Here is a 576,716-nt window from a genome sequence, read left to right as displayed (position 1 = left end):
CGGCCTGTCCTGTACAGGAAGACAGACAAAATGATCACAATGGTCCCTTCTGGCCTTGGAATCTTTGCAGCCATGAAAAAAAAGAATGCTGCTGCAGAACAGAGACAGAACGTAGTAAGTCGACACAGGATGCTGAACAGCATGATACAACTCAGAGGCTAAATCATCAACTGATGCAAATCTTTGGAACTGTGGCAATTTACTCCTGCTGAGGACCTAGTTTTGGAAAGAGCTCAGTGTTTTGACTAGAGAAACTGACACCCAGGCATAGGTAACAATAGGAACACGGTTATTGTCAAGGTTCCTTCCCCACTCGGAACTTTAGGGTACAGATGTGGGGACCTGCATGGACACTTCTAAGCTTAATTACTAGCTTAGATCTGGTATCACTGCCACCATCCAGAATTTTCAGTGTCTGGATCACTCCCTTTCCCCCCAAAACCTTCCCCTCCCTGGGTAGCCTTGAGAGACTCCTTCACCAATACCCTGGAGAGTCCAGATCCAATCACTTGGATCTTAAAACAAGGAGAAATTAACCATCCCTCCTCCTTTCTCCCACCAATCCCTGGTGAGTCCAGTTCCAATCCCCTTGGATCTAAAAACAAGGAAAAATCAATCAGGTATTAAGAAAAAGACTTTTAATTAAATAAAAGAAAGGTAACAGAAAACCCTCTGGGAGAGAGTAGCATACCAGCTACTCTCACAGACAGATTCAAAACACAGAGGATGTTCCCCAGGGCACAAATTTAGTTACACAAAAAAATATCCAATTTGATTCTACCTCTAATTGAATAAGACAGGTTACAAAGAAATAAACATAAACCTATTTATTCCTTTCTAAAATGTACTACTCTGATAAGAGGCTGGTTCCTTGATCTTTTTCACTCCGGCTGGAACTGAAACTCTAAACAAAGGAAAAACTTCCCCTCTTCCTTTTGAAACATCTTATTCCCCCATTCGTTCCTCTGGTCAGGTGTTAGCTAGGCTAGGTGAACTTTTTAACCCTTTACAGGTAAAAGAGGCATTAACCCTTAACCATCTGTTTATGACAGTTATTAAGGTAAATAACTCACTGCCTAGTTCACAACTGCCCAGATGGAACTGCCTGTACTCACAGAGCCAGAGGAAAGCACACAGGAAGTTCACGGAGGAGGTCAGGTTCTAAAAGAGACATAATGGTACACAAAGACTTTCACTGTAACCTCCAAGCCCAAATGAAATATCTCAGCTGACAACTGCGCGTAGTATTTTATGCTGTTTAGTAGAAACAGGCCTGAATGAACCAAACCCCTGAATATGAACAACTCAAACTTGGAAAAATTCAGATTTGGAACTTTACTTTGCAGCTTGGGCCAATCTCTACATAGTTCCAAGTTACCTAGGCAGGGTATGGGCTTTTTTATGCTTTCAAAACTCCCATTGCAGAATCAGCCCATAGACCATTAAAAGAATGCTAAGAATAATGGAAAGGAACTATGGTGGAAAAATATATAAAAGCAATCCTCAAAACCAGGACAGGGAAAGAACAGACAAGTTCAAAAATAATTGTGTCAAATATTTCTTAACTTCTCCAAACCAGAAAAGAAACCTGCCCATTAATTCTGAGAATCTGAGTTGGGCAGGAAAGCACAGCTAAACTTGACATAATATATTTTTTAAAAAATGTACAACTAGAGTGGATTGAAAATTGGAATTTCCACCCTCCCTCAGAAATTCCCATGTCTCAAAATTTGTTTCTCTCTTGAATTGGGTCATAAAGATGAAATATCGAGATTTTTCCTAGAACAAATGGTACTGAACAATTTCAATTCTGAAATGTCAAAACATTTTGACTCAATATTTCCAATTGGGATGAGGTGTTTCGACATTCCCAACTAGAAACGTTTCATTTTAAAATCTGTTTCACATGGATCTGTGTCTGCCTGAGCTTCTGCAGTACTTGTAGCTCAGGGGACTCAGGCCCCCATTTCCCCCTATGCCCCCACTCTTCCTCCTCTCCCAAACTGGACTGATTCTCCCAGGATGCATTGCTGTCATGAAACTTCCATAATGTACAGGGTCAGCTCAGCCAGAGGGAAGACTGCAGTGCATGATGGGAGATGAACTCTGGCCAGAAGCCCAGCCCATTGATGAAAATAAGCACATGAACTATAACTACCGCAGCAGTTGAGCCAAAGCAAAAATGTTTTGGTTCAGTTTAATAAACCCAACATTTTGAATCAGGTTAACCTGACCTGAAGCATTTCTTTTAGATTTTTACAATGGAAAATTCAAAACCTTCAGCAAACACTAACATTTTCCATGGACATCTTCAATTTTACAGAAATCACATTTTCTCTGGAAGAAAAAACAACATGTCAACAGAAAATTCCCAGCCAGCTCTATACACAGCCAAAGAGGCCAGCTCAGCAAAGACTATTTTAAGTGAAGTGACTGATTTTCCAAGTTGGGACAGAGACCACATTAAAGGTCTGCCCACTTACACCCATATGCTTCTTGTACCATTAGTCATGAGAGCTCACGGAGAGATTTTCTGGAATCCTTACATACCAAATCTGATCAGCACCAACACACTTTGATGGCAGTGGAAGCACACTGAAGGAATCCTGGTGACAAACACTGAAAAATTATTCAGTCTTATTAGTGCAGAGAACAAATGTAGGCCTGGTTCAGGCACCATCCCTATTCAGGAGGGCATTAAGCATGTGGTTATGTCCCACTGAAGAAGGGGCATTAAATGGAAGTTTCAGTCAACCCCATAAAGAAAGAAATTACTCTAACTGCTGTCTAGGAGAAAGAAGCCAAACAAATCCTCAGCTGCATTAGCTCTCCACTAAGTGAACCTGTGGAGAGAGGTGGCCAAGGTGAGTATTGGCCACTTTTGTGCTTCCCCCAACCCCTGGGTTGCAGGAGATTGGTTTAACCCCCACTATGCGTTACAGCAACCTCAGGGCCACTCTAATGTACACCAGCTAGTAATGTGGGCACCTCGAGGCGGGTTACAGCAAGGTGTGCTCTATTATTGATTTTAAAAATGAAATTGCTGGGGACCAGCACACAAACCCTCCGAATTGCAATGTAATTTCTAGGGGCACTTGTGATGAAGAAATCCTTTAGTAGAGTCCTGCTACACCATTGTTTTGACAGAGTCTGATCCCAGAGATCTGGAGACAACACAAAACACAGTCAAACCCCTATGATACACATTTAATTGAAAATATGCCACACCTAGAGAAGGCTTCATACAAATGTCCTCCAAGAAAATTATAATAGTCTGCACAGTTCAATTACAACATTTTACATCTGAACAAGAGCAATATGTTTCAGAAAACAGAGAATTATATATATGAAAAATTATACAAACTGCATGCAATTAAAAGAACATAAAAATGGCCATATGGGGTCAGACCAATGGTCCATCTAGCCCAGTATCCTGTCTTCCCACTGTGGCCAATGCCAGGTGCCCCAAAGGAAATTAACAGAACAGGGCAATTAAGGGCAATCAAGTGGTCCATCCCCTGTCATACAGTCCCAGCTTTCGGCAATCAGAGGCTAGGGACACCCAGAGCATGAGGTTGCATCTCTAACCATCTTGGCTAATAGCCATCTATGGATCTATCCCCTAAAAACATATCTGATTCTTATTTTTAAATCTGGGAGCACACATTTTAGCCTTCACAACATCCCCTGGCAACAAGTTCCACAGGTTGAATGTGTTTTGTGTTTTGAAAGTGCTGGCTATTAATTTCATTGGGTTACCTCTGGTTTGTTTGTTATATGAAGGGGTACACAACATTTCCTTATTCACTTTCTCCACACCATTCCTGGTTTTATAGCCCTCTGTCATATCCCTCCTCACTCATCTCTTTTCTAAGATGAACAGTCCCAGTCTTTTTAATTTCTCCTCAGCTGTTCCATGCCCCTAATCATTTTTTTGCCTAATCACCCAGTTTTGTGAGTTCTCGTTGTTAAGTCCAAAACAGACTGTGAAGACTTAACTATCTTGAGTAATTTTGTGTCATCTGCAAACTTTGCCAACTCACTGTTTACCCTTTTTTCCAGATCATTTATGAATATGTTGAACAGCACTGGTCCCAGGACAAATCCCCGGAGGACCCCCCTCTTTACTTCGCTCCACTGTGAAAACTGACAGTTTATTCCTAATATTAATTGTGGTATACTTTTGATTGTCATTCAGTCTGCAATAGATGCTATCAGCATACTGAGTTAATACTGCTGAAATGTTAACTAAGATTGATAGTGCACTGTATTTAGTCTATTATAATCTCTACCTATCAATTGCAGAGTTCATAATAGCTAGCAATAAAATAGTTTTCATCCATATTACTAGACAAAGAAGATAACCATTGCATGTAAACCTTGCCCAAATATAACTGATAGCTTAAAATTTCTAACTGTATAATACTTGCCCCAGCTAATGTTGCGCTAGTGTTTCATAAAGAGTTCCTTCTGCTGGCCTTTTAGTTATAAATTATATTTTTTCAAGGACAAATTAATACAGAGTCATTTAAATTGCTGGCATTTATATCTTTAATAAGCTATAAGCAGATAATAGTGGGCTGTAAAGGATTATTTTTTCTCTTATGTTATCAAAGAGCAGCCATAAAAGTACAAAATCCATGGTTAAACCTGTGTACACACTTCTGATGACAAACATGGAGCCCTATCCTGCAGACCTGGGCAAGAACCACGGGACTGGGCCTTTTAAAAGTAGAGCACAGCAAAGGTTCCCTTTTAGTATTTATTCATTATCTTCCCGCTTTCTCAGCTCTAATGCCTAGTTCCCACAGTGCAGTAGCTGCCTTTCCCTTTGTTCTGTTGCGTTGCCTTTGGTTGTATTTTGAATCTATTCTTATTTACTAAACACCGGAAAACTTCTAACCCAGATTTTAAAGGTTGTCACACGCACAATTTTATAGATTTTTTTTTACATTGTGAGGAATTTGAGGAAGTGTTTTATTGATTTTACTGAAGGGGATTAGGCACCTACATGTACATCTGGGAAGCTGTCATTTTATTTCACCCTTAAGATGTATTTCAGTTACCCATTTATCTTGTTTTCACCTTAAAGTGGGATGAACATTTTAGTCAGAGTCATTTTAAACACAAGTTCATGGACAGTGAAGGTATTTGGAATCACAGGGACACCGGAATTGCCAGACCAGTAATCCATCTAATCCAGAATTGTGTCTCCCACCGAATACTGGGCTATCTGCTGCAGGTGAAGGTGCAAAAAAGCCTGCAGTAGGCATTCCACTTTCACTCCACAACCCCCCTTTCTCCAGAAGGCTCCATCCCCTTGACGGCTCTTCCTCTTCCCCTCTGCCTTATCAGGCAACCACTGCAACTAACCTCGTCTCATTTCAAGCCATGAAATGCAGTTATAAGAATAGTGAGACATTAGGAAAAAACTTGGACTGGAAAAAAAGAAATCAGGACAAGTTTCTTAACAATGGGCCAGAGTAACACCCTTAAGCATCTTGGGTAGCACAGGTAGTCCCATTCACTGCAGTGCTGCTCATTGTGGAGACTTTCATAGGGACAATCGGTCCCAGAGGTCCGACTGGCTGTGAAACAATCTCCCAAGGGAAAGCTCCACCCCCTTCCTATCAGGCTCTCTCTCTGTGTGTCCCCGAGTGTGCACACCTGTGTAGCCTACCGAATATCTCATGTACAATCAATATAAATAGACCCAAACAAAACACACTTTTTAATAGGCTGTGTTTACAAAAAGCCCAATCCTTAGTAATAATGAACTTCAGTTATAGACAGGCTTCAATTCCATCACTCTTGTGGTCAATAGTTTATTTTTAATGTTCAGTGGGTGCCTGTTGCAGTTCAGGAATAATTGGATTCCCTTTGTAGAGCTTATTTAATACCTGTCATATCCAATGGGTAGTACCTACAGACTAGCTTGGGGCAGCAGTTCTCAGACTGTGGTCCATAGGCCATCAGCAGCCCATGGAGCCCCTCCAGGTGGCTGGCAGAATGAAATGTTTTGGGAACCAATCTAGGGGATTGGGTTGTTGGAGTGGATGTGGGTCCCTGATGTCTCCTTTATGAAGCACTCTGCAGAATGAAGAGGATGAAGAATCCTTGACCTAATGTATTTCATATTTCAAAACGTGCCAGCTCAATTTCAAGCCATTATATTTACAGCTACTTATTGCACCTTCCATCACCATTTTCCCATTCAGGTGACTGGAGATCGGTTTTTACCACTTGTCTAAAACAAAACCTATGAGCCTGATTCTGCTCACTCTTGCACTGGCTTTACACCAGTATAACTCCCTTCACTCCCGATTTACACTAGTGAGGAGATCCAAGCCTAATGGGTCCGATTCTCCATGCCCTGTACCTTGTGCAGTCATTTACACCAGCGCCAAGTGAGCAAACGTTACCAGATCAGAATGACAGTTCAGTGCACCCACTTGCACCAGTGTACAGTGACTTCACAAGGTGCCGGGCAATAGAAATTCAAGCTAATCTCTTTAAAGATGCAGCTCTCCCCATGCCGGGGACTATTACAGACTCAGCAAGGTGTGCTTCTTGAAACTTGGAGGGAACCAGGTCTCCATTAAAGGCTTATGGGATGTAAGGCATTCTGCACTGTCCCACAAATTAAATTTCTGTAATAAGGTTATATAGCCCATCCTTGCCAACTATTTAAGAGGAGTGATGTTTAGAGATTGTAAGACTGATTCTCCTCCACCAGGAGTTATACAAACCATCATAAGTAAGAGCAGAATCAGAGTCTGCTTTATCTTAAAATTCTTCACTGAACTGCTAACTGAGTGTGTATAAATTCTGTCAGCAGCAAAACAACAATTACATCCACCTTACTCAGGTAAGGTTCAGGGAAATGGAAACCAGGAGTCAAGAACAACCAATCATGTTAATTAGTCAGAGTTTAGGAATACACATACTTGTCAGATCCTTTTAAGTATAAAGTTATATTTAAGAATAAAAAAAGACAGGCTTGCAGCTGAGAAAACACATTTCACTTAAAGACTATGACTAATTAGTGAATATTTCCCTATCTCCACATTCTCTCTGAGAAAAACATTTACAAAGTGGAATGTTTTTGTGAAATACTATTAAACTCAATCACTTTTTAAGTTTTTGACCTGTGGAGCATTCTCTTCCTGTGAGTGTATGCTTGGTGTGAAATGTCATTTATAAAAAAAAAAATTAAAAAAAATCACAATTCACTCGCAAAAAGCTGCATGTTGAAAGGCTCTCCTTTCAAGCAAATATCAGCAAGACTCACCATGCTTGCAGATTTAACTCAGCCAAATACTTTGCAGTGAACCTCTCCTCACTGACAAGACCTTTCCAATTCCTATTAAGGACTGACCCAACTAAAACCTCAGATCTGCACAACTTCAAGCTTTGAGACAATGCACAGTCAACCTGTGGAACTCTTTGCCAGAGGATGTTGTGAAGGCCAACACTATAATGGGTTCAAAAAAGAACTAGATAAATGCAGGGAGGATAGGTCCATCAATGGCTATCAGCCAGGATGGGCAGGGATGGTGTCCCTAGCCTCTGTTTGCCAGAACAGACAACAGGGGATGGATCACTTGATGAATACCTCAGGGCACCTGGCATGGGCCACTGTCAGAAGACACGATACTGGGCTAGATGGACCTTTAGTCTGACCCAGCATGGCTGTTCTTTGTTCTTATGAGATGGTTGAAATCCACATCTGGCCTTTTCACCTTGGCCCATTTGTATGCACTCTGTTCATTCTGGCCCTGCTCCAAAGCCCACTGAAGTCAGTTAAGAAGCTTTCCATTTATTTCAATCGGCATTGTATCCAGTCCTTATTTTCTTCCATTCGTTTTGAGGAAACTTGGGCCAAATTTTTGAGAAACTGGTGCCTCAAATTAAAACATGTAAATCCACATTGAGGGACCTAAAATAACCGGCCTGATTTTTAGGCTCAACAACTCTGAAAAAATCAAGACAACTATTTAGCCACCTACATTTCAGGTCTGCTTTGGTTTCATTGGTATCAAAGTATGCTAGTGAAGACTCACCTTCACCATGTGATCTGAACCAATTATCTCTGGGGTTCCCTAGGCAGAGATTCACAATGTTCAGCTTGCTCAAATCGATGAAAGGGCTTCCAATAGCCCCTTCACTATGAGCCATATTTGTAGACTTTTATCAAATATTCCACCTGGGCACCATACGACAGCAGCACCATACAGTACATACATATACTGCAGTGTCAAGAAACTGGGCTGGTTCCTTTGAGACCAAAATATGCTCCTGCATTTCAGGGCCTTACTTCTTTTTGTTTCACTATAACCTCTTGGTCTCTGCCGCTCAGATTCTGCTCTCCCTTATATCAAGGGTTCTCAACCTTTTTCATTCTGAGCCCACCCCCCCCCCCAAACACGCTAAAAATATTTCTACAGCCCACCTGTGCCGCCACAACTGTTTTTCTGCATATCCAGTAGATTAAAAGCCAGGGCCGGTGTTAGGTGGCAACAAGCAGGACAATTGCACAGGACTCCACATCACAGGGGACCCCGTGAAGCTAAGTTGCTCTGGCTTCAACTTTCAGCCCTTGGTGGGGCTTGGGCTTTGGCTTTTTGTCCTAGGCCACAGCAAGTCTAAGTCTGGCCCTGCTTTCTGGTTTATTTTGGCAGACCCCCTGAAACCTGCTTGCAGCCCCCCAGTGGGCCCAGGACCCCTGGTTGAGAGCTACTGCCTTATATCACTGTAAAACTCCAATCAGTGTAAAACTAGTGACAGGGAGAATCTACCCACAGCCTAGTGTGTGAAACTGTTTTGATCAGTCTTTCTGTCCTCACAGTTTTGTAATTTTCAAGTCTGGCCTCAAGGGGGAGATGCCAGTGTTAAGGATCTTGGTTGAGCAGCATGTACACATTTTCATAGTTTTAAAATTCTGCTAATCCCAGATTATATTACTAAGAAAACCCTGTCCATACACACTGGTTTGCCTGATGCCCATCCTCACAGGTAGTTGATAGTGAGCTCATGCCCAACTGAAATTTGATCTTCAATCCTGCAAACTCTGACATAAGAGTAGCTTTATAACCATGAGTAGCCCCATTGAACTCATCATGTCTGACCCAAAACTAATTCAAGTCAATGCGAGTCTTTCGGTTCGGCTGAATGGGTTTTGGATCATCCCCAACTAGGCCACTCAAATGTGTAATTTTTTGCAAGATCAAGTCCTTACTTTGCATCATGTTACATATTTTCACACACAGCTATGGAAGAAAATTTTTCACTGATCTTCATAGTTCCCAGCATGGATGCAAAGTCTGAACCGTCTCAGCTGAATCAGTTCAATGAATCCTAACATCCACTTCTCTGTGCAGCTGGCCATCCCACACAGCTTTGGACTTCCTGTTACAGGCAAAGTTGTGTCTGATACATTCTATGCTACATATTCCACAGGGTAATTGATCTACATTATTTACATCAGATCAAGTATAAGAGTGATGGACTCGATTGCTATCCATGTCAGTAAGTGATCACTCAGCTTTTCAGCACAAGGCCAAAGTGAAGACACTGATATTGACAGGAGCGAAAATTTTGATCCAGGATCAGTTTAACTGCATTGTCAAAAAACAGGGAGTTTACAAGCAGACATCAGACAAACTCACCAAAGCAGGGTTCACAGCAAGAACTGAACAATGCTTGGAGAAGATTATAACAGTGAAATTATGGTACTGAAAGTGCAAAGGAGTTCAGCATCACGACTGTGGCTTCAGAGCAGAAAGGAAGACATGCCAGTTTGATGATGAAGTGGACTTAATTTACAGATATAAACAATGAAGCAAACCCTCACGCATACTCAGGAACTCCAGTCTTTGACTTACAGAGAGCACCGGGGCAGTTACTGCAGAGATACAGATGAGAATGCCTGAGAGACTAAGGAGGTAGGACTCCAGCAAGATCTGTAAAGATGGGGGGTGGGGGCTTTACTTTTCAGTACCTTGGCCTATCTTGTGAGACGGAATTCAGAAGCAGGCATGAAAATTCCAAAAGTTTAAATTCAGTTTGGTTTGAGTTTTACCTCCCCTTATTTGTCACCCACTCTAAGAAATCAGGGTTGATACTGTGTGTGTGTGCGCTAAAGCATAACCCACCCCCTCAAGCCAGTGGCCAAATTCCACCCTCAATGCATGTGCAAGACCCTCATTGAAAGGAATGGGAGACCCCCTCATGCATCTGAAAGCAAGACTTGGCCCTGTAGATTTTCACGTACCTGAAGTTCCCTTCACTACCACTATATGGTTGTATAATACACCTGTATTGCCTCTCTACATTGTCTCTCCTGGTATCTAACTCTTGTTGCAGAATTAAAAACATAGGATGATGACGGCTGTAAGTAACACAGCCCCACCCATGAAAAGTTCTTGCGGGAACTTAGCCCTGTTGCTTGTGCATCCAAGCACACACTGACTTTTAATCCATGCGCATTTTAGGTGAACAAAGGAATAAGGGATTGGGCCTTTCATGGGCGTGATCCAGCTCCCACCAAAGTCAATAGAAAGCCGTCCATTGACCCCAGTTGGAGCTCCATGAGACAGTGTACAAGTACTGAAGGCTGCAAGGGTAGAGGACACCAGCAAAGCAATGGCTGATTCGGTTTGAACAAAGCTGTCACTACAACAAATACAGAACTCTGCAAAACCCTAAACTCGCCTAAAGGCACAGAGAATTCACTTGAGAAAGTATCTCAAGTTATACTAGGAAACAGAGAAAATAAAATAAATTCCCCTAATGTGCCACAAATATCAACCACCACACACTACCTACAAACCATATGTTTTTCCCATCTGTTCTGTTATCTTCAACTAAATTTATAGTATTTGGGCTATCAGAAGAATTGTCAAGCCTGAGATGGGAGCATTATAAAGCCTAGGTGTTATTACACTTTAAAAGAAATTATCCCCTCATCTCCTCACCATGTACAAGACAGTTGTTTCTTTTTCTGTTTCTTTGATTTGGTACTAACATAGAATACCACTACTATTTCTAGTACTGGAAGGTGATAGGACATCCCCAACACTACAGCAGAGCACTGCACTCTATCACATGGATTCTTCTCTCTATCCATTTCCTCTTTAATTTTTTTCCACCCTTCTCTATACACGGGTCAAAGAGAACCGAGCTGTAGGACCAGATCCCCAGATGTCAATTGACAGAGCTCCACTGAAGTGAGCGAAGCACTTTCAATTTCCACCAGCCAAGGACTGGGCCTACCTTTCCACAGTCTCCATAGGGGTACTACAGTAGCTCAGGTTGAATTTCTCCAGCCTGAATGTCCAGTTCAACATCAGCCAGTACTGAATGGGTCTGATTTTCAAATGTAGAGAACGTGAACCTGTACAAAAAGTGAACACAAAGACGTGCATTCACAAGTGGAGGCTAAGCTGAGGTGCCATCAAGAATCAGGCCCCATAAACAACAGTCATCATGATAGTGAGGTTGATGGCTTTTGTATGAACACACCCTTCTTTCCCCACTAGGCAATATCTTAGGCAGGGCTGGCTTTAGGCCAATTCCACCAATTCCCCTGAATAGGGCCCCGCGCCTAAGAGGGCCCCACGCCCAGTGAGAATCTCTTCCCTGGCTAGAGGCGCCTTTTTAACTTTTACTAACCTGGTGGCGCTCCTGGTCTTGGGCGGCACCTTGCAGGGGGTCCTTCGCTTGCTCTGGGTCTTCAGCGGCATTTCGGCGGTGGGTCTTCAGTGCCACAGAAGACCTGGAATGAGTAAAGGACCCACTGCTGAAGTGCCACCGAAGACTCGGAGCACCGCCCGGTGAGTACAAGCCCCATGTATTTTTTACATTTTTTCTTTATAGTCATCCCTGCCAGGGCCCCGTCGAAATTGTTTGAATTGGGCCCCGCACTTCCTAAAGCCGGCCCTGATCTTAGGGGTGCTTACCTAGCATTCCAGTGAGTACAAGGATTGCTCTTGGCATTTGCCAACATTGGGCATCCATGCAGGGGAAGGCTGCAACCTATTCTTCTGGGTGTGGACTTGAACAGCTCCGATATTCTCCTTCCTCTCACATTTAAATACAGCCTGGACAGCTGCAGTTCTCTCTTTACTAGTACTTTTGGGGCTGGATTTTCAACAGAGCTCAGCATGTTTGGTACTGAGCTCAGGTACACAAAAATTTACAGATGAACCTTTTTGGCAAAAAACACACACACACACACACACACACACACACACACACACACACACACACACACACACACACACACACACACACACACACACACACACACACACACAGTTTTGGTGATACCAAAATGTTGTGTCCATTTGTGACAGATTCATCAAATTGGTTGTGTAAAAAGAAAAAAAAATTAAGAGGAAACTTTTTTTGTTTTGAAAATGTCAAAATGAAAAGTTTTGATTTCTCAATTTGAAACAAATTTTCCTTTAATTTGATTTTTAATATATTTTTTAAAAGTTGTACAAAGCTCAATCAAAATGAAACATTTGGTTTAACTCAAAACAAGGGTTTTTGTTTGTTTTTTTAACATGTCAGAACTGCCAGTGAACTGAAAACTCAGTTCTTCACCTTGCTGTAGTAGTGAGTTCTTCTGCAAACCTAGCCCTTGATCCGCTGTGTGCCAAATTTTCAAAATGTGTCTGTGCAGAACTAATACCTGCATATGCATGACACAAAAGGTCACCTGAGTACACAGTGCCTGAAACACATTCATGGACAAATGGAGGTCACTTTGAAAACCTGGTCCTGACTAAGTCAAGTCATATAACACCACTGCACAATGAACACTGCTCCCTCTGTGGACAGGACTTTCCCTAGTATCTCCTGCAATACTTTTCTGCCTATAGACAACTTCGTCCTAGAAGCTCTGTAGCTCTGTGACTTGGAAATCCTCCAGGCAAGTACGAAAATAACACTGCTTGGAAACCTCCGGTTTGGTTTGTCATTTACGAAGGTATTTGCAGGCTGATGGTAAATGTAACACTTTTCGGCACAGAAGGCCTTTGAAGAGTGTGCAGGATTCCAATAGTTGTCTAATTAATGTCAAGTCACAGAGAAAATGGTGATGCTTTCCTGCTGCTTCGCCCACCTGCTCACTGCCAAGTGGTGTTGTCCAGCGCACTGCCAACCTGCTGACTGCCAGGAGATGCTCTCCTGCCGGGTAGCTGGGGCTGCCTTCAGCCTGTTCTCTACTAGTTCAAAGAGTGGATTCTGGAAATGCACTACATTTCAATATTGAATAGAGGGCAAGTCCTGCTCCTTCTTCACCCTTAGACACATGTGCCTATAGGACATGCTGGCATCATGCCATTTCCCTCCTGCTTTCCGGGGTGAAGGGCAGATTAGGATGTGATGTTGCTGCCAGTCCATCAAAAATCACAAGTTTCACCTGTATTAATCAACAGTCATTTGAAACCGGCTAGCATCACAGAGAAAGTAGAATAGTTCAGCGAGGTGCTGCTCTGTTCTGAAAAGTGACGTTGGACAAATGGCACCGCGGGGTTTCAGGTTTAATGTGTCTCTGTGGCTCCATATCAAAGGTGCTCACTGTACAAAGAATTCTTTTCTTGTAGCTGCAAGGCCAGCTAGCTCATCCTAGGCTGTGAGGGTCAATCTGGGTTCTTTCCTTCTTGTGCATTGTTACCCATAATAGAGAGCTGTCCAGCCATATTGTGTTTTCAGTACACCTGGACAATGGTAGGAATGAGGGCAGGCTTGCCCTCTCACCTCTTCAGTGCAGGTGATGATATGCAAGAAGGGAAGCACTCATTCTGACTTTTTGATCCCAGGGTAAGTTTGCAGGGCTGTCAGATAGAAAGTGCATCATAACATTTGTAAAATGAGCCAGTCTAATATGGAATTGGAGAGACTGAATCTTGGAACCTTACAACGCCAGTTTCAGAGTCACTGGCAGAACAGCCCTTTAAAGCTGCCTGTGCTGGGAGGAATCAAAGCTTTTATTTGATGGCTAATCTAGGATTTTTAAAGGTTTTTTTTTTAATGTACGACATAAAAGAATAAATGAAAACATAGGTCTTACACATTGAAAAAGAACCGGCCTGCAACAGCAGGGCTCACAAGTGAGTTGTTAGATCTACAACTACTTTCATTCACATATACACCCTTCATTCTAAATCATCCTATGGCCAAGATAACTCTCCTTGTGTAAATCAGTAGAGTGCTGGTACAGCGAGACAAGATAGTGACTGTTTGTGATCAGCCAGCATGAACAATATCTGTGTAGGTGTGCAGTCCTACCTTTCCCACATAAAATGGGGCATTAATTTCAAAGTCTCTGATCCCTTAAATCTTTAACAATAATTAATAGGAGAAAGACAACTAATATTTGTGTTTGCTCTCTAACTATAACGTAAAAACAAAAACAACCAAAGAAAGTGGCAAAGTCAACAGCATTAGTATTCCTGAATTTGTTTGAGATAACTTAGATGTTAATGCTTTACTTAGACCTTGTGCTCCCAAATGGATTACATTTATTCCTAGATCATGAGATGACTCTGCACAGACATGGTCCTATGGAGCTAATTAGAGCAGCCTGATGGCTGCTCTAATTTATGTTAGCAGATAATGGTCATTAGGGCCACCAGGAATTGCCACAATACAGGAAAACCCTGTCCTTGAACCATTTCCCCAAATCACACCTTCTGTGCCAGCTGTCTCGCCAAGCAGGGGGTGTTCTTCCTGCTATAGGGCTGCTTAGCACTGCAGAGAGGTGCAAAGGCCCTTAAGATAAAGAAAAAGCTGGCCCTTTACCTCTAGAATGTGTAACCCAAAACCCTGGAAGTAAAATCCTGCCTCTGTTGAAGTCAATGGTAAAACTTAAATAGGTCAGGATTTCAACTCAGATCTAGAGATGTTTCGCTTTTCCCTATGCAGGAAAAGCAAAAAGGTTCTTTCAGCCCTGATTTAACTTGTGAATCTGTAAAATGGCCTTATGGGACTCCATGTTCATCATGTCTCCGTGATTCTAACATGCTCAGTTTAGAAGTAAAACTACGTGCTTCTCACTGCCAGTCCAGCTAAGGCAACCCAGGTCTGATGGTGAATATGGATTCCTTCCACCTTGTGCGTCACCAGCCGCAACAATGGCCCACTACCGTCCAGGGGCTTGCACGGGACTAACAGATTGGGGCTGAGCAAACAATTCTGTTGAGGCATAGAGAAGAACAGAATCCAGCACACACTTGAGTGCTAGCTGTGTTGTGCTCTGCAAGGCTATTCGGAGTAAAAAAGTAAAAATGGATTGTTTTCACTAAACTGAGCAGCTGTCCCTGCAAATACACACAAAGAAAAGATCAGTTGGGCAAGAAGGTGCCATTTCTACATAGTAATTTTTCTATTTTAGGTATTTATATGGCGCCACATTACCACAGTGTCCAAGCACCTCGCAGTCTTTAATGTATTTATCCTCACAACACGTCAGGAAGGTAGGGAAGAGCTGATATTGACATTTTCCACATGAGGACCTGAGGCACAGACAAAACAACTGGCCCAAGGTCATGCAGGAAGACTAATGCAGAGAAGGGAGTTGAATCCAAGTCTCCCAAATCCTGAACTAGAGCTCTAACCACTGGGCAATCCTTCCTCTTTTCAGAGTAGAACTTCACTTTTAGGGGAAAGCAGACAATATAAGAGGTCTCTGAGAAAGTGCACTCACCCTGTAACAGGCGTATCTGCCTCATAAGCATTGCTCCAATACACAGGTTTGCTTTAACCTTTAAGGTGCAATCCCATAGGATTAGACAGGTACCCAGAAAACAGCCTTACAGTTATGCGGCCAAGTGCGTCAGAGAACACTCAGAAACGTGGGGCAAATCCAGATCGGCATCTGAACTTTGGTGCTCATATTTTGCTTATTATAGGGAAAGATTCAAGCTGTAAACTTAAATCCAAACCTGGGCCTTTTCACAGACCTCTCTCTGGCCACAAATATCTTTTGGAAAACATTTTATTTAGGACACCTAATTCAAGAAACAAGGATATTTTTCTAATGGACTTTCTAGCTCACCTATGTCAAGACACACAAAATCAACACAATGAGGACATCTACCTGTTTAAAGGACATTGGTGCTTTCCTGCCTATTCTTCTTAGGGACCTCAAACCTGCAAGTTCATATGCAGCACACAGCAGGAAGCACCCCCAACGCAAGTGTGGCTGGAGTTTCCACATGAGCACACAGGTTAGCACCAGGTACGATCCTGTGCACAAATGGAGTACAGGCATGGCTGCAGCAGGAGCGGCGGGGAGGGGGTGCGGGGGGAGATGCACCAGTTTAGCTAAACTGATTTAGTTACACAACTGCAAAACCAGGGTAAGTCACATGGGCACAGGCCCTGCTTGACCTTGCTGCAGCAATGCTACTGCAGCGCAGACACTTCCTATGTTGACAGAAGCGGTTTTGTCATTGATGTAGTTAATCCACCTTTCCGAGAGGTGGCAGCAAAGTCAGCCTAGCCACATCTACAGGGGAGGGGAGGTCGACCTAACGACCATCCTCAGGGAGCAAAGCTTCTCACAGCACTGACACACTGGTAGGTCAATCTAACTTTTAAGTGTAGATCAGGCTACAGTGTCAAGTTCTTTGCACACCGAGCCCCAGGCTCCCAAGAAGGCAAGAGGTGTGTGTGCGCGCGCGCAGGAATGGACATATTTGAGGAAACGTGGGTCAAGGGCAGTTCTCAGCATACGTCTGTGCACTCCCCTCTTCGGACTGACCTCTGCTACCAGACCAGAGATATGCCACAGCCTGGCAGCAGCACTCCCATTAATGCAGGACTGGCTTTCCCTGTGCTTCTTATCCTCCTCATTCCTTTTCCCTTGAGCTGATTTGGGCAATACTCCCCATCTGCACTGTGCAGGGGCAAATGTGGGAGACTCAGTCCTCTTGCCACACCAGTGTCTTTTTTTCCCCTCCCTCTTCAACCTTCCTTCCTGCTCATATTAAACTGGTCCCAGCGGTCACGGTGCAGCACGTCTATATCACTGCTCAGCTGCATGGAGAACCTGATCCAAAACCTATTGAAGTTTATTCTAAACTGGTCTCCGTTTGTGGGTGCAGAACTACGTCCTGGATTTGCCAGGAAGTGTCCTATTGTCTGTCCCGCCCTCGAGATCTGATCCCAGTGTCTCGGACTTCAGTAAGTCTGCTACATTTTAATCCTGCTGGCCAACACAGCTCTAGGACAGTGAACTGGATTTGATGCTTAACGGGTAGTTAAGTTTCAATTACAAACTCTTCATTGCTGGTGATGTCGGTGCTAGCTGCAGGACGGATTGGCTGTTTTCAAAGTTGTCAATTAGAAAAAAAAATATCCTTGTAAATATGATATCAAGAGACAACAAACAGACCATCGCAAGGTCCAGAAGGGGTTTGTGTCCCTATATCTACCTTGCCCTGGCTCCTTGCTTGTTCATCAGTACTGCACTTCTTCTGGTGGTTTGCATCCCCAGTACAGAGGATGGGCCTGGAGTCCTGGCCTCTTTTCTGCAGTACTTCCCTGTAGCCTAAACGCTGACTCCCTGCACTGACATGGACTTTCTGCCAGTGATTCCTGTCACGGCCCCCAGGAGCCACGGTGTTCTCCTCATGCTTGGGTTTCACTGCAGCTTCACCTCTGCTTTGCGGCTCACATTGTGTATCATTACTGTGGTCAGAATGAGGCTGCCTCCCGTCTTCCGGTTAGCTGCAGCAGACACAAGTGAGGATTAGGCAATTGCTTTAGCATGAAGGTTTATTTTGCCCAAATATTTACCCCAGAAGTACGTGTGGTTCATTATTTTCTAGTCACCATTCGTTGGCATTTTGAGTCTGAGCAGGTAGGGCTGTATATGAAGGTGGCTTTAAATTCATTTTGTGCTCTCCCCTTTCCCAAAATCCTGGTGCTTATCTGTGCCATGCCAATACCCTAGCACAGGTTACTGAAGCCTGAAGGCTGCTCTAATGTGTGTCAGATGCCTATGACCCTAAGGTATTACAACAGCTGGGGCTCAGGGACATCTGGGCCACATGCCTTTTTTTCCTCACCCATGTCCTCTGCCACAGGGAAATAGGGTGGTGTGGGAACTATCAAGGCCACGTTACACCTACTAAAGCAACCCCAAAACAGTAGAGAATCTGAGCCAAACTCTGGGGCTCTGGATTAGACCACACCATGTCCTGTTCATTAGAACAGTCTGCCATTGGACCATGCAACAAGGGTGAATAGGGTGGGGTATGCCCCAGGGCACAGAAAACAGCAGATCAGGAGATCAGCATCAGGCCTGAATCTCAAAGATTTCAATGGCCTTTCAAATTCTAGAGCCCAGGACTTTCTTTGTTAGGCTCTTCTTGTTTAAAGAGGGAGCTAGTTAAGGCTGGAATTAAGAATTATTGACATAAATTGAGGGAAAGAAGAACCCCAGAAGATTTTGACTACTGACTACTTTAGATTCTTAAAAATCTCAATAATACAACAAAATGGATTTTAAAAAGTATGCCCCTTATTTCTAACAAAATTCACAGTCTGTTAGGGCCTGACCCAAAACCCTCTGGAGCCTTCAGTGGGCTTTGGATCTGGTCATTAATGCCTAACAAGATGCCTAGTCATTTTCATCTGTAGAAATGGGTGTGAGCTTCAACATTTAGATGGAGATCTGCACTTCCAAAACCCTGGATCTGAACACTCCAGGACATTGCAGGTGAGTGGTGGTGGAGACGTGAACTGCAGGTTCCTGAGGTTCTGTGCTATACTTCACAAGTAAAAAGGTAAAAAAAAAAAATGTTTTGTTTGCAAGAGATGGTCTGTACACTCTACCGCTGGTTCTGAGCAAAACCCACGGTGCAATCACGCTCTATAGATCAGAATATAAGAACGGCCATACTGGGTCAGATCAATGGTCCATCTAGGCCAGTGTCTTGTTTTCCAACAGTGGCCAGTGCCAGGTGCTTCAGAGGGAATGAACAGAACAGGGCAATTATCGAGTGATCTATCCCCTGTTGCCCATTCCAAGCTTCTGGCAGTCAGAGGTTTAAGGACACCTAGAGAATGAGGCTGGCACCCCTGACCATCTTGGCCCACAGCTAGGGCCCTACCAAATTCCCAGCCAGCAAAAATGCGTCATGGACCGTGAAATCAGATCTCCCCTGTGAAATCTAGCTTTGTAGGAGAGTCAGAGGGGTAGGGCTGGGGGCACCCACCATTCACCAGGCTCCAGCCGCTAGTCCCAGTGGGGCTGGGAAGGAACAGGACTTCCTCTTCCCCTGCACAGCCACTCTTGGGGGATGGGGGAAATCAGACCCACCTCTGGGAACTCCCTTGGCTGCAGGAAGCTCCACAGCCCACAAATGTGGGTGGCAATTACACGACCCTCCCCTACAACACCTTTGTAAATCTCTCGCCCCACACACATTCCCCTTTTGGGTCAGGACCCCTCACAGTTACTCCACCATACAATTTCAGACGTAAATATCTGAAAAAGTGAAATTGACCATTTTTAAAATCCGATGACCGCAAAATTGACCATGAATTTGGTAGGGCCCTACTAATAGCTACTGATGGGCCTATCCTCCAGGAACGAATCTAATTCTTTAGTGACTCCAGCTATAATTTTGGTCTTCACAACATCCTCGGGCAAAGAGTTCCATAGCTTGACTCTGTTGTGTGAAGTAGTACTTCCTTCCATTTGTTTTAAGCCTACTGTATTAATTTCATTGGGTGAGCCATAGTTCTTGTGTTATGTTAAGTGGTAAACACTTCCTTATTCATTTTCTCCACACCATCCATGATTTGATAGACTTCTGTCATATCCCTCCTCACTCACCTCTTTTCTAAAATGAATAGTCCCAGTCTTTTTAATCTCTCTTCAGATGGAAGCTGGTCCATATCCCTAATAATTTTTGTTGCCCTTCTATGTACTTTTCCCAATACTAATATTTCTTTTTTGAGATGAGGTGACCAGAATTGCATGCAGTATTCAAGGTGTGGGCATACCATGGACTTATACAGTGGCATTATGATATTTACGGTCTTATCTTTCTTAATTGGTCCTAATATTCCATTAGCTTTTTTGACTGCACGATAATTCCAAGATCTCTTTCCTGAGTGCTAACAGCTCATTTAGACCCTGTCCTTTTGTATGTATAGTTGGGATTATGTTTTCCAGTGTGCATTACTTTGTATTCATCAACAATGAATTTCATCTGCCATTTTTTGCCCAATCACAGAGTTTTGTGAGATCCCTTTGTAGATGCTGACTCAGACTTAGCACTACTATATCACAGGAATAATCTAGGTCTAAATTTTAGACCTGGCCCAAACATTGATGTGCAGGAGAACAGACACTCTTGCCAACAAGGGGATGGTTTTTAGAGCCTGGGTATTTAGGAGCTTCCCTTGGCAAACTAAACTATGAAGAAGCCAACAAACAAAAAAAAAAAGCAAGCAACATTTTACTACAACAAGTCCCTGAGAGATCTGCCAGCGCTTCAAAATTCTCTTTGGGCCTGTCTCATGATACTTTTAGACCTGACTTGCCAGGATTTATGTTTCTTTCCAAGTACAGTATGGACACAATGCATCTTAGGAGAATCCTGAACCAGAGCCTTTGTATCATCTGACAACTTTGCCACCTTGCTGTTTACCCCTTTTCCAGATCATTTATGAATATGTTGAGCAGTACTGGTCCCAGTACAGATCACTGGGGACCCTCCTATTTCTCTCCACTGTGAAAACTGACCATTTATTCCTATCTTTTAATCAGGTTCTGATCCACGAGAGGACCTTCCTTCTTATCCCACAACTATCTACTTGGCTTACGATTCTTTGTTGGGGGCCTAGTCAATGGTTTTCTGAAAGTCCAAGTACACGGTGACCACTGAATCATCCTTGTCTACATGCTTGTTGACTCCCCTCAAAGAATTCTAATAGATTTGTAAAGGGAAATCACGTCTCAAAGTTGCTTCTTTACTCCAACATATATTTATCTGATAATTCTGTTCTTTATCATAGTTTCAACCAATTTGCCCAGTACTGAACTTTTGCTTGCTAGGATCACCTCTGGAGACTTTTTTTTGGTTTTTTTTAAATCAACATCACATTAGCTATCCTCCATGCATCTGGTACAGAGGCTGATTTGAGCAATAGGCTACATGCCACAGTTAGTAGTTCTTCAGTTTCATATCTGAGTTCCTGCAGAACTCTCGGGTGATACCATCTGGTCCTGGGGAACTTATCACTGTTTAATTTTACCAGTTTGTTTCAAAACCTCCTCTACCGACAGCTCAATCTGGGAGAGTTCCTCAGATCTGTTACCATGCTCAAGTGTGGGAACCTCCCTCACATCTTCTGAAGTGAAGTCCAATGCAAAGCATTTATTTAGACCAGGGGTTCTCAAACTGGGGGTCAGGACCCCTCAGGGGGTTGTGAGGTTATTATTGGTGGGGGGTTGTGAGCTGTCAGTTTTCACCTCAAACCCTGCTTTGCCTGGAGCATTTATAATGGTGTTAAATATATAAAAAGTGTTTTTAATTCATAAAGGGGGGGGTCGCACTCAGAATCTTGCTATGTAAAAGGGGTCACCAGTACAAAAGTTTGAGAATCACTGATTAAGCCTCTCCGCAAAGACTGTCTTCCTTGAGTGCTCCTTTAGCACCTCAAACATCTAGTGACCCCACTGATTGTTTGGTAGGCTTCCTGCTTCTCATGTACTTAAAAATGGCTTTGCTGTTAGTTTTTGTGTCTGTTGCTAGTTGTTCTTCCAATTCTTTTTTGGCCTGCCTAATTATACTATACCACAAAGAGAGGAGCCAAACTACTGGAATTTAATAGCTGGCTTCCTGGCTCATGGATATGCATTATTTTCTCATTTGGTGCTAATTTACTTTAACAAAAATCTTATTGTGACTAGTATTGCCACAAAGAGGTTTCTGTTTGGGGAGGGGAAGGAGAAGGGGGTGCTTTTCTCTCTATATAAAACAAAGATACAGTAAGGAGGAGGGGAGAGAAAGCTCAGTAATTAACCTCCACAGGGTCTATGGCTAGAGAACAGGAATGCCTCAAATTATTTGCAGACTGTTTGATGTATTATCTGATAACTGGTCATATACAAATGGGATTAGTGCATCACAAGTGAAGTCAGGAGCTAAAGACAATGCAAGCAGCCCCAATGGCCAAAGCCTGGTCCTCAGCAAACTTCCATTTGCGCATGGAATCCTCATGGGGTCCCCAAGGAATTAAATCCTATCCCACTGCACCACAGAGAACCAGGAAATTGCCACTACACCAGAAGCAGCATAATGGCAACTGCTGGCTGTTGGGCAATGACCAACTGATCTGCATAGTTAGGGACTGCCTCCACAGGCCATGCTTGTGCCCTCAGCTGGCCAGTCCCTCCCTGCAAATCCCTCAGTGCAAAGCGTACAGAAGTTCTGGGTTCCACTGCTGGTCTCTCAAAACCTAGTCCTCCTTGTGCTGCCAATATGTTTCAGGCCTTGTATACCTGCAGATTTTCTTCTAAATTGCAGTCTTATTAGTAAGAAGCCTGAATTACCTCATCATCAGGACTACAGATGATTCATAGATTCATAGACTCTAGGACTGGAAGGGACCTCAAGAGGTCATCGAGTGAAGTCCCCTGCCCTCATGGCAGGACCAAATACTGTCTAGACCATCCCTGATAGACATTTATCTAACCTACTCTCAAATATCTCCAGAGATGGAGATTCCACAACCTCCCTAGGCAATCTATTCCAGTGTTTAACTACCCTGACAGTTAGGAACTTTTTCCTAATGTCCAACCTAAATCTCCCTTGCTGCAGTTTAAGCCCATTGCTTCTTGTTCTATCATTAGAGCCTACGGTGAACAAGTTTTCTCCCTCCTCCTGATGACACCCTTTTAGATACCTGAAAACTGCTATCATGTCCTCTCTCAGTCTTCTCTTTTCCAAACTAAATAAACCCAATTCTTTCAGCCTTCCTTCATAGGTCATGTTCTCAAGACCTTTAATCATTCTTCTTGCTCCTCTCTGGACCCTCTCCAATTTCTCAACATCTTTCTTGAAATGTGGTGCCCAGAACTGGACACAATATTCCAGTTGAGGCCTAACCAGCACAGAGTAGAGTGGAAGAATGACTTCTCGTGTCTTGTTTACAACACACCTATTAATGCATCCCAGAATCACCCTTGCTTTTTTTGCAACAGTATCACACTGTTGACTCATATTTAGCTTGTGGTCCACTATGACCCCTAGATCTCTTTCTGCCATACTCCTTCGTAGACAGTCTCTTCCCATTCCGTATGTGTGAAACTGATTGTTCCTTCCTAAGTGGAGCACTTTGCATTTGTCTTTATTAAACTTCATCAGGTTTACTTCAGACCATTTCTCCAATTTGTCCAGATCATTTTGAATTTTGACCCTGTCCTCCAGAGCAGTTGCAGTCCCTCCCAGTTTGGTATCGTCTGCAAACTTAATAAGCGTACTTTCTATGCCAACATCTAAGTCGTTGATGAAGATATTGAACAGAGCTGGTCCCAAAACAGACCTCTGCGGAACCCCACTTGTTATACCTTTCCAGCAGGATTGGGAGCCATTAATAACTACTCTCTGAGTACGGTTATCTAGCCAGTTATGCACTCACCTTATAGTAGCCCCATCTAAATTGTATTTGCCTAGTTTATCGATAAGGATATCATGCAAGACTGTATCAAATGCCTTACTAAAGTCTAGGTATACCACATCCACCGCTTCTCCCTTATCCAGAAGACTAGTAGTTATCCTATCAAAGAAAGCTATCAGATTGGTTTGACACAATTTGTTCTTTACAAATCCATGCTGGCTATTTCCTATCACCTTACCACCTTCCAAGTGTTTGCAGATGATTTCTTTAATTACTTGCTCCATTATCTTCCCTGGCACAGAAGTTAAACTAACTGGTCTGTAGTTTCCTGGGTTGTTTTTATTTCCCTTTTTATAGATGGGCACTATATTTGCCCTTTTCCAGTCTTCTGGAATCTCTCCTGTCTCCCGTGACTTTCCAAAGATAATAGCAAGAGGCTCAGATACCTCCTCTATTAACTCCTTGAGTATTCTAGGATGCATTTCATCCGGCCCTGGTGACTTGCAGGCATCTAACTTTTCTAAGTGATTTTTAACTTGCTCTTTTTTTATTTTATCTTCTAAACCTACCCTCTTCCCATAAGCATTCACTATGTTAGACATTCCTTCAAACTTCTCAGTGAAGACCGAAACAAAGAAGTCATTAAGCATCTCTGCCATTTCCAAGTTTCCTGTTACTGTTTCTCCCGCCTCACTGAGCAATGGGCCTACCCTGTCCTTGGTCTTCCTCTTGCTTCTAATGTATTGATAAAAAGTCTTCTTGTTTCCCTTTATTCCCATAGCTAGTTTGAGCTCATTTTGTGCCTTTGCCTTTCTAATCTTGCCCCTGCATTCCTGTGTTATTTGCCTATATTCATCCTTTGTAATCTGACCTAGTTTCCATTTTTATATGACTCCTTTTTATTTTGTAGGTCATGCAAGATCTCGTGGTTAAGCCAAGGTGGTCTTTTGCCACATTTTCTATCTTTCCTACCCATCGGAATAGCTTGCTTTCGGGCCCTTAATAGTGTCCCTTTGAAAAACTGCCAACTCTCCTCAGTTGTTTTTCCCCTGTCTTGATTCCCATGGGACCTTACCTATCAGCTCTCTGAGCTTACCAAAATCCGCCTTCCTGAAATCCATTGTCTCTATTTTGCTGTATTCCCTTCTACCCTTCCTTAGAATTGCAAACTCTATGATTTCATGATCACTTTCACTCAAGCTTCCTTCTACTTTCAAATTCTCAACGAGTTCCTCTATTTGTTAAAATCAAGTCTAGAACAGCTTCCCTCCTAGTAGCTTTTTCAACCTTCTGAAATAAAAAGTTGTCTGCAATGCAGTCCAGGAATTTATTGGATAATCTGTGCCCCGCGGTGTTATTTTCCCAACATATATCTGGATAATTGAAGTCCCCCATCACCACCAAATCTTGGGCTTTGGATTATTTTGTTAGTTGTTTAAAAAAAGCCTCATCCACCTGGTTAGGTGGCCTGTAGTAGACTCCTAGCACGACATCACCCTTGTTTTTTACCCCTTTTATCCTAACCCAGAGACTCTCAACACTTCCGTCTCCTATGTCCATCTCTACCTCAGTCCAAGTGTGTACATTTTTAATATATAAGGCAACACCTCCTCCCTTTTTCCCCTGTCTATCCTTCCTGAGCAAACTATACCTATCCACACCAACATTCCAGTCGTGTGTATTATCCCACCAAGTTTTAGTGATGCCAACAATGTCATAGTTGTATTTATTTATTAGCACTTCCAGTTCTTCCTGCTTATTACCCATACTTCTCACATTTGTATATAAGCATCTAAGATACTGGTTTGATCTTGCCTCTCAGTGTTGCCCTGACCCTCCTTTCTCTCTGCCATTATAGCCCACGCTTCCTCTTGTTTCCGACTCATCTCCCAGGTCTTCATGTTCCCCACTTACCTGTGGGCTTTGCTCACCTGTCCCCGTCGAACCTAGTTTAAAGCCCTCCTCACTAGGTTAGCCAGTCTGTGTGCAAATAGGGTCTTTCCCCTCCTCGAAAGGTGAACGCCATCTCTGCCTAGCAGTCCTTCCTCGAATAGCATCCCGTGATCGAGGAAGCCAAAGCCCTCCTGGCGACACCATGTTCGCAGCCAGGCATTCACCTCCATGATGCATCTATCTCTGCCCGGGCCCCTACCTTTGACAGGAAGAATCGAAGAGAATATCACCTGCGCTCCAAACTCCTTCACCCGTACTCCCAGAGCCCTGTAGTCACTCTTGATCCGCTCAGCGTCACACCTCGCAGTATCATTTGTGCCCACATGAATAAGTAGCATGGGGTAGTAGTCAGAAGGCCGGATAATCCTCGACAATGCCTTTGTAACATTTTGGATACGGGCCCCCGGCAGGCAGCATACCTCCCGAGATGAAATGTCAGGGCAACAGATGGGTGCCTCCGTCCCCCTCAGCAGAGAGTCTCCGACCACCACTACCCTACATTTCCTATTTTCAGTGGTGGCAGCAGCCCTCCCAGCCTTAGGGGTACGAGGCTTCTCCTCCTTTACTGTAGGGGGTGATTCCTTCTCTTCTGTATCAAGAAGAGCATAACGGTTACCTATTACCACGGCGGGAGGGTTCGCAGCAGGGGTGGAGCACTGCCTGATGCCAGAAGTAACCAGCTGCCAGTGTCCACCCTGAGCCATCTCCTCCTCCACCAGTGGTGTGTCAGCAGTTCTGTGAACTGGGACAGCTACCTCAGCTGTCTCCACATGGACACTGTCCAGGAATTGCTCGTGGATACGGATGCTCCTCAATCTAGCCACCTCCTCCTGTAGCTCTCCCACCTGCTGCCTGAAAGATTCCACCAGTAGGCACCTTTCACATTGGATGCCCCCTCCAGCCTGGATATCAGTAAGTGGAAATTGCAAGTTACAGTCTTTGCAAAACCACACCAGAATCTGGGTAGAAGCATCCATTATCTGGTGCTCTGTCTGGCTACAGGCGCAGGTGGAGGAGACAGAAGCATTTGATCCAAGGAGGAATAGTGGAGTAGAAACCAGAGTAACGGGTGATGCTGGTGGTAGAAAGTTTGTGCACGACGGGGGAAAGAATGTCACTGACGCCAAACGCCGAAAATTAAAAGGTCTGTACACTAATGCGAGGAGCCTAGGTAACAAGATGGAGGAACTGGAGTTACTCGTGCAGGAACTGAAGCCGGATATTATAGGGATTACCGAAACCTGGTGGAATAGTACTCATGACTGGAGCACGGGTATTGAAGGCTATGTGCTGTTTAGAAAAGACAGGAAGAAAGGCAAAGGTGGTGGAGTAGCCTTGTACATCAATGATGAAATTAAATGTAGCGAAATAAGAAGCGATGGAATGGATAAGACAGAGTCTGTCTGGGCAAAAATCACGCTGGGTAAAAAAGCAACTAGAGCTTCCCCTGAGATAGTGCTTGGGGTGTGCTACAGACAGCCGGGATCGGATTGGGATATGGATAGAGACCTCTTTAATGTCTTTAATGAAGTAAACACAAAGGGGAAATGTGTGATTATGGGGGACTTCAACTTCCCAGATATAGACTGGAGGACGAGTACTTGCACGAATAATAGGGGTCAGATTTTTCTGGATGTGATAGCAGATGGATTTCTTCATCAAGTAGTTGAAGCACCTACAAGAGGGGATGCCATTTTAGATTTGGTGTTGGTGAGCAGTGCGGACCTCGTAGAAGAAATGGTGGTAGGGGACAACCTTGGTTCGAGTGATCATGAGCTGATTCAGTTCAAACTAGATGGAAGGATAAACAAATGTAGATCTGCGATTAGGGTTTTTGACTTCTCGAGGGCTAATTTTAAAGAGTTAAGGAAATTAGTTAGGGAAGTGGATTGGACGGAGGAATTAGTGGATTTAAATGTGGAGGAGGCCTGGAATTACTTTAAGTCACAGCTGCGGAGACTGTCGGAAGCCTGCATCCCGAGAAAGGGGAAAAAAACCATGGGCAGGAGTTGTAGGCCAAACTGGATGAGCAAGCAACTCAGAGGGGATTAGACAAAAGCAGAAAGCTTACAGTGAGTGGAAGGAAGGCAGGATCAGTAAGGAAAGCTACCTTGCGGAGGTCAGAACATGTAGGGATAAAGTGAGGAAGGCTAAAAGCCGCATTGAACTGGAACTTGCAAAGGGAATCAAAACCAACAGTAAAAGGTTCTACAGCCACATAAATAAGAAGAAAACAAAGAAAGAAGAAGTGGGGCCGCTATACACTGAGGATGGAATGGAGGTTAAGGATAACCTAGGCATGGCCCAACATCTAAACAAGTACTTTGCCTCAGTTTTTAATAAGACTAGTGAGGAATCTTGCTATGATGGAGGGATGATAAACGGGAATGTGGATATGGAAGTGGATATTACGGCAACTGAGGTAGAGGCCGTACTTGAACAGCTCGATGGGACAAAGTCGGAGGGCCCGGACAATCTCCATCCGAGGATATTAAAGGAACTGGCGCGTGAAATTGCAAGCCCGTTAGCGATAATTTTTAAGCAATCGATAAACTCGGGGGTTGTGCCGTATGACTGGAGGATTGCTAATGTAGTTCCTATTTTTAAGAAAGGGAATATGAGCGATCCGGGTAATTATAGGCCTGTTAGCTTGACGTCTGTAGTATGTAAGGTCTTGGAAAAAATTTTAAGGGAGAAAGTAGTTAAGGACATAGAGGTCAATGGTAATTGTGACGAATTGCAACACGGATTTACTAAAGGTAGATCGTGCCAAACCAATCTGATCTCCTTCTTTGAGAAGGTGACGGATTACTTAGATAAAGGAAATGCGGTAGATATAATTTACCTAGATTTCAGTAAGGCGTTCGACACGGTTCCGCACGGGGAGCTGTTAGTTAAATTGGAAAAGATGGGAGTGAATATGAAAGTTGTAAGGTGGATAAGGAACTGGTTAAAGGGGAGACTCCAGAGGGTCGTATTGAAAGGTGAACTGTTGGGCTGGAAGGAGGTCACCAGTGGAGTCCCTCAAGGATCGGTTTTGGGACCGATCTTATTTAACCTTTTTATTACTGACCTTGGCACAAAGAGCGGGAATGTGCTACTAAAGTTTGCGGATGACACGAAGCTGGGGGGTATTGCTAACACGGAGAAGGACAGGGATACTATTCAGGAAGATCTGAACCACCTTGTAAACTGGAGTAATAGAAATAGGATGAAATACAACAGTGAAAAGTGCAAGGTCATGCATTTAGGAATTAATAATAAGAATTTTGAATATACGTTGGGGGCGCATCAGTTGGAAGCGACGGAGGAGGAGAAGGACCTTGGGGTACTGGTTGATAGCAGGATGACTATGAGTCGCCAATGTGATACGGCTGTTAAAAAAGCAAATGCGATTTTGGGATGCATCAGGCGGGGTATTTCCTGCAAGGACAAGGAGGTGTTAGTACCGTTATATAAGGCGTTGGTGAGACCCCATCTGGAATACTGTGTGCAGTTCTGGTGTCCCATGTTCAAGAAGGATGAATTCAAACTGGAACAGGTTCAGAGACGGGCTACGAGGATGATCCGAGGAATGGAAAAACTGCCTTATGAAAGGAGACTCAAAGAGCTTGGCTTGTTTAGCCTGGCCAAAAGAAGGCTGAGGGGGGATATGCTCGCTCTATATAAATATATCAAGGGGGTTAACGTTAGGGAGGGAGAGGAATTATTTAAGTTTAGTACTAATGTAGGCACGAGGACGAATGGGTATAAACTGGATATTAGGAAGTTTAGACTTGAAATTAGACGAAGGTTTCTGACCATTAGGGGAGTGAAGTTCTGGAATAGCCTTCCGAGGGAAGTAGTAGGGGCAAAAGACTTTCCTGGCTTTAAGACAAAGCTTGATAAGTATATGGAGGGGATGTTATGATAGGATCGTTAATTTGGGCAATTGATCTTGAATTACCACCAGACAGGTCTGCTCAATGGTCTGCGGGGAGATGTTGGATGTGATGGGTACTGAGTTGCTGCGGAGAATTCCTTCTTGGGTGCTGGCTGGTGACTCTTGCCCACATGCTCAGGGTTTAGCTGATCGCCATATTTGGGGTCGGGAAGGAATTTTCCTCCAGGGCGGATTGGCAGGTGCCCTGGAGGTTTTTCGCCTTTCCCTGCAGCGTGGGGCACGGGTCGCTTGCTGGTGGTTTCCCTGCAGCTTGAGGTCTTCAAACCATTTTTGAGGATTTCAATAACTCAGTCCTGGGATAGGGGTTGTTATAAAATTGGATGGGTGGGGTTCTGTGGCCTGCCTTGTGCAGGAGGTCAGACTAGATGATCAGATTGGTCCCTTCTGACCTATGAGTCTATGAGTCTATGAGAAGCAGTGCTGCCACAGGTGTTGCAGGTCTTCCTAACCATCGTAAGCCTCCCTCTGCCAAACTCCCTCTCAAACTCCTCTGTCTGCAGCTCCCTGTCCGCTCTGCTCTGCTTTAAAGAGAAAGGATTTGGATGTAGTTTGGTTTATAGGTTTTCAAGGAACTAACGGGTCATGGATAGGACTGACAAGGGACCCCCGCTCCCTTCCTACTCCCCTTCCAAACTCCTTTGCGAAACTCCCTGTTAGCAGCCCCTGTTGTCTCAGCAGATGATCTTGCAGGTCAGGAATGGGACGGGGACACAGGAATCTTGTAGTGCTGCTCTTGTTCTGTAGCTAGTGGGCCCAAACCTGCACTCGTGAGATGAGAAAACTCCTTCTGTGTACCAGATTTACACTCATGTTGCACAGCAGAAGTTGGCCCACAAAGAAACAGTGGCAGACACCATTGCTGTCTGGTACCTTTCATGAGCACTACATTCATTTAAATATACATATCCACTTTCCTCACTTAGCTCAGGGAGCCACTTCAGGGTATGATGTTTATTCATTTTTTATATCTGTTTTTCAGCCTTAATGGCAGATGTACCATCAAAGGTCTTTTGATCAGTGACAATAGCTCAGAAGTACTAAAAGCCTGTAGAGGAAACATTTGAAAGGTGGGCAGCAGGAGATATTCCACAGCATTTATCTTAAGTGTCTGCCACACCTCCTTCCCCTTTACCTTCCAGTAGACCTGAGGCACACACTGCTACACATCGCAGTTGGGAGCATCCACAGTTCAAGTCTTTTGTCCCTGCAGCCTCTCCTGATACCTTCCACCAGAGCACAGTCTGGGAGCCAGTCCCACAGTAACTGTTTCGAGGGTGCAGATGAATGGGATACATGGGAAGGAAGCTGGTAGTGAAACACAATCAGTTTCTCTGTACATAGCATTTAAGGTCATTGTAAGACAGGGTGCAAAAACTGTAGCACATGAACCAACTCCCCATCCTTGATGGAGGGGAGGGATAGCTCAGTGGTTTGAGCATTGGCCTGATAAACCCACAGTTGTGAGTTCAATCCTTGAGGGGGCCACTGAGGGATCTGAGGTTAACAACAACAAACATTGTTTGGGGATTGATCCTGCTTTAAGCAGGGGGTTGGACTAGATGATCTCCTGAGGTCCCTTCCAACCCTGATATTCTATAGAGCATGTGCATGTCCTATTCTCCCCATTAACAACGGAGTTAGGCTGCAAGGACTGACTTCATCTGAACATCTTCACCACAACACAGGATTTCTGAATGCTCAGGCAGTGTGTTGTCTGCCAAGATTCACTTCTGGGGACAGGAAATCTGCTTCTTGCCCAAATGGATTAAAGAGGAAACATTGATCAGCAGTTCATATTCATTTCAAAATGTTCTCAAAGCCTGAGACGCTGCAGCTTTAAGAATTCCACACAGATGGCAAAATAGATTCAGCTGAAGTTGCAGATTACCAAAAGCCTGCTGTCTCAACAAGAGTCAAAGGCACGGCCAGAATTTTGTCCGGGGTGTGTTTTTTGATTGAAAATGTCACCCCTTTCAAACAGCGCTGAGAGAAGTCAGTGCGCCATATGGTGGGCACATAGACCCAACAGCTCTTCTTCCCTTGAACACTGCTGTCCCTTGGGCAGTCCCTGCAGCCAGTCAATGGGATACCCCTTCCTTTCATGCTCCTAGTTTCTCCAGTGTCCTGTATGGTTCCTGCACTCAACCTGCCTGAATTGCAGGTGCTGACGTCTACTTCACACTGCACAGATGTTTCTCCCACGCTACTGCATGGTTACTTTTCAAGTGACTTCTTAGAGCAGATGTTCCTGCGTGCATCCTCCTTCCCCTACCACACGAGCGCCAGGCTGCATTGCGGCTCTCCTTTGGATTAAAAGAGAAATAAATTCCCACACCATGAAGGTTTTGCTTTTCCGTCTTCTTGGCAAGAGTGCACAGGGCTGCTCTGTCATCGTCCTCCCTCCCCTCAAAAACAGTGCTGCAGACAAGGCTCCCTCTGGGCCCTTGCACTTCCTTAGTCACTGCGCTTCCCTCTGCGATTTAATTCCTGCCACTGTGCTTTTGAACTTTCGTTTGTTGAGCCTCTGGAGCATCTGCCTGCTGTGACTGCAGCCATTACCCACACAACAGCTTCGTCATCTATTTCCTCCAGTGCCTGACAGCTGTTAGCTTAGGCAGAGGTGTGGATGCCATTATGCAAAAAGCCTTTAGTGCAGGTGACTGCTCTCTCTTCGCCCCCCGCTCTGTGGTCAGCCTGTACCTGTTAAGTAGGGTGACCAAAGAGCAAGTGTGAAAAAATCAGGACACGGTGGGGGTTGGGGGGGTGTAATAGGAGTCTATATAAGAAAAAGCCCCAAATATCAGGACTGGCCCCATAAAATCAGGACATCTGGTCAGCCTACTGTTAAGCCTTTTTCATCACACTATGGCAGTTCACTGCAGCACTGCCACTCATTTGCACCTTGATTCCTTTGGTTGGTTTTGACCACAGTTTTATTCCTGTGGCAATATGGTTGGCTAGTCTAGAGCGGAGAGAAAAGAGCAGATCCCCATCTGGCAAATGATCCTGATGGGCTCAGCCCTTCTAATTGTTTCTTTTACAAAGGGAAATTTAGAGGCTTATTATTTTACCGTCCTTTTTCTAGTCATTCACCTTTTTTTTAAAAATGAAAGGATTGTATTGCCTTTCCCTGTTCATTTTGCAAGATCATTCTCTCTCCTTTTCTTAGCATTCCCTGCCCACTCTTGCTCACTCTACAAGATAGAACTTTTAAATGTTGAAGGGTGGAGGTTGTTATAACTAGTAACCCCTATGTGCAGGAGTGTAGAGGGAAGCAAATGGAGAATCAGTTCACTTCTCTCCTTTGACATAGTTCTCTTGTTTGGACAGGAATCATGCCAATTGTCAGCCACATTCTGAGCCTGTTACTCACACTGAACAGTGCCTTGCTCTAGAAGTGAAAACAATGGGATCGTGTAGTTAGGTGTTATTCAGCAGAGTAAAGGAATGAGAACCTAGCCACCATCTAACTGACCTCAAACTACATTAGTGAGGCCTGGTCTACACTACACGTTTAAACCGAATTTAGCAGTGTTAAACCGATTTAACCCTGCACCCGTCCACACAACGAGGCCCCTTATATCGCTATAAAGGGCTCTTTAAACCAGTTTCTGTACTCCTCCCCGACGAGAGGAGTAGCGCTGAAATCGGTATTGCCATGTCGGATTAGGGTTAGTGTGGCCGCAAATCGACGCTATTGGCCTCCAGGCGGTATCCCACAGTGCACCATTGTGACCGCTCTGGAAAGCAATCTGAACTCGGATGCACTGGTCAGGTAGACAGGAAAAGCCCCGCGAACTTTTGAATTTCATTTCCTGTTTGCCCAGCGTGGAGCTCCGATCAGCATGGGTGGCGATGCAGTCCCAAATCCAAAAAGAGCTCCAGCATGGACCGTACGGGAGATACTGGATCTCATCGCTGTATGGGGAGACAAATCTGTTCTATCAGAGTTCCGTTACAGAAGACAAAATGACAAAACATTTGAAAAAAATCTCCTGGCTATGATAGACAGAGGCCACACCACAGTGCTGTGTGACAAGCATAACGGAAAGCCAAAGAATCAAATGGACGCTCATGGAGGGAGAGAGGGGGTACTGAAGACTCCAGCTATCCCACAGTCCCCACAGTCTCCGAAAAGCATTTGCATTCCTGGCTGAGCTCCCAATGCCTGAAGGGTCAAAAACATTTTCCCGGGTGTTTCAGGGTATATGTTGTCAATTTACACCCTTCCCCCCCACCGAAAGAAAAGGGGAAAAAAAAGTTTCTCACCTTTTTTCAGTGTCACCCTATGTCTACTGCATGCTGCTGGTAGATGGGGTGCTGCAGTGCTGAACACCAGCATCCCCTTCCCGATGGCAGACGGCACAATATGACTGCTATCCATCGTCATCATCAGCCCGTGAGTGCTCCCTGGCTGGCCTCGGTGAGGTCGGCCGGGGACGCCTGGGTAAAAATGGGAATGACTCCCGGTCATCCCCGGCAGATGGTACAGAACAGCTGGTAACTGTCCTCATCATAGCAACTGGAGGCTGAGATCTATCAGCCTCCCCTTTTCATGTCTAAAGAAAAGATTCTGTACTGCCTGGACTATCATAGCAGCGGGAGGCTGGGCTCCTCTCCCTCGCCACCCTTTAATGTCCTGCCTGGACTATCATAGCAGCTGGAGGCTTCCTCCCCCTCATTTTATCTCACTAGAAAGTCAGTGTTTCTTATTCCTGCATTCTTTATTACTTCATCACACAAATGGGGGGACACTGCCATGGTAGCCCAGGAGGGTTGGGGGAGGAGGGAAGCAATGGGTGGGGTTGTTGCAGGGGCACCCTCTAGAAAGGCATGCAGCTCATCATTTCTGCGGGATCTCTGGGGCTCTGACCCGGAGCAGCTGTGCTCTCTGGTTCTCTAGTAGACTTGCCCCATATTCTAGGCAGGACTGACTCTATTTTTAGACAAAACATAAAGAAGGGAATGACCCCGGGAGTCATTCCCATTTTTGTCCATGCGCCCCCGGCCGACCTCAGCAAGGCCAGCCAGGAGCATCCATGACTGCAGCAGACGGTACAGAACGACTGATAACCGTCATCTCATTGCCAATTTACAATGGCATGGCAGACGGTGCAATAGGGATGGTAACCGTCTCTGCTACCTTGCAAAGGCAAATGAATGCTGCTGTGCAGCACTGCAGTACCGCGTCTGTCAGCAGCATCCAGTACACATACGGTGACAGTGACAAAAGGCAAAACAGGCTCCATGGTTGCCATGCTATGGCGTCTGCCAGGGCAATCCAGTGAAAAAGGCGCAAAATGATTGTCTGCCGTTGCTTTCACGGAGGAAGGATTGAGTGACGACATTTACTCAGAATCACCCGCGACACTGTTTTTGCATTGGGATCTCAACCCAGAATTCCAATGGAAGGGGGAGACTGCGGGAACTATGGGATAGCTACAGGATAGCTACCCACAGTGCAACGCTCCGCAAATCAACACTAGCCTCAGTACATGGACACACACCGCCAAATTAATGCGCTTAGTGTGGCCGCGTGCACTCAACTTTATACAATCTGTTTTACAAAACAGGTTTATGTAAAATCGGAATAATCCCATAGCGTAGACATACCCTGAATTTCAGCCACCTCAACCAGTCCCAGTGCCACTCCAGACAACTTTTGTTGCCATTGACTGATGTTTTTCACCCTTTCAGAAAATATGTCCAGTCACATTTTGCAGCTTTCCCTTGATGTATGAAGTTTCACACCCACACTTGAGATGGTTGGATTGTCCATCTGCTCACTGATATTTCTAACTCCCACTGGATCCAAAATCCAGTGCTAATAGTGGGTCCACTCCAACCCCCATTCAGTGAAGGAGAAACTTTTCTTTAAGAATTTCATTCAGTTTCAGTGAAGGAAAGTTTCCCCAGTGCTGCTATCAACAGTGGTCAGAGACTGCTTTGATGTATATCAGTCTGCAAAAGTTGGAGGAGTGAAAGCCTCAGATCACCCAAAGTTTGAAGACGCAGTTCCCCCCTGATGTTTGCATCTTGCCTCCTTGTCTGAGAGATGCAACCTTGCATTTCACTACATTTTTGTAGCTGCTCTGACCTGGGTTGGAGTGGACCAGTGATTCAAATGCTAGCTGGAGAGCTGGGTGCCATTCCCTTACTCCTCCACAGACTTCCTGTATGACCTTTGGTAAGTCGCTTCGCCTTTCTGTGGGTCAGTTCCCTATGGGTAAAGATTCCCATATGATAGCCGATCTTCCCTATCTCAAGGGGTGCAGAGGATAAGTACACTGAAGATCGTGAGGTCATGGGGGTCATGTAAGTACCACAGACAGAATTAACTTTTGTTGAAAGCTAACAATTGAGGCCACTGTTCTTATTTATAGGAGCACAACACTCACGTTGTGTAACTCTTATTTAACTGCCTATGCTATGCCAAATGGGAGTTCTTGTCAGGACAGATTTGATAGCAAAGTAAAATTGAGTCTTGGGCCATTTAATTATCTGTTGGGGAGGCAGATAATTATTTTACAATTATGTGAATACTCATGTGTTAGATTTTTAAATCAAGGCACTGTATTAAGAGGCAGCTTGACCTACCTGGCTATTCCACAGCAAGTACAAAACGTTCTAATTAATTAGTCACTTAATACCACAAAAAGAATCACTGAAGCTTCTTGGAAGCGTCGCCATTTACATTCACGCAGAAAGCGAAGAGTCAATAGTAGTTAAGGGTGGTTTTACATCAAATGTGAAATGTGTTGCAGACCAAGCCAGAGACGCTGGGCCACACTGGAATGGTTCCTTGACGCTGTTTATTTTTAATCTCGACATACATTTGCTTCCTCCCTCTGTGTTCTAGAATTCCATCAAACTAACCCTGCATCTAGGAACTAATACCACTCACATCAGAACAGCAGGTTATGATAAAACTCAGTGGCATCCCCCTAAACACTTCAACGTTCACTGTATGTGCGTTGGCTTTCAAAAATCCATTAGGATTGGACAATATTTCTCCTCGTTTTTTGGAATAGGATATTGCTGGAGCCAGGGAGCTCGTAGGGTTATATTAATGTGAGATAGAAGGTGAGTTAGCCAGGATGCAACGCAGGATTCCTTTGGATCAAAGGGCAATTAGTTGGCACTACAAAGAGCTTGGATGGACTTTAACATTTTTGGAGTATTTCAAAGATTGAAAATTAACTTTCATGTTAATTTTCCTTCAGGTTGCTTAAGTCTATTCAATGGGAGTATGCAGTAAGTGAAACGGTTCTCTGTGGATGGCACACAGCATTAGCATCTTAATGTTAGATAAGGGACCGACAAACCCACAGCTGTAGCATGAAGGTTCTGATTTCTTTTATATATTGTGTTAAATTGGAGAATACACTTTTTTTAAAAAAACAACACATCCCCATTAAAAATCAGCTCACATAATATTAAATTGCACAGATAGCCTAGTAATAAATGAATGAGAAATTTGGCCAATATATGGAGCGAATATTGTTCATGCATTTATTGTTTTATCCAAAAAGGCACTATTAGCTTAAATAAGCATCTTACATGAAGTATCTCAAGGATATGCAAGGCAGACCAAAAGTAATTGACCAAATAACAAACCAAGTACTGGAGTGGTTTTAGTGCAGTAGCTGTGGAGAAGTTTTCCCAGACAATAGTGACCAAAATAAATGCATTTAGACATACAAAGGACTAACAGTATCCTTTAAAAAATATTTCATCAGACTGCACCCTCTGATTGAATTTTTATAGTTATTGTATTGTGTGTAAAGCACATTACATAGTATATATTCTTAGACACAGTTAGATGGCATGTACACACACACACACTAATACATGTTAAATAATTATTTGGTGACTATATGGGGAGTTTAAATATGGGAACCACTCCATTCAATAGTAATCTCTTTCCCATGGAAAGTTTCTATGGCTTGGTCTACCCAGTTTTTGTACTGCTATAACTATATTGGTTGGCAACACTTTTAAACCAAAATAGTTATACCAGTACAAGCCCCAGTATTGATGCAGTTGTACTGGTATAAAGGTGACTTATACTGGGAGAGCTTATTCCCCTTTCCATATGAGGATAAGCTACAGTGATAAGCACCTTTATGCCAGTATAACAGTATAAAGATAAGCACCTTTATGCCAGTATAAAGTGAGGGTTATACTATTTTATCTAAGCCTGCTGAAATGGTTCCAAAGATAAAATCCTACCTGGAGCATTATTACAGCTCACTCAGCTGTTTGGGACAAGTGGAGGCTCAGACTTGGGTGAATGTCATTGTGTCTGCATAGATCACATTCTGCCGTAGGGAGTGAAAAAGGAGCCATCAATAGTGGGCAATTGTTTTCAATTCACGCCGTATTACTACTAAAACTAAAACTGGCGTTGGATGAATCAAAGTGCTAGCCCACTTCGGGGGGGGGGGAAGTTTATGGAACCTATTCACATGAGGAACAATGTAATGTTAACGAACGTTTAATAATGCACTCTTCAGTCGAGCAGAGAAAGATATAACGCAATCCAACGACTGGAAGCTGAAGTGGACAAATTCAGAGTGGAAATAAGGTGTACATTTTGACAGCGAGGGGAACAATTTACCGAGGGTTGTGGTGGATTCTCCACCACTAACAATGTTTCAAATCAAGATTGGCTGTTTCTCTAAAAGCTCTGCTCTAGGAATTATTGTGGAGTAGTTCTATGGCCTGTGTTAGACAGGCAGTCACACTACATGACCACAATGGTCCCTTCTGGCCTGGGAATCTATGAATCTTACTCAGACCTGTTCCCTGATAATGAAATTCACCCTACTGCAGAGACGCAGCAAAAGGTATATGCCACACTTACATCCCTTTTGAGCCCAGTTTGGTTTGTGTTGGCTATCTGGACAGGGATGAATTTCACCCTTTCTAGTTTAGTGAAAAAAGTCTTTGTATTCCTCTTAGCCCTGTGGAGACAGCACAGCTAAGAGCGTGAGCCGGATTCGGTTTCGTTTTGTAGATTAGCAACCAGTTTTGTTGACAAACTCCAGTTACAGGGGTAATCTGTTACCATTGGCAAATCCATTTGAGGCAATGGGTTTGAGCAGATGCCAATAAGGGCTTCATTTGAATATGAGGTGGCTGCCCAGGTGTAACTGACAGCAGAATTAGGTCTGGAGAACCTTAGTACCTGTGATGACGCTGCAAGAAAAGAACCGGGTTGATATGACGCCCCCAGTCTGAGTTTCCCAGATTGATCGTTGGAAAGAAAAAATATTTTTTTACTTCTAAAGTTCTTGCATTTAATCTGGAAGTTATTATTATTTAGAGACAATAAACATGAAACCCCACAATGCCATTTTTGCAGAGTCCCTTTTCAGAGCCAAACCACACTTTAATGTATACTCCATCGGTATTAAATCTGACACCACTCATTAGAAGTAAAATAAACTCCAGCACTGATGGCAAATGTGTTGATTAAATCTCTTTGCATGCTCATAATTGCAAATAAAACATTGACATATTCACGGACCTGATTCTTCTTCCATCACTGTAAATCAGGATTAATTCCATGGAAATCAATGACAAGAGGAGAATCAGGCCTGTAACTTTAAATTTGATGCATGGGGATTGCAGACAAGCATCAAAAAGGGCTAAGGAAGCAACCAGGGGATACTAGAGAGGCCCTTGATCAGTGATGGGTGAACATACTGGGCCAGATCCATGCAGTTATGTTGATTAACATCAGCTGAATATTTGGCCCATTTATTTTTGTTTTGTAAATTCTCCCCTATAGTGACTGATGATTTTATGGAGAATTCAAGTATTTACTCAAATCTCATTGTTTAGACCATAGAAGAATTCCTCCTCCACCTCCCACCAAAGTAATTGTCTTGGGCGGAATTAGATCTGAACACATTTGCCCCAAATGAAGAGTCACAGAACTAGGACGATCTCTGTGACAACAAGCAGAGAGAGCATCATGTGTCCAAGTTTGCAAGGATTCTGAACATCTACAATGTTTGGGGTTGTTCAGATCAGAGGTTTTGGTTCAGGCTCCTATTTATATCACCTGAGGGAAAAAATTGACTCTACTTGTGAAAAACAAGCAGCAAAAAACAAAACACCACACCTGATCTTTCTCAGTCCAAATGTTTTCACATAGCCCTGTCAGGGAGGAAGCATTATAAATGTTTGGGTTATTGCCTACAAGAGTATGTCAGTGCTTGAACTGGGGAAGAAGGGAGAGGGGTCACTAGATTATAGCCCTGCTTCTCACCATAGCTTGTTTATAAAAGGGGGGAAAGGCAACAGATCATCACTTCTGGGGGACCCACTGGTACCTTCAGGGTTTTTTTCCTTCCTTCAATTCTGCACTAAAGGAAGGAACTGAAAGGAGAATTAAGAGGGCAATGGTGCATCAGAAAATAAAATATTCCCCAAATGCACAGAAAGCCCAACCACAAATATTTCAACTTTGGACTTATCCAGCTTTTGCGAGTCCCCATGCAGCATTTTAAACACCTTCCTTCCGCTTACCACTGTTTTCGGCTGAGATGAGCAAACCTCTGTGAACGGTCTAGACACAAGTGAATAATGGGTTCTGAGCTGAATGGAAGGCCCTTTTCTGACCAGGGGCAGCTCTAGCTTTTTTGCTGCCCCAAGCACAGCAGTCAGGCAGCCTTCGGAGGCACGCCTGCGGGAGGTCTGCCGGTCCTGTGGTTTCAGCATACTCGCCGCTGAATTGCCGCCGAATCCGTGGGACCGGCAGACCTCCTGCAGCTGCACCGCCGAAGGCAGCCTGACTGCCACCCTCACAGGGACCGGCAGGGCACCTCCCGTGGCTTGCCGCCCCAGGCACGCACTTGGAGCACTGGTGCCTGGAGCCACCGCTGTTTCTGACAGCATGTATGGACAGTCTACGCTGCTCTGGCTGAGTGCATGCTCCACAATGGCCTCTGGGTCTGCTCCTCAGATGTGTGGGGCACCCACAACTTCCACGCATTACAATGGAAAAGGCAGGTGGGTTTTTGTTTAAGCGTATTCGTTATTATTGTTGTTTAACATTTATATTACTAGAGCACTTAGAAGCCACAACCAAGATCAGGCCACTACTGAGAGACAGTTCTTGCCCCAAGGAATACGGAAAATAAGATGCTCTGTCATTTTCAGCATAATGTAGAATTATTTAATACCTGAATGGATTATTCCAAATGAAGTCACCTTGTTTTAGAGGAGACCTTTTAGCATTCAAGCCAGATTGAAATCAACAGGAGTTAGGCACAAAAGTACCTTTGAGGATCTGGACCAAGGTCAATAAAACTTATTTAGAGAGCCAGATGTTCCCATCTGCTCAGAGACCCCTCAGATTTTTCTTTAGACCAAAAACTTTTAAACACTTATCCAGATCAGCATCAGGTAAATTCCATAGGAGCATCTGTCTCAGAAGTAGAAACCATTACAAATTCACTCATCCCTGGCTGAAATATCATACAGCTTGGTTTCTATTGGGACAAGTCACATTTTAGTGCTCTGATAAAACCACACCCTTTATTTATGTTACTGTTTTTGCCAAGTCTCTCCCTAAAAATCTTTAGATAATGCTGCAATATTCCTCGGCCCCCAGCTATTATGTAATTTAGTCTGATTTCACTGGTTAATCAGTGGAGCATTTACTTTCTTACATTCATTTCTTTTCAAATATTCCCTTAAGAAGGATTAAAGGTTGGAGGTATTTTGTTTATATTTCCCCTCCACTACCACAGAATTTGTAAGCTCTTTGGGACAGGAACGGTCTCTTACTATGTGTCTGTACAGCACCTGGCACAATGAGGCCCGATCTCAGCTGGGGCTCTTGTGCAAATAATTTGTATCATTTTAACAGTTCTTAAATTTCATTTTGTTTCATGTATCAGAGGGGTAGCCATGTTAGTCTGGATCTGTAAAAGGAGCAAAGAGTCCTATGGCACCTTATAGACCAACAGACGTTTTGGAGCACAAGCTTTCGTGGGTGAATACCCACTTCGTCGGATGCATGTAGTGGAAATTTCCAGGGGCAGGTATATATATGCAAGCAAGACGCAGGCTAGAGATAACGAGGTTAGTTCAATCAGGGAGGATGAGGCCCTCATCTAGCAGCTGAGGTGTGAAAACCAAGGGAGGAGAAACTGGTTTTGTAGTTGGCAAGCCATTCACATTTTGTTTCATGATAGGAGTTTTTTTCCTTTGTTTAATGGTTCCTAACTACTTTTTATAAAGCACTGAAAGGCTCTGTTAAAACCATGTCTGTGGGACAGCTTGGCTTGGCTTATCTCTTCCCATGGAACGGGAAATGTCCCCTCACACCTGCTACTGCTTCCCAGAATATGCTCACAAGCTTTTTAAGAGAAGCAAATCATACATGTTTTACCTGAAAGTAGACTGTGGTTGGCAGTCCAGTATCCAAGCCCAATAGGTAAGCTCCATAGAATTTAATTTGAAATGAATGGGGGGCTGAAAGAGCACCAAAGGAGGAAATGGTTTGTTATCCCTTAAAATGAAGTGTTTTCCCTCAGCCCATTCACTGCCATCACTGAGAAGTATGGTGGGCCTGTGTGGAAAAAGGACAGGAATTTATAGCCCTTCTGGCAGCCACCCAAACACATGCTTCATCTGAGAATTACCAGTCAGGTTGCAGAATCCCTGAAGTGACTTTAGAAGCTGAAATAAGCAGCTTCATTTTTGCTTGGGGGCGGGGAGGAGAAAAAAAAAAAACTTTTCTGAAACTTTAAGCACAAGTTGATCATGTAAAGCTTGTGAAGGGGCCCGGGCTGCCCAGAGGATTCAGGTGGCCTGGGGTCTTCGGCGGCAGGTCCCAGGGCAGAAAGACCCCCCACCGTGGGTCTTCGGGGCACTTTGGCAGCGGGTCCTGGAGCTGAAGCACCCCCCGCCTCCGAATTGCCACTGAAGACCCGGAGCGGGAGAAGCTCTGGGGGGCCAGGCCCTGTGAGAGTTTTTCGGGGCCCCTGGAGCGAGTGAAGAACCCCACTCCAGGGGCCCCGAAAAACTCTCATGGAGGCCCCTGCAGGGCCCGGGACAAATTGCCCCACTTCCCCGCCCTCTGAGTGGCCCTGAAAGGGGCGGCATGGAATCTCTCCTTGAAGCTAAGATGGAAGTTGCATGGAGGACAAGCAGGACTTGTCGAAGCTGGAATGCCAGCATCCCATTGGCAGGATAGTATCTAAAGTGCTTTCTATACCCTTCAGTATCTTTTAAACCTGGGGCTAGATCCTCAGCATTATTCTGGGTGCTTTGCTGTGCCAAGACAGCACAAAGCTGAGGATATATAAAGTTCTGTGTCACTCATTCTCTTTACCCCAGAGCTGCACAGAGAGTGTAGAGGAGTCAAGGCAATGCGGCTGATCCTGGGATAAGACAGTTCCTAGGCAACTGCTCCAGCTAGCAACAACAGAATAGCCCTCCAAGGAGCAAAGGTGCCTTTCCCTACTTCAGTGCAGACGTGGACTAGGCCATTAAATTTTAACTCTTTACTTTCATGAATCTTTACATATTTATTCTAACTGACTTCAGTATTTGAAAAGCTGCCAGTAAGAGAGACAAATCTAGAACCAGGGCCCCAAGTTTAACTTGGCTTGTTGTTCACTGTTAAAACAATACAGTTGCTACACCCAATTCTAATCATATTTTCACTGTTCCTTATTCCATTACACCTGTGTCATCCTAGCAGTCCAACTGCAGTATGGGAGACTTGGTTGGGATTTTTAAAGGAAAGAGGGAGTTAGGAAACCAACTAATTGAAATGCAATGGGAGTTGGGCACCTAATTATCTTGGGTCCCAATTCAGGAAAGCCCTTAAGTGCATGGTAAACTAAGTTTAAGTCAATGGGACTTAAGCTTGTGCTTACGTGTTCTCTTGAATAGGGATGTATTCAGCATGTGTTTCCCTGATCAGGTCCTTAAACTCCCAGCCTCAGGACCAGAACATCTAACATATGACTCAGTAAAATAATCCAATACAAAAAATACAAATTCGTTTAGATGGATGTAGATTCAAATAATTCTATTCAGCTTTTCACTATGTCCTAAGAGCAACAAATGAGTTAAAAAAAAAAGAGAGACACAGATGACAACTTATAGCTTAATTTAAGACAGCTATGACAACATAGAATTTAACTGCAATTCAGTTAATGATTCCAATAAAACAATCCCACTAGTTGTTCACATGTTGGTTGGTTTTCAGATTTTTTCCAGCCTCCTTTAGAGGTCTACATGATTGGTCAAGTTAACACTTAATAAGAACAGATTAATATATAACAATGAGTTGGTGCATTACAGACTCTTGCTTTATTTAGCAAGTTCTTTTAATTTCTGCCTTTCCCTAAGAGGGTCTAAAAAGGCCAAAATAAATAAATCACCTTTTAAACATGAACATCTTAAGTGCAAGTTAATGGGAGCACATCACTGGTGTATACTTTTCCTTAATTTATTGGAACTTAATTCAGAACTACACACATTAGGGCCAATGCACTCTATCAAATGGGAGATCAGAGTTTTCCCTCCTGAAGGAGCCAATAGGGGTTGGAAGCCCAGTGGTACATACAGTCTGGCCATAATGCTCTCCTAGCCAATAAACTTCTGAGCTAGCCTAGGGAAGGCATTAGAAAGTTGGTCTCACCCTGGTGAAAGAAAATCTAACACATATTGAAAATGTACAGTTGATATTTGGAGCTTCTTTTTGGAAATCTTAGTTTTTTGAAGAACGTGGATATATGAGCTCATTTACATAAGGCACTGTTTATTTTGTGGAATCTCCATCTCTGGAGATATTTAAGAGTAGGTTAGATAAATGTCTATCAGGGATGGTCTAGACAGTATTTGGTCCTGCCATGAGGGCAGGGGACTGGACTCTATGACCTCTTGAGGTCCCTTCCAGTCCTAGAATCTATGAATATGAACCTATATTATAACTAAAACCAGGTCCCATGGATTGGGTTATAAAAGGACTATAGGCTGGGATATGGATGGGACCTAATCAGACTAAAGGCTTCAGCTGTCGATGGTTTTAACCTAACCACTTCCATGTAATCTGGTTATGTTCTCCACTACATCTTTGAACCATCTAAGTTCCTTACAGGGCCCCCATTACCAGACCATCTGAGCACCTCACAATCACTAGTATATTGCTCCTCAACCCACCTACGAGGTGAGAGTATCTGGTTATCACCATTTTCCAAATGGGGACCTGAGGCACAGAGAAACCAGATAACTTGTTTAAGGTTGCATAGAAAATCTGTGTCAGAGCAAGGAACTGCACTAAGGTCTGCCATGTTCCAGGCAACCACTGGACCACCCAGCCTGTCTTTAGGCATGTTGTAGCCAGGTAGAACGACAACCTTGTTCTACTTGAGTTAGGCTATTGCCATAGGTCAGCAGACACATTGGGCCAAATTTCTAGGGTCTCTAACTTTGGGTGCCTGGACTTTGGGTACTCAGATTTATACACCTAGGGGCAGATTTTCAGAGCTGCTAAGAACCCAGCAACCACAATGGAAGTCCACTGAGAGCTGTTTTTCCACAATCAAATTGCTACATGCTACACTAGTTTACCAGTTAAACTCATTTTCCAACCCGCTGTATGCAATTTATACCATTATTTTAATCACAGCTGAACTTGACCCACAGACTTCCAAGGAAATTGTGTCCCATAAGCCAAATTGCATCTCTTTTCAATATATGCAAGTCTTTTGGCTCCATGCTGTCTTTTGATTTTTGCTTCTCTTTGTCACTTCCTAGCTGTTTTTATTATATCTTGTCACAAGTTGTATTCACACTTTACTGCATTGAAAACTAGTATTTTTAAATCAACCAGCCATAACCCAAGATGAGTCCATGAACACAAAGGAGAGGGATCCAGTGAAATGCTTCAATATCTAGATACAAAAAGATGCAATATATATTGTCCTATTTTGAATAAAGTATAGAAAATTCTACAAGATAGTCATAAAAAAGTCATATGCACATCTCTTAAGTGCTTCTAACCATGGATAAAACAAGAGTTGGCAAGAGCCAAAAGGTCTCACGCTGACTTTAAAAGAAAACCCACAACATTAAAAATGCCCTGGATACAGATCAACTTTCTTGTGCTCAATATTTATTATTGTTTCACCTGCCTTGAAGTGGGGACTGACAGCACTTTGATAAATGGACTGAAAGCTTGTCTAGTTTCACTAAGTACCTTCACATCCTTTATTTAAATGCAGAGTTGTGAATCTGCAGCAAATCATAAGACATATCCCTACACCTCATAGGAGGCCTAATTTAATATATAATTGGGAGAAACCACTGTCCATGCTACAGTCAGGCTTCAGCCCTTTTTTAAAAGGGATGCTAATAGATTCAGCACAGAGTACAACCTTAACAAGCACTCCCAGCCTTTCACTATATTGGGAAATTCCCAAAATAAGTTTTTCTCAAACCTGCACTTTCAAAGAACAGAGTTATGGTGAGCACTGTGGTGAAAGAGAGACACAGACAGACAGACACCGTATGGTGGTGTTGATCTCAGATCGTGTCGATTTTAACTGGAATACACAGTCACAGGGATGGCTCTAGACATTTCGCCACCCCAAGCAGGGCGGCAGGCGGCTCCGGTGGACCTCCTGCAGGTGTACCAGAGCCGTGGGACCAGCGGACCCTCCGCAGGGACGCCTGCAGGAGGTCCACCAGAGCTGCGGGAAGTCCACCAGAGCTGCCTGCCGCCCTCCCAGCGACCGGCAGAGTGCCCCCCGCGGCACACAGCCCCAAGCACATGCTTGGCATGCTGGGGCCTGGAGCCACCCCTGCATAGTCACAGTGGGTGGCTCTTAGCACTGACCACTGAAGTTGAAGAGTGTTATACCATTGACTTAAATCGGACCATACTCCTTGGCCTTAAGAGGAGCAGAGTCAGGTCATTACTGAGCACCTCTGAAACTCTTCCTCATCTAGGAACCCGTATAACTCCCTTGGATGCAATGGGTGCGATTTGCACAGGCAAAAAGGGCCATTAGGTGCCAATAATGGGATTTAGATACTTAAGCTTGATTTGTGCCTAAAAAAAACAACAAAACAAATACACAACGTTATCACATCCCCATCTACTCTGTGATAGGAGGCTCAGGTGGCCTAGTAATTAGTGCACCAAATCTCCAACTGTGTCTCACTGTCAGGGAAGGGGTAGGTCTGTCATGTCCCTGCCTCCAGGCCAGGAGCATTTGGGCCTCCTCCCCACTGTGTATGGAGTCTTTGCCCTTAAGGAGGGGTGGTGTCCCAGCCCAGGGCCCTGCGGAAAGTAACACTGGCAGGTTCCTCCCCAGAAAGCCTAAGTCTGCCACCCTGGACTACTCCCTACTTATGTGCCCCTTCAGTATGGGGCATGGCTCCTGTAGTCCAAACAGTCAATAGCTTCACAAAGTCCCAGATTAGCAAGGCCCTGCAAGACCTGCTGGGCGCCTGCTGGGCACCCTGCAGGGCGCCTTACCTGCTATGTGGTCCTTTCAGGTTTCACCATCAGTCTGGCTTCCTTGGAGAAGGAGTCTTCTCTCCTGCAGCCAGTCCACTACCCTTTGCCTGAGTTTCTGAGCTCCTTTTAACCTGCTCCGTCAGGTGGAGCATGCTCAGCAGGCCTGAAGAGGCAGGACTCTCTGGTCCCAGCATTCCCTTTTAGTCCCTTCAAGACCAGAGCGAGATTTGTATATCCCATCACAACCGTGTACATGCCACATATCTTTACAGGGAAAAAATATTATATAAATGTCTTAGAGACCATTAGTTGTGTTCAACTATTTTTCTTATCAGTCCGGATTTAAAAATATCCCAAAATGTGTTTACAGTATTGCTATTATTTTTTAAAAGCATGAAACAAACCTAATCATAGGTTTAAAAATCTGTTTCACAAACAATCATAATTGTAACCAAAAAAACAGCAAGCAAGAGAGAGGAAGAGGCTAGTGGTTCTCGGTAATAGCTTGCATTATCCCTGAAATAAAAATACAGGAGAACTGTGAAGAATGAAGAAGTTACAAATATGTCAGGGTTCCAATCAGAGTAGAAACTATTTGAATTTCAAGGAATTCTGGTGACATTGTGGTAATCTCAAGTGACGAGCTAGCCTCATCGCTTATAGTCACTTTCATAGTGTTACAGAGTTGGGCCCACAAAGCATAGCTTGGATCCAAACTCCTTCAAAGATTAGGGATGTTCAGAACTGGGGGGGATTGAGGTGGTGATTGCCTTTAGCTCTTCTTTCTGTAGTAAAGTTCAGTAGTAAAGTTCAGGTCCAGATCCAAATGTCCACAATATTTAGGCATATTCAACATAGGATTTTAGTTCAGGTTTGTCTCAAAATATACAAATACATTTTTACCAGTTGTTCAAAGTATAATGTAATAAATTACAGCAATTCAGCTGCAATTGAGCATGCATTTATACACAATTCCTAATAAACTCAAATGAAAGAGAGAATTTCCTGAAGCCTCTTTTCTTTCTAAATCTGTAGCATATTCCAAATACATTTTAAATGCAATGTATTATTGCAGTTTAAATATTGCTAGGAGGTTTCTCTTCATGAGGTCCAACAGTGTTCATAGAATTATTATAAAATATCAAGTGCATTTAAAGGTGTTCCAATACAAGCTACACAGATTACAATAGCACAGCAGACAGTGAGCCTGATTCTCCATTGCCTTGTATACTCATTTATACCCATGCAAAATGATAACATGGTATTCTAATTTGTTAGGATATTACCTGTAAACCCAGTCTGCACAAGATACAGCGCAGTACAGAATCAGGTCCTATGCTTTTCTGTTGTTGTGTGATTATGTGTTGTACCCTGTGTTGGTTCCATTTGGTGGACTGCAAAAAGAAATAGATCAACTAAGTATCACTAAAAGAAATGGCTAAAGGATCATGCTTCTCTCTCCGGGGTGGGGGGGAGGGGAAGGAATCTTGTATCATCTTATTCAATATTCACATGCCATCAAAGTCAATGGGGAAAAAAGACCCCCTTAATTTCACTGGGAACTGGATCAAGCAATTTAAATAATCTGAAGAAAAAGGAAATTCAGGAGTTTTGACAAAGATTCAAGGAGTCTTGATTTGGTGTTTCACCTGCCAGATCACATTTACAAAGAGAACAATAAGCCAGATTCACTCCTGCTGGTGCAGCGAGGCACAAATTGCATATTTTTGCCAGCCTGGCCAACTGCCCCCTATGGAGGGCAGGTGGCAATACTGCCGCTGGTACCTTGTGCCACCACTGCTCACCACTGGGTAGCCTCCTTACCCTAGGAGTCCCCTGCTACAAGGTTACGTGCCAGCTTGTGCAATATGGCAGCAGCTGCCACCCTCCGAAAACCCCTTCCAGAAAACAGATTCAACACTTTGACAATTGAAAAAGAGCAGCAACAACTTTTTGACGACCACGTCCTGCTATTAGAGCGGGAAGAGACATGCCTTGGAAGCGTGAGGCCTTCCCCCTAGCCCCAGGGCCAACTTCTGCTCTCAGGGACATCAGAATAAACCCACTGATGTCAGAGAGAAATTTCAGTTTACACTGGTGAAAACAAAGGCATAATTTGGCCTAAAATAGTAGATTAGAACTGTGTGCCTGTTGGTCACTCTCACACTTGGTTGTAATCATTACGGCTGCTCCAAAATTTGGTTGTTTTGCTTCCCTTCCCACCAGGAACATTTTCAGAAGAAAAACCTCATTTCATTCATAAATTCACTTCTCCCCTCCCCCCCTTTTGGGGGCAAAAAAACAAAAACAAAACAAAACAAAAAACACTCATGATCATCTACTCTGACCTCCTGTAGAACACAGGCCACAGAACTTAACCTCCATGAACAATTTTAGGGAAGTCCATTAATGGCTATTAGCCAGGATGGGTAAGGAATGGAGTCCTTAGCCTCTGTTTGTCAGAGGGTGGTGATGGATGGCAGGAGAGAGGTCACTTGATCATTGCATGTTGAGCTCATTCCCCTGGGGGCACCTGGCATTGACCATTGTTGGCAGACAGGATACTGGGCTGGATGGACCTTTGATCTGACCCAGGATGGCCATTCTTACATTCTTATTTTTCCAGCAGTGGGTGGAGAAGGGAATTCTTTCTTAAAGAGGCGGCAAAATGGGAATTTCCCCACGAGTTTGAAATGAAGGATTTTAAGAATTTAATGAAACGTAAAATTAAAAAAAAAATGGTTTGGTGAAGACAAAGTTGTTTTGACAATACCCCACTTTTCAGTAAAAACATTTTGTTGGGAAAATGTCAATGTAGTGAGGCGGTCTGGCTCCCAGTCACCCCGGAGGATGAAGAGCCCAGCCAGAGGCCGGACTGGGTGGAGCTACAGAGCTCTAAGCCCGCCCCGCAAAGGGTCAAGCGCCAACCCGGAAGTATAAAGGTGGGCCCTCCGAGCTCAGTGAGGCCTCATCAGCCGGAGCGAGTGGACGTCTCTCCGGGAGCTCAGGACTGGGAGACTCCTGCAACCCAGGGTAGCCGCCCAAAGCGGCCTGAACTTCCCCGTGCTCATTATCCAGAGGAGCCGCCGGAGCCCCCCCCGTGCTCGTTATCCAGAGGAGCCGCCGGAGCCCCCCCCGTGCTCGTTATCCAGAGGAGCCGCCGGACCTACCCTCCAGCCCCGGCCGGGATGAACCCATGCACCTGGACCCTGTGGAAGATGACCCCAGGATCCAGGTAAGCCCCGAGGGGGAATCTGGAAGTAGCCCGGGGGCAGTTGACTCTAGTCTGGCTGCAGCCAAACCAGAGCCAATGTCAGTGTGTTGCGGCCAGGATCCCCACTGACACAGACGCAGGTTGCCTGCTGCTGTTAGGGCCCTGGGCTGGGACGCAGAAGAGTGGGTGGGCCTGCGTCCCCTCTGCCAGCCCACTCACAGGTGGCAGTCTCCCCCTCGCCCCAACGCTCAGGCCCAGGAGCCTGGGCCTCTTACCTTGTATAAACTGAACTGTTTGCTCAGTCCCTGCCTGAGGGTCTGAGCCCTGCACTATTGTTTGTTGCCCAGACCGAGGGCCTGGGCTTACTAGACTGAACTGTTGGCTCAGCCCCTGTCTGAGGGTCTGAGCCCTGAACTGTCATTGTTGCCCCAGGTAGTGAGGCAGCCTGGCCCCTAGCCGCCCCAGAGAAGGGTGAATCTCAATAGAGGACCCCTACAGTCAACCACAGTAATTACATTACGTTGACTCAGTGGAATTACATGCGATTCATACAGGTGAGAGGCAGAATCTGGTTCCATGGGAACACTGCTCTCTCTCTAGTATGGCAAATATTTTCTAGCACGGCAAATATTTTCTAGCACACATTTAAAAAACCTATGACTGACTCAAACTGTGATCCCTTCCAAAGTGGCTAAGGGCCAGGTGCCATTCAGTTCTCCAAGTTCACTGCACATCAAAAGAATCCTCTGTCTGAGTGGCTGCTCTGACGTCCCCATTTGGAGTTTAAAGATCCCTTCTCTCCTTTCAGAAGATGGCAGTACAAACCACCTACACTCCCTCCAGGAGTGGGGATTTGGGAGGGGGGCCGCAAGGCTTAGACCTTGCAAAGCCATTATGCATGTCAGTAACATTTTAAATAGCAGCACTGCATATTTAATAAGAACAAATATATCTGTCTATAATATTTGACGCAGTGTGTATCATGTGGCTGTTAAACCACAAGGGCATTTCATAATCCATCGGTATTCCATATTATACTAGCCGTCTTAGAAAAATATCCGTCAAATGACTAATTGGGAACTTGAGTTCCATAAAACTGGAAGGACAAAGGGCTTGCTTCATCTGTAAAGAGCGGTGTATCACCTTATTACCCACCGATATGTGGACAAGCAGCTGTCAGATGTTAATTACAGATCTTGTGCAACAGCACACTGGCCGATTTTCCAAACTGATATTTCCACCCCAAGCAGAGCCAACACACAGCATATCAGAATACTATCTATTAACCTCTTCACTGCTAGAGACACTGCCACACCTAAGAAGTAATAAGTTCAGGGGTTGGGGCTATGATATTTTAAACTACAAGTTACTAGATAAGCCAAAGTTAAGAAATCTCAATGAAGTGATCTGTTCCTCCTAGATACAAGTGTACAAATCTTGTTCTTTCTGTGCAACAGAAGGTGAGAGCAACGTGCCTCCATAGTATCCTTAGATAACCCACACATACCATCTCCATTCTCAGACCCCTGGAGAGATAGCTACAGGTCATCACATGGGAAGTTTGAAACTGAAAGTCATCATCTTTGGTGGCATAGCCTTGGGGAGGCACTTCAGCTCCCCCTGCCTCTCAGCCATAAAGCCACTAAAAAGTTAGTGCAGCTGAAGGTTTGCAGTGCATGGCAGATGCATCAGGGGAGGAGAAGAAACGGGATCTTGGAGTGGCTGCAGCACCCAATGATTGGAGCAGCCACCACATTTCCTTACATTTCCTACAGGGCTATGGATGTGAAGATCCAGATATGAATGATTCCTCCCAACCCACCCACCCTTCTTCCCCTGGTCCCCTTCTGGCTCACACACGGTCATGGGGAAGACCCTGATCAACTATGGTTCCAAAGTGGGCATAGGTTGGACATCCACCGTGCCCCTGTAAAACACTCTACTTCCCATCCCATAGCAGTTCCACTCCCTTGGTACCCTCTGGGTCCATACAGGATGGAAGAGGGTTGGGATTTACCCATTAGATTTAATTATAGATTTTCCCTGCACTTGCTGTCAGTTTTGCTATACTTTCATGATGGATAATTTAATTTCTCCTCTACCCTTGATTTCTCTGGGACACCAAAGACCAAGCTCTGGTTGGGCTATGTCTCCTTACATGAATCGCTGCCGTTCAACCACATTTTCCCATCAAAACTGCCACTTAAAGCTACCCATCCACCAGCACAGCTGCTATTTAAGGACAGCCAGGGGCTGTCTGGGGCCATAATGCTCCACTTTGTGGCAAGCGCCCACTATGGCTCCTTCTGAAACATCTAGTATTGGTAACTGATGGAGAGACAGGACACTGGACTAGCCTGGCCACTGCTCTGATCCAATATGGCAGGTCCTACGTTCTATAAGCATGAACTTTTGCTTTGTATTTTATGTGCATTCTTACACATCTTTAGACTATTTTCCCTGGACTTTGAGTTAGTCAGGCACCCAATGTGAAGCAGGTACAATTTTCCTATCCCTCCCACCCCGCCACACACACACACACACACTTTATTTTTTGCCATGTTATTCTGATTTAACACCTAAACTGGGGTGCATGAAGTTGTTTCTAGCAGCTGCTGATTCTCTAGCGCTGAAGCAAGGCAACAGGACAGTGAATAAATTCACAAGTTGTGCATTGGCTCCGCACCCAAACACACTGTGCACTCCACCTCTGGGTCAGCTGATCAATTACCAGCTTATCTGGATGGGTCTGTGCCCTGTTTTGAACCCTGATTCTTTTGAGCTCTAGGTTTTGTATTTGGGGATTTCACAAATGGTCTTTTTTCAGGAGTTCAGCTCAGCCAAAGTTATTCGGATTTGGCATTACAGGTTGTGAAACAGACTTCATCCTGACCTGTGAGACAAGTTACATGTCTACTGTACATTACTTTGACAGTGGAACTTTGGCCTGGTCTACATTGGGGGGTGTGTCAATGTAAGCTACGGGAATGGCGTAGCTGAAGTTGAAGTATCTTATTCCAACTTACCTCGTGTCCTCACGGCGTGGGATCAACATCCGCAGCTTCCCCGTCAACTCCACTACCACCACTCGCTCCGGTGGAGTTCTGGAGTCGATGGGGAGTGCGTTCGGGGATCGATATATCACATCTAGATGAGACGTGATATATCGATCCCCGATAAATCGATCGCTACCCGCCGATACAGCGGTTAGTCTGGACGTACCCTTTTATATACCTATCAGTACCCAGCGATGCACTTTACCTGAATCCAACACATCTCTGCTGACAATGAAGGAAGCTGTGATTTGCTAACAAAAGCTCTGACTCATGGTCCTTATGCATCCCAAAAACTCATCATTACTATATGGAAGCACTGCAAGGCCCAAGGGAGATCCTATGGCACGAGGAACTGTACAAACACATGTGAAGCCACTGAATTTATTTGAAGACATAAGTTATGTGGTATTGGGATCCAACCAGTTGCTGAATACAGTTACTCACAATCTGGTGCTAGAAAATGAATAGAAAAGGCACCAAGTTTACATGAGAAATTCTTCACATGACTAGATTACTATTAGATGAGTCTTCCCAGAATATTTTCTAGCATAAATATGTATCACAATAAAAGTACTGGTGTCTTTGTTCACTGAAACATCAATTTAAGCATGAAAGGCTAGCAATGCAGCCATATCCCAGAATATATTCCATGACCCAGACAAATATGAAGTGGTACAAACCAACAGTGGGAGGATCATTTATACTTAGTGACTAGCTTGTCAGTGTGAAAACCTCAAGTGGGTTGTAAGTGTAGGGTTGACTGTCTTTGGTTTTTTATATTTGCTGATTCAGCTCTGACAATCAAGGGATTTTTGTTGTTGTTCAATTTGACTAAGCAGACTAAATCAAATGATTTCATGTTTATTCTCAGTTTTGTTTGCCTTATCGCAGCTCAACTCCATTAAATGCTCAATTTTGGCTGGTAACTGGGCTTGGTAAGAAACTTTGGCATTTGCTTTAAATGCCAGCTTCTTTGAAGATGTTCCCATTGCCCTTTAACGGCCCCAAAGCCAGACATTTACATAGCAACAAGCAAACAATAAAAACCTATTCTGTCCCTAAAAAAAACAAAAACTCTGTCATGAAAAGCCAGCACTGGCGTCCATCTGAGGGGTTCGTAATTCTGGCAACGCATCTTTCTGATTAATGCTAACAGATCATCTTCTTAAAATTGCCCATTAAATGACCAAAAATACCTTACATCTAAAACCATGTTTTCCCTCAACCCTTGTTGTAATTTGAATGCATCTTTTTCATGGTCCTTAATCATTACTCAAAGGAGGCAATGCCACACACACAGCTGCTAAATGTTACTTGTGCAGTTTTAAACAGGTCCATCAGAAAAATGCTACCTTCAAAGTTTATAAGCAACTAATAATGACACTCACACACTCTCTCTCTCTGTCACACACACACTCTACATAAGTTTCTATGCACAAATGGTGGGATTTTCAAAAGTGGTAAAACTTCCATTGACTTCAGTGGGAACTGAATTTGGGATTTTCAAAAGAGTTCAAATTCAGTTCCCACCAAAGTCAATGGAAGTTTTACCATTTTTGAAAATCCCAACCAGAGGAGCATAGTTAACTAATCAGACCAAAACGGAGAAGCCTTTTGTGTTTCAGAATTAAAAGCAAACTGATCTCTCAGAAGTATTTCTCTCCATATTAATTGCCAGCATTTCTTAGCCAACATAGATGGTATCTGCTTTCTAGTAACAATCAATAGCTTTCTACCCTAAGACTATCTCCCAGGCTGACAAACACCCCATCTCAGCCCTCAAGCATTCTTTGTGCTCCCTCACCTTCCGATACCATATGAAAAAAAATAATAAGGCCCTGTTTTGATAGGGACAAAATAGTTGTTCAAATAGTTCTGCTAATTTCATAAAGATGCATGATAATGTTTTACATATGGTCCTATGCTTTTTAACAAAAAAAATTGAACACACATTTTGAGACAAGTTTGGTTGATATGCTGCTGATAGCACAGGATAACCGAACGCCTTTTGGTTTAAATTATAAAGACAGCCTAGGGATCATTTACCAGAGCTAATGGGTTTATGGGTTCTTTAAAGAGCCAGATAAGCCCACAGCTGTGACAGTGAACAGCATGTAGGTCAGAGCTACTGCAGGGGCTTGAATTCTGGGGGACTGAGGTCATTTATGCCACAACCTGAGTCCTGACACCATTAGTCTGTGTTCTTTAGTGCAACTAAGATGTGTGTGTGTTCACATTATGGTGGAATATGCTACACACTGAGGAACGTTCCATCTTATGAGGCCATAGCAGGCCAGCCCCTCAGCTGGTGTAAAGGGGTGTCTCTTTACTGAAGAGAATGAAGCACTGCTCATTTTCACTAGCTGTGGGTCCGGCCCAGTTCATTTAGGTTCACTAACCAAAAATGTCCCACTTAGCCAGGTGAGAAATTTGTGAATATTCCTGAAGACTAAGGGGATATGAAGAGGAGGAGGGAGGAAACGTGCTCATCGCTAGTCCACATGGCTAAATTGGCAACACTCACCTTTAAGCCAATAGGTGTAAGGTCCCGTACCAGGATTCGGACTCAGATAGTGACAAAACCTGCACTGCCAGCAAAACTGGTTGGTTATGTGCTGAGCACCAAGACCACAGACAGGAGAGAGAGTCCTTACACCCCAGGGAGCTGACAGTCTAGTTCAAATACAATCTATTCTAATCTGCTTTTGCTTGTATCAAACTCTTGGTTTTAAAAGCACTTTTGGGTGCTTTAAGACCAACTCTGATCTCACCTAGGCTGATGTAGCACAAGTGGATGGCGTTATTACAGATTTATATTGGTATAGGGCTGATCAGAGTCAGGATCCTTGAGTACAAGAGTTAAGGTATATTAAAAAAACATTCTATTCTACAATATATCTATCGATCTCTCTATTGATTTATTCAGACACAACTGTTAGGTAGATTATGCTAAAGATTGGAAATCTTTTAATGATGGAATATAAACCCCCTACAAACCGTGCTCTGGAGAAAGAAAATTGTGTCAGGGGTATGCCAAAGAAAGGCAGAGAACCCTAGTGAACCTTGGAAGCATTATGGGGACAGAGGTGACAGTGTATTACATTTCAGAGAGTTATAATTAAGATTTGCCAGTCAGATTTCCCCCAAGTGGATCCAGAAGGTTAAAATGCAAGGCTTAATTCTGCTTGCACTGGTGAAAAAGTCAGGGCACATGAGGGGAGAATCAGGCCTACTGACCTCAAAGGCGTTACTTGTGATTTACATGGGTGGGAAGCGCGAGGGAATCGGGCCCACAGAGTTCCAGCTCCCTACATTAGAAGTTTTTCTTCTGGGCAAGAGACACTATCAATTTTGCAGAGGTTTTCAGCCTATTATCACACAACAGGTAGACAGTTGTCATAAAGCATTAGCTCTAAACGAGGTTGACAGCATAACTGCGAGCTAGCCCCAGGCTTGGCAGTCTGTGCAGCACCTGCAGCTCGCGGCACTGCAGCCATAGGGCAAGACAGTGTTCCATCAAGAGACAGGCTGGCAGCATCTGCTGTGAATTACTTTGAATTGTTGCCCTTAATTGACAGTATACTCAAGACCAGCCTGCCTTTAAAACACAACACACGGGCCGCTGCCAGGAGCCTGCTTGGCCCCACATGGCAACAGTTTCAACCCCAGCATTTTTGTCAAGAGTGGTGTTCCACCTTTCGATCCCATCGTTCATTAGTGCTGATTCCCCCCAGCAATAGTGATCAGAAACAAAAAAAAAAAGTTTCTCCTTAGGTTTGTTCAAGACACCATGTTCCCTGGGAGGCCTGCTCAGCACAGTCATTAGACAGTAGAAAGAGAGAAGGGAGTTCTGTCTATACAATGCTGAAAAGGTCATTGAAATCACCAGCCCTAGAGAACTAGGGGGCATTAGAAAAACATGTGAGCGTTGTCAGGTGGCTACCGGTTCCCACTTGATTCCCCAAGAAATGGCAGTGTGGTGATCAACTTACCCAGCAATGGCTTCCAGGATCACACTGCTAATTTTAGTTCCCTCAGCACTGAGCCCCTGCTGCCGGAGAAAAAAGATGAAAGACCACATGGAAAAGATACAAATAGGAAAGATTTTAAAAAGCAGTGATCATGTTCATCTCACTTGCTTGCTCCAGCTCCCACTGAGAGACTCCAGAGTGAGTGAGCATAGTGAGTGATTTTAACAGGACCATGTGGAGAAGATGCTGGGTGTTTCTGTGTTGAGAGGTGGATCAAGGCAGAGGGTTCTCTAAGTAGGAAGTGTAAATTGGTCTAGGCGAAGCTTGAAGATGGACAGGAATTTGAGAGAGAGTCTGAGGGGACATTATTCTGTTTGCTTATTTGGCTTACATCCTGTGTCTGTATGATGCCCATGTAGACTGTAAGCTCTTTGGGACTGTGCCCAGTTCAACCATTGTCTGTAAAGCAAGCAGAACAATTTTGGGTGCTATGTTCATAACGATACTATTTTGCCTTTGCGGATTATCCAATACATTTTCTGTGTTCTGCTATATTATTCTGAGGAACTTGGAAGCTTTTGTGTGAGTTGCTTATAAATGAAATGGGTTCTTTAAATCTATTGCATCTTTTTGAAGGGCAGTCACAAGGAAACACTATAAAACCTGAAGAATATTACACTATATATTGTAATCTATGTACAAATACAGTGTTATTAATAGCTTAGAAAAACCCCTACGATAATTGATAGAGAAGGTTGAGATGGTGGTGAAGGTGGGAGGATGCCTGGATGACAGCTACGTACAAAGGGCCTGATGCTGAACACTTCACAAAAAGTGCTGAGTGGTCTCAAGCTCCAGAGGAAGTCTGTGGAGCTGAACGTCATGACCGTTACACTGAGCACCCATGACTTCCACTGACTGCCTGAAAATCTCATTTAAAACACCTGAGAGGTCTATATAAGCACCTTCTGAATGGCTCTCTGCACAGCAGTGCAGGAAAGTGCTTGTCTGTTCTCCCATTCGGTAGAAGGAAAGCTACAGGTGGCTAACGCACTGGACTGGAACTCAGGAAACCTGGCTTCTATTCCTGGCTCTGACACTAGTCTGCTGGGCAATTTCAGACAAGTTACTTCACTCCTCTCTGCACCTCAATTTCCCCATATGTAAAATGGGGATCATTCTACTGGCCTCCTTTGTAAAGTGTTTTGCACGCTACTGGTGAAAAGTGCAAGAGCGAGGTCCTACTATTAGCTGTCCCTAAAGCAGGCAGAAAGAGTTGAGGGCCAGACGGCTTCTGAGTCAGATATCCCAGCACAGAAAAATTCCATGCTCCTATGAATGAGAGAGGCCTAGCCCTATAGAATAGGAATAATATTGCCTTTAGGGCAGGCCCTGTTTCTTTGCTACAGATTTTACAGCACCAAGCTTAACGGGGCCCTTAGCTGTCGGTACTATCATAATATAGATAATTAGCTATGAGGGATGTACGCCTTCTAAGCATATCCACAACATGCCTGAAGTGGCATGTGACCAGAATTAATCACCAAATTGGGTCTGCTGGTTGCATCATTCGCTTCTCTAGCCTAAGCCAGGTACTGACGGGGAGCATGGCATGAACACTGATCCATGCCCCTCTGGGATTTACTGGCTGATCTAGTCAGGCTTTTTTCTAGCTCTCATTTCTTTTGTATACTTGTAAAAGTAAAATGCATTAAAATGGTAAACTCAATTGGGTTGCAAACCAAGGTATAATGTACCTTAGGGTCCAACATTTCTGTGTAATACTATCGACAGCACCACCTTCAAATAAGGAAAGACATCCAGACACAACTGGGCCCAGGTCTGCATGGTTAATCCAACGTAAAGCTGAAGTAATTCCACTAACTGACTTTGGATTCATAATGGTGTCAATGAATGCAGAATCTCGTCCAATGTGTCTACAGTAAACAAACCTACATCCCTCCTTCTGTCCTCCAAAAGCAGCCTCCTAGGGAGAGCTTGCAACATGAATGACCTTTCTTCTGTCCCTGTCCCCCACCATGTACAAATCTTCATCCCAAAAACTAAGTGCCTGATTTTCATTCACAGTGACCCTTTTACACTGTTTTGGTAGTGTCAAGAGGCCTTGAAGTGGATGTGAATTAAATTCACAGCCCCTTGACAATCAAAGTGATGTAAAAAGTCCACAGTGTAAATGAGGATCAGGCCCTAATCACTTAGATACATTTATGTGAATTTATAGTGTACACAAGGGTCGGTTTTGTTTATTTTAAATAAAAGCTTTTAAGAAAGATTCAGCGAATTTTTCAAGTACAGAAGGGTTGGTGGGTTATTTTTCCTCACTCCTGCTGGTTTGTTTGATCCCGACTCTGCCACAGATGCAGTATTGTTTGTTTCCTAATGAGAAGCTGTAAAAAGATCATGTGACTGCAGGAGTGGTTTTCCCATGACCAGACAAACCCTTTTCTTTATTCTGTTAATCTCTTCAAGGCCTGGTACAACCAGACAGTCCAAACTACTGTACCTGACCAAGCAATGCATGTCCTACCCATGGGTGAGCAATTAACCCCAATCTTGCGTTCTCCTCACCCCCTCCCCCGCCAACTATCTCCAAACTCTTCAGAGCTTGCTCATCCCACATTTACATTTCAAGAGCTGGTTTGTAAAGGGACCACCAGCAACAAATGTCAGCTCTGGGTTTAGGGTTTGGTTCGAAGGCATTTAGATAGAAGAATAATTGCACAGGGATGTGGTTTGCTCTGAAGAAATAAAGCCTGTGTTTAAATGTCTGAAATTCCTGGTGACGCTAATAATTGCAACCTCTGCCTCAATAAAATGCACCAATAATGTTATTGAAATGTTTCCAATCAAGAGGTATTATTTTTGGTTTAAAACAGATGCAGCAGTCAGTATTTAAAAGGAAGACGTCTGGGTGGGTTTACCTCTATTTCAAGGGAATACAAAACTCTGGAACATTGGTCAAATCCCTCTCTCTCTATTTTTATAGCCTTTGTATTACAATGTGAAAGGCTTAATACAGATCTTGTGCTGACTTTTCTAAACAAACAGGAAAGTTCCACTCTCCGGTCATCCGCTGAAGAGACACATTGAATTAAGACATGTTAGAGAACAGCCTGATACTGGGACCCTGCTGAGCTTCTCTGGAAAAGTACTGAGCACACAACTCCCACTGACCTTAGTGGGAATTGAGGAGTCTGAGCATCTCACAGGATCAGACCTTTAAGCCAGCTGTAGGCACTGATCCTGTAAACACTAAGGGCAATGGTTTCACAAATGCCCATATGATTTAGGAGCCTCAATCTCATTTTCAAATGGGACAGTCATTTGGAACTTAAGTGCCATTGAGGATTTAGGTCCTGATACTCAAAAGATATTTAGGCACCTCACTCCTATTAAGTGTGAAGCTCCTGAATAACTTTGAAAATCTGGATCTTAGGAGCTTAAGTCCCAGAATTTCCAGAGGTATTTAGACACCTAAAGAAATCTTCAAGAATACCCAAGCAGGACCACTAATTCCAGGAGTTAGGCACTCAACCTGCTTAGGTACTTCTGAAAATCTCACTAGGCACCTAACTTCATCTTTTTGTCCCTATACAACCTTTGAAAATATGGCCCCAAGACACTTTTGAAAATGGAACTTAGGAACTTTTAAAATTTTACTCTTTTGCTTCACTTTCTTTATGCAAGTCATCCCATTGAAGTCTATGGCATTACTTTTATGAGTAAAGTTAAGCATGTCCATAAGCGTTGGCAGGTCATAATAATTAGTAGACCTATAGCATAATTATAATGAATGGTATCTTCAAGTAAAACAATAACTATCTCCTATACATGCACTCAATAGATTCAATGTCAACACATATGGAAGACATTTATTGCTATAAATACTCAGGCACTTTTTATTATTATCCAAAAAAAGAATATCGGGCTAATCTTTCTCTTGTACAATCATCTGAGACAGATTTGAACCCAGGTTTTTCTGGCTCAATTTCAGCTTTTATATACATGATCACTTCTGCCAGCTGGCAACCCTAAATTCTTAGAGCATAGTAGTTCTTCTGTAATCAAACATATCTGCACAGTAATGTTACACAACTAAGCTTTTTACATGCAATATATTACAAAAAGATTCTTTCCAATTGTTTAGAACTATGAAAAATTAGATAGTATAGGTAAAAATTGCTTCTCTTTTTTAAGTTAATCATTAACATTACTCCAGGAAATAACTGAGACTATTGTCTTATTTCCAAAGGTTGTCCTGGGGCAAGCAAAAAAGCTAATTTCATTAGACATCATACATATTACAAGGGTAGCTATGCAATCACTGCATGCATATGTATACAATCATTTTAAAAAACCCTCTGAAACGGAAGTCTTAAAGAATACTACAAGAGGCCCAACAGAATGAAGGTATAGAAAAATAAACACACTGGGTCGTATTGTACCACTGGGATCTAAGTAAAAGTTCTCAGTGATGTCAATGGGAGTTCTGCATAAAGCTCAGTAGGACAACCTGGTCTCCCGCCACTATATATGGAGATAATGCATGAAAACTTTCTTGTGCTGATTAAAGGTGAGTGACTAGCCATTTTACAATCCACGTGTCCCGTGTATCAGAGGAGAAAAGACATGCTATGCAATTGGCAAGTCTCATCTGTTTGACTTGAGATTGCAATCCTGGGCCTTAGACCTTTGGATGACAAGGCTATTAACACATTTTGTACCTGACTCTGCACTGTGGAAGTGAATGGACACTATACTATTGCCTTCAACAGAAAGAGGATCAAGACCTTTGACAATGACAATAAGTACAGGGCTGTTCTCAGTTACATCGTTGACTTCAGTGGAGTTCATCTGCATTGGCACCGGTGTCAATGAGTGCCACGCACCACCCGTAGAGTACAGGCAGATTAGCGTTCAAGTAACTAGGAAGCTAATGATAGCTGAATAAAAAGGCGACTGCAGAAATGGACAGCAACCAGTAGTTAAAAATGAAATAGAACAACTTGTATGTACCTCTGGGAGCTGGATGAAATGCCACAGGGCCATGAAGAGTAGCCTGAGTGTTGTGTTTGTTTCTAAAGTGAATTTAATGCTTTTATGGAGAACTGCTGGATCCACAGCACTGGCACAGCATGGGTCAACTCCCCCATACCTGAGACACATTCACACTTAATGTAAGGCTTGAGGTTAAATGGAACTCCAGCCTCAACTCCTGCTCAGTAACGTATGAAATCCCCCCTTACACAGAAGGCCAGCACAAAGCCCATGCACCACTTAAGAGGGTCTTGTGAAGCCTCTCCACATGGGGGAGGAATTTGACCAAATACAAGCTGAGAATGTATTTGCAGACCGACAAAGTTCCTGCAATCTGCTCGCCCCTTCTTCCCCCACTGCCATAACCTCCCTCCCAAAGCAGCCCCACGAAGCACTAAGATACTGCTTACCACAGCTGTCTTCAGGATGGGTGTATTGCCTACTCCCCTCTTTCCACTCTGTCCTGTAGTTCTTCTCTCTGGGCCTCCAAGAGGTGTTGTAGAGCCATTTTCTCCCCTCCTACGGCCTGCCCAGTATACGCCACCATCTGCCTGACAAGCTATAACATTTCTTATCTGTGAGTCTAGCATAAGCCAATCCTTCTATTCAACCACACATTGCAAAGAGAGCAGGGAAAACACTTCTTCTCTCTCAAATAGAGGTCTCTCTTGGAGCTTTGCTAGCACCCACATGCTAGGCATTGTTCAGATAGAGGTCCCCAAGCATCACCTACATACAATTTGTCCCCTGATGCTGAAATGGCTCCTGTGTATTTAAGTAGATGGCCACACCTCAGGCCCACGCGCTGAGCGTTGCCTTTGTTTGGGCATGCAATGAGTCTTGTGCCCCTTTCACCACTGAAAATATAGTTACATGATTATTCATTGTTGAACATTTTCAACGGGTGGCCCCGCAACACTTTTGCTCCTCTGAAAAAGAGTTACCTCAGCCACGTTACAGTATTTTCCTTTCCTCCTTCCCTTGCTAAGTACAAACCTTAGCACCTTACTCTGCTATGAGTGTACACCATAAGCTAGACAACATGCATAACACTAGCAAGTTAGCATGCCAAGACACTAAATTTCCTGACTTTGGAGGGCTTTGAGCTTACCATCTTAATGCTGCATTGCTAGATTTTTTGGGGGGAGTGGGGGGGTGTATTTCATTGTGAATCTGTTTTTACAATGCAATACATTTTATTTGTCTATGGAACTTTAATACCCTCTGCAAAGTGTTTTATGATGCAATGTGTGAGTGTTGGTTAATCATAAGCTAAAGGGGAAAGGAAAATGTAAGTGAGATATAAAGGGTGGAAGTGAGTGACTCAGTAGGTTGGAGGGAAGGGACAAGAGTTCCAGACAGATGGGACATGAATAACTTTTCCATCTCTTTTCTCTCTCAAGTCATGCAGGAACTGTTGTGTTTAAATAGTCAGTCATTAACTTTTTGATGGGGGTTTTAAAGCCTGAATTGAATTCTCTGAACATGACCAACTATCATTACAGGGTCTGCATCACTGCACTGCAGTGTTAGAACCCTTTAGCAAGCGAGAGCCTTGAATGCAATATTGAGAGCTTGCTGTTCCACATCATGAAAAGCCACCAAACCAAGTCAGTTCAGTTTCAGATCCATCTAGGACTGGATGATGCTTCAAGAATCACAGTGGCAATGGTTAGCAGTTGGGCAGAGGATTTGCTACCAGGCAACGCTTTATTTTGACCAGGGGCGTAGAAAGCAATAGAAGTTAAATGGGGTTAGGCTTACAGGGAGTGGCAACTGATCCGTCTGGTTGCGAAATAGACTCCAATGTGAGTACAGCTAAGGTTCTGCTGAACTAATATGCCAGTGGTTTTGTCTAAGGAACTGACTGTGATCCACCTCAAAATCCCTCACTTTGGCTCCTCGAATGGATGGACCCTTCCATTCTTACAATATCCTACTAACTTCAGTAGGACTCTTCACAGATGCCAGGGTCCACCTGACCAAATCAGATTGCAGGATTCAGGCTTTAAAAAAAAAAAAAAAAAACAGCACTGACCGACCAGCAGAACTCAAAGCACAGCATGGGGAACAGTCCTGCAGCCCTTACACATAAACAATAAATTCAGAATTTCCTTTCTTAGACACCAATGGCTAATTGACCAGAAGAGGGGATGCTGAACTTGACAGAACGAGGTGGATATAATCACTCAATAGAGCCAATAAGCAATTAACTGAATGGATTCAACTGTTTAGAGGTCTCTGTTTATTAACTATACCATTAGAGGTCAATTTCTTAATATCCATTATTCCTTCCTTGGATTATTGTTTAGAATGGCATCAGTATTTTACACAATGCAAGAGTCAGAAGAGAGCAGAAATTGCACATCTGGAGGTAGGGAACATGAATGGACAAAGTCTGAAGCCAAAGAAAACTATAAGAAAACAAGAAGGATGTTCTTGTTCTTACGGCACTGGAGGCAGGGATGGGGGAAAATCGGAAGAGTTGGGCTCTGTCGCAGACTTCCCATGTGTGGACCTTGGCAAAGTGGCTTAGGTGCCCAGATGTGTGTGAGGATCTGAGCCTAACTCCCAGCCATGTCAAAGGAAGTTAGGAACCTAAACACTGTTGAGGGTCTGTGCCTCTGAGCTTCAAATTCCCTTTCTCCAGAACAGTGGTTCTCAACCAGGGATCTGGGGGGCCTCTAAGGGGATGCCAGCAGGTTTCAGGGGGTCCACCAAGCAGGGTTGGCATTAGACTTGCTGGGGCTCTGGACACAAAGCCAAAGCCCCACTACCCTGTGGCTGAAGCCCAAGGCTCCAAACCCTGCCACTCGGGGCTGAAGCCAAAGCAACTTAGCTTCGCAGGGCCCTGCTTACTACTCCCTAATGCTGGGCCTGGCTTTTATATGCAGAAAAAAATTGTTGTGGCATATGTGGGCTGTGGAGTTTTTATAGCATGTTGGGGGTGGGGAGACACAAAGAAAAAGCTTGAGAACCCCTACTTTAGAAGTTAATCCTGTACCTCCTTTTCCCTATCCTTTTCCTTTTGTCTATTCAGTTCTATGGGACAGAGACTGTCTCTAACTATGTATTTGTCAAACACCTACCACAATGAGATCCAAAAGTCTCTAGATGGGGCATCCTGGTGCTACTGTAATGCAAATATTCTACAAGAAAAACTGGAATCTAGTTAAAAATCCGTGATCTTTGAGGTACCATTACTTTGAGTAATTCTTCCTGATCCCCTAAAAGGGCCACCAACAATATGCTCAACAGAACCATCTTGTAGGATGACCAGACAGCAAGTGTGAAAAATCGGGACAGGAGGTTGAGGGTAATAGAAGCTTCTATAAGAAAGAGACCAAAAATCAAGACTGTCCCTATAAAATCAGGACATCTGGTCACCCTACCATCTTGTCACACAGCATGGCCCCATTTTTCATGTCTCGCTATACAATGGCTCATGCAGAATTTAACATATTATTTCTGTCTCTTGCATTTTGTGGTGCAGGTTGCACACAAGGTGCAGTATGATGGGAATCACATTGTATATTATATCAATCATTATTTAAGAAGGCAGTATCATAGAATCACAGACTTTAAGGTCAGAGGGGACCATTATGATCATCTAGTCTGACCTCCTGCACAATGCAGGCCACAGAATCTCACCCATCCACTCCTGTATCAAACTTGTGTCTGAGCCACTGAAGTCCTCAAATCATGATTTAAAGACTTCAAGGTGCAGAGAACCTTCCAGCAAGTGACTCGTGCCCCACACTACAGGGGAAGGCGAAAAACCCACAGGACTTCTGCCAGTCTGCCCTGGAGGAAAATTCCTTCCTGACCCCAAATATGGCCATCAGTTAAACCCAGAGCATGTGGGCAAGACTCGCCAGCCAGACACCCAGGAAAGAATTATCTGTAGTAACTCAGATCTCACCCCATCTAACATCCCATCACAAACCATTGGGCATATTTACCGCTAGTAGTCAAAGACGAATTAATTGCCAAAATTAGGCTATCACATTATACCATCCCCTCCATAAACTTATCAAGTTTAGTCTTGAAGCCAGATATGTCTTTTGCCCCCACTATTCCCTTTGAAAGGCTGTTCCAGAACTTCACTTCTCTGATAGTTAGAAACCTTCATCTAATTTCAAGTCTAAATTTCCTGATAGCCAGTTTATATCCATTTGTTCTTGTGTCCACATTGGTACTGAGCTTAAATAAATCCTCTTCCTCCCTGGTATATATTCCTCTGATATATTTATAGAAAGCAATCATATCTCCCCTCAGCCTTCTTTTGGTTAGGCTAAACAAGCCAAGCTCTTTGAGTCTCCTTTCATGTGACAGGTTTTCCATTCCTCGGGTCAGCCTAGTAGCCCTTCTCTGAACCTGTTCCAGTTTGAATTCATCCTTCTTAAACATGGGAGACCAGAACTGCACACAGTATTCCAGATGAGGTCTCACCAGTGCCTTGTAGAACGGTACTAACACCTCCTTATCTCTACTGGAAATACCTCACCTGATGCATCCGAAGACCACATTAGCTTTTTTCACAGCCATATCACATTGGCGGCTCATTGTCATCCTGTGATCAACCAATACTCTGAGGTCCTTCTCCTCCTCTATTACTTCCAACTGATGCCTCCCCAGCTTATAACAATAGTTCTTCTTATTAATCACTAAATGCATAACCTTGAACTTTTCACTAATAAATTTCATCCTCTTACTATTACTCCAGTTTACAAGGTCATCCAGATCTTCCTGTATAATATCCCAGTCCTTCCCTGTATTAGCAATATCTCCTAGCTTTGTGTCATCCACGAATTTATTAGCACATTCCCACTTTTTGTGCCAAGGTCAGTAATAAAAAGGTTAAATAAGATTGGTCCCAAAACCGATCCTTGAGGAACTCCACTAGTAACCTCCTTCCAGCCTGACAGTTCACCCTTCAGTACAACCCGTTGGAGTCTCCCCTTTAACCAGTTCCTTATCCAACTTTCAATTTTCATATTGATCCCCATCTTTTCCAATTTAGCTAATAATTCCCCATGTGGAACCATATCAAATGCCTTACTGAAATCGAGGTAAATTAGATCCACTGCATTTCCTTTGTCTAAAAAAATCTGTTACCTTCTCAAAGAAGGAGATCAGGTTGGTTTGGCACGATCTACCTTTAGTAAAACCATGTTGTATTTTGTCTCAATTACCATTGACCTCAATGTCCTTAACTACTTTCTCCTTCAAATTTTTTTCCAAGACCTTACATACTACATATGTCAAACTAACAGGCCTATAGTTACTCGGATCACTTTTTCCCCCTTTCTTAAAGATAGGAACTATGTTAGCAATTCTCCAGTCATACGGTACAACCCCTGAGTTTACAGATTCATTAAAAATTCTTGCTAATGGGCTTGCAATTTCATGTGCCAGTTCCTTTAATATTCTTGGCTGAAGATTATCTGGGGCCCCTGATTTAGTCCCATTAAGCTGTTCAAGTTTGGCTTCTACCTCAGATGTGGTAATATCTACCTCCATATCCTCATTCCCATTTGTCATCCTTCCATTATCCCTAAGCTCCTCATTAGCCTCATTAAAGACTGAGGCAAAGTATTTGTTTAGATATTGGGCCATGCCTAGATTATCCTTAACATCCACTCCATCCTCAGTGTTTAGCAGTCCCACCTCTCTCTTTGTTTTCTTCTTATTTATATGGCTATAGAACCTTTTACTATTGGTTTTAATTCCCCTTGCAAGGTCCAACTCTACATGGCTTTTGGCCTTTCTAACTTTATCCCTACATGTTCTGACTTCAATAAGGTAGCTTTCCTTGATGATCACTCCCATCTTCCAGTCCTTGTAGGCTTTCTGCTTTTTCTTAAACACCCCTCTGAGATGCTTGCTCATCCAGCTTGATCTACAACTCCTGCCTATGAATTTTTTCCCCTTTCTTGGGATGCAGGCTTCTAATAGTTTCTGCAACTTTGACTTGAAGTAATTCCAATCTTCCTCCTCCTTTAGATCCCCAAGTTCTTCAGTCCAATCCACTTCCGTAACTAATTTCCTTAATTCTTTAAAATTAACCCTCGAGAAGTCAAAAACCCTAGTCCCAGATCTATTTTTGTTTATCCTTCCATTTAGTTTAAACTGAATTAGCTCATGATCGCTCGAACCAAGGTTGTCCCCTTCAACCATTTCTTCTATGAGGTCCTCACTACTCACCAAAACCAAATCTAAAATGGCATCCCCTCGTGTTGGTTCAGCAACTATTTGGTGAAGGAATTCATCAGCTATCACATCTAGGAAATCTGAGCCTATTATTATTATTAGCACTTGTCCTCCAGTCTATATCTGGGAAGTTAAAGTCTTCCATGATCACACAATTCCCATTAGTATTTACTTCATTAAAAACATTGAAAAGGTCTCTGTCCATATCCAAATCAGATCCCAGCAGTTAGAGCACACCCCAAGCACTAGCTCAGGGGAGGTTCTAGTAGCTTTCTTCCCCAATACGACTTTTGCCCAGACAGACTCTGTCTTATCCATTCCATCCCTTCTTATTTCTTTACAGTTAACCTCATCATTGATACACAATGCTACTCCACCACCTTTGCCTTTATGTCTGTCTTTCCTAAACAGCACATACCCTTCAATAGAATTACAGCAGGACTGCAAATTTGGTTTCTGCAGCCTAACTGCACAGGAGCATTAGGGGGTAATGTCAAAATGAGCAGAGGAAAGATTCAATCTGAGCTGATTGAAAACTATTTCTGAGGCAACGGTGCTGGAGATATTGCAAAGGGTAGTACACCCAATGAGAGCTGGTTTGCAGGGCTGGAGACCCCCTCCAAGCGCTGCACCAGTGTGTCGCTATTCAGGGGACCATGCCCTCCATGTGCAGTCAGTGGGAGCAGGGCTGAGCCTCCCCGTGCATGGAGCTGCATGGACTCCGAGCCATGAGAAAATGGTCTGGGAACTTCAGAAGCAGTCAGGAGCATGCACATTTGGGACTATGCTGTTGATTCACACAGCTGGTGCAATGGTCCTAGCATGACAAGACACAAGCCATTGTTTAGATGGCTGTAAAATGCTATGTGCATCTATGGAGCTATGCAAGAAGACAAGCCCTTTCCCAACATTTTATAATCTGCATCAAACGAATTATACGCAAACAGATGACCAGATGTAAAAGTGAGAGTCACCAGCACCAGAGGGGAGATCAGTTCTGGAAAGATGAGCAAAGAAAGAGGTTTTAGTAGAGAGGTTGCTCAGCATATAGGACAGAGCATTGTGGGCAGCCTAGAAAGAGGCATAAGAGTGAGAGGCTGAGCATCAGAAAAGCAGCTGTTGGTTAGAAGGTGAACATGTGCACATGCCTTCCCAAAGGGGAAAGAGAGCTCTGTGGCTAGGCACAGGACCATGGTGAGACCCCAGCCTCACCGAGGTCAATGGCAAAACTCTACTTATTTCACCCCATCTTCTAGTCCTGGCTTTGCCACCTTAGACAAGTTTGGCCTTACACAAGTCATGCATTTTTTAAAAGTACCTGAGGGATTTAGGAGCACAAGTCCATTTCTTTCACTTTCGATGGTGACTGAGCTCCTAAATCCTTCTGGAAAAATCAATTCCTTAATGTCTCTGTGACTCAGTCTCCCCGTTTGTAAATAGGGATGATAGTAATCCATCAGAAGTGAGTCTTGAAACTTGTGTTTGGGTCACATGCAGAAAGTGCTGTGTGGTTCCTTCCATTGAGGGCCTCAAAAATGTACAGGATTGTTACAGAGAGAGTATATATCCCTATGCACATTTAATACACAGCATACAATTGAGTGGGAATTGAAAGGCAGGTATCCAAATGGCATGGAAGCTTGACAAACAATGCTACAGTAGGTCCAGCATCTGATCCTGATTATAAATATACACAAACATGAATGAAAGAAGAATTAAAAAACCAGCAAAAACCTCATTCTTAGATGGTACTTTTCATCCACAGTTCTCAGTGTGTTTTATAATTAGGGCCTGACCAGATTCAAAGCCATGAAAAATGCATCACGGACCCTGAAATCTGGTCTAACCCTGTGAAATCTGGTCTTTTGTTTGCTTTTACCCTATACTATACAGATTTCACAGGGGAGACTAGTGTTTTTCAAATTGGGGGTCCTGAACCAAAAAGGAATTGCAGGGGGGTCACTGGGTTTTTTGAGGGAGGGGGGCAGGAATCATGGTATTGCCACCCCTATTTCAGCACTGCCTTTAGAGCTGGGTGGCCGGAGAGTGGCCGTTGCTGACTGACAGCTCAGCTGTGTAGGCAGAAGCCCGGAAGTAAGGGTGGCAATACCATACCATGCCATCCTTACTCTGCGCTGCTGCTGGCAGCGGTTCTGCCTTCAGAGCTAGGATCCTGGCCAGCAGCCGCCGCTCTCCAGCTGCCCAGCTCTGAAGGCAGCTGCCGCCTGCAGCAGAGCAGAAGTAAGGGTAGCAGTATGACACCCCCCCAACTCTTTTTGAATCAGGACCCCTTGTAATAACCTTAAGTCCCAGATTTGGACCTTAGCGTCCAAAATATGGGGGTTAGCATGAAAACCTCCAAGCTTAGTTACCAGCTTGGACCTGGTACCTGCTGCCACCACCCAAAAAATTAGAGTGTTTTGGGGCACTCTGGTCCCTCTGAAAAACCTTCCCTGGGGACCCCAAGACCCAAATCCCTTGAGTCTCACAACAAAGGGAAATAATCCTTTTTCCCTTCCCCCCTCCAGGTGCTCCTGGAGAGATACACAGACACAAGCTCTGTGAATCCAAACAGAGTGAATCTCCCTCTCTGTTCCCAATCCTGGAAACAAAAAGTACTTTCCTATTCCCCCAGAGGGAATGCAAAGTCAGGCTAGCAATCCAACACACAAATCTCCCCGATTCCTTCCTCCCACCAATTCCCTGGTGAGTACAGACTCAATTTCCCTGAAGTAAAGAAAAACTCCAACAGGTCTTAAAAGAAAGCTTTATATAAAAAGAAAGAAAAATAAGTACAAATGTTCTCTCTGTATTAGCTGATACAACACAGGGTCGATTGCTTAAAAGAATATTGAATAAACAGCCTTATTCAAAAAGAATACAAATCAAAGCACTCCAGCACTTATATTCATGCAAATACCAAAGAAAAGAAACCATAGAACTTACTATCTGATCTCTTAGTCCTTACACTTAGAAACAGAAGACTAGAAAGTAGAACTACTTCTCCAAAGCTCAGAGAAAAGCAGGCAGCCAGAAAACAAAGACTCAGAGACTAAATTCCTTCCACCCAAAATTGAAAAAATCCGGTTTCCTGATTGGTCCTCTGGTCAGGTGCTTCAGGTGAAAGAGACATTAACCCTTAGCTATCTGTTTATGACACGCCCCCCAAATTGCAGACAGTGGGGAAGCTCACTGGCGGCGATTTCCTTCTAGAACTTGAAAATAAACAGATTAATACAACACATAGACCTTTACATATACTCCTAAGTATATAACTAACAGACTTCTACATTTTAAGAACACTTTTTAACTACTGAATTCTGGGAAACTCTCACGGGAGAGTGCATCAGCTACTTTGTTAGAAGCTCCTGTGATGTGTTGAATTTCAAAATCAAAATCTTGGAGAGCTAAACTCCAACGAAGAAGTTTCTTGTTGTTCCCCTTGGCAGTATGAAGCCACTTTAGTGCAGCATGGTCAGTTTGTAGTTGGAACCGCCGTCCCCAAACATATGGGCGTAGCTTTTCCAGGGCGTACACAATGGCATAGCATTCCTTTTCACTGACTGACCAGTGACTTTCCCTCTCAGACAGTTTCTTGCTGAGAAACACGACAGGATGGAAGTTGTGATCTGTTGCTTCCTGCATGAGCACCGCTCCTATACCACGCTCAGATGCATCTGTGGTTACTAGGAATGGCTTGTCAAAGTCCGGGGCCCTGAGCACAGGGTCAGACATGAGCGTTGCCTTAAGTTGGGTAAAGGCCGTTTGACACTCATCAGTCCACTTAACTGCATTTGGCTGGGTCTTTTTGGTCAGGTCGGTCAGTGGGGCAGCGATTTGGCTGTAGTGTGGTACAAATCGCCTGTAGTATCCGGCCAAGCCTAAGAAGGATTGGACCTGCTTCTTGGACTTTGGGACAGGCCACTTTTGGATAGCATCCACCTTGGCCTGTAGGGGGTTTATGGTTCCTCGACCCACCTGGTGCCCCAGGTAAGTCACTTTGTTTTGGCCTATTTGACACTTTTTGGCCTTAACAGTTAGTCCGGCCTGCCTGATGCGCTCAAAGACCTTTTCCAGGTGTAGTAGGTGTTCGGGCCAGGAGTCTGAAAAAATGGCCACATCATCGAGGTAGGCAACTGCAAATTCTCCCAGTCCAGCTAGTAGACCATCTACCAGCCTCTGGAAGGTGGCGGGTGCATTTCGAAGGCCGAAAGGAAGGACATTGAATTCATACACCCCCGCATGGGTGACGAATGCTGACCTCTCCTTGGCAGGTTCATCTAGCGGTACTTGCCAGTACCCCTTGGTTAAGTCTATTGTAGAGATGAACTGGGCCCGTCCCAACTTCTCCAATAGCTCATCGGTGCGTGGCATTGGATAGTTGTCCGGACGAGTTACAGCATTTAGCTTACGGTAGTCCATGCAAAAGCGTATTTCCCCATCTGGTTTGGGTACCAGAACCACTGGAGATGCCCATGCACTGGTAGATGGGCGGATTATACCCATCTGTAGCATGTTCTGGATCTCCCGTTCTATAGCAGCTTGGGCATGAGGAGACACTCGGTAGGGTGGGGTTCTGATTGGGTGAGCATTACCTGTATCAATGGAGTGGTATGCCCGTTCAGTCCGTCCTGGGGTGGCTGAGAACAATGGGGCGAAGCTGGTGCACAGCTCCTTGATTTGCTGCCGCTGCAGACGTTCCAGAGTGGTTGAGAGGTTTACCTCTTCCACGCCACCGTCTTTTTTTCCCGTCGTAGTAGACACCGTCAGGCCACTCAGCATCCTCTCCCTGGACTGTAAACTGACAAACCTGTAAGTCTCTGGAATAGAAAGGCTTGAGAGAATTAACATGGTACACTTTAGGCTGTAGTGAGGAATTGGGAAATGCTATGAGGTAGTTTACAGCTCCCAGGCGCTCTTGGACCGTGAAGGGCCCTTCCCATGATGCTTCCATCTTATGGGCCTGTTGCGCCTTTAAGACCATAACCTGGTCTCCTACCTTGAAGGACCGATCTCTGGCATGTCTGTCATACCAGGCCTTTTGCTCTTCTTGAGCATCCTTTAGGTTCTCTTTAGCAAGGGCTAAAGATTGTCGGAGGGTGCTTTGTAGGTTGCTTACAAAGTCCAGAATGTTAGTTCCTGGAGAAGGCGTAAACCCCTCCCATTGCTGCTTCACCAACTGTAATGGCCCCTTAACCTCGTGACCATACACAAGTTCAAATGGTGAAAACCCTAAACTGGGATGTGGTACAGCCCTGTAGGCAAACAGCAACTGCTGCAACACTAGGTCCCAATTATTGGAGAATTCGTTGATGAATTTTCGTATCATGGCCCCCAAAGTTCCATTGAACCTTTCAACCAGGCCATTGGTTTGATGGTGGTACGGGGTGGCAACCAAGTGATTCACCCCATGAGTTTCCCACAGTTTTTCCATGGTCCCTGCCAGGAAATTAGACCCTGAATCTGTAAGGATGTCAGAGGGCCAACCTACCCTGGCAAAGATGTCTGTTAGGGCCAGGCACACAGTGTTAGCCCTGGTGTTGCCTAGAGCTACTGCTTCTGGCCATCGGGTAGCAAAGTCCACTAAAGTCAGTACGTACTGCTTTCCTCTGGGCGTCTTTTTTGGGAAAGGGCCCAGAATATCCACAGCTACTCGCTGAAATGGGACCTCAATTATGGGGAGTGGCTGGAGAGGGGCCTTGACCTGGTCTTGAGGCTTTCCCACTCTTTGGCATACCTCACAAGACCGGACATACTTGGCAACATCCTTGCCCATCCCCTCCCAGTGGAAGGACTTCCCCAACCGGTCCTTGGTTCTGTTCACCCCAGCATGGCCACTGGGATGATCATGGGCTAAGCTTAAGAGCTTCTCCCGGTACTTAGTTGGAACCACCAACTGTTTTTGCGGCTGCCATTCTTCCCGGTGTCCACCAGAAAGAATTTCCTTGTATAAAAGTCCTTGGTCTATAACAAACCGGGATCGATTAGAAGAGCTGAGAGGCGGTGGGGTGCTCCGTGCCGCCGTCCAAGCTTTCTGAAGGCTGTCATCTGCTTCCTGCTCAGTCTGGAACTGTTCCCTTGAGGCTGGGGTCACCAGTTCTTCCTCAGACTGTGGACTTGGGCTTGTTCCCTCTGGAAGCGATGTAGGTGATGGGGTTGTTTCCAGTGCTGGTGAACCGCTCTCCGCTGGTGCACCTGAGGGTATTTCAGGCTCTGGCTGAGCCTTTTGGGTATGGCTGTCTGTTGTTTCTGCCAGTTTTGGCTCGCTGGCGCCCTCTGGCGTTGAGTTTGAAGATGTAGTTGCACTTGCTGGTGCTGGTTGCTGTTCCAGTTCCGGGCCTGGGACTGGAGATGCTGTGGCTGTTTCAGTGGTAGGCATGGAATCCGGGTCCACTACCTCTGTCTGGGTCTCTGGTAACACAGACGGGGCCTCTGTGGACGGTTCAGGAACAGGAATGGGTCTGGAAGCTTGCCTGGTTTGGCTACGTGTAACCATTCCCACTCTTTTGGCCCGCCTCACCTGGTTGGCCAAGTCTTCCCCCAGTAGCATGGGGATAGGATAATTGTCATAGACTGCAAAAGTCCACATTCCTGACCAGCCTTTGTACTGGACAGGCAGTTGAGCTGTAGGCAAGTCTACAGCTTGTGACATGAAGGGGTAAATTGTCACTTTGGCCTTTGGGTTGATGAATTTGGGGTCAACGAAGGATTGGTGGATAGCTGACACTTGTGCCCCCGTGTCTCTCCACGCAGTAACCTTCTTTCCGCCCACTCTCAAATTTTCCCTTCGCTCCAAGGGTATTTGAGAGGCATCCGGGCCTGGGGATCTTTGGTGTGATGGTGGTGTAATGAATTGCACTCGCATGGTGTTCTTGGGACAGTTGGCCTTGATATGTCCCAGTTCATTACACTTAAAGCATCTTCCATCTGATGGGTCACTGGGCCGAGGAGAGTTACTGGAGACTGGTGAGGTTGAAGGGTAGGGTATCTGTGGCTTTACTTGGATGGTATGTGGGGTCTTTGGCTGTCCTCGGTTGTAGGGTTTATGGTCTGTGTGCCCCCTGGGGTAATCGTTCCCCTTGACAGTAGCTTTCTTGCTTTCTGCCAGTTCCATCCATTTGGCTCCAATCTCCCCCGCCTCAGCGATATTCTTGGGGTTTCCATCTTGTATGTACCGTGTGATGTCTTCAGGAACACCATCCAAGAACTGCTCCATTTGTATGAGGAGGTTCAGTTCTTCCAAGGTTTGAATGTTGTTTCCTGTTAGCCAGGCCTCATAGTTTTTTGCAATGTAGTAGGCGTGTTTGGGAAATGACTCCTCTGGTTTCCACTTTTGGTTTCTGAAACGCCGACGGGCATGATCTGGGGTTATCCCCATCCTGTATCTGGCCTTGGTTAGAAAAAGTTTATAGTCATTCATTTGGTGCTTAGGCATTTCAGCTGCCACCTCTGCTAAAGGTCCACTGAGCTGTGACCTCAATTCTACCATGTACTGGTCTTCGGGAATGCTGTACCCAAGACAGGCTCTTTCAAAATTTTCCAAGAAGGCCTCGGTGTCATCACCTGCCTTGTAGGTGGGAAATTTCCTGTGCTGTGGAGCAATATTTGGCGCCGGGTTGTTAGGGTTGGCTGGCACAGGCAGCCCAGCTTTTGCCAACTCCAGTTCATGTTTTCTCTGTTTTTCCTTCTCTTCATTCTCTTTTTGTTGTTTTTCCATTTCTCGGTGGTGGTTTTCCATTTCTCGGCGGTGGGCCACCTCTTCTTCTTCTAGTTTTCTTTTGTGTGCTGCCTCTTGGGCTGCCTGTTCTCTTTGGAAGGCTGCCTCTTTGATCTGTTCTTCTCTTTCTTTCATCTCCATCTCTTTTTGTTTTATTTCCAGTTGTCGCCTGTGTTCAGCTTCTTTGATTTGTTCTTCGGCGTCAATTTTTGCCTTAGAAGTCATGGTTCCTGTTTTCTTGTGTTGGGGTGCCCTCCGGTGTTTATCTTCTGAACTGCAGGTTCTCTGTTGCCTCCTGAAGTCTGCCTAGCAACAGTGCCTTTAGCTAATTTTCCTTTTCTCTTTCTAGCTAATGTTCAATGAAGGGAAACCAGAAAAACCACTTTATTTGCATGCCTATAAGTGCTGGTACTTGACTCCTAATGGGAGGGCTATTGCATGACAAAAGACCCTTAACATGCAAGCCACAAACTGCGAGAGAGAGCAGAAAAAAAAAATTCTCTCTGGTTCCCTTTTAAAACCAACTGCTTCTCTCTGCTAAAAAGCCCTTAGCAGAGAAAAGAAAAATATAATATTTCTACTGGCTTCTGGGTTCTGTCTATCTCCCACCAGCTGCCACTCATGTAATAACCTTAGTCCCAGATTTGGACCTTAGCGTCCAAAATATGGGGGTTAGCATGAAAACCTCCAAGCTTAGTTACCAGCTTGGACCTGGTACCTGCTGCCACCACCCAAAAAATTAGAGTGTTTTGGGGCACTCTGGTCCCTCTGAAAAACCTTCCCTGGGGACCCCAAGACCCAAATCCCTTGAGTCTCACAACAAAGGGAAATAATCCTTTTTCCCTTCCCCCCTCCAGGTGCTCCTGGAGAGATACACAGACACAAGCTCTGTGAATCCAAACAGAGTGAATCTCCCTCTCTGTTCCCAATCCTGGAAACAAAAAGTACTTTCCTATTCCCCCAGAGGGAATGCAAAGTCAGGCTAGCAATCCAACACACAAATCTCCCCGATTCCTTCCTCCCACCAATTCCCTGGTGAGTACAGACTCAATTTCCCTGAAGTAAAGAAAAACTCCAACAGGTCTTAAAAGAAAGCTTTATATAAAAAGAAAGAAAAATAAGTACAAATGTTCTCTCTGTATTAGCTGATACAACACAGGGTCGATTGCTTAAAAGAATATTGAATAAACAGCCTTATTCAAAAAGAATACAAATCAAAGCACTCCAGCACTTATATTCATGCAAATACCAAAGAAAAGAAACCATAGAACTTACTATCTGATCTCTTAGTCCTTACACTTAGAAACAGAAGACTAGAAAGTAGAACTACTTCTCCAAAGCTCAGAGAAAAGCAGGCAGCCAGAAAACAAAGACTCAGAGACTAAATTCCTTCCACCCAAAATTGAAAAAAATCCGGTTTCCTGATTGGTCCTCTGGTCAGGTGCTTCAGGTGAAAGAGACATTAACCCTTAGCTATCTGTTTATGACACCCCTACAATCACAACACCATGAAGTTTCAGATTTAAATAGCTGAAATCATGAAATTTACTATTTTAAAAATCCTCTGACTGTGAAATTAACCAAAATGGACCTTGAATTTGGTAGGGCCCTATTTATAATGCTACCCACTTCCTTTGTAAAGGATACAGGACAGGACTGGATGTTATTTGACACCTGAAAACACTTTTCAGTGTTTGGAGAGTTTTGACAAAGGACATTTTTGAAATGTGCTGGGATTTAGAGGCACTAGGTTTCAGAGAGGGGATGGAGCTTTGCATACATTCTGTTAAGTTTTAAGCATATGTAGCACTGTACAACCCATAACTAGATTGTCCCAAGCCCTCCAAAGTAGGTAAATGTTATTGACATTTTTACAGATGCTATATACACAGCAGCGGTCAAAGCAGTGCTTTACTAGCTATTAGGAAAGGGATGGAAAAGAAGAGAATATCATAATGCTACCTTATTAATTCATGATATGCCCACCTCTTGAATACTTGTGCAGTTCTGGTCACCCTATTGCAAAAAAAGATAGTGGAATTGGAAAAGGTTCCGAGAAGGTCAACCAGAGATAGTCAAGAGCACGGAACAGCTTCTCCACAAGGAGAGACTAAAAAGATTAGGGTTGTTCAGCTTAGAAAAGAGATGACAAGGTGGGATATGCTAGAGATCTATAAAATCATGAACAATGTGGAGAAAAAAGGGTTATTTTCCCTTTCCCACAATACAAAAGTCAGGGGTCACCCAATAAATTAATAGGCAACAAGTTTAATAGAAACAAGGGGATGTACTTCTTCCCACAATGTACAGGTAACCAGTGGAACTCATCACTGGGGGATGGCCAAAAATATAACTGGATTAAAAATAGAATTAGATAAGTTCATGCAGGATAGGCCTGTTAGCGGCTATTAGCCAAGACAATCAGGGACAGAGCCTCATGAGCAGAGCGACCCTGAACCTCTGAGTACCAGAAGCAGGAGTGGAAGACCGGGGTGGATCACTCCATCATTGTCTGTTATGTACACTCCCCCTGAAACTCCGGAACAGCTCACTGTCAGAGACAGTATACTGGGCAAGATGGACCCTGGGCTGACCCAGTGTAGATGCAGAGGAGTGAAGGCCCCAACGTTCAAGTGAGGGTGTATAAAGTTAAACACACCCTTCTCCTGGATTAAAGCACCCAGGTTTAGGCCACCAATTTTGAGAACTTTTGTTCTAGTGAGGGGGTGTCAGGGAGCTGTCAGCAGCCATAGCTTGGGCACTGCCCCATACAGTTATCATCCGTCTGCTTCCTTAAATTCAAGAGGTCCCAGGCCATTGCTATTCCTAGCCCCAGAGCCCAGGCCTGGTGGCTGCTCTCTTTAGGGGAAGATCAGCAGGGAGCTCCAGCCCCAATGATCACTTACCGTGGGTCCATATTCCCAAGAGCTAGACGTGTACTCTTTCTAGTCACTGAAAGCAGAGATTTCCCTTCACTTTTCCTACAAACAGGGGGGTTAGGGCCACAGCCATGGGCTGTGTAGGGCTGCCTATCTCTGTCCAGATGGACCAAGAACTTACTCCTTTTAGTCCTGGTGGTGTGATGCCATGCAAGAGCCGCCAATTCCCCTAGCGTGCTCTCTCTTCCACCTCACAGCCTGTCTCTCTTCAGATACGTGCTTTGTCCAAATGAAAAGTCCATTCCCCTTGTCAAAAAGTTACGAAAGGTCCCTTGCTGTCCAGTATTGCAAGAAATTAAGAGGTTAAGGAACAAGGCACTGTACAACTCTCCCCCACTCCCCGAACCACTTTGTTTCTTCATGGGTGAGATCATTATCTCAAACCATGCAATCCACATTTTTCATCTGTTCCCACATATAGACGGTCATGTGCTATCAGGCAGCCTTCTGGGGAAAGTAGAGGTTTCCCTTTTGGAAACATGACCCTGAACAGAACTTGAAATACCCCTTCCATTCCAGCAATGTTATGATTTTGCTCATTTCTGTCTCGTGTGCTTCAGTAGAAGGCGTTCTGTCAGCGTACCCAGCAAGTGGGACGCTGCAAAGGAGCTCTTTGAAGGAGGAACTGAAGAGCGTGTGGAAGGGGATGATATTTTCAAATAGTTTGTAGGAGTTATAGCTGAAAATTGGCTGAGGCATAGGCTGCATTGTTGACTATCTTACAGCAAAATGCAGAGATTTGTCTAATGGATTTTAGCCTGTAACTAAACATTTACTTCTTTCAGTATGATGAACAGCAACGCAAGAATAGTCATCTCCTAATGTAAATTGATCCAGCACAGAGGAGTGTTTAGATCAATGTGTGATGCCTCGACTGGAATTAAGGCTATTTCCATAAAGACAACAAGCACAGAGATTATTTATATGACAAAATGTCATTTTAAAAGACTGAGTCCATCAAATAGGAATCCACCCTTCCCCAAATGCCAGCTTCCTGCTTCTAAAGGCATCCAGTATCCTGGCAAGGAGAAAAGGGCCTCGAGTTTTGGAAATAAAACACACAAAGCTCAGTGAGAGGACCAAATCCAGGTGCTATTGAAGACAATGTGTTTTGTAATTGCTTCAGTGGTATCAGGATTCAGCCCTGGGATTTTGAAGAGATGGTAGAGCAACCCACCTGAAAAAATCTAAGGGCCAAACTCTCCGCAGCTATGAATTGATTTTGCTTAATTGAAGTCACTGGAGTACCACTAAACTACACAAGCCGGAAAATACGTTCCTTGATTTCTAATGCTGCCACTAGGGAGAGACTGAGGGGCCAATCTCAGAGGTGATGTGAAAGCTGGGGTAAACTGCGTAGAATTAGAAACCCATAGACCAGTTTACAGAGTCATTGATGTGCTCTTGTAAGAGAATCTACGTTAGTGTAACACACTCACTGCACACACTGGGATGGGATGCTGAGGAACTAAAGCTGGAAGGCAGCAGGGTCCCAAAAATTAGGGCATTGGACTGGGATTTAGGAGACTTACATTCTAATCCCATCTTGCCACTGACCGTCTGCCAGCCCCTTTGCCTCTTTGAGCTTCTGTTTCTCCCTCCAACCTGTTACCTGTCTTGTCTACTTACACTGCCAGCTCTGCAGTGCTGAGCCAGTAACAGCACCAGGCATGATGGGACCCTCATTTCTGTTGGAGCCATGACCATACAAAAAACCTAAATCACTTTCTCCATGTTAGCCTCCCATTTGAACGTGGCTCATGGGGGTTGGTTCTTTTTTCTTTGAGAGGAGTTATCATGCCTTAGAAATTTAATGTCACATTCAGTGAGTTGCCATCTTAGTCCTTGCTATAGTGCTTCTATCCTTGGAGGGATTCAGCTGGTCACATGGCAGAGTTTAAATGTCACTCACCCCTGGAGATTCGCACTCAGCTCCTCAGGGCTCTCTCCAGACTGAGTCCGTGCCGAGTTTAGGGAGGATGGTGTGGAGCACTTTGATTTGGTTTGCCCTCAGTCACCTTGTTCAGCGTTCCTTGTTTGGTGACATGTGAGGCACCGTGTTGTATGAAGACTATTGTTGATTTGTTTGATCTAGAGCGCTGAATGTGGTGGCACTAGAGGCCACCCTCTGGCCTTCCAGCTGAGGTATTTGGTGCCAGCGGCAAAGCAGGCCCCAAGAATGCTGCTTATCCACCCACAAAATATTGAGTTTGTTGGACTTGGTAAAAAAATTCTCTCATACAGCAGGCTGCTTTCCATGTGTCCTGTCTATTGACAACCCATGTTTTTTCATCTCTATGCATTAAGTTAATAACGCCAGCTACCTTTCAAGTTAGTCATGATTAAAATGGGTGTTTCCTGTTACTCACTGTGAGCTTTCAATACCTCACTTCCAGGGTGCAGTTTGTTTTCTTCCTTCCATGCTGAAAAGGCTCTTTAAGGGCTACAGCATGAGATGGCCCTTGCACTGTTTGGCATTACAACCAAAGGAGCTGCTGAATGCACATATATTCCCTAATGTTGTGGGAAGGGGCAGCTACTTGAAGTGCGGCTCCTGCTGCATTCAGAATGGAAGTTTCTCATATTGAATATGGAAAGTCAATAGAGAAAGAAACAATACACCAGGAGTCCAACCTACAGAATCAAGGTGAAGGATGTAAATCCACAAAAGCAAGGAAAGGTAGAACGAATGCTATGAGCACAGGTCCCCCTTTGGCCTTTAAACAGGCTGCAGCGTGCTGCAGCGTACAGCAGCGCGAGTTGAGGATATGACTGCTGGGCTGGATTTACAGCCTTAAATCTGACTTTGCATGGGATTAATTGAGACCCTTAGGGCTCACGTTTTAATAATTCATCAGTTGTGCTGAGCTCAGGGCTCCATGGAGCTAGCCCCATAACACATGCATAGCATGGGAGACTCCGCCCCAAAAGAGCTTCCTGTTAGACAGGACAGAAAAAGGGTGGGAGAAAAGGAAGATGCTATTATCCCCATTTTACAGATTGGGAACTGAGGCACAGAGAGACTGACTTGCCTGAGGTCAGACAGGAAGTCTGCAGCAGGCAGGGAATTAAACCTATATTTCCCAGAGTCCTGTCCAGTGCTTTAATCCCAGACCATTCAGCCACTGTGCTATAGGGGATTGTGTAGGCACTGCACATTTGAATACTGCTGGCAAGCTCATACAGAACTAGCTTCTACACTTCCTACTTGGAGGTGCAATGTGAGCACAGAGCTTAGACTGGGCCTACCACCATACCTTTGGGGTCATTGGCAGTGCTATGGCTCCCCCAGTGGGCTTTCAGAAAGCACAGAGCACCCAAAGTCTGGCTGCCTGCTGGCAGGTTGAACAAAGGAGAGTAGGTTGCGCCTTCCACCCTCTCCTCAACGCTCACATCTGTGTGGAAGGGGAGCCAGAATGGAGCCCTTGGAACAAAAACAACCACCAGTGTGGACTGCTGATCTTATGCATCCTTCAAATTAAAAGGCACCACTCACTTGAAATGCTAAAGCCTGATGCCATTGAAATATATGGCCAAACTCCCTTTGATTTCTGTGGGACTTGGCCCAGAGCACATCAATAAAACCAGACTCTACATGCGAAGTTAGGCGAGTAATTCCCTTCTCATACACAGTCCAAGGAAATCTTGGTTATAGACAGTTCTGAAAGTGCCCTTTTTAATGTATACTTCATAATGCTAGCACCTAGCAATGATTCTTACTCTGGGTGAAGGGTGTCCCCTTTGACAGAAATGGAACATAGTAGTGAACTAAATCATTGAAAGCAAGAGAGTCTTACCAAAAACCAGCCACACAAACCTAAATATCAGACATTAAAAGCAGTACAGCCTAGGTTAGCTAACTGTTGTGGTCACACTGAATTTAGATACTTGAGGTTTCAGGTAATCAAGAGAATTTTAGATGGAAATAAGAGCTATCCAGGAACATGTTCTGGCTAACCAGAAGTTCTGGATAACAGAAGCTATACTATACATGGACAGCATTTCTTTAGCTTCCCAGAAATTTTTATTTCTAAGATCTGGAGTAAGGGGACACTTTCTCCATTCTAACTAAGGTCTTAAAGGAATGTCTCAAGAACACAAATCTAGCTATATCTTGGCAATGAGATATTGGACTTCTCAACTCTAAGTGTTAATTTAAAATGCAATCCAAGTGAGTAGAAGTTGAAAGTTCAGATCCGATGGCTGTTGGGTCGCCTATTGCAAATGAGTTTGATGGACTTTCAATCCAATTCCCCAAGGGACAATGTCCACATCTCAAAAGCCACCACCAACCCAATTGACTAACTGGTGGTAATAAATAAATAGTAGTAGTAGTAATAATAATAATAATATCTAGCTCTTCTATAGCTGCTTTAATCAGTATATTTCAAATACTTTACAAAGATGATGTATCATTATCCCCCTTTTACAAATAGGGAAACTGAGGCACAGAGTGGGGAAGTTACTTGCCCCAGGTCACCCAGCAGGTCAGTGGCTGAACTGGATACAGATCTACCAAGTCCCAGTCCAGTGCTCTATCCACTAGAGCTGGTCAAAAGTTTTCTGACAGAACAGTTTTCTTTTCAGAAAATGCTGATTCCACAAAATTGAAACGTTTTACAGGAACTCTCCCCCTCCCCCATACAGACACACACACACATTTTTGCAGGATGTCATAATTTCAATAAGGTCAAAATGTTTCATTTGGACTTTAGTTTCAGCTTATGCTGTATTATAGTATAAAAGTCAAAACAGAAGGGTCAAAACAAAATACCTTTGAAATGTTTCATTTTCCAACATTCTCAGATTTGAAATTTTTGTCTTGTGTCAGAACTAAACCAAATTTCAGAATTTCCCATGGGACGGAAATTCCAGATTTCAACCAGCTCTGCTATTGATAACCTTGCCAGCAGTCTCGGCAGATTCCAGTGATCACATAGACATGGCGACTGAATTACCCTCTCCCTCCTACTGGTGCTCCCTGTAAGTGAGGGCTGAGACACACTGTGAAAGCAGTGGAGAGGGAGCAGATATGACACTGCTCAGGCACTATGTATTCTACTGTCTGGTAGAGGATTTCACTCCCCAAAGCCAACAGTCGGGCACCTTTGGTGAGCCCTGAATTCACACACAACTTTTTTAGAAGTTGATTTAAAAAGCTAAATATTTTCCTAGTAGCCCTTAGAGGGAAAATTAGTCCTTCCTCACTAGCACATGACTGCACAATCACTCCACAGCCCTGCTGTGGTACCTCAAAAATGAGGGTTGAATGGAACCAACTCTGCTAGTGTAGGGCAATTTATTTGCCACGGCCAATCGCTGCATAGCCTCTGGGGAGAGCCTGCTAACCATGAGGCCAGCCAGTGCCATGGGGTGGCAGTACTGAATAGAACAGATTTCAAAAACAGCCTATGCCCCTCAATAGCACAATTGGGCACACCATGCCAATGTTTTCTCACCAAATCTTCAGCTTATCAAATTCAGCCTTATTTTAAAATGACAACGGTGCCTTTGCTTTGCATAATGGAGAGGTGTAACATAAAAAGCAACAACAATAAGCAAACAACACAAGGCATAGCCTACTTTAACACATACCCTCTTGAGAGCTGCTTTTCCTGCTAGCCCTCAGGGCCACCTCTAGCCCCATGCTGGGGGAGTTACAGACCAGTCTGGCCACATGTTTCCCTTTCAAAGCCCCAGGAAGCAGTTCCACTCACCGCCACAGTATCCCTGGTGGCATGGCAAAAGCGTTGCAGGGATTCTTCTCTCGAGTGCCTCCTTTTCTCAGCCAACGTGCTTCATCCACAGTCGTCTTCTTGGTGACTTAGTGCTCCAGCCAGCTCATGTTTAAATATCAGTCTCCATCCTGGGTAATAAAAGTCCAGTTTAAACCCCCAAAACAAAATATCTAAAATCTACCCAAAGTTGGTTCTCACTTTCTTGGGCCTCAAGTTCTCCCCATCTTGCCTCCCCTCAGGAACTCCAGCAGCTTCACTCAGGGACCTCCCTATTTCTTAAAGGTCCCATCTCAGAGTTTCCTACAGGAGTGTACACTACCCCCTGTGGTCCCTATCACAGTGTCTTCTTACTGCTGTCTCTTAAGCCTTTACATCTTGAGGCCCAGGAGTTTGCCATAGTAACAAAAGACCCCTTAGTCCCACCCCCCTCAGACTGAGAGGCAGTTAATTACTGCACAGGTGGGGCTGGCTGAATAGGGCTGGGCTAGCCACTCTGGGCAGGCCAGCCTGTTAGAGTCCCCCACCTATAAAGCTGTGGTATGAGAAAGGCAGCACTTATTTTCATCTCTTTGGCTAAGTGGAACCCCATAGAGAATTAAAGACACCCGTCCTTGTGAGCCCTGGGGAACTCCTTGCCAAGATGTAAAGCCAAAAAAGGACCCTGTTCTGCTCCCACTGGTGTCCAGGGCAAAACCAGAGACAGTTTGTAACTTAAGTCTCCATTTGTAAAGAATGTGTGGGTGGAATTTTGCCTAGGTTATCTACTGCAGATTCATTTCAATATAACTCTCTGGTTTTCTGAGCGTTCCTCTTATTGTAACACTACGACAATTGTTATTTTTACTTCTTTATTAAAAAAAAAAACCTGAAGTGGCACACTGCACTTTTATTTCCTGTTTGCAACTGTTGCTTATTTTGTGCAAAGACAGGTCAGATCAGTTTCATGCGTGAAGTGAGAGGGAGAGGCATTGATTATAGCACTATTTCAAGCTATTTCAGCAGCATAAAGAGAAGTATGATCTATGAAAAAGAGCGAGCACGGGAGATCAAAGGGATTGAAATAGGAAACAGCTTTTACCAAAGCTCTTACAGGTCTTTTTGGCCCTTTAGTATAATGTCAGCATTTAGCTTTATACTTAACAGTCCTGCCATACCAATCCTCCCAACATTATGCATGTCTATTAAAATGTCAGTTTCCTAGACAAGCAGCACACATGTTAAAGCAAAAAGCAGCCGCAGACATGCTGACAGCAGTTTAACAGAGTTGAGACTAATGTATTCCTTTTAAGGATTTCACACAGGGAACAGTATGTTTTGCCGCTTGTTTCGTCCCTGATGATTTGTTTGCTGTGTGTGGTAATAGACTATTCTACATTTGTATAAGCCCTTTCATCCTGAAGGAACCCACGGAGTTGTACAAAGCAGGGTGCAGGCTCACAGGCAAACAGGCCCCAGTGCCCCACAGTGCAGAGACGTGGAATTAGTTTGCAGGAAAGAAGGGTAAAAGTTGGCGAAGGACCGATTCAAACTGTCGTCATTATAGAAATTGGCATGGAACTTTTACTGACCACACACACAACAGACATGACCCCACTTTGTAAGGTCTCTTGTGAAAGATCGGTACCAGGTCTTGGATTCAATGGGCCAAATTCATTCATTCATAATTTCACTGGACCAGATTTTGCTCTCACACTGGCATGTGAGAAGTCAGTGGAATTAAACCCAGGATAAGAAAGATCAGAAGCAGACCTGTGGATTCCATAGTTAAATTACCCAAATGCATTGTGAATGTATCTACTGTAGAAGGCTGATTCAATTCTGCTGGAATTTGAACCATGGGTCTAGGAAGCTTAGGTGCCCAATTCTGATCTCTCATTAATTTTACCCTAATGTAATTTCCACTGACCTCGTCAGAGCTACTCCTGATTTACACCACAGTCATAAGATCAGAATCAGGCCCTAGCTGTTTCACATCTGAAGTAGCGACCCCTGAGGCACTCCAACAAGATAGCATTCCACTGACTGCAGTGGGCTCCCTGACAATGCAGGGGGTCTGCCCACCCAGAGCTCATTACAGGACTGGGGCTCAAATTACCCAACAGCCACGAAACTTCAGTTTATGTCTCCCATCATTTATAAGCACACCACCTGCCGCTGGCTAGCCACTTACATTTAGATTATAATCTCTGCTAATTTTTAATGGGTTTGTATGATGCTTAGTACAATGGGACCCCACTTAGGACCATAGGGCATTACCATAATAATATATACAATTAAGCTAATAATTAAATAGTCAGATATCACCAACATGTTTTGTTTGCAGAACGTATTTGGCATCTGCCTTTATCAATAAAATTCCAACACTGCTAAACATTGTCAGACATTGCCCAAGAAATGAAAATGCTTTTCTATTACTTTTTATTGGATATGAACAGTTAGTGCAAGAAACAGAGGGGAAATAGCCTCCTCGGATCTGCTTTCTCCAATAGCTTACCTGGCTCTGGGTCTCTATAAATACTCCACTCCACGCTGAGGATCAGAGAAGATCATTTTATCTCTATAGGAATAGATACAGAGAAAATTTCCACCTCAATACTGTCTTTTCATATGTATTCTGCCAATTCTGGCACCCAGCACATTTGATGCTGATGTATTCTGGTGCTACAACCTCAGTCCAGTCCTAGGATACAGAATGAGTTATCTGTCTTCCACAGTTCTCCCTCTATGTCTGCATCTACCATGAGTTCTCTAGATACCCCCACATACCTTTCTTACTCTTCTATATGAAACTATTAGTTATGGCTGGTCAAAAAATGGGAAATCTTTTCTAAACATTTCAAAGGAAATGGAATATCTTTGTTTCATTCAAAGTCTCCCTCTTTCCCTCCCTCTCCCCCGCCCCCCCAAAAAAAATTTCTGGGTTTTTTTTTAAATGAAATGATTTGAAACAAAAATGTCATTTCAGATATATTCTTTTTAAAAAGCCATATGAATAATAGGAAATAGCCAAGAACACCTTACCGTTCTCATGGGCCAGAATCTTAAAAAATACCTTGTCCACACGCTTCCCCTAAAAATATTTACAGAAAAATCTCGTATCTCCATTATGACCCTGAAACATTACCCAGGGAGGAGAAGGCCTGGCTCATAAGTAAAGAAAAAATGAATTTTCCTTAAAATAGCAACAAAAAATTTGAGTTGTTCATGAAGGCCCCAGTTCAGGGCAGCATCTCTGTTCAGGACTGTACCTTCATGGGTTGAAAATATCAGGTACAGAAGGACTCTGTAATCTAGCAAAGAAAAGTGTAACAAGAACTAATAGATTAAGGTTAAAGCCAGACAAATTCAAATTTGAAATATAACAAATTGTTAGCTGTGAGAGTGACTAACCTTTCAAACAAACTATCAAGGGAAGGGGTGGATTTTCCATCTCTTGATGTCTTCAGATCTAGAATGGATGCCTTTCTAAAAGACATGCTTCAGTTAAACACAAGTGATTTGGTTCAATGCAGGAGTTACGATCAAACTCTATAGCCTCTGATATAGAGGTTGGATTGGATGATTTAATGGTCTGTTCTGGCCTTAAAATGTATATGCACTTAAGTATCTGTCTTGAATATGGATGCACTTAAGCATGTGTTTAAGTGTTTTCCAGAAACGAGGCCTCTGGGCCACATCCTGCATAGGAGTAACGTGTGCATAAGATCTACAAGACTGGAAAAAAGGCAGACATACCTAGGTTCAGCAGGGATTGTCTTTTTGTTCTGTTTATATGGTGCCTAGTGCAATGGGATCCTGGTCTGTGATTAGGGCCCATATGTACTATGGTAACATGAATACGACTGCTACTGGCTACCTGGTATGAGAGAAGCTGTTCAACAGCATACGCACGGGAAGCCTTTTCTATGGCCAAAGCCAGACAGGAGACGGACAACCAGCAGAGCAATTGGCCCTTCATTTTATAGATGCAGGGCCTGATTCTGACCTCACATGCTGTTTAACCCCACTTCCTTCAACAAGCTGCTTCCTTCTGATTACATCTATGTAACCGAGATCAGAATCTGGCCACCAATGAGCAAAGAATTCAAAAGCAATCAAGGAGAAAAGCTATTTAAATCATTATTTGGACCAATGCCTTCCTCCTCCTCTACCCCCTTACAATCCTTCACACATACCGTGTCTGGCAAGTTTCCTGAGATCTGCACCACAGCCAAGGAGCGAGAATGCATGCTTCATGTAAATTGAATGAGAATGAGCTGCAACACCTTTCATGCTGTTTGTGGATAAATAAGAGAAAGATCTCACAGATAGGGAGCACAAAAAGTCAGCGCTCCCACACTCCTAATGTGCCATGTCAATTGCACCTCTCCTCATGGTGCATTGTTTATTACTAGCTTCCAGTGATGTTGCTAAAGGTTTCAAGGATTTACGGTTTCTAAATGTTCTGCCTCACACTGGCCTTGTTTCACTTCCTATTCTCTAATATTCAGCCCGCCAGCACTTCTCCTTTGGTTGACTTAGTTTGTGTTAAAACAGGTATGTTTTTTTAATGGGTATAAATAAATTAAAGCTGCATCTTTAATTAATCAGTGCACTTTATACTGTAAATGGAGATTTTTTTTTGTAATGACTTCTTTATCATTTTAAGAGGACATTTTACACATTTTCCAACTTATCGTGGGTGCTGTAGCTTTTACTCCTGCATGTCCAACAGGTCCAGCTTGTCAAGAGAACATTGATCAATTAGGGATGCTAATCAATCTAACCTAAGGAGATCCATTGGTTTCTGGATACAAGGAGGAGATGGGGCATATACTTATACTTGAATGATGATGAATTGTAGGGAATAGACAGTATGTTGTACACAATTTTAAAAAATCTTAAATGTTTATTTTTTCAGTTACATAGGTTTTTAAATGGAAATACATATGTCTGGAAGACTAAAACATGCCTAACAGACAGCAGCAGCAGGTAAAGTGTGGAAAAATAGAAGCATTATTAATAGAAATATTTCTACCATAGCAGCTATTAAATGATTGTTTTTAAGGGTTTGGAAGAAGTATCCATATGTTTGTAAGATTTTTTTTTTCAAATTAAAAAAAAGACTGTGCGTATAAAGAGGTCTAGAGGATAGACGGAAACATTAATGCTGCTATTTCTTTGATTGCCTGCTACAAGGTGCTAAGCACCTATTGGTTTAAATGGGGATCAAAGCACTCAGCACCTGGCAGGATCTTCAAAACTGCCCTACTCAGGAAATGGGGGGAAATTATGAAATATTTTCTGTATTTTGTTGACGTTTTATTTCAATGGAAAATTTAAAACCAGCTCTAAGAACTTCATTACCTTGGACCACCAAGTTCCCACTTCGGCAAAGAACTCAAGCACGTGCTTAAATCCCATTGATCCTTTGCTGAATAAGGATACACTTCAGTACGCATTTAAGTGCTTTGCTGAATCAGGTCCAAAAGGCCACTGAAGTCAGCAGAAGCCCCAGGGCCTGGTCCAGCAGCTGCTATGCATGAGGCCTTCACTGGTAGTTCAGAGCAGTGATCAGTCCCTAATGCTGGGCTGAAGACTGCCGGACTGAGGCATCTTTTCAGGTACTAGGTAAGCTGTGGCTTTGACATGAAAGAGGCTTGGTTAGTGGTGGTGTTGTCTGTCAATAGGTACAGTATTGCTGTGCACTTATTACTTCCATTGTAGAGAGAAAAAGCCCCCAGGGTTCATTCAAAGGTAAGTGGCGTAAAGTGAAAAGTAGCAATTGTGTGTGCCAGAAAAACAAAACATAACCAAATGGCGCTTGTGTGAGTAGCTGTCAAGTGCAGCAGCATTAATTTAACATACAGTTATTTTTACTTGGTCTCTGGTGAAATTCCAAAATTCAACTGACAAGCAGGTGGTTGGGTACCGTAAGACACAGTTATCTATTGTCTTTTTTTAAACAAGGAATTCTGCCGATGTTTCGTGTGCAATGTAAATAAGTCATTAAGGGAAGAACTGCTGCATCCAAGCCATAGAATTAAGATGGGGGTGGGAAAAATGACAATACCTAAAGCAAGCGAGGACTGTTAAGTCTGGAGTTCAATATAAATTCTGTCTGCTAGGACAGAACCCAGACACTCACTACTTTGTTAGCTTAAGAATTTTGAGCAATTTTTTCCATTTATCTGCATTCTCTCAAAAAAAATTATTTTCACACATTTCCACAGATACATCAATCCTTGAGGCATTCCCCTAGACACTCAGTAGGATGCCCTGCCATAAATATAATAAAAGCCTTTTTTTATGTCCATTAACCATGGACATGTGTGTTCCAAAAGTTTCATGACACGCAGTCATTTGTGGCTTTTTAATTATAAACAGAAATATCCATCAGTGAAATACGGGAGCGGGCTAACAAATATCTTTATACATTTGAGTTCATTTTGCATACCGTGATCCAATTGGTTGAAAGGCAATGCATCTATGCCCCTCCCTTCCCATCCTGTCACAAATGATGTGTGTGCGCGTACACATACAAAGTAAAAATCCAGTAACATAATGCATCAGATTCTCAGCTGCTCTAATCCACTAAAGCTCCACTGACTTCAATCGCCTATATGGATTTAGCAAACATCTGTAATGACCAGTAATGCTGTTCTGATCAAATCTTATTTCCAAAATAAGAACACTTATTTTTCCTTCATTTCATAGGCCTGGCTCACTTAATCTCAGAGAGAAAGAAAATAAGGCCCAGTGAATTACTTGACAAATGAAGTCATATTTATTGAATGCGTTTTATTTCAACAACCAAAAAATTCTAACAGCCTAACAATGCACATAAGTTAAAAATTAATTATCACTTAGTGATAACAAAGATAAAGTTGATTTACATGGAAAAAAGAACATTTACAATATGTTAATCCTTATTCACATTGTTGATACCGCAATAAAACACAATTTGTTTTTTGATTTTTTTTATTTTTTATTTCACAAAAAAGGCGGAAAATTGTGCTTTGTTAAGAGGCACTACAAGAAAAGTTTCTTTTTCCAAATAGATATTATATGATGGATACTGAATAAATAGACATATATGCATTGTAATTCGCAAAGTTCTGGCAAGACCACAGGCTAAAATGCCCACAGATTCACTTCGAACCACTGCAAAATTGGCAGTGAAATTAAAAATAAAAGGCAAGACTCAGCATTGAAAAAATACCTAATAAAATTTTTGGTTGAAGTGTAAAAGATACCAAATGTTGATGCCATCAACCGATGAACAATCTTGCAAGGGCAAAAATCAGTTTCCTTTTACACAGATGGAGTTATTTCAGTAACAGCAAAAGAAGACAGTTTTGAAAGAGTAACTCTTCAAAGAACATAAAGCAGCAACCATTGAACTTCGGATTACAGCTGCAGCATACTACAGAAATAAAGAAAGAGGAGCAAGAAGGGCTTAATTAAGCAAACCACCATCATTTTGCAAAGGTACATAAAATTAATGCAGAGCTACTGTTATGTTTCAAAACATTATTTGAAAAAGTCCCTTTAAAAACTCCAGAGGTTACTGAGCAGCTAGAATTAGCTTGTATTGCAACATGTCTTCTCCCTGTATATTGTACGTTCTGAGTAAATATCAACACAGAGGTTTGTTTTTTGTTTTTACTCCTACTTTTTATACCTTTCAAATATATAAATAGTATTAACAGTTATATTACAATGCCTGGTGTGGTAAACAGAAAATAACTTTCAAAGCGATATTGCATGAGGTCTTTGTCAAGGTTACATAAAAGCACAACACGTACAAAAAAGAAACCCTGCAGATACGGTTCTGACTGCAGTTTAGAAGGAATCTGCAACAGGTCCAGCTGCAATAGTAGCTTGGAAATCATTACATGGAAGTGAGAAGTAATGCTACCTGGTGTTGCTCCCAACAAGATGCCTCAAACTGTTGATAACTATAGTAGATTGCAGCTTTAGTGCTCATACCATTGAAGAGTCAGCCAGTATAAGTTCTGCCTTATGCAATGTAATTGCTAGGTTAGGTGTCTGGGAAAATGTTTCAATTTATGACAAGAAGGTGACTACACAGATATCGCCGCTCATTCTTATTACCTAGAGCTGCTAGGCTGCAGGAAGATTGAAAAATGTGTTCGCGTCAGGGCTGCCATGCACTGAATGTGGGCTGCAGCTTGTGAGGCCAGTGGCTGAGCACTTAGTACCACTGAAATAATGTGCATGAAACGAAGGAAGCCCAAGTTTAATAGACATAAAAGGGGAAAGGAAAAGGGAAGCCAAGAGTGGGAGACCCCCTTTATCAATCCATTTAACTGGACAGTTTTCTACCCATGTGGGTTTTGACGTTCTAGTTTCCTAACTTGACTTTATGTTGAATCAAAAAATAAGAATAAAAACTAAAAGCAACAAAAAATAAAAAGGTATAAATGTCTAAATTTTAAGAACTGAAACAGAGAACAAGTAAATAAACTCCACAGTAAAACGTGGTTCATAGTATGAATTCCATACATCAAATCCCCAAATACTACTTTTTAATCAAGACCTCATTAACGGACAAGTCTTCTATGCACTGAATTTCAGTTTTACTCATTTTGAATTCCATGAAAATTCATCTGTTCGCTACAGAAAGGGCAGTCTGAATAATGGAACGTGCAGTATCACTTTACGTATGCACTGTGGTTTAAAGTACTTTAACATAGTAGTTGTTTTTAAGGTGCCCTGATTTTTTTCCCCCCATTTTCTCTCTTTTCTTTTTTTGGCAGTGTTGATTTATGTCTTTAAATACATACCTCAAAAATTACCCATCAAGTTGCCAGATAGGAAGCCATATAATAACAATAATAAAAAAATCAGGGATAAACATAGAAAATAAATAGGAATTCAAAAATAGTCACCACACCCTGAGAGCAGGCGGCAGTTATCAAAAAGCCAAAGCAACTCATTGTGAAGTGGTTTTAATACATAAACAAGTTTCATCTTTAAAGAACTCATTTCACAGTCTATACTTTCGGATTGTAAAGTTCTGTCCCATGCAATTTTTATATATATAAAATTTTATGTGTGTATATATATATCTATATATCTATACACACACACACACACACACACACACACACGCACACACACACAGAGAGCTGTAAATTTTCCTTCATTGATTTCATAGGTCTTTTTCTTCCTGTTTACTTGCTAGATGTCCCTTTCATAAGTGCAAGATTAAAACAGGCATAATCCTATGTGATCACAACTATTATCTCAGTTAAACATAAAAGTGTAACACTCAAGTGTCTGTGTCAAGGCGATGTTTTAATTGGACAATGCTGAATTCATTCAGTTTTCACACGGATCGTGTGCAACAGAAACAACAACAACAACAACAACAAATGCAAAAAGAGGAAAAAACAAATTAATAAAAACAAACAGAAAATCCTTGGATCAAATGTATTGCTTTCTGTATCATGGGCTCACATTATCTCTGATCAATTTCTGAAGGAGTTGCCTTGCTTTTGTCAGGATTCTCCTCTTCGGGTTCCACTTTGTACATTTCCTCGGAGCCTTCTTCACTGTCATTCTCCTCCGATTCAGTCAGCAGCTCCTCATCCTTGTACTCTGCCACATCAACCACTGTTCCCAAATGCTCTTTTAGCTTCCCATGGTGCTTTACGTGGTAACGCTGGTTCTGGAAGAATTTGATGATCGTGTGTTTGGGCAGATCCAGCTGAGCAGACAGAGTGTGAATGGCCTCCTGGTCAGGATACAGGCCTACATCATGGATAAAACTTTGAAGGATGCCTAAAGCTTCCAAAGATATCTTGGTACGGGATCTTGGCTTTTTGGCACAACTGTCCTCAGCAGGTGTAGGTGGGGCCTCTTCTCTTGGAGGTGTGTTTTCCTTTGCAGGCTGGGACTGCTGTCTATGCAGGACCTATATAATTAAACATATACACATATTCAATGTACTTTCTGCACAATTCGAAAATGTGGCCAGCCCTCTGGTTAAACAGGGCACGTGAGATATGCAGCAGTTGGACAGAATTTAGACAAGGTTTTATTTCACCCTTTAGTACACAGATGTATTTGTGAATTTTTATTCTCCAATCCCTTTCTTCTCCACAAAGCAACTGCACCATAAATGCAGATTCAGAAGGACAAAATATGAAAGGCCAAGTAAAATGGCCAGAGCTAGATATTATGTTGGGGGACATTGTAGACCAGTGGACATGGGAGTCAACTGGGATTTAGGATAGCTTGGTTCTATCCCAAGCAGATACCTCTGCCACAGATGGTCTGTGTGACCTTGGGCAAGTCATTTCACCCCTTTGTATCTCTGGGACAGGGACTGTCTCTCAGTGTGTTTGTACAGTGCCTGTCACAAGGGGATCAGATCTTGGTTTACATGCTATCGCATCACAAACAATATGATTTGGTTTAATACCTATGAGACCTGCTTTTAGACAAAGACTTATATAATGACATTTTTCAGACAGACGTGGCAGTATTTTCCTTTTTTAAATATAGTGAAACTTGTCTTAACCCAGTGATGCTCAGACTGAGGCTCATGAGCCGCAAGTGACGCTTTAATGGATCTCCTGCGGCTCTTTGCAGCACATGATATTAAAACACTGATTTCATTATTAACCAGTCTAAGTTATTAACCAATCAGGATGCTTTTACTATGTTCTTATTTTATCAACTACAGATGGTTAATAATACTTGGTCAGTCATTTTGCTGGGAGAATTTTATATTTTGATATCGATAGCTCCATATGGATATATATACAGAGAGAGAGAGAGAGAGAAAATGAAACAGTGAATTCACTCTACTGTGACTCTTTGGGGTAATAACGATCGCTAATTTGGCTCCTGAACCACTGAGGTCTGAGTAACACTGTCTTAAACAATCACTCAAGGGACAGACAAACTTCAGCTGCTTAAAAGAGATGGCCTTGTAGTGAAGGAGGCATAGGCGCCGACTCCGTGGGTGCTCCAGGGCATGCTCTGCACCCAATGGCAGCCAAGCTCCCCTCCTCCCCTTCCCCTGAGTGTGCCGCCTCATCACTCTTCCGCCTACCTCCCAGCATTTCCCGCTGCCAAACAGCCATTTGGCAGCACTCAGGATTTTCCAGGAGGGAGCGGGGAGAAGCGGGGACGCGGCACATTCAGGGGAGGAGGTGGTGAAGAGGTGAGGCAGGGGCAGGGACTTGGAGGAAGGGGGTGGAATGAGGCAGGAAGGGGTAGAATGAGGGCAGGGCGAGGGTGGTGCAGGGACGAGGTCAAGCACCCACCGGGAACAGTGGAAGTTGGTGCCTATGGAAGGAGAGGTAGTGTTGTAACCAGAATGGCTAGGGCAGAAGTTCTCAAACTGTGGTCCGCAAGCTCCATTCAGGTGGTTCGCGGATAGTTCTCTCTAAGGTGCACACCTGCTGGCCATACACAAGAAAATAGGGGTCACCCACCTAATTAGTGCAGCTGCACAGGTGTGGCTCCCCTAATTAGGTGTCTGGACCCTAGAGAAGACGCACATGTACGATGAGGTGGTGGCCTTGGGGAGAATAGAGGGTAGGTAGGTGAGAGAGGGCAGTGGGGTGAGAAGAGGCGTGGGAGGAATTTGGGACATGCAGGGCTGCAGCGGCCAGAGAAAGAGGTGACTTTCCCCAGCTCCAGGGCTGCACTGCTGGGGAGAGATGGCCCTCCTTCCCAGCCTCATCAGGGCTGCTGCAGTGGGGTAGAGAGAGCACATCCATCAGATTAGAAAGGTAAGACTACTGATATTAAAATATGAGTTGTGTGCTTTTATTTGTAGAACAAAAAAATGTTAATTATTATTGAAGTTTTTTTATATAGCGCTTTTATCCAAAGCTCTTTACAATACTTAGCTAATGGTACAAACAACATTTGGAAAGATCATTAAGTGGTCTGCTGAGACCCTCAGCAATTTTCAAGTGGTCTGTGGAAAAAAAAAGTTTGAGAACCACTGGGTATGGGGATACTTTGGGAACGTCTCTGAAGATAAGAACCTGCCTTATGAAGGGTGTCCTTTGAACAGGTTTCACTGCACTACGTCTGTATTCATTTTGTTAACTTAGTAGCCTTGAGTTCAAATAATTAATTTTCCTGCATTCTAAGGAAGCCTCTGGACAAACACAGATTTCAGAGAAGCAGCTGTGTTAGTCTGTATCTGCAAAAAGAACAGGAGTACTTGTGGGACCTTAGAGACTAACAAATTTATTTCAGCATGAGCTTTCGTGAGCTACAGCTCACTTCTTCACTTCTTCGGTCTTTGACCCTCTAAAGAGTTTTCACTACTACTATATCATCTACTTTTTGGAGGCAGGTTTAAAGAAAGCATCTGTAATTCCTATAGAGTCCTAACAGCCATTTATAATCACTCAGAAAGTGCCTTACTCAGCCATTACCTCAGGTGAAACTTCCATTGAATTGTTAGAACTATATCGGAGTTACCGATGCTTTCTTTAAAGCAAAGTCCATAAAGCAGATATTACTGGCACACACAAAAAAATCCCACAGGATTGAAGGCTGCCTTTGTCCAGAGGTTTCTTCAGAATGCAGGGAAAAACTGATCAGAACTCAAAGCTACCGAGCTAACAAAATCAATACGGACCTGATATTTCACAAAAAAAGGAAGAAATCTTGTTTCCTCACTTGAAAAGTATCCTTCAAGTCTTTGCTTTAAATATTCAAACATCTTGCATGTAAATTATTGTTAAAATCAACCCTACATTAAAATTGTTTAAAAGAACTAAAACAGGAGTAGGCAACCTATGGTACACATGCCGAAGGCAGCATGCGAGCTGATTTTCAGTGGCACTCACACTGCTCTGATTCTGGCCTCCAATCCAGGGAGCTCTGCATTTTAAATAAGCTTCTTAAACATTTTTAAAACCTTATTTACTTTACATACAACAATAGTTTAATTATATATTATAGACTTATAGAAAAAGACCTTCTAAAAACATTAAAATGTATTACCGGCACGCAAAACCTTAAATTAGAGTTTATAAATGAAGACTCGGCACATCACTTCTGAAAGGTTGCTGACCCCTGAACTAAAATGATAGAAATTTGTTGAGGGCTCAGACTGAATTTTATATAAAGGCAGCTATTCTCCCCGAGAAAGCCAAGATATAACACATACACACACACTGAGCAGAACCTTGCTAATTCAAACTAATACTGGAAGAGACGGCTCCATTGTGGATTGCCAAATTGAGCATACAAGAAAACAAATATTAAGGTATCTGCATCAGAGTGACCTTTATTTGTTATGTATCCATGCCAGAAGAAAGACAGGAGGCCATGGATATGGTTTAATTAGGCTACAACTTTATTCATGTATAATATCTGGGAATACTCGGCAACAAATTGTACAATGCAGGAAGGAGCGGGCTCCCTGCTGTTCAGGATGTAGGTGCCCTAAACCCTCTTCCTCAGCCCCACTTAAAGGGACCAGGAGAAGGAAATGGGGTAAGCTCCCCATTGACAAGACATAGGAGCCTCAAGCTCCCCTGCTCAACTCCCATAAAGGATGATTTCCTTTAAATCCTTTTCCAATCCATTTTATCAGATAACTGTATCCCTTCCATACTGAGTACCTGCACTGGACATGCACCACATATATGCCTACATAGAAGAATCACAGAAGATTATGGTTGGAAGGGACCTCAGGAGGTTATCTAGTCCAACCCCCTGCTCAAAGCAGGACCAATACCAACTAAATCATCCCAGCCAGGGCTTTGTCAAGCCTGACCTTAAAAACCTCTAAGGATGGAGATTTCACCACCTCCCTAGGAAACCCATTCCAGTGCTTCACCACCCTCCTAGTGAAACAATATTTCCTAATATCCAACGTAGTCCTCCCTCACTGCAACTAGACCTCCCTCATTGCTCCTTGTTCTGTCATCTGCCTTCACGTAGTTGAAGGCTGCTATCAAATTCCCCTTCATTCTTCTCTTCTGCAGACTAAACAAGCCCAGTTCCCTCAGCCGCTCCTTGTAAGTCATGTGCCTCAGCCCCCTGATCATTTTCGTTGCCCTCCGCTGGACTCTCTCCAATCCGTCCACATGCTTTCTGTACTGGGGGGTCCAAAACTGGATGTAACAGTCCAGATGTGGCCTCACCAGTGCTGAATAGAGGGGAATAATCACTTCCCTCAATCTGCTGGCAATGCTCCTACTAATGCAGCCCAATATGCCATGAGCCTTCTTGGCAATAAAGGCACACTGCTGACTCATATCCAGCTTCTCATCCACAGTAATCCCCAGGTCCTTTTCTGCAGAACTGCTGCTTAGCAAGTTGCTTCCCAGCCTGTAGTGGTGCATGGGATTCTTCCGCCCTAAGTGCAGGACTCTGCACTTGTTCTTGTTGAACCTCATAAGATTTCTTTTGGCCCAATTCTCCAATTTGTCTAGGTCACTCTGGACCCTATTCCTACCCTCCAGCATATCTACTTCTCCCCCCACTCCTCCCAAGCTTAGTGTCATCTGCAAACTTGCTGAGGGTGCAATCTATCCCATCATCCAGATTGTTAAATATGTTGAACAAAACCGGCCCCATGACAGACCCCTGGGGCATTCCACTTGATACCAGCTAGACATGGAGCCATTGATCACTACCAGTTGAGCCCGACAATCTAGCCAGCATTCTATCCACCTTATAGAAGGCCATATCAAAAGTTTTGCTAAAGTCAAGATATATCACGTCCATTGCTTTCCCCAGATCCACAGAGCCAGTTATCTCATCACAGAAGGCAATCAGGTTAGTCAGGCATGACTTGCCCTTGGTGAATCTATGTTGACTGTTCCTGATCATCTTCCTCTCCTCCAAGTGTTTTAAAATGGTTTCCTTGAGGACCTGCTCCATGATTTTTCCAGGAACTGTGGTGAGGCTGACTGGTCTGTAGTTCCCTGGGTTCTCCATCTTCCCTTTTTTAAAGATTGGCACTATATTTTCCTTTTTCCGGTCGTCCAGGATCTCCCTAGATTGCCATGAGTTTTCAAAGATAATGGCCAATGGCGCTGCAATCACATCAGCCAATTCCCTCAGCACCCTCAGATGTATTAGATATGGACCCCTAGACTTGTGCATGTCCAGCTTTTCTAAACAGTCCTTAACCTGTTTTTTCACCACTGAGGGCTGCTCACCTTCTCCCCATACTGTATTGCCCAGGACAGCAGTGTGAGAGCTGACCTGGTCAGTGAAGACAAAGGCAAAAAAAGCATTGAGTAGATCAGCTTTTTCCACATCATCTGTCACTAGGTTGTCTCCCCCCTTCATTAAAGGTTCCACGCTTTCCCTGAAAGTAGTAACATTATGATCCCCCTACTGCCAGCTCAATCCAGGTAAAGAGGGTCTTTACAAGGCTACATGGGGATAAATACACCCCACTCTTCTGGTCAGCAGGAAGGGCAACACAGTGTTCTTGTTCTAACCTGGCCTCAACTGCTTCCTGCCCATCCCTGTAAACTTTTCCCCTTCTTCTCATTTGCTGTAAGGGAGACCTTTAAGGGGTAATGCCCCTTTTCTTCCAGCTAGCTGGACAAAGACCCACTCTCATAAAAGGTTTCCATGGGCATATTTATTTGGCCAAATGTCATTTTATCTACCATAACTCTTCACATTATACTAATAAATGTACTGTAACACATTTTGTAAAAGTAATGCAGTCTCAGTAATAAGACACCTCACAGAAATGTGCTGTTATTAAACTATTGCTGAAAAGTGAGTTGAGATTGACACTTTCACATTTAGGGAAAGATTATGTTACCTTTACTCATGTTACTCCATGAGTTGTCCCACTGAAATCAGCTGGGCTACTCGACAACTAAGGTACTACTCACTGTGACTCAAGGAGGCAGAATCTGGTGCTGAATTAGATTGGTTCTACTCTACCCACACACTCATGTGCGTGTTTGTTTGAACAGACAGACAATCTGTACAGAGATTAAAAATCCATACGATACCAACAATCAGCCCAGAAGATGCAAAAATCACATCTGTAATGATACAGTAACTGCTGGTGATGGAGAACTCTAATGCACTGAGCAATAAAATAGCGGTAAGGCCTAAATAAATTTGACCAATTAAAATGAATGTTCCTGGCACACTCGCTTCACCACTTTCAAACAACAGAAAGTTTGTGTGGTCCACTGTGGCATGCGAGCATCAGCAGAAAAGTGAGAACTACAATACTTCAACATCCTAATTGCATTAGGCAAAAAATCACTAGCCTTGCCCATGGCAGGGCTGCCCTCCGCAGTTAAAAGGCAGATGTCAGCACTGGTGAAATGCAGGTTGGTACAATTCTGACAGGACCCACCTACAGGGAAGGGTGTTCATTGAATGAACACAGTCAATGTCAGTGGATCAGAGCTCCATTTCTGTACATACAAACACAGGGGGTATCAGAGAAGTTGCACTAGTTAAAAAAAAAAAAAAAAAAAGATAAAACCAAAATGAAAAGCTGTGTTTTCTGTTATGCTGTCTCCTGCAATAAAATAAGCATAATGTTCCAGCTAACTGAATAATTAGAAAATTATCTGGAGATTTTATTGTGTCCATGGATTTGTTTCTAAGAGATTTTCAGTCATATTTTTAGATAATAATGATCTGGCCCAGTGTATGTCATCTCACAGACCATTCCTGAACAGTCTCCAATGGTTGTGTACCTTGGCATTCTAAAACACAGAGCCATCAATAACAAGAAATTTAAACTACATGAACAAACTGACAGTATGAACTTCAGAAAGCTGCATACTAGAAGCCTCAAGAAATACTGCTTATCACAACTTGGGCAGCAGCTATTATAGGTATGAAAGCATCCAGAAAGAGTATGAGTTACTCCGTTTGTTCGCGCTGGAATTGGAAGTGACTTTTTTTTTCATTCAATAAACAGCATGAGAAGTGATCCATCTGAAAAATGTTACAAGACTTCCAATCAAATATAATGATGAAAAAACCCCAACAATACAGGATCAGCAGCAGTAAAAGGTTTAATCTGAAGGAAATGAAGGGATGCCTACAGCATCTTCAAAGCAATCAAATCAAAGAGAGGGCTGTGCAAAAAAAAGATAAATACATTGTAATTTTTTTTAATCCTTTCTGAGATGGAGCAACCTTCCTACGCTTCCCAGAAGGGAATATGCTGACCATGGCTGCTTAGTACAATATATTAGAAAAAGGTTGGGTTTTGTCTGAATTAATATCTTCTTAAAAAAGAGTCTTAATTTACTTTCAGTTACACCAATGTAAATCTACAATAACCCCAATGACTTCAGTGGCACTACTCTGAATTTAGACTGGTGTTAACAGCAAATTGTAGTGGTATTATATGGATGTATAAATACAGATACATATGGACAGAAACACACACTCTGCAATTCCTCCAAAAACAAATAATAAACAAACAGTTTTGTATCTCCTGATTTCATAGGTGATTAACCTATTTTGAATTAGTCAGACGTTTGTATTTCTCTGGGAAGTAGATCAATGGTCTATTTCTCTTATTTAAGTGAGAATTAAACTTCATGTTTTGTAAACAACTCCTTTGGACAAGCTTCATAAAATGCACTAGTTGATTTCTGCTGTTCGATTATTACATTTACCGTTCTGCACACTACACCGTCACAAAGGAAACTATATAGTTTATTGTAGTTCCAGTTCTAGAATTTAGGGTCATCATTTTTCTGATATCTCTGCAAAATTCCTATGGACGTTAATGGGTGTTCTGCACACCACATTATGTACTCTTGGATTTTTGTTAATGTTGTTCTGGCTCACTTACAGAATAGAAGCATTGCTGCAGATTCTCTTTATAGCTAAAGGATGGGGTATGTGCATGTGTGTCTGCTCTATACACAAGTACAGATAGCAAGTTATAATCGATGACCGGTCAAAGAAGAATATGCATGAAGTGTCTGCTGGACTGTGGAGGGAGGGTACAGAGAAGAAAGACATATGCAATAAACACATTTTTCCAAAATAAAACTGGTTATCTGCTTGATGGCAAGAGACACACACGTACTATACAGAGTCTGTTCCCACACACCTCTCTTCCCTGTCCCAGGAGCATGACCATGCCTCCCCACTACTTAGACATCTCCGTGGCCCCCTAATGACTGAAGGATTCAGTTCAAATTTGCCCCCTTTGTTTCTAAAACTCTCCACTGACTTGCTCTATATGCTTGTCTCACAGGTCTCCTTTCCCCACTCTCCTCCTTTCCCCACTCTCCTTCTGCTCCTCTAGCACGGCTCTCTTCTGTCCCTACACACCAATGGTGCATGACGTTGTTTAAGAGCCTCCTTCTCTGCATCTTCTGGCCTCTGGAGTGGACTTCCTGTCTCCTTGCCTCACTACTTCTCCACTACTTTCAAATCTAATTTGAAGATATCTCTCACCCCTTACCCATACGACTTACTTTTCTGTCCGTCCAATAGATTTAATTTTCGAGCTGTAGAAGCAGTATTACACTCTAAGCCATTTTAGAAGGGATGTTGTCCAAAGATGCCATATGAAATAGAGCTTTATTCCCATGTACTCTAAACACACACAAACATTCACTTTTCACATGAGCCACCGCCGACAGAAAACGTACAAAAACCTAATACGATGGAAGTTGACTTAAAAAGACAGAGTGACTAGTCTTAAATCGCACAGTATTGAAATATGTTTTGAAGGCCACAATGAAAACCAGCTGGGAGCCATGTGTAAAATATAATGGTACATGCCTGCAGGGAAGGAAGTAAGATATTGAATGATTAAGTTTAGGAAAGTATATAATATAGTATATCATTATGGGAGTGAGCTGGATTACTTGTCATAAGCTAAGGTTTCGTGGTCTTTTTCAAATCTAAAGCAAAGAAATATTGGGGTGGGGGAAGGGGCCACTGCTCCGTTTTACAGGTAGCTGCTCCCCATCTCCATTAAGATGATTTTGGATGAGAAAAAAGGCTTCAGGTGAAGATTACCAGATGTAGGTCCCATAGCAACAAACCAAACTGGACAAACACCATTGATCTACAGTTCTTCATCAGCACAGTATTCAATTTTGTCTAGATTCATTAACATTCGTTTCCACCCCACTCTCTCCCCATCTAGAACTAAAGATGACAACATGGCCAGTCATTAAGGGAACATGTACTCTCCCACCCCCCCAATAAGACAATCGAATAAATATATGTATGTGTAGCATTGTGCATTGAATGTCTGCCAGCTAGCTAAAGGTTAACAAAGCTTACTTTGTGAAAAACAGGTTTTGTTGCCTATATAACTGTCACAACTGATTAGAAACAGGAACCATATTTCTACATGATTTGTGTCATCAAAACCCCAAATTCTTTGTTTTACAATGCGGTTCAATTGTTTCCTTCTTAGCAAAGAGAATTAGTCTGTGAGATCATTACTTCTAACACATTCTCTCAGAAATGGTTGAAGTTATTATGTGTCCCCCCCCCTCATCCTCATAGCCATCCCTGTCACTGGGTCATAAGATTACCTTCCCAAAGGAGAATACAGTAAATTTTCTAAGTACAGGCTCTCTCTCTGCAGGGATTATATTGCCAGAAATGACTCAGAACAGCTGGAGGCTCTGAGGATGGCTTACCCTGGGCAGTATCAGTTCCCATAAAGCTACTGTAACATGAAGTCAGAGGCAGCAAAGATTCAGTAGATCTTGCTTTCTCTTTTTTGAGAGGAAAGAATGTCCCCTACACTCCCTGGGCCAGAAAACAACCCACACCCGGAATTTATAATATTATCCTAGACAACCAAAAATTGTAGTTGCAACAAGAACTCTTACGATGCCGATTATGGGGAGTTTTAGTCTACTTGGGCCCATGAAACCCTAATGCTAGAGAGATACAAGAGATTACCAGAGCTTTACAAAACAGTGGTACACACACACTTAGACCAGTTACATTCCACATCCATTACAGACATTTGGTCCCAATCCTACTTCCATTAAAGTCAGTGGGATTTGTCACCAACTTTACTGAGAAAAGGACCAGGTCCTTCATGGGACTTTCAATTCACAATTTAACACATTCAACATCCACTTCAGAACAGTTACTTTCCTTGGCCCTAATTCAAAGGTCACTGAAGTCAATGGAAAGACTCCCATTGAGTTCTGTGGGATTTGGATTAGACTCATAATCACCATTTGCAAGACTGAATTTTGCAATCAAAGGGTTCCCATGCTGCTCTGTCAGTGGCGACATACACCTCACAAGCAGGGTATCCCACTCTCCAAGGCTTGGATTAACCCTTAGCACGCTATCATTTACTATAACCAGCCAGCCAATTGTCATGCCTAGGAAGATGTACTACCTAGCTATATTATATTAATCCACTGGAGACATATACAGATGTACACACACACAGAGAGCTCTGTATTTACGTATCTTGCCCACAGACTGCAAAGAGTTAGCTTAATACATTGTATTGTACAAGAATAGACCAGAACAAGACACTGCAGTAAACAAACCTACACACAAACAGGATTTCCAGTCTGGGTCACACTGGCAAAAAGCATTAATTAGACAGAATTCCTGTGCTGAGACACTTTACAGGCTTTTAGGAATGTCTGCATGAGAAACTGTAATAGAAGTTACAATTTGCACCTGTGCTCATTTTTCCTTTTGAAGAAGTGGTGTGAGACTTTTTTTTTTTTTGCACCTTGCAAAGTATACTCATTTAGATAAATATTGCAGCACAAGTTACAGCCCCAAATGAAGTATTTTCTTTAGGTTCATTCACATGTCTGTGATTTTACATCTTGACACCATAAAGCTGTGTTAAAGACTGTGGTTTAGTTCCATTGCTTTTCTTGGATTATACAGTATCCTAAGGTCAAAAGTCAGGAAAATCCAAACTGTTATTAAAAAAGAAAAAGTATCTATGAAGTGATGACAAATTGCAGACTATAGGTGTTAGATTACATTTTGACTTCAGGCAGGTTTAATATACTTTGGTTTCCTTTTACAATTGCTCCTAGCAGGTACTGTTATGGGTAAGGGATTTAAAAAAAATGTGGTGTTCAATAAAAGAAGACCATGTCAAAAGAAATCAATATGAGCGTGCAAAATGGTAGGAAGTCTGACATGGATATATATGTTCACTTTCATCTAGTTTTAGTCTGAGCTTCCTTTAATATTGTAACCCAAATGCTAGTGGCATTTCTCGTGTATTGTTTTTTTTTTAAATGCAGTTTAATAATTGCTTCACAAGAGTAAACACCAGCACCAAAGATAATCACACAATTTGTGATATATAATGCAACTCCTTTTATCAGGGCCCAAATAAATCTTTATGGGTTAGTTGGTTAAAATTATCTTTAAACCAACAGCCCTAATTCTTCTTTGTAGTTGCAAAGAGACAGCAGCTAATTTGAAAAATAAATAAATAACATAGCCACACAAGCGAGATAGAAGGGCTTTCATCTGCAACATATTAATTCTCTGAGCTAGGTGGATAGGGAAAAAGGTTCCACAAGGAACCCAAACTCAAGTACAAGCCCAGTTTCTAAATGGGAATGAGGAACTAGTTGAGTGCAATTCACTTCAACAGCTTCCCAGCAAACATTCCATACCCTTCCTTTTGCTTTATGGCAGTCATGTTGCTTAAGGGCAAGAAATAAACAGTGATAAAAAAAATGGCAAGAGACAGAACAAACAAAGAGCTTCTGAAACAAGGGATCGATCCTGCATTCATTGTGCACCCAACAGTTTGCAGAGGACTAGAAATGAAGGACTGAGCTATTGTGGTATTCTTTTTTTTTTTTTATTAGAGCAGCAACAAACTAATCGCATTTCTAGATAAGGGAGACAAAGGAGTGAACTGTTCCATTCTCCTTAAAAAAATATGAGCTGGAAAAAAGTCCAGTAGTATACTGCATTTGCCATCACATCAGAAGTGATAAGTGTAAAGTGTTAGCAAAATTCAATTAATCTCATTGACTTAAAAAAAAAAAAAAAAAAGGTGTACTCTCCCCTCCTAGCACACATTGCTCCCATTAATGCTAATAGGGGCTTAGCATGCATCATAGAGCAAATATACCACAAAACATTTTTAAAAGCTATCATCACTGGAGATAAAATATAAATTACAGCCTGATTACACTGTGCTGCTAAGAGGCTACATGTGTGATATGACTCACAGCGACAACTGGGGATGACCAGATAACATTTGGACAGGTCTATGGTTACTATAAAAAACATCTGGGCATGGGAATTTTTTTAAAACATAGAATTACGGTCTTCACAGTTGTTTGAAGAATGTTTACAAATCAGTCTTAAAAAAAGAGAAAAGTTTCTTCCATTACTTTACCACAATCATGACCTTATTTTCCAGTAATGCGTGGCTTATTTCCCCTTCCTGATCTAGGTTAATAGACAGCACGTGGCTGCACAAGAGTTACTATTTTGCCAGTATAATGTTTAAAAAATTTATAACCCTGAACATGCAAAGTAATTCATGGGTGTCTGGATGGGGTGACTTTTCCTAACACTAACTAAACACTAACTAAACTCTTCACACAAAAACACAGAGAAAACTTTCATCGTCGTGCAGTGCATGGGAAGTACCTGATTTTATAGTAGAACGTAAATGAGCTCAAGCCAACGATCACTGGATTAGCTCTGAATTTCCCATCTCTTTCTGGTTTAAGCCAGATCCTTAGGTTTATTGTATCGTAGTTTTATGTGAAAGAGAATACACTCCTCTCCAATATCTATCTGCACTATGAGAATTTTATAAACAACATTATTTACCCAACAGGTGGAGCCATCACATACCTACTATGTGGATACGTACTATGTGGAAAACAGGCCAGATTCACTCCAGCTTCTGCTGGTGAAAACCAGGCTGCAGGGTCTCTGATGGCAGACAGGCCTTATTATAGATGTGGGTTGTAGCACAGGGTGGCTGCAATCTCTCATTTTAAAGACGGGGAAGCAATCAGCCCAAAAAGTGGGCAGCACAGGCAGGGGATTTGGTATGGCCATTGCAGCTGGTGGATGCGCTTTGTTCTCTGCACATGTCTCAGCCAGCAGGGCTCTAATGGCTCCCTGGTGCAGCAAAGGCAGTCCTCACCCTATTGTAACTCGTGAAGGGATTTAAAGGTGAAAACTCTGCCTTACTCAGCCATCAGTAATGAGTCATCCTCAAAGTGCAGTGGCCACCACCAGCACATGGAGATACACATGGTCATTTGCCACAAGCTGGAGCAGGGATCGGCAACCTTTCAGAAGTGGTGTGCCGAGTCTTCATTTATTCACTCTAATTTAAGGTTTCGTGTGCCAGTAATACATTTTAACATTTTTAGAAGGTCTCTTTCTATAAGTCTATAATATATAACTAAATATTGTTGTATGTAAAGTAAAAAAGGTTTTTAAAATGTTTAAGAAGCTTCATTTAAATTAAATTAAAATACAGAGCCCCCAGGACTGGTGGCCAGGACTGGGCAGTATGAGTGCCACTGGAAATCAGCTCACATGACGCCTTCGGCACACGTGCCATAGGCTGCCTACCCCTGAGCTGGAGTGACAGGCCCAAGAGACAAGCACTCTAAATACCTAAGCCTCTTGAGTCTGAGAACTTGACCTGGAAACCTCTGAGGTGACAGCTTTCTATCAAGATTTCTGGCATTTCCTGCTTCAGATTAGATTGCAAATATTGTGAGAACAGCCTGGCAGAGCCTACACGTAAAGTGGTGAGAAGAACTGAGCAGCAATTGGTGGAGGAAGGCATCACTGCTCTCTTTTCTCCATCTCAAGGTATCTCTGGGGTGCTCATCATCGCAGCATCTAAACTGCCACCAGTGTCAGGCTTGGATTCCTTCTGATCTCTGGTACAGCAGGACTTCCACAATAAAGGGCCTTTTGCTGAGAATGGCCCATCTCTAGCTCTTGGGGACTGCATACTGGGCACTATAGACTACCAACTAATGCAAGAGGAGGTGTCAAATGAAGAGGCTGCCTCAGAGGCATCCAGACACCATCTCATTGAGGGCCATAACAATTCTAGACAAAGCTTCTGGAGCCTGCTCAAGGCCTAACAGGAAGTCACTAGAGAATGCAAAACATGCATAGGGTGGTTCTGGGTATGTCTTCCTGCTCAAGAGGCAAGCTGCTGCATTCTGTATATGCTGTAGCATCTGTGCCGACCCACCCTCAGACACAGAGAGAGGGAGCTGCAACAGTCGAGTCTGAAGGTGAGAAATGCTTGGATTGCTGGAGCCAGAACCTCCTTCGAGAGGAAGGATCAATGTGTCCTGCATAGCTGGAGGTGGGCGATGGCATTTTGAGGCACTACTGTACTTAGAGTCCTTCCATCTGACTTTGGTTAGGGTGCGGTTCAAGATTTTGGTGAAGACTTGGGTTGGTTCTTATTTTATCCAGAGCAATTCACCCATCCCTAATTGAAAGCTGGCAAAACCACCATATTGAATAATAGAGCCACTTTTTCAGTCAAAGTCATCCAAAAATGAATCTCAACTTTTGACATATTTTTGGTACTTTGTGTATCTCAAAAAGTTACCACTCCATGCATTTTCTTCTTTTTTCCACACACCATAAAGGATTTGCCTTTAGCCTGCGGGAGACATGTCCTGCCAAATTCCAGCCTAGAGCAAAGTTTAAGGTCAAGTTATAAACCCCATAACTATGGTGGCACAAATGGCGCCACTATAATCATGCAGTTTTCCAGCTACTTAGATTAAGAAGAGGGTTTTGAATTATTTAAAGGGAGGATATGTTTGGATTAGACATTTTATTCTGGCGGGTAATTATTTGTCCCATCAAACTGTTTTAGTCCTCACACATGGCTATTTGGGGTTCGAAGAATATCCAACTGTTCTGTTAATTTTTACAATAGGGACACTCAGAAGTCAGAAGAACCTGCCTGTTATGGTTAGTGAAAATAGTACATTTGTGCTGATAAAACGCTATTCAGCATGTTTTTTGCTTTCTGGACGTAACCACCAGTGCACTTAATAACAGGACTTGAGCAAACTGTACTGTGTGAATCAAACACATAAAAGTATAAATATTCCTTTTTTTAGAACGCAAGTCTTAAACACCGCATTATAATCAACTGCCATGGTAAAAGGCAAAATAGCCAGCATTACCACACACACAACTGGCATAATACGCTTTATTATACCCTTAGCTTAAAATTGGGTAAATAAAGTCAAATGATCAAAGTGCTGAGGTCTCCAGGGACTATGAGACAGAAGACAGTAGATTTTGGGGAATTATAACCAAGATCCTTTGTCTTTGCGTTTCACTCTTGAAAAGGTATGGAAGTCTTGAAAACACTGGACGATTATCTCATTTTGCTAGTCTTGTGTCAATTGCCATTTTTCACTAGACACTAATTATGACCAGTACCAGTTTTCCTATATTAGATGACGGATGTTGTAACTTGCAGGCTGTAAGGAAAGGTTTCCTACATTGTTTGCACTTGTGCAATACTGGCAATACATATGTTTTCTGTTCAGAAAACTAGGCAAAAATGCAACTGAAAAATAAAATGTACTTCGTTCTTTTTGATTAAAAAATGGAAACAATTCAGTGTAGACGTGGATGGCTGATACAAAGGCATGGAAAGTATTCAAAGGCAGTGTAAGTATAATGACAACAGTCTTGTGGTTAAAGCACTGAACTGGGACTCCTGAAATTTAGATTCACTTTCCAGAATTCCCAAAGACTTCCCTGGACAAGTCACTTAGTCTGTGGGCTTCTGTTCCCAATGGAGCTACTAATTCCTTCAAACAGGAATTAATTCAGGGAAGGCCTGTGTCATGCAGCAGGTCAGACTAGATTATCACAATGCTCCCTTCTGGCCCCATAATCTAAGAAATTTCTAGCGGTTTGAACAAGTGACTGGGAGTCGTGACTTCCGAGTTCTAGTCCAGCTCTGTCACTGACTCGTTTGGAAAAGACGACTGACCATTTTGTGCCCCAGTTTACTTACTACGTGTGATCTTACCTACATTACAGGGATACAGCGAGGCTTAAAGGAGGTTTGTAGAGATCCCTGTAAGAGGAGCCTTAGATTTGCACTATAAGTGCAAGATCTTTTATTTACATAATTCTGTACCACCAAGAAATGGAAGACTAGATCCTCTTGCTATAAACTTCCACTGTGCTACTCCTGTAACTCCTGTTGGCATGTATAAGGGCTGTGTGCCTGCACAAATGGAAGAACTGACCCAAAAAAATAAGAAGCAATGTAGTTTATAAAAGGAACTTAAATATATACGTCTTCCATGTAGGAGTCCTTCAGTCCATGCAGCACCGATAATCAGTTTGCTGAGAAGTAATGATGAAACTAGGAAGTTACTTAAAACATCTTCAGACCAGCAACTTCTCAGAGTTAAATGCATACATGTTGCTATTACTTGCCCAAGGGCAAGGCATGTATCTTGGAACCTGTACGCTGACTCTGTGGCATTTCACCATGATTTTGTTCCATCTCCCACTAAAATTGGTTAGAGCATAAATCAAAACTACTATAATCAGTTGCAACACTCCAGGAAAGGGGTCATCTTCTTCCATTATTTTCCCTTACTCCTCCTATAAGCCTGAAACCAGGAAAGTTACAACCTTTTACAACCCACACACTTATAGGCAGCACCCAAGAGAACCTTTCCATAGAGAGAGATGGGTCCTAATTCTGATCTCACTTACACCAGGGTAAATCAGGAGTAATTCCTCTTAAGTCAGTGGTGTTTCACTAGTGTAAAGCTCCCCAGAGGATTCAGGGGGCCTGGGGAAAACAATTTCGGGGGCCCCTTCCATAAGAAAAAATTGCAATACTATAAAATACTATATTCTGGTGAGGGCCCCTGCAGGGCCCGGGGAAAATTGCCCCACGCCTCCCCCCCCGGGCGGCCCTGATGTAAAGCCAGTGTGAGAACAGAATCCAGCTTCTAGAGTGGCATCAAGAGGTTTTCTCTAAGCAAATGGGCAAAGAAGCCAGCCAAAGGAATGAATCAAAACTAAGGGAAAATTATAGTTTAAAAACAATAGTACTTCTTTCAGCAAAGGAAAAGCTTGAAGTGCACGATAAGTGGCTAAAGACACAATCATAGCAAGATCTAGAGACAAAAAAAAAAATCTCTTGACTGAATGAAATGTAAATTAACCTGGCCCTGCTACAAAAGCTTCCAGGGGAGACTAGAGTAGTCATTGTCATGAAGAGACCCAAACCAATTTGCCTCAAACCAGGACTGCAGCCGTTCACTTACAAGCGATCACACACGAGGAACACACACACTTTGGAAGTTGAAAGTTGGAGAAAAAAACACTGCAGAGTTTCCAACCGAGTTTTCCATGCAGCCTTCCTCCCCAAATGAGCAGATGGTTTACAGTTCGTCAGGGTCAGAAATGCCCTTGTGGCTTGCTTCCTGCCTGCCTGCCTTTGTAGCTTATCTAGATCTTATCAAGATACACAGTTGAAAAAAATTAGAGAAGCTAAGTACAGAAATTAGAGAAACTAAATACAAACCAAGACCTGTTTTGCACTTGTAAAGACCAGCACACACATGAGTGTTGAATGCTCACCTGTAAAACACATGGAGTATGATTCTGAGAGGTGCTGAGTGACCTTCTATTGAAATCATTGGGAGCTGTGTTGCTTAGCACCTAGGGAAGGCAGGCCAATTATTTTTAATATGCTCATGTACAGAGGTACCAGAACAATGCCTAATTTATGTAATGTGCTTTGAAGAAATCTGACCCTGGTTAGACTCTGTTTTCTTTAACTCTCTTGACCCCAAACGGCTACTTTACCTTGCTTATCAAATAAACAAAAGGCCGAATTCTGTAGTCCATACTCCTTATTAACTCATGAAACGCTTCTACTGAAGTCAATGGGAGTTTTACCTGAGTAAGGAATGCAGGATCTAGCCCTAAGCCCCTTAATGACCAATCTTGTAATAATAGAACCTTTTTCACATCTGCAATACCCGGCTACAGAAGAGCGCACTTAAAAGGGTCCCAAGTGTGCAAAATATTGCTCAAAAAGCTTCAGGTGAAAGAAAATTATTAGTATAGTTCCAATGCCCCATAGTGGAGCAATGCAAAAAACCATTGTCCAAGCCAACATAAGAAAAAGGATCATGAGATTAAAATCTGAAAACCATATTGGTTCTTCTAGTTCTAAAGAAAAGACAGTACTTCCTACAGGAAATCTCTGAGGTCAACCAGCAATTAACTGAAAGGTTCTGATTGAATATGCTATTGACTGCTCTCACATCAGACAGCTTCCTGTTTATTATACCTTATGGGCTGTCTAGGTGCCAAGACATTAAACTGTCAATAATCTATTAATACTGAACTACTCCCTCCCTTCTCCTCCCATGCAAATGCTCTCAGGCTAAAGAACTGTCCTAAAAATATGCACATTTTAAAACTGTAATGAAAATTAGTTCTTTAGGTTATTTCTTTATTTTGTTCCGGCTTAAATGTATAGCAATGATCATAAACAATATGAAATACAGTCTATAGCTACACAGAAAAATGTATTAAAAAAAATCATAGACATGATTGGGACCATATCCTGAAATCTGGCTTTCCTTTCCCAGCCATCTTAAACAGTCTAAGTTAAATTTAATTAACAATTTACAATGAGGAGACAGAAGTTATTTAAAGAGAGGCCTACAGGTCCTTAACATTCAGTGTCTGGGAAACAGTTGTATGCAAAAAAAGTTTTAATGAATTTAATAGAGAAAAGCACTTTAATTAAATGCTGTCAAAGAGGATTGTATTAATGACTGCACACAAAGGAATTTAAAGCAAGCCAAGTATATTTAGCAAATAGGAACTGGGCTTTTGAAGGCTGTAACTATTTATGTTTCTGCAGTTGCAATGCATCTAGAAGATCGCAGTGCCAAGTGAAACCAGTTATGTTATTATATATGATTTTATTTATTATGGATTATTAAAATTTCAAATGCCACAGGGAAAACATTTATTTCACTTCCAAAATGAAACACCAGAAATATTTCCTGTTTCTGCAGTCTGAGGAAAATAGGCGAGGAAGTAAATAATAAATAGTAATAATAACTTAGCACTTAACTATGAAGGGCTGTCCATACACATCTTTTAAGGGATGCATTAAATCTTGGAATTTGAGCATGTCAGCTTCTTTCTTATACAATTGGATAGATTCACAGTTCTTCTAACTGTAGTATCTCAAAATGCAAAGGAAGTAGAGTAACTAATTCATACCCCTTTACAGCCATGTTGCCATTATATCAACAAAGTGGATTTTTGTAATATGTTTAATATCTTGAAGCCAAAAGCAGTAGCAAATAGGTACCAGGTTTTCCTGAAAGCACGAAGGCAACCAGGCTGCCATATTTTTCTACATCTGAAACAAGGTCAGGAAGGTTGAAATTTTCAATCCCAACTAGGAGATTTAGCCACTCAACTCCAAATACAATCAATGACAGCTGTGGTTAAATCACCTATTTAAGTTAGTTCAATTTCAGACTAGTTCTGCAGAATGCCCCCCAGTGTGGATGAAATTTGGGGCATGGATGAAGGAGTTCTGTCCCCTCCTACTAGCCCCTTAAATGCTGGATGCAAGAGAAAAACATAATATGGGCAAGTCTTAATTAAGCAGACACACAAGAAAAAGCAGAGCCCCAGTGCAGAAAACAGAGACAGACACAACCAGAAACCCCAATGGGTGTCAAAATGATTTTCTACCATGTTGGTACAAAGGTAATTATCAAAGATACAGTCCTGGGGTTATTTACAATAAACCATTGGAAATTGGGGGTTGTCTTTTGGTCTTAATTATGTCTATGAAACCCAACCAAATGTGATGATTTTCTACATCTTTCTTGCCAAATGAGAGAGAGAGAGAGAGACAGTGTGTTGTTTCTGGTTTTCCCAGAAATGGCAAGTGATTTTGGATACTACATTTTTGGGTGCCCAACCCGAGACACCTTGTACAGGTTTGGGATTTTTTTAGAAGGTGGGTGTTCAGCTTTTCCTGACTGTCACGAGGTGTCTTGAAACCCAAAAACCTGGGCACTCCAAATCGAGCCACTTTCAAAAATGTAGGCCACATAATATTTCTACACACACACACACACAGAGGCCAAATTATATGTATACACACACACAAGCTTATAATTCAAAACATGAGGAAGGCAGGGGGAAGCATTTGAAAAGAGGTAGAAGCTGGGCACCTACTTCCTTTCAGGACGATAAGAATGATCAGAAATGGAGACTTTCAGCTTTCTAAATAAATTAACTAATTATTTTTAAAGTCTTTGATTAAAGTCATGTGTTTGATCTGAGTTTATAATGTAGCCTTTGTTGTTCTGCAACTAGGGATCCAGCAGGCAGCTTCACTTTCCTGTTTGTGCTAATATATTTTGGAATATTCTTTGAAATACTGCAAGTGTAGATGAATGTGAGAAAAAAAATATGTGCTACATACTTCCATAGGTAGCCTATGTAAGAATTGTGTATGTACAAAAAACAGTTCCTATTTTGATATGTACATATACAAAAACAAGCTATACAAACACATTGTATACACCAGCAGAAAGTCTCCCCCTGCAATGTGTGTATATTTGTGTATGAGCCACTATCAAGGAAGTAGGAGCCTTAATCAATGGAGAGGAAGAATGGCCCAGTGGTGGCTCTGGAAACCTAGGTTTAATTCTCTGCTGCACCACAGACTTACTATGTGATCTTAATCATCTCACTGTGCCTCAGTTCCCCATCTGCAAAATTTGGATGATAGCACTTCCCTACCTCCCCAGGTGGTGCTGTGAGGAGAAATACTGTGAGATGCTCAGATACTGGATACCCAGCATTAGACAGATACTCGTACAAGAGTGAGGCGTCTGTGGCTGCATGAGGAGGCTGGGCAAAGCTGCAGTTGTTAGCAGAGTGCAGGGCAGCCAGACATCTGACCACACTTCAGAAATTCTGCTAACCAGCAGCTGGCTGATGAAGTTCAATATGGACCTGCCTCAATTAAATGGATCTGTTTCGTATCAGTAGAGGTGATGGGTGTCCTTTTTTTCTCTTTCCCAATGTCTATAATTTCTCTGCCCACACTAATTTGCATATCTTTACATTGCAGAAGAGGCCAATTGCACTGGGATTGACAAAGGGAACCTTACTCTCAAGAGGGGTCCCCACTTGAAAGGTCAGGTTAATAAGGCCAGTGTCCTGGAAGTATCCACCATACAGATCTGCCTGGCTCTAAAGCCAGCTATTTTATAACTTCTGGGAGAGGGTGAGAGAGACCACTTAGGGAACACTAATATGAAATGAAAAAAGAGATTTTTTTAAAACTACTACTAGAATTTTAGGAGTTTAAGTGGGGCAGCAGGTCCAACAGCTCTTCCCCCTCACAACTTGTGTCTTGTCCTGCTGAGTAAGTTCACAAGCTAAGAATGAACTTAATGGTCATGCTTTGTGGCCATGTTCACACATCCTCCAACCACTGCATCATTCAGAATAAAGTGACCATCTGAGTTTATGGAAGCCCCAGGACTGGGAAAAAGAAGGTTAAAGGTAGTTCAGATGGAAGTGTATTGGCCAAGTTGCGTAAGGGCGGGGTCTATGGCTGAGATGGTGCAGTGTAGAACAGACATGAACTGAGCAGAGCAGTTTTCAGGGAACATGCCCTTTGGACCAGTGCTGTCAATCTCTTGTCTCTCTGAGTATTAAATTAATCTACAAACAGGTTTTAATTGTGCTTATTTTGCTTGTATCCTGTATATTGTTTAGCAGCATAACCATGAAGACCAGGTGATATAAAATGCTGACACTGACCTCCCAGCTTCCTCCCCTGCTTACAAGTGCCACCTCAATTCACCTACACTGGCCCCCGTTCTCCTATACTGCTGTGCAACTGACAAACTCCCACCCCTCAGCTGCCATAGAGCTGGCTTTACAATTTAAGTAGATCAATTAGAAATCTAAAAGTACAAGGTAATTTGGCTAGGTGAACACTGCTTCTAGGGACACCACTTGGAAGAGACTGAACTTGCAACCTCAGAAATGACAAAACTATCCAGCCTCGTTGCTCTCTCCCTTCTAGGGTTAAATAAAATAAATTAATTTCAGAACGAAGGCAGTTTCCCTTTAATTGCAAGTGTGCTTTTACTATCATTATAAGGGTAGCTGCAGACTTCAACTTAATAAAAATCAGCAGCACTTTTCAGCCACATTAGATATCCACACTAAACAGAAACAGCTGAGAAGGCGCAGTAGGTAGGTTTGGCTAGAACAGTAAAAACTCAGTGGCTTTCCACTGCAATTGTAATAACTATCAATCATAGGAAATTCTATCGGATACCTCAGAGTCTAATATAAGGGGCTCATTGTCTGTTATGTGTTGCTTGTTGGCTTTGTTAAAATGCATGCAAGCCTCGCTGGGGCAATGTTTCTGAGCTACTGTAGACTGTCAGAAAAATGTTCTAATGGTACTCATCAAAAGGTGAAGTGGTCAAACATTCATTAAGATGTAAAACCACAGTGCACAGCCACAATTCTTTTCCAAGTAGGGAGGTTGTGATTCCTGAAGAGTTGAATAACAGAGCTGCATAAGAACTCCAGGGAGAATGCAGTAAAGAGCTCCAAGCCTTCCAACCAGCCTTTTTACTTACTTATATACACACACACACACACACACACACACACACACACACACACACACACACACACACACACACACACACACACACACACACACACACACACACACACACACACACACACACACACCACTTTCCATGTCAACAAGGCCAAAACATCTAAAGCAGTCACCTCATTTTCAGGGCAAACAGTTTTACATGCCAAGGTGCCCAAAAACATAGATTTGGGTGTTGCAGGAACAGAGATTTTTGTTGCACTGCTGCCTCTTGCCACAAGGGGCCATTGTGCAGAACGGGTGGCAGACCTGCCCAGTCTCTGGAAAACTTGAGTTCAAACCTCACTGGCTTTCGCCAGAATTTTTTGAAACTTCTGTGCTGCTGAGACGGATCCCAGGGGAGTTACTGTATACAGAGGGTACAGTCTAGGGGATACACGGCCGGCTCCCTCTCCCCACAACATGGCGTTTAGCCAGAATGAAAAGAAGCCAAGATGATGGTGCAATCTCCTACTTTCGCACTGCAGCAGCAGCTCTTCTAAAGCAGCTAGGTATTGCCAATATGAGGAAAGCAGCAGTTATTTTGTTCTGTATTCACTTTGATGGAGGATTTGGTTTCATTCCAGAAGGAAGAAATGAACCAATTTCTCAAAGATACCACACACGCTGGGGCAGAGGGAACAAAGGGGGCTCAGTAGTGCATGGGGACACACACAGGGGGATGCTACAGGTTGGAGAAAACCCTATCCCTCCCCAACTGTCAGGGGAGAAACAAACATATTAAGATATATTAGCATTTTCAAATGGTAATTGGCTGATTTTCTGATTTTAACTGTATCATTTTAACACTGCAGTGATGCAAACTTGTCTTTATCTACCATATAGTTTGATATTTTTCAAGTGTTTTTCAATGTTTTAGGTTGAAAGGTAATACAGAAATGGAAGACAGCGCATGTGCGCGCGCACACACACACACACACGCACGCAACTCCAGCTACCATTCAGTGGTTAGGTACTCTGTTTCCAAACCTGACAGATTAAGATTTGACACATTTCTTCCCCAAAGCTCAAGTTCAAACAGCACATAAATACACCAAGTACTCAACATAAATGTGCCAGCTCAAATAAAGGTTCTAAGCTTTCTGAGACGGGTTCAAATACAGCTACACTGCAGACACAGTACAACCTGCTCAAGTACACCCAGGCTTCCAGAGTCTGTTTTATCTGTCTGGTCTCATTCCCATTTTGAGCAAGGATTGACAGGGATTAGAGGGTGACGTTTCTGGTATGTTTTGAGGAGCTATGATGAAGGAAGAGGCTGAAGCGAACACGGGAACAAAAGGGTATAATCATGCAGAAGAGAGGAGTAGAACTGGAGTGTGACCCAAAATGTCTGGGGAAATTCATAAGCACAAGTCACACAAAAAGTTAGTTTGGGATGGGAAAGTGGCTTTTGTCTACGTTGTCAAGTATGTGAAGACCGCTGCCCTTCCCAGATCCATCTGTGGACAAAATTAGTGTGTAGATCATGGTGCAGCGTACTCAGCATGCTCTTTTCCTTGAAGGAACAATATTGCCATGGTTTTCCTCCTACTTACTGTTAGCTAAGAGTTACTAATTAGTATTATTTTTAAGTGGAGGAATTTTACAGCAGTTACTCCTTTTTCTTCTAATCTGCATATCGTATGTATTGATTGACCTGTGTATTCTAGTGTTAGTGTCATTTCAAATCCATTATTTCATTAGGCTGCATTATTGTAGTGCTCATTCCCTTCTTTATTATTTCTATAAAGAGAATACGAGATTAGGGTTTCAGGAACTGCCACCTCCCCTGCCTTGGCCCACTTTTACAGGTGACTCATGTCCTGATGTTTTATATTCTATTGTAATTTCCAAAGCATTTGTCCTGTTGCATCTCCCACAAAATGGTAAAATGATCTCCTTTATTTTTGTGATGCATTTTTCCTGGGTCTTTAAAAAGACACTAACGTTTTCAGTGCTCCAAACAGACCAATACAAAAAGACCTTCCTGAAGGACAGCTTTCCACTATTTACTAACATTCCCCCAAGAGGTATGATCTGAAATATTATAAATTGCCAGATTTGTCTGAATCAAAGCTCCTGGAGAAAAGAAGAGATCTCCTTAGACAAAATAATTTGACAAAAGTAGCAACGTATCAGGAAGCACGTGATGTACATTCCTGTTTCTTCCTTAAAGTCAATGTTTGACTACACTTAAAGCAATATGTATCTGAGCTTGAGCAGATCTGTCTGACAGCTTATACAAACAATGAAATGCAAGGTTGCTTTGCTCTTTGAAAAGCAGGTGCTTTGCTGCAGCAGTGGCTCATTACTCTAGAGAACTAGCTTCTCCATTCTGACACCCTAGAGACAACCGCTTGATTCATCAGTCTCCCAACTGAATCAGGTTTCTCAAGCAGAACACCTAGGCAGCCACTACATGGCCCTGATAATTGCAGTGATCAGTCACAAAAATGGTCACTATGCATGTAATTTATCCAGTAGATCTATGTAGTTATGGTCTTCCTGGCCTTTTCCATGAACTCTATGCTGCCAGAGAATGCAGCCATAGCGCAGGGCTCCACGGGGCCTAGGGTTTATCGGCTCTTTGGTATAAAAATGCTTCCTACTACATCAAGCTTGTTAGTGAAAATTTCTTCAGCAGTAAATTCCACCCTTGAACAGTTCACTCAAGGAATAGGAAAGCACTCCATTATATGCCTTAATATATAGGTGTCAGGGAGAATCCAATCGAAGAGAGAAAAGGAGGAATAAAACAAAGTTACACATACATAGCATGCAGAATAGAAATGTCAGCTGTCTCCTTGATGGTCAGGGACTGCTGCAGCCTCCCCAAAGGAGCTAATGTATCTAACTGCAGCAATAATCCTTTTAAACTATCAAGAACCAAACTCTCCTCTCAGTTTCTTCACTGTAGAGCTGGAGTAACACAATCCAGTGGATTTAAATTGATACTGCAGAGCAGAAGTCAGCCCCCAGTGATCGCTGGCATTCAATCCCTGACATCTGACAAAGTGGGTATTCACCCACGAAAGTTCATGCTCCAATATGTCTGTTAGTCTATAAGGTGCCACAGGACTCTTTGCCGCTTTTACAGATCCAGACTAGCATGGCTACCCCTCTGATACTTGAATCCCTGAACTGCAGAGAAGTTTCAAAATTATGAACTCAACATGTAAACGAGACATAACCCAGTGCAAAGGAACCTTCACAGTCTCCAATTTACTCCCAAGTAGCCAAGTAACTGAATGTAAAGAGTTGCTTTTTCAAAAGAATTTCTCTGTTTATTGACTTCAGCCCTGATTTCTGTACCCTAGCAGGGTTGCACTGCATAGAGGCACAAACTCCATGAAGAGAAACTTCACCCTATTTAATCAGAGGAGGTGTAGTTTGCCCTCACCCTGCTATCCCAAGAAAGCAGTAAAGGGATCAATCCAGAAGCCACAGATGCTGAGGGATCTGCTGGAAGCCAGAAGGCATGAAGGCCCTATTACTGAGTGGAAGGGAAATGCTGGCCAATGCCAGGAGGCATTTCTTCCTCAGGCTCCTTTTAGTTCGGCTCTCAGCTTGGGAAGCAAGGGACCAAGCCCAATCTCAAATGCCGATTGCCACGTGGCAATGCTATTGCTAGAACAATTGCACCGTATCTCAATTCTTGATCATGAATGACTGAGACATGCAAACCCCCCCTTTTTTTTTTAAAAGGAAGATGGAAGAAAAATGAAACAAATTAGAGATGCAAGAATGACTACCTACCACCTTCCTTTGGGAGCCTTGTAAGCACTTATGGTTTTTATCATTTTGCATGTCTTACATTTACAACACTGTCACTTGTTCTGGCCTTTAATGACCATCACCTTGGCATCAAGGCTGAGTGGTAACTACATACATTTACATAGCACCTTTTACCTCGAAGACCTGCAAAGCAGAGTAATTCTGTGGCAGTAGATATAGGATTGTTTCACCCACTGCTAAAATGCAGCCAGCTCAGAACTGAAATGTAGCAGGCATTCTGCACCAGAAACTGCTTCTAGGAGGAAGTGAGACTACTTTTCCAGCTGACACCAAAGAGGGAATTTTAGATAGGCAGAATGTAATTACTCCAGCTGGAGTCTGGCCAGGATTCCTGGGCCTAGGACCCCTACCCTTATGTAAAGTGTCACAGAATTTCCAATGACTGCAAGTGTGAGGATCTCAGCTTTACATCTCGGATACTAGCCGTCATTGATTCTTCAAAGCTAATTGCCTATGAACGACCAACACAGCAAAGTCAAAATCAAACCTGGCTGTTGAAAATAACTTCAGTTGCAGAGACTGAAAATATGATTTAAAATAAACCAAAAAATCACTCTGTCCAGAGTTTCTTTTGACACTAGGGGACAGGTGGAGGTCTGTGTCTTGTACTGGTACCATGCCATTCAAAAAACAACCGGGAATTTCAGATAGGCAAACAAAGTCCTTTAAAATGCAGCACCCTCAAAACACAAACCTAATGTATCAACCATATCCCAGTCTCTCCAGGGTTTTGCTCTATGCAGTTGCCAGCTGGTTCCATTTATTTTTCTTCATTTTTCATATTTTGACTAATAAATAATTAATCCATGGCTTTGTAACTTGCTGACAATACAAACACATCGTATTGCAATGCAGTGTAGCAAGTCGCTCAGATGAGACACCAGGCACTATGCAAAAAAAGTGATGTGCAGAAGAGTTCTGAAAGTAGGCTAAATTATCAAGGTCACTGATTAAAGCTAGAGCCAATTCAGGGAAAAATTATCTTGAACTGTCCCTTTCAGGTCCTTAAATATGGTGTTAGTTCCAGGGCTGGGTTTCTCCAATTCTAACAGTTTCCTTTGTGTGTCTAAAACAGTTAAGAGCTACAAGAAGCTGGTAGCCTTCTGGCACAGCTGGTTTTTTTTTTTTGGGGGGGGAGGGTTAAATAGAGAATACTCTGCTAAATACAAATGCATCTAGCTTTGCTGAGTACTGTTATTTATACAGTGCCAGAAGTGAACCTGGTCCTTTACAAATATGTAAGAAGACAGTTCATTGCCCCAGACAGTTTACAATCTGAGAGGAATGGGGTGCCAATGAACCCTGGCCCTCTGATGCTGGGCATGTAGGGTACTTTGTGCAAATGTGAGATTGGAGAACTTGAATTCTGGCTGGTAAAACATTTTTCCCTTTTATTCTTATCTATATTTTGAGAAGAAAGTCAAAAGTTGAAAAGCTATACATGGCTGGATAGGGCAAAAACTGACCAGGGAGAAGTGAAATTGTCTGGAAAGAAAGGGAGCAGAATTCAAAGAAGAGAGAATGAACTGAGAGGAGGGACAGTGTCAGAACTGCCTGCAGAGATGCTCAAAAGCACAGGAACAGGAAAAGAAGCAGAGAACACGGACTGAGTGGAGAGGCAGGGGATTAGAATGATGAACAAAGCAGTTTTAGAAAAGAGCAGAGAATCCAGTAACAGAACAGAGGGTAAAGCTGAAAGTAGAAACCATGAAGCTGAAAGTCAGGAGCAAAGTCAGGGAAAGGAACATCAGAAAAACAAGAGCATTTAATAGACTGGAAATCAGAAAAGGAATTACAAGGTGGACTTGAATGAATGATGAACTCTTAATAATCAGCAGTCAGAGAGGAAATTCAGAGATTAAAAAAAAACAGTAAACTCTTCGGTGATGACTAGACCTAGAAAGTGACCAAGATGGTGTGCAGGAAATCAAGCAAAAGAAGTAAATGAGATGACTCAAGAGGCAGCAGAATCAGAAAAACTGAAGCGGAAATTCAAGTTGCCCAGGATAAAAAGTAACAGACTGGGTTGAGAAGAAGAAAGAGCAAACCATCAACATCAGGTAAAATGGGGGAAGGGGAGGCTGCAACAATAGACTATTCCACTTAGAGGGAGATGAAGCAAAGAGCTGGATGGAGTAGACTTCAATGGAGGCAAAGGAACAGCAAGTGAAGGGCTGCAACCCACCAGAGGTTGAAAGGTTTTGGTTGACAATACCACCTCCTCCCTTTCACACACACTCATGACCTGGTGGTTATCTTGGACTCTGCCTGGTTCCCTCACATTCAGACTAGGCCAAAGCTTGTCACTTCTTCCTCCACAATTTCTAAGATGCGATCCTTCCTTTTGGTACAATCAGTAAGAATTCACAGCCAAGCCGCACCTTGGCCATTGTAACCACCTCCTCTCTGGTTCACCTGAACATGCACGTTGCCCTCCTCTAATCCACCCAAAAGGCAGGTGCCAAGATCATCTTCCTAACTTGTTGATCTGCACAACATCACCTACTCTTTCAATCTTCCCATTGGACCTCCTTGCATCAAGTCCAAGCTTCTTCTCATCAGCTTCAGGGGTTTTGGCAAATCTGACCCTCCCTACTTAACTGCTTCTTGTTAGTCTCTAAGGTGCCACAAGTACTCCTTGTTCTTCTTGCTGATACAGACTAACACAGCTACTGCTCTGAAACATTTCACTAGTATAATTCACACCTCACTTGATATCCTTAGCCAACAATAATACTAGCTTTGAATGGCCATTGTCCACTACCCCGCAAAAACTGACTCCAAACTAATCTGTAAGGCCTCTCTTCTTTTGATGACTTCCTCAAGATTTACTTCTGCTTTGACCCCCAAAAGAATGAAGGCTAGATTGAGAGGTGATGTGGAGAAATGATCGTTATTGTTAAAAAAACAAAAAAAACTTTCAACATGATTTGGAGTCATCAAGCTGTGCACATAGGTAGCCTCTATGATTCTTTCTACTGTTCCTCCCTCCACCAACAACCTACACTCTCTCCTAGCATTTTAGCCTCATTTGCAACATCATATCTTAAATCAGATTTAAGATTGCTGGGGTGGGAGGGAATATTATTTTTCCTGTTTGTTTTTTTTTTTAAATAAAACAGCACCTAGTACAATGGTCCCTGATACTCACTGGTCCTGCTGGGCTTTGGACACAACTGAAGTACAAATAATACCACCTCCCTCCCCCAGTGTTGGCTCATACCATAGGACAGTAAAGCACTGGTTTGAATTTACCTGTGCTAATGGTGCGCATGAGGAGTGCAGGGTGGGAAAGTACTCTACAATTCTTTCCAGTTCTCAGTTCCCATTAATCCTGATCTGCTACATGTTGCTGTCTCAGTTTTGAGCCTCTCTTGACGGCCAGATGACTCTTGGTTTTGTGATGTGTATAAATATCTGCTACTCATTTTCATCTATGTTTTGAAGCAAGGACCTCAGTCCCCTTCTTTTTCTGTTCATGTGTGAGTCTATTTACCAGTAGAACAACTGAGACAAGGCTAATATAAAGTTGCAAAGAATCAAAATCTAGAGCATGAGTCAGGAATGGAGCCTACAAACATGCAGATATCACTGAGGACGGTTCTGAAATGAAGTTCTGCTTTCAAGGAAATGTTCACCCTGCTCAGTTTTAGAACACATCAAGTTTCAGTGAACACACATGCAGCAGATATTTCCAAAGCAGAGCTTCTCCAAATGTTTTACTTTTTAGACCATTTCACACGGGACACACTCACTCATGGACCACCTCTCCTCCCAATACTCCCTATTTTCTGTGGTATTATCTGTCTCTTTCTAATGATGGATGCTACAAGCATTTTTGGCTAGTGGAGCATAGTTCGAGAATCCCTGTCAGAAGCTGTGAGAACTTTGTGGGTTGAGTTTATCTACTCAAGTTCCTGGTTCACTTTCCAGCTACATATACACACACACACACACAAATTTGTTTTCAATTTCTGGAGGAACATACTTCGGATTATAACTCAGAGCCATAATACTAAATCACAACCATTTGGATTAGGTAGGCCCCCAAATATCACCAGCTCTTCCTCCTGTTGAGTCTTACCCTCACTTATTGCCAGCGTAAGTAGTTTGTTTTGAACTCTTCTTTGGTAATCTAACAAACACACACATACACAGACTCAACCTGCAAGCCTCACAGAAGCTGGAACCAGTTGCTGTTTTCTACCTCGGCCAGCTGCTGCAACACAAAGAACCATTGCAAGGGAGGTTAGTGCTCTGACCTGCACAGGCTCAGGAGTGAGCTGGACAACGTGCTGCATGCGCTCGCTGTGGTGATGCCTGGACTCTTCCTCATAGATCACATCCCTCTCGTGCTGGGGAAGGTTCAGGAAGCGGCGGATAGTACAGAGGTTTTCCCAGAGGGTGCGGTTTTCCGGGCTTGGGTTCTCTTTCCAGCGGAGCAGCTCACACAGCCATCCCTGCACCAAAAGGGTCAGAGTAGTTAACTTGCCAAGCACTGATGAAGCAGATGTGAAATGAACTTCAGCTATATTGCAGGCTTTGCTGATGCACTGTCAAGTTCTGCTGCCTTGATCTGACATGGAAGCCCCTCTGATTTCCACAGATCTAACTGGATTTAACTGTGGCAAACCAGTGCTGCAATAAATCAGTGGTTCTCAACCTTTTCCAGACCACAGCACCCCTCCCACTTAGCAATACACAGCAAGAGGAGTGGTATCGTGGTCTGGAAAAGGTTGAGAACCACTGATTTATTGCAACACTTAGCAATACAGCAAGGGGAAGGTGGTTGTGGCCCCTGACATCTGCTAGTGACCAACTCAGAAATTTTGTCCCCACACAATAAATGAAAACTTTTGATAAAAAATACCAACAGGTAAAAAGCCTTTGATTTAGCTCTTCTTATGTAACATCCACTCCTCCAATTCAAATCCCAAAATAAAACTTGACCAGGTGTAAATAATCAAATGTCTGTTTTATAAAGGAAGATTAAGCCTTATGGAAAAATCCTACCAAATTTAATAAGAATGAGACAAATAGGGCTCTGTAGGAATTACTCTAAAAATCTATAGACAATGATATCTGTGGAAGAGATTTCTAAACCAACCCAGAGTGTAATACTGAATAATGATATCCCTGCTACATACTTCTATAGGTTAGCTTGAAATTCTATAGAAAAGTTGGTGCACTGTTAAATACTATAGGACTTCTCCACAAGGGCCAAGAAGCAAAGGTTCCCAGAGAGTGAGAAGTGTGCACTCCAAGAAAGGAGCTGGCTGTAAAACAAAGAATACTACAGGGCAAAACAACAAGGCCTATTAATGGCATTCACACATCTGGCCCCATGCGTGCATTGAGCATGGCTGTCTGTGACCTTCGGCCCTGCGCAGGTTAACTATAACTGCACCTGCAAGGGTCTGAAAGTTGGCTCAGTTCACACTTGCAGGCAGATGTCTCCTACTTAGCACTGAGGATATGATTTCTTTCTTGTGCCTACGCAAGAGAAGATACAATGCAAATGATGGTGTACGTGAAAATAAAGCCGAGAATGCTGTCAACGCGGCTTACTGACTCTTGTCAAAATATTTTACCTAGTAGCTTTATAACCTAATCATTCCCAAGCTACAACTCGGAATTTAGACACCATTTTGACAGGCACCTTAAAATACCTAAAAGATAGATAGCTAAATCGATGTTAAATGCAGAGAACAGGAAGTAGCCCAAGTTGCATATTTCCAAGCTGTAACCAAAGAAAACTTAATAGGCAGCTTCATTAAAGGCCCATACAAGTCCTTCCTAAAAAAGGAAAGATTTTTATATAACAACTTGTAAGCCAGTGACGACTCGTAATGTGGATTATAAAACCCCCATATAATATTGTAAGTGTTGTTTGTCTAACTCTCCACTGTGTCTTCTGCCTTCACCCTCCCTTCCCAAAAAAGGAAGATTTGATTATCTCCGCTGCATCAGCCAAGACAGCAACACCAGCTGTTCTCATTGTGCAGCCTCTTCCTCACGGCCTACATGTTAATAACCTGATCATTCCATTTTCTCCTTCAACTGCCGGCTGCAACACAGCGAAGAGACAAAAACCCAGGCCCATCTGCAGCAGCTGTAGGCACTGAACTGTGAAGCCACTGGGGATTTATAAACTAATCTGTAACACAACACTGCCTTGTTTTTACAAGTGAGAGGCCACAATTGTGCAGACCTGATCTTTTCTTTCTAAACTGGGGGGAAGGGGGGAATGAAAACAAGATCTCTAATCATTTGCTTAAAAAAAAAAAATTATATATATATATATATATATATTACTTGGTATTCAGCTAAGCTCAAGTCAGGTGATGACTGAATTTCTAATACAGTTCCCCTCCATCCAAAATAACACCCAAAACTTTATGTCTTAAAGAAAAAAAATCTTCCAGACCCAAAGTATTTTCTCAGGGGTTTCTTTGTACAAAGGAAACAACTTTTGAAATGGAAAATAAACCATCTGTGGAAAAACTAAGCTCCTATTTCTCCATCCTTTTTACTGATCTGAATAAGTCTCCAACTGGACTCTTTCAAATGTTTCAAGCAGGTATGTTTAACATCTCCTGTGGGATGCTGTAGCATGAAGACCAGTCATTAAACAGAAAATAAAAACAAAAACCTACATCTGTTAAAAGACAGAGTTCTGAGAGATACAGACCTTAAGGACGAGAACATCTGCTGTTCTGATGGAGGCAGGAGTTGCATTGTGGGAAGCTCCAATTTGAAATGAGACAGGTGACAGCTGAGTGGTACCATCGCCACGGATGAAACTTGGAATGTCTAGCACAACATTCACTGCTGCATTTTGATTTACAGGCACCGTTATAATCTGCGCTCATTACAATCACTTAGAACAATGCTACAGACCTCATTATGGACTGCATGCTCTCTGCCATTAGTCTTTAAGAAGTATAGGGCTCAATTTGCCCAGCAACATGCGAGGTCCTGACCTTGGAGCTATTAGGGAGAGGATTAGACTGCAGTGTGACCATGTGTGCAGACATGAGCAAACCAAATTAATTTCTGGCAAAGGGAGGCACCAGGCAAAGACCCTGTTCTTAGGACACCTGAGAACTTCTCAATTCCCCAATGGAGATACGCTAATGGCGTGTTTAAGGGAGCCCAATTCTGAAGGTAAAACACATTCATGGTATTTAGAGGAATATTAATCCAGTTTCCCACAAAGTATTTGCTTGGCTGATCAGATTAAGGGATCTAGCCTTCAACAGCACCCCCCCACCACAGCAGGCCCCAAGAAATCTGTGATACTTCACAGCCTCAGACATATTGCACCATGTGTACCCAGCTGCTACAATAATTAGCTTATGAATGTATCAGCTGGTTCTGTGATTTTTATAAATAATAACTAACCTACAGAGCAGAAAGATGTTCATGAGCCTAATATTAGCAAGAAATTGCAAGGTGCTCCTAACTCTGAATTGTCATTGTGCTAAATGCCCTGTTTACGCTCATGTTTTATACTACTGGATTTCCCTCTGATGCCATTTATAAATATTTATTTTGCATCAGCAATGGCAATTTATTTGTGTCAGCTTTCTTCACGACAGCCATTATTTCTTCCCCCCCCCTTCACCCTCTATTGCATTTGTACACTTATCTACATCAAAACTATTCTTTCACCCGCTCTTCTTCTATCCCTCTATCTATTTATTTAAGCATTCATTCATTCGCCTATCTACTTGGGGTTATCTGTCCATCAACAGGATCTGTTATTAGGTAGTTGCATGGCTAATGTCAGAAAACACTAAGGCATTACCATACACACATACACACACGCACTCACCCCTTTACCACTGCAAGTAAACCCTCTCTGGGTAAAGATGAGAAGTCTGCACTGGGGTTTTGGATTTTTTTCATTTGAACAATCTTAGCCTGCCATCCAAGGAAGTTTTGCAGTACCAGGCAAAAAGAAAAAAAGAAGTGTAAATGTCAAATAAAACAGTGACAGATGACAGTATTCTCTATTGAATAGCACCGTTTCTTCGTGCATGTTCAATGAGAACTCATGAATTATTAATAAACAAATCTCCTCTTTCTGTTAAAAATCTCAAATTGGGTGTTCGGTGGGTTTTGTCATCGTCGTTTTTTTTGGGGGGAGGTTATGGTGGTTGTGTAGTTCTGTGTATGTTACGTGGAGCTTTCCAGCAGAATTATTTTCATTTAAGAAATGCTGATGCAGGCATTCACAGAGATACAGCAGTTCATGCTGATTTTCATCTGTGGTTTGATTTATTGGGGGTGGGTGACAAAAAATTAGAAAAACCAAAAGGGAGATTCTACCCTATCCTCATTTACCTCACTCACCCAGAATGTCTGAGCTACTTTTCAGTGTGCTTACAAGTGAAGCCAGCTTAAAAGAACCTGCTGAGAGACTGAACAATTACATACTCTTCCCAGAGATTTCTCATCCCCAAGCTCCTGATGCTGCTGCCCATGCACATGTTGAGTGGTACTCTACTATGCAAGCAGACCCACTGATTTCAGTGGTGTTACCAAGAGAGTTTGCTACTAGTCAAGGTGAATAAGGATGGCAGAATCTGGCCTTTCATGTCTGCTTCTGAAGTTCTCAAATAGGGCAATGACTTGCATTAAAAATAAAAGGAGGAAAACCACCACAATTAAAGGATGCGTTTGACTCTAAATTCAGGCACACCCAGTACTTGTGGTTACCAAGGAATTCTGCTAATAACTTCCTTACGTTCACCCCAAAACCTGAACTTGCATTTAGAGCTCTGCCCAATTTATCTTATTGAAAGGAACTAAGAGAAAAGATGGCCTCTATTTTTGCTGTCGTTCCAATCAGAAAGGATGAAGATTTTCTAGGCATTTTATTAGATAAAACAAATAATATCATACTAATGTCCTATTTTTACTCTCTCTCTCCCCTAATCAAATACATTTCCCATAGCAAAACAAAAAAAAACTGCAGGCAGCCAGCCTTTCCCACTGTGTTTTTGTGCTGTTAAAGGAACAGTCCACTTGCTACACTAAAGCATTTAGGCTTGGTGCACTCAGAATCCCCTTGAGGGATGGGTTAGTTGGTTCAACAAATGTAAGCCCTATTCGCTGTCACTTATCATTGATCCCTTTTTAGCGGCTTGACCCTTTTACTTTTGTAATACTTAACATAGCACGGGGGAGGGAGGAGGAGGTTCAGCGAAATGGAAGCCAAAGGGATAAGAGGCAGATAAGACTAAATTTAAAAAGCTTTAAGAGGGTGCACACAAAGACCCCCATGTTCTATGCAGGCGGAGCCCCACTTGTAGTCAATATAAGAGCTAAGAAAGCTTCGGTGAAAAGTCCAGACTTAGACATATTGATCTTGAAGCCAGTTGCTACTCTCATAGAAGTACGTCTGCTGATGTCCACAACAGAAACAGGCAGCCGGCTGCCCACCGTAACTTATTAAGACAAAGCATAGATAAATGCACAGGATATTGACATGCTTTCAGCACTGATAAGGCCTTTTTGCAGGCATGTAATTAAACCGATTCTGTGCTTGTGTTCCGTTAAAATAATAATAATAATAATAATTTTAGAATTTTCTACACTGACATTTTCAAGGGATTCCTGTGAATGCATGAGTAGGCAAATGAAGAGTTTTTAGTGAGAGTGATTCAAGATTCCTCTCAAAATAAATGTAAAAGGCCATTTCCTCACCCACATCATCAGTGCAGAAAATGTCAACATATGTGACAAAAAAAAAAAAAGCAACTTCTGATGCATGTCTTGAAAGATTTTTTTTTTTTTAAGTTACACTATTAGCCACAGAAAGATCACTTTCTACAAGGAAACACATGAAGTCCCTGGAGCAAACTTTCAGAGGCGCAGAAAGCATTCTTCTCTTCTTGGCTAGGACTCTTCCGCAGTGCGAAATGAGCCAGATAATATTCAGCTCTTGTTCCTTAGTCGCCAAACTCTCTTTCCATGAATCCAATAAGTGTCTATTAAAATAAATAAACCCCCTAATGATTGGAGATAACCTAATCAAGAAAGCTGAAATGGATAAAAGACTAACTAGAATGGAGAGTTCTGTCATGGGCTTCAATTAATTCTTGATGAGGAGGTCAACTGAACCTTAAAAACTTTACACAGCGCATTTTGTTACAGTTCAAGGTTAATCATTTTATACCTTGAATTTACTAACGAAGACTGATCAGTATTTTTCCCTCTTCCAACATTTCAGACTAAACACTAAACTTTTGACTTTATGTAGTAACTTCAAATCCAGGCATATTCCTAGATTAACAGAAATGAAGTTTTGTGCAGTTCCTGGTACTATATTCCTGAATAAAAGGGACATTGAAAGATTCTGTGTATTTAGGTTCCCAGAGTTCAAAAGAGCACAACACCGAGGATATCTCCTGTAGGAGCAAGGCTAGACAGTGGTTAAGACAATGGACTGGAACTCACGTGATTTGGGTTCCCACCTTTACCAGAGATTTTTTGAGTGACTTTGGGCAAATCAATTAATCTGTGCACCTCAGTTGTAAAATTGCAATAATATTTCCCTACCGCACAGAGTTGCTGTGAGGATAAATTCACTATGTCTGTGAGGTAGTCAGTTACTATGTGTAATGGGGACCATATAAGTGTGTAAACAGATTGTAGAGAAGACACTGGTGTCTAAGGGCTTGTCTATACTAGGGCTAAATCGGCACTGCTGTGATTGACACAGCAGCGTAGATTTAGCAAGTCTAATGAAGACCTGCTAAGTCAATGGAAGAGCACTCTCCTATCGATGTCCGTACGCCACTTCCCTGAGAGCATCTCCCCTCGACACAGTGCGGTATAGACACTACTGTAAATCAATCTAAGTTACAGTAACTGCGGTCAAGCATCGGAGGGATAGCCGGGTTAGTCTGGATCTGTAAAAACGGCAAAGAGTCCTGTGGCACCTTATAAACTAACAAACGTATTGGAGCATGAGCTTTCGTTGGTGCATTTGACGAAAAGGGTATTCACCCATGAAAGCTTATGCTCCAATACGTTTGTTAGTCTACAAGGTGCCACAGAACTCTTTGCCGTTTTTACAGATCCAGACTAACCCGGCTACCCCTCCGATGCTTGACCGCAGTTACTGTAACTTAGATTGATTTACAGTAGTGTCTATACCGCACTGTGACGAGGGGAGATGCTCTCAGGGAAGTGGCGTACAGACATCAATAGGAGAGTGCTCTTCCATCTTTTGATGTTTGCCATGTGACCTTATGGTACTGTAAAAAGAATAATACCAAACTATGAATCAAATGGGTGTGCATCAGACACAGATTCATAAGCACTATAAAGGTTCTCTGGAACTACAGTGATGGGGATTACATATATACTATATATATTACTACATTTTGTGTGTGTGTGTGTGTGTGTGTGTGTGTATACACACACACATATATATACATATATATACACACACACACACACACACACACACACACACACACACACACACTGTAGTAATTTCCTTGCATTTCATCTCAACGTCACTAGCACAGTTTTTTGTACTTAATTGGTCTGGGTTTATTTATGTTTTTAAAACAGTGTAAGAATATAAACATATTGGGCCTGATTCTGCTCTTGCTACACTGGTGTAAGTAAGAGATGCTCAGCTGCGTTACTCCTGATTTACACAGGTGTGAGTGAAAGCAGGTACTGGTCTCCTACGTCAGAAAATCAGGCCATAAATGCCTGTATTTAATTTGCAAAAGGATTAAACTTTAGATAAAAATATACACATAATGAATATAAATGCTTGTTAAGCAGAAAGTCTGAGATTAATGGTCTCACAACTGAGATCATTACAGGGGTTAAATCCCTTAAAGAAGACTATCACCACATTATCTTTGCACCTTTCCCTTTTTGAAGCCCCTGGGCCTTTCATTTACCCTGATTTCCAACTCCTAAGAACCCTCACTCCTCTAGCTGCTAAAACTAATCTGCAAAGGCATTTAAGAACAGAGATGGATGGGTATTAAATTATAGGCCAATTCATTCCACAAGTGGATAATCCCAATTACAGTAGCCACTTTCATTGGGTACCAACTCTTCCTCCAGGAAGAAGGCAAAAGAAACGGGTCGCACTGGCTCTTGGCTGTGTGAGAGGCAGCTCAACATTAAGGATTTCTTTTAAAATGTCAGAACATCCTTGTCTGATACTTGCCGTCAGTTAACACTGTGAAGATCTCACGGTCATAGGTATTGCTGCTGAAATAACAAGAGCAACTGCCTTACTAGTGAACTGGACTGATCCCAGTGGTCAGAGTTGGAGAAGAGGGAAAACAACAGAGGAAGCTTATGCAACACTACAGAGCAAGCCTGACCTGGGGAGAACAGCAAAGGACTGAACATTGGAGAAGAGTGCAATCAGACTCTCCTTTAATATTCCCTCTTTCTTTCTTCTCTCTTTCAAACATTATTCCCCCTGCAAATATAGGGATTTTCCAGAGCACTGTGAGTGGCATTACTCCCATGGAAAGCAATGGTAACACTCAAGTCATTCAACGGGAGCAGAGTTAGGCTACACAGAGTGAAATCTATTGCTGGTTCTTAAATGAACGAAATGTAAGGTTATGTGCTGAGAGTCCCACAGTGCGTGAGGGGAGGGAACATCCAACTCAAGTGAATCAATAATTTGCTTTCCTTTTTTTCCCTAGTCCCTCGAATTCAGGTCAACTTGTGTTCCATGTCACCCCCACAGCAGGCGCTGACATCACATTAGCTAGGGGATCTTACTGGAGCACACAGCTAGTCTATGGGTGTGGTCAGTAAAGGGTCTTCAGGAAAAGAGGAGGTGCAGCACACTTCTATTTCAGGGACAATCACTTATTTGTCCCCACCATTCAGTGCCCCGCATAAACCAGTTAAACACTCCAGCAGCATGTGATGGTAGCTAGGATCTCTCAGCATGGTGAATGCTCGAGCACTACAGGGAGTCAGCAATGCTGCCCTGGCAGGAGTGTGAAACAAAAACAAACATCAGCTCAGAATCCCTTCTGAACTGACTGCTGTGGGGGACGTTCAACACAACCTTACATTTAGTTCATTCCAGACAAGAGCATTCCTGAGTCCTCTTTTTAACCTTCTGCTTCACGCTTTCTAACTTTAGGTCTTTTTTTTTTTCCCCTTTTTCAAGTGGGTCAGGAATGGGCTTGTTTTTATTTCAGGAGAACGGCTGGTGTTCAGTTCTGCCAGGGGAGGGCTCAGTTGCTGCTCACTTTAAGCATTTGAACTGGCACAGACTGACGCTGGTGAGCCACCCGAATTATTTTTGGGTGGTTCGGTGCCTCTATTTCAAGATTCCTCTCGGTAAAATGACAGGAAGTTTGCAGGCAATTTTGAGCCAAACCTCAGAGAGACTGGCTTTCAGTCTGTGCTAAGAACTCCTTATTAAAAACTGGCCTGTCCGGACTGTGTGCGTAACTTTGATATTTGCATGAATCAAAGAATAAGGGGCACGTTTGCAAAATCAATTGTGCAGTTTTTATATTTACTGCACGTTTACCACATATGTCATTTATTACACAGTGGAAAACCGTTAAATGCACAGTAGTTGTGCCAAGTGGCATTATGCTTTTAACAGCTTTATTCGTTTAACAGCTCCAGTTCTCATTATATTTTGCCATGTGGTATATGAGATTTTTATGCATTTAACAGTTTAAAAGGGTTCCATGGTATTTTCCTTTTATGTATTTCATATTGTGCCTGTTTGTGTGTTGGGTTTTGGGGGGGATTGTGAGCTGTAACCCAAGCACCTCCACATACGAGGGAAATAACAATTAAGAAGGGAAAGAAAAAATGAAGGAAGGGGAAAGGAATCAGCCTATGCCAGGATATAAATACATATAAGAGTAAGGCTCTTAGAATAGTTTCAATGGCTTTTAATGCCTTGTTTAGATGCCTTTCAACATTTTCATCAGATTTATTTTACTTCCGTTTCAATAGTATTGTTTTCTTGCCTGAAGGAAAGGAATATATATAACTACCAGAAAGAGTGTTCATGAGTAACCCCGCCCCCCCACACCTACACACACAGACACACACACAGGTTGATACCATCTCATAACAAAACTGCCCCTTTCACACAGACTTAAACATATCCTTCTTAATGGTCACCAACATACTCACTGCCCGCCCTATGCCAAACTCTATCCCCCGCTGTCTCCATAAAACTGTTCTGGCTGATTTTTTTTTTTTTTTTTTTTTTGGTAAACAGCTGGATAAAATTTCCATTTCATTGATTCCTGCAAGACTTTTAGCCCCTCTTTGAGCTCCCCAGTATGTATTTCTTGCATCCAAGGTGAGAGAGCTAGTCCATGCGAACTAAGCGTTAGCCTTCTCCCCCAACCCCTCCTTGTACAACGGCAAGGATGGACAGTGAATTATTTAAAAGGCAATACTGTACACAGTATATACCACATAGAAAACAAAAAAGATCTGCCTCAGCTGTGGTTTCCCATTGGTTTCCCAGAGTTAAGCAATTAAGAAAAATAAAGAATTTCTCTCCCAAATGAGGCAGAATTTTGGAGGGTCCTTGTTCCACTACCAGAAATTTTAGGTTACATACCACAGTGGGGAGGGAGGTATGAGCATCTGAGTGAGAGGGCCCCAATATGTACAAAACCAAAACCAACTACATGGGATCATGAGCGGGTTTCTTTTCCATCCTATTTTAAAAGGAAAAGGAAACCAGCCGGGAGGCAAGAGACGAAACATGACAGGTTCCCCAGAGATTATTATTATTGCAGGAACAGATGTATTTTTACTGGTGGAAGGGAGGAGGAGAAGGGTCTAATCCCAGTCCCAGAATTTGCTCTTTTAAAAAAACCACTCACCTGACTTTTATTGGCAGCCACTTTGGCAAACAGGGCCTGAGACACCTTGGCCCTTTTCATCTCCTGTTGGATCTCGTCATAAATGGCAGCTGTGATGTTGACGTTGGCGCCATCCACCTTAATGGGGAGGTCTGTTGTCGGTGTTGAGGTTTTGGCCTACCAAGAGACCATGAAAATAATAATTAAAAAAGTGCTGCTTTCAGCCCAGCCATCTGTGCAGAAATTATCAAAGGATTTCAGTCAGCTGATGCCAAACTGCATTAGCTACAGAGGGACACTTCCTGTCCATTATTCTAATCAGGTTAATTGTGATTGGAAATAATTGCAATGCATTCCTATAGGACGTGCAGGGCCCTGTCAACCCTCTCTCTCAGCATGTTTACTGAACAGCTCCAAGTCGAGATAGGTAGCTGGGGCTCTAAGATGCAGGCAGGCAACTAAGTTCGTTCTGCTGGCCTGCAAATGCAGCACATATATGGGGCAATGCCTTTTTCTTTTTTGTTGTTCTAAAAATGGCATACCTTAGAGGAAGAGCCAATTCTCCCAGAAAAAATGAGTAAATGGGTAGAGGTCTCTAAATAATAAATTATTACTCAATTTAATGCACTCCCTCAAGTCTCCCTCATTCTTTATTAAAGCTATACGTATGTCATTTGAGCACGTATGGTTTCCCATCATTATCATCATTATGCTAGCCAGACAGTCACCTAATTTCACCTAGGAAATCAGTGGAAATGAAAAAAAAAATCATTTAATAAAGCCAGGCTTTGGAATGCCTTTGATGTGCCGCCCTCATTCTCCTTAACTCATATTGCGATTTTGTGTATTCTGCTGCACTCCTTTTAATTGAATGATTTCCCATCAGCTTCTGTGACAAATGAAGGACAATAACGGAGGATGCCAGCCCTTCCCCAGGCTGGGCTAACCCTAAAAGGTTTGTACCAATGCAATCCACCAGGCTGCTGCAAGATTTTTATTTTGACCTCCTCAGCAGCACAAGACTTTACTGACGAGTAACAGACCGAGAGCGATGACACACCCTTCCACTGGTGCTTTTACAGTAGGACGCTCAGTAATCTGTGTCAGCAGCATCAGTGTCTCAGAATGCCAGATTTCATTCATTTTCCAGAGGCTAAATAGCAGAGCTATTAGAGCTGATCTAAACTAGGCTTTAACTCTGAAGCAGCTCACCCTGAAATCCCTGCCTCAGAGAGGAATAGCCCTTAACGAAAGGATGAACATCACAAGTATAAATTGTCTGTTTGCAACTGAGGTGCAAAGGGCTTGAGAAATAAATGAGCCCAAGTGGCAAAGCTCACAGCACATTCCAGATCCAAACCTTCCCAAAAGCTCTGAGTGTGTGTTCCGTTCCCAGATTTTGGTTTGGCCCCTTGTAAACCTTTGCAGCCGGTCCCTGCCTTTATACCTGCAATTCCCCAGAGTTTGGGGTAGTTATGATAGGGGTTTGATTCAGGCTCATTTCTAGTGTTAATTCTTAGCTGGACACACATGCCCAAATGTCTGTATGTTAACAGAAAGGTTACCTAGGTCGATCAGAACGTTCTGAGCTCGCTTCCTTCTCTTCCTCCTAGCTCTTCCCACCCCAAATCCTTTCCTCACCATGGAAATCTTAATTGATGGCCCCATTTAAAGCCTACTGAAGTCAAAGATCTAAAGACACCCACTAGTTCCAATGGACTTCTTTGGATGACAACTTAAATCCTGAGGATGTTTGGTGTCTAACTTTCAACCCCCAGGTTTGAAAACTGTCTTGATGCTAACATGAAGTTGGCCATTACTGGAATCTCTCAATGCAAATAATAAGCAAAAGATGATAAGTGGGCAGCAACAATGTAAGAGCTCTTAAATCCTGTCAGTTACTGCTGCATCCCTTACTCTTTTGTAAAACAGCCTGGAGAGAGCTGGCCAAATGTACACAACAACCTCTTAAACTCTCCGAATTAGTTTTCAAAGCACTCAGATCCCTCTGCTGAGTTAATTTGGTACTCTGCTCCTCATGCTGGTCCTGAACAATACCGGAACATACCAAGGAAACAGCCCAGGTGGGGATTTCATCACCAGCGCAGAATTACAGAAGGGTGGTTATCTCCTCATCCCCGTTATATCAACCCCCCACTACCCTTATTCCATATTAATAGTAGCTGATGATACCCTCTCGTTTAACCCTCCACACTGAAAAATCATTCCCAGAACTACTGCCTCAGGAGACTGGTATCTATGGAAACGATGTTTCAGAATGCCATTAAATCAACTTCTCTAGCACTGTAGCATAATTCCTAGAAGGACAGTACAATTTCTCCCATCTAGCTACCTTTGCTATGTCCAAGGCCCCTCTTCTTGCTATTTAAAACATCTCGTCTGGGAAACTGCACTTGCAGGAATCACTGTACAGGAGATCAAGAGGATACTAGCCTCACCCAGGCTAATATGACGTATATGGGAAGCAAAGTAAAATGTGCTGCCTACGGGCTGGTCAGCAGCCTTGTTTTCAGGGGTGCCCAGGTCTTCCCAGCAGTGCCGACAGCATGCCCTGCCATTGACAAGTGCTGAAGTGGGATTTCACTGGTGGCCAGACACTGTGCAGTGAGGAGCTGCTCCCAGTGTGTTCAGCAAAAGACAAGCACTGAGGGCACAAAGCTCTATGTATCACTGTTGCTCATCAATAAAACAAATATGTAAAAAAAAGAAACTGCTGCCTCATTCAAGTCAAAAAGTAAGTGAGCCTGGGGTGCCTCTGACTCACCTTAGGCCTGAAGAAGAGCTACATGCAACCCCCACAGCTCCTCTCTCCCCCACAGAAGTGGGTCCAACAAGAGATATTACCTCCCCCATCTTGTCTCTTTAAACTTTTATAATCAGATTTTCTAACAATGCTGAGCTCTTAAATGGGAAGGTGTTACCCATTAATCCTCATTTTACAGATGGTGGAAAGGAGGAAAAGAGGTGAAGTAGCATCGCCAGCAGGCTGGGGGAAGAGACATGATCAGAACTCTGGTTTTCCAACTCCCGCAATCCACTGAACTGCATTGAACCCTACCCCCAGAGCCAGAGTGCCTCATATGAACTCTAGTTGTGGAATTAATTCTACTTGAACATTTGTGTGAATGAGCAAATCCATTAATATAATAACTAATGCAGAAACATGTGTGGTTATGATGTTTTAAAGTATCAGATAGAACAGTTGTCTTGACAAATCTTTACTTTCATGAAATGGAAACTGGAAAGATAACAGTCAGTTAGGCCATTGACCTGGGTTTGCAACACAAAATTCATTTTTAAATTTGTGTGAGTAGAGTATGCTAGAAAATTACCTGCAATTAACAATTCCTTTACATAATGTGTAAGTATAAAGTGTATTAAAATGACAGGATATATTTGAATGACCTCAATTGTTTCTACAGAAACAAAATCCTGTCTTTATAACTAATCAGTCTGTGCCACGCTATTGCCAATGACAAGATTGAGAGCTACAGATCTCAGATATGAAAAGAACCCAGTAATAAGACTATAAGCACAGATAACGTGTACACAGGAATACAACTCAGATGCTTTACAGACTTCAAAATACTATAGTTACTAAAGCAGGATGATGACACATGCCCATTCACTAGTAAAGTTTTGAATCAAGTAAAATGTTAGAACTGAGCTGGCTTAGCTCTGCGGTGAGGAATTTCAAATTAAAGCTATGCAAATGTTGTGATGACAAAGGTAATTTGCTGTAATCGCAATCTCCTTCTAAGCACACACCCCTTTTCAAAAGCCTGAATGTTTGTGAGGTTATTTTCAGTCAGGGAGCAGGGGAAAATACACTGCAGTCTGTGTGCCCACGTTCTCTTTTTCTAGTGGCAGATGAGCATCTGATATGGGGAGTTAGGAAAGTGAGTGATAAAACAGCAGCGATAAAAGTGTACAGAAATCTGAAGCGACGTCAATCAGACAATAGTTGGTGGCAAATAGCAAGCAGTGATCTTCTGTTTCAACACTCCACCCACCTGACATCTCCATACTTGTGATTACAAATCTATGCCTCTAAAATAAGGACTCTTGACGAGGCAGGCTATTGAGCAAACTTATTTCAATGAGATTCTCATTCACTGGGAGCCATGTATTCTATCAGCCACACACTCTTATTCACTCAAAATCACACAAGAACCCAGGTCCAACTCTTCTCTCTGCCCTACCCACTGAAATAGACACTAACAATGTAAGACGTAAGTTAGAAACATGGCTCTTTCTATAATCCATCATGTAGTAGCTATATAGTGCACATGCACCATTAATCTGTATGCACAGCACAAGTATCCTCTCTCGTGTACTAAAATACCTCTTTGTATTTATGCCATGGGTCATAGCTAAAGTTATGACAGTGCCTTGCTCACAGACAATAAACACCTCTTAACAGCAACTCCAAAACCCTACAGAAAAAATTTCCAAGACACATCTAGGTGCGGGGAACAACAGACAGGAAAATATTGAGAAGCCCCCTCTCCAAGATATGTGCAGGATCTCAAGCCAAAGAAAAACAGTTAAAGAGGGGTTGCACCTTACCTGGGGGGTTCTGGAAGAACTCGGACTGCTGGCTGCCGAAGACACCATGCTCACATTGGGGTTCATACTTCTCTCTCTCTCGTCCTGATATATACGATCCCGCTCTGTGTCAGGCAGGTTGAGGAAATTCTGCATTGCCCTCAAGTTTACCAGGAGGGATTGGGAAGCTGTCCTAGGGTCTTCTTCTTTACGCAGGATCTCTGACAGCAATCCCTGGTTCAAAAAATTAAAAAAAAAAAAGCCAAGTCATGTGTTGATTTTTTTTTTTTAATTTGTTTGGTGTAACCATGCGGGTTGCAATGCTGAGAACCTACATCAGTTTCTTAAGGGTTCTCCAGAAGGGATGCTTGTAGGAAGGTGTTTGTCTTCTGGGAACTCTGGTTTATTTTGGGAATGTCCTATTCTAATGCTCTAATAACAATCTGAGCATAGAGATGCTGGATAGAAAGATAGATGCCTGGGCAGAACAGCAAAACTGCAATTACCACCAGGTGCCTCCTGAAAATATTTTAGGAATGGTTAGATCCTTCCCTCTCCCTGCTTGAAGCTGGGAACACTTGGCAGCCCTGTTCATCTTTACAAATCTGCCAAGTTTGGTAAATTTAGTTCCGACATTTAAACAGCACAGGAGGTTTATTAAAAAAAAACCAAAAAAACAGCATTTGGCTGGGTTTTGATGTTACAGTCCATTCACTTCAGTCTGGACAATTTTTTCTCAGAGGAGAGAATGCAGCAAATATGAAAGCTTTAGAAACTATCTCCAGGGACTGGTTACTTTAACCTTTTATTTGCGGCATCATTTAAATCATCATGGACCTCACAATGCCGATATCTTTTAATAACATTCCTCCAGTGTTTACAAACACTTTCATGCCAGCAGTTAGCCAGTATAGCAGAGGTCCCTCAATTCAGGAGGATTTAGGGACAAAAATGTGTTATTTAATAAGGCCTTAAAATCAACAAGAGCACTTAAGCCCATGTATAACTGTAGGCACTACCTAGAAGTTAATTTCACTATGCACAGATCTAAGTGCATTGCAGGATCAGGGCCTAAGACAAGAGGCAATTTATTAGATCATACAAGATGTACCACTGTCCTCTACAGAGCCATATTATATCTGCCACCGGCTTATTGATGTATGTTTCACTTCCACAAGGTAATACTACGGTAACTTCCTTCAACATCTGTGTTTAAATTTATTCACGTACAAGCAAGAAGCAGAGAAGGATTAGACTCACAGGGAGAAGAGGTATAATTCAGTACTGGGTATGCCAGTCAAGAGGCTCAGAGTTGGAGATTTCAAAGTATTAAAAAGGCTGCTCTGTCCCACAACATTCATACACCCTGCCCACCTAGCAGTCTATCAAACTGAAGCATTACTCCCAGAAATACTGCCGAGAGAAAAACCTTTACTCCTGAGAATTCCATTACATAGCTAATGAAGCTTACCTAAAGCCATCACCGTTAAATGGTCAATATTTACCAACCAAATACTGGGGGAAACTGGAGTACCTCAGAAAAACAACTGTGTCGAAACCGTTGTCAAAAATACACTTTACTGTTACTTTACAGTCACGGCCCAGTGAAATCACATTACAGTTACAGTCAATCTTACTTCAGTGCTCTTGTCATGCAGCCACATACTAGAAAACCTGAAGTATTTACTCTTGGCTTATTTTCTCCCCTCACATCAAATAGTCCCCAATACCCTTGTTGGATATTTCCAAGACAGTTGACCAGTGACCAAAAGCCAATATTTTCCAGTGTTCATTGGCCTTATTCACTACACTTATTGACAAAACCAACAGTCTAGAAAAAAACACTCCTATGTCTGCTTACATCTGTTCACATGTTGCCAGAACATACACATCTCCTTAAAAGAAGCTAAAAATACATTTTCCTAATATTACTTTAGTATGTAAGCCACTGTGGTAGCTGCCACAGAAGTGAAACGGCATTGCAAATGGGAGAGGATTGGGGCCATGCGATGAGAAGTGGAAGATGGTCTGTGAGGCAACCGGTCTGTTGAGATGAGATCCACACTATGGAAAAATTCACAAACCCTTTGGTGTTATGGTAATGGCTCTTGCTTCGGTTACCCGCTGAAATCATTGACAGTATCATGTATCGTGTAGTTGGTATAGCTGTAACAATTGATTAGAGACCGTACAGTTTGGGGACATTCAAAGTGCTTTTCCAGTTTTCCAGACTAACAAGCCCAGGGAGAGATTAACTGAAAGAGGAGTGGATGCCCTAGAGGTCTAAACTGTGAGGTTTGACCTCAGCCCTTTGCCCTTCCAAGGTAGATATATCCAGTACCTGCAGTTTTCCATTAGAGTCAATGAAAAACTCTCCAAATGGGATAAAAAAAAATTAAACAACTGTTTTTACAAGTTCCCTAACTCTTGATTCTCTGGCTCTTCTGAGGATATACCAGAAACAAATTTAAAAAAAACCACCCCAGCTTCCAAAATATTGTGTGATTTGGGGCTTTTTACTTATGCTCCTCTATCTTCTGCTCCCCAGCACCAGGCTGATTTGAAAAAGAAACTTGTGAGCAATGGGAATGTACTCTAAGCCAGGGCTTCTCAACCTTTTTCTTCCTGAGCCCCCACCCCTCCCAACATGCTATAAAAACTCCACAGTGCACGTGTACCACAACAACTGTTTTTCTGCATATAAAAGCCAGGACAAGCATTAGGGGGTAGCAAGCAGGACAACTAGGGGCCCCGTGAAGCTAATTGCTCAGGCTTTGGCTTCAGGCCCATGTGGTGGGGTTTGGCTTTCTATTGTGGGCCCCAGAAAGTCTAATGCCAGCTCTGCTTCGCAGACCCCCAGAAACTCCCAAGGGGCCCCAAACCCTTGGTTGAAAACCTCTGCTCTAAGACAGCTTGCACTGCTTCCTTCTTCCCACTCCCTTCCCCACCCCCAGCATGTCTGAATTTATGGTAGAATTGTAAAAAAATGAAGATCAGACACATACACAAAAGTGCACCAGCAATTCCTTACAAGTGCAGTCACTGACTCCACACTAAATCAGGTATTTGCATATACAAGTAGCTCTCCCGGTGCCTAAACTTTGGAATGCATATTTCCAGACTTGTGCAAGCAATCGAGGTAACTGCACATCATCTGACACAGCTCCAACTTTGAGGAGTTGAGCTCTCTTTATTTACACTGATTCCCAGTCACATTTGTGCATGTGGGAAATTTGGCTGCACAAATGTTATATTGAGACTCAGTCCATCTTGAAAGATGAGGGTGGATGTTTGGTAGCCTTATGAGCTACGTGAATAGCAGGACAGATGAGAAATGACTAACTCAGAGGGAAAGATCTCATTTCCTTCTGAGATTGAAGAGAATTCTGTGATGCAGTGCACCAGTAAACAATGCCAGATAGATCGCAAAGTGACAGAAAAGACAATACAATAAAATATCTTGAGAGCAATAACATTTCCATTAATATAATTCTGAGCTACCAGAGTATACACAAAGTAACCAGCAAGCAACATTATAAAAAATAAAGTGATACTAAATTATCTGTTCAGCCTTTTTGTCACCTGCAAAAAATTAGGCTTTCAGTATGCAAAACATCTTCCTTCCAGAAAAACAAATGATTGTGATTTCACTTAATTGTAATTTAATGAGGCATAATTTATTTTTTAAAATGATATACATCAGGTGTGTGGTGAGGAAAGCAGCCCAGCCAGACAAACCCTAGCGTTTCTATTTTTGAGAAAAGCCTAAAGCTAGCCAAAGACTGTTTTCATTTCTGCAAATTATGTTTCTGCTAGAGGGGGCTACGGAGGGAAACCCACAGCATTCATACATTTGTTATAAAATTCCGATGGCTAAATTAGCTCATTCCAACATACATTTCCCATATAAAATAATACACACACACTTGGCAATTTGCAGAGTAACTAGCTATGCAAACTTAAAGGGACACTCCAAGGCCTGTCTAGTCTATCTAAATTGAACTTACATGAATAAACGGATATTCTTCCAAACAGAATCCTTAAGACACTTTTTAAAAGTGGGTATTTTGACAGGAATTGTGCTTCTTTTTCCATCATAACGCTTATTGGTTTAAAACCATCTCAAGTGATGAGTGATTAAAACAGATGTAACAGTAAATTTAGGCCCTGCTCATAAACACCATTGTACACATTCTCGGAGACCAGGTATCATATGTATGCACAGCTTGGCTTACATTTGGGGCTTATACTGGGCACTGTATTTTATTTTTTAATTACACACTGTGTCAATAACTGACTATAAAAAACAAACACAGAGGTAGAAAAAGCAGCATATTTCCAATCAAAATATAAAACTTTGCAGGTATTTAAGTCCAGAATAATTTTATCATTATCTTTTTATGCTAGTTGAGAATTAGTTCACACAACTTTACTACTGGTGTCAAAAAACGAGGCAGTTAATATTTTGCACAAGTCCTACGGAGTTTTGTTTGTGATTTTACTTTATTTTGGTTTTGCTACCGACAGAAATCTCCACACTGAACAACCGGAGCCTCAAAAGGAAGTCTTGTAATCAACAGTGGACAAGCAATTGGCAAAGTGCTGTGCAGCTCCTAAGAGAGGATGTCTATGGTAGAGGCAACAGCTATGGGTGCTCCACACCTAGGGGACTGGGCCCATGTGAACCAGGGTGGTACTGGAAAGGGTGATGATTTAGGTCTGCCGGGCTGGAGCTTGGGATCAACAACCCGGTGGGACGGGAGGGTCCCAGAGCTTGGGCTCCAGCCCAAGCCAGGAAGTCTATACAGCAATGAAACACCCCAACCACCAGAGCCCCACAAGCCCAAGTCGGCTGGCAAGGGGCCAGGCGAGGGTGGCTAGTTGCTGTGTAGACATATCCTAAAAGACTTGCTGTCATGGCATTTCAAGCTCAGTCAGAACCATGTAATACACCTCTACCCCGATATAACGCTGTCCTCGGGACCCAAAAAATCTTATTGCGTTATTGGTGAAACTGCATTATATCGAACTTGCTTTGATCCACTGGAGTGCGCAACCCTGCCCCCCCAGAGCTCTGCTTTACTGCGTTATATCCGAATTCGCATTATATTAGGTTGCGTTATATCGAGGTAAAGGTGTACCTGGAAATCTCATGAGAAAGCCAGCTCCACTTCCCAGCAGGTCTGGACAAGATTCAGATAAGTATCAGAAGCTTTGGTGCTTATTCAAATTCAGCCTCTGAACCTCACGGATTAGCGACGGTGACACTTCCACACTTGGGAGGAGAAGAGTCTTCACGCAGGAGGGCCGGCACTGAGACATGCCACTCCCATTTTTATGAATGAGAACTCTGAACTCATCCCTAGTGGGTGATACTGAAACTTTATCCCCATAGTATCCAGCAGTGAGATCTAATTTTACCATACTAAAATGACCAATTTTAGATATAAAAAACTATTACTACCTGTAATCAAAAAATAGAAAAGGAATGTTGTAAGGTGCACTGTCCTTCTGTAATCTCTCACAAGTTATTTTTATCAGCCCTCAGGCTTCTAAAGGAATTTCATATTCTGTATACTTCATGTCAAGACAAGTCTTTGCCATGACATTTCTCCAACGGCAACACTTATATTATTGGCAGCTGTGCCAAACAGACCATTAACAAGGGTGTTATATTAATGGTTTTTAAAAGACCATTCCTAGCCTACAAGCATCCAACAAATGACAAAAATATGTGTGCAATAGTGTGTACTGAAGATGTTCCTTATGGATTATCAGGATTCTGAGGACCAAAGGTCATTTTCATTATTTTCCGTTTTTTGGCATCTCTGTACCCTGGCAATTTTTCCAGTTCAATTTTGCAGATCAAAGAAGTTTTGAGCACCTCTGAAAACCAAGCAGCACAAAGGTTCATCCATTCATAGCTGAGAATATGCAATGTTACATTTATACCCTGCCACCTGAACAATTCTTCTAACTTCCAAGGGGACAAATTCTGATCTCACACCGTTGTAAATCCAAATAAACTGAATCCATTGCTGCAATGAAGTTACTCTGGATTTATACCAATATAACTGAGAGCACAGCTGGCCCCTGACCTACCAGAGCAGTGGAATACATCCCATCAGTTCCTCTTTTTTTTTTTAATCTTGATTCCCAGATTCACTACCTATAGTCCTGATGCAAGCTTGATTCTTAGAACTCATTTAACTAATGCTATAAATACATACATCTCGAGAGATATCTGCTTAGGCATGAAGCAAGTCTGATTTGAATAAAACACATTCAGGGTGCAACAATGTCAATTTGATTTTTATTATTAAAAATGAAATGTTTAAATTCTCAAGAAAATGGTGTTATTGTATTAGTTTAATAAAGTCTCTTTTTTATTATGGTATCTCTTTTTATTAGGGAAGACAGTGTGTGCATGTGGATCTGCATGTTGAAGCTGGGGGAAAAAGAGGCTGAAGAAAAAAAGAGAGAGAATACTTGCAAATGCCTTGCCATTTATATGACATACAAGAAAAAAACCCAGAAAGGGAGCAAGACATACAGCACACACGTTGTATATCTATGCATTTGTTTCCAAGGATCAGAAATCCTGTGTATCAGCTGAGTAGCCAGGAGCAGCCTCCTGCAGAACACATTCTGAAAGCCTGACTCACATACTACTTAAAATCCTTTCATCCAGCCTATTGAATACAATTAAGTTAATTGAAACTGAAATTTAGGGTACTGCAAAACCCACTGTTGGAACAAATATCCCATGTACCAAAAATCTGCAATTTATTAATTTAAGCATTTCCCTTACAGACTGCCTTCTTTCCTGTGCATACAACAAAACGCCGCTTGTGCCACATTACACACAAGACTAAAACAAGCAGGCAGCATGAAAAGGTTTCAGGCAATAAGAGAGAGTTTTCTTTGCAAACAAACAAAACCAGACCCTTCCTAATTGGAAGTCTATGTAGAATGGTGCAGACCCCATAGTGATGAATATGGTATGAACATCTAAACAGATAGCAGCGAGAGGATTAAATGCTGCTAGTCTTCTCCCCACTTAAGTCAAGGTGAAAACACTCAAGACGAAGCGGGCAGGATTTGGCTCACAGTCAGATATACACGGAAGTTATTTTGACAAAATGTATTTCAAACCAGAGAACCTAATTCTGCTGCCATTTAAGTCAATGAGAATTTTGCCAATTCAGTCCAATGAGAACAGAATTGGACCCATACTGATGCTATTTTTTCCTTTCAAAGCTCTTCAATATAAATGGAGATTTGGTATAACTGGAACTTTCTTACCTTATGCACCTACCACTGTAGTATCTCAGCTCCTCAGAGACAGGAATAATATAACTTCCTGTGAGGTAGCTTCATTTTCCAGATACGAAAACAAGGCAGAGAGTTTGGGATTTGCCCAAGGTCACACAAGGAGTCTGTTGCAGAGCCAGGAACTGACCCCAGGTCTCTGAGTCTCAACCCAATGCCTTAATCACTTTCCACTCTGCACAATGCAATGCACTGAAACTACCTGGGACTTTTCCTTTTATTTCATTCCAAATGGAATTTCATGACACTCAAGTTCAATTAAATGGAATTCCACTCCCTCTATACACTAGATCCCTTTTGCCCAGAACGATCTTCAGGCAACAGCCAATCAGCTACCAGCAGAGCTAGGCAAGTCAAATCTTCAAACTAGAAAGCTGATTATTCCCATTCATAGCTAAAGAGTTTTAAAAAGAAACAGGGGGTGAGGTTGTTCTTTGGGAAGAGAGTCATAAGTGGCCTCTTCAGCACTGAAGATGCTTGCTTTTTTTTTTTTTTTTTTTTGCCAGCTCTCTTTGTACCTGACACCATGACTGTTTCATTCAAAAAATCTCAGGTTCACTGATATTCCCAGTTTCTGCAGGTGTTCAGTAAAACAAGAACTGGCCCCTCACCCAAAAATTTTACTAGCTTTGGCTACTGTGTCAAAACACTGGCAAAAAAGATGCCTTTAAAAAAAAACAACCACCACCACCACCCAAAACAGAATACATTTGTTTGGTCTATAGGCTTTTCAGTCCATTGGGGGTCCCTTGAGCAAAGAGAACAACAGTTCACTAGTCTACTGATTGAGTCTGCTGGATCCTGTAATATGGAGCTGATCTTTTGTTTACAGCACCAGCAGCTGGAACTCCAGGTTCTCCATCATGCCTTTGCTGCACAGAAAGGGAAACTGAAGAAGGGGGATGTATTGTGTTTAGTCTGCTTATGCTGACCATAGAGATCTCAGTTCTGGAGTCAAGCTGCCTGTTCGTCATTTGGGGCTCCCTCGTCAGTGAAATTCTAACCATTAGGGATCACTGCAGCAAAACTGAAATTGTCAGGAAACTTTCCAGAGAGTGAAAGGATAATTTATTTATCCGAAAGTGTCTGACGAAGTGGGTATTCACCCACGAAAGCTTATGCTCCAATACATCTGTTAGTCTATAAGGTGCCACAGGACTCTGTTGTCTTTTTAAAGGATCTCCCTCTCACAATTGTTACCTTCTGTGCCGGTACATTTCTAAATGCATTATCAGCCTGATAAACCAGGTTCTGGAAAACATTTTGACTGAGATTTGAATACCAAGTTTGCAGAAACTTCAGACTGAGTGAATCTGCACGAATTTGCAATGGGGGCAAAGGAAGAAGGTGCAAGGAACTCCCTGCCCTGAAGAGAGCCAGAATCTAAGCGTGCTCCTTACACACAAGGTATGACGTCACAGCATCACCAATGGGGCTACTCATCTCAAAAGGAGAGTGGCTGGCCATGGCTTAGCCTCACCTTCCACAACAGCTGGCAACCTCAGGCCAGCCCTGAAGGGAGCTCACCCACCTGTTTTAGGGCACATCTCCACCTGACAGCTATTCCAGATAAAGGTAGGATGCAAATTTGAAGTGGCATAGATCTTCTGGAATAACACCTTGTAGATACCCTTATTCTGGAATAAGAATACCTTTGTCTGGGGTTTCTATAGTGCCCATCATCATCCTTTCTAAGTCTTTGCTCTCCCAGCGCATTCCAAGGGGCATTCTGCCCTTCTGTCTTCTGCAGAAAGCCTTTTAAAGCTTCTCGTTCACTCTTCACCCTTTAGAAGGCTATGGCTTTAAAAACCACACACACACACACCCCACAGCTCCAACTATGTGTATGAGTGGCATCTGCCCCACATTTAACAATTTCATTCATGGCAGCAGCTTAACCCAGCGCCCATTTGAACCCAGGTCTCCAAGAAGTAAAGAAATGGTCGATTTGCACCATTTATCAACCCTTCCTTGTTTATTTTCCAAAGGATTTCCATGGCTGTAAATAAACACCAAAATCTGAAATACTGAAGTCTTTTAAAACAAGCAAGGAAAAAATGCAAGAGCTACCACGAATGCCTATTTTTATAGCAACTTTCTACTTACAGTTTGGTTTAACATAAACATGCTTATTCATATGCTTTCCCTATTTTAAAATACAGATATTTGGGATGCCTGCACTGCTTGGGGTTGGCGATGGGACATGGAGAGACTTTCGCCCTTCTGGCACTGATTTGAATGAATTAGTATCTACCACATACACAGCTTCTAAGATGTAAAACACTATAGGCCAGACTGGAACATGTGACTCAAAGCAGTAGTCCCAATGAAGTCCCCAAGACCATTCCTGTGAACAACAGGTAGTGACGACAGTGTCTGCACATTCCTAACTCCCAGGCCTCTGGGCCAGCTAGCCAAGAAGACAGCAGTGCTCTGAAAGGGAACTCAGGCCAGGGATTCCAGGGAGCTGAGTAGAAGGGTGATTATTCCTCACTGAGCTAGCCTGTAGCCCTGTCTCTACCAGGCCTGGCAGAATAGCAAAACAAGGAACAGTACTGCCTTTACCTGGTGGGGATAGCCACACTAAGCAGAATGCTATCTATTTAGATAAATAAGAGGGGCCCCATTTCTGTAGTATCCAAGCAATTAACAACCTGTACTTCACACCCACCTGGTGAAGCAGAGCAGTCCTATTATCCTCATTTTACAGATGGAAAACTTGAGTCACAGAGAGACTAAGTGACCTACCCAGGATGTCTACAGTACAGCCAGGAACTGAACTCATGTCTCCTGAATCACAGTCCAGTGACTTAACAGCAAGAATACCTTTTCTCCACAACTTAGATCCTCCCTCTACTTATCCTGTGTTGCCCCTTGGGCATGTAGATATTTTGCTGAGGGGATAGGAGGCAGGGGGTGGGAGGCGGGGGGAAGGTAGCTAAGTGCAGAAGTATAGGGGCCCGTTATGGTTTCTCATCTCTGTGCATGCCTGAAACTTCCATTCATGCTAATGAGACTTCTTGCATATAGACCCCAACGTCTGCAACCTAAAACAAAGTCATACTATGTACCCACAGTCCTTTGCTAAAATGAATTTCTCAGGGTACATTTATATTGCAAAGGGAGCCCTGCAGCAGCGAGACTTGTGCTATGAGGCTAAATATTACAGTGCAGACGTTCCCACTTGGGCTGGAGCCCAGGCTCTGAGACCCCCCACCATGTTTCAGAGCGGGAGCTCCAGCCCAAGCAGGAACATCTGCACTACTATTTTTAGCACTGTAGCACAAGCCTGAATCAGTTGACCCAGGCTCTAAGATTTCCTGCTGTAGGTGGTTTTTTGCAGCATAAACACACCCTCAACTTTAGTGTGGGTACTGAACAATAAGATCTCATCACAGTCCACACCTGTAGTTATGAATAGGGCCCTACCAAATTCACGGTCCAGTTTGGTCAATTTCGCGGCCAGAGGATTTAAAAAATCATAAATTTCATTATTTCAGCTATTTAAATCTGAAATTTCATGGTGGTGTACTTGTAGAGGGTCCTGACCCAAAAAGGAGTTGTGGCGGCAGGGTCACAAGGTTATTCTAGGGGGGTTGTGGTACTGCTACCCTTATTTCTGCACTGCTGCTAGCAGCAGCGCTGTCTTCAGAGCTGGGCAGCTGGAGAGCAGCGGCAGCTGGCTGGGAGTCCAGTTCTGAAGGCAGAGCCACCACAAGCAGCAGTGCAGAAGTAAGGATGGCCTGGTATGGTATTGCCACCCTTACTTCTCTGCTGCTGCCACCTGCAGAGCTGTGCCCTCAGTCAGCAGTCGCCACTCTCCAGCTGCTCAGCTCTGAAGGCAGCACAGAAGTGAGGGTGGCAATACCGTAACCCCCTAAAATAACCTTGAGACCTCCCTCCAATTCCCTTTTGGGTCAGGACCCCCAATTTGAGAGACACTGGTCTCCCCTCTGATATCTGTGTAGTATAGGGTAAAAGTACACAAAAGACCAAATTTCACAGGGGGAGACCAGATGTCATGGTCCATGACACATTTTTCATGGCCATGAATCTGGTAGGACTCTAGTTATGAACTACAATACCAGCAGCATTCTCAGAGGAGACGACGACTGTGTACATTCTTGGGGTGGGGGGGGAGGGGGAATCTCTTCCCAATGTTCACCCAGAGCTCCCATCACACCTAACTGGTTCTGAGGTAAAAAGGACTTTGAAAAACACTGTTTTGTGCACAACCAAATTAAATATTTTGAAACTTATGCAGGAACTCCCGACTTGCTGGAATTCCAGGCTATAATTAAAACTAGTAATAATCATTATTTTCTCCCTGTGGGCCTCAGAACACCATCCTGGTTCTAGCGCGTACTTGATAATAAGCCTCAGAATGATATAATAAGGTGCGTTCAAACTACTACTCAGATTCAATAAAGATAAAACAAAAGCATACACAATTAGCCCAAGGAATTAACCAGAAATCAGAGCACGTTACACTTTCTGAGGGTATCTGACGCATATTGTTTCAGAATAAACTTGCTAAATACACTAATTTGAGATCTTTCAATCCAATTAAAAATTATTCCCCCTCATGAGCAACGTAGAATGAACAAATTGCCGTTGCTAAATACTCACTGCAGATTTCTTATCCACAGTATGGATAACTATTGCTTATTCTGCACGTCGTCACATGCAAAACTTTCACCGACCTCAGTGGGTGTTTTGGACGCTCAGACAAATGCAGAATTTGCAATAAAGATCTGTGGTGTGGATTGCAGAGGGGTGTTCTGCCTAGTATGCAGATTATAACATAGCCAGAGGCTTGAGCAAATATTGCTGTCTCAAACAAGCTACGAACTTTAAAATTTTAGGAGAAGCCTCAGAAGTTACTTGAATCACGTGACTTTACCTCTGACTTCCTTTTCTGACCTTCTCCCTCCCATACACACATACATGTCAGGCATTTGTTCCAATGGATTTAGCCTAGTTTGGATCAAAGCTTCCTCTACTTCATTTAACAGATTTGCTCAGATGGAAGTCTCAGGGGAGAAATAATGTTAGTAAGAGGGGTTTTTCAGCATTTGAGTATGTAGGTCATTGGACTTTAAAATAAATTGGAGAATGGTTTATCTATTAAAGAAGCTTCACAGTACATATTTTATGAAGCTATCCTTAATTTTAGGTTAATGTACAGCACATAACCACCATGTAGAAAGATTACACACTGGGCCATGATTTGATGATTAATACAGTTATTAGCTAGTTAGTACAAGGATTTTAATGCACACAGAAAAATTGCTACAACAAACCTTTAGTTTTTAAGGGTAAGGGTCCTTGTAAAATGTAACAAATCTGAACACTTCACTGTTTGACATGCCAGTGGACTGAGTCTGCCATCTGCTCTGCCTTAGCACACAAGCCTTGGGAGGTGCAGTGGGGGGCAGGGTGACAGGAGGCGAGGACCCAGCCTCTGTCTTTTCTTTTTGTGATGTTTTTTGAGCCTTTGAGAATGTTCATGGGTGTGTCTTGTGCACCACCAGTGAGTCTGCTCATATCTGAACCCCTCTCCTTCCTTTTCACCTGGTGGCTGAGTATTACTCGAGCCATTGGTTTCTGGCCAATGGGAAAATAAAAGGACAGAGCTAAGAAGTTTTGATTTAGAAATAAAAGCAAAGGACAGAGAGGCATCAAAATGTGGCAAGATACTCCTGTTAAGATAACGTGCCCTAGGGTATGTCTACACAGACTGAGGAAGCCTGTGACCACGAGCCTGTGAGCCCAGGTCAACAGACTCAGGCTTGCAGGGTTCACGCTACCATGCTAAAAAAAGCTGCACAAACAGTGCTTTTAAGCTGTGGCTTGGGCTGGAGCGCAGGCTCCGAAGCCCAGTCCACCCTGCTCCGTCCCCCAGGTGCCAGCGCTCAAGCTGCAACGTCTTCACAACTATTTTTAGGGCCGTAGCATGAGCTCTGTGAACCTGAGTGTGTTGAGCTGGACTGGGAGGTTCACTGCTACAGGCTATGCAGGCGTACCGTAGTGATCTGTTGCACTAATTCCAATGCTTCTTAATGTTAAGGTCCTGCACTCTAACAGACACTCAGGCTGAAATGATATTAGGTTTTTTTATAGATGTTAAAGATTTGCTCTTTTGGGATGGTTGTTATGGATGTGTAACACATGATAGCATCCGGGTGACTAAGTCAAGCATGAAATTTAATTTTTCTTTATGTCAAATGTATAATATCCATTTGTGAGTTCATCTGAGGAAGAAAGACATTTAAAACAAAAAGTCTCAAAATGCTAGTGCGACCTGAAAACAGACTTCAACAGGAGCTGAGCACACGTCTAAGTGTGACAGGGCAGGATATGTCTGCATCAAATTATGAACTCCATTTTATACTATGTGCTAACAACAAACTGAAACTTGCCTGAGGGCAGTATATCATACAACATTCCAGACAGAGCCCTGCCAGGGAAAGGTGGTTGATGCCTCCTTGGAAGAGTATTAATGAGAAGCCATCAAGACTGTAATCTGGAGCCATCAACTCTGATTGTCTCTCATCTGCTGTTATGATCCCATGGAACAGTTTTTTTCTACACAAGAGTCTGCAGGTGGGGCATGCATGAGACTGAATCCCCATGGAGCACATGGCAACAAAACAAACTCCACTTAAGAGTCTCAGACACTGGGGCGCAGGGGGTTGGAAGAGAACGGTGGGTTGAGGGCATCTGGGTGCTAACACCACATCTCCCAAAGAATGGTTCCAGACAAGAGGTCCAAGCCTGGGACCGTGCTCTGTAGAACTCCAGATCTAAGAACAGTGACTAGACTTGGTTGGCTTGGAAGCACATGGGAACCAGCAATTGATCTGCATGCAACAAAATGGTGACCATACCGAATAGCTGTAGGCCAGGTTGTAACCCTGAGAACAAACTGACCCTACCATCAGGCTATTTTTTCATACAGATGCAAAGTGATATATAAGAGGAGAACTGTCATAACGTTATTCTGAGGTGCTCAACATTTAATATCTTTTATCATTAGCTGGATATTTAAAAGGCAAGTATTTTCTTTTCACTAATTACAATAATTTTGGAGATGTTTTCCATAACCCAAGCAAAGGTGTGGCTTTAGCTGATACTTTTTTTTGTTTTGTTTCGTACTGGAATGCAGAGATGCATGGTCAGATTTGAAGGGTGGCATCCTGTGTGAATGATAGACATGCATGGAGACATTGCAGTCACAAGATATTAGTTGTTATGCTTTTTTTTTTTAAATAAAGAAAAAAGTAAAAATGTACTAAGAGAATCCAAAATAACTCAGAAGTCAATGAGACTTGGGGTCCTAAGCTACTCAGATGCTTTAGAAAATGTTAACAGATGTGACTTCCCAAAGTCACACAACAGGTTGGCAATCAAGCTGGGTCTTCAACCCAAGTCTCTCAATTCCCAGTCCAGTGTCTTAAATCCACTGGACCTATCCCAGGTCACCATAAGAAAGTGCAGAAATGTTCTGCAGGTGAATTGCTCCAGATTTCAAATGATCCCACAGGAAACTGTGGTAGGATCTCCACCACGTATGTTAATAGATGATATGGGCCCTTCTGATGCTGTTCTGGATATCTGAAATTGCAGCGCTCCACAGATGACACATATGCATAACTCAGGATTTTGACAATGTCAAAATCTGGTCATTCTTCTCATGATATAGCAAAATGGCCGATTTAATCTAAAAAACTCCCCAAGAGCCTTTATATGTTGGGAATCAGGTTTTGGTTTACAGAGTATTCATTCAGCTTCAACCATCTTGTTAAAACACAGGCTCACATTCAGGGACAGTCGTAGAATCAGCAAAGGTAGTATTACTGCTGACCCCTTGTTCAAGTTCAAAATATGTCATTCTGTCAATAACATCTACCTTAATTATACTGAGCTTTATATACAACAGGTTATGGTCCCAGAACGATGAAAAGCTTTTCCAAATTAAAAGCAGCATTTTGAAAGGGAAATACTCAGACGTTCCTATGTAGTTTTCATTTGATATCCTCAAGGCTAATCCCAGAACTCAAAGTCACGTTGACTGAAAGTGCCTGTTTTGCTGGGTGTAGCCATCTTATGAATTTACTGGCAGAAGGGAAGTAATAAAAACGTGCTCCATACTTTAATTAGTTCCCTCATAACATGGTATTTCCAAAATGGCTGTGCCAAAGAAAATCATTACTCCAGGAGAACAGACAAAGGCACTATGCAGCGTGTGGCACAAACCTCCAAGAGACAGAGGGGTGAATACAAATACACACGCTGGTCCACGTTTTGTCTTGTTGCAAAGCTGAACTAGAGCTTCACACGGGCTACTTGGATAAAGTTTGTGCTGTATTTTTAAACATGAAATCTTTTCATCTCTACACTCCTTCAGTTTTGTTACAAAATAATACAGGTTGAAGATCCATGTTTTGTATGGAAATGGCAATTGGCATGGAATAAATGCACATGGAGGCCCATCATGGACATGTACGTATTCAGGTATTCCAGGTGCTAGCATAAAGGTGAAAAGGTTTTCTGCACTCACGTGATACCATCTTGTCATTATTTGTGCATTAATGGAAGAGACCATTAATGTGATCCTATCAAAGATGGTCTACTGCAAATGGCAGATGGCTCTCCAAAGCCAGCTTTGAGAGTTCCGTCAGAGTCCCCCACTCACCTCTGCTGCTCTGGGGCCCCCCGCAAACACCACAATATCAGCATCAGTGGCAGATGCTACAGCAAGGAAATGAGGTCTGATCCAGCCCAAAGACTCCTCCAGCTCCCAAAACAAGAAGGCTGATGGCAGAAGGGGGTAGGGGGCATAATGTCCCTCTTCCTGCCAGTCAGGCAGGGGCAGCTGTGGAAGGTTTTAACAATGAAGAAGAGTTCATGGAAGAGACAAGGGAGGCAGATTTGAGGGATGACAAATAAGAAGCTAGGGAAGCTCTAGGAGGGACAAAAACAATTAACTGGCAAGGCAGGAACTGAGAACGATCAAAATACAGGGATACTATGCTAAACACTGGCTGGCTGTGGAGGAAACAGCTCTAAAGAATTGCCCCTCAGAGAAAGACTGTTCCCTTTCATTGTACATATGGCCCAAGGCCATGGTCTCAAGCACTTTGTTCCTTGCCTAGAGCAATATTTTACTGATACAATTCCTTTGCAACTAGTCAATATTTGTAATCTATACACACACTGATTACTATAAATACCATGCATATCATGAAATAGCCTATGCGCAGGCACACACACACACACAGACCACATGAGGCAGCTTATAGGGAGGCACAAAGCTTGCCTTTTCAGCCCCGAGTCCTGAATCTCATCTGGATGGGAATCAATCCAGCCCCTCCCCCCCCCCAGTATCATTTGGAGCAGTCTGAAATTTGCAGTAAAAATGAGCAGGCTGCAACTGGCATGAAGGGAGCCAGATGTCAATAGGGTGTGGGATCATCTCAATGATGTGTGCTTTCACCTAGCCATGCTCCCGACACCAGCTACAAGCAGAGACGAGGCATAGGAGCTGCTATGCTGGCCTGACACCACCAGGGGATCCCCTGCACTGGCATGGATTCTTCCTATGGCTGATTAACCTAGCATTGCACCCAGAATTAACAAGAGACACAGTCAAACGTGGTCATATCACCATTGGTGCCCACAGTCGTGCGCACACTATGCACAGTGCATACCATGGGCAGTGGCAATGAGCAGCAACCTTGGCTACCCCACTGCCCACTCAGGTTAGGCCTTGTGGCCCTCTGTCATGACAAGGGTGACAGGGCCAAAACTGAGTGAGTGGCGTTGTGACCTGGTGTACAGGGGTTCCAGCATTGCTCAAGTTAGGCCTCACGACCCCTGTGTCATGATGGACGGGTCACAGGGCCAAAACTGAGTGAGTGGCACTGTGATCTGGTGTGTGAGGGTTACAATGCTGTTCAAGTTAGGTCCCACAGCCCCTCCGTTACAATGAAGGTGCCACGGGATCAAAACTGAAGGAGTGCCATTGTAACCTGATGCATGAGGGCCGCAGCACCACTCAGTGAGGGGCTGTGGGGTCAACCCTAAGCGTCACTGCGACCCCCATGCACCATGTGGTAACATTACTCACTCAGTGGAGGGGCTCCTCCTCACCACTGCTGTGGGGCTGGCTCTGGCATCGGCTTCCCCTCCCACCCAAAAATCTCCACACATATCCCCCTCCTAAGGGCAGGTAGTGATGGGGACAGGTCAGGCTGGAAAGCAGGGCCTGAACATGGCACAGACTAGGTCAGGCAGTGGGGCAAGCAGTTGCAGAGGGGATGGCTCCACCAGGATTGACGGTGAGAACCATGGGAAAAATTTTGGGGGGCACCCCTGCATATAGCAGCAGAGAATCAAGCCCACAGAATTATTTTATCATGAAGTGGTATCCTAGCAGTGAGGGTTGACACTCCCCACCTGCTAGTGAAATTCATATTACTTTACACAGAATATAAGCTGCACCCTGCAATTATTTTAATAGCACCCAAGACTGACCATCTAACCGAGCTTGAAAATTTTGAAAGATTTATAACTGTGATGACAATAAGATGAGATTAGAAAAAGCGAAGCTGATACTTCCTTGGTATGTTTCTTGTCATGACCTGCAACAACCATGCAACCTTGTAAAGTTATGACCTTTTCCCTCCGCTCTTCTTATTTAATAGAAAAAAAATTGATACCTGGGTACGGTTGAATGCCACTCTCGCAAAGACAGCTTGGGACACACTGGCTCTCTTCAGCTCATCCCTGACTTGCTGGTAAATATCTGGAGAGACTTCCACTGATGAATTCGTTGGCTCTGGTTTGACAGCTCTAGGGATGGGTGGATGATTCAAGAACTGTTGGTTGATAGCTTGTGGGTGTTGGTGAGCCAATAGCCGGCTTACAGCAATCTGTTGGTTTATCAGGTGGGCCATTGCTATCTGCTGCCTTACCAGTTGTGGACTGAGCTGAGGCGACAGGAGACCAGGGCTCATGATTGGCTGCAATGTTGGCACTTGATTTCGGATTGGAGTACTGTGGTGAATTTGGCCATGAGGAGATTGTTCATTAGTTTTTCCCAAGGTTGCCAGTTGGTTGATATTTGGTAAGTGCATGGGACGCTGACCCAGAACACAATAGTCTGATAGGTTTTCTCTTTCCACTCTTTCCACTGTTAAAAGATAAAATGAGTTCACTGTGATTTTGATTTGCACTTACAGCAGGATTGTTAATAAAACAGTTATTACAACTGACTGTATTTTTAGTACATATGATAAAAGTCAGTTAATGCTACAGCTAATATATCAGACAGTGAAATTATTAACTCTCACCTCTACAAGCTTTACTTCCAGAAACATTAGGATTCCAGGAAAGACATCCAGGCAAATACACCACCAAAAAGAACAATCACAAAAATAATTTTTTTCCAATGTTTCAAAGTTTCACCCACTGCTTACATTAGCCTCCCTATAAAACTTTCAGCAGCTACCCTTTAAAAATAATAATAATAATAATTTCCAATTATTAAGAAATGAAGGACAGAGTGTCCCACCACAAGGACTCTAGCTGCAAATGAAAGTCTTGTACTACACACAAATAATATGACCAGTGATTATTTGAATTCATATAGACATATGAGGCCATAGTTTTACACTGGCTCAGGGGTAACTAAGTTTTCAATAAACTTAGCAATAGCCAGTCTGGATGCATTTATATATATATGATGTGATTAAAAGTGTTTCGGGATCTAGTATAACATACTGAGAAATTACTGACTCGTCATAGGAATGTTTTCCGCAAACAATGAGCCAAGATTTATCTCATGGATGTCACAATAATATAACTTGTGTAATCAATAATGTTTGCACAATGCTTTAAAGATTTTTTGTTTATCTTATATAAGGCTTTGAAGCTTTAGATAGTTAATATTCAGGTAGACAGATTATTGGGGATCTTGCCTGCTCTTCTCTGAATCAAACATATAACATTATTGATTCTTGGAGAATCAACAATCCCTTCACCCCTGGAGCTAATCCCTCATGAACAGGGTTGTGGTCACACCAGTGAGATAGTGTTGAAAAGTTCTGGGCATACACACAGGATTTCAAACTCTAGAGATCTCAGTTCAGCACCTCTTAGGAGTACTAAATACTAGAGCTGCACGAACAACGTCATTTATTTTTGTGGGAAATGTCTTGCATTTTTATTTAATCTTTCCATGAAAAACCAAAACCTGAAAGATTTTCAAGTTAAAAAAAAATCAGTTTCTGAATAACAAACAAACAATTGTTTTATCAAAAACTAAATAATTTTACTGAAATGTTTTGGGTTTCCAGTGTTTCAAAAAATTCCATTTTAACCAAAGCAAGAATTGTGTGTGAAATTTTCATTGTGGCTGAAAATCAACATGTTTCAATGAAAAAATTTCGACTCACTTCACTCAAAAAAATATATATATATTTTGAAAATAAAATCACAATATTTTTACAGTAATTGTAGCATATTGCACAGACAGTTATTTGATTCTTTTCAATGATCTAGTCTATGGATCTAGTCTATGGAGTAATTTACCTCAGTTTCAAGAGGGCTGAATTCAGCTCTAAGAACACCAAAAACTTAAAGGTAACCAAGTATTTTTGAAAATTTAGTAACAAATAAAATTCACTTTCCTGGGCTGAACCTTAATTGCCAAGTTTCCACCCAGACCTGGTTTAAGTGCTAAGCTATAAACCCCTTTAAAAGTAAAGTTTAACATGAAAATGCTGCCTGGCTGTTAACCTCTGCAGCGCTAGCTGGTATTACAAGAATACAAATATATCATCTGACTCATTTCCTTGGGTATATTTTTCCCCTTATTATCAATTTCCTTTTTCCATCATTTTATGTTGTATAGTAATACACATGTCCCCCATAAACAAACCAGATTCTAGTCACTTTAGCTGCCTTAATAATAAAAAAAAAAGTCACCATTAACAATCACGTTGCATGGAAAAAATGTGGATTACCCAATTCCCTCTACATTGTAGTCTCAGACTCGCTTTGTAACAACACTAACCATATTGTCTGTCCTGTTGCTCTCACAGAGTCATAGACCTAGAAAGGACCACCAGATCATCTAATCTGATCTCCTGTGTATTACAAGCCATCAACACCACCCAGCACCTGTCCACTAAACCCAACTGAAATTAGAGCAAAGTATTACAATGCACAGGAGGTTAGAGTACTATATGCCACAGGCAGAGAATAAGAGGCACCAAGGAGCACCAGTCCTGAGGCCCGTGCAATGGCAGGGAAATGATTAAGGCCTGGTCTACACTAGGGTGGGGGATCGATCTAAGATATGCAACTTCAGCTATGCGAATAATGTAGCTGAAGTCGACGTACTTAGATCTACTTACTGTGGTGTCTTCACAGCGGTAAGTCAATGGCTGACACTCCCCTGTTGACTCCGCCTGTGCTTCTCGCACAGGTGGAGTATCGGAGGCGACGGGAGAGCACTTGGCAGTCGATTTATCGTGTCTAGACGAGATGTGATAAATCGACCCCCGCCAAATCGATCGCTGACCGTCGATCCAGCCAGTAATGTAGACAAGCCCTTAGTGAAATATACACAGATAATCCTGGCAAGTGACCTGCACCCACATGCTGCAGAAGAAGGTGAAAAAAGTCACTGCCAATCTGACCGGAGGGAAATTCCTTGCCATCCCCACGTAGGGTGATGCATTAGATGCTGAATATGTGAGCAATGACCAACCAGTTAAGCACCTGAGAAAGAGAATGCTCGGTCCTACCTCAGAGTCCTTCCTCGCCGCCCAATGCCACATCTCAAGCCGTGGCCAGTAGGGGCACTGCAGGGCCAACCCAGGCAGTGAAATCAATGTGAGAATGCTGAAATGGTGGCATGGCATTACCCTCAGACAAAGAGCATCCCCATGGCAATTTATGAGAAAAAGAAGGCAATATACAGAAAGCGCAACATGTGAGTAATGAAGCTGGATACCCTCGCAGTGCCATATCAATATACAGCCTCATGTTTTTTATAGGTAAGAGGTATCCTCTATTTGCACTGTCTGATTTCCACATGTTCCCCACACAGTCTTACCCTACATGTGTTTGTTCTTTTCATATTGCCTTGTAACTGTGTCCTTTGTCCCCGTATCATATTGGCTAACTATTTAAATAAGCAGGTATGAATATCAGCTATAAAGCTCATTACCCTAAAGAGCCCTTGTAAATAAAAATGCAATACTTTTTGGTCTACACCTTTCCAATTTTATTACACCACTTGGCCAGATTCAAGGTGTCTGCAACCAAGAGGCATAAAGGTGCATTGCCAGAGCTTGGAAAGCAGCTCACATAGCACTCCAGGAAAGTCTTCATTAGAGGTGGTCAGAACACAATGATTCAGTTGCGCGAAAAATGCATTTGACTTTTGTTTTTGTTCTGGAATGGGATGAAATCAAGACTTTTTTTAAAAAATATTATTATTATTGCCACCACAGTGGACTCCTTGCTTCAAATCAAACCTGAACCTGGGTCATCCCAAATGAGTGCCCTGAGCACTGCGTTACTGGCAATTCTGGGGTGCGGAACCTCTCTCTCAATCCTGGACCTGAGGAAAGTTTCATCAAAACAGATAAGTTTTCAAAAAAGTTTCAATTTCAACAAATCAGTATTTTCTGGTGAAAAAAACAGTTGGTCAAAAAACTCCTGACCAACTGTAGTCTCTGTCCCTCGTTTCTTATGACCTAAAAAGTCACCAATACCAAAAACAATCACAGATCAACATGATTCCCTAACTGAGTGCAGCAAACTGTCCATTTTCTATGCTCCTTTCTCCTGTTATAAATGATTGCTGTGTGTGTCAAAGTATTACAGCTTCACTAGGAAGATGCCTGGATGCAGACGATGAGCAAACCAAAACACATCTCTCCGTATAATCGACCTGAATCCATCTTGGATACTCTAAGACAAGGGTTCTCAAACTGGGAGTCGGGACCCCTTGGGGGTTACAAGGTTCTTATATGGGGGTCATGAACTGTGAGCCTCCACCCCAAACTCTGCTTTGCTCCAGCATTTATAATGGTGTTAAATTTATAAAAAGTGTTTTCAATTTATAAGGTGGGGTCACACACAGAGGCTTTCCATGTGAAAGGGGTCACCAGTACAAAAGTTTGAGAACCACTGGTCTAAGAGCTGATGCAGACAATAGCATGAAAAAGGACTTTCCATAAAAAATGAAAAAAGATGAATTGATTTATATCAAACGCTTTTAGGTGGAAGAGCGAGAGGGTTCCCTCTTTTTTCCCCCACTTTATTTTTGTTTGGTTGTCAACAAAAGCATTCTCACAAACAGCCTGCAGTGCATTTAGGGCTTAAGAATGACACTGGAATTGACTGCCAGCTCTAGATACCAAATTCCTCAATTCATTCGCAGTATGGGTACAGTGCAGAGAGCAAGAGGGCAAGTTAACATGCTTCCCCACCAACACACTACAACCTTGACACTGATAAGCCTCCCTTAAGGAGGAAATGGCAGGCCATCTTCCAAGGCCCATTCAATCCTTGGCCTTTCCATTCCAGGGGGCTACAAACTCTTTGTCGGAGAACTTCGACAAACAGCCACTGTAATGGAGAAGGAGGAGGAGGCGGCTGTGAAAAAGCATAGACAGAACTGCTTTATTTCAATTGTGATTTTAACTCACCATCACAGGATAGCAGGTGCCATGTTGCTGTTTTTCAGTGGAACCATTTCAGAGTTTTGGTGGTTTTCTTCTTCACTCTATTTTTTTAATTTAAAACCTGATTCAATTTGATGATCATAAAAGTCAAAAAGATTCTGGCCCTCGTGACAGCCAACTAAAGATTGCACTAGGCCATTTTCCACACACTGCTCTGTTAGTGCTCCACATTAAGCCCTGCAATACTTTTGATCCATAAAGGTCAGTCATGTCATAATTACAGTCACAGTCATGCAGGTTTAGGCATCACCAAACACTGAATCAGGATCTGAACCCATGACTCTACTATTGGGAGGCCAACACATTAAGTCGCAGAACCACTCTCTGTCTAGAGGAGCCAGTGCTGCCGTGGCACATCCAGAGGCTACCCAGCTGCTTTCTCTTCATAATTACAAGCCAACTCTTTGGAAATAACAAAACGATTCCAGAACACAGGAGGTGCCTTTAAAGTGGTAACATATCTTTTCATCTATAATTACTGTAATTTCTTATTTCTTTTAATCGCCGCCCACTTAGCCACTTCAGTATAGGGGACTAGCTTGAGAAGCCTCATTTTCATTCAACATCTAATCTTCAGTGTCTACCAAAGCCCTTCATTTACCATCTGCGTTCTGGCCAGGCCACTTGCTCTTGCAGGATTGGGATAGACAGGCTTGGAGAAAATGCAGATTACCAGAATGACCCAGCCTTCATAATAAGTTTTAACTTTTACAATCTCTCTCTGCCTCCACTCTCATAACATGCAAATGACCCAACAACAGCTATATAACAAATATGTAATAATGGGGGGTGGGGCACAGGGAGAGGTAGAAAGGTTACTCTCAGTCCTAGCCTAATGGAAACACCAAACAGAGAACATGTTTGTCTGTTCTTGACTGTGTAGTGTTTAGTTCTCTCATGCACTCTCACTTCATTATTTGTGTATCTGAATTAACACCAGGCTTCTGTGCAACTAGCATCCAAGGTGAATTGGGCACATGGTGAACTGATGTTATTGACCAACCTTCGTATGGTATTCGTTTCTGAGCTCCACCTACTTGAGCACATTTACAAAAGACGCTGAGACTCTACCTCCTCTCTCTCTCACACTAAGGGCTTGATCCAGCTGGAATAATGGAAAGTCTCCCATAGATTTCACAGTGTATTGGATAAGGCTCTTTGTCTCTTTTAATTCTGTTGAAACATACGAGGCTAAATTTCCACCCTATAATCGTACAACCCAGGGAATCCCACTGGTTATCCCAGAGCGTTTTATTTTTTCAGCTCTCTTTTGCACCATTCTACAAGTTAAATAGGACACACTGCCATTCGAATCCAGCATTTATAACTATGTGCAGTCTAGTTCACAGGCAGGATATGCTAACTAAGTTCATATGATATAGAGAGGAGCTTTACATGCCAGTCAGCCTGAATAAAAATGAAGACGAAGAAAAACAAATATTGTCAGAATAATTTTACAGAAACTGTTAATCTAGATGGACCATTGTTTTTGTCCCATACAGAAATGCCTATGACTGGGTAAATTGTCCTGATAGTTACACATCTTCCCTATAGTTAGGCAGTGATCTACCATGGATGATGCACCTCCCAAACCATACCTGACTAATTGTGCAATGTGTGCTGTGGGTGGAAATCACTTTGAGTCCCATTGCTAGCAGTCACCAGGAAGAATGGCTCACCCATGTAATTTATTAAGAGACACCTCTAAAAACATCAGATGACTGGAATGCTGAATAAATACAATTCAGTGACAGAAATACATTTTGTATAATCTGCAATTCAGATGATCAGGATACACCAGTGCTGCACTTTTTGCCCCAGCAACAGATATGGGTATTTTCAAACTTAGTCTAGAGTTCCTTTCCATTCTCATTTTCACCTGATGCTAACTTTCTCAAAAATTCTCCTTTGGGGCTGAAATTTCCTTAACTGGCCTAAGACTAGAAGTTGGGGTTTGGTTTGGTTGTTAAGTGTGTGAAAAATCCATTCAACCATTTTCTTAATTATTTGTGACCAAAAAAGTTCTACGCTTTTTTTTTTTATTTTAAAGGTGGTGGGGGGAACTGCACATAGTTATAAATACTGGATTTGAATGGTAGTGTGTCCTATTTAACCTGCAGAATGGCGCAAAAGAGATCTGAAAAAATAAGACACTCTGGGATAACCAGTGTTGGGGAGGGGAGGAAGAAAGTTTTTTTACTTTGCTCCCCAATAATTCAAAAATGGCTGAGCAAAACTCCAGTCTTGGCATGTGACTGCTCCACAATGAGAAAGTATCTCTTAGTTAATTTGGAAAATAAAAAGTTTTTAAAACAAAAAAGGTAAAAAATTGACAACTCACTTCTGAGCATGCGTAGTGAGCATCTGTTAACATTTTTAAGCAGACACCTAGCAGTGACAACACACTGGGAGCTGTAAGGACTTCCCATTCTCTTTAGAGCAGTCAAAAAATAGGAATAAAATTCTGCAAAGTTTAAATTCCCACACATGCCTTTTTCATCAAAATTCAAATTTCAAAATAGTTCAGCCAGTTCTACTTCTCTCCATCCTGCTTAACAGCCACAAGGGCCACTGCTTATGGGTTCTGGAATCCAATGCATTGGGCAGGCTGTGTCTCATTGAACCACACACAACAAAGTCCTTAAAAATAAGAAGTGTCATAACATCAGGGACAGGAGAAAAAGAAATGTGGGTTTGAAAAGGTGTAGACAATTTTTAGATATCTATAATGGTTGCTGTATCCTGCCTGTTCTGTCAATTCTATACTCTGATTTAAAAAAAATTAAGACTCTATCTTTTTCCATTGCAAAGATACAGCAGTCTCAATGTAAACCAATGCCCTACTATCCCATCAAAGCAGCATAGCTGAAAATAGTCTACAGCTTAACAGCAGGAATGGCGCCAGGATTTTTGGCGCCCTAGACAGGGGTCCTTCCGCGCTCCCGGTCTTCGGAGCACTTCGGCAGCGGGTCCTGGAGCGAGTGAAGGACCCGCCGCAGAATTGCCGCCGAAGACCCGGAGCGCAGAAGGACCCCCCATCGCCGAACTGCCGAGGGCAGCAAAATGCCACCCCCTCAAATCCTGGTGCCCTAGGCAACCACCTAGGTCGCCTAAATGGAAGCGCCAGCCCTGCTTAACAGCATTAAAGATGTGAACTCATCCCTCAATGAGCTGTGACCTTTCAAAGCCTCTGTGGGCCATTGAAATGCTATCATCATCAAGACCGATAGTTTCTTTATTTTCTTCAAAAAAAGAAAAATGAATGAAAACACCCTATTGAATTCAATTTCAGCATTGAAGGTACAAAAGTAAACAAAAGAAAAGGTTCAGATTTTCATAGCAGGAGGAAGAGCCCTGAGCTGAACTGAAAGGCCTCGTTTTGGCCTAGCTCCAGACCAACAACTAAAGTACAACCAAAAAACCCCCAAGAAACTGCAAATTCTTAAATCAGTTATTTAAGTATCTAAATTGATAATGAGTGTAACTAGCCATCTGAAATGTCGAAGCCCAAAGAAAACATTAGTACATAGGGCAATTTAAAGTAAAAATCTTGGATGGAAAAGAACTGCCATCTTTCTAAGAAGCAACACCTGCTTCAGATGAACAATTCAAAATAGTTCTTAAAGAAAGTAATGGGAATATTCAGTGTTCCCTTGGCAGTTGCTGCCTTGAATGGGAAACTGAGTTCTGTCAGCCTGAGAGCAGGAAAGCCGGAAACTCATGCAAACGTTGCTGCTTCTAAACTCTCTAATCCTGTAACTGCTACTAAGGCCTATGGTCAAAAAACAAATTCTCTGTCCGTCTGTCTGAGGCTGTAAACCAGTTTTCAAAAAATAACAGAGCCTACAACATCTGAAAACCACAGAGGATCCAAAAAAGATAAGACAACATAGATTATCCTCAGTTTAAGGAAGATATGTATCCTCTTTCCTGCAACAGCTAGCTCCTGATGGTCTCTGATCTTAGGGATAAAAATGACTCTTATTACCTGGACCAACAAAAGATGTTTTTAGCTTGTTTTAAGGTCACATCATATTTGTTGCTCCCCTCTCTCCCCCTAGCCTAAGCCCAAATTCTCAAGGAAAGAGAAAATATTCACAGGACTAAAAAAAAAAAAAAAACTTCAGTAGTGAAGGAGTGATTGTCTTTCCTATAAAACTAACCTTGGGAAGGCAATATATCTTTTAAAAACAGATAGCTGAAAGACCATTAGCAAAAATTACCAAAATGACACTGGACAATGAATTATTTCTATGAATTTCATTCCTTGGAAATGCTTTTGATTGCTTTGAAATATTGTTGGCTGTTTACACACACACGGAGTTTTTTATGTATGTATTCTTTAATTTTTACAAACAGAGAATCCAAGTAAGTCTGTGTTAAATGCCGTAGAATCATGCACAAAACAAAGCAAATAATGCAAATGCAATTATTTCTGCTTTAACTCATTGCAGATAATGGCTTTTGCCTTTCAATGTATTTGAACAAATTTTATGTTTTATTTACATATGGACTGGAAAAAAACATTTATGCTGGATCTTGAAACACAAACAGAGAAGACTGAGAGAAGATCTCATCACTTTTGGACCAAAGACTGGGCTTCATTCATATTATATTCTGCTGAGAAATATTAAACTAATTATTCAGATCCTAAATTTCAAAGGGTCTGAACATCCATAGCTTCCATAAACTTCCATAGGAGATGTTTGTGTTCAGTATCTCCGAAGACTAGGTCATCGCTGTCTGATTTACATGCAGTCCTCCTTAAAAACTGTGGGCCTGATTCTCATGTACACGAGACCCTTTTCTTCTGCTCTGGGAATGCAGAGGGCCTTGTGGGGTAATTTTACATCCACTTCAAGGCCTCTTTCCACTATTAGGGTAGTGCAAAGGGTCTCAGTGTAAATGAGGAAGTAGTCCTGTAATCTTAAAAAAGGGAAAATTTAAAATCAAACGTTAAATAAAAGATGCATGTAGTAGCATTAACTCACTCCATCTTGCATATCCTGTGTATAGTTTTGATCGGTAATTAAACTGCCAAATATTATATCTAAATTATTACATATGTGCTGTGTGGCAAAGAGAACATTACTGAGAACCTTAACTTTCTAATTTCCCGACTTTTAAAGTTAGCACTGTATTAATATAAGCCCTCTTCTCCCAATTACATACACCAGAGGTTCTCAACCTTTTTCTTTCTTTCTGAGCATCCTCCCCCCGCCCAACATGCTATAAAAACTCCATGGCCCACCTGTGCCACAACTAGTTTTCTGCATATAAAAGCAAGGACTGGCATCAGGGGTAGCAAGCAGTGTAACTGTCTCCGGCCCAATGCCACAGGGGCCCCCAGGAAGCTAAGTTGCTCAGGCTTCAGCTTCAATCCCAGGTGGAAGTTCTCAGGGCCTCGGGCTTTAGCCCTCTGAAGTGGGACATCAGCTTTCTACCCTGGGCCACAGCAAGTCTAACACTGGTCCTGCTCGGCAGCCCCCCTGAAACCTGCTCACAGCCTCCCAGGGGGCCCCTAACTGAGAACCACTGACATACACAGTATATATCATACTTATACACCAAACAGGTTTAAAAGATTTTTCCTGATCTTTTCCATCCTACTGTTCCATTCACGCATGCCCAAACACACACACAGAGTACTAGACCAACAGCCAGGAAAAGATGGAAAAATCTCCATTCTTACACTAGTAAATTCCAGTTATCAGTATGTATACTAACTCTTGTGCTACTGAGTAAACTGTTAATTTCTTCAAACTTTAAAGGGGCTGGTAGACGGGAGTAGGAGTGTCAAGCCAGAACCTTATTCTATCATGGCCTTGACACAAGAGAAAATTAACATTCTGAGCTGAACTAACTGAAAACTTTTAAAAATTATAAGCATAGATAATTTAGCTGTGTTTTCAGTAAGCTCAACAGAAAACACACTAAGAATGTTTACTTCAAATTTCATACAATTCCATTTGTATATAGTTTTGACATCTGTTGCTAATGATATCAAATTATTGATTGTTTACTTTCTTATATTTATTTATTTAAACATTAACTATATACTCTGCAACGTGATGCTTTTCTTCTTTTTATTCCAGAGGACATTTTTATTTCTGCATTGCTTTAGTCATATTTACTTTGATCTTCCAGAGTGTATAATTATTTTACTGTTTATTTATTTCTACGAGAAAGGAAAAAAGTTTGACCTAGGAGATCTATCTATATGTGGCAATTTGTAACAGAATCACATAGCTTATGTTTAGGAAATCATGGTTTTGATTAAGAAGCAACCATTTAGTTCCCACTGTTTTATTAAAACAGACATTAGCAGATAATAGGAAACATATTTAAATACCATTGACTGCATTTAGTTTGCGACGTCAATAGTAATTTAGAAGCCCCTTTCTATTTTGCATTTACCGCATGCGTGTGATTTTTTTTTTGGCTTGTTTGGTTTTCGTTTTGTTTGGTTTTAAATTCTGTTAACCAAATCTGGGCTTGGATGTGCGTGTACTGGTCCCAATGCCTCACAGTGATATCCAAGGGCAAAACTTGACCCTAAATGCTAACTGTTGCTTATATCCAGTTTTTTAAAAAACAAAACTTTTTATTTTTATTAAAAGGGATGTGTGGAGATTTATATTTACAAACTCACTAATTTCACATATGAAATGAGTTCTACTGTACAAACCACTAACTGTGAAGTAGAAATGAAACCATAACAAAGAAATGGAGATGTGAAATTAAAAGCACCAAACTAAGTGCAGAAATCTTCCCTTTCAGAGAGTGCTAGAGATTATTGCAATGAAGTTACATAGCTATTTATTCTCCATACCCAACTGTACCTGTCATGGATCTTTGTTTTCCCTCCCTCTCGTTTGGTTGATGAATCAACACCACTTCAACTGTTTTACAGCAGCTTGTGTTTACTTCACACATACCTTAACCTTCTCTTTTCTCCTCCTACTAATACACACATATTCTTCCAAACAGCAAGGACTAGCTGAATCTCTTTAAACAGTGCACATACACAGTTATCTGGCAAACTCTTCAGGTTTGGATCCTTGACCTCTTGATTGAAATCAAGGTCTCACTCTGCTTTTACTGCACTTAACGATTTAACTGTGCACTTACTAACTAAAAAAAAAGAAAGAGCTTGAAGAATTGAATGCTCTAAGAAAGGAATAAAGTGGAAGATGCGGTGTGCTAGAAACACTGAGGAGTCTGAAGTGGCAACACTGAGAACCACTACAGTTAAGGGTTTCCAGTGCCTTTGGAGCTGGCATTACACCCTAGCCTGATGAAATAGCAAGCCCATAGCTTTTTTTCTGCAACAGCAAGTAAAAGCGATCTACTAAATGACCTTGAAGCTGTTTGATTCCTTTGATTTGTTTCAGCCAAAAGCACTTAAAAAAAATCTTTTTACTAAGTGTCATTTAGAGAAAAGAAACCACTTCTGAGTCACACGATGGTGATTTAGAGTGAGAAGGAACTATTCAATTCATCCTGCACAATGGTAAATATTAACAACACAGTAAATGTGTAAATCAAAATTTGCAGATCACCCCCGTGTAATTTTACAAGATGAGATGTGTATCTTAATTTTCTTACGTACTTAATTTACACTTTTACTTCAGCTATTGTAATCTCCTTCACAGACATTTTTAACCTAAAACAAAATTGTTCTTGCTAGGGCAAATATAACGGCTGCACACAACTGAGCTCTGATTTTTATAGGTGTGTCTTCCATACTCCATGCACACATGTAACCACACTACAGTTAATGGGAAATAGACACATAGATCCCTCAGTGTTTGCCCTGATATCTTATGCAAGATACAAATATTCTCAATTCTAAAAGAAGCTTCCTTATTACATTACTATGATGGGTTTATATTTTACCTTAAATGAATTAATGAGCAGCCTTCCACATCCTATATGCTCTACTTTTTAAGAGAAAAAAACTGCAGACACTTTTTTAAACATTTTAGTTTTATGAATAAGTGTACATTTGGTATATTCACTTCAAGAAATTATGGGCACTATAATGGAGTCCAAACCCAAGATTTGTGAATCTGACACATGCCCTTATGGCTGGTGAAAAAAAGTCTTGAGCTTCTGGTGCAAGTCATGCCTGAAATAGCCAACGCATTCCAATTCAGGGAAGGAATCTTCTCTTCCAGAGATCGACACTGAAGAAACCCTTCCTCTTCGATACATTGGTTCAAGCCAACTACTGCTCAGTGTCAAACGTTCCGTTTCTGAGAAAGCTCACAGAGAATCTAGCCACAGGTCAATTACAAACATCTAATTTAAAATAATATCCTAGTCCCCAAAATCTGGATTCAGGCCAGGCCATGATCAGAAACAGATTTAGTGCCACCAATGATCTCCTGCAATAAATGGATGGTGAGCAGACATCCATTCTCATCTTCTTTGACCTGTCTGCAACATTTGACACTGTTGACTATGAGTTACTGCTGTCTCGAGAGATGGCAGAGGTCCACTGAAATGTGCTAAAATAGTTAAAGTCCTTCCTGGAGGGACATGTCCAAACCATATTTATGGGAAACTATTCCTTCACCACTACACCCCTCATTTGTTGAGTCCCACAAGGATCAATTCTTTCTCCATCCCTTTTCAACATCTACATGCAGCCAGTAGGTGAAATGAACACATGATACAAACTTAAGCGTGAGAAATATGTAATGACATAGAGCTTCATCTTTCCTATACAAAATATGAACGTAAGAATGACCAATGCATTGGCTGTCAGACTAACGATCCATCAAGCCACATATCCTGTTTTCCAACAGTGACCAGTACCAGATGCTTCAGAGGAAATGAAGAGAACATGATCCATCGAGTGATCTATCCCCTGTCATCCACTCTCAGCTTCTTGCAGATGGAGGTTCAGGGACACACAAAGCATGGAGTTGAGTCATTGACCATCTTGGCTAATAGACATTGGATCTATCCTCCATGCACTTGTCTAATCCTTTTGTGAACCCAGTTATACTTTTGGCCTTCTCAACATCCCTGGCAACATGTCCCACAGATTGACTGTGCATTGTGTGAAGAAGTTCTTATATATTTGTTTGTTTTAAACCTGCTGCCTATTAATTTCATTGGGTGATCCCTAGTTCTTGTGTAAAAGTAAATAACACTTCCTTATTCACTTTTTCCACACCATTCATGATTTTACTCACCTCTAACATATCCCCCCTTAGTCATATCCTTTCTAAATTGAACACTGTTTTTAACCTCTCCTTGTACAGAAGTTGTTCCATAACCCAATCATTTGTGATGTCCTCTGAACCTTTTCCAATTCCAGTGGATATTTTTGAGGTGGGATGACCAGAACTGCATGCCAGTATTCAACGTGTGGGCGTACAATGAATTTATATAGTGGCATTGTGATATTTTCTGTTGTATTACCTATCCCTTCCCAAAGGATTCCTAACATTGTTAGGGTTTTTTTTGACTGCTGCTGCACACTGAATAGATGTTTTTAGAGAACTATCCATGATGACTCTAAGGTCTCTTTCCTGGGTGGTAACAGAACATTTAGATTCCATCATTTTGTATGTATAGTTAGGATGACTTTTTCCCCCAATGTGCAATACTTTGAATTCACCAGCACTGAATTTCATCTGCCATTTTGTCACCCACTCAATTTAGTGAGATTCCTTTGTAACTCTTCACTGTCAGTTTTGGATTTAAACGTCTTGAATAATTCTGTATTGTCTCCAAACTTTGTCACCTCACTATTCGCCCCCTTTTCCAGATCATTTATGAATATGTTGAACAGCACAATTTCTAGTACAGACCCTTGGAGGATCCCATTATTTACCTCTCTCCGTTATGAAAACGGACCATTTATTCCTACCCTTTGCTTCCTATCTTTTAACCAGTTACTGATTCATGAGAGGCCCTCACCCACCATCTGGACTAAAATAATATGATATACCTGGGCAGGAAGCCATCAGTCCTTAAGAAATTCCAACTAAAACAAAACACTGCAATGCATTTTGTTAGCAACCACAAGCTACCATGAGCACGCACATCAAACCAGTCCTCTGCGCTCTCCACTGGCTTCCCAAAGAATATCAAATTAAATTTAAGATCTAAGATCTTATCTTCATGGTGCTCAATGGCCTGAACCCAGCACATCAAAAAGAGACTCAAGTTCTGAGATGAAGACTCTAGCCAACAACTCCACTCTTCAGGTAAAATAGAACTTTCTACCATAACAGCAAAACTCGTCTGTGCAGAAGACAGCGTACTCAGGGTCGGTACGAGACTGCGGAACAAAGAACCATCACAAACCTCACCACCTCCCCCTTCAAATACAAGGCGCACTTCTTCAGCCATACTTTGTCTAAAACAAATACATAGCAGCATGCGTATTTAAAACAGAACTCTACCAAAACAAAACACTGCATTGTACACACAATCCTCCCCTTAAGGAAAGGAAAAGAGAAAGAATAAATTACACATGACAGATGTTAGTAACGTCACTTAACGCACTGCTGGAAGACACTTAGGCATTATGGCAATGAGGGCATTATAAGAACCTACCTAGAACAACATTCCTGTATGAGACATTAGCATTTCACCAACTAACACAATTCCATTCCATATAATAAAAATAATGAGCCATTTTCATTTGGCAACGAGGGCATTATAAGAACCTACCTAGAACAACATTCCTGTATGAGACATTAGCATTTCACCAACTAACACAATTCCATTCCATATAATAAAAATAATGAGCCATTTTCATTTTGGTACAAGTGAGAATAGTTGGGATGAATTTAGCCCAGTGCCTCCAAGCAAGTTGGTCTCAAATGCATTGCTGCTACCTAAATTCCAGATGATCTGACATGGCAGGAATGCCAATACACTTAACCGTATTTAAACAGAAAGCAAGGATATATTTAACTTAGGAAGACAGGTTTTTAGTTTTCATAAATAAAATATGATGAAGGTGATTTACTTAGCAATTTAACTTTTTAATCCAGATCTTCTATAGCAGAATTTTCCCCCCCAAGATGTTTTAGTTTTCTTACACACACAGTTGATCCTTTCAATGCAATAACAATCTAAAATGTGATGTAACTAGCATGTTTTCTTTAAAAATCTTTTCTTTCACACCATCCTTGTTCATAAGGCATTGGATATAATTTCCAGTGTGCTACAACTGTGCCCTCTTTGCAGACAAAATCAGCAATATTATTAAGGCTTATCATCACCCTTACTTAAAACAAAATTTCAAACAGTCAAACACAGTTCATTGGCTTGGAAATTAACAATAACGGAAGTTAATTTACCTTTAATCTTCTTGTACTTTTTATACCATCTCCCAAACTCCTGGCACTTGGTTGCTGATACATTGGCATAGTATGTGCTATTTACAATGGATGAAATCATACTCTGGAAGTAAAGGAAGACAGAAAGTGTGTTAAAAAAATAATGCAAGCTCACATGGATCACCCAAACCTGCCTTCAAAACCTAACGCAGTCACTATGAAGGACTCAAAATTGGCTGTATTTCCTACTCTACATCCCCAGACATGATTACTCTGGTTCACTAATAATGCAAAAAAGATGCTGTGTGAACCAAGACTCTTGTCTCCAGCTCCCACTGACTTGTCACTTTAATTTATGCTTGTGATGTCACAGAATCTTCATACTAAAAGCATAACTGCAGGCAGTGATATGTTGGGGGACACACCCATTAGACGCAAGGGGTAAGAATAACTGTGATTTAGGAACCAGATTCTAAAGGTAATATTAGCATGCATAATCCAAATAATGCTTTTCAGATGCTTCTGATCTGCTTTCAACTGCAACAAGACCACACAGCCAAGAACTGGAGAATATCCGTGCTACTCGCTGCAGAACAACAGTTAGGCAAACAAGTTAAATTAATATAATTTATAGAAACGTGCGATTAGCTCTTATGTGAAAAATCACTCAACAGAAAAATTAACAATACTCTTCAGAGCAGATTAAACTAAATACAGTACAGCTGAAAGATTCAAAGTGCTTCACCACCATCCCCACTCTTTGCAGGTATCCTCTGGCAACTACCGCTACAAAACAACTGGAAGAAGATAGTAGGTAGAGTTGCTCTGCCGCACGTGACACACATAAATATTTTATATTTGGGGTACTTTTGGCCATATGATGGAAAATAGTTTTGTTACTGGTAGTTATCTCAATTTGAGAGAGTAAATAATTGTTGATAACTTTTAAACTCTTCCAGAGTTGAATCTCTGCATTATGTGTATATCTACATTTATATAAATATACATAGTTCTATACCAGGGATCGACAACCTCTGGCATGTGGCTCACCAGGGTAAGGGTGGTCGGCACATCCCTCGGCCCACACCGCTTCCCACAGCCCCCATTGGCCTGGAATGGTGAACCAGAGCCACTGGGAGCCACGATCGGCCGAACCTGCAGACACAGCAGTTAAACAAACCAGCCTGGCCCACCAGGGTGCTTAATCTGGTGAGCCACATGCCAAAGGTTGCTGATCTCTGATCTGTAAACATACATTCACTCTAAAACCCAAGTAGTTTAACAAGATGTGTGAGCCAAAGCATCCTTTCTTGAAATCACATTTTTTATGCCTACAGTCATGCCAGGGTTCAGAGAAACGTTGGCACCTGTTATGACACTTCTGCACAGTAGAAGAGATTAAAGAGATAGCCTGCAATTGCTTTGAGGTCATGCTATTTACCACGGGTTCCAACTCTGGCACATAGGCCCATCTAGGCTCATGTGTGAAATGGGGTCTTATCCATAGCTGTTAAACTACTAACTAGGCTCACTTCTGGCTTACTCCGCTTTTATGGTGCTTTTTAGAAAAAAAAGCCACCTCATTCAAGATCAATTATGCATTTATTCAGCCCAGTCTGCTACTCTGTTGGAACCTCAAAAGACACCAATTTTCCTGACCCCTTGAGTTTTGGGGGTTTTAGGAGGCTGAGAAGAATTTACTTTAGAGAGTCTTAAGGAAGACTGGACTGTACAGATTAGTTTCCGTCTTTGAGGCATGAATTCACTTTAAACACAGAGGTTCCTCCTCCCTTTCACTTTCACATTTCCACGTGAATGCCACTCAGCTGCAGTACCGGAGACTCAAAGTAGCTATGAAATAAGGGCTGGGATTTTTTTTTTTAAATGGATGTTCTAATCACCAAAACTCAGCTCCAATTTTCTAATTAAAATTCATATTTTGAGACCTACACCTAGTACCATAACAGTCAGCAGCACCTCCTTCCCTATGAAGCCTTGCTTGGTCTAAAGTGTGCCCTGAGGAAACAGGAGCATTTTGAAGGCATAACAGAGTGGAAACTTCAAGCTGGAAGAAGCAGCTCTAAAGAGCTTATTTTTCCAGCAGGTTTTTGTTTAAGCTCTCACAGCTCTACAATAAATGGGCATTACTAAGATTATAGCTGTGGTGGTTCTGAGGAAGAAAAATGGGGCAGAAATTAGTCTTCCTACCCCCAGTGGGTGGACAATTTCATCACATCCACATGGAAAGAAAGCTGGCATCTGTCTGATAACGTATCCCAGAACTAGCAGAGGATTCATATAAACAAGATATAATGTCGTAAGTTAAAATAAAAGGCGAAAGCTATTGGACGAAAATAAAAACCACCAACCCGCAACAAGGAAATGAAGTTTATACAAGTATGCAAAATACATGAACAATACTGGAATGATTAGCACAATACACTTGGAAGACAGAGGTCTCAGTGCAAAGATGGAAGTGAAGAAACAATTGGATTTCCTTTCCCACCACCCCCATCCCCAATGCCCTGCCTTAGTTAACTGGGATTTATTTGCTTGAACAGCAGCCTTATGCTAAGGGCGGCTAAGCTGCAGATACATAATACACCTAGCAGGAAAAACAGAACAACTGTAAATCAAAGTGAATGATTACATTGCCCATTAGTGGCAATCAGACTCTCCATCTGGGCTGCAAGAAGAGCTCATGTACCAAGAACAAGAACTGGAGCACAGTCACTGAGAAAAAAGAAAGCTCCCTGTGCTGCCCCTTTCCACTTCTGTACAGAGGGAAACTCGACGCACTGTGAACACATTAATAAACAGCAGGATTTACGCCGCAGTTTGACTCCTAGGAGACAGCTCTGTAATTTGCTGCTGTCAATAATATATTAACCACAAGGGGGTTGTAATGACATTTCACATTTGGTGCAGTATTTTTTAAAAAAACTGGTTTGGGAAAAGGAATTGTATTCAAGGCAAATTCAGATAATGGCAATAGACAGCTCCTATGCAACCTTCTACTGTATCTTTTACATTTTGGGAGCCACGACAACAGAGGTTACAACTTTTTGTGGCTCTAATGCAAGAAGTGCATTCATTGTGGTCCAGCCTCCGGAGTCCATTGCCATTTAGCAAATCACTTAAGCACATGTTTAAAGGTAAGCGTGTGCAAATGCTTTGCTGAATTAGAATCCACAAAAGCGTGCCTCTATACCTTTATTCTCTGCATAATCACCAGGATAGAGATTATTTCTCCTACAGTTCTGCCATCTGTAATCTTGCTAATGTATGTCAGGATGAGTTTATAGAGAGGTCAGCCAACTGCCACATTCCCATACGGAAACTGATGGAAAAGATCCCTAAATAGTGAATGAATGCCACCACGTAACATGGCTCACCATTCAGTTATACCGGATAGTGGTACAGGTCAGGTGCACTGGGACACACAGATTGAAGAATTGCAGGTATCTCATCTAATTTCTCTTCTTGAAATGTAAATTTATATGCTAGTTTTGCTACCATCTGCCAAAGAGCCCCAACCTACATGCTGGAACCCTCATTAGCCAATCAGATTTCTCCTTTTTCAGTTCCCATTCTATATATAAAGGCAAAACACAAAGTGTTGTTCTACTCTGTAAAAGTAATACCTTCTTATTCAACACATCCACTCCTGTATTCAGAGTCACTTCAGTAAGTAATGTGGGTTACACTGCTTTTCTACTCCTGTTAGCTCTGCAGCTATGGGAAGCTGAAAGAAATTCTGTTGTGGACAGTACCAGCTGCAGGACCTAATTCTGACCTGTATAGCTTTTTGGGGTGGCATAGATCTAATGGAGGACCAAATTTGGCTTACAGAATTTCTATCACTAGTTATGCCATATCATCATGAAAGATCCTTGATTTATGAATCCAGGGTTGAGTTTGTGGTGTTCATAGCTAAAAACAATATTTTTTTAAATTTATAAGTTAGCAAATTTGATATGGACACTCTAAAGACCTTATATCTACTTTAATCAGAGATCTCCTGACTTGATATAAAATGCAAAAGCTGGTGTGGGTTACATCATTCTATTATACAACAGAACACCTTCATGTTGGAATGTGTATACTCAAGTTTGTTTTGCTTGGCTGTCTCCAACCTGTAAGTTGAAGGTAGGCAGCAACAAGAGGACAACATTCAGATTGCTGTTAGCAAATGAACTGAGTTTTTAGCATTTAAGGATTGTTCATTTAATTTTTGGAGGGAAGGGGGAAGAGGTTAATTATAAAAAATGTTTTCATATTTTTAAAAGACAATATAAAGCACTATATTAACAGCTCTACTTCTGTTCTAATGAAGTTTTTTGTCAGGTAATATGAATCACTGGATGTTGGCTTTTTTAGTGGTACAGAGGGGTGCTCAGCTAACTTGGCCAACTTTATACAAGTCTTTATGTAAGGAATTTGATCAAGAGCTCAGTTTCATTGGGAGTCTGAACTATGGATGTGTCTTCACTGAAAGTAACAAAGTTATACTGAATAAAGTTTCTCTCTCTATTTACACACACACACACACACACACACACACACACACACACACACACACACACTTTTGTTATATCTTCCTAGAAACTGGCACACACGGATGAGAGTTATATACATTTCTTTGTAATCAGAGATTGATGAAAACTGTGTGTCCCCCTAAAGAATGCTGCAGGCTTCTGCCAGTGAGGATAAGCGGCTGTTGCAATTAGGGTGACAAGATGTCCTGATTTTATAGGGACAATCCCAATTTCGGGGTCTTTTTCTTATATAGGCTCCTATTACCCCCACCCTCATCCCAATTTTTCATACTTGATGTCTGGTCACTCTAGTTGCAATACAGGGTATTGAGTGGTAGTACAAAATTTGGAGATGATATATATGGAGAAATCGGGGTCCCTTTGAAGTTGAGGTCACAAACCAGCTGATCTCCTTCCAACAACACCTTACAAATAGTGCACCACAATTAAAGAGATATTTTCCCAAGTGGATTGGAATTTCTCATTTTTAATTAAAACAAACAAAGATTAAACATTTCTGGAATTTTCTCTTGCAAACACCTTGCTAAACAGTTACTGGCTTTGGATTTTATAAAGCAGATTCCTCTAGGACAGGTAAAAGCACTGACCTGGGAGAGAGGGCATTCTTTGGCTAATGTGCTCTGATTCATCTCTTTAAGCAGTTCCTTTAAGGCATTGCGGACTGTGGCATGGTTCCACTGCTCTGCTGGCAAGTCTTCCAACTTTGAACAACTGTAAAAACAGAAAGCAGAAAAATCAGATGGAAACATCACCAGCAAGCAAACCTGCTCTCTTCATGCAACCATAAATCTTCGTGACGACATCCCCACTTAACTGTCCTGTGCTCAGACCCTTCTTTAAAGTGCATCCTTTTTTTACATCCCCATTCCCCGCAACAAGACATGTGCTGCAACTAAGAGATTACAGCACATGCCAGAAATCCTAACTAAGCCTCCATAAGTGATGTAACATGTGTGCCTAGCCATTTCCTTTGGGGCCTGAAGCAGTGCAAAGTGCTCTGCTTAATGTAGGCCACACAAATGACTGGGAAAGGCAGCCTCTTAGGCACAAATAGATGTTCCTGCTGGAATAGAAAAAAAGATTACACAACACGGTTAAGTAGTGAGAGACACCCTCATTCTGGAGGGCCAAGGCTTTGGTCTAAAACAGAATTCTGTTCTACACTGGTATATATCCTGCCCTCACCGCCATAGTATCTGAGCACCTTCCAGCAGTGCATTACCCAACATGACTAAGGTCTGTCACAGATGGGTCACTCTCACTTTTATTCTCTCCACTTGTGGTGAACTGCATGTGTTTTCCTAGTGTTTCGGGAAGGTTTCGTTTCAGGTGTATTTATTTGTGGTAAGGTTGTTTGATTTTTTTTTAAGTATGCATGCTCTGTGTTTGTATTAGACTAGGCAAGGTCAAAGAAGTGTGCCTTGCAATCAGTGAGGAAGACGGGGAGGTTTGTGACAATTCTTTGTTCCTGGGGGACTTTGTTTCAGTCTCAGACTGATCCATGAAACCGTTCTGTCTCCTGCACAGATCAGCTTTACCTTTATGCTAGAAAGTACTTTTGTGCCTGAGGAGGGGAGCTGCTGACCAGAGTCTCCATCTCAGAATTCGAGGCTCTTTCAGACATGCTGGGCCCAGGCCATTGACCACCCTGGTGATAAGGACCAAGACCTTACATTCAACTTAATAATCTTTGGGAGGCCAGTGCAGAGAGGGGGTATGATGCTCTCACAGTAGCCTGTGTTGCTGAGGAGATGCACTGCAGCATTCTCTACTAGCTGGAGTTTCCCAAGGGCTGATGGCATCCTGCCCAGGTATATCACATTACTGTAGTCCAGGCAAGAGGTGACATAGGTGTGAGTAATTAAGGCCAGGTCTTTATCCACCAGGAGGCAAGAGAGGCAACTGGAGATGACAGAGTGTTATTCATAAAAGCTGCTATGTGAGAGGTTGGTGTTGGCAAAGAACCAAGAGTGCTCCTAAACTACAGACTGAATTGACCAATTGTGGGCACATGACTTCAATCAAGGAGACTTAGTTGGAGACACTTTCCTCTGCCTATCAGCACACCTCTGCCTTGCTCGTTTCAGCCTGCTCTTCTTCATCCGTGAGCTGATCTCCTCCAAGCATTAGGGCATCCTGGTGGTCGTAGTGTGATCGTATGTGGTGAAGGACAGATAGAGCTGTGTCTCATCTGCATACTGTTGGTACCTGAATCCATGCTTGTGACATTATTCACAATGCTGCCTGACCATTTCACCTAGCTGCTGCATGTAGATGTTGAAAAGGACTGGAGAGAGAACTGATCTTTGTGAAACTCCACAGATGAAGGGTTTAGTGGCAGAGGTGCAGTTTCCCATCACTAATCATTGGGTGTGTTGCTCCAGAAAATATTTTAACACATTACCCAGGACTCCTGCCACCTCTCTCAGGAAAGACAGCAGTATCATATGGTCAACAGTGTCAAATTTTGCAGAGAGGTCAAGGAGGAGGAGAACAGATGTTTGCCCCATTGAGAGCAGTGCCATCAGTGGCACTAAAGATGTTTCCATACCATGTCCTGGCCTGAATCTGATTATGCCTGGTCAAGTATATTAGCTTCAATTAGAAGAGTTTGTAGTCAGCCTGTGGCTAGCTTCTCTGTGAGTTTGCTAGGTAACAAAAGATTTTATACTGAGCAATAGTTGGCCAGAACTGAGCTATTAAGAGGCAAGATTTCTTCAGTGTCAGTCTCATTAGTGCATGTTTGAATCAGGAAGAGAAAGTTCCTTCCCTAAATTAAGTTTTGGCTATTTCAGTGGTTTAGTGAACCAGTTGCTCATGGACGTTTTTTTCCTCAGCCAAGAAGGGCATGTGTCAGATTCTTAGTTCTGGGGTGGATATTCATTTAGGGTGTTTAGTGCTTCTTAAGTGGAGAAAAATATCACCATTGATTAAGTAAGCAAGGTGGAAAGTATGCCGTGCCATAAGTTTCGAAGTACTCAGCAGCCCTGGTATAATGCATAGAGTCAACCCAACCATGCAGTGCTGATTTCATACATGCACACAAAGTGCAGTAAGACCCTCTGTTGTTTTGCATGAGATTTTTGCAATGGGATTTAACTGATGGTGCTCGGATACAACAGCCACGAGACTCTTAATTATGATAAAGTTAGAATGAACCTTTTCGTGTGGGCAAGTTATTTCACAATAATCCACTATTTCTTACTCCTTCCTCTAAAGCATCCTGATCACTGGACTATGGCAAATGGGCCAACTGTCTGATCTAGTGAGGTAAGTCCTAGGGTTAAACTGAGTTTCTTAAGAATTAGGTGGGCACTTTGCTTAGGCCATCTGGAGAATTCTCCACCCTTTTCAGTGAACAGCCCAGTAGTCTCCATCTTCTTTAAATGGCCAGGAGGGAGAAAGAGAAAAAATATATAAAATAAAAAGTGTGCGCAGGATTGTCAGACAGCAGCTACCACTCCGCCCATCAGATGTTCTAGAGTAGGAAATAGTTTAAATTACCAGATGGAGCAGTAGAGGCAGGCTCTCCCCACCCTGCTAGGATTGGCCACTGGAGACAAAAGAGAAGGCAACAAGCTCTCTGGGCCATTCTGTCTGAGCCACAGTTAGCAGAAAGTCTAGACCCTCATAACCCGAATCCTGGAAACAGATGAAGTGTTTATTTTTCATATTCAACATGCTAAGCATTTAATCAGGCCTGGAGGACCCATTAAATTAAGAGTTGTGGAAAGTTTCCCTTTAAAGGCTTCGTATCCCTCACGATTGATGGAATCCCCCCACCCACTCCACTCCTGCCCCCACCATACCACCGTCGCTTTACTGCTTCAGAAAATAAAATGTAAAAACAGTTGGAAGGTTCACCGAGAAAGCTGCATCGTGAAGCACCCTTCCTTTCATTTTCCTTTTCATTTCATCAAAAGCCCAGAAATTAATGAAGACAGGATGTGCTAATCTCTGTAGTAATGCTGTGATCAACAGAGCAGCTCAGAGAATAGAGGAGGACAGATGTTCAGAAACACCCACCTTTGTAATTGGATTTTCAATGTCACAACATGATAGACATCTTGTAGCATGTCGGCTACTGTCGCATCTGGTGCATCGGTCACGTAACTGAGGGGGAGAGGGTTCCACCTCCCAAGTTTGATTATTCCTGGAAAGAAAAATATAATACACATCTATCAGCTGTTTATGAAACCTTTTGGTTATTTGGTTGGTCAAGGTGTTCAGAACCCGCCCTGAGATTTATTGCAATTCTGAACACAAAGCTATTTCTTTCTGACAATTGAGCCTAACTAAGTGGAGGGGAAGGAATATATTTTGAATTGTAAACAGAGAGCTGTTTACATCTTCGTGTTTCTTGAATTATGATACAGAAGAAAAGGATGAGTCCCCCCACACAGCATCACCTTTCCTCATCCCACTAAAGCCTGCACTTTCTAAGTTAAGACAAGCTTTAAATACCCTGTGCTCCTGATTTCAAAGCCTGCACAACCCTTAAGTAAATAAAAGATCTGGTTTTGAATTGAACAAGAAAATTCCTGTGTGTGGGCTCAGCACACAGTTACATCCTGACTGTGGTGTGATTCCCAGTACAAATAGCATTTGAAATCGATGAAGTAGTTAGAGTTCACTCCCAGATATGCGTTTTACCAGGCAGATGGTTGCTTTCTTTGGCAAAAAGCAACAGCGCTGTACTTGACCACAGATTGAAAATAGCACAGCTGTCTTCCAGGTCCTGTTTATACCTCTGCTCCTTCAGTAACAGCGGCAACACCCTTTTTAGATAGGCTTGTTGCAAGAGACTGAGTTTGCAAGTGATAGTGTAAACTCTTCAGTGCAGAGACCTTCCCTTCTTTTAAATGTTTATATAGTGCCTAGCACACCCTGGGCACTACCAGAAACAATTACTAAATTATTAGAAAGGATGGACTTCCAGGGAAGCACAGAAAACAGAGAGACTCTAGGAATATCATGAGGCACAGTGCTGCCTTGTATGGGTACACAGCATAGTGGGCAGATGTCTGCTGTTCTGCTTCATTCCATCTCCTCAGCTGTGTTACTGGCTTCCTCTTTGTTTAATCAGCTTATCATCTCTGAACCCAGTCCTTCAAGGTACCAAACACCTTGTTCCCACTTAAATTGACAGTGCTCAGGACCTGGTCTTTGGCCCATTCATACACATTCAAGGCTCCAGAAGAGATCAACAAGGCAGTATGCGAACATTTTCAGAAGCAACACAGAGATGACTGTTCACAGCGCTGTTACCTGGTGACACCACACTATTGCATATCTATCTGTAAGTTCTCATAATAAATCGAGCACCGGTGGTTCTAAATGGAAAGCAGCAGCTCATGACAACCCGGCCTATCAAGAAAACTCATCAGAAATTGGCTGAGGTGATATCATGATGCTAAAATTAACGCAGTTCCCACATGCACCCATTTTACCAACACTGATGATAGCCAAATCTAAACTTTGAGTTGCATCTAGACTTATCAAAGCTTCTGTAAAGGTGGTTATGAGATGGCAAAATGGCTTTGTGAAAATGGTAGCATAATGGTCTCCAATACTGCATGAGATATTTAGCAGAGTGCTAATACTATGATAATATTTTCTCTGTTTCTGCATAACACTGGCGGGATAATATTGGTACAATTACTCTCCCCACTTGTAGCATTTCAATACGTGCATATAGATTTCTTGGGAAATAGATCTTCAGTTGGTTCACAATGTATTCCATTACTATGTACAATCCCTTAGAGGGAAACTGGAGCAGAAGACCATTACCTCTGCTAGTCTGAAGTCTCAATGTGATACTCTGGTATAGACTCGGTAACATTTCAAGAGTAGGTTATGAAGCTTTTGGTAAGGGTAGAATCTCATCCAAGACGAACAAAGTTAATAACTGTTGCTTGACATCCAATGCTTGAAAGTGGGGCATACACAGAACAAAAACATTTAAATGATGCACTGTTTCAGTATTAAGATTTAACAATCTGGTGCTGAATATGCTGCAGTATAAACTGTGCCTGGACTCGAATCCAGTGAAGTAACACACAGCACTCATTCACAGTATCATATGTCTCCAGAGCTGGCTCCTCAAGCCATATTCCACTTGCCAAGAAAAGCTTTTTTCTGAAGGGGATAGTTTACTTAATGTTATCTCTGGTGACAATGAGATGTGCACACAGTACAACATACATTAGTTGTGAAATGAGCATCAAGGGTCCACTGATTGAAACACATGCTAGTGAAACAGTTTAGCTGCCAACTTCCCTTGCCCCTTCTAATACTATGTAATAATATAACACAAAGTCACCTGAAAAATCCAGAAATCTATATCAGCTTCGCAGAACACTGGGCTTCCTATTTTTAATCACTTCAAGTTTCCATATAACTGAAAAAATAAGCATCATATGCGCCCTATAAGTCACATCTACATTGGTCATATTTTACAAGAGGCTTTATTCTTCATTCAGTTATAGGAACCTCTGTGAGAGAACACCGTCTCCAAGTGTTTGGTGCTGACAGCGCTGGAGAGAGACAAAGAGGCAGTAGAGGTCACTGGAGTTAGCAAGTTGTCCCAACCCGGGAAAGTTCAAAGCAAAACCACAGGCCAAAGCATCATGGGAAATACTATAGAAGTTGTTTTACAGGAAATGTCTGCTACTACTGGTAGTTAGGTAGGTTTTCTATCCTTCTCTACAGTTGGAAAGGAAACTGTTCTAGCTGGAATTAGACAAACACAGGTGTTACCATAATGCTTGGGCACGTTAACACCTACTGTGAGTCCTTTACACCTTGTTATAGAACCGCTGATGCAAGCTTTTATTTTTAGCCGGTGTGATGTGACGGGTGAAATTGAAAAAAATAAATCAATTGAGTTAGTCCCTAGGCTAGGCAGAAGCCATGATTTCCATGCTGCGCTTCACCATCCTCCACAGGGGGTTTCATTCATGGCACTGTAGCTGCATTTAAGGCACCTGTTGTGCTGAAGATAGGATGTTGGTGCCGGCTTGTTTAAGCATGCCAGTTCTCTTTCCCCCAAATAACTTTCCATCAGGATTTGAGCAGTACATACAGCCATAGTTTGGCTAGAGGTTCCTCTCTCATTTGTTACCACTCTCAAGGTGCTTTTAATGCAACATTCATGATAGGTGAAAGCCAGAATAACAAGGCATCATCTTCCTAGACACACACATTAATGGCCTAATTTCCAATTTTTAAGGCTGTGGTCTTTAATCATGCAACTCCACTTGTATTGTATAGTGTTTTTATCTTGTATTAAGCCCAAAGGGTATGTCTACCCTGCAATTAAACCCTTGCAGCTGGCCTGGGTCAGCTGACTCCAGCTCATGGGCTCAGGCTCCAAGGCTGTAAAACTGCAGTGTAGATGTTTGGGCGTAGGCTGGAGACCAAGCTCTGGGATCCCACAAAAGAGGAGGGTCCCAGAGCCCGGGCTCCAGCCTGAGCCTGAACGTCTACCCTGCAATTTTACAGTCCCACAGCATGAATCCTGTCAGTTGACAAGGACCAGCCAAGAGTGTGTTTAATTGCAGTGGAGATACCTTACCAGACTTGGAGAGAGTGTGAGAATCAGTGAGGCACTTTATAAATGATTACTGAACAAATACTCTATTTTAAACAGGAAAAACATTCCTCCTTCATTAATACTGTCTGAGGAAGAGATGCAGCAGAATTCTCAAGAAATCTGTAGGCAGATCCTTTTATGACTTCACAACCTTTTTCCATTAACTAATTCAATCACTCATTCACAAACCAATGACCCCTTTTGGGCTCTTTTTGTGGAGACTGGCAAACAGTGCACAAATGCTAATTGCCAGGAGTTTATTCACTAAGTTACTAGGTCAAGCTGAGGCGATTTTGAGGCCTTGTCTACACAGAGGAACCACCTGTGTGTGTTGGAACAGCCTTCAAAAACTGATCTTTAAATGGTTTGATGTGAAACGGCCTGTTAGAGGGGTCAAAAAAAAATCTTTTAAATGGCTTTGTTTGAAGAATATTTTTCAATAACTGTTTTTAAGAAGTTATTCTCCCTCCACTCTGTTTGGCTGAGGGCAGGTCTACACTACGGCAGGGATCGATGCTCTGAGATCTAGTAAAGGACCCACCAAATCAGCTGCAGATCATTCTCCAGTCAATCCTTGTACTTTACCCCTGAAGAGAAGAGTAAGGTAAGTTGACTGGATATTTTTTCCCATTGACCCCCAGCAGTGTAGACCCCGCGGTAACTCGACCTAAGGTATGTCGACTCCAGCTACATTATTCTCATAGCTGAAGTTGTGTTGCGTAGGTTGACTTACTGCGGTAGTGTAGACATAGCCTCAGATGTGTTAGCCAGAGCATTTTCAAGATTAGCTCCTGAAAACCACTGCCCTCTGTAGACAGGCCCTCTCATAAGCTTGATTTTCAAAAAAGTTGCCATCTCTCACTGAACAAGGTTCATTACTGATCAGCATAGCAGACTGAAGAACAGAGGAATAAGGATATGCAGCCTCGTTTTAAATTTGCATATCTCCTTTCACTCAAAAAGATCCCAAAATACTTTAAAACTGCATATATCAAGGACTCCTGAAAATGCAGCCACTTGTAGAGGAAGAGGTGCCAACCAAATGACCTTTTGTGGATGGAGTGGAAATCTTGCCTAGACACTTGGTGCTTGACAAGCATGCTCAGAGAAAAAGCATTACAGGAAGTTTAATGTGCTCAGTTTTTAAGGTCTCATCCAAAAGATTCACACCTGCCTTGAATTTCAACGTATTTAACTCACAAGAAAATGAAAGACTGACTCAATGCTATCAGGATTTGAACTTGTGAATGTGTCCAGATGTTTTAAAACTGCATCTTAAATCACAAAGCCATCTTACTAGCTATGGCTTTTCTAGATCATTTACATAATTAGGGCCAGACCCTGCAACCCTTACTTACATTAATAGTCTTTAGTCACAAAAGTACTATCATTGAAATTAATAGAGTTACTCATGCAAGCAAGGATTACTTAGATAAGAGTTGCAGGATCAAACCTTTAAAACAGGATCACTTCCAAATTTCATTCACAACCAAACAGAATGTACAGGCACCATACAACAGAACATCCCTTGTGCTATTGTTAATAGTTTCCTTCACATCTACCACATTTATTCCCAATTTCCACCTTTCACAGACTGTGTACATACCTGAACAATATTTTTAAAGCATATTTGTAGTAAGTTTGCAAGGAATTAATGTAAACTATTTAAAGCGCTTTACAGAGCTTAAGTCATATGGGTCAAATTAAGAAGATCATATACATTCCCACACACACACAAATTTTACAGGTACACAAAGAAAATTCAACAATATTTTTTAAAAGTGAAGAGGAAAAGAATTCAGTAATCCTTTGTTAAAATAAAATAAAATATTTGCTCAGAAAGAAGAATCCTGGTTAATGAACCCTGTAAAGGAGTGTATTTATCAATACTAACCATGCAGGTCAGCTGGTGCACTATACCAAACTCTTTCATTTTCTTCAGCATAAACAAATGCATCCCATAGAGACACGTAAGGAGTGGAAGTGTTAATAAAGCTAATCACTCCCCTCATGGACTGAGACACTGGATAATCACCAGTTCCTTGCTTATACACTGAATATATCTCACATAGACCTTTATTCTGAGGATGAGAGGTTCAGAGAATAACAACAGCATCACTTGCTGTAGTGCTGTAAGTCTAATCAAATAAATAGTTTCTCTTTTAAACAAGGTACTTCTTAACCACTTTTCTTACAAGCACAATGTAAACTCAAGGGAAACTAGATATTAGCATTAATATAACTCCCAGTCAAAGGCCATGAAACACTGTCAATAAAACCCTGGGTCCTGGAATGATTAAGCCATAGAGTTGTTTGCAGTATTGATGTAGCCATGTTGGTCCCAGGATATGAGAGAGACAAGGTTGGTGAGGTAATATCTTTTATTGGACCAATCTCTGTTGGTGAGAGACAAGCTTTTGAGCTAAATAGAGCTCTCCTTTCCCCAGTCTGAGGAAAAGCACTGTGTAGCTCGAAAGCTTGTCTCTCTCACCAACAGAAGTTGGTCCAATAAAAGATATTACCTCACCCACCTTGTCCTCAACCTATTTACCACTGTGGGCCACATATGCGGCTTTCTATGTGTTATATAGGCCACATCCACACTATATGCTACCTGAGGCTGTCACATGGGCCACAGCTGTGTGCTGATTGAGCTGTAAGTGGACCGTGAGTTGCAGGTTAAGAACCACTGCTCTAAGCCATGGAGTCTCTGTTCACAGCATTACTTCTATTGCTGAAGAGACTGGTAAGTTCTTGTGACACTGAGTGCATCTGTTTACCTGCTTCAAAGCGGCCTTGTCCCTAGGCTATAGCAGGTAATTTACTGTTGTTCAGATGTACTCTCTTAAAGAAATTAGAAACTGCCTGTCCTATATAACAAGTACATAGAATTATTTATCCATAAATTAGTTCACAGGAAATCACTATCCTGCAACATATAATAACCCAGCCTGTCTTTCTAACCCGTGACCTGGTTGTAGTATATCATCAGCGCATAGCTGCATAAAGGCTACTTCAGTTACTATTGTTAAACCATTGCAGGGAATGACTTTTCAAGTAGAAAGCAACAAATGGGGCACATTTTTTTAAACTGATTCTATTGTATTAATTTTTTTACTATATTACTGAGCTGCTTCTTCAAGCTTTTATACCAATTGAACAGATTTTGTACTGCTTTTGGAGTCTATTATATGGGGCCTACATTTTTCTACTGAATTTGAATCAGACACATATTGGGGTGAGACTAGATGGAAAAAACAATCAGCATAATTCTCCTTTGCAGTTCCAAAACACCTTTCAGCTGAGGATCCCAAAGCACTTTATAAAACATTAATTAATTAAACCTCATAAGGCTTAATTGTCCCTATGAGGCAAGCAGCATTATCCCTTTGACATACTGGTGATTTAGTGATTGAAAGCACACAATAAACATAATCCTATGTTTATGCCAATACAAAAGAAAACCCCCTTACTTCAGACCATAATAAATAATTCAGTGAGAGAACAGGAATAAACTCTGCGATTATGTTGTGATGTACACATCCACAAATCAACAGGAACACCCACACCTCTTGAATGATTAACACTCCATCTCAGTTGACTAGACGTGTACAACTTTAGGTTGCGAACAAAAAGGTGACCTTCATTTGAAAGGCATGTGTTTGACACTAGCTTTACCTGCAGCTCTGGGGGTGAGCGTGCTTTTTAAAACTATGCACACAACAATATATATGTGTAAGTGGAATTCTACAGTGAAAATAGCATGCATCATACAGTCAGTCAGTTAAGATGATCATACTGGTCCCTTCCAGCCTTAAGAATCTACACTAATGTGGTTATTTTACATAGACGCAATTATATAAAATGATACATATTTGTAGAAAAGACTGTCAATAGAAGATTACTAGTGTTACACAGTTCAATTATTGAACTTTAGACTGCGTTCAGGGATAAAAAACAGCTTTGCTATATGGTTCTCTGCTAGGACTTTTAATTTTTTGAGTGCTAGTTTTCCTCATTCCCCTCCTCCTGAGTACATTGTATTGAAGTATTTGTCTTGAATAATATATACTGAACAGTCTGATGCCTTGTAATTATACAACATATAAAGCCCATATATAGAGAGGTTTTGTCTCATGTAATAGATGCTGCTTCACATTTGGGAAACGTTATGTTAGAACCCTGACTTTTATTAGATTAATTTAATATAGTCACTAAGTAACTAGACTAAATTAATAAAGTCTCTATTGAAAGAAAGAGAACAGAATTATTCTGCAAATTCAATAAAACTTTCTAAAACTGGTTATTTTAGAAGCCTTTATTTAATTTTCAAAACTCCCATTCTTTTTGAAAAACTGCCAAAATATTGGTCAGGATATGGAAAAAGCATGTCTGATGTTCAGTTATTTATTTCATGAGATTGTTATTTAAACTGTTATACACAGAAACATAACAAATGGTGATGGGGATTGGATTGCTAAAATATCTGTTCAGATTTTTTTGTATGTCAGTTTCTCCTGTTCATAAGAGTACTTGCCTGGCATATTTTCCTTTTAGCATTCCTGAGATAAATTTGCCCTTAGCTTGGACCAAGGTGAAGGACTGCAAGAATGAGAAAGAAATGCCTCTCTCTCTCTCTCTCTCATATTCCTTTTGTGTGACACAGAGAAAACCTTTCCTCTAAAGCATTGTGTCAAAGGCATGGAACTAAGATCTTCTGAATAATCAAAAAGCATGAATTACAATCTATTGTCATCAGATTATACTAATATTAGCAGCTGCCTTTGATAACTCACATTAGCTCAGTGCCTTAACTTCCGTCCCAAGGAAAGGAACTACACTCAATGACAGCCTAAAAAATAGACTTGCCTCTCAGACCTTGCCATGGAACTAGACTTGTTTCCACCAATACTTTTCAGTTCCTCAGTGTCAGGCCCAGATTGCCGCGCTAGTGTAATACCCATTAAGTACAATGTGCTGCATCTTCCTCAGTTTCACAGCTGTCTTTTGGGCACTCTGTTTTCTACATTTAGGGTCTTTCAGGACGGGTCCCAGGATGGGCTTAGTTCCCTTAACTCTGACTAATGGGAGCAACAGACGGACAGCACCTCTTGGAGTCAGGCCCTCACGGGAGCAGTGACCATTAGCATCCAAATTCATCGTATCTTTTGTTCAGGGAACTTTCTTTACAGACTGTCATGTGCAGAGACTCAGGCTGCCGTTTAATAATAGTTCCTAATGGTCTCGCTTTGGAGCATTTCAATCAGTCAACACATTCCTGGGACACTACGTTGGTTTCTTCCCCTTCATATTGTACAAAAGCAGATTATTTAATAGCAACTTGTCAGCTGCATGATGCCCAGAAGGTCCCATGTTATATAGCTCTATATCAGGGGTCGGCAACCTTTCACAAGTGGTGTGCCGAGTCTTTATTTATTCATTCTATTCTAAGGTTTCACGTGCCAGTAATACATTTTAACGTTTTTAGAAGGTCTCTTTCTAGAAGTCTATAATATATAACTAAACTATTGTTGTATGTAAAGTAAATAAGGTTTTTTAAAAGTTTAAGAAGCTTCAGTTAAAATTAAATTAAAATGCAGAGTCCCCCAGACCGGTGGCCAGGACCCAGGCAGTGTTGAGTGCCACTGAAAATCAGCTCACAAGACACCTTTGGCACACATGTCATAGGTTGCCAACCCCTGCTCTACATTCTGCCCTCAATGATAACCAGGCAAACCTAATGACCTGCAAGGAGCTGCCTGGGGGTAAATGAAGGCAGAATTGCCCTGGTCTTTTTATTTTAATCTTCAACTGTTTACTGTCAACAAGATGCAGAATACAGCTAAAACAAAACGTTGCTTCCTCTCCCTCTTACATTCAGGAGAACATGGGATCCTAAATGTACAATCTTTGAGATCTTCACAGGTCCAAGCATTCAAAATCTTGGAAATGTCCTTTTTTAGATTTTACAATTAATTTGTGGTTCCAGAAGGGGAGAGACAGCAGAGAATTTCCCTCCTCTCTTTTTTTTGGGGGGAAGAGGATTGTTTTTCATTGGGAAAGAAGAAATTCTTGATTAAAAAAAATTCTAGATGTTTTTGAAGACCTCCAAACAATTCCCTCATCTGTACTGTCCAATGCAATGTTACACCCAAAAATCTCATGTAGAAAAGAGATCCATTGAGCAATAAAAACGCACGAACATTGCAGCTTAATACTGTTAAACACATTGTTAATGTTATAAATGAGCATTATTAATAGGCATTGTGGAGGATAATAGGTCTAAAACTGACTCCACTGACATTGTTTTGACTCCTTTAAGAGAGCAATACTCCTATGAATCCGAATTGCCTGCCTGTTCACAACAATAGAACTATATGGAGGGAAGAAAGCAAGGCCAAGATTGCAGAGATAAAATATTAGAATGTCTTTCTGTAGAGGCAGCCAGAAGTATAACTAAGAATTCAACCGCCATCAGTTCTTCAGAATAAGATGACATACGGGGTCAGGAAGAAGCAGTGTAAAAGAAAACCTAGTTTTACACACTGGTGAAAGTTTAGGCCAATGTAACTTGATGGAGTCCCTTTAAAGGCAAAATGCAAAGAGCGACCAAAGGAGAGATGTGTGTGGGGCCACCCCTTTTTTTCTGCTTCTTCATGATATAAAAACTTAGTCTAAAGGTTTTTAACAAAAATTACTTTTTTCCCTTGCTTCCTCCCTACCCTGCACTCCCCTCTTTTTAAAAAAAGAAATAAAAAACCACATTAGATATTCAGATCTTGTCTTCCTTGTTTCTTATGGGAAGCGATATGAATGACTGAAGAATTGGTAGGGTGATGTCATAAGCACCAAGGAAGGAATATGAACAACTGAGTGTGAAAGGATGTTGTGGGGTTTTGGTTTTTTGTCTTCACCTGACTGCTTAGAATTATGATGGTTTCCACCTATTTAACTCAAACGCCTGACACACAGCTGGCAAAAAGTTCTCTTGCTAATGATATAATACCTCAACCCCTTCAATTAAGGTCTGAATCCACTATGAGACCTTTCATGAACTTGAGAAAACAACGTACCTAATATTTGCAGTTAAAATCAAAACAAAAACAAGCAGGATTTATTTATTTTTTAAGTCTTCAGGTCTTCCTCAGACCTCGCAGAGTAGCAAAAACAAAGGGCATAGTCCACTTTTCCTTTGCAGATTGATTAGTATTAGAGAAGTACACCGAATTGAACCCTTAAAATATGCAGTATTTCTTTTCAAAATATCATTAAATTGATCCTGTTGCCAGAACTCCAGTTTGCCCCCAATTTGAAAGTATTTTAAGCTTTCAGAAATGTGACAATAAGTTCAATATTGACTCTATGGGCTAATTTTTCTTTCACTAAATCCCACTTTAAAAAGGGCTCATACTCAGATTCCTCCCCTCCCAAATTTTCTTCCAAGGAATTGCAAAATACTTCCAAATTTAGAATAACTGTAAATAAATGTCTCCTGGTTATTGGGCTCAACTACATTGGTTTCATATTAAGCAATAACAAAAAGAGATCATTGCCAGAGGTGATGACTTAATGCAACCAGTAATTGTACCAAGCATCAAAAAAAAGCAGCTCCAGCTATATCGCGGGTGCACTCCCAACACTGGCCCATTTTCTCCCAGCACTACCTTTATCTTCTCGGCAACGTTCATACTGCTAACTCTGTGTTAAAAAATCACGAGTCAGGCCACTAAAAATGATTAATTGACTTTAAAAAAAAATCATGGTTATGGTTTGGGGGTTTTTTACATGATAAATTTGCGGTCATTTTTGTTTACCGTTAGGTCTTTGAGCCTTCATATTACACTCGGGTCACATTTTTTAAGCTTTTCTCCACAACTATGAAGGCTGGAAATTTACTGTTGTGTTTCTTTAAATGAAAGCTCAGAGTCTCATGTAATCACAGGATTCCAGGAGCTGGGGCTTTATGAAAAACAATAAATACTGCAAGACTCCCAATAAGATTAAAAGCTTTGGCAGCACTGCATGTCCCTTGTGCAATGGTGGAGGGCACTATTTCTTCATGAGGATTCAAGGCACCTACCTGAAAACTTTGGAGCTGCCAGCCAGAACAATGGTACTCTCAGGCCCCCTTAGCTTTTGATAACATGGGCACTTTAAGTACCACGTATCATAGGAACCTCAACAGTGGTTCTTTGTGGAGAAGTTTTCCAGGTAAGACAACAATGACAGTATAATTATCATCTTAGAAGGTATATTTGTATAACAGCTTCCCTCCCTCCCTTCCTCTCCCCTTCTGCCCAAACTCAGGGGAAGGAGGGTATCCTCTTGGCATTGACCCTTCTTTCCCACACCAATTCCCACCCCAAATGCACAGAGCCACAAACCCCATGAATACACTTCAGCAAAAAGAGGTAGAGGAGGTCAAATTGCCATTTCCAATCATCTCCCCACATCCCTTCGAATTTTAGCCTATACTTGACCAGTTTCCGGCTCCTCTGTATTTGGAAGGAAACCAGATGGTGTGGCCCAGTATTGGTGGGTTACGCCATGCTAAGATGTCCAGAAGATACCTTACTCAGAAATGTGGCATCATCGCAGTAAAACCCGCGGGATCTAATAAGGATCTCATTTTACTGTGAGGTACAGTGTCTGTTGTTGCAAATGATTCCCATGGCATCCTACACTGGTAATAACTGACTGAGGCCTACAGGTGTTATCAAATTAATAAATACTACTACTAAAGGTGGTGCTACCACAGTATATATAATAAATAGTAAGTCTTTTTGATGGTACCTGTTTCCACAGACCTATTGGGCAGAACGGGGACGACGGCTGTCTAGGCTGCATGTTTCCCAGAAAGAACATACAAACAAGCATAAAGTAGGTTCAGTCACCTAAACAGACCCTTTTTCCTTGACCACATAAGAACCAGAGCAAACCTTTGCACCAATGAAGCACCACACATTAAAAACCAAAATACAAAGAGGAAGGCTCGATTAGTTTGCTAGTGTTCACAGCCTGATCGATTTTAAAGGTCAGTCAGATTTATGCTCACGTTGAGACTTCCGATAGCTATTCTCTGCACTTGGCACCACTGCACTCAGGTGGAGGGCCACATGGTGCACCGGGGGTATGTTAATTTGAGGCTTTATTATATAGTGCCCCAACGTCTCTTGAATGTTAGGTGACTAAATGTTAATGGCTCCTTCACAGCAGAAGAGTCACAAAAGGCAGCTGCAAAGTGCAGACAAGAGATTTTTGAGACGTTCTCACATTGGAAAGATGCCCCACAATACCGCTTGAGACACACAAAATACTTATTCAAAGACTAGGTAGAATCGTTCTTGTATTGTTTCTAAGAAATGTTTCTTCAAGAAAACCAAAAGAAGGGAAAGGCAACAATCTGCATACATAAAGGCTACCCAATAATAATTCCAAAGTCAAGAAGACCTTGAATTATCTCCCGCCTGAGAGATGGTTGCAACAGTTTAGACTGCCTGAGCACCTTTAATGCAAACCCTCCTCCCAGAGATCTTCCAACTTTGCTTCATCTCACTCTCATTTGAGGCAGCTTTTACTCTATCCTGCTTTTGTTTCCTTTTTGATTGGCAGCATGCATCAATGGTAAGTACTAAGCACACACATCTTAATGCCCGGCCACAAATGTAACCAGATCTCATAGAAATTCCACCACTACTTTCCACTTAACAGCTGGTTTTATGGGAGATGAAAATCCAATGAGATTATCGCTGATATGAAACAAAACAACTCTTGTTTTCCACATTGCAAATGTTCTGGAGAAGAGTCATCATCATTTGCTACATTTGTACAAGGCCTCGCACAATGAAGCCCCAGCTTGAGTGGCCTTTTGATACAATGACAATATAAATACAGAAGACCTCCACCCAAAGAGATGGCAAAAGTGCTAACTAAAATGAGTTAGTTACGGGTGAGTCAATAAGAATTAATGGCAAATGCTGCTGTTTTCTAGGTACCACTGGGTTTAGGTGGGCATTTCACAATGAAAACTTCACAAGCTGTTCAATGCAGTTTGTTAAAAAGGCATGTCTACGATGCAACTAAAAATCCACGGCTGGCTCATGTCAACAGGTGCAGGCTCAGGATGCTCAGGCTAAGGGGCTGTTTCATTGTATAGATGTTCAGGCTTGGGCTGGACCCCAGGCTCTAGGACCCTGCAAGGTGGGAGGGTCCCAGAGTTTGAGCTCCAACTCAAGCCCAAATGCCTACACTGCAATTAAACAGCCCCTTAGCCCAAGTCAGCTAGCACAGGCCAATTGCAGGTGTCTAAATGCAGCATAGACATACCCAAAGAAACTGAAGCCCTGTTTAACCTTTACAGTATGGGCAGCAGGCTACTTTCTTCCTCTGTTAGTCTTGGTGGACCAACAATGCTGGCTTATCTTTCATCTCCTTTACTTATTCTGTAGTTAAATTAATTTCATTGCTTGTATAAAAACAACAGATTGACAGTCTGGGAGGCTGAATCCTTTTATTTGTCAGCTAAACTGGTGCAGAATGGGCAATGGCAGGGGAAACTTCTCCACACATGCCTGCCAGTATGTCTCCAATACCTCCTGGGAATACCTCCGCTAGGGCTAAGAGGGTAGCTTGGCCTCTCTGTTGAGAATGCCCATCAAGGTTGCCAGTTAGTGCCAAATGAAGCAGGCCCAGGCCCGACATTTATTAAAATAGAGGATTACGGTAATATATGGCAGACAAAGCCACACAAAGGAACTGGTGAGAGGCGGCTACAAAACAGGATTCCCCTGGACCCTCTTCCGGTACAAAGCAAAAATTTTCTTTCCATATCTAGCTTCTCAGAAATAAATGAACACATTTTTCTGCTCCCAAGATGGCGCACAGAGAAGATACATCAGAGTTTGGACAAACTTTCACAATCCCGGATGAGAACTCACTCTCCTCTTACTGTGGAAGAGTCATTCTGCCACTGGTCAGATCCTATTCACCCATCAATCGTGTGCCGCATAATTTTCAGCTTCCTTTTCCCTTCCCTCCCACCCACACCAAACTTCTTTTGTCTCATAATTCTGGCGAGCCACCTCCAAAAAGCACAACAATAATCCCAAAACCTCAAACCTCTAACACCTCCTCCTCCCACCCCAAAGGCAAAGAATTATACTCTATTAGAGTGAGTCACAACTTTTCTCCCCATCCCGCTTCTGGGCACATTGTCCTGAAAGTAACAATTTAAATCCAGGACAAACCGATGTTGGCCAGACCTCAACGTGTCTAAACTATTGGGATCAGCGAGGGAGCTTTCACTTCACCACAGCTGCCTCTTAAAATAATAGCTGTGATTTATCTGTGACACAGCTGACCAAATTTGCCAAACAGAGGGGTGAAAAGGCAAATTGCCAGGAGCCTGAGGGTGTCACTTAATTTGTGCAAAATAGAGCAGTCTGTATAATAAGGGAATACAGCCCACTGAGACTACCAACCCCAGTATGCAGCAAAGCTGCCCTCTGGGATGAAAGCAGAATATTGCATGCTGGTATATGCAGTCTCCACAGGGCAAATCTGCACATTGAAGTTACATGCCATGTTGGAGAAATCTACAGGCCATATTTAACCTACAGGCTGCACTTGGCCTACCCAAAATTACGAAGTAATGAACAGTTCATTTTTCCATCAACACAATCCATTTTGATTTGCATATCTTTTAAATACAATTTCCCAGGGTCAGATTTTATATATATAATTAACTGTTCAAAGGAATAAATATTTTACATAACATTTGTAATGTCTTTAGTGGCTGCAAATATACACACACGTATATAAAGAGATCAGGAAGGGCTGTTTCACTTACTCATTCTCCAGTATTTGCACAATGATATACTAAGGTAGCAAACACTGTACAGAAGTTGACATATTAAAATAAAAGCTGAATTTAAATTAGGAGGAAAAATAGTACACTTATTTTAAGGTTTTGTAAAACTCTTTTTCCTTCCCCACCAAACCTACATTTTTATCTTACCAACTGGACAGTTTCCCCATTAATATATATTTACATTTTGCAAGATAATGGTATCATTATTCTCTATTTTTATACATAAATAAACCCTTCAATGCCTTTATGCACACAGACAGTGAAACTATACGTGTGTACATCATAAGGATGAGTGACACAAAATGTAAACCAAAAACCTAAATGCTGAAAGTTACATTCCATTTTTTTTCAGTTCTTTCTCCTATAATATTGTATGGTTTCCTTAGTGACACCAATAAGGAATTTTATTCAGACATTTATTTTAACCCTAACAGTCTCCTATTGATGCCGGTTCAGATTAGAAGTATCCTACTGCATGAAGATGATGACCTCATTACTTCTGCTATGGGAAATGATCTTTTATCTCATTCTGAGCCTTCCTCAGGCCATCACCACTGTCCATAAGAATGACACTCTTTCTGGATAGCTCTTTGGTAGTGCAGGTCAGTTCCCTCAAGTGACTAGAAATGCTGAGTCTAAATGGGATGACTAAGATTCCAAATATAATCATCAGCCGCATTGCTAATGAGACACGCAGAGCTCAACACCAGGTTAATTGTAATAAGCAATAATCTAAACTAAACTGTCTGACATTCATTCTATTTGCTCGTTCAGCACGGGATTCAAACTTTTAAAAAAAATCCTGCCTCTTCCCCTCCAAGGAACCAAAAGTAATTATTTTGAATAGAGTGGCATATGTTAGACAAAAATACCGAGGGAGGCGGGGACCTCATTCCACTCAAAGCCCCTGTGCACTTTTTGTTTGTATGATCATACATCTGAGCTTGGATCCTATTACAACTAAATCATGGCTATTAGCTGATGAGAAATCCTTTCCTGGACAAGCTTGAAACAGTAGCAGCACGGGGGAGCGTGCAGCAGAAAGAAGTACAGCTGAAGCGATATTACAAAGAAAAAGTTCACAAGTGCTAGAGAGATGGCTCAAGAGGACTTAAAGATCACTTGGCTTTGGTTCTACTTTGGGGACACAGCAGTCCCAGCGTAGCAAAAGAAATGCAAGCTACTGTCTTCTTCCTGATGCTTGTCCGCACGAAATACTTACTTTCCCCTGCTATGATAATGACCCGTCTGCTGTGATGCGACTAGGGTTCCCATCACAGACTGCCTTAGAAATGATTATTATATCGTTAATTGTGAGAAGAAAAAGAATTTAAGCGGCAACTCAAACTGACATAACCAATAGCTCCAAGGTAATTGTTACTTGCTTTAATTAAAACAGTGCACATTATTTAGAGAAAGGTTTAAAAATACCACCGGGGAGACCAGTTCAGGATATAATTCCACATGGGGGAATCTGTATAATTTTGGTTGTAACCACAGAGGAAAAATGTATAATTTAAGACAGAAATTATTCACTTAGCATGCACAGCTAGTATAAAAAAAAGTGTATTCATTTAATACGAATGAATGCTGTGGGTGTACTTACAGTGTTTTATACGTCTGCTTATCCAAAAAGAAAGAATGCAGCGTTTATGGAAAAACATTTCTCTACTCAATTAACCTTTTTTTATTTTTAAATCATTTTGATTCTTTGTGATTTGTAGGCTAAAGATAAGTCACGTTGTTGGTAAGAGAACAGATAACCACATTTTAAAGCATTCAATCTCCTTTTCAAAGCTCAGTACTAGGGGCCAGATAGAATATGTGGGCACTCAAAACTCCTAAGTTTAACCACGAACATGAGATGTGTTTAACAGAGATGATACAGTGAAAAAATTCTCAACTAAATAATGTTAAATGAAACAAAAAAATATCACTATAGCAAATAATATGAATGCTGATATTGTCAAATAAGAACTAAGAAACAGCAGAAATCTTGGCTCTGCCTTTAATGAGATTCTACAAAAAGTGTTCTTCCATGCGTGATTCAATGAGCGGAAACTAGTGAATAACTATAAATGCCTTAGTCTAAATGGTAACTGGCAAATATTGTACCACAGAAAGCACCTTCAACCAGGGTTGGCCCAGTTGTAGTTGACTATGCTGACCTGACTACTTCTAGTAGACTATGCTGACTAGTCTGAAAAATGTTTTTAATTTTTGAGAACTTCTAATCAGCTCTACTCTACTGATTTTTCAGAGTCAGCGCATAAGGAGTACTGCAAAGCCCTCACATTTGGCCCTGCTAAACTGAATGATGGCACATGCACATGGCTAATGTGGGAAGTAACCCAACTCATGCACAAATGACCATTTGAACATGCTAATATCAGTTTTACAAACCAGCTGGATGAATGGAAATACTTCTGATTTGCAGGCATGACCCTCTGAGCCCAGTTTAGAAAAGCTGGTCCCTAAAAGCCCACAAATTCATCTTTGGAGCTGATGCCAACACACTAAAAATGCCTCGAGATATTCAGAGCAGACACACCAGAAAGGCAGTTCCATTGACCTCCAATGGACTGCAGCATGCACTCTCCTTCCCTTCCCTCTCTTCCCCTGTGACAGCTCAGCTTGCTGCCCAACATGGAAGGAGCAGCAGCCATGGCCTTGTCCTTAACGCTGCTCTATTTACTCTGAGGAGTGTACTGCCTATGGCTGCAGAGAGTGCAAGGACTGGGTCTGTAATTGACCCCAGCACAGAGGAGTGGGGGACCCTTGTGCACCCATAATAGACCAGCAACACTAACTACCGGTGACTTGCCGAAAACACACAGCAAGTCAGAAGCAGAGCTGGGAATGGGACCCAGGTCTCCTGACTACCTGTCTTGTGCTCTAGCCGTTAGACCAGCTATTGCTGTGCTCTTGTTGTGCATTTTTCATTTACAGATGGACAGGAGGAGAATGTTCCATTCCCAACATCGGCAGCATCCAAAGCATGGCTCATCATCAGTCACTGACCAAAAGAAAATGTACATCTAAGGGACTCCAAGGATCTGTCCCACCCAGACTAGGGACTCTACATAGTAAGTCAAACGAGTCAAATGCTATCCTGGGCCATTACTTTTCACTTTAACACCACATCTATCTATACATCATGGCTTTGAGCACTCTCTTTCCATATCTAAGCATCCTCTTCATGTGTAGGAGGAAGGAACTTTAGTCTTCATGCCCTTATATCATAACCTACCATTGCTTTTTTGTAAAGTGATATTATTTTATATAAAACACACACACAGACACATATATATTTAAGCACTTATAGCTCCCCAATTTTGAACATTTAAAAAAAATTGTTCTGAGCAGCTCTTCTTATTGGATTATAAATACACTGTTTAGCCTCTTGCTGGAGACCAGATGGAAGGCTGGATAGCAGTAAGACTATAGCTTCAAGTATAAGTGGTTAAAGTAGGTGTGAAATTGCAGAGTCCCATTAAGACAAGCAATATAAAGGAACTTTGGGTTCACTTTTCTTCTTTAAAGTAACTTAAATCACTAAGGAAGTCCTCTACATACCTAACACTTTGCACCACCACTAGCCAATAAGCAAAACTCGCACCTGATAGCTGACCATACCATTTTTATTTGGGAAAAGCACAATTTTGCTTGAAATAAAGGAACAGTTACTTGGGGAAAATGCATCAAAATCTATAGTCCCAATCAGGCAATTACCGAGAACCTACTCTGCTTGATTCAAATGGGAGTTTAGTTATTTATTTCAATTTATGAGCAAATTCTCTGAGCACTCTAACAATTAAAACTCAGAGCAAGCTCAAGCACCTTGCGGGGTTGAGCTCTTATTGACCTAAACTTTATTACTTAGAAGTAAATACAAGTAGAAAGACAGATGTTGATCATTCACAAAAGCTAAAGCACTTTCAAAGAATCACACTCTTAACACTGTAATAGACTCCCTTAGGAATAGCTATTTCCATGGCAAGACAGTGCAATAATGCTATTATCATCGCTAAATTAATTTATGCTCTCAAACTCTGTCTCCCTCTAATTTCTAAACATCTCGCTTTAACCTCAAAATGGGATTTTCTGCCCCATCCTGCCATAGCAACACCTGCAACAAATCTCAGTGTCTGAACAAAAGGGGGACTCTCTGCTTGAGCATGAACACATTGTTTGATGTCACCTGTCCCAGTGCAATGGTAGCTTTCTATGCCATGGGGTGTAACAGTAAAAAGTTTAACTTCCGGGTTGCCAAACTAATCTTGATAATGTAACGATACTTCTGCTAAATCTGGATTTAATTACAAGTCTGCAAAGAATCTCCGTGAAAGTTAGTTTCATCTTCCTTCCTTAATGGTACATATTTTGTGCCATAGTGCTGTGAGTATCTTGTTTAAGTATTGTACATAAGACTGTTAACGTTGCCTTTAATTTTTTGGGGTCAGTACAGTAGTTACGATGATTTTAAGTGATATTAAGCATTAAACAGTGAGACCTTTATCTGCCTGTGTCGCAGGCAGACTCCCTTTCCTCCCTCCCAAACCCCAAGCAAAAGCTTAACCAAGAATCCTTGACCTTTGGCCGGAAACGGACACTTAGACCTACTAAATGTAATCCAGTCTCCTTGCTCATTCAGTTTCATGATCCATTTGAAGCAATCATTACTGACTCAGCTACATTTTGTGGTCACATTATAAAATGAATCATTATTCAACAGTCCAAGATTGCTAAACTCATTTTCTCTGTGGTTTAGAGCAGTCATTGGTCACTCAGTCTCCCAAGATCTGTATTCTCTCCCATTTAGTCACACCAGGCAAAACCGACTCCAGATTTACACTGGTGTAAACACAGCAGAACTTGGCCTGTAGTATTTGTTCTTACAAGTTCCCCAGAACTAACCGGTATTTCTCAGTCACTCATTTTTGAAGAGATTGTTCAGTTCCAACACAAGGAATTCTGGGAATTTGAATATATATCACTCCCATAGTACAGACTACAATTACAGCTTCAAAAGGGCAGCTTTGCACTACATGTTCCCATACGCCACATTTTCTATTTTAAGAGAGTCCATGGAATATTTTATGCTGCAACTTGGTATGAATGAATGAATGCTCCACTATTCAGCCTGGTGGTACAGGGTGGTCGCTCTGAAGTTTTACAATTCAGTGTATTGCTGTAATGACATCATATGACATCATAAACCCTGCATGACTTCTAAAGCCTATGATTAATTTTCCTACTGTAATCATCCTGTTAATAAATGAAAAATAACTGAATGAAAGAAGCTGATCATTTATGAGCCATTTAAAAACCTACACTCAAGCAATTAACACCTCGAGGTTAAAATAAAATAAATAAAAGCCCAAAACTAAATTTTGGCCCCAAACTACATACTGTCCCTAAAGATGTTTTTGTGATGTGCAGTTTGCCATTCAGGGCCTATCTTCCCATCCGATCCTCTGATCTGCTTCAAGAGCTCTTCAGAACAGCTTTCAGTAAAAGCACTGGGTTTTTTCAAGGTTTTGAGCGCTCTCTCCCACCTAAGCTCTTTCCAGCACCAGCTTCTGTGGATCCCTTAATGGTCACTGACTGAATTGCAAGATATTGTGTGCAACTTCGGGGAAATATCTGCTGTATTACAAGTTCAAATTGCTGATAGGAGTGCAGAGGGTAATGAGCTGTTGGTGCTGAAGTCCTCCTTTTCTAGGCAGGATCACAAAACATGCCAGTTGTCCTGTAATATCAGAGAATTGTTCCGTGGTTTACTGAGTATGCCCATTGGCCAGGCACATGCCAGGGTCTACATAAGCCTTATAACTTAAAAACATGCTGAGGTTTCTACTACTGGGTCTTCAAATCTAGATTTTGTTGGAGATGAAATCCAGACCAGTAAGGGATTGTGTCACTTCTTACCCTGTAACGCTGAGTACTTCACAATGCTTTGCTATTGTAGCTCCCAGCCTGGGAGGCTCAGAGTATGTATTAAACCCATGGCCGGCCCATGCCAGCTGACTTGGGCTAAGGGGCTGTTTAATTGCGGCATAGCCATTCAGGCTCAGGCTGAAGTCCAAGCTCCGTGACCTTTCCACTCACCCTCCAGCCTGAGCCTGAAAGTCTACACCACAATCAAAACAGCCCCTTAATTGGTTAGAATCAGCAACAGGCATGTAGGTCGCGTCCTGGGTCTGTGTGCTATGCAGCCAGCCTTGGTTCAGCAACTCCAACCCCAACAGCCAGTCTACAATCTCACAGCCCCACTGTGGCTTCCACTAGCCTTGGTTACAACCAGCAAGGTGACCTCAACACACTCCCAGTCCCAAATCTGTGTGTTCTGTAATGCCCAGCCCTCCCCCTGGACAGGTCAGGGAAATAATAAGGTTTGTTCCTTTAAAGAGACAAAAGCACATCACAGCTTATCAACTTAACTGGGGTAAATACATCATTCCCTATAAACACAGCACTGAGTTGGGTTGTAGTTAAATAAAACACATTTATTAACAACGGGACATAGGTTAGGTGATGCCAAGTAAAAGGAATAAAGTTAGAATGGATTACAAGCAAAGACCTGCATTTAAACGTCTAAAACTTCTTCTAGCAAGGTATAGGCTTTGTTCACGACTGGTTTCTCTCACCAGTCAGTCATTCTTCTTTCCAGTCATGGCGGACTTTCCCTTAGTCAGGATCTTCTACAGAAGTACAAGATGCTAGTTTCCCTGGTCTCCCTACGTGAAGGATCTTTGCCTAAGGCTTTTGTCTACACTACTAAGTTTTGTGAACTACACTTATATTGACACCCAAAAGTCAACTTAATAAAAATCAGAAAAGCCTGTTCACACTGGCCTGGTCCCTCTGGTGACAGATCACGTCCACACTGTGGGCACCATCATCAACAGCGTAAGCAATGCACTGTGGGTATGTATCCCACAGTGCAGGGCGACACCTTCTGTCGCTAGGTGTTGTGGGAAGGCGAACCCGATCATGGTGTATCTTGGAACCGTGTCAAAGGTCCCGTCATGCATTGCTCTGTGTCCTAGCCCTCCACTTGCTTCCGGCTTTCTTTTGCATCATTTTTTCAATGGTCATTTTTTGCTGTGCACCCCAGCATCTGTAGTGAGAAGGAACAGATCCTGCACTTTACTCCTATGCTCTGTTAAGTGTCATGAGGACATTGCACATGGCAGTGCAGTTAATCATGAAATTATTGATAGAGGAAGACTCGCAGGCACCCGACATTGTGCGTGATATGGATAGCAGCAATTTTACGTTGCTTTTGGCATTCACAGAGCAACTGCATAGGGTAGACCATCGCTTTTGGGCTAGGGAAAACAGCACTGAATGGTGGAGTCACATCATCACGCAGGTCTGGGACGAAGAGCAGTGGCTACAGAACTTTTGAATGCATAAAGCCACCTTCCTGGAACTGTGTGCTGAGCTGGCCCCAGACCTGCGGTGCAAGGACACCAGAATGGGAGCTGCCCTCTCGGTAGAGAAGCGTGTGGCAAACATTGTCTGGAAGCTGGCAACTCCAGACTGCTACCGGTCGCAAATCAATTTGGAGTGGGGAAGTCTACCATTGGTGCTGCATTAATTCAAGTGTGCCGGGCAATAAATCACATCCTGCTATGAAGGACTGTGACTCTGGGAAATGTGCATGAAATAGTGGATGGCTTTGCAGAGATGGGTTTCCCTAACTGTGAAGGGATGACAGATGGCACACACATTCCAATTTTAGCACCAGACCACCTTGCAACAGAGTACATCAATAGGAAGGGGTACTTCTCCATGGTGTTGCAGGCACTTGTGGATCTCCATGGGCATTTCACAGGACATCAGCACAGAGTGGTCTGGAAAGGTGCATGATGCACACATCTTCAGGAACACCGGCCTGTACAGAAAGCTGCAAGCGGGGACTTTCTTTCCAGACCACAAGATTCAAGTGGAGGATGTGGAAATGCCCATAGTGATCCTCGGAGACCCAACTTACCCCTTACAGCCCTGGCTCATGAAACCTTACACGGGACACCTGGACACAGTAAGGTGCATTTCACCAACATGCTGAGTAGATGCCGGATGACAGCTGAATGTGCCTTTGGTAGATTAAAGGCAAGCTGGCATTGCCTTTATGGCAGGTTAAACCTTAATGAGGAGAATATTCCCATGATCATAGCTGCGTGCTGCACTTTATGTAATCTCTGCGAATCTAAGGGTGAAATATTTGCTCAGGGTGGAGCGCTGAGGCGGAGCGCTTGGCTGCTGAATTTGAGTAGCCAGATACTAGGGCTATCAGAGAAGCCCAGATGGTGGCAATTGAAATCAGGGAGGCTTTGAGGAAGCACTTTGACAATGAGCAGCGGCAGCGTATATCCTTAGAGTAGCTTCCATGGTGCATTCCATGTTTTTTTCCTAGGAAGCTATGTTAACATTTGGGACTGCATATCCCAGTAAGAAAATGATTAAAATGCCTGTACATGTACCATTGTCATTGCAATGCGAGTTTGAAGAAAACACAATAAAGATGATTTACCATTATAAAACTTTGCTTTTATTGATCAAGAAAAAGCAGTGACACTCACAAAAAACATAGATGCTTGCTGGAAAAAGGAAGGACTGGGAAAGGGCAGACCCTCACAATTGTATGTAGGTCCAGCTGTCATTGTGAAAGCTGTACGAGTGGGTGGAGTGATAGGGGAAACTGAGGAGTCCCAGACAATGGAAAGGAATGTGCGGACGGAGTGGCAGGGGTGGGCTGGTAAAGAATTGTGCATGTGCTGCAGTGGAGGTCGAGCCTGGACCTGCTCACTCTGCAGCATTATTAAAGACTTGAGCATCTCTGTTTGCTCCTCCATTACTTTAATCATCCGCTCAGTTGCGTCTCTAGCAGACGCTTGATTCTCTTTTCTGTCCTGCCTTTCGACTTCCCAGCAGTCCTTTCGTTCCTTTTTCTCTGTACTGGAGCACTGCAGTACCTCCTGGAACATCTTCTTTGATGCGTCCTGGTATCTTTCATATCTGGCAGAGACAGTTGGGCAGGGGTGCGAGGGGTATTCCTGAAGACCACATCTGGTGAAGCACAGGGGACGATGCACAGAAAACGGGATTGTTAAATTCAAGCACAGCATTGAAACATTTAACTTATATGCACCTTTTGCAACTTATCAATCACTTTCTCACTGATCCTTGCCAGGCACACATCTCTGCAAGCACACAAAACATAGTGAGTTTTAGGAGGAGGGGGGCGCTGCACTTGGACAGAAAAACATAGTGTCTTTGCAGGGGTTGCAGTGCAGCTTTACTGGGAAAAAATTCTAAAATTATCCCACACTTTTCCACAGGCAGGGATCATTCTAGCAGACATCTCACTGCTGAGGGTAAGCAGGGAAACCAGGGTACTGCATGCGTGTGGCTTCTGCCGTGCTCTAAATACAGCTCACTTGGTGACACTTTGGTCCCTACACAAGTGATTGCTGAATGGCACAGTAAAGTTTCCTACAATGGAAGAAGGAACAAAAGCTGCACTGCCATGCAACCTGCGGCAGAGGATTACTGAATACCTCCAGGAAACTTTCCTGAAGATATCTCTGGAGGATTCCCATGAGATCTCGACATGCATCAACAACCTGTTCCGCCATATCAATTAGCTACACGGGGCAATGTCCAGCACACAGAAACCCAGATAGCCTTCCACATTTCTATGCCATGAACCCACCTCCGCGCTACACAAGCCACAACCACTTACCAGGCGTCTCATCTCCTGCTTCTTGCTCACCGGAGAACAACTGCTGAGATTGGCTAGGCACCTCAGGAGTGGAGAAAAGTTCCTGGCTGCCTGCCCCACTGCTGGGAGATCCATATCCTCATCTAGCTCCATCTCTTCATCAATAACTTCATCCTCTGGGTTAGGTCCTCTTTCCACCGCTTCTGTTCTTCTGAAGTATCCACAAGGCTCTTGGCGATGGAGGTGGTCACCACTAAGGATACCGTCCAGCTCCTTATAGGAACGGCAGGTCTTATGTGCAGCACCGGAGCGACGGTTTGCTTCCCTCACCTCAGCTCCTTTATCTTCACTCTGCACTGCAGCATGTCCTGATCATAGCCCTTTTCGCACAAGCCTCAAAAAACATGCCCATGGATATCCTAATTCCTATGGGTCAAACGCAGCTGGGACTGCACAGACTCCTCTCCCACTGTGGCCCAGGCAGGGGAGCATTTGGTGCGATAGCCAGCCATGGTCACCCGGGAAGACGCAATGAGACCTCCCCATGCCGAGCAGCAAGCAGGAAATGGAATTTAAAATTGCTGGGGCTTGCAAGGGGGAGGTGCAGATTGTTATTTACCTGGCTGCAGTGCAGTGGAGTTCTAACTGATGACCAGAGTAGCCAGGATGGGCATTGTGGGACACTTCCTAGAGGCCAAATGAAGTGATTAAAGCATGTGTGGCATCTACATTGGTTCTTTGTCAATAATAAAAGGAAAAGAAAAAAAAAGAAGTCTCTTGTAGGGGTGAAATTATTTTGTCACCAAAACTGGGCATTTTTCCCCAACAAAAGTCACATTGCAGTGTGTACGCACTCACTGTTTTGTCGCCAAAGCCAGTTTTGGGCAACAAAACTTGGTAGTGTAGACAAAGCCTGTGCCACTTTCTCATCTATATTCAGTTTCCAGAGACTTCAACCCCTCGTTGGTTGAAGGACCCATCTTTCTCAGTTTGCAAGTGCTCTGTTCCCTTGTGTCTGTCTAGTGATCGATGCCATAAATGGCATCTGTCTTCACTTATATCTTCCCAAGTTCAATTACTTGCTTTCAAGAGGCAGGATGACCTCATGCTGTTTTTCCCTTTCTGTGGGCTTCCTATCCCCCTTTATATAAATGGGGCTGCCATTGTTTTGACTGCACCATAATTAATTTATATAGCAGAGAGGTAAATCACTGCCTTCTTCCTGTCTGGGAAGGAACCTGTTTCTCCCTGTTTGGCCACAGCCCTTAAAGCATACTATCATTTAGTATTCACATCTCCTCATGTCATGTTAATACGCACATTTCACAATGATATCAATCACCAACGTGTCATTAGCTTTCAGAAAAGACCTCATTCTATGTACTTTCATAATATAGTAATATTGTATACAATCAGTTGATTCAACTGCTTATCACTTGAGGTTCAGGCCCCCATCATTATAGATCAGTAAACCAACGCAATGTATTCTTTGAAAAGTAAAACCCAGACCAAGCTTCTCTCTGCTGCTAGGACACAGACACCATCCTGTCTCCTCCTCCAACTTGTTGGCTTGATAGCTTTGTTTACCTGATATGTAAAACTGGACCTTCATTTTCTTTGCCTGAAGATTGGGCTGCTCAAAAAATCAAACACACATTCCTTTGTATAAGGCAGATTGTGCTTATGCTTTGCTGGCCAAACACATTTTAAGACTATAATTCTAATGCATATAAGTTTTTGTACACATCCTGTGCATACATCATGCAAGGATATTAATGAGTAGTGAGCAATTAGTTTTCCCATTATATATTACATGCCACATTTCAGATACAGATTATAGCAACAGTGAGTTAGGTGTAGCGAATATGTCAGGCCTGACAAGAGCTGCTGACACAGAGCAGTGAATCACAAATGGGCCACCATGTCCACACCCTACTCCTCCAAATTCTCCACCCTCAGTTCTGATGCCCAGAGGTCAAAACAGAACAAAGTGGCAGCAGTGCATTCCCCATGATATTTGGGGCCAATGCAATGAGTTTGCATGCACACACAATTATTAAAAATTATCCATTTCTCTCTTGCACACACACACACACACACACACACACACACACAAGGTACAATATGTTTCAGATACCCAAACTCCTCTTTTCTTCTCTTTTTTAAATTAAAAGCTGAGATCTTTCATCTAGTCACATGTTCTGGGCTTTAAGAAAAACACCAGAAATTGGCAACACGAGTTCTTGCAACACTAATTATTCTTTTAGGTAACATTCTTTTCACGTAAAATACATTACTTACAAACATGGGGATAACGCGGTCTCATACTCCAGGCTGTAAACTCATCACTGCATGCCTCTGGAAGGATTTGGGGCAGGGCAGGGATTGTAATCGGCCTCGTGCTGAAAGCAGGCACTGGCTGCTGCTGGAGGCGCAAGACCTAGCTAAGACGAACCCAATGGTCTGAACTCTAATTAGAGCATGTTAATTGTTTCTACATGTATATCTAGTATTACACACAGCAACTGCTAATATAAATAATTCCATAGTTTCATATAAGGGCAGATGCTTTACAGAAACAGAAGTGATTCAGACATAAGCCAATTACTTTTATATTTAAAATACATGGAATACGGATCGCCTATCTGCTATAGGCAAGCATGTTACAGCTACAGTACTAACAAAGCAAATTTAACTACATATCTTGCCACACATCAGATAAGGTGGTTTTGGTAGAACTGAATACAGTACATATATTGAAAGTTTTCATCTGCATGTTGTTTCTGGACATGCGGACAGACAGAAATTTAGACAAATGCTAAGTGCTCTAAAGGAAAACAAAGCACATACAGTGTATTATTTAGTACAGTGATTATGTAATCCTCAGAGGAAAAAAGGAAATTCCTTTAACAAAAAAAAAAACTATTTATTGCTATCAGTTGGAGCCATTTATTTAAAATAGAGTTGCACAATTTCCAGAGAACTGGATCTGTGAAGTAAGTTTTATGGATTTGTGTCAGTTCTTTCAACATTATCCTGGAGTAAAGGCTAAACTAATTTTATCCTAGTGTTATTCTCGATTGACTAAATATCAAGACAGTGTTTTTGAGTGTGGAACTTCATTCCCTTCCCTTCTGTTCACCACCTCCTCTCGAACTTATGCACCAAAGCAGAATTACAACACATGTTCAGAGGGATGCTTAGGAAGCCATGGAGATCACCCTCTCCAGCCATAAAACTCGCAGAGTGGCCTGCTGCACAGATCCTAGGCTTTAGCAGGCGATACCTTGCACCTGTGCCAGCTCCTAGACCCCTGTCCAAATTTTGGCTTCAGCTGGAAGGACTTTGACTCCCCTTCCCTGGAGCAGCAAAAATTGACATGCATCTGAGCGGCGCGATCTGGACTTTCATTACATTGCCAAAAATCAAACTATCACCTTTACCAGGAGTATAAAATCATTGGCATAGAGGGTTTAAACAAACTGCGCTGGCAGTACATATATATTTTTTTAATATTGCAACATCTTTTTTACTCTGCTTCTCAATACAGAACGCCATCCCCAGAACCCAAGTATTCTCCTGCTTACGTAGTGAGGCATCTATAAAATTAGATTTTACAACAAAGTTAAAAGGACACAGACAAGATTAAAATACCACACTGGGTATTAAAATAAAAACATTGCCTACCCACATTAATCAGAACACTTTAGTTTATTAGGCATGAAAGTATTTTAAAATCTAATTCACGTTTCACCATTCATGCTGCGTTATTATTCTTCTATCACTCAATGTGGACTGTGAACGCACTGTAATTAAAAAAACCACAATTAAACATTTTCTCCTATTAGGCTTTATAAACAGCCTCTACTCCTGCTGAGCCCTCTTTTTAAATAAATAAATAAATAAATCTGGAGGTTTAACCGATCTGACACTTTTTTTTTTTTTTTTTTTTTTTTTTTTTAATATCTGGAGGCAACAATCTGCCTACTAGAAGCAGCTTCACACTGGCAAACCTCTTAACCAAAAAAAAAAAAAAACAAAAAAAAACAAAAAAAAACCACACTTTGTAAGAACAGCACACATGATTATACCAAGTGCCAAATTCATCCCTGAGATAACTTTGTTAGCTTCACTGAAGTTGAATTCACAAAAGGAAGAATTTGACCCTTCATGTAATAATATACTTACGGCAAAATCTGGGAGAATTTAATACAGATTGATCCAACAGGCTTAACTAGAAACTTAATAGTGATCTACAGGAATTACTGTAAACATCTATACAGGTTAACAGAAAACAATAATGTTACTGTACCATATTTTAAACATTCATTTCTATAGCAGGGATAACATTTCCTATAGAACTGTTCAGAGAAAAAAGAAAAGAAAAAAAACTTATATAAAGATAATAATTTCCTATTAAATTCTAAGACGTTGCCATCAGCACTTACAGAATGTAGCACTTTTATCCGTAGACCCCAGAATGCTGTCCAAAGAGGGTAAATACTATTGGCTGTATTTTAGGTGGAGAACAGAAGTAGAAAGCGTTTCAGTGACTTGTCTACCTTAACAAGGCAAATCACTGGCATGGGCAGGGAACAGAGCCCAGGTTTCTGGCCTGGCAACAGCGTCCTTTATACTGGACCTAGCCACCACCCAAGTAAAGCCATGTTTACACTACATCCCTCGAGTGACATAAGTTACACCAACAGAAGCGCCAGTGTGGGCAGCCTTATGTCAGCAGAACAGCGTCTCCCACCAACATAGCTACCACTGCTCATGGAGGTGGTTTTATTATGTTGCTGGGAGAGCTCTCTCCTGTCAGCATAGAGTGGCTACACAAGCGATCATACAGCAGTGTAGCTGCACTGGTACAGCTGTGCAGCTGGAGGCTCGCTTCTCTAGACATGGCCTACATCTAATGAGAAGCACGACTTCTACTGATTCAAATACATTCTCAAATTTAAGCTGTGACATTACTCAGACTTGGGCCTGACCCCACAGTCTTCACTGCCAGGGGAGTGGGGGCAAGGCAGGAAAAATCATACTGAAGTCAACCAGCCTTTTCCAGAACAGAAAGTGCAGAATCAAGCTCCTAATTTGATCCAAAAGGCAGCTTTCACAACTTTTAAGACTGGGTGTAAGACATATTTGTGTTTTAATGGCTTAGCCAGTTCAAGGGGTTTTGCTTTATGGGTTTGTTTTGTGCCTTTTTTTTTTTCCATAATGAGTTGTAAATCACCTTAAGATGCACTGCATGAATGGCTGCACTATAGAAGAGCAGTTTGTATCGTATTGTAAAATTTTCAGACATTCACCACACACAAATGGCGTTTGTAATGAAAATACTGCCATATATCTTAATTTGTACTAGAACAAATCTGTTTTATTTGTTCATTCTGTGACTTAGTGTCATAGGTCTTTTAGAAAAGCTAATTTATAATTCCTTATGCAATTAGATATGAAATTAAGCCATCTCACTTCTTCAGAAGAATTTATAATAGAGCATCAAACTCTTCCAGGTTAAACCAGTTCCACTGATAATATTTTGATAGTGTCAAAAAAAGACGGCATAAAACTCTTTAGTGTAACAAATTAACACATGCCTTTTGGATAAATTACTGTACATGCTGTTAATCTTTTAATTAGGTTCCCAATTTCACATACACATTAATGAGGGGGTGTTAGCGATCGAAAAATGCAAAAAAAAAATGGTGTTGATATGGTCTTTAGTAAGATGTCAGAAAGAAAAAACTGGCATATGTAATTTTTGTTTTAAAAGTTGCCTGATAATATAAAACTGCTGCAAATATTATTCTAAAAAAAAAACACCTCAGTTCTGCATCTTTTTTTTTTTAAATGAATAGTCTTTAAGTCAGAAAAGGAAGAGACTGTTCTCCATGCTCATCGCTCAGAAAAAGATTTGGGGGCTAAAAGAAATACCACCCATATTCACGTTTAATTTATCAGAACAACAATCCTTTGTTTTGCATAGCTATATAACGTTTGTTACGTAAAGAGCTGGTTAGCTTTTTAAAAAGAAGAATATGTATGCAATGCATGTATTGTTTACATCCTGCATATATAAGAGAGATATCTGTTTATATAGTATCAATCTATATTAATAGTGGTAACTGAAACACTTACTATATGGTAATGTTTCACAAAAAGATAGTTTTCTCGTGAAGCTATAATCCTGCCTGAGTATTTCTCTACATCTTAAAATGATTTTTATATACACACACAGTTCATTATTTGATACATTCTCTTCCTCGGTCGTCTGTTCTCAGTCAGTTTTAGCACAAGATAAACATTTTTTCCTCAGTGTTCTCCCCACAGACTCTTCCACAAAATCTTCACACAGTGCTGAAAAGAATAGACTCCGAGAAGCAGACAAACTGCCATTAGTTAACAATCCCTGTGCCAAGGGACATTTTAGCATGGAATTGTCATTGTGAAAGTAGGAACTATCTACTAGCTATCCCACATAATGGGTTTTATTAGAAAAAGGAAGAGGGCCAAAATGTGGCTAAGCAGCAAATATATTATAAAAACAAAGTATGAAAGCAATTTAGCAAAGAATCCTGAATGGCACACACATTCTCTCTTAAGCTTACTCTAATTAAACTCTTATTTGGAAATTTTAGGAATATCCAAGTGAGAATGGGAAACAACTGAAAATAATGTACATACAGAACTGGCCGGGGTTGAGGTGTTGACACTGTTCTCTACAATTAGTATGGCTTTATAATTCAGTTAGCACTTACTTCATTCAAAAAGTGATCATTTTTGTTGGAATAAGCATGCAAGGGATATTGTCCATTAGTATCAAGAAAAGGAAGCCATTGTCTCAAACACTTTCCTGCTCCCATTTAACTGTGATGGAAAAGCTATTAAGGACAAATTCTACCGTAAGATATACCATTATAGAGGGTAGGGATGGAAGGGAACTCAAGAGGTTGTCTAGTCCATCCCACCACACCCCATGGCAGAATTAAGTACACTTTCAGCGAAAAGTGCAAACACACAGAGTTTGGTCTTGTGGCCTCAGGATTACTCATTGGTCTTGTCTATATTGGGAAAATGGAGTGTTTTAACATATTCTAGCTCAGTCCATTTGCTAACACATTGTTAAACACCACTTGGCAACTAGGGTAGACAAAGGATCTATCTAAACTTGGGTTAGCCTTCACTGCAAAAAAGGTGTGTGTTTTCTTGAGCTCACTATGTCAAGTTAGTTAAATTCCTAGAGGAGACAAGGTGCTGTAATTTTTACCTCAATGCACCTGGTTGGGGTAAACACCAGTTGGAGTTTATACGGTTGACCCTAACTAGCTCCATCAAAGTAAAAAACTACTTATGCCTTGCCTCAGCTACCTTGATATGAAACTTGAATGATTTTAATTAAACAACCACCACACACCTTTTTCTGAAACAAAAAGACATAACCTTGGCTATGATATGTTTGGAATAAGCCATGTTTTAACATGTTAGCTGGTCAGGGTGAGCCTTACTGAGAGACTAGGGACCTCCCCTGTCTATGCTAGAATTTTAAAAGAGGTTTGCTTTTTCAGAATGCACCTCTTATCGTAGTCTACACAGACTACTGTTAAAAAATGTGATCAGCCCTGGAGAGGGGAGGAGTTAGGTGTTTCAAACACCATTGTCTTGGCCAACACTACCTGCTAAGTGATGTTTTAAAATGTGTTAACACATTAGCTATCACATCTACTAAACACACCTCATTTTCCTATCCTGGACTGGGGAGGTAACCTAATCTAGCCTATTATGTTCCTTTTTTTAGGAAATACTGCTCCTTTTAAACCAATATTTAGGCCCCCATTAGAGAAATGAAATGATGGCTAAAATAAATGTTCAGTAAAAACTACCATGCACCATTTCCCAACGTTCCTCAAAAATACCAGAGGTTCCTGTGGGCGGGGAAAAGTGGACCAAAAATAATCTGAATTTATTAACAGCTGGTCTGAGCTTTTAATCAAGCACACATAGTCCTTTTGGAGTGAACTTTTGCTTATTTTCCCTCAAATACTGCTGTGAGGGTTACCAGGCCATAGCCTCTTTTCTGTCACAACAACGTCAGTATCTTGTTCATGGGTTTACAGAACGGACCAAAAGAATGTGTGACAATATTTCTCTGAAGAGGGTGAAGCTGTGGGACACAAGTTTTATCTATTTGCATATAGCCTGCAGCACAAAGAGTGGAAAGCTTTAAGGAATACAACCCTGTAAAATAGCAGAGCAGATTTGCTATTATGTTCTGCTGTTATTTCTCAGAAACAGGAGGAAAAAAAAAACAGAGAAATAACTTTAATGTTTTCTCTCAGTGACGTATTCAGAATTTTACCAAATTACTGGTATGGAACAAACAAATGATACACACTCCACTGAAACACAATTCAGGATTCATTAGCGTCCTCAAACCAGTCATCAAAATATGGTGTATTTCAAAGCACTTGGTTTAAAATTCTCATCATGGACATGCAAAAGCTCACAGGCGCACAGGAAACGAAGCAGGGGTATTCTACTGTGACCAAAATGTGCTCTGGCCCTCAGCTCTCTCTTCTTTTCATCCCTGCCTCCTCTTCTGCTTGTGAACGCCATGGTATTTTGCTCAGTCACAAACCGCATAGGAGATGGAAAGCAGCCATCAGAAGTGCTGAGCTATTCAGGGCTCTGTTTGGTTACTCTCCTTTAAGCTGTTCAAACACTAATAAATTACCCATTTACTTATACTACCCAGATGTTTGCCATCTAGAAAAACAGATTATTTGTGGAAGTTTCTGTTCCATCACAAAAATCCTGCAAATAATAAACGGGGAGCAGAGAGCTTATGCCAAAATGAAGAAAAAAACAAAAACAAAAACAAAAAAACCACTTGACCACTGTTTTAAAGCTAAGAATTTCTGTAATGAGCAAAGTAAAGAATGTAGTGGCCAATGTGTTCATAAGGTAGTGACATGGGACGTATTTGCGTAACAGCAAAATGACTCTACCAAAAAAAGGGAACATTCACAGATGAGATTTAAAGGCAACCTGCAACATTTTTTAAAATTGATTTTGGACCCTTCCTGCTTCTTTAGGACATGTAAAGAAATCTTGAAATGTATTTTTTCCCTCAAAAAATAAGGTTCTTCGTGGTTATTGGAAGTCTTAAGTATGGTCTTCCATGATTTTGATGGAAGACTCTCAGTGATATTTGCTGGGAGCATCCATGCCTTATGGGAAAGGCTTTGGATGTTGAATCTTGAACAAAGATGTCACTTCAGCCAAGTGCTCACTAAGTGTTAGAATTAAATACTTGTAAACAAAAAAGCAAAAAACATTTTGAACAGGCTGACTAAAATTCCCTGCCCTTTGCACTTGCTTGATTTTCACTCTCAACTGTTGGGATACAGTTCTGTGCTCCACTTGCCATGAAGCATTCCAAGGTAGACAAGAGATGAACTTTTAAGGTCTCTGTAGCAGAGACCATGATTTTGTTCTGTGATTGTACAGTACCTAGCACAATGGGGTCCTGGTTCGTGACTGGAACCCGTAGGTACTATGGTAATACAAATTATTATTATTATTAATAATAATAAAAATAAATAAAATCAAACACAGGAAAAACCAAAACCTGAGAAAAATCTTTCAGGCCTTCTTTATAGAATATAAGGAAGCAAAAATGGGAACACACCCACAACTACAAAGCCCAGAGAATTTAGGGAGGAGGGAGGCATTCAGAAGGAAACTTTTCTTATGGACCCCTTCAGATCATTGCCAGAATTCAGATCTCTTTACAATTCGTTTCAAGGCTATCATTACTATTACTCTAGAGCTCATTGCAAAATGCCCAGTATAAGTGCATCGGGCAGACACACCACACTGCTGAGTGCTTTAGTCCAGTCCCCCACCATCTTGCCCCCAATATTAGAAAGCATTGAGAAGGGAGTGAGAGAGGAGAGTTAGGGATGAGAACACAGACTCCCCAGGAGAAGTGAGGAAGGCAAAAGGGGGTTACCACTTCTAACTTAACCAGATATAGTTTTCAATCAAAGATCAGGATAAGATTCTGCTGCCGAGAGGAGGCCAGAAAGGAGGGGTATTTTGTTTGTTTATCTTTAAATAAAAGAGACGTGTTACATTATCAGGGCATCCATATTTGGCAACCAGCAAGTTGAGGTTATGGGGACATTACCAATCTGCCTAGAACCTAAGGGCACAAATACAGGAGAACTGCACTGATCACTGGGAGACCCCGTCGCAAATTAATGAACTTCACAAGATTAGGGAGCAACTTAGATTGCAATCTTTTTGGAATTGGGGCCATCTTTTTGTTCTGGGTTTGTACAGCACCTAACATCATGGGATGGTGGTCCATGACCAGGACTCTTGGGCACTACCGCATACAAAGAAGAAGAAGAAGAAAGTGAACAAAATAATGTGAGGGCAAGGAAACCATCAGAAAAAGCATTTTGTTCATTTGATAACTGTCACCGAGTTTCATTTATAGCATCCGAATTTTATCAGTAAATCAAATGTTTATTTTGTAAACACAAAAAGTCTTGGCAGTACAAAACCAGACTAGACCACCCTGTTATTTATTATTACCTGTGCTTTGATCACACGGACTTGGGACTCAGCCCTGCACACACAGCTCTGAGCAGTACTAGCCAATGGTCTTTGCTGAGGAGTAGGAAGAGACAATTTACAGGTGTAGTGATCACACAACTCTTCAAAGTAGACCCCTTTCTCCTCTTGCATCAGCTGTACATGAGTGCTGTTGTTCCTCTTACTTATACTATCTGTAATCAGAAAGAAACCCCTTCTCTTCCTACCGGTCAGTAGTGTACTTAGCACACTATTGCTACTGTACAAGCAGTAACATGCACAGATTACCAGGGTCCTACTATAGTTTCATGATCTTGTTTTCTCTTTCTTGATAAGAGGAATATTAAAATGATTCTTGTGTATGCTCAATGGCAACAAACACCAGCAGCTGATCTGTTTGCCTTCACCCTGCAGTTACACAGTCTACGCTGATGTTACTCCGCAAGCCAACAGATCTCACTGTTGGGAAATGTTTCCTGGTATTTTGCCCAAATTATCTTTCATTCAGTTTCCTCTGATTACCCCTAGCCCTACCCTCTTGGAGATCCTAGGCAATTCCACTCCCTTCTTGGTATTTACACCCTTCAAATATTTGTAGACTGTTATAATCCCACAAATAGCAACAAGGTTGTAATGATCATCACACAATGCAACTAAAGCAGGAGCCAAGTATGCAGGCTGACAGAGGTTCACACATTTGGTGGACTGGGTTTTAGCGGCTGGTTGTTTTCTAAATGGCAAATACCCAAAGTAACTGCATGCTCTCTCTCTCTCTCTCTCTCTCTAGTATTTAAGTGTATCCAGTCCTCATGGAGGGCATTAGGTTAACAGCCTGAGGGCGGTGCAGACTCCAAGTATATTTACATGTTCAGAGACTTCATTTGCCTCTCTTTTTCCAAGTGAAAAGATGATTTGTGGTTAAGACACCAGGAGTTCTGGGTTTCATTCCTGGCTTTGTCACATTTGCTATGGATCCTGGGCAAGTTTTTTAATATATGTGCCTCAGTTTCCCAGCTGTCCAGTTGGGATAATGACATTTTCCTACCTCTCAGTCATGCTGCAAGGACAAAAATCCTCCATGTTTGTGAAGTGCTCAGACTCTAGAGTGCCAGAGGCAAGCCTGAAGTCACCCACTTCTTTCTCTCTCTTAGATCTCCTGTCACTTTCTTGTTTCCTTCCACTCCACCTGGCAGCCTCCTACCCTCTTTCCCCCATTTCACTTTTTTCCTTATCACTGCCTCCCTCTTTCCTGCCCACTCCCATGCAGCTGTCTCCTATCCTCCTGGCTACTTGCTACATGTTTTGCTTCTGGTAATAGGATCCCAGAACAGTTGAACATTTTCTGAATGGGTAACGTCATGCAGCACAACTCCTCCTAAAGCCACCGCAGCCCCTCCTGAAATTTATTGTTCTAATATATGGCTAAACTGCCACTCTGCCCTGGAAACTTTCATTCACAACACAGGTATGAGATAAGCATCAACAGTGGAAGATATTGCACATTGCCCGGCGAACCCATCTTGACCCTGACCTAGCTAAACCATTTTCAAGAAGTGGAAGTGCAGTTCCATCTTCATGGTCCAGTCATTCTTTGGCTTCTCTGCAGAGCCTGTGACCAGAGCTAACTAGCAGAGCTGGTCAAAATACAGAAGAAAAATCTCACTTAATTTTTTCCTCTAGTTTCTCTCAGAATTGTGAAATTTGCCAAAGTTTCCAACTAGCTCTACTAAATTAGTATCCATTGTGGTAAGAAGTCTACTTTCACAGCTAATCCAACAGCTGTATGTTTGCATGCAAAATGGAGCAGATTGTAGCTACTTCTATTTTTAGTATGGAGGGGCTGCCTGTGGAGACCTCTGGTCCCAGCATTCAGTGCTGTATCTTCATGGAGCACTGGCTGCTGAGACACACAGAGACTATGGGCATGGGCTACCTCTTCTTATTACAAAGATCAGGTGCAGGTCAGAATGTAGAACTCTAATAGGCACTCAAAACTAAAGGCTCCAGTTTGGCCACAAATGCTCCAGATGAATTATTCTCTTTTTGGGACCCCACCCCAATAAATAAAATTATTAGAAGCAGAGTGTTTTAGATTTGGGATATTAATGTTATTAAATTCTGCATAGGAAAATATCCTTGTTAAGAAGAGCTCTGTGCTATCACATTCTATTCATAAAGATATTGGCAGCAGGTTTTCTAATTTCAGGTGCAGACACAAATGATGAAAGAAAATACGTAAATGTTTACTAAGCTTTTATGGATTTCACACAACTAACTTCCCCACTTTAGACCTGGTCTACAATACGCGTTTAAACTGATTTTAGCAGCGTTAAACCGATTTAACGCTGCACTCGTTCACACAACGAGGCCCTTTATATTGATATAAAGGGCTCTTTAAACCGGTTTCTGTACTCCTCCCCGACGAGAGGAGTAGCGCTGAAATCGGTATTACCATATCGGATTAGGGTTAGTGTGGCCGCAAATCGATGGTATTGGCCTCCGGGCGGTATCCCACAGTGCACCATTGTGACCGCTCTGGACAGCAATCTGAACTCAGATGCACTGGCCAGGTAGACAGGAAAAGCCCCGCGAACTTTTGAATTGCATTTCCTGTTTGCCCAGCGTGGAGCTCTGATCAGTACGGGGGGCAATGCAGTCCCAAATCCAAAAAGAGCTCCAGCATGGACCGTGCGGGAGATACTGGATCTTACCGCTGTATGGGGAGACAAATCTGTTCTATCAGAGCTCTGTTACAGAAGATGAAATGCCAAAGCATTTGAAAAAAATCTCCAGGCTATGATACAGAGTCCACAGCACAGTGCTGCGTGACAAGCGTAACAGAAAGCCAAAGAATCAAATGGATGCTCATGGAGGGAGGGAGGGGGGACTGAGGACTCCAGCTATCCCACAGTCCCCAGCAGTCTCCGAAAAGTATTTGCATTCTTGGCTGAGCTCCCAATGCCTGTAGGGTCAAACACATTGTCCGGAGTGGTTCAGGGTATAGCTCGTTAATTTACCCCCCTCCCCCCTCGTGAAAGAAAAGGGGGAAAAAATCATTTCTTGACTTTTTTCAATGTCACCGAATGTCTACTGCATGCTGCTGGTAGACACGGTGCAGCGGCAGTGAACAGCAGTATCCTCTCTCCTCCCCTCCCCTGTGGCAGACGGTACAATATGACTGCTATCCATCGTCATCACCATCCCATGAGTGCTCCTGGCTGGCCTCAGGTGAGGTTGGCCAGAGGGGCCTGGGTAAAAATAGGAATGACTCCCAGTCATTCCCAGTAGATGGTACAGAATGGCTGGTAACCGTCTTCATCATAGCAACTGGGGGCTGAGCTCCATCAGCCCGCTCCCTTTCATGTGTAAAGAAAAGATTCTGTACTGCCTGGACTATCATAGCAGCTGGAGGCTGCCTCCCCCTCATTTTATCTCACTAACAAGTCAGTGTTTCTTATTCCTGCATTCTTTATTACTTCATCACACAAATGGGGGGACACTGCAACAGTAACCCAGGAGGGTTGGGGGAGCAGGAAAGCAACGGGTAGGGTTGTTGCTGGGGCACCCCCTAGAATGGCATGTAGCTCATCATTTCTGCGGGATCTGACACGGAGCAGCTGTGCTCTCTGGTTCTCTGGTTCTGTAGTACACTTGCATCATATTCTAGGCCAGACTGACTCTATTTTTAGATACCACAAAGGAGGGATTGACTCGGGGAGTCATTCCCAGTTTTGTCTTTGCGCCCCTGGCTGACCTCACCCAGGGGCACCCATGACAGCAGCAGACAGTACAGAATGACTGATAACCGTCATCTCATCACCAATTTATAATGGCATGGCAGACGGTACAGAACAACTGATAACCGTCTCCGCTGTCTTGCAAAGGCAAATGAATGCTGCTGTGTAGCGCTGCAGTACCTTGTCTGTTAGCAACATCCAGTAGAGATATGGTGACAATAAAAAAAAGCTGAACGGGCTCCATGGTTGCCGTGCTATGGCGTCTGCCAGGGCAATCCAGGGAAAAAGGGTGCGAAATGATTGTCTGCTGTTGCTTTCACGGAGGAAGGACTGAGTGACGACATTTACCCAGAATCACCCGCGACACTATTTTTGCACCATCATGCTTTGGGATCTCAACCCAGAATTCCAATGGAAGGGGGAGACTGCGAGAACTATGGGATAGCTACGGGATAGCTACCCACAGTGCAATGCTCCAGAAATCGATGCTATACTCGGACCATGGACGCACACCACCGAATTAATGTGCATAGTGTGGCCGCGTGCACTCGACTTTATACGATCTGTTTTACAAAACCGGTTTATGTAAAATCGGAACAATCCCATAGTGTAGACATATCCTTAGTGCCAGGCTGGTAATAAGTCCCTATCTGGTTACAGAATATTGTTTGCAGATTTTGTTGAAAAACTGAAGTTTCATGAGGCCAACGTTAGCTGGAAAAGGCTCCATGGAAAATGCTTGTAAGCAACAGCTTACAGGATAAAAATGCTCTCCCCAATTAACTCAGGGCAGACAGGGACGATGAAACAAAAAGCTTTCTTCAATAAGGTATGGTCCACCTTCAGAAATCCTTTATCAGTACATCCTACTGTATATTTGTCTCAAGACTGTTCATTCTACTTCAGTAAGCTACAGGGAAAACAGCAATGGAAACTGATGCAAGCAGTCTCACACTTGTTGTACAAAAACCAGGTGATAATTTTCCCCAATTGGACCTCCAATGACAGACACATACCAAGGGCCAGTGATCCTACTGAGGGTGGCTCTAAAAGCAAGCAGAAGTTTTTGCAAGATCAAATGAAACTTGTCAGTCACACACTGGAACCAGACAGCAACAAGAATAAAGAAAAATTAACAATGTACATTTTTCCACTTAATAGATTACAATATTTGGAGTTCTTATCCCACAGCTGTATTACTAATCAGTGCACAGACTGGTTAAAGCTTCATTATTGTAAAGGCAGTTAATGTCTACTTCGCCACTAGAATGTCTCAGGACAGCTCTTCACATCAGTATCCTAGTCGGTTTTCTACAGCACAAGTTGTTCAAGATTTTATTGCATTTAGAAAAGCATCAGAGAATGCTGAGCTTCTCACGTTGGTCTTAAAAATTAGCGGTTTTCCTGTTCACGGAACACTGGTAAAGAGAACTAAAATGATTGTTTATCAATGCATCATTTAAAAAGAAATCAACGCCAATAATCACAATTGTTGATTAAGTTACTGGCAGCAGGTCGTTATTGGAGGAGGAGAGGCTGGTCTCTCCTGATGCAGAGCAGCCGAGATAGTCTCAGAGAGGGAAAAACAAACAGATGTACTATCATTTTTTATAAGTGAATACTAAAACAAATCTTCCCATCACCACCTTGGAGCCCCCCTTGTTTCAACCCTAATACTGATTACAAACCAAACCAATATCCTGCCGTTTTCATCATGAATCTAAACTGTCTTGGTGATCAACTAGTTCTATGTCCATGCCTCTGTCAAATCTCACAGCTTTCACACAAATCTGTTCAATAGCAGAATTCATACCAAAAAAATCAACCTCAAATGATGGAACACCGAGTGTTCCTTCACTGTTTGTATGGCATGTCTGATACAATTTAAGACTGGCTTTTCAGAGTGAGGTAATAAGAGCAATACATAAATAAGAGATCTAGGAGCTGATCAAGCTTTATGGTAATTTCTTCCACTTCTAAGTACAAAGGAACTGGTGGACACTAATACTTTGTATGAGTAAAAGCAGCAAAGAGTCCTGTGGCACCTTATAGACTAACAGACGTATTGTCAGGCTGCACATGCATCCGACGAAGTGGGCATTCACCCACGAAAGCTCATGCTCCAATACGTCTGTTAGTCTATAAGGTGCCACAGGACTCTTTGCTGCTTTTACAGATCCAGACTAAACATAGCTAACCCTCCGATATGTGACACTTTGTATGAGAAAAGTGCTAACCAAAGAGAGGCCATTTCTTAACTAATGAAATCAATTTGATATGTGAGGTTTGAATACTAGCCCTTTAAAACACAAATACACAAGCCAACAACAGATTATTACTTTAACCTGCTCATTTTCCAAGACAACAGTACAAAAAAAATGCAACAGCCACTGCACAGGGGGAAGTGGCTAATGACCTGTTTGAGTCCCTCACCAGCCCTCAGCAGAAAGGTACTGCAAGAGAGTGGTTTCTCCAAGCAAGGTGCTCAGCTGGTGTGGGTCACTGCATGCAATGGCACACCTCCTTGGAGCGGCTTCCCAGTGAAGCCCTTTCCTCGATAGACGCCAAAAATCAAATCTTGGCTACTTAACACAGCATGTTCCACATGTTAGCTCCCCACATGTTGCGTAATCATGTTAACAGAGATGGATAGTGCTGTCAAGCAGGAAGCTGGCTCACCCGGATGGAAAGAGTGGGATACAGCGACCTTTACATTCAGAGCAAAAAGTGCCCCTGAAATGGCATGAAATGTTTTGAAAGAAACCTAAACTTCTTTGCTTGCTTTTATTGTTGTGTTTTGTAACAAAACTCAGTGTTGCTGTGCTTGAGTTTTGCTTGGACTCAAATCCTGGACCTCTCTCAGAAAGCAGACTAGCTGACAGAGGAAATGAATCATTATCAGACTGCTTTGAAAGAAGTTTTCTTTAGGAGCTCTACATTATATCCTAGTTTCCAGGACACTTAGTTTCAAACACCGCTGCTGCTCACATTGAAGGCAGCCGAAATCTCCTGGCTGCCTTTTATTTCAAATTTTTTAATAAGGAAATACTGACTAAAGCAGCTAAAAAGCCAAATTTCCAAGTAAAACCATTCGTAGATTAGTCTAATTGTGCACTGGTTTTTTAAAAATCATGTCAAGACTGAACTGAAAGTTACGGATTTCGCTTCAAAAAGTAAGCATTACCATCTAGTCAATACAAGCCATTCACTTGAAATGCAGAGCGAATCATTTCAACAGGATCTTGGTTTTCAATCTTTTTCCTCAAGAGGTTTTTTATTTTTTTTTAACCTCTTCTCCACTGCTGAACAATCATCTACATAACTATAGAATGACCTTCAGCTTCCCAAGAGGCTTTGTAGCACTATGGTAGGGATGCCAAAATAGATATTGGTCTAATATTAAATAATCAGAGTGAGCTATCAGTCATAAAGGGAATCCTATATATATTTATTTTAGTGACAAAGTATGGTGCGGCACAAACATTTTTAAATACATAACCTGGTGTTCATGTGTCATGGCCCTGAAATGAGGGGGACAAGATAGCTGGCACATATTGTACAATGTCATGCAGTTATACACACAGGTATACTACATGGCTACTCTGAATAATGTTCTTCGAGGCAGCAAGCTTGGGGCCTTACACTAAAGAACAAAGCAAGACATAATATTTTCTCTAACTGATCAATACCAGTCTTTCATATGTCAGTAGGATTTATCAAATGCTCTCTATACCAGATAGAGAGTCTGGCGCTGTTACAAGCCCAGTGATAAGAAATACTACTGATTTAACTGCTTGCTAGGTTTGCCACTAATCCTCTTGCACAGTGACCTCAGGAGCTATGAAAAGCTGTTTTCTTATGTCAATGAGCATGAAAAAGAATGCAGTGGAATACCTTGTGCCTGAGCTGCAGAACTGTGGGAATACCCCAGAGCCAGGAGCGCCGTCTCCACCAGCTGGCTAAAGAGGACATCTTTGCGAACCAGAACGAACTCCGCATGCTCCTCTCGATTATCATATTCAAGGGAGGTGTCCAACTGCTCCACCACACAAAAGACGGGAATCATCAAACCTAAGTAAGAAAGGTTTTTAAAAGAATCATCAGTAATAGAGGAACAGGAACAAATAAGTAATTCATTTCTGATTGAAAATGTCAGATTAATACACATCCTGGAAGGTTCATGTTAGAGGTCTGCCTTTTTTCCCAGTTTTCATTAGACTGCAGAATAGTCTTTAAAGAGAAATAGTAGGTGCCTCCTCACTTGACTCATTTAAAACCATACTAGATAACAGTCCAGAGAATACAATGCAAGAACCAGGGGGATAAACAGGATGCCCTAATAAGACTTTCCAGCTCTAGTCTGCTAGGATTCCATATATTTCCCTATACACAGCCATACATGAACTCCGCATTTAAATGTTATTCCCTCTCCTCCCCACACAATGAACACTACAGGAGAATTAAAAGACCAAGGCTTTCTCCATGCATGGTTATGTGTTCCAGAGGGATGGGGTGTGCTCATTGATACATGTATAGACTGAAGCCACTCAGCCTTTTGCCATATTAAGAGCTACAGAAACACACAGTAACAGGTTTGCATTGTTCACGGGAAAACCCACCCTGCTAGCTGGTGCTGATCCCGCAGAATCACTGAGGCAGATGGTTCATTAGCTCACCATAATATAAGGCATGAGGAGGGCATGGTCTAGTGTGGATCTAGGTATGGACTAAGCAGTCCTGGGAGAGGAGCTTTAGAAGCAGCCCAGACTTGGGAGAAGATTTGGGCAGGATTGTTTAATTTTGTTTTATTGCAAGTTTCTTTCATGACTGCTGGAAGGTTTACATCTGCTACAAATTGTGTGGCCTGTGTTTGAAACAGACTAGGGAAGCTACCTCTCACATAACACTACCTGTAACAATGTTATCATCCTTCCTTTTCAAACTGCTGATTAGCTCTGCTACTAGACGTTTATTAATTGGCTACGTATACTTGTGAGTCACTGAACATGCTGGAAATCATTATGAGACTGGAGATATATCTCAGCCTAAAATGGTTTAACTAGTTCCTACCTATACAGTCTAATGAAAGGAGTTCCTTCAGGTCTACTGTTGTGGGTGGAAAGCTCACTCTAAAGACCAGCAGTATAGCCCTCTCTCTAATGGCAAAGAAAAGAAAAACAACAGGCTATTTTTAGGCTATGTTAAGGAGAACAAACATTGTGCTACTTTATTGCACATTCAAGCAAAATAAGAGAAACCTGCATTTCAGGAAGTCAACTCTCCTTTCTTAAGAAGTCAATTAAAACCTCTTCGAGGTATCCACCACAGTTCGGTTCAAGCTTTAGTTAAAGATCACTCCTATACATCGACTGAGGTTTGCTGCTTCTTTAGGCATTTGCTTGGGGAAAAGCTGCATTCCATTTTAGAGTCACAGCCCTACATCAGACAGGAGACAGTGAAGTCAATGACAACTATAGGAGGCAAAACTAATGGACTCAAATCCTTATCAGCTGTTGGTGCAAGAGACAAAACTCGTTTAAAAATAAATTGTTAAGTACACAACTCTCAGTCGTTACATTAGACACTGGTCAGATTCCCTTTGACGAGTACAATGGTGTTGTTCGCAATAGTAACATGCATCAGGAATGAACCTCTCAATATCAGATTGCTGCTCTTGGATTCTGGTACATGGCCAAGAGTTCTGCAAATTGAAGTACTACTGTTTAGTCTTAATGTACTCAAGAACATGTACCATAAAGCCATCTGTGGGCTTCTTTGCTGGAAAGATGTTGTGGAGTTGATCCTGCTCCCACTGAAGCCAGTGACAAAATTCCTATTAACTTCTATGACCCCAGGGTTGAATCCTAGTTGCCTGTAAATCACATAACTAGTTCAAACAAAATTCAGTCTCTCTGTAAGTGAAAAATCTTCTGTTTCTATTCAGACATGGTTTGTCACAGTACTTTCAATGCCCAATTTATCATTAGTAATGCCAACAATCTGTGGTGTAACTATTAATATGTTGTGAGACAAGTTTATAACGATTGTAGTAACAAGTGGCCAAATTCAGACGCAATGCTAATGGCTGAATAAATTACACTTTGGTAAATTAGCACAAGTGGGTGAATGCAAGCTTATGAGAGAAAGGGGTGCTGTTGCATCTTTTATCCTGCAACTGGTTGCTTTTCTTGCTACAACCCTGTCTATTCGCCCCCTTGACATATACGTTATATCAATTCCCCATGCAATCTATACTATCATTTATGTCATCTCTGCAGAAGAAGCTCTCAATTGCTGGAAGTAGAATTGTTCATAGTTTAATTTTGGGATCATAGGATGAACCCACATCATTACTGAAGATCCTCTGCCAAATACTGGCTTTTAAAATGGTCCTTTCCCACCACTGCTGGCTGGCAGCTCTGCTACAGAGATGGGGTTTCCAAGGACAGCATCTCTGAGCTTTGTGGCCCCGCAGAAATGACAATAAGCTGCTAACAGTACATTAAAAAGAATGTGGGGTAAAGGGAAAATTATCATATCCTCTGCTGCTAATAGGTTTTGGTGCCTGTGGCTACAACCCCTAGAACTTTAACACCAATCCTACTTTACTAAAGACTGATGGTAAATCCAACTCTCCCCAGAAAATCGCATTCCAAGGAAGTATCACCTGCTTTGCCCTTTATTTAGCATTGGACAGAATAAAGCTATCGTTTCTTCCACAGATTTATTACCTCAGAGTTCCCTATTTCCTGACAGTCAGAGAATAAATTAACATTCTTTACTGTACATTAAAAATGAGAGAAGAAAACATTTTCGGCTGGAAGCCAATGCCACTCTCACAGACTGATATACACAACTTCTCACACCTAGGTACGTATATTACACCTTTCTCATACTCAACCCTAATACAATAGATTTAAAGTATAGCTGTGTAAATTAGTCAATGCTCTCCAACAGCCCCAGTCAGAGAATTTATAGCAATACTTACAAAGCTGAGAGCGTGAGTTTAGATACGAAGCCTTGTAGGTACTGATGGAGTAAGGCAAAATGAGCCTTTAACATTGCTTGGTTCTCTTCCCATTCCTGATCATCCAGAAACCACCACACACAACAGAAAACCTCTGGTCCTAAAATTGTGTGTACTTGGTTTTTCAGATTTACAAAGGCGCTTTAGCGGGTCTTTATAACTCATGGTGCAGGACATAAAACTATATGATTTTCACATACAGAGGTTACAAGAGGTGGACTGGAGGCAAGAGGGAGTATTTTTCTTTCTGAAAAGGATAAATGCAATGCCAGAATGTACAAAGGCATTCATATTAAGCTGCTTCATTTTTTTTTGTTAATTTATTTAAATACAGCAACTTAGTTGCTTTTCTACATAAATTCAGATGGTGCTTTGACCCTGAACACACAGCATCAGTTGAAACAAATAAGGAAAAAACAAGATCCTAGAAAACAGCAAAAGCTTTCATGACAGCATTGGTACATAAATGCCACTCTCCACACTCTGAGGAAGAGGCACAGTCCCATGTATGACAACTGTGCACAAACTGCTTTGACTATGACTGTTTATGCCTGTGTACATTTTCCAAACCTGGGTGGTTTAAACTTCACGATTCCCCTTCCAGTCACAGGGAGTTGTAAAGCTAAGGCTTTGCACATGGTTTTCCTTACTTTTTAGGCAAACTAGTCAAATTCTTTTCTGAGCCTGGCCTAAGGTGCAGAGAGAGACTAGAAAGAAAGCACCACTGAAATCATGTACCTGATATTTGTATTTTACTGTACATTTTCTCCTCCTCGTCATTGTCATTCTGTGTGAACAGAAATAAAACATCCATAAAAATTAGAGAGTGGGCATTAAAAACTGAAGGTATTTGTCAGAGCTGTCTTTGTTCAAGTAGTAGTTTTTGGCTATATCTGTGTACAAACTCATCAGTTTAACTAAAAGTTGAGTCATTTAAAAAAAAGTACTGAACTAAATCAATACAGAGTTCTAAACCAATTTAAGAATGTCTACATGGGTTTCCACCAGTTTTCTTCAAACTGATCTAATTAAACAAATATTTTTAGTTAAACTGGTGCAACTTGTATGTGTATGGACCAGTCCCTTTGTGTTCCTTTCAAATGACAATTTCAAGGCACAGTATGGTGCTGAGTCTTTCACTGTTTTTTTCAATAAGTTTCAAGTGTTATCTAGTCCATTGTGTGCTCAAAGTGAGTAATATGGTAAATTGCACTCTATAGTCACTGGACTCGCACATGTTGTCCATTTGCATGCTAACAACATATGGAGGGTGGGGGGAGAAAGGATATGGAGAGCTGGTGATGATGTTAAATAAAAATGCTATATACACACACATACACTCATCATTCTATCCCCACTGAATGGGAAGCACCATTTATCCTAATAAATATAAAACAGATCAGTCAATAAGAGTAGAATGCAATAAAATGTGTCTTTTCAGATTAAAATTTGTTTTCATCAGGCAAAATGTTGAACTCTGTCTAGGTGTTATTTAATTTAATCTAATTTGAACAATTTCCAAACATCAGCTTGATTAATTTCAACAGCATGATGTTATGGAAAAATTTACTGTACTGGGGTTCTCTAGAAGAGAATTAATAAAGGAGCCAAGTTCTCAACTCTGAGTAACACAAGGTTTTAAGACTTCCCAGATTTCTAGTGGGAATACTTCATAGCACAAGCATGCTTTCTTTTGGGAGTTAAACCCACTAAAATTATTAAAAATTGAGATCAAATGGTGGTGTAAAACCCAAAGGAAATCATACGATAGTGGAGAGATTTTTATCAAATGAAAAAAAAGTAGAAAATAAAGTTTTTACAGCACACGCACACAAGGTAATCTCCCTCACAGACAGACAAAGCTAACATCTATGATTTGATGTTCAGAAACCAGGGCATTTATTGACACTTAATAGACTACAGAAAACCCTCCATTATTGCATAAGAAAGCAGGCTTTGCCTAGTAGAGATTCTAAACAAAGGCCACACAATACGCAAGCCTCTCTCAAACACAGAGTGCCAAACTCCAATGACTTCAATGGAGTGGAGCCTGATTACGCCAGGACTGAATTTGGCCCAGAGTGCGACTACATACCTTTCCTAAATCCAGTGTACAAAAAGAGATAGTATCAGATCTGCAGAGGAAGCCAAAATTAACTACACTCCCCCCACACATACCCTGGTGAGAGACTGCAACTCCATTTTTCAATACAACACGTCTTATGGAGGGACCAATCCTGCAAGCCTTCCAGATGCAGAACTGCCATTGACTTCAATGGGACCTCTGCACAAGATGGTTTTCATGACTCGGCCCCCATTTCAATACAATTCCATCTGCAACACAGTTTATCTGGACAATTCCCTCTGTCGAAGGTCATATAGTATATTTAACAAAAAAAATTGTTCTCCCCTCTGATACTACCATCCTTCTAGATGAGCAAAATGAAAGATTTCTTAAATCTGATTTGGTTTCCACCAATTATGTACTTTTCATGCTAGAGGGGCATTTTGTGTAACATGGACCATGAAGAGGAATTTCACAATCTCAGGCACTAGAAGAAAGCTGAATTTAAACAAAAAAAAAATATTTGTTATCCAATTCCCCCGTACTTTCTTTTAAACAAATGCTAATTCTGACAGCATCCCTTCAAGAACTTCATATCAGAATTCACATAGCAAAGAGAGCTTCTCTTCTGTTCTCTTCCTCATTAAAATCCACTGCCTAGTCCCACTAATTAAAATGGAAGGAACCTCTAGAATTTAACAGTTCCCAGTTCTTTAGAGCTACCTGAATTTCAGCATTGAAGAGCTCCATCTCACATTCCCATGGAAACAAAGTGACAGCCATATTTGCCTAGTCCCCTGTGTAACTGAATAATTTCCACTCTTGAAAATCATACTGTGCAACACCAAACAACAAGATAAGCTCAGCAACAACACTGCCATAGCTCCAAAATGGTATCAGCTGAAGACCCTGCAACAATTCTGAGAAATGAACATCTCACACAAATACTAATAAACAGGAAAGACTTCTATTTAAGCTTCACTAGCTGAACCTGTTCATAATTACGCGCCTATTCTAAAGTGTGACAAACGGCTTTTTGAGAAGAGAGAGGCCATTGAGTATTAGAAAAGACAGTTCACCATTCTTATCTTCACCTCATTTTTACTGAAAGCATTGCTCAGCTCTAGCTGGGAGGTGATGTGAGATCTTACACATAAAATCCTACAGACTCCAATTAAAGATTTAATATTTAGGACACATGATAGACTGAATAGATGCAAAGACACTGTTTCTAAAGTGCAGCATACCTATCACTATTTGAGAGCAATCTCTCTTGAAACAGGCTCAGGTCATGGCAATACAGCACAGTGGAGTGGTTGAAGAAAGCGCTCAAAAACTTCAGCAGGTATTAGTCAGGTTCCCTCAGAATCACTTTCAAGCGATCCATAATCTTAAATATAATTACATTTGACAGAATATAAACTGTTGGCAGTTAGCCTGTTTATTATAAAAGCTTGGTTTAGGTAAATGGACTGTACTTCAGTCTTTTAAATAACAAACACAAACCTACAACAGTCCTGTTATGAGGCAGAAAGTTCTTTCACTGTAAATCTTTTTACTGAGGACCAGGGGAATTACTTTGCAGCTTGTTTTTCACTAACCACTTGGAACCATGTGAAAACCACTACACGTATCCAGGAACAAGGCTAACTGGAATTCTATACATTAGAATTAGAGATTATATTAAGATCATCACAACAGTATGGTGTTGCCTCAATATAAAGATTAGCTCAGCAGGGCAAAAACTTCATCTTTCCACAATCACAACGCTTGCCTACACAGCACTCCAGCTTTTTTAGGTTACTTGTGAGCTAATGGACATTTGTACTAGGACTGGCAGAACTTCACTGGTTAACTCCTGCTCTTTAGGGGTTTATATACTGGTTGCAAAAATTTGCTCCGGATTGAAATTTGGCCTTGAAGAAGATCTCAGTCTCCAGATTTATTTTTTCAAATACTATAGCATGGCTCCCTTTTTGGGAGGGCTGAGGGGACAGAGTACAGACATTACCTTTCTCCACCTTTTTCCCCCCTCCAACTCTCAGTATTCAATACAACCCTAGTCAGGAAATATTCTTCTACATATTGTGTTGTAGCCAATGGTGATGGGAAACCACAGCAAACTGTTTACATCATTTTGCAGCTTCCAATCCTTCTGAGGCATCAGTCTCCCTACCAGCGCCACTCTCCCTGCTCTCTAGAATTTTCACAAATAAATCACCAGCAAAACTGCAAATTTCCCCCAGTTCTGACAGTTTAACCAGCCCAAGAATTCTTTTTCTAAGTGAAACACAGCTACACTGTTTAACAGGAAATGCTCTAGGCCACTGGGCCATGACACGAACCTATTACCAAACTCAGAACACGATTTGATAATACTCCAGTTTTACATAAGACTATATAAATAAAATGCACTTAACTGGGATGTTTAGACTAAAAAGAGACATAAAAATAGGTATAATGCTGAGTCTCCACGCCCCTCTCATCCTACTGCATTCCCAGTAGGAAGTTGTAGCTCATGGGACACATAATCACCCTATATCCCAAATAAGAGAATCTCAGCTGCCTCTGATAACCAAGCACAAAAGGATGGGAATTCAGAGTGTGTCATCTCCTCTGGTTTAAGCAGGCACCCCCCTTCCCCACCCTATGTGTTAGCATAGGAGTTTTGGGTCTGCATTTTCTTCACTGCCTAAGACATGCCCATAGGCTAGTATGTCTCCACTGCTCCATCGTTAAGGCAAGGATGATAACGCATAGCACAAAGTTGTGTTGTGAGGTTCTGAGAGTCTTGGATGACAGGCAGAATACAAATGCAAATGATCATTGCTATTATTCTAACCTAAAACTCTACTTCCCTCGCCCCTCTTCTCTCCTACAAAAAAAGCCAACAGAAAACACTGATGTCCATGAAAGTTGTATGCATGTGTCAAGAGCAGTATATGGCCTTAAAATAGATATTAAAAAGCAAACATGAATCCATTATAGCACCTTCCTAAATAAAACAGCTAAGTTGTTCTCAATTTCCTTTTTAAAAATACCCTGCAGCACTACTTTACAATATGAATTAATGGAAAATGTACTAAGATTTCACTTAAAAATAGTGAAGGAAGCCCTTTTGGAATTAAATTGGTATTTTTAAAAAAAAAGCACCTTAAGCTGTTACGTGATATTTGCTTTTGGTTCCTAGAACTTAAAAAACAGGGCTGGAGTTTTGGAGTTTGTACGTTTTCTTTTAATTAAGCAACTAAAGTTTTTTTTAGGGGCTAAGATTCTCTAACTCTGGGTAGAACTTGGCATAATTTTAGTGACCATGTTATAAAGTCCTTAAAACTAGAACAGACCTGTGACTTTGGCAGTGCTAGTAGGTGCCACCATACTGTATAAATTTTAGAGTAAAAACCCTTCTAGCAGAAGCATTTTAATGAAGGTTCTGTTACATAGTCTCTAAGCAGTGGAATGCATATCTTGGAATGTAACCGCACAACTTTCTTTCTTGTTTTAGATTTCATTTCTGAAGAAGAGTTAAGTAACACACTCCGACTGGTTTTGGCATCTTCACTTGGTCTCACTATTAAAGCTCTCTCCCTCCTTGATCCCCAGCCCTCTGTGCACCATCCCAACAGCAAAGTAAGGGAACAAGAGTAAAGGAGGAATCAGTCCTCACCTTACCTAAGAAGTAGCTGACAGAGGGACTGAGGGGACTGCTACAGTTAGGCTGCTGCGCTCAAGTCCAGTTCCAGACTCCAGCAGCAAAGAAAAGAGGGGACTGATCTGTAATCCTCACCTTTGCGCCCTCTTCCCCATTGCCATTTAGACTATGTCTACACTAGAAAAACTGCTCATTTCTAAGACTGCGTGTCAGCCATGGATGCAGCCAAACTGATGCCAGGCACAGTTTAGCAGGAAACATGGAGAAGAGCAAGCCACAGTCAATCCCTTGTTAACAACTCGGGTCCAAGCACGGTTACTGAAACAGTCCTGAACACAGGATGACTTTGTCTACACTTTCAGCAGCAGTTCCGCTGCTCCCATTGCTGAAATCCATTGTCAGCAAGAGAGAGTTTTTCCAAGCACAGACAGAACCATTGAGACCTTTCTATAGACAACACCGAGCAAATGTGAAGGAAGGAAGGAAGGAATCCACACCCTAGCGAGGAGGGACGCCAATGCGTTCTTTCTGTCCCTTTAGGAAGCAGCTGATCTGCTCCATTCACATTCTCTGTCAGCACACTGCCTGCAAAAAGCCTTCCGGGGGAGTGGGCATGGGGCACGAGCACATCAGAAATTATGACTCAGCATCTTGAACTGAGGGTCCAGCCACAGTCTGGTTTGTCTCGCATGGAGGGTGCCAGTACTTTGATCTGTGTTATCTGAAGGAAGGAAAGCGAGGGCTGCAGAGGAAACCTTATACCTTTGCAGCAGAAGGAGCAGTACCATAGCTCTGTTTAAAATTTAGCCCCCTTTTTAGTAATGCTCTCCTAAGAGCTGGTTCTGTACATTTACCATGTGTTTTTTAGCAGTAGCCATGCCTTTACCAAACAGGTCACAAGGGAAAGGAATTCCATTTAACAGCCACCAGAGCTTCACAACTACATATTTACTTTGTTCAACCAGCGCACTACATTTGGCCACAACCTCCAGAGGGCAAAAGGATCTGCTGGGGCAGACCTACTGTGTGGATTTGGAGGCGTCAACTACCCATGCTTTGGGGACTCTCCAAAAAGGATTGCTACAACATGGTACACACACGACTATATTGGAAGGACTGGCACCTCATCTAGTGCAGAAGGCAACTGCGTGCTCACTTAGAGGCCATTCCTTCTCCCTCTCCCCTAAAATCCCCTAAGTTTACGTGGGTGGCATGTGATAATGATCATCTCTAATCATAATGGAGTAAGAAAAGGGAGAATTAAACAAGTGACAGGAAAAAATATTTTACTATTAAATCAACCATGGTTACAGAGATAACGCCTAACCTTAGCTTTAGCATCTTAGTAGTATCCAGTTACTATGCATTCATCCATATCTGCCCTTGTGAAGAGCCCAAGTCAAAGATCTTCTACCATAATAAATATAAACATCAGCTAACAAACAAGATGAAATAAAACTAAAAAACATTACTGTTCCTCTGCATTTTCTCTAAGTCTAAAAATTGGTAGCGTGTATGACAGGTCCACCTCATTTTTCTTAATGATGTTTTTATTATTCTTTCACTCAATTAAAATAGAAATGGATATTGCATCTTCTGACTGTGTAATTGTTATTGTAATCTGTTTTCGATCACTGCTTGGGAAATGGGTCCAAAACAACATAAACTATCCACAGCCTCAGAATACAAGTCATTTTCTTTTACTACAATACTTAAGAGACATCTATCATGTAGCTCTGCTCACATGTTTGTATTATGGCAACAAAGTTATTTGTAAGTTAGGAAAAGACATTACAAAAAAATCACCTTTTACTCCAAAGTAATGTATAACACATAATTTATAACTTCATTCCTTAGTAGCCATTCACAATATCAAGCCTGAAAACTGTGCACATTTAATTTTTAAATATATAAAGAGAGGAAATTTATATAAACTAAAAATATAGCAGAAAATAGGAATTTATATTATTTTGGCTATATGGTCTAGTTATGGTTTGGAAAATAACTTGCTTCATTTCCAATATATGCCTATCAGTGATATTTATGACAAAAGAACTCTCTATGAGTTTATATTAGTAGGATACATGGTATTTTACGTAAGTTTGCCCACTTATTTGAAGCTTCAGTCCAAATGAGCAGTAAGTGAAATGAACAAATAGTGGGTGATATTCAGGGATAGATGAAGTAGTACATTCGCTTTCATATAAGATGCTAATATAATAAGTAAAGCATCTTGAAAAAGAGTAGCCTTGTGGCTAATGCAAGATGAAAAGCAAGGTTTTGGTATGAAGAATTTCCACAAACAGTCCTTGCCCGATCTAGTTCTTTTGAAAACACTTGCACGTCTTAAAAATAAAAAATAAGAAAGAAAACAAACATACACACAGGCAAAGGAGGACACTGGACTGGGAGCGGTTTATATTTCACTTTGAAAATGCAATGTGCATATGGCCAAAGTGCAGGATGCATCAATTTCATAGGAAAAAGTAGTTGGATGGTAGGGTTGGGTTGGTTTAAGGCTTCCACTTAACCTTCTTACCTTTGCTGGCATTACTGCAGACAAATTTATTACATTATTCTGACTCCTTAATATGACATGTCCTGTAACCAACCCGCTGAAAAAAGAAGTGTTAGTTTGACCTCAGGGACAGCAGCATGACTAACAAGGCACAGACTGGAATCCATGTAAACAAGACATGTACTTAACTCCTGTCCACAACTACCTGTCCCTCTTTTTCATTCTCTCTCTATCCCTCACAGAATTTCATACAGCTGATACACGTTATAGTGCTACTTTTTTTCTTAACAAAATTGAGCACAGCAGCTACTAACAATTTAGCATTTGACACAAGGTTTAAAATCTCTACTGCAGACACGCACTCTCCCCTCCGGCATGCAAATGAAAATAATAGAACTCTCTGGCTCATACTGCACTACTTTTACATTTACAATCATTTGACGCTGCTGTTAAGTCATCCTTGCAGCTTTGTGTCAGGCAGAAAAATTCACCAGTGCATAAGTCTTGATCTATTAGCAACACTGATTTTCACATTTACTCTAAATGTAGACTTAAAAAAAAACAAACAGAAGAATCTTACAAACTTATTGTAAGTTCTTATCACATTAGTGGTCTCTAAAATACCTTGCTCGCTAACAGTTACAACTTTTCATAACTTTTGGGGGGGAGATGGGAATAATGTTATTTTCAGCCAGGTTTAAAATAAGCATATTTATCAACTATTTCAATCTTTAAGGGAAGGTATCTGAACCTTTTCAGATGGTATTATAGTGACAAGCCATTATTAAAACTATCATTCTCTAATCTGAGACAGGTACAATTCTAAATACCTAATTCAATATTTTCCCTCAGTACAAAGACTAAAGAACAATTACTCACAAAGTGTTTGCTTCAAATAATTAGCTTTTATGAGAAGTTACTGTAGCCATAGCCACTTTTAGAGTAGATTTTGTAAGGACTCAATTTCAAATCTGCAACAATGCCAACACGGTTGCCATTTAACGCAAAGAAGGGTTGTTGTTTTTTTTTAATATAATGTATAAATGCAGTAAAAACTTTGTGAATGAACTGAAGAACCTAACAAAGGCAGGCTAATGATAGCATTTTTAATTGTGATGAAAATGTAGTTTCTGCACTTTGTACCACTAACAAATTTAAATTATTTTTTAGGTAACACAGAAAAATATATATGTTTTAACTGACTAGCGTTCAGCAACACACACCAAGCTAAAATACGGCGGGGGGGGGGGGCCGCTAGGAAAGATTAAATTGTTATTGGTTGATAAACATCAATTTCACAATATACACACAAACCAATTAAAAATATTTCCTTCTATAATAGGAAAAATTTACAGATAGGCAAAGTAAGAAAAATGCTGCTTGAGAACTTATTAAGAGTGTGATTTAAGGATATTTACTTTGTATATTTTGACAAATGTAGCTGACAGTTTGTCTTTTAACAATATTAAAGATTTAACTTTTTGAATATCAGCATTAATTGTCATTAAATAATAACTGTCTGCCCCTCCATAATTGCATCCAACTGCGAAATTTTAAATTAATAAAATTGTGGAGTGAGGGTATGAAGAAAACCCATGATTCTGAGCAATTATGAAAACTGAAATAGATAAAAAAGAAGCTTTAAAAATTATCTGTCACAATTATTTAAAAAAAATTGAATTCTCCCAAGCCTAAATAAAGGAGGGAACATTTTTAGCATGGCTAGGGACTATAAAATATTTCTCTCTGCAGCCATCAAATCGTCAACTGGCTTTTGTCTGTTGTGGCTTTAGTTCGTAACTCAGTTTCACTTATACAACAATGTGAAAATGCATCAGTTGCAGTATAGCTGATAAACGATGAACCAAGCTTTGGTTCCTACTCTATCTCTCAAAAACTTTGCATTTTTAACACATTCTGCTATGTTCAAAATGTCTATTTTGTGTTGCCAAAGGAGAACACTCATTTGATAGCTACATATAAAGAGCCTAAATCAGACACTGCTTGAGCTAAGTGCTGAGCAACTTCTGTGTTGTGCAAAGCACCCGCAATTCACATCAATTCAAGAGGAGTTGATAATACTTAATGCCTTGCAGGACTGGGCCTTTAATCTTGAAATACATTAAGTGTTACCAACAGGCAGGAAAAAATCCTGTAAAATGTGAGTTAGCCAAAATAAATTATCCAATTTAAGCTCATTATGCATAGAAAGATAGTAAATGAAGAGCAAACTTGACCAATTATAACTTTTGCAATAGTGAAAAAGCTTTCCTAGTTTCCACTACTTTCAGTCATTTCAAAAGGACTTTCTACTTTAAAAAGACCATAGTGAGTTCAAAACAATCAATTTGTCAATTCTAACACTTTACACTACACATCACCATAAGATTCTTAAATGGCCTGATAACTGTTCATTCACAAAAGTCAAGATTTCTCTTATTTAGGACACACAACAATTTTGCGAATGTGAACTATATACTGCAGCAAATGGTCTCAATTTTATAACAGCATAGATGTCAATTTACATTGCCATTCACTGTGTCATTTTCAATAACAAAACATGTTACATGTGCCAGCTTCCTCTTTCCAGAAGGTCCAAAATATCACTGTGCCCTTTCTTGCTCATGCAGAAGGCATTAAAAATTAGTGGCTTTGCACTTTTGTAAAGTCATAAAAAAGTATTCAAACTATAATGTCAGTTGAAAATAAAGGGTTGTGTATTAAGGTATTGTATAATATGTGAGAGTGTGGAATACAGATTAGAAATATGAAGTGTGACATTTACTGATCACAGAAAGCTTATGACTACTTTATTACAAACAATTACATGAAAAACTAGTTTTCTTCTACTATTAAACCTTGCTAAAATATTTCAGATAGCAAAATAATTTCATTAGGAATAGGAAAACAATTATTTAGCTTCACCTTTAGGAGTTTAATCCATAACAGTAAAGTTTAATATTATTTTCCTTCTTCAAATGATGTCTAAGCTCTTTGTTTAAATTTGGTTGTGAAAATGTAGCTATTTAATTTTCTGCAGCGAAAGTTCCCCGCTGTTCTATACTGCAGCTATTTTGGCATGGACCTACCACCCTCCCATTGGATCAAACCAATTCTATTCTACGGGTCGCTGTCTGTTAGAATCACACTGACAGCACTTCTCTCAAAGAAATGTCCTGTAAATAATTGACAATAAATCTGTTCTGTCCTATAAGTACAGCAAAAGCACTGTTGACAGAGAGAAAGAAGAATTAACATTTAATTCCTCAAAGATGTTGGTCCCTTTTCTTTTCTTTGGTTCATGATGAAGATAATGGCATCAAGCAATTTACTGTGAGGAGGGGAAAAAAAGATGCTTATAGCTACTGCTGAACAGTTGTGGGCGGAGGGGGGGGGAATCTTATTACAGCTAATCTTCAAGTCTCAAATACATAATGGTCAGTGGCTTTCTCTACATGGAACTTAGAGTTCCAAAATTACACGAACCATCAAATTTTGCCTAGGTCACCGAATGGGTGGATACCCTATGTTCTGTTTAATGCATATGTTCAATTGCATATATATTTTAACCAACTGTATCTTTAGTTTAATAACAGACCACGTATTGAAAACACAGAGAAGGGCTATTTTTCTGCCTCAGCAAAAATACAGATGATACACTAGATGAGCCCAGAAGAGTGACTGTTACATTTATCCTCTTAAAGAGATCAGCTATGATCAGGAAAGAAAATTAATCTTTTTCAACACAAAAAGCAGCTCATTTCTAACAATTAATCAGTCTACATCTGCATTACAAGGAGATACCAGTGTCCCCTTTTCCTTATTTAAATTAGATAAGGGTTTTTTTTTCCTAGCAATATACTATTAATGCACAAAACTAAGAATCTGCTTTCTATTTTAATTGATACTGAGTTAAAGCAAGAGAAAATGTAGGGTTTTCCAACTATATTGTATACATGGTATAAAATAGACTACACTGCATTGTCAACTCCTAAGCTAATAAGGCTTTGCGGCTTTCATAACTTCAATCCTAGACATACTCAGCCCTTCCAAATAGCAAAAATACCTTTTTCAGACAGTATTAAAATATTCTTCACCTAGATTTGAACAACATCTAAAACCTGTTACTTTACTTTATCTGATCTATTTATAATGAACGTTCTCTATGCAGACAATTAAAACATGTTAACAGTTATTGTAGGTAAACTTCAGCTCTAAATGATAGCCTAACAATTTAGAATATAATATCAAATGTGATCAATCTGCATGCATGAGTCTGTATAATAATGGATTCCCCCCACCTCCTGTAACAAAGTATATTCTTGAAACAGATATAGGATAGCAAAAATGAACTGGTATTCTTTTGTAAAACTAGCTGTAAGACACTGATTTTGATAGACACTACTTTTACCACACTTGATTGGCATTTCTCTCTGTTGAGAGAGATATTAAAACAGATTTCTGAAATGTACCTATGAAGATCAAAATATGTTTAAGCGTTAATGTTAAAAAGCTGAGAACAATCAGTAGTATAAAACTATCAGGAACGCCCACAGAAGAATGCACGGCATCAAGAAGATTTTTTATATTTGTAGCTTCCTATAAGCATTTAAACCATATGATAGATTTAAGTACTGCTCATGTAAATTAGTTACAACTGCTGGAAAGTTCTCTTTCACACAGATATTATAAAATTAAATTGCATTTTTAACAGTTAAATGAAGAAAAAGATAATTGCTATTAAACTGGTCTCAAACTCATTTAAGAAGCAAATATTACACGATTGCTTCCTGCCTAAAAGTTGATTGTGATATTTGGGTTCTACATTTAATTCTTCTGTACCAAAGCATTAAACAGCACATTTACAATATTCATATTTTAAGTTACACTCTGACTCTGAACTCATTGTCTGTCTTCTTAGAAATAAAATACACAGATACAAATACAGCTCCATTTACAGACAGGTTTGCAAGCTTAATCAACAATTTTGCAAATCTGAATTTCCTAGCTATTAATCATTCTTTTTTCAAAATCCTTATGGAGTGAATTACTAACTGAGAGGGGAAGCCAATTCTAGTAAGTGAATGTTACCCAACAGGAATATAAAGCTGTCAACACCACAGTTCTCCTGCACACTCTAAATTCTCTCCCAGACTTCGTATGTTTTTTAAAGATATATTAGTCTTTTTTCCCAGGGACCCTCTATAAAACCTGCCAGTCAGGAACATCTGAGCACTTGTGTTTTATTACATACATGCTTTAAAACAGACTGGTTAGATAACTGGTGAAACATTTTGGAAAGTGTTGGACTAGCCAGAGCAAAACAAAACTGGACTCTTAACACCTTCAGCTGAAGCGAACACCATTGTAAACAGTACAGAAACTTTAAATTCCCCTATTAAAAACAGCCATGTTTATCTTTTTGTGACCTACATGAGTTTACTACAGCTGCCATAATGGCCCTTTGAATTATGTACATTCAGCTACAAAAGAAGTCAGAAGACAAAATTTCTCTCTAGCAGAGCTGATATACTGTTTGCTGCACTTTATGTAAAATACTCTCACTGAATTTTTCAGTGAGAAAAGTGGAACATCCGTGCACTTAATATTTCTCTGGGAAGTCACTGTAAAAAAAAATGTAATGAACACTAAAAGTTATAAAACTTGTTACCACAGGTCATCAGTCCCGCCATAGCTTTAGATCATTTAAATTAAATTTCTCCATTTTTAATGAAAATGTACAGGAATACTTATTCTTGGGATTTAACTAAATGGGCATAATAGGGGAAAAAAAATCAGCATTTACCTACATAGAACAAATGAAGGGAAAATAAGAGTAATCAAAATGCGACTTGTTAGCATCTTATTGCTCTGGGGTTCAAATCTTAAAATACGTTCTCCGGAACTGAAAAAGATTGTAATAACATTGTCTCTAAATAGAAAAGCATTGAAAATATTTTGCTTTTTGAAAAAGTACAAGTTTTTTCTAAAACGTTTTAAACTTACAAAATAAAAATCAAACTAAGAGTTCATCAACTAAAGTCTTGGAAGTCATTTCACTATGCAACATTTCAATATAGTTTGCTTTTACTGTAGAGTCTTCATCTATGACTAGCACTGGAAAAGGAGTTTATTAATTTATTTTTATAGACACCAAGTTTTGTACATGAAAAAATACTATTTTCTAAAACTCTAATATATTTTAAAAAGGTACTCTTCAAATGCCAACATTTGAGTGTCACAATTAAAGTGACAAAATTATCAGCATTTCAGTGTATATTTGGAGCGATATGAACTTCTGAAACCGACACTCAGTTATTTGCATTCAAAATACACAAAGTAAAAGTCAAAATAATGTGATCATAAACATCAAATCTTAAAAAGAAAATGGGAAACTCTCTCTGAAAAATAGATACGCTAGTTTATCCTGAAAGCTTTTCTAAAAAATAAAAAAAAAAATCTTATACAATGCCATTATCTTATTAAAAAAATCCCCCTTAACTACTTTAGCACTGAATATTATAGATCCTAGATCAGTACTCAGACAAAAATAATTTTATTCTTGCTTTCAATATGAAGAACTAATGAATAAACTGTATTATGGTACTCAAACTATGAGATACTCAGGCAAGCGGTCTAAAAAACACAAGGTGGGGGGGGGGGAAATCACCATGATTCCCCTACATTTTAAATACTCCAGTCTACATTAAGCTTATAACAAACCAGACAGCAGTGAATGAAAATGTAACCTCTTAAAAGTTTGTCTTCAGAAAGGAAAGTCTTCATGTTAAACTGAACGAAATGCTCCGCACTTCAACAGACCAGAGTCAATCTGAACCACCAATATAATCACAGAACCCTGTAAACTTCCTCTGGCAAAGCACAGTTGCAATTAGAAAGCAACATATATATTCCAAAATGTTTGAAGTCATCCTTTTTTTAAGTGCATTTTAATAGATGTCCAAAACTTTAGTTCCAAGTTCTAATCCTTTCTTTAAAATGAAGCCACAGTCCTTCAGTCTTCTAAAAGGCACCTATTGCTATCATACTTACTTTCTAGCATTTTCAGACAGAACTAGTTAGTTGGATCCCACTGTTAGCCAATGAATTATTTTCCTATTAATTTCTAATTGGTATAACACAACAAGCCTTTAACTGTAAAATTATTTCTCCCTTTGCATACTTTAAAAGAACAAAAATAAGAAGAAGTTCAATAAATGGAGATGATTCATCAAAAGCACAAGAAACTGCTGAACTTTTATACCCTTCATTAAGTAAATATACAGATCACTATGATTCAAAAAATACAAGCTGCAGCCTGTCAACAAACTTCAGCAGTTAGAAAGCCTACTGAGAAAAGATGTTTAAATCAACCATATAAATGACAAAACTGTTAAATTAAGTACACAGTCATGTGATGACAATATTAAAGTATCTTTTCCAAATGTCCTTAATACAGACCCTTTCTATTACGAACAGATTAGATTTTTGTATCCATCATGGGCTAGATTTAAAAAACAAAAAAAACCCCACAAACATACATTAAAGCATTAAATAATTACATTTCTTACTAAATATAAAGATGCCCACAGCCTGCTGTGAAATATTTCTCTTACTACCTGATCTGCTACAAAAGTTTAAAGATATTTTTCTAAATGTAATGTTACATTACATCAAATCTTGTCAACAGCAAAATTAAGAGGAAAAAGCAGGACATTTAAGAGGTCATCGGAGAGTTTAGCTTGAGTAAGTAGTTGCTTGAAAAAAAGCAGCCACTTGTGTCACTGAAACATGCCATAAACACAAAATTGAATAGCAACTAGGGAGCAGGGCAACTATGAAATTGAAAGCTCTACAGAGAGTAACTGTGCCAAAGCTACAAAATTAATCTGTAATAATTATGTTAAACAAACTGATCCTAACCATGTGTTTATGTCTTGCTATGTCCTCTGCATAACAGGTTAATTTTATAACTGTTCATATAAGTTCCATAAAGCATATACATTCTACAAGTAACATGTGTTGTAATACAATAGAGCAGGGTTTTTTCCCCCCCATTTAAAAGAATTCATTCATAAAACCATTAGGGTATTATTAATTATTATTATTATTTATAAATGTCCTGATATATTTTAAGTCACTAGTAAGATCATGTTAACTATAGTTAAGTGTTCTCCAACGCTCTCTTTTGCTAATAATTATCTACTGATGCATGAATAAAACTGTATTTTCCCCTCTAAAAATAAGGCTGTCATGCAATACACATTGTAATGTGATCTTTCACGGTCAGTTTATAATTATGTGCATTCAACAAACGAAATCCTGTTTAGAAAGCTTGGTGTACTTGGTCCCAATCCTGTTCCCATTTTTGCTCAGTAGGGGTAGGCTCAGGCCTTTTGTGAGTTGGCGCAGATACAGTGATGGATTAACTGTGGTGCTACAAAGGCCTTTTAATAAATATTTGGTGGAAAGAGTCGACATGAAATGAAGCCCTTACATGCACCCTTTTAGCACTGGGATACAGTTTAACAGCTAAGAGCTTTCCAGTAAAAGCTAGAACCTGCTAGCTGTGACATAAACCTGCCAACACCTCGCACAGAGTGGCAACATGCCCAACAAAATGCCACCTTCTGGATAAACCACTTTTCTATTTAACAGTAAACGAGGCTGGTAGTTACTGATGAGGGGCAAATAGGGTATGGACAATTTGCAATGCACTTCCTGTAATCCTACACCCAGACAGAAAGCTTAATCAGGTGAACCCTGACACTATGCCATTGTAATTCAGCTGCCAGTCTGTTATGTATACATTAATACTACTGGATGGTTACCTCCCACTGATTTGGTCACAGAGCCATTGGGCCTCCCTCGGGTTCCCATAGGACTGCCATTCTGCTCCAGCCTGGCCACCTTCACTGGGGGAGGACCTTTGACATCAGGGCTGCCACTCCCTCTGTCTGGACTATCCCTTAGACAGGGACTCTCACTTCTCCGCTCCATGCTACTTTGACTTGGAGACAAAGTTCCCACAGGCAGATCACAGTAAAATGAACAAGGACCTAGAGAGAAAGAAACATACACAGTTCAGAGGTTTGTAAAGAGAGCATAACCAGGGAGTTCAAGAGATAGTAATCATCATTGTCGGCTCACTTTATCCAAATTAAGCAAACAAAACCCGGCTTTCAGAATGAAATACATTCTCTACAGTATGCAAGCGCTAAACTGCTTGAAACCCAGGTATTTGCACCAGAGTTGTTAATGCATTACCTACATTGATTTAAGAACAGGTAACTAACAAGTACTGACACACAACAGCTCACCAGCGTTGATCGCTCATTTGAAATGTGGCACAAACCATGTTATTACCGGAGACATTTACACCTTACATTTCTGTCTCGTGGGTCAGTTTAGAAAGTTGGGTACTTTGAAAAAGGCAGGTGTTTTAAGTAACTCTTGCACAGAAGTACCCCCAGTCACACGGACACAATTTAATGTGAAGACTCGATTGTGAATTAATACAGCGATATACGGAGACATCATCTCTCTTCGGAAGATCACTCTAAAAACTAATTGTGCGCAAACACCGCAAGAGTAACAACTGGATCTAAAAATACTCTGGGCTCCACGCAAATGTGACCTGGTACGTATGTTAGCAAACGGGCATTAAAGTCGGTACGTTTTTTTCAAAATAACATGCGACAGGTATCTTGATTACACGTCTCCGATCAAAGCGCCGTTAACACATCCCGGGTCAAGCCGCGTCTTAGTTCATTGATACTCTGAGCCACATGAAACTCAAGTTCAATTTCACTCCAAAACCTCCCCCCACCCACCTCCGCTCTCCAGACCTCGCGTTCTAGCGCTAGTGTTTGCAAGGGAGCTCGGCTTTGCAGGTTTGACTACACAGCGCAGTACAAACCAAGCCAGAAACCCCGCAAGAACTGCGTGCCCCGATCCTGCGAGCCGGGTTGCTGGGAATGGCCCCCCGGACACACCGGAACAACGGACAGGGCATTGCTGCAGCCAGGGCTGGTTCTCTCACAATTAACACCGCCGCCGTCATTATTTCCTGGACATCGTACATAATAAAACTAGCTGGCTCCTCCCGACAAAGGCTGCTGCGAGCGGCTCACCCACGCGGGGCTCGTGGGCGCGCTCCTGCTGTACTTACTGCTTATAGTCTGTCTGTAAGTTGGCTGAGTTGGGCTCTGTCCATGGATCAAAAGTAGAGAATCCAGGGTGGAAAGTTTTCTTGTTTCCTCCTTTTACGTTCGTGTTTTCTTCCTTTCTACTTCCTTCCCCCCTCCCCACCCAGCTGACCCCCCTTTTCCTTCTTCTCGAGTCCGAGCTTTAAGGTCCCGGGTCAGGGGGTCTTCTTGGGCAGAGCTGGCTGTCACGAGTCAGAGCCCCTTCCACAGAGGGCAGCCGGGGGAGTGAACAGGGGTGGAGGGGACGAGGTGAGGCGACTGGCTCCGAGGGGGGGAGAGAGAGAGGCCCCACTTACACCTTCGGCGGAGAAAATCAATCGCGGGGGAGAGAGGGGGTGGCGAGGGGGAGGGAGGCCGCGTCTAAAGGGCCCGCTATCCCGGGCAGCGGGAGGAGAAGCGGCAGCAGGAGGAGCCGGGAAGCGGGCGCTTGTGATCGCGGTGAAGAGGCGGCAGCCCCCGATGTGTCACTTTCAATCGCTCCCTCCTCTGCCAGCAGCAGCAGCAGGAGGAGCAGGAGGGACTCGCCACAGCGAGAGGAGAGAAATGATTATTAGTTGCGTTGAGTCATCAAGGCAAAGTGAGTCCTTTTTGGGGTTGTCCTTGGTTTCAGTGTCTGGATGTGTGTGTGTCTGTATGTGTGCGGTTTCCCGTTCTCAGATCTTTGCATCCAAAATAGCAACCACCTCCCGCCCCTGCCTTCCTCCTCCCCCCACTCCCCCAATAAATAAAAGTCTCTGGATAAGCTCAGGTCAGGTACAGCGCGGAGAGAAGCAGCCCACCTGCCCCCCACCCACCCTCCCTCCAAGCCAAGGCTGCCGCTGGTCCAGCCAGCCCCGCTGCCTGCAGAGGGGTGGGGAAGCAGGGAGGGAGGGAGACCCGCCTGGCAGGAAATTAAACACCAATAAATAAATAATGAACGTCCCCCCGGAGCGCGCACACAAGCAGGAGAGCCGGGCGCTGGGCCGGGAGGGTGGGGTGGCAGGGTTAGGAGGCCAGCCCGGGGGAGGCGGAGCCGGAGCCGGGCGCTCTGCCCGTCTGTCCGCGGCTCTGGGCTGCGAGCCAGGGGCTGGGGGGCGAGCGGGGCCCGGCCAGTGACAGCGGGAGCAGCCTGCTCCCGGCGCGTCGCAGCCTGCGCTGGAGGGTGCGCCCTCCGCCCGGTCCAACCTCATCCCCGGGGCAGCTGGACACGTGCAGCCCGGGGGCAGACAGAGGAGCGGCCTCCCCGGCTGCAAGGTGCAGCCGCAGCCCCAAGCGTCCACCAGCTCCGGGGCAGGGGCCAGCGCGCCGGGCCGGGCCCCTCCAGCCCATCCCGGCGGCAGCCCCCCAGGTCCCGGGCGTGCAGGGGATGGGGGAGTCGGCCCGGCCAGCTCAGATCTCCCGGCCTCGCCGCTCCCTGGGATGGGGATGGGGGGGGGCTCTGCCCGCAAACACCGAACCCCGCCGCCAGCTCCCCTGCCCCGCCCGGGAGCAGCTCGGGGCCGCCCCGCAGCAGCCGAGGCGGCAGCAGCACGAGCTCCGCTTTAAGGTGGACCGAAGCAATTCCAGCCCCCTCCAGCTGGGCGTCCCCGCCGCTCGCGGGCCGGGAACCTCATGCCCAGCTCACGCTCCGACAGGAACCAACCGACTCGCCCGCCCGCTCAACGGCTTCTATTGCGGCCGGCCGAGCCCCCTTAAGGGGGCCTGCTTTTACGGTGGCGCCGGAGGGTCAAAAAAGGGGGGTAGAAACGCGTTAAAGGGGGACACATTGGAGACCTGAGGATTGCGGGGAGGGGGCTTTCCGTGGATGCCTGCAGCTGGGAGTGGGAGAGGAAAGGAGCCCAGCTAACTGCGGGGGCAGCGAGAACAGAACACGCACGCTCCCTTGGCACAGACCCTTTGGGGAGAGGGGTTTAGTGACTGCCTGCGGGACAGGGAAGAAGAACCAAGAACAGTAACAGCTCCTGGCTCCTGCCAACCCCCCGTCCACTATGGCCAGCCCTGATGAGGAGAGGGTTGCAGGAAAGAATAAGCAGCAGCTCCTGTTCCCCAATAATATCACCTGGAGCAAAGGAGAGCGCGAGAGCTCAGCTAGCACTAGTAACTCCTTTCCTTCCTCCACCCCGTACACCCTGCACGTGCACAGCACAATCTCGGCGGGCTGTGTAGAAAAAGCAGAAGCAGCAAGAACAGCAGCAACTTCCAACCCCGCCACCAATGTTGCAATCCCTTGTGGGGGCGGGAGGGTCACATTATTTGGCGGTAAGAATAAGAACGAGCAGCACTAATAGCTTCACACCCATCCTATTATCTTGGTAGAAAGAAGCAATAACAGCAGCCCCTACCCCCATCGCCACCATATTTGCAATCCCTGCCGGTAGTCTACGTATTAACACCATTTAGAAGTAGAGCAGCAGCAATTCAGTTTCTTTGGGGATCTGGGCTGCGTGCGTGGAGCTTGCAGCCTGGTGGTGGTAGCTGAGCTGCTGCTGCTATTGCTTCTCCTCCTTTCCTCCAGACGATGTTAATAGGTTGCAGAGTGGTCGTATCTCTCTAAGGGCTTTGGGCCGTACAAGGAAGTAGGGCTGGGAGCCTGTAAGACGCGGCGGAGCTCTGACCAGGGTAAGAGAGAAACTCGCTTCACTCCAGATCAATCCCACTCTCAATCCCGGTGCAGCAGCAGGATTCCGCCACCCCGGAAAAGGCAGCAGCTGCTCGGCTCCCAGAAGGACGGGTTCCTTCCCCATGTAAGGGAGGGGGTGGAACACCGATCTCCCGCCGCGTGGCTACGAGGCGTCTTGACAGGGTGTAATCTCTGCCCCCGGGTCAGGAAGAAATGGAAATTGAAGGGGTGGGGGCAGGGGTCGTAACTCCGGTTGAACTTTGTGGGACCCAGAACTAGAGGCTCCTGCCAGCAAAAGATAGGGAGGGTGGCGTGGGGCGAGAAGGAGCAACGACCCGCTCGGGCAATTTGTATGAGTTGTTTGAGAAGGACTGAAAGAAAGCCAATGCATCTGAAAAATGCAGACTTTGGAGGAGTTTAATGCAAAATAGCAAAGTATGTCAGCCAGATTTTGTGTTCGAAAGAAAAGAAAAAGAAAAGAATCCTGGAAGTTTGAAGAGCAAACTTTTTTTCAATACCCTTAGTGTAACTTGACAAAATAAAATGCGTAAAATGCTGTTGTGGGTTATATATGCAAGTTCGTATTTTCTACCAACTATTGAATAATAAATAATGTTGATTTATTCTTACCTTTGATGTTGAACTACGAATTCCTTCGGATCAATGGCCAGAAAGTTAGAAGAATTGGTGATTTAAGACTTCAGTACTTCTGGAAAAAAATACCAATGATTTAGCCAGGATCTTCCCTGTCTGATTCGTCACTATGATTATATCTGATGATGTGGATGGACAGAGTCAATCCAAGCTCATTAATGAGCTATTTTATAAACACCACTGTCTGCAGATCTTCATTTACATGTTGTCAATGATCCTTTCGTTAACATCAGAGACGTGTGTCAACAGCATGATTACAGGATTCTAGTAAAGCTCCTATAAAAGAGTACAACTGGCTTGTTAATCGATTAATATTTTATTATTTGTAAATATTTTATAACGTTTTTAGGGAAACCATTGATTCTAAATTATTAAACTACTCAGTGGGGGAGCTGAATAATACATCCAATTAAATATACACGTTGCAATTGCTTTATTTTCAATTAATCCATTGCACCTCTTTTCTTCTCTGGGTTTGGGGTTTTGATTGGGGGGGCGGAGGGGCGGTTGGTAGTTTTTTTATTATTATTTATTTTTTGCATGTGTGCGTTAAATGGAGAGCAAGAGTTGCAAACTTGTTTTCTATATTGCATTATTGAGTGGTAATAATTGTGATATGAAAACTGAGATGATTATTAAAGACACGCAAAAGTGAGCCGACTACTTAAATTCTGGTTAGTAATTTCTGTTTCTTAAACTTTATTCAAACAGATTTATAGGAGATTTTGAGATACATGATGTTTATTTTTCTTTTACAGAATATTTCCCAGTAAAGGCCTTTTCTGTTTCAAATTCCATATGCTTTTTCCAGTGCAAAATTTTCATGTCTTTATTTCAACTGGGGGGGAAGCGATTACTTTCCAGCGTATTTTAATATTAAAAACGCTGGTTTATTTTTTATTAATAACCTCTGCTTTTTCGTCATTTGGAACAAATTGAAATGCCAGGGTTTTCTGTTTGGACCTATTCTGATGAATGCAAAATGGATGGGCTTATTAGCGTGTGACAATCTTCCTTATTTCAGTTTTTTAAATCCTCGGGTGGTGTATTGCCAAATAATGTTCTGAATACAAATCTCGGTGGAAAGGTTTGTTTTTAATTAACTGTCATGTTTCCAGCCAACACGCGATTTCAAGTTCCAGCGTTGTCCAACCTTCAAAAAGCGCAAAGAGCCAAAGGCGGCGGTGGTTTTGCAGATTTTCCGGCACAAAGATTGCGCTTCCTTTCGCTGCTGTGCATCTGCTGGGCTCCGTTGCGCGGAGTTTGCGACATTTGAAATGTTGTCTCTGTCTGGGACCAGAGTGGAAAATAGTCTTGCTCTTCACAAATTCGCGGCCCCGCAATCGAATGACAATTTACTCCTAGACAATACGAGTTCCTTCTTTTCCTCTTTCCTCCGGGAGCTGCCTACGTCTCTCGGTATCTAGTGCCTTTCCTCACCTTCCCTATCTTTTTCTTCGTAGAGGCCCCTGCTGCCCTGACCCTGCCTCGTGCCCCCATCTCCCCCCAGGCTTCCCGTGGGTGCTGTGAGCTCGGAGTCCTCTAACGCCTGCTACCGGACTTGGACGGGCCAGGCTGCAAGCAACAGGGGGGGTAGCCCTGCCCTGGACAAGCCGCGGGTATTTCGTTTTCTGTTTACTCCGCCGCTTGAGTGTCGGAAGCCAGGGCCTGTCCCTGCAGCTCAGCGGCGCTCCGGGGGCAAAGGGGCTGTGCAGAAAGGTTGCCAACAGCGCTTGAGACGCACCGGCTGCTGCTGGGGTGGAAAGGGGAGCGGTTAGTTTCTTTCCCGGTGGCTAAATCAGCCGAGGGCAAAAGGCTCGGAGAGGCCCAAACCTCCACCCGCAAAGGGAAACCACTAGCGGAGCGGAGCGCAAGGAAAGGCCACGAAGCCAGCGACGGCTAATCGTGCACATGAACTGCTCATGCTCAGCGCACCTAGGGAGGTCGCTCCGCGTCGCCTTCGGGGCTGAGAGCCTGGGGCGTGGGGGAGAGTCCGGGGCGGCTACATTGGACTCCGCTAGGGGAAACGGCAGGCTGCAAGCCCCAGCCGAAACCTGGCCAGGGGTCGGCCGTGTTTGCTGCAGAACAAAGGGGGGAAGCAAGAAACCACGGAGCGCGCGAGAACGACTGTTCTTAAAACTCATTCGCTGGTGCCAACAGTTAAGGCAAAAATGCGAACCACGCAAGTTAAGGGAAACAAAGCTCGTCTCGTCTCTAGAGCTGTAGGGCGCTTCCCTCTCGCTCCTTTAGCTCAATCTGGAGGCAATTTGGGGACTGGAAAAGTCTGGTGCGGGAATTGGGCAGTGCGGGCCCGGAGCAAGAGGTAGGGAAGCTGGCAAAAGAGAGGGGGATCGGGGAAGGGAGTACCAGACTGGGCCAGGGGAAGGGGGAAGTGCGGGTGGAGGAGGGTGAGAAGGGAAAGACGGGAATAGAAGAGCAGCGGGACGTGGGATAGGAAGTGGGAGTGAGAGAAGTGGGGTGATCAAGGTAAGTGGCCCGGGGAAAAGGAGGTCGGGGCCGAGATGTTGCGGGGCAGGCGCTCAGGTTCTGGGGGTGGGATCTGAGGGAGACCTGCGGTTTGGACTCTAGCTGGGCCCACCTGGCCTGGCGGGGATTTAATGCAGGAAAGCAATGCGGGTGTGATTGACCGGCCTGCAGCCAGGTCCCCTCTGGACCAGAAACAAAACAAGGAAGCTCGGGGCTCCTGGCGCCTCACCTTTTTCTTCTTGCCCCCAGAGGAACAGCTGTGCCAGCATTTGCAGCTGACCCCCCAGAAAGGGGGAGGGGTGGCCTATGGACGGGGAGGGGTGGAGAGGCTGCCTCGGCAGCACAGTTACACAGCTCCCTCTGCCCCAGGCTTCTCCCGCTGCTCCGGCTCTGCAGCAGCCCGCGCCGCAGCCAAGGAGCGCACCGGCCACAGGGAGGCTCCTGCTTCCGTCGCCGGCCCAGCTCAGCACCCGGGACCACCTAGGCCCCGCGCTCAGCGCCGCCGCTCCCGGCCCCCAGGCGGAGCAGCCCCAAGGCTGCTTCAAACAGCGCCACCGCGCGGGCCGCTGCGGGAACTCAAGGCCGGGAGCCGGCCGCCTCGCGCTGCGCAGGGACTGGTGCCCCGGGGGGCGGCCAGCCTCAGCCCCTCTGGGGAATCTGCTGCGGAGACGCCCGGGGGGGGGGCGGCCCCGAGCTCGAGTGAGCCCCTGGCGCGATCGGACCTGCGATCCAGTGAGCCCCCCCCCCCCCGCCGTGTTGCTTGTTTCCCCTCTCCGCCTCGTTCCTCTGGTCCCAAGGGCAGAGTCCATCCAGCGCGCACCCCCGGGGCACCTCTCGGGTAAGAGCGCAGCCAGGGCTGGTGCTGGTGACCCTACCGCCCGCTATAATGACTGGAGATGCATTCAAGTGCACAGCCTCCCTCCCCTTCTTGGAGCGCCGGAGAGAAGGGAAACATTGCCAGAGGTGTAAGGGAGTGGGGGGCGGGGAGAGGAAAGCGGGGGAAGGTAGGAAGGAGCCTGGGGCATGATTGTATTTTTCTCCCCTACCATTCCTTCCTGATTCGGGGGGGAGCCTGCTTCTCAGGAGCAAGCCCTCAACCCGAGAGCCCCTTCAACCTTGCGTTGCCCATTTCCAGAGCTGGTCCCTGGCACTCGGCAATCCCCAGTATTACAAAGCGATCGCTCACACGCCGGCAGGTTTAACCAGTGGAGACGGAACAACACGCACCGCAAGCTAGCATGGCCGGAAGAGGGGTGAATGAATAAAGCCCCAAGGTTTCCCTCCCCCTCGAGTAACTCTTACTCTTCAGTTGTGGGAACTGCTTCGCGCACAGACCATAGCACTGATGGTGGGAGCAGATTGAAAGAGCAACTCTGCCTTCAGCCTCCTTTCACTCCTAGCTGCTCAAGAAGGGACAATCTCACTTGCAGGATTTTCTAGCCAACTATATTCACTGAACCTTTACATTCAATGTACCAGCACCAACCATTAATCCCGCAGTCAGGCGGAACAGAGACAGGCATTGACAGCCGCTTCTGGGAGCACTGAATATGCTTATTTAGCACTAAAGATCAAAACTACAGGGCGTCTTAGACCTGGCTAAAATGCTGGGCAGAAAGGTGATCCTCCGCTTTTGGCCTTGTCCAGCTATATAAACTGGTTGCTGAGACGTTGGCCGGCTGTTCTGCATTACAGAATGCAAATACCAACATTCAAGGCTACTTTCCTATGGACGGGGTTTTGGTTTTGGTTTTGGTGGTGGGGGGGGGGGTAGAATTTGTACCGCGAGGATTTTAAAAAGACCTAAAGACCCTTAAAGGCGTTAGGTCTTTAAACAGATCATTTTCATGAAGGCCGTTTCTCAGCAAATGCTGCCCCTAATCCTCCACATTCCGCCTCCTGAGGACTTTATTATAAAAAAAAATGTGCCGCTAACCTTAATTGCATGGAGCAGGAACTGTGGATTTGTACTTTACAACTGGAACAAATGTATTATACAGCTGGATCTACTGATGCAAATACAATTTTACCCAAAATAAATGCATACGAAAAAACTGGCCGGGGATTTTATAAGTAGAAATAACATAGGTCGTAGCAACGCTCGCTAACATGCTACTTGGGGGGGGGGGGGGAACCGGGATTTTGTAGATAGGCCAACATGCGACTTTCCAGGCCTGAGTCTGCCCCGGTTCAATCAGTCACAAAACTCCCATGATTTCAATTACATCTAAGAATTAGAGAGATCGCCTGACTTTGGCATGTCACTTATTTAAAAAAAAAAAAATCTGTCACAACGTTCACGTGCTGGTGGAGTCTCAGTAACTTAACAGCAAAAGCACAAACGTGTTTGAACAGCCAAGTTTCGTTTCGCTTTAACATATAAATATTATTTAGTAATAAGTGTATCGTATAAGAGTCGAATGGGAAAAAGTAATGATTTACATTTTCTGAAATAGCTATATTTTACATTGTACAAAGATTAAATGTGTTTAAACTGTTTCGCTTTTCATTACTATTAAGAATTATTTTCTATTACTCTATTATATATATTTATATGTTATTTACACTTTTAAATAGCGTGCCTATTTCCGAAATATTAATATTTGCTGTATGACATTTTCATGCTAGTCAATTTTTTTATCAATGATATCTTTAGGAAGCTCGTCTTCATTACTGTGTCATATGTGGCTTCTTTTATAAATGTGTGTGGGTTTAAAATGATAAAAATGGATAATAAAGCAGCGATTTTTCTCATTTAAGGTGACAGATAGTATATATCATTTCATGACAAGTTGCGCTGTTTTTATTTTGTTTAAGGAAAAATCATTTCATGCGATCAAATAAAAGTGATGCAACCAGTACTCGTGACAAATGCAATCGAAACACCACATCTTTTAAACTCCCTGCTGCTATACCACGGGAATTCAAATGAAATTCATCTAGATATAGGAGATGCGAAGAGCTGCCGTTTCGAATGTAAACTACATCGACACAACGAAATGAATATCCTTTCTCTATCACATGACCATGATCTACAGCTAACAGATACCGTAAGGAATCGCAAAACAAAAATACATACATGAACGCAGAAGTGAGCCTCAGACCCGCATTTTGTTACCCCAAACGCGTTTACAAGGGTGATGATTTCACAGTGGAGAATACTGTTCTGTACTAGTTCTCTCACGTGACTGTTATATTTATTCGGCGAGGGGGTTAGACACTAAGGTCTCACCAAGACATTTAAAGCGTTCAGTGCTGAGCCCTTGAACCCCAGAGGCGTTGCTCATTTTAATGGCTGCTCTCTGTATTTTATCTTTCTGTAAAGATCTGCGTACAAAAAGTGAGCGGTTGTTGTTGGTTTTTCTCTCTGTTCCTAAAGTAAAGGGAAGATCATTTTCAACTCACGGGGAAAGCAGCACCTTTCTCAAAGTTTCTCAAATTTGCTGCAGTAGCCGAAGACCAAATTTACATGGAAAACATACAGCGATTGAGAAGACAAGCCCGTCATCAAAACAGCGTCCCCATAACCTTCAAAAATAGCATTAATCTCTCCCACTTCTATCCCCTCCTCCGCACCCAAGCGCGTCCCAGTTCAAAAGCGGCTTCTTGCAGCGGGCGAATTTAATTATCAATTCAAACTATGGAGTAAAAAAAAACCATTCGCCTTTCTGCAGGATGCGGTTTCCGTTTTTAGTCTAGACGCAAGTTTTCCCTTCCCCTACAAACAAACAAACAAACCAAAAACACTCCGATCCTTCCATAAACCCCTCAACAAATATAACAACCAGAAAAGCATCCTCCGAATCCTTCAGTTTTATAACAATCGGCAGCAATTAGACCTGAACTCCCCTTACTTCCCAGCGAGTCCTTCATAAATTCCTCAGACATAACACGGGCAATATTGCTAGAAAACTGAGGAATCTGAACAATAAGGAGATATTAGAAACTTAAAATACAGCTTCAAATGTAGATTTCGACCCCCAAAGATCTCAGTTAAATCCAAAGAGAATTCTGCCTGGGTCAGGCTTGCAGAATTCAACGCAGAGGGAGCTTGGGGTGCCCAGAGACTGAAGGATCCCAGCCGTGTGTTTGTGTATTTCCATGCAAATAGCTAACCTCGCAGACCTGAATATACACAGAAGGCTTGTTAGGGAATTTCAAGTTAAGATAAATATTAGAGGGTTTTATTGAACTGTAAGACTGAAAAACAATCTCCCTTGTTGGTGGATAGCTTAATAGTTCCAGGGAACTGGACTCGATTGCACTTCTGTACAACCCAGACAAGTGTTAGACAACTAAAACTAAAATACCACAACCACACAATAACACAAATCATGGTTCCACTCCATTACCGTGTTGCATGTTTGCCCTTACAGGTACCATACCAGAGAAGTTATAGAAGAAGGGTTAGTTAATGCTCGTTAGTACAAACGTTTAGATACTAAAGATACTGACTGCGGATAACATGCTGATTGTCTGTATTTAACAAGAATGGGCTAACTGCGGCCCTCCTCTGTCCTGCAAAATACACCGCGCTCCAACGTACTGTAGTTTCATTTGGATTTAGACAGGTTTGGGTTCTGGTTATTTTTCTCTTTGTCTCCTAGGTCTCAGGGCTGCCCCTGGCCAGAGAAGGGAGCCCCACCAGAGTCCTGGTTTGTGGTGCGAGATGTGATTTGTCTGTTTACAGCAGGTTCAATTAAAGCAGTTATATCTCCTGCAAGGGTTTGGGCCCAATCAAGGCACTTCCATTTAGAAAGTCAAACAGAGTCAGCGCTTACACACGGCGGGTCCCGGAGACCGACGCTCCCCATTGATAACAAGCCTAATGAGACTTGAAGCGTTGTAGAACCCTTGATTGCTCTGCCATTGAGCTGACCCGGTAAATTGCCCCTTTTAGAGAAGTAGGTGTCTAGCGAAATGAACTTTGCTTTGTGTCACACAAAGAGAGAGGCCTCGAGAGGAAATCTGTTTGGGTGAGAGGATGTGGTAACGCGGAGAAAGCCTGCTTATCCTTTTCAATAAGCCGTGCTTCGGAGAATCGGGCTTTTCATGCGCCTGTCTCCTGGATCAACACTCCACAGTGCAAGAAACATTCAGTTCTTCACACCCAGGGATCGCATTAGATGAGAAATATTCAGCTCTCTCGACAGTTTTTATTTTTCCTTATTCCACCCGGCCCTGCAGTCTGCTTCCCACCTCCGCCCCCCCCCTTTTAAATTATTTTAAACAGAACTGTGTTTCAAATTTGTCATTATAAGAAACCCTAGACAAGTGCAGCGTGAAACGTTCAGGGTTTCCATTCAGCAACGTGACGCCAGGAGCAGGGAGGCACATGCAGGCGAGAAGCTCATCAAATAAACATTCTCATTTGCCCTGCAATTTAATGAATGTCCAAACATTTCCTCGAGCCCCATGGTCGAGTCTCGGGTGTCGCGGTGTATCACGAGAACCCGGACTTTGAAACAGCGCAAAGTTTCCAGGTGAATCTGAAGAAGCGAGGCGTCCAAGTCGCCTTCCAGAGAAGGGGTCAAATCTTGCTGGCATTACTGTAAGCCGCAGTGGGAGTAAAGCCGCCAAGATCTGACCCCGAGGTATTGAAATCTGAAGCTGAGGTGATTACAAACGAGGGCTGGGCACCCTCCTGCAAATCTCCGCGGCTGGACAATGAACTCATGTTCTGCCCGGGCTAGGCATGGCGAAATTGCCTTGTTTTCCCCACTCAGTGGACCTGCCGTAGGGTTTACGGGGAGCAGGAGCGTCCCGGGAGTTCGTTGAGGCCGTTCCAGCTTCCCCTAAGCAGAGTTCACCTTGATCCCTCGATAGTTTGGGGCACTACTCAATGTTATTCAATTGAACCGTAAAGTCTGGGAGCCTAAGGGTCAGTTTCCTTCTCGCCCACTAACCTGAAAGCTCGCGTTGGCTCCTGGTTTGTGGGGTTGCATTGGGGTTTTTATAGATAATAGCTTATGTGTGTGTCCGTATACGCATGCCTTTAGTGTCATGGACTGTGTGCACACACACGGAGAGATACTCCGTAGGATGGTGGAACAGAATCCCCTATCGTACCACACAGACTGTGATCCGGATTAGGCTCCCTTCGGACCCGCCGCCCGTTTTTCATTTTCCTTCTCCTTTGGAGGAAAAGGATCATTCCCAAAACAGCCAGCGAGCTTCAGCCCAATTTCAGATTCTAAAACGTGCCGCGTAGAGATTAGTCACTCGCCGAACACTTCAAGACCCAGGTCAACGGCGGGCTTGGTCTGTTTCATCTCGGGGAATCGATGCCCTCACCCGCTAGCTTGGCTCACTGACATACGCTGGCAGGAACTGTAGCTCTCTCTACACCTCGCTGCTATTCCACGTAGGTTTCTACAGCGCAACTTGCGGCTCAGCCTGTCCATCTCATCCCTGTCTGAGCTGGGCTTCTGCTGGAGCAAAAGGAAAGAATCCATCCTACGCCCGAGCCGCTGTTTGCTGCTCCGCTGCAGCTCTGGGGGCGTCCCGTGCCCAAAGGAGGGGGGGGTCCCATGAAGCTCCAGAGGCGAAACTCTGCAGGATCTCTGCGCTTTGTCAGAAACCGGAGTATTTGACATTCGCAATTATCTGTAAATACTCCGATAGTTCTGTGCATGAAACACTTTTTTAGCCTTAAGGTTGGAATCTGATCAGTTTTATCCAACGGGGGGACTTATTGGAGGAGCTGTGAAAATTAAGTGCTGAGCGCTCAGTTATTAATAACGTCTCATCTCCCCACCCCAGGCTTAGAATTCAGAGAGATGCCCTGTAATGAGCATCTCGACCTTCTCATCTAACGTCTCTAAACAGCCAATACCCAACTGCTTGGGTTTTTAAAAAAAGTACTGAAGTTAATGAACGATTTAATCCTATTAACAGAAAAAGATAGAAGAAAGCGGATGCGGATCGATAGAACTGATTAAAAGAACATTATATCACAGCAACAAATCAATTCACCCCTGGGTAGATTAGGTGACAGCTTTCCAGTCGTCACAGTTGCTAGAATATATCCAGCCACATTTATAAAATTAATGAGATCGTAATTGGTCGTTCGGAGCTAAACTCCGCATTCAGTCGCTCGCTGTTTCCTCCAGCCTTTCAGGCTTCTTAGCTTTCCCTGCCCATCACATCATAACAATTAGCAGCATGGAATTACCTGTCTCCTCCTTTGTGCCTCCTTCAAAGCAAAGAAGGTAAAAGTCACCTCACCTATTAGCTCGTATAAGTGATAAAGAGGTGGTAACTTGGAGCTACCACATTTTGAGATCGTGTGTCACATGCTTTAGCATAAATAAGGATGTTATGGCTCTATTGACTGACTGGATCAATTCATCTGTGCAACAATTTGTGGTTTCTACAGGTCTTTGCATGTACTATTCTCTCCCTGGGAAGATCTTCGCACACACTGAGTCTTGCCAATGCCAGATGTAAACAACAGCTCCCGTATTTTCATAGCGCCTCAGTCACTTCACAAGGAAGATAGACTTCTTTTTGTTTATCAGTTGGTTTGTCCAGAGATGTCAGCCTATTTCTAATCAGATTCACTCTTTCTCTTCGGAGGAATCGGAGCGTATTTTAACGTCTCAATTCTCCAAAAAAGACAACACCCAGGATGTTACACTTCTTAAACTGCTTGCTACACATAGATAGTAACTCCACTTCAATCAACTGGCTGAGATCCTTAGTGAGTGTAGTGGGCAGGTTCAAAAATACACGCAGACAATATTATGTAGGTGATACAACTTTCTTTGTAAAAGTTTTGCAGTGCCTCGTTACACTCTTCGGAGGTTGTCCGGTGTATTGGTTGGAGACTGGAACAACTCCACAAGATTTTTACATAAATGTTTAATTCCGTTTCAACGCATCATGCGTTTGATAACTCCTTATGTCTTATATTAATATAAATTTAATCAAACTAAACATATTAAATGTAACTCGACACAATGGAGACGGTGACACCGAGTGACCAAAAGGCGCTGTTCTAAACTGAAGCTACTGTTTCGTTGCCCCTGCAAAGGTTTAGACGTGTCATTCATTTCCTGGCAGGGGTGCTCCGATCCTGCTCTCCTTATCCAGACCAAACTCCAACCGGAATTCAGGACCTTGTCTGCCCTTGGTCAGTTTGTATCAACGTTCAGGACATGAGCTAATGCTACTATGCTGGAACACAGGAAACGTTGCAGAGCCTGGCTGCGTGCGGAAGGGACTCTGGTGCTAACTTATTCACATGTTCTGCGTTGATACTGAAATCAACACAGACCCACGAAGGACAGCACACGTGCTCCTCTAACAAATCCATACTTCACATATCACTACAGTTACACAGTCAATGAAAGATTTTGCAGCCTATATCATGGGACCCGATCCTGCTCATAAAGTCCGCGCGATGTTTGCCACTGATTTCTATGGGAGTAGGATAGGGGGCAGACATGTCCTGGGACCAATTCTCCTCTCACCGCAGTTTTACCCTGGTGAGACTCTGTTGCCCTCACACCAGGGTGACAGCAGAATCAACTTTAAAAATTCCAGTTTTCCATTCGAAATGTGCAGCCAAGAGCGCCAGGCATGGGTCTGAAAAAAGTACACCCACATCATGGATATCCGGACGCCCCTGGCTTGGCTTCCGGTGCTTCAGCGCAACTCACACCTGGGCCTGACAGCACAGTTGTAAGGGACACATTTTGGTGCGCCAATATCTGCACAGGTCATTAGTCATTGTAAGGGCTCGGAATCTGCCCGCCAAGATAGATGCTGTATCGTAGCGATCGCAACAGAGCAGGGCAGCCTGAACAACAGGGAGAGGCAACAATACTGCGTGTGCCCGTGCTGTGTACTATAATGAATCAGACCCTGGCTGCCTGCGCCCCACGCCCAGAGGCCGTTCGTTTCTATCAGCCCCATCCTGCAGGCTTTGTTCAGGCAAGAGACTGAGTCTTGCTTGAGTGAGTCTGCAGCGGGACGGACCGGGTCTTAGCTATGGATTTTCAGCCATTGATCGTGGGTGAGTTAGCCCAGCTCTCTTTTAGCAGAGTTTCCCAATGCTCAGATTTTAATATTCGGACTTCGTTAAAGGGGCCAGAATCCCGGCGGGCCAGAGGAGCCAGCCTCCAGTTCATGTCACCCGGCCTCGCCTTTGTTATCACTGCTTTTGAACCCAGATGCCTCTCAAAAGGACAGGACTTCGCAGGCGTTCAGGAGTGACAAGCCCGCCGCCCCATCCAGTAAGTCAAAACGCCCTCTCCCTACGGAGGAGCAGGCGCCCAGCCTGTTACAGGGCCATGTCCCCCCGAGTGGTTTCAAGGCCAGTTGCAGAGAATCGTAAAAACAAGTCAGTCAGAACGGCCCGGACAACTAGCGAGTGGCCCAGTTTGACACTTATTCGCCGGGTTTAAAGATACCCCGTCGGTGCAGGTGGCAAACTAATTGTGGCCTGAGGAGTGTCTGGCCGCTGGCACTGGGCTGGCTCGCAGGGCATCAGAGAGACCTGTTCGCCTCGCTGGAGGAAAACAGGTTTGTGCTGAAGTTCGATGCTTTGCTGGGATTTCCACAGCGGCGCCCAGGGCCCAGCGGGGCAGGACTAGGAATGAGGAGGGCCAAGAGCTCTCTGCCAGCCCGCAGCTCCCAGGTCCCAGCTCAGGGACCACTCATGGCAGTCTCAGCTAGGGCTCTGTGCCAGCCCCCTGCGCTAACCGGCGGCCACCTCCTCCTACCTCCCCAGCACAGCTGCCATCCCCACCTCCACTGCCAGGCTCGGAGAGGGGGATCTACCCCCTGCTGCCTATGCCTAGCCGGGTCGGGGGGACCTGCCCCGCTTGCACCCCACTGGGAGGAGGCAGCGGTGCCATCACACAGGGTGTAGATTCCACAGGAGCTCCTGCCTCCCTGGATCAAAGGGGATTTTGCTACCGACTTCAAGGGGAGCGGGAATCTCTCCCCCCACCACAGTTACCCCACTCCCCCCTGCGGGGGCCCACGCTGTTCAATGCCGTTACGTCATTTGTTCACTCACTCAGAGCCTATAGCAAATCCAGCCCGCAGCGGGTCACCTCTGGCGTAGTGCAGCTGCGCGTGTGGAGTGTGCGCTGCGCCCGCCCCCACCCGGAGCAGGTGGTGAGGCCACGAGGGCTACCGAACTGCTAGCCTGGGGCGGGGCAGCTCACCCGTGGGGCTGCAGAAAGCCCCGCGGGCCTGCTACGTTCCGCACCGTGCAGGGCTCCCCACGCCCGGGGTCAGGCAAGGGGGGGGGGACTGGACATCCGTCTCGTGGAGAGCCAGGCGCGTACGTGCGATGCGTTTCCACGTGCCTGGAGCCACCAACCCCACTCCTCGCTGCTCTGACCCATGGCGTTGGCCTCCCACCCGCCTAGACATCAGTGGCCTCATCCCGCTTTTCAGCCTTGGGCCTCTCCGAAGCCCCTGCAGTTTGCCAGCTTTCTCTGGGCCCAGTTTTCTCGAACTAGCCTGTGCAACGTGATCAGATCCTTTAACATCAACACGGGCCCAGCGGCGCTGGCATCTTTCCTAGCCCAGCCCGAGTTCCCCGCCTGCTGCACATTCACACCGCTCCCAGCCGGAGGCGGCTCCTCTCCCCCCGCCAGCGGGGTAGCGCTGTGACTGTGTGTGGGGGGGTACTTGGTATTACGGCGTGTGTTGGTGTCCGGTTTGCTGACGGGCAGACGGGCGGTTTGCATGTGCTCGGAAAGGACTGGCAGCGCCTTCCCCCCGAGGAGGGAATCTGGCAGCTCCCCTGGTCCCTCGCCGTTGCCAGGCCCCTAAAGTCGAGCCGGAGCCCCCCGGCAGTGGAAACTTCTCCCCCTGCCCCTAGCAGGAATTAGCTACGAGCAGACTGCGGTGCAGGGAGCAGGCTGCTAGCGGGTGGTGACCAAGTGCCCAGCGAGCCCGGCAGGCTCGGCCCCCGGCAGCCGAGAGCTGGGCACGCACCAGCGAGCCCACGTGCGGGGGGGAGTCAAGAGATCTCTGAGCTCAGAGCTGCCCGGGCCTGCACCAGCTGCCTTGCGCATTACCGCATACAAATAAATATTTGCAAACCAGTCGCAAGTGTACGGCTAAAAATAGATCGCCGACTTCCTCTCGTTCCCTCCCCAAAGGCTCCATGTGCCTGCACGGGGAGCCAGCCGTCGTGTGACCCCCCTCCGCCCCTCAGCGCTAGCACGGTGTCTGTCCGCTCTGCTGTGCACCCAGGCAGCTCTGGGGCTGCGGGACTCTGCGCTCAGGGCCCGCAGATCCTAGTAGCAGGCAGCTCTGGAGATGCTTGATCTTCTGGCCCCTTGACTGGTGCCCTTCCCAGTTGCCAAGTCTCCACTCCCTCTCAGCACCTCTGTTTGCCCTGGAATCAAACACAGCAGCTCACTGCAATATAGAACCCCAGCTTGGAAAGCTGAGGGGGAGGGGGACAGAGGAAGGAAACCAAATGTGTCATTTGTCAATTTCCCCTCTTGATTATATGGGCCTGCTTTTATGAGCCTGTCCTGCAGCCTGTGCACACACATATTTAAACCGCTTTTGAAATACTCTGACAGTAAAATATCAACGAACTTCCAGCCCCTGTTCACTCCCCTAAAGCAAACACAACGCGTCTCTCCTATTTGAAATAATAGTGTCAGATACATAACACCCGGCAAAGGCCAGCAAACCAGTGGCCCCTGGTGAAGAATACCGGACTGTGCCAAGCTGATTGCCTTATGACACCCTAAAGAGGAAGAGTAAAAAGCCTTGTTCTGTTCTCCCCTCCCCTCCCCATCCTATAAACAGCCCTCGGTTTTATTATGTCCTTGGATCTTTTCAGTTTGGAAAAAGAAAGAAAGGAGAGGAAGTCTGAGGTCTATTTTTATTCATATATTTTCGATTAAGACAATTAAGTAACCCGCATAATGTAGCAGCTACCCCCTTTTAACAGTTTCCTTATTTCTGTAAAGACAGTTTACTAACTGTGACTCAAACAGGCTTCCTGCTCCCTTAAAGAAATCAGAAACAACAGCTAATAAAGAAGCTACATATGAGGTAGGCTGCATGGGAAACTATGTAATTGCCAGCCTCAGATTTCTCTTTCATTTGTTTATGACTCAGGGATAATACACAACTCATTTCCCCAAAATCTGAAGGTTTAGGGCCTGATACCACAGTCCTGACTTAAGCAAAAATGGATGATTAGCTCGGAAAGGCTAGCAGGAAGAAGCCCTTAACTGGCGGCAGTCTAACTACTGTCAGTTCTGGTCCAGAGCCCTTCCTGGAGTGCCTGCAGGAGAGAGGGCCTTCTCATTAAGGTTTTTGGACTGGGACTCATATGGGGGGCTTCCTATACCATTTTGATTGTCTCTTAGGGCATATTTATACTGCAATGGAAGGTGTGATGGCAGCACGGGTTGGCATACCTGCCCTGACTTCAATGTAGCTAGCAATGCTGAAAACAGACTTGGTAGCATGGATATCAGCACTGGCTGTGCAAGTAGATTGTGACCCTGGGTATATTTGCATTGCTAGTCCACGCTGAAGTCTCTGCTGCCACACTTTCACTGGTATTTTTAGCCATGCTAGCTGGATTGGAGCTAGCTTGGATGTGCCAGGCATCATGCTGAATCCCACTTTTCACTGAAGCGTAGACATGACCTTAATCTCTCTGTGCCTTAAATCTCCATCTGTGAAATGGGCAGAGAGTAAATATTAAGTGCCACACTGCTTTGAAATAGTTGGTGAACCACAACTGTATAGCACTTAGGTAATCTATGTAGATATAATACTGGTGAGCCAATGAGCAGCACTTTTCCCCTTTGAGATAATTTAATATCAATGCCACTGAACGGGGTTAGGGGCTAGGGGCCAGGGTGCTGCTGAAGGTGCTCTCCCCCTCCCTTCTCTTTTTCAACACTAAGATGTAAAAGTGAGGCCCTGATAACATGTGATCATAACAGATACCACTGGATTGTCCATAAGTATAATAGTGTTTAATCCAAGTGTCCTAGCTGAATTCCATCCTGGTTAGTTACCATTTTTACATTCTGCATAACTAAATTCCCCATACAGTTTCAGTGGGAAAAGGGTATTCCCTCACTGCAATATGGTGCTACTGGGCATGCTAAACAATTGCCAAATTTCACCTCAACTGCTGCTTGCATTTCAGTGGTAGATGAATTGGCCACTATGTATAATTTGTTTTTCAGTCTCAGGTCACAATTCTGGAGCCATGCTGCACACAGAGTTCCCAGGGAATTCTGTGCATGGAGCAGAAAAGGCAGGGGTCGGCAGCCTTTCAGAAGTGGTGTGCCAAGTCTTCATTTATTCACTCTAATTTAAAGTTTCATGTGCCAGTAATACATTTTAATGTTTTTAGAAGGTCTCTTTCTATAAGTCTATAATATATAACTAAACTATTGTTGTATGTAAATTAAATAAGGTTTTAAAAATGTTTTAAAAGCTTCATTTAAAATTAAATTAAAATGCAGATCCCCCAGGACAGGTGGCCAGGACCCGGGCAGTGTGAGTACCACTGAAAATCAGCTCATGTGCCACCTTTGGCATGTGTGGCAAAGGTTGCCTACCCCTGAGATAAGGATTCATATGCCACCCGTTTGTAAAGCACTTTGGGAGTTAGAGGTGAAAGGTCAAAATAAGATAATTAGTAAGAGACAGTGTACAGTTTAGTCTTGTATATAGGTTAAAAAGATGAGTGATTGCCAACATGGCCTGCTGGTCTCTAGCTAGTCACTTGATGTTACTGTAAGAAATGGTGCCAGTATTTTCCAAAAGTTCTTGGTAGCTAATTCATTTGATACAGCTTCTATTGAGTACTTTCTTTACTCCTGGAAAAGTGGAGTGGTTTTCATTATTGATTTTATAAAGATTTTTTAAAATGACAAATACTTTGTCCTTTAAAGAGAGCATCTTTTCAAACTCCAAAATGAGAAGTGGGGGGGGGGGACTGACTCAAAGAAAAGTGACTTTGGATAAGTTTCAAATTTCAAACACAGTCTTTGTTTACATCTGGCTGACAAAATGCCTCTCACATACTCTCTGAAAGGTGATTACATTAGTCAGTGGGCCATTTTAGCAGTTTCACATTTCATAGCACCATAATAGCACCAAATGTATTCAGGGATATGTGTCTATCCACTTCCCTCACTGTGGTATTAATTTCCAGGGCTTTTATTCTGCTACCATTAGCATTCGTGAATCTCCTTCACCACCACCACCCCAAAAAAAAAAAAAAAAGAAAAGAAAAGCTCCCTATACTATCAAGTGCTTTTCTGGGACTTAAGCTGGGCTGCAGAATCACTTTTTACCTGTAGAAGGTTTTTTTGAGCCCTTACTTAGTAAAGAACTTAAGCACGTGTAAGTGGTTGCATTAACTTCAAAGAAGTCAATAGGAATACGGATGTGCTTAAAGTTATACACATGCTTAAGTACCTTACTGAAGTGGGACATTATTGCTAAGGTTAATGCAGATCTGAGCTGAAGTACCACAGACATTTTCTTTAGGCTCCAAAGCTGTGCTTGAAAGGCTTTAAAAAAAAATACTTGTCTCAACATTTCACTACCTGTAAAAGATGCTGGCTCGACAGCCATGGAATTTGCAGTCCCCTTTTATCCACCGAAACCACATTCAACATGGGCATCAGAAGTGCAAGCTTCCTCGCCTTGCTTCTGGTATTGTCCCTCAACCCTGAATCACAGGCACCACATGAGAAGGCAGTTGCGTTTCTACACTCAGGGCTTGGCTACACTGGAGAGTTGCAGCGCTGGTGGTGGTGGGTTTACAGCGCTGCAACTTATTCACCATCCACACTTGCAAGGCACATACAGCACTGCATCTCCCTGGCTGCAGCTCTGGCTGTACTCCTGCTCTGCCTGGGGTATAGCAATTGCAGCGCTGGTGATGCAGGGCTGCTCCGTCAGTGTGGCCACCAAAAGCGCTGTAATTGGCCTCCAGAGGTATTCGGAGGTATCCCAGAATGCCTGTTCAGCCACTCCCAACAACGCTGCAAATGCTGCAAATGTGGCCACACTGCAGCGCTAGTAGCTGTCAGTGTGGCCACACTGCAGCGCTTTCCCTACACAGCTGTACGAAGACAGCTGTAATTCCCAGTGCTGTATAGCTGCAAGTGTAGCCATACCCTCAGTGACCTTTCTGCAAAAAAACTCACATAGCCCAGATATTCTCAACTGTCTTTAAAGGATCAGACCCACGGTGGTGCCTTACCTCAATGAAAGAGCTCTCTCTGGTGGCAAGCAGACCCAAATTAGGAACATGCAGTTTATTAAAATGCATCATATTCCCTTTGGTGATGGATAGCTTGCTTGACTCTGGTTCCTCAGAACAGGGAGGTACCAATGGAATCAGCAGGATAGTTTCAGTTGTCAATGGTGCTCATGGCTTTTAGGTAGTGGTAGTACAGATGACAGGAGCAGAACTCAGGATAGCATAAAGAATAGTATGAAAAACTTCAGGGTGTTATTTAGCCAAGGACTGCCTTGGATCTCATCCATTGGTCTACCTCAGAGGTAGAAATTCTCTAATAAAGTAATGTTAAGAGCTCACTCTAAGACCTCCCTCGTCTTTGCTATAATATCTGTATTGTGCCTGAGGGGCTTATGGAATTTTGTGATGCTCAGTGGACCAATCAGGGGTGCCCCAAGCATGGCAGCGAGGCACGCCCGCAGTCACACGGATTCGGCAGTGTTTCTCTGGGTGATCTGCTGGTCCCACAGACGTGTCACCAAACGCTGCCTGACTGAATTTAGTTCTGTATTGATTTAGTTCTCCATCTCTGCATAGCATCATCACCTACTGAAGTATAACAAACATGTCAAGATAGGGTCTACATTTTGGTTGTTTTTAAAATATTTTAGGGAAAAGCCTATCTTATAATATTTCCTTAACATTTGATGACCAGTTTCAAACTGATATTGTATACCCAAGAAGATTCCCCTTCCCTCCTGCTGTTAAATGGTGAAATCCTAGCCACAAAATGCCTATTGTCTTTCTTCAATAGTGTCAGGATTTCACTCTAGGTATTTAGGGCCAGATCCTAAGGTACTGTAAACTATTCAAGTCAATGGAGCTGCAGCAATTTGTATGTGCTGATGATCTGGCATTGTGTTATAGAAAATACAGGGCTTGACCCATCTCCCTAACACAGTGCAAATCAGAAGCAAATTCAATTGATTGCAATGGAGTTAAAACATTTTAGAGCGGGTGCAAGTGAGATCAGGACAATAATGAAAAGAAAGGATTGTCAAGGGGGAAAAAAAGAGGTACAAAAAGACTTTGGCATCACCACTGCTATTGAACAGGGAGCTCAGAGCTGGAAATACATCTGACATGACATCTAATTTTGAATCCTGATCATGTTAGCCACACTGAGAGGGGGGCAAAGGAGTCTTGCGTCTTTGCCTCAGCTTTTACTCTGTCTTGTTTTAACTGATCACAGTAAGTCGGTGCATGTACACAGCAGCAGGAAGGAATGAAGAGGGAGGAGGAGAGAGAGTTAGGATGACGTAGTGTGTTAAAGTGTACCAGGGGAAAAAGAAAAATGTGTTGATGACAGGTGACATTTGTGCCGTGAGTGGAAGGCAGAGTTTGCTGATTGCACTTCCAAATGCAAAAATCAAATGAGAGTACAATGAAAAACACACCTTTGTGTGCCTATCCAAGGACTGATCCCAAATGCAGAATGGACTTTGCACTAAGCCATCATCAGATTCTATAAAGTGTCGGTAATCTGTACTCATGAACTCCTCTTCATGTTTACTGGGGCAGCATTGGGAAACTTTTTTATGCTAATTTTTAAAACAAATGTTTAAAAGGAGAGGAAAATGATTTGCAAAGAACTGAACATAAAAAGTAAAGGCAAAGTATTAGTTACAAAAAGTGCCTTTTCTTCAACTGTTGTGAAAGCAAGTAAAACTCACACTGTACATTTACATGTTTACCATGAGCCAGATCCTCAGCTGCTGTACTCCTGCTGAGGAGCTGGCTCTACATTTTCAAGAGGGAACCCAGCCTAAGAGGTAAAGAGTTGTGCCAGTGACACAGACCCTGCTTAGACTCGGTCCAACAATGGGTGTGGACTCAATAGGGTTGCAGCTGTGTAACAGAAAACAGAATTTGGCCTATGGGGTATAGTGTTGACATTTGCTGTTAAACAGTTTCCACATGAGCAGTCATTTATTATAATTAATTAATATCCTGTGGAGTGTGAGAGACTGTATAGTTCATGCCTTAAAGAGACAGAGTGCTCTAATGGTTAGAGCATAGGCCTGCCAAGTGGGAGACCTGGGTCACAGGCAAGCCTCTTGAGTGAGATTTTCAACAGAGCCTAAATGACTTAGGAACACAAGTGTGAATGACTTTCAGTGGGATTTGTGCTTCTAAGTTACTTAGGGACTTTTGAAAACCTTAACTTAACTTCTGTCTCAGTTTCTGCATCTGTCAGAAGAATCCGACCTGACCTCAGAGATGTAAGGGATACACTGTCTATAGCTGTGAAGTGCTTTAACATTAAACTTGCTAAGAATTTATTCTGAAGGGCAGATCCTGTCTCTTCCTCTCTGAGTGAGGAGGGCCATCGAGGCAGTAGAACCAATAGAGTTCCAGTGTGAAGGGGGTCAGAATACAGGCAGATTGCACAAGGGATCCCCCTAGCCCTTACCCATGCAACACCCTTCAGTACATTTCCCCATTTTGCAGATGGGGAAAGTGAGTCTAAAAGCTGAAGTGATTTTCCCAAGGCTACACAGCCAGTCATTGGCAGATTCCCCAGCTATTCCCAATTCCCAGTTCTGTGCATTCTTCCAGACCATGCTGCCCCTCAATCTGGGAAAACATTTCAAAAATGCAAGGCAGAATTCAAGCTCTCAGATATTAATTTGGTTTTGGATTCATCCACAAACTTTCCATATTTAGAATAGTTTTGAATTGTTTAATGGAACACAAATATTTGGATTAGACATATTGTAGGCCTTTTCTGAGTAACACTGAGAAATTTGCTAGGAAAAAAACAGCAATTTGATCTCTCAAATTCAGGGCAGTTGAAAAATTATTTAGCTCGTCACTGGGGTTTGCATTAATAATCAATCATGTCTGCAGATGAAGCTCCAAAAAACAGGGCCCAATCCTGCTTCTGTTGAAGTCAGTGGAAAAACTCCCATTGATTTCAGTAGCTTCAGAATCAGGTTGTTATCTTGTGCTGTGCATTTAATCCTTTGAATTTCAAACATCAGTAAGTACCTTTTAAGGACCAGCTTGCTAAAGCTTTATCCATCATATCCATCTTATTGTTTTTTAAGGGTGTAATGCACGAGCAACTGATATGTTATAGAGTTTCCAACAGTGAATTAAACCTCTGATTATCCCCTACTTTCCTACTCTGATTTCAGAATTGTATTGGCTGTATGCATTCAAATATAAATTAAAAGGCTCTTATTCCACAGTGGAAATTTATTACTCTTCTGGGATTTGGTTTTATTAAAAAATAAACCAATAATGAGATACTGTAAAGTTCAACTCAAATCTTTTCTCCCTATCTGGCTATTTCGAGGGTTCCTCCCTCAGGATTGCTCAGCTCACAACCTGAATCCACTTTCTCTCTCGCTTTTTCCTTCCCCACATTCCCCCCGGAAAGCTACTTCCACTTCCCTTACACCCAGAGGGTTAATATGCTCCAGCCTAAGTGCATCAACAGAACCTTTCCCTGTGGACTGAATTTATATCTACCTATGGTGTTGGAAGAATAGGTTTCAGGTAGACACTGTCAACCAGTTAAGTCTCTCTCACCTTGGTTGCATTTCTTCCCACCTCCTGATCATAAGCTGCAGAAATCACAAATAAGGAGATAACATTGTTGAAATGAAAATTAATTACCATCCTCACTGTATACTGGTCAGACTCAAATAAAAAAATCAGAAAAATATGTGGGCCTAACTAGTGAAGAAACTCAGCCTTGCTCCTCAGAGTATATGGTAACCTGCATACAGTTCAGCTGTGAATACATTTCAGAACATGTCGTCGGGGACAGGTTAAGAGCCAAGACTGATATCCAGTGATTTAGGATAGCTCCAGGCAACTTTTGGTTGAGGAAGAAATAAGACCTACAAAGTGTTGATCCTCTGGAGAATTCTGCAATGCCAAGGCAACCCTAGCGGGGAATAAATGAGACTTCATCCCCAACAACCCATGTTAGAGATGACTGCGTGAGATATCTGTCCTGATGGAATCATCCATTATCATTTATCTGCAGCAGGACAAACATCATTTGCTGTGTTCCCTTTTATGCAGTTTCACCCTGACTGCGTAGAGGCTCTATTGTTTATGGCGTGTTGTTCTTTTGCAAATCCTGCTGCCTTAGGGTGTAGAGACTTTCAGTTTAAACAGGTGGCTATAGTTAATTATTCAAAATGATTGTCAGGAATTTGGATTTTTTTTGTCTTGTTTTACTGACAGTGTACAAGTAATAAGCATTGTACAAAAATAAGACGATTGCATGCTGTTTGGGGTATTTCTGATTAAAAAAACATGGCTTCAGCTTATTGTGGAGTTTCTGCAGGCTGGCATTCTTCGTGAGAACTTCATTTGTTGAAACTGTTTTGGATTCTTGTTGGTTGTGTATTTAAAGAACGATGTCAGCTTAAGTGGTTTCATATGAAAAGTGGAAGCCTCCTTACCTCGAGGAAAGCGAAACCATAAGTGTCTTTAATTTCTAATTTTATACAAATCCATGAACCATTCACCACACTCGTACCTCACACCTCCCCCTCAATCTCTAGGACCCCTGGCCTCAGTGAGACCACAGCCGAGACTTGGCTGCTAGTGGAGAAAGTTCAGATGTTCTCACCCAACAGACTTGTGTCAGTCACCGTAACTCAACGGTGGGCAAAAGATGAGGAACCTGCCAGCTAATGCAGCCACAGGAACAAGCAGGAACAGGATTGGAAAGAAGATACCAGGGAACTATTTCAATAGCTAAGATATACTGGCTTATTTAACTCACAAGCAAGACCAGTGAATGTGAGATTTAGTTAGAAAACAATGATCATGAATTTCCTGACAAATCCAGAATGTGAGCTAGGTTCTGAATGCAAATTGCCAGCAGAAAATTCCTGGTGTGAAGCTGGGGGAAGTGATTCCTGCACCAGCTGTCTGGCCTCTCCCCACTCTTCCCACCCCTTCTGCTCTTTTGGAACAGGGAGTGTTTAGGAGCAAGGGGGAGCAGCACCAGGGCTGGCTCCACCTGCTCAGCCACAGGGAATAATCTGTCCCAGTGTCTGTAGAAAAATGTAAGGAGTAAAATGAAGAATGAGCATACTGTATTCTGCAGGTAACCCCAGTGCCAATGTGTGGCCTTCGTACAGGTGACATCCAGTGTGCACACCCTGAAACAGGAGTTACATAGACTTGCTCAGAAGGAAGGACTGCTATATTACCCAGCCCCATCCAGAATGGGTTATAAATCAACCCCAAATGTACCCTCTGTACTATTCAGAATAGTGACACACACATACTTGTACGACTACAGGGGGAGTGAATCAAGACACCTAGCTAGCCTCACTCTGCCTTTCACTAACACACCCTCATGGTCTTACTGAAAATGTGGGGTGGAATCCTAGCCCCGCTGAAGTCAATGGGAGACAGCAAACTGCAGCCATTACAGTGTATGTTCTTCTATTCCAGAGGCGAAAGCTTACAGGAACAAGACCTGCATGGCAGATGTATTATTATTTATTCATAAATATATATTTACACAGATACTTTAATCTCAAATGGTCTCAGAGCACTGCAACTCTAATAACTCTATTTATAAGGATCTTTCCAAATGCCTCCAAAATTCAGCCCTTTCCTGAGTGAAATGTGTCAGCTAGTTAAAACTAAGCAACCACACTACACAATGGCTTGAAGAGAACCAGAAGAGTGCTACACTCAACTGAAACCGGAGAGTATCCTGTTATTTCACTTTTTGCAATGCCTCTGATACTTGGGTAAAGAACAAGGATGGAGTAACAATGAGAGGTCACGATGACCCTAACAAATATAATCAGGCTAAACATGGAAAGTCTCCGAAGTGCCTGTCAATTATTAAGACTGACAGCTTAGTTATTGCTAATAAGTAGATAAACACATTACACAACCTAGTTTGTGATGTGAAATCTTACATTTGGTCATAGATATTGCTAATTATTATTATGTAATCAACCGAGAAGATGGGTGTTGATAGATAGTAGGGTGTCATCTTGGGTATAAAAGAGTTTATGGAGACTTAAGTCTTTGCCTTTGTTTGCATTCAGCCTTGTCTGTATATACTTAGCCAGATCATTGGCCGGTCATACCTCAGCTGATCACTGGGGTATAGCACTCTGTATCTATGCTGAAATAAACCTGATCCCTGGCTCTGAATTCAGAGTTAGCCGCAGTTTTGTCTGTTACAGTGATCAGTGGTTGTCTACTTTGCTAGGTTCATCAGGTAACCTGTGGGCCTGCTTCATGGTCCCAAAAACATCCTTACACAAAGATGTGTACTAATTTGTCTCTCACAATATTCCTTTACATTAGTAAAGCCACAGAATATTGAAAAGACACCCCCACACAAAGAAAAAGAAAGAAAGAACAAACCAGTAAGGCTGCTGGTGAGATGTTTCTGACAGGATCATAGTTATGACAGGGTAGGTCCATTTTAGCCGTAAAAATCTTGACAGTGTCCTTTAAAAAGTGACCCAAATGCATACCAAGCTACAAATGGTAGAGCATATTCATTGTTATAATACAAACCAAATCCTGCAATTATAAATACCAAGTCTGTACAAGTAACAACTTATTCTCTTTCCCAACAAGTTGTTTATTGGCTTTTTAAAAAAAAGAAACACCCAACATTCTGAAAGACCCAAATAAAAATGTAAGAATACACCATGAGAAGCTGTCCCATCTAATAATGCAGTGTTACGTGACTTAAGAACTATGGGGTAATCATAAAAGCCAAATATGTCAAGGTTACATAGAAATAGTTAATTCACTGTTAAAATTACTTGGAAAACATAACCCAACCTTCATATCCCTTTACGTATGACTTAGTGGACAGTCTGATTGTAGACTTTGTCCCTCAAGGCCTTCAGGACAGTTGACCACTTTTTTAATGGTATTATCAATATCTAAATGAGCACATCTGCCTTTTAAAGAAATATTTTGAACACAGATGGACAATTTGCTTGCTTGCACTTGTATTTCTGAGAAAGAAAATCCAGCTTTTACAGAAGTTCTGAGAGAAGAAAATCCCTCCGCTGAAAAGAACAATTTTGGGAAATGACTGTTATTAATGATTCTAATCATTTTAGAGAGTAGCTGAATTCCCTTTTTTATAGCCATACATGTACCCCACAGTTCGTATATGCAAATTCCATTGACATCCATGTCCTCTAGAGTACAGATATAATCAGAATTAGAAAGCCATAGAAGCAGATGCCTTTTCCAACCTTCTGTTAACATTTTTTTGTTATCATCATCGGTTCTCCCATCCCTACACACACACACACAAATATGCCACTCCTTCTAATGGGAATTATGTGCCCTATTTCTAAGTGGGATAGAGAGAGAGTTGTTGCCCCAGTGCTCTGAGAACCAAGGACTTGTGGCTTCTAGGCCAGATCCTCTGTTGCTCTAAAGCTTCTTTACCCCACGGCAGCAGTGCAAAGCAGATTGACAGCTGGCTTAGCTGGCGACTGCAGGAGGACTCCTTCATAGGTAAAGAGATGGATAGATCATGACAGATCAAAGCCCATAGTTTGAGAAGCACCTTTGGATTCTTCAAAGTTACAATATATCGCATATACTGGAGGGGTGGGGGCGGACTGCATAATGGGAATAATCAGCTTTAAAATGTTAATTAGGAGAAACATCCTGAAGAAGGTAATGCTACCTTTTGTTTTGCAAGAGCTATTTTTAAACACTGTATTAAGTCAACAAGAATTAAGATCCTGGTATTCACAGTTGTGGTTATAATCGTTAGGATGAGTAAAATTAATACAAATCTAGCCTAAGGTTTAGATTTAATAGACACAATAAAAAAAACCCATAGCCATATTCCTGTATTTCACTTCATATGATATTGTGTCTTCTAGTACATTACTTCTGAATCAGAGTTAATTACCAGGCATTATCCTGTTCGCTCCAGGAACTGCATAATGTACAAACAAACGGATTTATCTTTTCATCTCAACTAGACTGGGGCCCCTGCCCACTAGTGATGATATACTGAACAGCAGCGTCTCTGACTGAATTATAAATCTGGGTTTTAGAGCTCACACAACCTTTTGCTCCTGTTGAAATTTGCCATGCAACAAAAATCAGTGGGGCCATTTCTAAGTGGGAAGGATTTGTGTAGACAAAGAGACCCACAAAGCCTGGGGCCTTAAAAACCTCTCAAATACTTTCTATCTGTGAAGGGGGTGTGTGTGTTTTGAAATTCTCCTAGGTATTATAGTGTTGTTGATGAATACCTTTGTATACATTGGAGAGAGAAAACAATGACCATTGTATCCCTTTATTCAACAGCCTGTCACTGTTAGAGTCTTTCATCTCGAAGGGATCTATTCAAATCCAACCTAGTTTTCCAGTGGCCCAAAAGCTGTTACAATGTGATGTCCTATGTGTGAGATGAGTTTGGCAATCTCAGTCCAGTTCCAATCGAAGTTTTTGCATCCAAAACAATGACACTGACATTCACCACCCCCAGTCCCAGCAAAGAGGCCCAGGGTTTAATGGGCCTGGGCCCAGGGGAATGGGCATATCCCTGAAGGCAGTTACTGCCTGCTAGCATAAAGACGCACTGGCGGGGGCAGTGAAGGGGTGCTTGCACAGCTGTATCTGTTCATTGGACAGAGAGGAGTTCATCTTCCAGGGCATTTAAACTAGCCCATTTCACGGGCACGGCATTCAAATATAGATACAATAGCCATTCACTGCACACGCTCATCTTTTTCCAGGACGAGTCTGTAAGGGTTGTTAGCACCTGGATTTAGGGGCTGTTGAACTATCCCTGGAAGCAGAATTAGGTCATGTTGCTACACAGAAGAGTGAGTGCTGGATCTCTGGGGGCTGCATAGGTCATGAATCTACTCTCCTGTGTAATGTGTAGCATGGGCTAGGGGGTCTGTCACTATGTGAATCCTTTGGTCCCCTGGGGTGGGGACAAGAGACATGTTTAGCCACTGGACAGAAGCACTATTTATGGCACAACTATATAATTGCTCTCCATCCTTGGAAGAAAAATTCCATCCCTCTAAAGCCACCGTGGAGATACTAGGTGAAACCTTGGTCCCCAAAATGCCATTGACTTCAGTGAGACTAGGATTTCACCCACTCAATCAGCTGCTTGGACTGTATGCGGTCTCTGAGTCTGGGCCTAATTCCAACATACCCCATAGAATATCAGGGATGCTGGAACAATTTTTATAGTGGGGGTGATGATGATGGAAACCATGCATTTGGTGTTTGTTGTCACTACTTCAAGTCTGGGGGTGCAGCAGTGCCCCCAGCACCTGTAGTTCCAGAACCACTGTATAATATTGGGGATTTTATCGCCCATCAATTAAACAACATTTATTTATAACCCCAACTCCCATAATTCCAGAGAGCTTGTTTTCCTATTAAATGAACATTAAAAAACAAAAACGGATGGTCTCTCACAAACAACATCAAAGACATGCAAAAATAAGGCTAACTCTTTATGCTCTGTTGTGCATGCAGCTTTTCATTTCAGGTCCTCAAGTAAGGGTCTTGTGCTCTGCAGGAGATGCAAGATTGAGGCAAAACACAATGAATTAAGGACCCAGTTTTACCGTAGGGTGTGCATGATGTGTGCAAGAGATTTCACAATGAGGCAAAGGTGTCTAGGAGGCTGGGAGGAGAAGTGCTTTCATGCAAAAAGAAGTGTACCTGGCCAGGATTCTTGCATGTCCCCTTTGCTCTTATTAAAGTGATGTGTTTTATTAACAGCTCAAAGCCTTCAGTTACAGTATCTCATATCCTCCCTATGTAATTCTACAATAAAATCATAATCCAGCATTTACAACACCTGTTACCAAAGAAATGAAAAGGGTGTCATATTCAGGAGCACGTCTTCACTGCAGGATCATACTGAAGTATGAGACGGGCTGGAAAGAAACATGCCCTTTCTTTAAACACCAGTGGCAATCAGCAAACATACAAAGAAAAAATGGTGACAAGTAAGTGAAAGGTAAACAGTTGTGAGTTCTAGTTCTGCTAACCAGAGGAGGAGAACATTTGCCACCCAAGGCCAATCTACACTGGGGAAAGTGCCCTGCAATTGATCACCAGTTTGAAAACTGGTTCAACAAAACCTGTTTTTAAAGTTAGTAAGATTTAAAGCAAACAAACAAAAAAAACCCAATAAGCTTTATAATGTGCTGCAGCAGTGAGTTCCCTGAGTTCATTCCAGTTGCATTAAGGCTATTTTCTACATTTCAAATATGTTTTCAACTCCACTGATTGTTCCCTTGTTCTTATATTATGCAATGGGATAAAGAAGTCACATAAATAGTCTGCATTTTTTTTGGATTCAGTGTTATGAAACTTGGTGTAGGTCAGGGAAAAAACAACCCCACTGAACAATTGTTTTGATTGAAAATACTTCCATGATGGCTGTGATGCAACTTGACATTTTACATGACAATGGAAATAATGTATTCTACAACAAAAGATTCTTTAGAGGCTGCTGTTGACTTTGCCCTGAACAGCTGAGTGTAGCAGAGCAAACAATTGCCCTGAGGGGATTTTCCCACTGCTCATAAAAAATGTCACAGCATAATCTTGTCCCATCTGTACTGTGCTTTCTCAGGGCAACCTGGAGAAGGCTATATTGTAAGTAAAGCTGTTTGAAACATTACACTGAACAGTAGCAAGTTTTTAAGTTTAGAATGTTAAGAAGTGGATACAATTAAAAATATTGTCCAGTTACCTGCAGCAGAGTAGCAGGGATGATACTGTGACATACCCAGGTTTTCATGTTTACATACAATAAACTGGGAAGACTATATGCTCCTTCTCCAATAGTTTAGGGAAATGTTGCATTTCCCAGAAATCTGTGGGGCTATTTAGTGGGAGGTGGTGTCAGGGCCGCCCGGGGGGAGGGGCGGCAAGTGCGGCAATTTGCCCCAGGCCCCACAGGGGCCTCAGAGGATCCTGGAAAACTCTCACGGGGCCTCTGCCCCCAGAGCTTCTTCCACTCCAGGTCTTTGGAGGCAATTTGGCTGCGGAGTGTCCTTCCGCCCCGGGACCTGCTGCCGAAGTGTTGGGTCTTCGGCGGCAATTCGGTGGCGGGGGCTGTCATAAACAGATAGCTAAGGGTTAATGTCTCTTTCACCTAAAGCACCTGACCAGAGGACCAATCAGGAAACCGGATTTTTTCAACTTTGGGTGGAGGGAATTGAGTGTCTGAGTCTTTTGTCTGCCTGCCTGCTTTCTCTGAGCTTTGGAGAAGCAGTTTCTACTTTCTAGTCTTCTGTTTCTAAGTGTAAGGACAAAGAGATCAGATAGTAAGTTCTATGGTTTCTTTTCTTTGGTATTTGCATGAATATAAGTGCTGGAGTGCTTTGATTTGTATTCTTTTTGAATAAGGCTGTTTATTCAATATTCTTTTAAGCAATTGACCCTGTATTATATCATCTAAATACAGAGAGAACATTTGTATGTATTTTTCTTTCTTTTTATATAAAGCTTTCTTTTAAGACCTGTTGGAGTTTTTCTTTACTTCAGGGAAATTGAGTTTGTACTCACCAGGGAATTGGTGGGAGGAAGAAATCGGGGAGATCTGTGTGTTGGATTTGCTAGCCTGATTTTGCATTCCCTCTGGGGGAATAGGAAAGTACTTTTTGTTTCCAGGATTGGAAACAGAGAGGGGGAGTCCCTCTGTGTAGTTTCACAGAGCTTGTGTCTGTGTATCTCTTCAGGAGCACCTGGAGGGGGGAAGGGAAAAAGGATTATTTCCCTTTGTTGTGAGACTCAAGGGATTTGGGTCTTGGGGTCCCCAGGGAAGGTTTTTCAGGGGGACCAGAGTGCCCCAAAACACTCTAATTTTTTGGGTGGTGGCAGCAAGTACCAGGTCCAAGCTGGTAACTAAGCTTGGAGGTTTTCATGCTAACCCCCATATTTTGGACGCTAAGGTCCAAATCTGGGACTAAGGTTATGATATGGTGGTAGCGGTGGGATTTCCATCTTGTATGTACCGTGTGATGTCTTCAGGAACACCATCCAAGAACTGCTCCATTTGTATGAGGAGGTTTAGTTCTTCCAAGGTTTGAATGTTGTTTTATGTTATCCAGGCCTCATAGTTTTTTGCAATGTAGTAGGCGTGTTTGGGAAATGACACCTCGGGTTTCCACTTTTGGGTTTTGAAGCGCCGACGGGCATGATGTGGGGTTATCCCCATTCGGTATCTGGCCTTGGTTTGAAAAAGTTTATAGTTATTGATTTGCAGCTTAGGCATTTCAGCTGCCACCTGTGCTAAAGGTCCACTGAGCTGTGACCTCAATTCTACCATGTACTGGTCTTCGGGAATGCTGTACCCAAGACAGGCTCTTTCAAAATTTTCCAAGAAGGCCTCGGTGTCATCACCTGCCTTGTAGGTGGGAAATTTCCTGTGCTGTGGAGCAATATTTGGCGCCGGGTTGTTAGGGTTGGCTGGCACAGGCAGCCCAGCTTTTGCCAAGTCCAGTTCATGTTTTCTCTGTTTTTCCTTCTGTTCATTTTCTTTTTGTTGTTTTTCCATTTGTTTTTGTTGTTTTTCCATTTCTTTTTGGTGTTTTTCCATGTCTCGGCGGTGGGCCAACTCTTGTTCTGCTGTTGGCCTTGATATGTCCCAGTTCATTACACTTAAAGCATCTTCCATCTGATGGGTCACTGGGCCGAGGTGAGTTACTGGAGACTGGTGAGGTGGAAGGGTAGGGTGTCTGTGGCTTTACTTGGGTGGTATGTGGGGTCTTTGGCTGTCCTCGGTTGTAGGGTTTATGGTCTTGAAGGCGCAACAGGCCCATAAAATGGAAGCATCATGGGAAGGGCCATTCACGGTCCAAGAGCGCCTGGGAGCTGTAAACTACCTCATAGCATTTCCCAATTCCTCCCTAAAGCCTAAAGTGTACCATGTTAATTCTCTCAAGCCTTTTTATTCCAGAGACTTACAGGTTTGTCAGTTTACAGTCCAGGGAGATGATGCTGAGTGGCCTGACGGTGTCTACTACGACGGGAAAAAAGACGGTGGCGTGGAAGAGGTGAACCTCTCAACCACCCTGGAACGTCTGCAGCGGCAACAAATCAAGGAGCTGTGCACTAGCTTCGCCCCATTGTTCTCAGCCACCCCAGGACGGACTGAACGGGCATACCACTCCATTGATACAGGTAATGCTCACCCAATCAGAACCCCACCCTACCGGGTGTCTCCTCATGCCCAAGCTGCTATAGAACGGGAGATCCAGAACATGCTACAGATGGGTATAATCCGCTCATCTACCAGTGCATCGGCATCTCCAGTGGTTCTGGTACCCAAACCAGATGGGGAAATACGCTTTTGCGTGGACTACCGTAAGCTAAATGCTGTAACTCGTCCGGACAACTATCCAATGCCACGTACCGATGAGCTATTGGAAAAGTTGGGACGTGCCCAGTTCATCTCTACAATAGACTTAACCAAGGGGTACTGGCAAGTACCGCTAGATGAACCTGCCAAGGAGAGGTCAGCATTCGTCACCCATGCGGGGGTGTATGAATTCAATGTCCTTCCTTTCGGCCTTCGAAATGCACCCGCCACCTTCCAGAGGCTGGTAGATGGTCTACTAGCTGGACTGGGAGAATTTGCAGTTGCCTACCTCGATAATGTGGCCATTTTTTCAAACTCCTGGCCCGAACACCTACTACACCTGGAAAAGATCTTTGAGCGCATCAGGCAGGCAGGACTAACTGTTAAGGCCAAAAAGTGTCAAATAGGCCAAAACAGAGTGACTTACCTGGGGCACCAGGTGGGTCAAGGAACCATAAACCCCCTACAGGCCAAGGTGGATGCTATCCAAAAGTGGCCTGTCCCACGGTCCAAGAAGCAGGTCCAATCCTTCTTAGGCTTGGCCGGATACTACAGGCGATTTGTACCCCACTACAGCCAAATCGCTGCCCCACTGACCGACCTGACCAAAAAAACCCAGCCAAATGCAGTTAAGTGGACTGATAAGTGTCAAAAGGCCTTTACCCAACTTAAGGCAACGCTCATGTCTGACCCTGTGCTCAGGGCCCCGGATTTTGACAAGCCATTCCTAGTAACCACGAATGCATCTGAGAGTGGTATAGGAGCAGTGCTCATGCAGGAAGCAACAGATCACAACTTCCATCCTGTCGTGTTTCTCAGTAAGAAACTGTCTGAAAGGAAAAGTCACTGGTCAGTCAGTGAAAAGGAATGCTATGCCATTGTGTACGCCCTGGAAAAGCTACGCCCATATGTTTGGGGACGGCGGTTCCAACTACAAACTGACCATGCTGCACTAAAGTGGCTTCATACTGCCAAGGGCAACAACAAGAAACTTCTTCGTTGCAGTTTAGCTCTCCAAGATTTTGATTTTCAAATTCAACACATCACAGGAGCTTCTAATAAAGTTGCTGATGCACTCTCCCGTGAGAGTTTCCCAAAATTCAGTAGTTAAAAAGTGTTCTTAAAATGTAAAAGTCTGTTAGTTATATACTTAGGAGTATATGTAAAGGTGTATGTGTTGTATTAATCTGTTTATTTTCAAGTTCTAGAAGGAAATCGCCGCCAGTGAGCTTCCCCACTGTCTGCAATTTGGGGGGCGTGTCATAAACAGATAGCTAAGGGTTAATGTCTCTTTCACCTGAAGCACCTGACCAGAGGACCAATCAGGAAACCGGATTTTTTCAACTTTGGGTGGAGGGAATTGAGTGTCTGAGTCTTTTGTCTGCCTGCCTGCTTTCTCTGAGCTTTGGAGAAGCAGTTTCTACTTTCTAGTCTTCTGTTTCTAAGTGTAAGGACAAAGAGATCAGATAGTAAGTTCTATGGTTTCTTTTCTTTGGTATTTGCATGAATATAAGTGCTGGAGTGCTTTGATTTGTATTCTTTTTGAATAAGGCTGTTTATTCAATATTCTTTTAAGCAATTGACCCTGTATTATATCATCTAAATACAGAGAGAACATTTGTATGTATTTTTCTTTCTTTTTATATAAAGCTTTCTTTTAAGACCTGTTGGAGTTTTTCTTTACTTCAGGGAAATTGAGTCTGTACTCACCAGGGAATTGGTGGGAGGAAGAAATCGGGGAGATCTGTGTGTTGGATTTGCTAGCCTGATTTTGCATTCCCTCTGGGGGAATAGGAAAGTACTTTTTGTTTCCAGGATTGGAAACAGAGAGGGGGAGTCCCTCTGTGTAGTTTCACAGAGCTTGTGTCTGTGTATCTCTTCAGGAGCACCTGGAGGGGGGAAGGGAAAAAGGATTATTTCCCTTTGTTGTGAGACTCAAGGGATTTGGGTCTTGGGGTCCCCAGGGAAGGTTTTTCAGGGGGACCAGAGTGCCCCAAAACACTCTAATTTTTTGGGTGGTGGCAGCAAGTACCAGGTCCAAGCTGGTAACTAAGCTTGGAGGTTTTCATGCTAACCCCCATATTTTGGACGCTAAGGTCCAAATCTGGGACTAAGGTTATAATAGGGGCCCATCACCACCGAAGACCCCAGGCCTCCTGAATCCTCTGAGCGGCCCTGGGTGGTGTTCCCAAAACTTTTGTTGTTGTTGTTGTTGTTGTAATATGGGGTCACTGTATGGAAGAGGTTGAGGCTATAACACACTAGTTAGGTACAACAGAGGATAAACTTACATGGAGCATAAGCACTTAGTACTGCCATTAGCTTCAGCATGAGGGGTAGAGGCCTGTGCTTTTGTCGCTGAAGACTACATGTTCTATCTCCACTGACAACTCTTGCTGGTGTCATTAGATTAGCAAGATATTTCATCTGAATATGCCATAAACTGAAATGACTGATTTTGCGTCAGTGTGTGGTGAGGAGGGTCTCTCTATTAGCAGTTCTCAAACTGTGGGTTGGGACTCCAAAGTGGGTCATGACCCTGTTTTAATGGGGTTGCCAGAGCTGGCGTTAGACTTGCTGGGGCCTGGGGCTGATGCCGAAGCCAGAGGGCTCAGCCCTGGGTGGTGGGGCTCAGGTTATAGGTCCTCCACCCAAGGCTAAAGCCCTTGGGATTCAGCTTTGGCTCCCCAATCCAGGATGGTGGGGCTCAGGCTTTGACCTCCTCCACTTGGGGCAGTGGGGCTTGAGTGTGCTCAGGCTTCAGTCCCCCAATCCTGGAGTTGTGCAGTAATTTTCATTGTCAGGAGGGGGTTGTGGTGCAATGAAGTTTGAGAACTGCTAAGTCTTTCCCAGAGCATCCTGATGATGCTACTTGTATTGGGATCTGCACCCAGTTGCAAACTTTAATAAAAGTTTTCCAAGTGATAATTATTCAGTTAAGCTGGGAGGCTGCTAGATCCCTAGACAAGGAGTTGTATGTGCACTCAGGTGATTTTTTTAAATGTATTTATCTTCTAACCAACATTAATGATCTAACTATCACAACCACTCCTATTAGATAGGGGATTATTACTATTCCAACTTTACAGACAAGTGAATTAAAGGTGAAAGCTACTTTTGAGGTGTTCTGCTTTTCAGAGGTGCTGAGCACTCACTGCTCCCATTGACTGGTCCAAAGTGTCTCTTTTTGAGCATGGAAAAATTGACCACCCCAGAATCAGAGATCACTTTTGAAAAAAATTGGGCCTTGGAGCAGTTATAACAGAGAGCCAGGGAGTAGTCATGGACCAGAGCTAATGTGGATGGCCAGGGCCTCTGTATGGATCCTTGATCTTCCAAGTTTGTGGACAGACCCTGTGCCTTTTCCCACTGGGCGGGGAAGCACACTCACCCAGTAGGATGACATGGAAGAACCTATGGAGAGTTCTTCCCCAAAGGCCACTGGCCCCACCCCCCATGGCTAGGATAGGTGTGAAGGCTCTGGTCTTTAGGATTTTTAAAAAGATTTTCTTCGTAAAAATCAATCCTTTCAGCTGCAACTCCATTTTAATGTTTCTTCTCTGATTTCCCTCCCATTTGTCAACATCATTCTGCTGTTGATTGTACTCACTATCTCATTGTTAATTTGTTGCCTTTGATTGTCACCATTTTATCTGATTTATTTATTTCAGTTTTTAAAAGACCCCTGACTATCCTTCAGGTGCTTGTACATTTTTCTAAATACACACAAGTTAATTGGATCAAATCTCCACAAGAAGAAAATCTCCCCGCCCGTTACATATAAGATCCCTTTTCAATTCACACATTAGCCTGCCTCAGAGAGAGACTGGGAAACCAGAGGCATTTTATAACAAGCCTTTTAGGTCAAGGCATCTGATCGCTGTAAGACTGACTAAAGCAGGGAGCAGGCTCCAGAGTCAAGGACCCCTTACTGAAGACACCCTGAATACCAGCTCTCGCCCATTTAAATCAGGAGGGTGTGGGTTCAAGAACCTCATTAGATCACAACTGCTGTGAGATCCCATGAGAAGACAGAAGGAGTTTCTGAGAGTAAGATAAACTGGAGTGGCTTGTCTGTACCATTCACTGGTTTATACACCTCTATATCCTACTTCCTTTAACCCTTCCTCTTTCCATACAAAACAATCCTGTCCTACCCACCATCGCACCTCTAATCACATCTGCTGCCCTTCTTCGAACTCTGTCCATTTGGAGAGGAGGTGACTGAAACTGAATGAAGGTGAGGTTGTACTATAGACACCCTGCTCTGTGTTCAGAAGAGAGATCGCGCTCAAATCTCCCTCTGTAATGGGGGCAAGTCTGAACACCTGGAACTTTGGGATGGTCCAGATCCTGATCCAGATTTTGAATTCACAAGTTACAACATTGCAAACCAGCATTTTGTTTTTGTTCATTAGACAGGCACGAAGTCAAGATCTAGGTGACTGCAAATGCCACCACATACACATTATTCCTAAGCCCTATCTTATATAGGCCAACATCTATATTCCTCTGTCATCATCTATAGAACAGGATAACACTCTGTGTAATAAAAGAAAATAGACAAACTGGAAATAATGGACACTGGCAAACAAACTATCATTTTAGGTACATTATGTTCAGGGTACTAAATTGGTAGGAGCCCTTTATTTTTCATTTCTGCTCATCTGTTCATCATTATTAAATGAGCTCACAAATCAGAGGAGATTGAAGAGTGAGGGAGGGTAATTATACACTTTAGGAGAAGATATTTTTCATGATGGTGTTAGAATAGCATCAAGATAACAACCTATTCAAAAGGCAGAGAGAGAGAGAGAGAGAATTAATATCTGTGTATTTCAATATAATTGTGCTGCTGCCCTCAGATAGTAGACTTCATTTAAAAAAAAATCTTTCTGCTTCTCATTTTGTTGTTTAACTAAGAGAAAAACTATACACTTTGCCTTTAATAATAGCAGTCGCTTAACAGTTAATGCCTTTAGATTATGTAACTGATTTTGTCAGTTCCGCATTTAAAAATATTTTGATGCTATCCAATAATCTAAACAACTTAGAACTGTTCTTGTAGGGGATTTTTTATTTGTTTATTTGAAATTTGTAAGTATAAGAATTTGTCTGTGTTCACTATCAGGTTGTCCTGTGTGTTTTAGTGGGATCTAAAACCAAAAAGTTCAGTTGATCATATTTTCCAAGCACTGACTGCAGTATTATATGTATCTAGTACAGGGCTTCTCAGCTGAAAGGCTGCAAAGAGATGTAAGCAGGTTAAAACCAAGCTGCCCTCCCCATATTGCTAAATGGGAGGAGGTTCTGAGTAAATGGGAAGGGTGTTCCAGTCTAGGACAGAATCAGTAACCGCTGATTTAACAGAACATCACCATTCTTGGTCCTGTCCAGTGAAGTCCCTCTAGTGAGCTAGATCTGCTCACCTGCCCACCCAGGTTCAGTTGTATGTTCTCCTTTCACATGCAGAGCAAAGTTCCATTCCTCAGCAGCAATCAAACAATTCCATGCACCTACAGAGGATTAGCATCTAGTTATTGGCTTATCTCAGTCTTTTCTTCGTGGGTTGGATCATAGCTCACCACCACCAGAAAAGCTCTGTGGCTACAGCACCACAAAGCATTTTAAAAAATGTGTCTCATTCTGAGCGTAGAAAAATCCACTCCAGCTGTATAGAATGCCCAGTCCAGGTGCTAATTTTAGTTGATGTCATGAAGCACTGCCCTAGTGCAGAGCCTCTTGGTTCAGACACATCATAGGACTCCATCTTATATCTCAAGACTAAGTAGCTAAGACTTTGTCATTAGCAATAATCTTAAAAGGTACCAGAGACCAGATAAGAAATTGTACATGTCCAGCTTGCAAAAGATATTCACAGAGTCTGACGTCTGGTATTTATCTTCGGTTTCTGTAGGTCTGAAAGTCTAGTGCCATGATTTGGACGATAATATCCATGATGATTTTGTCAGCCATGAGAGCATTTTATGAATTTTCTTAAATTAGATGTGAAAAATTGGAACATTTCCAGATCTGAGAGGGATGTTGACCACTGTGTATGTGTGTGTATATACATTCAGTCAAGCTGTGTAATCCCATTTTTAGAGGAAGGTCAAAAGAATTGTGGTTTTGGTCTTTCCCTTTCTTGCTAGTCGACTGCAAAGAATAGTTCATCTTTTCCTATCACTACATCTTCAGAACTCCATAACCCAACCTGATACTGGTGGCAAACTAATTTAATTAGATGGTACATATGGATTTCTGGCTCAAGATAAAGGAAAACACTAAAAGCATTTATTGTGTTGAAATTTTCAATGCCAATTTTCTGCTAAAAAGGAGGGGTTTGAGAGGTCAAGGCTCTTGCAAGCACAGAGTTAGTGGCAGATTAGTTACAGTAGTTCAGCCTGAAAATTCCAGCAGAAATAAATATAATGGAATGCCATGAATTATCGGAGACCACAGCTTTAATCAGCTCTTGGGAAAAGAAAAACATGTATTTGGTTATTGACAGTTAATAAACTGAATTATGACATTTGGAAAAACTAGAACAAAAGAAGAGTTCTAGGGGTTTTAAAAGTAAACTAACTTTTTTTTCCCTTTATTTTCTTTTCTGGTCATAGGGAATTTTTTTCCTATTTATTATAGCAACATGTTTTTCAAAATTATTACCACTGTTGCTGGCACTTGGGTTTTCCAGATACTCCCTGCACTGTAAGTGTGGACCAGAAAACTGGGAAAAGCATGTCTCTAAAGAATATATTAAAAAGGGGCAGAGATCCTAAAAAGATTGTGATTAACTCTCTTCACATGTAAAAAAAAACAGTGGCAGACACAGCAGGGCTTTTGAATATACTTTAGCAGTCTGACAGAAACCAATAAGAACCAGCATGTTCAGAGTAAAGGGTAAATGTTGTTATAAACCGGCTTATTGTGTCTATTTCTAGGGGTCAGTGTATTCTACAGTTCTGCAGCCCCCATGGAAATAGCTGCAAACTCCACCTCGCCTCTCTTGGTGCAAAATTCCGTTCCAGAATTTAAGATTTTCTTCAAAAGTTGTTTATTGCCCAAAAGGTTCCCCTCTCAACTCCACACCTCCCCCCAAAAAACAACCTTGGGACCATGAATGGTGTATTAGCTGATGCAGGAGTGCCTTTGAGCCTGCAAACAGCTTTAAACAATTGCTTTGAGAGATGTGCAATGCCCCATTTATGTTCATGGATTGTTCACCCTGAAGCCTAAAGATGACCTGTTAATGCTACATTTAATTGTTGCAGATTTTATAAGATACATCCAGCTAAAGTGCTTATCCCACACATTTAAACTGCCTCCTACTTCTCCCAAGTCCAAAAACCTCAACTATCCCTACACAGCTGACCAAACCTCAATGGCAATAAGGCATAACTGCACTGTAGTACTACAGTCTCTGTAGCATATTGAGAAATGAAAATGTGGGATCTCATATCCAAATTAAACACTCCAAGGCTGCCATGCTGATGGTATTATTCATCTTCATGTCTAATTTGTTACCAGTTCTCCATTGTGCAAAGTAAGTCACATTATTACAGAATTCCAAGCGTGTCGCGACAAAGAACTGCAGAGTGCAGCCTGCCTATTTCTATAGGGTCTCTGTGATCTTATGCTGCAGTCCCCTAAAACAACAGATGATGAGTGCAGAGGTACATCATTACATCCGAGTTCCCAAACTGTGATTTTTTTCCGAGTTGGAAACTTAGTGAGAAGAGAACATTGCCTGGGTGTTTAGCCACATGACTCACCTCCAAACTCCTGTGTATGACAGAGTCAACTATCAAAAAGGAGTGATCAACTGCACGAGCAAATTCGGCATTTAGGTGAGCATTGCAAATAGGCATGCAAAAGTGCAACATGGGTAACCGGTGCCTAAATGCCCATGCAAGTGAGCTCCAAAATAGAGCTGTAAGACAGCACCATGGACTCCACATGCAAACAAGTACAAGTAGAAGAGGCAGCTCAGATGCTGCAACATTCACAACCAATACTAACTTTTTGGAAGAGGTTTCAGTGAATTTCCCTTGATATCTCTCTCTCTCTCTCAAACACACACAGGTCCCTCTTCATCGGTTACCACTGGCCCCACGTAGAAAAGCTTCCCCAGTTCCTGCGTGAGAAAGCGCAGGTTCCCAGGATCAACAGACACCCATTGAGAAGTAAGAGGAGCTAATGTCCACGAGCTAAAGCACCTGTTTTCCACACAGCCAGAAACAAGCACTGGAAACCTACATATAACAGCATCATTCTAGCTGTGAGAGCCAGAAAGTGAAACCAGTGAGGGACACTATGAAAACTGACGGATCTAGCTTCTCTCCCCAGTTAAATGCAAAAATTAAGCAAAGAGCACAAATGTTAAAAAAAAATAATTCAGGTTTCACGTGGTCAGTCTGAATAACCTCAGTGGCTGTGTGTAACATGGGGAGGAATTTTTTATTTTAAATATGATTTTTTCCTCAACACTAGCTTGCAAAATATTACAAGCCATGAGCCAGTTTTTATTCTCATAAGTGAAATTACCATGGTTTCTCATCAACAAATTCCCTTCAAAAACAGGTACTAGAATAATAGAGGACAAACACTTTTTGATGTGCTCCAGTAGTGTCAGAGGTTAAAGAAATCAGTGCTCCAGAGACTCAGACATGTCATTGTCATAATATAAAAACTGACTTACTAACTTAAATTATTTGGAGAGTTAAGTGCTTGTGTTATTGCAAATTAAACTAATTAGTATCATTTCCTGACAGCTGCAGTGAGCGATTGGATTTTTCTTCAGCCGCTCAGATGGGATGAAGAGAGTGGAGACAGCTTTGTGATTTAATGGAATGGAATCAGTTTATCATAGTAAGGGCACATCATTCCGTTCTTAGCTCAGCACTGCCGCCTCCTCTGCTCCCTCTCAATTCATCAGCCATTATTGCACTCTTAATGTATTACATACGAAGCCGTGCATAGACAGATGTGAGTTGTCGGTAACTTTACAAATATCTGGAGAAGAAGCCATGCTGAAATATGTGATATGTCCCCCTTTTGGAAATGTTGTGGATTATGCTGTCCAACCTTTTAACCAACATTGTATCTGGCAGTAGAAGATACAGGAACTTATTTCCATACCGCAAATGGTTTAATTGGTGTAAGGCAGCTTTGCAAACTAGCACTGACTGAAATCTCCAGCTTCCATGACTAGATGCACAAAGTGGAAAGTTTCAGTATATAATCCTCAGGCATTTAGGAAACCAGTCACATTTATTGAGTGTGGAAAATGTGTCCCTAGAATGGTGGTAAAACCAAGTTGCTGACTTGTGCTGAGAATTTCCATTAGGTTATATGAAGAGCAACAATAGCAGGCAGTCCGTACATACAGTTTATAAAATGTCATATTGAAAACTTACAGTAATCAGATCACTAGGGAAAAGTCTAGGATTTCTTTAGATGAGCCAGAATGAAATAAAAACTCTTGTCCACCTTCCACATCACAGAAGCCCACACAAATGGATGAAATTACTTGGAATTCAATTATTCTGGAATTCTAATTTTCTAGAGACCATTGGGTGGTGCTTGAACTGTCTTATTAGATGTTCAGTTTGGTCAATTTTTGCTCTGCTTGTATTACTGAACCGGCTCCAAAGGTTTGCTTTATCTTGGAGCCATTGGGATAGATGGTAGTTTTGAGGTCAACAGAATGGATTAATGGTTTTGATTGTAATTAATTGCTGATTGCCAACATCTCTACATGGAAATTGAATTACCTCTAATTGTATTAAAATAATTTTATGCTGCCCTCCTCTGTAGTCACTATGCTTGGAGTAGCCTTGATTGAAAGAAATGTATATTTCTATAGAGCCAAACATATCAGTGCACAGCCTGAGAGTTTGCAAAAAGCTTGGGGAGGAGGAATCCTCTCACAGTTGCCCTGCAGTGGCTTCTGCCTATAAGCCATCCAAGGCATTTAACTAGCCTCCATTACCATAGTATCCAAGCACCTCACTATCTTTAATGGGTCTATCCTCAAAACACCTCGGTAAGATAGGGAATTGCTACGCTTTGTTATTATCTGTAGAATGGAGGGCTGAGGCAGACAGACAGACTCGACTCAGTCTACACTACAAAGGTTTGCCAGCACAGCTACCTGGACTAGCCGTGTGGAAAACAAAAAACAAAAAAACCCTCACCTCCCAGCCGCCATTGTCAGAATGCTTCTGTCGGTATAGCAGTGTCATGTGGCAAGGTGGTTTGGCTAGGCCAGCAGGAGAACTCCTGTTGCAAACACTGCATCTCTAGTAGAGAGCTCTGCCAGCATACCCTTACCAGCAAAGGTTCTGAAGTGCAGACAAGCCAACAGTGACTTGTCCAAGGTAACACAGGAAGTCAGGAGTGGAGCAGGAAATGAAACCTGGGCCTTCCACGTCCCAGCTAGTGCCCTAATTACTAGACTGTCATTAATCTTGGAGCCCTATAATGAAGGATACAGTAGACTTGTCTCTCCATCCTCAGGGGAAAAATAGCCAGTGGATCTGCAGAATCATTGATTCACTATCCCAGTCCCTCCATGCTGATCAGCCCTTATGGGGTACTGCAGAGTGTCTTATGGGGTTTTTCATGCGGTAACAACGGGACGGGGTTAAAATAAGGCAGGACAAAACTGCGTTCCATCTTCCCCTGCACTGAACATGAAGGCTCATACAGGCGTCTGGGATATAGACTGGCCCTATGCAAGCTAATTATTTGATAGTGACAATGAAGCTTGTCTCCAAAAATTAAAAAAATTAAAAGAAAGAATGAATTCAACGAGTAGAGGTTAGTCTTCAGCTAAAGGTTAAATGAATGATCAAAAATTTATATTCCTGTACAGAGAAAGCCTGCCGTATACTTTGCCACCCCTGGCAACCTGATACAATAATCAGCTCCAGGAATCAGCCTCTCGGGAAACCAGAAGTTACTCTTAGAGATGGGTGAACCTCTTAGCATTTGAGATTTTGTGGAGCATTCAGACTATTTTGGGGCTTGCCAGATTAACTAGAATAGGATTATTTTCCTGTAATTTGGGGCATTTTTGGTGCAAAAAATGGATTGCTCTTCAAACTGTGCCTTTTAATAGCAAAATAAAAGTCTGTGCTAGACTAGAACCACCTTCAGAGCTAAGATGACCTTGTGGGTACCCTTCATCCTCTACCTACAGTTAATATCCAGTAGAAAATCTCCCCATCTCTGCTTCTTTTTCCCACACTATTTGTCTCACTCTGCCCCTTCTCTACTCCATTTTACTTTCTCCTTTCACACTGGCATTTTTTCCAGTCTGGTCTCCCTATAGTCTTTGCTTTTATTCAACTATTTTCCACTCTCTGCCCACCCCACCCATCCCCCACCAGTGTCTTCAATGAAATGAAGACTCGAGTACAAGTTGAAATGTTCAAACCAATACTGTCTGAGTGTGTTTGAATTTAAGCCAGACGAGTTTGCTCATCCCTTGTTATGACTGTCCTAGCAATAGTACAGCAGTACTAATGGAATTTGTTTCCAATGGGTGTTTTGTATGATAAAGTTGTATAATTTTATACAAAAACCCTTCCAATGCATATGTGAAATAGAGCAGTATCTAATGATTCCACTCCGTTTTCAGTAGAACATGCACGATTCTTCTTGAGTTTTGTTTGTAGAGAACCTATACTGCGGCTTCAGCTTTCGTCACAGGATCTAGTGCAAGAGGGGGACTTCACTCATCCCTCACTTTAGCAGGAGCTCCGAGAGAGGTACTATTTTACTCTTGAAATTCAGAGCACTATCCATGGGTATAAAGAAGAAATTCTTCAGAGTGGACCCAGGAAACCAAAAGGTCTGCCTACAATAAGGAGAGCATGGCTATGGCTATGGCTATGGAAGTTATTTTTGTCCGGATTGCCTACTGTTGCTTCCACTGCCAGAGGTAGCAGTGCCAGGGTAGTCTGGGCTCCAGGCAGGTGCTAGCATTTTAAGGTCCTTGTCTTCTAACCTTAATCAAGGCAAGCCTACATGACAGAGTGCTTAAAACACTGGCAGCCACCAGTGCTTTGCCTTCACTAGCATGCCCACTGATACCAAGGTGAAATTGGGGTGGCAGTAGCCACAGAGAATTTTAGCAAGAATTTCCTAATGAGTACAGGCAAGGCCCAGTCACCTAAGTATTTTACTCTGTATCTCCTGATGGATTCTTGGGCCTAGCTGTGCACACCTGATCTTTCCCACTGCTATGCTAGTGAAATTCCAGTTGTGGTTATAACAGAGCCATCTTGGGCACCTGTTAGCATGCTTAGTGGATTTCACTCACATGTTTCTGTAGAGAGCAGACTGGAAGTTAACACTGAAGTCAACTGAGTTATACCAGTTTGGCCCAGAAGGTTTAAGATGTGCACCAGAAAATCAGAAGTTTAATTGCAACTTCAATCTGCCCTTTCTGGGAAGGAGAAAAGAGCAGCCAACATATTGTACTGTAGGTTAAAGTCACCTTCGGCCCCAGATCAGCTCTAGCTGGATTTCTTTTCACCCCTCCTTCCCTTGCTATAAAACTAATTCTGACTACACCTCTACAACTGGAGATGTTGGTGCTTGAAAATAAAGAGGAATTGGATCAACAGCTCTCTTGATCTGTCATGAGCTTTCAAAAACAAGGGACACTTCAATTACAGAAGATAAACATGGGTGCCTAGATTTTTCAGAAATGACTAGTGATTTTTGGTGTCCAACCTGCCACATCTTAAAGGTGTCTGGTTTTCAGAAAGTGTTGGGCACCCAACCTCCAAAATCAGGCCTTTTAAGAAGCCTCAAGTTGGGCATCCAAAATCACTAGTTGCTTTGAAAAATTTAATCTTAGAAAACTACTTGGCTTTCTCTAGGAGAGGAGATAGTCTCAAGATGCTTCAAGAAATCACCTCTGGACAAACAAAATGTTTCTTTCCTCAATGGGAAAAATATATAGAATTTAGTTCCTTACCAGAAAAGCGTGACCATTTTTGCATTGTAAGTTAGTTGCTTAAACCAAGGAAGCCAACTCGGACTTCTTGGGTTACAACAGCAACCACAATAATGAACTGATGCTCCCAGTCCTGATCTCTTCCAGAGGTTATAGCCAATTCCGTCTGGAAGAATAGCCACAGCAGGGACTTGCATTTGGGTTCTGCTCTTTATAAGTTATTACTTTTCAGCACTTGCCATGATTAGATGGCAGACATCCCTCAGACAGATATCTCCCTTGTGACAGACATTGTCTAGTATTCAATTAACGCATTCTTAGGCTGAGGAGACAAAAGATGCTCTTGGTAACAGGCTTTTGCATCATGTAGTTAAACAGATAAAATAGCTGCTTTTCTGTCACACAAAAATGCTTAGAGAGTCAGGAAGAAAAGTTCACACATTCCTGCCTGACTAAAGGCTTCTCTGCAATGGGGTTTTAGACACTGCAGTAGCTGCAGCCATGTAACCGCACTGGTGCTGGACCAGGGTAAATGCTTACTGTAGATGCACTGCACAGGTTGGGAAAGCAACTTGCAGTGGCACGGTGTGACTTCTGCAAGCATCTGCTCTGATGCAGATACACCAATGCAAACATCCCAGGGCAGAAAAACCCTAAGAAACATCAAAATACAGATGGCCAGTTACAGGGAAAACCCATCATCTACCCATCATCAGCTTTACAAAGGGCATTATGCTTCACATTTTCAAGGGGGTAAGTGATCTTCTGCCACACAGCTACCATTGACCTGAAGGAAGTTCTGTGCTAAAGCCCAGTAACTCTGACAGGTTTGGAGTTACATTCCTGGTCTTCCCCTTTGAGTCCATATTGGCACAACTTAAGCGAACCTTAATGGATGAGCCTTTGGAGCTACATGCCATCACTATTAGCTTAAAGCCAAGCCAGCCTAAGGCAGACTAAAATGCTTGTGAAAATAAGAAGAAAGGCACAATAGTGAGGCTGTGACCTGTCAGTTGCCCCAGTCAGCAATTTAGAAACAATAAGACCGCACTTGACTGAAGAATTACAGTTGGATTTCTGATGCTCAGCAAGCATCCCATTGCCACAGCTTCTCTTATAGTCAGAGAATTGCTGAATGTCCTCAAAATCCCTCCTAGGATGTGTACATTTCTCTCATGGGCCAGATAAGTCTGTCTCTCTGAAGGAACCTCATTTCACCTCCTTGATCATGTCCTAGTACATGCATTTCTCACCCTTGCCCATCTCTTTTTCTTCTTTTATTTACACTGTCAAAAATGGGACCCATAATTCCTAACTAGCACTGCTTTGCTGGGGGTAGCAACGGCGGAAGCTGTACTGTAGGTAGGACATATATTTTTGCCATGTGGTGTCCAAATTTGCAGATTTGTTTCCCATTTTGTCTGAACAGGGTTACCCATCTCTAATTGTCAAGTTTTTAAAATGAGAGCATTTCATATCTAGCTAACATATGTTTAGTTAACACAAATGGACACGAGTCTGTAAAGTTATACACCCCCTACTACATTTTACATCCACGTGCTTTGATTTGTGCTTGAATCCGAAACAAAGCACTGAGAGTGGAGATCTTGTTTTGTCTTTGTTGCTTTCAATAATCTAGCCAAGGAGATAGATTGACTGGATGTGCAAGAGTGAATGATATTATCCCCTTGCAGGTGGCCCACAGAGAATAAGGAACCTGGCACAGCTCCCTGCTATAGAAATTCTCCTTTAATTCAAGCAGTAGTAGAAGGATGGTTTTAGGGAATGGAGGGAATCACAGTTTCAACCCCAGTTCTCAAGATCAGTAAAGACTGTGTTTGGAAAACAAATTAGGCATACAACCTGACAGGCAGACATCTTATCCGTCTGTGTTAACTAGACATATGTTAGCTAGATATGAAACACTCTCATTTTAAAAACTTGACAATTAGAGGTGGGTAACCCCGTTCAGACAAAATAGGACACAAATCTGCAAATTTGGACACCACATGGTAAAAATATATGTCCCTACCTACAGTACAGCTTCCACTATTGCTACTACCAGCAAAGCATACCACAGCAGATGGCTTTCACTATTATTAAACAGAATCTTTTGCACTATAGCATCACAAAAATGGTTTCCATGTCATTAATCTATAATGTGAGTCCATTGCTTTAACTAGCTTCTAATAAACCCAAAGAGAACAGCTGATACATTTAACCGAACAGTAAAATGTTCAGTAAATTGATTTTTGGAAATAGTGTCCGGAGGTAAAGAGGAATATTCTATATTTTGGGCTTTTTGTAAGTTTGCTGTCATAGACAGAATGGTTGTGCATATACACCACACTGATGAATGATAATTCCCCTAAGCATACACTGACATTCCCTGGGATCATGTCTGGTCAAGAGTCCATAGATTTAGAACTCCTGGATTTCATATAAACTAAATGGATTATAGTCATTCTGAATGAGCAGGGAAAAGAGGCAAAAATCTTAATTTTAAGGGTCTTTCATCTCAAACACTGAGGCACCAGTGATCTCAAGAACAGATTTCTTATTGCACTCTTTCTTCCCCCATATAAAAAGTGATTAACACACAAGCCAGTTCCTAAATGCCTTCCTTCCTCTACACTCACTCCCATTTTATTTTCACACAGGAGGGAGAGAACCCTGTGTGTGTTTGGAGAAGACGGGATGGAAACAGAAAGGTGACGTCAGCTGATGGTAGGGTGACCAGACAGCAAGTGTGAAAAATCGGGACATGGGGTGGGGCGTAATAGGCATCTATATAAGACAATGTCCCAAAGATAGGGACTGTCCCTATAAAATCGGGACATCTGATCACCCTAGCTGATGGACAGGTTTTTCCATTTCCCTTTGCAGGCAAACATGGGTATTGGAGAGTCACTGGCTCTCTGGGACAATATTAAAGTAACGCCCCAGCAGGCTGCTCTTGGGAGTGCTGTCTTTCAGTGGAAATTAAAAAACCGAGAACAAAGACTACGTGTTATTTCTGTGTTTCACAATGCCTTGACTCTAGCACAATGGGGCCCCAAACTTGATCCAGGCTTCTGGGTGCTACTGTAATATAAAGAAAGGTTATGAAACATTCCATGACACATTGCCTCGTGCCACAGGATAAGTTGTTAACTAGAGCTGGTGGAAATGTTCCTGACTGAACAGTTTTCCACAGGAAAATGCTGATGCAATGACATCAAGACGTCTTGTGGGAATGGCTCCATTTCGTCCAAATTTTCAATGAAATATTATTGGAACGTTTTGTTTCAATAGACTCAACAGGCTTTGTTTTTTTATCATTTCAACTTTTTTACTATATAAATATGGAATACAGACAGATTACTCATAAATACAATACATTATATAGATCGCCCAAACAAATATTTTCATACGTTTTGTTTTGTGGAGAATTTCAAAATTTAGATTCTTCATCCCAATTTGTGAGAAAAGGGCATTTCGAAGGGTTGGAATTTCCCATGGAATGAAAATTCTGAGTTTCAGCCAACTCCAGTATTACTGCGGATGGCCTGGGCAAGTTCTAGCTGGCTAGTTACATGCTGCCTTCCTTAATTCCTCCTGCGGCTCATGCTCTCTTTCTGCCCTAAACAGCTGTGTGGTGTATCTAATCTGTACAGCATTTTGGGATGAAAGACACTGTCTATATCTGCTTATTCTAGACTGTAACCCCCCTTGTAGATTGTAAGTTCTTCGAGACAGGGTCTGTCATTTACCATGGATTTAGAGCGTGCCTAGCACAATGCAATTCTAACCTGGTTGAGACATTTAGGTGCTACCATGTCATGAATGGTGTATAATAATTGCATATAATACTATTTAGTAGCTTGGACTGAAAGCATGATCTGATCTGCGGCTTGTCTACACACACACACAGTTAGTCTGGTTCTTTTGGTTTAAACCAGGCTTTGTTTCAGTTTAGTAATAGATTTAAGCTAAACTGAAATGAAGCCACTCAAATCAAAAATAGAGTGTCCACACCGGGGGTCAACTAAACTAATGCCAATGTGTGCAAACAAACCCTTGAAATGCAATGCAATGGAAACTGCACCCTAACCAATCTATTTTTACTTCCTGTAGACCCTTGATGCCTGCCTTATGATTATGTGCTGCATACACATTTTCAGAGTGATTTTCTTTTCTATGTAAATTCCAAATCCTAGAGATTTCTCTGTGACATTATCAAATATGTTCTTCAGAACAGGAAAATAAGTCAGCCATAAAATCAACCTATATCCCGCAAAAAACAAAATCAACCTGTGTTAAAAAAGTTAGTTTCATGGAAATGTTATTAGTGATTAGTTTCAAGGCTGTGTCACTATTTATTTGTATTGTGGTAGCACCTAGAGATGTCAGTCCGAATGTGCTAGGTGCTGTACAAACATGGAACAAAGATATCCCCTGGCCTCAAGAGCTTAGCATTGAAAGACTCTGCTTTCAGTGCCACCAGTCTGCATCTTTACCAGGACCTCTCCCAGTCAGGTGATTATGGTGATTTTTGCTCTTCCTGTTTTTATAACAGCAAAGGCCTTGGAGAGTGGGATGGAGATAGGAGAAGGGGAGCAGGTTTGGTTGTCTTGTGGCACCTCTCACCCTATGCACACCACTATCTTTGGTTAGGCAGCAGTTGTGAGAGCACCCAAGCCAGCAGTGGTTACCTCCACACTGCCTCAGGAGTTTGGGAATAGGAGCAGCGGTTCCTGGGGTGCTCTGGTGGAGGAAAACTAAATTTTATTTGTGAGTGTTAACTAAAAGATACCTTATCTGCACTCACTGCCCTATCTACCTCACTAATGCTTGTATAAAAGTCATGCTGTTAATGAAATAGCTGATTTAAACAAAGGCAGGGTATTTTTAGAACAATAAAAAACCCTATTCATATCTAATTATGCAAACTGTGAACAAGAAGATGCTTGTCTTGCATTAGTTGAGACTGACTCCTGTTGTAATTTGCTCTTTTTTGCTGCAGAAAGCATTTCTTTTTGTAGCTTATTGCTTCAGTACAGCTCTAAGCCATAGAAAAATACACTACAGGTCAGCGAGGAGTGTTTTTGCTGCGGTGGTATGCTGGAGTTAGGTAGTGCAGCAGAATAATGTATTCTAATGCAGATTACTGTGATTTGCTGCTGTGTGATTCACAGATATGATTGCATCCAATTTCAGAAATAAGTGGAACCGTCTGCTCTTTGTATTCATTCAAAAAGCCATTCAGTGACACTCAAAACGATTGCCATCTTTGCCACCTAAAACATGAAAGGAAGCCAGTCCATGTCTCAGCAGTAACTTTCTTCATTGTGCCCTCAAATTCAGTAGCACACCTGCTTTGGGGAGAAGTTGAACAGCAGCCCCTTTATCCTCCCATGGAGGTTGGGAGGTTGTTTTGTTTTTGATAGACACACATATGCTTTCCCATTTGGAGTTGGTCAGTTCTGGATTCTCATTCTCTCCCTCCTACCAGTTCTGTAACAATACACCTCCTGGTAAATTGTAACTACTTATGAGTCAACTTGAAAAACTTCTGAGTTTGTAGTCTAACTTGATATTTTTGGTATGTTAATGATACCTGTGGAATATAATTAGCCTATTATTTATTACTTCTATTACATGATACCTAGATGGTCCAGCAGAGGTCAATATCTCACCCTGCTGGACTCTACATAAATACAGGAAGTCAGAGTCCTTGTCTTGGGGCTTGTCTTCACTACCGGGGTAAGTTGACCTAAGTTATGCTACTCCAGTTATGTGAATAATGTAGCTGGAGTTGACACAGTTTAGGTCTATTTACCATGGTATCTTCACTGCGCTGCGTCGACGGGAGATGCTCTCCGGTCGACTTCCCTTACTCTTCTCAGAGACCTGGAGTCGACCGGAGAGCACGCTGCCATCGATTTAGCGGGTCATCACTAGACCTGCTAAATCAATCCCTGTTGCATCGATTGCAGCAGGGTCAATCTCCCCATAGTGAAGACCAGCCCTTAGAGAGTTTACAATCTGAAGGAGTCAGACAGACAAAGGAATTATTGTTATCCCTGTTTTTCAGAGGGGGAATGAAGAGGTTAAATGATTTACCCAAGATCCCACAGGAATTCTGCAGTAGACCCAACAACCAAACACTGTCTCATTGGTAAGGCACTGAACTGGGACTCAGGAGACCTATCTTTCCTCTCTGGTAAGCTGTGTAAAAAATGGATTTCTTGGTTTGCTGGCAATTCAAAAATATATTTTGTAAATTTGGGGTTGAAACAAAATTGAAAATTTCTAAGTTTTCAGCAAATCAAAAAAGTAAAAATAAATCTGGGGTCAAAAACTATTTTGTTTACATTTTAATAATTTAAAACAACATTTAAATAAAATTAAGGAAAATGTTTAAACAGTCATTTCAAATCAAAGCATAGAAACATCTCATTTTTTCCTGATTCTTTGGGAGGGGAAAGTGTTTACAACTGAAACAATTTGGCAAAAATCAACACAAATCTGCAATACATTTTGGAGTTACCAAATCTGCATTTTGTGCTGGAAAGTTTCAGACCATTTTTTTTTTTTTTGCTAGCTCTATCTGTTTGCAACTGTCCTAGCACTTAAGTCAGCACTTTTTCTTCTAGTTATTATTCAGAGCAGTGGAAATGGTCATATAAATGTGTGGATTTTCTGGCATGACTATGGCTGAAACTGCATTTTTGAATGTTGAAATGGGTAGTCACAGCCTGCTCCCTTGGGCTGAAAACCAGAGTAGGCCCAGGTCTCTCAGAATGCTCCACTGTAGACATTCCATCAGACTGTTCTGAGGAGCGGCAGGATTTGTCTCTCTCTCTGGAATGGCGTGGGGTTCAGCCTCAAGGATACTGATCCACTGAAGGTCAAGTCGTTGGGGTCCTCATGTCGCAGTCCCCTGCAGCTCCCCTCCCACCCCATCAACACTGCCCTAGCGGCAGGGCTGGCTTTAAGCTGATTCCCCCAATTCCCCGGAATCAGGCCCCGTGCCTGTGCCTAAGAGGGCCCCGTGCCTTAGGCATCTTTTAAATTTTTTTTTTAATTATTATTTTTACTCACTTGGCAGCGGGGAGGCGGGGGTCCCACCGCAGGTCTTCGGTGGCATTTCGGTGGCGGGGGAGAGAGTCCACTCCAGGGCTTCAGTGGCATTTTGGCAGCGGGGGATCCTTCAGTGCTGCGGAAGACCCAGAGTGGACCCCTTGCTGCCAAAGTGCCACTGAAGCCCTGGACCGCTGCCGGGTATTCAAATCGGGCCCCACCCTTCATAAAGTCGGTCTTGCCTAGCAGTGTCTCAAGCTCTCTTAGCAGTGGCACCAAACAGCCATGCCCCAACAGCTTTTAAACATTGGCCCTGTATTGAGTCAGGATGGCTGCTGCAGTCTGGTGCATCGCTGCGACTCCAGGGTTGTAACGCCACTGCCATGACCTGACCAGCTTTCCATACAGACAGAGAAGTAGCTGGGCCAAATGTCAGCGTATGGCATCGTGACCTGGAGCACAGTTGTTCAGACACCAGGATTTGGCCCAGCTACCCCTCTGCCCAGATGAAGACGCAGCTGGGCCAAATAGCATTGTGACGTGGCACACGGGGAGTCTATTCCTCTATGGGGGAGCATAGGGGAGTCCGCGGAGAACTCAACTTCTGGAGTCACGAGCTCATGCTTGGTGTGAGTAACCTAGGGTTAGGGTTCATAAAGGTAGGCTCCCCACCCCATGGCTAGGGATCTTATGGGTAGGGCTCCCTTCTCTAGAGTTAAGGTTCCTATGGGTAGAGCTCCATAACCTCAGGTTAGGGTTTCTATGGGTAGGATACTTGCAGCTAGGGTTAGAGATCCTATTGGTAGGACTCCCTGCCCTAGGTTTAGGGTTCTCTGGCAGAGGAAGTACTTTGGGGGAGGGAACGAGCAGGGACTGGAAGGGGAGCCCTCTCCCCCACACCCTCAGAAATATCTGAATTGTCACCACCGCTAACAGATTATTGGAAAGGTGAAGGGGTGCACGGGCCTGCTCACATCTCATATGTAAGTGCCTCACCCACCGCAGACTCTCCATTGGGGTGGAAGGAGAGTCCTCCGGAGTACAGAACAACAGCATAGCCATTCTAATGAACCTATTTAAACACAGCTGCATTTGAAACAATTAAAGCAGGCAGCTGAACAATCGCCACTAGTTTCTTTCTCCCAGAGCACCCTTCCCTGGGGATAACAAGTCAGCTGGAATCACTGGGACAGCTCTGCAGTGTGATGAATAGGCAGTGCTAGCAATTGTCATTGTTCACATGCTACAACAGCTCATCCCTTACATTTGTGACCCTAAGCAGCCCCAGTGGCAACTAGCGAGGGGTTCACTATTCTGTAACAGTAATTCCTGACACGCCTAACAAACTCACTACAGCTAGCGTACTGCTCTCATGCTATTTATCCATAAACGAGGTCATGTAAGATCTTAAATGAAAGCCAGGATCACATTGATCATAGAATCATAGAAATGTAGGGCTGGAAGGGCTGTTAAGAAGTGATCATATCTAGCCCCCTGTGCTGAGGCAGGACCAAGTAAACCTAGACCATCTTTAACAGGTTCTTAAAAACCTCTAGTGAAGGGGATTCCATAATTTCCCTTGAAAGCCTATTCCAGAGCTTAACTACACTTACAGTGAGAAAGTTTTCTCTAATTTCCATTTCTGCAGATTAAGCCCATTACTTCTTGTCCTATCTTCAGTGGGCATGGAGAACAATTGATCACCATCCTCTTTATAAACAGCCCTTAATATGTTTGAAGATTGTTATCAGGCTCCCACTCAGTTTCCTTTTCTCAAGACTGAACAGCCCAGTTTTTCTAACCTTTCCTCACAGGTCAGATTTTCTAAACCTTTTATCACTTTTGTTGCTCTCCTCTGGATTCTCTCTAGTTTGACCATATCTTTCCTAAAGTATGGCACCCAGAATGGGACACATAACTACAGCTAAGGCCTTACCAGTGCCAAATAGAGCAGAAAAGTTACCCTCCTGTGTCTTACGTACAACACTCCTGTTAGTAACCCCAGAACGGTATTAGTCTTTTTTGAAGCTGCAACATATTGTTGGCTCACACTCAATTTGTGATCCCCTATCCTTTTCAGCAGTACTACCACCTAGCCCGTTATTCCCCATTTGTAGTTGAGCATTTGATTTTTTCCTTCTTAAGTGAAGTACTTTGCAGTTGTCTTCATTGAATTTCATCTTGTTAAGGTCATTTGGAATTCTAATCCTGTCCTCCTAAGTGATTGCAACCTCTCTCAGTTTGGTGTGATCTGCACATTTTATATGCATATGCCCCACTCCATTATCCAAGTCATTTGATGAAAATATTGACTAGGACTGGACTCAGGATGGACCTCTGTGGGACCCCACTAGAAACACCCTCCCAGTTTTACAGTGAACCATTGATAATTATTTTTTGAGTATAGTCATTAAATCAGTTGTGCATCTACTTTATAATAATTTAATCTACACCACATTTCCCTATTTTGCTTAGGGAGAATGTCGTGTGGGATTGTGTCAAAAGACTTACTCAACTCAAGATATCTCACATCTACTGCTTCCTCCTAATCCACTAGGCCAGTAACCCTGTCAAAGAAGGAAATTAGACTGGTTGGCATGATTTGTTCTTGACAAATCCATGCCGGCTATTCCTTATAACTAAGGTTAAGATTTTTGTCATGGTTAGTTATAGTACAAGTCATGGACAGGTTATGGGCAATAAACTAAAATTCACAGAAGCCCACAACATGTCCCTGACTTTTACTAAAAGAAACGGGGGGGAGAGATGACTGCTCCAGCCCCCACTGGAGCCACTGCCACGGGGAGCTGAAGCCAAAAGAAGTCAGGGAGGTTCGTTAAAGTCACAGAATCCATGATTAAATTGTATCCTTACTTACAACCATATTATGCTCCAAGGGCTTACAAATTGTTTATTTAATAATTATAATTTGTTCCAGCATCTTTCCAGGTATCACAGTTAGGCTAATGGGTCTCTAACTCCCTGGCTCCTCTTGGTCCCCCTTTTTTAAGAAGGTACTATCCTTGCCCTTCTTCAGTCTTCTGGGACCTACCCCATCCTCCAGGAGTTCTCAAAGATCATTGCTAGCGGTTCCAAGATTGTTTCAGCTAGAGCCTCAAGTACCCTAGGATGAATTTCACCAGGCCTGCCCACTTGAATACATCTAATATCTAAATATTGTTGAATCTTTTCTTTCCCTATTTGGCTTGCATTCCTTCACCCTTGTCACTAATATTAATTGTGTTGAGTAACTGGTCACCATTAGCCTTTTTAGTAATGTCTAATGCAAAATAGGATCTCCTCAGCTTTCTTCATGTCATCAGTTATTAGCATTCTTCCACTAAGTAGAGGATCAACACTTTCCTTTGTCTTTCTCTTGCTCCTAATGTATTTAAGGAACTTCTTATTGCCTTTTATATCCCTTGCTAGATGTAACTCATTTTATACCTTAGCCTTTCTGATTTTGTTCCTACATGCTCGTGTTATCCCTTTGTACTCCTCCTTAGCAATCTGTCCATGTTTCCACTTTTTATACAATTCCTTTTTGATTTTCTGGTCATTAAAGAGCTCCTGATGGATCATTAATATTGCTGTGAAATATATGTGGTGAAAATATGTTCCTAAGTCTGAATCCAGGCAATGTTGACAAACAGGTTTCTGCCAGACAAAGGACGTCTATTTACCTGTCTGCCTCAGTTCATATATAAATTAAGCATTGTTAACCAACACAGTGTGAGCCCCATTTGCTTAGGAAGTCAGCATTCCAGGGAGTAAATCCCAGAGGGTCCTCCTGACTCTGGAGACCAACAATGAGATTTGAGGGATATCACAAGAAGGCATAAGGACACCTCTTTATTCTGCCCCTGAGGAATTAATTGAGCAGTACAATTACGTTCATGAAAACAAGATCCCAAAACACTACAAGACGATTTTGAGTGAGATTAGACTGCTTTTAGTGAGGTAACTAGCCTGTTAGAGTTAAGTTTAATCTCTAGAAAGTGGGTATTGGTTTTGTTTTATATGTAACCTGTTCCCATCATTAACCTTACTGACTATCACTTAAATCTTAATCTTTGAGAATAAACTATTGTTTTCACTATAAAGCTATCTCAGTGCTGTGATGGTTCAACTGAGGATCAGCTCAAACAAGTTGGTGTGTACCCTGTCCCCTTGGTGATAGCAAACCTGGTATTTCTGCGAGAGGCCAGTGACAGGGGCAGGATATCACAGTGAACACCTTAAAGAGGGTCAGGGACTGGGTTGCACCTGTTAACCTACAAACCATAGTGAGGGTTAGCATTGCCCTGGTAGTGTCAGGGAGCTGACACGCAGTTAAGCACAAGCAACTTTCTCTCTATCTGGAGGCAGGGAGGTGGAGGGTAACAAGGTTACTCTCAGTCCTAGGTACTCAATGAAAGCATCACATCATTTTACAATAAACATCCCACCCCAATAACAAACAAACAAACTAGACAGACCAAAGCCATTTCATAATACCTACTGCATGGCATAGAGAAATTTCACCCAAGAAGAAAAGCAGATCCACTCTCTCCCAATTGTCACTAGACCTGCTGCCCAGTGGCATGGACAGCACTCTAGTCCCACTTGGGAAATCCATCCTGTCAAGTATGGGATATGGTCATGGAAAAATTAGCAGAAGGACAATAGCAGAAGGACAACCAGTATAGTATAATTTGATTTCTTAATTTCCAATTGCCGGGGGGCCAGACGTACCCTGGTTTGGATGTTCTGCTCAATTTTCCCTGACATCTTGATCCCTCTGTAATAATTTGATCCTTTGTGCCATGGCTAGGATTACAAACAATTCCATGATAGTGTTTGTGGCTTGTAGTCAGTAAAGCACTTACACATAGCTATAGAATTAAACCCTTACTTAAGTGCTTGCTCAGGGCAGGACTCAAGTTTATGTTTAAAATTTAGCACATACTTATGGGTTTTCCTGGATTGGGCCTATATCTGCAACTATACATCCTACTTTGATTTTTCTACTTGCGATTCTAAGGTCTGTTCCACAATGTAGTGGGGCGGCTGCCCCAATCCTGAGGAACAGGGGTTAAAAGCACCCCTGGAGAGAGCTGCAGCAGTGAAGAAAGCCTCGGCTGATTGGGGAACCAGCCACACTCCAATCAGGGCCCAGCTGGCCCTTATAAGAGGGCAGTGGGCCAGGAGCATACAGAGTGTCTCTCTCTCTCTAGATGTGGAGAGAGATGGGCCTGGCTGCTAGGAGCTAAGCAGGGTACCAAGACTGGAGCAGGGCAGGGGGAAGGCCAGAGGAGCTGGGGAGCTCTGGCTTAGAAACCCCCCCAGGCTTCAGGCCTTTTTAAAGGCCAGAAAGGGTACTGGGGTTGCAGAGGGGCAGCTGAAGGGTAGGCCGAGGCAGCAGGTTCAAACCTCCCTTGCCAGTGATGAGTGGCACTGTCATAAACAGATAGTTAAGGGTTAATGTCTCTTTTACCTGTAAAGGGTTAAGATGCTCAGTAAACCTGGCTGACACCTGATCAGAGGACCAATGAGGGGACAAGATACTTTCAAATCTTGGTGGAGGGAAGTCTTTTGTTTGTGCTCTTTGTTTTGGGGGTTGTTTGCTCTTAGGACTAAGAGGGACCAGACGTCAATCCAGGCTCTCCAAATCTTTCTGAATCAGTCTCTCATGTTTCAAACTTGTAAGTACTAGCCAGACAAAGAGTGTTAGTCTTTGTTTTCTCAACTTGTAAATGTTCCTTTTTTTGCTGAGAGGATTTTACCTCTGTTTGCTGTAACTTTGAACCTAAGGTTAGAGGGGGTTCCTCTGGGCATATGAATCTGATTACCCTGTAAAGTCTTTTCCATCTTGATTTTACAGAGATGATTTTTTACTTTTCTTTCTTTAATTAAAAGCTTTATTTTTTAAGAACCTGATTGATTTTTCCTTGTTTTAAGATCCAAGGGGATTGGATCTGGACTCACCAGGGACTGGTGGGGGGAAAAGGAGGAGGGAATGTTTAATTTCCCCTTGTTTTAAGATCCAAGGGATTTAGATCTGTGTTCACCAGGTAATTGGTGACGTCCCTCAAGGCAACCCAGGGAGGGGAAAGTTTTGGGGGGACAGAAAGTGCTCCAGACACTGAAATTCTGGATGGTGGCAGTGTACCAGATCTAAGCTAGTAATTAAGCTTAGAAGTGTCCATGCAGGTCCCCACATTTGTACCCTAAAGTTCAGAGTGGGGAAGGAACCTTGACAGGCACTTACACTGCAGTCTGACCCAGGGAAAGGAGGCTAGATCGAGACTGGCTGTAGCCATAGTCTGAGGCGAGGTGGGGATAGAGGGTGGGGGTTCCCTGGGGAGGGAAGACCCAGACCTGGGTGGGCGGTGGTACTTCTAGGGGGCAGCACCCTGGCCTGAGAGGGGCACTGGGGTCCAGGAGGGACTTGGGCCCAGTATGAAGCAGGACACCGGCCTGCAGACGGTGCTCTAGAGGCTGGAAATGCTAATTCCCTGGATGACCAGCAGGAGGCGCCACAGGGGTGAGTCCCGTCCCACATACCTAAAATTTAGGTCAACCTACCTACATTACTCAGGGCTGGGGGAAAATTGTGCCCTGTGTGATGTAGTTAGGTCAACTAAACCCCCACTGTGGATGCAGTTAGGTCAACAGAAAAAATTCTTCTAGCAGCCTAGCTTAAAAACTCCTGCATTGATGGAAGGAAGCATCTACACTACAGTGGCACAGCTGACATGCCAGAGCTGTACTGCTGTAGCCATTCTAGTGTAGACCTACTCTAAAATAAAATCTAAAATGTAAATCAAGGTAGAACAGGTCAAGCCAAATGGACTGAATTCTGCCCTCAATTGCTGTGCTGTAATTCATGGGTTCCTATGTGTAACTGGTCCGACAGCTGTAAAAACAGTCACTGTAGAAAATTTATTGGTCCCAGGGTATTAGAGAGACATGGCAGGTGAGGCAATATCTTTTACTGGACCAACTTCTGTTGGTGAGAGAGACAGGCTCAGTGTAAACTCAAAAGCTTGTCTTGCTCACCATCAGAAGTTGGTCCAGTAAAAGCTATTACTGCACTCCCTTGTCAGTGTAGAAAATGGTTAGTCACATTTAACTTGTCATTTAACCACATGTGCAGTGTTGGAGACAGAATTCAACATTATTAACCCCTAAAAGTGCCACTTCAGGACTGGCAGTCTAAATGAACAGCGCCACTAGATAAGGATGATTATTATCACCAGAATTTGTTAAGCACCAACAGAGGGCTAGGTAGTTTGAAGCAGTGGTTCTCCACTAAGGGTATCTGTACCCCTAGGGGTACTCAGAGGTCTTCCAGGGGTACATCAACTCATCTAGATATTTCCTAGTTTTACAATAGGCTACATAAAAAGCACTAGCAAAGTCACTACAAACTAAAAGTTCATAGATAATGACTTATTTATATTGCTCTATATACTATACACTGAAATGTAAGTATAATATTTATATTCCAGTTGATTTATTTTATGATTATATGGTAAAAATGAGAAAGCAAGCGATTTGTCAGTCATAGTGAGCTGTGACACTTTTGTATTTTTATGTCTGATTGTATAAGTTTTTAACTTGGTATGCAAGACAAATCAGACTTCTTAAAAGGGTACAGTCATCTGGAAAGGTTGAGAGCCGCTGGTTTAGAGGAAGGTATGAAGATAAGGTCCCTGCCCCCAAAGAGTTTACAGTTTAGATAATCTAGTAGAAGGAAATGGTAAACACGTGAGCAGGCCCAAAATTCCATCTAGTAGAGTGTGAAAGTAACTCTCTTGCTCTCTCTCACACACACATGAAATAATGTGATGACTACAATTTAAAGATGTATACACTGATTTGTGTCCACTGAATACTGTCCCTCTATCCCAGTAAGCTGGTCGTTAGAACGCTCATTACTTTTTGTCCATTATCAGAAGTCAACAATCCCTAGCTTTTCTAATTAACAGAAAACTAGTTGCCTCTCTACCTCAAGGAGCTATATCATGATAGGCAACAAATTACCTTGGTACTAATTAAAAAAAAAACAAAAAACCCCACCACACTCCATTACACAAGCTGCAGATATTTTGGTCTCACCTGTCAAACAAGTTGAGTTTTGACACAGACTGCTTAAGTTTCCATTGACCTGGCAACCCACAGCCCTTTCTCACAAGCTTCTTAACATCCTAAAAACTTCACAGCGGAGCACTTTGGGAGGATTTGATGGAGGAGGCAGTGGGATTAATTGAGTGGACATCTCTTTTTATGGGAATAAAGGAACTAAAACCATTTTAAGATGAAGGCCTTTGCATGTTTTTGAAAGAATCTTTGCATCAACTGCAATGAATTCAACAGTGTGTCTAAGCAGCTATTCTCTGCCACCAGTGAGGGCTTTGCAGTGTGGCAGTGAATCACATAAAACTTGCGGCAAGCTGTCAGGACCATTTAATGTGAGGCTAAGCATGTTTCCTGCAAAGGAAAGAGACATTTTCAAGGCGTTACAGCTCTTTCAATATCACTGAATTGGTTTTGCTGCAGTGGGCTGCATTTTCCAGAAGGAGGCTGCACAACCTGCAACCAGGGAAACTGATGCAAATTTTTTTGGTGTTTTCCATAGCTCTTGTATTCATCTAATAGCTCCAACACAACCCATTAGCTCAAAGGCACATTAGATGCTAGGAGCGCATTGCCATTCTTCCCAGACTGCAACTGGGGAACTGTGAGGACCGCTAAGGGCAATTTAAAACTTTCCAGAAACCCACAGAAGTTTGTCTTTTTCCTGCAGTCTCTTGGCTGCCTGGGAAGGCGTCTGAAACTCCTCCTTGTGTCAGTTCTAAAACAGTGCTATCCCTGTGCCCTGTGAGGAATGTGCTGAAACCCTGAGAATACCACAACTCACATGCAGGCCATGTGGGCTGGTGGCAGCAGGCTCCGCTCAATTAAGATATTTTAATTTGTCACTCTCAAAGCAGATGTGTTTGAGCTGGAAAACTTGGGAGGTGACCACACTGATCTCCCTGAGGGCCCATGGCACAAGGAACTTGGCGAGTTGATTGTATTTCTGCCAAAGCACAGGACAGATGTTTTCTCACTTCTTCACAGTCACCATATCAGTCACCGGTCAGGTAGCCTCATGTAAGTTGGTTCTGTTTGCTTTTGTAATATGATTAACTGAAGAGGATTCTCTAAGGAATAGGATGATGTTCTTCTGTGGCTTTGGATTCTACCTACAATAACAGTGAGATGGTACTTATAAAAGTAGTGCTAATAAAACTTTGCTCGTCTATTGCATTCTTCATTCCAAAGCACTTAAACAAAGTTCTATATATTTGTGCCCCGATATCATGGTGATGAGAGTATTAAAAATGGCATTACATCCTAGTTTCTAGATTATGCACATATCACATGATTGAAAAGCAGTCACTCCTTGTTCAGGGAGCAGTAGCAAACCAGGCCCCTGATGTCAAAGGACATGTGTCCGTGGGCACTTGGGTAAATACAAGCTCTTACAAGAAGCAACAAGGACAGAGCCTCCATGCAAAGAGACAGGACAAAACCTGGGTACGTTTTTTCAGTTCTCTGGCAATTCTGAAAAAAACAAAAAAAATTAAGAATAGTTTCAGGTCAAACTGAAAACAATGTCTTTTGGAAATTTTTCGGCATGTCAAAAAGTTGGAAAAAGTTCCATTTTGAATCAAACAATGCTTTGTTCAAAACAAAAAAAAGCTTTGTTTCAATGAGCATTGTTTTAACATGGTGAAAAAAAATAACTGGAAGGAAATTTCAAAATGAGAAGCTTTTTCAACCCCAAAAAACCCTCAATGCTTTTTAATTTTTTTCTGGAGTTTTTTTGTTTTGCTTTTAATGAACAATTCTGCCAAACTGACATGAATTCACAAAATGTTGCAGTGTCACCAAATCCGTGTTTTTAGCCAAAAAAGTTTTGGCCAAAAAATTGTGCCCAGCTGTAGACTAGAAAAGAGCCTCCTGTCTCAAGGTCTCATCTTAAAGATCCACACACAGTAAATGAGCTTGGATTGAAGTTTTCTTGCTCAGAAGGATGAAAGGCTGAAATGCTGCTGCTGAGATTCAACCCTCTTGTTTTAGTGAATCTAGGTATTCATAGTTGACACTAACTGTAAGACACATCCCCATAAATATAAAATATTTCATTTTTAGGTCCAAAATAAGTTCATTATGATTTTTTTATTCATTGATTGATTCACTACAATGTTTATAGGCTTCCAAATTACATTTGGGTGCATATGCCTTTAAGAGTTCAGCAGCAGCCAAAATAGCCAGAGGTTAAGACCAAAATAGTCACAGATGGCTTCCAATTTCGGGTGCCCAAGTGATGACATTTGATGTCAGAGGCATGGGAACCCACAGTACAGCTGAAGTCAGGCAGGCTCCATGCGTCTACCCACATGGCTCTTGTATGGGGTGGCAGGAGGGGAGAGAATCAGGACCTTCAATCTATCGTTCTGAAAATGGAGATAATTAAGTGCCACGTTAGTTATGCACCAAGTAGTAAGAGAAATAAGTTATTGAGTTTTTACAAAAATACTGAAAATTCCCAGAGTGAAGAAATCTGTACAGTTGGAATATTAGAGCCACCTAAAAAACAACCAGGAAAAAAAAAAAAGATTGTGACAAAAGCAAGTTTTTGGTCCTCAAATGCATCTTTAAAATCAGAAGAGGATCAGGGTACATCAGGGTTACTTTGGCCGGTCAGGGAATTACAGAAAACTGGGAGTAGGCCCTGATCCTGTACATAATCAACGCACATACTTCACTTTAAATACTGTCAATGGGCCTACTCACGTGCTTAGCTTTAAGCATGTTGGGGCCATTCTTACAAAAATAAATTGTTACGGAGCTATAACAAGATACACCAGCTGAGCATCTGAGCCAGAGAGTCTTTAATACATCGTACTTTATGAAGGGTTAATTAATTCTTAACTTAACAGAATACAGGAATATACACTTAACATTCACAAATACATTTTTAAACGAAAACAGTTCCTCCTTCACTGAGCTGCCAAGACCCAAGTTCAGGATTCTGGGTTTCTCCAGCTAGACAGGGTCCCTAACACATAAATCCACTCCCTGAGCTGTGTTAAGCATGGATCATGTCATGAACGGTAGCAGGAGATACCCAGAGGTATTTGCAGCTGAAAGTCTTTTAGTTCATCTCATCCCCCAGTGTAGGTGGGCCCTCTCTTAATCATTCTTCCCTCTCTTCCTTGCCCCTCCCCACCATGAGGGGTGTCTCAGAGGGGGTCGGTAGGGCTGTGCATGGGCTAATCTGTGCCGGGCTGGGTGGTACTATGGTAACAGGCACTATAGAACTCTGAGATATAAGATGAGTCACTATATTTGTTTTGAATCATTAGGAGCCAGAACTGTCAGCACAGCCTTCCATGATGGTGAAATGTATCCCTGTGCAGAGGGCCAGTGCAGGGTCCATGTCCCCACTTCATCACCAGCCCATCTCCGCAGCATCCTTCTGGGGCTAAGAGACAAAGCTTTGGGTGTAGTGAAAGGAGTTTCCAAGTTTTAAAAGTCTTGCATCATGGTAGCCCTTCTGTGTCCTTTCTAGTGCTGCCACGTCACCTCTAAGAGCCAGAGGATGACAGTTATAACTATGCACACAGGACTGTAAATCCTTTTAGCACTTTAAATGTGTTCAGTATAAATATATGGACCCAAGCACACACAGACTTTTGAACTCCCCCAAAGGACATATTCCTTCATATCTAGAGTTTGGGGTTGGAGCTATCGCTACTGATTATGCAGCCCCAGAAAAAAATAAAGGTGCACATGTGGTGTTCTATATTCTGACAATTTCTCTGTCAGCTTTCTAGGTAGCAATCTGTAGAGTTTATGTATTCCAGTCAGTAATCTCAAGCCCCAGCTCCTGCTCAAATGCTATGCTGATGTTTGGCCAAGCCTTAAAAGCCTCATCATTTTCTAAACAAGGCACAAACAACCCTTCATCATGGTTTCTATAGATGTAACATTGGGTTTTCTTTCCTGTAGATCTTGACCATTAAAGGAAATGGGAGAGGAACTGTGTAGGGGGCATCCAAGAGGGCAAACTGTAATGAGGCTTAATAGGATAAAAAAAATGTACAGAGTAGAACTTAGGCTGGATATCAGAAAATATTCATAATCATGAATATTATTAGACTGTGGAATGTCCCCCAGGGACCATGGAGGAAGCCCCATGACTGAGTCACTTAAAACCGGCCTGAACAGTCTCCTTGAGAAAACACTGTAGAGAACAATCCAGTGTCATGTCCTGGGAGATAGACAAGAGGATCTCATTTTAGGATCCCGTGAAGCATAAATTGGGTTGGATTGTTGGAAGCTGTTCTCGTCCTTGAAAAAGCAGGATTGGGGGAGTGGGGGAGTCCAGAATTTTGCTTGACACTGAACATAGTTTTGAGTATGAACTCGTTTACCAGGCCCCTAACCTTTCCCAGAGAGGGATTGCTGCTGTGATATCAGTTAAGTACATGTTAGCTAACTGACACTGTGATACTTGAGGAGTAACTGGTATACAAGTGGGACATCTAATAACACAACTGTGTACTTGTTGCTCCCCTCCCCCATACCTGTTGTCTGTTCACTTGTCCCTCTTTCAGCTGTGAGCTCTCCAGAGCAAGGATGGGGCCTTTCGTGCTTGGAAAGCCTACCTTGGGTGCAGTCAGACCTTTATTTAAGAGGCCTGAGGTTCCAGAGTCACCATTAACTATGTCAAAACTGAACCTTCCTAGACCAATAAAAATCTCTCTACATCTAAATTTTCGGAAGTCACTAGTGATTTGTGGGGTGCTTCAATTTTTGGGTCTCCAGCTCAAGATGCCATAAAGGAGCCTGATTTTCAGAGGGAGGGGGCTCAGTGCTTTCCAAAAAAAAACACAAAAAACCAAAAAACCCCAGGCCCTTTTAAGGTATTTTGAGTTAGGTCTTTAAAACATGAGGCACACAAAATCACTAGTCACTTGATTCCTCTTGTGGGAATAAAAATGAACCCCACCAAGTTCTGGCATCTGGATTCCAGCACAGGATAAGACAGGGAAGCAAATTATTTCAAATATTCAATTTTAAAATGATATGTCAATGTGAACATTTCTAACGGAGTAGTCAGTAATAGAAGGCAACCAGCCACAACAGAAGGATAGAAAGAGAGAGCCATTTATATGACTACAACCAGTTATCCCTCTAAGCACATATTTGGCTGGCCGTCTGGAAAATGCCGGGGTTAAATGCCAATACTTATGCAACCACTTGAAACTACACTATAAGCTCAGCACAAATCCTTTAACATGACACCAATATTGAGTCAGAATCCTACATTGTTAAAGATACTAATGCTTAAAAACAGATGTCAGCAATTTTTCTAAGAAACATAAATTGAGTTACTGGGGTTTTATAGAAGCAGATGAGTTATGTCAAAGCGTTCACTGGAGTCATCTTTAAATTCGAAGTTTAAGGATGCACCTTCATGAAGAGGCAGAGGTGAAAGTAAGCTGGTACGGTCTGGTACCAGCAAGAGCCAGTACACCGTGCCGGACTGGACCGGCTTCCCCAGGCTGGCAATTTAAAGGGCCCCGTGCTCCCTGCAGCAGCCAGAGCCCCAGGCCCTTTAAATCGCTGCCAGAGCCCGACTGCCAGAGCCCCAGGGTAGCGGTGGCAGGGCTCTGTCAGCGATTTAAAGGGCCCAGAGTGCCGCTGTGGTAGCGGCGGCCGGGGGCTCTCAGCTGCCTCTGCAGCTGATAGCTCCAGAGGTGATTTAAAGGCCCCAGGGCTCCCAGTCGCAGCCCCTGGGCCTTTAAATCTTGATTTAAGGGCCCGGTATGTAAAGGTCCCACCTCGTCTGACTTAGGCCACACATCTTCCAACTGAGGCCACGCCCCCTGCCCAGGACTCCGGCATACCAGAAAATCCTTTAAATTACTTTCACCCCTGTGAAGAGGTGGCCTTTCAAACTGACAAAACTCTTTACTTGTGTGTTATTTCCCTTATCACACAACTATTGAGAATATTTGTGCTGAAACAAAGATTTACTTCTTCAGTGCACAAGTTAAAAGTAGAGCAAGTCAGAAAATGATAAATATTTTTTATGATTTTGACTGACATGTAACTTCTTTTTTTAAAATGAAAACCTGAAATTCTTTCTAACTGAAAAACGTTAGGTTTTAGATTAAAAGTACACTTTCTGGATGAGAACAAAAACTAATGACCAAACTTTTTCCCCAAAAAAACAAATTTAAGTGAATCTGAAATTTTAGGTTAAAAAAAAAAGTCATATTTTGTTGGAAAACCCTGCCCCACCCCCACAACAGCTGACAGGGAATTATCAACCAGCTCTTCTCAGAAGAGTCTTAGCCTTTTGGCAGTGATCAATTCACCATCTTGGAGGTCTGTGGAAAGACTGTGGTGTGCATGATAAGTATAAAAGGATAAATCACCCCCCACCTCTCAGCAGTCACCTTGGCCTCAGGATCAGTTATCCTCCAGTGCCACGTTGTTCCAATGATGTAATGATTCTATTTTTTATTATCCCTCAACTTACTGTGGGGAGAATTACATGGGTGCAGCCCTAGACTCAACCAGAAGACTTCAGCTTTCCTCTATTTGTGTGTGTAGTTTAATTTAGTTCTTAATAAGAACAGTTTTCCCAAATCAATTCCAGAGACAACATCCTTCATTGAGAAGGAGACTATCTTTTACACCTGTATTTTCTCTAGTCATTTAACATCTCTTTTATCCTATTACTGAATTTGTGACATCAAGAGAGTTTCCCTTGCAAGCAACTATGATGTCAAACACAGGCCTAGGACTGTCACTGCCTGAGTTTCACTTTTCTCAGACCAAGACAGACATTGAGAGGGAGTCAATACTTATTCAAAATGAAAACACAGTCACTGCAACAGGGATTTAGAAAAAAAAATGGCTGGCCATATGTATTATTTTTATATAAATGTTCCCACCACCTCAGGAGCGTGTGCCAAACTTAACCGCTTTAAACCAAATTAAAACATTCTCACTGGATGGCATGATTCTTTGGTGGTTTTAATATCCAGCCACAGAAAAATTAAGTTATGTGCCTTTCAGTTAGAAAGTTTTGTTTCAGGTTCAGCACAACTGGGAAGTGATTAATCCGCCCCTAAAATATTCCAGATGAGAGTTGCCAACACCACTACCACTTTAAAAAAAAAAAAAAAGGAACACGACCAACCCAAGTGGTTATCCAACAGTGAGCTCTCTCACTGTTTAATTGGGTTGGAACTATGCATGCGTATATGTAAAGCAGCCACATTTTTTAGCATTAATAAGGCAAGTAGTTTGTGGAGGAAAGAGGCTCAAACATGCCAGTGAATGGTAGCCTGGATCCTGGAGGTATAGAGGCAGAACTTTGGTACTTTATTGGACTCCTTGATTGGCTTTTTGCATTGGAAATACCTACATAGCTCAGGTGCAATAGATAGTTCTGTGACATTGCACTCCATATGACTTTACGAAAATATGCTAATAAGTGTGAATATAATGTAACTGGAATATGCTTCATGCAAAAGGTCTCTTGTAAGGTATTGCAAAGCTTATAATCTGCTGAATGTGGTCATCCTATTTGTATAAATGTACCACTCTTGTATCTGAAACTAGAAATATGAAATATAACTCTGAGGGCCTATTGTAATTATGCAAAGTGTGGGCCATTAATGGTGGTTTGGAATCTTGATGGCTCCCATCAACTAAGACAATTGGTTGTAAATGGCTCTGTTTACTTGCAAGCTTCTGATGAGTCAGGACAGGAAGAATGAAGGCTTGAGGTCTCACAGGACATGTGACCATGTCACCTGGTACTGGAATCCATCTTAAACCTGATGCTTTTCCATTTAAAAGGAGGGGTGGGGACCCAGAGAGACAAAAGATTCCCGCCTTGTGCCAAAGCTATATAAGGGGGTGGAACAGAACAAAGGGGCTGTAGTCATAAGAAATCCCCTATCTGCCATCTGAACTGAAACAAGGATGGTACCAGGGGAAAGGATTGGGCCCAGACAAGAAAGGAGTCGAAAGAAGCTTATTGGGACATCTCTGAGGGTGAGATTTACCTGCATTCAGTTTCTTAGTGTATTAAGCTTAGACTTGCATTCTTCTGTTTTACTTTGCTTGATAACTTACTTTGTTCTGTCTGTTATTACTTGGAACCACATAAATCCTACTTTCTGTATTTAATAAAATCACTTTTGCTTATTATTGAACCCAGAGTTAGTGATTAATTCCTGGGCAAGCAAACAGCTGTGCATCTCTCTCTATCAGCATTATAGACGGCAGACAATTTATGAGCTTACCCTCTATAAGCTTTATACAGAGTAAAACTGATGTATTTGGGGTTGGATCCCAATGGGAGCTGGGTCTCTAGGTGCGAGAGACAGGAGCACTTCTTAAGCTGTTTTCTGTTAAGTCTGCAGCTTTGGCGGGGATGTGGTTCAGACCTGGATCTGTGTTCCAGCAGGCTAGCAGGTCTGGTTCAACAAGGCAGGGTACTGAAGTCCCAAGCTGGCAGGGAAAATGGGCTCAGGGGTAGTCTCAGCACATCAGGTGACAGTCCCAAGGGGGTTTCTGTGACCCAACCTGTCACAAGTACCTGGGGGGCAGACAGGCATGAATACACAGAACCATGGTCAGGAGCACTGTGTAAAGAAGCATTGTTGGGGATGTCTCCTCCCATAGTGCAGTCCAATGGTGGGACCACTCGTGTAGAAAGGACACAAGCATTTCTACCAGAATTTCCTCTTTTGTTTCAATTAGCAATACAGGAGGCAGGCAGTGTTGTAGGAGAGATCTTGTTGATCATGCACAAAGGCCAGAGTTAAATGCTGAGAGTACACAGTGTTACATGTGTTTGTCCCTAGCAGTCCAGCCACAAGCTTGCATTCTTGAACACCAGGTGTCAAACCAAACTAGGTCCCATCTGAAACCTCACCCCCTTTCTCCCGTCCCACTCATCATTTTATACTTGCTACCCCGAGTAGAGATACAATGGTGGTAATCTTTGCCATGTCCTCTGGTTGTTTTCCTCAATCTGTCATCATCACCCCAGTGCTCTCTTCCCTGAGCTAGCTCCCATCCATGGTCCAGCCACTGCCAGACTTTGAGAAACAGACTCAGCCAACATGGTCAGACAAAATGGAGATAGAATGCTGGGTGCCAGCAGTATGTTGAAAATATTCCAACCTAGGCCTCCCCCCGGCTTTCCCAATGGCCCCATATACACATTTTGCAGGAGGGAGAGAGAGGAATGAGAAAACAGACCAAATTTAATGGCAAGAAAAGACTCAATATCTTAGTTTTAGTGTGGATGTGTAGAGTAGATTCTAACCTTTGAAAAAAAATAACCAAAAGGAACCTCCTGAATTAAAAAGAAAACACTAGTTTGTGTTCAATGCTTTGATATTCTTTTGGCAACACCCTCCCTTCTGCTGCATTTAATGATATCGCCACAAAGAAACACAGTTACTGTCTTATGTGGGGAGGCATATTTGTGGCTGAAAAAGTGCTGCAAATATTGCAAAGAAAGCTTTGATCATTTTAAACCTCAACACGTTCGCCCCAGTTTTTACAGCCAAGTCATTTGGTAGACAGTCGTGTTTTCTGCTTCTTATTTTCCATTTCATATCCTCTGATTTTTAATGATTCATTTCTGGGCTGAGTATCATTTCATGTGATGAGTAGGTACCAGAGACACAACTAAGGTTTGAATACTGCATTAAGTGTAATTACTTCAGTGTTTTCTGTGCAAGGGATCTAGGATCAAAACACTAATTAGATTCTACTTCTTTGACACTAGAACTCCAGCGCTCTTCTAACCTGTATTCTAGTCACACCTATCTCACTAGAGAGAACTGCTTTGATCACAGGCCCAGCCTTCCAATAGCACAGCAGAATCCTCTTGCTAATATACATTTTAAGAAAACTTATTTTCAGAAGGTGGTAAGGTCTGACGATTTACCAACCCTTTGTCCCAACACTTGGCATTCCTCACTATGACTCCAGGCACACCCTACACACTACTACAATAACATTTGTACAAAATATGCCTTGTGAGTTACCATATGAAAGCTACCACCACACTGGTTATTAATGTCATTGTAAAATGAATATGTCAACCTTTTATGTGAAGTTGTGAATTCCGTCTTTGTGATGTTACTAGAAGATGTTTAAGACAAGACAGCTTAGCCTAGGTACAGGTAATAAACTGGTCGGTCCTATACAAAGGGATGTAGTTTACCTACATTCCATATTAGCAGTAAACTAAGGTATCAGGCTAAACCAGCAAGGGTTATCCTGTTCTTGAACCCCAGAGAAAGAAAATTAACATGAGTCCTGCACCTCAGAGAGGCACAGGAGACTGAATCCCAAACAAGCTTCCTGACTTGTAAAACAAAGACATCCCCTGGGGAATATAAAGAACAAAGAGATTCATCTTTATTCTTCACCTAGGAGACAGATAAACCAAGCGATTTGATCTCTGTGATAGGCCCTGGCCAGGCCAGCGAGTAAAAACTTGGAAAGGGGACTGTGGGTAAAAAATAAGGCATCTTGAACAAAGACTGAAGACAAGTCCTTGATCTACCAAGATACACAAATATCGCCACAGCGTTAGTGAAGATGCTACTACACCTAGAGGAGAGCTTCTTCCATCAGTGTAGTTAATCCAGCTCCACAAGAGGGGGTAGCTATCAACATAGCACTGTCTACAGGGGCAGGTAGGTCAGTTTAATTACATAGCTCAGGGATGTGTGGATTTTTCACAACCCTGATTAATTTAGTTATATGGGGCAGCTCTAGCTTTTTTGCTGCCCCAAGCATGGCAGGCAGGCTGCCTTCGGTGGCAAGCATCCGGGAGGTCCCCGGTCCTGCGGATTCAGCAGCTTGCCGAATCTGTGGAACCGGCGGACCTCCCGCAGGCATGCCACCAAAGGCAGCCCAACTGCCACCCTCGCTTGGAGCGCTGGTGCCTGGAGCCGCCGCTGGTAGTTATACCAATATAGATCTGTAGTGGAGACATGGCCTAGTTTCAGACTTCTTGATGCATTTTCATTTTTCTTTGCCTGTAACTATCTCTACCTTTGTCTCTTGGTATCACTTAAATCGAGGCTCTTTTGTTAATAAGCTTGTTTTACTACAAACCTATTCAGTGCTGTATTTGAAAGGAAGCGTGTATTTACCCCAGTTAAATCAATAAGCTGTGATGCACTGACTCTTTAACAGAGCAGCAAACTTAATATCTGTGAATGCACCATGGCAGGGACTGTGCATTGCAGAGAAACATCTCAGAGAAGCTCAGGGCTGAAGTTCACCGATTGTTACCCGCTAGGTGAGGTTTGGGTTGGGAGAGCCTTGAGGAGTTCACTGCTCAGGAAGACAGGTTGGTGTGGCAGGAAACTGACACGCAGACTAATCACCAGCAAAACTCACTCTTGCTGACATAGAAGGGTAACAGTGGCTCAAAGCTCTGCATATCTCCAGCAGCATGTTACACTAACCCTAGACACTCAGCTATAGGAACAAACCATCAAAAATACCCTCAACGTGCTGCCTCTGTAATCTCTTCACTTAAACCCTCACACATGCCCTGCCATCTGCCCAAAAGGGAGTGCATTGTAGAGAGGAGACTCAGACAGAGCTCTCAGAGCTGCAGTCGGCTCCTTTTGGACAGAGATTTGTTAAGACTAAAGGTGGCAGAAGGAAGATGTCTCTATTAAACCCAAGCTGAAGACTCGACATGGGGGAGAGTGCCATTATGCACTGCGGCTCTGATCCAAAGTCCATTGCAGTCACTGGGAATCTTTCCATTTATTCCAATATGCATCAGATCAGGTCATATAACGGGTTAGTGACACCCACAGACCAGAATTTGTACCAACCTCCATGATTTATTCTGCTCAGGCGAGACTGATCCCCCTAAAGATGAAGGCCCAAATGACTCCACAGAGCTAAACCAGGGCATGACTCCAAACTCCCAGATCTTAACACCCTGAAAGTTAGGGAGGAAGGCTGAAAAGCTTGACCTGAATGTCGTGGTTCATGACTCATTTCTAACATCACTGGGTTTTTAGCAGAATACTCCCTTGATTTCAAGATCACCAGCTCTGGTCTTCCCTGTGATAGGAGTTAAATAGGCATTAGAACAAACCATGAGCTGTAAACAGCCTGTTAAAAATCCTTTCCCCTGTCAAGTGGTCAACTTTCACTCTTAGCTTCTGTGATGCCGTTTCAGCAGTTCCACAATCATAGAATCTCCCAGGGTACATAAGACCTGCATTGCTAGTGTTGAAAAACAAAAACAAAAACACACACCAGAAACTCCTCCCTCCAGTATGTTTCTTAAAAAACAACCACCACCACCCACACCCCTTTCCAGCCCTTGTGTACTCATCATACAGCATCAAGAAAAAGGGACAAACCCCAGTTTTTCCCCTGCTGTGTAGGCTACCTTTATGTCATCCTCTGACTGCCAATCAGATGAGAGGCATCCCCCCTCCGTGCTGGTACTATGAGAAAGTACTGGGTGTGCACATCCAGCTCTGGGGACTGAATGTCAGTCAGAAGTACTCAGGCGCCCATTCTCTGGGTCCTGCCACACAAGCACTATAGAGCCACCCTCAGGCAGGGCCCTGTTGCCCTTCAGGATCTGCGTAAGCTGAGCACAGCCAGGCCACGGAGGGGTGTCTGGCTGCCAGGTCACAGAGGCTCCAAGGCAACGATTTGTCCCTTGGAACAGCGAGGTTATTGGGGCAGCTTCTCATAGGCTTCTATGAAGTGGTCGGATGTGGCGAATTGTTGAGCTAGTACAGTCACAGTCTCTGAGGCATCTGGTCACACTAATGATTTGTAAGGAGACCGCAGGGTACATGTCCAGTATTCCTCTACATCTCAATTACTGTATAGGATCCTTGGTGTTTCACAGATTACACCTGTTCCCATAAATTATGGATGGGCACAGCTTGCCAACCACCGGAAGTGACCTGTCCTTAATTTGTAAGAACACAGCCATACATCAGGGTCCCAAACATTTATTCTCCCATTGTCCCAAGCCCAGGCACACTTTCTTGCTATGATTATAAAGGATTGTGGGATGGTGGTGGGGTCACATGGAGAAACAGCGCTTTGGGTGGGTTGGTCCTGAGATGCTAAGTGCTTGGTGGAGAGTTCAGGCAGGGGATTTCTGGGTTGTATAAGGGGGTCAAGAAGGTTGCTGTGTGAGGGGTTGGGGGAGGCAGGAGGTCAGACAGAAAGAAATATTTGCTTCTTCCTCTGGCTGCTATCTCGCCTCCTAGCCATCTCTCATTTCAAACCCTCAGTGGGGAATCTTGGTCAGGAGACCATAGCTACTACTGATAATTACCCTCTCTTCTCCCCCAAGATTGAGAGCTGCTGGCAGAAGCCAAGCTATCTGCAATGGGAGGGGGAGGAAAGTGAGCTAGGCAGAGAATGGCTGGCCTAAGGAGAGAGGGGACTGGAGTTGTCTCTCCTGTTAGGTGTAGAGCCCTGTTAAAATTATCTGTTTACTTTCTTTGTTTGTTTGGCTCATCCCCGAACCGCATTTCTTGTCTCAGTTAAGTGGAAACTGATGGCACAGAAATCCAGTTTGGAAGAGTTCCTCACAACCCCTTCAGCAATGTACCCTTTCCACTTGCTCACAGTGTAAAAAGCATATAGCCCTTTCTCCAGGAAGGGGTAAAGCCAGTTCAACATCAAGCACTGTTGTCCTTGAAGTTATTTTTTCTGGGGTATTAGGAACTAAAGTTCCATTTCTTATTTCTCTGGCATCAGGAGCTGCTACTAAACACTGTACTTCTCAACATCCGTACTGAGTATATTGACCAACATTGTATTTCTTGTGTGTTTCTTTGGCTGGGATTCAAGGGGGCTATGCTGGTGAATGGGAGGAGAAAGGGGGACAAGTGAGTGCACCCATTTAATATCACAGGGTTGCTCTGTTTCACTTCTATATACACACAGAGTTAATTTGGGCAGAAGAGTACTGGGGATGGAACCCCAATACCTAATCTGCAATGTCTCCGCCTGCAGATTCAGGGAGGTCGCACTGCACTGGTCAACATTCAGAAAGTCTGTCATGGCAGCAGGGAGATGAACTTGAGTTCTGTCGTCATTTATTAAACCTTGTGCAGAAACTAATTGTTGTGTATTTGGTTGTCACGGCAATATAATCTTGTGTTGCTATGGCAACTGAGTTAGATTATTAGGGGATAGCCTAGCAGTTTTGGCTGGCTGTTGGTTAGATCTGTGTGTAGCTATAAATGGCTGCTCCAAGGTTTACAGCTCTCTGTGTCTCCAGTGATTCTTCCTATAACACTAATGGGCCCATGAGAAAAGCATGACCCCAAAGCAGCCGCTCAGCCATGCACCTCGTTGGCAAGAAGATCCTCATATGCTATAGTTTCACTAACAAAGTAGACAGCATTCCCTTACCTCCCCCAGGATCTTCTGGGGACTACACTGAGAGGCTGGGGTTGCCAGAGGATATATTTTAATATCAAATCACTGCAGCATGATTAGCACAGTTCAGCCTCAGTTGGGATATTATGACTTATTTTATTCCTATTAGTTTCCAACTGATCTTGGAACACAAGCATTACATCTGATTCTAATGAAACTTTAGACTTTGTTTTTTTCAAGCAGCTAATGAAATAGTTGAACCTTCCCAGGACTCGCTGTAATTATAACAAAGGCCGTGCATTATCACGAACAATGTTAACTTCTTTATAAGATGTTACTTTAAATCCTTCAGGACTTGCACACTGCTACGTTTGGAAATGCACATTTAGGAGTGAAAAGCAATCCAACAACACCCTGCTGAAATGTGACCTTACCTGGCAGAGATGCTTTCACACAGTAACTCTTGGTTTGGCCTCTTCGTTACAAGTAATATTATGTTAACAGGAAAAGCCACTTTAAAAATCTCTTTTGCTCATGAAAGCCTCAAGCGTACATAGAGATCATTCACATTTCAAATGTCAGTTTAAAGACTTGTGAATAAATGGAAGCACACAGCTCCAAAGTGCAGAGATCAACACAAACCTGCACAAGTTTCTGAGTCTGAGCACACACCAGAAAGTTTAGGTTCGCACCGGCATTTCCAAGAGGTTTGGCAAGTGGCAACACGTTCAGGACTGAAAGTCGTTTCCATTTGCTGGGCTGTTTGCCGGCCTGCATGAAACAAGTTGCTGGTCTCAGTCCAATTCCGATGCTTACCACAGAAAAGCCACCATCATAATTGGAATTAATTGTCATCCTTGTTGGCAGCCTCAGATGAGAAACCAAAAAATAAATCGATGGTGGTAGCTGAGCTACACTTCACCCCTAGATGCTGCTACAGGTCAGGGCTGAGGTATATTGAGTGTGGGAGGGAAGCAGTGTTCATGGGGGAGGGGGAGCAAATGGGTGAGAAAAACGCTGTAGCTACAATCCTTCCTACAGACAAGTCTAGTTCTCTAGAGTCTTGACAGACTAGTTAATGAATCAGTGACCATAAAGCAATCAGAAGATTCAGTGCACCATCATAGCCTCTTTGGTGAGACAGTCTAATTCACTGAACAGAGACTCAGGAGATCTGGATTTTATTCTCAACTCTGCCACTGGCCTGCTGGGTGACCTTGCATGAATCATGTCTCTCCGTGCCTCAGTTTCCCCACCTGAAAAAGGGGATCTATGTCTTCTTTGCAAACACTTTGAGATCCACACATGGAAAGTGCTCTATAAAAACTAGACATGAATAAATAATAATAAGTATTTGTTTAAAATAAAAAGACATGTCTAACAATGAGATTTAGCAATAGGTGCAGCTGAACCAGCAATTAACACAGTTGGTCTTTGTCTATGCTTCCGCTGTAGCACGTTCAACTGTGCCGGTAGCTAGCACACATTGCCAATAGGGGTCTTTTTCTGAGCAAACCCTAAACTAGATAGCCACCGAATTTTCCTTGAACTATTTTAAAAAAAACAAGTGACATTCCACTGAGCGGCAGGTAGAGGTCAGAAATAACTACGTACTCTCTGACATGCCAGAAAAAACATACAAACATGCTACATGAACTCCAGACAGACTGCGGCTGCCTTAGGAGTGTGACTTTCTTTTGAACACTTTCCCCTTTAACCATCGTTTTGAGAAAACTGTAGGAATTTTTCTTTCAAATTCCCTGGCTGACCTGACTCAAAGGGTAACAGAGCATAGTGCGAGCTCATAGGATAGTCATTTTTCTTTGTAAAGGAAAACTAGTGATATTCTGTACACTCTCCCCAACTTTTATACACCTGACAGAAATCCATTTCTTGAAATCATGGTCCTTTTAGGGATTTACGTCCTTTCTACCAATTCAATTGAACACTTTCCACTGAAGCACTCTCTATGGCACTTTTCCCTCAGACAATACAAGTTCTGGCACAGATAACGACCTCTCATGAGTTGACCGGGAGCGGGTGCTCAGAAAGCGGAGCAATTTCTCATTGATTGTATTCTTGAAAATCCTGTTTACAAAAGCCTGGAAATGAGAAGTGTTGTGAAAAAAAGAGAGAGAGTGTGGTGGCATTAGAATGTGAGAACGAATAACTATCAATGGACATATCTGTGTCTCTTTTCATCCGTTTTCACATCTCGCCCTCATACATACTTTCTAGTGGGTATTTCTTTTACCAACCCTCTCTAGGCACATGTCATTGTGCTTTGTACATTTACAGATTGGCTCAAAGCCAGCAAATAACTTCTAAAACGTCACTCAATAGTCTCCCTCCCCCAGGTAAGAGAGAGAAGATTCACCTTCCATCATTGAAGGTCATCAGATTTAGCCTTTGCTCTACTGGCAAGGAAAGAGAGCAAATTTCAGAGCCAAGCACCATTCACCAAGAATGCCTCGATAGCAGTATTTGCTGTATATTAACAGACAAACAGGAGTTTCTCTCTCTCTTCCTTCTCCGAAAGAATAGGACCATTTTTTGCTCAAACTTTCCATATAAACTCACCTTTGGGCAGAGGCCAGGTATGGAAAATTTCAGCCCGAAAGGTGGAAGTTTCATGAAGTTATACAAAACTGAAGAGAGAGGTTTATAACACAAAGGCTGGAACAATCTTAACTACAGCTGTCACAACAGTTCCAACCCTAACAACGTAGCAATGAACATGTCATTTGCTTTTAAGAAACCTCCAGATGACAGCACTAAAAACACTTTTAAATTGACATCATAGCGCTGCTGAACTACACAGCGAGTTAAAACGGCTCCAACTTAAACTAACACAGCTTGCCTAAAACCTGAACATTTATTATAACAGTTTCCCTCTCCAAACCAATGTGGTGTATATAGGATATGTAATGTGCTGCAGTGGAATAACAACTTTATGGAAATACTAATGGTGAAATATAAATAACTTATTCATGGCTTGGCCATTCATGAGACAAACTTGTTTCCCTCATCAGGATTAGAGATACCACCCTCTCTTCCCCCTTCCTACCCGCTTTTTGATCATAAATCATGCTAAATAAAAGCTACTGATAAAACACGGATTTAAAAAAGAGGAAATACATTTATTCCATGAGATTAGTAACACAGTCAAAGGTCACCATAAGTGCATGTACTCACCTCTAGGGCACCCCCTCGACTTGGACACCCTCTCATCTCCAGTGCCCCCGTTGGGCTCTCTCTCAGACTTGCATCTTCTCTCAACTCTGTAGCTTCACCCTCTGGCCAGGTCACATAAAAGTCTAAGCCCAGGGGAGCAGGAACAAGTCTGAATAAAAGTCCAAACAAGCCTGCACATCAACAGGCCTCCCACCCCTCTCATCTTCAATGTAGTTCCTTTCTTGGAACTAACCTGCTCCTAGTGTTCCTCCTCTGTTGTTGTTCATTAAACCCAATCATAGGGCTTTTCTCCAGCAGAGGGACTGTCATAAACGGATAGTTAAGAGTTAATAGAACAGAAGTACTTCGTGTCTCTTTTGCCTGTAAAGGGTTAACAAGATCAGTGAGCCTGGCTGTCACCTGACCAGAGGACCAATCAGGGGACAGGATACTTTCAAATCTTGAGGGAGGAAACTTTTGTGTGTGCTGTTAGTGTTTGGTTGTTGTTCTCTCTGGGGGCTCAGAGGGATCAGACGTGCAACCAGGTTTCTCTCCAATCTCTCCGATACAGGCTCTTATAAGTTCAGAATAGTGAGTACTAGGTAGATAAAGCGAGTTAGGCTTATGGTTGTTTTCTTTATTTGCAAATGTGTATTTTGCTGAAAGGATTTTACTTTGTACTTGTATACTTAGGCTGGGAGGGTATTCCCAGTGTCTACAGCTGAAAAACCCTGTAAAATATTCCAACTTAAGTTTACAAAGATAATGTTTACTGTTTTTTTTCTTTCTTTAATTAAAAGCTTTTCTTGTTTAAGAACCTGATTTTTTTTTTTATTCTGGTGTGAGACCCCAGGGGACGGGGTCTGGATTCACCAAGGAATTGGTGGGGAGAAAGGAGGGAAGGGGAAGAGAGAGGCTAATTTCTCTCTGTGTTAGGATTACTTTCTCTCTCAGGGAGAGTCTGGGAGGAGGAGAGAGAAGGTTGGGGAAGGTACATTTTCCTCTCTGTTTAAGATTCAAGGAATTTGAATCACAGTGATCTTCCAGGGTAACCCAGGGAGGGGAAGCCTGGGAGAAGCAACGGTGAGGGAAAGGGTTTACTTTCCTTGGGGTAAGATCCTGAGGGTCTGGGTCTTGGGGGTCCCCGGGCAAGGTCTTGGGGGGACCAGAGTGTACCAGGCACTGGAATTCCTGGTTGGTGGCAGTGCTACAGGTTCTAAGCTGGTAATTAAGCTTAGAGGAATTCATGCTAGTACCCCATCTTTTGGACGCTAAGGTTCAGAGTGGGGAGTTATACCATGACAGGGACCAATCTCCTCTACAGCTGAGCTCCCTCAATCTATTTATAAGGCCTTGCACCACTTCCTCTGGCCAGGAGGCTATTAGTTACTCTTCCCCCTCCCACACCAGGTGCAGAGCATGACAAATTGGGTTCTTTCCCTTGCCTTGCAGGTGATGGGGGTTTAAGCCCCATCACAGTCACACAACCTGCTGCAGTGCTAGCCAAATAACCTGTGGTTATAATTATTTACATTGTAAGGTCCTTAGGACAAGGACTGTCTCTTATTCTGTGTTTATTCAGCTTAGCACAATGGGGGCCCCCAGTCTCCATAGCTCTTTAGGAACTACCATAATAAATATGATACATAATAATTATTAGAAAGAATAAGCAGCAAGAAAAGAACCTTTTACCAAGAGAACAATATGAAATGGTGAGCATAGGACAGCAATAATCGTCCTGCATGTTGGAGGGTATGGATCAGCAGACTGGATTAAGGTTACTACTCTAGGCTGTCATGTGAAAGACTCCTCTGTTCTGGCTTCTCGCTCTATAGTCTGGCAAGGGCTGGTCCAACAGAAATCCTTCCTCTTCACCACAGAGCAGTGCTGCTGATGGGGAGAGTCCTATCAACACTTCTGTGGCTAGTAAGGAAGCAAGTGGGGATCCAACAGAAAGGGAAGAAAAATTGAAAGCAGAGGCAAGCTTTGCTTTAAGCAAATTATTACTGCCCCTAATGGAGCCTCGGAGTTGGGGGCATGAGAACAAGCCTTAATTTTTAGTGTAGTGTAAACAGAATCTTAGGATGGATGTGAAAGTCAGGAAATAGACCTAAGATCTTGAACTACATTCTATTTCCCAACGTCAAGCGATCTAACCATTTCCTTACTCTTCACAGCAAGCCAAGATACAACATTCTGATGGTTAGAGCAGAGGGACTGGGAATCTGTAGATCTGTGCTCTATTCCCAGCTGTCACTAACTCACTTGAACTCTATGCTTTTGAAAAGTGTTTTGTGATTCTTCAGCTACAACAATCCTCAGTCACATGTGTCAGCCACACACACTAATTCACAGCAGACCAGGAAGTTCTTTTCAAACTAACACCACACTCCAAAAACTACTGAATGTGCCAATTAAATATATAATATGCATTATTATCAGATTATACAAAATTACACAGAGAAAATTACACTTCATTAGTTAACTCAGCAGAAATGATGCAAAGCTTTTCAGAAAAGATAATATCCAAACACAGCTGTGATTTGTAGAGTCCTCAAAATCATTACAGCCCAGTTCAAGTAAATGTTAAAATAAAAAACAAAAAGTTTTCCCTAACATACAAGCTAAAGTTTTTTCGCATCCAACACTATAATTAAAGAGGTTGATTTTAGAGTTAATATTAAATTATGTAACCCAGAGAGAGATAATATTCAATATATTGAACTATATATTATTCTTTTGTGAATTGTAAAGTGTTTGCTTATGAAACATTATGAGAGATGGAAAACTACTATTTACCATGGGTGTCCTATTCTCATTTTTGGAAGTATGGCCTCCAGCTGGAGCTTTTTATAACTGGAAAGATAATTTGAATTTGCCCTTTGGTCCCAGGTCTGCTGGGGAATGTAGTTGAGTACCAAGTGGCCTCTTTGCTAGACACGTCATTGTGAGTGATCAGTTTAAAGAATGTGGTTTTAATAAGGGACTATTTGTGTGGTTGGCCCATTCTGACACTAGCACCCTAATCTTTCAGGTCAGCTTCCCAGCGGAGGAGAAATTCGTGATTCAGAATCAGGGTTTATTCAAAGTGTAATTTGTTTTATTTACACCTGTACACCAGTCCTACAAAAGAGGTGATCAATCAGCATGCAGGCAAGAAACTCATCTCAGCAAAAATATCCAGTTCCTAGGAGCAACTCTGCCTCAAGAACTCTCTCTCTGGGTACGTCTACACTACAGGATTATTGCGATTTTACATAAACCAGTTTTGTAAATCAGATTGTATAAAGTTGAAGGCATGTGGCCACACAAAGCACAATAATTCAGTGGTGTGCGTCCATGTACCGAGGCTAGCGTTGATTTCTGGAATATTGCACTGTGGATAGCTATCCGGTAGCTATCCCGTAGTTCCCGCAGTCACCCCCGCCCATTGGAATTCTGGGTTGAGATCCCAATGCATGATGGTGCAAAAACAGTGTCGCGGGTGATTCTGGGTAAATGTCATCACTCATTCCTTCCTCTGTGAAAGCAACAGCAGACAATCATTTCACGCCCTTTTTCCCTGGATTGCACTGGCAGATGCCATAGCATGGCAACCATGGAGCCCATTTTGCCTTTTGTCACTGTCACTGTATGTGTACTGGATGCTGCTGACAGAGGCGGTATTGCAGTGCTACACAGCAGCATTCATTTGCCTTTGCAAGGTAGCAGAGACAGTTACCAGTTGTTCTGTACCGTCTGCTGTGCCATTGTAAATTGGCGATGAGATGACAGTTATCGGTCATTCTGTACCGTCTGCTGCTGTCATGGGTGCTCCTGGCTGACATTTGCTGAGGTTGGCCGGGGGCGCAAAGACAAAAATGGGAACGACTCCCCCGGGTCATTCCCTCCTTTATCTTGTATCTAAAAATAGAGTCAGTCCTGCCTAGAATATGGGGCAAGTTTGCTAGAGAACCAGTGTACCAGAGAACCAGAGAGCACAGCCGCTCCGTGTCAGATCCCACAGAAATGATGAGCTACCTGCCATTCTAGGGGGTGTCCCTGCAACAACCCCACCCGTTGCTTCCCTCCTCCCCCAACCCTTCTAGGCTACCATTGCAGGGTCCCCCCATTTGTGTGATGAAGTAATAAAGAATGCAGGAATAAGAAACACTGAATTTTTAGTGAGATAAAATGAGGGGGAGGCAGCCTCCAGCTGCTATGATAGTCCAGGCAGGACATTAAATGGAAGGGGGAGAGGAGCGCAGCATCCTGCTGCTATGATAGTCCAGGCAGTACAGAATCTTTTCTTTAGACATGAAAGGGGGGGGGGCTGAAGGAGTTCAGCTGCCAGTTGCTATGATGAGGACAGTTACCAGCTGTTCTGTACCATCTGCCGGGAATAACCAGGAGTCATTCCTATTTTTACCCAGGCGCCCCCGGCCAACCTCACCTGAGGCTAGCCAGGAGCACTCATGGGCTGATGATGATGATGGAGTCATATTGTACCGTCTGCCACTGGGGAAGGGAGGGGAGAGGATGCTGCTGTTCATTGCCCCAGCACCATGTCTACCAGCAGCATGCAGTAGACATATGGTGACATTGAAAAAAGTCAAGAAACGATTTTTTTCCCTTTTCTTTTACGGGGGGAGGGGGTGCAGTAAATTGACGAGATATACCCTGAACCACCCCGGACAATGTGTTTGACCCTACAGGCATTGGGAGCTCAGCCAAGAATGCAAATGCTTTTCGGAGACTGCGGGGACTGTGAGATAGCTGGAGTCCTCAGTCCCCCTGTCATGGTATAATTCCCCACTCTGAACCTTAGCGTCCAAAAGATGGGGTACCAGTATGAATTCCTCTAAGCTCAATTACCAGCTTAGTACTTGTAGCGCTGCCACCAACCAGGAATTCCAGTGCCTGGTACACTCTGGGCCCCCCAAAACCTTACCCGGGGACCCCCAAGACCCAGACCCTCTGGATCTTAACACAAAGAAAGTAAACCCTTTCCCTCACCATTGCCTGTCCCAGACTTCCCCTCCCTGGGTTACCCTGGAAGATTACTGTGATTCAAACTCCTTGAATCTTAAAACAGAGAGGAAAATTCACCTTCCCCTCTCCTTCTCTCTCTCCCTCCCAAACTCTCCCTGAGAGAGAAAATAATCCTAACACGGAGAGAAATTAGCTTCTCTCTCCCCCTTCCCTCCTTTCTCCCCACCAATTCCCTGGTGGATCCAGACCCAGTTCCCTGGGGTCTCACCAGAATAAAAAAACAATCAGGTTCTTAAACAAGAAAAGCTTTTAATTAAAGAAAGAAAAACAGTAAAAATTATCTTTGTAAATTAAAGATGGAATATGTTACAGGGTCTTTCAGCTATAGACACTGGGAATACCCTCCCAGCCTAAGTATACAAGTACAATTTAAAATCCTTTCAGCAAAATACAAATTTGAACTCCTTCCATACAAATACACATTTGCAAATAAAGAAAACAAACATAAGCCTAACTCACTTTATCTACCTAGTACTTACTATTTTGAATCTATAAGAACCTGTATCAGGGAGATTGGAGAGAAACCTGGTTGCACGTCTGGTCACTCTCAGAACCTCCAGAGTGAACAACAACCAAACACTAACAGCACACACAAAAACTTCCCTCCCTCAAGATTTGAAAGTATCCTGTCCCCTGATTGGTCCTCTAGTCAGGTGACAGCCAGGCTTACTGATCTTGTTAACCCTTTACAGGCAAAAGAGATATGAAGTACTTCTGTTCTATTAACCCCTACTATCTGTTTATGACACCCCTCTCCCTTCCTCCATGAGCGTCCATTTGATTCTTTGGCTTTCCATTATGCTTGTCACATAGCACTGTGCTGTGGACTCTGTATCATAGCCTGGAGATTTTTTTCAAATGCTTTGGCATTTCGTCTTCTGTAATGGAGCTGTGATAGAACAGATTTGTGTCCCCATACAGCGATCAGATCCAGTATCTCCCGTACGATCCATGCTGGAGCTCTTTTTGGATTTGGGACTGCATCGCCACCCGTGCTGATCAGAGCTCCACGCTGGGCAAACAGGAAATGCAATTCAAAAGTTTGCGGGGCTTTTCCTGTCTACCTGGCCAGTACATCCAAGTTCAGATTGCTTTCCAGAGCAGTCACAGTGGTGCACTGTGGGATACTGCCCGGAGGCCAATACCATCGATTTGTGACCACACTAACCCTAATCCGATATGGTAATACCGATTTCAGTGCTACTCCTCTCGTCGGGGAGGAGTACAGAAACCAGTTTAAAGAGCCCTTTATACTGATATAAGGGTCCTCATTGTGTGGACGGGTGCAGTGTTAAATCGGTTTAATGCTGCTAAAATTGGTTTAAACACGTAATGTAGACCAGGCCTCTGAGATCAAAGCAAAGAGAAAACCCTCTTGCTTCCTGCATAGCTCCCTCTACACAGAGCCCACTTCTCCCACGTGTTGGTGTAGCTTCTGAGACCTTATCCACTCAGTTCCCAAGAGTTCAGCCTGACTTCAAACTTGCCACAGAGGTTTCTTTATTGGCATGTACTCAAACTACACTTGAGTTGATCAGACTCAAGAGAAGAGTGGATACAGGGCATACCACACATCCAGAGTTGCACAGCAAAACCTCTTCCTTTATATACATTTAAAAATTACACTGCATTTACTATACATTTTCTCACATATTTTGAGACTGACTTGGTCATTTTGCAGGAACCAGTCTCTGTACAACATGCTCTGTCCACACACTGGCCATGTATGGCTTACTCTTTAACTCATTTTACATTCCAAGTTTATCTTATCCACTGTTAATTTTATCCGTTGTAAATGATTCCTTGAGGTATTCCACCTTATTTTAGCTAGTACAGACATTCTGTTTCCAGCTTGCTGATCCATTTACCTCCCTAATCCTGTCTCCCAAGAAATGAGGCCTCACCAATGTCCAATTACTCAAGTCAAGCCAGGCCTACACTGCAATTTCCCATAATCCAGGCTAACATCAATATGGCATGTTTTCCCAGCACTGAACACTTGTTTGAACACTCCGAAAAAGAACTTGGAAGACTATCTGTAACATCTCACCACTAGTGAAATCTGCCATAACAGTATCAAATGGATCTACCAAGATACTTAGTCTGTTTGTGGCATCATCTGTACATTCATTTGGGTTATTTTGCATGGAGCAGGTGATTTTAAGTGCTTACAGTTGTGAATTATGGATAGATTCTCTGATGAGGAGAGTTTAGATGAATAGTCCGAGGAGTCTCTTATTAGATATAGGTACTGCTAGAAGAAATAGAGACTTATAAACAAAGCCGATGCTAGCAGTAAGCTTTAGGCCATCTATTAGTGTTTGCCTGTGCTGCAAATGTACAGATAACTTCCTTAAACTGAGCAATAGTTTATTTTTGTGTCTTGCCCCTCTTTTTTCTTTGTTTCATTTTTAAAATAAAGACATTCATACCTAATCTTTTCCTGGTCCTTCAAGGCCATTCCCATCTCTCACTGTGCATGTAGTTTGCAACTTGGTTTAGAAAACATTGGCTTTATATAAATTCAAGATTTGATAAGAATTACTGGGAAGGATTTGGAAGACCAATTCCTATGGGCACCTCCCCCTGTCACCAGAGAGCACTACGGAGTAAATTTCCTTTGCTTTAAGGAAATTGTAACCTTAGGCTACAGTTTTAAAAGTGCACCCTGAAATGGGATAGGTTTGGAATTCTCCAACTCATTAAAAGTTTGTATAACAAACTTAAGTGATTCAGACCCGATCCTGAAGTGACATCTGTGTGAATGGATCCCTGCCCAGTGCAATTGGTGCTTTAGAGAGTCTTTTCTATGGACTGCAAGAACTCTGCAAAAGGACTAGAGAATGTGAGAGGACTTACAACCAGTCAGACTCACCAGCTAAACATCCCTTCCTGCGGTGGGAGAAATATAAAGCATCTATCGTGAGAGTCTGAAAAGATGATTCTGAGCCTGAGGGATCCTGTAGAAAGATGGAGGGTGAAAGAGCTATCAAGGGAATTAAGGAAACTCTCTTAACCAGAGGGGAACTGACACAAGAAGGGATCATCTGAGTTGGCATCAGAGAATTAACAACTGATCCTTTTCTAAAACTCTCCAGCTGGAATTTGAACTCTGAGTCAAGAGGAAGGCTTGCTTATGCTATCATCCAAGTCAGAGAATTCATTCTACCTGCACAAGCCCTGATGTATATACTGCAGCACGAATGGACTGCTGAGAACACCATCTTCAACCCTCCGTCTGCAAATAATTATTCTGGATTATTACTTGTGCCTAACTCAGCATGAGCTAGGCACATCAGAGTTATAAAGACAAGGATCCCACCTCCTCAAGGAGATCACACTTGAAAAGCCCAATCCTGCAAATGCACACTGCTGTGACTAGACCCATTGACTTCGCCATGCTAAGCACAATGGCTGGTGGTAAGCGTTCATAGGACAAAAAAGCGAATGAGGTTTAGTATATGTCTTGTCAGTTCCAGATTATATATGTGCAGAATCTGGCCCTGAGGATAGGGAGGAGTCAGACAGCAAATGACCTTCTATACGGTCATACAAAGGACTGTCTGTGTCTGTAAATACTAAGTTGCTGCTGTTTTTAATATTAAAAAATAAATTGGTGACATTCTGGAAAAACTCCCTGGACCAGCTCCTCAGCTGGTGTAAATCAGTGAAGCTCCATTCATGTCATTGGAGCAAAGCCAATTTACATCAGCTGAGGAGCTGACCCCATAAGTCAGGAGGAGTTCTGCCTGAATAAGGAGTGCAGAATGAAGTTCCTTACATCAGACCTATATTAACATCCCACCAATTCCAAGATCCCCACCAATATGTAATTCTGCCACAATAGACAAGTCCTGATTCTAATGGGAAACTAACCAAAACCAAATCCAGAATAGGAGCAGGAATCAAATATTAACATAATATACAGTGAGTGGTTTGTTTCTCACAATGAGAGAAAACAACCATTGTTGAAACTGCCACATTTTGCAGCTCACAAACAAATTAAGAGGCTCGGCATATTGTCTATACCAGGGGTCAGCAACCTTTCAGAAGTGGTGTGCCAAGTCTTCATTCACTCACTCTAATTTAAAGTTTCACGTGCCAGTAATACATGTTAATGTTTTTAGAAGGTCTCTTTCTATAAGTCTATAATATATAACTAAACTATTGCTGTATGCAATGTAAATAAGGTTTTTTAAATATTTAAGAAGCTTCATTTAAAATTAAATAAAATGCAGAGCCCCCTGGACCAGTGGCCAGGACCCAGGCACTGTGAGTGCCACTGAAAATCAGCTCGCTTGCCGCCTTCGGCACCCGTGCCATAGGTTGCCTACCCCTGGTCTACACTGAGAAATCCATTCAGGTGTTATCCCAGCAGAGCTGAATGGACCAAAGAGTTTAATATCTTCTTGTTTATAAAGTTTCAGTTTTAAAACCATTGGGTTACACAGATGGAATAAAAAGTTTGCTACTTTGCCCATTGTGGTTATGAATTAAAGCGCACTTGGATTCTGCTGTGGTTCTTGGTGCTCCTCTTACAGGCTCGACCAGACAAACAGACCCAAAGCAGTTCAGCCACAGTGTTATCCAAGTATATCAACCATTTAGCCTAATTTGGTTGACATCTGACCTTTCGGTAAGATGCTGTGTTCATGTTCTACAATAAATTCCCCCAATTGCAAAAAATAAAAATAATAAAAAAAATCCTACTTTGAGTTATTAAAACTGTGAGGAGAGAAAACGGTGATTGTGGAAAAATAACAGCTGAAGATGGAATGTGTTACATTGCTCATCCTGGAGAATACAGGATGGCACAACATCCCCCATTAAAGGCCAGGTTGTGCCCCCTTGCATGTGTGTAACACACACTGACCAGTGGCTTACACATGTCCATCGTCCTGCCTCATCCTCAGAGAATGTGAGCCTGTTACAGCCCCGAGCTACAGAGTTTAGCTCAAGCTGTATAGACACATGCTTCTGGTCCAGGAAGTCCTTCACTCAGTCACTAGTGTTCACCAAGATAGCAGCTGTCAGAAGAGGGCAAGGACTTTTTCCTCTTTGCCTGCCTGTGCGGGGGCCAAGCACAAATTAGCCTCCTCAGTTATAGCATTTGGGGTCAACTACTCTGAAAGCTGAAGAGAGAGGATGAGTAATGCTGGCATTGAGAGATGGCCCTGTCCATTGCCACAAGGAGGTCATCCATTAGGGCCATCTCTGCGCGTGATGTCAGCAGATGCTGCATATTGTTGGAATCACTTGTCATACTGTCAAGGATTGTGTCTACGAATGGGAGACTGGAGATGGGGCAATAGCTAGAGAAAAGTTTTTGGCATCAAATATTGGCTTTTTGGAGCACACAATCAAGGCTAGCAGATTTTCCCCCTTGAAGCAGGCAAGGATTTTCCCCCCTTTAGCAGTGGGCACAATTGTTCTTCACTTTCCTTCATCCGCCAGGAGGGAAAACAGCTCAGATGGTGGCTCAAATACTTCTCAGGAGTTCTTGAACTTATCCAGGATGGCAGGATAGTTAATGCTAACTGCTGCAGTTTGGAGTTTTTTGCCTGTGTGAGTTCCTTTAGTAGGAGATTGATCTTCTCTGTAAAGATATTTTCGCTCAGACATTTATATAATCTTCTGTCTGACAAGATCTAGGGTTTCATTTAAAACAAATATTTCAAGGCCTTTCCACTGTAACACACAATATCCCTCAAATCCATCATTTACCCTGGTGACCCAGCCTTTCTCCACCTAAATAATGGACTTTCTAGGGCATTTCTCAGCCCCCAAGGGCTCTGAAGGGCAACTGCATGGCAGCCACAGGCCCATAAGAAGTCTTCTGTTTCTGCAGGGTGAGAAGTGAGGTAGGCAGACAAATTCTTACATGGGATTCATCTGTGTATATGTGGGTGTGGGAGGGAGGCAAGTTATGTGGACTCGTCTAGCCAGGTACTGCAGAAGCTTGATGCAGTGAGCGGGTCCATTGGCCCACCACTTGAAACAATCATTGTTAATCATTCACCATTGTTCATATGAACTTCAGAGCTTTTAGACCTAATAGTCTGTGACCCTAAGAACTCCGCAGTGGCAACTGCAAAGAGTTCATGTCCTACACCAGTATCCCTGAGAGGGCTGACAAACTCACTGCACCCAACACATTGCTGTCACGGAACTGACCCATAGAGAATGTCAGATGAGATATGAAATGAAAGCCAGGATCACACTGATCCTCACAGTCATTGTGTGAGGTGCGTGTGGATGATATTTAAGCAGTTGCGTATCTGTACTAAACATGTCTACATCAAGGTACGGCGGAGAAACAGGTTCTGAGCCAGGCAAAGGATGTTGATTCACCTGTCTCAGTGTCAGCTATGTAAATGAAGCACGGTAAGTCAGCACAATAGAAGCCAGATCTGCATACAGAGCAAACAGAGGAATGGGAAAACATCGGAGTCTAAATTGCAGCGGGTTATGCACATCTTTGTCCATCACTGAAGGAGTAGGAGGGACAGAGCTTTTTCCAGCCATGAAAGGTGGATTCCAGACACATTGGTTGGTGATGCTGGAAGATTGCTTTAGGTAAGGAACTACTTTAGACAAGGATTTTAGCCTACTAAAGTTAAATATCGATTCTGAGAAGCCTGTTATTCTTTGTGTTTTCTATGTAACCATTTCTGTTTCCGTCACTATCCTCACTGAGCGTCTCTTTAATCTTGAGCTTCGATAATAAACTTCGGATGGTTTTCACTATAACTATGTCTCAGTGCTGTGATGTTATAAAGGACCTGATCCTGAATTGTACCTGTCAAGCTGTGTGTACATGTTTCACTGGGGACAGCAATGTGAGTGTCCAGAGATGGGCTGGATAGCAAGGGGAATGCTTTCAGAGAGGCTTGGGGACTGGGGTGCAGCTACTGTTACCTGCAAGGCAGTATGAAGGCTGGCAGAGCCCTGTGGAGATTGTTCTGGTGGTGAACAGACTGGTGGTGGCAGGGAGCTGACATCCAGTTAAGCACAAGCAAATCTTCCTCTTGCTGAGGCAAAGGGTAACAAGATGACACTCAGTTCTGGACACCCCAAGAAAGTGTCACAGGCTTCAGCCCAGCGATTTGCAGAGGGGTTTTCCCTCAGCCCCAGCCCCAAAAAGCACAAGAAGGCATACCCATTTCTTCGCTTCCATTCACCCACTCATATGCACTTCCTGTTTCTATGTATAGTCCCTCATGGAAAAAGAGGAGTTCTTTCACATTCCTCCATTCCGACCTCGTTGATGTACCTGTTCTTGCTGATCAGCTGCAGGCAGCCTGACAGTCACGCCAGACTATTCCATTACAATCCCACAGTTTTTGTAGTGGCCTGTGGCTTTTAGGGCAGTATTTTAACCCCATCTCTTCCAAACCCTGAGCGAGATCCCTTCGTCCCATCACAAATACGTAGCCTTTTTTTCCTGTGTGACTGCCTGACATGCTGAAGACTTGATTGGTGACTTAGTGGTAGAATAAGAAAGCCTTTGGCCCCATTCAGGAAAGCACTTAAGCATGTGCTTAAATTTTAAACATGTGCTTAAGATCCTTGACTTCAATGGGACTTACGTAGCTACTTAAAGTTAAGCAAGTACATAAGTGCTTTCCTGAATAGGGTTGCTTTCCTTAATCAAGATCTTTGCTATTTATATCCTGCCATGACACCAAGAGAATCCTGATGACCTGGGGCAAGCAGAGGAGAACTCTGCAGCAGAAGAATTTCATACTGGAACAGACAGATGGTCCATCTAGTTGAGCATCCCATCTCCGACAGCAACCAATGCAACTTTCTAGAAAAGTAACAAAATCCCACAGAGCTCCTACTTTTACAGTAGTACAGCACAGAACATGGGAGCAACTTTCTTCTTGGCCCCAGCTAAGGAGTAGATTACGTCCTGATGCGGGAAAATTAATCATCCTCCTAACTTTGACCCTAGCCAGTATAGCTGCTCATCTTGCTCTAGAGCCTCAATGGAACTACACTGATTTACATCAGCTGAGGGCCTGGCCTGCTCTTTTTATTCATATAATTTTTTGCAGAAGTAGATTAGATTGTATCTGCCTGCTGAGGGCTTTTGTATAGAAGCACTAGGATGTTCCCTTACCTGTTTGTTAGAATATATCTCCTATTTTATAAAAACAGTTTGCTTACATTTACTCTAGGAATGTATTTAAGTTTCAGAATTGTCAGCTAGTGGCCTTTGCTTTCAGGTTTGATCTCAGATCTGGGAAAACACCAGGGGTTTATAACATCACCTCACAGCTGCTATTCAACTTCGGATGAAGTGCTCAGTGCACAGAATCACAGCTTCACTTGTATTCACTTTAAACTATCTCCCTTTACATTAGATATAAATTCTACCACAGAATGTCACTGCCACTGCCGAGATGATGTAACTTGGCAGCACATCACAAACCATAACTGATTAAAGTGTGACCCAAACACACAGACTAGTTGACAAACATCCCTTTACTGAAGCTTCACAACTACAGCATGAGACCAACACAAGTCATAAAACACAGATGGTTGAAATGGATTAGGCCTATTACATCATCCAGTCCATCTTCTTCCAATGCAAGATGTGTTCCATTCTATTGTATAGTGTCTTCTGCCCTCTCTGCTTGTATATGCTTATTTGAATGTATACAAATAAAATAGCTACTCTCTCACACACACACACACACACACACACACACACACACACACATACAAACCCTGTGCCCTGGGTGCCTGTCCTATAAATCAGAAAAGGGAGATTCAAAAGGACTGTTCATTAATACAAACATCCCAACTTAGCCCACTTTGCTCCTCAGTAACTGGAGATAAGAGATGGACTTTGCAGTGTGCTCAGAAATTTAACAAGTCTGGCTGTGGTGGATCCAATTGGGGGAGTGAATTTCAAAATTGAAAGGCTCTTCCAGAGAACTCTCTATCAGGGCCCCCAGGGCTTTGGCTGATGTCACCTCTGGCACATAGAAGGAAGAGATCTTTTAAGAATCCAAAGCATGGAGTTCCAATTATTTCATGTGGAGACTAATACATAGTGTAATACAGCTCACTGTCACAAAGGAAGAAAGTAGACTGACTTTCTTAATTTTATCCTTTTACTCCATCTCCTAGTGATTCTTTTATTATACTAATTTCTCTTGTCTCTTTAGTACTTGCCCCCTTAAAAGATTTGTCTCCCCAACACACTTAATTGTCACTTAGGATGTTTATTACATAATTGTTGAGTCTCAATATGTTTCCACTAGTCGGTTGGTATTTAATTATATAGAAACCACTGAAATAAATCTAGCTCTGTAAATTAAACAAACAGCTACTCTAAATAAATAACACTTGAATATTCTGTGTATACATATATAAATAAATAAATAAATAAATAAAAGCTGGAATATTCACCACTAGACAAGAGATGCTATCTGTTTCAGAGCTGTTAAGTCTTGTTGTGTATTGTTCTAGCAATCACTTATTTTATTAGAAATACAATAATTGTTTTATTAAATCATGAAGTTTGGAGTGTTGGTTCAGGACAGGAGTTGGGTGATTAACTGCCGATTGTAGCAAGTATTGTGTCTTTCAGCAGAGTGGGTGTTCTAACTGCCACTGCCATGGACTAAGGAAACTGGTGTTATAGAATGATCATTTGGGGTTAATGTATGATATTTTGAACATCTGAAACCTGTTATTTTTTCTAGCTGAGGTTTATCCTACAGCTTCATAAACTTTCCATTTTAAATTATAGAGCTTCCTTTTTAACTATAATAAACTTTTATCTTAAAAATGGTGTGTGCCTTTTAATCATCTCAAAGTATTTGCTTTAATTAGGTTTTAAAAATTTTACAGAAGACAGCACTGTTCTTAATTTTGGCCATGAGAGTTTGCTCTGTGTTCAGCAAGCAGCAGTTCCTAACACCCTGCTGAACGTCAGCCAAAACGGAGCATTTCAGGCAAAGCAAAATGGAATGAATTCAAAAAAGAAGATTTGTTTTCATGAAAACATTGATCCAATTTCACAGAGCTATCTGTAATCCATTGGTTTTAGTAGAAGAAAAGAACTTGTATCCTTCTATTTCCCTACAGACGCACAACATATGGAACTCCTGGGAGTGTTAATATTCTGGTTTGGAGGATAAGTCCTTTTCCATGCAGCACTCTGGGCCCGCTTTTCAAAGGTGCTGAGCATCCACAACTCCAGCAGAAGTGATGGGGAGCTGCAGGTGCTTAGACCTTCTGAAAAAAATCAAGTTCTTAATGGAATTTAAGAGCCTTAACGTCTGGGGTGCATCAGAGTGCACTGGTGGATATGGGACTAAGTGTCTTGAACCTCACAAAGTACTACCCCCGCTCCCAATTCTGATGCTGGTTCGTGACAGGAGAAGTAGTCGGGGTTGAGCCTGTTCTTTTGTGTAACCTCCTTCCTCCATGTACCTGTGGCTCATGACAACACAACTGTCCTTCAGCAAGAAGAGTCCCCATTCAGAACTTTATGCTGCCCCGAGGACGTGGTGATGTGATTGATGGTGGTGAAGAGAGCAAGGGTAACTTACCCAAGCAGTCAGGTGATAAGTGTTGTTTACTTTTTCTCATAACACAAGAACTAGGGGTCACCAAATGAAATTAATAGGAAACAGGTTTAAAACAAACAAAAGGAAGTATTTTTTCACACAATGCACAGTCAACCTGTGGCACTCCTTGCCAGAGGATGTTGTGAAGGCCAAAACTATAACAGGATTCAAAAAAGAACTAGATAAATTCATGGAGGGTAGGTCAATCAATGGCTCTTAGCCAGGATGGGCAGAGATGGTGTCCCTAGCCTCTGTTTGCCAGAAGCTGGGAATGGACGACGCGATGGATCACTTGATGATTACCTGTTCTGTTCATTCCCTCTGGGGCACTTGGCATTGCCCATTGTTGGAAGACAGGATACTGGGCTAGATGGACCTTTAGTCTGATCCAGTCTTGCCATTCATATGTTCTAAGAGAGATGATCCTTGCATGATCAGGAACTGGTTACAGGATAAGAAACAAGGGGTAGGAATAAATGGCCAGTGAGTGAACAGCAGGGTGGCAAAGTTTGTAGAGGATACTAAATTATTCACAGTACTTAGGTCCAAAGCTGGCTGCAAAGAGTTACAAATGGATCTCACAAAACTGGGTTACTGAGTGACAAGGGGCAGATGAAATTTAATGTTGATATGTGCAAAGTAATGCATGTTGGAAAAAAATAATCCCAAAATGATGGAGTCTAAGTTAGCTGTTACCACTCAAGAAAGAGATCTTGGAGACATTGTGGATAGTTCTTAAAAACATCTTCTCAATGTGCAGCAGCAGTCAAAAAAGCTAACAGAATATTAGGAACCATTAGGAAAGGAATAGATAATAGAACATAAAATATCATAATGTGCTATATAAATCCATGTTATTCCCACACCTTCAATACTGCATGTTGTTCTGAATGCCCATTAAACAAGGTATTAATATTGGAAAAGGTACAGAGAAGGGCAACAAAAATGATTAGGCGTATGAAACAGCTTCCATATGAGAAGAGATTAAAAAGACTGGGACTGCTCAGCTTAGAAAAGGGATAACTAAGGGGAGCGGGATATGATAGAGGTCTATAAAATCATGAATGATGTGGAGAAAATGAAATAGGGACTGGTTATTTATCCCTTCACATACCACAAGAACTGAGCTCACCCAATGAAATTAACAGGCAGCAGGTTTAAACATAAGGAAGTATTTCTTCACACAATGCACAGTCAACCTGTGGAACTCATTGACAGGGGATGTTGTGAAGGCCAAAAGTGTTACTGGATTCAAAAAAGAATTGGGGAAGGGGTCCAATGGGGCAGGGTGGGGGCAGAATTTGGGCAGGGACTGTGGGGAAGGGGTTGGAATGGAGGCGGGGCAGGGAAAGGGTAGAGTCGGGGCGGGGCCAGTGGGGGCGTGAGCTCCCACCGGTGCAGGAAAAGCTGGCACCTATAGGGAGGGTCTTAGAGCCCAGGCTCCAGCACGACCCTGAACGTCTACCCTGCTATTTTTAGCCCGGCGAACCTGAGTCAGCTGACCTGGGCTTTCAGACATGGTGCTACAGGGTTTTTTATTGCAGTGTAGACATACATTCCAATTCTCATTCACACTAAGGCCCCTTTATGCCACTCTGGCAGTGTGAAGGAGCCTTAAAGTAACTTCAGTGACTTCTTTTACAAAGTCGGCACCATGATAATACAATACATAATAATACCTAATTCCAGCTGACATGCAAACTACATGTTAAAATGACTTTGTTTCTAGCTAACAGCCTTTCCTAACTATTCTAATTTATATCAACCATGCAAAATGGCAGTCATCTTCCCCATTTGTTCCCCCCTTCCCCAGCATTCACTTTACAAGCGTATTGCAGTCATGTGGCCTTTCAATTTACTTAACAGATTTTGCTTGCAAAGCTTAGTGCCAGTGCTCAAAGTCTGGATGGGGAATGGCAAGGAGTTGCAGACCTGGCAATTTTTTTTTTTTTAAACCCAGCTGGGTAACTGAGGGGCGCATTTTAAGCACCATCTTACCAAAGTTGCTGCTCCTAGACACTCCCCTTCCCCAGCACACACACACATTTCTTTCAGAGTACTTAAGCAATGTTTAGGGAAGCCCTAAGTTACACACACCACACAAGGAAAACAAAGGGGAAAATTAACACCACACCGAAGAGCTACTGACAAGAGTTCTTTTTTTTCGCTCTAGCCATACAATTCCAGATTTTCAGTGAAGGTCCTCAGTTCTAAAACTTAATGTCTTCTCCTCCTGATTGGTTAAATGGAGCCTTTAAAGTACACTGCAAGGCCTTTCTCCTTTACTAGCCTTTCCCTGAAATTGAAATTAGAGCTGGCTGCATACTGGGGGGGCAAGGGAGTGAGAGCATCATTTGCAAATATTTGTATGACTGAAACTGAACTTGCTTCAATGGTCTTTGCACCCCCTTTCATTTGCTTTTCACAAACATTTATAAGAGCAAAATTTTGTCCACAAGAACGTTTGTGGAAAGGGAAAATGTGAATATTCATGCAGATATCTTGAAAGCGCCAAGAGTTTGGTGGGCATCTAATAGGGGCGTGGAAACTGTCCCATATGACTGAAGCGACCAGTCGTACTGCACAAAGAACAAATATTCATGGTAGTAGTTACAGCACATAATTCATGAGCAACTCATAGGATGAAATACAGCTGCATCCACAATTCATCAAAGAATTTGGAACAAACAACTTAGTAAAAACTGAAGCATGCTCACGGATAATTCATGAGCAAACTCATTGAATAAATTGTGTGTTGGGATAGTTTGTGAAACTCTACAAATAAACAAACACCACCACACTCCTCTAATTGAAGTGGGGAGATGAGGAGATTCAGCTGAAGGAATTTTATTTGCAGCATCCTTGGGTCAGGTCTTTGGCTACTGTAGATTGTCATAGCTCCATTGACTTTGGCGAGCCAAACAAATCATCTTGGCTTCCATGGCACTGTGCTGATTCAGATCAACTCATCCTCTGGCCTTATGTAGTTCTTGATTCATTAATTTTTGTTGTGCTTTTATGAATAATGAATAAGCATCTTTGGCGGCAGATAGGCAGCATGTGTTACATTGAAATAAATACAAATAATTAAAGCAATTAAGTACTTGTTCTTTTAGTACTGAGTTCATATAATTATCGCTCATCAGGAAATTCTAAGAGAAGCAATGAAACAAATGTTGCTTATACTAATGTTTAATATTTAGACTGCTGGGTCAACAGAAAGTTACAAAAGTCATTTACAATGGCCTAATTGAAGCCTCTGAAAAACATATTTGTACTCAGTAGTGCGCCTCTTTTTCATCTAATGGTCTCACTGATATATAGATTTCCTATTTGATCAGTGCATCTGGCCCAGAGGCTTCATGGTTTGCAAATCACAACCTACTAATAAGCACCCTGCAGCTTGTTTGTTGAACAGATCGGTGCTGGCAGGCACCCAAAAACTCTAGCCTTAGAAACTTGGAGCTCTTTAACTTACCCAGCGTATTGTGTGGCAAGAAAGACAATAAACTATGAATCTCATAAATGCTGAGCAATTAAACGTAACTTAGTAATACAGCTGTGGTAACACACTGCTTAATTCAGTCTAACATCTCATTTCTCCTTTGTCATCTTTTGCTAAAAAACCAATCAAACAACCGTAAGCAGTTTGTGTACATACTAATGGTGGAAATTTCCTTGTAAACAAAATGGTGGCTACCTACTAAGAGAAATCCATCACCTAAGTGGCAGCAGGCTTTTGTTTGCTTTTATGGTCAGCAACCAAAGCATCCATGTAGGCTTGGGTTTTTTATTTGGCACATTGAGATGATTTTTTTCCTTGACAGAAGCTCACTGTTGTGATTGGAACCCTGCATTGTGCTGCTGTAAACACGGAGTTGCTGGCTTCGGGGAATTTATCTTCAGAGGAGGCAGTTTTCCACTGAAAATAGAGAGCCATAAAATCACTTTGGCTAGCCGGACATCGTAACTTTGTATTAGAGAAATGATGCTGTCGCTAGGTTTGTAGTATGTTCCTAGGCCCACTGGACCATACAGCCTTGGTAGCACATGGGCTACAGTGGAAGTGAAGCAGTTCTGTCCCTATAAGATCCCTATAGAAGATGGTCCCTATTACTACTGTGGAAGCCAGGGTTGACAGTCTATGGGAGCAAGAGGCTCATGAGATCAGGTAGAGGTTTGGGACGGGGGAGACTCTTTTTGATTGTGGATGGTCAGTTTGGTGTTTCCATTTGAAAGTTGCTTTAAAGAAAGAGAAGATTGATGCCGAAAGATGAGGAAATGACACATACAGAGAATAGTAAAGCCCAGAGAGACTCAGACTTTAAGATCAGAAGGGACCATTATGATCATCTAGTCTGACCTCCTGCACAATGTAGGCCACAGAATCTCACCCACCCACTCCTGTAACAAACCACAAACCTGTCTAAGTTACTGAAGTCCTCAGATTGTGATTTGAAGACCTCAAGCTGCAGAGAATCCTCCAGCAAGTGACCCATGCCTCATGCTGCAGAGGAAGGCGAAAAACCTCCAGGGCCTCTGCCAATCTGCCCTGGAGGAAAATTTCTTCCTGACCCCAAATATGGTGATCAGTTAAACCTTGAGCATGTGGGCAAGACTCACCAGCCAGACACCCAGGAAAGAATTCTCTGTAGCAACTCAGATCCCAAACCATCTTACATCCTTCCACCACACAAGTCCAGCCCATTAACATCCACAAAACACATGAATACTCAACTCTTAGGGCTTGGCTGCACTCGAGAGTTGCAGCGCTGGTAGTGGGTTTACAGCGCTGCAACTTAGTAACTGTCCACACCTGCAAGGCACATCCAGCACTGCAACTCCCTGGCTGCAGCGCTGGCTGTACACCTGGTCTGCTTGGGGTGTAACGATTGCAGCACTGGTGATGCAGCGCTGCTCATCAAGTGTGGCCACTAAAAGCACTATTATTGGTCTCCAAGGTATTAGGAGGTATCCCAGAATGCCTGCTCACAACAAACCGGAAGAATGGCTGAACTCTGAGCTTCCTCGAGCTGCTTATCTAAAAAACAAACACAGCTGCTGTTTGCTCCAGCAAGCAAGTGGAGGCAGGCAGGAGAATTGCTTTGGAAGGTTCACAGCTGTTTGCTTGAAGAGAGAAGTCACACGGCAGAGGGGGAGAGGGGAGTCCATGTTGAGCAGCTGCTTATGTGGTCTGAAGGCTATTTAGGAGTGCATAATTTGCATATAGTGAATAAGAGAGGGGTGGGGGAAGGGCTCGAAACTTTTAAATTGATTGCAGGTTGGTGATGTGTATGTTCTAGTCCTTGGAACTTGCAGCAGGGAGCTGACAGATGCAAAAATCCACTCTCTCTCTCTCCCCCACGTTCCCCCTCAACCCCCCCTCTTTTGAAAAGCACGTTGCAGCCACTTGAAAGCTGGGATAGCTGCCCACAATGCACCACTCCCAACAGCGCTGCAAATGCTGAAAATGTGGCCACACTGCAGCGCTGGTAGCTTTCAGTGTGGCCACACTGCAGCGCTTTCCCTACACAGCTGTACGAAGACAGCTGTAACTCCCAGCGCTGTACAACTGTAAGTGTAGCCATACCCTTAAACTGCCTGGTTGCTGCATACCTAAGGAACAAAAAGTGTGTTCTAAAGTCTAAAAAAGGAAGCCTATTGTAAGGACCAAGCACTGGCTATTATTATGGACAAGTATGTAAACACGTTACTCCTGCAGGAGCCAACTCTGCATTGGATGGAGGTCCCATGGAGAAAGGATGCAAAAAAGGCTTTGCAGATGCTCCACAGATGTCAAGCTGCTTTGGGAGAGGAGCTCATGGAAGAGATAAGCTTGTCTCCCACCCATCCTGCTGTGCTCACATCTCCATGCAGGGCCCATTAGAGTTATCCCCTCCTGGGTTTCCTTCCCTCCCTCTCTACCACCCAGAAAGCCACTACAAGCTACCTTTCTGGCATTAGATTAGCCCTGCCTGTTCCTCCTCAGTTGGGCTCTAGCCTCAGTCTGCCTTTCAAGCCTTAGCATTCCCTCCCACCCCCTCCCCCATGCAGCCTATCAGAATAATTGACCTAATTTAATTTACTCTGCGGGGGTGGACACTCCGAAGTAGGGCTTTCAGAGAACTGTTGTGGAAAAGGGAAAGGGCAGAGACAGGAAGTGAAACTGGCCTTGCCCCTCACATCTACCTAATATATTTGGGTGGAAAGGGGAAGCTAAGGAATGTAGGGGTTGTCTCTTCTCCAGCCTATCATGTGGGAGGCCTCTCACAGCTCCATTTCAAAAGGTGGGTGGGTGGGAGAGAGAGAGATAGATTTTTTTCCTATCTCAAAACTAACATGCGTCTCTGTGCCTCTGGGACCCATGATGGATGCTCTAACAACAGGACCGGTGCTAGTGTTTTTAGCGCCCTAGGCGGACAGCCATTTCGCTGCCCCGCACACTGGTCCCGTGGCTCTGGTGGACCTGCGGCAGTCGTGCCTACGGGAGGTCCACCGGAGCCGCGGGAGCAGCGGACCGTCCTCAGGAATGCCTGAGGCAGCTCCACTGGAGCCGCGGGACCAGGGGACCCTCCACAGGCATGACTGCGGCAGGTCCACCGGAGCCGCCTGCCGCCCCCCTCGGCAAAATGCCACCCCTCAATAATCCTGGCGCCCTAGGCGATTGCCAAGGCCGCCTAAATGGAAGAGCCGGCCCTGTCTAACAACGATCATGGAGGAACGGTAGGGATGTGCTAAGTGCCAGCTCTGTTTTGAGAGTGATTTATCATTGTTAACAAAATCACTTTCCAGACTGGGTTAGTATTCTGCTGGTTGTTTGGTCAGGATCTGTGTGATGGACTCTTTGCAGAGAAGCAACTGTGTTTTTTTCAGCCAGTATGAAGATAGAGCCTTCCACTGCTATACAGCTCTATATTGGAAAGGAGAAGGGGAAAATAAAATTGTTATCCATATTCACATGAACTACCCAGGCTACATTTTATACTAGATCATCAAAATAATTGCAGTGTCTGTTTCAAGATTTAGGCTATGAAACAGTGCACTATTGTACATAATCTTAACACAGACAATTACAAGAGACTTATTTTTCATGCCAGATCCCACAATGCTTATACAGAAACCTATAAACACATATACATGGTATTTCTGTTCATGCCTCTTGGTTTGTATTGTATTGGTCTTTATGGGAAGAGGAGACACATTATTTAATTAATTCTATGTTTTGGGGGGAAGTAGGTACTGTTGTATCTTAGGTCACTAGCATTCCTTCCTCTGGAGATCGAAGCTGAAATTCTCATTAGGTCACAAGTTAACATTTCAGTCTGGGTCTCTGGATGTTTGTATGCATCACAAAAACAGACAATCCACTAACACCACTGGCAATTTCTGTTCAAAAATTTCCAGGACTGGAACAAGGATGGTGGAGCATTGGTAGAACCCTCCAGGGTACTTACTGTGTATTCACACACTGCTCCATCACTTTGTTTCAAATCCTGACCTTGAGAAGGAGTTCCATGTTCATTTAGTCCTCACCTGTCTAGCTAATGATGTTAACAGAATTGCCCGTTAGTGCCATTTGGGTGGGAGTTTTGTGATACAGATATTGTCTGCTGAGAACGGCATAGAAACCATCTAACAGCAATCAACTGGTAACAAAGTCTAGTTACTACAAACCTGGGTTGGATTAAAACCCAGTAACGCAGAGGCGAAAGTCACAATAACCAATTCCATGAGCCATCAAGTCCTGGCTCTTTCTGATATTGCTGATCACAGCTTTCTTTAGACTACCAGTATCTTTGCTGTAATCTTGTCATTTTTATATAAAACAAATGATTTGTAGTGTTTTCATACTTCACATGAAATAGTCAATCAATAATTCTCATTGTTTGAATTTTACAGTGCCAGACATGAAAGAGAAACAAGTAATCTATTACTTTGAAAGCCAGAAGCACATAATGTTTATTAATAAAGAGCATGGTTTACACAGATTTTATTATTATTGACCATAAAACTGTGTATATTACAAACAAGGGTGAAATTACCAACTAATTAACCTGTTTAATGGAATATATAAATCTAAGTTCTTTACAAACCTTAAGGGTCTTATTCATTAAATAGGTACATATGCAGTTTTTATGCTGAAACTGGGGATTTTGATACATAACTCAAGGTTAAATTGCACTCCTTCAGATTCACCAACGCCCAACAGCTTCATGTTCCAGTTCTTTAACCTTTAAGAAAGGAATCAACTCAAAAATGAAGGAGCATCTACACCAGCCAGAGAACTTTAAATGCACCCAGAAATAAATATTAATTAACCAAACACTTCAGAAGAGCACTGGTATTTGCAGTGTTCCTAGCTCCTTTTTCCTCTTGGTTTAGAACACAGTTAATTCTTAAGAGGGGAACGGCTATATTTGTCCTGGGCCTCTTATAGCACCGTCCAGATGTGGCAGACACACTAGAACTGATTATTCAAATGACGTGGGCCTGATTCAATAGTCCTCCTCTCTTCAGCAAAACACTTAAACATGTTCCCAAGTCCCACTGAAGCCAATGAGACTGGTGCACATGCTTAAATGCTTTGCTGAATAGAGGCCTCCATCACAGAAGGCAGAATTTGTTCCACTCATGCAACTCCATTGGCTCAGTTCAAGTATCTGGGCGTAGCTGAGGGTAAAGTTTGGCCCATTGCATGGCATGATATTATTAGTAGGGCTGTCAAGCAATTAAAAAAATTAATCACGATTAATTGCGCTGTTAAACAATAACAGACACCATTTATTTAAATATTTTAGATGTTTTCTACATTTTCAAATATGCTGATTTCAAGTACAACGCAGCCACACACTTTATGTTTATTTTTGGTTACAAATATTTGCACTGTAAGAAACAAAAGAAATAGTATTTTTCAATTCACCTCATACAAGTGCTGTAGTGCAATCTCTATCACGAAAGTTGAACTTACAAATGTAGAATTATGGACAAAAAATAACTGCATTCAAAAATAAAACAATGTGAAACTTTAGAGCCTACATGTCCACTCAGTCCTGCTCAGGGGTGAAAGTAAAGCCAAAGACTTACAGGGGCCGACTCCGGCCCCCAGAAAGGACGGGGCCTTGGGCGGAAGGGGCAGGGCTGGGGATCAGCATCCCCAAGCCAGCCCTTCCACATTGCCTGGCCCACGCAGCCCAGGGCTCCAGCGCTGATTTAAAGGGCCCGGGGCACTGGCCGCTGCCGCAATAGTGGCGACCGGCGCCACAGGCCCTTTTAAATAGCCAGCCCTGGGGCTGCTGCTCCTTTTGCCCGTCCCCCCCAATCAGTGGCTGAGGGAGTGGGCAAAAATGGCAATGACATTAAAGCGCTGCCGCTGCAGTGCTTTAAGGGGGGACCTTTGCTCTGGCAGCGCTTTAACATTGATGCCCCTTTTGCACCCTACCCTCCCACCCCATCAACGGCCCTGCCAGTAGGGACCCAGCAGGGCCACCGACAGGGGGTGCAAAAAAGGACAGCAACATTAGAGCAATGCCACAGCAGAGCTTTAAAGTCTGCTGGGTACAGGCCGGTACTGGCAATCACCTTTACCGGTACACCATACTGGCCATACCAGCTAACTTTCACCCCAGCCCTATTTGTTCAACCAATCGCTCAGACAAACAAGGTTGGTTACAATTTGAAGGAGATAATGCGGCTTCTTGTTTACAATGTCACCTGAAAATGAGAATAGACGTTCGCAAGGCACTGTTGTAGCTGGTGTTGCAAAATATTTATATGCCAGATGCACTAAAGGTTCATGTGTCCCTTCATGGTTCAAACCACCATTCCAGAGGACATGTTTCCATGCCAATGATGGGTTCTGTTTGATAACAATCCAAAGCAGTGTGGATTGACTCATGTTCATTTTCATCATCTGAGGCAGATGCCACCAGCAGAAGGTTGATTTTCTTTTTTCGTGGTTTGGGTTCTGTAGTTTCCACACTGGAGTGTTGCTCTTTTAAGACTTCTGAAAGAATGCTCCATAGCTCGTCCCTCTCAGATTTTGGAAGGCACTTCAGATTATTAAACATTGGGTCCAATGCTGTAGCTATTTTTAGAAATCTCACATTGGTACCTTCTTTGCATTTTGTCAAATCTGCTCTGATAGTGTTCTTAAAATGAACAACATGTGCTGGGTCATCATCCAAGACTGCTATAACATAAAATATATGCAGAATGCAGGTAAAACAGAGTAGGAGACATACAATTCTCCCCCCAAGGAGTTCAGTCACAAATTTAATTAACACATTATTTTTTTAACAAGCATCATCAGCATGGAAGTATGTCCTCAGGAATGGTGGCCAAAGCATGAACGGGCATACAAAGGTTTAGCATATCTGGCACGTAAATATCTTGCACCCTTGGCTAAAAAAGTGCCTGTTCTCACTTTCAGGTGACACTGTAAACAAGAAGTAGGCAGCATTATCTCCTGTAAGCTGTAACCAAACGTGTTTGCCTTAGCTATTGGCTGAACAAGAAGTAGGACTGAGTGGACTTGTAGGCTCTAAAGTTTTACATTGTTTTGTTTTTGAGTGCAGTTATGTAACAAAAAAACCCAACATTTGTAAGTTACACTTTCACAATAAAGAGATTGTACTACAGTACTTGTATGAGGTGAATTGAAAAATACTATTTTATCATTTTTACAGTGCAAATATTTGAAATAAAAAATATAAAGTGAGCATTGTACACTTTGTATTCTGTGTTATAATAGAAATCAATATATCTGAAAATGTAGAAAAATATCCACAAATATTTAATACATTTCCAGTTGGTATTCTATTGTTTAACAGGGCAATTAATCGTGATTAATTTTTTTGAGTTAATTGCATGAGTTAACTGTGATTAATCGACAGCCCTAATTATCAGTGACATGGAGGTACAAAATGGATGACTAAAACAATTAGCACTGGAAAATTCTTACTAAGTTCAAGTAAAGGATCAGGCCCATTATTTTTTAGAACTTTGTCTGATTTGGTAAAACATTTCTTTTTCCTTCAATCTGACTCAGATCCTGATCCAAAGCCAACTGAAGTCAACAGTAGCCTTCCCATTGGCCAGGTAAGGCCTGGTTAATCAGAGTTTGTGTGAGCTACCTGTGGCTAGTAAGAAAATTCCCACTGATTTCAATGGGCTTTGGATCAGGCTCTTAGTGAGTCAAATTGGAACTAGAGGGTTTGGCCCTTTTCAATTTTGTTTTAACTTTTGTGTTTTAAAAGTAATGTTATCTAAACTAAGCATATGGGAGTGTATATCATTTAAATAACTAAGATGCTATAATAGCTACTATAGTGAATGTGTCACTATTGTGAGTAAGATAACAAGCCAAAATATTATATCACCATACAAGCAAGATAACATGACATGACACTGTAATGCTCCTATAAGTGCAGATTGTGGATTTGCTTTGTTTTAATGTCAGAATTTAGATTCGATTCTGGTTTTAACAGAATCGAGTTATAGGATTTGTGTTCAGGAAATTTGTGTTTAGAAAACCTTTTGGTGTCTATCTCATCTAAATTGCAATGCTTAGAGTTTAGATTCTACATTTGTTAGCCTTTGAGGTGGATACGTTCCTTTTATTTAAAGTTTAATGCTGCCCTCCTCTGAATATAATAGAATATTACAACCACTTTTCTTGATTATTCTCAATTCTCAGAAATCAGGCAAAAACTAGAGTCGGAGTTCAAGAAGAAAAATATTTTTTAATCTCATGTTTAAATTGTCAACTATAAAATTGTCTCATTAATAAAAGCAGAATAAACATCAACAGGGAAAGCAATTAAGACATTTTGCTTCCACTTTCAAGGCCTTTCACAGCCTATCCTTCCCCAACCTACACTATGGACTCAGGTTATTTCAGTGTTTACTCTCACCTCCACGCTCCCTGCCTTCATTCCCCCACTTGTTAAATTTTCATACAACCCAAAATCTTTGTGTTTTTTTGCCCATGCTGACACTCCCATGTAGGAGGAGCTCCCTGTAAACATCTGCAAAGCCACCTCATTGTTGTCCTTCAAATCTCTTCTTAAATCTTTGCTGGGATACCTATAAACAATCTTGACAACAATTAGGCAGCTGGTGCGCTGAGATCACTGCCTACCCAATATTGCCTCATTGTTTCCTGGTACTCTCCTGTCTGTCTCCACCTGCTGGGTTTTTTTAGTCTCCTATTTAGATTGTAAACTCTTCGGGGTAGAGACCATCTTCTTGTTGCACATTTGTACAGCACCTAGTACCTTACTATGAATGATGAGCAGTTACACAAACTGACCTATTGACTTCATCTGGACTACTTGTGTGAGAAACTGCCCCCTAGTTGGAGTAATGGTCATAAATATGTTTGGATAATTAACTGATACAAAACCACAAGGGAATATGGGAGATGACAAAGAGCATGAGGAGAGAACTGTGGGATACCTTCCTAGAAGGAGTAAACAAGCCACGTAGATGAAAAAGAGCATTTCTGTTTAGTTTAGCAATAGGCCTACATCAGAAAATTGAATCCAGTTTCTGTTTGGGATTTCAATTGTCCCCTAAAGTTTGGCATAGTCAGAACTGGGGTTCAGGTTCACTTCATTATAGAAAGGTTCAAATAGTGAAATTCAAGTTTAGGTTGTATCAAGATTTCAAGCCCGTCACCCTCCAAAATTTCAGAGCTGTTCAGTTCTATGTGTCCAATTTCACTCCCTCTTTAGTTGGTTTTCTACCCCATGCAGATCATATAATTTTTGGAGGGGGAAGGTGAATAAAAGTGCATTTATATTTCTCCACTAATACATTACCTTGAAGGTTTTATTTTTTTAATGCAAACTAGGGTAGTTCCAATTCTCACAGATCTGCACAAACTTTTCTTTTGATTCACAGCTGTTTTCACACCCTCCAAGGATTGCTTTGAGTTTCATATTCAAACAAACTGATAATCAGCCAAAAAAACTCCACCAAGTTTGTTAGGTTGTGAGCCACATTAGCTGGGAGCTATTCATAGACAGCACAAGCATTTTCCTTTTAGTCAGCCTAGGTTAAATCAACCCCACAAGCACCCAACGCTCAGAACTCTCCTCTCTGCAAATGTACGGAGCACATACAGGATCAGACCTTTAAAGTAATTTTAGAGCAGTAGAAATATAGGGAAGTGCATTTCACATGAATTTTGCAGAAATCAAATGCCCCTTACAACTAGACAGAGCAGGGAGCTCAGCAAAGCCCATTATTCCAAAGGAGGTTATTGGTAACCAAAAGACTGTACTAGGCAATGGTACATGCATGCTGCTTAAATAAACTCTTCATATGACTGTCTGAAAACAGGCTAGTGTATCATTTCTTAGAGCTCCTGGAAGGAAGCTGAAGTTGTGTATCACTTGCAATGATGATTTCTGAAGTCACTTGGAACAAAGTGACCACATCAAGAGCTAGCCAAGTTTTACCATATCCCAAAGGGCACCAGATAGTGTGGTTACGTGTCCAAAATTGTGCCTGGATAGTTAGGCATGCAACGATCCCGAATGTGGTTTCTGTGCATCAAATGAACACACCAGCAAAATCGGCAGGGCTGGCCAGGGCCGGCGCGTCCATTTAGGCGGCCTACGCAATCGCCTAGGGCGCCAGGATTATTGGGGGGGCGGCATTTTGCTGGGGGGTGGCAGCAGGCGGCTCCGGTGGAGCTGCCGCAGTCGTGCCTGGGGAGGGTCCCCTGGTCCCGCGGCTCCAGTGGAGGTGCCGCAGGCATTCCTGCAGAAGATCCGCTGCTCCCACGGCTCCAGTGGACCTCCCGCAGGCACGGCTGCGGCAGGTCCACCGAAGTCGTGGGACCAGCGTGTGGGGCTGCAAAATGGCCATCCACCTAGGGCACTAAAAACACTAGCACCGGTCCTGGGGCTGGCACAGATTGCTTGGCATCGTATGACACTGCTTCCCTGAGGAGGCGAGGGCAGGAGGTGTCAGATTCAATTATATTATGTAAAAAGGGAAACGCAATGAGCCCTGGGGAGAAGGACACCAACCCTGCACTAAACCATAAAATGAGAGCGCAGCAGGTGAGAGGTATGAGAGTTAGTGGTCGAAGAGTAATTCTAGGAGCCAGGGGCTCCGAGATTAGACTGGAACTCCTGAGTGCCAATCCTAGCTGGAATTCATTTGCAAACTGGACACCATCAAATTAGGCCTAAATAAAGACTGGGAGTGGATGAGTTACTACAAAAACTAATTTCCCACTGCTGATACTCACACCTTCTTGTCAACTGTTTGAAATGAGCCACCTTGATTACATTTGCCTCATTAGTATTCATCTCTTCTTGTCAACTGTTGAGAATAGCCCATTTCCACCTTAATTGAATTGACTCGTCAGCACTGACCTCCCACCTGGTAAGGCAACGCCCATCTTTTCATGTGCTGTGTATTTATACCTGCCTCTGTATTTTCCACTCCATGCATCTGATGAAGTGGGTTTTAGCCCATAAAAGCTTATGCCTAAATACATTTGTTAGTCTCTATAAGGTGCCACAAGGACTCCTCCTTGTTTTTGCTGATACAGATTAACACGGCTACCACTCTGAATCCTAGCACTAACATCAACTCCCTCTCTGAAGGGACCAACTCCTAGATAAGTCACTCAGGGAGACCTACACACGGAGCCATTCAGGAACAGCTACCGAGCTTTACGTTCACACACGACCTTGATCAAATCTAACTAACAAATGACAATTTTTGGTGACCAATTTTGATGCTGAAAGCTTGGGGTGGGGTAGGGGGACAACGAAATGCACTTGAAATTTTTCGACAAAGGCTAGTATGTATAATAGAAAATAATGTTCACCTGTAGGGGGCCAGAATGGTTAACTTGGCCAAGACTTTTTACAGATCATCAAAATGCTTGCATGCAGGGATTTTATGCATCTCCCAAAAGAATCAATATTCTGATTATGATCTGGACATCCCTTTAAGGCTGAGAAGGCTGTAATATACCCACTGTTCCTCCTGTCTGTGCTGAGTACAGGAATGTGAGCAGGATCTCTGTGGAAATAATTATTCATACTCTAACAGCTGCCGTGGATATATTTAGAACATAAATAGAAGTTATTAAAGCCCCTGTGCTATGTTGGCTCTGGTGGGGTGGTTAAATAATTCACCATCAGATTAAAGAGCTGATTTGGCAGCCTTTAGCACGAAGGGGAATTGCTGAGCTATTGCCACTGTGATTTTTCTCTTCCAGTAGGATTAATTATAAAAGTCCCAAACAAATTGCCTTTGGAGACAACGGAAGTTTCATTTGATCCCAAAATCAGCCTGGGGATCTGGGCTGAGATATTCAAAACCACTTTATGGGATATGGGCATCCAAATTCCACTAAAATTAACTGGACCTGGGCAACCAAACCCTGTAGGTGGCTTTGAAAACCCCAGCCTTGAATTTTAACATTGATTTTTTCAGCTCTCCCACACAGGGACGCCCCTAGCCATTTAGGTGCCCTATGCAGCCCCCCCCCCCCCGCAGGAGGGCTGTGTGGGGCCCCAAACCTCTCTCCCCCCACCAGGATCTAGGAGGCAGGAGCTGTGGGGAGCCATTTTGGGGGACCCCACAGGCCTAGAGGATTAGCAGGGGGCTGGGAGCAGCCCACTCGGCTTCCTTCACCCCAGCCATGTCGCTCGGGGGAGCGGGCTTGGAGGAAGTGATCCCCCACTCACCAGTAGTGGTGGGAAGCAGAGCAGCCTGGCCCCAGGCCCCAGCCTGCTCTACTCCGCCAGCTCCCAGCCACGGCGCTCTGCTTCCCGCCGCCGGTGAGACCCTGGAGCGGTCCTTTCTCCAACCCAAGTGACATGGCTGGGGCTGGGGCAAGTGGAGCAGAGCAGGCTGGGGCCATGTCTCTCCGCTTCCTACCACTGGTGAGTGCGGGGTCACTGGGGGAAAAGGTGGAATGGGAGTGGGCCAGGGGCAGAGCAGAGGAGAAGAGTAAGAGGCAGGGCAGAGGGAGTTGTCTGGGGCCCCACACCCCCCTAGGGGGGCCAGGACTGGTGCTGCTGCTTATGCAGCATGCAGCTGCCTAGGGCACCATGAAATTTAGGGCCCCAAATTTCATGGTGCCCTAGGCAGCTGTGTATGCTGCGAATTCCTAAGGATGGCCCTGCTCCCTCATCATTAGCAGGAGATAGAAAAGAAATAAGCAGAGGCTCTAACTTGAACCCGTCTTTTTTGTAAAGAGAAGCTAGGCCACAATGACACATGTACAAACTTACAGATCCATAAAAACTATCTATCTAACAGGTCTGACTATGTAACTTCCAGCCAAGAGCAGTCTATCAGAGAACTACTGATCCAATGAGGAGTCTTAATATGAGTGCCATAGGCCAGATATCAGGTGGCTTTTATTATATCACTCTGTGTGGTCCCACATTTAGCTCCATAGCCATGTCGGCAGAGAAACCACAACCACCCTCATTTAGCTCTGATATTAGCCTGCAGAACAAACTTATCTTTCAAATGCCTGCTCCATCTTTTTTTGCTAAGTGGTTCCCTTTTATGGTATTTTAACAAGTAGGATCTTAAATAACATTTCAGGACTGAGATGTTAACCTTTTGCACGTGGACAATCCTGGTGCTCGCCTCAAAGAGATAATGTTCCTTCCTTTTTCTTACTCTCAGTATGTAATAGCAAGCTCCAAAAGCAACTGGACGTTGTTTGGTTTAATGCCTGTTAGCAATGCAGTGGTCTTCAAGCATTACATCAATTAGTACTATAGTAATTTACATCCTGGGGGAAGCAGATAGGGTCTCATCTTAAAAGTGATTTTTAATTAGAAAAAAACCAACAAAAAATTAGACATGTTTATTTTTAAAACAACAAGGCACAGCAGCAAGTGGTCTGGCCTGCTCAGGAACTGTCTCTCTGTGGTGGTGCAAACAGAGGACATACACTTAGAAAAACAATAGAACAATGTCACTTATGTCTCATGTAACTTCTACTAACAATAGCACTTAGTAGTCCACACTACGCAGTTAAATGGATTTTAACAGCGTTAAATTGATTTAACGCTGTACCCGTCCACACTACAATGCACTTTAAATCGATTTAAAGGGCTCTTAAAATTGATTTCTGTACTCCTCCACAATGAGAGAAGTAACGCTAAAATCGATATTAGCATATCGATTTAGAGTCAGTGTGGCCACAAATCAAAGTTATTGGCCTCCGGGCGGTATCCCACAGTGCACCAGTGGCCGCTCTAGACAGGTAACTGAACTCTAATGCACTGGCCAGGTATACAGGAAAAGCCCTGCGAACTTTTGAATTGCATTTCCTGTTTGGCCAACATGGAGCTCTCCTCAGCACAGGTGACCATGCAGAGCTCATCAGCACAGGTGACAATGCAGTCTCCTGAGAATAGAAAAAGAGCACCCGCATGGACCACACGAGAGGTACTGGATCTTATTGCTATATGGGGAGAGGATTCAGTGCTATCAGAACTGCGTTCCAAAAGACGAAATGAAAAAACTTTTGAAAAAATTTCCAATACCATGAGGGAGAGAGGCCACACCAGGGACTCAGTGCAGTGCAGAGTGAAAGTGAAGGAGCTCAGACAAGCCTACCAGAAAACCAAAGCAGCAAACGGCAGATCCGGATCAGGGCCAAAAACATGCCGCTTCTACGCTGAGCTGCATACAATTTTAGGGGGCTGCGCCACCACTACCCCCCCCTTGTCTGTGGATTCCGAGGTGGGGGTTATAATCTCAACCATGGATGAGGATTCAGCGGAGGGGGAAGATGAGGAGGAGGAAGAGGAGGATGAGCTTGCAGAGAGCACTCCATTCTCCCCAACAGCCAGGAGCTTTTTGTGACCCAGACGGAATTGCCGTCCCTGCCCTCCCAAGCCACTAGCCCAGACAATGAAGCCATGGAAGCGACCTCTGGTGAGTGTACCTTTGTAAATATAAAACATAGTTTAAAAGCAAGCGTTTTTTAATGATTGATTTGCCATGAGTGTTTGGCATGCATTAGCATTAGTTAAAGTTACTGGAACAGTTTGTTAACATGTCCGGGGATGGAGTGGAAATCCTCCAGGGACATCTCCATGAAGCTCTCCTGGAGGTTACTCCAAAAGCCTTTGCAGAAGGTTTCTGGGCAAGGCGGCCTTGTTCCGTCCACCATGGTAGGACACTTTACCACGCCATGCATGTAGCAAGTAATCTGGTATCATTGCATGACAAAGCCTAGCTGCGTATGGTCCCGGTGATTGCAGGCATTCAAGAAACATCCGTTCTTTATCTCGCTCTGTTATCCTCAGCAGAGTGATATCGTTCATGGTAACCTGGTTGAAATTAAGGAATTTTATTAAGGGGACAGAGCTGGCCATTCCTACTGGGCTGCTTGCCTGTTGCTTAAAAGAAATCCTTCCTTGCAGGTAGCCAAGTGGGGGGAGAGGAGGAGGGTTAATGGCGCTGAGCTTTTTAGCGTTTGGCCAGCAGGAATCTTCCCAGCTACCAGCCACGCGGTGGCGGGGGGAGAAGAAAGTGGGGGTGATTAGCAGTGATCTGCCATTATACCAGCCATGCGGTGCGGGGAGAGGTAAAGCAATTCCAGTGTTAGGGTTAGGGTTTGGCGTCTGCTGCTCCTTGTAAAAGCAGCAGCACAGGGAGAAGCTGTATGCCTTACCATGACCGCATGCAAGCTGAATTGTGATGCCCGGACCTGCGTCTGTGTTGATCTGTTACACCACAGCCGCAGGCACTCAATACTAAAAGAATCCAAATGCGACCTTGTAGTGAAATCACGTGTGCTATGTAAGGTGAATAGTGTTGTTCACTGTGAAAGAGTATAACCATTGTTCTGTAAAATGTATCTTTTATAATCCTTCTATCACTATTTTCCCCCACTCATGCAGCTGCAAATTTTTCAAGCCTCCCTACTCCATCCCGAAGGCTAGCTCAGATAAGGTGGAAGAAGAAGAGGACACGAGATGAAATGTTCACAGAAATCATGGCAGTAACCCGCAATGAAAGAGCTCATCTGGGGGAGTGGAAGGACGTGATAGCAAAGTACAGGAAAGATGCCAGTGAACGTGAGGACAGGAGGGACCAACGTGAGGACAGGAGGGACGAACGTGAGGATAGGAGAGACGCTCGAGATGAGAGGTGGCGGCAGGAAGATCAGCGGTAGCAGGATGCAATGCTCGAGCTGCTGCGTGATCAAACTGACATCCTCCGACGTCTGGTGGATCTTCAGGAAGAGCAGCGGGGTCACAGAGTGCCACTCCAGCCCATGTTTAACCACCCTCAGTACTCACCATGTTCCATATCTTCCACACCCAGACGTGTAAGAACGCGTGGGGGAAGGCTTTCTGCACCCTCCCACTCCACTCCCGTGGACAGTCCAACCAAAAGGCTGGCATTACATTGAAATGTGTTTAATGGCCTTTTTCTTCCCTCCTATCCTCCTCCCAAACCACACCTGGGATACCTTGTTAATTCTCTGCCTCTTTTTATAATTACATGCTTCTTAAACGATAGTAACTTTATTTCCATAAGCAAGCTGTAATCGAAGGGGGAGGGTGGGTTGCTTACAGGGAATGACTTTTAATAAAGAATACATGCTTTTTAAACAATAGTAACTTCATTTCCAGAAGCAAGCTGTAATCAAAGGGGGAGGGTGGGTTGCTTACAGGAGGAGTCAATAAAGGGGGGGAGGTTCATGAAGGGGAAACAAACACAACAGTCACACCGTACTCTGGCCCGTGATGAAACTCGTTTTCAAGGCTTCTCTGATGCGCACCACTTCCTGGTGAGCTCTTCTAATTGCCCTGGTGTCTGGCTGCGTGTAATCAGCGGCCAGGTGATTTGCCTCAGCCTCCCACCCTGCCATAAAGTCTCCCCCTTACTTTCACAGAGATTGTGGAGCACACAGCAAGCAGCAATAACAAAGGGGACATTGGTTTGGCTGAGGTCTGAGCGAGTGAGTAACGTTCTCCAGCGGGCTTTTAAAAGGCCAAATGCACATTCTATCACCATTCTGCACTTGCTCAGCCTGTAGTTGAAAAGCTCCTGACCACTGTCCAGGCTGCCTGTGTATGGCTTCATGAGCCATGGCATCAAGGGGTAGGCTGGGTCCCCCAGGATAACTACATGCATTTCAACATCCCAAACTGTTATTTTCTGGTCCGGGAAGTAAGTCCCTTGCTGCAGCCGTTTAAACAGAGCAGTGCTTCTGAAGACATGAGCGTCATGAACCCTTCCTGGCCATCCCACGTGGATGTTGGTGAAACGTCCCTTGTGATCCACCAGTGCTTGCAGCACCATTGAAAAGTAACCCTTGCGGTTTATGTACTGGGTGCCCTGGTGCTCCGGTGCCAAGATAGGGATATGGGTTCCATCTATCGCCCCCCCACAGTTAGGGAATCCCATTGCAGCAAAGCCATCCACTATGACCTGCACGTTTCCCAGAGTCACAACCTTTCGTAGCAGCAGCTTAATGATTGCTTTGGCTACTTGCAACACAGCAGCCCCCACAGTAGATTTTCCCACTCCAAATTGATTCCCGACTGACCGGTAGCTGTCTGGCATTGCAAGCTTCCAGAGGGCTATTGCCACTCGCTTCTCCACTGTAAGGGCTGCTCTCATCCTGGTATTACGGTGTTTCAGGGCAGGGGAAAGCAAGTCACAAAGTTCAAAGAAAGTGCTCTTATGCATGTGAAAGTTCCGCAGCCACTGTGAATCATCCCACACCTGCAAAACTATGCGGTCCCACCAGTCTGTGCTTGTTTCCCGGGCCCAAAATCGGCGTTCAATGGGTAGAACCTCCCCCATTACCATCAGGAGCTCCAAAGCGCAGGGGCCCGCGGTTAAGGAGAAATCAGTGTCCGTGTCCTCATCACTCTCGTCGCCGCGCTGCCGTAGCTGCCTCTTCCTCTCCTGCGTTTGCAGTTCATGGTTCACCATAGACAGCACGAGAATGCGTGAGGTGTTTACAACATCCACGATCGCGCCACTGAGCTGAGCAGGGTCCATGCTTGCTGTGCTATGGCGTTTGCTCAGTTCACCCAGTAAAAAAGGCGAGAAATGGCTGTCTGCTGCTTTCAGGAAGGGAGAGGTGAGGCTGTACCCAGAACCACCCGCGACAATGATTTTTGCCCCATCAGGCACTGGGGTATTAACCCAGAATTCCAAGGGTCAGGGAAGACTGCGGGAACTATGGGATAGCTACGGGATAGCTACCCACAGTGCAACGCTCCGGAAATCAATGGTAGCCTAGGACCATGGACGCACACCACCGAATTAATGTGCCTAGTGTGGACGCATAAAATTGACTTTATAATATCTGTTTTATAAAACCAGTTTAAGTTATTTCAAAATTATGCTGTAGTGTAGACGTACCCATTTCTCAAAAGTCTTGCAATACTTGGTGTTCTTCCTTAAAGTGCCAGCCCCTGGAGCTACGTGACTATGTGAGATTCTCTGGTTTCATTTAACAAAAAGATTCTAGCCTTCCTGATTGCTGGGGAAAGATTAAAAATGTGAATTTAAGGTTCAAAAATAAAAAGGCAAATAAAACGAACCCCACATTTATTTTTTTTAAAAATCTCATAACCTGGGGATTTTGGCTCATGACTTTTGAACTTGTAGGGATGGCAATACTGCACCGCCATAGACAACCACTACTCACTAATTCCCACAATACCTCTGTGAGGAGGATTAGCTCTATTTATGGTAAGGAAAACGGAGGCAGAGAAATTAAGGGCTTGGTAACTGGAGAGTTAATTTTACCTGAAAATTTCATCCAAAACATTCATTTCTCATTCATCATTTGCAATTTTTGAAAATGAATGGCTCTTTAAAAAAAAATCCACTTCAAATGTATAAACACAAAAATTCCTACGGTGACTAAGCTAATTCACAACATTCAGTTAAAAAATATTTCTTATTTTGAAAATGGTAAGTGAAAAAATGGCTTAAAATAGTAAAATAAAAATATTTAAACATTTAAGAGATTGATTCAAAATATGCTATGTAGTGATTTTTTGTTTGCTTATTTTTCAGCCAGGACTGACAAATAGGGTGGATAAAAGGAAGCCCACAATGGGGCTACTCACGAGCAGCCCTCCTGGAGTGCTCTCTCTAAGTTGGAATGACACATGTTGTAACTTGCTAGCTGTATCACAAGAGTCAAAACGCTCCTCTGCTCTGTAACATCAAATGATAGCTAAGCCCTTTGCAACCACCGCAGCCTGCCTCACAACACTCCCATGAGGGACAGACGAAACAGACGGAGATTAGTTATTTGGCCAAGAGCACAACAGTGAGTTAGTTGCCAAGCCAGGAATGGAACCTACTGGTGAAATCCTGGCACAGCTAAAGTCAAAGGCAGTTTTGCCATTGACTCCAGAGGAGCCAGAATTTCATTCCAGGTCACCCAATCTACAATCCTGTGTATTAAACTCATGACTATCCATCCTCCCTGTGCCACATGGCTCTACATCTGAAAATAAACAGTGCAAACAAGTTACATTTTTTTTTATTCCTCTCATTTTTAGCTAGCTGTACAAAGTAGTTAAATAGGAAGCCTCCAGGAGCCCACAGCCTCTATCAGTATCTGCCAGGTCTTTTCTGCCTCCCATTAAGACAGCTGACTGGCACCAGGAATCAATGGGAATGTTGCCATCTCTTTTCATGGAAGCACGATCAGGTCCTAAAACATTTTGCTGGTCTCCTTCATTGCCTGTCAGTGGTTTAAAGAAGCACGGCTAGTGGCAGGATTGGCTGTTGAAAACAAGGCCAGCGCAGCCGCCTACACTCAGCTTTTTAAAAAGTGACTCTTGTTAAAAAGGTTTCCTTAAGAGTTAATGGTACTTCTTGTTCTTTTTGCTGGTTTCAACTGAAATTCACTATTTTAATACTGTGGTTTTTCCTGAAATGTAACCTTAGACTAATTTTAAGTGCTTATGAATGGGTTTCCTGTTTAGAAAGTAATATTTTATAGTTGTAATAAATCTCTCCAGGGTGTGTATTATGTTCCATAATGGCACATCTTGCCAGTAAGCAGCACTCCAGTCACCAAGATGCAATATTAGATTGTAACACTCAGCCCATCATCAGGCCCTGAGTCTCCAGCTCCTTGGTTTTACACCTTCAGGGGCTGATAAACAGGTTTAGTTCGTGTTACCACCAGTCCTCACAAGATGGTAGAATAGTACCAGAACTCTACATGCATTACCTTATACAGCCAGCTGGCCTGGGTTTTACTAGAAGTGGCCCCAAGCTGCGTATGCTGAGCACAATGTCTGGGGTGCTTAGATCTGGTTTTGAAATAAGGGGCATTTATGAAATATGGAGCTGCAGTCTGCCACTACAACCGTGGCAAGAGGGTGTTTGAGTCTGGGGTCTAAAAGAAGGGAGGGGGGAGGAATAGCTCAGCGGTTTAAGCATTAGCCTGCTAAACCCAGAGCTGTAAGCCCAATCCTTGAGGGGGCTATTTAGGGAGCTGGGGTAAAAACCTGTCTGGGGATTGGTCCTGCTTTAAGCAGGGGATTGGACTAGATAACCTCCTGAGGTCCCTTCCAACCCTGATATTCTACAATTCTAGGGCTCATCTCTAGCTTTGATACCTCACAGCAAACATATCTAATCAAATAGCCAGTCCAAAGCACGTTAGTTACTCCTCATGTTATACAATGAATGATAACTTGAGAGAAGAAAACCTGAACATCATTTGAGATTTTAAAAATCAAAACTCAGCATGGTTTGGTCCCTTGTCCTGTTGAATTAGCCCTCCAATAGTCAGGGTTTGGGACAAATGTTTCTGGCTTGGAAAATAAGCAGAATCCTTAGTGAAATCTGTGCAACTCCTTGTTTCCCTTTGAAATAAACAACTGCAGACTATATTACATAATAAATTATTTAATGTCCTAATTTATAGTTAAATAATATTTCCTCTATTCAAGCCAGCAGTCATGCTCCAATGCTACATGTTACTGTCATGTTATAATGACGAAGAATTGCAGGGAGTGTTGCTTTCATTCAGCACTGGACAAAGAACTTTACCAGAATAAGGAAAACTCTATAATCCTTATCACTTTTCTCTCTCATTGTAGTTTCTGCCTAGACTCTTCTCCAGCCCACTTTTCTGTCTCTCTTTTTTCTACAAATTTAAAGAAACAGTATATATAGCCTCCCAATAAGTCAAAAGATTTAGAGGTTTGCTTATAAGGTATTGAAAATGCCTGAGAGATCACTGTGAATGTAGGGGTTTGAGCTGATTCATCAAACAGTGAAACTCACGTGCCTGCAGGGATGTTTGTAAAACACCAACAGAAACCATTACTCACATACAGTTTTTAAAAATTGAATTCCACTAAATAACTGTCAATATTTCGCAATTTGTCCAGGCCTCATTCACAAAAAAATTACAATCCAAGTCTGAAGTCACTGTTTAGCTATACTTTAAAAAAAACAGCAGGAAGCTTCCAGTAAGAACCCCCTACATTGGGAACACATGCAGATGGTGATCATTTCCAAAAAGCAAGGTATTCTTGGCAATTGACAATATTTCTCTGTCTCATAGACAGAAGTACATGGATTCTGCCATCCCACCACGTACAGTGTATCAGACAGACCCACATAACAATCTAAGGAACAGTTCATCCTTTATACATGCTGCCCCAAAATAGGAGCTTCCAACACACACATTCCTCAGGGGAAGGGGGCAGAGCAGAAGCAGGAAGAGGTTGCATGGTTCTGTGGCCTGCAATGTGCAGGAGGTCAGACTAGATAATCATGACAGACAGTCCCTTCTGGCCTTAAAGTCTATGACTCCCTCAAACCTGCAGATGCCCCAAGATCTGCTAAGGCTCTGCACTAATTCAGCTCCCTCTGCAGCACAATTCTTCTTCTTCCCCTAGCCCCTCCTCTTCAAAGGGACCAATCCTGAGAGCCTTGAAGCATGCATAGAGGTGACAATTCACTCAGAGGAAGGATGGAAGAGGAGCTATGCTAGCAACCATCCCTCATTGATGCCCACAGGCCTACATCCTCCTCCTTTTCATTCCCTCATCGCTAGGAGAGGTCAGTGTTTTGGGAAAACATTTGCAATCACTTTGGGATTTGTTTGCTTGGTTTTTAAGATGAAAGAAAGTACAAATTAAAAAAAAAATAATACTTCCCACCACTCAAATCCTTGGGGAGAAGTTCCTGTATGTGACCAATAGATCTAGTTTTTTCCAAGTTTCCAGCCCTGGCACTCTCAGCCTGGATCCAGCTCTCCTCTCTTTACAGGAAGCAATTTAGAGGGATAAACTGGATCTTAGGATGAAGTTGTCTTATAATGGTAGCCAAAAGTACCGAGGAAGCTGGGTCCCATTTCCCAGGGCATTCTGTAATCAAATAACCTCTTAACCTTCTCTTTGTTAAAGACAAATAGCTCTCCTTGTGTCTACCACTGTAAGACATGTTTTAATCATTCTCTTGGTTCTTCTCTGATCCCTCTCCAGTTTACCAATATCCGTCTTAAATTGCGGGCACCAGAACTGGATTGACTGTCCCAGCAGCGGTTGCACCAGTGCCAAATAGAGCTAAAATAAGCTCTCTGCTTCTACCTGAGAGTCCCCTGTTTATGTATCCAAAGATCTCACTAGCCCTTTTGGCCACAGCATTGCACCGAGAGCTCATTTGCAGCTGATTATCTGCCAAGACCTTCAAATCTTTTTTGGAGTCACTGTTTCCCAGGACAGCGTTCCCAATCCCGTAAGTGTAGCCAGCACTCTTTGTTCCTAGATGTACACATTTACATTTAGACATATTAAAATACACATTGTGTGCTTGTGCCCAGTGTACCAAACAGTCCAGATCACTCTCTAGGAGTGATCTGTCCTCTTCCTTATTTACCACTGCCCCAATTTTTGTGTCATCTGTAAATTTTATCAGTGATGATTATGTTTTTTTTTCCAGGTCATTGATAAAAATGTTAACTAGTATACGGCGAAGAACTGACCCCTGCAGGACTCCACTAGAAACATACCTGTTTGATGATGATTCCCCATTTACAATTACATTCCGGACCCATGAGCCTTGTTTTAATTCATTTAATGTGTGCATTTTAATTTTATATCCTGCCAGTTTTTTAATCAAAATGTCATGTGATACCAAGTCAAATGATTTACAGAAGTCTAAGTATATTTCATCAACACTATTACATTTACCAGCCAAAGTTAGTTAGTTAAACAGGATTTATTTTTCATGATGATTGTCATTAACCTGGTGAAAGAAAAGGTTAAGGACTGTTTAGAGAAGCTGGACATGCACAAGTCCATGGGGCCGGCTCTAATGCATTCAACGGTGCTGAGGGAGTTGGATGATGTGATTGCAGGGCCATTGGCCATTATCTTTGAAAACTCGTGGTGACGGAAGGAGGTCCTGGACAATTGGAAAAAGGCAAATATAGTGCCCATCTTTTAAAAAAGGGAAGAAGGTGAATCCAGGTAACTACCAGTCAGACTCACCTCAGTCCCTGGAAAAATCATGAAGCAGGTCCTCAAGGAATCCATTCTGAAGCACTTGTAGAAGAGGAAGATGATCAGGAACAGTCAACATGGATTCACCAAGGGCAAGTCATGCCTGACCAACCTGATTGCCTTCTATGATGAGATAACTGGCCTCTGGATATCAGGAAAGCGATTGATGTAATAAACCTTGATTTTAGCAAAGCTTTTGATACGGTCTCCAATAGTCTTCTTGCCAGCAAGTTAAAAAAGTATGGATTGGATGAATGGACGATAAGGTGGATAGAAAGCTAGCTAGATTTTCAGGCTCAATGGGTAGTGATCAACGGCTAGTTGGCAGCTGGTATCAAGCGGAGTGCCCCAGGGGTCTGTCATGGGGCCAGTTTTGTATCTCATCTTCATTAATGATATGGATGATGGCATGGATTGCACCCTCAGCAAGTTTGCGGATGACAGTAAGATGGAAGGAGAGGTAGATATGCTGGAGGGTAGGGATAGGGTCCAGAGTGACCTAGTCAAATTGGAGGATTGGGTTAAAAGAAACCTGATGAGGTTCAACAAGGACAAATGCAGAGTCCTGCACTTAGGAAGGAAGAATCCCATGCCATAGGCTGGGGACCAATTGGCTAAGCAGCAGTTCTGCAGAAAAGGACCTGGGGATTATAGTGAATGAGAAGCTGGATATTAGGCAACAGTGTCCCCTTTTTGCCAAGAAGGTTAACAGCATATTGGGCTGCATTATTAGGAGAATTAACAGCAGATCAAGGGAAGTGATTTTCCCCTCTATTCGGCACTGTTGAGGCCACATCCAGTTTTGGGCCCACCACTACAGAAAGGATGTGGACAAATTGGAGAGAGTCCAGCGGAGGGCAACGAAAATTATTAGGGGACTGGGGGACATGATTTATGAGGAGCGGCTGAGGGAACTGGACTTATTTAATCTGCAGAAGAGAAGAGTGAGGGGGGATTTGATAGCAGCTTTCAGCTACATGCGGGGGGGCGGTTCCAAAGAGGATGGAGCTAGGTTGTTCTCAGTGGTGGTAGATGACAGAACAAGGAACAATGGTCTCAAGTTGCAGTGGAGAAGGTCTAAGTTGAATATTAGGAAAAACTATTTCACTAGGAGGGTGGCGAAGCACTGGAATGGGTTACCTAGGGAGGTGGTGGAATCTCCATCCTTGGAGGTTTTTAAGGCCCGGCTTGACAAAGCTCTGGCTGGGGTGATTTAGTTGGGATTGGTCCTGTACTGAGCAGGGGGTTGGACTAGATGACCCCCTGAGGTCCCTCCCAACCCTGATATTCTATGATTCTGTGATTAATTAAATTACCCTCCTTTAATTCTTTGTTAATCAAGTCCTGTATCAGCTGCTCCATTATCTTGCCCAGGATTGACATGAGGCTGATTGGCCTATAATTACCCAGGTCATCATGTTTGTCCTTTTTAAATATTGCCCCAACATTTGCTTTCTTACAGACTTCTGGAACTTTGTCAGTTTCCCAAGACTTATTCCAGATCAACATTAATGGTCTAGCAAGCTCCTCAATCAGCTCTTTTAAAACTCTTTGATGCAAGTTATCTGGATCTGCTGATTAAAAAAAGTCTAACTTTAATATCTTTTTTTTTAACATCCTCCTGACATATTAGGATCATGGGTAGAGCACAGAACTGGTGCCCAGATTCAGCAAGTTACTTAAGCACATTCCTAACTGTAAGTAGAGGAGTAATCCCATTGACTTCAGTGGGACTATTCACATACTAGAAAAAGGCATGGTCTTAAGAACCTTGCTGAACCAAGGCCCAGGTGTCGGGAGACCTGAGTAATTGACCGAGCTCTGCCACAGATTTTCAATGTGATCTTGGGCAAATCATTTATCCTTTCTGTGCCTCAGTTTCTCACATGCCATCAGAATACTGGTCTACCAGGAGTTCTTCAAGTGAGAAGCATAATCAAAATAAAATTTTACATATAATTAGAAATTTTATATATGTTCAAATTCAGTATGTGGTAAAAAAACAATCGGCATTCAATCCCGGTGGCCAGGACTCCACAGAAATAATAAAATCAGTTGTGTTATGTAATACATGCTGTAAAAAAGCTATAAAGAATTTGGGAACTGTTGGCCTACACTAAACCAAATTAAAATTTGGATGGACTTGAGAGCCTGAATAATGAATTAACAAGTGCAAGAAGCAGAAGGTGGGCTAGCCCATTGGGGGCCCTAAGCAGGAATATTCCCCCTACTTAACCACCACATAATAAAAAAGTGAATGCCCCTCCGACCCCTAAGCAATGGTTTAGTCTGCCTCTGCCTAGTGCCAGTTCTGACCCAAAGCAAAGAGAAAAAAAAAAAGAGACAACATGAATGTGAAATAAGAATTGATTTTAACACCATCATACGTCAGTCACATGGAGCACAAACTAGAGATGGGCTTGAGCAGCAAAGTTGCATGCAACTAGTCTCCAGCAATATTCCAGAAAAAAAAAAAGAGATAATTTACTTTGATTACCAAGAAGGTGAAAACCTTCTTATGAAGTGTAATGTGTCTTAAGGAAAACTTTAACTGACTCTCACCAGTGAGCACATCAAGCTGCCTGATTCAGGACTTCATAGAGTTTATGACCACAGTGGACAGTTGGGCATGTCACAAGTTTTAAATGCAGACAGTTACACAGGCTTCCCAATGAAGTGCATATAATGATATTTGTGTATGTAGCAGGGAAGAATAATTCCCTCCCCTGTAGGAATCCTTGATTGGAATCCTATGGCTTCTGTTATGCCAGAGGTCAGAATGGACAGTTGTGTCCTTTCTGGCCTTGAAATCTGTGACTCTTAAGCTACTGGTGATGAGCAAAGGATGGGTTCCTAAATAGAGAAGGGGAACCAGAGTACATCTCTATCCCAATATAATGCAACCTGATACAACAGGAATTCGGATATAACGCGGTACAGCAGCGCTTGGGGGAGGGGCAAGGCTGCGTGCTCCAGCGGATCAAAGCAAGTTCGATATAACATAGTTTCACCTATAATGTGGTAAGATTTTTAGGTTCCCGAGGACAGCGTTATATCGGGCTAGAGGTGTATTTATACTACACACAGACATACACACACAAAGGGCCAGATTCTGGCGTGGCATACAGCAGCCTAGTTCCTTTGACTTCAGTGGAACTACACTAATTAACATCAACTAAGAATCTGTCCCAAAGTTTCTCTGCCACTTTCCCAGGCAGAGTTTACAGCTAAGTTTCCAGTCAAGTCCTAAAGCAGTTGAAAGTCACAGGAGTACAGAAGAAAACAAGAGAGACATTCAATTTAAGCCAACAGTGTTAGTATCACAGTGAGTTAGAATGCAATATTAATTTATGTGTTAGCATTCCTTTATATTGTATTTTAATTTATGTAGCAGGTACCCAAAGCCTATAGAGATCTTTATATATCTAAGTAAATTAAATTAATAAATATCAATTGTTAAACAGCACTTGCTTTCTCCCTGCTGGGATACACATTCTTGATGAAAACATGTGCAATGATCTCAGAGCCGTATCCAGTTTAGACCATGTATTTTCCTCACCATGAAAGATTCAGCTGTTTTTGTTAAGATGTCTGATTTCAGTTTAGAGATAGTTAGCCCTAGGCTATCCATCAGTTCCTCTAGATCCAGTGAACCATACCTTCCCAGATACTGAGCAGTTGGAGAGGCCTTTATAGAGTCCCCAGAGCTAAATAAAACAGTTTGGTTTCCTAAAGAAGAGTAGAAGATTCCCAGTATTCTGAAAAGAGGCAAGTGAACCCAGCACTGCAGCGGCCAAAATATTTTATTGTCTGAAAATGCTGCTGGGGAAGGACTCTTGCTGTGTTCCTGGAACAAGCAGCCTGCAAGAGAGGAAACAGTAAGCAAAAACACATCCAAAGAGGGGAACCACATTTTTAAGTGTTGTAGGCTTGCATGGCTGTTATAAGCTACAGCATAATGCTTTACAGTAAGCAGAATAGACATTGATGTGCCAAGTTAGTAAAAACCCAGTTCATGACTGCTTCTGCAATTCCAGGAAAGCTAATGATTTCTCAACTATCCTCTCTTAGTCGCTGACCTATTTAAAAGCACACACACACTAACACAAGTACAACTACTTGAAAACCAGAGTCCTTATTGATCAGTTTCATAGCACCTCTTCCCCATAGTGCTGACTGCATGCCAGCCCTGACACTTGAAGGAGCATTGGCAGCTTGCTCCTTCTTGGCACTGACTGTGTGGCAGCTGGATGGCTTGTACTCAGTGTATTTTGCAGCTGGTAGCAGTAGCAGTTGGCAAAAGACTCTTGGCCAGATGGACATTAAATTTTCTTTAATGTTTATAATATGTCAAGAGTGACTAATCCTATATTAAAGTGACTAAGAAGAACATTTATTTAGGAGCTTACAGATACTTGTTTCTGACAGTTCTAAGGCCAGTTAAACTCAAGTACTAGTGTGCGTGTTCGTGCTCTCTCTCTCTAGATTCAATCCATATGCAAATGACTGGTTTTTAATCAATCAAACTTTTTTTTGCAGTATCTCCATTATTGGACCTGTTTACATGCATAAGGAAATACATGTCTGGTGTCACCAGGGCTGGCTTCAGGTACCAGCTAAGGAAGCAGGTGCTTGGGGTGGCCAATACCAAGGGGTGGCACTCTGGCTGCCACTGGGGCAGCACATCTGGGTCTTTGGCAGCGGGTCCCTCAGTCCCTGTTGGAGCAAAGGACCTGCCACCGAATTGCTGCCGAAGAGTGGAGCGGCGCGATTGGGCTGCCACGGCTTTTTTTTTTTGGCTCCACTTGGGGCAGCAGAAAACCTGGAGCCAGCCCTGGGTGTCACCCTACTACAGCCACTTACACACAGAATAATTTTGTCCCATAGCTGGTGTAAATCAGCATAGGTTACTGAAGTCAATGAAGCTATGCTGATTTACACCAGCTGAGCATCTGACCCACAGACTTTATATATGTCCCAGAACCATTTCACCTCTCAGTCCCTGCAGTAGCAGTAGGATACACTAGGACTTTTGAATGATACATTCTTACAGGGGAGGAACTTAATACCATTCTGCTCTGAGAAGTACTCTACAAAGGACACCTTTGAACTCCACAGATCTGGTGGCCTTTTGTGCTCCCTGAGTGGTATATACTTTACGCACACAAAACAGTTTTAGTGCTCTTTATTTATTCCTGTTAACACTTGCAGGGCCTAATACAGGGGGTTGCAACTTCTTTACCTGAATTGTTTAATAAGCTCCAATCACTTATGCCTGTGCAAGCCCATTCAAGGCAGAGGGTTGCACTGTGCCAAAAGGCATAAATTTAAGTGATACAGTCAAAACAACCTGGTTTGCAGAACCTTTATAACTTACAATGATGTGCAAGAATTAAAAGTGCCCAATCTGACTTTCCAACTCCATCCTGAGTTTCCCAGGCTGGAAGTGCATGGGGAGGGAGGAATAAATGAGCTTTTCCCTTATAAAACAAGCACACTTGAGTTAGAAATCTTGGCAAGAAAAGAAATGTGGAACCTCATGGAGATCACAGTCCCTTTTCAGAGCTTCTGTTTTCAACAAAGTCTTCCTTTCAGCTGGAAATTTTCCATGCGTGCAGTCTTGACACAAAATTTCTTTTAAGTTTGAGCTTGATCAGATAAGCCAAGGGAATCTTCACTTTTTGAGGACTATAGCTTCTTGTAATAATAATAGGAGATATACCAATCTCCTAGAACTGGAAGGGACCTTAAAAGGTTGTTGGAGTCCAGCCCCCTGCCTTCACTAGCAGGACCAAGTACTGATTTTTGCCCTAGATCCCTAAGTAGCCCCCTCAAGGATTGAGCTCATAACCCTGGGTTTCGCAGGCCAATGCTAAAACCACTGAGCTATCCCTTCCCTGACTCAGTGCCTGGTAGTGTATATCCCATACCAGAGATGAGCTTCTGGGCCCAATACATGCAACAAAAATAATACTTTTCTTGAAGAAATTAATCTGACAACAGTCATAACTAATATATGGATGGGATTTAAAATTTATATTGACATCATTGGGAGCAGAATTAAGGTCAAACTCTGGTAGTTGGCTTCTCCATAGACTGGCAAATCTAGTTTTAAGCAATTAGAGTGCCAATCACATATAAGTACAGTAGGATACACTTAATTCAGGCACCTCAGTGAGTGGACTTTAGTCACAATTAAATAGATCTCTTGATTAACAGACTCAGACCTTAAGGGCAGAAGGGACCATCATGATCATCTCGTCTGGCCTCCTGCACATTGCAGGCCACAGAACCTCACCCACTGTGATGCGCTGTACCTCAGGGGAACACCCTGCACCTCCATGTTCATCTGTATACAGTAACTCCTCACTTAACGTTGTAGTTATGTTCCTGAAAAATGCAACTTTAAGTGAAACGATGTTAAGCAAATCCAACTTCCCCATAAGAATGAATGTAAATGGGGGGGGGGGGGGTAGGTTCCAGGGAATTTTTTTTTTTTTGCCATACAGTACAGTACTATAGTTGGGAGGTGCCCCTGCCTTACCCCACACAGGCACAGCCCACTGGCACTGGAGACAATGAGGCAGGCAGGGAGGCTGAAGGTGCTGTAGACTAGGAGAAGCACGTTGCGCAGCAGCAGCAGCTTCCCCTACTCTGCAAGCACCAGGGGTGCAGGGCTCAACCCTCGGCCTGCCCGCACGCCCCTTCCCCCAAGCCCCCACCCTTAACCCACTTCTTCCCCCCCTCCTCCTTCCCCTTTACTCCACACGCCATGTCCTCGCTCCTCCACCTCCCTCTCCTGCCTCCTGCCCATGGCAATCAGCTGGTTTGAAGCATTCAGGAGGAGGAGGAGGAGCGAGGATGCAAGAATCCTCACTCCTCCCCCCTCCCTTCTGCCCATGGCAATCAGCTGGCAACATTCAGGGGGCAGGAAGGAGGGGGGAGGAGCCAGGACTCGGCGCACAGGCTCCCCCTCCCTCCACTGACTCCTGCCTGCGGCAATCAGCTGGTTTGCGGCATTTGGGAGGAAGGGGAGGGAGGGGGAGCCTGCACACCGAGTCCTCACTCCTCCTGCCTCCCTCCTGAATGCCACAAGCCAGCTGATTGCCGCAGGCAGGAAGCAGGGGGAGGAGGGAGAAGGCGCTGATCTGTGGGGTCTGCTGGTGGGTGGGAGGCGCTGTGGGGGGGGCATAGGGGAGCTGATAGGGGACTGATAGCTGTGGACAAAGCAGGCTGCCAAACGACATTATAGCAAATCATTGCACAACTTTAAATGAAACATGTTCTGTAATTGAGCAGGGACGTGAGATCGAAATGATGTTAAGTGAGAGGACGTTAAGTGGGGAGTTATTGTAATATGATTGCGTGGTATCCAATGCAAAGTTTGTCATTTTGGGTGTCTTTGGAAGGCTCATGATGCACTGTGTCATAGTAATGTTATAGGTTATAATTTCATGTATCCGGTTGAGACTGAAAGTGTGTCCTCATGGCTTAAAACAAGCTCAGGCAAAACTCTCCAAGAGCAGAGGGGCAGTTCACACCTCATCAGGGCACTTATGGGACAAAACCAGCCCAGCCTCACAGGAACAAAGGACACTGGCAGCAGCAAAGGAACTGCTGGACTCTCGAATGAGTCACCTCCCTTCCCTTGGTCAGTTTGGGACTGTGATGAGATAATTCTCACCTGACTCTGAAGGGGGCAAAGCCAAGAGGGAAGAAAGGACATGATAAAAGGAAGAGACGTTTGCCAGGCTCTTCCTCTCTCTTCCACCTACACCTACAGACACCACCCCAAGCGACTGAAGCGCTGATCAAAGGGGAGAGCCTGGCTGAAGGGCAACCAGCCAGCCTGCGGTGAGAAGCATCTAAGTTTGTAAGGGCATTGACAGTGTTAAGATCAGCTTTGAATCCATTTTGCTTTTATTTCATTTGACCAAATCTGACTTCGTGCTTTGACTTATAATCACTTAAAATCTATCTTTTGTAGTTAATAAATGTGTTTGTTTATTCTACCTAAAGCAGTGCATTTAGTTTGAAGCGTGTCAGAGACTCCCCTGGGGATAACAAGCCTGGTACATATCAATTTCTTTGTTAAATTGATGAACTCATATAAGTTTGCAGCGTCCAGCAGGGTTAACTGGACACTGCAAGATGGAGGTTCCTAGGGTTGTGTCTGGAACCAAAGATATTGGTTAGTGTCATTCACTTGCAGGTAGCTGAGAGCAGTTTACATGCTAGAGGCTGTACGTGAACAGCCCAGGAGTAGGGGTTCTCACAGCAGAGCAGGGTGAGGCTGGCTCCCAGAGCTGAGGATTGGAATGACCTAGCAGATCGCCAGTCCAGATAACACCAGGGGAACCTCACACCCACCCACTTCTGTAACAGACCCCTAACCTCTGAGTTAGTTACTGGAATCCTCAAATCATGACTTTAAGTCTTTAAGTTACAGACAATTCTCCATTTATATTAGTTTAAACCTGCAAGTGACCCGTGCTTCATGCTGCAAAGGAAGGCAAAACCCCTCCAGGGTCTCCGCCAATCTGATCGGGGGAAATTCCTTCCTGACCCCAAATATGATGAGCAGTTATACCCTGAGCACATGGAAAAGATCCAGCAGCCAGACACCTGGGAAAGAATTCTCTGTAGTAACTCAGAGCCCTCCCCATCTAGTGCCCCATCACCAATCATTGGAGATATTTGCTTCTAGCAGTTGCAGATCAGCTACATGCCATTGCCAGCAGTCTGATTTGTCTGGTATATCCCAAAGTTACACCTCACTACTACACTAAAATCTACTTGCTCACTAAACAAAAAAGTGTCACAGCACACTATTACTGAAAAATTGCTTACTTTCTCGTTTTTACCATTATAAAAAAATCAATTGGAATATAAATATTGTACTTACATTTCAGTGTATAGTATATAGAACAGTATAAACCAGTCATTGTCTGTATGAAATTTTAGTTTGTACTGACTTTGCTAGTGCTTTGTAAAACTAGGCAAATATCTAGATGAATTGATATACCCCCTGGAAGACCTCTGAGTATCCCCATGGATTTGCCTGGTTGAGAACCACTGGGCTTAAACAAGCCAAGGTTTTTGAACCTCCTCTCAAAGTATACTTTCCATTCCTCAGATCATCCCTGTAGCCCTTCTCTGCACCTGTTCCAGTTTGAATTCATCTTTCTTAACTGTGGGGGACCAAAATTGCTCATAGTATTCAGATGAGGTCTTACCAGTGCCTTGTATAAAAGTACTAATACTTCCCTGTCTCTACTAGAAATACCTCAACTGATGCAAATCCTAGGACTGCATTAGCTTTTTTCTCAGCTGCATCACATTGGCGGCTCATAGCCATCCTGTGATCAACCAATACACCCATGTCTTTCTCCTCCTCTGTTGCTTCCAACTGATGAGTTTTCAGCTTATAGTAAAAATTCTTCTGGTTAATCTCTAAATGCATGACCTTGCATCTTGCACTATGAAATTTCATCCCATTTCTATTACTTCAGTTTACAAGGTCCTCCAGATCATGTTGTATGATATTCCAGTCCTCCTCCATATTGACAATACCACCCAACTTTGTGTCAACCGCAAATTTTATTAGCATGCTCCCACTTTTCGTGCCAAGATCAGTAATAAAAATGTTAAGTAAGATTGGTCTCAAGATTGATCCCTGAGGAACTCCACTAGTCACATTCCTCCAGCCTGATAGTTCTCCTTTCAGAATGACCTGCTGTAGTCTCCCCTTTAACCAGTTCCTTATCCACCCTTCGTCTCTCACATTAACCCCCCCGCCTTTTCCATTCCAATTGTCATAGGAGCGTCAGGAAGCCACTCAATTTACTGCAGAGAATCATGCTGTTGTGATGAGGCAGTGCTTGCATTGTGATATGGACTGAACCTATTGCCTGCCCAGTGCCAGGAGCAGCTGCGGGTGGGATGCCCAGCATAGCAGCGTAGCATTCATAGCTTGTGTGGGAGGAGGAAGCTAGCAACCAGGAATAGGGAGTGGTGAAGCATGCCACAAACTTTCACTCACTTTCTGCATATAATCACGGCTAAGATGGGACAAAAGCAGTGAGCAGCAGATACTTTCTCAGGCAAAACCAGTATGAAACACATAAATACTACTAAGCACTATTAAACCACTCCCAGCTGCCCCAGTTAAGCAAGACTAGTTCCACATTAAGCAGCAATTATCATCAATAAATATCCCTAGACTTATGATGATTCTCTTGTAGAACGTCCTGATTATATAGTTTCTTCAAGAGTTAACTAACTGAGCAGAGGAAACCTTTCAAGACCCAGTTTATAGACAAAATTGCACCAATTTAATTCAATGAGTGATTTATACTGATTTAGTTAAATCAGTCCAATTTCATGTGTGGGCACTCATATATCGATTTAAAACCAGGTTATCAGTCTGCCTTGCATCGGTAAGTTTACAGGTGCAAATTAAGCAGATAAAAACCAATTTTCAACTGATATTATGTCCATATTAAGGTTTGCACCAGTTAAGCTAAATCCACACCTGTAACTGAACTCCTTGAAATTGTTTGGATAAGCCCTGAGTAAGCATTAGTAATCTATTAACACACAATATGGAAAGTGCACTCATTAACTAGTGCTTCAAGGACCCACACAGTATGGCCTCTAACCTGCAAACGCATGCATTTATTTTAATTATGTGAGTAGTCAACACTTAAAATGCTACAGCGCCACAGTGTGGACACTACCTATGGCAACTGAAGGGGTAATCACCACCCTGAGAGGAAGTAGCAGCTAGATTGACAGAAGAATTGCTGTCTACACTGGAAGTTAGGTCAGTATATCTAGGTCTTTCAAGTGTGTGGATTTTTCACCCGAGAGACAGCTAAATCAGATTCTTAGTGTAAAACAGCCCTAAATTGATGTGGCTAAAGTTAAGCATGTGCAGAAGTGTTTGGAGGATTAGATCCTATATTTGGCTAACTATTATAGACTTTTTATGTTCTTAAAGGGTGAAAAAATGAATCAAAGACAGAAAGCTTCTCTTCCAGCAGATACTCTATTAATTCTGATATTTAATGTTATTGTACTACTGTTTAGACTGCAAAAAAGTCCTTTCTGCTGCTTAATAGTATGTTCTATCTAATTGCTCCGATATTGAATAAAAATCTCAGAAGAATTTTAGCTTCCAGCAATGATTTCTGTTTTTCCTTTGGAGTCTAAACTGATAATGATTTACTGAAATCTGTGGTGAGCAACATAAGAAAAAGGCCTTAAAAGTGTTTAATATTTGTGGTTATTGTGTGTGGGAGAAGAAGAAAGCGATATTGTGGCTTGGTGCTAAGTTTCCAGATGGAAGGATTATGCTATAAATAGGAGATGAATATCAAAAAGCCCAACCTAAATTAGTTATGGTAGGTCAAGGGAAGTAAAGGGAAGAGTTTAAGAGTTCCTTAAACTAAATTGGTTTTGAAGAAAAAGTTAGATCTCCCAACGCAGGAACTCACATGACTGGATTCTTAACTCTCAATACTTCAGGGCCTGATCCAAAGCCCATTAAAGTCAATCGAAGTCTTACTACCTTGATCCCTTTGGATTAAAGTCTTAAAGAACCAACTCAAGCAGAATCTCTCTCATGGCCAAGTCTTGCTCTTTCAATATTACATGAGTACAGTACAGATTAACATGACCAATTCCCAAAGAGTCCAAATCTATAATTCGTCCTACGTACCTTCGTTGAGAAACTCCAAACAACCTACATTATTTTCTGCATTTCCCAGACTAACATTTTTTGGCCAATGCCCAACTTAGTTCCCTTTAAAGTCAATGGGAAACTTTTCTCTGACTTTAATGGGAGTTGGATCAGGACCCTAGTGACTAAATATATTTTATTTTAATCTCCAAGACAGTGAATACTAATGTTCTTTATGTAGTGGTGAAAAGTGGGAGTTGGCTGTTTGTTCATGAGAAATGACTGTCTGAAAGCCCTGCAGAATTTGGACACCAAATAAAAGCATGTATTCTTTCTTAAATAGTTTTGGATGCTTCCTCGCAGCTCCTGCTTCAGTATAATCCACCAGGATAAAAGTATTAAATTTGAGATACGTTTCCTGGAGCTGCAATCTATGCACAGAAACAATTTTGTAAGCATTAAACAACCCAAATATTTGGCCTGAACACTAAGCAGTTACAAGATCATGGGACCAGATCCTCAGTGCAAAATATTACTTGATTTGAACCACAATGCTTTATACAAGTTGAGGATCCGGTCCATGGTTTCTAAATTGTATTGCTTAACCCAAAGCAATACAATTGGCTAGCTACTGTTGCATTGTCTTTTCTCTTGAGCATTAATCAAATCGTGGTGACCAGATTTTCCATAAATTGATGCATTTATTTTAAGTGCATTAACCACTCGTTTCTTAGCACATGTTTTAGATTTTGCACAACAATCAAACAAAAACATTTACAATCTGGCTGTGTGCCAACAGATGGCTCCTCCCAGCCAACAGCTTCAGAATCCCACTCAACACCCACTCCCTTCCAGAAAAAGCCTGGGAAAACAGATTGGCTGTGTTAACACAGAAACACATACAAATATGTATCATATATGCAGCTGCAAGGGCACAGAGCTAAGAAGCTATCTAGGTTCTTTTGAAGTCCATCACCAGGGTATCTAAGCACCTCCCTCTTTCCTCCAGGCAATGAGGCTCAAGGACATCCTGATCTCTTCCAGGAGTGACTTGAACAATCCCAGATCAGTTGCTCTGTTCTATACCTTGGCCTGAAGACTGACTTGGAGGGGTCCAGGATTTTGGCAGGATCTAGGGGGTGACCCTTGGTGAGCTTTTCAGTGAGCCTGCTTAGGAATGAGAGTTCAGAGAGTAGCTGGAGAGGTCACATGCACAGAAACAGTTGCTGAGCTGGTTCCCAGAAATGGTGAGGTGGGTCCCAATTTTGCTTTCTGGGCAGACAGGGAGGAGCGGAGTTCCTCTCCCTAACAGACATGTCTCATTGGCACAGGGAGATTATGCGGGGATAGCCAATAAGCAAACCAAAGGAAATACCATGTGATCAGTTACAAACAAAACCATGCAATTCAAAGTACATGGCAAGAAATCCACTTCAGTCAGAGAGGCTCTAACTTCAACACTGCACGTTTGCAGAGGCAGCTGTAGCTCAAAACTAAGACATTTTAAGTGCTTCTAATTTCACACCAAATATTTCATACCACTCCAGCATGTGACCAGGCCTAAAACCCATTTTTGTTAAAAATGCCACACACCAGTTTAATGGAAGGGAGACATGACTGGATCCGCAAGGGTCTACACAGCTTTAGAATGAAAGTGGGAGTCTATGCAGGGGTAGAGCCCACCTCCCTCTGGGCATGCCACTGCTCATTGGCCAGCTGAGAGATGGGAGCTGATTGGTCCTTGCTCCCCATCATCATAAATTTAAACATTTGTCCAGGGTATTTTTTTTTGAGCTCTCCATCCATCCGTCCCCTGCACCTCCCCAAAATTATCCAGTACAGGAACTGTGTAGGATGCTGGGGTTTAGGAAGGAATTTTTCCCATTCAGGCCAGATTGGCAGAGGTCTAATAGGTTTTCTTGTCTTCCTCACAGCATCCTTGAGGCAGCTTGGTTCAATAGGAACAGATTTTATAAATTTATATCAATGCTTAGTTCATTGCAACTGGCATCTGGTGTCCAATGTGGATAAAAGGCCACAAGGGTCAGCACCCAGAAATAAAAGATTTTGCTGCTGGATCTAGGATATATGGGAAAAGGGGAGACCTGAAGTCTTTGCAGACCGAGGTCTTTTTCTATCGTCTTTGGGAGAGGATTCAGCAGAGTGAGTAAAATCCTGGAGTAGGCAGTGGAGAGTATATCCTGAGTTATGGGCTATATGATAGGAGTCCTGCAAACACTGCACTGGAACCACATAAATGCCTGGTATGGGGCTGTGGGGGGTGGTCGTGCCTCTCTCGAGTGTAAAATTAATAAAGTTGCCATCTGCTGCTTAAATGCATCCCTCTGTCTGTCCTCATTCAGCTGTGTGTCCAGATCAAACAAAATGGGATTGCTAATCTTGTCTAAAAGGTTTCCCATTTCCATAGGAAAGCTAAGGTAGGATGGTGCTAGATGGGCAAATGTATATGAATGCTGGGCATCCGATAGCAGTGCTGACACTGGGCAACTCATTCAAGCCTCAGGTCCCTCATATATAAAATGCTAATGTAACATAGTACAGTGCAATGGATTGGGAAACTAAGGGCAGGTCTACACTAGAAGCGCTACATCAGTGAAGACACTCAGTGTTGATGGGAGAGCATCTCCCGCTGCCATAGCACCAGTGTGGACAGCACTTAGGGTGCTGTAACTTATGTCTTTTTCACACCCCTAAGCGACGTAAATTAGATAGACTTAAGCGGCAGTGTAGACCTGCCCTATTGCTTTCCTACCCACTGTAGTTTTGGGAGCCTGTTTATAAAGTCAACAAATCCTGAGAGGAAAGTCACTATAGAAACATTGTTAATACATGAATTCCAAAAGAACACTTATCTCTTTGTATTGTCACTAAAGCACTAGACTGAGACACAAAAGATTTGGGCTAAATTCCTGGCATCTGTGCCACAAACTTTTTGGATGATCTTAGGCAGGGCTCAATCTCTTCCACGCCTGTCTAATTAGGGTAATGATATTTCCCTTCTCTGTCCCTTTGTCTTGTCTGTTTAGCCTGCAATATCTTCAGGGGGAGGCCCTACCTTTTATTATGAATACATAAAGTACCTCGTTGGGCTCTGATCTGGCTTGCAGCCTCTGGCCACTCCTACTACAATACAAATAAATAATTACCATAAAGGAAGCGTTGCTTGGCTTCAGCATTCTGGATATTGGCTCAGGTTAACTGTTGTAGAGTCTGATAGCAAAACAAGTGGGAGGAAAAGTGTCAGTCAGATTTTTTTTTTTTAAAGAATGTTCTTCTAAGCTGTATTCTATGTCAAACTGAGCCATGCAGTGGGTCACTGTTCACAACACACAGGCCAATCCTCAGCTGACACCAGCTGTCATAGTTCCAGTCAAATTATTGACTTCAATGGAGCTCTGACAATTTACATCAGCTGAGGATCTGTCTCATTGTGTAACAGGTAAGTGGCCTAGGCAGAGAGAGACACAGGGGAACCAAATTATGGGCAAGTTAAAGAGTTAAGACATCAAACACACATTAAAATTCAGGGTTTGAACCTGCTCTGCAACAAGCCAGCTAAAGGCAAATGAAGTTTAATATTGAAATATATGAGGTATAGGGTTGACTGAGACAGTTAACAGAATTAAAAGCCAAGTGGGAAAATGTAACATTATAGAACCCTACAATTTAATTGCGGTAGTAACTTATCAAGTAGTTTTGCAGGGCTGTTCTCACAGCTCCCACATGTACTATCAAAACAAATATGCTGAACACTAAAATTTAAAGAGAATTGGTCATTTAATGTCTTGAATTAACACATTTAATAATGTTACCATACATAACAGGAAATTTATCATCAAGACCACCCATTTATTTTTAATGTAACATGATAGTGTCATACCAACTTATAAAAATGTAAAGAAAAAGCATGCAGTTAAGAAATCAATGTAATATGAATTGACAAGTGTAGTTTCAAATATACTGTTGTATTTTGGTTGCCTAACAACTGTGGTGACATTTACTAGAATCAAATGATAGTTCTTAAAGGGTATTACATAGAAAGAGAGAGAAAGATATAACATAGGATACCAAAGCACATGTACCGCTGGTTTGACCTGGTATAGTTTGGCCAGTACCAAATGATTCAAAAAGAGAGGCTAGCCCATGATTTTTTATTATTGGGATTCTAACTTGTGCCTAGTGAAATATTCTTCCTAAGTCTGCTAGTTAGTGGTTGGCTTATGCCCTGAAGCTTGTGGATTTCTTTCACAGGTTTATCCTACTGTTTCTATGGCTGTTCTCATTATTCACAGAAAAGTCTGGCCCTCATTTGAATCCCACTAAGCTCTTAGACTCAATATCTTGTAGCAGGGGGTTCCACCAGTTAATTACATATTTCCTTTTATGAAGTTTACATGTGCTGCCTGTCAGTTTAATTGGCTGTCTCCTCTTGTATGACAAGAAAGGGGTATAGGAGCTCCTAATGGAGCTCTCTTACACCATTCGTTATTTTGTGCACATCTATCATCTACCTTCTTAGAGACAGAGTTTAAATCCAGGAGGGATCACCAGTTCATAGTTATTCGTCTCCTCTCTAAATGAAAAGTTTCAGTCTTCTCCTTTTGTGGAAAACTGTCCACGCCTTCCAATCATGTTGTCAGGTGAACCTGAAGACTCTCTCTTTGTTATCTTTTTTGACATGGGGTAACAAGTACTGAACACAATATTCCAAGTGAGGGCAAATCTTGATTTATATAATGGCATAACAACATTTTCCCTACTAATCTCCACCCTTCTTACATGGACTACAGCTTCCCACTGAGCAGGGGTTTTCACTGGGCTCACGGATGAGTTTTACGTGCAAACTAAATCAGGTCTTTCATGTGAGAAGACAGGTATAATCCTTTCTTTCACAGACTACAAAGGATGCAGAGTTACTAAATTGCCACCCTCCAATAAATGGAGCAAAGAGCTACCATTGACTTCCAAAAAACAAAACAATCTTTCACTAGTCACAGTGAAAACTAAAGTGGTATCTTCTGAGCAGGCCTATTCCTTTAGCAGATCCTCATTTAAACATTTTCCACTTAAGCAGTCAGCTATGTCACATGCTAAGCTTATTTAGTATGTCAGTTCTCTTCTCTTGGAAAATTCAGATATGATTTTATTGTTAGTGGTCTCTCTTACCAAGCACATTTACCATTAATTGAAGGCCTAGGGAGTTAGCAGTGTAACAGCCCCAGTCATGTTTTTTCCAAGACTAGCAGGGCCCTTTAGTCTCAGTGGGGGTAAATATCACATTTTTTAAAGCGGAACTCCCTACTGAAAACAATGAGTCGTGCTTAAACATTTTTTTTTAAATCAATGTCTCAGTATAGCCCAATACTATAAGAGATACAATAATGGAAATACAGTCAGCCAGCGTTGTTATTTTTGGTTTTCTTCTATCATGTTGGACATGCATCTGGGGGTGGAACACTGGCTGGAGCTATGACAATTCACCCCATTCAGGATCTGCCCTTATTTCCCTCCAAATACAGATTGTTTCTTTTGTAAAATGGAAAGGTCAAGGAAAATTGGATTTTGCCTGCCAAAATTAGTCAAATGGTGAAGGTTGTACAGCCCAAGTTACACCTTCTGAAGGCATCAATTTATGCTAAGCACAAGCATTAAAATGTTTCAGCTTTCAACTGTGAATTGACAAATGTTTTTCGTACTCATTAAATAACCTTATTGGAATGACTTGTCTGTCATTTTACTCTGCACGGCTTAGTACTGTTCTATTGTTGTGCGATACATTCCAGGAGCAAGGTGATGACATAAATGAATGGCTCAAAAAAAAAAAGTGCTGTGAAAGTCTCACAGGAGGACAGGATTACTGCACACTTTGGGGGAATTCCCCCAAGTGATCATCCCATGCATGGTGGGTTAGTAAACATAAAGCCTGTCTTTTTCTGAGGATGGACTGAGGCTTGAAGGATGGTTTAGTTGATTACAGGGGTGTAAATACTTACTTCAGTTAACACTTTTGTTTAAATGCTTCATTAGTGTACACTTTAATCAACAAGAATAAGATAATCCAGGTGGCTCATTTCTCAGTTTTCCGACTCACTGAGGCAATGGCAGCGTGTGTTGTTTTAAAACAAAACAAGGACCCCTTAAGCCGTATCAGCCTAGATCCCACAGTCCCCAATTTCACATATACTGAAGAACCTCAGCGTTACAAACACCAGTGTTACAAAGTGACCAGTCAACCGCACACTTCATTTGGAACCAGAAGTACGAAATCAGGCAGCAGAGACAAAAAACAAAAGGCAAATACAGTACTTTGTTAAAGATAAACTACTACAAAAATAAAGGGAATGTTTTAAAAAAGATTTGACAAGGTAAATCTGTTTCTGTGCTTGTTTCATTTAAATTAAGATGGTTAACAGCTGCATTTTTCTTCTGCATAGGGAAGATTCAGGCTATATTAAGTCAATTTTCACTCGTAAACTTTTGAAAGAAACAATCATAATGTTTTGTTCGGAGTTACAAACGCCTCGGAAATGGTGGTTGTTCTTAACTCTGAGGTTCTACTGTAACCTCCTGTTTCTGCCCCAGTGGCTGCTTCCCATGTGTATATTTAAGTCCTACTCTCCCTCGACTATAAATAGGTGCATCGTATTTACATGAAAGTTAAGTGCAAAAGCAGCATGTGTTTTCAGGCTGCCTCATCCTTGACTACATTAAAAAAAAATCCAGATTTTATTTAAGTCAGTACGACTCAATTATGATTTATAAAATAATAAAAAAAATATTGATGCTCAGTACCCTGAACTATTATCTCGTGCCAGCCTCCAGATTTTAATGCATGATTGGAGATTTTGAATCACATACTTAGACTGATTAACTGGCACAGATCCCACCGCCAAGACTAGATCAATGGTGAGTCCAGTTTTTCTTACTCACCAATAGCAGTTCATTCTTATTATACATGTTTTCTGTTAAGCTGTTCATTTTATACTATACTAACATCTTTTGACAAAAAACCCCAGTAAATATTTAATACCTTTCAGCTTTGCAAAACCTATACAATTTATATGCCCATCTTATTTAAACTGTCACAGGATCACGTTTTAAATCCTCAGTGACTGCAAAAAAAGTAAGAGATGAATACAATAGCACTACTGCAAACCTAATGCTGCCCCTGTGGAGTTCCATATGGAATTGAATCTGAAATATTCCAGGAATAAAGTAAGAAACTACATTTTAATTTCATTAAAAATTAAGCATCATGACAGCAGTAACAGCAAAATAGCATTAACCAGAGGCAGCATTCTTGACTATAAGATGAAGTCTAATAAAGAACACTGTATTGAATGTTTATAAATAGGCTTCCCCCCCAACCCCTCATGTCATTTGCAGCATGTCATTGTATCATGGATATCGGAGATTAAAATCTTGAAGATTAATACATTTCAGTTAGTGAAATAAAAAGATAAGTGTCATACTGAACATTAAATTCCATGAGAAACATGTACTGTAAGTAATCATTAACATAAGAGCTGCCTTAGTAATGGCACCTGAAGCAGACGGGTTATGATTTGTATTTACCCACCCCCAAAAAAAGCTCACAGAAAAGACTATTTCAAAACCAAGGAAATCTGTTCTGAATTTTATTTAACTGTTTAATATAACAGTTGAAAAATTATTTAAAGATGGGACCATATGGTCTGAAAACCCAGAATCAAGGGAAGGAGTGAAATATTGTAACCATTAACCTAATGTTCAACTTAAATTTTGAAAAAAAGAAAAAATGTCAAAAGAGTCCCTAGAGAAGTAGTTCTAGGCTCAGTTAATAAAAAGTTGATGACAGGAATGCTCTTTTATTCATTAACTTTGAGGACACTGATTCACTTGTGTTTTCTAAATCTCTGAGGGCTGCATTTTTCAGAGTAATTTAGAAGAAGTTATGGGAGATTTTCAGTTGTTGCCATTAAAAAAGGAACTTTGCAAACTCACCACAGAGTGGTGGATGAGATGGCAGAGCTGTCATCTGTTTTAAGTATAGGGAAACTGTTCAGATGCCACTGTGTTTAAATGCTGCCTTTAAAAAAAAAAATCTGATCCCTTTGTTTCACTGATATTGAAGTTGCTAAATATAAACCCGATTTGTGCACCTATTATATACATACCCTGTACAAAGGCACAAATCACATCCCCCCAGAAGTCAATACAAATTATGCCTTTTACTTCAGTGGAAGCAGGCTCAGGTCCAACCTGACAAAGTTGCGGAGAACCCAGGAGGTTATTTTAGGGTAGGATCCACACAGGGATCTAAGGAAGTTAAGCCATTCAGTGAGAGTTGGGTACATAACTCCCTGTAGCCCAGCGGCAACATTTGCAGGGGAGGGGGGCAGGGGAGGGCGCTAGCACCCTCCGTCCCCCAAGTTCCGTAGGGGAGGTCTATTCACCCAAACCCAGACGGAGCTCTTAACCGCAACAGCTTAAGTGTGATATGTGATGAGTTCGGAAGCTGGGAGCAGCACAGCCCTTAGGTCTAGGAGTTTGTTTATAAACACAGGCAGGTGATTAGGATAACAAAAGGCTTGTCGTTAAAGTAAATTAAGGATCCTTAGATGATCCTGAAAGCACTGCCAGGCACTTCAGTTAAAAGACAGGAAACAAAGGGTATGAATAAAAGGTGAGAATGGAGAGTGGTAAATAGTGGTGTCCATGGGTGGGGGGGGGTCTGTACTGGGACCAGTCCTATTTAACATATTCATAAGTGATCTGGAAAAGGGGTATGCAGTGAGGTGGCAAAAATTGCAGATGATACTAAATTACTCAAGATAGTTAAGTCCAAAGCAGACTGTGAGGAGTTATAAAGAGATCTCACAAAACTTGGGGGGACCGGGTAACAAAATATCATAAGAAATTCAATGTTGATAAATGCAAAGCAATGCACTTGGCAAAATATAGTCCCAACTACACATTCAAAATGATGGGGTCTAAATTAGCTGAACCCATCAATAAAGAGATCTTGGAGTCGTTTGTGGATAGTTCTCTGAAAACATCTGCTCAATGTGCAGTGGCAAATAAAAGAGCTAACAGAATATTGAGAATCATTAGGAAAGGCACACATAAGAGAAATCTCATATTGCCTCTACATTAATCCATGGTATGCCAACATATTGAATGGTGCATGCAGATTCAGTCACCCTATCTCAAAAATGATATATTGGATTTGGAAAAGGTACAGAGAAGGGCAACAGAAATTGTTAGGGGTACAGAACACCTTTGGTATGAGGAGACATTAAATAGACTTTTCAGCTTGGAAAAGAGATGACTAAGAGGGGATATGATAGAGGTCTATAAAATCCATGAATGGTGTGGAAAAATTGAATAAGGAAGTGTTATTTACTCCTTCACATAACATAAGTACTAGGGGTCACCAAATGAAAATTAATAGGTAGCAGACTTAAAAAGAAAAACAAAAATTTCCTTAGTCAATGTGTGGAACTCTTTGTGAGGGGATGTTGTGAAGGCCAAAACTATAACTGGGTTCCAATAAGAACTAGATAAGTTAATGGAGGACAGGTCCTGCAATGGCTATTAGCCAGAGATCCAACATCACGTTCTGCATGTCCTTCGCCTTTGTTTGCTAGAAGCTAGGAGCAGGCAACAGGGCAACTTGGTGATTCCCTGTTCTGTTCATTCCCCATGGGGCACCTGGCATTGGCCACTATTGGAAGACAGGATACTGGGCTAGATGGTCCTTTGGTTTGACCCAGTATGGCCATTCTGATGTCCTTATATAGAACCCAGATGTATCTACTCCCCACTGTAACCCATGAGATCCTGCTCTCCTCCCAGAGCTGGGATAGAACCCAGAAGTCCTGATGAGGTCTCTCTCTCTCTCTCTTCCCACAGAGTTAGTAATAAATTAAGAATACACATTAAAATTTTAAACCTAGCCAGTGTTCCTTAAGTGACCTGCCACAAGATGTCAGAACATGTTATTAGAGCTGAGTGGATCTAATATTTATTTTTCTTTATAAAGGAATAAATACAGGGCTCCTGTCAGCTAACTGCATGGAGGCCAATCATTACAGCTTTGAGGGTCTCTTTAGAATCATAGAATATCAGGGTTGGAAGGGACCTCAAGAAGTCATCTAATCCAACCCCCTGCTTGAAGCAGGACCAATCCCGAGACAGATTGTTGCCCCAGATCCCTAAAGGGCCCCCTCAAGAATAGAGCTCACAACCCTGGGTTTAGCAGGCCAATGCTCAAACCACTGAGCTAGCCACAGGCCAGTGCTGCTCTTCTGCACATTTTGCAGCCCTCCTCATTTAGCGACTGGGTGGCAAAACAAGAGCAAGTTCAGGATAATGTGAATGTCTGAAGAGACAAGGACTCCCACATTAGCAGCCAGCTGCTGCCCTCTAATGTACATGATTCCACAGTGTACCATCTCAGCAGCAGTGAAAGCAAGAGCACAGAATAACTCCTCTTCTGAAATGCACATTGGTTTTTCAGGGGAAAAATGAGAAAATTAAGGTGATTAGAGACCCATCTAGCTCCCTCCGAACCCATAACCCAGACTGTGATAGTGATGGGTGACTCAGAACAGGGGTTCTCAACAAATTTTTTGGTGGCCTCAGAGCACAGCCACCAATTCTTGCTGGTGGCCACTCTGACAATTTTTCCTAAAATACTGAATTAAGTTTAGGAAAAACAAATAAATATGCACATATGCATGTCCCAATCATTGTAATTTATGTAGGATTTTTTGTTTTGCAGATTCAATACAAATAATGTACAATTGTCGCTATTCTTTACTCAACCTAAATAGAATAGAAACACAAATAAGGTGCTTTGCACATTCTTGTCCTTTTTCTTATGTCTTTTGCTTGCTTTCCTTTAAAAAGACTTGCTAGTTATTAAGTCTGCTGTGAAAAGTGATATTAATAAACATACAAGTATCACTTTTCCACAACAGACTAACTCAGCTTCAGCAAACCTGGGGACAAAATAAGCCCTGAATGGGAAGATGGATATGGAGGCAGCAAGGGCTAGGGGCTATGGGGGTAGTAGTGACTGTGGAGCCAGAGCTCACCTCTGTACGGCCAGGGAATGGAGCCTGAAGCCCCATGGCTGGAGCCTGCCACCTGCCCGGCCCTGGGAAGGTGGGGAACTCATTAGCTGTGTGCTCCTCCAGATTCTCTCTCTCTGGTGGGCACAGCCCTGGGGGTGGGGGCCACAGCTACCCCCCCTCACAAATCACTGCCCAGGAGGCTGTGGCCGCAAGAAAAGTCCCTGGTTGCTGCATGTGGCCACAGTGGCTGCATTTGAGAAATGCTGACTTAGAGGTACAGTGCAGGTTTTATGCTGAAACAGAGGTAGCTGCAGGTAACAGTCATATCAATTCTCAGCACTAGTCAGCACTGAAAAGAAAACACGAGCCATGATCATAATGAAAGGGAGAAACCCATTATTTTAATTTGCTCAAGTAAGTTTGATAACCCAGGACCTGATTCTCCTCTGATTTACCCCAGTATAAAAGAGGAGTAAGCTCAGTGAAGTCTATGAAGCTACAAGAGGGTATAACTAGTGTGACTGAATGAAGAATCAGGCCCCTGATGCATAAATGTGCTAAATCTGAAGTCAAGAAGTCAGTAGGTACTTGATGAGACTCTTTATGACTGGATGCTCTCTCCTGACTGTGGAATATTGTCTGAATCTAACTCTATTGCCCTAATAGGCTTCATATGTAAATAAATTGAGGAAACTCTTCATCATATTTTAACTGGGAGTGGAAGGAGTTCATTAAAAAACCCACTATGGCAATGATAATAGTACATTTTCTTTACCATTTCTGATTTATTTTGGGAGAAAAAGGGGTAAACAATTAGAGAAGAAAGGGAAATAGAAAAGCCATCAGCCTAGCAGGCTGGCTCCCCTCCCACTGTTATCCTTCTGACACCAAAACCATGGAGTGTATCACTCACAGTCTAGCAAAGCAAAGCACCCCATTACAATTATGCTTCTAAAAGATGTGGCTAGTGGAGGACGCCAAAACTGGCTTTCAGTGTTAAACAATAAAGTATATTTATTTTATCCACTGTGACATTTCCCAGATGATATCATCCACACAGCCCCCTCCAGGACTAGGATGACGGGGAGTAGATTTTTGACAGATGCATCTGCAAGGTTCCATGTTTCACTGAGATACAGCACTCGTCAAACAATAGGAGGCCTCATTCTGCTCTCATTTACACCAGTGTGAATCGGGTGTAACTGTTGAAGTCTGTGGAGTTGCACTAAAGTAAGACTGGAACCAGGCCCACAGTGTGCATAAATTCTTTCCACTTTTATGCATTAGGTCAGGGGTTCTCAAACTGAGGGTCAATCTCAACCCCAAGCCCCGCTTTGCATCCAGCATTTATAATGGTGTTATATACAATTATATAAAAGTGTTTTTAATTTATAAGGAGGTGTGAAAACCAAGGGAGGAGAAACTGGTTTTGTAATTGGCAAGCCATTCACAGTCTTTGTTTAATCCTGAGCTGATGGTGTCAAATTTGCAGATGAACTGAAGCTCAGCAGTTTCTCTTTGAAGTCTGGTCCTGAAGTTTTTTTGCTGCAGGATGGCCACCTTAAGGTCTGCTATAGTGTGGCCAGGGAGGTTGAAGTGTTTTCCTACAGGTTTTTGTGTATTGACATTCCTAATATCTGATTTGTGTCCGTTTATCCTTTTCCGTAGCGACTGTCCATTTTGACCAATGTACATAGCAGAAGGGCATTGCTGGCATATGATGGTGTATATTTCAGTGGTGGACGTGCAGGTGAATGAACCGGTGATGGTGTGGCTGATCTGGTTAGGTCCGGTGATGGTGTCGCTGGTGTAGATATGTGGGCAGAGTTGGCATCGAGGTTTGTTGCATGGATTGGTTCCCGAGCTAAAGTTACTATGGTGCGGTGTGCAGTTACTGGTGAGAATGTTTCAAGTTGGCAGGTTGCCTGTGGGCGAGGACTGGCCTGCCACCCAAGGCCTGTGAAAGTGTGGGACCATTGTCCAGGATGGGTTGTAGATCCCTGATGATGCGTTGGAGAGGTTTTAGCTGGGGACTGTATGTGATGGCCAGTGGAGTCCTGTTGGTTTCTTTCTTGGGTTTGTCCTGCAGTAGGAGGCTTCTGGGTACACGTCTGGCTCTGTTGATCTGTTTCCTTATTTCCTCATGCGGGTATTGTAGTTTTGAGAATGCTTGGTGGAGATTTTGTAGGTGTTGGTCTCTGTCTGAGGGGTTAGAGCAGATGTGGTTGTACCTCAGTGCTTGGCTGTAGACAATGGATCGTGTGATGTGCCCGGGATGGAAGCTGGAGGCATGAAGGTAGGCATAGATGTCGGTAGGTTTTCGGTATAGGGTGGTGGTAATGTGACCATCACTTATTTGCACCGTGGTGTCTAGGAAGTGGACCTCCCGAGTAGATTGGTCCAGGCTGAGGTTGATGGTGGGGTGGAAGCTGTTGAAATCATGGTGGAATTTTTCCAGAATCTCCTTCCCATGGGTCCAGATGATGAAGATGTCATCAATGTAGCGTAGGTACACACTGGCCACACTATAGCAGACCTTAAGGTGGCCATCCTGCAGCAAAAAAAACTTCAGGACCAGACTTCAAAGAGAAACTGCTGAGCTTCAGTTCATCTGCAAATTTGACACCATCAGCTCAGGATTAAACAAAGACTGTGAATGGCTTGCCAATTACAAAACCAGTTTCTCCTCTCTTGGTTTTCACACCTCAACTGCTAGAACAGGGCCTCATCCTCCCTGATTGAACTACCTCATTATCTCTAGCTTGCCTACATGTATATACCTGCCCCTGGAAATTTCCACTACATGCATCTGACGAAGTGGGTATTCACCCACGAAAGCTCATGCGCCAAAACGTCTGTTAGTCTATAAGGTGCCACAGGATTCTTTGCTGCTTTTACAGATCCAGACTAACACGGCTACCCCTCTGATACTAGACTAGATGAGATAATCGACCCACATTGGATCGATATGTTGACATACCGCAAGATACAGGGGTATGGACAATGCAGGACTGAGCCCTACTGCAACAGGGTGCTCTACTTACTGCTGGATGGCGCCACCTCCTGGCAGTTCTGGGGATCAGCTCAATCAGGCCAACACCCCTCCCACTGGCTACACCCCATCAGTTTCTCCTCCGCAGCCCCCTCTCGCTCTCAGGAACTGCAGCTGTCTTCTCTGTGACTCATCCCCTCCAGCTAGGTCACTAGTGTGGTTTCTGGGGCAGGGGCTGCATGCATCGAGGTTTGTACTCTCCAGCAGTCTTCTGCTTCACTGCCTCACAGTGCCAGGCTGGCAGGGGAACCCAGGCCCACCCCCTACTCCAGGTTCCAGCTCAGGTAGTTTCTACACAGCAGCCAAGGTCCATTCCCTGCACCTTGCTGCCTTTCTTTGAGCCACTTCCATACCTTCTGACCTTTCCTACTCCTCTGAGTTTGCCAGTCTCTTCACTCCCTCCTCCCAGAGAGAAACTTTAGGCAACTGTCTCTGCAACCCCAACCACTCCTCCCATCTCCCAGGGAGTGACTGCAGCCTTCTCCCTGCTACCCCTTGTGTTTCCATTTTCCTGTCTTTTATAGAAGCCCCGCCTGTCTCTCACAGGTGAGCTTCTCTCTAATTAGCTGCCTCCAGCCTAAAGTTTCTCCCTTTGCAGTCTAATTAACTGATTGGGCACACCTGGTCCAAGTCAGCTCTGGCAGGGCCAGTGTGGGGAGCACACCCCATTACACCTACATTCAAAAATTCAGTTCATGTTAGAAATATGGACAGATAAGTCTGGAAATTTAAAGTCCAGGTTAAAACCATGTGTGGCTAACATCTCACACCACTTCAAGGGGGAGAAAAGAACATACTGATGGAGACAGGCTACTGAGCCTGTGGGAGTCATTCTGGGAAAGAGAAATTCTTATACAATGTCTTATTCTCACACAACCATCCTGGCAGTGGGGACCAGTGATTTCCCTAGACCCCCCCAGGGGGGTGTACACCCCCCCTGGATTTCCCCAACACCCCCCCTAGCCTTGTGAGCTAGTTACATACCAATTTAGTGACTGTTTGGAAATCTGAATTTAAACTGAAACATTAATACACACTTAAAAGCTTATACAGTGTATGATAAAATATGTGTATCTGAAAAAGTATACTAGATTTGATAAGTATGAACATAGACTAGCTTCCTTGCTTCCTTATACAGCTGTTGTTTTTTTTGATGTCAGTGCATTCATGATGTTGGCCAACCTAATAATATCAAATGATGATTTGTAAGCAAAGTCTAAATGAGCTCTCCCTGACAGCTAGTGATGAGCTGGGGCTGTGGGGCCAGATTATATTTACATTCACACCTAATCTACCTAGGTGTCCAGCAAACAGAGCTGTGTTGTCCAAGTGATAGATTTTGGCTGGGGTTGGGTTACAAACAGCTTGAATGTGGCAGGAAGGGGGGATGAAATGTTGTTCTTATTGTATGAGTAAAGGGCAGTAGAACTGTACTTAGCCTGTGATGATTTGAAGGCATCAAGAGAGAGAGTGGGGACCTGTCCCTCTCCACTGTTTAAAGACAGAGCTGATTGGGCTCCATAGTCTTTTGTTCTGTTAAGTGACCACTGCAGCTGAAATCACTGACAATCAGGCTAAGTGCTTAGTCCTGTTGTGGGGACAGTGTTCCTGTGGGACAGCGTTTTTGTGAAAGAGACAGCCCAGACTGCACTAGCAGCAAGGTTCCCCCAATGAGAGCTCAGCTGAAATCACTGAGAGCCGGTGGAACCTCAAGAGACCAACTCGCAGAGGTCACAGGAGCTAGGGGCAGGTGGCAGCAGAAGGTGACTGCGCAGGGCCATTGGCAACAGAGTGAAGTGGAGTGAACAGTGGCACAATGAACAGCTGTGGCCAGAGCAAACAGTGAGCAGCTGGAGGAACAATCAAAGTGCCTTCTTGTCCCCCACCTGGAAGGTGTACTCACGTGAAAGTACCTCTGAACTCTGAGTGTAGTCTCCACTGACCAAGGACAACACCGGTGAGTGGGGTGTAGGGGAGGGAAAAGTTAAATAAACATTTGCTTGTTGGACTATATTTTAGTCACTTTGCTCCAGAATGCTAGATTTGTGACTGGGAATAGAAACATATAATAAATATGTTTCCTAGTAGGCCAAGATTTTTAAAATGCATTATTTGCCAAGGTTGTTATCTCACATTGTTGCTATCTTGAGAGGTCATTATGTTGGGGAGTTTCTGCACTAAACATTTTTATTATTCTAATTAATTTTTACATAAGAATGGTCATACTGGGTCAGACCAATGGTCCATATAGCCCAGTACCCTGTCTTACAACAGTGGTGCTTCAGAGGGAATGAAAAGAACAGGTAATCATCAAGTGACCATCCCCTGTTGCCCATTCCCAGCTTCTGGCAAACAGGCTAGGGACACTCAGAGCATGGTATTGCATCCCTCCCCATCCTGGCAAATAGCCACGGATGGACCTGTTCTCCAGGAATTTATCTAGTTCTTTTTATAATCCTGTTATAGTTTTGGTCTTCATAGCATCCCCTGGCAAAGAGTTCCCTGGGTTGACTTTATATTGTGTGAAGAAGTACTTTCTTTTGTTTTTTTAAAACCTGCTGCCTATTAATTTCATTGGGTGACTGCTAGTTCTTGTGTTATGTGAAGGATTAAATAAAATTTCCTTATTCACTTTCTTCGCACCAGTCAAGATTTTGTAGACCTCTATCATATCCCCATTAGTCATCTCTTTTCTAAGCTGAAAATTCCCAGTCATTTTAATCTCTCCTCCTGTTTCATACCCCTGATCATTTTAGTTGCCCATCTCTGTACCTTTTCGAATTCCAATATATATATTTTTAGGATGGGTGACCAGATCTGCACACACTATTCAAGGTGTGCACGTACCATGGATTTATATAGAGGCAATGTGATATTTTCTGTCTTATTATCTATCCCTTTCTTAATGATTCCCAACATGGTTTGCTTTTGTGACTGCTGCTGCACATTGAATAGATGTTTTCAGAGAACTATCCACAATGACTCCAAGATCTTTCCTGAGCGGTAACAGCTAATTCAGATGCCAACATTTTGTATGTATAGTTGAGATTGCTTTCCCATGTGCATTACTTTGCATTTATCAACATTTAATTTAATTTGCCATTTTGTTGCCCAATCACCCAGTTTTGTGAGATCCCTTAGTAGCTCTTTGCAGTCTGCCTGGGACTTAACTATCTTGAATAGTTTTGTATCATCTGCAAATTTTGCCACCTCACTGTTTACCCATTTTTCCAGATGAATATGTTGAACAGCACTGGTCCCAGTACTGACCCCTCATGGATATCACTATTTATCTCTCTCCATTCTGAAAACTGATAATTTATTCCTACCCTTTGTTTCCCATCTTTTAACCAGTTACTGATTCATGAGAGGACTGCCCTCTTATCCCACGATGGCTTACTTTTCAAAATTCAATTTAAATTAAATACATTTTTTTAATTATTTTTTTTTTTTTAGAAATCTAGATCTGTTATGTGTTTTGGTGTAACTTGTATTTTCCTAATGTTAAATTTGCATAATCCCAACAAAACATTTACTTTATTCATATCTCTTTTATATATATCTCATTGGACCTGACACCCCCCCCCCCCGTAAACTCAAACACCCCCACTAATTTCAGTTCCTGGGGAAACCACTGGTGGGGACAGACTCCAGAAGCAGCTGCTGTGCCCAGCTCTTAGAGGCCAAAGAGAGGGTCACCATGTAGTGAGAAACCCCCCACATGTGCAAAAACCTCAGCCTCAATTGTGCATCTTCTGTTTTCTCTTAGAGCTGAAAATCCCCTCTCCTGCTTCTGGTTAAATAAGATGTAGGCTACATTTAATCTGACTCGGTTTTCCCAGCACACAAAAAATTAAGTGCAAGGCATTTCATTTTGAGAGACAACTATAAATTTAGGCTTGTGTAAATATGAATTGAGGCATTTTAAGAAAGCATGTTGTTTATCTGGTTAAAGCCATATTTAGCCTTTTCAGCCAGGACACTGCAGTGGCTCCTCCAGTATATCACAAATACATGTTTTGGTGCTTGTACTCATTTAGAAAATTATTATATATGCATTTGACCCAGCAGATAGGGTACATCATAAATCAAGCTTATTTTTTTAACCCAATACATTATAACAATCCTTCAGAGTTCACAGACTGTAGCCTGGTAAAACTGTGATTGCTCTCAAGCATCCATAGAACTAACAGTATTTACACGGTGCCTTTCATCCCACAGCAGCCTAAAGTGCTTTACTAACATGTTAAGTGCTCTTAACTCCAACTGATGTCAATGGGATTTGAGAGCACTCAGCACTTCGTTCTTCATGTATAATGTAGCCTCTGGGGTGGAGGACAGCAGTCGACCAACACACAGCATACTGCACAACACTGAAATTTTGGCCAAGTTGCCAGAGAAACCCTGACTATCATAAAGCGCCAGGAAATCTCTGATGGCCATGCAGAGGAGACAGGACTTTACTTTTAAATAAAGATCCACTATAATTTATCCTGTTAACCGCTGTAGAACCATACAGTATATGGTGAAAGCAAAATCCTCCTCTCCAGTCCACACTGCAGATTTCTGATGAGTTCTTTCTACTTATTCCACTGATGTCAGAGCAAGTTCTGCACATGTAATGACATGCAACAAACAGAAATAGTGTGAAAGAGCAAAGAGAAATTTACCTTAAGTCTGCTCAAAATATGAACGTGTGTGTGTTTGGTAAAAGCTTGAGCTTGAAACAGTATGCAGCATCGCACAATTTTGAAAATCAGCTACTGTCCATGAGCTGCACATGAACAAAGTATTTGTGACTATTATCACTCAGTCGTTTTCTAGTTTGCTTGTTTTTCAAAATACCGAGGAGATCTTGAGCACTGGCCTGCATTACGAAGACGCGACCTGGTAAATTTGAGTTTTAAAGAAAAAAAAAAAGCATTTTAAAGTTTTAGGTGTAGGGGGGAGAGAGAAAGTTAGTTAGTTCTAGGACAATGAGACTACTCACATATATAAGGACAGACTACTTGCATAAATAAAGGTTGCAGGATTGGCTCTGGTTTCAAATCCTTAAGGTAGGGAAAGCTGCTAGTTTCTAGTAGAAATACTTAAACTTACGATACTGTACAAATCGCATCACTATAATTTCTTAAGCAGTATCTCTGAAAAAAAGCTGGTAGACCTGCTATAAATTATTCCAGTGTAAATCCAGAGCAATCCCATTGAACCCAGTGAGGTTATTCTACATTTACACTGGGACAAAAAGCAGGATATGACCCATCTCACTAATTACTACATTATTTCAGATTCAGATGGATAGAAGCAGAACTGGGAAAAGTACTGAAATTTTTCCACACACACCCCCCCCCTTTGAATTTTTAAACAAATTCACTTGTGTCCACTTCCTGCAGTTATTCTAGCAATCAGGTTTATTGGCAGGAATGTTTATGAAAACTAAATTCTAAGTCAGTATTGGGGAATCTTTGCACAGTGAGAATTTTAGAACCAAATATTTGCCTTGAAACCTAATTTTTTTTGAGTAAATATTATCCAGTAAGGAAACAGAAATATGCTATGTAACCTACATGCCCAATCAGAAATAAACAACTCAAATTTTGAATGATCAGATACATGCAATGAACTGCTTGTGCACGACCTATAGACTGCGAATGAAACTCCAAAAGTTACTTGGTCAATAATTAATAAGCTAGAAAAAGTTGTAGACTGCTCACAATGTGGGAACAGAAGGAAATGCAAAAATTGCTTCCTCCAAATTATCTTTGCCATCTGTGTATCTTGAATACTGTTCTTTTTATTTTCATGCAGCAGAATTTGAGAACAGTGTGATGTAAATCACTGATGTTTCAGTTCACTACCCAAACCAAAAAAAATTTCATTTCAGATCAACACAACATGGAAGTTTTTCAGTTTTCTCAGATAAACAAAATGTTTTTGTTTGGGATCAAACTTAGGGTTTCATTTGACCTGATACAACATAAACATTTCATGTTGGGGTATTTAACTGCTTTTTTTCCTTAGAAGTGAAGGAAATTTGGAAACGCTATTCACAAAACCATCACAGGAGGAGGTGCAGTTGTTCTCCCACCTCCAATTTGAACTGGAATCAGGTGCCATCCCTCCTTGGTGAGTGCCCTGACCATCAGGCTACAGAATCATTCTGACTCTCTCATTCTGGCCCAATAAATGAATATCAATTTATATAAAGTAGAACAGCTTCGGCAGGAGCTATTGAGAGACAGGGCCGACCCTACAATACCCCATCGCATGGTTAGGGCACTTTTCCTGCAGTGTGGAAGACCCACATTCAAATTCCTGCTCCAAATCAGGCAGAGTGGTGACTTGAACATTCCAGATCCCAGGTGAGTGTTCTAACCACTGACGTATATGGTGTAAGGGGGGAAGTGACATCACCACCAGTTTTGTGGATGGCACCTAAGTCCCTTTGCGAATCCGGCTCGACAATATAATTTTGGCTGAAACTATTTAGTGAATTCATGTTGAGTTTGTGAACAGTTTTGATAGACCCCAAACTGCACATTTTGGCGAATAAACTATTTGAAAATTGTCACCTGCCTCTATTTGAAAAGTCCTAAACTCCCCATATGCCAAAATTCTTTGAGAGAAAGTGTAATTTTCAATGAAAATAAAGAATGCTGCTGCATATATGCATGTCCATATGGATCTGGCACTTTTCAACAGAGATCTGAATTTATTTCAAGTGCCCTCTATTTTGGACATTCACAGAATTAGTACATTCAAACATGCAAATCCGTTTGAAAGTTTGATCCAAATAGTGCACTTCTGCTCTTATATTTCTTAAGCAAAAATGTAGGGCTTTTTCACAATCAAATTATGATGCACCTTGTTATCAAGAATTTTGAATGAGAATGCCTTGAAATTGCAGTGTGCAGAAACAAACACCTCACCCAATATATTCTGTTTCATATGTGCTAAAGGAACCTCACTATCTAGCACAGTACATATTTTTTGCCAGAAGGAGGAGATCCAACACAAGATGCATTGTTATCTACAGCACCAGCTCTGGAGATCAGGGTGCTTTAAATTATTGAGATCACATGACGGATAACCATCATGACCGCCTTCAAAGTTTCTCTCATTAGCTGTTCTGTATATAATATTATTTTTCACCCACTTCAACCAAAGCTGTCAACAAACAGATATCAGTCTATGTTCCTTTGGGTTATCTTGTCACATCTGCCATCTGAAAACCATTACACAACACTTGAAGCTGAAAACCACTGAACATGCAAAGCTGAACAGCACTTTTGAAGGTATGCCTTCCTGACAAATATGATTTCTCTCTCTTCTGAGGTTTAGGGGATGATTTCATTTGCTTTGAGAAAAGTAAACAAGCACCAAGTGAAGTAAGAGTTCACTTCCACAGGTTTCAGAAGACAATTAGTTATATGATATTCTATGACCAAGATTTTCAAAAGTGACTTTTGGATGCCTCAATTTATGGCTGTGACATCATGAAGGGGTCTGAATTTCAAAGGGTAACTAGTGAGAAATCTCTGAAAAACCAAGCCGCTTTAAAGTTTCCCTCATTAAGCATCCAAAATTGGAGGTACCTATAATCAGGGGCGGCTCTAGGCATTTTGCTGCCCCAAGCACGGCAGGCAGGCTGCCTTCGGTGGCTTGCCTGCGGAGGGATCAATGGTCTCGCAGCTTCGGCGGACCTCCCGCAGGCGCCCCCCATGGCTTGGCATGCTGGGGCCTGGAGCCGCCCCTGCCTATAATCATTAGTCAATTTTTAGAATCTTAACCTACACATTTGTCAGGAGAAATCTAACCTTTGTGTTTTGTTCACCGGGCTCCCACAGGGATATATCTGAGTAATAACAAAGTTTAAACAGAATATGGATTTCAGGATTTGGTCCTAGACCTTTGTAATGTACAGTGAGGGCCAAATCCTTAGCTAGTGTAAATTATCACTCCATTAAAGCTAAAAGAAGCATGACAATTTATAGCAGAGGAAGATCCAGTTCCAACTGTTCTAGTCTCTTCTGTAATGACAGATTCATATTTCAATTATATCATACAGTAAATATTTATTAAGATTGTAGCCACAGAATTGTTATTTGGGCTTCCCAAAAAAGATTGTTCTCCACTTATGAATTTAGAATATTTTTCCTGTTTTTCTGCTGATATTTTAAAACCAATCTGTAGAATTTGATAGAGACTGTTACATTCCTGCTAGTAACTTTTACAGGATAGTTCATAACCCTGTAGAAAAGATATTGTCTTGTAAATACTATAGTTTTTTAAAAAGTAATTTCTTTAGAATCATACTAGATTTTAGAGAATCATATTGACTTCTTTTCTATAAAACTTTTTAGGACTTTTCCCATCAGGGTTTTAGTTGTAATTTAGCAACCACAAAGAGGCTATAAACCTCTTGCCTTTATGAATACCAAGCAACCTTGCTTATGAAATAAGTTACAAAAGAGAAAAAAAGATTGATTATTATGAAGAAATCAAGCACCTCAGTATCATTAAGGAGTCTTTAAAAGACACTGTATTGCAGTAGGACTAGGTAACAGGTTGGTTTTTGGTTGGTTGTGTTTTTTTTAAGATGAAAATTTTTTTTAATAAAACATAATTTTAATCTGGAAGTAGAGAGCGAGATGATCGAGTATGAGAGCTCAAATGGTTGAAATCAATGCTTAAAATCAATGCTCAGATGCTTAAAATAAAGCAAATGCTGAAGTGCTTTGCTGGATTGGGGGCAGGGTGGTCAGTACCATGCAAGAGCCGAGCGCTCAGTCAGCACTGGTGGAAGAGGGAGGGAAATCAGTTGCCTCACCAGAAACAAACAGTCTTTACACCTGAGTTTCTCTCTTCAACTGCTGTGTTTTTTTAGAGTGCATTGGTTACAAAGAGACAGACTAGACAAAACGGTTTTACACCAACAAACAGAAAACCGCCACCTAGGAGTACAACCTAGTTCTGTAACAGACACTTTGTTGCACGCTCTCTGCATGCTCAAAAACCTTCTGAGTCTTAAGTGGCTAGTTCTGTAGAGTCTCTTGTATATTCTCCCAGATTCTAACTGGGCCTTCTGTCCCCATCCTTGCCATGTGACTCTACCCTGACTACCAGTTTAAAGCTTAGTCAGGGAGTTAATGCCACGCTGGGTGCCCAGGATGCTTCCACAGCCAAGCTGAGTTTTTCCCAGCACAATAGAGGCCGAAAGTAAAAAAACCTAATAAAAAGATTAATAGAGTAAAAAAAGCAAGATCAAAATGATCTGTGGCATTAACATTAGAAAAGTGAGTCTCAGAGAGCCAGACACTCAAATGGGAAAGTAAACAGAAACTCTTAATAGAGCACTTTATCAGCATCATAGACAATTGCACATAATAGTTGAAATTCTGGTCCCATTGAAAAAAGAAGCAAACTTCCATTGACTACAATGGGGCAAGGACCTCACCCTTGAGAATAAGCATGTGCAACTCCACTGAGTTCAATGGAGGGCTGAACTTGCATCTCCATATCACTTGCTATGTGCTGTAGCCCAGCCATGGGAAGGTTTACTGCAATCCCACACTTTGGTGTTGAAAGTTAAACACAGACTTATCTTAAAAAAGAAACTTTTTTTCCCTATTGTTACCTGCAGCATCTAAGTGACAGTGATTTGGCCTAGACGCTTATAACCCTGCAAGGAACTTTGCACAAGTGGAACCCTGCCCCCACATGAAGTCAGTGGGACTCTGTGGAAGTATGGGGCCTGCTTACACAGAGCTCCTTGCAGGATCAGGGCTCTAACGTTCAGAATGAGACTTGAAGTTGTCATATAAGCTTACCCATCTACAGTGTTATGTGAACAGCACATAAAGACTAGGCCCAGAATGTCTCTCAAAAGCAGAGATTTAGCACATACACTGCCAATGTACTATGAAAACCTTGTACTCTCCTCCCTCCCCACCCCCAAAATTAAATAGTAAAATGAGGATATTTATATAAAACAACACAACATATAAACTCTGGTTTTGCTCAGCCAGAGGGAATGATAAATTTCTTACAGACCTCCATTATACTGGTCCTTTGTTGACCACTGACTCCACTTCCAGGGCAGTGGAAACCAATTACTGTTGGACAAGGCTGTCCATTCATGGCAAGAACAACACACTTTTTTCCCCCCACATTTTCATTTTTTTTAACCCAATTTATGTTGAAGTCCTTTTCCCTTTTGCATTCTAAGCATGTCATCATAAAAAAAACCCTTCAGTTACCATCTGTGTTTTTTTTCTTACTTCAACCCAAAATAAACTGATGTGTGTGAGTACAGAATACATTGTTGGGTGTGTTTTGATATAATGTTATGGTCTGTTAAAATATCTACATTTTAAATCCAAAATGTAGTTTGTAAAGATAGAGCAGCAATTCAAGATGGAGTCTGAACTGCCATCTTGTGACCACCATCTTGTTGTTTACTGTTATCATGAACCAGTCATGACTAGATCCAACTGGTTTTTCCTGCCACTGGCAACTCCAAGGACAATTTTACCTCAGACTGTTTCTCGCCTTTGCTGGGACTGTACCATACTTTCCCGCCAGTAAATGCATAAAGGGACTGAACTCACCGACAAGTGGCACAGTCCATTCCAGTGGCTGTGCGTGCGTGGTTCAGATCTTCACAGCACCAGTGCATCGTTGAAGGGCACCACCATTCCTGAAGTGAAGAGAATGGGAAGAAGACATTCCATCTTACCTGCTCCTGTTCCTGGGTACATCATCACCAGAGGGTTTTGGTCTGCTTCTTCCCCCCGAGACATCGAGGGACTCTCCAGTGCTCCTCCTCGGCGGGTTCCAATTACCCAAAGAATGCAGGTCCTGGACTTCACCGCTGCCACAGACACGCTGATAGTCAGGCAATTAGGGTTCTCTTAATTGGGGATTTTATACTGTTTATTGCCAGGGTGAATTTGTATTTTGGGCCGGAGCTTCATGCTCCTGTTTTAAAGCTGTTGTTTCACTGTTCTGTATTGTTATTTAGCTACTGCTTTTTCTCATTTACTCCTTCCCTTATTGTACTCATTCCCTTAATACACTTACCTGTTGTTTTTAACTTTACTTATAGTCACTCTTTATTTCTTACACCACACATAGGGAAGATGGAGGGAGATCTATCAGTCCACCGGTGACAGACACGGCAGAGGAAGGGCCTGTTCCTCTGAGTAAAAGGGGCTTGTCTTATCTCTTGTTACCTACACCACTACACATTTAGAGTTACCTTGGCTCCCCTTTGAGGTAATAACGCGGTATATACAAAAAAAAAGCTCGCTAGAAAAAAATAAACCTACAACATTTCAGCTCTGTTTGCTATCTAGGCAATGATGAGTAGTGGAGCAAGATTGAACGCTGACCTGAAAATATTAGGCAGGATAGCGAAGGGAGAGTGGGCATCAGGAAATTTGAGTTCTATCCCAAACTTTGCTACTGACTTGCTGTGTAGCTTGAGGCAAGTCATTTAATTTCACTATGCCTCGAGTCTCCCTGTTGGTAAAATGTGGATAGTTATTTTGTAATTTGTTTTGAGATACTCAGGCAACAGGAACTACAGAACAGAAGGTACTTATTAGCCAAATTTTTATCTACTCTAGCAAAACACGTAGAATGACCTGAGCTGCCAAGAGGAGCGGGATCAACACCTACATAGTTTAAATTCACTTTTTTCTTAGGTCTTGTGCCATTCAGCATTGCTTCAATCACTGGCTTCCACTGCCAAGAGCATGCTGGAGCATCATCATGAAAGTGAAATGACAAGTCATGCAAGTACCAGAAAGATGTTTGGATTTTTTTCCATTTAAATATATGTCAGCTGGCCTTGCTGGACAGTGTCAACCTACAGTGAGGTTCCCCCCAAACACTGAGCTGAGATTCCTGTGGACGCTCTCACTACCTGTGTTCTGTTCTGGAACCATGCCATGGTCATTGCACTACTGACCACTGCAATTTAGGTGCCTTACACTAGTTGAGACAATTTGCTCTTTCAGGGCTAACTGCTCATCTGGTTTGTGATCTGCACGGTGGCCTAAGCCAAAGGACTGGTCATACGGGAAAGAAAAAATGCAGATATTTCCGCACATGTTCTTTGCTCTATAAGGAAAGTTTAATGCAAAACAAGTTGGGCATGAAAAGGGTCATTTATGAGACTTGCAGCCACATCCACTTACTTTCACTTTTGGTGTTGTCTTGTTATAGTCAGCATCACAGGGTCCGCACACGTTACTGGCCTTGCATGCTTGTGCTCCTGTGCTTAGGCTAGTCAAAGAAGGGGTCCCAACGCTTCTCTCAGTTACTTCATCTGTGTCTTTTTATTTACAGTGCTCAGTGCAGCCCCAATGCTCCCAACATCGATCTTGACTCTGACCCTTCCCTGGGTCTCTCGGCCCCAGAAGCTTCCTGTCGTCAGTAGAGACAAAGCTGCAGTCCCTCTGTCTTCTCCCCTGGCTAGCCTCCCACTGAGCCTTTCCCTGCGCTTATATCTCCTCCCAGTCACCAGCCCAGCTGGTTCCACTTGACTCAGCTGATTCCCCTGAGCCTGAGCTCGTTAGGGCCTGCAGCTGAGCTCCTTGCTGAGTGTCTGGGCCCTCCTCCCGCCCCACACCCGGCTGCCCTGTTGAGAAGCAGGGGAGGAGCCAAACCTTTAACAGGGCATCCAAGGGGTTTATACCCCTGCCCTGCCACAGTCAGCTACACTCTCTTAATTGTAGAAAACTTAAAATACAGAAATTGATGTACTTCAAGCCAGAGTTCTCAAGAGCTGGTAGAAATAAAGCAGCACCTCTTGAAAAAGGCCCAATTCCTGCCTCAAAAACCTTACAGTCAATGGTCACAAACTCGCCTCTGGCCCCATATGGAGTCCCAGTGAAATCTCTGAGACGCTGCCTGCATGAGGGAGCAGGCTGGTATTGTGAGTGAAGTCTGCAAAGGAGACAAGTTCAGATACAGACTAGGACTAAACAATGCATGGCCCTGAAAGCAAGAACAAGAAGCTAGCACTCGATACACAGTGCAAGGGGAAGCCAATGAAGGGATTCAAAGAGGGGGAGGATGTGGTCAGAAATAAAAAAAAGATGATTTTGGCAGCAGCATTTTATAGAATGTGGAGGAGAGAAAGGTGAATATTGTGAGGATGGAAACCTTTGAGGAAAATGATTTTGCTAGCCTAGCTTCTGTCTGAATCACCAACCTCAAACCCCAGAAATGACAGTGAATTGTCTCTCACAATAGTTATCTTTTCATCAATTTTATTTAAAACTAAACCATAGACAAATAGGTGCAAGTCTAAACTCTAGCTTCAGTCAGACAGTGACTGCTCTCCCTGTGAGTCACCAAAAACAACCTCTACAGCACAGCGTCACCCATACCTGCTATCCCATGTCCTGTACCAGAACATAGATAGGTCGCTGATTTCACTGCCATTGATGGCTGGAGGCTGCTGAGATATAGTTCCAGAGGCCACAGAGAAGTCCCTATTCAATAGTTTTTCCCGTTTCTAAGTGTGTACTTGCTGTTAATCTACAGGTTGACATTGTTCTCTGCAGTTTCAATATTATTTTAAAAATCACACTTTTACTTTCCTTCCCCCAAGCTTAATAATTAACAAAAAGAAATAAAGTTCCCAACACTTAGTTTCATCCCCCTGTTTGGGACCTGTCACTAGTCTCATCTTTTACTCTGGAGGGAATCTCCTCCCAGCCATCCATGGCCTAGGAGTGGCCAACTGACTTTTTTAAACTTCCTTCCCTGAAGAAAACATCAATTCAAAGCATAATTGTCCAGCAAGAACTACACTCCAACCATCATAAGCTCCCAGATTCAGCTAGTCAGCTTTCCAGATCAGGTGAAACTTCATCAGTCCCTCTTTTTGTTGAGCTGTGACAGACCTCCCTTTTGCTGCCAGTCCTCCTGCCGCACCTATAAAGGGGTGGTGCATCTCATGCTCCCTGGCCTGTATGCATTAGTCAAGGGTCACCCATTTGTCAGTCAGAGGTCTGGATGTACTGCTATCCCTTCCTCTCCCTGCCGAGATGAGCCAGGGAGCTAGGAGAGCATGTGGGGCTGTCACTGAGGCATGTTCAAATATGGTGCTGGAACTGCTCAGCATGAAGCCAAAGTAGTGGGTCCTCCTGCTGGCCTCCAATCCAACCCAGTGCTACTCATCTCTCAGTCTTCAAATGCTGCTGAAGCCCAGGTATATAAAGAGGCATTACAGTTGCTCCTCTTTGCTTCATAGCCCTAATCTACACTTCAAGGTTAGGTTGTACTTAGCCACGTTAGGTCGATTTTATAAGCAATGCGGCTACACAATCAACCCAGTTTCATCAACCTAAAGGGCTCTTAAAATTGACTGCTGTAATCCTCCCTGGCGAGGGGAGTAGCGCTAAAATCAACCTTCTTGGTTTGAATTTAGGGTAGTGCAGATGCAGTGTAGTGCAATTCGATGGTATTGGCCTCCTGGAGCTATCCCAGAGTGCTCCAATGTGACCGCTCTGGACAGCACTTTCAACTCCGATGCACTAGCCAGGTACACAGGAAAAACTCCAGGAACTTTTGTATTTCATTTCCTGTTTGGTCAGCATGGCGAGCTTAGCAGCACAGGTGACCATGCAGTCCCAGAACTGCAACTGAGCTCCAGCATGGAGAAAACGGGAGACATTGGTGTGATGGTACCTCCGATAAGGCTCTATGGAAATATGCTTAGAATGTGTTTTGTGCTTCATATGCCATGTAATATTTATCTGTAAAGGTTATGATCTACTGAATGTATTAATCCTATTTGCATGCATGTATCATTTTTGTATTCAAAGTTATGAATGTTGGCTGTGTACTGGCTTGATTTCTAAATAACCTTAGTAGAGCATTTGGTCAGTTCCTGGAGTAAGGAATGTTGAAATTAAGTACCTAATCAAGAAACACTTAAAGGACAATGGATCTTGGAATGCTCCAATCCACATAAGAAGTCTACTTGAGGATGTTCAAGGTAGCATGTAAACAATGGATGCTACCTGTAAAAACTGAGAGTCATGAATGGACATGTGACTTGCCCAGGTGACTCCAAAACTCCATCTTGGAGTTGGACTTTGCATAGGAGTGAGTCTCCACCCATAAGCGAAAGTCTATTTAAACTCCTGGGAGACCCCTCCATTTTGTTTTCAGCTGGCTAAACAGAGAGCATTGCCACCCCCACAGGATACCTGGAAGACACTGGAACAAAGGAAGGTGTGCAAGGGATGTGAGTGATTGCTGGACCCAGGCTAAAAGGAGATTAGTCTGTAAAAGGGAGCATTCTGGAACTGGTGAGGATCTTATCTATATTCAGTCTGATTAGACACAGATTTGTGCATTTTATTTTATTTTGCTTTGTGACTTACTTTGTTCTGTCTGTTACTACTTAGAACCACTTTAATCCTACTTTCTGTATTTAATAAAATCACTTTTTACTTACTAATTAACTCAGAGTATGTATTAATACCTGGGGGAGCAAACAACTGTGCATATCTCTCTATCAGTGTTACAGAGGGCGAACAATTTATGAGTTTACCTTATATAAGTTTTATACATGGTAAAATAGATTTATTTGGGATTTAGACCCCATTGGGAGTTGGGCATCCAGGTGTTAAAGACAAGCACACTTCTGTTAGCTGCTTTCAGGTAAACCTGCAGTTTTGGGGCAAGTAATTCAAACCCTGGGTCTCTGTTGGAGCAGATGGGAGTGTCTGGCTCAGCAAGACAGGGTGCTGGAGTCTTGAGGTGGCAGGGAAAACAGGAGCAGAAGTAGTCTTGGCACATCAGTTGGCAGGTCCCAGAGGGGTTTCTGTGATCCAACCTGTCACAACTGGATCTGATTGCTGTATAGGGAGAAGAATCTGTGCAGGCAGAACTCTGATCAAAAAGAAGAAATGCTAACATATATGCCAAAATCGCACAGGGCATGGTGGAGAGAGGATACACCAGGGACACACAGCAGTACTGTGTGAAAGTTAAGGAGCTCAGGCAAGCCTACGACAAGACAAAGGAGGCAAACGGTCGCTCTGGGTCAGAGCCCCATACATGCCGCTTCTATGATTAGCTGCATGTCATTCTAGGGAGGGGACCCTACCAGTACCCCACCACTGTCCGTGGACACCTGCAAAGGGGGAATCTCACGCAACATGGAGGAGGATTTTGTGGATGAGGAGGAGGAGGAGGAGAATGCGCAGCAGGCAAGTGGAGAATCCATTTTCCCCAACAGCCAGGACCTTTTCATCACCCTGGAGCCAATACCCTCCCAAGGCAGGTTCCCAGACCCTGAAGGTGGAGAAGGCACCTCTGGTGGGTGCACATTTGTAACTACACTACAGGGGTTAAAAGCAATTGTGTTTAATGTTTGATTTGCCCTGAAGACTTGTGATACATTCATGGCCAGTACAGCTACTGGAAAAGTCTGTTAACATGTCTGGGGATGGAGCGGGAATCCTCTAGGGACATCTCCATGAAGCTCTCCTGGAGGTACTCTGAAAGCCTTTGCAGAAGATTTCTGGGGAGGGCTACCTTATTTCGTCCTCCACAGTAGGACACTTTACCATGCCAAACCAGTACCAAGTAGTCTGGAATCATTGCAGCACAAAGCATAGCAGCGAATAGTCCTAGGTTTTGGTTGTATTCATGCAAATTCAGTCTTTATCTTTCTGTCAGCCTCAGGAGAGTGATATCATTCATGGTCACCTGGTTGAAATAGGGGAATTTTTGTAAGGGAACAGTAAAAGGACCCCATTCATGCTGGGCTGTTTGTGCTTGGCTAAAAGGGATCATCCCAGAGAATAGCCACGCGATGGGGGGAGGGGTGTGCTGCATATCCAACCCAAAACCGCAGCTCCCTCCTTTTAAATGGCAAACCCAACCGGCATTGCTTGCTATGGGAAAGGAGGGTGCTGCAGTTTGAAACCATTCCCACATGTTATGAAGGCAGAAGAAGCCAACCCCACATACCCTTTTGCTTACCATTGCTGCCTGGAAAACAAATTCTGTTGTCCAGCCATGTATGATGTGTCCTGTACCTAAGGTCCATGTGCTGTCTGCTGTGAATTGCTTGATTCACTGTGAAAGAGTCTCCCTTGTGTTCTCAGAAACCTTCTTAAATTTTACTCTCCCTTTTTATCTCCCCTGCAGATGCAAATGTTTCTACGCTCCTCGTATCGTCTCCATCTCTGAGGTTATCGCAGTTTAGAAGAAAAAAATGCACTTGCATTGACATGTTTTCAGAGCTCATGCAGTCCTCCCCCACTGATAGGGCACAGCTGAATGAATGGAGTGCAATTGGTGGCAGAGGCCAGGAAAGCATTAAGTGAGCGTGATCAGAACACACAGGAACAGATGCTGACGCTAATGGGGGAGCAAACGGACACGATTAGCCATCTGGTGGAGCTGCAGGAAAGGCAGGAAGAGCACAGATCGCCACTGCATCCATTGTATAATCGCCTGCTCTCCTTAAGTTCCATATCCTCCTCACTCAGAGGCCCAACAATGCGGGGGGAGAGGGAGAGGCTCCGGGCACCCAGCCACTCCACTCCAGAGAATGGCCCAAGCAACAGAAGGCTGTCATTCAAACAGTTTTGATTTGTAGTGTGGCTACAATAAGCAACGGGGCCTTGTCCTTTCCTCCTCCCCTACTCCACCTGGGTTACCTTGTCAGTGATCTCACTTTTTTTTAAATAAATAAAAAATGCTTGGATTAAAAACAATAGGCACTTTATTTCCTTTGTCATCTGTGGTCGAAGGGGAGAAGGGGATTTGCTTACAGGGAAGTAAATTCAACAAAGGGGGCGGTTTTGCATCAAGGAGAAACACACACAACTGTCACACCGTAGCCTGGCCTGTCATGAAACTGGTTTTCAAAGCCTCTCTGATGCGCAGCGCACCATGCTGTGCTCTTCTAATCGCCCTGGTGCCTGGCTGTTCAACAATGGCCACCAGGCGATTTGCCTCAATCTCCCACCCCACCGTAAACATCTCCCCCTTACTCTCACAGACATTATGGAGCACACAGCAAGCAGCAATAATAAGGTGAATATTGGTTGCGCTGAGGTCTAACCTAGTCAGCAAACAGCACCAGAGCGCTTTTAAACATCCAAAGGCACATTCTACCACCATTCTGCACTTGCTCAGCCTATAGTTGAACTGCTCCTCATTACTGTCCAGACTGCCTGTGTATGGCTTCATGAGCCATGGGAGCAAGGGGTAGGCTGTGTCCCCAGCATTTCAACATCTCCAATGGTAATTTTCTGGTCTGGGAAGTAAGTCCCTTCTTGCAGCTGTTCAAACAGCCCAGAGTTCCTAAAGATGCGAGCATCATGCACCTTTCCTGGACACCCCACGTTGATGTTGGTGTAACGACATGTACCCAAAAACATCCGTAACAATGTTTTTGCCCCATCAGGCATTGGGAGCTTAACCCAGAATTCCAATGGGCAGCGGGGACTGTGGGATAGCTACCCAGAGTACACCACTCTGTGAGTCAATGCTAGCCACGATATTGAGGACACACTCCGCTGAGCTACTGTGCTTAGTGGGGACACACATGATCAACTGTATATAATCACTTTCTAAAGATCAAGTATCAGAGGGGTAGCCGTGTTAGTCTAGATCTGCAAAAGCAGCAAAGAGTCCTGTGGCACCTTATAAGACTAACAGACGTATTGGAGCATGAGCTTTCATGGGTGAATATCCACTTCGTTGGTGGACTCTTTGCTGCTTTTTCTAAAGATCGCCTTCTATAAATTCGACCTAATTTCCTCGTGTAGACATACCTATAGTCCCTCCGCTGGAATTGGCAGACAGCATTCAAATTTCAAACATTTTAAATGAGTGGAAAAACAACACATATTTAGTGAAAGATTTCCCCATTTTTTGACCAGCTCTACTAACTGCTTTCTTCCCAGACAAAAAGAAGAACGAACCCCTTCCACTGTCCCCTTACATTCAAGGCCCCACTTCCCCACACTCCAGACAAGCAATTTTTCCCCTGTCAGTGTGATGAAGCCTTGAACACTGACATGTGAGGTCCAACAGTTGGCACCCAGAGATGGTCAAACTATTGCTAGATGAGGGCCTGCAAACACCTGGATCTCAAGGAAGTGGGACAGTTGATCACTAGACAACCCATTAAAACCAACAGACCCCTAGAATCAGGCATGACAAACCATCTTTGGTTTTCTCTGTTAGTATATAACATCATCCACTGATCAGATCATGGGGGCAATCAATACACACTTGTAAGCATGAAATGGTTCCAACTTTGCAAATGTGCATTTGTGTCTCCCCACATAAACAAAATAATGTGGATTTCTTTAATTGGTAAGGGCCATAATTTCAACATACCATGATTCATAACTGCTGAGGTAAAATGGACATCACATGAACATGCCTCCCCTCATCCTCCAGAATTCTCTAATGCCTTTCTTTAATGCATATGTGGCACAGTGCTTACATTCCTCTGGAGTAAATCCAACTAAGGCTGTCCCGGCAGTATTTATTCCATAGTCGCTGGCCAATTTTTTAATTTGAGCCTCTGTAGATTGAGGGGATACATAAGAAAAAGTCTTCCCAAGAACACAGTACGAAATGTACCCAGAGTCTTCATGTGCAGTCATTGTATTGTCTTGATCTTCAAAGCTCTCCAGATTACAAGCTATTTCAATTTTCTCATTGTGAGGAAAAGCCATAGTCTGTACACCCTTTAAACCACGTGTATTGCTGCCTCGGATAGCACGTGCTATATCTTTTCCTATAGCCAGGTCTTGAGTGTCTATAGTCACATTGCAATTCATCACATAGGAGCTGGCTCCAACACCTATAACCAGCAGAAAAACAGATTGGTCAATTAGAACAATCCTCCTTATGAATTCCTGTGACTTTACCTCTGTATCTGTTTTCACATTTATAATGACCTGAGGCCAGATTCTGGCCTTGAATGTGTCCCAGTGATTCCAACTGACTTCAGTGAGAGCTCTGCAGGCACATTTGAGGCCAGATCATGTCCCCTAAGCAATTATTTTAAACTCATTTTATCTTTGTGATTCTATGCTCCTTGATTTTAATTCTGTGCTTAAGTTTTTCCTTTTATTCTCCAGTCCAATAACATTTCTTTTGTTCTGCTCCCTTACCCCAAGGTCTGCAAAAGTAGAAATCCCTTTGCAAGTGCAGAGAAACAGGCTTATTAAAACTGAACTAGGCACATTTATGCTTCCCATCACTCCCACATTCTGAAAGAATATTTCAGCTCCTAATGATGGGTCCCTGGGTCTAACTCTTGGGAATTCTGCGTGAATGAATTAGATTAGAATTGATTTTATCAATATTAAATTTCCCTCCTTTCAAAATGCAATGGATCAAACATTTATCCCAAACTCTTGCAGAAAGCAAATTAGATCAGAAAAGAAATGGAATATATATTTCCTTTTTTTGCCTGGTTAGAAATAGGTTGATGTTTTTTAGCTGCTGCTCTTACAGAGAAAATGTCAACTGTGGATCAACTCGATGAAATCTCTCAACTTTGAAAAGGTAATATACACCTTCCCCTAGTCAGCGACCACTACAAGCTATTTTGGCACCCACATTGTTTCAGGGTCCCAGTGTTATTCCTCACAGTTGTTCTGGATGCCATGCTTAACTACTGACTGGAGAAGCAGGCAACCTATTTTAAGGCTACTGCACAATCAAACATCTGCTAAGGGATATGATACTGTGTAGGACCTGGGGACCCCTTATGACCATGCCTCCCATTTAAGCCCCTTGTGCTTCAACCAATCTTGCTAAAATTGAGCACAAAACAAAACAAAAAAGTAAGACTTCACTACAAACAGGATCATTCATATGCATTTTGCTGGTTAACTATATTACAAAATAATTAAGCACTAATTCAACAAATTCAAAATAGCATACTAATTTAAAGCAAAAATTGTAAATACCCTAAAAATGGATTTTAAAATGATGAGTAAGTTTGCATTCATCCACTGACACTGCTGTTTCACTCCCTTCTTTTCAACTTTTGCAGTGGGCTAGAATTTTATTTTGTTCCACTTCACATTTACTGCAATTTTCAAATATCATGCAACAAACATCCTTGGCATTTACTTTACATGTCCTAATGACCAGGCACTATATGCCTGAATAGCACTTGTGTAGATCCTGACTATGTTTAGTTGATATTTATAATGCATGTTCTGGTGCTTGGATTACCTAGTATTTTCCCCCAATCATTCTCTGAGCAACCATGGCATTTAGCACACAGTAGGCCTAATTCTGCTCTCAGGGTATGTCTACACTACAGCAACACTGCTACGGCATTGCAGCTGTGCCACTATAGAGTGGATGCTTCCTATATTGACAGAAGGGGGTTTCCCATCAATGTAGGTAACCCACCTCTCTTAAAGGTGGTAGCTAGGTCACCGGAAGGATTCTTCTCTTGACCTAGCTTTGTCCAGGGTGGAGATTACATCGAACTAACTACATCATACAGGATGCAAACATTTTCACCACTCTAAGTGACGTAGCTAGATCAATACAATTTTTAGGTGTAGATCAGCCTCAGTTGCACTAAAGTATATCTGGCCTAACTTCTCTAAAGGTATTGGAATTCACTTTGATTGCATTTGGGATTGTCATGGTATAATCCCCACTCTGAACCTTAGCGTCCAAAAGATGGGGTACTAGCATGAATTCCTCTAAGCTCAATTACCAGCTTAGAACCTGTAGCGCTGCCACCAACCAGGAATTCCAGTGCCTGGTACACTCTGGTCCCCCCAAGACCTTGCCCGGGGACCCCCAAGACCCAGACCCTCAGGATCTTACCCCAAGGAAAGTAAACCCTTTCCCCCACCGTTGCTTCTCCCAGGCTTCCCCTCCCTGGGTTACCCTGGAAGATCACTGTGTGATTCAAACTCCTTGAATCACAAAACAGAGAGGAACATGTACCTTCCCCCCTCCTTCTCTCTTCCCCTCCCAGATTCTCCTTGAGACAGTAATCCTGGCACAGAGAGAAATCAGCCTCTCTCTCCCCCTTCCCTCCTTTCTCCCCACCAATTCCCTGGTGAATCCAGACCCAGTCCCCTGGGTCTCACCAGAATAAAAAAAACAATTAGGTTCTTAAACAAGAAAAGCTTTTAATTAAAGAAAGAAAAACAGTAAAAATTATCTTTGTAAATTTAAAATGGAATAGGTACAGGATCTTTCAGCTGTAGACACTGGGAACACCCTCCCAGCCTAAGTATACAAGTACAAATTAAAATCTTTTCAGCCAAATACCAATTTGAAATCCTTCCAGCCACATACACATTTGAACTTCTTCCAACCAAATACACATTTGCAAAATAAGAAAACAACCATAAACCTAACTCACTTTATCTACCTAGTACTCACTAGTCTGAACTTATAAGAGCCTGTATGGGAGAGATTGGAGAGAAACCTGGTTGCATGTCTGATCCCTCTGAGCCCCCAGAGTGAACAACAACCAAAACTAACAGCACAGCACAAAAACTTCCCTCCCTCAAGATTTGAAAGTATCCTGTCCTCTGATTGGTCCTCTGGTCAGGTGACAGACAGGCTTACTGAACTTGTTAATCCTTTATAGTCAAAGAGATATAAAGTGCTTCTGTGCTATTAACTTTTCTTATCTGTTTATGACAGGGATATTTCTTGTTTACCTCAATCTCTAGGAATGAATTTTTGTTTGCAAGAAGCAAATGTCTCAAATATTTATATTAATATTTATTTACACAAAGGTTCCGTCCACTTTATCTGTGTATCTGTCATCCAAAAACGAAATAGAAACATTGCCATGTGACTAAGGTGAGCTGTCACAGCGTGAAGAAACACATTAATGCTTGCTTTCAACAATTCATGAGCAATCCAAGGACTGCATTCTCCCCGCCCCGCCAACACACACATAAATAATAATAAAGTTTGAATGATTTATTTGTATTACAGTGATGCTTAGAGATCCCAATGAGATGGGGGCCTCATTGTGATAGGAGCAGTACACACATACAGGATAGTCCCTGTCCCAAAGTGCTGTCAATCTAAACAGACTAATGGTGGGAGAAGAAAGAGGCACACAGAGAAATGAATTGTCCTGCCAAAGGTTACACAGCAGGTCAGTGGTCAAGGCTATCAGAAGCCAGCTCTCCCAATGCCTAATCCAGAGCCCTATCCTAGATTCAAATGCAGCCCAAAACAATCAACCTGGTTATGACCAATCTGCAAACAACAACAAACAAGGCCAAATTCAGATAAATTATTCATTGCAAATATCTCTCCCTACTCTACTTATGTATCAGGGAAACGTACAAAGCCTAATGTCTCTCTCTGACAATTTTGCTGGTTTTTAAAAATTCTGAATCATGTACTGTGCAACTGGTGATCCAGTGGTACCACAAAGAACTCTACAGTTAACTGATAGTGATGTAAACTCTTTATGCCAGACTGTTTAAGAACAGAGAAAACAAATGCACTTAATTAAGATCTGATGTGTATTTTTCCCCCATACACAAATGCAATATTTGTGTTTGGGCACTGGCAGAAATGACTGTGATCTATGGTATTAAAGTCTGGTTTAAAGATGCTTGTGGCAGGCTTATGCCTGGAGCAACAAAAATTAAAATGTATTCAGACAAAACAACGGTGAAAAGTTCATTAGAAAAATAAAAAGCAGTGATCATAGAAGACAAACATGTATTCTTCTCTCAGAAAATTATTCACATATTATAACTTTTCTTAAACAGGATACAAACACTGTCATTCTCAATAAAGTCAAAGGCATTGAGAGTACTCTTTCCTCCCAGAAGTATACAAAGAGCTTTATTTTATCTGGAGGAGAGTAGATAACTCAGTAATGGTTCTGATTATTTTCCAAGGATGTTTTCAAATTAAATAAATTGGTAGTAAGTGGGCAGGGACACCCAGCTGGTTTCATGCACAAGCCTTAAGCATCAGGGAACTTTGGTTCAAGAAATCTAGATTAGACCAGCATAGAGTCCTGTGGCACCTTATAGATTAACAGTCGTATTGGAGCATGAGCTTTCGTGGGTGAATACCCACTTCGCGTAACGGACTGAATCCCCAATAGACCACCATACAACTGAGATGCTTTGGAGGAGCCCACAGTGAAATAGTAACATTGCGTGCTCCAGAATGAAGTATTTGACAGCATTGTAAAGGACATTTTGGAGGATTTGCTCACATTATATATGGCCATAGCCAGATCTACCAAAATTTTACTTGTCTGTAGTGCAGACACACACGCAGGCAATAACTGCGCCAGTGGTTTTTGAAGGGCATCCACTAGACAAAAGACAGCTGAACTAGAACATTCAAGAGTGTCAGTGACCGGATTCCAATATGAGTTATTTCTTGCTAGAATCACAAGTGAATAATCTGTACACTGGGGAAAGAGGAGATGGAGGAAGGGTCCATGGCACGTTTGCAAAGACATGCAGACACACTCTCTGATCCCTGTGCTGGCTGCTATCATGGATGGCTCTGTGGAGCAGCAGCTCAGCAGGGTTTTGGGGGAGCCAGGATTTGGGTGGATGGAAAATATCCACCCTGTCATCTTCCTGCTGCGTGTGGGTTTTTGGCAGTCATTTAGGCGTAGCATCCTGCCAGAACTGGGACGTTAGTATGGAGATTAATCTTACTGCTTCACAGTCAGCCTGAACAGAAATAAAACCCCACAAAACAGCACTGAGCTCTTGCCTCTCTTCCTCTGGCTAAAAAGCAAACTAGTCGGTTTGTTCCGTGATCAACTCTGCAGTGCTTCTAAAGAACAAAAATGAGCTGGAAACACACTAGGTACTGGCATGCAAATGAGCGGAACCAAAGACAGATTTGAAGCACAGCAGAGCAAAACTTTGGTGTGATGCCCCAAAGCAGATTAAATAGACACAGTTCTGGTTTTCAAGCACAACCTCAGGTGAAGCCGGTCAGCTGTATGCTCCTGCACCTCCCTCACTTGATGTTCCTTGACTTGGACCCAACTGTTTGCCTATACCATAGGGACAATGTATATTGCATAGATGTACGATTACAAAAGCCCTCTAACGTGTTGCACATTGTTAGTCCGTGTAGAACAGGGGTGAGCAAACTACAGCCTGCGGGCCAGATCCGGCCCCTTGGGGCTTTGGATCTGGCCCACAGGATTGCCATCCCTGTGGCACTGCAGGCCCCGTGCTGCTCCCGGAAGTGGCCAGCACCATGTCCCTGCGGCCCAGGGGGTAGGGCAGAAGGCTCCACATGCTGCCCTTGCCTGTGGGTCCCTCCCCCAAAGCTCCCATTGGCCAGGAACGAGGAACCCCGCACTCCCTCCTGCACCCTAACCCCCTGCCCCAGCCATACATTCATGGCCCTGCATGCAATTTCCCCACCCAGATGTGGCCCTCGGGCCAAAATGTTTGCCCACCCCGGCGTAGAAGCTGTTGGTGTGTGCTAAATGTTCCCTACTATGCTTTAACGTTGTTAGTTCTGTTTCATACAGCATTTCAAACTATGCTAAAGTGTAGTAGGGAACATTTAGCAGGAACCAGCAGGGTCTAATTGGACTAATTAATGTACAGTATGTCTGTGCTTTAGAACCCACATCTCCATGCACTGCGTTAGCCCAGCATGCAGGCAGAGCTCAAATGAAACCGAGATTTTGGAATCTGTTCAGCTGCCAAATTCAAAAGTAAAACTTGTGAGGCAAAAGTAAAGCCAAATCTGCTAATACTGCAGTTCTGGGAACAACCCTGGTGCCCCTTCTGTTCTGACTAGAGCTGAGGAGAAATTGTCAGGGGATAGGAGAGGCAGACTTTGTGAATTTGGGGTGGTTTCACTGAATTGTTTGTGACTTTTAAAATAAAACCTTTTGAAATTTCCTTCAAATTTGTATTTAAAAAAAAATATTAAAATTCTCAAAAAAATGTTTGGTTTGACCCAACATGAATTTTCCCCAAAACTTTTAAATCTGACAATTTTAAAAAAAAGTGTTAGTTTGACTAGAAACTAGATTTATTTTATTTTATTTTTCAGGGTTGCCAGCAAACCAAAAAATGTATTCTTCACCCTGCTCCAGTCCTGACCTACATGCGTGTGCTCAGAGCTCTCCTACCGTACACTCTGTAAGCAACAATTGTGAAATTTCCTCAGGTAGAGTTTCTAGGTCCTCACACAAGCGTGAATTTGATAAATTTGTATCACGCTGATGAACTCTGAAAGGATAAGCACACATGTCCACAGCTCACACCTGCCCTGAGTAATCACAGAAGCTATATATTGTGGCAATTCTAGGGGTGGCATTTCGGAAGCAATATAGGATAGGTGGCTTTCTCATGTGCACAGCAATGCCTATGGTGCCCTTCCATCTCAGTTCACTGCAGAGCGTGGTTCTGAGCTCGTGAATCAGGACAGAAAGTCTGACCATGCTTATACATTTCTATATTGTTTTCACTGATTTCAGCAGGAGAAGGCTCAAGCTCTATGCACTCTCCCTTACAAGAGTTTGGGAGTGCTCTCCCAGCTTGTCACTTGAATTCTTTATCAAGATTCAACTAAAAGCAGCAACAATTAAAGGCTTCTTTTGCAACAATTCTCCACAACTGGGAATTTACTGTCAGAGTTCAGGATGAATAGAGAGACAAGTCTATCCATTTAATCAACATGGATCGCGTGTAACTCATAGGGGTGAGGCCACTGCCTGGAGGTTGGTCAGATGCAGCACCTCCCTGATGCCCAATATAATCAGTGTTTAGATTACCTGTCATGGAGGAGGAGCAACTCTGTGATCTATTTTAAAAAGCACACATACCATTTACTGTCAACATACCAGGCTTCAGTGTTTAAATGACTGCATAAATGTTAAAAGGGTTTGGTTGTTATTTTTTAATATGGTGCTTATTTGTAGCCCTGAAAGTCATTATTAATAGATCTTCAACCGAGCTTTGGCAAGTCACTTCACTGACCTGTACATCAGTCTCCCCATCTATAAAATGGGAATAATGATGTGGACCTCCTCTGTAAAGCACTTTGAGAGCTATTCATTAAAAGCTCTATATAAGAGCTAGAGATTATTGTTATAATAAATAATAATAATAAAACATTCACAAAAGGAGGGGCACTGCCAGTTATTTCTAAAGTCTTCTCCTACTATCTACTTTTATTTGTAAAAACCATTTTGGAAACTTGAAACTGAAACCTGCATCTTTAATAACTTTTATCCTACATTGTGGGGATGTGGACTAATGTGTTATTGTACTTTTCACTGTAGGAGCTGGACAGATGGCACTGATTTTATATGTTAATCATTTAAATTGTAGAGAAAAAAATATAGTGGGGTTTAATGGGGGAATAAATATAACACACAAGTGACATTCACAGCAGCGATTCAAGTTCAGAAAAGAGCAGTGTCAACACTCCCCACCCAGCTCCCCACTGTTATTACTACCTATACAAGTCTCAACTTGGTCCCCAATCCTACAAACACTTATGCATATATTCAACTTTACACACATGAACAGTCTCAATGGGACTACTCACCTTCATGCTTCAGGGCTTCAGCCAGACACCTACAGGGATCAGGAAGGGATTACCTCCGCACCATGAAGTCGGGATATGTTTGTGTTTTTTTAAACTCCTTCCTCTGAAGGCCACACAGCTGGAAATGGGATATTGGACAGAGTGAGCCTGGGCTCTGAGGTGTTGTCACCAAGCATTCTCTCTCTCAGGTGCTTGGTGGGCTGGTTCTTGCTCACATGTTCAGGGTCTAACTGATCACCCTATGTGGGTTGGAAAGGAATTTCCCCCCAGGTCAGACTGGCCGTCATCTTGGGGTTATTTTGCCTTCCTCTGAAGCCACTGGGTGCGGGTCACTTGCCAAAATTAGCTGGGTCTCTCTCACTTAATCATTTCCCTGCCACTGCAGGGGCCTTGGACACTGGTGCACTTTGCTCCCTCCTATTCTCTGCCTGTAGCACCCGTGGGCAACAAAACTTTGGTCTCATTTGAGTTGTTAGGTTTAGTTGTGTGGGTGCAGGGTGGTGTTTGCAGACTGTAATATACAGGAGGTCAGACTAGATGAGCTGGTGTCCCTTCCGGCCTTAAACTCCATGACATTATAAAAAGAAGCAAGAGCACAAGTGCTTACAAGATCAGAATCTTAGGGCCTGACTCAGCAAGGTACATAAGCATGTGCAGAACTTTTAAGTGTGTGAGCAGCCCTACTGACTTCAGTGTGACTACTCACCTGCTTAAACTTAGGAACATGCTTAAGTACCTTGCTGAATCATGGCATCCATGGGGAAATCCAGCAATTGCCCGGAATATACCAAGCACTGGTGCTTTACAAATAAGTAAATAATCATAATAATACAAATATAAGTATTTTGTAGGCACAGACCTAATGTGGGATTTTCAATGGAACTTGAGCATCTAAGGGTATGGCTACACTTACAGTTGTACAGCGCTGGAAGTTACAGCTGTCTTCGTACAGCTGTGTAGGGAAAGCGCTGCAGTGTGGCCACACTGACAGCTACCAGCGGTGCAGTGTGGCCACATTTGCAGCACTGTTGGGAGTGGTGCATTATGGCAGCTATCCCAGTGTTCAAGTGGCTGCAACGTGCTTTTCAAAAGAGTGTGACAGAGAGCGTGGGGGAGACAGAGAGTGGATTTTTGGAGGTGACACTGTGTCAGCAGCTGCCTTGCAAGTTCTAAGGACTGGAAGATACACAACACCAACCTGCAATCAATTTAAAAGTTTCGAGCCCTTCCCCCACCCCTCTCTTATTCACTAAATGCAAATTATGCGCTCCTAAATAGCCTTCAGACTACATAAGAAGCTGCTCAACACAGACTCCCTCCTCCCCCTCTGCCGTGTGACTTCTCTCTTCAAGCAAACAGCTCCGAACCTTCCAAAGCAATTCCCCTGCCTGCCTGCGCTCAATCGAGCGAACAGGAGCTGTGTTTGTTTTTTAGATGAGCAGCTCGGGGGAGCTCGCAGTTCAGCCATTCTTCCAGTTTGTTGTGAGCAGGCATTCTGGGATACCTCCTAATACCCTGGAGGCCAATAACAGCGCTTTTGGTGGCCACACTTGATGAGCAGCGCTGCAATCGTTACACCACAAGCAGACCAGGTGTACAGCCAGCGCTGCAGCCAGGGAGTTGCAGCACTGGATGTGCCTTGCAGGTGTGGACAGTTACTAAGTTGCAGCGCTGTAAACCCACCACCAGCGCTGCAACTCTCCAGTGTAGCCAAGCCCTAACTCTTTAGGTTCCTTTCTAAACCCCAATCACATCACCAACATCCTGTATACAGACACAACATTCAGTTTCCTAGGTGCCCTTTTAATGGAGGATTTCACATCCCAGAAGGAAGAATATTCTTGTTCTTATCCTCCTCACTTTTTAGCTGAAGACACATAACCCAGTAAATTAAATCTGATAAACACAAGAGCTTGTATACAGACACATTTTAGTATGAAAAATACAGCCTTTATATTTGATTTTTAAATCATTTCTGCCTTGTAATACTGACTGTTTGTCTTGGATCTAGGTAACAATATAGTTGACTACCCCAATGTCTCCTTAAAGGCAGAATGATCAATGGGCAAACTTCCATAAAAACTTAAAAACTAATTGATGATTTAGCCAAAGTTATTTGCATATTTCTAAATGACCATCAGGAAAAGTAGCAGGGAAGAGAAATTCAAATGCTTAGGGAAGTCTCTCTCTCAGATTTCTTCTCAGAGAGCTGCTAGCTGAGAAAGCAGTGAAAAGTACCAGTCTTCATCATCTCTCAGTTCCAAGTACGCTTGTCTCATAAACATACAAGAGATGTAGAGTTCTGCTCCATTTTGAGAGTGCCACAAAACTGTTCAACAGCTTTAAAATAAGCTTCTTATGCTTACAACAATCTCTTTCTGTCACACTCTCCTCACAATCAGAATTTTTTAAAACCGATTCCCTCAATGGGGTTCTCATAGCATCATGAAGATTTATTGCCCTACATGTTTAAATCAGCTACTAAGATTTTCTCAATACATTCTATTACAGGGCAAATCCTGAGGTCCCTACTCAGGTACAGAGGTCAATGGAAGTTTCTCCTGAGTATGGACTGAGTAAAGGACTTCAGGATTTGGCCCTTTTACAGGGCCTGATCCAAAGCCCATTGAAGTAAGTGAGAGTCATTCCATTGACTGCAATGGGCTTCAGACCTGGCCCACAGTGAGCATTTTTAACCACATCAGATTCTATATTTTAGCCAGGTATTAAGCAATGCAGTTCCTACCTGTTAAACTGTATCTTTGGGAAGGCACAGCTCCTATATCAGCTTTAACTTCCATTGACTTGAAATCTCTCCCTTTAAACCAACCCAGCTGTTTTCTTCTCTGAACCAGACTTCGTTTCTCAGGTTGATCAGCTTGCCCAAAAAGAAACATACTGCATCCTGGGACACAAAGGGTCAAAATCTCAGCTATGCCTATAGAAATTTTTTTAAAAAGCACAACACTAATGATTAACTTTACAGCAAAACAGTTAGATTTGAGTTAATTGAATGAGACCAATGCAGTAAAAACAAATAACATGACAATGGAGGGATCAGAATCCACACCCTATCCATACTGAATGCCACTATAATGACCCATCATTCCAGTGCCACTCTGATCCAGTACTATATTTCCATATTCTACAAGGCCATATGCAGCAATGGTAGCATAAAGATTAGAATCTATAACCTCACAGCGACTTCCTACACCAGGATTAAAGCTCCCCAATTCACAGTGCCCTGAAGGAGCCATGCACATTGTGTTTAATTTTTGTTCAAGTGGTCCTAAGGCATCTACTCAGGATTATTTGCTTTCACTTCAAACTATTGCTTTTATGGTGGTTCTGTTTTAACTTTGGATATTTAGATTATGCATTCAGTGACTATGTCAAGGATAGCCTAAACCAAAATGAAAAGCTTGTTTGTACAGTAGTTTAAATAATGCTTATACTGTTATCACAAAAGCTTTCCTATAGATGTAGAACAGACAACACAGTGGTTACAATTGGATTTTTCACTGGGATTTTAGAGTAATAAAAAAGTGCATAAAGTCTGCAGTTTGGAATCCATTTACATTGACTGTGTATGCTCGACTTGCACTAATGTGTATCTTGTGTCTGCAAAGTCACTTAACATTCCCCTGAACTTTGTTTCTTTCAGGTCAGTTAGGGCACGTCTACACTGACCTTTGGAGCGATCGATCCAGCGCGTGTCAATTTGTTGTGTCGAGTGAAGATGTGATAAATAGATCGCGGAGCGCTCTCCCATTGACTCCGGTACTCCACTGGAGCGAAAAGTGCAGACGGAATCAACGGGGGAGTATCAGCAGTCAACCTACTGCAGTGAAGACACCGCGGTAAGTAGATCTAAGTACATCAACTTCAGCTACATGATTATTCATGTAGCTGAAGTTGCATAGGTTAGATCGATTTCCACCCCCACCCATCCCCCAGCGTAGACCAGGCCTTATTTAAGGCAGCTAGTGTGAAGGGATTTTAACCTTCCAACACTGAAACCTTGTACATGCTTCACTTTTACTACAGGTCAGAAACCCATCTCTATCTGAAGTGTCCACTCTAGCCGTGACACACAAAGGAAGAGTTCGAGTCTCAATCAAAGGACCTTGATTCCCAGGCCTTCAGGGACTGAGACTGCTGCAGAAGAAGGAGCACTGTTAAGTCACCTGCATAACATCACATGACAAATCACATGATGAATGCAAATAACATTGTTCAGTGTATTTCAGAAAGGAGCTCAGATATTGTGATGAGGGCAGGTACAAGAACCTGAATGGAATAGAATATTTTCACCCTAAAGAGTCCCAAAATGCTTTGCAAGTGAGCTACTCTGTCTAATGCAAAGTATGTCATGGGAAGTATTGCTGACCACAAGGTCATTGCTTTGACGCCCAGCATGGAGTTGCGTGGCTGTGAGAGCCAAATTTATCTAACCCCATTTTGGTTCAGGTTCCAATTCAGGAAAGCACTTAAGCACATGCTTAATGCACATGTTAGAATGTAAAGTGGTATAAACTGGTCATGTTAAAGCCTAGGGGAAGTTGAAACACGTACCTTTAAGCCTTATTCTAGACAAGGCCTGAGACAGAATTTAAGGAACAATATCAACCTTGCTCTTCGTCAACCCCATCAGCAGAATTGGGACTCTAAAACTTCCACTTACTTTGAGCCACTTTTCCACATTCCTCCACGCCTACATCCAAAAGAGGATAGATAGGAACTAAGTCCACTGCTCCAAGGCAAGGATGGATTCCTTCCTGAATAGCCATATCAATTGACCGGAAAGCCTCAGTGCAGGCAGCAATGACATAGTTGCCTAACAAATGCAAAATAGACAATTAGGGATCAGTCAAACCTGAATAAAACACTGAAGATTAGTCAGAAGGACACTTCTGTTCTGAATCACATGAAGGGATTCTATTTGAAAACACAACTAATTTAAAACCAAATAAAAGAGACAGGAAAGTTAAAATTACACTCAGCTTCTTGCTCCAGGACTAAAGTGATGCACATAATCTCTTTCTAATTCACTTTACACATTAATAGCACCATTTCCCCCCGCTGATCTTAGAAGAGATGTGTTGACAAAATGTCAAGGTCCTGTAACTCTTAGAAATGTGCTTACCTCAATAAAGCTGTGCATTAAACACAGAAATGGACTAAAAAACATTTGGAATGAAATAAAAATCTCATCACAAGGCAATTAATTTTGTATCCTGCTGTTTCTGGTTTCAGACCAAACTCAGTAACAGTTTATTTTATTGAAGTACTGAATGCTAAAATGTGTAATATTTGCTGCTGTTTACATTCTCATTCTGTTTTCTACTCAAAATACTGTTTTCACTTACATGTCAAATATCTGGATAGCGCCTTTTTAAGGGGGAAAAGGGAGTCTTTTTTTATTTCTCCATCATAGTTAAAAACAAAATTAAAAATCATGTTAAGGGGACTGTGCGACAACAATGTACTTACTTACCACATCATTTATTAAATAAACATAGCACTTAATAGAGGAAATTAATACGTAAGAGGAAAAATCTAATATTGGTCAGAATGTGTATATTATGTGGGTAAAGTAAGAAATGTATTCTCCTCAAAATAATCTTATCTATACAAAATAAAAACCCAGGAGCATTTTCTTGTTAAGGAAACTGTTAAATGGGAACTATCAATTGATGTATTTTTACAACAAATTTTTGGAAAAAGAATTTACAATTGCTCTTTTATTTTAGAATAATATTGTATATGTGGTTTCATAAAAAAGTGTATAATATAATTTATAGTAAACTTATTTATGTGAACTAGCATTAGAAATTGATCAACATGGAATATTAATGAGAACATATTAATTTATGTTTCTTTTTCAGAAGGGCACTGTGCTGTGTTTATATTCTGAGATTTCTAATGGAAGAACGGTATTCATCTGGGGTCAGAGTTAAGCTTGTTGTGATGTATGACTAAGTAAAATGAAAGTAAAAAGCACAAAAACACATCCTTTTTTGAAACAAAAGGAAATTCTGCCTGGTGATGGTGTAAAGATTAGTGTAAAATATCACTGTAAACTTAACCAAATTGCTAAATAAATAAGTCTGATCATGCTAACAAGGAAACCACAGATAATTCTGTTTTTAAAGAAATGGCATTATATAGTTTTAAGAAAGCATCAGTCTCAAGTAACTTTAGAAATATATACCACTTTTAGTTATTCGGATATCCAAACGAGATCCATGTTAACTTCACATCAAAAGCTCTGAATAACTTCCTTTGAAGTGTATAAACAAAATGGATATCCATTTTGGAACTGAGCTTGCAGGTAACTCTTACCAAATGTAATCTGAGTGTAACCATTCTTTTCATGGAGTGATCCACTGGTTTTCCCACTGGAACAACAGAAACCTTATTTATTTAGCAGGACATTTTTAGAGGCATGAAGGAGAACTGAAGGAGAGCTACTATCCATTTGTGTGTGTGAAAATCTCCTCAACAATTTGCTAGAGTTCACATGGTTATTTTCCAAGGAGCTTTATACCATCACTAGGCAGTTTTCCCATTTTAAAAACGGTGTGTTTGAGGCTTGCTACTTACAGAATGTTCAATTCCAACTCCCAATTTATCCAGGAAGCCTCCAGGTAGTTACAAAGGGCAGGAAACCAGAGATGAGCCCTGCCTTTCCCCAGTCAGTCAAAGCAGAAGTTATGTGGAAGTTCACAGAAAGCAAGAGGATTTTTGAAGTGTAAAAATATTTAAACAACATAACAGATCCTCTTACCTAACATATCAACGGGAGCTGCTATGGTTATGACTGATCTGTTGTAATTATAATCAGAAAATATATTAAATACTGTGGCTTGAGAATGTTTGTGTCCTGTGAGAGGAAAAACAAGAAATTTCAGACTTTTCATACATATCAAATGGCAGATGTTTAAGGGCTTGGCTACACTCAAAACTCCAAAGCGCTGCCATGGGAGTGCTCTCTCGGCAGCGCTTTGAAGTGCGAGTGTGGTCGCGGCGCCAGCTCTGGGAGAGAGCTCTCCCAGTGCTGCAGGTACTCCACCTCCCCATGGGGATTAGCTTACAGCGCTGGGAGCTGCGCTCCCAGCGTTGAGGCACTGTTTACACTGGCGCTTTGCAGCGCTGTAACTTGCTGCGCTCAGGGGTGTGTTTTTTTCACACCCGAGCGAGAAAGTTGCAGCGCTGTAAAGCGCCAGTGTAGCCAAGGCCTAAGACCCCGATTCACCAATCACTTAAGCATGTGCCAAACTTTATGGGGCTTAGGCACATGGTTAAAGTTAAGTTTTTAGGGCCCATCTCCTCAAAGGTATTTAGACATCTCATTGTCTTTGTATCTAGGCCTAAGTGCTTTGCTAAACAGGGACAGACTTAAACATGTCATTACATACATACTTTGATGAATAGAGGCCTAAATTATTCTCTCTCTTTATTTAGAGTATTCTTGATATGTGTATTGAAACCTTCAGGAGCTCCAGTCTGCTACCAAAGAGTTTGTTCCTCACGCACATAGTCCATTGACTTCAACGGGACTGCTTGTATGAATAAGGGTGCAGGAGTGAACTTCCCAGGCCTGATTCTGCAAGTCCCTCAATGCCTCCTTCTGAAGGCTTCCCCACTGACATCAAGTGCTGAGGGGACACCAATGGGAATTGTGGGATCAGCGTCGCACAGAAAGCACTCTGCACGATCAGGACCATACTCTATAGCTCTACTCCATTTGAATTTAATCCTACTTTAACCCCCCACCTTACAAACGGCACTAACACAGAGCTCTGAGCCTGCACAGCCTGAGTCCCACTGAGGCCACTAACACTCTGTGCTAGATAACTATTTGCAGGATTAGGACCTTATTTTGTGTAGCATCTAATACCAACTATGTCCCAACACACTTTGGAGAACGAAAGGCTACAGGAGAAAGGACCCTGGTATAAATTACTGAAAACCATGGTGCAAAGATGTGGTAGGAGGCCAAATTCTGACCCCATCTTTGTGGTTGCAGCTCTCATCAAAGCTAATGGGAGCTGCCTGTGTGCATGTGAAGGCAGAATTTGGCCCTCTGGTGAATAAATTATAACATCCAGACAAAAGGCCAGAATGAGAGGAATAGAGAAACAGATGCAAATATTTTAGGAGTCATATCCACATTACCACTGCCAGACAAACCATAGAATATAGAAGTGCTTATGAGCTAAGCATCAGCCTAAAATTTTAGCCTAAAGGGCCTGATCCAAAGCCCAATGAAATCAATGGGAGTCCTTTAGAACAGCTTTAATTGAATTTCCTGAGTTATGTTGATTTACATCAGTCACCTTGAAGCTATTTAACACACACGTTTTTCTTGTTTAATTGAAAAAATTACAAAAAACACAAAAATCTCTTTTCTTAACAATTAAACACTAAATTCCTTATCACCTCACACCTATTATTTCTGTGGTGAAAAAAAACCAGAAATGAGATCCTGCTATTTTAATAGTTTTTCAACATAGCTCCCGATGGGAAAAAAACATGAATGTATTTTTCAATTTGAAAAGCTTTTAGTCTCATTTTCATCCTATCCAACTGAGTAAATTGCTGAAAGAATAAAACATTCTTTCCTGAATGTCCATATAGAAAAAAAAAGATGGCTGGCAAACAGAGCTGTCAGCAGAAGTAAATTGTTTGATATTTGTAATGGAGTATAATAGCTATAATTCCATTTGAACTATTGCCACTAATAAGCTAATAAAACTATGACTCAAGACCTAGCCATCCATCAGTGTTTGGCTGGCGCATATTTCTTTGTACACGCATTTAATCACAGAGCCAAGTAACTTTAAGTGTTGCTGTTTCTGAAAACGATGAGCCAGAACTGGCATTTTCTCTCTGTTAACAGCAAAAAAACTACAGCTGCATATCAACTCCTAAGGAGTTTTCTTCAGCATTTAACAGGTGTTTTCACAGATACTCCCATCTTCTTCCAAAATGCAAGCCAGTATTTAAATGCACAGAGATCAGAAAACAGTTTGAAAGAGAATACAAAAAGAAATGTTAAAAATCAATGCAACCGAGTGGCATGCTTAATATGCATATATGTAGACAGTAAATTCTTTAGGACAAGGAGCATAGCTTTTAAAAAGTCTTTGAAAAGTGCCATGCTGTGTTCTGGCTGCTATATAAACATTTAATCATTAAGAATTAATTCACAGGTTACTTGGCTGTGGGGCTAATGCTGTCTATAACTAGACATCAAAACACCAGTTAGGTAAAAACCAAACTGCTTTATTATAAATGGTTTGATTAAAACAAATATATATAACAACATATGCATTTTCTCAGACCAAGAAAATTAAACAGCATTTTTCATATTCTGGATTGTTTGTTCATGTTCCTAGCAAAAGCATCTGATTAGCAAAGATGCTATGAGGCAATGAAACATAGCTGACTCCAGCTGACTCTTTGACTGCACTAAAGTTTACCCTCTCAATGGCACACATTCCTCCCACGAACTATGGGTGCATTTCCTCTCAAAGGTGAAATTCACCTCTCTGCAGACAGCCAGCACAACATATATGCACACCACAAACTCTAATTCGAGGCACCTTAGAGACTAACAAATTTATTTGAGCATAAGCTTTCGTGGGCTACAGCCCACTTCATCAGATGCATGCAGTGGAAAATACAGTAGGAAGATATATATATATAGATACACACACACACACACACACACACACACACACACACACACACACACACACACACACACACACACACACACACACACACACACACACACCATGAAGCAATGGCTGTTACCATACACACTCTAATGAGAGTGATCAGTTAAGGTGAGCTATTACCAGCAGGAGAGAAAAAGACTTTTTGTAGTGGTAATCAAAATGGTCCATTTGCAGCAGTTGACAAGAAGGTGTGAGGAACAGTATGGGCTGTAGCCCACGAAAACTTATACTCAAATAAATTTGTTAGTCTCTAAGGTGCCACAAGTACTTCTGTTCTTTTTGCGGATACAGACTAACATGGCTGCTACTTTGAAACCTGTCTAATTTGAGAGTTTACATGGGATTTAAGTGGTGCATAGGCCTTAGGCTGACTCTCTGCAAAGGGACATATTTAGCTAACAATGCATATCTACATTCAATACAATCAACCAGGTAGGGTGACCAGATGTCCCATTTTTATAGGGACAGTCCCGTTTGGGGGGATTTTTTCTTATATAGGTGCCTATTAACCCCCACCCCCTGCCCTGTTTTTTCACAGTTGCTATCTGGTCACCCTACAATCAGATATTTCTGACCAAAATCATGGTGTCAAACTCCCCCTAAGGTACACAGGCAGACTTCTGCAAAGTCCAGATGCCCATGGGCTCTTCTCCTCCCCTCCCTAGGGAGTGTTACACAGTACTACACCCTGCTCTCTATCAGCCAAGCCAGCGCTGCTGTACTGCAGCCACTAGGGAGAGAGGGAGCTTGCAATAACTGGCTGAGAGTGGAGAGTCTCTGCCAGGCTCATCAGAACAGTTAGAGGATGAGGAGAAAGACCTGAAGGAAAGAGGGAGGGAGGAACAAAAGATAAAATAAACTGCAAAAAAAAAAAAAAAAAAAAAAAAAAAAAAAAAAAAAAAGTAAGATACTTTTTTCCCGCCTTTCTGTCTTGTTTTGTAAGTAAGGGACAGTAGAGGGCAGTGAATGCATGGGAAAGAGAACAGACAGAGACAAAGGTGAGACTGTGCTTCCCTTCTCCCCAAGAGGTTTTCCCAAGCACCAGTCTTAGGGAGGAAGAATGGTGTTCAGGTAAAGCCCAGGAGATCTATTTGTGATGCTGCCATTGACTGAATGCATGACTGGGAGTAAATCACTTAACCTGTCTCTGAGTCTTAGTCTCCCCTGCCCTCTAAAATAAGGATAATACTACCCACCTATCCCACAGGAGGTATGTGGTTCACCTCAAGTGTGTAAGCACTTTGAGACCCTGCCTTGGGAGGGGCTATAAAATGCATTTTATTACTAATCCATCATGAGGCCATCAGCAAAAACTATCTGTGTGACAACAGGCCACATAGGTACAGGTCATAGGTTCTCAAGGTGTGTGTGTGTGTGTGTGTGTGTGTGTGTGTGTGTGTGTGTGTGTGTGTGTGTGTGTGTGTGTGTGTGTGTGTGTGTGTGTGTGTGTGTGTGTGTGTGTGTGTGTGTGTGTAACCAGATTCATGTGTTCCCTTTTTCTCTTGTAACTCTGGGTCATAGTACAGAAATGGTTGAGAAACACCAGTATAGATTTTTTCTTTGGTGCCCCCTGCAGAAATATAATGTGCTGGAAAAACATTAGGAAAAAAGAGCCAAGCAGCAAAAAAGAAAAACGACCATAAATTGAGAACATCACCCAAAAAAGTTAAACTATTGTAATAATTTATCTCAAGGATAACAGAGCATGCAATTTAATAAACATCATATTGAAATGCTCCTATTCCAACTTATTCTGTTTGCTGCTCTTACCATTATCATCATAAAGTGCAGCTTTAGCTATTTTCTCAACAATGTCTTTTTTTCTGGCTTCTGAAATGTTAAGTAAACAGGCAGCCAGATGAAAGCCCACTTTGGTGGAAGACATTTTCACTCTCTGAAACAGAAACATAAGAAAATATTTTCTTCTCTCATCCTCATGCTTTCACTCTTGCTCATGTTTTCATTTCTGGACTTCTTTTTTAACCCATATACTTAAAAAAAGGACAATTATTTGGTAACTAGGCAACCAATCCTGCATAAATTTTCACCTCAGCATCTTCTTTTCACAAGGAGGAATGAAATCTTGAGGTTTACTTGAGAAGCCATTACATGTTGCAATAGCCATGCACACATCATCAGTTTAGCAGCAAACTCAGTACAAACACTCAAGCTATTAAAAACTGGACTATGCCATAAAATTGAAATTATTTGCCATTCAGTGCAGGTGGAAATGAGGAGTGTGCCAGGTTATCTCAAGGACCTTTTATGAGCTTACTCACACTTCACTGGCATCAGATTTAAACATTTTGTTAAAGCTAATGTTAAAAAATTATATAGTACACAGGTAAAGAAAGAAGTGTCTGCACATCCGGGTATAGTGCTTAGATTATCCACAAACACAAAGTTTGTTTTTAAAATCATAAGATACGTACAGTCCATAATCAGCAATAACCCAAATTTAGGTGAATAAATTGAATTACACACGACTGAAATACTATCCAGGCTAGGCACAAAATGTTGGAGAAGGGACAGTGGGTTAAAGAAGTTAACCATCCATGACTTCACCTTGAACCAATACATTTCAAACGCTTCATTACCTACCACAGAAAGATTAGTATTTAAATATCAGTTAGAATGAACAGACATCTAAAGCTTTTATTCTACTGGATAGGCGCTCTTCTCTTTTAGTTGTGAAGTACTGTATGTAGTTAGACAGCTGCCACCTTCCATAACAGAGGAGACTGCATTTCAGTGTCAGGTATAGTGATTTTATATATAGCTGGATAGATATAAATCTCTCTCTCTCTCCAGTCCAAGTTCTGCCCTCAGATGTGGCCAACTTGTAAGCCATACCGTAAATTTCATGGCATGCATTGAGCTCTTCCAATGGAAGACTTTACACCTGCATAAGTGTCAGTCGTTATTATTGTGGCCTTTCCTAAGCACTCTGGCCAACAATGTTTGCATCATGATGGACACACATTTGAAAACAAAATTTGTGTCCCATACTATGGCAATAATACTTTTAGTTAGTATTGGTGATTGTTACTGACAGATCTGCAGTGTTTTGTGAACCCTATTAGAAGTTAATGACTAACCTGGAGAAGCACCAGGTTAGGGCAGATAAGAATCAGATTTTCATGTTATAGAAAACAATCAAAAGTCTATTAATCTATACAAATTAAAGACTTACTCCTGCAAACTAATCCAATCTGATGGACCCAGGCACCTTCATGAATTCAGTAGGGTTCCATGCAGGTGCCAGGGTCTGCCCACATGGATCAGCTTCCAGGATCTGAGCCTGAGCTTTTATACAAATATGAATACTAATAAAGTGCCCTAAACCTTTGTAACCAGATAAAACAGCCGGCACTACTTTTATAAAGCAGAAAACTTCTGCCGTTCACTTGTTTTCATTGTGTTTGTATATTTTAAGCTCTTTTATCTGGCATTTAGAGCAACCCCTAAGGGTATGTCTACACTGAGGGTGGAAGCAAGCCTCCCCGTCCAGGTAGGCAGACTGGAGCTAGTGGGGCTGGAACAAGACAGCTAAAAATAGCAGTCTGTAGACTGCTGGTGGCGCTGCTCAAGCCCACCCAACCCTCTAGGCTAGAGAGCCAAGTCACAACTCCCGTACTGCTATTTTTAATACGCTAGCTGGTGCCCCACTTGCAGGAGTTTGCCTTCCTGGGCTGGGAGACTCACTTCCAGCTGCAGCGTAGACAGATCTTTTCAGTGCAAAATACAGGGCTTAATTCCCCATGATCCCACCTCTCATTCTAAGTCTGGATCTCCCCTGGATCTGAATTGCTCAAAAAGGTGCTGGAAAATCTACCTCCACCGCAGGAACTGAAATAACCAGCTGCACAGAGGAACTAGGAGTATTTTGTTTATGCAGCATGTTCATATTTTTCCCCACTGGAAATAAAACTGAGAGAATCAGTTATAGAACATTTGTTCACATACAATACATACAATAATAATTTTAAGCTTACACAGACTACCAGTTAATATTTTGCATATCTACAGTGCCTTCTATCCAAGGATCTCAAAACTTATTATAAACAGGCTTAAGCATTTCCAGGACCAGAGCCTTAAACCTCACAAAGCCCTGTGAGGCAGGGGAGTATTGTCCTCATTTTGCAGATGGGGAACTGAAGCACAGCAGAGTTACACAATTTTGCCCAACTGTAAGTGAATAACAAAGCAGAGCATAGTTCCAGCTTTGCAGCTGATGTCCATGTTGCCAATTTTTGCTAATTTTATCATGAGTCTTGCAATATGTGGTGTTTTTCTAAATCTCCAGCTCCTGGAACCAAGTGATTACAGTAACTCCTCACTCAAAGTCATCCCGGTTAACGTTGTTTCATTGCTGCAATTAGAGAACATGCTTATTTAAAGTAGTGCAATGCTCCCTTATAACATTGTTTGGCAGCCACCTGTTTTGTCCACTGCTTGCAGAAAGAGCAGCCCGTTATGGCTAGCTGGTGGGGGCTTGGAACCAGGGTGGGCCGGCAGCCCGCCTATCAGCTCCCCACTCCCCTAAGTTCCCTGTGTGGCAGCTGCCCAATTGTCCTATCAATTGCCAGACAGTCCAGCTGTTCCTCCCCCCACTGCCATGTGCTGCTCCTGCCCTCTGCCTTAAAGCTGCTCCTGGGAGCCTCCTGCTTACTGGGGGGTGGGCGGGGGAGAACAGTGCAAATGTCAGGGTGTCCCCCTCCCCACTGCTGCTTTACCCCATCCAGAGAGTGGGCGGGACACGACAGGCCTCAGGACGGAGGGAGCTTGCTAGTAGCAGCTGCAATCTCAACTTGCAGATCTACTTAAAAGGGCAGTGTACTTAGAGTGGGGTCGCCATACTTACAGGGGCAATGTGCATCATAGGGTGTACGTCTCTGTCTCTCTCTGCCATGCTGTCTCCCCTCCCTCCATTCCTGCCGCCTTGTAGAGTGTGAAGGTACATTAACGAGTTAACCCTTGAGGGCTCAGCTAAGTGCTAGTTCATCATTTAGCAGTAAGGCATTCCTGGGAAATATCCCACCCTCTGACTCCACCACCTCAACTAAGCTTCACAGTCATCATTGCTGTGTACAGTATTAAATTGTTTGTTTAAAACTTGTATGACAAAAAAATTCCCTGGAACCTAACGCCCCATTTACATTAATTCTTATGGGGAAACTATATTCATTTAGCATTGTTTCATTTAAAGTAGCATTTTTCAGGAAGATAACTACAACGTTAAGGGAGGAGTTACTGTATGTGAGAATCTCTACCTCCGGTGAAATAATTTCTAGCTGTGGTGCACAGTTGCAGAGAAAGGCTTGAAAGAAACTGAACCAAGTACACCCTAAAGGCTCGGAAACCAGGCAGTAACTAAAAAGGAAGGAGAAAGAGAGATAGATTTTAAGCCACTGTCATAATTTTAGGCGCCTGACGTGATTTTTGAGTGGTTGGGGTTAGCAGTATGGTGCACGCCAGACAACTAACACACATACTATAAACAGAGACATGCTCTGGGCCATGCAGTTTAGATCTGGATCCAAAACCAAGTTTCCCCGAGCCCTGATAGCATTTGGGAGCCTCCCTCCTCTTACAATGACAAGGCTGCTGCGGCTGACTTCGGAGCCTGCGTTTGGCTGGGCGGAGCCTTGCCGTGGGGGTCGTTGTCCAACTGCAAAGGCCCAGTTCAGTGCTATGCCGTGGCAGGGGCAGCCCCCGGTGTTGGAAGTTGGGAAGGGACCGCCGCGCCCCCCGCGCGGGGATGGGAGCTGCGGCGCACCCCGCTGCTGCCCAGGGGGATACAGCTGGCCAATCTGTGGAGGGCGAGTGCAGCAAGGGGAAGCTGGCCGGGGCTGGCTTGTTTTACCACGGCACCACCTCTTCCCGTCCGGGGCTCTAGCTCTCACCTCCAGGGGTAGCCGGGTCCCGCTCCCGATCGATGCCAACCTGCCAAGGGGGGGACAATGTCTGAGCACAATCCGCAGCCTCTTGCCTCCCTCCTCCGGCGGCGCCCGCTTCGCTGACCTGGCTGGGATCCAGGCAGCACATGGTTTTCCAGTGCGGGCATTTGCAGCTTCACCCCGCCTCCTGCACCTCCTTGCTCCGTCGACCGGCTGGGAATTCACTGCTAAGCGAGAGACCTGTGGGGAAGACCGTGCGATACGTCCATATACATGCAGCAAAATAGTTGATAGCAATAATATTGACCCACCCTAGGGTGGGTTATTTCCCAGATCACTGGGGGACATGAGTGCAAAACTGGGTTCCCTTCCTGCAAAGACTGTGCTGCTCCCATAGCAACATGATGTGCAGCTGGCCCTGCTACTTACCACTTACAAAAATGGAGGAGTAGCTTATGTTTTCTTTCTGCATTTTGCATGATGTATACATATCTGCCAGCCAGAAACAGGAAAATATGGATGGGCTTCTGAACTTAAATAAAGTACACTGAGGTAGGAGAGCATTCTGGCAAGGCAAGCATGGGAATATGCCAACACCAAGATTTTCAAAACGGGCATAAAGCTAGGCTCCTAGATTCATATTTAGGCACGTAAGGCCTCAAACCTGAAGCTATATCCGTGTAGGCTGTTCTTTACCATGATACAAAATCCCATTGACTTCAATGGTGGTCTCTATGGGTGCAGGAGCCCACCTGTGCAGGGCTCTTTGCAGGAATAAGGCCCAGATACAGCAAACATGCATAGTATTCACAATAGTCAAGTTAAGCCTGCCTGTAAGTGTGCTGAATGAGGGCCTAAGTGGCCTGATTTCCAGCATAAGTGGCTTGAGCATCCAATAATTCCCACTGAAGTCATTTTTTTAAAATCAGGTCACTTAATTATGTGCCTAAATTTTAGGCACCTGTTTAAAAAGAAAACAAAAACTTGACATAAGCATTTTGTATGATCTATTCTACAGCCTTATCAATGTCTGGCCTTTCTAACATAGGGTAGCCAGGAACCAGTTACCCTGGTGACTGTGCAGTCAGACTAAATGAGAGCGACTAGATCATGCTAGATCAGAGGAAAAGTGTGCATGTGCCACTTAGAGCTGTAAGCTCTTTGGAGCAGGGACTGTCTTTTTGTAATGTTGTGTGTACAGTGCCTAGCACAGTGGGGCCTCAGCATCTGATAAGCCTTAAGGGCTTCCAGCTCTACTGCAATACAAGTAATAGTTCATTTCTGTGTCTACACTAAGGCTTTAAAAAAAAATTTCCACCATTGCTGTAGCTCCAGTGCAAGTCCACCAGCGTTAGCAGCAGCGGGGTGGAAGCACTAGTGTAAATCAGCTTGCGAACTTTTTATCACCATATCAAGTTAAAAGGTCAAGGGCCACTCACACCTTGTCTACACCACTGCTCCCACCTACTGTAACCCACAACGGGGGAGGGGGAGTTAAAGATCCCCCTCTGCGTTGATCCAAAGAAGAGTTGCTACAGAGCTTTAGCTAAAGCTGTGGCAATTCATGGTTTTAGCTCTATAGTTCCTCAGTTGTATCCCCATACAGAAGGCCAAGAGGGTAGCTGTTATGCTAGTACCTGTAGGCCTGCATTGGAGCTTGCAGCAACAGTATGAGATTTTAAGGAAAAGCTTAGTGTCAGAGGTGAAAGTAAGCCAATACGGTCCAGTACAGCGTACCAGCAAGAGCCAGTACACCGTACCAGACCTCACCGGCTTCTGCAGCCAGGATTTAAAGGGCTCAGAGCTTCCACAGCTGCAGGCAGCCCAGAGCCCTTTAAATCCCGGCCGTGACTCTGGCGGCTGGGCTCCCCGCAGCGGCAGGATCTCTGGACCCTTTGAATCCCAGCCCCAGCCTGGAAAAGTTTGGGGTTCCTCATGGCGGCCAGAGCCCCGGGGCCTTTAATTTGCCCCTGAGCCCCAGGGGGCTCCCAGCCACCACTTCAGCTGGGAGCCCATGGTTGATTTAAAGGCCTTGGGGCTCCCAGCCACAGCCAGTGCCCCAGGGCCTTTAAATCTTGAGATGTCTCACCTCTCCTGAATGAGGCCATCCCCCCCACACACACCCCGGACATCGGCAGTACCTGTAAGTTCTGTAAGTTACTTTCACCCCTGCTTAGTGTAAACAAGGTCAAAGAGAAAGTGAGAAAGCTCTGGGTGGGGAAGTATGTGTGCACTTGAGCACATTAAGAATCAATGCAGTAAGAAACAATGGATCTGATCTTTGCATCTGCCCAAGCTGTGCTTGGTGTGGGACGCACAGGGCAACGATGGTAGTGTGTCACCTTTATACTCTCTTGGTCCCTGAGGCTACTAAAGACTAGTATAACTTGCCTAAGGAGTGCTTTAACTTGCATCAGCAGCTGATGTCCCCTGAAGAGTTATTTTATCAGCCAGGGAATGCTGGAGCACAAAAGTGTGATAGCCTTTCCTCCTCCCTTCCTGCCTAAGATAGCCCTATGGTATGGGCTGTGTGGGGAGGCATAGAGCCAGCTACTGAGAACCAGCCCTATTACAAATCTCCTAGTGGTGCTGCTTAAATTAAGCTGTTAAATTTAGAAGAAAAGAGCTTCCTTGTCTGTTCCACCAATCTTAGCTTTCTAAGATCCTACTTTATAAAGCTATAATAATCAGATGGATGGTATAGTAAACATGATTCAAACAACACTGCACAGCACCATCTTGTGGTGATCAGACAGTTCATCTTTTCTTCTAAGTTTGAGGTTTCCATTTGAGTTTGTCATGTCAAAGAATTTTCACATTAAGAAATTGTGATGTTTCTGAGGAAAATTTAAAAATGAAGAGATTTCTGGTGTAAGTGCACTGTAAGTCTCAAAACAGAAAAGGCACAGTGTTGTGTCAAAAGTATGTTTTATAAACCTATGTTTCTTATAGCAATTTAGACCAAAACTGAAATATATATATAAAAACATACTTTCCATCATTCATACTGTTTGCTCACTCCTAATTTCATTCAATACATCCATTATCAGTTTTGTGTTTCTTTCTTTCTAAATCAGATTTCTGGCCCAGAGGGAGTGAAAGTTCTTAAAAGGCATTATATGGCTCCTGTACTTGTAATTAAAAGAACTGTATCGGTAGGATAAGTGAGAAGCATTTTCTAAAAAGGGGACAGGAAACATGCAAATAGATAGAACTATCTAAAGCAGTGGTTCTCAAACTTTTTTTTTTCCGTGGACCACTTGAAAATTGCTGAGGGTCTAGGAGGACCACTTAATGATCTTTCCAAATGTTGTTTGTATGGTTAGCTAACTATTGTACAGTGCTTTAGATAAAAGTGCTATATTAAAAAAAGTAGTAATAATTAATTTTTTTTGTTCTACAAATAAAAGCATATAATTCGTTTAATACATTTCTAATGTGATGGATGTGCCTTCTCTCCCCTACCCTGGCAGCTCCTGAGCTGAGGCTGGGAAGAAGGGCTGTCTCTCCCTGGCAGCCGCCACCCTGGATCTGGAGAAAGTTGCCATTTTCTCTGGCTGCCGCAGCCCTGCACATCCCAAATTCCCCCCAGCCCCTCTTCTCACCCCACTGCCATTCCCACCTACCCTTATCCCCACAAGGCCACCACCTAACCTTACATATGCAGCTTCTCCAGGGTCCAGGCACTTAATTAGTGGAGCCATGCCTGTGCGGCTCCACTAATTAAGTGAGTGGACCTTCATTCTCTTGTGTTCGGAAATCCAGGCACGCACCTTAGAGGGAACTATCCGCGGACCACAGTTTGAGAACCTCTGATCTGAAGCGAGGAACTTGCAGCAATAGCTGATGGGCCCCCAAAGAGTTTTTTTTATCAGTCAGGGAGCTGGAGCACAGAGGTGCTATAGGCTTGCCTCCTCCTTTGACTCCCTCCAGCAGACAAAGCTGGAGGTAGGAGAGTTTCCAAAAAGGAAGAAAATGGAGTTGTTGAGAAAAATTCCAAGTACTCTGGAAAAGAGAACACAAGCTCAATTGCTAGTGTTATAACAATGGAGGAGGCAAGCCTATAGCACCTCTGTGCTCCAGCATTCCCTGGCTTGAAACCCTGAATGTTGCCTTACTTAATTTATCTGCATTTGAGGAAGTGGCATTCCTTGCTGGTGCTTAACCTGCTCTTTTTACAGTAATGGTTATTGTTTCATTATGGTACATTTTCTTTTCTGCAATGCAACTACTTTGTATTTAGTTTAAGTGTTTTTAAAGTATTCCTCCAAGTGTAACAACACAGTTACCATATGTTATCGTTAATTTTTTGTCATATTTCCAGAGATTGCATGCAAGTACAGCAGAAGTGGAATCACTTACCCCTAAAAATCAGTTCACATTTTTCAATGGGGAATAATTATCACCCAGATCCAAATAACGGGCCAAATCATGCCATCGGTTATTAAGCGGAGCTCCCCATTGAAATGAATAGAGATTCACAGTATGGTCCAATGGGATTAGACTGTCTAGTTTTTCTAGAACAGCAATATTTTTAACAGACTATACCTGGGCCCTGCAGACTTTCAGAAGAGACTAGAATCCTAAGTAAGGCTTATCTGTCTTTCTCTCCTCATGCACTTTTATCTATTTCCACAATAGGTAGAACTATCTTCATTCTGGAGACTTCTACCATCATAATTTTAATATATAAAAGGATCCTTACTGTTTTAGTGTTTGATATTAAAAATGTTATATATTAAACATGAAAACAGCAAGGATCCTTTTCAAAAGCTAATGTGTAATGGCCAGGATCAACCAAGATACTACTTCACACTTGGATTCCCTGATCCCATCAAGATGGAGAGGACAATATGTGCCTTAAAAAATGTTCTAATGACAGCTGTTTTTAAACAATCTTTCAACACTGTTGGCGCTTCACAGTCATATAAGGAAGTTAGTTGTTTTTTTTAATCTATGGTGCACGTGGAATCTTATTCCACACAGTAGCTGAAGTTGAATTAGGAATGCATAGCCCTGCTTTATTCTGTAGTCTATTCACATGTGGGAGTCATATCCTATGGAGCCTTGCTACATTTAATATACATAAGTGTGCATTAAATGAAACAAAGTCTTGCCTCTCTTTTGAAAAAGCACTATAGAATGTAACAGGGATGAAACCAATAATGTTCCGTATACATTTAATAGGGTTCTCTATATATGACTATGGAACCTATAGGAAAATACACGTGCTATTTTGTTCTATGGGTTATTTTTTTAGCCACTATGGAATTTTACAACAGGGGTTTATCTGTTAAATTCTACCAGATGGTGGTGGGGGGGGGGGAAAACACAAACACAAACACACATGCCACTGGAAAGGTTATCATTTCATCAAATTATATAGTATATTTCCTTAAGCGCTCACTGAGCACCCATCTTGTGTAGGACACTGTTCTGCTATAGAAAGTAGTTTTATATTATGGAATGTCTTATATTTGTTTAAAAAACACAACAAATTTCATACAAAAAGTGGATGAAAAGAAAATTAAGATCCTGATCCTGTTTTCAGTGGGCATCCTTGCTGATGTAGGTATCAGCCCATGTAGCTTCAGTTGCAGGATCATGGTCTACACATTCAAACTGAAGCATTCCAAAATCAAGAAATTATGAAGTTAAAGTTACTTGTGCAACCGTAACTCTGTCACCTTGTATGTATGTATTTACAGGAGTCCTTAACTACATAATCACATTCTTGTTCCTCCAGGTCTCAGATCACATTTAGTGTGCTGTGAATGACCCAGGAGTGCTCTCACTGATTAGTGAAAATAAATATAGTTCAGTTGCCTCATTCACTGTGAACCATGCAACCTGCACATTGACTGAGGCACGGATCCTGAAGAAATAATAGTATGGGATCACATAATTAAAGATTGTATTGAAATGCATAAGCAAAAGAGGCCAAGTAAAGGTTAGTAGGCAACCTTAAATCTGGCATCCCCTGATTTCTGACGACTTCATTTTGCAACCTTAATGTAGAATAATATGAATTTACATAAGGAGTTTAAATATATCTTGTTATAATGGTCAAGGTCCTTTTCTCCTTAAATCTGCCATTAGCACATGGTATTTTGCCAAATTTTCTAAGAAAGGTTACCACAGAATCAAAAATAATTTGTTTTTTTAGTAGGTGTTGTATGTTATGGTCGTTGTGCTTGAGTTGACTTTTCTTATTGATATTTAGCCTAAACAATTATTTTGTTAGGTTGCTATCCACAAATATGGATTTTATAATTATAATTAAGGCTACATTTTAGTCACGGGTATTTTTAGTAAAAGTCATGGACAGGTCACAGGCAGTAAACAAAAATTCACAGCCTGTGACCTGTCCATGACTTGTAGTATAAACTCCTGACTAAATCTTGGATGGGGGGTGGCCTAGGAGTGCTGTGGGTGCTCAGAGGGACATCCTTGGGGCCGCTGCCACAGCTGCTGAGTGGGCAGCCTGGGACCCCGCTGGTGCTTGGTGAGGGGTTGGTAAGGCTGGCAGATTACCTACCTGGTCCGCACCTCCCCAGAAGTGGTGACATCTCCCTCTGCTCCTAGGAAGAAGTGTGACCAGGCAACTCTGCGCGCTGCCTCCATCCTGAGTGCCAGCTCCCATTGTCCAGGAACCATGGCCAATGGGAGCTGCAGGCAGTGTGTTCAGGAGGAGACAGTACACAAAGCCCCTTGGCTGCACTTCTGCCTAGGAATGTCACCGCTTCCAGGGAGCCACTCCAACGTAAGCACCACCCAGAGTCCTCACCCCCTCCTGCGCCCTAGCCCTCTCCCACACCCAAACGTCTGCTGCTACTGGAGGAGAGGGCACGGTGGCCCAAGACGGTCCCAGCAACAATCAATGCGGCTGACCCAGGAGCTGCCTGACCTGCTCAGCCAGGTCCCGGGCCAGCTGCACCAGCTGCTGCAGAAGTTCTGGAAAGTCACGGAATCTGTGACTTCTGTGACAAACTCATAGCCTTAAATTATAAATGAACACGCGTGGAGTGGCCACATGTATTATAATACTTAACTTAGTTCCCGCAGCCAGACATCCAAACTCTTCTTCCATAACTCTGCCTACCTCTGTCATCATAGTTTACACTTGCCTTGATCCTGATTTTGCTGGAAAAACTTAATTCACTCATTAGGAACCAATTCTGCAAACCTTTGGTCATGTGAGTAGCCCCACAGACTCAATGGGGCTACTCATGTAAGAATTACCCAGGAGTGTGGCATTTGCAGGATCGACCTAATCACTTCCTCTCTGCATGTCAATCCCCTCTATTATAATATTTTCAAAATCTTCATTCACAAAACTTAAGGAGCAGAAAAAAAATCCAATCCAACACACACACATCTGGACTACTCTCTCATTCAAAGAATTAATGCCATTTCACCCCGAGAGTTCTAGTTGTCTCAGAGCCTAGTTCAAAACTGATTTGGAAATCTCTCACTCCACCTATAGCTCAGCCATGATAATGATGATTCCAGAACAAGGATGCACAGCAATTTTTTCTGTTCTAAGCCTTGAGGTGGAAAGTGCTGCATTATTTTCATCTAGGAAATGTCTTAACCTTTTAAACCTTTATCAGAACAGATCTTGCGCCAGCTTTCTATGTGTAATGGCCACAGAGTAAGGACAATATTGTAATCCTACTGTATCTTTATTTCTTTGAATGAGTGTTGGTAGATAAGCATTTCATAATGTTGCAGTTCAATGAAAAGCCATGGCCTTAAGATTATTATCCATTTTCACTGTGTATTTGGAAGAATCCTAAAAGCTAATTCTCTCTTTCCTTTAACTTTCCTCTTCTAGTCAGACATACTGTTCCACGCAAAACCTTAGGCACTGCAGAGCCTGGATGTGGTCCATGCAAATAGGGGGAAAAGAGTTGATGTAACAATTCCTAATGACACCTTAGAAATTCACCAGTCTTCCAGTGGATACAGTATGAAAAATATATACCTTGTAAACAAATCAAATAGTTTAATCTTTGCTAATGGAACTCTTAGTAATCAATATACACAAATTTTAGAGACCACATAGACTTATTCTTCATACAGAAAAGTGTGAATGGCAGGTAATATTGTTTCACTCTTGGCAGACAGCAGAGTAAATCAATAAGCAATCAATGCCTTCTCTAATGGTTACTTTGACCTAATGTGATTCTAAAGTTATGTGAGTGATCCATAACTGGAAAAACTATGCAATGCAAAAATTCAGTACCAGAAGATTATACAGAATAATAAATAACCAAAATAATTTATGAAAATACAACTTCAAATATAAACTGAAATAGAGTTGTAGGATATCTTTATTTAGCTCTGATAAAGCTTGATTAAAGGATGACAGACACACCAATAAACATTCAGTCAGCAGCAACTACCTATTTCTAGGCTCCTTTAAGTTAACAGAAGGCAGCCTTCATACACCTAGCCTGTGTCCAGGAGCGGTGCCAGAGTTTCTGGCACCCTAGGCAGAATTCGGGGGCGGCATTTTGTGTTCGCCCCATGGGGCGCGCAGGAGCTTCCGGATCCGCTCCCATCATGCAGCCGAAGAAGGAACCATCCGCCAAAATGCCACAGGCGACAGCGGCAGTCATTGAGCTGCTCAATTGCCTGCCACCATTTTCCACAGCACGTTGGCAGAATGTCCTTCTTCCTCAGTGTGACGGGAGCGGAAACGGAAGCTCCCGTGCGCCCCATGGGGAGCACACAAAATGCCGCTCCCTGAATCCTGGCGCCCTAGGCGACCACCTAAGGTCGCCTAATGGAAGCGCCAGCCCTTCCTGTATCTACTTACTTATATGTGTCTCAGCACCATAGCATTTTATCCACAAAATATTTATGTGATATAGGGAAATTATTATTCCATTTTACAGATGAGAAACTGAGGCACAGGGTAACCGAAGTTACTACAATACTACAGGAATGCTATGGCAGACACAAAAATGAACCTAGACTACAAAGTCTTAGCTCTATGCACTAGATACCCATCCTTCCACCACTTACTCCGGAAGAGATAATGAAATATGTACTGTGGTTTACAGGTCTGGATTTATTATCATCTGTGTACAGTACTTTATATTTCACTTAAACAGCAACAGAAAAACTAAATGCTAAATCCACTCTAGTTAGAAAATAATAAGGTACACAGTTGTAGGAGCTACAGTAGAGATAGAAATGAAATAACATTAAAGTCAGATGTTGTTATCCCTCTATTCTCACCACTATTGCAATTCTCATCCTTCTAGACCAGACGTGGGCAAGCTACGGCCTACAGGCCACATCTGGCCTGCGGGACCGTCCTGCCCGGCCCCTGAGCTCCCAGCCGGAGAGTCTAGTCCCTTCCCCCGCCACCATGCCACCGCATGGGCTGTGCTCTGGGCTGCCACTCCCACTGGGCAACATGGGGAGTGCAGCTGGCTCTGGCCAGGTGTCGCGGCTGCAAGCTCCTGCTGCTGATAAGGGGGTGGGGAGTGGGGGAGTTGGGTAAGGGAGTGGAGGGTTCTGGGGGGCAGTCAGGGAGGAGTGGGTGGTTGGATGGGGTGGAGGTTCTGGGCGGGCGGTCAGGGGATGGGGAGCAGGGAGGGTTGGTAATGGGAGTCCCGGGGAGCCTGTCGGGGGCAGGGATGTGGATAGGGGTCAGGAGGGCCATCACGGTACACGGAACAGGGGGAGGTTGGATAAGGGAGCGGTATCCCGGGAGGCAGTTAGGGGCAGAGGCCCCCAGGAGGGGACAAGGAGCAGAGAGCGGTCAGGGGACAAGGAGCAGAGGATGGTTGGATAGGGGGTGGGAGTCCCAGGGGGGGCTGTTAGGGGCAGGGGTGTGGATAGGGGTTGGGGCAGTCAAGGGACAGGGAGCAGGGGATTTGGATAGAGGGCAGGGGTCCCAGGAGGGGGCGGTAAGGAGACAAAGAGCATGGGGGTGGGATGGGTTGAGGGTTCTAAGGCGGGCAGTCAGGGGGTGGAAAGTGGGAGGAGGCGGATGGTGGTGTGGGCCAGGCTGTTTGGGGAGGCACAGCCTTCCCTACCCGGCCCCTCCATACAGTTGCGCAATCCCGATGTGGCCCTCGGGACAAAAAGTTAGTTTAGAACAGGGGTGGGCAATCTGTCTAGTTCAACCATTTTCTGTAAAGCCACCAAGCAAAAAAAATATCTGTAAGCCAACTGCCTTAAAATCTGGGGTCCAGAATTCATAATTACAGAACACAATTACTCTGCAGTGTTCAAATTGTTACCAAGTTGCTGTGCTGTAGATTTCTATTATATAACATATGTATAATATTGATAATCAGCTTGGATTTTCTGTACCTAGATGAATTTGTTGTGTCTTGCTGCAAGAAGATACCTAGTAAGCAGTGTGACATAAAGTACTCAAAGTACTTTTTATACAGTCATGATCTCGTCCAAGAAAACTGCCTGCTGTTGTTTGTTTCTACTGGATTCAGGGAAAAATGACTTTGGGTACATTTTTGTGTATAAACAAGATTACACCAAGAATATACCTGACTCCTACCACCAATTTCTCTTCCAAAGGGAAACAACTATGAAAGGCCTCATATATGGCTAAATGTTTGGGCCAAAGGAATAGTAATACTTTGCACGTCTATATTGCCTTCCATTCAAGAACCTCAGAGTGCTTTAAGACCGTAAGGGTTTGTCTACATAGAAAAGATTTTTTTTTCGGTATAGGTATTTCCACTATAATTAAACTGGTATAACTATTGCAAAAAAATGCATCCATGCTGCTTTGTTTATGCTGGCTTAATCTACTTCCCTTTGAAATCACTGCACACGCAAGATGGAATATGTTTTTCAAAATAACTCCTCTGTATTCTAGGTAGATATCGAATGTTCTACTATTAGGCTCAATGCTTTTTGGGATTTTTCCTCACACCTTATTGTGGAATACCTACCATAACCTAACAGAAATCTGGGACTTGTACTCAAAGTCAGAAACTCCCATGATTCCTTTCCTGGTACCCCATAATTCATCTGGTTTTAGCAGAGCAGTACCATTTTCAAACTGGTATCAGGCAGAATGGAGGAAGCACTGCTGCGCACCACAATCTTGATCATCATTAATAAGAGGCAGGGTCCTTCAAACGTATTGGCAATCACGGAGGCTGTTGGCTTTGGATGAATTGGATGGCTTGGCAGTCGCCATGAGCATTACTGCCGTGACACCATGTGAATACTGCTAGAGGAGGAAACTCTCCAGCTAGCTCTGCATGATAATTTCCTGGGGCAGCTTCAGTTGATGGAGTGCCACTTCTGGGCTTGGCCAGCTAGCACCAATTAGTGGTACAGAATAGTGCTGTTGAACTCTGATGACGCTAGCAGTGCAAGCAAAGATTCAGGATGCAGAAAGCTACTTTCCTCAAGATCTGTGAACAGCTTACCCTAAGGATGCAGTAGTGAAACACCTATATGACAGTTCTCCTCAGCATGGAGCAGCACATGGAAGCTCGCCATGCATGGTAGCAACTGCTCAGTAACTAGATTCCAGTTTGGTGTTGGTAAGTCAGCTGTCAAGGCTGTTCTCATTGAGAGGCTGCTGCTTCCCCAGATTGTAAAGCTGGACAATGCACAGGTTGTTGTTTTGGATTTGCATTGTTGAGGTTCCTGAATTGCAGAGGGACCTTTACTGGGACCCACATATCTATTATTTCTCCCCATCCACTGCAGGCTTCAGAGTTCATCATCGAGAAATACCTCCTGCTGTTGATGATACAAAGCCTGGTGACCTCCATGGTAAGTTCACCACTATTAACATGGGCTGATCTGGAAAGGTCCATGATGCCAGGATCTTTAGAAACTCACCTCTGTTTTATGCAATGAAAAAAATGGAACTTTGGCCCCTAAAACTACTCTGGACACTAACAGTGTTTTGATTGCTCCTGTTCTGAGAGACCCAGCTTAGCCACTGCTTCCCTAGTTTATGAAACCTTTCACTGGCCACTTAGAAAGAAGCTGTTTAACTATACTCTGACAAAATGACAGTGGAGCTTCCTTGAAAGCCTGAAGGGAAGGTAAAGGTGTCTCATGACAAGACTAGAAGTTTGAGTAATATCTACCTTTTACATAGGTGTCATGGGTGCCTGCTGTGTTTTGCACAACATCTGAGAGCGAGGGAGAGTCCCTCCCTGGTGGGTGAGAAGCAGAAGTTAAGAGACTTTCTAAATTATATGAACAGTCAAAGAGGGTGCCTTTGCAAAATGCCTCAGCTGTTCAAGTTTGGATAGGCCTGAGGGAAGGGATCTCGTCTGTCTGACGGAGGACCTGCGGCAGACAGGATGCTTTCTGGGGGCAAACTGTCCAGCATATAGAGGGGTTTCATGGTGGCCTGCCTGGAAAAAATACAGTCCAGCTGCTCATAGTAAATGCATGTGCTGTGAGCATTCTCAGCAATTTCATTTTTGTCTCTTGTGTTCTTGTAATTCTGCCAGAGCTCTTTGGCTTTTGGCACAGCACTGGGCCATGCCCCAGAGTACCCCTTCTGCATTTTCTGCACGTGCTATTCATAAATATTTGCATTGCAGCGATTCCTGTTAAGATGAGACAGGACATGCCCTCTCCTCTCCATGGCTTCTGGAAAGGAAGTCCAGGACCTCAGAATGGGACCAAATAGATGCAAGGTCATGATTGGTATACTAGATTCAGTATATGAATTTGCCAGTAGCCAGAGTTGCAAAGGAGTGTGTTGAGGTGTGCGCTAGGGTTTAAACAGGAAAGTGGTCAAGATGACCCTAGAGCAGTGGAGTGCACATGGATAACCAAACGTGCTCACCCAGATGTGAGGCAATGAAGCGTGGAATAATAGCAGGAGCGAGGACTATCTGAAGCAGCACAGCTAATTCAAAATGAGGATGCATCCACCTGAACCTTATAGCAATAACTTATTTTGAAAGTTCTGTTGCTTCCAAAGCAGGTTTAATGAAAACAGGATAAAGACACCAGCTAAACTGAGAAAATAACTTTTGTGTATGGATGTAAGACAGTTTGTCCCAAAGAAACTAAATTACAGTAAAAAAACAAAACAAACAAAAACCCCTCTCCTGTATACACAAGCCCCAAAATGCATATGGATGGTGCAAATGTACATGGATTGTGCACTCAGGAAGACAGGCAGAATCTACCACCAGTCCAGGCCCCAGAACAGCCACTCCGTGGCCACTACTTCAACCTATGGGCTGAAGTAGCCCACCGTAAGTGAGAGCATCTAGCCAGTGGATCTACTTGCCCAACTCTCTAAAAGATCCTCTGTGCTATCCTGTCACCACCACCACCCCAAACACAGAGAAGCCTGTTCTATGCCTTCCATGGCCTAGAAGGGAAAATTTGTCTGTAACAGAGTCCTCAAAAGGCCAGGTTGCCTAGTGATTAGCACACCCAGTTTCCAGTGCCACACCTCCCAGAAGAAAAGGTCTTCAGTCCAGTTCCTAACCTTTGCATGTGGCTTAGCTCCACATCAGGGTTTTCAACATCTTTACTCTCTCCTTACTAGAGGCGTGTGTGGAAATAAGGCTTGTGCCCCTCCTGCAACAAGAACAGTTAGCAGGGGAGCCCATGCCCTCCCACTCCACCAGGCTCTGACTCAGAGTCCTATGAGAAACAGTGTCAGGCACTCTGGCATGCCCCCAGAGCTGCTTCCTTGGATCACTTCCTACTGTCTACCCCTACAGCTTGCAAGCCCAACATGAGATAGAAAAAGATAAGTGAACCTTCAGCCCCAATCAGCCTCAGCAGACAGCCTTTGTCCTCACAGGGAGACTTTTTCAGGAGCCCTCAGGATAAATAGGTCAATCATCCTCCCTCATCTCAGTTGAGTTGCTCCCTTCTAAGCTTCATCTCCATTTGGTGCATGCTCTGCAGGTTTGGATGACTGGAGCTACCTGAGATGAGTATCAGAGGGGTAGTGGTGTTAGTCTGGATCTGTAAAAGCAGCAAAGAATCCTGTGGCACCTTATAGACTAACAGACATTTTGGAGCATGAGCTTTCGTGGGTGAATACCCACTTCGTCAGAAGCATGTGCATGCACTGAGATGAGTACTGTCCTTTAACCCTTTTGGGCCAGTGTGGGGTTTGGCCATCCCATTACATTGTCCTCTATTAATTTAATAAATTTCAAAATGTTTTAGGCTAGGTGGAGACTCCTGATGGCCACACATTGTCAGCACCAGCCCCCTCTCCTATCAGCCAGTCAGAAAGGAAGCAAACCTCCAACAATCAAATTAGCCCAATACCATGATTTTTCCAACAGTGGAGATGCAGAAGCAGACATTCCCCAATTCTGCCTCCTTGTGGTTGGACAAATCTCGGTATTGGGATAATTTCAGGATTTCCATGCAGTCTGTGAAATCGTCATTCACACAGGGGCTGACCACAACTGCACCCACCCTGAGCGCCGACCCTGCCAACTGCGGCCAATGGGAGCTGCAGGGGCAGTGCCTGTAGGCAGAGGTGTGCAGAGACCCCTCCAGTCCCCTGCCTAGGAGCTGCTGCTAGAGAGGGGTGCAGGTTGCTTTCGGGAGCCGCCTAAGGAAAGCACTGCAACCCTCACCCTCTCCCACACTCAACTCCCGCCCAGAGCCCAACCCATCCCCCCAGACCAGAGCTCCCACCCAAACTCCCTCCCAGAGCCCAACCCATCCCCCCAGACCAGAGCTCCCACCCAAACTCCCTCCCAGAGCCCAACTCGTCCCCCCAGACCAGAGCTCCCACCCCAACTCCCTCCCAGAGCCCAACTCCTGCCCCCCAGACCAGAGCTCCCACCCAAACTCCCTCCCAGAGCCCAACCCGTGTCCCCCAATCTCCTGCCCCAGACCTGAGCTGAGCTCCCACCCAAACTCCCTCCCAGAGCCTTGGGCAGGTGGGGGGGGGCGGACCCGTTCGGGGCAGCTAGCCCAGGGAGGCCGGGCACCCTCTGGGCCTGGCTACCTCCCATTCCCCCTCCTGCGCTGCCTGCAGGGTCAGCAACGGGCAGTTATCCCGCACTGCGCTTTTACTTGTACTGCCGCATCCCTTACGAGGGAGCCGTTATGCCTGTTGCAAAAAGTCTGGGACACGAACAGGAGCAGTGCGCATGCGTATCGCCACACTCCCTCAGCCCTTTCAGGTTGGTCCGTCCCGTTCCATCTCCAAGAAGAGGCGGGAAGCGAAGTCGCCAATAGGAGGACAGCACCCCCAGACCACGCCCCTAAATCTCTCTCTGTGGATAGGACCTACCCCCTCCGCTCCGGCGGCATCGCCCCTCGTCTTGCGCATGCGCTGTACGCCGGCAGCAGGTGTGGCCTGGTGGTGCGGCCGCGGCGCGAGGCCCAGCGCGGGGCTGGTGACTCCTATGAGCAGGCGCTCGCGCTGCTCGCCCGCCGCCAGCTCGGCGCTGAGGGGACTGGTCGGCTCGGCTTTCCTCTGCCTGGCCCGGGCCATGAGCCTGTGCCGAGCCCCGCCGAGCTGCGAGGCGGGGCCCTCGGACGCCGGCTCCTCCCCCGCCCGCCTGAGCCCCCCTTGGCTGCGGCTGCCGCAGGTGCCGGGCGCCGACCCCGGCAGAGCCAACGACCTGTTGCTGCTGCTGCCGCCGGAGCAGCCGCAGCCGCCTCGGCATCATGTCGTCTATTTCCCGGGGGACGTGCAGGTACCGGCCGGCGGGGCGGGGAGACGGGCCAGGAGCCGCACCGAGCCGGCGCGGGGGCCGAGCAGACCGACCCGCTGCCCCGCGCTGTTCCCTCCCTCAGCGCAAACTCATGGGGGCGGGGCCGTCTCCTGCCCCCCTCCCAGGGACGGGGGCAGCGCTGGTTTGGTCTCCCTGTGCTACTAAGTCAGGCTAAACCCACTCTTGCAAGGGGAGTAGAGTTATGGTGTGTTGGGGGCGGAGCCTGCTGCCCTCATAGCTCCTGGCAGTGTGTGCATTGCAAACAGGTCATACCCACATCAAGTGGCCATACAATGGAGGAAGCTAAAGGCATGCTGTGAAGTGGTGCACATGGGAATGCTGCTCCTTTGGGCAGGGATGGTGTCCCTAGCCGCTGTTTGCCAGAAGCTGGGGATGGGTCACTTGGTGATTACCTGGTCTGTTCATTCCCTCTGGGCACCAGGCATTGGCCAGTGTCGGAGGACAGGCTAGTGGGCTAGATGGACCTTTGGTCTGACCCAGTATGGCCATTTATGGTTAAGTCCATAAATGGCTATTAGCCAGGATGGGTAAGGAATGGTGTCCCTAGCCTCTGTTTGTCAGAGGGTGGAGATGGGTGGAAAGAGAGAGAGATCACTTGATCATTGCCTGTTAGATTCACTCCCTCTGGAGGCACCTGGCATTGGCCACTGGGCTAGATGGACTTTTGGTCTGACCCAGTATGGCCATTCTTATGTTCTTATTCTTATGGCAAGCATTATAAAAATGCTGCGATAGATAAATACAGTCCTGTCCACTAGTGTGGAATATTAGTGTGATTATCTTATATGGCATGCATTGCAACTCATTGTTAAATATATTGTGTGTTTGGATCTATTAGGAGCTACTTACATTAGGATATGGTGAGAGTGTTTACGGTTAAGTAGAGTGAAAGTTGATGCCTGATTTGTTTCATCTCTCTCCTGTGCGCACTGCAGTTCTGGTTAGAGTGAACAGCTCTGTATTGTACAATTGAATTGTTTTGTTAGGGTGAAAATAGAATTAACTAAGATGATGTGTACATGTGTATGAAAATTTATTTAAAAAATCTAATAAAACAAGATTGTTGTGAAATCGAGTGGTCAAAAATTAAGGTTGCTCTAGAATGTTAGCAATTTACCCATACGTTATCAGTAATATAATAAATCTAACAAGAAACAGGATATGATAAATATCAAACTGTGGAGCAGCATTAGCTCCTATAGTCTTCTGGCTCTTGAGTGCTTGGTTTAAGGTCAGTTAACAGAGGGGAAGCAGGCATGGATCAGCATTCATGTTGTGCTCCCTGTCAGTGCCTGGGCAAGCTAAAGCTCCAGAGCAAACCAAATTCAGTGATTCACTCTGGTCACAAGCAACCTGAGGCACTTGTACATGTGTTAAGAAGAAGAAAACTGTCTCTTTTTCTGACAGTTACTCCCCATGCATTAATGAATTATAAAATGTTAAGTCTAGCTATTTAGATTTGGAAGCTAATAAGCTACACAAGTGAAGTTTATAAACTGCTTGAACCAGGGCTTGTAGGCTTGTTCTTTCACAGAAACTCTTACCTAAAACTAGTAATTAATGTTTCTTGGCCTGAAAGTTCTTGACACTGGCATCAATAATTGAGATGTTCAGTTACAATAACTTATTGTGACTTCTCTAGTTACTTATTGTGGCAGTTGGGAGCATTTGAGTGGTTTACAGTCACTAACAAATTCATACTCGCAATATATTTCTGAGGTAATGAAGTATTATTTATTGCACAGATGGGGAACTGAGACTTAAAGAGATTGAGGCCCTGATCCTGCAAAGGCTTACCCACATGTTTAGCTTTGTCTCTGAGTAGTCCAATTGACTTCAATATTTCTATGGTGAAGAAAGCACAAGAGTAACTTTTTTTGTTAGGGGAAAAAACCCTTTTCCTCCTCCATAACCAGAATGAAGCAAAAAAACCCTGCACAAACAAAATTTTTTCTGGCTTTTTAATGTTTTACGGTTTGTGACTGTGCAAAGAATAATAGACTTTCTCCTCTGTAAACTAGGTCTGGCTTGTCAAGAGTCGTGTGTCATTTCTCTTGTCCATTAACAGAAATAGGGCTGTGGAAGACCACCCATATTTCTGAGAGTTGTTTTTGTTTGCACTACTAGCCAGGTGGATATAAGTGGAATGCGTTAACCTATCTTAAAAAGAAATGAGATCAGTGATGTCTTTGATTAATTTCCTGTGTATTCTTTATCCTTAAAGTGATAAAATTAGTTTTACATTTTAAATATTAAGGCCAAACAATAATGGTGAATTAATATTTTTGTGAGGCTGAATATAATTTAATGTAATCTGTAGTCTACAGAATCTTAGCCTTTTGAAGTGGGAATTCACCAGAACACAATAAAAATCAACACTTGAAGACTGAATGCTGTATTTGGGTAACATTTTGCTATAATATGTGTGCAGTGAGCAACATCTTTTCTTTAAGACTTGTTTAAGTTTACATATCTTACTTATCAGAAAAAAAAACACATGCTTCCCATTTTGAAGATTAACTATCCTGTGATCCTGGGTATTGAATGTCTCAAAGACGTACTTTCCCAAAGACAATCATGTATCCCTTTCTAGCAGCCAGCCATAGCCCTTTCCATAAGTGCTTGTGCTAGAGAGTGTGAAACAAACTGAGAGTTAAACCTTTGCTCACCAGAAACACTGCACTCCTACAACATAGTAATGTGTTGTCTGTCTCGTTTCTTTCAGAACTATCGTGACGTTATGGCCTGCCATCCAGAAAACTTTCAATGGGAGTGCTGGAGTTTAGAAAATATTGCTACTATACTCGCTCGTCGATTCCCTAATAGTTATGTTTGGGTTGTAAAATGTTCCCGTATGCATCTGCACAAATTCAGCTGCTATGATAATTTTGTGGCAAGCAATTTGTTTGGAGCACCAGAACACGGCAGTAACTTTGGAGCTTTCACACACCTTCATGCGTTGCTAGTTAATGTATTCAGTATCACCCAGAACATTTTGCTGTCCCAAAAGAGTATGTATAGTTTCAACACGGATGAAACAATAGCTGTTTGTAAGTCAAAATCTGTTCCTACTACAAATGGCTGTCCAGCATCAGAGAGAGAGAGAAATTGGGAACATTTTGATAATTCTGCTATGAGTTTTGGTACACCATCTGCTATAGGTGAAACATCATTTACTTTGATTGGCTTCAGTAAAGGGTGTGTGGTTTTGAACCAGCTGCTTTATGAGTTAAAAGAAGCTAAAAAGGACAAGAACACAGATGCCTTTATAAAAAATATAAGAGCATTTTACTGGCTGGATGGTGGTCACTCTGGAGGAAGCAATACTTGGGTTACTGACCCTGAAGTGTTAAAAGAATTTGCAGAGACAGGGATTGCAGTTCATGCTCATGTTACACCTTACCAAGTGTTTGATACCATGAGGTCATGGATTGGGAAGGAGCACAAGAAATTTTTGCAGATTCTTGAAGAATTTGGTGTGCAAGTAAATAAATTGCTTCATTTTGCAGATGAAGTCCCTTCTTTAGATAACCACTTCAGAGTTCATGAAGTATTTTGAGACTTTGAATACACATCTGTGTACTGTTCTTTGCAAAAGCACTTTTGACATTATAAGTCTTGTAAGGTTGACTTACAATTTGTTGCGCGCTGACAGTCTCTAAAGAGAGTACTAGATCCATTATAACGTGTTAATCTGTATATATATATATAAATTCATGTAGTTTAAGAAGGGGCTTGGCAAAAAGAGCCTAGATGTTTTTGCTGATATTCCTATAGCAAGAGAGATTGTATGACTCTTGGGGAAAAAGTAACAACTGTCCATAAATAGATGTATTTTTTAACGTAACAGATGGACATTTTTGTGTAAAATGTTTGTATTTTCTCTGAAACTGATTTCTGTGGCCAAAATTTTCAACCCTGCTGCCTGAAGTTAGGCTCCTACATCATATATTGCTGTCAGTAGGAGTTGTAGATGCTCAGGACCTCTGAATGTCAGGCCACTTTTAGTGGGAAACCTAATTTTGACCTCTGCCAGTAGAAGACAAGAATCTTTTAAGCTTTTTGGCATAAAGGAAAAGATGATAGCTGGAACAGTCTTAGTTATATACTTCAGTGCAAACTGTACTATCTGGATAGTTTAAATCTAGTTCTGTAACTTTCCCTAAATGAAGCAAAAGTACAAATGACATTTACTTTTGGAATAATGGTGCCAATCTATTCTTCCTAATAGCCACAGAAAGGGCATGGTGCTTATGACAGTTCCATTAACTAATTGCTAACCATCTGCCATTGCGTAGCCTTTCATTTGGGAACTAGAGAATATTAAACATGTAGGTATAACTTTTTAAATGACCAAGAATGCTCGTTAGTGTTTAATTTATGGTTGTTTCAACATTCCCTTGAGGCTTGACTAACTTTTACAACTCTCATGCTTTGACTATAACAGTTACCTGTGAGGTGTGTCAGTCCGTTTGTATCTGAAGTTTGGGCCCTTTTTGAAATCTGTAACAAATTGCTGATCATCTAAATCAAGCCATGAAATATACTGCAAGTTATATGGTAAATTCTAGAACATGTTCTTAATTTCACAAAGAGTTTTGAAAGATCAGTTTGTAGAACCTTGAACGTTTGTTAGTATATTGCACACACACACAAGAGCTCTACAGCTTTATTTTCAGAAGCATAATTTTCTATGCAATTTTTTTCTGACCAAAGTGCAAAACTCGATAAGTACAAAGGATGCTGTCAGCTAGTTTAGGCACGAAAGTTGAATGTATTTCAAAACTGCTACAAGATAGGTGAGGGATAGAATCTGTTGCCTTACAAGTCTTTTTCATATTTATCCAAGTGATAAATGAATCTTGGCTTAGAAAATCATAACCCTAAAGATAGCCACAGCTGTTGATGAACCCATGGTTGTTTGAAAAAATATTTGTCTGGAAGTACGTAAAACAATTGTTACAGCAACCCTTGGTTGTAAAGATGGAGCTACCAAAAATTAGTGTGAGTCTACTTTGAAAAGAGAATGTATAAATTGCACCATGCTCAACTTGTTCCTTACTTGGGATTATATCTGCTTGCTTAGCGACAGTTTTTACTTTTTCCTCCTTTTAGCTCTACAGTGCTGACAGAGAGAGCTGGATTCTTTTTTCCTCATGCATAATCACACAATTGTTTAATTCCACTCAGCTACCCCTTTGTAAGAACACTGGAGGTTAAATGGATGTCACAAACAGAATTTGGCATGTACACATCTTACTGATGGTGGTGGTATGCAAGAATGAAAAATCCAAGCTAGACTCTAGAGAAATCTTTTTTACTTGTCAACTTAGCGCAATTGATATGGAAGCAAGTGAAAAACATTGCACACTAAATACCATGTTTTACAGAGTCACTTTTCAGAGTAAAACAACCCATTGAGATTAAATCTACTTCGACAGGCTTAAATGTTTGCTCATGAGTGAACAAAAAATTAGCCTATTCAGTAATTATACATTAAAGTGCTTTAAACTATGGAGAAAATTATAGTATATAGTATGTAAAATGAATTCATAATCATTAAACTTTCCACAAGGATGTGATATCCAGCTTCTGCTGCTGTTCAAGTTTCATTGGAAGTTTTAGCCAGCATTACCTATTGACTATCTTCTCAATATATTTTTAATAACTCTTCTTTATATACACATTCCGAAATAGAGGATTACCCCTGGTAGCACTCTTAACTACGCAAGTGGGAATCAGGGTTTTCCTATTTGAAATATATACTTTAAAGACAACAAAGCACACATATTGTAGCCTGTTTAATAAAAATCTACTAATTGAGAGGTCTTAAGCAAATCATCCATGCTTAGACTGAAAAATACATCTTATGTTCCTTATTGGTGGGGGGTGTGTGTGTATAATGAAAAATCTTTTCCAAAGTTGTGCAGATATTAATCTTGGTACACAAAGAAAAGAGAATTGTCTATTCTGTAATAGGCACATTTCAAAACAATATTCAGTGCTAGCCAAAGTGGAAAGCTTCACTTTTAAAAGGATATTACAAACCTGTGAGAAGAGCTATTTATACTGGTTGGCAGTGCCCTCAAGGTATCTGGATGGTTGTCCTAAGGAAATCTGAATCAGTACAGCAAAAGTGGTTTACAGTAGCCAGTACATTTGATCATATTATAGTTTCCATGTTACTTTGAAGATAAATGTTCATATAAAATGCGTTTCCATCCTTAAGAGTGGTTCTTGTTCTAAGATTTGCTATTTGTCCCTGTTTTTTACTTGGAAATATTTTGACTGTTTTCACTTTCTCTAGACAGTTGCAGTATTCTATTGGACTGTGCCCCTGTCATTCACTTCAGTGCATGCTAAAAAATGTGCAAACAATGTGGAAAATCACCTCCGTGTGAATGTAAAACTAACTGTATTAAACAAGGAATCTGCAGTTAACTGGTGTGAGGTATACTTTGTGGATTTGTGTTCATGTACTCCTTGTATTGAATGTTGTCAAAGTAGCTTACTTAAGAAAGGCATAAGGTGGTCTGTTGTTTGTCCTGAGGGACAGTAAAATATTTCGCCTAACTGTATATAGTAAAATGCCCTTTAGAACAAGATTCAGCTCTGTGAAACTGTCAAGATTCCTCATTACCTATTTAGTGTAGAAGTGTATATATTTTCAAATCTCGGAAACTTCGCTGTAGCAATTTTTTTTATCCCCCTTTGTTTTACTGATATAGCACCAACATATGTGAGGATATGTGTAAAAATACCATTCAAACATTAACATTTGAACACTTATTTATATTTGTATCCATTTAATTATGCCATCTTTTATTTAAAAAAATTCTAAAGGTGACTAAATGAACCATAAAACAATCAAGATGCTTTATACAAGTGCAAATGTAACAGTGTAGGTTTGTACTAAAATTGAATGTAAATTATGATGGAATTGTGGTACAGCAGGTTAAGCAGTGAAACTATCCTAGTTTGTTCTACTGTAACAGTTTAAAGAGAGAAGCTCCCTTGTGAGAAGTGGTCAGATAATTAACCACTGTACAGTAGTACAGGCATTTTGTTAATTTAGATACTACAATATTTCTATATGCTGTAATGTACATTGCAGGCCTCTTGCAGTGTGTCCCCCCTTGGGCTCTCCCACTGGGTCTTGATCTTTCTCCCTACCCCTACCCCTGCTCCTGCCCTGGTCTCTTCATCACACCTTCCTTGTTCAGCTAGTCCCAGTTTCCACCTTCCACACAGTAGATTCTTCAGCTCATCCTTTTTAGCTCAGTGTCTTTGAATGCCCCTTGTTCCTGACTTTGTGGCAGAGGGTGGATAAAGTTTCAAATCTACTTTCTCTCTACCATTTATCATTTTGTATACTGTTTTCATATCCCTTCTGTCTCTTCTAAACAGTCCCCATCTTTTCAATTTCTTTATGGAAGACTGTCCAAGGAATACACTGGCTGTACACCTGTTGTGGATTGGGGGAAGGAGGAGTGTGGAACTGTGTAATCACAGATTTATAGGCCTAGTCCCAACCCCTGCAAGATGGGCTTTGTTACATGTAGGAGTTGTGCAACGGCTGCACTGCAGATAGGGCCTTCTGCAGCCATAGGCGCTGACTTCCCCTCTGCCTGGTGGATGCCTGGACCCACCCCTGGCCCTGCCCCCATTCCATTCCTTCACCAAAGTCCTAGCCCCCACTTCCACCCTCTTTCCCCAAGTCCCTACCCCTGCCCTGTCTCCTCCTGAGTGGGCTGTGTCCCTGCTCCTCTCCCTCCCTCCCAGAAAAGTCCTAAGTGCCACCAAATAGCTGTTAGGCAATGGGGGGCAGGAAGCACTGGGAGGGAGGAGCAGGGACGCAGTGCACTCATGGGGGGAGAAGGAGGAGTGAGGGGGGAGCTTGGCTGCCGGTGGGTGCAGAGCACCCACTAATTTTTCCCTGTGGGTGCTCCAGCCCTGGAGCACCCACAGAATCAGCACTTATGTCTGCAGCTGCTGCCTGAGTACACTAATTCTTTCTGCTAGCATGAAGTGGTGCTGACAGTTCACTATTATTGTAGCTCAGTACTAGACTGAAATGACATCCAGTCTAATCCTACCTCTCTGTTCTGCTAACAGGACCCAGAGGGGGCTATTTACAAGATGAGATCTTAATTCATTTTAGCTTAGCTATGCTACTTATCTCTTACCTTTTCTCCATAAACACCCACTAGACTGCTTACCTCACATATGTATTTTTAAAGAGATGCATTCAACTTTCAGGAAAATACTGGGTGGGAATATAAATCAAGAATGGTGCTGTCTTGTCCTGGGTACTTAAGTTTATCCTTGTTTCTATTTTATTCCTCTGCATCCATTTGTCTAGCAACCCTGAAAAAAAATTGGGGGTGGGTGGGTTTAAATTCCCTTTCATATCTACCTTTTGATATGATACCTCAACATAGTCCCAAAGGTTACTGATTTAAGCAAAATGAAAAATCTTCTGTTTTGGACAGACATGATAGAACAGACAAAAGAAGAGTAAACTTCAACAAATGGTGATATATTCGGGGGGGGGGGGGGGAAATAACCTGAGGATTTGGATTGAGTGCTGATACTAAAGAACCCTGGAGAGAGTTTTGATCTTTAGTTGCAAACAGCATAATGTCTCTAGTGACCTGCTTGTGTAGCAGGGCTGACACACCAAAAGTTCAAAATAATGGCATTAGTAAATCCATTTACATGTCATCAACTGGAAACCAAAATCTTGATTGCTTTATATCTTGTCAAAGTACCCCAGGTTTTTGTGATCTGTGATTAGCTTAGTTTGCTTACTGCTAGATTTAGCTCATTTTGTACTTTATGTATTAAAAACAAAGCTCAAGCAGAGAGAGCCCACAGTACAAATATAATTTCCATTATTCTTAATGTTGAAAAGGAAGAATCTGTTTGTGAGAGAGTGTTTGAAAATGTCCTCCTCTAATACTCTCCTCATTCCTTCATGTTCTCTTAGGGAGGTACAGTGAGTTTAACTGAAATAGAGGATTAAAGAGATTGGAGCTTAGATGTGAGAGCTGTAAGCAGAGATCAAGAGGAGGTTGCTCACTGTGCCAGCATTCCAGGATGGGGTTTTCCACACCAGCTTCTTACAAGGAAACAAATATTGGGTGGGTGCGTGAGTTGGGATTTTTTTCAAAATAGTTGTGCCTTTCAGTTGCCTGGAATGAGGTTTTGTTTTTCTTTTCTTCTCCAGCTGATAGTAAAATGTTTCCCATCATATCTGAATTGTAAAGAGACACAGTTAAAAGTAAAATATATTTGAGTCCCTTTGAGAACAACCTGTGCATCTTGTATTGGACAAGAGATTCACTTTGGTTATTTCAACAAATCTTGTCCTTAATATTTCAGAAATTATGTAATTGAAGCTACTGCATCCTTTACAGTTTTCCTGTTCAAGAAATGTGCCATATATACAGTATAAATACTTTACTGGATGAACTCAGAAAACTTTGATTCATAATGGTAAAAGGGGAATTAGCCCTAAATCAGATTCCCAATGTTGTTAGCTATAGACTAAATACATAGTTCAGAACTGAGTGTTCATCTTTATTTTAATTCAAATATGATGTAAAAGTTACTGTTTCCAAAAATTACTAGTGAAAGTTATTTTTCCTCAAGGGGTGTGTGTGTGTGTGTGTGTGTGTGTGAGAGAGAGAATGAATGAACTAATTCCCTCCAAATTGTGTTCCAAAAAGCAGCACGCTTCATTAGCAAAGATTTAGGGATTCAGGTAGACTTTACAACCTAAGTACACTTAATGCCAGAAATGTAGGACAGTGACATTCATTTAAACAACAACTGGTGATGTTTTATTTTGATTGAACTGAAGTCTGACTATTAAAGTTTAATTAGGGTTTAATTTTTTCGGGGGGGGGAGGGGGAAGGAAGCTGGAGTAGAGGAAGTGTTACAGGTGGAAGTATAATTGACATTACTAATATATTACTTCAAGCAGTAATGTAGTGCCAATTGAAGGACACTTAGTCACCACACTGTTTGATTAACATTTCTAATGAGAGCTTTCTAGTAGTTTTAATTTAATCATTCAACACAGTAGGGGCTCGCAAATGTGAAAGTACATTAGGAAGTTGTTAAGCATTCTGTTAATAAGATCAGTTGAAATCACTTTATGGAAATGTTAACCCTTTCCATGAAGGTAACATAGACCAGATTAACAAAGGAGTTTAGTATCCAATAGCTGCCATTGGCCATGACTCTAGAAAGCAACCCTATCCAGGAAAACACTTACGCATGTGCTTAAGTGTCTTCCTGAATTGGGACCATTGAAAACAGTGGATGTGGCTGTGAGATGAGCACTTTGACCACTTCAGTTAAGTGCCTAAATGAAAGCACAGCTCTCTTGCAACTCTCCACTAAAACTGTAGGTGCTGAGCACGATGAAGAGACAGCCCCATGCTGTTTTCTCCTTTGTGATACTATGTTTATATTCCATAATGATATAAATGATGTAGTAACAAGCATTTCATTACTACAATTCCCACTGCCATCCTTCCACTAGTAATACTTGAATTTAAACAGATCTAAATTACTAATATCCTTTAATCTAGAACAGGGGTTGGTAACCTTTCAGAAGTGGTGTCCGAGTCTTCATTTATTCATTCTAATTTAAGGTTTTGCGTGCCAGTAATACATTAATGGGTTTAGAAGGTCTCTTTCTATAAGACTATAATATAACTAAACTATTGTTGTATGTAAAGTAAATAAGGCTTTTAAAATGTTTAAGAAGCTTCATTTAAAATTAAATTAAAATGCAGAGCCAGCCCCCCCCCACCCCCCCGAGCCGGTGGCCAGAACCCAGGCAGTGCGAGTGTCACTGAAAATCAGCTTGTGTGCCGCCTTCGGCACCCGTGCCATAGGTTGCCTACCCTGATCTAGAAGAAACTCTTTTGATTCACTATATTCAAGACAAAAGTCTCATAGTGGATAGTTGACTTCATGGTGGAGTACACCTTTTGTCTCAATAAAAACTCAGCTCTCTGTTTTAATATCCACCCACACCCCAAGTGTTCTCTAGGAAACATGCTCTTAGTCCAGCAATTCAGTTCTAAAGTACATTTCTTATGTACAAACTGGCTCTGGACTGGTTTAATGGAAAGCTCTCCTAGCTGTTCAAAAAACGATTTCCATGCAAACAGGTACGTCTGTGTTCTTGTTTTCTCAGGCTCTCTCTCATCCTTCCAAAGGAGTCTTGAGTTCGGTAACTCTCTCAAAAGATACCTCACTGAACAGTAACACTCCTTTCCACTTCTACAGTACATTTCAGACAAAGAACTCAAAGCATTTTGCAAACATTAAGCCTTACCAACCCTCTATTAAGAAACGCCTTCACGACACAGTTGCCAACTTTCATGTGGTAAATAAGCACCCCAACTTCCACAATAAGCCAATCATCAAGCTAATCCCATTTCAAAACAAGCCAATCCCTAAGAACCCCAACACTCTATGGGACTAGATCCCCCTGGTGTTCAGTCTGGGACTGTGGTGGGCCTGCTGTGAACCCTTGACTCTCTCCCCCCCTTGCCAGGAGCTGATAAAAAAAAAAACAAAAAAAACCACAGCTACAAGCCAAACAAGCAACTCAAGCCAATTAAGCCAAAAACAGCCCAATTTCTGTTTGTTTTTTTCCCATGGGTTTGGCATGTCTGCTTCAGAATTGTCTAAAAACAGTCATGATGAGTCAGCATCTTTGTTTATTATCTGTCAAAGGGCTGGTCTACAGTTTTTGTACAGATTTAACTATATAGATTTAGAAACTGCAGCCTCTCATGTGGATGCAGTTATATTCTACTTTCAAGATCTCCATTTCAAATATAAGCAAACATTTCTCTCTTCAGAGTTTAAAAAAGGAGCTCTTCTGTTTGCTGTTGTCCTGTTCCTTTCAGCACTGGAGTGCCAGCTTTTTCCAAATTGCTGTCACCAAAGGAAGTGTTATTGCAAAGTTTACTAAAATTTGGTCAAGGGACTAATGCAGCAGGCATCCCAAAACTGGGGAAAGGCAAATCAGTGGATTTTAACCTTTTTTCATTTGCAGAACCCTAAAAAATTTCAAATGGAGGTGCAGACCCCTTTGGAAATCTTAGATATAGTGTGCGAACGCACAGGGGACCGTGGACCACAAGTTGAAAACTACTGTTCTAGCAGGGTTTTCAAAGGAGTGGCTACCACATGAAGTTATTAAGTCCATTCCAGCAAAACTTCCCTTCCCCAGCCATTATTGCTGGAAATATGTTGAGTTTCTGTAATGAAAGCTTTAAGCTTGACCTCTGAAACACAAAAAATCCTTTCACAGCAAAAATTGTCAGTTACGATACAAATATGCATTAGTGCAGGTTATACCCTCTAATTTTTGCTTGAGCATAGTACCATAGGGACCAGCAGGGTGGTTTGCATGAGCGAGCTGTTCTTTTGTCTTAGTGTTTCTAATCCACTCTAAAATGTTAAATAGGAATGTGTTAACAACACAAACACCCGAAAAAGAAATAGTCTGCTCTCAGTCCCTGCTGCTCCGTCTCTCTGTGAGGGAGTAACACGTGTCAAACCTTTCAGACAGAGACCAGAATCTATCCCCCACACCATTAGCTGTCTCAAAAATAAGTTGGAGGAAGCATACATGTATTTGCATTCCAATCAATTTTTGGAAATTGTAGGATTTCATGTATTCTTCCCATTATCATTAGCAGAATTTGCACTTATTATTGATGTTGGCCTGTGGGTCGAGCCCTTGTATATAAGCTACATTATAGGAAATACACTGCCACTGGGTGCTGTGCATCTGTAACATATTTAGCCTATGCAGTGCATTTACGAGATGTCCAGAGACCTAAACTGGAAAAACACATTCACACTCAGGGATTTGGGAAGTGACATCTGTGTACAGAGAGTAAATGACAAACCTGCCAAGTAATTATTTTTGAAGTGGTGAAATAATGGACATTGGTGCTGTTAACAGAGTTTAGTATAAGGGCCACTATGCGTAAAATCCAGCTTGCCTTACTTATGCTATTAGCCCCCCAACAGGACTACTTGTATAAGTGAAGCAAGTAGAGTTTCATCCTAAGCACTTAGAAGGGCTCACCCTATTTGTCTACATCTGATCTTAAATATTTTCATGACTTGTCTGGGTAACACCAAGGGTCAAACTTCAGTCCTGTCAACAGAAAGATAGGCAAGGGAGATGAATATATAAATGTCTGTTGGACATTCCATTACATGAGGTTTTTATTTCATTTTTTAAAGTGTCACATTGTTCAGCCAGCTCAGTGCTTTATGATGGATAGTTTAGATAGCCCATGCTAATAGTCTGACATTTATATTTTGACATGCATGTTTTTCATTTGATTTTTTCTTTTCCATGGCAACTATGCTAAGAAAAATACATAATGGATATCTAAAATCAAGAGTTGCCCTTTGTAATCCCACCAAGGGTAAATATTGTTTTAAATTCTTTCCAGATGTTGGTTAGCAATAAAATCAGCTACATTTAAGATGTGTCAGTCACCAATGTTGATGCAGTGTAACAAAACATAAGAGGGTGGCCAACTTTTGACTAGTGTTTTGGGGGGTTGCCTACATTTAACTATCTTAACTTCACCTTCTCTTATGACAGTATCATCCATCTTTATTGCTATGTTATATATGCTATTTGAAGTATTTCTGTTTAGTATTCTTTGTGTAGTTAGGTTACAAAAAATAACATTTTGGTAAATACCCAAACACAGAACTTTCTGGTTTATTGTGGCAAAATTCCATTTTGCTTTGGGACCCAGAAAGCCAAAATCCCACACAACACTAACATGTCCACTTCCAAGCATATTATTTTAGTAACTTTAGTGATTTTTAGGTTGATATATATTCACGAATCATCTTAGCTTGAAGTTATTCCTTGAACACGTTGGACCTAATCCACCACTGTGCTACTTCAGTTTTACACCGATATATATGATATGATGAAACAAGCTGAATTTACTTCTATATAGTAGCTTCAGGATTTTCACAGCTAATCAGGTCATCATCAAACAAAAGAAAAAAAATAGATGATAACGAATGCTCTCAGATGATAGGCTTAAGAAAAGGAATGATCATTGCTTCATTAAAAAAAAAAAATGTTATAAAAAGGAGGATTTAAGATACCAGTTCAAAATGGGACCATGCAAAAGCAGTGGTAAACTGTAAACTTTTCCATTGACCTGCCTGGAATTGTGGGTAATCTCAAACCATTTTCTCCTAGACAAGTATCCACAACACAATTGGCACCCTTATTGGCAATGTCTGTAGAGAGGCCTTAAACTACAGAGGCCACAGAGAGGAAATGATTCATCCCTAGAGAGCTCCACCAGAACACTGATGGGGGAGGGGAAATGGGAGTTAAGTGTTGCCAGAAGCAAGAGGACATCATCAGTTTCTATGTTTAAATATAAAAATGTAATGGTGCCACTTTAAGACAGGTTGTGTGGACAGCATGTTTAAATGAACTGTTTTGTGTAAGACAAATAGCTGCATTTACTATAGCATTTGGTTCACATATTGAAATATTCTGTGCCCTCACCAAAACTTTATGCTATACTAAACAAGAGAATTATTTCAAACACCACACTGCCATCTCAGCTCTTGATTGCAATGAAGTTACATATAGGATTAATTTGGGGTTAGAATTTTTACTTATAATAAAAACCACCGAAGAAAAATATTTCAAAACTGCATCCTAAATAATTGTGGCCTAGAAGCCATTAAGGCATGCCTTTAGATGCTACAGTAACTAGTACTATAGAAAACCTTAACACCTCCAGCAGCGGGGACAGCAGCAGGAGAAAGGGCATTTAAAATCCACAAGGCCCTTCCTTCTTGTTAGAAGGGAAAAAGGACGGAAAGGCAAAAGGAGAGTGTGTGTGTATAAAGACAAGAGACCCTTATGCTTTCTGTCTCCTTAGGTTCAGCCTCCTTGTCCAGCATCTGGCATCTGGTAGGATCCCTTCCCGACCCATCCCACCCTAAATAATGAGGAGTCAATTAATAAAGGTAAAATCAAATAAAGTGTATTGAAGGGTTCATAACAAAGAGTGGGACAGATAAAAAGTGGGAATAAACAGCAAAGTGGTGTGATACAGTGATTACCCCCTCAAACTCAACCCAACAAACAAATTTTAAAAAAACCTTCTTCATAGATCAAAGCGACGGCAGGTGCTTGGGACCTCAATCCTCTGGCTAATGGCAAGCCTTTGGAGAGGAGCTCCAAGGAGTCCCTTGATGTTCCTTCGGGATCACGGGAAAGCAGAACAGATGGGACACTCGGGAGATGTTGTTTCTTCTCTTTCTCTCTTCTTTTTACAGGTGAGGAAGCTGTTGGAGAAAATCTCTAACCCTTCTACTACTAGGATGGATAGATGCCTGCAGGTGAGACTCGTGACTGTCCCTGACAGTCACTCAGATGGACAGCCCTGAGGCCCTGTCCAGGGCAGCCTTTTATACACTTGCCCAGAAAACCCCTTAGAAAAGGCAGGAAACTCCTTCTGGGAAACCCCTTAGGAAAAGAAAAAAAACAAACATTCTGACTGGAAGTTGTTTAGAACTCCAGGAGAAATAAAAGAGCGGGAAAAGTAATCCATAGCTCGTGTGCGCATAAAACTCCATTTTGGAACCAACATGGATTCTTGTAGTTCCAAAACATCTGAAAGTGAACCCAACCTAACATTCTCTTCTATTGCCCAGCCCCAAAGTCTTTCCTCCTCTGTCCCCCATAAGACTATTGTCCTACCTACAAGCTCTGAGACTCACAGATCAGTAACATGTTGACTGCTGCTTGATGCAACCTTCCTTCTTTATGAATTATTTGTATTACTGCAGCACCTAGAGGGTCCAGCCATGGCTTTGTGGCTCAGGTGACCGAAGGAGGACACCAACCACTACGTCAAGCTTGATCTTCTTCCTTTGGGTATAGTTGGCCAGCAGAAGTTAGAATGATCTACTGAGCTGGGCACGGAGGAAGAAGGAACAGTGCAGCCCCCTGCAACTCTGTGGGCTGGCATTCTGGAAAGCAGCTGATGTCTGGCTGAGAGCAAGTGAAGCCAGAATTACCAGAGTGGAAAACAGCTGGATGCAGAATGAGGTAGCGATTCTGTGGTGGAGCTTGGCCCCCAGCCTGACACTGCTTTCTCTTTCTCCCCAGTTCCCAAAGAGGCCTCCAGGATGCTCTGCACACCCTTTCCCGAGATCCTTTGCTCCAATCTGAGAGAGTCCTTGAGTCCTTTCCAAGTCCAGTGCCTGGATGCACAGATCCTACCTTAATTCCTCCCTCCCCCCATCTATCTCTGCAGTTCTTTTAACTACAGAAGTGGAAATTTAGAGGAATCAAGTGTTTCAGTGTTCTCAGATTGCAATTCTGCCCTCAGTATGCATAACTTATGCACATCAAGATTGCCTGGCTGGTTACATTCATGCCTATTCATTAGGATGGCATTGTGCCCATACACATGGTGGCAAGTTATTTTCTCTAAGTTACAGCTGCCAACAAAAATGGATTTAGATGAATAATCTGCACAGTGTTGCAAGGCCAAGCTTCTGCAGGAAGCCCCTGTTCTGTCTCTTTGTGGCACATACCTCTTTAGTCCTGCTAACAGCTTTTGACAAATCACAATTCTCAACACTGTTGGAAGTATCAGACCAACCTAAATGGCAGATAAATGACAAAACCTCAGCTACATTTATCTTACGCTGTAAGTAGTAACATAGAGATATTTAAATGGACAATGGCAGCATGTCATATTTGTCAGATGTCCCCTTATCATTCATCTTACAAAACAAGAGCAACATTATAGCTCCATCCACCAGGAAGCAACGGGCTTGTCTCTCAGGAATGGAGTCCACTTGACAGATGCTACTTCTATTCATACAGTCACACAATACATCTTAACTAGTGGAGAGTTCTTGAAGTGCTCCCAACTGATTCCATATTATGACAATATTACCAGGGCCTTCCTCTCAAATCCCATAGCTGTAGAATAAAAACCTCACCCTGATTTACCAAGTACTGTACAACTGGCTGCTGTCAGCAGTAATGCAGTTTGGTGTAATAGCAACAGCTGTGGAGATAGTGCTCCTTATATAATAAAACTAAGCAAGTTGGCAGGTCCTTTCCTTTAAGCTACAGCATAAATCTAAACTTAAAAAAAAAACTGGCATAAACTTTGCCTGTAGTTTTTGCTTTCCTGTTGGTGTCTGTGATGTGATGTCCTTCTCTATGATGTCACCACAAGGGGAAGCTGGGTGGATACTCTGTGTCTGCTCCAGGCTGTTGCTCATAGGACTGAGTTATAGAAGCATTAAGAGGAAGATCTTTCAGAACAAGGGCAGTAACCATGCCAAGAGCAATCAGCTCACTTGGACCTTCTCAGAGGTGATGGTGTCTTTACTGAGCTTTTACCGTCTGAGCTGGGATTAAGGGAGATGCATTTAGTAGTCCCTGCATGCCTTCTCTGAACCCAGCCCAGAGATCCAAGTGAGCTAATATTGAAATACTTCACTGTAAAAGACTGCTTGAGGTTAAGTTCTAAGCCTTATCTTGTGAGAGAGCACATTTTTAAATGAAGACAGCCAGAGATGTGTATTTGATTCTGTTCAAGCATCAGAATAGCTGCATGAGTTTCTCCAGCCATTATTTCTATCCCCTGTTTACTGAGTGTTGGTGTAGGAAACAGTGCTCCTCTTGGAGTATCCAGAAATCACGAGGCCCCAGTCTGGAAGTATTTTATACACTGATTATCAGACCAGTGGTTCCTCAACACGTAAAAGGAATTGCTGATTATAGCCACCCAAGCACTCCCTTCTCTCTCTCTCTCCACACCCCACATAAAGGAAATTGAACTAACCTTCACTCTGACTTTTTAGGGAGCCTGAATTGTATAGGTTTGACAGACAGCACTTGTGAACTTTCAATACTCAGTTCTAATACAGCTCTCAGCTGAGCTGGAGCATGGCTGGGAGCCCCAGATTTCACATCCATTTTAGGTTCTAACAAATCCCATTTCTTGGACTTGTGTTGATTCAATCTGTCTGCAAACAAATCAGGGAAATTAAAAGAAAAAAAATCTAGAGGTGCCACTTTAGCTTATACCCTACTCAAACTAAAAATTAATGCATGTAAGCAAAATACATACTCACACAAGCCAGTCAGGGCATTCTCTCTCCTTTCCTCTGCTGAGAAGAACCACAGGAATACACCTGCTGTCCCTGACTGGGTCCTGCTAAGAGCACAGCTCCTTCTCATCACCCCATAATTAGAGGAAAGGGAGGTAGCTAGTCAATAACCCTGGCTGGTTGCTTGTCTTTTCCTATAGCTGTCCAAGTCCCACAGATCAACAGTTTCCACTACTCTAGAGAATAACCCATTTGGGCTGGAACATTCTTTTCAATAGCCATCCTGAAAAAGACACCAGGATCTAAAACAGAATTTAAATTGCCAATGCTCTAGGTCTTATTCAGGAATATTTATTTTCTGAAATAGTTATTTGAAAGTAAACTACCCCGAAAACAAAATGATTGTTCTAAACAACACAAACTTGGGTGGGTGTGTATGTATATGTGTATATATCTATAATTTTAAATTGACCCCTTACTGTTGTATGGATGAGACCCACAGCTGCATCAAGCAGACTACACTGCATGTGGATTAGTAGAAATGGGATCTATTAAAACAACATCTATGGGCTATGAAATAAGTATTAATCCACAAACAATGAGCACTACTGTTTTTATCAAAGTCTTCTCAAAGTGTCTTCAGGTACAGTATCCATATCTGTACTTCTCCCTACTTTCAGAGGAATTTGGTTGACTTGTTGACTGTTTATTCATAGTTAGTGCTATAGGCTTTTTCTTGGATGCGTACAACCATTCTCCGGGCATAAAAATCCCTATATTCCTCAGGCAGTTCCTCCAGTGTTTTCAAAGCCCTGTCCAAAATCTGCACAGCTCTGGAAGCAGCTGTAGGATCTTTGTTTCCGTAAGTGTCTGTTTTATCATAGCACTCAGAAGGAAGATGCTTCCAAAAGACATTAACTCCCACTCCAAATTCTTCAGAAATTACATTATGGAACCATAAAGCTGTAGGAAGAAAAAAGTCTAAAAAGATGAACTGCCATTTAAAACTTGATTTCATTTACAACAAAGATGTTTGAACCTTCTCAAACTGAATGTAACTGACATAATCACTGACATTCACTTATGTATAGGTACTTCTGACTCACTACATCATATGCTACAGCATATCAAACAATGAGTTCCTGATTCTGAAGATACTTATAAGCATGCTTAACTTTATGCATGAGTATTCCCACTGAAGTCAATGTAAAGGTAAGCAAGTGGGTAAGTGTTTGCTGGATCAGGGTCAACAGGCTTCTTTGTCCCTTATTCTTGTCATTTATCCCATTACCTTGAATGGGAATACTTGCATAAGTAAAGAGTACAGGATTAAGCCTTAAATCTTTAAGGGCTCCACTCCTGCAAACACTTACGTACATGAGTAACTTCACTCATTGCATACATATTTGCAAAATTAGAACCTTAACTTGCATGGATTCTCAACATGCCAGTTTAGATTACCAATATCAGTCAGTATCAGCCTTGCAAATTTCTTCTCATCTACAGCTACTTTTTTGATGGTCCAGCAAATAGTAAGGATTTTTCATTTGACACATGTTTGCCTGGTCTGCCTGTATTTGTAATTGTGTGTCATATGTATCATGTGTCAGCTTTAACTTGAAAGCTACAGCATTGCGTTAGTTCTCCTATTTCAATTTTGGAATATTGTTTTTGTTACTTGTTTTATATTTAGTGAAAGGAACATATCAGTTTTTTGGGTCTGCATTGTTCACCTCCTTGACTCAATCTTCCACTTTTGTTCTCGAAGAATGCCTGTTTCTGCTACAGTTTTTTTGGGATGCAGTTATATTTGAAACCTACCATTTTAAAACAACGTTTGATTTTAAGCTATTTATAACAATGTAATCAGTAATTCCATTTAAGACAGTGCAGTAACACTGATGTGAGATCAAAATCAAGCCAAACAATCCTATTTTCTGAAATTCAGGACTGTAGTGAGGGGGCGTGGCCTTCCTCCGAGACTGACAGGGAGGGAATATACCCCCTGGTGGGCGGAGCTGAACCAGCCACACCATACCTTGCCACACCCGTCCCCCTCATCTCCCACCCCACTGGATGCAGGGGTCAGGATAGGAAGTTTAAAAGGCGGGACCTACAGTTCACTTGTGCAAGAGCTGGGGAAGGGAGCAGATGTTGCTCGCCTGCTGCCAAGTGCTGCAGCGCCAAGGACAGCTGACTGACCAGTACCTGGAGGAGTAACATGACTGCCGCTAGCCGTGTACCCTTGGGAAATGGAGAAATTCCAGGAGCCAGAGAAATACTCAGAAGGGGTAATAGGAAGTAGCCCAGGGACACCAGACATTAGTCCAGTTGTGTTGCCAGAGTCTAGGTCAGTGTTTCGGTGGGATCCCTGCTCACACAATGGTGGAACGCTCCAGTTCCTACTCACAGAGCTCTTAGCTTGCTTGTTACTTTGCCCTGCTCAGAGAGCCAGAACCCATAGCCTGCTTGTTGCTCTGCCCTGCACAGAGCCCTTTGAGTGCTAATTCCCCTGTTGAGCATTGCGCTTATAGGCACAACATAGTGAGCTCTCTCAGAGACTGACAGGGAGGGACGGCTAAGGACCACTACACAGACTCTTTTCATTCACATAAAATGGTGCCACTTAAAAAGTCTTCTTTTTTCTGTGACATTTATCTTGAGTGTTTTTAATTATCAGTTTCATTTTACAATATCTGCCAAATTAATGCAGAGGCAAATATATTTTTAAATGCTGCAAAATACATTGATATAGACAAAGATCCAGTAACATAAAATAAGTATCAGTTTTCAAGATCAATTATGCTTTAGCATATCTGATTCAAAACTGAAAAAAATTGCTGACAAAAGTCAGACAGGAAGTTCTACACTGCCTAGATCAAAGAGAAAATGTGTGCAAACGTTTGTAGAATCTGGAACATTACAGCTAACTGTACAAAGTCAGTTCTCTTTGCAAGGTAATCGCCTATCTTCTTTAATTCTGTTCAAAATTTAGATATAATGTTTTCTTAAAGTAATTCCTACGTCACTGAGTGATGTTGCATAGTAAGAATCAAAGTGATGAATACTAAACAAAAACAGATTTTGCATAAAATCTACATCACAATCCACACAAATATCAAAAGAAAGGAGGAATAGGAAACATCTTCCACTAACCTACGGAATATAAAGTCTGGGTTTTTAAAAAAAACCGCATAGCAATGAACACACCAGTGGCCAGCTGAAAGCTGAATGACAAGTTTGTTCCTGGTATATATACATTGTCTTCTTATATAACTATCCCCATTTTCCTTAATAAGAACATAAGAATGGCTGTACTGGGTCAGATAAATGATCCTTCTGTCTTCTGACACCAGCCAATGCCCAATGCTTCAGAGGGAATGAACAAAACTGGGCAATTATCAGTGATCCATCCCCCATCATCCACTCCCAGTTTCTGGCAGTCGGAGGTTTAGGGATATCCACAGCATGAGATTGTGTCCCTGGCCATCTTGGCTAATAGCCACTGATGGACCTTTCCTATATGAATTTATCTAAGCCAGAGAACGATAAAATAAGGTCCAATTTTTTCATAAAGTCGTTGAAATTCATGGTTCCACAAATAATAATAATTCTTCCCTGTTCCCATATCCATGACCTAGGTACTGCTTAGAACTGCACTACAATTACAATTAAAACACACACAAAGATTGTAGGTCCAAGCCCCAATCCTGTAGACACTTACACATATGCTTAACTTTAAGCAGGTGAGGAGTTCCAGTAACTTCAATGGGACTACTTAGGTGAGCAAAGGTAAGCATGTGCATCAGTGTTTCCAGGATTAGGGTTTTAAATGATCACTTGTAATTAACGGATTACTCTTTGTTCATTGCCTAGAGATGAACTGCCCTTTACATTGCTTCCCTCTTAAATACTTCAGCAAGTCTCAGGTTCTGATCCTGCAAAGTGCTGATGATGTCAGTTAAAAGATGGGTAGGCCAGCAGGAATAATTCAGCTGCCTGCTCCTGATCCCCAGTGCTGTCTCACCTTGCACAGCAAGCAGTTTTGTATTTGCTACTGTTCCAGAAAGTTAGAAGCAGCTTAGAACAGAAAATATTCTGATTTTATTTTCAAAACTGACAATTTGTAATAAAAAAAAAATGTAAGGACTTAACTGTTCCATCCCTAATGGACATTATGGCATTTGCCTCTTACTTCTGCAGTGAGAAAATGTTAGCACTACAGAAGAATGAAGTGCCCATTCCCTGAATCTAAAGAAGCCATGTCAGGGAAGGGAAGGGACAAGTTGATTTTAACAGAGTAAGGCTATTAAAATATACGCACATTGAGTCAAATAAGAGTATAATTTTGGTCATATGCAAAGTGTCATACATCTAGAATTGCATGGAGAGTTACAAATAAGTAATTCACACGTGGAAATGAGAATTCACAAAACAAAATTATTAAAAATAATGTGGGCCAGAGCGATTTGTCACTTACCCGGAATGAACAACACATCGCCTGCTTCAAGAGAACATTCATAGCGCCTGGCTTTCATAAAAAGGGGATATTTCTCCAGGTCTGGGTTATCCACATTTAGGACCTCTGATTTAGTGCCTAAAGAAGTTTCAACAAAATAATAAACATTCATGAATTCTTTTAACACTGGCCAATGTAAGTTACAACACTCTAAGATATAACAATTATTGGGCCAAATTCAACCCTGCTGGAACTTTATTGACTTGAACTGAGTTCCACCTGGGTTGAATGTGGCACTCTGTGTCACATTTCAAGTACAACTACAATCCTGCTGATACCAGAGAGTTTTCACTGACCATAATAGCCACCAAAGCCAAATTTCACTGAGACAGTAGAAGAACTCTATTAGAACCTAGTTACAGCCCTCTATTCCTATGCAGTTAGGAACCAGAATGCTTTATTAATCCACAGAACAATTTGAGCATGGGCAGCAGGAGTGCAAGTTCCCCTAAATTACCCCACCAATGTTCCTCAACACTAACTTGGAGTGATACTGTTAGAAATGAGAGACTAGATTAGTCAATGTAGCCTCTCTGCTGAGATTTCTAACAGAGTTGCCAATTATGGCAAAGGTTTTTATATATAATGGGACACTTGCCTACTGGAAACTGAACTGAGTACACCAAACTCAACTAAATGTGTATGACAAGGACATACCTGATAAATACAAATATGGTGCATCTCGAGGATTGTATAGTATAACTCTCTTTTTTCCTGTTATCTGGATTAAGAAGTTATCCATTATCTGAAAAGATAACAATATACTACAAGCATAAATAGCAGATAGATGTTATACAAGAGAAGAATGGGCAATATATATTCCATATAATCATTCTGTTATATAAAATATGCCATGAAAACAAAGACAATATTAAAAGCTGTGTGTGCGTGTTTAAAAAAAAAATTGCTACTCCATATCAAATTACCCTGAAAATCTGAATCATATGGCATATATTTTCACTCTTAATCTTACATTTTTGGCACATGTTAATTATAAATGGGAAAACTGCCTCTCCATATTTCTTTTTAATAACTTTTACTTGTTTTTTTTTCTTTCTTTAAACTAGAACTTACAAGATTTATTGTTAAAAATTCAAAGCAATTATCTGCCTTGACTATCTAGCAAAGCAAAATATAAGGCAGAATATATTTAGAAGTGCTTTTACCATCTTTCAAACAGCCTTCTTACCTCATTTTGCTGACCAGCCACTAATAAACAGCAATGGGTTTTGCATTAGCTCAACGACACAACATAATATTCCTGTATCTAACCCTGTCTGGTATCACATGATAGGCTCTTACTAGACAAATATATGTGATATCAACTACAGCAGATGAGCATGAAAACCCACCACATAGAGTAGCAAGGAAAGGGTCTCGCAGAGTAGCAAAATAAGCTACTTCTGCAAGGCGCTGCATAGCTTCACCTCCACTGAAGCCAGCAATGTTGAGAGGCTGTTTTTTGATTCTTGGCTGCTATTTGTATGAGTAAAACCCAAATGAGTAAATGAGTAAAACCCAAAAATCCAGTCTTGCAATTTTTACTCATATGAGGCAAGGGTTTCAGGACTAGGAAATAAACTGAGAACCAAAATGTGCTTAGAATAGCAGCTATACTTAAAATATACAATACCTAAAGTCAGTTGTTATTTACCTAGTACCCAAAAGTATGCAAGGCACCTCTCTAACCGCCAGCAGGCCCCTGCCCCCTGTAGGGCTTGTATCCTAGTGCCCCAATCCTGTAATGAGATCCACACATTTCGCCAACAAAGGCACAAAGATTATTTGCCTACATCATAGTGTGTCCAGAGTTGCAGTCCTGCTGAGCTGATGCGGAAGACACTGGAGAAGAACTGTTCCTTTTCAAAATATTCTGGGATTCGAATATCTTCTGCTAATGAAGGAAACTGCTTTCTGATATCTGCTATATCCTGAATCAAAAGGGATATAGTTCAATGTTCCAGATAAAATCATATATTTGAAGTGAAAGCAGGGGATTAGCTCATGACTGTGTTACATCATACAGGCTAGGTCCTTAGCTGTGGCCAAGGAGCACCTGGCACTGCTGGGGGTTTGGACACAAGGGGGCCTTTTGCACACAATCTTCAGCCAGCTGGGTGCTGGTCCTGTCCTCAGTATACGTTAGGTCAGCCTGAGGGCTGCTCTGATTTAAGCTATCTGACAACAGTTCTGAGGGGATGCTACAGCAGCCAGGGATCATCAGGACACCCCAGTTATGCTACTGTTCTCCTGATCAATCTCTTTATACCAACAGCTGAGTGATGGGAGGTGAGGCATAGGAATCATAACGGCAGCTGTATGGCATCCCGAAAGCCTCTTATGGAGGCTTGGTCCTTCAGTGATCAGCTAAACTTGGATTTAAGTGCCTAACTTTAAGCACTCATGTTTAAAATTTTTGGCCTAAATTAATTTACAAGACAAAAAGGTTGTGTGTCTGCATAAAGGCAAAAGATCAGAATACATCCCTTAAAGATTTTAAACTGCTGCTCTGAAACATGTGCTGTGCAGTCTCAAGTTACTCACCTTTCGTGGGTCTTCACCCAATGATCTCAAGTAGTATTTCTCATCCTTAACACAAACACAAAAGAGAATGATCATTAGCATGCAAGAACAAAGAATTAGAACATACAGAGCTTTGACCATCTCATTAGTTTAATGAAGAGCCTCGTTAAAATTTGGTACAACTAAATCTCATTTACAAATTCAGCTATTCTCCTATCCTGCCCTTTCTTCTATTGCTCCCTGCTGGCTACCTGAAGAAATGGAAGAAAGTGAAAATATGTTAATTAAATAAAACAGGCAAATTCAAGGGGGCAGGGAAAGATCTAAGGGTATAAAACACATGTTGCTCCATATGGAGACTTAGATCACAAATTGTCAGCCACTTCAACAGTGCTTTGAGTCTATTCAGTAACAGAGCATATGTAGAAATTAAACCCTTCAGAACACTGACACAGGAAATCACAACAATGTATTTCAGAACATACTGCATGTTACAAATAAATGATGGAAGGAATATTTGAAAAATCATTTGGAGCAGCCTAGCTTCTACTCCTATGTAAACATTGTATAACTAGATTTATTTGGGGGAGGGTGAATTCCTATTAACACACAAACCATTCAATAATTTTTGGACATAGTTATGTTAAGATAGCTACTCAATTATTTAATCAATGAGTATGTTGTAACATCTCTGTATTTTACTTTGTACGTCTGATAGTTGCTATAGCTTAACTAAACACTTGAGTATTTACTTCTTTTAAAATATCTAATATATACAGTTGCTATTTTAAACATAATGTGTTTTCTTAGTCCCTTATCTTGAAACCTTTACTCATATAAAGTAGCCCTCGGTCACACAAGCAAGCCCACTGTAGTCAGTTATACAGTACACATGAGGAATGAACTCTTGAGCTCCGATCCAGCAAAGCATGCTTAATTTTAAGGTTAAGTGCTATGCTAAAACAAAAAAAAAATTTTTTTTTAAACCAAATCTCAATATAGTGCCCTAACGAAAGAAGATGTGACACTTTAAGAAAATTACCTCAGATATAAAGTACTCCTTATGTTTGACTTCAGCTGCTCTCCGTACAAACACATCAAAAGGCAATGTTCTGAAAATATAAATATAAAAATTCATAATGCTAATCAGTGTAACAATGAATTATTTAACTACTGGACACACAATACTTAGTACCAGACCAAATTCATGTCTCTGGCCTATAACAATGTAGCAGGACAGATGATTTAATATGTTTTAAAAAATCATCACATAGACTAACAATTGTTTGCAACAGGATGTCAAATAACTGCCAAGATAAAAATCATATTTAAAAATCTTTCATTATTATCCAGATTGTTCCTGTACTAGATCCAAATATTTTTGGCTGTAAGTCAGCTTGTAAAAAGATAATTATTTGGGATCAGATTTTCAAGAGTGCTCACTATCCAAAATTTTTTGCTCAAACTCTTGTGCTCAATGGGAGCAGCTGAGCTGGGTGCCAAGTTCTTCTGAAAAATATGGCATTTAATTTAGATGCCTAAACTAAGCTCTATTGCAAATAGGAACCCAGTTATAGGTGATGAGCATTTTTGAAAATCTGGGTCACAGTTTGTGCTGACTTTTTTGAATAAATGGGTCTGTGTTTTATATATGCTGCCTCAGGTGAAACCTACATTTACAATAGTCCCAACCTCCTGTCTTTTAAATTAATTCTCCTAAAGTTGCTTCTTTCAATGATTCTAGAGGGAAAAGAACTTTAGCTTTTCAGCTGGGAGGACAGCTTCAAGTAAGTTCCTATTAAAAAGAAATCACTAGGGCCCAAATCCTCAAAGGTATTTAAGAACCTAACTTCCACTGAAATAATGGGAGTTAGGTGCATAAGTACCTTTGGAGGTCTGGACCTACGTTCCAAGCCCAGACCCACTGAAGTCAATGGAAGTAGAATCAAGTCCTAGATGACTGTCAGTTTCACAGAGTGAGGAGGTCCTCCTAAAATGTCAATTCTTTAACAACTTTAGCAGATACTGCAATAAATAATGGTTTCTACAGATACATATTTGGGTAAGTTTGCTCCTGGTACAGAGTCAGTACAAACATAAAACATTAAAGGTCTCTTAGATCTGGTCTTCAATAGACCTTTGCCTGAACAGATATTGTAGCATTTGGCCATGCTTGATACTGGAGCAAAACAACTGCATGTAGTACTGTGACGGGTTCGGTCACAGGGACCCCCTTGGGACTGTCATCGGATGTGCTGAAATTACTTCTGAGCCCATTTTCCCTGCCAGCTTGGGACTCCAGAACCCTGCCTTGTTGAGCCAGACACGCTAGCCTGCTGCAACACAGACTCAGGGTCTGGGCCATGCCCCCAAAGCTGAAGACTTTAACCAAAAACAGCTCAGCAGGTTATTTCTCCAGCACCCAGACACCCAGCTCCCAATGGGATCCAAACCCCAAATAAATCCATTTTACTCTGTATAAAGCTTATACAGGGTAAACTCATAAATTATCTGCCCTCTATAACACCAACAGAGATTCACAGTTGTTTGCTCCCCCACATATAAATCACTTACTCTGGGATCATTAATAAACAAAAGTGATTTTATTAAGTATAAAAAGTAGGATTTAGGAGGTTTCAAGTAACGATAGACAGAACAAAGTAAGTCACCAAGCAAAATAAAGCAAAAACACACAAGTCTAAGCCTAATACATTAAGAAACTGATTACAGGGCTCATCCTCAGAGATGTTCCAATAAGTTTCTTTCACAGACTAGATGCCTTCCTAGTCTGGGCCCAATCTTTTCCCCGGTACAGTCCTTGTTAGTTCCAGCAGACATCTCAGGTGGGGTAAGCAGGGGCTCTCTCATGACTGGCAGACCCTTTTGTCCTGATCCACCCCTTTTATAGGTTTGGCACAAGGCGGGAATCTTTTGTCTCTCTAGGTCCTCAGCCCTCCTTTTAAATGGAAAAGTACCAGATTTAATATGGCTTTCATTATCAAGTGACATGGTCACATGTCACTGTAAGACCCCTAGTCTCCATTCCCCATGGGCTGGCCCACATGTACACAGGAAGGCTTTCAAGTAACTAAGACCATTTACAACTGATTGTTTCTGGAGCACCCTTAATAGCCTCCTATCATAACCTTAGTCCCAGATTTGGACCTTAGCGTCCAAAATATGGGGGTTAGCATGAAAACCTCCAAGCTTAGTTACCAGCTTGGACCTGGTACTTGCTGCCACCACCCAAAAAATTAGAGTGTTTTGGGGCACTCTGGTCCCTCTGAAAAAACCTTCCCTGGGGACCCCAAGACCCAAATCCCTTGAGTCTCACAACCAAGGGAAATAATCCTTTTTCCCTTCCCCCCTCCAGGTGCTCCTGGAGAGATACACAGACACAAGCTCTGTGAAACTACACAGAGTGACTCCCCCTCTCTGTTTCCAGTCCTGGAAACAAAAAAAGTACTTTCCTATTCCCCCAGAGGGAATGCAAAATCAGGCTAGCAAATCCAACACACAGATCTCCCCGCTTCTTCCTCCCACCAATTCCCTGGTGAGTACAGACTCAATTTCCCTGAAGTAAAGAAAGAACTCCAACAGGTCTTAAAAGAAAGCTTTATAGAAAAAGAAAGAAAAATACATACAAATGGTCTCTCTGTATTAAGATGATACAATACAGGGTCAATTGCTTATAAGAATATTGAATAAACAGCCTTATTCAAAAAGAATACAAATCAAAGCACTCCAGCACTTATATTCATGCAAATACCAAAGAAAAGAAACCATATAACTTACTATCTGATCTCTTTGTCCTTACACTTAGAAACAGAAGATTAGAAAACAGAACTACTTCTCCAAAGCTCAGAGAAAGCAGGAAGACAGACAAAAGACTCAGACACACAATTCCCTCCACCCAGAGTTGAAAAAATCCGGTTTCCTGATTGGTCCTCTGGTCAGGTGCTTCAGGTGAAAGAGACATTAACCCTTAGCTATCTGTTTATGACACCTCCACTTAATATGTTTACACCAGTGATACAAGTTTATATCTTATTCTCTTAACTCCAGATATAGAAATAATACATGCAAACAAATAGGATGAACACACTTAATAGATTACAAGCATTCTAATGACACCATAGTTTAAAGCATATTCCAGATATGTCATATTCATAAGCATATTTCCATAAAGCCTATGGAGTGCAACATCACAAGTACCAAATGGATTATTTTATGGCGGTTACTAATGTTTATAGCATCTATCAGCACCAGCTCATTTGAGTTCCACCCCACTACAATTTAAATTTTGATTTTTTTAAACAGCAAGAGGGTAGGGGGTAAAAGAATAACATAAATAAACATATATACAAAAAAAACCAAACAACTAACTAGAACCTAATACAGATTATTTATCATAAGATTCAAAGTAGACAACGACAAATATGATGCACACTTCTCAGGAATCAGCCTATTGTTAAATATCCTGAATTTCTCATTCATCAGGAAAGATTTTTTTCCCCAGGCTGTAAAGATCACTCAAATCTCTAGCTGGTACTGGTATATAGCAATTTATTTCAAGCTTCGCAGAACGTAAGAACAATTAAATGCCCAGTGTTAGGAAGAAAGTTTCCCCATAGGCAAAGTTATCAATTACAGGGGGTTTACATCTCCTCTGAAATATCTGGTATTAGCCATTGTCAAATAAAGGGACTAGATGGACCATTTCCCTGACAATATACAATTTCTATATTCATGTTCATGAAAAGCTTCTGGAGTCAACTGAGAGAATCCCACCAACACTAATGGAACTGGATCAGACCCCCAGAGCCTGAACAACTACACCTCCCACTAAAAGCAATATGAGTTGCTTGCACTCAGTATATGTCTGGATCAGGTCCTTAGCTGGCCATAATGATGTCTTTGTATGAGAGCATTTTTATTCTTGTAGTAATTTTATTTATTTTCCCCACAGATATGAATACAGGTTCTGAGTTCCCCAAGTCCTCTAAAAGTGGTGAAAGTCACAAATACTTTACAACTCTAAAGATCAGATATTTAGAGAGCATCTCCATAATGCCATATACAAAAATGCAAATTTAGCCCCTAATCTGCAAAACCTAACACACCTGAGCAAATTTATGCATGTGAAATATCACCATTGAATTAAACAGAACTACTTACACGCATAATGTCAGGAAAGTACACCAGGAACCTGCAAGATCAGTCTGTTAGAAGGAAAATGCAAGGATACTAAATTGCACCTCCCGTTTATATGCCTATTTGTGTTTCATTTTTTTCCCTGGACAGTGAGATAAACACTAAACAATATATATGAGGCAAAGATGTATGACAATTTTATTTGCAGTTCAAAAAATAGTTTCAAAATGTTCAGCAGTTCGGCTGTGAATAAAGAGTGTACTGAATGTGACACCAGGGTTCACTCATTACAGACTGTAGAACATTTGATTCCATCAAGTCTTCTTTCTTAAACTTTATTAAAATAATAAATGATTGAACACGTCTTGTTCACACTTTGGGAAAGCAAACAGCAATTGAAATGAAGACTTTACGATTGTAGAACAACAACAAAATGGCTGAGATGCATTAGACTCTGAAGAATGTTTTAGTAAACTACGTGACATGGACAAATCTAATGAAGAGTTTCTCAGGACATTAGACATTCTCTGTGACCTGTCTCCAGACTAAAGGGCTGGTGAAATGTGTGATATTCCGTAGTATGAGGACACTAGAAACTGCCTTAAACTTTGAAGTTGTTTGTTTTTTAACTGCTAACATCCCTCCAGCCTAAGTCTGTTGAATTAACATATCTGTAACATAACAGCATTCAAAGCAGTTCAGGTACTGAGCAGTGCTAGCTTCTAACAATATAATCATCAACACTGAAAAGGCATCAGAGAATCAGAATGACATGCCTAGTTTCAAAGTTCTTGTTGCAACAGAGTTTCTCTCAAACCCTCTCTTGGATTCCTCCATTAACTCCTTCATCTTCACTATTTCCAAAACAGATTACTTATCTTCACTTTTAGGCCCTTCACAGTCTATCCCTGTGCTACTTATTAACTCTTATACAGTATCGAGACATTGACTCCTATATTCATTCATTCTTCATCACCCACTTTTAAATTTTCCAAACAAACATCTTTGCAGTTCTTCCCAGGCTGCCCCTTATGCATGGGAGGCGCTCCCTACAAGTATCTGCAGAACCACCTCGTTGTCTTCCCACAAATACTCTTAAAACTCCTCTCTGCTGTTAGGAGTGGGGTGTATTGACAGGAGAATGTGGGGAAATTTGATTTACCATAGCCTATACTGTACCTCATCTGTGAAAAAAGGGTCAAGTTTTTAAGGCCTGATCTTTCTGACATCTTTCATGAACAATAAAGGCATGTTAAAAAATTGCTATCTAGGACTGCCCCCCCCAAAAAAGAGAGAGAGAATAATGACACACCCATGAATTCCAAAGCCACAGCTGAAGGACAAAACTGTGATGAAATATTTCTTCTAGTACTGAAATATCTTTACCTTTTTTAATTAAAAAAAAAAAAAACCTTTCAGACAGTGGCACCTGAATTCAAAAGAATTTCTTTAGAAACAGAAGCTCTATAACATATCTAGTTAATGCAGTAAATAGCAATAGAAACAGTAATTATAATTAATAAGTTTACAAAAAGCAAGAGAGCACCAACTTGCTGAGTGGTAATACCAACAGACCCAGGCAACATAGAAGAGTATACTTTGTATAAAACTTCAAAGCAATGTAGAATGTTTCTAAAAGTTACCAGTATGTCCCTTTAAAACAAAGGAAGCCTTGGAATAAAGTACCTATATACAAAGTTCTTACTGAGGAAGTCCATCTGTGGCACTGTGGAAACATGAATCTTTACTTCTTTAGTTCCTGCGGTTTGGCTGAGGTAATCCACTGTCCATTTGGTTGTGCAAGTGCCCAGATCTATTCCTTTCAGCACTGCTGGCTTTCTCTGAGAAGTAAACAAAAGCAGGTTTATGGCATGGCACTGAATTGGTGACAGAATCCAACAAAAACATTCAGTACTAATTTGTCAAGTTAAGTAAAAGAACAAATCAATTGAATATGTACACCTGTTGCACATTAGCCAGAAGGCTCCATGAGTTTGTGCACCGAGTGTGAAAACAAAATCTGGGAAATCATGGGCCTGATTCTATCATTATACTCCTTTGCCTGTGGCAGGAATGGAATGAGAGAAAAGGTTCTTTAACCAACATTGACATTCACCATATTCTGGGGCCATGGAAGGATTTGGCAAGGCCCTGATATAACTTCAGCTCTTCTTCAAAAGGCTTAGTAGAGCACTTAGGCCATGCCCCTAGTCCACCCCCTTGACCCAGATATTGGGAGCTGGGGGCAATATTACACCAGTTCTAACACTGTCCAGGGATGCCCTCTATGCAAAGGGATATTTCCACTCATGCTAAATCCTCTTTGTGCTGGCAGAGCCTAAACAACGATTCAATCTCCATTAAAATCAATGGAAAGATTTGTTTACTTCAGTTCGTTCTGGATCAGGACCATAGAGAGCAAGGAGTCAATGACAATTACAAGAACACTTCACACTCACACAACATTTTATACTTTCAAAGCACTGCCCAAACTTTAACTAATCTTTAACTAATCCTATGAGATAGGCATTATCATCCTTTTACTGTCAGGGAAACTGAACGAGGGAGAGGTTAGGGGTCTGAGACACACAGGATGTCAGGGATAGAATAAAATTAGGAACCAGCAATTTCTTGCTCCCAGCCCAATGCTCACTCCACCGAGCCTCTCTGCAAAGACACAAAAGACCAGACTGGTGGAATTAAAGTAAAGTCCTAATGAACCAAACCACCTGATTACTACAGAACTGTCCCAAACTGTTTTCTCTCATTTGCTGAATCTGTTTATAAATAGTGGGTTTGGAGAAGTTCGTTTACTTTATATATGCAGTCTTTAAAAACTCAGTTCTGTAATAACTTTTTAGATCAAGAAGAGTGGAGCTGGCTCATAGCCCTCATGAGTTTCTGGTTTTAATGTAACATGCTTGATGAAGGAACACATGAGGTTAATTATCCCCTTTTATTTTTAAGCCAAACTCCAAGAGAGTAACAGACAGGCTTGCATCAGTAGCTATAACAACAAACAAAAACATACAAAGAAGAAACAAGCACAAACTATACCCCAATTTTAACTAATTAGAATCCCACTTGTTTCAGTAGGAGTTTTGACACAGAGACATCCAGGACTGAGCTCATAATTACATCATATTCCAGCTGGCAGAAAAGTGAGCAGTGCACTTTCAGGATGAGAAGCCATGCAACCACGTAAGCAAACTGGGATTGTTGTGAGGATAGGTTAAAAGAAGACATTACTCCATACCATACTCCAGGTTGGGTCCTGATCCTGCACTGAGCTGTATGTGCACAAAGCCCCCTGTGCTCCAACTGAGCATTCAAAGAAGACAACAGAGCTTTGTGCAGGGTCTGTTTGCATGGAGCTCAATGTAGGATCAGTGCTTTAGCCTCTTTCAGCCTAGTGAGGGAGACTCCTCAAGCCAGGCGATGAACTGTTGTTCCAGTTCCTCAAGATCTATGCCAGCAACTTCATATAATGGAATCTGTCCCTCACCAGTATTTTTCACTTATCCCTCTACTAGGAAAACATTTCATATGAACACCACATACATCACTGTTAAATGATACCAACAAAAACACTTAGCATGTCCTTTTGTTTTCTAATTATGCTGCAGCTCCTCCTTCTTTCCCCATCTATTCTCACCACATCATCTCTGTTTAGAAATCCAAGCCATTTTTTTGTCAAATGGCTACCATTAGGTAAGTGAATTTGTAAAATATCAGAACCCTTTTTAGAAACTGACATACCACACAAGCAACACACTCCACAGTCTCTGATGCATCTTCATTATTTTGTTTAGTTATAATAGGTATTACATAAAAGTGGCATTCTAGTTTACATTATTTTTGAAAAATCATTTTAAAAGGCAACTTGTACACTTCATTTCAGTTGTTAAAAAATCGGTTGTATTTAGATTTTTGTTATATTTCTTGTTTTCTTTCTCTCTCTGGGGTCTGACTGTGTTAAAACAGGAAACCCAGAATCAAAGGGTGTTCAAGTTCCAATAATTTTGGATCAAAAAATTATTTATTGTGTCAAAAGAGCCAGACAGCTGCTGTAAAGGGGACACGACGAGGAGGATGGGTAAAGGATTGCAACCTCTGGCTATACTTGGATTTCCACAGACCAACTCAGGCCTTGTCTACACTACAAAGTTGCAGCGCTGGTGAGGGGGTTACAGCGCTGCAACTTAGGATGTGTACACACCTGCAGGGCATTACCAGCGCTGCAACTCCCTGTTTGCAGGGCTGGCCGTACACCCGGTCGTGCCTCGGGTGTAGAGGATCCAGCGCTGGATAACCAGCGCTGGTCATCAGGTGTAGACACCCACCAGCGTTTTTGTTGACCTCCGTGGAATAAGCAGGTATCCCAGCATACCTGAGGAAGCCTCTCTGGTAATCAAGCAAACTCCACTGCCCTCCAAACAGGTCTCCTTCCCCATGGTGTGCTCTGGCGTTCCCCGACCCCCCCTCCAAGCAGGTATCCAGCCCCGCGGTGTGCTCTGGCGTTCCCCGACCCCCCCCCTCCAAGCAGGTATCCAGCCCCGCGGTGTGCTCTGGCGTTCCCCGACCCCCCCTCCAAGCAGGTCTCCTTCCCCGCGGTGTGCAACAGCGCTGCAGCGTGGCCACATCTAACATCACTTGCAGCGCTGGTTGCTGTAAGTGTGGCCACTCTGCAGCGCTGGCCCTATACAGCTGTACTAATACAGCTGTAACAACCAGTGCTGCAAAATTGTAGATGTAGACATACCCTCAATCTCTCCTGCTCATTTTGGACGTACACTGGATTTTACAGCGCTGCAACTTTCGCGCTCAGGGGTGTGAAAAAACACCCCCCTGAACGCTGCAAGATACAGCGCCGTAAAGCCTCAGTGTAATCAGTGCTGCAACGCTGGGAGCCCGGCTCCCAGCGCTGCAAGCTACACCCGTAAGGGATGTGGTTTACGTGCAGCGCTGGGAGAGCTCTCTACATGTGACAAGGGGACGGGAGAGGCGAGCTGCTGGAAGATACAAGCATCGCCCCCGGATCAGGGGACCTAACAGCCGGCCTGTGGCCGGGAGCTGAACCCCGCACCTCGGCAGCTGCAGCCCCGCAATCTGCAGCGCGGAGCGGGAAGTCAGGCCGGGTGCAGCGCCCACACGGAGCAGGAGTCTCCGGCCCCGGGCGAGGAGGGTCCCGCCCCGAGCACACCCATCCCTCCCCCCGGGCCTCACCAGCGGGTAAATGTCCTGCTGAAAGCGCTCCCTGCTGACCTCGCTGTGCCAGGCCACGGGACCCGCCGGCTGCGCCATGGCCGCCGCCCACCCCGGCCGGCTGCGCCTCACTCGCACGCTCCCCCGGGAAACAAGGGTTCGCCCGCCCGGGCTCCACGAGGACCTGATCCTGCGAGGGGCGCCCGGGGCCTGCCTGCCTCCCTCGCGCCAGGGAACGGTCCTTCGGGCGGGCCGCTGCACGCGGGGCTGCCCGGCTTGACCTGGGCGCGTTTCCCAGGCAGGCTGCTTTCCGCGCGCGCGGGGCGGGGCGGGGCGGGGCGGCGCGGCTCGCTAAGATGGCGCTGCCCAGCGGGCTCCGGCGCTGCCCCGGGCCGGTCCGCGCCTTCTCCGCCCACCTTCTGGCGGCGCCTGCCAGACCCGGCTGGGCCGGGGTGGACCCGCGGGGCCCGGCTGCCCTGACCCGCGCCCGGGTCCCCGCGCGCTTCTGCGCCAGCGACGAGCAGAGCCGGCGGCGGGGTCCGCCGGGGGCGGGCGGCGGCCGGAGCGTGGTGGTGGTGGGGATCCCCAACCCCTTCATCTGGGTCCGCACCAGGCTCTACTGCTTCCTCATCCGGGCCTACTTCGACCAGGAGTTCAGCGTCGAGGAGTTCACCCAGGGGGCCAAGCAGGTGACTGCAGGGCCGCCGCGCCTCCAACCTGTGGGGGGGGCGTTATCTCTCCTCCCCCCCCACTGTGTGTGTGTGTGTGGGGCCGTTATCCCCCTTCCCCCCCGCCGCCTGGGACCCCCACTGTGTGTGTGTGGGGGGGCCGTTATCCCCCCCTTCCCCCCCGCCGCCTGGGACCCCCACTGTGTGTGTGTGGGGCCGTTATCCCCCCCTTCCCCCCCCGCCGCCTGGGACCGCCACTGTGTGTGGTTGGGGGGCCGTTATCCCCCCTTCCCCCCCGCCGCCTGGGACCCCCACTGTGTGTGTGTGTGGGGGGCCGTTATCCCCCCTTCCCCCCCCGCCGCCTGGGACCCCCACTGTGTGTGAGGAGGCCATTTCCCCCCCTTCCCTGCTGTGTGGGACCCCCCAACCATGAGGGGGCATTAGCCCCCCTTCCTGGAACCCTCCAACTGTGTGTGGGGGGGGGTGTTACCCCTCCTTTCCCCCACCTGGAACCCCCAACTGTATGTGTGGGGGGCCATTATCCCCCCTTCCCTGCTACCTGGATAGCTGGGAGGGAGGCAGTTAATCCTCCTCCTTCTTGCCCAATACACACACCTCACTCTGTAGGGCAGGAGGCCTTTTTATCCCCCCTTACCCTTGCCTGGGACTCCCTGTGTGCCCCAGCTATGTAGGGGGGGAGGCCTGTTAACCACCTTACCCTTTGGCCTGGATGCGATCATGCAAGGAGCCCTGCCACATCTTCCACCTCCTCCCCCCCCCCCCCGCGTGGATGCAGTGAAACTCCTTCCTGTCACCCCCTTATGGGGCCCACCCCTTGGCATATGTGGCCACCCTGGACCTTATCCCTCACTGCTCCCTTCTTCTTCTTCTCTTCCTGGTGAGCTCTCTTTTCCCACTAAATACTGCTGCCCATTGGCTCTGGGGACAGGTATTTTGTTCAGCTGGGATGAACTGTGTGTTTTGTTCATATTGTCCCAGTAGTGAGACCTCTGTGGGGGGATATTATTGCTGACAGTGGCACCATAGGAGTTGTCATTTATCCCCTTAAACCAGGAGTCAAAATTTGACAGGCTTTCCTATGTATTGTAAAGCATTAAAACACTTGCAAACATCTGTGAGAGTGATGCAGTATTAGGCATAAATGCAGTGCACTATGGTAGGCTCCAGTGTAATCTGGGAACAGAAAAGACCAATAAAATTTCAGACTGCAGAGGCATCTAGTCACAGGGCAAGGAGGCCATTCAATATGATTCTTATGGCAGCAGCATTCTGAACATTGCATTCAAGTTCTGGGTAAGTTCACCAGCCCTCCAGGATTGTCTCCAGGAATTAAAGATTAATCGTTATAATTAAAGATAACATCATAAAATGAAACCTCCAGAAATTTGTCCAAACAAAGTTGGAAACCCTAGTTCTGGGTGCCACATTACTGGAATGGTACTGATAAAATAGATAGTGCTTAGAGCAGAGCAACAGAAACTAGTTTAGCTAAAATGACTGAGAGAATGGGAATCATATGCCATTATTGGATCTTTCCTGGTGCTTGGTACAACTGATCAGTGGGGCTGGATTTAAGGCATAGTCACATCTGTAGCGCTCCAGGTTCTGGAATTGCATGATGATAGAATCTCTCAATTTTCACACTTAATTTTTTTAAATTTTTTTTTCTATTTTTTTATGGTTCTGAAGAAATCCTTACGAACATGGCCTAAATTTAACTGCTGTCTGCTGATTGTCACCTGCCCACTTTCTCATTATTCTAACTCTGAAACTTGCTTCTCTGAGGGCCCTCCAGTGATGGCACCTCAGCAGAAGACTTAGATGGGGGTAGCCTTTGCTTCTGCCTCCTCCTTATGGCTCTGTTTGGGTGATGTCAGGAGGTGCTTCCCACACATCTCCCCCACCCATTTAGGTAGATGGTGGCTGACTCCTCCTGGTATGGCATAGATCAGTGGTTTTCAAACTTTTTTTCTGGCAACCCAGTTGAAGAAAATTGCCCATGACCCAGTGGAGCTGGGGATGAGGGGTTTGGGGTGCAGGAGAGGGTAAAGGTTGGGGTGGATGGGGCAGGGGATTAGGGCATGGGGTTAGCTCAGGCGGCTCCCAGTCAGCTGTGCAGTGGGGGTGCTAAAGCAGGCTTCCTGTCTCTCCTGGCACTGCAGACTTCATTGCACCCCGGAAGCAGCCAGCAGCAGGTCCAGCTCCTAGGCGGAGGTACGCAAGTGGCTCTATGCAGCTCTTGCCTGCAGGCACACACACCCCCCTCCAGCTCCAGTTAGCTGGTTCCCAGCCAATGGGAGTGGAGAGCCAGTACTCGGGGCAGGGGCAGTGCATGGAGCCCGGTGGCCCCCCTGCTTAGGAGCCAGACCTGCTGCTGGCCACTTCCAGAGTACAGTGTAGAGCCAGGACAGGCAGGAACTAGCCTGCCCTAGCTGGGCAGCACCACTGAAGGGACTTTTAACAGCCTGGGCAGCAGTGCTAGCGAGAGCCACCAGTGCCTTACATTCTGCAACCTAGTACTGGGTTGCGATCTGCAGTTTGAAAACCATCAGCATAGGTGATCTGGGGGAGGGCCTCATTCCTCCAAACAGGAGAGGTAGTGGCCCCATAGATAGCTTGTGTGTGTATTGGGTGGGAGACTGCGACTACCCCTCAAGCAGAGGCAGAGCCATGTGGGATTTGCCTAGGACATCAGATTGTCTTAATCCAGCTCTGTTGATCACACACTTCTCTCTGACTTTAAAGATATAGCAACAGTAAACAAGAAAGCACTGAGATGGCTCCAATCCTTCCTTTCAGGCTGCACCTTGAGTAGTGCTGGACGAACATTCTTCTGCCATCAGAGCACTCGGTTGTGCAGTTCCACAGAACTCTGTTCTTTCCTTATCCTATTTAACATCTGCATGAAGCCACTGTGTGATGACACTCTGGACTCAAGTTCCACAAGCGCACAGATGACCCCAAATCTCATTTATTTCCAGTGCCAACTGAACCATCGCTCAGCTCTCTTGTTGTCTAGCTGAGATCAGCATGTGGATGAAAAACAGCTGGCTAAAGTTGAACTCAAGCAAGATGGATATGTCATCTTAAAGATCTAACTACCACTGTAACTTCACTCTGTTTTGATGGAGCCTGCTCTCAAGTACTCAAGCTGGTTCATAGCCTCTGTGTTCTACTGAACTCCTTACTACTGCTGGATACTTGAATAGCAATGGCTGCTAAAAGTGCTTTTTTCTGCATGTACCCCATACTGCTGCAGAAATAATTTGGCCACAGTGATTCATGCCCTTGTGACCTGAAGACTTGACTACTGCGTTTCCCTGTATTAGTAGTTCACTGACTGGCCTCAGTTGGTCCAGAATGCAGCACCATGTTTCTACAGCAAAACAAATTAGCAACATCACCCTGGTCCACTGCTCACTGTACTGGCTTTCCCATAGAATACAGTCATATTCAAGTCTCAGCTTTAATTGAGATATAGATCTCCATTGACAGTTATGTTTTGTAGGAAAAGTATATGTTAGTTGTCATGTATGAGATGGGGAGATGGTTTTCTTGGCAGATGGCCAGGGCTTTGCCACTTTTCTGGAGGAAGTGAGAATACTCAGACTTCGCTGTTTTCAGAGCAAAGAATAAAACTTGTTACTTCAGCTTAGCTTTCCCACAGTCACCACAGAAAGATAGTGTAGGGAAGGCCATTTCCAGCTGCTTCTAGGGAAGGACAGTAGAAACTGGTCTAACTTTATGGGAGGGCAATTATACTATGCTTTTGCTGATGTGTAAAGGGTCAATACTCATGAGTGGTGTTAATACTGAGAAGGCATTCACACCCTTTGTGTATGTGTAGGCTGTCCCATTCTAGAATGGAGAGAGATTATACAGGGTGGTACTAGGGGATAAAGACTAAGAATGGGGAAAGCGTAAGCTAAACATCCGGAAAAAAAATATTTTTTGATCTGGAGTAGTTTTGTAAGCAAAGTGGCCATGGTCCCATTAGATGGATTGCCTAAAAGTAGATGGAACAAGACACTAGAAAATATACTGGAGGCAACAATCCTGCCCAAGCAATGTGATGGAACTAGATGATTTAATGAGTGTTTTTCTATATCTAATGTCTGATTCTCTGGTTACTGGAAAATGAGTTGACCTAGAGTTAGTGAAATGTTTGCTCATCCATTTTTATGTTTTGTAGGCCTTTGCTCTTGTTTCAAAGCTGTTGTCTCAGTGTAAACTTGATCTGTTGGAGGAATTCGTATCAAAAGAGGTAAAGAGTATTTTCTTTCTTTTCTAAAATCTCCAACACAGAATGAAAAATATTTCTCTTAATCTGCCAATGGGTTGCCGGTCATCTAAAGTGAAGTTTAGCTTGTTAATAAACACAAATAGTACCAATTTGGTCTAACTGGGGAAGAACTCTTTAATGAAGATCAGGAGAATGTTAGTCTTCAGACTAGAGGAGGACAGACAAGCTTATCTCTAAGGGCATGCTCAGTTGCTGTATAAGGAAAATTGTCCAATTGCTGATACTATTAGGACAATGGAGCAGCTGCCAGAAGAGTCCAGTGAGTCATCAAAAAAGGATCAAAAAATATAATCCATTGCAGAAGAGGGTGGATAACAGGGGCAGACTTGCAAACTTCTATTCACATGGGGCAAGTGAGTGGAAGTTCCTACTGTGACCACCAGTACCATTCACTGGTGCCAAAACTTTAGGTGAGCAACATAGACCTGCCTAATGGAGAATTCATTTCTTGTGCACTCCCTGTCTAACTGGTTCCCATCCCATGTAGGTCACCTGCTACTTAGCTACCTAGTCCTAAACTGGAGACCTTGATCTTGCATCAGGGCCTCAAGAATATAGCCAAACTGGCCAGTTTTAATTGTCAGTGTGAATTTTGAACCACTGGGACTGTTTTCATGGTCACCTCCGGAGAGGGGTGTCTCAGATCCAGAAGAGTCTCATGTGGGAGCTGCTTCAGCTGTATGTTTGTGTTACTGTGTGCCAGTAGCTTGGGCTGCCTGGTGCCCCTCATGCCTATGGAGAGAGAACCCTAATGCGACTGTGGTGTAGTGGCAATGCACCATCTTGCCTCCTCTCTCTGAGTAGAAGTAGCAGTGAAATGTGAGTTTGTTCCTAGTGAGCTCTTTCAAGAGGGCATCGCCCCTTCCTCCTCCCACCCCAAACTATGGGTTCAGCAGGTTTTCATAGAAGCTCTACCAGTGCTGAAAGGAAGCCACTCACAATCAGAGGAAGGGGAAGAAATGGGGAGCCATCCCACAAAGGAGGAGAGAAGGAAGCAATTATTAGGAGCCATGTGTGACCCAAGGTGGCACAGACTGAAACTGCAAAACGGTGATTGCAGTTAGGGCCAGCTAGTCTACTTCTTGTTGTTCACACCTATGTTGATGAACATCATGACAATCTTTTGCAGGTTAGATGGTGCTTAGTGAATGTGGTATTGAAAATTGTGAATGGAGTCTGGGCTTTGTGTATCCAGGCCTTGTTTTAAGACAAATTAAATTTTGCCATTATCACAGTGTGAACAAATTTGGAGGATGGTGTGTAGAGAAAAAAGGCAAAGTTCCACTGTCCTGTCTGACCTGTGCACTGAATGAGGCAAGGGTCATGGGCAATTAATATAATTATAGACAACTGTAATGTATAAGCATAAGGGCACTCACATACCATGGTAATGTGTAGTACAAAACTTAAATATAGATGGAAAGAAGCAGAGAGAAGGTTAAACAGAAGGGGGGAGCAGAGTTTAGATTTTGAGGAAAACCTTAACCGATGCTTTCTGACATGAGTGTTTCACTTTGCAATGTTATTGTTCTTCAAATGTAGCTTTTTGTGTAGAATTTGGATATTCTGTCTTAATTTGTTTGTTAACCCACTTTGCACAGAATACATTTAAGTTAGTTACTGTGAGCATTTTAATTCTTTTCATGTCCTGACTCTTGTGCATTTAAATGTTGCATTGATGTAACTTTTTACATTTAACCATTCTTCAGTCAGAAGGGAATACTATGGGATATTTTTTTTTGGATGAATAATATTTCTATTTTAATTGTCTAACAGCGTTGTGGATTAGAAATACTTCAGTAGATGTATTGGGGTAATACTGGACTGTTACGGAGTTTACGAGATCAATGGTTTCAATTATCTAGTGTATTGTAGGCTTAACAAAAGCTACAGTTTCTCTAAATTCAGGTACTTCAAGTGTTGGAGGAGAAGCTTCCTTCGTTGTCTGAAAACCGCAGGAATGCCCTGGCTGCTGACATGGATGAAATAATGTATACAACAGCAGGAGATGTTGGCATTTACTATGATGACAGTGGTAGGTATAGAATTCTAGAACATTCACGTAGCATAGACAGAAAACCTTTTGTCATGGTTTTGCTTTTTACAGCTTTTCTACTTACAAAGGTGTTCACGAGTCCTATTTCTCATTCCTAGGAGTAACGTTTAAAGCTCTCTTTATGTACTTATTTGTTCTCACTATAAATTGTCATTAGTATGAATCATTGTACCAACTTAATGCCTGTTCAAATTTTTCTTATTCTCCTTCACTTAGATTTTATACGCTTTCCATTCATTTCTCCCTATTCACTTCTCAAAAAAAAAAAAAAAAATCCTCTCACAGGTACTGTATGCAGAGTGCTAGGCCTTAAAGTCTTGTATGTGCTATAAAAACATGACTCCCCCCAGTGTGTGCACTCCTGCCCTTTCTCTTATAGAGTCATCTTCTTCTGGTCTCTTTTTTCTTTTCTTCCCCCTCTTTTCCCCACCCTGTGCTCCTGCCAAAAATCTTGCCTTGTGGCAGATATTCTTCTGGTGGAGAATGGCTGGATATGAATGACTTTGGAGCTTTTTAGTGCTGCTGCTTCTGTCAGCCTGAGCCAGGCTTCAGAAAGGTGACGAACAATCTGTCTTTTCCTATGTGGGCTGAGCACTGCTTCTGCAGTGCTCCAAACGCCTGCTGGCCTGGGAAATGAGGGATCAAATTTAAGACCGATTTTGAAAGCTTAACTGCAAAACCTTTCAATTTTTCTGTCTTCCTGCTGCATCTGCCTTTGTAATTCATTCCTCTTCATTGTCTGTCTCCCATCCCTGCCTATTGCCTCCTAAAAGTTTGCTTCTGTGGTGTTGATGGGGATACAGCAGCTGCAGCATGAAATGGAAATGGTCTGAGTCAGTCTGATTGTTTTCCTTTTGTACCATTAAGTGCTGTATGCTGGAGTAGCAGCATAGGCATCATTTCCCCCCCATGCTGGCTGAGAATATTTAGCATAGAGAAGTGGAGTGGGAATAATCTCATATCACACTGTGTGACAGTTTCTCCATGCGGATCCAGGACAGCTTGATATTATATATTATATTTTTTAAACTAGCAACCATCTGCTTTATTTTGTTAAATGCCAACAGTGTGTGCTTGGCTCATTATAAAATACAGCTGAGTTGGTTCGTTTCCTGAACCTAACCTTGTTCTCATCCATCCATACCTCATTATTTCAGGCTATCTAATACATTGAGCTTCTCTTATTCTATTGTTTTAATAATCCTACTTCTGCACATCTCATTCACTGTCACTCTAAGTACCTCTTCAGTCACAATGGTCATTCTATAATCTGGAACATGACCGCCTTCCATACAATGTGATCATATATAGTGCCAGGAATAACTCCTGATGACTTATGCACCACTCTATAGAAAGTATGACTTTGTTTTTACTCCTGCCAAACCTTATGAAGATGACTTTAGGGTGAATTACTGTAAGTTTTAAGTATCGCTTTCTTTTCCTTTATTCTTGTGTGCTTTGTGTAGCCATTTGCTTCTGTAGAGTCTTAGTAAAACGCTTAGTGGTTTGCAAGTAAATATACTAGATTGCTGAGGTATATGCGTAATTCTGGAATGTTGGCTTATGGCTTAGTTTTCTTTGTAACAGGAAGGAAGTTTGTTAGTATCCTGATGCGCTTCTGGTATCTAACTAGCGCTGATCTTCCTGATGAAGCTCCAGATGGAACCAAAGTTTTCCAGGTTGTATTTGGAGATGAAACTGTGAAAGAAACTAAACATCTTCTAACAGCAAACTATGAGTAAGTCTCCCTATCTTCTTTTCCTTCTAGTTGTATTTATCTTGGCCCTCATTCAACCCAACTTTTATTCTGGGGAGCAACTCTTTGAGGTGTGGTGGTTTTTTGTTTGTTTGTTTTTTTTGACAAAATCACCTTAAGGTTGTCACATTATAATTTTGTTTCTTAATTTCAGACTAATGCTACTACACTCTGAATCTACTAGCATATCACAAACTTTCTGACCCCTCCTTCTACCCTCCTCCCTTTTGGAAAGAGGCCTATATCAGTTGTCAGTCCAAGTTTTGTGCACCAAATAACAGTGCTGCCAAGCCAATCAGCCTGCTTTGTGCTGCTGCTGTAACACTACCCTCCTGCAAAGGAGTCAGTATTGTAGTTGGCTTAAGAAGATGAAAGATTTAACTGAACATTTTCTGAAGCAAGTTAGAACAACACAAACATCATCTGGTGTTTGACTGGTTCACATGGATCTGATCTAAATCCTCTGAGCGCTCACTGGTCAAGTGGATGTATTTTCATAGAAATGTGCATGTATAACACTGGTTATAAAATGTGCTAATGTCTGAGAGATGAAAAATATTTGCACTCTTGTCAAAACAATAGAAAATAGTCTTCAAAATTGTAAAAGTGGTGGGGAAATGGCATATTTTTGCCTAAGTTATGATAGAGTAGCTCTCTTCTAAACTCTTTCTCAGAGAGAAGAAACTACACAGGGTCCAGGTCCAGATAAAATACAAATCAAAACCACTTGAAGAGCATCCCTGTTCCCTTTCCTCCTATGTTCATCTCTTGGCCATATTTATCACATATCTTAGAGTCTTGTCTGATTTCTTTGAGGGTCCTGACTCCTTGTGGTGGGGGGGAAACTTGTGAGTTGTCTCAGTTCCTAGTGGCCAGGTGTCCTAATAAATCATCTGAATTGGCACTCTTTTTGGCTTCTCAGCAGAGGTCAAGGACCAAATGGGCAGAGAGACTTCAAATCCTTTTGTAAAGCACCCATCACCAGAGTAGCTAGGTGTCTAGGGATGGTTCTGCCTAGGCCAGGATTGGAACACACTTGCAGAACAATATGGATTACACTGCTGCTGCCCTTGCTGTTCTGTTTGTGATTTAGGCATATAAATGCTGTGTTAACACACTAAAAACTAAAGGCTTCACTTAAAATACCTATCAAAAAAACCTTACAAACTAAAAGGTACCAGCACTAAAGGGGAAAAGGGTTTTAAATGTAGGGTGACTAATGTTCTTTCAAACAGCTGTAGAACTCGAATGTGTAGAAGGATTCAGTCATACACTTAGGGTTTTTTAGTATATCTGGTCTAATCTCTAAAAAGATCTACTAACTTCGTATTATTCTGTTTGTTTGTTTTTTTTAAATGCCTAAACCAAATATCTTTGGGTAAAAAGTACCTAGTTCACCATATTGATTTGCTGATGCCTCATGGAAAAATGAAACCCTTACTTTAGAAACTAATTTTTCTATAGATCATTTTCTGGGATTTTGAGGGTATTAGCATGAAAATGGGGTGCTTAAGACTTCCTCTGCTCTTGTTGTTTTATCAATCACTTGTGGCCTGAGCCAAAGCCTACTGAAGTTAGGAAAGCCTTCTTTTGACTTCAGTAGGCTTTGGATCAGTCTCTTCTTAGAGAAATAGTTTTGATGTCACATCCTCCATAGGGGGACTGAGCGGTGGCATCTAATGATCTCTTATAAAACACCCGGCTTTCATAAGATCGAAGGACGAGGGAAGAGTTAGAGAAAACGATAACAGAATAACTAAGGAAAATATTTTGCCAAGTTTTTTCAGTAGCATTAGGCACCCTTTAAAGGATTACGTGATCTTTAACAATTTATTTGTCCTGCTTTACCTAGGTTCCGAAGGGAATTTACACAAGGAGTGAAGGCAGACTGGACTATTACACGGATTGAGCATCCAAAGCTATTAGAATAAATTTCTTGTACAATGACTTTTATGGACCTTTATAAATCCTCGGGCATACCAAAGGTGTCAAGCTTTTTTGGTCTCCCCACAACAATCTCTTTTCAGGATTAATTTTATATTTTTTAATTCCCAAAATACTTTTGAATTTATCATATACAGTATATTGCTCTGAAAGAATAACAATAAAGCCTTTTCCATGAGTCTCTGAAACTACATAATACAAATTTAATTTGTAATAGTTATCAGAGATGTCTGCATAGTAATTGGGTTACAGGCCAGAGTTACAGATATATTGATCTGTTAGAGTCTCAGAAGAAATCTTGGTACTAATAGGATATGACGTGTAAAACAAAAGACGCTGTCATGACTGGCAACCCTTCTGAATAATACCACTTAATTTATTATGAGTATTTCCCCAAAGCTATAATGTACAGTAGTTAAAACAGAATGTTTGAAGGAGGGGTACAGGTATATACACTTCCTAGCTTGTTTGAGGACCGCAATATATTTGATTCTAGTCTTGAATTAATGAATTGGACATTTAGAAAATTAGAACTAGATTCTAAAAAGTGTACACTCTTGACTCCAGTCTAAGCTGTCATAGACATATAACATTCTGCTATGGAAGTGATACAGAAAAAATTATTTTAGTATTCTGATTAAGAAACAGAAGTGATTAAAATTCCTTCAGACTAAGGAACCTGGACAGTTCCAAACTTGGGTATTTGGAAGAAAACTTAATCCAAAACATGAAACCAGAGCTGAAGCTGGGGTTCTGTGTCAAATCAAACTCTGGCAAACTGGAAGGCTTGCCATCAAAGTAAACCAAAAATACTTAAAAGCATTGCGGCACTGTGAACCAGAAGCTCTGAGTTTCGTCCCAACTCTGCAACAGATTTGCATTGTATCTTGGCTATAATCTGCCTTTAATATCTCTGGGCCAAATTCAACCCTTCTCTAAGTAGCTGTAACTTTCATTGCATCTGACTTCCTCTGTAAAAGGAGGGGCACTATTAACCTACCTCACAAGAGGTGTTGTGAGGATTAACTAAGGATACAGTATTTTGAAGGTGTTAAGTGGCAAGTATTATTACTGTATGCAGTATTGTAACCATGTCTGTCCCAGGATAGTAGAAAGACAAGGTGGCTGAGGTAATATCTTTTATTGGACCAACTTCTGCTGGTGAGAGAGACAAGCGATCAAGCTTAGACAGAGCTCTTCACCTCTATAGCTCTGTAAGCTTGAAAACTTGTGTCTCTCATCAACGGAAGTTGGTCCAATATAAGAGATTACCTCACCCACCTTGTGTCTCAAGGTATTCTGTGTGAGTCAGTGTGTAGCCTAAACTTACTAAAGAATGGTGTGATGAGGGTGCCTACACAGGGCCTGAGTAAAGAGACAGGGCCAATTAACCCTGTGACAGGCTGCACCAGGGAAGGAATCAGGTCTGGTAAGTTTTTAACTGAGGATGAAACCTAGCTGGGCAAAAGGCAGGCTAAACTGCTATAAAACAGGAAGTGGTGAGTAAGAAGGGGCCTGTGGGCTTAGGGCTTGGCTACACTTGAGAGTTACAGCGCTGATGGTGGCTTTACAGCACTGTAACTTACTCCCCGTCCACACTTGCAAGGCACATACAGCGCTGTATCTCCCTGGCTACAGCGCTGGCTGTACTCCACCTTGACGAGAGGAATAAAGAGAACAGCGCTGCTCTTGCAGCGCTGGGATGCCAGTGTAAACAGTGATTAACCTTGCTATGCTGTAACTGACCTCCGGAACCTTCCCATAATGCTTTTTAAGTAAAGATAACACTCTTTGTTTTGTTGTGATGCCTCTCTTTATTTTGTTGTGAACTCAGGGCTCCTGGAGCTGCTTATCTAAAAAACAAACACAGCTACTGTTTGCTGTGAATGAGGCAGGCAGAGAGATGAATGTCCATAGCCAGTGTTTGCTTGAGGAGAGAAGCAGCCCAGGAGTCAGGGGTCCGTTTTGGAGCAGCTGCTTATCTGGTCTGAAGGCTATTTGCATTTAGTGAATGAGAGAGGGGTGGGGGAAGGGGTTGAAACTTTTAAAATGATTGAAGGTTGGTGCTGTGTATCTTCAAGTCCTTAGAACTTGCAAGGCAGGGAGCTGACAGAGTGTCAGCTCCAAAAATCCACACACTGTCTCCCTCACGCTCCCGGTCACACTCCACCCCACCCCCATCTTTTGAAAAGCACGTTGCAGCCACTTGAATACTGGGATAGCTGGCCATAATGCACCACTTCCAACACCGCTGCAAATGTGGCCACACTGCAGCGCTTTCCCTACACAGCTGTACAAAGACAGCTTTAACTCCCAGCACTGTACAGTTGCAAGTGTAGCTAAACCCTTAAGAGAGGGAAAGGAGGAAACGAGGGGGGGGAGAATAGAAGTCCTGGGATCCTGACTCTGAGGGAAGGGTGCACTCAGAGGAGGGTGGCAAAGGAGCCTGATAGAGGTGAAATAGGAAGTAGCCCAGAGAAACGGCAACAAGATTTGGGACAGTGCAGACTGTTGTTGCTGAGCATATGATCCTTGGGCTGGAACCCAGAGGAGCAGGCAGGCCTAGATTCCCCTACCAGTTACTGGGGAAGTGGCACAGATGAGAAAGTGGAACAGAAGATTGCCTGGGATGCTCATCCAATAGGACTTTGATACTTTGGAAGGGGAGAACTATAGTGACCTGGGGGGGGGGTCACCAAGTCATAACTTGACTCCAGAGAGAGACACAACAGGGAGAGAAAATGAAGGAGGGGGCATCATACCGGTGGTGAGCTAATCCCAGATGGGCCACAAGAAAGCACCACAATGGTGAGTAGTGAACCCTCTGACAATAGCTCCTAACAGATGTCGCCTTGGCAACACTAAAATGAAGGAGCTGTCTGTGTAGTTACAGAACAAATGCAGAATGGTCAGCATCAGTGTAAATTCCCTATGCCTTCTGCCAACTTCCTCAATTTTGAGCAGGAGAAATCTTTTCCTCACCTTCGTCTTCTCTCTCTGATTTCCATGGCTGGTGTCTTTTTGTCTGTATTTGAGATGGTAACTCTTAGGGCAGGGACCTAGTTTTTATATTCACCTGTAAACATCATGCGCATCTGTGGCTCTTCAGAAAGAACTGATGCTCTGGCCTCTGAACCATGTGCAGTTCGATCTCTATTCCCATGCATTCCTCAAAACAAGGCTACAGATTTTGGTAGCCGCTTTTCACAAAGTGGCCTTTTGTTCACGAATAGCAAACCTGCGGTCACAAATTCATTTTGGGTACAGTACCAAAGAGCAGACAGATGCTAACATCACCAGAGGTAGATCTGAATTGGTGACCTCAAGGTGAAAGACTCTATTACCACTCTGCTGGGTAATATATTTCTTGGGTACACAGGTTATCTATAGCCATGACATTTGTAGTTGTTCCTCTTGGGATTTTTGGAGGTTTTATTTTTTTTTTCCTTCATCTGAATCTACAGTCATACTACTTACCCACAAGCCCTTGTCAGTAAACAGCTGTTTGGCACAGTTTCACCATGTGAGTCAGTAAATCATTAAAAATTCTCATTAAAGTTAGCTACACAGAAGTTGTTTTTTTGCACATATCCCATTCACCAGTAGATGTCCTCAGTCACAAAGCTACTGTACCATGGTAGTGCAAGTGTTGGATAGGACTAATGAGGAGCCAATTTATTGTTATGACTGTAGGCTTCAGATCAACCCTATTTAAACAGTCTCTGAACTCTCTAGATTTGGCTCTTTAGTGAACCTTTGCATATTCACCCGCTTTGGTCCTGGGCTCCCCTGATGCCCTATAACCTTTTCACATGGATACGAAGGTGACCAAAAATTCCTAATATTTAAGATCAATTGTACAAGTAGATTCATCCAAAAGTCTTAATTTCTAACAGTAATAGTGGCAGGCCCTGGTTTATGTTGCCATTTGAAATACTGTGGTATTTTTCACATGGCCCTGATCATTTGGGGGCTCTGTCCAAGTTTCCCCACTCTGTCTTCAAGGCCGGTTCCAGGTTCATCCTGTCTTCACTTCAGGTTATATATAGGTCACAATTTTCCAGTCTCCTATGTGTTGCTCTCCAGTGATCAGCACTCAGGGTATGTCTATGCTGAAGCAGGGAGTGAGCTTCTCAGCCCAGGTAGACAGACTTGCACTAGTGAGATAGCATGCTAAAAACAGCAGTTTGGACATTGCAATCTGGGCTCTCAGGTGGACTTGAGAGCCCAAGCCACACAATCAGCAGTGATGCAGCTCTCTGCTTTGAGGAGCTGAGAGATTTAACACATGGGGGAGACAGGTGGTGTTTTTTAATGGAGGTTTTCAGCTAGATTTCATTTTGACCTGTCAGCCTTGTCCACATCCCTTTAAATGACAAATTGTACCTTCCTTTTTTTTTTTTTTTTTTAAGATTCTGACTTATATATCATAGTGGGGCTTAAGCTGCAAAGATCAGATTCAGAGCCAAACTTTCCCAAAGCTCTCAGAGGTTTTGGTTTTGGTCTGTCTTTGCTATATCTTCTTAAAGGCAGGAGTAGTTATTGCATCAAACAGGTATGACATTAACTACACAGGCTCACTTGTCAGACTATCACAGAGAGAAGTTGTGTTTTGCCAGCTTCTGGTGGCCAGCGGTCCTATGTACTGTATATATACACTTTTAATAGAACATTGAGAATAAAGCTTTCCTAATGGTAACCAACTCCTTTCTCACCGGAAAAGGAGACAAGAAAAGATTAGGGGCTCTATTCTGGCCTTTGCTGCAGCCCCTTTTTGGAAATCTTGGTCTTAATTACCAGTCAGACCAAGTTTCTCAAGAACTGCTCAGAACAGGTTTTTTAACGTTTTTTTTTTACACACTATTTTTGCCCCAAAATAGGAACAACGTCATTCCACCTTCTACTGAGCTCAGAATGCACCTGTTCAAAACCCTGCTGCATATGAACAGGGCCAGTTCTGCTAAGGTGGGAGCATAGGTGGTTCCTTAAAGCAGTAAATAGCCCATGTCCCTCTGTGGATAGCTGTTAGGCAGTAGGAAGCAGACCTCTCAGCACAAAACTATTCAAAGTAAGATTTCCTGCTCTAATATTGACTGTAGCCTTAAGTATCACTGGTTCTTCTACACCCTAGTTTCTTTCCTGCAGATCCATATGAGGGATGTAGAGACGGCCCTGTCTGACTTTTTGCCAGTCAAAAGATGGAAAAACATGTCTCTTTGTGCAGCCAGGATAAGGGAAAGCAGAAAGTGCTTTCTGCTGTGTATCACTCTCCCAGGTGAGAGCCAGAGTTCTGTTAGCCAAGAAGAAGAACAAATGGCCTAACCCCCCCCTTCCCCCCCGCAATGCATTCATCTTCTGACAAAGAAAACCAACTGGTGTGAGGATAGAGCTCCCAATAGTAGAGGATGACACGCTATTGATGTGATCACTACAAGAGACCCACCTTCATAATGAGGAAAGGAAAGTCTCTTCCCCCTGCACCATCTCCTCCTTCAGCTATTTGTTTTAATCTGAAAGAAATTGTCTATAGGCTGGGGCCATAGTGCAGTACAGGGTGGACTGCAGAATTTCCCTTGGGCCATTAAGCACTCAGTGTAGCTATTTGGAACTACATGGTGTAGGAGGTGGGGAGAGTCATTTACATGCCCTTTTCACTCAGGCCATGGCTACACTAGAGAGTTGCAGCGCTGGTGAGGGGGTTACAGTGCTGCAACTTAGGATGTGGCCACACTTGCAAAGCACGGCCAGCGCTGCAACTCCCTGGTTGCAGCGCTGGCTGTACACCCGGTCGAGCCTCGGGTGTAGCGATTCCAGCGCTGGTGATCCAGTGCTGGTCAGCAAGTGTGGACCCCACCAGCGCTTTTATTGACCTCCGGGGTATAAGGAGGCATCCCAGAATTCCTGTCCACAACAAACCGGAAGAAAGGGAGAGGTCGGAGTTCAGCCAAACTGCTTATTTAAAAAACAAAGACAGCTCCTGTTTGCTGAGCGAGCGGAGGCAGGCGGGAGAATTACTTTGGAATGTTCACAGCTGTTTGCTTGAAGAGAGAAATGGCACGCTCACACGGCAGAGGGGGAGGGGGAAGTCCATGTTGAGCAGATGCTTATCTGGTCTGACGGCTATTTAGGAGTACATAATTTGCATTTAGTGAATGAGAGAGGGGTGGGGGAAGGGGGTCAGAACTTTTAAAATGATTGAAGGTAGGCACTGTGTGTCTTCCAGTCCTTAGAACTTGCAAGGCAGGGAGCTGAGAACAGTGTCAACTCCAAAAATCCATTCTGTCTGTCTCCTCCACGCTCCCTGTCACATTCCACCCCACCCCCCTCTTTTGAAAAGCACGTTGCAGCCACTTGAATGCTGGGATAGCTGCCCACAATGCACCACTCCCAACAGCGCTGCAAATGCTGCAGCGCTGGTAGCTGTCAGTGTGGCCACACTGCAGCGCTGGCCCTACACAGCTGTAAGAACACAGCTGTAACTACCAGCGCTGCAGAACTGTAAGTGTAGCCATGGCCTCAGTGAGCTCTCCCATTCTCGGGCAGAGAGCTGTGATTTCTTTGGTTTCTTCCTCCTGCAGCAAGCTGCCTGTTCTGCTGAGTGGGCTGGCCTGCCATGAAGCTGGTATCCACGACCTTCCAGAGTTTGTGTACCCTAGCTGGCCACAGGTCTATCTTGCTATATCAAGACTATGGGGTGTCATCTGCATAGCAGGAGGCTTCCTTAGCATACAATTCTGTGCTTTTCTCTCCTGATTTTCTTTCAGTGATCCAGCATTGCCAACCCCAGCTGTGCAAAACTAATGTGTTAAGCTCCCAAAATCATGAAACTGGCTTAATAATCATCATACTTATTTTAAAAAATGAGGTGCTTTCTCTTTGCCTTCTGGTTTCTGATCATTCAGGGAGTGCTTATATCACACTTCCAAGCTTTTCCTCCCACAGCGATGAAGGCCAGAAACTAACTTCCTTAATGGAAGCAGAAATTCTCATCTATTCACATGCCCTCAGGAATCGGGGCCTTAAGAACAACACCAAATTCTGTGAGACTTGTGATAAGATCACTAGAGGTGGCAACACTGCTGATCCAAATTTGGGAGAGGGGGAGAGAGATACATGTGTGAGCTAATAGACCAGGCCTGCTTGTGAAAACAGAAAGGACTCTGATCTTTCCATCAATGATCATGGTGGTGGTCTTTTGTCTGAAATTCTTTTTCTCTTCCATGCACAGTATGTACGTTAGTCTAATAAATTAAAATGGTAACATAATGCTTATGGCTCTGACTATACTATGGTTCTAATCAAGTTAGGAACTTGCTAACAAGAGAACCAAGTTTAAATTCATTTCTACCTAACACAGTTCCCCACACTAGGGCTTTTCTATGTGTCTGTGTGCAAGGAGATAGTAAACCCTACTAAAAATGGCTTCCCGTTTTTTTTGTTTGTTTAGCTCAGTCTTATTTATGGGAAAAAAAATCCATAATTTTCCACCCAGAAGAACTAAAATCTTCTTCATTGAGGGGGAAAAACCCCAGTTAACTTGTGCTGCAAGCAGAGCAGGTCACTCTCATCAGTCCTCTTTAATACACGTTTTTAACTTTAATGAATCACTAGCAAAATGGCCACCCAATTATTAAACTATGTTTCCCAAAAAGCCACAGTCATAAGGTCAAAGTTCATATTACCCTATTGGGTATTAAAAGCTCCAACTTCTGATCTTCCCTTCATTAATGGGTTTTAGAATCCTTTGCTCCCATCTATCAAGACATAGCTGTGCAACAAAACATACAACTTACATATATTTAAATTATTAACTTTACAACCACCCTTTCTGGATTGCAGAATATACCATTAATTTTTATAATCATCCTTTTAGTTTTTTCTAGGCAGAAGTAAATAAATCACTCCTCTTAAGCGCAGAAAGACCTGTTAAAGACAGAGCCATTACTTTAAAAAAACAACAACACAGAACAAAACTTCTAATCCAATATATTTCCTGCCCTAGGCTAAAATGTGTATGTTTCGGTATTACTCTATCATTCACCTTCCCCTCCTCATCTCTGTCCCTCTCACACATACACATTCACTCTCTCTCTCTGCCATTCTGCTCTGCAACTTCCTGGAGATTTCATTTAACTAAAACAACTGGACATCAAACTGAACAGTGGCTTGCCTGGGAAGGTAAAGACTATAGGGATCAAAATGTTGGAGGACCTGGAGAGGCAGACATCTTTAAGGCCCTAAACTTGTAAACAGATCCATATGGGCTGTCTCTGTCTGGCCCCTGTGCAGAGCTCTGTGAATTGTGGTTTTAGCTACAGTTGAGAGCTTGCTTGACATCTGTTTGGAACTCATTTGGAAAGCCATCTGAATTTAACTTGGCCTCTATCCTTTTAAAAAAAAAAATCTTGTTAATGCAAGGCAGCCAAATGTTTAATGGACTAATTCTAGTGTAATCAATTTAAGACTCTCTCAGGAAAGAATTGTAGAGAAAGATGCCACTATTGTGGGAAAACAGTGGATGGCACTGTTGGTTTGTAGCTATCAATCAATAAGGGATGCAAGGCTTAAGATGCAGTATTTTAAAACAATTATTAAACAATAAAAATGCAGCTGGGCCCAAGGCTGTCAAACCTGTGATGGAGGAGTCATAACAAAGACATTTAATTCCTATTTTGGAGATGCTGCAAATGAACATCTTTGAGAGCACAGGTGATGAGAGCAAATGACCATCTCAAATCCAGTGTTTCAGAGTGGCCTTTTTGATCTGGGAACTTGGGTGCAAAAGAAATACAGCTTAGTTGATAATTAAGCTAGTAACAATCATAACAGCAAAGGAAGCTGTGCTGAGAACTGCATGCACAATGCTGAGATGTTTGCATGCCTGTCCCAAATGGCATCCTTTGATCATGGTTTACTCAGATAGAAGAAGGAAGGGATGTTTTTGAGGACATCTTTGAAGCCTTATATTGATTATGCATGCAAGGTATGCTTCTCCTTAGCAGTGTTTGTATCTCCGTTGCAGTGAGTGAGTGTGTGTGCACGTGCACGCAGTTGGACTGAACTAATCTTGAAGGGTATGAAACAGTGATTCCTCAGTGGTAGCGTTAAACCACGCCCTGTTTTCTCTTAAGGGGGGATGGGTTAGGTTCCTTTAAACAAGTTGTATCTTGAGATTGGATTTGTCAAGGGAAAGGCTATCTTCTCATACTGCAAAGTACTTTGTATCCCATGTCTGTAAATTCTAATTTAAATCGAATGCAGAAGAGAAAAGGGAGGATTTAGTGGTGGAAAAAAGCAGATCCATCAAACATGTAAGGGTCCAAAATATGGCTAGGATGCATAAAGCTAGAGAACTAGACACTGAGATATGTTTCTTTCTAAATGACATGATCAGATAATTCTGCAAGGTCATAAGGTCTGTATCAGGGATATGTAATAAATCTCAGATCAATCCCTCTTAATGGCCCTTTGCCTAAACTAACATTTTTGAGGTTTCCATAGAGCCATATGATAAAAATCTTATAATAATCTTACACTTAATACAAATTGTTGACTTTCATTGCTATGGATGCAGTACAAAAAGCACTTACAAGATTGAATCGCATGATTTTCTATAGCAGCAGATGGAAGCAATGATCCTGAAATCAAGAACTTCCCTATGTTAAATTGTTAATTTTTTTTTTAATTTGCATTATGAGCTAACTGAAACTGACTTTCTTAATATGCCTTGTCTCTAAATCATGCAGAAGCTGCTGACGTTGTCACTGTTTTGGGTGAAACATGAAAAGCATTAGATGGATAATGTGCATCATTTGTATCAGACAAAGCATCTGTAATGCAAAAAAAATACAATGGCATTTTTTTAAAAGAAAAGTTCCAGCTGCTAAACTTTGGACCAAAGTCATCCTGATGTACCTAGGCTGAAGTTAACAAAATTACACCAGGGATAAATAATAATAAACTGAGTTGAAATGTGGAGTGGATCCTAAGACTAATGTGTATTCTTGGGATCTTTAATGACAATGGTCAGAACCTTGGATTTCTCCTGTGAGAGATGGCACGTTCATCAGCACAGTGTCTTCTCTAACACCATACTTTGGGACTAGAGCTGGCTGAAAAATGGGGATTTTCAAATGTGCCTAACTAGATTAGGTAAGCACCACTGATTTTGACTGGAGTTTGGTGCCTAACCTGCTTAGGTGCTTTTGATAATCCCACTAGATGACTAAAACTTTTTGAAAATCTGCTAGTTCAAGCAGCAGAGCTCATGCTCTTACATCCTCAGGTCCTGGGTTCAGTCCCTGCAGACAGTGCAATCAGGGGCATCATTATACACTCATAATGAAATCACCAGAGCTCTGAAACCTTTCCACGCTAAATGATCTACAAAGCTGATGTATCACATCCACTGATTGATGTGCTTGGTTCAGAACTTCATATGTCATGCTCAGCCAATATGCTGAGTTAAGGTGTTAGCTCAGCTCCATAAATACTGTATCAGTTTTTAACATGCCTCAAATGTAACCTTTGAGGAGATACCTTGCCTGTTGGGCAGCTACAGAATGTATTTAAGCCTGGTATGATTTGCTAGGTAATCTATTTGTCTAAATAAGCTTAATGATGTTGCTGTCTAGTAGATAGTGATTTTGATGACATATGTGTCTTCCACAAGATTTGTCTGCTTTCACAAGATAGAGAGAGTGTGTATCTGCATTAATGTGCTAGAAAATGTACATGGGTGAATTCTGTCACACTTCCAGTGTGCTGTATTCAGTTTTCAGTGCACTGCCAGAACCTTACAGTGTAATGCATGATTTGGATTACTAAACGTTGGAAATTAATGTATTCACATCACTGAATGATTAATTTACAGTTTAGGACTGAACAAAACTGCATGCTGCACTTACAATATTTGATTGGCTGCAAACACAAAAACTAAATACATTCTTGTAGAGAATTGCTGGTTCATCCCCTAAAATAATACTATTTCATTACTTTTGAAGAAAGGGAAGCACCAAAATAGCAACCTTGGTCATCCGAGACAGTTCCAGAAAGCTAGAATAGGGGGAAATAACTTAAACCAAGCAAGTTCTTTAATACATGATGCTGGAAAGCAGCCTTGTGAAAACTGGATCAAGTTAATAAATTAAAATGATGCATTTCTTAACAAAGTAATATCACAGCAAAGAAGAGTGATGACAACCTAGACATATCTGTTTTCTCTCAGATTCTGTAGGTTCCTTATGCCCTGGAGATTTCAGTAAATTGGAACATCTCCATCCAGGGAATTCTGCCTTTCTGGTCTCTCCATTGTATACCATTTGTATACACAGCAGAATGAAATAATGGGAATGTGAGGCCTGATTGTTTAGTACACTCTAGTAGTGAACTAGAAAGTAGAACTTGCACAGCGTACTCTGGATAAAGTTGTGTCTCTCTTACAGAGCATCAAGACTACTCGTAAGCACTGTAGACCTAGTCAAGGAAAAGTGAACATAAAGGGTGAAGCAGCCTCAGCTGCTTTCCAGTCACTTATCACCTGTGGGAACAAGACAGAACCCCTGTAGTGGCCACATTTCTGTACAGGATGCGACTGTTTTTCTCTAGTTCTTAGTTTAGTTAAACCCAGAGGCAAAAAAGCTTAGGGGTGCCTCTTGTAACAGCTCCCCAGAAGAGGCAACAATTCCAGAGGAGGCAGAGACCCAATGCCCCTTCCCCCTTTGCCATGCAACCTTCATCAGCAGCTTTGACAGAGCAGGTGAGAGCTGCACAGAACCATAGGATCTGTCCTCCCCCCTCCATTTGGGAATAATCTGTTTTTTGTTTTCAGCAGGCCTGGAACCAGATAACCTTGTACCAATTTGGATCCTGGAAATAGTGGATAGGGGATAATGTCCCTCCCTACCCATATTCCCCATGCCTCTCAGGGACCCCTTGTCACAAGGCCCTACTAAAAGAGGTAGACTCCCTTCAGCAACTGAGTGCTGTGCAGAAAGTACCCATGGAGTTCCAGAGCAAAGGGCTCTATCCACATTATTTCGTAGTCCTGAGAAGTGGGGTTTGTAGTATTCCACTGATAAGTAGATAAACTCTTCATTGTGAACAGGAACTATGTACAGAAATGAGGTAACAAAACTTTCTACTGCTCTGTGTAGCTGTTGCCTATAAATGCCCTGGCCTAGGTGTCTGTTTCTGCCCCAGCAGGGAGTATGTCCCAGAAAACCAAAAACTGTATCTAGGGTGCACAGGAAGTGTGACATTTCTATACTTCCTGGAGGACTTGCTACAGTGTTGGTACCTCATTCTGGCCCTCCCACTCAATGCCAGCTATTCTGAATTACACACAAGTCCTAAAGTGTTCGGGATTCTCCATCAGTTCCACAAGAGTATACCTGGCAGCTGTTTCCGCTTATCATAGTCTTCTCAAAGTGGTTAAAGGTAATTTTCTGCTACTCAACAAAAGCACAATCTCAGTATTTGTGGATTCTGAAAATGTAAATCCTTACATTCATTGAGTAACTTAAGGTTTTTGACCAAGTGTCTTGTCCTTGTATTCATTTTGGCCAAATGCCTAGGAGTTTGTCACTTGGCAAAATGAATGGTTTGACAGCATTGCTATATCTCTATGTGAACTATACCAGAAACTTGCAACAGCGTGCATCACATTTTAATAGCAACAATGTCTCATGGACACTTGCCCTTGCATTGATGGGAAGGCAGACCACGTCCCCTAACGCTATGGTCACAACTCATCCCAGAGGCAACTTCAGCCAGTACATGGAGAAGTACTATCATTTCATATGTTTTTTGATTGTCCTTCTAATGCAATTAGCATTTTGTCCTTTGGAGAAAAGTTTCTCTCCTTTAGCTTTGATTTCATCCACTCCGTTCTCTTCTTGTCTGTCTCCACATACTTCCTAGACACCTGGGACCTGATTCTCCTTACCTATACTTGAGTAAATCAGGAATAATTCCATTGGGATCAATGGAGTTCAACTGGTATAAAACTAGTGGGAGTGAGAGGAGAATCAGGATTCCAAGTCTCTTGCCCCTTGCCTATACATATCATGCACCTGCTTGTCTTCTCTGCTGCACATACTGTCCAGCGGTTCCACTCACTCCTTGTCCTCTGGTCACATAAAGTGTTGTGCTGTCCATAGCACCCAATCTGGCAGTGCCAGCATTACACAGTTGTTACAAAAGGAATAGAAGAGCAGCCTCAATATTCCGAGCCATTTTTTGCAGGGATAACTTTGGGTTACACAGGACCCATAAATGCTTCTGTGTCATAAACCTAAATCCTGTAAATATCCTGGTTTGACGTGTCTAGCTAATATTTGCTATTCATTATTAGTTTCTTTTCTAAAATTTGGGACAATAAGGGGAAAATTAACCAGGATCAAATTGCCCAGTCAAACATCTCTTTATTGTTATCTGCGCTGCTTTGTTTTTTTCCAGACTTCGTATTTCCTAGCAATATCTTGGCAATGCACCTCACAACTGAGCACCCTTCTTGAGAAGTGTGCTTTATCCAAATGGATTTACTATTGTTACAAGCATGACAGCCTCTTAAGTTAAATTAGCATCTCTCCAATGATTATTCTTTCTCTGTGTCAATACAGAACTGAGCCCATGCCTTTCTTTAAGACCATGTTTCTAATCTTGCTGTCTGCAATCAATGGCTACAAAAATATATTCACCATCCAGTATGAAATCTTTCCTTTTAGTCTTCTGTTTATTTTAAAACCTGACCAGCTCGACATTAACAAGATTAGACAGCAGTCAGTCCAAGAATCACACTTTCCTTTTTGGTGACCACTTTGATAACACTGTGTGTCTGATGTATTGCAGCATGGTTACACTGACATTTACAGGCCAGTTCCCCAGGCTGAACTGTGCTTGGTGCAGAAGGAGGAAAAGCAGCTTGGTGCCTGATATGAGGGGAGAAAGCGGCACTAACCCACTTTATCTGCTCCCATGATCATCTGAGACTGCACAGCCCAGATATCAGATCCAAGCATGGACTGAAGAACTGTCAGCATACATCACTGCTGAGGTCCACCGAATACATATGGAGTTAATTGGGATTAGCCCTGATTGTATTATTTGTCCCACTATCCCTAACTGAATTTGGCCCCATCACACATAGAATCATAGGACTGGATGGGACCTCAAGAGGTCATACCAAAGCTCAAGAAGCCTTGAAATGTTAGAGCCATCACCTGTTAAACAGATCCATGCTCCTCCTGGCTGCTAAAAGCTAGGAAAGAACTATGCCCATGACTAATGGAAGTCGCTGCTTCTTTCTGAGCACAGCTACCAAACTCCTTGAACAACGTAATAGTTCACCCAATCCTCAAGAAGCCAATGCTGTACCTTCTACATCTTTGTAACTGCCATCCCATCTCTAGTATCCCATTCCTGGAAAAAATAACTGAGAAAGCAGTACCCACCAACCTCCAACAACACATGACATCAGCCAACATCCTGGGTACCTCACAATCAGGGTTCACCCCAGGATACAGCACAGAAACCATTCAAATGTCACTGAAAGTCAACCTCCTCAAGGCCATGGACTCAGGCGACACCTCCAAGCTCATAGTGCTGGACCTCTCTTCAGCCTTTGATTCAGTGGACCACAAGACTCTGAAAACCCACCTTCTGATTTTTGGATGGCTTGGGACCAGGCTGGTTTGACTGCACTGGCTGCCAGGAGTCCACAGAGCTCATTCTGGCAGTCAGGGCTTATTGGGGCACAGGGACTCACTGGCTACGTCTCCTTTGAATGAGACACACCACTTACACTGGGGATTGGATGGCACAGAAGCCACTCCAGCAGCTTTGTATATGGGATTCTCCTCTGCAGATTCTCTTACGGGGCAGATCCACCAGTATTGGGGCAATGCTGCTGAAACTGTCAACAAGGGTGTCAGTTAACACAATCATGGGGATGGTTTTAATTATGTAAAAACCGGACAGAGACCAACAAACCCATTTCACAAGCTGCCAGATAATCTCTAAATAGAGGTAAGATTATGATCCCTGCTGATACGGCTCAGATGAGAACTAGAAACCTAGCTATACAATTAGCCACCAACCTCTCTTCCCACTCCCCCCCCATCCCCTGCTACTCAGACTTTACTTTTTAAATTACATATTTTCCTCTAACCTGAATTACTTTAACATAAGAACAGAAGAACAGCCATACTGGGTGAGACCAAAGGTTCATTAAGCCCAGCATCCTATCTCCTGACAGCAGCCAATGCCAGGTGCCGCAGAGGGAATGAACAGAACTGATAATTATCAAGTGATCAGTCCCCTGTTGTCCATTCCCAGCTTCTGTCAAACAGATGCTAGGGACACCATCCCTGCGCATCTTGGCTAACAGCCATTGATGGACTTATCCTCCATGAATTTATCTAGTTCTTTTCTGAACTCTGTTATAGTCTTGGTCTTCACAACATCCTCTGTCAAGGAGTTCCACAGATTAACTGTACGTTGTATGAAAAAATACTGCCTTTTGTCTGTTATAAACCTGCTGCCTATTAATTTCATGTGGTGACCCCTAGTTCTTGTGTTATGAGAAGGAGTAAATAAAGCTTCCTTATTTACTTTCTCCACACCAATCATGATTTTATAGACCTCTTTCAGACCACCTTTAAAGGTGGCTATTACCAATTTTTAATACATTTTAAATATTTAAAGCAGTTTTCATGTTCATAAAAATATAAAAGGACAGACAGTATAGGCAGCTCCTCCAAACACCTTCATCCTGATTTACAACATCCCCTGCTGGGCCATTGCTGGACTACTCTTGGGCAGACACTACCATTCATAGGCTCTATCTATACCGAGGTTTCTCTGAATATCTCCCACCATTGCTGACTCTCCATCAGCGTTACCTGTGGTAGGTGTGCTAGGTATAGGCTCAGCTTTTAGTATATTTACCACCATGTCATCTCATAGCAGGTCTAGGACAATTGTGGGAAACCCTTTTGGACAGGGTAACAAGCCTTGAGGATGTGGAGAAGCAGTAGAGGTGATATATCTCAACTTTAGTAAGGCTTTTGATAGTATCACGTGATCATCTCATAAACAAGCTACAGAAATATAGCCCAGACCAACCTATTATCAGGTGGGTGCACAACTAGTTGGAAAAACATACTCAAAGAGTAGTTATTAGTGGTTCACAATCAAACTGGAAGAGCATATCAATAGGGATTGGTCCTGGGTCTAATTCTGTTCAATATCTTCATAAATAATTTGGATAATGGCATAGAAAGTACACATAAAGTTTACAGATGATACCAAGCTGGGATGAGTTGCAAGTACTTTGGAGGACAGGATTAGAATTCAAAATGATCTTGACAAACTGGAGAAATTGTCTGAAATAAATAGGATGAAATTCAATAATGACAAATGCAAAGTACTCCACTTAGGAAGGAACAATCAGTTGCACACATACAAAATGGGAAATGACTGCCTAGGAAAGAGTAAAGCAGAAAAGGATCTGGAGGTTATAGTGGATCACAAACTAAATATGAGTCAATAATGTAATACTCTTGCCAAAAAAACAAAAAACAAAAACGGCAGCAAACCTCATTCTGGGATCTATTAGCAGGAGTGTTGTAAGCAGGACATGAGAAGCGATTCTTCCACTCTACTCAGCACTGGTAAAGCCTCAACTGGAGTCCAGTTTTGGCCACTACATTACAGGAAAGATGTGGACAAATTTGGAGAAAATCCAGAGAAGAGCAACAAAAATGATTAAAGGTTTAGAAAACATGAGCTATGAGGAAAGACTGAAAACATTGGGTTTGTTGAGTCTGGACATAGGCACCGACTCTGTGGGTGCTCCGGGGCTGGAGCACCCATGGGGAAAAATTGGTGGGTGCAGAGCACCCACTGGCAGCTCCCCAACCTCCCTCCCCTCCCCTAGCTCACCTGCGCCTCCTCCCCTGAGTGGCCACCACATCCTGCTTCTCCCACTTCCCTCCTAGTGCTTGTGCTGTGAAACAGCTGTTTCGTGCAGCAAGCCTGGACGGGAGTGGGGAGGAAGAGTAAGGCAGCATGCTTGGGGAAGAGGCAGGGCCAGGGTGGGGATTTGGGGAGGGATCCAATAGAGGCAGGGAGGGTGGAGTCAGGGTGGGGCTGGGGTCAGGGCCAGGGGAGGACACGAGCACTCACTGGAGCCGACAAAAGTTGGCACCTGTGAGTCTGGAGAAGAGAAGACTGAGAGGGGACATGATAACAGTCTTCAAATATGTAAAAGGTTATTATAAAAAGGAAAGTGATACATTGTTCTCCTTATCCACTCAGAATAGGACAAGAAGCAATGAGTTTAAATTACAGCAAAGGAGACTTAGGTTAGATATTAGGAAAAGCTTCCTAACTGTCAGGGTACCTAAGCACTGGAAGAAATTGCCTAGGGAGGCTGTGGTATCTCTATCGTTGGAGGTTTTTAAGAACAGGTTAGATAAACACCTATCAGGGATGCTCTAGATCAGGGGTCGGCAACCTTTCAGAAGTGGTGTGTCAAGTCTTCATTTATTCACTCTAATTTAAGGTTTTGCGTACCAGTAATACATTTAAACGTTTTTAGAAGGTCTGTTTCTATAAGTCTATAATATATAACTAAACTATTGTTGTATGTAAAGTAAATAAGGTTTTTAAAATGTTTAAGACGCTTCATTTAAAATTAAATTAAAATGCAGAGCCCACCAGACCAGTGGCCAAGACCCAGACAGTGTGAGTGCCACTGAAAAGCAACTTGCATGCTGCCTTCAGCATGCATACCATAGGTTGCCTATTGCCTACCCTTGTTCTACATAATACTTAGTCCTTCCTCAGTGCAGGGGACTGGACTAGATGACCTATCCAGGTCCCTTCCCTACATTTCTTTGATTAGACAAGGCCACGTGACCTGACTTTGTAAGGCACTGAGCACTGCCTGCCCTGAAGTGACCTCAGTTGGGGAGGATCAGCAAGATCAGGTCTTGGGATAAAATCCTCTCCACTGTAGAGTAGATCTATGAATAATGAAGAAGGGAGTAAATCTTCAGGGCTTAAGCAGTGTATATGGCCACGTGCAGGCAGGCCTCTGCACTGGGATGAATTTTATCCATACTGAACTTTCTGTTAGGGCCTGGTTTGTGTGACTTGAATAGGACCTAAACTGATCAGCAAACTCATTTCCATTTGCAGTTGAACCATTGTAACACATTGCCAAAGACAAATGGCTATGCCTATATACACCAACCTAAACGTATCATATAAGTTAACTCCTTCATAACTTTGTTTACTCTGCTGTTAAGATAGGAACCTTTTTTTCTTCTCAAATCCTTGGAAATGTACTGTAATGGGTTTTCTCCAAATTTGTCATCTAAATAGTTTTTTCTGATGCTTTCCTTTGTGTACAGTCTTTTTTGGTTGCTTTTCTTCAGCATGCATTTTAAAATATAACCTTCCAATTGTCACAGAACTGTATGTATTTATCACTGTGACATTTGAAAGTATGTAAATGACTTGCAGATGTTCTACTGTACTGTAACCAAAGTTAGCTTTGTCACTTTCACACACCCATGACAAAACCATATTGGCTCAGAAAGAAACTCAGCACACTAAGCTTGCTAGTTTCTCTTTTTATATAAAATGTTTCTAGGTCCTAAGTAATTAAAAACAGGAGCCCGTTTGTATGATAGCAATCAGTCCAAAGAATGAGGCACATGTAACATCTTAGCATTTTTATGGTAGTTGTGTGTGTGAAAGTTAAAGATGCATAACCAGTAAAGCGTCCTGAAATATTTGTGGTACATTACAATTATGAGTTCCTGTGTATATATTTCATGTAGCATATTATTACGGACATTAAACTTTAGTAAATATTTTCTTGCTCACATGATTCTATTAGTATCTTTCAACATGAACAAATGTTGAAGTCACTTTATGAACTGGCAACAGTATATCTTGTTTGCTGATGTCAAATTATGAGAACAATGCAATCGTGTTAATTATGTAAATCTCCAGACCACAAAAAATCTTAAATTGCAGGAACAATTGGAAGTATAGATTAGTAACTTTTATATTTTTGCAAAACTTCATATTATGATGATGGTTATACATGAAGTACTTAAATAAGGCTAGACGCTGCTGTTACACCTGTGCACAGCAGAAGCAATTTTGTTGGCATCAGCTGTGACAAATTCATACCACTAGAACTGAGAATAAAACTTGGCCACTACAATTCAGTTATCCAAGAGTTTTCTGGCAAGAATTATTAACTCTCTGTGGTCAAGAAATGAACATTTAAAAAAAATCCCCATTGAGCATAACACCATAAATGATGACTTTGAGAAGCTTACAGTAGCACATCAGCACCTCCAAGGTCCCTGCCATTTTGCTTGTACAGCACAAAGAATCAGGGAAGAGGACCCAGGGAAGTTCATAGACACTGAAGAGCTCTCTTATGCACGTGAGGAAGTGCATCAGCTGACATGCCCTTGATAGGTAATGGGGCACCGTAGAGATGCATATTCCTTGGGGAATTCTGTGTCACTGAGCATGTGCAGAATTCATGTCACCCACAGATTTCTTTGCTTCCCCACAGAAAAATGACTTCTGATGGGGAAGCAAAGGGAAGCCACAAGAGAAGTCAGACACTCCTCCCCAGCAGCTCGAGCAGGTCGATTTAGGCATCCAGAGCAGCCAGTAGAGTCATAAATCACCACAGGGAGAGGCTGGGCAGTCGCGTGTGCATGACAGAGAGCTACTCAGTCCCTCTTGCTCACTATTATGGCACACTTGGCATGGAGGGGCAGGGCTTTGGGGTGTTTCTGAGGAGATAGGTGTGGGGCAGGCTCTGTCCCCTCAGGCAGAGCAGAATGTAGCAGCCTGCCTGCTTAGTGAATTGTTTCCATTGTCTTTGTGAATTCCCTCAGGAGTATAAAACAGATGTAAAAAGGCTCCTTTACATTGCCAGAGTGGTGTAAAGGACAGTATGGCCTTATAAATGCTTACGGTGCTTTAGCTATTAGAACTTGTCTAAATTTTCAGACTGAAAAAATGTTCTATCAAAATGTGGTCCATGAACTGTTTGTTACCTTTCTGGAGATGGTCAATTGCCAATATAAATTGTGAGTTTGATTCCCAAGCTCTCACTTGCTCTTAAGTTGCCTATGATGTAACACTGAGCATATGGCTGCATATATTTGTTGAAAAATAACTATAAATAAAGGGTCAAACCTAGCTACATTACTATTAGATAAAGGGGGCTTGGGGATGTCCTCCAACGCTTCCCACTCTCATTCTCCATCAATTATATTGTAGTTTAAATAAATTACCAAAATAATTTAAACCAATTTGATTATATTGCTTTATTTTGACAAATAAAATGTGTGCACAGAATTTTTAAATTTTTGGTGCAGAATTTTTAATATTTTGTCACAGAATTCCTCCAGGAGTAATATGAGATGTATTCCACGGGACATAGAAGAGATGCATTCCATGCACAGATGCATATTCCATCTCCTGCTTAGCATGTTCATTTCATAGTGATAGTAACACTACTGTGGAGTAGCTGGGATTTTCAAGAAGCATCTCAACTGTCTGCAAACAGATTAAAAGCAGGAATATGGACCACCTATGCATGAATATCCATTTGGGCCTGCTTCAATGAAGACATCCATGTGGGTCCTAAATCAGACCATATACTTGAATCTGTTTCTTTTTCATGTGGAGTCTGTATCCATGCTGAGCCTTAATCTCGTTCCATATTCCATCTTTTCACAACTGAAAGATCCATAAGGAAGACTGGACTCTTTTTTTGGTGAGGGAAATCTTCTTTGCAACTAGAATCCCAGTCTGAAAAGTCTGTTCTCCTCCTACTGTACTCCTTGTTTTTTTGGTACAGAAGTTATCACCAAGTATATAAGGAGGAAAACATTTTCCCATTTAATATTAGGAAGTTGGACTTAACTGTGCATAAACAGCTTGTGTATTTATTTTCAGAAACCCCTTAAAATTAAGGCTCCTCATTCTCTCAGGAAAAAATGATCTGGTTCCCTGTACTTTGGAATTTACTTCCTTGCATCTTTTCTAGCTTTTGCACTGGATGTAAGAATAGCTGACTTTCAAGTAGCTGCATCAATACACACATTGGCACTTCCTGCCTAATTCACTGAAATAAATACTCTACTAATGTGTAGGTGGATGTTTGTGTGGGTGATCTGTCTTCCTCTTACCTACAATCAAAGCTCTGTGGTAAAGATAGCACACTCTTACAATGTCAGGTGCTACAATAATTTATTTACAAGTTCTCAGTCTTTAGTTTTCTTTCATCTGACTTCAGAGAAAAAGTATTTCAGACTTGTCTTGGAAACCAGGCTCTTCTTTCCCTTTCCGAAAGATGAGTGTGTAATAAAGGTCTGAAAACTGCGATATGGTGCTGAAGGCACAGGATTAGGACTCAGGAGATATGGGTCCGATTCCTGGCTGTTCCACAGACCTGTGTGTGACCTTGGGTAAACAGTCACTAAGAGAACTGAGGTACTGAGAGTATCTGTGAAATAGGGATTAATAATACTCACTCCCTCCCATGCCTTGTGTCTCTTTGTATATTTAGGTCCCAATTCAGCAATCCAAAACACTTAAGGACAAGCTTTGCTTTAATGGGATTTCAGCACCTAAACACGTGCTTAAAGGCTTTGCTGAGTATAGATGGACTTAGCCTCATGTTTCAATCCTTTGTCAAACTGAGAGGCATTATTTAGTAAGAATCCATACCTCAAATACTTTACAATGTGTTTGTTCAGCACCTTGTGCAAATGGGCTCAGATCTCATTAGGGGCCTCTAGACACTACTATAACACAAATAGATGATGAAAATGTGGACCATGCAGGATCAGGATAGTGTGTGTACTCTGAATACAGTGCCTGTTTAGATAATTAGCTATACAGCAGCTTGGAAATAATTTTAAATAGCTAAGACTACATAAGTGAAAAGGGGGTGCCATTTTGACAGCAAAACAAATTAATTGTCAAACTGGAATATTAAGAGATAAAACTGCAGGCTAGATGTTGATAGTAACCTATGGTCCAGGGAAAAGGTCAACACTTCTACCAGATTTTGTTCTACATTAGGATAATTATGTTTAGAGTGTTTTTTTAAAGTCTTCTAATTACAAGATAATGCCAGTTTTTCTGAGAATATCAGCTATAGAGACTAAAACATTAAAATTACTGATGTAACTTCAAAATCCATACTGAATATAAATCATTTTAAAGGAACCCTTATTGTGTACTGATGGTTAGACACATAAACACAAATGCTATAGTAGTGATTTTTTTGTTGATTAAAAATATATCATCTGTTCTCCTAGTTGTTTCTAAACCCTAATCACATCATGGTTAAATGAACATTATTTGCAGCCAGCCAGCCAGAGGAGTGTGCATTTCTCACAAGCCGCAGATTAAAGGGAATAATGGCTGCATTTTTCTGTGACTACTTAAACAGGGTCCATTTGCCCTTGTTACTGAGGGAAAATTAGAAACAAAGGCTCATGCATCCAACCTCCAGTAAACATAATCCAGTATGTGTCAGGAGGGACTTTCAATTCCATTTTCAAATATAAGGCCAAAGAAGTTGTGCACAAAAAAAAAAAATAAAAAAAAAATAAAAAACCTAGAATAACATGTCACTTTCCATTTATGTTGATTTCCCTAAATTTATGAAGTATTCACATTCTCTGTCAGTGGCTAGCACTCGAGGAACAGCAAATCTCTGGATTTTTAGAGTTTAATACACATGGCACCAAAAAGAAACAAATGTTTAGCTTTTTAGATATTTAGCTTGATCCAACACCCATTGAATCTTTTCACTGACTTCAGTAGGCTTTGGATCAAGCCTTTTCTGTGCTGCTGTCTGTGTGTATGTTTGTTCCCTTTACAGGAATGCATTATCAGTCCAATATAACATAGAATGTAAGGATGAGTAATCTAATGATTCATTAATAGTTATTGTATTCTTAAAAGTAGGATGAAGGGGACAGTCTCCTTCTGTATGAACTTACAGGATATAGGGAGATAAACAGCACATACATTGACTAATCTCTATTACTGTATGAAAATACGGCTGCCTCAGGGGCTTCTATGTAGGCTTCTTAATAGTACATTCGCTGAAATAACTTATACTCAAGCCCACTTCAAAACCAGCACAGTCTGAGATATTAAATTCTGAGTTATGGAGGGATCCCTTAAATTCAAGCACTGAGACTCAGTGAGGAGCTGTTTTAATCACATCTGCATAGTAAGAGTATTTATGCAGTCTTCTCTAAACTTCCAAAATCCTAACCCACTGGGACTTAGGTTCAATGTAAAACCTGGCATGGGTTATTGGGGGAGGCGGGGTGTCCGCCTCTTCTCTGGCTCTTCCAAAGCCACAGGCAGGAAAATAAAGGCATATCACCAGTGCAATGCAGGCTAAAACTAGAATACACTAAAAGTAGCATTTTAAAAAGCAGAAGCATAAAGTTAGGTTTCTAAGTCCATATTTAGTCACTTTCCTGATTTTCAAAATGTTGAGACTCCAACATTGACCTCAGTTTAATCCATCCATGGATAATTGTCTTCCCCACAATTGTATGCTGGAGTGCACAGCACCAAAAAATAACAGAGCTGGCACAAAAGGCAGTGTTCTTAATTAAAATATAAGAGGACTTTTAAAAACATGTTCACTGGAGTTTGTCGTGATCCCTGGAGCAGAGGCTTCTGTACATCCTCGAACCTAAGATTGCTTAAGTAAAAATAACAATTCTACACAATACAGTAGTAGTGCATCAATGAGAAATTATTTACTTATTTCTATATTGAAACAAAGGGAGAAGGTGTATGAATTGTTCATTAAAATGTCATCCCTTTAATAACTTCCCCCCATTAGAAAAAAAAGGAAATGCACATGGATTTTATTACTGACTCAGCCATTGAACTGCTGTGAGGCCTTGGAGGAATCATTTCATCTCTCTATGCCTAGATTGCCCCTCTATTCCTGTGTCTATCTTGGCTGTTTAAATTGTAAATTCTTCAGGGTAGGCACTGTCTCTTAGTATAAGTACAAGACATGGACTTTAGGCTAATGTTATCTTGAATTTATATAGCTCCTTTTATCCCAAAGATCTATATATGCTAGAATTGCTTTAATTACCAGTTCGGATGATGAATTAAAAAGTACACTTATAAAATATGCAGATGATACCATGCTGGGAAGGGTTGCAAACACTTTGGAGGACAGGATTAGAATTCAAAACAACCTTGACAAATTGGAGAACTGGTCTGAAATCAACAGGAGGAAATGTTATCAAGTGCAAAGTAGTACATGTAGGAAGGAAAAGTCAAATGCACAAATACAAAATGGGGAATAACTGGTCTAGGTAGCAGTACTGCAGAAAGGATGTGGGGGTTAGAGTAGATCACAAATGTAATGAGTTGCAAAAAAGGCTAACATTCTGGGATGTGTTAACAGGAGAGTCATAGGTAAGACACAGGAGTTTACTGTCCTGCTCTGCTCATCACAGGAGAGTCTTCAGCAGGAGTGCAGTGTCCAGTTGAGCACCACACTTTCAGAAAGATGTGAACAAACTGGAGAGAGTCCAGAATGGAGCAACAAAAATAAGAGGTTTAGAAAACATGCCTGTGAGCAAAGGTTGAAAGAACTAGGCATGCTGAGTCTAGGGAAGATAAGTCTGAGAGGGGATATAAGGCTTCAAATATGTAACAGGTTGCTTATAAAGAATATGACTCTCAGTTGTTCTACATGTCCACTCACGTAGGACAAGAAATATTTGTCTGAGTTTGCAGCAAGGGAGATTTAAGTTAGATATTAGCAAAATGTTCTAAGTATAAGGATAGCTCAAACCAAAACTGCTCCATAGTTTAGCAGAGACAATGAAGAATACCATCTCCAGCTGAAATTGCAGGAGATATTTATGTAGCCTGAATGTAATCAAACAAGTTGAATTTGACTAGGCCCCCAGGGGGCCTTCTAGGATCAGGACATGTTTCATATTTTACCCAAAGGACAGAACCTCCTAATACCACGGTAATGTATTAGTGACTCAGAGGGAAACATGCCACCACCTACTGATTCATCAACATGAAACCCTAGATTTTGACTGAAGATTTCCCATCCAAGTTCTAGTCAGGCCTGATCCTGTTTAGCTTGTGAGATTCTGACAGTGCTGTAGCTCAGTGGCTTTCAACCTTTCTTCATTTGCAGACCCCTTAAAATTTTCAAACGGAGGTACAGACCCATTTGGAAATCTTAGACATAGTCTGCAGATGCCCAGGCTTCTGTGGACCACAGGCTGAAAACCACAGCAGTGGCTCAAGGGGGTATAACCAGTGATGAGCTGCCAGAATGTTAATAACCGGTTCCCTACCGGGTCTTCAGCGGCGGGTCCTTCACTCGCTCCTGGTTTTCGGTGGCACTTCAGCGGTGGGTCCTTCAGTGCTGCCGAAGACCCGGAGCGAGTGAATGACCCAGCGCTGAAGTGCCGCCGCCAACCCAGTAGGGAACTGATTATTAAGTGCCATCTGGTGAATACAAGCCTAAGACCCTCCACCTTAACTGCCCTCAGGGCCCCACCCCCTACCCAACTCGCCCCGCTCCCTGACTCCACCACCACAACAGACCCCCGGAACTCCCACACCTACCCAACCCCACACCCCATTCCACATCCCCTGACTGACCCCCCACGGAACCTCCGACCCCTCCAACCACTCCCTGCCCCTTATCCAACCCCTCCTCCCAGCCCCATCCTGGCCCCCTGATCATGCTTTATGGATGCCGTGCGGCCCGCTGGACCTCGAAGCCCCACCCCCTTACCATGCTGCTCAAAGCAGCAGGAGCTGCAGAGCTGCCCAGGAGGTGTCCAGAGCACTGGCGCTGGGCTCTGAGAGAGGGGAAAGGCAGGGGGGGGCTGGGGGAGCCTCCCCAGCTGGGAGCTCAGGTGGGCCGAACAGGACGGTCCCATGGGCCAGATGTGGCCCGCAGGCCAGAGTTTGCCCACTCATTTAACAACCAGTTCTAAACCGGTTCAAACGAACAGATGCGAACTGGCTCCAGCTCACCACTGGGTATAACTGCAGGGAGGATGCAAAAGAGATCACCCTATAATTTTATTTTAATGAGTGCATGTAGCTGCATAGAAAAACAGAGCTGATACCCCATATAGTTCCCTCTGCAGGCTGCAAAAATACTCTTTACTTGGTAGCTGACACCTAAGTTCTGCTTTCAGATGAGTTGAATAAATGGCAAAAATCTCTTTTTCAGTTTACTTTCCACATAACAGCACAGAGGGGTGACAAGAAATTAGCATCTTGGTAAACAGCAAGGGTAATTAAATATTTCTGAAAGTCCCAGTGGAGCCAGAAGTTGTCAAGTGCATGAACAGCTCCATACCTGTCTTCAGTCCTTTTTTCAGCTGCATCAAAGCATGGTCTGTGTTCTTTCCCCACAAAGCATCTGATTCATGAGACAACCTTCCAGGAATTTAATTAGCAAAGGAATGTGCACTCTACAGGCATTTCAGATTTCATCAGGGTGTTTGAAAAAGGAAAACTAACAGATGTTTGATTCAATCTTGTCCAGTGGAAACATATCACAGCATGCATAATTTTTCAGTCTGGAAAGCTCTGGGATAAAACTCAGTGGATAAATGTCATTTTTAAAGCAACCTTCATTACTGTGTATCCACTTTAAATAGTAGTAGGTAAATATATACCCTTGATTCTGCAAAGAGAACTTCACACTCTGACCCCAAAAACCTACTGGGGCACCATCTGTGTACAGGGAATGCCCCACAGTTCTCTTTGCGGGACCAAGGCCACAACTGGCATCTTCGGCCTTACAAGGGAAAGAGGAGAAGTAGAGATACAAGAGGTAATCATAATACTTTTGTCCTTCAGTGTCTTTCAAAGATTTCACTCCTGTTACTACAAGGATGTTGTTCAGCTAAGGCAGTGATATTCAGACCTCAATGGTTCAGCAGCCAAATTAGCGATCAACATTACGCAAAGAACCACAGTAGTGTGAATTCATTATTTTAATTACTATATATTCATATTTAAACAGTATGACAGGGAAATATTTAGTTATATTTGTTATTCTCAAAATGACTGACTGTGATAAATGAAGGGGGGGCGGAATAGCTTCCTTTTATGGACACCCAGCCAGCCAGTAGCTATAAAATCCCTCTTAGTATTGTTCTCTAATTGCTCTACCTGTAAAGGGTTAAGAAGTCTTGCTGCTATGCATAGGTAAAAGGAAGTCAGTGGGCACCTGGCCAAAAGAGCCAATGGGAAGGCTAGAACTTTTTTAAATTAAAAAGACGCCCCTTTTGTCTGTTTGTTGTTGTTCTCCTGGGGAGAGGCGGACAGGGCAGCAGCTTGCTGTAAGACGCTTGGGCCAGGTATAAAAAATCGTCAGTATCATACTGAGAAACTACTCATTTAAAACCCCATATATGTAAGTAGAACAGGAAATGTCTAGGAAGACGCGATTAGGTTTATTGTTAGGGCTTGTCGATTCCTCTGTGCTAACCCCAGGTGCTTTTGTTTTGCTTATGACCTTTAAGCTGGACCTCAAGAAAGCTATTTTTGGTGCTTAATCCTTACAGTTGCTCTTTTAAAATCTAGCAATAGCCTGAGTTCCCAGATGTATTTTCTTTCTTTTTTATTATTAATAAAATTTACCTTTTTTAAGAATTGGATTTTTGTGTCTTAAGAGGTTTGTGCACATGTTGTTTAATTAGCTGGTGGCAACAGCTGATTTCCTTTTTTTCTTTCTCAGCTCTTCCCCAAAAGGGGTGTGAAAGGGCTTGAGGGTACCCCACAGGAAGGAATTCCCAAGTGTGCCTTCCTGGGCTCTCAAAGGGGTTCTGCACTTGGGTGGTGGCAGCATCTACCAATACAAGGTCAGAGAGAAGCTATAACCTTGGGAGTTAAATACAAGCCTGGAGTGGCCAGTATTAATTTTTAGAATCCTTGCAGGCCCCACCTTCTGCACTTGAAGTGCCAGAGTGGGTAATCAGCCTTGACACTGACCAAGAATTATTATTTTATCGTCTATAATTGGTTAATAACATAGTAAAAGCATCCTGATTGGTTAATAATTAAATCAGTGTTTTAATATCATGTGCCACAAAGAGCCACAGGAGACACATTAAACAGCCACTTGTGGCTCACAAAACCCAGTTTCAGTATCAGTGAGCTAAGGTATTCTTCAGGCTTGGAAGCTAGAATTTGGGGTTCGAAAGCCCCTCCCCAGCTCTTCCTCTGCACTGAAGTCTCAAAGATTTTTGAGTTGAAAAATATGTACGTAGAGTGACAAGAAGCACCCTCTCACGTCCAAGCTCTTGATACCATAACAAAAGAAAACCTCAGCTACAGAATGGATCCACGGGGCTCTGGCATGCCTCTCCCTGTGCCAAGGCCCACTGGGAGATACAATGAAGGACACAAAAGCAATAATTCATTCAGGAGACTCAAAATGTTATGGGATTAATTCTGTTCCCATGAATAACGTATTCCATAATTCAGTCAGATTTTCATGAATGATTTCTGCTGCAAACAATATTAATCAGAGGTAGTGAGAGGACACCAGTTGTGTGTGTAACATAGGGAATTTAAGACTAAAACGAGCAACATCCTTTGAAGTGAGGGACATTTGAGAGGCATGGGCTCTAGTTATATACTATACATTAACATCTGATTCACGTGACAGAGCTCTAACTGGATGAAATAGAAACCTATTTTCTGTAAAAACCACATACAGTAGACTGCCTCCAAGTATAAGCAGTTACAGCTTGGAACCAATTGATAACTGGAACTAAATCACAGAAATCAGAAATGGAAAAGACCTCTTAGGTAATCTAATCCATTTCCACCTGCCAGTGCAGAATTGTTCCCTTCAGTATATTTGCTAATGCTTTGTCCAGTGTAGTTTTGGATACAGCATCATAATTCAGATTCTTGTGCGATCACAGAATCATATGGTAAATATTAAGGATGGAAAAACATATTAAGTCACAGATCGGTCTTTCTGCTATGTGCGTGCATGAATGAATGGTGTCTGTTCTACATGTTTTGTCCACCCTGATATTGAATAATTCAGTAAGGGAGCTCCAGCTTCAGGAGGAAAGGCCATTCCATAATCAAAACAGACTTTAGAGTTATGTATTGAACATTTTTCTTGGATGTCAATTTTTCCATTTCAGATAGCAACACTATTGGGTGAAATTACCAAACCAGCCATTCACCAGTCCCTCAGGCACCCCCCCCTTTTTTTTTTGCCTCTCACTTGCAGAATGTTAATATTTTTCTGAAACACACAGCACTTGGTTTATCCTGTAATTGGATGTCTCTATATGATCCTAGGGTCATACATTCATGGAACTGTAGCAGGGTGGACCACTGCTCCGGCCCTGAAAGGGTTAAAACAGCCCTGGATAAGGGCTGGGGCTGCAGAAAGCAGCCTTTTAGGCTGGGCTGATTGGGGGAAGTGGCAGCAGCTGGGGCCATGCCCCAAACTGAGCATCAGGCCTTTATATAAGGCAGAGAAGCCAGGAATACAACCAGTCTCTCTCTCTAGCTGTAGAGGGAGATGGACCTGGCTGCGGGGAGCTAAAGACTGAGTGCCTAAGTGGAGCAGGGCTGGGGAAGGCAGAGGAGCTGGGGAGCTCCTGCCTGGAGCCCAGGCTGCAACCTAGCTTTAGGCCAAGAAGTGCTGGGGGTTGCAGGAGGCAATTCAGGAGTAGGCAAAGGGCAGCAGGTCCAAACCCCCTTTGCCGATGATGAGTTGGCTGATACTGCAGTCTGCCCTAGGGCATGGGGCTAGCTAATGACTAGGCAGTTGCCAATACACTGAGGCAAAGTGGGGATAGTGGGGTGGGGGTTCCCCTGGGAGGGAGAGACCCAGTTAAAGGGGCACCGGGGTCCAGGGAGGGACACAGGGCCAGTAGCTGGAAGGCGGATCACCGGTTGGCAGAGGGCGCTCCGAGCTGGAATACTGAGCTAATTCCCAAGGACGACCAGTAGGAGGCGCCGCAGGGGTGAGTCCACCAGGTTACAGGAACATAGTTCTTGGTGTGCCGGCAATGATATCAACTGTCATGCTGGTAGCAATTTGTTCTATTAGTGACCCACATCTCAGGGCAATCAAAAGCTAAGATATTTCATTCCTGCATAAAGAACAGAAAACTCTTTGTCCCTGGGTTTAGTGAGTAAATAATCTTTCTTAATGGTGAAGTCCAAAAATGAAAGGAAAGATAGGCTGTAGGGTCTTCTGCACAGGAATAGGTTTTAATTAACTGTCACTTGGTACTTTCTGGTTTACCAGTGGAAGGAAGGTGACCACTTGTCCCTTATTGGTTGCCTATTGTCCTGCTCTCAAGTCAATTTAGGACATACTTCATGCCACATTTCCATAACAATCACGGAAAGGATCACATGCTGTGATACAAAGGTATGATTTTTATACCACAAATAAAACATTGTGGGAATGGTGTCCTTTCAAAATAACTCAGTCCTGTTCCCCACCCCACCCCAGCATTCCTTGAAATGTAAGGAAATGTAAGTGACATCCCAAATGGGAGCTGCAAGCAAATGTTATTACGTAACAATTCAGTGTCTGGTTTAGGTCAGTCTCCTTGTTCATCCCTACTGGTTGGATTGGATTACATCAGGTTCATGATGCTCTGCAGGAGGAAGTTGGCTGCTCACATCAGAAGTAGGACTGGGATCTGTAACCCAGCATCATGGCACTTGCATCCTCACTCAGAGAGTCACTTCATTGTGACTCTGAAAGACGGAGTTCCTACCTGGTGGAGAGGTGGTATAATCTCACTGTTGGTAGATATCAGTCTGACGTTCTTCTTTAGGGTCCACCAAACTCTTCAGCAGGGTTAGGTTGTACTACAAATGGTTTCTTGCTTAGACATTGCAGCACTTATTTGGTATTACATGTGATCCTCTGCAAAAGGAGAGATTATTTTTTGGTTAGGTCCTGGTCAATTACCCCTTCTGCAGTTTGTTATATTGAGATGTAGGCAAGAGCAGGAGACAGAGAGAGGTATGTGTTCTTACAAGAGTCAGGAGTTTTATAAATAATAACGTTGAAATGACTGGAGTAGTGAGAGTGTATTGACTCTCTGGCTTCAGACAACAGATATACACCCTCCTGAAAAGGCACATACAGGGTTCTTTTTCTATACGAATATGACCTGTGAAACATAAGGCTCATTCCATTTCTTGAGCAAATTCATCAAAAGAAACCTCCTATCTACAATAGTAAGAAAGTAAAGTCTCCACCTGAACTCTGAAGCTGAGTTTGCGGTGCTGGAAAGATGAAGCTACACTCAGAGTTGCTGTAGGCAAAAAATAAGTTCATGGCCAAAAACACTGTAGTAATAAATGTTTGCTTCTGTTAATCCACTTTAAGAAGGCAGATTTTTCATCCCAGTCAAACTGGTCTTTCCTAAAAATATTCCCAGAATGAAACCTAATGTGCTGTTAACATTTTACACTTGTGTATCCCCATGCTATGAAGATTGAGCACTTTACTCAAAGTGCATTCTCTTAGCCTCACAACACTCCTATGAGATGGGCAAAAGCCATTATCTCTGGTTTGCTGATTAAGAAACTGAAGCAGAGAGGCTGAGTTGTCCAAAGTCACATTGGAAGCTGCTGCAGAACCAGGAATAGAACTCAGATCTACTGACTCACTGCTGTATTTTAATTAATCACATAACTACACTTCCTTCTGTTCACCACTCATCCCCCTCTAACTGCCCCAATGTATCTAGATTAGAAGAGTCTCTGATTAGAGATCATATATATTTGCATAAAGCACCATGCCCACACATGACACTATGTTGTTATTTGCTTATCGGCCTGGTCTTCATTTTCTGCATTGCATGCCCTTAGTGACAGACTTCCTGGGGAAAGTGGTACTGTAGTTCTGGCTCTTGGCCATTGCACAGATACAGACAAGGAGACTCTGAATTAGCATCAGCACTACACATAAGAGAAGATTACTCACCTTGCAGTAACTGAGGTTCTTCAAGATGTGTGTCCCTGTGGGTGCTCCACTGCAGGTGACAGTGCGTCCTGGCACTGGAGATCGGAGATCTTTGGTAGCAGTGCCTGTTCGGGATGCACACGCTCAGCTGTTGTCTTGCGGTATCGTTAGGGTCTGTCTGTGTGCATGCGTCCCGCACCCCCACCCACATTCCTTCTCTACTGTAGTCATCTGATTCATACTGCAAAGTAGAGAGGAGGAGGGTGGGTAGTGGAGCACCCAGAGGGACACACATCTCAAAGAACCTCAGTTACTGCAAGGTGAGTAACCTCTTCTTCTTCAAGTGCTATCCCTGTGGGTGCTCCACTCCAGGTGAATGTGAAGCAGTACCCACTGTGGTTGGTGGGATTTTGGAGTTGCATCATTGATTACGGTAGACCGTACTGTGTGGCCTACTATGGTGTCTGCCATAGTGTCCTGTGTGATAGTGTAATGTTTGGCAAACATGTGGTCTGATGCCCATGTAGGTACGTTTTGCAGGAATGCAATGAATGTTGACATTGCTTTAGCAGAGTGTGTTCTTATGCCCTTGGGGAGTTGAGCATTCTGGATCTGGTAGCAAGACCTAATGCATTTAGAGATCCACTTGGAGAGTTGTTGCTTGGAAATAGCAGCACCCTTTGATTGTTCGGTAGTGGACATGAATAGTCTAGAGGATTTACGGAATGCCTTAGTTCTGTCCAAATAAAAGGCAATTGCACATCTGACATCAAGAGTATATAATGCTGCTTCCCGTGGGTTCTTATGAGGTTTGGGGTAGAATGCAGGTAGGTGTAATGGCTGATTGAGATGGAAAGTGAACGCCACCTTGGGAAGACATTTGGGGTGTGGTCTCATCATAATCTCGTCTTTAAAAAAAATCGTGTAGGGAGGGTAGGCCCTTAGTGCGCTTATTTCCCCAACCCTTCTTGCCGACATTATGACGACTAAGAAAGCTACTTTCGTGGATGTGTGTCGTATGGAGGAGGTAGCCAGTGGTACAAAAGGAGGTTTCATAAGACCCCGGAGAGCTACTTTCAGATTCCAGGTACCTGTGGGTAGGTGCATCCCAAGGTAAAGGTTTTGAAGGCCCGTGAGGAAGCATTTTATGGTAGGATGGGTAAAAACTGAAACCCTGTTCAGCGTGTCATTGAAGGTATTAACTGCCGTGAGGTGTACTCTGATAGAGCTGAGTAATAGTCCATCTTTTTTCAGTTGTAAGAGGTAGTCCAAGATATCAAGGAGAGGCACGGTGTGGAGTGGCAAGTTTCTGCTGGAGCACCAAATGGAGAACCGTTTCCAGTTTTGCAGGTAAGGTTTACGAGTGGAGTCTTGTCTACTGTGCAGGAGGTCGTGTTGGACCTGCTCCGAACAAGCTAGTTTGTGTGTTTGGAACCATGCCATCAGATGGAGCTTCTGCAGTCGTGGATGGAGAATCCGACCGTTGCCCTGGGAGAGCAGATCTGATCTGTTGGGAAGAGTTCTTGGAGGGTGGATGGACATGCACAGCAGGTAAGGATACCATGTTGGTCTGGGCCAGGCTGGGGCAATAAGTATGACCCTGGCCTTGGCCTCTTTGATCTTGCACAACACTCTGTGTATCAGTGGGACCGGCAGAAGAGTGTACATGAGTGTCTTGTTCCACGAAATGAGGAACACGTCTCCGAGGGATGTTGTCCCGAGTCCCGCTCTGGAGCAGAATGGATGGCATTTGCAGTCTTATGTTACAGCAAACAGATCTAAAGACAGGGTGCCCCAGTGGGAGAAGAGCTGTCGCAGTACCATGGGATGTAATTCCCATTCATGTTCTTGTGAGAAGTGTATGCTGAGTGTGTCAGCGGTACTGTTCTGACACCCAGGCAGATAGGAAGCAGTGATGTCTATGCGATGTTGTATCCACCAATTCCATAGTTAGATAGCTTCTGTACATAGGGAGTGCAATCGCACCCCCACACGCCCTGTCTGTTGATGTAGAACATGCATGCTATATTGTCTGTCAAGACCTGAATAGATTTGTTCCTTATGATTGGGAGAAAGTAGAGGCAGGCATATCTGACTGCTCTGAGCTCCAGAAGATTTATGTGCAGATGTGTCTCTGACAGGGACCATCTGCCTTGTGTTGTGTGATCTCCCAGGTGTGTTCCCCGGCCTATCAGGGAAGTGTCTGTCATGAGCATGAGCACGAGCACAGGGGAATTTTGATGGAAGGGGATGCCCGTGCATACATCTCCCATTTTTGTCTACCATTGTAGGGAGACTAATACCTTTGCTGGAGGAGTTAGCATCATGTGGAGGCTGTGCCTGCTGGGTTTGTATATAGAGCTAAGCCACTACTGCTAGAGCCTTGGAGAACACTCTCGGTGCTGTGTAGAGTCCGAATTGTAGCACTCTATATTGGAAGTGGTTGCGCCCTACTGTGAATAGCAGAAAGTGTCTGTGTGTCGAGTGAATAGATATATGAAAATAGGCATCCTGTAGGTTGAGGGCTGAGAACCAGTCCCCTTACTCCAGTGCAGATATTATTGTACCCAATGTGACCATCTTCAATTTTTGTTCGCATACAAATTTGTCAAGTTTCATAGGTTTAGTATAGGTCACCATCCTCCGCTTTTCTTCTGGGTCAGGAAATAGTGAGAGTAAAACCCTTTTCCTGTAGGTTGTGCTGGTACAGGTTCCACTGAAACCTAGCTGTAGAAGATGAGTCACCTCTACTTTAAGTAGCTGCTCATGAGAGGAGTCCCTGAAGTGAGATGGGGAACGGGAAAGGGTGAGTGGGCATGAAATGAAAGGGATGGAGTAGCCCAATTGTACTATTTCAAGGACCCAGCAGTCCTGTGTGACCAGTTGCCAGACATGGTGGAAAAACTGGAGACGGTGCCCAAATGGGCAAGTGAGCGGTGGTGCCAAGGGATGGTCCTTATTTGGAGTACTGTGTCCAGTTTTGGGCCCCACGCTACAAGAAGGATGTGAAAAAATTGGAAAGAGTCCAGCGGAGGGCAACAAAAATGATTAGGGGGCTGGAGCACATGACTTATGAGGAGAGGTTGGGGGAACTGGGATTGTTTAGGCTGCAGAAGAGAAGAATGAGGGGAGATTTGATAGCTGCTTTCAACTACCTGAAAGGGGGTTCCAAAAAGGATGGATCTAGACTGTGCTCAGTAGTACCAGATGACAGAACAAGGAGTAATGGTCTCAAGTTGCAGTGGTTTAGGTTGCATATTAGGAAAAACTTTCACTAGGAGGGTGGTGAAGCACTGGAATGGGTTACCAAGGGAGGTGGTGGAATCTCCTTCCTTAGAGGTTTTTAAGGTCAGGCTTGACAAAGCCCTGGCTGGGATAATTCAGTTGGTGATTGGTCCTGCTTTGAGCAGGGGGTTGGATGAGATGACCTCCTGAGGTCTCTTCCAACCGTGATATTCTATGATTCTATGGCTGCGTGTTACCCCAGAAGTTGTGGGGAGCACGGGGGAGTGATGATAAGTATCTGGCCAGAGGGCTGAGTTGTGAGAAAGGGGGCAAACCACCACAAGGCCAGAGTGGATGTTGGCAGAGGGCACTGATGAGGAGAGCTGTTCTGCCCAGCCCCTGCCATGAGGGGGCCACGCCAGCAGTGAGTCAACTCCTCCATAGACGGCAGGTGTGAATTCTTACTCTGAGGACTTATGCAACCATTTCCATAAGCATCCAGGAGAATTATCCTTGAATATCCTTCTGCACAGCTCGATGGGTGACATAACAGGGCTGTCTAAGCATTGCCTCTCATGGCTCATTGGTGCATGACTCACCCAGCTGTGGATCGTCAATGGTCACCTGACACCTCTCTCTGGTCCAGTGTAGTAGTACCTCAATGCTTTGGCTTGGCACACTTGAATCCAACCTCTTCCAGGCTATTAAAGTCCAAGAAAACAAAGGCAAATTTCTGCAAGGAGTTTGTGTGACTGGCCTCCCTGGATCCAGTTGTCCCTTCCACCAACAGGCTCCTCCAGGTAGCATGCTGCCTCAAGCTTTAGGCTGGAACCAGGCTTCCCTCCCTGAGAGAAATGTAGGACTCCATCCTGGTCAGCCCTGAACTGGGCTAGGTCTCCTCTTTTTATTGATCCTCTCCAGGCCTGATATTGGCTGCAGGTGTAGTGGGGTGAGTCAACTGGGCCCATAGGCTTTCCTTAATCCTCTCATCCCTCCCTGTCTAATTAACCCCATCACTGCCAGTGTGGGGCCTACCAGCCCTATTACAGGTGAATACATTATAATTACACCCTCATTACATCAAAAGAACATTATTAAGGTTGCAAAATCAAACAATCAAATGTTAGAAATCACCAGAATTAAGGTTGCCTAGGCAAATTTTATCTGGGCTTTTTGTGTGTGTGCATTATGATACAATCTTTAATTACATGGTTACATACTACTTTTTCCATAACACCTCTGCCTCATTCACTGCACAGACTTAATGAGCAGTTATTCAATATTTTGTTTTCTCCTTTCTGCAATATGTGGCCCCAGGCTTATTTACTGCATCCTAATCAAATCCTGCCTCTGCAGACAAAATTATTAATTTCCTCATGGGCCTTTCTATGGCACTCATCACTATAGTATGTGAATGCTCCACAAACATTTAATGAATTTATTTTCAGACCCCTGTGAGATGACAGGGGATTAGCTACTCTTCGGGAGCTGAGGTACAAAGAGATGAAGGTCAGAAGTATCCACTGATTTTCGTGCCCAATTTGAGACACTTTGTCCCTGTTTTTTCAGAGTACTTAGCATTATATAGAACTTTGAATGTTCAAAGCACAGCTCCATAGACTTCAGTTGCAGCTGTGAGTGCTCAGCACTTCTGCAAAGGGTCTTGGTCTCAGGCACCCAGAAAAGAATAATACATAACTGGTGATCACGTCTGACCCCTTATCCCCCAGGTTCAGCTTGTGTCCCTTCTGCATTCAAATCTGGTATCTTCCTCCTCACTGCCTGGGTGCCAGCATTGAGAGCACAGGAGAGACAACTCCCTGGCCTCAGTTCTGGAATCTGGATCTGGACCTGGATCCAGCATGGCATGAGGCAAGCGTAAGGGAACTGTAATTTCAGGGAAAATCCTGCTAATTCCCTGTATCCCCAGGCTGGGGCATGCAAAGTATGGTCTGAATTGTTGGAGATCTTACCTGCTAAACTCTAGCAAGTCTCTACTGAGCGTATGCAAACTATGATTTTTCAAATGTTTATTTTGTAGCTAAATGTGGGTGGATTTTCCTATGGACAAAAAATGGCACATCTCTGATTCAAAGTCCCCCCCACATTTATCCCACTAAATTTCATGTCCCTGCTCCAAAGCATGGGGGCTCTGGAGCTTCTCAAACAAAAGATCTTGAAAATTTAATTAACAAGGACAAAATACATTTTTCTCTAACCTTGTTCTTGAAAATAGCTGAACTGTCTTGGCTGAAATTTTTCAAAAAAAGGCAACCAGAGTGGAAAATTTCAGCCCAAATAGTTAAAGTTATAAGCAACTGAAACCAGGGCCTTATAATGGGAAGCATCAAGCAACCTGCCAGCAGTCCCACCTATAACAAAGGTTTTAAGTAACAAATAGGGTTGATATGTCAGAGATTCTACCACTGCTAAACATTCTTGCTTTACGACAGAGTGGTTAATCTCTCTGGCTTTAACTTCTTGCTGCTGAAAGATGATGGTCATCTATCTCCTTTGCTGTACAATGAATCAAACTAATGATTAAGATGAATCCAGAGCCACTTTAGAAGCATCACTGAAAAGTGGATAATTTGGATGCAGTCATTTCTAAAATTGCATGGTTACATTCTGATCTGATTTTCTCTTAGGCTAGATTACTCTGCTCATTCTATGGGTACTTCCCAGTTATGAGCTCAAACAGTGAAATTCTCATATCTGCAGAATCTATTATAAATATCCAGTAAAAACCCATACCAGCATAAGAATCTACCGGTTACTCTAGGTGCCAGTTTAGCTGGTTCTTATTGGCTCCAGTTTTCTCTGGGTGGATTTGTAGGCTTTCCTTATGATATGGTGATAATCTAATACCAAATCCATCATACCACCTGCTTTAGGGTTTGGATATAGTATCATGTTTTATTAAGGTGTCTCATACCTCTGAAGAACAGACCATTTATAAACTGGCTGAGAAAGGGAGTCTTGTGTAACAAATCACTGCTAATATTTCTTGCCTTGCTGTGCATTATTAAACTTAGTAACCTGGTCATTGCCATCTGATGTATGACTTAGGTGCAGCTGGGAAAGCTCTACTGAATATCAGACAAACTCCCTTATGGTGCAAAAAGAGCCAAATCTTAAAAGAGCTAGACCCTGAGAGGAGGCACAGTTTGGTGGCTAGGGCACTGGACTGTTTCAGGCTCTGCCACTGACATGCGGTATGAACGTGGGCAAGTTACTAAACCTCCGAGCCTCAGTTTCCCTTCACATCTTTTGTCTATCTCCTCTATTTAGATTGTAAGCTCTTTGTGGCAGGGTCTGTCCCTTGCTATGTACAGCGCCTAGCACAATTCCCCTCCCCCTCCCGATTCTGCCTGGTGTCTCTAAATGCTGAATGCCTAGGCAACTGTTTGCCCTAAAAAACTACAACACTTCTTTTAATGATAGAGCTACATGATTAGTAGGAAAGGAAAGTTTATATAATCATTTAAGAGAATAGCAGGAAATCTAGTTGCTTTTTACCAGTCTGTCATTCTTACACACACAGCTGCATGTCTTGCAAAACCTTTCTACCACCACTGTGTCCCTCCTGGCTAGTAAACATACTGTTCAGAATAGTTTTGTTGGATGCCAACTCATTGTAAGGTCACTTTATGAATATGGAGAGGGGTTTCTGCTGCAAGTCAACTCTACCTCAGTATTACAGTAAGGGAGAGTGAGCCTTGGAACTCATAGGCCAAATACAGGCTGGTGGAAGTAGTTTCAATTCCACTCAAGTCAAGGTAGTTGTATTAGTTTGTTACCAGCTCTGAATAGGTCCCGTAGATACTAAATATTTAATACATTTTACCCATTATATACTCAACAGCAAGAAATTTCTAAATACAATAAGCTAATGATTATTACTAAATGAATGGATTTTTTTTAAAAGCACAATTTAATATATATTGCCTCAAATATCATGGGGATTTTTTTTTTTTTTTTTAATGCAGGTGTTTTTTCTCGCAGCAAGATCTGTACCCTTTGTGATAACCTGGTTACATCATACAGTACCGTGCACTGAACATTGACAGTGGCATCTAATGCATGACTAGACTAGAGTACAAGCCCGTACAAAGTGTGAAAATGTAAATCTGGTGCCTGCCAAGCCAGTACATATGTGAAACAAATGTTAATACAACAGTGCTGAAAGGTGTTAGCAACAGTAACAGCCAACCAGCCATTTGGATTTTCTGTCTGTAGCTTTTAGGTTTGTCATCTCTTTAAGTAAATGGCGTCTCTTATTGCTATCTGGAAAGTCTCTATTTATTTGTGCTAAGAACATGTTAAGTCCCCTCCAGATAAATATGAAGAGAAGTTGCCTGCTCCAAGGATCTTACAATGTAAATAAAGCAGAACAGAAACAAAGGAGGGAAACAGTGTGAAAGTATCTGACCACTGAAATTTAAATACATGTCTTCTTAGCTCCATGACACTTCCATTGATTGTTTTAAGGCACTCAGCTTTTTCTGTACACTCAGGTCACCACAGGAAGATGGGCCAGAATTGATGGGCCTCCAAAGAAACAGGTTTCCAGAGGGGCTGGAGGAAAAAGAGTGAAGGTTTGTTGGGCCAGGTCAAGGTTGAGGTTCTAAGAACATGGGGTAGTGTAGAAGAAGCCCCCGAGACTAGACCAGGAGAGGGAGGTAAGGGGGAAGCCAGTGGAAGGTGATTTGAAGGTGAGCTTTTTACCCTCAGAGAGAGGCCCAAGTGACTTGCTCTAGAATATTCTATAACTTAGCTGAAACTTGCCTCCAAAATGGTGGGCTTCATAGTAGGCAGGTTTCAGAGTAGCAGCCATGTTAGTCTGTATCCGCAAAAAGAACAGAAGTAATTGTGGCACCTTAGAGACTAACACATTTATTTGAGCATAAGCTTTCGTGGGCTACTGTATTTTCCACTGCATGCATCCGAAGAAGTGGGCTGTAGCCCACAAAAGCTTATGCTCAAATTTGTTAGTCTCTAAGGTGACACAAGTACTCCTGTTCTTTTCTATAGTAGGCAGACTAGCTCAGAAATCTATAGGTGAAGAATATTGAGAAAAGACAGGCATTACAAAAAGTATGGTGACATCAGTGGGCACGGAAATCATTTGATGCCACTAGGACAAGGCAGAGCACTTGGAAAATTCAGCCTTATGTATCCCAGCCTGTCACCGTGAATAGATATATTACAGATCTGAATCAGGTTATTTTGTAAGGTTAGAAATGTCTCTGTGCCCTTGCCCCACATCCTCTGCAGTGACATTCACTGGTCAATGAAGCTCATTTCAGGAGTAAAGAAATGGAGATACAGTAGGAAAAAAGACAGCCCAATGTAACAGACTCCTTCTCAACTTGGATATAAAATACAACCCACAGAAATTTCTACATGAGAAGCCAGAGAAGCTGTCTGGCTGTGCTCTTGATCCCAGCTCTTACAGCACATGCTCAGAAAGGAACTCTGAAGAAAACCTGACATCAAGTTTTGCCTGAGTAAGGACTGCAAGATCTGATCCTTTTGGATATATAAGAAATGAGCCAGGAACTGAAATAAACATAAGGATTCCCAAAGTATAAGTAGAGTTCAATATGTGCATCCCCCCACAGCATTATGGGCTGCAGTGCAGTGAAGATTTAGTTTGTTGGCCAACACCCTGGTCTCATTCATTCATTGCCAATGTATATTCCCTTAAGAGTGGACATATGCTTCAGAACTATGAAGAGAATGCTCATGCTAGTACAATATGTGCCTAACAATGTTAGAAAAATCAGCAGGTTCATGTGGGAGAGAGTGAGAATTTGGAGATACAGAGGGAAAATCCTCTTCTGCTGTACCTATGCAAACATTGCTGTGGGTTTATACCCTTGAAAGTGAGAGCAGAGTTTGGGCTATACAGTATATAGGGTGGAATGCACATTGACAGGTCACATCACTTGTAACATGCACAAATTCCATTCCACGGTCCTTTAAGTGACTTTCATTTTCCCTTCCCATATGCACTAGTTGACAGGAGTAGATTGCATGTGACTGAAGTGCTTGAGGAGATATCACATGTCTGCCATACAAATAATTGACCACCTTCCTGAAAACATGTGATTTTTATCACAGAGCAGAGATTAAAATCTAGACCATCAATTGAACAAGTAATTGGATGATTAACATTCAACAGCTGACCAGCACCAAATGTTTGCAGAATGATGAGTGTATATGATCTGTGGAATGCCAATGTTTTCAGTGACTGATCCCTGTAGATAAGACTGCTACCTACAATACTGGATAATCTCAGCAGAATGACTGTTGCTACTACTGCTCTTTGTTCCCTCTGTGTTAGCAGCATTAGCAGGATTTTAAATCCCATCCAATCACATCCAAGCAAGACAACCTGGGTATTTTCTCCAATAGAGTAGCTGTGTGTTCTACTCCTAATGCCTCAATAAAACAAGGCTGATTGTTTTTTGTGGACTTCTAAATGCTGGACTAAAACACACAAATTATAGTATGTAGATATTACAATGAAGAATTTTAAGGAACTTGAAAAGCATATTTCTATCTAAAAATATTGTATCTACTGCAGTCAAAAGTAACTGTGAACTTAAAGAAGTTAGTGGAAATATATATTTTCCTTCGATTTCTCTGTGCCTTTTGATAGCACTTTGTGTATAGTTATATTAATAGTACGATGGGAACAGGTCAGCTATACAATATAGCCTGGATCACTTGGTAAGGTGGGCTCATTTGAACAACATGCATTTTAATACATCCAAATGCAAGGTCCTACATCTAGGAAGAAAATATGACCTGCATTCTTATAAGAAAGATGACTATATCCTGGAATGCAATGACACTGAAAAGAGCTTAAGGGTCATGGTCGATAACCAAATGAGCCTGCTTTCTGAGTTTAATGCGGTAGCTATGAGGGGTAATGTGATTCTTTGATGGATAAGCAGGGGAATATGAAGTAGGAATAGGATGGTGATATCACCTCTGTATATATCATAGTGAGACCATTACTGGAATACTATGTCCAGTTCTGGTGTCCATACTTCAAAAAGGATGTGAAAAATTGAAAGGTGTTCAGAAAAGAGCTATAGGAATGATTAGAGAACTAGAAGATGTTTTTAAAAGCACGATTGAAAAAGTTCAATCCATTTAGTTTATCCTAGTGGAAGTTAACAGGCGACTAGATCACCATCTACAAATATTTACAGATTTCTGTTAAATTAAGATCCATCTACTATCAGTAAAGGGCATTATGTGATCCAGTGGCTGGAAGCTAAAGCTAGACAAATTCAGACTGGAAATACAATGCAAAAATTTGTGAATGTAGTTAATCACTGGAACAATTACTAAAGATGAAGCAGATTCCAAATCACTTGAAGTCTTTTAATCAAGACTGAATATCTTACTAAAAATATGCGATAGCTCAAAGACAAGTTATGGGCTTGGTGCAGGAATGACTGGTTGAGGGTCTAGGGGCCTGTGTTAAATGCAGGACACCACACTAGATGACTATGATGGTCCTTTCACAGTGGTCTTAAAGCCTATACATTTATAGTCATTTTCATTGCTTTCCCCGTCTAGTTAAGTCCTGATCCTAGAAGCTGCTGTCCACAGATTATCTGCCTGTGTGGCTTTTACCATGGTTGGACTGTGGCTCCAAGTCCCTCCCCCGACCCCGGCTGCAGCTGGGTCAAGCAGCTGTGGTGAGCTGGTGCGGAGTCACGGACCCTTCATCTTCACCTGCCCTGGGCCAGGCAGGAAGCCTGGGGCCGGGCACATGGCCCGGGGGCTGCTCTCAGCCCCCCGTACCGTGGGCAGGTGGGGGGTCTGCACGTCTCCCACAACTACCCAGGCTCCCCAGTCAGACTCCACACTGGCTTGGATGTGGGGTGGGACCTTGGGGGGAAGAAGAGGGGAAGTGGACAGTACAGGCCTATCCACTTGCAAAAAGTGGGAGGGCTATGGCCCCTTGGCCCCCTACTGGTTCTGGCGCCACCGCATCCATTAGTGACCAAAAAATTGCTCAGAGGCATCCCCTGGCAGCAGTGCTTTTTGTCCACAGCTGTGGAGACTGATTGTTGGGAAGACTCATCAGCATGGTCCTGCTGACAGTGTGCTTCAGTGCATTAGTTCTGGGCTCTCAGTGGACAAAGAGGGAGAGTCAAGAAGTAAATATGGCAGCTGGAAGTTATTTATTTATTTAGATTTGAACAATGAAAAACCCATATAAAAACCTTCCATGTGACCTATTAATTCACCATATAAAAACATAACAAGAGCCAGCCAGCAGCATTCAACAACTTGTTACCTGTCTGAGTGTAATTTGGTCAACCAGCAACATTTAAATGCTCCTGTGCAGGTACAAAGTTGGCACGTGGTCAGATGTGAAACACCAGCAGGGGGAAGCCCTAGTCTTGCAGTTTTCCTTTCCTTTTAGAAAAAAAATGGCTATTATCTGAATGTTAAGGACCTGGGGCTGATGTAGCTCCAGAAAGAAGAAAGGCATCTGAGAAAAAACTGCTGTTGTGCCGGGCAACTGGGACCTTTATAAGTCAGGTTTAGATGTGATTGGGAAAGGAACCTTGCCTGGAAACTATCTCGCTGCTGCTTCACTTTCCCCCTTGCACCATGCAGTGTCTAATTCAGGTACCAGTCAGAGGCTAGTTTCAACCCCTCACACCTCATTGAGCATATTATTAAGTGCTCTTAAATTTGCAAGCAGCCTGTCATAACATATTCCCAGATTTGGACCTTAGCGTCCAAAATATGGGTGTTAGCATGAAAACCTCCAAGCTTAGTTACCAGCTTGGACCTGGTAAAGCTGCCACCACCCAAAAAATTAGAGTGTTTTGGGGCACTCTGGTCCCCCCAAAAACCTTCCCTGGGGACCCCAAGACCCAAATTCCTTGAGTCTCACAACAAAGGGGAATAAAACATTTCCCTTCCCCCCTCCAGGTGTTCCCTCCCTGGGTTCCTGGAGAGATATACAGAAGCAAGCTCCGTGAATCTAAACAGAGGGATTCCACCCTCCCTATTTCCAGTCCTGGAAATAGGTACCGAGAGAGAGAGCCAAGCTCCTCCCCACCCCCCTCCTTCACCCAGAGGGAATGCAAAGTCAGGCTAGTAAATCTAACACACACAGATTTCCCCCTGACTTCTTCCTCCCACCAATTCCCTGGTGAGCTACAGACTCAATTCCCTGGAGTTCCCCATTAAAGAAAAACTCCAACAGGTCTTAAAAAGAAAGCTTTATGTAAAAAGAAAGAAAAAATACATAAAAATGGTCTCTCTGTATTAAGGTGACAAATACAGGGTCAATTGCTTAAAAGAAATATGAATAAACAGCCATATCCACAAAGAATACAATTTAACACATTCCAGCAACTACACACATGTAAATACAAAAAAACAAACCTATGGTCTTCCTATCTTTGTACTTACAACTTGGAAACAGAAGATTAGAAAAGCAGGAGGTAGAAAAATCCTCTCATAGCCGAGAGAGTACAGGCAGAAGACAAGAACAAAGGACTCACGCACAAACTTCCCTCCACCCAGATTTGAAAAAGTCTTGTTTCCTGATTGGTCCTCTGGTCAGGTGTTTCAGGTTACTCCTTTCCAGGTAAAAGAACATTAATCCTTAGCTATCTGTTTATGACATAGCCATTTTATGATAAACTGGATATGTATCCACCACAGCTGGTGATATTGGATGTCAAAGTGGAAAAAAATTTGAGAAGTGAGTTACCGCTGAAAATCTTTCTGCTTTAATAATCAAGGACAACACTACTTCACACGTGAGCTAGAGACTATTGCTAGTTCGTATAAGAGCAGGAGTCACAGACTAATTAGTATTGCTGGAAGGGAAAATGAAATTGAAATAATGAAAGCAATGTGAGATTTTCTGGAACTACAACTGGAATAAAATCAGATCTATTACAGGTGCAGAAAACATATCTAAACCCAAGTAAATAAAGAAGAGCCAGAGGAGTTGCTGCTGAGGTATAAGTCCTAGGAGGCTAACCATTGTCCTTCCTATCTCACGTGCAGATATTCTTCTCCAAATTCAGCCTGGAAAGCATCTGCTACATGTGTCAACTTATCCTTTTGTTTTCTGATTTCCCTAAACAATTGGGGAAACCCACAGAAAGCTGGAGATGATTAACCTTGAATCTTTGCATTGTTGAATGCAGGTCAGAGTCTGCTGTTCCATGGCTTGTCTATACATACAGCACTGCAGCTGCACTGATGCGGCTGTGCAGCGCTACTGCAGCGCATCTAAAGTCAACCCGTCGGCATAATAAAACCACCTCCACAAGAGGAAGCAGTTTTGTCAGTTACAGAAGTTCTGCTGCTGACAAAGCGCCATCCACACTGGCACTTATGTTGGTGTAACTTATGTCGCTCAGGGGGGTAGGTTATTCACACACTTGAGCAATGTAAGTTATGCAGACATAAGCTGTAGTGTAGGCATAGCCTAAAAGAAGTTTACATCTAAAATGACCCCATAGAATGACTATCTTTCTGTAACTTTGGAAGAGGGTTTATCAGAGTTCTCCTGTCTGCTGGTGTTTCACTGTGTGTTCTAACACTTAGGCCCAATTCTCCGTAGTGTTGTATCCATACTAGCGCAAAGCGGCCATAAAGCTGATGTTTTTGGCCCATGGAGAAGTCGCCAAGCATAGGGGAAATTCTTGGGTAGTGTATAGCTGGTGTGATGGCTCTAAGCTACTCCACTCCAAACACACCCTGGTAGCTCCTGGTGGAGATGGTAAGTAGGGAGACTGGCCTGGGGAACAAAAGCTAGGTTGATGCACTGCTGCTGGCTGTTCTTGGCTATGAGAATGCACATTATAGCCAAATGTAAATTTAAGCAGCCCTGAGGCTGCTTTTACTTGTGGTGCTAGTTAGGTGGGTCTCCAGATTGTTCAAGAATAGAAGCACAAAGTTGGTTTAAAGCTGTCTTTGTATCTGCCCCCACACTGTGTGTAGATCAGCAGCAACGGAAATATTAATTTTCAGGCAAGATCTGCTTTCTAAATGTTCCCCTTTAAAATTTCCCATTTCCCAGTTTCAATTTACTCACTTGGTAACAATTTTAACATGTACTGCAACAGCTCCTTCCTTCTTCCTGCCATTAACGCCGCCTCCCCCCCCGAACCTTATACCTTCCAGATGTTGTTGTTTACCTTTCTACTTACTTTTATTCTGCTTTGGATTAGATGCTGCTTTTACATACGTCCTTAAAAAGGAATCAATTTGAAAATCTAGCCCATTACTTCAGCAGTCCATATGATCCTCCAGTGGAAATACGAATGTCTGGGCCAAATTTTGTCTTCATGTAACATCCATGAAAATCTGCAGTAATACCACAGATTTGAGTTTAATAATTTCATTAGTGCTAATGAATTTCAAATAATCAAATTTAATCCTTAATCATTACACAAAATAGCCAATTATGTCGGTATTAATTCCATCCTGTATGGAGAGTACAATCTGATCCTAGGAATATTTTAATTGAGCAATTAACATGCTCTGTGCATTATATTGCAATTAAATGTAAATTGGCTAAAGTTGCTTCCTGTAAAATCATGGTTTACCAGAATCGAAATAAATGTCTCAGCCTAGAACTCTGGAAGGAACATACATGCTGAAAAAAGATGTATTTTCTGTCCCTATACTGGGTTTATATTCTGATTTCTGTTACGATTGGCATACATCCATTCAGTTCAATGCCCAAATAGCATGCACAGATAACCAAGAACAGAACTTGGTCCAACACATTTAAATAGTTTCATACAGATACAGAATAATGGCTGCCTTCTGAGCCAAACATAGGCAGTGCATTTGACTAAAGCACCGTTGATTGTTTACATGGAAACAAAGGAATGCATATTTAATCCGTTTATTAAAAGGGGAATGCAGGCAAAAGCAAAACATTATGCCAGCTGCTAGTAAGAAAGGAGGCTGAGATAGTTTTTGCTAGAAATTGTGTTGAAGTGTTGAAAGTGCCGCTTAGCAATATTACTGCCATCCAGTCAAAGGGAAAGCACAGGAAAATCAAATTCACTTCAGACGGCTTTTGCTCTGCATAATATTAAGAGAAGTGGATGGTGATGGTTCTTCACTGTTAGCATTTCAGAAAGAGGCAGGGGAGGCAGGAATTGGAAAATTGCCACTTCTAGGATATTCAGACCAAGCCATTCTTCTAGATTAACCAGGTCTTAGAATTGCTTGAAGAAGAGAGAGGCTCAGGAGAGCTGGGCTCATTTTCTGTCTCTGAAAAGACTTCCTGTGTGATTGTAGGTAAGTCTTTTAATCTCTGTACTTCAGTTCCCTTTTTGTAAATATAAGAATAATATTTTGCCTGTCTTCTCTCTTTAGACTATAGGCTCCTTCGGGAAGTGTCTGTTTCTTGAGCTGTCTGTACAGCTCATAGTACAGTGGAGCCCTGTTCTTGGTTGGGGTCTTTAGAGGCTACTGTAATATAAGTAAATAGTAACTAAAAAAATTCCTCTTCCCCCTCATAGAGGAGAGAAGTTCTGAAAACACCTGCAATGGTTACAGGCCAAGTGGTGCCACAGACCCCCAGTTGCAGTCCCTCTGGAGTACACCTTTCTGGTGACAGATTTCGCTACCTTCCTCTCCCAGCAGAACCCTGGGGTTCTACCACTTAGACTGGCTCTCTGGTCACAGCCCCCATTTACCTTTGCCTGAATAACAACAAACACTGTCAGAAAGATAGAATTTGGTCAGAGGGAAGTAGGGAGGTCTCTTGCTTCAGTCTTTCAGGAGAGGTTTGAAAGGCTTTTTCCATCATCCACTGGATGATTTTTAGTTGATGTGGAATCATTCCTCCAAACTGTGTCTAAAACCTGAGAGTCCTGGGTATTCTGCTCAGTGCGCAGTAAGGATATGGTTAATTTAGATGAATTCCAGGAAACACAAAAGATGTTCTACAAAACTCCTTTGAAAAAAAGTTGGAGATGTCTGTTTCACGAGGCATATTACTAGGGTAACTTACTTCCCTGATACCTGAGAGTTGAAATAATACTTATTGGGGTCCCTTGTTCATAGTTTCAGAAGTGCAGGTGGTTGTTCGTCAAGTCTATCATGCAGTATGATCAACAAATAATATTTTTAGCTATATAGTTACATGCTTTTAAACTTTTAACAGGCTTTTTCCCAAAAGCCTGGAAGAATAGTGCGTCTTGAGATGCTGCTTACATAGACAATAAGATGAAAAGGTTACTGTTAGCACTGAAATGTGGTTGATTAAAGTACAATGTAGGCCAGTTTTCTGCTTGCAATAAGACCCAGGCAATTTCTTTTCCAGATGGAATTACACAAGTCTTAGGCCATGATCCAATTCCTATTGAAATCATTGGGAATCTTCAACGATGCTTTCAATGAGTGTTGGATCAGGTCCTCAATGAGCAATTTTTGGCCTGCTATAATCCCTGCTGCTTTAGCCTCTCTCTTCTGCCACAGATCAAATACAAAAATACTTTGGCTTCTAGCTGTAATTTAACATATGGTAAAATGAGTTCAGCACTTAGTTATGGTTCCCCCCCGCATCTTCCCTACTAGTGACAATTCCAAAAGCAGATTTAGAAAATGGAGGAGGAAATAGGAAAATCTAAGCAAGCAGTAGAGAAGTGAAAGTAGAGAGCTCCTGACATAAGAGGGGATTCTCCAGAGAGAAAAATCTCTTAGCATTACCAGTGTAAACTTGTAGAATAAAGTAAGAGACATGGATTTCATGTCCAAAAGATGAAGGATCAGATGCTCAGCTAATGTACGTCAGAATTATTCAATTTGATCAACAGAGCTATGCCAGTTTACACTAGCTAAGGATCTGGGCCAAAATGTTTTGAAAAATTTGTAGAAAGCCTCAGATCCTGCCTGACAAGGTTGGTCCTCTTATTAGACATGGATTAATTTTGCCCTTAGAATTGATTACCTATATGTATATGTCCATTCTGCTGCTCCCGTGAAATGCATGAAAGTAAAATCATGTCACTTTGTCCACAAGAGGGTGGACAGATACTAGCTTCCCCCAAAAATTGATACAAAAGAAGGAGATCCAAAAGTTTGTTACCTTGTTTAACAGCTGCAAGTGGTGTTAAACACGGCTTGACTTTTAGAGGTTTTGAAATATTCCATCAAATTACAACCAAAAATTGCCTTATTCTGGGATCAAGCAGTATTAACCCCACAGAGTGAAAGACTTTATAGAGGAATTTATATAGTCTTCCAAGGACATGGCTCAGAAATTCCTTCAGAAATCTGTGCTGGCTGATAGTCTCTTGCTGTACACTGACTCTTGCTCAGCTAGTTTGTACAGGACAGGAGAACACTGTATGCTCTCTGCTGCCATAGTAAACTAATAATAGGCCAATGATGGTACCACAGGGAATGAAACAGCTTTAGGAGTTGGGAGGATCAGGATGGAGAAGACAAATCAAAACTGGTTGGCTAGAATTTAGTGCAGCAGTGAATACAGGCGTGCAGGCTAAGTTTAGACAATTCCTCTTGCTCCTCATTGCATCAGCTGTAATCACAATCTTGAGTTATGTATACTGGATCTCAAGCGACTATAGACATTTTTATTTAAAGGACACTTTACTGTTTTGCTAGTTAAGTCCCAAATGATGATGCTTTTTGCTTTTTTCTGCTGTGTTTGAGGCAACAGCAAGATGTTTTCGAGGTATCTGTGCTGGGTTGCCAGTCAAGCAAAACACTATAGGTAAGGATATGATTATGACCCCCTAAATGAGCTCCGTGACATTTTCTGCCCCCAGGCTGGAGCTCGCAGCCAGCCCCCCACCCTGCAGCTCCCAGCCCGTGCACTGGTGGGGGCACCCTGCAGCTGTCCAGCTGGGGGTGGCAGGGATCCCCTGCAGGTGCCCAACTGTGGTGGGCGGCAGGGGGACTTGCCCCCACCCCACAGCTGCCCAGCCCTGCAGGAAGGAGGACCCCAGAGCTCCCACTGACTGCAGTGGTAGGGGACCCAGGAACCCCAGCAGCAATGGGTGCTGAACCCATCTCCACATTTTGTCAGGGATATTTTTAGTGAAAGTCAGGGACAGATCACAGGCTTCCATGAATTTTTGTTTATTGTCCATGACTTGTCCATGACTTTTACCAAAAATTATCCGTGATAAAAACAGCCTTAACTATAGGCAATGATCAAAAGTTATTATTTAGCAGTCATCCATTGGTAATATATAGCAGAACTTGAGTCAAGGGCAGATGCCGCCTGGGTTAGGGGCATTCTTCAGGAGTACTAGGCAGCCAGATTTGCAGGTATGTATTTCATGATGGGCATAATTGCCACTATGATTCAATTCTCTCTCTTTTCCAGGATAAGATCTTTTATTACTTGATATTTTGCAAAAACCTAGAAAGTGAAAGCAATCATGGCCTTTCTACCTGACAAAGCTGCAGAAAAATCAGAACTATATGCTGGAAGCTGCCACTAAATAGACAGACCATATTTGCCAACTGACAGCAGCAACTACTGACATGGTTTCATTGTTTCAACTACACAGCAGTGCCTGGAAATAAAAAGGTATCAGACTATTGGGACTATGTACAAGTTGAAAATCTGCTAGACTGTTTTACACGGGTATTGAGTGAGGTGCCCTACATCAGTGATTTGTCTAACATTATACTGAAATGCCATTCAATGCACATACATGTTTAACAAAGCTGTTAACTACCAGGCACCTTCCTTTTTGGTTATATTACATGCTGTGGATTTCCTATCCTACACTGTTGTGTGGTTTGCTGTGCACTACTAAACAGCTGCTGTGTTCCATCAACTCAGGGGTGGATGAAGTTTATTTAAATATGTGTGTGTGTCTGCATATATATATACATAAATCCCTAAGAGTGTAAGTTGTTAGGGATTTTACATGTAGGTCTCACTTATTCAAAATATTTCTCTCTGTAGTGTAATGAGCCATTTAAAATCCAATGGCATGATTTTCAGTGGTGTTAAGTATCCTCAGCACCCGTTGATTTTGATAGAAACTGTATAGCTCAGCATCTCTGAAAACCAAGTTCATGTATGTGGCTCTGTTTCTGAAATGTTGACCATGCATTGAGAAGGTTGCATTGGCCTCCTGTAACTATAACATCAATACAATTCTTCATTTAATGTCATTTTCTGTTAGCCTCTACTTCCACTCAGGGTAACGGTCCCTCCCAAGGTTACTTGTCATAGCAATAAAGTAGTTCTTGGGGCTGCTCCTCATTTCCAGGACCGGCGCTAGGGGTTTGAGCGCCCTAGGCAGACAGCAATTTCGCTGCCCCGCGTGCTGGTCCCGCGGCTCCGGTGGGGCTGCCGCAGTCGTGCCTGCGGAGGGTGCAGTGCTCCGCGGCTCTGGTGGAGCTGCCGCAGTCGTGCCTGCGGGCGGTCCACCGGAGCCGTGTGAGCAGCGGACCATCCACAGGCACGACTGCAGCAGCTCCACCGGAGTCGCGAACCAGCGGACCCTCCACAGGCACCACTGCGGCAGCTCCACCGGAGCTGCCTGCCGCCCCCTCCGGCAAAACGGCGCCCACCAATTATTCTGGCGCCCTAAGCGATTGCCTAGGCTGCCTAAATGGTAGCGCCGGCCCTGCTCATTACCCTCGCAAAACTGAAGCCAGCTTTCATATTAACCAAGAGAATTCTTTGTTCTTATCCCCTAACCCTTCTCTCCAGACAAAATGCTCATGTTATTCCTTCCATGTGGTCTGGACCTTAAAGTCTTGCATTGATGGAACAAAAGAAGGTGATCTAAGTTCATATCTTCGAAGTGTTAAAATGACTTTTTAAAGTACCATGATCCACTCTAGTAAGATAAATCTGGTTTACCAAGGTGGAAGGGATTCATTATGCAGTTGCTGTGAAGGCTCACTCAGCTAGGATGATTTCCTCTTCTTGGGAAGAAAGGAAAGCAACATCTGTCATGGAAATATGCAAAGCAGCTTTATGGAAATCCATTTGTTATTTTACCAACCAATGCAGACTTGGTACAGCAACTTCTTCAGATGTAGTCTTTGGCCACAGGATGTTTGGTGCTGTAGTTCAATAATTCTTTCTGGCCTACCCTTAATTTTCTTTTCTTACAAAGCCACTGCTGCTTAGGGCCCATCTGGAGCTGAATGTAATAAAATCAGCATCAAGATACAAGTTAGCAGGAGAAAAGTACTATTCAGATGACAAATCATTAAAGAGAGTATTTCCTGACAATTTCTCTGCTATGAATCTCTGTTTACACGTTTCACTCAAAGGGCAAATAGTTACCCATAGCTCTATATTTAATTTTTCTGTCTTGGCTCACTCTTTTTAGTTTGCTAGTAATTTTGCAAAGTGCTCCAAGTAACTCTTTGCAAGACTGAGAACAACAGATCCTAGAGATTTCTGAGACAAAAGCATGTTCCTTTTAGCTGTAAATAAGAATGTAGTCAATGGTGTGTTTGTGTGACTCCTGTTTGGATTTCCAAATATATTTTAGGATGAGCACTGTGTGAGGGATGCTCCCAATTTGATCCACCCTCTCAAGTTCACAGTGATGCCTTTTGTTGTTTCTGTGATGTGTGATCCTTATTCATATGCAATTTAACCACCATCTTCAATCCAGTTATTTGCATGAGTCCAAGGAAACTCTTACCTTGCACCTCGCCATATTTCACTGGTTGAATTCTGATGGGATTGCTGTCCCAGGGATCTGTGAACTCAACATTTAACTCTTAAACAACCTTTCTGGGTGGTACCCCTTTCCTCAGTAATGCAAACAACGTGTCTCCAAGGTCAAACACTATGAATGCTTATCGAACAGTACGGGGGGTGATGAGAGAGCTCAGCACATTGTGAGACTGGGCCCAAAGCCATGTACTGAGCAAGTTGATTGTGTTTGGTAATGAAGAAACTGCCTCAAGGAAAAATATTTAACTAACAGCCACCAATTCAATGTAAACGTATGGAGTTTTACAGTGAATAATTCATGCACAGGACTAAAGCTAGGACAGTTATTGCATTTTATGACAAATACAAAGGGCATGCAACCAAATTCATCCCTGATATAACTCCACCGGCTTCAGAGGATTTACATCTGAGCTGAATTTGACCTGCAACGTTTAAAAGAAATGTGGGGAAAGGAAGCAAGAGCTTTTTTGATCCATAAAGTCATTTATTCTAAAATCAATACCTATATTGCATTTAGTCCCTTGACAATGAGAGTTGGGGATTTTTTGAAATTCAATCTCATCAGATACAGCATTTGCTGTAGTTGGAATAATGTTAAATATGTTGCAGCTTAGTACTATGAAATCCTTGTTGCTAGTGCAAAAAATAATTGTTTTTACTGATTATCCCTGCACCAAAGTGTTCACCGGTACACAGCCTCATCATTCCTATCTTGGGGCTAGATCTTGCACTAGCATATGGGGTACTGACCTCTATGGTCAGGGTGGATTTTGGTCCAGAGACGTTAATGGGAGTTGGGTGGCTCTATAGCATGCAACTCTTAAAATACAGAAGTTGTTGTTTATGAGGGTTAAAATATTTGGGCCCATTCTTGGTCCAATTAAAATAATGACAAGTTTTGCCAGTCACTTCAGCAGAAGCAGGTTAAATCCTATTGTCTCTGGTAGTTAACAAGATTAACAAGTTATTTAAAATTATCATCTGGTAATACCTAGTATAAGGGGTGCTAGGTGCTACTAATTATTGCAGATTAAAATGGGGGGATATAAAATTTGTGTCTTGCAAGTTGTTCTTTAAAATTATTGATATAATGGTAAACTGCTTGGGTTTAATGAAGTAAACAAATGTTGGCATTGACGGCAGCTAGAATTAGATGTATTTCATTATAAGGAAGGCCATTCAATTATAATAATTGCAAAATACTTTCCTAATAGAATTGGAAACCAGTTCTACATCCAAAGTTCCAGTGATGCCAATGGGGATTCTTCGATGTGCATAGAATTAGGCCTGCGATGAGTAACAATTTTTTAAGAGGACTTGGGACAAATATAGTGGCAAAAGAATACGTTTTCTGACATGGACTATGCACTATATTTGAATTTCTGCAGTATAACTTGATAAAACTTTGTAAAATCTGCAGTGGAAGGAAAGGTAGTTCTGAGAATACATGTAATCAGAAGGAACTGCTGGGAGCTGTGAAACTGATGTGAAAGCATGTCAAGTGTGTAGAAGAGAATCCCTAATGACAAAATAGTTTTACTTTCCTAAAACTCAGTGACATTTGCCAGTCTGTTTCTTGGTACTGTATATGGAATGGTTTCCCAGCTGAAGATACTGGTAGTCTGGTATTGATGGTAGTTCGTTTTTGAATTTATGGATCTATTCTTGTCTTGATACAATTCCCTAACTCTTGTTAATGGAATGTGCATCAAGGAAGGCAGACGAGATCTCTCACTGCGCTTTTGATGGTGAACGCAAGTTTTGGTTGAACGGTAGAAAAAAGTGTGTGTTAATCGCATGGAGTACCACAGATGATCTAGGGCTCTATCCTCAGCTACCTTGTATATATGACACATGGAAATAAGGAAACAGGAAATAAGTCCCATTTTCTAAAATGGATTTAGACACTTAGGCACCTAAGTCCCATTGACTTTCCAGGAGAGTTACGCTCTAAATGCCCTATGTTGTTTTTGAAATGGGGATTAGGCCCCAAAGTCACTGAGGCAAAATTAAAAAATGTATTTAGGCACCTAGACATGCAGATAGGCACCTAGTGGGATTTTCAAAAGAACCTAGGTGCCTTATTCCCATTGACTGCATTTTCAGGTAGCTAAACATCTTTAAAAATCTGACCTTTAGGTGCTTTTGAAAATGTTTCCCTTAGGCTCATAGACTAGAGAGTCAATCTGTATTTTAATACAATACTGGGTTTCAATGATTTATAACCCATTCCTGTTGTTTGGGGTGAGCTTTCTGCCCAACTTCAACATGGTTGCCATCTGACTTAACTCCTGGCAAATGCAGATTTTTTTTTAAATGCTATTTTGTTTTTACAGTATCTATTGCTATCAGTTTCAAAGTATGGCAGCCTCAGGGGACAGATGCATTCTGTGCCAGGGCAGTTAGAGGAATACAATGGAAAACATTGTTTACACATGAGGTTCCCATTGCATTGGTTGAATTTTCACAACACAGAAATCTGAACTTTAAAGTTGACAGCACTGCATTTAGTGTGCTTGTAATTTATTTGGAGACCTCATTGATTTTATTTTGGCCGTTACTGTCTATCATGCTCCTGTTGTTAGGGAAATCGGCCAAAGCAATCCAAAACACAGTTGACAAGAAGTAGATCTAGAGAGTTAAATGCCTTACTATCTAAGAATTCACTTCTTATAGAAACAATTCATCTGAATGGAGATATAGGAAATATCCCTTGGCTGAGAGATACAGGAACTTTATTCATTATTTTTATGATTAATATCAGCAAACTTGCACATGTAGAAACTGGTGTTCAGACCTTTCCTTTTCAAAGGTAAAGTAAAAAACTTGAAAAGCAGTATGGATTTTTATTGTATGAAGTGTTGGCATTGAAGAAACTTGTGGATCAACAAAGTTATTCTGCTAGAGAGCAAAATAAGTTGGATTTGAATGATTTGTGAAAGTTACAGACAGAGTAAGTGTGTCTTCAATGCATGGAAGAAGTGATGAGAAAAGCTGGCTGTTTTACAGTTGCCCATCTACTGAACTGATCTACAGTGACGCCCGTCATGGTAGACACCACTCAAGACAAAATGGGCATACATTGCATTGCTTCAGTCCAATAGCTGCAGGTCCAAATCTTGTGACACTTTGGGATATGAAGATTTAGATGGGAAGTGAGATGCTTTTGGTGCAACCAATAGGGAGGAATGTCCCCCAACTTCTATTAACCTGAAGAAATCCTAGCTCAACTGTGCAGTCTCTTTTCTGCTCCTGACTCCCAACTTTCTATAGGCAGTTACATCATTATGAGAAGCTAGGAATACAGAAGGTCAGATTGACAGAGACCCTGGGCTTTTTCACCTTCCTCTGCAGCATGGAGTCTGGGTCAGTTGCTGGTTTGAATTAGAGTAAATAGTGGATTCTCTATAACTTGAAGTCTTTAAATCATGAATTGAGGACGTCAGTAACTCAGCTAGAGGTTATGAGCCGATTACAGGAGTGGGTCGGTGAGGTTCTGTGGCCTGCAATGTGGAGGTCAGATAAGACAATCATGATGGTCTCTTCTGGCCTTAAAATCTGAGTAGGCATCTGAGTGTTTTAGTAAATGTCTGGAGGTTAACGGAGGAAAATGTGAGCTTGAACTTGTCCTCAAACAATTTGATGCCAAGAGACAGGGAACCAGACAATGGGAGCTGTGGGGACGGTGCTGGGGGTGGTGGCAGTGCACGGGAGCTGCCTCCCTCTATCCCCTCACCAAGGGCTGCAGAGACGCTGGCCGCTTCAGGGAGCGGCATGGGGCCACTTCATGCAGGCAGCCTACCTGAGCCCTGCTGCACCGGGGCCCCCCTTAGCCCGGGGCCCTAGGCTGCAGCCCCTAAAGCCCCTGTGTTATTCTGGCCCTGCCCAGGGCCACCCGGGGGGGGGCAAGTGGGGCAATTTGCCCCAGGCCCCGCAGGGGCCCCCACAAGAGTTTTTGGGGCCCCTGGAGCAGGTTCCTTCACTCATTCCGGGGGCACCGGAAAACTCTCGCGGGGCCCAGGCCCCTGGAGCTTCTTCTGCTCCCGGTCTTCGCTGGCGGGGGGTCATTCCGCTCTGGGGTGGAAGGACCCCCCGCCGCTGAATTACCGCCAAAGCGGGACCCGCCAAAGTGCAGCCGGGTGTTCGGCGGTAATTCGGTGGCGGGGGGGCCTTCCGTTCCGGGACCCACCACCAAAGTGCCCTGAAGACCCACAGCGGGAGTCCCCCGCTGCCGAATTACCACCGAACACCCAGCTGCACTTCGGCGGTGGGTCCTGCTTCGGTGGTAATTTGGCGGCAGGGGCCCGCCGCAGGTCTTTGGGGCACTTTGGCGGCGGGTCCCAGAGTGTAAAGACCCCCCCCCGCTGCCGAATTACCGCCAAAGCAGGGGCCCCCCACCGCAGAAGACCCCAGGCACCCTGAGTCCTCTGGGTGGCCCTGGCCCTGCCAAGAGACAGGAAGGACATCCAGCAATGGTTGGAGAGAGACAAAGTAGTACAGAAGAAAGGGCATGAAAAACAGCATTCTAGAAATAATATTCTCCATGACAAGGATAATGACTTATCATAAACCAACAACTCTTATGATGGTAAATATCGTAACAAGAGACTGAAAACAAATTGTTTGCATTTATTACAGGAATATGTCAGGTGAATATAAGCTTTTATACTGGAATTCAGTGGATTCTAGGAGTACCATGTGTTAATAACATTGGGTTTAAGTGGCTGGCAACACCAAGCTTGGCACTACATTATTGATGGAGTTCTGTCAGACAGCTGAGGAGCTAGAGTAGTTTAATAGAACAATGATAAAACAAACAGGGAGCTATTATTCAGTATCATGAAGACCACAGTCACAAGGGTTGTTTGTACAGAAGGAACTACTAGTTTATAGGGAAATGTTACAATGTTGTGCTGGAAAGAAGGGAGCCCATGAGTATATAAGCCGTCTGTGAAAAAAGGATGGGATGTGTGGGTCACATTGTGAGAGTCTCTTTTACAAGACGTTCAGGGCCAGTCCTGGACTGGGAGCCAGAAGGCTGGAGGGCAGAGACGTGGCCATCACGGAACTTGGAAAAGGATTAAAAAAAGATACAAAACTGATGGATACCAAAAGAAGCAGCTTTCCTAGCCAGTAATTAAATAAGGATATTTGGCTTCAGGAGAGAAGTATGTATGTACGAATAAATAAATAAATCTATAGCTGGAAACGGGATGGCTGCTAATTTTGAATCTGGCAGCAATGTGTGACAACTGCTCAGAGAAGCCAGACTTTAATTTTTTTGTTTATCCTGAGTTTTTAATAGGTTTGTCATATTTGTATTTCACTTGTACATCTGTCTTTTAACTTTCTCGTGTGATTTGTATATTATTTTTAAAAGACATCTGGAGACACTTATTTTTAAGCAGGAAAATTCCTATATGCATTTGTAGCTGCAGCACATTTCTCCTAGTTCTGTAGTGAAACACAATTAAATAATTTGGGGGGCAGGCTTCTTAAACCCTCCCCCTCATGTTCCTGGGGCCAGTCACACACACACACACACACACGATATTGGGGAGCTTTCTGGTAGGATTCAAGACATCTTGTCACCAAATGCTGAGTAAGGACTGGGGAGCAAAATCCTGGCCTCACTGAAGAAGTCCATGGCAAAGCCATTAGTCTTCTCATTCTGGATCAGCAAGTAGTAGCAATTCTAGCAGGGGAGGAGAAGTTGATCAAAGTATGTCATTGACCCATACTGATGCGTCCAGTACTCTGGATCTAGCCTCTAGTCTCCAGCAGGGATATTGTTGCTGGATGGGACCTGGTAGATCCTTTGATTCATGGTATACCTCTGAATCTTTCAGGTTCACAGTTAAGAGGTCTGCTAGCTAGTATTAGTTTTAGCCTCAGTTCTGTTAGCCTCAGCGCTGCACACCATGAGGAAGAGGGGAAGATGAAGAGCTGTGTTACCTTGCTTACAAGAACATCCTTTCATGAACCACTGTTTGTACTGTACCTTGTGAATGAGAGGTTTCACTGCTGCCTTTGAAAGGTGCGGAGATCACTGTTAATTAAGTTTTCCTGCCAAATCATTTTACTTGGATGAATATGCATACAGTAAATAGATGTTGGATAATGTTTTCAAGAGCTCTTAAGTGACCTTCAGTTCAGCTTAGGCTCTTAAGTGCCAAAGTCACTTTAGAAAATGGAGACTTAGGTTTCTCAGTCACTTAATAACTTTTGAAAATGTTATCAGTCACCTCTTTTGCTTCCTTAGCAGAGAACAGTAATTTAGATGGAAGGTGATTGGAGAGGTTTGGAATACATTTATAGAGCTACTAGAATTTTCCTGTTTACTCTGTAATTCTATTTTTTCCCCCAATTTTAGAAAATATCTGTAAAGAAAACCACATCCACCCACCCCCAAATTTTTTTCCTTACTTGAGCAGAGATGGTCTAGTGAAGAAGGAACTGGTGTGGAAATCAGGAGATTTTGGTTCTATTCCCAACTCTTCCAGTGACCTAGGGCAAATCATTTCACTTCTCTGTTTTCTTTCCTACCCTTTGTCTGTCTTGTCCATTTAGAGTGTAAGTCTGCGGGGTGGGGACTGTCTCACTATGTGTATGCACAGTGCCTAGCACATTAGGGCCTTACTCTCCTTTGAGGCCTGTAGAAAGTTACTGTTAATAATAATGAATCTGTAAGGTCTGTCTTTCCTGTCTTACACACTCCTCCTTGGCATGGGAAGCTTTGCTTTCTTTCAGGAATTGTCTGAACAAGTAAAAAAAGTAGAATTTTATTGAGCTGGAGAATTCTAGTGAATTTTTGCATACTAGTTGATTGTCTTTGGGTTTGACATTCTACTAACAAGTTTTCAGCATCTCAGTTAGTGATCAGTAAGATTAATTAGCATGTAAAGAATGTGTTACTAGGTAACATCTTCTATAACGTATTTGGCACCAATATCTAGTGCTTGAAAACCAGACAAGCCAAAGAGATGCTGGGTAATCTCTTTGGAACCTCCATTAAAAGGGCTAGATGATTCTTAAGTGTGCAGATGAGCTAATACAGATTGACCCAGAAATGCAGATATTAGCTCCTGGTAAATCTCCAACTTTCACCCATCTGTCTTATATACTTCACATGGAAGGTGAAATCCTGGCCCTACTGAAGTCAATGGCAAAACTTCCAATTACTTGAGTGGGGGTAGGATTTGACCCAATATTTTAAATTCAGGTATGAGAGACCTGGTGTCATGGTGCACTCTACTCACTGCTGGATGGCACCATCTTCCGGCAGTTCTGTGGATTAGCTCTGCCCAGTTCAGCACCCACTTTTTTCTCCTCCTACTCAGAGTCGCAGTACAGTCACTTCATGACTCAGCCCTCCAGCCAGATCACACTGTGATCTCCCCTTCTGGAGGAGTCTTTCAATGTCTCTGCACACAAGCATCATCAGGCAGTCCTCATACCCGCTGCCCTAACTATGTCACTCATGCAGTGACTCATGAAGTATTCTCATTCACTGCCCCTAGCAATACCACTCTGCAGTGGTTGGTAAGGGAAACCCAGGCCTACCCTCTTCTCTAGGTTTCAGTTCAGGGCCCTGTAGTGAGGAGTTAAAGCCTGCATCCACACCAACCTTACTATTTTCACCCCTAGACTCCTTTCTACTGTGCTGCTTCTCCCTTTCCTTCTCTATTACCCAGGAAGATGGGCTGTAGGCTTCCTCCCTGATAGTGTTGCCAGCCTCCTGTCTTTATACAAGCCCCACTTGTTCCCTCACAGGTGAGCTTCCTCCTAATTAGTAACCTCTACATAGCCTAAATATCCTATTTACATCTTAATTGGCTGATTGGGTGCACCTGGCTTAATTCAGCTCTTGCATGGCTGATGTGGTGATAGGGTGACCAGATAGCAAGTGTAAAAAATTGGGATGGGGTGGGGGGTAATAGGTGCCTATATAAGAATAGGCCCCCAAAATCGGGACATCTGGTCACCTTATGTGGGGACTACATCCCATTACACATGGATTTAGAGTTAGGAAGCATGTCTTTAACCATCGTTCATTGTGCTTAGACATTGGATCTAATCTGTCTAATTAGAACATCTGACATGGGAGGGTAATTTTTGATTTCATGGAATGTAGATCCGGAAAAGCCCATCTTCACATCAATGTAGGATTTAGAGATTTATCAGGTGTCATGTCAATGTTCCCTATCCTGCCTTGTTAAGAGTCCCATTTCATGTCACCTTGAATATTTAAGCTCAAAGCTGTAAATTCCATGCATTTTTCCAAATTCATCCACTGGCAGGTCAGCTCTATTGGCTTCAGTAACTTCAAATTAATTACACTAGAGATGTATTTTGCGCTTTGTTTCAGCCTCAATTTTGAATTACCTGCCTGTGGTCTGTTAAACCATGCTCTAACTTTATTTTAGGTGTATGTGCATGTATGTGTGATAATTCATGTATGTCTGCACATTGAATCACATACCAATGGAGATCAAAATTCAGTTACCTTTTGTTTGAATCTTGACATAATGAAATGCAGTTACAACTACATAAAGCTATCACATAAGTAACTTGTATTTGTTCCAATAATTAATTTTTTAAAAGGTAAGAAATTTAATTGCTGCTGTGAATACATTCTTTGGTTTTAATTAAATAAACATATGTCCACAAATATACTTCTAACTCTCATCCATTTAGTACTGTACTTTAGATTTAGACTGCAGATTTTTTTGCTATTCTTGTTAAACACCCTAGGTATAAAAAAAAGGATAACTTGTTCAAGGCTTCTACCCTGTTATAGGCCTGATTATAGTTACATCTACATTGAAACTGAAACCATATTGTAAACAGGTCAAGAAACAGTCATGTTGATACCAGATACCCTAAGGCAGTGCAACTGGCATGGAGATGGAGCCACATTTCTGAACAGCACAGGAAGAGCTTTGCAAAACTTGTCTACTAGGTGAGTTTTAAAGAAAATGTGTTTAGTAAATTTTGTTAGTCTACTCACTGGCTCTTCTTGTTAAACAGTCTTTACTGGCTCCTAATACTGGCCAGATAACTGAAAAAATACTTAGATAGTTGAACAGCTTTTGTATTTTCCTGCTGGAAAAGCCATAGCTCCCAAACTGACTGTTACCAGCAAATGATTTCTGAAGTACAGTTATACAGAAGGGTTTATTAACAAGAGTTCAAACAATTAACTGAAATTCTCTGTTCCAGAGGCCTGAAACATAGCATAATTTTTGCTGCTTGGATCTAGCTCTCCTGCCAAACTAGGCAGCACTGTGTAATAACTTTGGAGGTGCTGTGCCCGAGCATTGGAAAAGAGGTCTTTTTACGTAAATGTTTGTTATATAGTTTGGGTTGTGGCTTTTAATGTACCTTGTAGAGGTTGAGGGGGACTGCAGAAAAGATCAGTTGTTAAAGATGATGCAGTTTAAAAAAATCAAAGAACAATTGCAAGGAATGTGAAGTACCAGAAGAAAACAGATTTGTACTTTCAGAAAAGAAAACCAGTAAATTACTAAATTAGTAGTCTAGAGCGTAGCTGACCATGCAGAACATGCTGATTACTTTATATTGTTCTTATTTTTCTGCTGGACTCTTTTTGAGTTGTGATATCAGAAGGATATGGTTTAGTCTTTGGAGAATATGAAATAAGGATTAGGGGAGGTAGATAATGCACAGTACTAAGTGTACTATATATATTTCTATTTTTAATTTTTTTAAAGGCTCACAAACTATATATATTTTCCTATCTCAGTGGGCATGGCATTATGCTCCCAATTAGTCAGACATCAAACTGAGTATATACCCTTTAAAAGCTACTTCCCCTGCCAGTAATTTTAATTTACATTTCCTCTTAAGTATTTGACTGTGTGCTCCAAAGCTACCGTGCGCTTTATGAGGGATTCTTTCCCTGAAAAGCATTGTATTGAAAGGGACTGTTTTACTGGCAAACTAGCTCACTAATGAAATACAGAAAGATAAATTAACACATTTAAAAACTTGTCTGATCACGAGCATAGATCTTGAGATGTCAGCAAAAGAAAGAAAAACCAGTAAATATTAGCTTGGAGTAACTGATAAGGGGCTAGTAACAGTACCATGCTTTGACTGGTGAGATGATTTAATAATTAAAGAAGAAGATTATATTGCTGAACTGAATGCCAGGTAAAGAAAATGGATGGATGATGTGCACAGTGTTTCCTCTGTAGTGTTTCAATGGGTGAACTAAGGTAAGATCATGTTTTAGTCTAATTTATATGTGCAAGAAATGTAACTGGCATAGGACATTTACGATACTGCTTAAGGGCCTGATCCTGCAGGCAATCCTTGGGCAGAAAACACATCAAAGTACAATAGGAGTTTTGCTGGAGTAAGGCTTGCAAGATTAGGTCCCTAAGAGAATTGTCTTCATAGCTATAGCCACAGGTCTAAGCAGTAGGGCTGTAGAGCATTCTTGTAATGTATATTTTGCCCTGGTACTTTCATTGTATTTATTACACCTTCCTCTTGCATGATCATTTTAGGTTGTTCATCATACAGAATACAAGGTGAGTAGGAATAGATTGAATGCAGGTTCTGAACTGCTGGTCATCTTTTCGTTCATTGGAGAAATTGATGAAAAATCAGGCCCATCAAACTCTAACCTCTCTCCATCCCAAAGACTTTTCTTTTCTGGATGATGTAAGTAAGGAGAAGTAAAATCCTGGAAGGGAACAGGGATTTCAAGAAGAGGAAGAAACTCAGTCATCCTATTGTGGATAATATCAGCCGCTCAGAGCAGTGAGAAAAATATTTTGCAATTTAGGGAAATGGAAAATTCTGGCATTTAGCAGCAAATCATTTGCCTGTAAGAAAATAGAATTTCTACTTTGAAATTAATGTAATTATACTAATAGAAGCGGGACTGACGTACTATGCCAAATAGTCATCATGAAATTGCATTACCCTACAGATTCCTATCACTCAAATATTAAGTATGCAATATAATGTTGCAAAAGCAATCATTTAATTTCTGCTTACAATGTCTTAACTAGCTTAACTGACTTGCAACCTCTGAATTCAGTTGCCTTGTGCAACCAAAAAGTGCAGTTATGTTGTGTGACAAACAGAAAGTCACTAGAAAAACACAAAGAGCTATGAATTTGATCCAGGGTCCTTTGGCCTCAATCAGCAAGCTTTGACTCAGGATCTTAAAGAAGTAACTGTTTAATTTAGGGCTGGGTGTCATGTTAAATAACCAGATGGTTACTCAGCTTTTCAAATAAAGCAGAAAGCTTTACTGATGTTTGATGTTTTTTTTTTTTTTAAAAAGGAACCGCAGGTCGCACAGTGACTTCTTCACTAGTGAAACTATGTATTCATTTGAAGCAAAAGGGTTTTCAACAGGAAAAGTGCCAGCCGTTTGTTTCAAGGGTAAGATGTTTATTTAACTGGTGTCAGATTTAAAGATGAAATCCTCAAATGCTGTTAGCTAGATGGTTTGCGGGGGATGGGGAAGCACATGAAGAGTGTAACTTTCCCTTCCAAAATCATGAGCTATAGTTGGAAAAGGCTGCTGAGACAAATCCATATGGATTTCAGTAAATGTAAACCAGCCATCTCCTGACAAATTTTTCATCTGCATTTCAAAATCTAACCTTAATCCTGGATAAAAGCTTTATTTAGCAGTAGTCTGACCTAGTTTATACTGCAGATATGTATATATAGAAAATAATGTAGCATTTACCAGCTATAACAGATTACTGTGAACTCAGTGATAGTTATGGATATAGCTTAAAACAGAAGTGCAAGTAAAGCTTGATACTGTATTTAGTATTCATGTGTTTGATCTTCAGACCAGTTGCTTCTGGAGAATAGTCAGTCAATTGTTCACCGTGTGAAAATCAACTATGTTTCATTGAAGTCAATGGATCTACACTGACTTATACCAGCTGAGGTTCTGGCCCCAAATGTTCCAGTTTTTTTTCTCTAATACTAGTAGCAAAAATTGCAATACATTTATCAGAGGGAAAGGCAACTCATGCTAAAACTTCATCCAGCCCCTTCTGCAAAACTAACCCTGAAACATTTGTGAGACAGGGAGGGGATGACTGCGTAATTGCAGGTCTAAATTCTCCACAGGGCTTCCTTAGAGTTAGGCCCTGAAATGTGTATTCAGGCACCTACATAAAAGTGAACTTATTTCCAAAGATTCTGAGTACCTGAAGCTCCCTCTGACTTGAATGGGATTCTGGGTACTCAGCATTTCTAGATCTAAGGCCATTTTATTGAGGTGCCTAAATATGGATTTAGGAGCCTAGCTTCAGGAACACACATTTGCAGATTTTGCCCAGAGTATTTAGTCTGCATCAGAGAAGCAGCAGCAATGGTTAACCATCAAGGAAATGAGAGACCAGAGCTTCAGGTTCTGTAATTCGGTGTAGCTCCATTGATTTCAGAGCAGCTACCATGATTATACCAGTTGAGGATCTGTCTCAAGATATTTTTGCTAGGACTTGAAGCTGAAAGGAAGGAGTTCACACAAATAAAGAAAATATGCAGGGCTTAGTCCTGGCAAACAGGATGGATTGTTTAAAATATATATGGTCATTAAGGATCATGTCCCCTTGCCGTCAGACCATGCTCATTTGCAGCATATATGTGTAGGTGGATGCAGGAAGGGGTCCCTTTCCCAGCACAGTATGTGCTGTAGGAATCCTATGCTAATGAGGCATGTCTGTGGTACAGGCAAGGGAAAAGGTGTCTCCTTTTGCATCTGTTTTCCCACCACTCTCTAGTGCAGTGGTCCCCAAACTTTTTACCTCGCGCCACCCTTTACCCCGTCTGCACCCAGAGCCAGGGCCGGGAATGGGGCCATGGCTCTGGGAGGGGGGAATGTGGACAGGGGCAAGGAGGCCGAGGCTGAGGCCACAGCTGAGGGCGGGCACAGAGCCATGGGGTGTGGAGCTGGCAGTTCAGGACCCTGGGCGTGGGGCCAGGAGCAGAACCATGGGCACAGGGCTGGCAGTTGGGACCCCAGGTGCGGGGCCAGGAGCGGAGCCTCAGACGCAGGGCGAGGAACTAGGGCTGGGAGCAGAACCCTGGGCGCGGGCCAGCAGCCGGGACCCTGGGCGTGGGGCCGGGAGCAGAGCCCTGGGCACGGGGCAAGCAGCCAGGGCTGGCAGCCGGGGCCAGGTGTCACTCCCTCCCCACGCCACCAGCCATGCCACCCGAAACATTCCTAGGTGCACCCCACACATTGGGAACCTCTGTCCTAGTGTAACCAACCAACACAGAATAGGATTTGACTCATGGTGTATTACAGATCTACCCCTTATAAATTATAGTTGGATGGTAGATTTGTTTTAAGTGTCTATTTGGGCATGTAAGTGACATGAAATGTTGTTGACATCAAGGAAAATCAGTAAAAAGTAAATAGTCTTTGCTAAGTAAAGAGGCTCCAAGTTTTCCCTTGACCAGTAGTGTGTCACCATTACCCTGGAAGTGAAGAGCTGCTGTTAGTGGTGAGGCAATAATAAACTCATCACTTTGGCAAAGCCACAAATCATTTGGTGATTGAGTATTAATGTAAAAACATGAATCACCATGAAGTCTCTTGGTATTCATATGGAAATAATATGCAATTCCTCAGGAAATACTAAGGGTTCTCTTGGTAGTCCCTCAATCCAATGATGACAAATCTGTGCAGATCATCTATTGTTGGTCTCATGGTGTGCCCTCTGATGACTATACAAGCCAATTCTAGAGGTGCACATTTTGCTGCAGATGGTGCATGCGAAGTTCGCGGTCAGTGGGTTGTGTGCTGCTGGTGCTCTGTGACGTCGTTCGTGTGCCTCTTGTAGACACCGGTAGCGGTCTTCCTCAAAGGCAATGCAGGTATTCCTCACTGTCGCATGCCACTGTGTTCTGTCACTGGCGGTGTCCTCAAGGTCCCTAGGTTTGATACTGCTGTACTGCAGATTGGCTTTGATGGTGTCCTTGTAACGTTTCCGTGGATGACCTATATGCCGGATGCCCTGGGAGAGCTCACCATACAGAAGCTGGCGGGGGATTCTGTTGGCATCCATGCGGCTGACATGACCGGTCCAACATAGCTGTGACTTCATGATCATCATTCCGATGCTTGTCATCTGGGCTCTCTCGAGGACCTCAAGATTGGGCACTTTGTCTTGCCAGCAAATCTTCATGATGTTGCAGAGGCAGCGCATGTGGAATGCTTCGAGCTGCTTGATGTGACGCCTATATAGTGTCCATGTTTTGCGCCCATACAAAAGAGATGAAAGAACAAGAGCTCTGTATACAAGCAGTTTTGTTGACATCTGGATGTTGTGGTGGTTTAAAACTTTGACACGCAGACAGCCAAGTGCCTGGCTTGCTTTGGATATTCGTGCGTTGATCTCATTATCCAGTGATCCATCACTGGATATGACACTACCCAGGTATTTAAAGTTCTCCACTACTTTAAGCTGAGTGCCGTCAATGGAGATACTCGGGACAGAAGCATTTGATCCAGGTGCAGGTTGATGGAGAACTTCTGTCTTTCTGAGGCTGATAGTTAGTCCGAAAAGTTGCGAGGCCTCAGCAAACTTGTTGACAATGTGCTGAAGATCATTTTCAGTGTGAGCCATGAGGGCACAGTCACCAGCAAAGAGTGCCTCAGGAAGGAGTTTCTGCGCTGTCTTAGTCTTTGCATTCAGGCGACGGAGGTCAAAAAGTGAACCATTGTGCTGGTATTTCAAATATATACCTTGATCCAGATCTTTCATTGCATGGTTGAGGACACATGCAAAGAACAGGTTAAATAAGGTTCTAAACTGCTATAAATTGCAGTTTGAGAAACTCATTTGGGTATCTGAAATCAGAGGAAGAAAATAATTCAAGAAACATTGAGCAATGAGTAGTTAGCTCTGTACCCAAAGAAAAAGAGTTCTCCTTATCTCTCAGTCAAAGTAAGTTTTCGCTGCATAAGCAGTGCTGAATCCCTTAGAGACAGATTCTGCCACCCTTACTCATGATGGATAGTCTTTTATTCTGGAAGCAACCCCACTGATTTCACTCAATGAGCATGGCACTACACAGTGGGAGTAAGGGTGACAGAACTGGGCCATGAGAGACCATCTGTCCTATGACTTCTTCCAAGGCTGATGACCATCTTGCAATTTTTAAATGGAAAAATTGAAAACCGTTTCTAAAGACCCATTACTCCAATCCACAACTACCCGTTAACCATTAATTTTTATTCAGCTAACTTTTTAAAAATCTCCTGATCTAGTCATGTTGATAGAATGATAAATGGCACATGCTGTTTTTCATGCTATATTGAAGCAGCAACATGAATGAAACATTCAGAAACTGCAATTCAATAGAAGGCTTTTTTGAAGGGGAGGAGGCAGATTTACCTGCCACGCCTTCTTGTAACAATTGCATTAGGAATTTACAGTTTACTGCCCTGTAAGATCGGCAAAAAGTCACTTCCATCTGAGGTACATTTAGCCCACCTCGCTGTGCCTCAGCCAGAGAGAGGCAACATTTTGGCTCAGCTAGCTGAGTGGTCATCTCGGGAATCGACAGGTCCCAGTTTGAGTTTGTGCTGCATTAGCATGCAGGACATACACACAGTAAATTCAGCCACTGGATGAGGGCTTCTGCCAGATGGTCATAAATGCATTAGGGTAGGATCCACAAGGGTACATAAGCACCTAAGCCCCATTTTTAGCCTCTTGCTCAGCTGCTGCCTAACCCTGGAGGCTCCTTAAATTGCTCAATGCCTAAGTTTTTGCAGAGGCCTCTGTTTCTGCCTCTGAGCCTGGGCAGTGCTGCCTCATTTTAGGTGTCCAAGCATCTATCTCCTGTTCAAGCCTCAGAGCAATTCACAAACTGAGGAAGAGAGGCATTTGACTGCCTCAGTCACATGCATGACCTGATCCACTAGGTAAGCTTAGAGACCACCGACTGGATCGGGCCCTTCAAGAGAGTTCACCCCAAACACCTGGTGGAGGAGCCCTCCTTTACAACTTTTAGCCTAGTTGTTAGAGTATTCACCCAGAATGATGACATAGAAAATACACTTATAAAGTTTGTGGATCATACCAAGTGGGAGGGGTTGCAAGTGCTTTGGAGTATAGGATTCAAATTCAAAATGATCTGGATAAACTGAAGAAATGGTCTGAAGTACACAGAATGAATTGCATCAAGGGAGGTTTAGATTGGATATTTGGAAAAACTTAGATAATTCTTAGTCCTGCGTCAGTGCAGGGGCCTGGACTAGGGCCATGTCTACACTACAAAGTTAAGCTGACTTTATGTAAGTTGGCATTGAGCCTCCAATTTAAGCAAGTCGATCTTGTGTGTACACACTACACTCATTGTGTCGGTGGAGTGCATCCTTACTAGCACAATCATTATATTGATGCATGGAGCACTGCACTGTGGTTAGCTATCCCACAGTGCACATAGCCGAGTGGAATTTTCGGGTTGTGCCTGCAATGCCTTATGGGACCTGTGGCAAATTGCCGGTACTTTTATGCTGGGTCTCATGCTTTCTCTTCTTTGGGGAAGGTTCAGGGCACCATTGCTTGCCTCTGAACCGGTATTTTAATTACCCCACTAGTGTCCTTGAGGAGGGGAGTGGAGAGGGAGGGACCTGGGTCCGCCCTCTTCTCCAGGTCCCAACCCAGGGGCCCTGAGGTTTGTGGTGAACCGCTGGAACTAGCGGTTCCTTCCCCTGGGCTACTTCTCTCTCCTGCCCTTCAGCTTGTGAAGGGGCTTCTTGCCCTCCTTCTACACAAGCCAGGTGCCCCTTACCTAGGGTGTTTTTTTGGATTTCTCAGCCCACCGCAGCACTCCTCCAAACTTTCCTTTTGTCTCTCTTCAAAACTGTTCTCTGCTCCAACTCCTTCAAACTGCTCTCTGCTCCAACCAAACCTTCCTGCTCCAACTCCCACACTGTCTGACTGAAGCAGGGGGTTTTATCACATGACTGACTGCTGGTGCTCTAATTGGCTTCAGGTGCTCTACTTAATCTATGGCAAACCTTCCTCCCCTTGCAGGGAATTAAGGCTCCCTGCTAACACTCTCCTGCTGCCCTCTGGCCATGCTGTATCACAGACCAAAACATTGGGTGTTTATGGGAACATGGCATTAGCTCCCATGATGCACTTACCTCCCTCCTGAAATCAACAGCAAACCAATCAAGCCTTTTTCATGCCTTTTTTTCATAAACCTGGGTTACCTGCATGGATGCCATAGCACGATAAGCATGGACCCCACTCAGCTGTACACTGTTGTTGTGAGCATTACAAACACCTCATGCCTTATCCTGCAGTATTTACACAGACAATACAGGAGCCGCTGCATGGAACAATGTGATGCCACGCAAGCACCCCTGCTGGAAGACATAGAGTGGAGCAATTCGCAGTTGCTGGCATCAGTCGCACATCACCTTGAAACAGCTGAGCGCCATTTCTGGGCCCAGGAAACGAGCACTGACTGGTGGGACTGCATCATTATGCAGTTATGGGATGACGAGCAGTGGCTGCAATAACCATCAAAGGTGTGGGAATGAGCCCCTTCTGGTCCTTGTACCCTCCCCTGGTGTTGAGTGCAAGGGATACCGAACTTCCCGCCACCCTGCCCAAGGACGTTTGGAAGGCGGTGATGGCAGCAGGTTCAGCATAGGCTGCAAAGAGACTCTAGCATCCAGCTGCCTTTCTTGAATCTCAACCAGATGCCTCAACATGTCTGATTGCTCCTTCATAATCCACAGCATCCCTTCCTGTGTGGCATGCTCTTGTTCCCTGCATGCTCTCCCGTCCTCCCTGTCCACGTCCATGTGCTCGGACAGTGTAATCCTCCATGCTCTGAGCTCCATCTTGTCACTTTCAGAGGCGTGCATTAACTCATTGAACATGTCCTCCCAAATCTTCTTTATCCACCTTCTAATCTAGGAAAGTCTCTGTCCCAGTGTTGAGGTTGTGTCGATGGACAAGGTTTCAGCTGCAAAGAATGCAAAGCACAAGGGTAGCACTGACAGTGCATATATTGTTTCTGGTGCAAAATTTAAAAAAAAATAAAAATAAAAAAAAAACCCCACAACCCTCAATACACTTTTCTGCAAGCTCCAACCATGGTGAGTAAGGCCACGAGGCATGGGCGAGAGGTCTTGTGCTGCTGCTTTTGTGAAGACATCCTTGGGATCACAGGTTGCAACTTGAGAAAAGCCCTCTTACTCCCAGCAACCTGGATGGTGCTTGAGGACAGGCACCAGTGTAAAGCCCCCCAATAGTTTGTTTTTTACAAAAGCGGCACTGGTTTGTGGGGGAAGGGAGACAAACAGGAAGCTACCCATACCCCCTTTTTTTTTTCAATGCTGCTTGCAATACACACTGATCCCTTCCAATCATAACCAAGGCATGTTTGGGAAAGCATGGTTGTGTGACCCAGATTTCACCAGATGGTGGGTGGATTACTTGTTGAATTGTTTGCGATTTAAGGGCTAGCATTGAAAACTTCCTCCATTTCCCCTAGGTGACCCTAAGCGATATCACTCTTCTGATGGTAACATAGGTGGCAAAGGAGCAGACGCTGCAAGCATCTGGGTACAGATCTGGTCCTTATGCTCAATGATGCCAGCAGAGTTAATACTGGAGTGGCATGGGAAAGTGGCCTATCATGGTGGACAAAACAAGGCAGCTCTTCCCAGAAACCTTCTACAAAGAATTGCAGAGTACCTCCATGAAAGCGTCCTAGAGATCTCCATCAACAGTCTTTTTCTGAGAGCACCTTCTGCGCCGCTGGAGTGGCCACCAATACCCACTACACCTACTTTCCTGGCATCACGCTCCACCACTAACTGGTCCAGTGAAGGGAAGGGCTCCATGGATAAAAACAGTTCTTGGCTGTCAGGGAGAATGGATCCTCCACTCGCCTGCCTCACATTCTCCTCCTCTTCTTCCTTGTCAATGTCCTCCTCATTGCTGCTCAGGGTTGCCCAGGGCTCCTGAGAGGTATCCATAGAGTGATTTGGGGTAGTGGTGGGGTTGCCGCCGAGAATTGCATGCAGCTCCTCATAAAAGTGGTGTGTCTGTGGGGCAGAACCAGAACTGTTTGCTTCCCTTGTCTTCTGATACACTTGCCAAAGCTCCTTTATTTTCATGTGGCACCACTGTGTGTCCCTGGTGTAGTCCTTCTCGCCCATGCGATCTTAGCAAAGATGTTAGCGTTTCTTCTGCTGGATCAGAGCTGTGCCTGCACAGACTCTTCTCCCCATATAGCAATAAGATCCACCACCTCCTGTGTACTCCAAGCTGGAGTGCGTTTGTGGCCTTGAGCCTCCATGACCAGCAGTGCTGGCCAGCTCTCCATGCTGATGAAACAGGAAATGAAAATTCAAAAGTTCCTGGGGCATTAATAGGGGAGTGGTTGTTTCCTGTGTACCTGGCTGATGCGCAATGCAGCTGAAAGTGCTCTCCAGAGCGGTCACAGCAGAGCACTGTGGGACACTTGCTGGAGGCCAGTACATTTGAATTACACAATGCAGTGTCTACACTATCCCCATGTTGACCCGTGGATGTTGAATCAAGCGCTATGCCTCTTGCAGAGGTGAAGTACAGAAGTTGACTTTACAGGTCACTTAGATCGGCGGAAAGGACTTGGTAGTGTAGACACATACATTATTAGATTGACTTAACACGGCTTATGTTGACCTAAGTTTGTAGTGTAGATCAGGCCTAGATGACTTCTCGAGGTCCCTTCCAGTCCTATGTTTCTATGATTTCTATTATGTGAGTTGTTTGGATGTGAGAGATTCGCATAATCATTCAGATGCTGCCATGTACCCAATCTATTACAAGTTACAATTAAGAAAGTCTGTAATTTGAATATTTTTTTAAATGTTCATTTGGTTCCAGGCCATAGGATATCACTACAGGCTTATCTGCATATTCTATCATAATTCATAGTTATCTACTAGGACTGCCTCAAACTAATTAGTACTCTACAAGCTAATCAGCTCACACACTGTCACAAGTGGCATAATGCAAGTAATTTTTCTTTAATTCAACTTCTAAACAGGAAGGTGAAAGATCAGCTTGAACAAAAACAGACATATCCTGAACTCATGAATTGCTAATCTTGATTAATGGGGAATCACTGTGTAAAAAAATGGCTAATTCACTTGCTCGCATCCTGTACATCAAGTGTCGTGGAAAAAATGAGCACACTTACACTTCATAATTAAGGAGTGTCTAGACTGGCTCTCCCCTGAATTTTAAATCTTAAATGAAGTTGTGTACTCTAAAGTCTGGAAGTCCTGAAAGCAATACAGGACAGTGAAAAGGCTTCCAGAAAATAAGAGGCATAAAGAGCCAAAAATAACAGAGAAATCAGAGCAACAGGAATTAAATATTAACTATTCAAGACAAGTACAAACAAATGTTCAAAGCCTAAGAGAGAGACCTGCAATACACATGAGAAACAATGAATTGGCATCCTGTTTGGGTTACCAACATTTAAGGTGGGTAGGGAGCCCTTTGCTACACTGGTTGATCAAATCTTATATATTTGAGAGCAGAATAATCTGGAGGAAAAGCGTGTGCTTTCACTGGTGTAGACTTTATTTCTGACTCAATTCTTTCCCAGGCACAACTGAGGACTGGCATGTTAGGAATACTGAAAAGCCTGTGTGCTGGAGAGTCTATCAGGCTGTTTATCATAATGCTGGACTGTCAGAGCGGAGGACTAGGGACTCTTTTTTTTACTCTTTATGTTTTACAGTATCTAGTACAATGGGTCTCTGATCCCTGATTAGGCCTCTGGCTGCTACTTCAATGTGCATGCAGGGTTTGCCAAGTTGGACCTTTGATTTACTAACAGAAAAAAATGGAGAAATCTAAAGCAAGGTGAAATATCTACATTAGGATTGTGAGGGAGGGAGCCCTTTTGAGAGTCCTACAATACAATGATGGTGCAGGACAGCACCCACTATGGCAATATTTACTCCAACTTTTTCTCATTTTTTTTGCTAATAGGGTGACCTGTCTGTCCCCTTTAGGAGCAGGGGGGCCCAGGGCCAGCCATCCCAGTTCCAAGGCACGGCCCCCCTAAGGATAGGCGATCCAGGGAGGGATCAGCAGACACTTCCAGCTTGTCTCAGCCAGATGACTAAAGATGCTCATCAGGTAAAGAACAGTGCTGCAGTTAGGATCATTTATGAGGACTAGGAAAGGATGTGGGGGCAGGCGGGGTGGGAAGAACTCTCCTGAGAGGGACAGGGGACAGGGTGGGATGGCAGAGCTGTCTGGCTAAGAGGGAATTGGGACTCAAAGCTCTTCAGCAAAGGAGAACTGGGACACAAACGTCTCTTTGCAGAAAAAGATTGCGTATGGGTGGGTCAAAGCAATGGTATGTTAAGAGGCCTGAATAAATTAGGCCCTCAGGAGGGGGAATGTTATTTTTAAACACTCGTGGCTGTGAGTTATTTTATTGGGGAATCTCAACCAGGAGGGAAAGTGAGGCAGGGGGATTGCAGTGCCATGCCACAAGGGGGAGTGTTTCAGGACTGCACCATACAACTTCCCCTTTTTATAACAGTAA

At 42.6% G+C, this 576,716-nt stretch overlaps 6 protein-coding genes and 2 long non-coding RNA genes across 15 annotated transcripts; 5 read left to right on the top strand and 3 right to left on the bottom strand.

The window, feature by feature from the left end:
- Positions 1-91,739: 91,739 nt before the first annotated feature.
- Positions 91,740-249,521, bottom strand: SATB2 (SATB homeobox 2). 3 transcript variants are annotated; one of them, XM_050969515.1, is made up of 11 exons: positions 248,804-249,521; positions 247,464-247,691; positions 227,265-227,441; positions 183,856-183,982; positions 180,417-180,540; positions 175,292-175,394; positions 158,919-159,391; positions 140,884-141,096; positions 136,315-136,470; positions 125,695-125,892; positions 91,740-94,876 (listed from the first exon to the last, which is right to left on the bottom strand). In XM_050969515.1, the coding sequence occupies exons 2-11, from the start codon at positions 247,630-247,632 to the stop codon at positions 94,421-94,423; spliced, it is 2,196 nt and encodes a 731-aa protein (XP_050825472.1). In that variant the 5' UTR covers positions 247,633-247,691; positions 248,804-249,521; the 3' UTR covers positions 91,740-94,420. The 3 variants fall into 3 exon arrangements, with proteins under 3 accessions (XP_050825472.1, XP_050825473.1, XP_050825474.1); XM_050969516.1 differs by lacking the exon at positions 248,804-249,521 and adding an exon at positions 248,628-248,688; XM_050969517.1 differs by lacking the exon at positions 140,884-141,096.
- An 18,341-nt stretch (positions 249,522-267,862) lies between these two features.
- On the top strand, positions 267,863-520,990 carry LOC127058987 (uncharacterized). Its single transcript, XR_007776521.1, has 2 exons — positions 267,863-267,910; positions 519,671-520,990. It is a non-coding gene; the product is annotated as an uncharacterized LOC127058987 (long non-coding RNA).
- On the bottom strand, positions 416,267-436,055 carry FTCDNL1 (formiminotransferase cyclodeaminase N-terminal like). Its single transcript, XM_050969537.1, has 5 exons — positions 435,941-436,055; positions 431,212-431,307; positions 429,106-429,258; positions 427,168-427,359; positions 416,267-416,706 (listed from the first exon to the last, which is right to left on the bottom strand). The coding sequence occupies exons 1-5, from the start codon at positions 436,053-436,055 to the stop codon at positions 416,267-416,269; spliced, it is 996 nt and encodes a 331-aa protein (XP_050825494.1).
- On the top strand, positions 455,424-461,232 carry C10H2orf69 (chromosome 10 C2orf69 homolog). Its single transcript, XM_050969527.1, has 2 exons — positions 455,424-455,732; positions 458,497-461,232. The coding sequence occupies exons 1-2, from the start codon at positions 455,439-455,441 to the stop codon at positions 459,328-459,330; spliced, it is 1,128 nt and encodes a 375-aa protein (XP_050825484.1). The 5' UTR covers positions 455,424-455,438; the 3' UTR covers positions 459,331-461,232.
- On the bottom strand, positions 464,764-491,519 carry TYW5 (tRNA-yW synthesizing protein 5). 6 transcript variants are annotated; one of them, XM_050969535.1, is made up of 9 exons: positions 491,378-491,519; positions 487,857-487,992; positions 486,176-486,206; positions 482,040-482,109; positions 481,019-481,063; positions 480,268-480,405; positions 479,132-479,219; positions 478,436-478,552; positions 464,764-465,027 (listed from the first exon to the last, which is right to left on the bottom strand). In XM_050969535.1, the coding sequence occupies exons 1-9, from the start codon at positions 491,453-491,455 to the stop codon at positions 464,894-464,896; spliced, it is 837 nt and encodes a 278-aa protein (XP_050825492.1). In that variant the 5' UTR covers positions 491,456-491,519; the 3' UTR covers positions 464,764-464,893. The 6 variants fall into 6 exon arrangements, with proteins under 6 accessions (XP_050825492.1, XP_050825488.1, XP_050825490.1 ...); XM_050969531.1 differs by lacking the exon at positions 464,764-465,027 and adding an exon at positions 470,837-474,918; XM_050969533.1 differs by lacking the exon at positions 464,764-465,027 and adding an exon at positions 470,837-474,918 and having other exon boundaries at positions 479,132-479,195.
- LOC127058986 (uncharacterized) lies at positions 464,866-471,227 on the top strand. The gene is made up of 3 exons (XR_007776520.1): positions 464,866-464,918; positions 470,754-470,841; positions 471,154-471,227. It is a non-coding gene; the product is annotated as an uncharacterized LOC127058986 (long non-coding RNA).
- MAIP1 (matrix AAA peptidase interacting protein 1) lies at positions 491,696-502,292 on the top strand. The gene is made up of 5 exons (XM_050969542.1): positions 491,696-492,045; positions 496,238-496,309; positions 498,257-498,383; positions 499,992-500,142; positions 502,013-502,292. Exons 1-5 carry the CDS (start codon positions 491,713-491,715, stop codon positions 502,089-502,091), a joined length of 762 nt encoding a protein of 253 aa, XP_050825499.1. The 5' UTR covers positions 491,696-491,712; the 3' UTR covers positions 502,092-502,292.
- A 28,672-nt stretch (positions 520,991-549,662) lies between the features above and the next one.
- LOC127030110 (uncharacterized) lies at positions 549,663-574,126 on the top strand. Its single transcript, XM_050916060.1, has 5 exons — positions 549,663-549,714; positions 563,964-564,075; positions 565,649-565,672; positions 566,437-566,537; positions 573,651-574,126. Exons 2-5 carry the CDS (start codon positions 563,978-563,980, stop codon positions 574,124-574,126), a joined length of 699 nt encoding a protein of 232 aa, XP_050772017.1. The 5' UTR covers positions 549,663-549,714; positions 563,964-563,977.
- Positions 574,127-576,716: the final 2,590 nt, after the last annotated feature.

The sequence above is a fragment of the Gopherus flavomarginatus genome, chromosome 10, assembly GCF_025201925.1.
Source record: "Gopherus flavomarginatus isolate rGopFla2 chromosome 10, rGopFla2.mat.asm, whole genome shotgun sequence".
Lineage (NCBI taxonomy): Eukaryota > Metazoa > Chordata > Testudines > Testudinidae > Gopherus > Gopherus flavomarginatus.
The sequence above is the reverse complement of the archived record's forward strand: the minus strand, read 5'-3'. Positions and strand labels throughout refer to the sequence as shown.

What these genes read in the sequence shown, in the direction of transcription:
- SATB2 (XM_050969515.1), bottom strand. Translation starts at nt 247,632, where the DNA reads ATGGAGCGGAGAAGTGAGAGTCCCTGTCTAAGGGATAGTCCAGACAGA. An exon ending in TTCTGCAGCTCAGGCACAAG is followed by an intron (nt 183,983 to 227,264) that starts GTATTCCACTGC and finishes TTTTCTTTCCAG; the next exon opens with GAATAATCAAACTTGGGAGG. An exon ending in TGGCATTCAACCGTACCCAG is followed by an intron (nt 141,097 to 158,918) that starts GTATCAATTTTT and finishes TTTTTGAACCAG; the next exon opens with GGATTGCTGTCAGAGATCCT.
- FTCDNL1 (XM_050969537.1), bottom strand. Translation starts at nt 436,055, where the DNA reads ATGTCTTCCACCAAAGTGGGCTTTCATCTGGCTGCCTGTTTACTTAAC. An exon ending in ATGTGGAAAAGTGGCTCAAA is followed by an intron (nt 427,360 to 429,105) that starts GTAAGTGGAAGT and finishes AAATTTCTATAG; the next exon opens with GCATAGCTGAGATTTTGACC. An exon ending in CCAAAGATACAGTTTAACAG is followed by an intron (nt 416,707 to 427,167) that starts GTAGGAACTGCA and finishes TGCTGGTTATAG; the next exon opens with GTGTTGGAGCCAGCTCCTAT.
- C10H2orf69 (XM_050969527.1), top strand. Translation starts at nt 455,439, where the DNA reads ATGAGCAGGCGCTCGCGCTGCTCGCCCGCCGCCAGCTCGGCGCTGAGG. An exon ending in ATTTCCCGGGGGACGTGCAG is followed by an intron (nt 455,733 to 458,496) that starts GTACCGGCCGGC and finishes CGTTTCTTTCAG; the next exon opens with AACTATCGTGACGTTATGGC.
- TYW5 (XM_050969531.1), bottom strand. Translation starts at nt 491,455, where the DNA reads ATGGCGCAGCCGGCGGGTCCCGTGGCCTGGCACAGCGAGGTCAGCAGG. An exon ending in GCCACAGATGGACTTCCTCA is followed by an intron (nt 486,207 to 487,856) that starts GTAAGAACTTTG and finishes CTGATCTTGCAG; the next exon opens with GTTCCTGGTGTACTTTCCTG. An exon ending in CGATGTGTTGTTCATTCCGG is followed by an intron (nt 474,919 to 478,435) that starts GTAAGTGACAAA and finishes TTCTTCCTACAG; the next exon opens with CTTTATGGTTCCATAATGTA.
- MAIP1 (XM_050969542.1), top strand. Translation starts at nt 491,713, where the DNA reads ATGGCGCTGCCCAGCGGGCTCCGGCGCTGCCCCGGGCCGGTCCGCGCC. An exon ending in TCACCCAGGGGGCCAAGCAG is followed by an intron (nt 492,046 to 496,237) that starts GTGACTGCAGGG and finishes TATGTTTTGTAG; the next exon opens with GCCTTTGCTCTTGTTTCAAA. An exon ending in CTTCTAACAGCAAACTATGA is followed by an intron (nt 500,143 to 502,012) that starts GTAAGTCTCCCT and finishes TGCTTTACCTAG; the next exon opens with GTTCCGAAGGGAATTTACAC.
- LOC127030110 (XM_050916060.1), top strand. Translation starts at nt 563,978, where the DNA reads ATGTTGATACCAGATACCCTAAGGCAGTGCAACTGGCATGGAGATGGA. An exon ending in TTGCAAAACTTGTCTACTAG is followed by an intron (nt 564,076 to 565,648) that starts GTGAGTTTTAAA and finishes TGATCATTTTAG; the next exon opens with GTTGTTCATCATACAGAATA. An exon ending in TTCATCATACAGAATACAAG is followed by an intron (nt 565,673 to 566,436) that starts GTGAGTAGGAAT and finishes TTTTTTAAAAAG; the next exon opens with GAACCGCAGGTCGCACAGTG.